Here is a 576,716-nt window from a genome sequence, read left to right as displayed (position 1 = left end):
GAAGGGGTTTCCAGCCACGTTAGCCCTATCCCAGCCACCGTCCTGCGCAAGCTTCCCAAGCTGTGCTGTGACGTGGACGAGGTTTATTCCTACCTAGGAATAGGAGCCAGAAGTTCTCGGCCACCCTGCCCTCGGCAGCCGCAGCCTGCAAGCACTCCTAGTCTGACTCTGCAAGACCACACCACTTCAGTTGGCGGGAGAATCCATCATCATCTCCCCCACTGGAGGTCCATAACATTCGAAAGTGGGTCTTGCAGATCATTCAGGAGGGCTATTCTCTCCCTTTACTTTCTTTTCCTCCTCCCATTCTGCCAAATCAGGAACAGCTGATGGAGGAAGTTACAGCTCTCTTGGCCAAGGGAGCTATTGAGAGGGTCCCGGGTTCAGAAGTAGGCAATGGCTGTTATTCCCGCTACTTTCTGACTCCGAAGAAGAATGAAGGGTGGCAACCCATTTTAGGTATTTGGACCGGCAATCTCTTCCTCAAGAAGGAGAAGTTCAAGATGCTTACTCTAGGTCAGGTCTTGTCTGCCCTAGATCAAGAAGACTGGATGGTAGCGTTTGACCCGCAGGATGCATATTTTCACATCCCCATCCTACTGGGCCCCAGGTGTTACCTGCGGTTCAAGTTAAGCCACAAGCATTTCAGTTTACTGTGTTCCCCTTCGGCCTTACCAGTGCTCCTCGGGTGTTCACCAAGGTTATGGCAGTTTTCCCAGCTCATCTGCGTAGGTTATGGGTGTCAGTTTTCCCCTACCTCGTCGACTGGCTGTTGAAGGCGTCCTCACCCCAGGCTGTCGTCTCCCACCTTCAGACTACGGCGAACCTCCTGAATTTGCTGGGGTTCTCTATAAACGTGCAAAATCACACCTGACTCCTATGACGCTACCTTTCATCAGAGCTGTTCTGGACACAGTGCAGTTTCAGGCCTATATTCCTGAGCAGCGTGTTCAGGATATTCAGGCTATGATTCCGATGTTTCAGCCTCTATCCTGGATTTCTGTGAAATTGACTCTGAGGCTGTTGGGCCTCATGACCTCTTGCATCCTGTTGGTGAAACATGCCAGGTGGTGTATGTGGGCTCTGCAGTGGGACTTGAAGTTCCAGTAGGCACATCATCAGGGAAATCTCACCGACGTGGTCCAGCTCTCGGAAGGAACTGTGAAAGATCTGCAGTGGTGGTTGACATACTGCGATTGGGTCAACAGCAGACCCCTCTCCCTTCTCCAACCAGATCCCACAGTTGTGACATATGCATCACTTCTGGAACGGGGTGGCCATCTGTGAGAGGTGGAGATTAGGGGACACTAAATGTGTTGGAGCTTCGAGCAATTCGATCGGTATTGAAAGCATTTCTTACCTCTGTCAAGGGGAAGTTAGTGCAGGTGTTCATGGACAACACCACTGCCATGTGGTACTCCAACAGGCAGGGCAGGGTGGGGTCGTGGACCATTTGTCGAGGGGACCTGCGTCGCTGGACATGGCTGGAACAGCAAGGCATAAGCCAGGTGGTTCAACACCTGGCAGGTTCTCTGAATGCTAGGGTGGACAAACTCAGCCATCAATGCCTAGTGAATCACGAATGGCATCTCCAGTTGGAGGTGACGCAAGGTGTCTTTTAGCAGTGGGAACTGTCTTGGTTAGATTTGTTCATCTCCGAAAAGAACACGCAGTGTCAGCAATACTGTACGCTGGAGTTTCCAAGTCGGCTATCACTCTGCAACACCTTTAGTCTCGAGTGGAGCTCTGACCTGCTGTACGCCTTTCTGCCCATACCACTCCTGTCCAGGTTCTGAATAAAGTCATGTGCAACAGGGCCCAAGTCATTCTTGTGGCTCCGGACTGGGCAAGGAGAGTCCTGTATCCAGAGCTTCTGAAGATGAGCATCGATCCTCCGATCAGGCTGCTCCTTCTGGAGGATCTTGTGTCGCAACGGCAGGGGATGGTCCTCCACCCGAACCTGTCACCTCTTCGCCTCAATGCGTGGAGATTGAGCGGCAGCAGTTGATGGCTTTTGACCTTCCTCCTGAAGTATGTAGCGTTATTTTACCGGCCAGGTGGCTCTCCACTAAGACAGTATATGCCTGCAGTTGGCAGAAATTTGTATTATACTGTACAAAAAGCTCTATTGACCCTCTTTCTGCTTCCCTTTCCACTGTTCTTTTATGCATTCTAACCCTTGCCCAACAGGGCTCCGCTTTGAGAACTCTCAAGGGTTATCTTTTTGCTCTGTCTGTTTTTTTCCACAGGGGAGGCTGTGACTACGGTGTTGGCTCTGAGTGTCCCAGTCCTTTACCAAGCACTACTGCCTGGACAGTCAGGACTGTAGGGACGGGCCTTTTGCCCCTTCAGTCCTGCAGGACTTCCTAGTATAAGGTATTTGTCCACAACCCACCGCCGTGATAGTATGGCTTGGGTATCTAATTCAGAGGTAAGGAATCTGCAGCTAAAAGTCTCTGTCAGTTGTACAAGTTACTTACCTTCTGTAACTCATTATCTGGCAGAGACTCTGTCTAGCTGCAGATTCCTTACAGCCCCACTCATGCCTCTCCTCTTTGCGGACTAATGTTGTAGGGGTAGGATTACTTCCCTTTTCAGGGCCCTTGTTTTGCACACAACTACATACTTTGTGGCTCTGCGTTTCTGGCGTGGAAAAAAACTAAAAGTACTGACGCCCGCACCTGGGTGTGGCCTATATAAGTACTGGGACGTCATAGCTGACGCTACTGACGTCAGGCGGTGCCGAATGGAGCCACCCTGACGACGCGTGCAAGTGATATTGCTCAGCAAAAGTTTCCAGATCCAGCCTGATGCCTGGGAAAGTCAAAGGTAAGGAATCTGCAGCTAGAAAGTCCCTTCCAGATAATGCGTTACCGAAGGTGAGTAACTTGTTTTTCAGCGCCACACCTGGAGACATCCAGGCACTTTTAATTGACATGCCATTTGATGTCTCTCACCGCTGCTGAGAAAGTGAACTCTGCCCAAAACGCTTTAAAGAGAGTCGTGCCACAGCTTGTTCCTAGGAGCTGTCTGCCCCTACCGGGCAATTTCTTTAGCAGTTTTGCCTCTTCTGTGTTTACGCTAGGAAGTTCCACTATCTCCAATAGCAGATCCTGCCACCGGCACAACAACTGGGTGATCCATTTCATGGCTTAGGCCACAGCACCGAGAGACAAGGTTCAGGGCATCAGGGGCAACGCGAAGCTCGGTCCCCTGCTCCTCTGGCCACCACCAGCTCCAAGCCACTTTAGTGTCTCATTTTCTACTCTTCCCCCTCCCCCCCCGCCCAGTAGGAGACATGATTACAGATTTCCTCCAAGGGTGGCAAGACATCACTTCAAATGCATGGGTCCTCCAACTTATTATGATGTACTACCACCTCCCATTTATTTTTTACCCCACAGTACATTCCACCCCGATCAGCGCAGATGAGAGAGGAACATTTTTTTGCTTTGCAGCAGGTAGTGTAACTGTTTTGGTTGCCCGAAGTCTCCCAAGCAATTATATTTATGGCCCTAGGAGAAGCTTTGCTTTACTTTTAAGTTCTCCACGAGCCTGTACTTCTGCACATTCGCTCAAAATGGCAGGGCTCTCATGTGGCTGGTCCTAAGGCTGAATTTGCTGCCTAATAAAAGTAAAAGAAAGACTGTAGAAACATAATTGAAATTAATGCTTTATTGAAAATGTTGGTAATTGACAGTGACTAGCTTCACAATATAATGAATGCCATTGAGTATTGGAATTACCTCATTGACTTCAATAGTGGGTTGTAATGTTTAATGCATGTTGATGCTGTCCCCATAGATTTCAGTGGCGTGACAATGTTGAGTCATAACGTGGCTGCTTTTACTGGCCAGTGGGCCCGCCCTATTGATAATAACAACCCCTTATGCTGTGGTGTTGCATCTAGTGTTGTTGGGGGAGTATGGTTTAAGAGTTCAGGGCCCTCTAGGGGTGTAACGTGATATATGGGTTTCACCAAAGGTATTTCCATCTACCTAATAGTATATACTTGTAGTTTATTGCATAGTATTTAGCAGTGTGTATGTGTAAAAAGAAAAATTGCTTTTCCTTTTTACTAGAAAAGGCACAGAATGGCTAATGATTTAGTGCATACCAGCGAGCTGGGTGGTGACTAGCCCACACCACCCCACTTAAGTAGGCCTTCGAATGCACTGTTTCGCTACCCTGAGAGAGTCGCATGCTACAATGAGGTACTTGTTTCTCAGTAAAAAGACAATTGCAGACGTATTACTTGTGTGAGCACAACCTTATCCCTGATCAGCGTAAGTGGAGAGGGTGGTGGAAACACAGTGACTGCTGGTGGGGCAAAATGTTGCAAGACCTTGACACCTTCAGAGGCAGGGGATGACTTGTACAGTGTGGAGTAGCAGTTAAATGTTAAATATTAATTATGTGACCAAGGTAAATTGAGGGGAGAGCAGTGTGCCGTTCTTTGGATGATTGTTTAATTGTCTTCCCTCAGCTGCAATGTTCTATTAGTGGCCGGAGTGGGGCATGGGAGACATAGAATTACTAAGTTATTGAGGAAAACTAATATTTATTTTGAACCTTCCAATGTGATTCACCCTTTCTATAACCTGAACTGCCAACTAAGGATGTTGGTGGTGATGTACGCAATGTCACCAATTACGTCATTTTTTAAGCTCAACTCTGAGTTAATTTATATTAGGAACATCTGGGAGGATATTATGGTTGCCTTGCCTGGTGAATTTCAAGCTTAGGTTGTCCAATACTCTGTTGCAACAACTGTGTTTTTGTTGTGCTACTTTGTCTTGCTGCTTCCAACGTAACTTCAGTTTAACTGTAGATAATTTTTCTGTATGTGCATTTTTGTGGTTCTTACTCTCACCCACATGCACAGTTATGCGCAGCTCACTGTTTTTCCACATTTTGACTTTTTAGGGGCAGAGAAAAGCACAGAGTCCAACACAGTTGACACCTCTATCAATATTCAAGAAGCTGTATCGAAAAGTCCTTTGCCAGGTCCAATAGACCTCAAACCATGTGACCTATCTTGCCCGCTTTCTCTTCCACTGGGACCAGAGGATCATCAGATGCTGCTGCCTGTGACTGATAGCCAATCACTTACATCCGAAACACTGCTTAGGCCTTCCGGGAGTGGATATACAGAACCACAGTTTATTTTTCTGCAGCAACTATATTGACAAATAATGAAGACATTTTTACCTGGCTGCAGGAGTTCAATCGTGGTGGGTCGTCTATTGTTTCATTGTCAAAGTAAACCTAACCCATTACAAAAACATTCTGTATTTTCTCACCAGCTAGGTGGCTTGTGCATCAACGATGTGCAACACTGATTCTCCCATTTGTAAATGTGTTTGTTCCTTCATAAGTGGTGCAAGTGCCAACAGATAACTCAAGAACTTCCTTGATTAAATTGTGTACTTTAAAAAATATTTGTTGCATTATTGAAAGCATGAAGCTGTTTCGTCGAGAACTGAATTCGGTGTAGGTCTGGTTGCATTCTATTTCAGTCTTAAGTATTGCAAGAAAGTAAAGAAAATATCCATTCTGAAGCAAAGTGAAAATGGTGCTCAGTAGTTCTTTTAACTTTCTCAGTTGTCTTTCGGAAAATGTATCATATGCACTTTTAACAGATATTTGCAATTAAAAATTAGACAGCATAACCTTTATGGTGGAGTGCTCCAGTCCAGCACACCTTCCACTCATTAAGTGAGTTTTGACCTATTGTCAAACACTTACATTAAACACTTATTATACAGCTAATACATTTTGTAGTAAGAAAAGTTGTCAATAAAAAGGGATGTCAAAAAGTATATTTTTATAACATCTGCACAGCAGCTAGGCTATTTTCCTTCTTCAGATTTGCTGTTCTGCAACTGGACAATTGTGTGATCGTCCAATGAGTAAATACAATGTAATATCACACATTTATTCCACTGTTCTACATCATTGGAGCATGAAAGTTGCACGTAACATGGGTATGTATAGTGTAAATTAGTAATATATTTTGTCAAGGACTTGTAGACTCCCTGCTTTAATGTTTCTAGCTTTTAACAACTTTCAGTATCTAATAACCTCGTTAGGTTTGTAAGTAACTTGGTGAAAGAAACTATTCGGTGTGATAGAATGTTAGGCTGTATCTCCTGCTTTACAACAGAAATTATAAAATAATTACATTTTGAGGCCTGTAAACTAAAGCATCCATGTTCTGCCAGATTGCTTGACGTCAGGAGCTAATAGGCAGGATACATGGTGATTAATAAAAGTCATTCACTAATAAAGTTATTTGTTGCCTCAGAAATACATATTTAATTCCTTGAACACAATTACAAATGATTCAAAACATACTATTTATTGTACATTTCTTCTAGACAAGCTCACACATTAGGAATACTTCCACATAAAGAACAAGATAACATGAATTTAATAACCAGGGTAATGCAAAGTTTTCTCAGTGATATTTAAGGAAAGTCCTCATTTTACTAAAGAGGCAGAGGAGAGTATTTTGTTTCTTAAGTTATTATTTAATAGAAGTCAGTTTTGATTGAAAGCACAATGTAAAATGGCATCAGCCAGAAAACCTTAGGAGAAAAACTACTAATCACGTTTATCTATCATTGCCTGCAAGAGTCCTAATTAGCATACGTTCAGAGTCTTTTCTTCATGTAAGCAGTCACCAAAGAACAAGTTAATTAGCTTCGTTAACCCATTATCTTGTAGACACTCTATCTAGTAGCATATTACTTACCTTTGCATTTCCCAGGCGTCAGGCTGGATCAGGAAACTTTTGCTGAGCAATACCCCTTGCTCGCGACGTCGGGTGGCCTCATTCGGCTCTGCGTGACGTCGTTAGCGTTGGTTATGACGTTGCGTTGCCTATGTAGGCCCCACCAAGGCACGTGGACGTCCGTACTTTTTGTTTTTTCCACGCCAGCAACACAGTGCCACGAAGTAACTGACATAGTCGTGTGCAAAACTAGGGCCCTGAAAGAGGGGGAACAACCCTATTCCTATAATATCAGCCCGCAAAGCCGGGAGGCATGAGTGGGGCTGTCAGGAATCTGCAGCTAGAGTCTCTACTAGATAATGCGTTACCGAAGATAAGTAACTTGTTCATCTGATAGAGACATCTAGTTGCAGATTCCTTAGCTTTGAAGTAGATACCCGAGCCATACCACCCCGGCGGTGGGTTGCGGACTCATATCCTAAACTAAGAAGTCTTGCAGGACAGAACGGGCAAAATGTCCTTCCCTGCGTACCCGACCATCAAGGCAGTAATGTTTTGCGAACGTTTGCAAAGAAGCCCACGTTGCTACCTGACAGATGTCTTGAAATCGGACCCCCGAGCCAAGGCCGCAATTGCAGCCTTTCCCCTGGTGGAATGGGCCCTTAATCATCCTGGGGGCTGCTTCTTAGGCAAGGCATAACAGATTTTAATGCAGAGAATGACCCAGCGAGAAATCTTCCTTTTCTGCACTGCCCTTTCCTTCTTTGCTCCTGCGTACCCCACAAAGAGTTGGTAATCCACCAGGAACTCTTTTGTGTGGTCAATGTAGACAACAACACTCTTCTCAGTGGAAACAATCCTCTTCCTTAGTGGGATGCGGGGGAGCAAAGAAGGTGGGCAAAGAGATAGACTGACCTAGATGAAATGTGGTCACAATCTCTGGCAAAAAGGATGCTCTGGTGCGAAGCACCATCTCGTCCGAAAGGACATAAGATATGGTGGTGAGCAGGATAAAGGCTGTTTTGATGGTCAACAGCCAGAGGGGACAATTGTGCAATGGCTCAAAGGAAGCACACATCAGATAGGTAAAGACCAAATTAAGCTCCCACTGTGGCATAACAAAGGGTGTGGGTGGAAAAAAGTGAGCCAGCCCTTTTAGAAATCTATTTACAATTGGAGACTTCAAGAGATACGGCTGGTCTGGCAGCTGCAAAAAAGCTGACAGAGCAGAAAGATAACCATTGAGAGTTCCCAAAACAGAGCCCTGGTGGGCAAGGGTAAGAATGAATAAAAGGACAGTAGAAAGAGAAGCAGACAGAGGGTCAATAGACCTTTCTGGACAGTACACTAAAAATTTCTGCCAACAGCAGGCGTATACTGTCTTAGTGGACGGCTGCCTTACAGTATACTACAAATTTCTGCCAACGGCAGGCATATACCGTCTTAGTGGAGGGCCGACTGGCCGCCAGAATAATGTTTCCGACTTCGGGAGGAAGGTCAGAAGCTATCAACTGCCATCGCTCAATCTCCACGCATGGAGGTGCAGAGTTGACCAGTTCGGGTGGAGGACCCTCCCCTGCTGTTGCAACAGAAGATCCTCCCAAAGGAGCAGCCTGATCCGAGGATCGATACTCATTCTCAGAAGCTCTGGATACCAGACTCTCCTTGCCCAGTCCGGAGCCACAAGAATGACTTGGACCCGGTCGCTCCTGATCTTCTTCAGATCCCTGGGATGGACTGGTTTGGGCATTAAGGCAGAGGTCTTCAATCTGTGGGGCGCGACCCCCAGGGGGGCCGTGGAGTCATGGGAAGGGGGTCGCGTTCTTCCTTTGCTGAAAGAAAACGTTCCAGACAGGGTCGTTAAAATGCCTTCCCTGGAGCGGTATTCAGGGACTCTGCCATGCTGGGAATCAGAAACCAGGCAGACAGTTAAACTCACCTTTCTGCCAGTGTACTGCTAGCCTGAAAGAAATGCAAATGTTCACAACGAGTTAATCTGAAAATCCTTTACATTTGCAGATTAACTCGTTGTGCACATTTGCATTTCTTTCAGTCCAGCAGTACACTGGCAGAAAGGTGAGTTTAACTGTCTGCCTGGCTTTGATTTCTCAGGAAAGGAGAGTGCTGTTGAAGTTCATTTATTGAATCACGTGAAACTTTTTGAGTGGTGGTGCACAGAGTTAACTGAGCTGTGAAGTGCTTGCTTTTAGTTGTCATTGTATTTAGATAGCTTTTACTATCCCTGAGAATGTGTTGAAGGGACAGTTATGTTAAAAAAAAAAATGCATTAGATAGGGTCTAGATATTCCCAAAATCTATGGGCCTCATTTACAATGAAATGGTGTAGGGCAGCTCCGCAAGTATTTTTGCTGCGCTGCCCTATGCCAATTCAAAAGGGCAGGATTGGACTGTATTTATAAAATACAGTGCATTCCTTTCCTTTCTGGCTGCACACAGTTTGGTGCCTAGCGCCAACGCAGGCAGCCTTGCACCATGGTGCAAGGGTGTCTGCATTGTTTGCAGGATTGTTTTTGTGCAAGAAGGAACGCCTTTCTGCGCAAAAAAAACTCATGGAGGCTTTTCTCTCTTTCTATGTGTGCCACACAAAGAAAGAGGAAACAATTGAGGAGAAATAGATATTTCTCCTCATTACGCATCTCCGGGGGCAGCGTACAGTTTTGACCATCCTCAGGTTTACAGTTGCTTGTAAATCTGGGAATGTGTCAAAACCCATGGGAAAACCCACCGCAACGCTCATGGAACGCCCCCACCCCCCTGACGCAGTGTATGGCAACACATCAACTTGCACAGCGTTGCCTTACACCATATGTAGGAGTCCATGAAATGCCACACAAAATGACTTTGCGTGGCCTCATAGATAGGGGTCTGCGCAACCAGAGCGTCCTAAAAAATTATTCAGCACAAGGGGCTTATAAATAAGCCCCTATATTTTGAAACAAGCCCATATATTTTGGAAGCACCATTTTATCATAAAACATTTTGCGCATTTTGTAGCAGTCTATCTTATACTGTGTGCAATGCAAGTATAAAATAAAGGCATTCCCCACTGAGTAACAATTGTTTTTTAAATGGATCTATTATTCATTGAAGCTGCCTGTTATATGTAGCTACCGGATGGTGAAAGACCTAAAAAATATATGTATGTTTTAAATATGATGAATGATGTTCAGCCACCTCCAGTTACATGCAGCTGTAAATGCCAAGCTGTCAGCATCCCATGAAATATAATATGCTTTTCCACTAATGCCGTGCAATAAAGTTGCAGCCCATGCATTACAGCTATTATACCAAGGGCCACTGGAATTATATGATTGTGAGGCCGCAGAGATTTTAGCATGATTATAGATTTGTCGCATTTGCCACATAATCCATCATCTGCCACATAATCTGCTGATTTTAACCAAAAAAAAGTATGTATTCAAAAGGTTCAAAAGTTAATAAAAAGCAGCAACAAGTGTTGACGCTTAGTAGAAGGCCATTTGTAGAGCTGTGCTGGTCACCTTTTTGTTGCTTATTGCTATATTTGGGTGTTAAACTGGTACTAAGGAGGTGCAACCACAGATTGACCGTTTCTCTGGTAAACATTTATGGTTGTCAATGATACAGAGTACCAGGTTTTAGAAATTTTTGTTGGGTCCTTATGGCTAAAAAATGTTGATGGGGGGGTCTCGGCATCAAAAAGTTTGAAGACCACTGCATTAAGGCGTACAGAAGGCCTGTGCTCCACTTGGGACGAAAAGCGTCGCCTGGCAATAGCCGCCTTGGAAACTGCAGGGTGCAGTACCGCTGACCCTGCACGTTCTCTAAGGAGGCGAACAAATCTAACCAGGGTTCTCCGCACTGTTCAAAGAGACCTTGCGCCACCTCCAACTGGAAACGGCACTCGTGATCCGCTAGGAATCAAAAGCTGAGTTTGTCCGCCCTGGCGTTCATAGAAACTGCCAAGTGTTGAACCAACAGGGTTATGCCCTGCTGTTCCAGCCATGTCCAGAGACGAACAGCCTCTCAAAAAAGGGTCTACGACCCCACCCTGTCCTGCTTGTTGCAGTACCACATGGCTGTGGCGTTGTCTGTGATCACCTGCACTAACTTCCCCTTGACAGAGGGAAGAAATGCTTTCAATGCCAACCGAATCTCTCTTAACTCCAACAAATTTATAAGGAGCCCCGTCTCCGCCAGAGACCAGTGTTCCCTGATCTCTACCTCTCCCAGATGGCCGCCTCATCCCAGAAGTGATGCATCTGTTACAACTGTGAGATCTGGTTAGGGAAGGGAGAGAGATCTGCTGTTGACCCAATAGCGGTTAGTTAACCACCACTGCAGATCTTTTGCAGTTCTGTCCGAGATCTAAACCACGTCGGTGAGATTTCCCTGATGCTGTGCCCATTGGAACTTCAAGTCCCACTGCAGAGCCTGCATACCCCATCTAGGGTATTTTACCACAGGCTGCAGGAGGCATGAGGCCCAATAGCCTCAGAGTCAGTCTCACCAAAATTCAAGATAGAGGCTGAAATATCGGAATCATAGCCTGAATATCCTAGACTCGCTGCTCGGGAGGATAACCCCAAAACCGCACTGTGTCCAGAACAGCTCATATGAAATCATCTGAGAAGGAGTCATATGTGACTTCGGCATGTTTATAGAGAACCCCAGCGAATTCAAAAGGTTCGCTGTAATCTGCAGGTGGGAGACGACTGCCTGGGGTGAGGACACCTTCAACAGCCAGTTGTCGAGGTAGGGGAAAACTGACACCCTTAACATGTGCAGATGCACAGCGACCACCGCCATCACCTTGGTGAACACCCGAGGGGCACTGGTAAGGCCAAAGGGAGGACGGTAAACTAAAAGTGCTCGTGGCCTACCTTGAACCACAGGTTACGCCTGTGGCCCGGCAGGCTGGAAATGTGAAAATATGCGTCCTGCTGGTCCAACGCTAACTTCCAGTCTTCCTGGTCTAGGGCAGACAACACCTGAGCCAGAGTGAGCATTTTGAATTTCTCCTTTTTGTGCAAGAGATTGTCAGTCCGAAGATCTAAAATGCGCCGTAGCCCCTTGTTCTTCGGAATCAGAAAGTAGTGGGAATAACAGCCACTGCCTACTTCTGAAATTGGGACCCTTTTCTATTGCTCCTTGGGCAAAGAGAGCCGTAACTTACTCTTGGAGCAACTTTAAATGATCCTCCGACAGTCGTTCCTAATATGGCGAAATAGGAGGAGAAAAAAGGCAGAGAATAGCCCTCCTGGACTATCTGTAAGACCCACTTGTCCGATGTAATGGATCTCCAGTGGGGGAGATGTTAATGAATTCTCTCACCAACTGGAGTAGTGTGGTCCTGCAGAATTAGCCTAGGAGTGGGCAGTGTGGTCGGCGACTTCTGGCCTCCATTCCGAGATCGAAATGCACCGCATCCACGTCCTCACTCGGCTTGGGCAGTCTGTGCTGGACAGTGGCAGGGATAGAGTTGACACGGCTGGAAACCCCTTCCATTGCCTCGAAAGGGGCAAAAGAAAGACTGGCCACGGGGTGGGGGAGAGGCCCAAGGATCTGGCCGTACCTCAAGAGTCCCTGAACCATGACCAGGGCAGAGTCTGCCTTTTCCCCCAAAAGGCTGGTTCCATCAAAGGGCAAGTCCATCAAATTGGCTTGGACATCGCCCGGGAAACCAGTTGTACAAATACAGGCATGGCGCCTCAAGGCCACGGTCGTTGACATCGATTTACCCAGCTAATCCTTTGTACCTAGCCCACACCGTATAGGGAATTTTGCTGCTCTCTCTCATCCATGACAGCTTGGGAGAGTACAGCCAGGGCCTCCTTCGGGACTTGTGGCAGCACTTGTGCAACTGTCTCCCAAAGGAAATGATAGAAACAGCCCAATAAGCATGCGGTATTCTCCGACCGCAATGCCAGACTGGAGGAAGAAAACAACTTTTTTCCAAATTATCCCAGCCTCTTGGATTCCCTATCTAGAGGGGTGGAAGGGAATGCGCCTTGGGAAGTAGAGGGCTACACCACCAAACTCTCTGGGTTGGGGTGTTGGCTGAGGAACTTTGGGTCGCCCGGTGCTGGGCAATGGCGGTGTGCAATCGTCCTATTCACAGGAGCACCCTGTGCTAGATTTGAACCTTGTTCCTAGAAGGACGTCCGTAAGAGCCTCATTAAAGGGCAACAAGGGTTCGGATGTGGAAGCCCCAGGTTGAAGCACCTCAGTCAGGAGATTAGTCCTGACTTGCACCAAGGGCAGCTCCAGTCCAAGTACCTTGGCTGCCCTCTTAACCACCATGGCATAGGAAGCCCCCTCCTCCGTAGCCACTGTTGGCAGAGAGAGCATGCCAGTATTTGCAGAAGTATCCAGTCCACTGGCCTCCCCAAGTTCCCCATACCAGTCCAAATTCTCAGAGACTTCACGGGTTTCAATAGAGTCCCCAGACCGCTCCCAATCCTCCCCTGAGCCTATCACATCCTCAAAGTGCTCAGGCGACAACATAGAACCTCTGGGTTCTGTAGGCGTCGGGGATGAGGATGGGGCTTGCGCCACCGACGGGCATTGGTTACGTCGCAGGCACCGACGTAGGGTCTGACACCGGGGAAGGTCGCGGTGGCACGACCAGCGTCAAACCGGATCCGGGATCAGATCCCTGAGGCTCCTCCGGCGTCATGGCTGGACCCGACAGCGTCGAATCAGATTGGGCCCCACCCAACCCACGGGGTCCGAATGGTCACCAGCGGGGTCGCTCTGCTCAAATACGCGGCGCGTAGCCTTGTAAAACTCTTTTATCTGAGTGAGAGTCACTCCGGCTCCTGGAAATGGGGGAGGCACAAAGTCGACTCTGGCTCCGGCTCTGCAGAACTGTTCCTAGAGCGTCGGTGCTCCTTACCTCTCTTGACGATGGACCCCAGTTGAGGTGAAGATGAAGTCCGCTTGGAATTCTTCCTATGCCTCTTCCCCGAGGACCTTGAATGGGAGGAAGAGGGCTTAGTGATCCGGGAGCGGTTCCGTGACCACCTCCTCCTCTTCTTCGATCGGGACCGTGACCTCCTCGGAGTCTCGCTGGATGGTGTCGACTGCTGAGCCGTGAGTAACTTCTTCACCTGCTCCCTCAAGGTCTTCGGAGCCCTCGCCTGACAGTCCAAACACGACTTCGTATTGTGGTCGTGCTCAAGATACCAAAGACATACGCGGTGGGGATCGGTGACTGACATCATGCGGGAACAAGTCCCGCAGGGCTTGAAACCAGTCTTCCTCGAAAACTTCCCTCACACACAAAGTCAGAAAAAATCAAAATATTTGACAAAAGTCGAGAAAAAGCCTGCCAAAAAGTGGCAGAGAGGTAGCTCTTCCCAGATCAGCGCTTAACTGGCGCGTAGAGAAAAGAACTGATGTCTACGCGCCTGTGTGGTCTGTATAGGCACCGCAACATCATAACAGACGCCGACGATGTCACGCGGAGCCGAATGGAGCCACCCAACGTCGCGCGCAAGGGGTATTGCTCAGCAAAAGTTTCCGAATCCAGTCTGAAGCCTGGGAATTTCAAAGGTGAGAAAACTACAAATGTGTTGAGCAGTGAAATAACAGAAGGTGACATGAAAAAGAAAATAAGCCTTTAGCTTGAAAGAGCATGTTCATCCTCAAGCTAAAGCTGGGACTGTCATGATTGTTGCTGAAAAAAAAGAACTTTAAAATGTAATTATGATTACAGAATATAAGCAAATGGGTGGAAAAAAACTATCTTTTCAATAATGTGCAGAATAGAGACAGAGGCAGGATAACAATTACTCCCTTGTCTTAGGACTTTCCATTACCATCATATTGTGAAAGCTGCATTTGATGGCCTGAATGGATGTTCCTATTACGCCTGTTTAAAACATAGTAACTAAAGTCATCAAGGCGTGATGAACCCCATTGCAATAGAATATTCTGAAAGTAACCAATCTGCTGCTCTGAGAAGGTCATCAACCTAGGTCTGGCCCAAAAGGCATAAGGAAACCATGGAGCATGTACAGGATTGTGCTTCAAAAAGATTTACATTAATGCTTGCACGTTAGAGTGGAAGAAGATAATGGAACAATGAGATTTCTGAACAAGGTAAGGTGTTGGAAACCAGAGAATATTCTCAGAGCCTTTATATTCAATTCTTATTATTTTTAAAAATCTAACCACACAAAGCTTAGGCTAGTCCGGTAAATTGGGACAGTCTACACAGGTAGTGTGTACTTGTCAATGTAACCAGCCGGTGCAAACTGTCCAGAGAAATATCTAACACACTAACATCAGACTCCTTTCTGAAAGAAGTAAGGCATTAAGAAAAGCATAATATATGATCATGTTTTAAACATTTGTAGGACAAAATTCACATTCTATAATAAAGAATATTTAGGCAAGGGCAGTCTTGAAAAGCCTAATACCTCTCATGACATTTTAATGCTTTTTCACCTACAGGTTTACCATTTATATTGCTATGCTGTAAAGAAATAGCTGCCCTATGTGATTGAACAGTGCTGTATGCTTTTCCTGACACAAGGTGAATTAGAAAATTAACTATGATTGTTACATCTGCAAACATTTGCATCCATCCACCTAGTGACACCATGACGCCCAAGCTGATTTATATGCCATAGTGGCATTTGGAGTCGATGTGTTTTTATTAAAGGAGACAGACTCCAAAAAAAAGTCCTAGAGTACGAGGCTGAGCAGAAATATCCCAAACCATGAGTTCTAGTGTTTCTTAAAGAACTAGATCCTGAAGGTTTATCAGTAGTTCTGGGAAAATTGATAGAAGTATTGGTAGAGCTACAGATAAGTCCCTCCAATCTGGCAACCATACCAGAGACATACAAAACAAAAGTATTATTAATACAGAAGTCATTTGAAGTCTGAGATGCACAAAACATATCAAGATCAAAATTACAAATAAGACCCACTGATCAGTTGTGCAGGGATTTGTCTCTCACTGTTACAGCAGGGTCTGACTTCCAGATGAAACATCTTATTGATTGAGTTGAGATTAGAGGGAAAGAGATCTACATATAAAGAGTATCAGAACTGGGGAAAAACATACAAAATCAACTGGTGGTAGTTCCAATGACTGTACAAGATTCCTAGAGTGCAAATCTGCTACGGTGTTGTGTATGCCTAAACTGTATTTCACCCGGACTGATACGTTCTTAATCTGACAATACCCCAGAAACTTTGGTTAAGGGGGCTAAATTGATTTACTGGTACCTCTGAGGTGGTTGATGCAGCATACCTCTGTGACATTGTCCATGCGAATGAGTACTGAACAATTGGCTTTGTCTTTTGTGAAAGTCTGAATGCTGAAGCAACTGATACACAGTTATAAATCATGAAAGTTCCTTTTTTGACTCCCTCTGAGACGATAAACCTCCAGGCAAAAACTGACCACACACACAATTCCCAACCTAACAATCTTGCATCAGACTCAGGGTTTGGAATTAAGTATGTATTGCTGTGCTGCTAAAATGTTTGATGTGGTCTAGCCAGCATTGCATGTCTTTGGTACTTTCTTTATCTGAAGACATTATGTTCACACTCCTATCGTGGTGTTGGTATTTAGTGGAGAGTGCCTGTGAACATACTTGAATGGAGGTAGCCAAAACCTCTACCCTTGAAATACCAGTGACATCTGAGTGTGAAGTTACTGCAGTATCAGAGCTATTTTTAGGTCGAGCCTAGCAGCAGCGTGCATTCACTGCTCACTCTGCGAGACTGCTGTAGTAGAGTATGGGGAGAGAAGCTGCGCCCCCTTCCCTCCCATATTTTTCATTGGCTTGTGTCATTGTCTTTCGTAAATGTTGCCTTCGGATTCGTTAATAGGCTTGTTAGTCCCTCCTTAGTACGGCCTTGTCTTCATTTGTACCCTCCCATGGCGACTGGCCCTTTTACTTCAGTTGTTTCACAGAACCTGTCATTTAGTCTGTAAGCACTATTTACTTTATTGAGTTTCTCTTACTGCAGGCCAGACATACGCTGCTTCAGCTGAAACCACTTGTGTGTTTTTTTAAGCAGCACGGCCGCCCCCATAACACAGGTGTAGGCTTTCAATCACTTTAACCCGTCATTATCTTGTGTCTGTTTCAACCCCTACCCTCCCCCAAGTAAAATGGAGTTAGAAATTATTAGATAATTAAGTCATGTGAATTCCAGGTAGCACATAATTCTGTGTTTATGGGCTGAAGCTGACAACAGCACATCTGTGTTAAATGTAATCTGTACTAACGCCACCAATACCACCACCACCAATACAACCACCTATACCAACACCAATACCACCGCCATCACCAATACCACCACCAACACCACCACCAATACCACTGCCACCAATATCACTACCATCACCAATACCACCACCACCATTATCACCACAATACCACCACCAATACCATCACCACCACCTCCATCGCTAATACCAATACCAACAACACCACCAATAACAATTCCACCACCACCAATTCCACCACTAATACCACCAATACCACTGCCACCATATCACCAATACCACCACCACCAATACCTCTACCAATACCACTACCAATACCACCACCACCAATACCACTACCACCACCAATACCACCACCAGTACCACCACCAGTACCACCACTAATACCAATTCCACCACCACCAATTCTACCACTACCACCAATATCACCAAAACCACCGCCACCAATACCACCTCCACCAATACCACTACCACCACCAATCCCACCATTAATACCACCACCACCAATTGTCAGCGGCAACCCTGCTCACTAACCTTATAAGCCGGATACAGCAGGGGCGATCCACGATGCTAGAGTCCTTTCTCCCCGAGAACAGTATCACCCTAGAGGATTGAGAGCCCCCTACAAGCAACACCACCCCCGGGGAAACGGGATAACTCAGAAGGGTAGAGGCGACTAAATGGGGGAGGTACTCCACTCCTGTTGAGAGAGAAGGAACAGTTATGAGCTACAGGAACTCCGACCCACCCAGCAAGACAAGATATCAGTACACAAGTGAATTCCTCCTCACACTCACTCAGGCAGTTCCCTGTGTCGCACAGGTAGTCGCTTTCAGACCAGGGTACTCACGCCTCCAGGAGAGGAAGAGCGGACGCTCTCCGAGCCTTTCAGTCGGCTCCAAGCGCAGGAACAGCAACACGCAGGTGTCTTCAGAGGCGCCTCGGAGCTCTCCGAGCCTTTCAGTCGGCTCCAAGCGGGGGTGCGGGTAGGGCCGAAGCGGAGAACCTCTAGTCCGGTCTCCAACGCTTCGGTTCACCAACAGGAGTGAGGAAGGAGAAGCGAAGTGCCACTCAAAGTAGTATGCAGGCGGAAGGTGCGGGTGAGCTCATGTGAGCCCGTAGGTTCGTCGGAACGGAGTACGCGAAGGTGAACCGGGCAGCGGCTCACGCAGCGAGTAATTCTCGGGAAGCAGTCCAGCGAGGTCAATGACCTCGAGATACGCCAGAAGGGACTTGATTGACAAGCCCTGTTTCTTCCGTGAGAGCGGCTTTTGTACCGCCTCAGGAAGTGCGTTCGCGCGCTCGCTGGGGGCGATGGGTATTGTAGTCTTAACCCTACCGCCTTCCCAGCGACGCGCGGCGTCTCTCAGGGCGCCGATAGTCATCGGAGCCGTAAATCCTGACAGAACCCCCCTACTAGGGCCGGCGTCTCGACGGTCCCCTGGGTTTCGTAGGATGAGCCGCGTGGAAGCGGCGCAGCAATGCAGTGCAATGTAAATTGGACAGAGGTTCCCAGGACCTCTCCTCGGGACCATACCCTTTCCAATCGATTAAGTAGTGTAGCCTGCCCCTGATGTATCTAGAATCTAGTACCCCTTTGACTTCATACTCCTCCTCGCTATCTATAAGTAGTGGCGGAGGTTTTGGAGGGAGTCTAGTGAGAGGGAGACATGGTCGAAGCAGAGAGACGTGGAACACTGGATGAATGCGCCACGTGGAAGGGAGAGCCAGTTTCATAGCTACAGAGTTCACCACTTGGGTAATGGGGTATGGACCCACGTATTTTGGTTTCAGGCGCGTGTTCCCTTTTATGCGTAGATGTCGTGTGTCTAACCACACCTTGTCTCCTACTTTGTAGTCCGGCTCAGGGGTTCTTCTTTTGTCCGCGTAGCGTTTGTCTCTTTCTTGGGCTGTTTCCAGTTGTTTCTTGGCTGTCTGTAGCACCACTCTCAGGTGCGAGTGATGTTCTTGGATGGAAGGGTGTTTGGTTTGTGCAGGCCATTCAAAGGGCAGCATGTTTGGATGGTACCCAGTTAGACAGAAGAAGGGGGAGCATCCTAGTGATGAGTGTTCAGCATTATTGTAGGCAAACTCCGCCATCCATAGTAGAGTACTCCATTCTTCTTCGTATAGCAACGTAAAACATCTGAGGTACTGCTCCAATGTCTGGTTCAGTCTTTCGGTCTTGCCATCTGTTTGGGGGTGGTAGCTGGTGGAAAGCCGGGCGTCCACTTTCATGACTTGACACAAGGCCTTCCAGAACCTTGATGTGAACTGTGTGCCTCTATCTGTGATGAGAACCGCTGGGATTCCATGACTCCGTACGATGTGTTGTAAAAAGTGCTGGGCTAGGCCTGCGGCTGAAGGGAGTTTCTCCATGGCAATAAAATGGCCCATCTTCGTCAAATGATCGATGACGACCAGGATGGTAGTCATTCCTCTACTAGAGGGCATATCCACTATAAAATCCATAGACAGTGTGTGCCACGGAGCGGGAGGGATTGGAATAGGACGGAGCAACCCACTTGGTCGTTTGTGCTGAGACTTCCCTTGCGTGCATATAGCACATCCAGCGATGTAGACCGCTGTATCTGGGTTTAACGTAGGCCACCAAAAATGGCGCTTCATGGCTAGCGTGGTTTTAAGTACCCCCTGGTGTCCACCCAAGGTGGAATCGTGAACCCATCCCAAGGCTTGTTGTTGTAGGGAAGGGGTCGGCAGATACAAGCGGTGATCCTGAAATAATAGGCGTTGCCTAGAGGACCTGTGTACTGGGTCTTTGGCTACCCAAACAGCTTCTTCGGTCGCGGAGGTTTGGTGTCGTACTTCTTCTATGAAGTCGGGTGTTGTTGCGGCGGCCGTCAGTTCATCAGGGAATGATGCGGCTTCTAGAATCAAGGGAGTGTCGGAGACGGGTACAGGGTTCATACTGACGGGTAGTTGGGGCCGGGACAGAGCATCGGCCTTTCCGTTTTGTGGGCCTGGACGATATTTGATTATGAAGTCGTAATCAGAGAAAAACAACGACCAACGTAGTTGTCTCGGGGTCAGAGCTCTGGCGGTTTTGAGGAATAAGAGATTCCGATGATCCGTATAGATTTCTACGGTATGTCTGTCGCCGAGCAAATGATGTCGCCATTCTTCGCACCCTCTTTTTATGGCTAGGAGCTCTTTATCCATAATGCTGTAGTTTATTTCACAAGGGGCCAATTTCTTGGAAAAGAATGCGACGGGATGCAATTGTCCCGTGTCCGGGTGTCTCTGTGATAGTATTCCCCCTATTGCATATTGGGAGGCGTCGGTTTCAACCACGAAAGGACGTGTGGCGTCAGGATGACGAAGCACGGGGGCTGTCATGAAACAGTTCTTCAAGGTCTGAAAGGCCGTTTCCGCCGCGGCCGTCCACTCGAAGGAGGCTCCTTTCCTCAGGAGAAATGTCAACGGTTGGATGATACCGGAAAAGTTCTGTATAAATCGGCGATAGAAATTCGCGAAGCCCAAGAAGCTTTGTAGGGATTTTACGGTGGTGGGCGATTCCCACTGGGTGATAGCCTGCGTTTTCTTCTCGTCCATGATCAAGCCTTCGGGACCGATGACATAACCCAAAAATTCCACTTCAGACACGTGGAACAAACACTTTTCCAGTTTGGCGTATAGCGCATACTGTTGTAGGCGCTCCAGAACTTCCGCCACATGCTTCACATGTTCTTCCAGGGATGTGGAGTACACCAAGATGTCATCGATGTACACGATGCAAGATACATCTAAGAGGCCCCTCAGTACTTCATCCATGAAGTACTGGAACGCGGCGGGAGCGTTGCACAGGCCGAAGGGCATGACCGTGTATTCGAACAGGCCGAATTTGGTCCGAAAGGCAGTCTTCCACTCATCGCCGCGCCGTACCCGAACCAGATGGTAGGCTCCCCTGAGATCCAGTTTGGTGAATACTGTCGCGGTTTTCAGTTGGTCTAAAAGAACAGGGATCAATGGCAGGGGATACCTGTTCTTTACGGTGACCTTGTTGATTGCCCTGTAATCAATGCAGGCCCGTAATCCTCCTTCTTTCTTCGGAATAAAAAAGATCGGAGAGGAGGCAGGCGAGGAAGATGGTCGTATAAACCCGGTGGCAAGCATGTCGTCAAGGTAGGTCCGGAGATACAAGGTTTCGGCTTCCGTGAGGGCATAGATTCTGCTGCAAGGTATACTGGCTCCTGCCTCTAGTTCTATGACACAATCATAGTCCCGGTGTGGGGGTAATCTTTTTGCTTCTTGGGTGTCGAAGACGGATCGAAACCTTTCGTAAATGTGGGGTAACACGGTAACAGGTATTGCCTTTGGCTGGATGCATGTGCTGGCAAGGAACCCAGCTGGACTCCCCCTATGGGCCGACGTCTTGACTTGTTCTTCGGTACAGTGTTCTTGGCAAAAGGACGAATTTAATGTCACAGTGCGTGCGGCCCACCGCACTAAGGGATCATGGAGAGTTAGCCATGGCATTCCTAGAATAAGCGTGAAATGGGGGGCATCGATCAGGTCGAATTGTATCTGTTCGAAGTGATGTAACCCTATTTGCATTACGAGGCCCTTGGTGTGATAACAAACTGGACCCGAGGTTAGGGCTGAGCCATCCACTGCCTTCACCTTCTCGGGGGTATCCTTTTGATCAACAGGGATGCCTAACTTTTTTGCATACCGTTGGTCCATGAAATTTCCAGTGGCCCCGGAATCCAGCAGAGCATGGACCACCACCGATATGTCACAAGGCAAGGTCAACACAACGCACACATTCATGTGAGCGACCGAGGGCTGTATGGTATTGGCTAAGGCAGGGAAGACCTCTTTACTGCTAGGCCTCAAACAAGCGGTCCTCATCTTATTCGGGCTCATCAGTTTTCCGGGTCCTCAGTCGGGTAATCCACTACAGACACCGTTTTTGGTCCGGGGCTTCCGGTAGTGGTGTTCTTGGTTCGGCTTCTACAGTCTTTGATGAAGTGGCCGGGCTTGCCACAATATAAGCAGAGTTTCTGAGTTCTCCTTTTTTCTCTTTCTGCTTGACTCAAGGAGCCTCGGATGCCACCGATCTGCATGGGCTCTGTTCCATCCCCTTGGGAAGGTTTTTCCTCCGGCACATATCGAGGTCTACTAGGAAGGAACCGGACGTTGCTGCGGTTCTTGTCCCCTTTTCGCTCTAAGAGCCGGTGATCCAATTGGACGGTCAAATCAATTAATTCCTCGCAAGTGGCCGGCATGTGCACCACTTGAGCCAGAACATCCTTGAGCTCGCTTCTCAACCCCTGATAGAATAAAGAAGTTCTTTTTTCCATTGGCCAATCTGTTTTGACCACGAGTCTGTTGAAGGAGGTCATGTAGGTCAGCAGGTCCTGTGAACCCTGTTTTAGGGTTAGGAGTTCTTTATCCATCGATAACTGATGCGCCTTGCGATCGAACAGCCTCCGCATCTCCACACAAAAGGCGGGGAAGTTGTACAGGACAGGGTCGTCTCGTTCGATTAACGGGAAGGACCAGCTCGCCGCATTGCCTCCTAAATACGACATCACAAAGGCCGTCTTTGCCTGGTCCGTTGGGAAGACCTGTGGTTTGCATAGGAAATGAAGCCGACATTGACCCATGAAGATGCCATACTTCTTGGGGTCCCCATAGAATCTTTCCGGAGGGGCAAGGGGCATCTGCATGGGTTGCATTATCTGGACCGGGGGAGGACCGGACTGGAGAGTCATAGAGAAGGAGTGATTCGGGAAGACCCCGGGAGTGGGGGAACCCCCGCCAGAAGCCTGCGTACCTCCATCCACTACATGCGTTTGGGTTTTCGCAGGGGGAGGCAGAGTCCAGTCTCGAATGTATGAACCCCCTTTGGGACCAGCGGGAGGGTGACGGGACAGACAGGCTACCTCTCTTCGCATGGTGCCCATCTCGTTCTTAAGGTCATGATTTTCCGTTCTAACTGCGTCCACCTCCACTCTAAGAGCGTTCAAGGTGTCCAACATAGTGGCCAAGACTGTAGCGGTATCCATCGCCCGGGCTGTAGTTATCCGTGGGCTTGTCAATCTGTCAGCGGCAACCCTGCTCACTAACCTTATAAGCTGGATACAGCAGGGGCGATCCACGATGCTAGAGTCCTTTCTCCCCGAGAACAGTATCACCCTAGAGGATTGAGAGCCCCCTCTACAAGCAACACCACCCCCGGGGAAACGGGATAACTCAGAAGGGTAGAGGCGACTAAATGGGGGAGGTACTCCACTCCTGTTGAGAGAGAAGGAACAGTTATGAGCTACAGGAACCCCGACCCACCCAGCAAGACAAGATATCAGTACACAAGTGAATTCCTCCTCACACTCACTCAGGCAGTTCCCTGTGTCGCACAGGTAGTCGCTTTCAGACCAGGGTACTCACGCCTCCAGGAGAGGAAGAGCGGACGCTCTCCGAGCCTTTCAGTCGGCTCCAAGCGCAGGAACAGCAACACGCAGGTGTCTTCAGAGGCGCCTCGGAGCTCTCCGAGCCTTTCAGTCGGCTCCAAGCGGGGGTGCGGGTAGGGCCGAAGTGGAGAACCTCTAGTCCGGTCTCCAACGCTTCGGTTCACCAACAGGAGTGAGGAAGGAGAAGCGAAGTGCCACTCAAAGTAGTATGCAGGCGGAAGGTGCGGGTGAGCTCATGTGAGCCCGTAGGTTCGTCGGAACGGAGTACGCGAAGGTGAACCGGGCAGCGGCTCACGCAGCGAGTAATTCTCGGGAAGCAGTCCAGCGAGGTCAATGACCTCGAGATACGCCAGAAGGGACTTGATTGACAAGCCCTGTTTCTTCCGCGAGAGCGGCTTTTGTACCGCCTCAGGAAGTGCGTTCGCGCGCTCGCTGGGGGCAATGGGTATTGTAGTCTTAACCCTACCGCCTTCCCAGCGACGCGCGGCGTCTCTCAGGGCGCCGATAGTCATCGGAGCCGTAAATCCTGACACCAATCTAATACTACCAATACCACCACCAATACCACTATCACCACAAATACTCCCACCAACACCACCACTGCCAATCCCACCACCACATACCACCACCAACACCAATATCACCAATGCCGCGAAAAACCAGTACCAGCACCAATACCAGTACCACCACCTCCACTACCACCACCTCAGCGCCTCTCACTCAGGGGCACTTTACGAGGCCGGAGCAGCAGGCAAGACCATCCATCCCTCCCACCATGCCTGCATAAAGCACAGCCCGCCCTGCACCAGAAGGTTAAGCCAGGACCCTACTACCTCTGGAGTGTTATTTATTAGGTCAAAAATATTAATGACACTACGCAATGCCACACTGCACATTCAAATCACAGAGAGGGCAGGAAATAGCCCCTCCCACTCTTCCTCCTGAGCCGTGACAGTGTAATCACAGAGCGAATGGTGTTGGAGCGCTTTGTTAGTGTTTATAGCTCAGATCATATGTAACTTTGTGTCTATGTAAATTACAACACCTACACATCATCTTCACTGCATTATTTATAACTACTTTGAAAACGTCGCAGGCCAGTCTCTTCCTCTGATAGTTACAATCTAACCAGCGGTCGAGAAGGCCCTTTATTGCAATGCAATAGATCTCGTATTTGCGAGAGTTTAAGCTATTAGTATTGTAAATAACAATGCCTTTTATTTATGTTTTAAAATCCCAAAACATAAATAAAAGGCATTGTCATTTACAATGCCAATAGCTCAAACTCGCGTGAATTCGAGACCTATTGCATTGCAAATGCTTATTGTTTGTTGCAATTGAAAAGTACATGTTGGACGATTTACTGTGAACCTGAAGAATTCCATCTGAGTGGAAGCAAGGAGGCAGGTTTTATCTCTATTTATAATGAAAACTAGATGATAAGAAGAGATATGACAGTCTGGACACCGGTAATCAGTAGATTTGTCTTGTGCCATACATGCATGTTGTCTAAATTATTTAGCATGTGCATTGCCTGTGTTCTGGAATGGGTCGTGGATGCCTTTCAAAACTTGTCAAACGCCTCAAGCACTGATGACAAGACCAAAGGAAGGGGCTGAGCTGGAATATTTGTCCTCCCCAGATGAACTCTAAATAATTTTTTATATCTTTCTGAAAGGGAACAAAAAAATACACATTTTATAAAACTTAATCTGACCTTCTAATCCCCAAACTGAAAAGCATCCCTGTGATCGACAATGTTTCCATTTTGAAATGACTGCAAAGAGCTAATCTGTTGAATTTGCGGAAATGACCAACCCAAATGTTTGTGTTTTTATTTTATAAGAAACACTTTGCTCAAAAAGACTGCAAAGCAGTGTCCCCCTCTAATTATTTCTGTTGGTGTGCTGCACTGCAGCATCTATGTGCACAACTATTTGAGCTGTGTGCGCAACTAATACATACAAACAGTTTCTACGACAACACGCGTGTGCTGACTTTTATGAAGGTGCGGGTAAAGAAAAGCTTTTAGACTTAATGAGGTAAATCAATGTTAAATATCATTATTACAACTATATTGGCTAAGAAGGCAATGGGTGCCACTGCACGGATAATTAATATTGCCCTGAGGCAGAAAATCACATGTTTATGCAACCACCCTTGACATCTCCCTGGCAGAGTATATTAGAAACAACCCTGACTGTTTGTAGTACCATCCACAATGGTAAAAAAATATCAGTCTAGTGGGAGGAAGAGCCTTTAATCTGTGCTCTATGGTTGCTTGGTGGGGGCGTGGCTTGGCCAGGGATGATGGACGTGTGAGCAGAGCGCTCCGCATCAGCCTCGTAATTCTCCTGTTTATCTGGATGTTCTGGGCCGAGTAGCGAGCCATCGCTGACCCCCTGTGGGTTGTGTATGTGCAGAGAGTACCTGGAGCCCTGCAACTTGGGACCCGCAGCGTGAATCGAAGGAGAAAGAGAAGCGGCCCAGTCAGAGCGCGGAGGCTCAAAATGGCGGCAGAGGCGGCCGGGGCCTATTCTGTGTGCTGAGCTCCGGACTGGGGCGGAAAGAGACCTCGAGGTGCTGTTCTGCCACTGCCCTGCTTTACACAACAGCCCCCCGCTGCAACTAGCTGGCAGCACGAACAATTAGCGGACCTGCAGCAGGAGGGGACATTCTGGCGGCTCGTAAGGCTGTCACCTGACTCGCTGGGCGGTAAGCGGTGGAGACCCCGGACTGCTGACGGTGAAGTTCCCCCGGAAGGTGCTTAGGTGCGGTCGCGGACCTGGACAGGCGCCCAGCACCTGCAGCGCTGGTGGAAACACTGCGGACCCCTGGATATACGAGGCCGAGCCAAGAGCTCGGACTGCTGTGAGGTCTGGGCCGACCTGTCCCAAGTAAGAGAATGCACAAGAGGTAAGCGGGCACCTGGGGTTGCAGGACTGATTACTGAGCGGCGTGACGGCCCCCTGGTCTCTGCTCGGCCTGCGGCTGAGATCTCTCACCCACACTGTATGGGACAGCGTCCAGCCCTGCCCCGAAGGGATCCCAAATGGTGCAACCGGGCGGATACTGCAGGCCTGGAAAGCCCTGGAGACACTGTGCCTGGTGAAGCGATCCGGGCTATTTCGGGTAAGGATCGGACTATTGCCCAGGAGCCAGCTTTGGGCGGCTGGAGCATGTTGGAGCGACTGACTCTGCTGCAATCGCGGGATACAGAGGAGATTTGGGCGGGAATACTGAACCACCGAGCAGTCCCCTCTTGAAGGGCGCCCAGGGAGGGCTGTGGACTCGATTTGACATAGAGAGCAGAAGGAGATGAAGTCCGTAGCGGCAGAGGGCAAGATGGCAGCGTGGTGCGTACAGCGACATAGACTAGCCCCATTGTCAACTAGAGTATCTAAAAGTAGATTGCCTGCTGATAATGCGACGCACTGGGGCCCACAATCAGTGGAGGTCTGAGGCGCACTGACGCATGTGGTGACAGCAGCATCCGGGAGGTGACGGCGAGCAGGCCCGGAACAGGGCGGCTAGCATTTCCCGGCGGCCCTGAAGCCAGGGGCAGAAGACACGACAGAGGACTTCGAGCAGTGCGCCCAGACCTCGGGCGGACCTGGTAAGACACAGGGAGCGGTGCTGACCTGGCGGTGCAATTTACAGGAGCCGGGGCCCCCTCCACACAGCGAGATTGGCCTAGACACACATCGCAGTGCACCTGCTACCTCTTGACGGGGCGAGTATCAGTGAGCGGAGGGGGCCTAAGACGACATGGGCAAACCCAGGGGTCGCCAGGCAGGCGGCCCCCAAGAGCAGGAAGAGGTTGCTTCGGACCAACCGTCAACTGCACAAGAAAGCCCGATGCAGCTACAGCAAATACTGGAGGCCATAGCGGACACCAAGGCGACCCTCCACCAGGACATTAGTACAGTGGCTGTGGGGCTTGGGCTACTTAGGGATGAACACAAAAAGCTCTCTGAGAAAGTTAAGACAAATTAAGCTTGTCTGGCAGAGCTGGTGCCAGCACAGAAAGACGTGACGCAGCAGATAAGGGCCCTGACGGACAGAGTAGGTGTCTTGGAGCGCAGAGTCGAAGATCGGAGGGACGCAACCAGAGAAACAACGTCCGAGTGGTGGGGCTCCCGGAAGGAGCAGAAGGGGAAGACATGGCGAACTTCCTAGAGACATGGTTCAGGAGTGTTGTGGCCCCGGAGGGTCTCACCCAGTTCTACACCCTTGAAAGAGTTCACAGGCTGCCTGCCAAGCCGCTAGCCTCGGGAGGCCTCTGAGGCCTGTGGTGGCTCGTCTGCTCCATTTTCGTGATCGAGATTTACTACTACACAAGGCGAGAACTAATGGCCCCTTCACTGTAGATAACGCCAGGGTCACACTGTTCCCGGACTATATGCTGAGGTACAGAAGAGGTGGGCCTCCTACGTGGCAGTCATGAAAGCACTGCGGGATGAGGGTATTCAGTACTCCCTGATGTTCCTGGCCCGATTGTGAATTATACTGACTCTTTTAAGGACGCATGGGACTGGTTGGAGACATACAGAGCTGAGGGGCCATGAGGAAGGAACCCTGGGGAACTACAGGCACGGGCCACGAATCAGCCAGTGCGCCGGGCCGTCGCCGGACCCAGAAGAAACCCACGCTCGCCCAGATGGCACGAGAGCGGGCAGAGGCTCTGCAGGCTGTGGTGGCGCTAGTACAGGATCGGACTGCAGGATCGGAGGACAAAGGGGGCTCTACCAGGGACTCAGTGGGTAATGATTCGGACACATCGCATGATAGCGGCGCTCCGCTGCCGGTGGTGACACCACAGACGGCGGATGGCATTATCTGAACGATGGTGATTAACTAGAGTGGTTAATGGGTCTGGATGAGCAATAGCGCTTCTGAACCTGGCTAATGCCAAGGATTGTCCTATCTACTGTGGGGCTGATGGACAAAAGGCAACGAGTTCCCGCGCCAGCTGTGGTCCCCAGCACCTCTGTAGTTGACAGAGGACTCAGTGTGGTTTTTGTTTAGTTAATCAGGTTTGGATGGGTACTAGTTTAACAGTAGCTGTCCTGGGGAGGAGGAGTTGGGGATACATGTTAGTTAAGGGGGTCAATAGGGCCAGGCATGTCATTAGGGCAGTTTCTATTACAGATTCACTGATACTGTTGGGATGGGTGCCACCAATGACCTGAAGTGTATATCATGGAATGTACGGGGTATGCACTCTATGTGGCGCCGCCATAAAATACACACATATTTAGTTCGCAGGGGGGTGCACGTGGCGCTGCTGCAGGAAACTCATTTGCAGGTGCAGGAAGGGGCAGCGTTGCAACAGCGCTGGCGGGGCCAGGTGTTCTATAACGCCTATTCTGTATTTGCCAGGTGGGCACTGATCTGGGTGCCCTTTCAGTGTAGGGAAAAACTCATAGACCCGGAGGGGCGGTATGTTGTAGTACTGGGGAAACTAGATGGGCGTGATATAACCTTGGGGAGCATATATGCTCCCAACACTGAGCAACCAACCTTTCTGTCGCAACTGTCAGGGAAGTTATATCACTGGTTCAGTATTGTTGGGTGGGAACTTAAATTGTATATCGGATGTTATCATGGATCGCTCACATCCCTCACTTCCTAACGTGCCTATTCATAAGATTTCAGAGGCACGGAGAATTGGCAGGACTGTTGGGGATTAGTGGACACCTGGAGGGCCCAGCATCCGGGAGAACGGGATTGCTCTTTTTTCTCTGCGATGCACGTCCTCCATCTGCGCTTAGATGTGTTTTTATGCTCCCCGGACGTACATGCGGGAGTGCAAGGCAGCGAGTACCTCACTAGGATATTGTCAGATCACAACCCCATTTTGCTTCGGCTGCAATGGACGAGAGTGCGAGCTAGGATTCCGACTTGGCGACTGCGCCCGGAGGCGTTGGAGGACCCGGTGTTTCGCGATACGGTGGGCACTTCAATAACACAATATTTTGGGGGCAATGCAGGTACAGCTATGACACCCTTAGTGGAATGGGATGCCTTTAAACAGTGGTTCGGGGTTGTAGTATTGCTAAGATGGTGGGTGTCCGTTGGGTGCTACTGGCGGAGGTGGGAGCGGCGAAACAGCGCCTTCGAGATGTGGAGAGAGACCGCCCTGGGAGGCCAGATAAACAGAGAGTACTAGAAGAGGCACAGGAAGTGGTGGCGGCTCAAGAGGAACGATTGCGATGCTTCAATCATAAAGCTTATATTACACGCACCCATGTAGAGGGAGATAAATCTGGCGCCCTATTGGCCTGGCTGGCTAACCCGTCCCGCAGAGGCTCGATGATACTGGAAGTTAGGGATCCTCGGACGGGAGCTTGTTACACACAAGAGGGTATAAACTAATTGTTTTACGATTACTACGCGGACCTGTATAAGAGCAAGACTTCCCAGATGGAGAGTGACTTAAAAGGGTTTACACAAGAGCTCCAACTGCCGAGGCTGGGGGAGGACCAGGCGAAATTACTAGGCAGAGATATTGTGATTGGGGAAGTGAGGGCGGCTATTAAACATATGGCCCGGAATAAAACGCCGGGGACAGACGGCCTCCCGATAGAATTCTATCTCACCTACACTGAGCAGCTGACGCCGCGGATGGTAGCACTCTACAATGCTGCCAAGGAACTAGGCCAGCTTCCAGTATCAACGAGGGAGGCAGTTATCATCCCTCTCCTTAAACCTGGTAAACCAGCATGGGACAGAACTGCATACCGTACGTTGTCCATGCTCAACACGGATTACAAAATCCTGAGTCATATATTGGCCACTGGTTTACTCCCTTTCATGTCGTCCATAATACACCAAGATCAGGCTGGGTTTATGCCAGCACTGAATACGGCCCTGAATATTCGGAGGTTACTGCTGATCCTAGCAGCAGACTCCTATCAGAAAGACGCAGCCACAGTGTTTGCTGTCGATATAGAAAAAGCTTTTGACAGCCTAGAATGGCCTTATCTATTCCATACCATGGGTAAATTTGGGCCGGAGGACAAATTTATAGAGTGGACGGCCTTGCTATACAACTGTTCCACAGCACAAGTTAAGACGAGAAGTATGATTTCTGAGGCTTACGCTGTAGGCCGGGGTACGAGGCAGGGCTGCCCGCTCTCTCCACTCCTATTTGCGCTGGCTATGAAACCACTGGCGGCCAGAGCCCGGACGGGGCGATACTACAGTGGCCTGCAGGTGTGTGGGCATCAGCACTACATAGCCCATTATGCTGACGACCGGCTACTGTTCCTAGAGAACACAGGACAGGCGTTGCTCGGGCGAAGGCATTATTACACGAAATGGGGCTGGTCTCAGGACTGGAGGTGAACTGGGCGAAGTCGCGGTTGTTCCCAACCCTCGGAGGCAAGAATAGCCCGCAGGACATAGCAGGAGTGCAGTGGGAATATAGGCGTCTTCCGTACCTAGGGGTCAAGATCTATCATTCGTCGACAGATATGCTGGAAGGCAATATTGGTAGGGCAGTGAGAGGTTTGGCGGGCAGTTTCGCATTCTGGGCCACGCTCCCCTTGTCTGTGGCGAGGCGAGTGGCCTTACTCAAAATGGTGGCCCTCCCTAGATTAATATATTATTTTGGGACCCTGCTGGTTTGGATCTCAGCGCAGATTTTTAAACAGATTACGACTATGGTAACGGGCTTCCTATGGGGCGGAGGACGACGGAGGGTGGCTCAGAAGGTCTAAATGCGGACGAGATCGGAGGGGGGGATGGGCAGTCCCCGATTTTGAGACTTATTATATAGCTGCTCAGCTGCAATGGCTTACGCAGCAAGTGGCAGCACAGCTGCGGGGCCCAGAAGAGAGGAGGGAGGGGGCCCCAGCACTGGGACTGCTTTCTCAAATAATAGTGGCCCTTCCTGTACGCGAGTGCTCTCCCAGATCTTAAAACGGCGAGGCAGTGCTGGAGACGGAGCCTGAGACAGAGCCTAAAACGGGCAGGCATTGCAATGCCATACGCCCCTGACATACAACTGTCCATGTGTGAGGCGCTGCCCCATGGACGCTCATGGCGAGCTTTGGCGGCCTGGAGCGAAAAGGGGCTGAACACCATGGGGGATCGGTACGAGGACGGTAACCTACTGCCATATCTTGATTTACAGGAGTGTTTTGACCTGGGAGGAGGGGATTTTTTGCTTCATGCGGCGCTTCCGACAACTATACGTAACTATTGGAAGGAGGGTCCCACCGAACCGAATACCTCCTTGGGTTGCCTATATTTAGTCGTAGCTGCAGGAAAGATTAAAGCGGTTACGTGTTTGTATAGACGTATGACGCAAGAGAAGCTAACACCCCTGTATGATATCAGGCGTAAATGGGAGGCAGATGTGGGGAAGGAGATACCGGATAAGGCATGGGCAGAGGTAGTAAAGACAGCATGGAAGGGCACTAGAAACGCCCGCTTTCAACTGGTGCATTTTTACATCTTGCACAGGGCCTATCTCACCCCAGCCAAGATTAAAACTTACTTTGGCACCGAATCAGATGCCTGCCCGCGCTGTCAGGGAGAGATAGCAGACTTTTACCCAAATGTTTTGGGGCTGCCCACAACTAGCTGATTATTGAGCTGAGGTTGTGGTCTTGCTGAACGCTGTAATGGACAGGGAACTTGAAATGGCATTGGGACCATGTTTGCTGCATTGGTTCCCACATACGGCTAAAAACAAGATCACCAGTAAATTTTTAGATATGGGCCTTCTGTTGGCCAAACGGGAAATAACGATGCATTGGAAAGCACAAAGGGGCCCCAGCGTAGCTGGATGGAAGAAAGATTTCATCAAGTGGGTGGGTTTTGATGGAATAGTACTGCTCCAATTAGCAAAAAGAAGGAACAGTGAGAAAGCTTCAGAGGCGGCCAAAGTCTGGGAAAGGTTGGTGGGAATATTGCAAGACCCATGTACAGATAGCGATGAGGAAAGCGAAGTTGCCGTACCGGCAATAGGAACCTGAACTACTAGCACTATAACACTACAGCACTAGTACCCCCGAAGCCGCAGCCGGCGTGAAGTACGGACACTAAGCAGGGGTGCACCACCGTCTTCCATGCCAGACTTGACAAGTAAACGACACATATACACAACAGTTGGATACTGAGGGTACTATACGGAACTGGGGGTGACATACCTGGGGGGGAGGGAGGGAAGAGGGGTGGGGTTGGGAATCTAAGTAGAGTAGGATGTTGTGCAGTTTTAATGTACTTCTCGCTCACGGATGGCCTCGATTAATGCGACCTGGGGACTTTTGTAACTGCTTATTATCCCATAGAGTTCCAACTGCTATAAGGGTAGGTTATCGATAAGCAACATAGTTCTCAAGTCGAGTGACACTGTATTGTCAGCACGTAATGATCGCGGGGAGTCCCACCAGGAAGCGTATTTTGAAATGTTGTACTTATGAACTACGGAAAAACTCAATAAAGTTTGTTTAAAAAAAAAATGGTTGCTTGGTGAAAGGGGCTCCTGGGTGGGAGCTTATGTTAAACAAGCATTGGCAAAGCCGATAGGTCTCGCCTATGTGAGAGCTACTGGCTTTGCCAATGTGCTTTAGCCATGTTGTACACCAGCATGGCTGCTGTACGGCATGGCTAAAAGTTAGCCGCAAAGAGGAGAGTGGCGTCGAGCGGCACAGAGTGAAGTGGTGTACAGTGTCTTGGTATGTTGTAGAGTGGAGTAATGGGCGTGGAGTTGAATAGGGTGGCGTACAGTGGAGTGGGGTGGAGTATGCCAAGGAGTACAAACAATATGACAGTCCCAGAAATTTGCCATGGAGACGTTCGCCATAGTCATTGGTACCTCTAAAAATTACCTCCTGTATACAAGGGTCAGCATTTTGCAATTGCCCCCCCCCCCTATAAAACGAGTAAAAGAACTCCTATGACAATAATTACCTTTAATATCAGTTCCAGCATTTTGCTATGGATCCATCCTATCATGCTAAGACTTGTGTGCATCTTGTCAGGGCCTTCGGGCAAGTTCTGCTGGCTCGTATTCTGTGTCCCTGACGCTGGGTATATCTGGGCTAGTGGCTTTCTCAATTAGGCTGTTCGAGTCCCCACAGCCAATTTTAGTGTCTTAATAAAAGCATTTCAGGGCCAGCAGTTTGCCATAGGTAACACTTCCACTCATCTGCCATTAGTAACCCTTATCTATGAGGCAAGAATAACCTCCAGTATGCCAGACCAGTCCAGCAACACACTTGCAAGCATAAGACACATACCCTCACACAAAAACATTACCTCACACACACATTCTCTCACAAACATTCACACATTGTTTCACACACTCACACTCATTCTCACTATCTCTTGCACTTTCGTTCATTTGTACTCTGTCTCACAGACACACACACACACACTGCCACTCACACTTCCATTAGTCAATCTGCTTTTATCGTGTTGGAAAAGTTTGTCTTGCTGCTTCTGCTATACCTCTCTTGCCTTTTAGTGAAGATTAATAAAAACATTCTCAATACACTATTAAAAAATAACATTTTGCCTTGTCAATGTTTGTTACAAGTATGATGTGAATGAAAAGTGCACTTCCTTAAAATAGCCACACTAGGCTTATATTTGGTTTCACACGTGGATCAAGCAGTTACAGTATTGGAAATGAACTAATCCACTTTTTAACATTTAATATGACAGCATGCAGTTGATCTTAGAAAATGCTTAAAGTCTTCGGGAACCATGGAGTTTATCCAGTAACACTTTGCATTTTGGGATTTTCAGACCCAACTAGCAATGTAAAAAAAAACCTACAGGTCCCGGAATGAAGCATCGGGGTGTATGGAAAATCATGACTGGCTGTAGGTGACACGTTATTTTCAATCCAGCACCATACCCCCAAAGCCTCCGCCTAGTCTCCCTCCTCAGTCCACTCTCCCCTCTTGCACTAACCCTGTTGGTTCAGATGGAATTAAGGAGGCAACTAGTGCTACGGAAAGAGCAGGTATAGTGTGGGTTCCTTTGTAGAAATATGTGTTTATTCATGAGAGTTGTGAACATTTTATATGTGAAGCATAGGAGTGCTCGTGTAAGTGCTGGGTGATGGTGAATAATGTGCGTTAGTGGTGTGAGTATAGGGTGAAAAATGTGCCGATGTGAGTGTAGTATGAGCTGCATGAATGCAATGAGAGAGCAGGGCCCATGTGAGTGTTGGGCGAAAGGAGTGCATACAGAGTAAGTGCAGGGTGGTGTGAGCAGAGTAAATGCAGAGTGAGTGGTGTGCCTGTGTGTGAGTGCAGGGTGAGCAGCAAGAGTGAAGGGTTAGCTGTGAGAGTGACTGGTGAGTGCATAGTGACCGGAGTTAGTGTAGGGTGAGTGGTGTATCCCCTTGAGTTCCAGCAGGCTTTTGTGCCTGTGTGCAGGCAGGGTAAACAGAGTGCAGGGTGAGAGGAGGGAGTGCAGGGTGAGTGGTGACTCTAAGGGGAGAGATGCGCCTGTTTGCGTGGTGTAAGCGCAGGATGAGTAGTTTGCCAATGTGAGTGAAGGGTGAACTGTGTCAGTGACGTAAGTGCCTATGTGAGTGCACAGTAAACAATGTGCCTGCGTGAGAGTAGAGTAAGAGGAGTGACTGCAGGTTGAGTGATGTGACTATGAGTTTGAGTGAAAGTGCAGAGTGGGAAGAATGAATGCATGGTAAGTTATGTACTTGTTTGAATATGCGTGCAGGGTGAGCAGTGAGAGTGACAGGTGAATGAAGTGTCAAAAGTGCAGGGTGAGCAGTGTGCTCATGTGACTACAGGCTGATCAGCTTAAGTGCAGGGGGAGTGTGAAAGTGAAGGGTGAGCTGTGAGAATGAGGAGTGAGTAAACTTAATGCAGGATGTATTCCCAAACACTTGAAGTGACTTAGCATGTTATTGACAGTTGGCGAGTATGGTTTCAAATATAAGTTAAACTATTGCTATTATGGCATCAATCAGGGCTGGAGGGTGGGGAAAATAAATCATTTCTTTATCCTGCAACAAACTTTCAGTCTTGTGATTGAGTTGCTATCTGACCAGATTTCTATCGCCACCACCGTTTATTTTTAGTGTCCCAGAAGGTACAAAAATTAACAAATCACATACAGGCAGTATTTTTAAAGCCTTTATCTGTATGTAATTTGACAGCAAATAGAAATAGAAAGCACTTTTAAATGTTGTACAGCTGCATTAATGATCCATGATTAATAATGTAAGTAAACAATGACAGAAAAATCATGTTAGACATGAATACATTCAATGTTGTTTGCAGCCCCATTTAGTCTCACGGCCAAGCCTTTGCAGGCTCTTTAAACAACAACAGCTGGCCGGCATTTTACTCTTGGAAAGGTGGCAACCCTACTCATGATATGCCTTTTCACAAAATGCTTTATCCGACTGTGGCAGTAACAGTAAAATACAGGCAGGGTGCGGGTCCAGGGGGAACTGGAACCAGTGGAAAACAAAAACAAAACCTCATTAACCAGTTCCCAAAGGCATGTAAATATTCTTTTGCAGACCTGTGAAATACCCAGTTGAGGCCGAGATAAGATGCCAGACACTACCTAGCTGAGTCCACAGCAGCTCTAAACTGTGCGTGTGTCATGGAAACTGCAGCAGCATGGGCTGAGACACACTGGGGAGGGGGCTCTTTTTCAAAATTCCGAAGTGTATCTCTCTGTGGCAATACATGTCTTCTCATTACGTTCCCCTAATATAAAAACTTTTCTCGGGCACAGCATAGATTTAGTTATTTAATGTATGTGCAGAAAATAATTAAAGCAGCAGGTTTTTTATTTTTAAAAAGCAAAGTGCTATATGAAATCGGGTCGAAATGCGAGAATAAGCTGCTGGGAGAGAAAAAGGGAATGGGAGTAGGACGGTAAAGGGAGGGCGCAACAGGCGGAATGTCTGGAAGCTGCAGGGAGAGAGCTCTGCAATGGGTGGAAGAAAAAAGCTCCTGAAACAGGAGCTGTGGGTGGACATAAGTACTTGGTCCATGCTCTGGGGGAGTACTAAACACAAGAAGAGGCATGATGCATGCATGCCAGGGACAAAGGATATGGGAGAGACAATGGAGCAAGCAAATGGGAAGCTTTAGAGCGGGTTAAGCCCACAGATTGAAAACAATATGTCTCTTCAAGACCGTGCATGCGCTGTCTAGCCAAGACCTAAAAAGGGATGTATGACCAACACTGTTGATGGAGCAATTATGTTGGAATTTTCAGGCCAACTACCAAGAGAAATTTCCTGCCTCAGAGCAACAGGATTTGTAATGGCTTCGGTGCAAGCCTGAAATGTCTGTACTTGTGTGCTGTTGTTAATACAAGAGTTGCTGGTTGTGTAGTGTTGGCAGTTGGTTGCATAAATCTTTAATTTCTGGGAAGTGGGTGACTTCTTCTCATCACAGGGGCTTGTGCCCTCCGAACCGTATTCTATTTTGGACCCCCATAATGCTGCTGCTGAAACTGACTTCCTGAAACGTGCTAATGGATCATGTTTGCCTACTGATATGGCTGCTTGGTGTACATCTGCAACTGTAGGAGCTGTGACTGGTGGCTCCTCCCTACACCCTCTGAAGGTGGAGTTAGGCTTGTTGGTCTTTACCCTACCTTCTGTGTGGTATCAGCGCTGTGCTCCGGCTTACTTCAACAACATTACAGCATTAAAACCTGCTGCAGAGGGTTATAACCATTGTAAAGGCTCCCTTCATAACTTATAGGTCCAAGCCGCAGCTATAGCCCTCTGAAGTTGCGGGTTGCCCACTTGGAAACCTGAAATAACGTTGAACGACACCTTATGCTGCTCAACGCAATAGTGTAGATGATTATATGTTAATGTCAACCTAATCTCAGTTGTCACCTTTCGACCTTCACCACACATGTCTCCACCCTGATTCTGGCAACACCCTAATTTACCCCCCGCAAAAGGCAATCTGCCTTCCCTTGCAAGTATCCTGTGCCCCCTGTTAACTATACAAACTGCATGCAGAATATTTAACGGATTGATTGCAAGTTATGTTTTTTACTTCATAGTGCCATAAAACAGTAGGGTTTCTCATATCTAGTATGAATGATAATCATATTGTTGACTTTGGACTGATACGAGGCTGTCCAGGTCGGCAACAGATCCTACATATTTTGGCGTGAAGCATTTGCCGTAGGGTGTTCTGCCTGGGCAGTAGTCGCCCTGTCAAGGCCGGTAAAATGGTGGAAAATCAGCAAAGCTAAATATTCTTTGATGTACAAGCTTATGCGGCAAATAAAAGATTAAATTGCTTCAAAAGTAATGTAGAGTATTCTAAATAATTTTCCTAGAATAATTAAGAAAAAAGGGAGAATTTAAAAAAGAAAATAAATACTGAGGTTTGCTGCACACATTTTTATCCTTGTACCAGTTTGCGGCCTTGTGAGAATCTGAAATCCTGAATACATGGTAGAAAGGTGGACAGTTGTATGAAGGTTCACCTGTGATGAAACAGCGTGGCCGTTTGATTTCCATTCAAACTTGTGTAGCTGATGTAAACAACAATGCTTGGGTGTATATAGCCCAGTACTTCCATAGGCATGTAAAACTTTGAGATGATGAACAGTATTTGTCCCTTTTAATTTATAGGGTAAGAAAGAAAACTAAGACTATATTAGGATAGTACATAGAAGACATGTCTAGCTAAATTGGAACACTGACTCAGACATGGTTGTATATGTCTGCAACCACATATATTTCTTTTAAATAAAACTATAATCAGTTTTTGGTAATTTGAAACAAAAACAGGTCACATGGTGAATAGGCCAGACTCATTTTAGTGCTTAATTTGAGCCTGTGATTTCCGGTGTGCGGCAATGGCGCTTATGACAGTCTGCCATATGGTGGCGCTGTTTATGTCATTTAGAGATAGCACAACAACAGTTGATTTAATATACATTAAAACACCCGATACCTGCCACCCAAGCCATTCTTATAGCTTTGGGGGATTGCAATAGTCTGAAATGTCACACTTGTAGAAGTGTGATGGTTAGTGGTTATGTAGGTACTGTCGTTGGCAGCACTGGCAGGGCAATGGGTGGTTCAAGCTGCAGTGGCCTCCTGACAATGACCCTGGCACTTATTATTCTACAAGTTAAGGACTGGACACATTTGAATTCCCTTTAAAACATTAACCACCTGAATCCAGCTCGGCTATAAATACAAGCATACAGATGACTATTAATAAATAAATGAATGCTGCACAATAAGGATTCCCTAGAGCAAGCTTGTTTGGTACCCTTGAAAACATTAACACTATCGGCCAATGGTTGTTGCAAAAAAACAGTGCACAGATGTGTTTGTTAAAGTGAATTCCTTGCAGTGCTGTAACATCTGAAGTGTGTTTCAGGTTACCAGATGACTCCAGTTCCCCCATGGATGAACTTGTTTAAATCATGTTTTCAGGGGTGTTGGTCCAGAAAGATAATCTGACATATACAGCACCACAACTCTCAGACAGCACAGAGCTGGTAAGTGGAAATCCAACTTTCAGCTTATCAAGGTAACCCACAGTAGTTTAAAGTAGTGGACACTCAAGCTAGAGAGCTAAAAAGAAAAAATATATCTTTGGTATATATATACCCATTTTCACTGAGATTATTGTGAAAAGGAACATTCAGATTAGCAAAAAGAGACATTCATCGTACTTCATTTACTCCAAAAAATGTTCCAGGCCTTTCATTAACAGTCTGCACGTTACTGACCACATCTGGACGTGTCAAATATTCAACTGTCTTTTAACAGGCGTTCAGATTCACAAGTCGAGGGCTAAAAAGAAACTGATTTTTGCAAAACCCAAGAAGGGCACATGCATTGACCGTATTTCATTACCAGACAGGAAAGATGTTCGTAATAAAAGCTTTTGCCCCTCAAGCAGATGTCATCTATTTATTTCGCAGAATTCGGCTTCGTCAGTAGTCAGATCTGTAGCACACGTGGACATCATTAAAATATGCACAAGTGAGCAAATGCGAAAATGGCAGAAGAGGAACTACCCAGATGTTGATAACAAATGCAACAATATTCATGGCACGCATTTTGAATTGGGAATCAGTTCCTTCTTCATTTTATAGGTCGAGCCCCAGCAGTGCATGCGCTGCTCTGCCAGGCATGCTGTATTCAGGTACGGCCTTGAAGCTCCGCCCACCCTTCGCCCATATTTTTCATTGGCTTGTGTCATTGTCCACTGTCAACTGCAGCTGTTCATTGGTCAAAAGGCTTAGTAGTCCCTCCTTAGTGCCGCCTTGTCTCATTTTGTAAGCTCCCGTGGCGACACCCCCTATTACATGTGTTGTTACTCCGTAGGCTTTGATTACAGCCTCCGAGCACTATTTTCTCAAATAGCTTTGTCCTGCCAGCAACTCCCCTAAAGTTTTTTTTTTTTTAATTTTAGGACGGTCACCAAACACATTTGCTATGCAATAGTTCATGCATTTGTGAGAGTTTATGCTATTGGCACTGTAAATGACAATGCCTTTTATTTATCTGTTTTAAAAACAACACATTAATAAAAGGCATTGTCATTTACAATGCCAATAGCTCAAACTCACGTAAATGCGGGCCCAATTGCATTGCAAATGCTTGTTATTTCATTGTGTATGGCTGCTATCTGTCTTTTCTTTTCAGGTGGGATTTGCAACATACACGGCACTCAATGAGCTTTCTGGGTACAGAAAGAACCCTTGTAATGCCCGCCCCTGAGCCTGTATCATACATAGAGCACGCTGTGCCAGTTTGCGCCATGAAGCATCTCTCAAGAGGTGTGCCTGGCACAGACTGTTATAGTACGCACTATTATGATCATCAAAAAGCTTTATTGGGGGGAGGAGCCTAGCGCGCAACCAAGATGGCCGCATAGGCTTAAGGCTCTCGAGGGCCTCCGCAACCTCCCACGTCTATCCTGACTAAATCCTGGTAAATTTGACGGGCTTTTGCTGATGCATTCGCGCTGAGGTGCCACCCGTTTTCCGAATTCTGATCGGATGCCGGGAACCCGAATGGTTGCCCTCCGAAGTTTGCGGCCTGCTGGTGCCTAGGTCCCGGTCTCGAGTTGGTGAGGTGCCCGGGTACGAAGTGAACAACAGCGGCATGCAGGGCTTGACCTGCCCCGTACCCCGCACTTTCACTTTCGTTTTCAAGTCTGCTGTTTGAGATCGGCTGAGGGACCCTGGTGTTTCAGAGGAGCGCGGACAACGGAGTGTCTGGCCCGATCTTCAGACTATCCACGGACGTCCTGCCTGCGATCGCAGTGTCCGCTTAACTTAGCCAACGGGTCCCTGTCCCTGGCGGGTGCCAACCTTGGTGGCCTCCGGACGATGGCGGCGAGACTCGAAGGGGACAAGTCGAAATCTAAGTCAACCCGGAGGGGATCCTATGCTCAGGCCAACAACATGGACCGTTACGCGCAGCTAAAGGGATCCCCCGCTGGCCTGCATAAATCGCCTGAGCGGTCTAAAGAGCTGGCGGGCCCGGCGTCGGAGTTTACCCTGCAGGACGTTATGGGCGCCATTGAGGAGATGAAGGCTGCTGTGGGTCAGCGATTTGATACCCTGGCACTTAAGTTGGACGCGGTACTGATCGATGTGAATTTGGTCAGGGCAGATCTGTCCAAAACCAACGAGCGGGTCGACTCCTTGTCACAAGCGGCGTCGAGCCTAACTGTGGACGTGGCCGCCCTGCAGACGGAGGTCCGTCGGTTGCGGCTTGCCAGTGACCAGACTGAGCGTCGACTTGAGGATTCAGAAAGCAGAGCTAGACGGAACAATGTCCGTATCATCGGAGTGCCGGAAAGATCGGAGGAATCTGCTGCTGATCTTTTTGTGGAGGATCTGGTGATCAACCGTCTTGCACCCAAGGGATTGAGCAAGTTCTTTGCGGTGGAGCGGGCCCACAGGATTCCGGGTGGTGCGCCCAAAGTGGGTGCTCCCCCGCGGCCTATAATCGCTCGACTTTTTAACTTTCGGGATAGAGATGCTATCCTTCAGGCGTCGCGGGTGGCTGGGCCGCTGAAGTTTGAGAACTCCAGTGTTAGCTTTTATCCGGACTTCACGCAAGCGGTCCAGAAACAGCGGCTGGGTTTTTTGGGTGTCAAGCGGCGCCTGAGGGACATGGAGCTGAAATACGCGATGTTATTCCCGGCGAGGTGGCGGGTGGAGTTCCAGGGCCGTTCCCACTTTTTTGACCGACCGGAGGCGGTTGGTGACTGGCTGGATGCCCTACCGCGGGGACAGGATCGAGACGGTCGGGCGGAGGAGAGTGGACGGGATGTGGTGGAGCAGGACTAGAACTTGGTTCCTGGCGATGGACTAGATTGACTGTTCATTGCACCTTGGCTCAGTTACACTCTAATCCGGCACATCATGCCCTTCAAATGTCTGGGGGTTGCGGGGAGCTTTTTGGGGTCCTTTCCTCCCTCTGGGGTTCTTTTGTGGTAAATGTTAGGGCGACAGGCACACTGCAAGTTGGGGTGGCTGTTCGGGCTCAAGCAGGGGTGCAGGGAGGGGGGAGTTGTGGTTTTGGGTCTGTGGGGGAGGGGGGTTGTTGGGGATGGTTGTTGTTTTTTCGTTTCGCAGGGCAATGTGAAGTTGTTTGCTGATTTCTCCGGGATGTGCTCTCCGGGATGTGGGATTCATGTGCGGGAGTGGGATGGGGGATAGGGGATTGCGAATCCTTTCGTGGAATGTGAATGGTCTGGGGGACAGGATCAAGCGCGGGGTGGTGTTACAGTTCTTGAAGCGGCTCTCGCCCGACATCGTTTTCCTGCAGGAGACACATTTGGTTGGGAACTCCTTCCAGGCCCTAAATAGGAGGGGCTATCGCCTGGCCGCTCACTCTGGCTTCACTTCTGGCTCTAGGGGAGTGGGCATCTTAGTTAGGACCTCCCTCCCACTGGCAGTGGACGAGGTGCTTCACGATGATAGGGGGCGATATGTGGCACTGGTGGGGAGATGGGAGGGTAGAACCGTCTCACTGGTGGCTGTGTATGTGCCCCCGGGGTTGCAGACGACTACATTTGCTGACTTGGGGCGTTTGGTTCTGGGGCTTCCTGGGGGGGTCTTGGTGTTGGGTGGAGACTTTAATGCCGTGGTCTCTGGATTGGAGGACCGTCACCCCCCCAGGGATCTCCCTAGGGCTCAGGCCTGGTTGGGGAGTTTTTTGGACACTTTGGGACTGGTAGATTGCTGGAGAATGATGCACCCGGGACAAGCGCAGTATACCTTTCACTCGGGGGCCCATGGGAGTCTCTCGAGACTCGACTATATGCTCATGCCGGCGACCCAGGCGGGGATGATTGGGGAGGTGCGTCACGTAGCCAGAGGTATTTCTGACCATTCCCCTATATGGTTGCAACTGAGGGTTGACCCTGGCACAGAGGGAAGAGTGGCACCTATTGGCCCCTGGTATCTACGTAACCCTAAGATCCGCGCGGAGTTGGTCAAGTCCACTGATCACTACTTCACTGATAATGTGGGGTCGGTGTCGTCGGCCGTCTCCCTATGGGAGGCTTATAAGGTGGTGGTCAGGGGGCAGGCCTTGTCTCTTATCTCCCATACTAAGAAGTGCGAGAGAGCTGAGATGGTTCGCCTGGAGACTGAAATAGCTGAAATGGAGGAGGACTTGGAGCGTGGAGTTACTGATGAGAAATTGCATGTTCTCAGCCTCAAACAGTCAGATTATAGAGCGCTAGTCACGGAAGCTGCTAAAGGGATGTATAGAGAACAGCAAGGGCGTCTGTATGACGTGGGGGATAAGGCCGGGAAGTTGATTGCTTGGTTGGATAAGAAGGAGAGAGCGAGCAGGGTGGTGCCCGTTGTGGAGAGAATGGATGGAGTTCGTGTGACTGACCCTGTTGAGATTGTTGACTGCTTCGCGGATCACTTCCGCGGGGTATACTCTCCGGTTTCCGTGCGTTCGGAGGAGGATTCTCATCTGTTGCTTCGAGACATCGCACTGCCAACCTTATCGGAGGCGGATGCAACATTGATGGAGGCGAAGTTGTCGTCAGATGAGATTGCTTTGGCCATTCGCTCAATCGCGTCTGGTAAGGCGGGTGGTCCTAATGGTCTTCCCATTGAACTATATAAGTTACGTCCTGATAAGATAGCGCCGTATCTTCGTGACATGTTTTCGGCGGCACGTGCGGCGGGCTTCCTTCCCCCTGACCAACGCCTCGCCACCATAGTGGTGATACACAAAGATGGGAAGCAGCGAGACCGCTGCGCCTCCTATAGGCCCATTTCGCTGTTGAACGCAGAACCCAAAATTCTGGCTAAGGTGTTGGCTAACCGACTGGTTCGGGTCGCGGGCGACTTGATTCATCAGGATCAGTCCGGTTTTATACCCCATCGGAATACCGCCCTAAATTTGAGGCGGTTACACGGTGTGCTGGCTAGAGCCGAGTTTATACGGGAGCCGGCCATCTTGGCATCTCTAGATGCTACTATGGCGTTCGACACTTTGGAGTGGCCATATATTTGGGCCGTTTTGGCGAAATTTGGATTCGGCCCTGAGTTTATTGGTTGGGTAAAATTGTTATACGCTGACCCACTGGCTCAGGTGGTGGTGAATGGTAGGGTGTCGGCTCCCTTCGCACTGGGGAGGGGTACGCGACAGGGATGTCCGCTATCACCCCTTCTCTTTGCGCTTTATTTGGAGCCTCTCGCCGCCTGGCTGCGTTGGGAGCCGTCGTTGCGAGGCATTAGATGGACGCCGGAATTCGAAGACCGTGTCTCCCTTTACGCGGACGACATCCTTCTATATCTCACTTCCCCCCGACAGTCACTAATGGTATTGGTGGACATGTTGACTTCCTTTGGCCGCAACTCCGGCCTGGTTATCAACTGGGCCAAATCGTGCATCTACGTCCTCTCCGGGGAAGCCCCCCTCCTGCCGCGAGACTGCCCTGTTCAGGTTGCTACCCTGGGGTTCAAATATTTGGGAATCTTTATCTCACTGGATCCCGCGGTCCGCTATGAGCGAAACCTTCTCCCTTCCCTCCAGCGGCTGAAGGCCGACGTCGCAAGATGGCGACGACTTCCGCTTTCACCGCTTGGACGGGCGGCATTGTTCAAAATGATGTCGCTGCCTCGCTTTTTGTATGCCTTGCAAAATACTCTGGATGTCGTACCGGCCCGCTATTTCCGGGAGGTTGAGGGTCTTCAGCGTCAACTGTTTTGGGACGGGCGGCCGCGGATTGCTCTCGCCAAGTTAATGCTTCCTTGGTACGATGGGGGGGTTGCACTCCCTGATATCAAACGATACTATTGGGCGTCTCAGTTGGCGGCTGTGAACCACGGGATATATGGTCCTGCCTTAAACCCGGCGTTCGAGATGGATAAATTCCTGCTTCCAGGTGGGGATTATAATAGGGCGCTATACTCGGTGACCCCGGACATGCGGCTGACGGGACCCACGCGGGTGGCGGTGCGTGTGTGGCACGCGGCGAATGCTGCGATGGGGTGGAGGGATCGCTTGACTCGGGCGACGCCGCTGTATGCCTCTGGGTGGTTGGGCTGTTTGTGGAGATCGAAAGGCTTTGAGAAATGGGACATGATTGGTATATGTAAGGTGGGTGATCTTTGGGTGAAGGGAGCTTTCAAAACGTTTGAAATGCTTAAAAAGGAATATAAATTGAACGATAAAGAGTATTTCCGATATGCTCAAGTCCACCATGCGCTGTGTTCGGTTTTTCCGGACGCTGCTGCCATCCCCGAGTATTCTCCACTGGAGGATAGAGTGTTGGATGGCTATGTGCCCGACAGCACTATTTCTTTGATTTACAAGAAACTCATCAACAATTGCGCGGACTTGCTGCTCCGTCTGAGGGAGGCATGGACAGGCGATGGCTTAGAGCTGGATGATGAGGACTGGGTGTCGGCGGTGGCCTCCCCGAAGGAGGTGGCGATCCCGGCCCGCCTCCGGTTTGTACAGCTGAAGATCCTCTATAGAGTGTATGTCACAGGGCCCGGTTTGCTGCGTATGGGTTATTCGATGGATGGATTGTGTAAGCGTGGATGTGGCCTGCCGGGCACGTTCCTTCATATATTGTGGGAATGTCCGGAGATTGTGCGATTCTGGAACGGTCTCCATACTGTACTGGAGGGGGTCACGCACGTGGCCCTGTTGCCAGAGGCTAGGAGGTGTTTGTTGAATGTCTGGGAACCGAATGATTGCAATGCGGCACAGACGCAGTGGGTGACCTTGGGGTATATGGTGGCTAAGCGTAACATTGCACAGCTATAGGGCTCCCTGAGGCCGCCCACGGTTGATGTATGGAAGGAGAATATGGACTGGTGTATGTTTAGGGAAAAGACGGTGTATGTGGCGAGAGGTAAGCCAGGGAAATGGAGTAGGGTATGGGGTCCGTGGAATTTATATCGAGGCCGTGTCTGCGCCCCGCCTTTGCCATTAGAGGTCGATATTGCTTTGACCCCTAGCTGCGCATTCTGCGGGAGTGTGTAATGTGTGTTCCATGCTTTGTTTTCCCATTGCCCCCCTTCCCCGCTTCTGGACCAGAATCGTTTTGGACACTGTATGTTGTTCCCCGTCCTGGGAAGAGCACGCTGCTATCTCGGACTCTCATTGCCTTGAGTGTGTGTTATGTTTAATAAAAAATGAAACCGTTGTCATAAACCGCTCCTGGCCTATGGCCATGGTCTGTTATAGGTGCTTACGGACTGCCGGGTACTTTGCCGCTGGTTCATTTGAATGTATGGCGTTAAACTGCGGGCCCTCGGGCTCTATAGCGGCCGGCCCTGGTGGTTGTAGGCCCTTGTATGTCTTTTATTGTGTGCTAACGGTTTCTAATAAAATAAAAATACAAAAAAAAAAAAAGCTTTATTGAATTATTTAATGAAAAGCATCACAGTCATTAAATACATCATTTTTCGAATAAAACAATATGAATATATTACATATGCTAAAAATCGAAAATCATAAGACCGAAGATCTTCGTTTACAAACCGCTAATTTTGTAAAACTACCAACATTAAAAACATACCTGAATATTAGCCACCATTCATAAAAAATAGAGCAGGTTTCCATTGTTGAAGACCCTACATGCTAAGAGTTGGTTTTAAGAACTTTCGAGTAAAAGGCGCCTAATATTTACAAAAGAAAGTGCTCAGGGGATTGCGCAGCAGTCTCGTTGCATGGGCAAACCAGCACTGCATCATTGTCAAATTGGCCCAAGGGGAGACAAAGTAAAGGTCTTGTAGTCCCGAACTGGAACTTGGATAAAAGTGCTCTTTCCCAGGGTATCACAAACCAGCTCAGATATTGTTCAAGATTAGATGAGGTCTGTATAACTGTTCCTGGTCCCTGGAAGCCCGGCTACGGGGCATAAAAAGGGGTTTGATTTTGGAAATATCGGCACAGTGAGGGAGAACGGAGATACAACCATACAGTTTCTTTGGCCATAGAGCTCACCTAACTCAGCCAGGGACTAGCAGGACCCTTCTCACATTTCAAGCAATCAAGAGTTATTTCCCTATTAAGGGAGGTGGCTTCATTTGCCCAAAGAGAGACCCAAAGAACCGGGGAAGCTACCCTGATCAGATCGGACACGTTGGAATGGAATGCCCTTTTCCTCATGGAGAAAATAATGCGGAGTTGAGGGAGGTAATCCCACGAGTCCACCATAAAAATGACTCTCCGCCACCTGTATTGTATCAACATCCCGGTGGCCCCAGACCTCTGCGCCATACGTTAGGACCGGTAAACATCTTTTCTGAAATACCTCCAAACGGGGCTGTACTGGCTTGTTACCCACTCTCTTAGAAAAGTCAAACAGTGCTCCGACTGAGCAACAATAATGCAAGCACCAGATAGCTAAAGAAGGCGGCCAAGATGGTTTCTGATCAAATGCAACTCCCAGATAAGAAAATTCTAAGACCCCTTCAAAACTCCTGCCTCTTCTCCAGAATGAGACTTCCTTCCCTGCTGTGTTGATGTCTAAATCCAATCCATCCATAAAAGTAACAAAACTACTAATCAGGACCCTCAGGTCGTTGTGGGTAGAGACATTAACACTGCATCATCTACGTTATCATGAATGCCCTGCCTCCAGGGCAGCTGCAAACTTGTGCTGGCCTGGGGGGAGGGGGGGCTAGCACATTTGCTGAAAAACTGAGCTGCTGCTTACAAACCACTCATTGTTTCAGTGCGGGCGCCAGCAACCTGCACTTAAAAGAGTGGATAGAGATCCCCCTGCAGGTGGGTGCACTGAGTGACTACACCCGCTAGCAGGGAGATGCCTAGGTAGTCCATGGGACCCCCTTTCACCTCTCCAGTGGTGTGCCCTAATGGGTGCGCCTCCCATGGGTAAGTTTGCCTCTTCATCGATAATACAGCGCAGGCACAGAGGCAAAGTGGTTCACTCATTGGCATGGGGCCATGCCCCCATGGGGGAGGCCCTCTCAAGATAGCGCTGGCACTACATGTGCACCAGCGCTAACAGTATTACAGAAGGGGCCGCACAACTGTCTGCAACCCCTTCTGTAATACTACAGTGCCCCAAAGGTACAGAAACGGGTGCACACGCCCACTGCACCCCAGGGGCACTTTATGTAATACAGCCCCTTGTGGTCCTCTGCGTGGACATAAATGACAATGGGCTCAAATGCCGAGGCGTAGAGGGAACAGTGCTGCAAAGTAGTTCTCTGTATTATTCCTTTGGGCAAAAGACTTTGAAGTTCTAGTTGTTCCAGCTGCATATATATATTTTAGAAAAACTAAATGAACTAGGAAGTGGGGATTATAAAGGAATTTGCTAGATGGCTATGTGAAAGGCCCATATTGTCAGGCAAACGCAATGTCTGGTGAGGATTGAAGACAATTATGACTAAAAAGAGCAATTTGGTTTCCTATTTATGAAGCTCACTAAGGCGGAATACTCCCTGTGATGTTGTATTGCTCTATTTGGACTTTCCTATAGCAGTACCATGAACATTTCCTCCTTTGAGGACGAGATAGCTCTTTGGTTAGAATAGTTATTCAATTGCCCTCTAGGGGTATTTGGGCGCTGACTATGATAGAAATATCAAAACTAAACAAGGAACAAATGCCTGTTGTACCATGAATTATACCAAATATTTGCTGCTACAGAATATTTTCTTTATCTGCAGGTGAATTTTCTTCACTTATTTCATTTAAGACATTTGAATTGGCAGTACCACATGTTGGAGCCCATCTCTTTGTAAACACCAAGATACACAGTGTGCATTTGACAATGTTGTTGTTTTACTTATTTGTGCTTGTTTTTGTTTTTTCAAATATAACAAAGCTATACAATCTTAATAGTGAGTTTTCTTTACACAAAACAGTGTACAAATAAATCGATACACAGTGTTACGAGAACAAAACATATAAAACATTGAATTCAATCATCTTATTCGTAATCAATTGTATAGTCCTACTATGATCGGGTGGTATGGGGTCTCTAGAGTTTCTAAGACCTCTATACAAAGTGATTTAATGGTCCATGGTGAAGAGGTCAGGGAGAGCCTGTGGAGAATTTATGGTGTCTAAGCTGTCTGAATCCAACCTATATGCCGGTCATTCTGATTTCTTCAACACGGGGGATCCCTTGGCCTCTGTGTTGGTTGTGCCGACGCGTTTCGACCTTTGTGTGGGGGACCGAGAGGATTTTCTGAAGGTCTTCCTCAGGGCTGGGTGTTTCAGTGTAGGACTATTGAAGTATGTCATCCATTTGTCTGGAACTGGGTTCTTGTTCTTGGACGTATGAGACGTCTTGATAAAACAGTGGGCTTCTCTTCTTTTGCCTTGTTGTAATTCTTCTTGGAACGTGTAAATCCGGTTTTCTCTTCTGGGTTCGTCGGTTTGTCTCCGCTTCTTCGCGTTGTCTCTTTAGCCGACAGCGATGTGATAGAAATATCAGCTCCAAGGTCCACCCACATCTGAACATGCCTTAGCGGAAGGAAGGCTTGATTCACGGGCCTTCCTTTCTTTTTTGCAACATTTCCAAATTGGAAGGACCCAAAAAATATGTGGCCCTTTGGGTCCAGTTAGATAGTACCCCCTAGATTAATGTGTGAACTGCATTCTTTAGCTATCTTCAGCTATATCAATTATCTTCAAAATCTCATAATGGCCTCCCAATAGGTCTCATGGGGTCTATTAGGAGGCCATTCCTGACCGATTTGTCAAGTGGAGCTCTTAAATGTGTTTGGCTATATTGAACAATATGGTCCATGGGGACCCCTATTGAAGATGAGGGTGCCAAGTCAAAGAGGGATCAAAAAGGATCACCTGTCACCTTCAAAATGTTGGAAGATAGGATATAGGTATCTTTTTGTACATCAAATGTAGACATACAGATAACATCCTTTACACCCCTGTCGTATAGATAAAGGAGCTGATAAGAGCATGCTTTGATTTGTACCGTCCAAAAGAAAAAAAGCCAAGCAAATGTAATGAAGTCAATAATTGCCTTGGTGTCATTCTTAGTAGCCGTTTGTCTGCCTCCTGGTTGAAACATCTGTTGCATGGTTGAGAACCACAATAACCTTGTGTATTGGAACTGGTGCTGATCCATCCAACAGTGCCGCAAATTATGTTTGATGTTCTGTATTGAAGCGTATTGTCAAGAGACTTTTTCACGTTTGTCTAGGCACTTTTTTCTAGACAGAAACTAAAGAAATATTAGTACATGTTTTAGATATGTTTCACCTTCGAGGAAAAGCCCTGCTACTGCCAGAAGATGTAGGCTTTAAAGATGCATCATGGACCCGCTGAACGGAATTAGCGGTAGAATAATTGATGAAGGTATGCAAATGGGACTTAAATATTTTTCTTCTTGTGCATGACTTTGTCTTCTTAAGGACCAATCTGTAAAGCATTGTTCATCTCCTCTTGTGACATGCCATCATTACCTCGACAAACCTCAGTATACTTGAATTACAGGAAAAATTCCTCTTGCCCCTTTAAGAGCCAGAGTTCAGACTTGTGCATTATTTTGTCACCCTTATATAGGGAAATGTCTGTGTCAGAACCAGCGGCGGCTCCTCCGCTATGGCGGAGGAACATCGCTCCCTCTGCCAGCTGCCTCAAAACGGTACGTAAGGAAAAATAAAACGATAATAAACACGTTTTATTATCATTATATTTTTCCTTTTCTGATGAGTCTTTTGGGGCAGGCCAGGGGGATGACAGGCTGCAGGAGGAGTTGCAAGAGCACTGTGATCAGTGTACAGGACGGTTTGGCCGACCGGAAGCTCTCTCCAACCCGAGCTGCATTACCAGGCTGGAGAGAGCAGGCACAGGCTCCCAGTCTCACTGGGAGCGCAAATTCAGAGCGCTCAGGCCAATCCCGATGCTGCTCTCGTGCTGCCAGCAGCATGAGAGCAGCATCTGGAATGGCCGCAGTGTAGACTGGGAGCCAGTGCTTGCATAAAAGAGGAGCAGACGAGTGCAACGCAGCCGGCTGCAGGTAAATTATTATTATATATTTTTTATTTTGCCATTTGCTGTCCATCCCCCACCAGCCCCTCCCCGCCATTCATCGACAACACCAGCCCCTTATGGTCAGAACATATGCAGGATCCCCTTACGGACTCTGAAAAACACCAAATAGAAGCACACTTATTTACTTTCAAGAGCCCCCTACCATTTGTCTTCTGCTGTAATGTCAGTAACCAAAATGGAGACAGCCCTCCACTAAAAGACCGGGAGAGATCAATGCTGCGGGCTGCATGCGTCATCTGGAAATGAACGTTGGATGATGGGGTCCCCCTGCTGCCTCAGTACATTTGCATGGACATTACACAGTTGTGCCAAGACGGGCAACACCTGTATGGGGGCGACAAGCAGGATCTTAAGCGAGAGACGAACCCTACCTTTGTATAATGTTAATAATTGAGGGTAACTGATAATGGTGGGGTATTAAATACAGAAAAACAGATCAACAAATGACACTGGTGATAATCAGTGCTTAATTTGTAAAATAAATTTAAAAAGGGGGCCAGGGCTCTTGTCCGGAAGCCACTGCACCTTGCATCACACATTGCCCCTGCTATACTGCCAAGGATAGTGACAATACAACTACAAACCATCACACTCTTACAAGTGAGACAATTCAGACACTATTTCAAGCCCCCAAAGCTATAAGAATTGCTAGCAATAGTCATTTTTAATGCATATTGAATTAATAATTAACTGTTCTTGTGGTCATTTCTAAATTAGCCAGACAGTGCCACCTTGTGGCAGACTGTCACAAGCACCGGTGTTGACAATTATGTGCAGGCACCAAGCACCGGAAACAACTGGTTCAAATTAAGCATCGGTGTTCATAATGCCCTAAGAATAACAAATAAAGCATTAAACATGACTGTGCGAAACAAGAATAAAGAGAGATCACTTAACTGTCAAAAAAGCAAGAAAGGAGGCTCAGCCTATACTAACTAGGAATCTTACAGAGAATGTAATAATGTGATTGGTTGTTACCGAAACGCTGTTCATAGTAGTACTCCTAGTTTATAGGTAATCTAGGTACAAAATGTATTTTCAAAACTATCTGCTAATAATGAAGCAGGAAATTAAGTGTAATAGATTAAAGGATCAGTGGAGGGGACTTACTACTATAAGCTGTCATCCTCTAATCATATAACAAATCCCTATAAAGATATGCGTCTATAAACTACAATTGCTTAACTAGAAGCAGTAAACGGAGTCACACATCAGCAAATATGAACTTGCACCTGACAGGAGCGAAATCTATAAGGTTGCAACCAACATTATGTTATGTTAGGTTATGTTATAAGGTTTTTATATAGCGCCTATCACCGCCGGTCTCTAAGCGCTCAACAGAAAAACCACAAACATACTGTCACCTCAAGACCCTCTGCCAACTCCAATTAGGCTGGGAGTGTTGCCTTTCTAAATAAGTGCGTCTTGAGTTTTTTCCTGAAGGAGAGTAGCTGTGAATCTTCCTTCAGACTGGCCGGAAGCTCATTCCACAGTTGTGGAATAATCACTGAGAGGGTACAGCCTCCTTTAGTTTTTAGATTAAATCTGGGCTGAAACAGATTGGAGGCATAGCCAGAGCGTACGGTTCTGCCAGGAACATACTTCCTCAGGTGCTGCTTAATGTACTCTGGGGCTTTGCCAAAGAGAGCCTTGTGAGCTATACAGAGACATTTGAACTGAACCCTGAACTTCACAGGCAGCCAGTGCAGCTTCCAGAGGAGTGGGGTTGCGTGTGAGTTTCTCGGGAGGGAAAAGATCAACCTGGCTGCGTCGTTCTGCACAACCTGCAGCTTCCTTAGCAGCTTCTGTGGCAGGCCGAGATACAAGGCGTTGCCATAATCAAGCCTCGAAATGCCACTTGCTGAGACGATGGTTTGTAAGGTGGAGGCTGAAAGAATAGTGGTCAGCTTGCGTGACTGCCGCATCACGGCCGTGCAGGAGCCCACCACAGCCAAAACTTGAGGGGCCATGGTAAGATCCGCATCAATCTTTAGGCCAAGGCTCTATACTACAGTACCAGGAATGGGAGTTTTACCTAGTTCTGGGGGCCAATACAGATCATCCCAGGGATTGGCCTGGTTGGTGAGCACCAGTACCTCCGTTTTCTCAGCATTCACCTTCAAAAGGTTGCTGGTCATCCAATTGACCGTGAATCTGAGCAAATTCCTCACTGATTCCTGGTCTTCCCTTGTTTCTTTCAGCTGCACCAGCAGCTGAGTGTCATCGGCGTAGTTGAAGATATCACAGTTTCTACGCGTAAGCTCCTCCATCAGTGGTTGTAAGTAGATGTTGAAAAGTAAGGGGGATAGTGCAGACCCCTGAGGCACACCCCATGTCACGTCCCTAAACCCAGACAGCTGATTCCCCATCTGGGCCCTCTGAGTGCGTCCGGACAGGAAAGATTCTAACCACTTGAGCTCCTGTCCGGTTATCCCCAGCTTAGCGATACGGTCCAGTAAGATGGTATGGCTGACCGTATCAAAAGCCACCGACAGGTCAAGAAGGATCAGAGCGCATGGCTGTTTCTTGTCTGCTCTGACTCTCAGCTCATCGGTAACCGTAGCCATAACCAGTTCTGTACTGTGCTGTGGCCGGAAGCCAGCCTGCCTGGCATGAAGTAGATGGTGTTCTTCCAGATAGCTGGCTAAGGTGTTCAGGACGTGTTTTTCTAAGATCTTGCTCAGGAATGGCAGCTGGGAGATAGGTCTGTAATTTTTCAGTGCCTTAGCATAAGTACCCGCTTTCTTGAGGAGTGGGGAAACTCTGGCTTCCTTCAGCGGTGCTGGAAGGTAGCCCGCTTCTAATGAGGCATTCAGTAGGTGCAGCAACTGGGGCTGAATACCTGGCAAGGCTAATTTGAAGATTTTCGGGGGACAGGGATCTGTACTGGAGCCCGATTTAACATGGCCGACAAGCTCCGCCAATCGCTTTCCATCAATGTATGGGAAGCTATTTAAGGTCCCAGCTTGCAGGATGGTAGAGACAAACCAGCTGAAAGCGTGGCAATATCCGTCAGGATATCCTGTACCTTCTGCAGAAAGAAACCTTGAAAGGTATCACAGTCGGGTTGGTCCACCGCGAGACTTTTGTCGCTTAACTGCGTGAGTTCCCTTAAAATCACACAGGTCTCCCTTTGTTTATTTGTGGCCTCCCTAATTCTATTCTCATAGAAGGCGGATTTTCTCGCCAGGATATCCATCTTATAACTGGCCAGAAGTGACTTAAAAATTAGTGACTCTGCTGGACAGTAATGAAGTCTCCACCTACGCTCCACCTTACGGAGGGCTTGCTTCTTTTTCTTAAGTGAGGCATCGAACCATGGAGCTCCCTTTCCTTTTTTCCGGGTCAGCTCCAGTCGCTCAGGAGCGAGCTTATCTAGAGCAGACCGGATCCAGGTCATCAGGGTCGTAGTGTACGAGTCCAGGTTCGCCTGCATCGTCTTGGGGGGGGGGAGGAAGAGAGCAGAGTCGAAATTAAAGAGTCGGCCTCAATCTTCTTCCAGGAGCGAACTTTCCTCCGCATTTGTATAGAGGTAGCTGACAGGGGATCTCCCGGAACCCAGCACTTGATCAGAGAATGGTCTGACCAGATGCAAGGGCTGACTTCAAGAATTTCCATAAGGGTCAGGGAAGACCAAACGAGGTCAAGACTGTGGCCCTTCACATGGGTAGGGCCCATTACAAGCTGTTTTAAGTGGAGAGCAGAGAGATTAGTTTCGAACTCTGTCTCGGTGTACCCCCTGGGGACCTTATCCCAGTGGTAATTGAAATCACCAGCCACTATAAGGGACTTATATCTAGAGGCCAAGTCTGTCAGTATGTGTTTGCTACGTCTGCCTTTGTCAATTCTCCAAATCTCCCCACCCTTCTTTGTTGCTACTTATTGATTTTTTTCGTTTAATCATATTTCCTTTCCTTATGAAAGTATATTTCAGTTGATTATACAACTTCTCTTTGCCAAAGAGATGAATGTTATATGTGTATCATAAAGCTTTCAAAACCTATAAAGTTATTTACAAAGTTCCTTTTTTTTAATTTTATTTTTTACATGCTTTCTGTCGTGATTACTGGTTGTATTGATTAAATGTTCTTTCACTGTAAGAAACCTGACTTAAATTCCTCGGTTGCACCCTGCCACTTGTATGCTTTGTGGCTTCCGGCTAGAGGAGGATATTGATTGGGATCAGTTGTCCTTTGTTTGTGCCAGATCAACCTTTTATGGGCTTAACCTGAGAGCCATAAGCCAGCCTTCCGCCTGCGTGCAGTCAGTGTTCTATTATTGGTGTTGACCTGGAGCTTTTACTTCATGCTTCTGTTTGTGGGGTGTTGAATATAATCCTGTTAGACTCTTTTTCTTTCTGTTTGCTTCCTTGGAATCTGTCTTTCTCTATAGTAGCCTACACATACCCCTTGTTTCCAGCAACTTTGACTTTCTCTTTGTCTGCTTTGCCATCATTGTACCCAATATCCACGTATTCCTTGTTCACTTACTATTTGTCCTTTCCTTCTTTTGTTTTCTTTCCTTTTTCTCTTGCATCCACAGCCGTTGTGTCTAGTCTTCAGCTTTTCCAGCTGATCAACTTACTTTCCCTCTCACTCTCATCTCCTTTATTCCTCTAACTTTCTAATATCTTGCTCTGTTGTCTCCATGCACTTTATTGTGAATGGATCTCAACATTTCTGTGTATACGAATAAGGTATTGTCTACTTCTGTGCATGCTTATCCTGCAGTGTCCCTTGGGTTTCTGAACTAGCTGTGCTTGGCCATGTTCCAGGTTGCCTTTACCACTGCTTGTGGAGATCAGTTGCATAGAGCTTGATTTGCTCCCAAGTTCTTACAGGGGTGAGGAATTTTTATTGCCCGATATCAGAGCCATGCAGATATCCGGTAGGTACAAGAATTATTTAATATCTATCTTGTCTGTTTAACAATTAGACATTAAATGAGCTTAAAAAGAGATGGAGCTGTAGCATGCTGCCAATCAGAATGTCCAGCAAGCTTTACCTTCTAACTGTTTAGGGGTGACATGGTAACCTTCCACATGGCTCACTGGGTTTGCATGCCGCTTAGTTCCCTTCTGGAGACAGGATGCTATATTTATGCATGTGAGTTTTTGTCCATCTGTAGAGTGAGTATCTACCGGTCTCTGTCACTGAGAAACCCGAGACCGTCAGAATTGGTCTGGCTGTCTTGAACTACTGCTAGGCCAGTACTTGTCTGAAGGTCTCCATTGCAGCCTCTGTGGGATGCCTCCATCCTCTCCAGTTATCCAGGCATGTTACATGTATGACAGTCCATCCACTCTTGAGATTGCCTTCCCCCCACTCCTCATGAAATGAGAGCTACTCTCCCTCTGTTAGACTACCCCAGATCTCCAATGCATCCACACATCTCAACCATCAGTCTCTAAGCTCTGCCTCTCATCCTGTCCCATCTCTTGCATGCAGGGAGTCTGAACACCCCATTCATTCCTAGGCCTCCTCTCTACTTTGCTCTCCCCCCCAATTTAGGCAGCAGTCTATCCCTAAGGGGCAGTGGGTATGCTTGAGAGTAGGTCTGCTGAGGGCATGCCTCTGCTGCAGTATGTGTCTGCCTATCCATGGGTTGTGTGACTCCCGTGGAATGGCTGGGTCTGGTGTTTGAGCTCTATTTGTAGTTGTGCACATAGATGTATGTAAGAAGGTAGGATCCTTCTGCATGGTTACCCCCACATTTTGCCTGCCGTTGCTGCTAATAAGGACCTCAGTTTCTCTTCTTTTTCCCTAAATTGGACATGGTGAGTACCTAGGTACACCCCAGATTGGCTACTGATGCATCCTTGCAAGTCCCTAGTATATGGTACTAAGGTATGCAGGGTGTAAGGGATCGGGTTGTGCGCGCCTGCTTGGCCTACAACCCCCATAATGCGCAAGGACCGGATGGGGGAGGAGTCGCGTGTTCATAAGGATCGACGCCCGCACAGGACGTCGTGCGTAATTCCGGATTGCGAGCCGTTCCAGATTCCGAGTGGAAAGAGAGCCCGTCGCCGGTTCTCCGTTGCGGTGAGAGACTAAGCTGGTTCCAGTCTCTGTGGCTTTGCCGGTGCACTTCCGAAGCCTCGTTCCTGTTGCAAGAGAAAACGTCAGTGCCACCAGGGTCCAGGAGATCTCGGCGGGAAATGTCAGATAAGTGTGTTGTCCTCGCATTCAGCGGGGGGAGTGTCTCGTTACCTTCCGTTCCATTCCAGAGGCTCCCGTTCCCCCATTTGTTCTATTGTGTAGGAGTGAAACTTTGCCTACCTACACGCCTGGTCTGAGACATTGTTAAAGGGAGTGTGCGGGCGAAGGCTATTTCCTTTCATTTCAAGGCACCTTTCTCCCGCGGTGACGTAACCGTATTCAGAAGACATTTATTTTGGAATCACGAATTCTAGGGGGGTGTTTTCTCTGAACCTGTTCAAAAACGCTGTGTGAGGCCAATGAACGCAGCAAACCGTTTATCCTTAGTTTATTAGGCAGCCTTGTCACGACATTTATGATCCACGCAGGGGAAGGGGCACTATTTATTTTACCTCAATTACAGTCATGCCATGGATGAATGTGTGTGATGAAGTGGGCTGTGCTAGGTGACATTATATATATGTGAATGAGAATACATATTGGTGCTCTTAGTATTACTTATAGTTGTATGAGCTTATATTCGAAGAAGGGATCTTTCTTGGCAGTGAGAATTAAAGAGAGTAGTCATTAGTGAGAAGTAAAGAGAGTAGTCTTATTAGTGAGAATGTAAGAGAGTAGTCTTACCTGACATTTCTTTATTATTGTTTCGTGTTTGTAGGTTGTCTTTCCTTTACAGGTTCTACTCCCTGCAGTTCCCTTCCTTCCCTTCCCTCACTTGATCACCCTAACCTTCCGTGCCATCAGTGCAGGAGTTGGGGGTGTCGAGAGGTGGAACCCCTATTGCATCGCCAGAATCCTGAGGAGAGTTGAACTGGGGAACGGAATCGTAACACAGGGCATAGGTACACCAGGGGTCCCCCATGGGCTGAAGCATGCATCATGCCAACCATGGGAGACCACTCAAATTGTGACTACAGGCCTCCCATTGCAGCCTGTGTAAGCTGGTGCTAGCACCACTTACAGCAGATATAAGTTTCCTTAAATCTGTAAGTCACCCTTAAGGCAGGCCTTTTATTCCTGAAGGCAGGGTGATCAGTTATAAGTGTGAGGGCGCACCTGTTAGAGCAGGATACCCCTACAATCCACGGAGTCCATTCTCCCGGATTGTAAGTGCATCTGCTATTATGATACATAGAGTGGCTATGCATCATTACGCAATGGCTAACTCTAAACTGGCTGTAGGAACCCTGTCGTGTTTGGTATCAAACATGTTGGAATCATACCCTAACACCGTAGACGGTGTTGGAGGTATGATTCCATGCACTGTAAAGCTACTCCAGGAGGTCCTCTGTGGTCCTGGTACCAGTCTTCTAGAGCCAGACAGCAAACTATGGTTGCTGCCAACCAGAGACACGATTATGCCCTCCTGATGGTGAGCCAAGCTCTAGCAGGGGAAGACAGGATAATAGGTTTCCTGTCACAGGGAAGTGTGACCACCTCCCAGAAAGGACTTAGTGTACTGGGACAGGGTGGGGATGCTTGCCAGCACCACATTTGGTGCCCTCCTTGCATACTCCAGTTGAAACCAGTTCAGGGAGGCGTTGGATCCTGCTTGGTGCGAAACTGGACAAGGACATGGGAGTACCCTCTCCACTTTCCAGCCCCATCTCTGGGAAGGACCGCTGAATCGTCCCAACCCTTTCTTTAGGGAACTTAAGGGCTTACCTGTGGGTGGGTCACTAGATTCATCGTAGGACAAGATTCAGATCTGAAACAACTTCAACTTCAACCGTCTGGGCACTTTGGACTTTGCTGGACTTCGCTTCGCTTTGGGAACCGAGACTGCAACTGGGAAGACTCCTGCTGTTCCTGGTCTCGTCATCCTGCCAGTCTTCTGCAATGTCTGTGCCCATGCTCCATACAGGTTCTTCACAAGGCCTGTGGGCATCCAAGATACCCGAAGGGATCTCCCTTGGAGAGAAGGAGTCACTCCCCTGCATCTGCAGGCACCGCAATAAAGCTGACCGGTCTGCTGTTCCAGAGCTCCTACGGACTCTGAAAGATCCAGCAACACAGGTGGTGGTTCTGCAACCCCTTTGAGGCCTGCCCTGTCTTCACCTCAAGTTTGAAGCCAGTATCCCTCGTTGTAACTGCTGGAGCAGTAACCCTGTGAACCACATCGACTTGCCGTTGCCAAAGCTTTTTGACTCTCTCCTCCAGAGATCTTCAGGGTCCTAAAAGCTCCAGCCTCAAGCATCTCCTGCACCAAAGATCTTCACCTGCACCGCATCCTCTGCACCATGGGCCTTCATCCTTTGGTGAGTTGCTTGAGATCCTTTACTCCTGTGCCTCTGGACCGTGGGTCCTCTTGAGGGTCTTCTTTGTCTCCAGTGGGCTCTCCTGCTTGCTCGGGGCCTGCTCTGACTTACCTGCTCGTGGTGAGTCACTTGGACCTTGCTGGTCCTGACACTTCACCTTTTTCGACTACTATGTTGGTTGCCATTGCCAAGGATTGTTGGTGCCCCTGCCGGACACTGACCCCATGACTCTTGTTATCCAACGTGGTACAGCTTGTGAACAGCTCCTCGTCTTCCACAGCATTGCCTGGTCCACACAGCTGCAACTTCAAGGGCACCGTCAACTCTCCTGCATCTCTGACATCGGTGGGCATTTGTCTTTCGGGCCTCCTGGTCACTCCTGAGTGGCATAGACTCTTTACTGAAGTCCTCCATTGCAGTTAATGGCAGTTTCCAACGTCACTTCACACCTATGCACCCTGCTTTCCTGGTGTAGGTAACCTGGGGTATCTACGGGTGGGGTGACTCTCCAACCTTCCATCTTCCACGGGGTTTCTTTAGGGTCTGCTGGGAAGGGTCCTTCTTCTTTATAACTGCTGCTGCGACTTACCTATTGACTTGTATTGAGTGCGCGGTTGTGTTCCCACACTGCACATGGCCTACGTGGAGGTCCTAGATACTCACCTTGGGTGCCCGACTCTTCTACGTCTTCTGGGTCCAGTCTCAACTTAGGTCGTGGTTCGCATTCCACTATTTTAGTATATGGTTTGATCTCCCCCTGGAGACCACTGTGTATTTGTGCTACTTACGTGTTTTATTTTCAAAGTATTGTGTGCATTGTGGTTATATCTCCGGGTAGGAGAAATTGCAATGTGTTAGTGAGTGTTTATAATAAATACATATTGTTTAGAACTACACTGAGTGCTTCTTTTTCATTTAACCTGCACCATAAGATTAAGTACTGGTAAAACAAGTTGCTTTACACTCCTTCTGGAGTAAGCATGAAGGCTGCTCTCCACCGCTACCGCATAGAAAGCTTTCTAAGGTTGTCTCTAAGACCACTAATATCACCATAAGGGTTGTCTGGATTAGTGCAGGGTGCTACACTTACATAAGTGAGCACCATATACTAAGCCAGCCTCCTAAAATGTATATGTCTGCATCATGTTTGTGTACGTGTCAACATATATTGTAATTGCATTTATATAGCGATTATTACCGCTGACGAGGCGTTGAAATGCTTTATGGCTGAGAGCACAGTCCGTAACCCAACGTTAGTAGTTAATCCAGTGGTTCTAAATTTGTTGGTTATTGAGTTAATCTTGTACTGTAAAGAAACTGACACATTTCCTCCAGTTTCCAGTGTGGATTAAGATAATAAGAGTTAGGTGTGACTGTAATATTGGGGTTATGCCAGTGGAAAAAATGGTAAAAGTAAGCAGAGTGGAGGAGGTTAGATATTGTGAGATAGCAAGGAGAGGTTACACAGAAGGAGGAATTGTGATTTATGGGAGTGGGTGAATAGATATGTTAGAAAATGATAGGTACTGAATGAATAGTTACTCAGAAGGATAATTTGTGATATGTAAGGAGGAGTATGGTTAGTTTACTGAAATATAGTGGAGGAAAAGCTGGCAGGCTTGTGATACGCTCAGACGTACTAAGGCAGGCAGGGGAGGGATTGTAAGGAGAGCATCTTTCAAATAGAAAACTAGGAGAGAGAATAATCCCTAACTATAAATCAGGTTAATTTTCATGCAGTGTTTTTTTTTTTAATATTGAGATTGGGTGCAATATGGAGAGTTATAAATAGTAGAATGGAAAGGCTGAAAGTCGATTACCTGAGACCTGGTTATATAACTTGTGTTTGAAGTTGGTCTGTTTGGCTGTTGGTGGTGTTGATACAGTCTGTCTTTATTTTTTTACTTCGATATTTAACATTTTTCGAATTGACTTTGCACTTGTCTCTTTTTTAAAGATGGGATACCAAGTTATAAGGTATGTCTAGATAACAGGTTTTTTAGGTTTGTCGGATGTGATTTTGAGTTATCTGTTATGTGGTTGTTTCGGACAGATCCGTGGATGGCAAGTTTCTAGAGGGATGTGGCTTATCCGTGATATCAGGGGTGGTTTATTAAGGGATTCTGCTGATTTAGCACTTCCTAGATCTTATATGGTCATAGAGGATATCTGTCTGCCGGCAGAAAATGAGAATGTGTGGATTCTTTATTATATCACATTGGGACTAACCCGGTCTTAACCATCCTTCTGAATTCTAAGTGATTTTTAGTGGCTTTGATCTTTGCAGGTATGGAATTCCATAATTGTGCAGCTTGAACAGAGCAAGTAGTGCCACCCATGTGTTTTTTTACTGTAAGCAAGAATTATTACGTTTGCCGGCAGTCTAGAATGTAGTTCCTGGGTTGTGAGTATTTTGTGATTTGTTTTTGTTGCTGGAATTAATTTTGGTCTTTTGCCATGATAGCTCTGTGTAATGCAACGTAGTTTGAAAGAGGGTCTTCTTGCTATTGGGACCTAGTATAGAGCCTCCAGGAACAGAAAGATGTGAGTTCCTATATTGAAATGTAGATGTAGTCTTGCTGCTGAATTTTGGATTCTTTCTTTCTTGTCTTCTGACAGTTGAATGTGTGTGTTTTCAGTCTGTGATTGACCTTCAGGGGTATGTATGTGTTTGCCTTGTGGGAGAGCATCTTTTCAGATGGGTGTGTGTCTGTGCCAGATATGTATTTGTGTCTCTGCAGTGTGTGTGTTTTACAGTGTGTCTGCAGGACTGTATCATGTGTCACAAAGGATACATGTATATCTGGAATGGGTATGTTTGTCTTTGCAGGGTGTGTGTGTTTGCATGAGATACAAAGTGTTTGTTTCTGCATTGACAGACTGTGCAGGCGTCTGTGAGCTCTCGGTGCTCTTTCTGGCCGCTGCACTGTATGGAGAGCTTTAAGATTAAGTGTTGCTCCTTGAAAACCATTCTGCTCCCCTCCTCAATTTACCAACACCCACCTCATGTAGGTGAGATGATGGAAAGCAAGCAGGAGAGTGAGAGGAAAGGTGAGAAAAAGACGAGCCGAGGAAAAGCAAAAACAATACATCAAAAAAGATAAGTGCAGAAGTGGAATAAAATGAAAAGGGGAAGAGTAATAAAATGGAAAGATAAGCGCAAATAAATAGGAAAGAGAATAGAAATGCTCAGGAACTAGAGTTCGACAAGACAGACAGGGGTTAAGCATGAACATTGTCTAAAAATGGCAAAACGCTGTTGGAGAAGAAAAGGTGATTGAGATGCCACATGGAATGTGCTTGTGGCAGAAGTGTATCATTTATACACAGGTCACTGGTTAAATAGCTCAATGGGTAATAACTGCTAGTTCAGTGGGTTCAGGACAGACTGTAGAGATACACATATAGTCTGCAGGTCACACGTTCTAATCTGTGTAATTTTTGGTTCACAGGTCGCAACCATCATCCTAGGTAAGAGGGTTAATATTCTACTGCACAGTTGTGCCTTTAATCTGTGTTTCCAGGATTCCAATCTTAGTGAAATGGCTCACTCTCGGTAGTGCACTGACTGTATGAGTTGTTAGTGCAATGCTTGGGTTAAGGTGAGGAAACAAACTGACACATTTTTATCCTAAAGTATGCACATGTTCTACCCAAGAGCACCTCGAGAATGCAGACATGTATTTGTAATAAAAAGAAAATATTTGACTTACGATTGTTATGAAGCATTAACTTTCTTAGATTCAATAAATAAAAAAGAGCAGTGGGTCTGTTCTGGCTATCTAATTGCAAGAGCAAGAAGACACAAGAGTATGCTCCTGGCACCCACATCGACATTTCTTTTTTTTTATACAATATAATTTATTGATTTTACATGGTATATACCGGGCCTTGACCCGAAGGATACGTTTTGATGGATATATGTGACACTATATACATCTAATCGTAACTTCTGGAAAACGTCCATAGATAACAATAACAACATTGCGCAGTTCCTTTCAAATCCCACCAATTTATAATTGGACAATTGGATATGTGATCTGAAGGTTTTAAACGATATTCCTGGTTGTGTAATGACCAATCTCATCAGGGGAGCACAGCATTTCAGGGACCTGAAGTGATAAGGGGGGGGGAGTTCTATGGCCCTGTAATCCGCACATCTACATTTCAAACTCTCTGTGTGTCCATATGAGTCGCAAATTTTAGAGGAGAAGCAAAAACAACTTGGTATGTTTATGTAATTCCCCTTATTTGGATCAGTTTCACCATATCTAAATTAGGTTAAATCCTTGCCTTTCCGCTTGGCAAACGAGATCAGCCTACCCTGTTTAATCTTCTATGATGCTCCTCCTTACGCAGAGTCAGCTAACTCCCAGTGAACACTGTGAGGGCATCTCACTGATTAATATATGTCCAGGTGTATTCACTGGCAATACCTGGTGGAGTTGACCTGACATACTGTAACCATATAGATTTTGTCCAACTCTAACAACGCCCCAGGTACTGTAACTACAAGCGAATAATAGTCTTTTCCAGACTTTAGCCCAATAAAGCAGCAGCGCGTACATGCTATATCTTATATTCCAATCAATAAATCAATATAACTGATATCTATTCAGTTTAATTTTCAGACTTTCTTTGTTTAAATATTAGGCTAATAACATGGGAGAGTTTGGCCTGCAAACCAGTGTTTTTTAATTAATTTAAGTGATCGCTGTATCTGTATGATACTGTTAACTGCAGGTTCCTTAACTTAGAATATTCCCCAGGTGTCAGACTGAATCCGGAAAATTGAGCAGTGTCTCTATGTGCCAGTAGATTGTGCCGCCGACTCTGTGTTGATGTCTGCACCGGATGTGAAGTGTATTGTGCCTAAATATGCCTCACCCTGGCGCCCTGATATCAGTTACTTTCTTTCTGCGCCAACAGTCGCGGATCCAGAGAGCTATTGGTCATTTTTTGATCAACATTTACTCGACTTTTGTCAAGCCATTTATTATTTTTTCCAGTGTGCAAGTAAACATGTCCCCTCATAAAACTACGTGTTTATGAGGGGACACCTCGTTTCTGCTCCCATGGATGGCCTTGGTCCCATAGCCATTCACAGACCCGATCCCAGAGCCATTCCCCTGACTGGTCTTAATCGAAGTACAAGTCTTCATCAGGTAAGTCCAAGAAGAAAAATAAGTCTTCAAAGGACAAATCGACTTCTTCGTGCCCCCCCCCAATCCTAGAAAGGAGCGTAAGACCACCCAGTGTCTCAAAGCCCAGCTCCCACACACCTCCTGCGAGGCGGGAGCTGGACTTCCCAGGTGCCATAGTGACTCCTGGCCAACTTGAGAAGTTCTACCAGGCTATGTCTGGAATCTTAGGGCAACCGCCTCCCCGTGGAGCACCTCGGGGCCCGAAAGAGTCGGGAGATATTACAACTTAGTTACACTTGGTGGGCCCTCCCCTGATGCCAGTCAGACCCTCTGAACACAAGCCCAGAGCCCGACCGATTGGGATCACGATCTCCATTCTGACTCCACGACCTTTGCCGGTGTCTGATCCTTCGACACCACTATCTGCGTCACTGACTCTGCACGACGAGCTAATACACCTTTCCAACTATGAAATAGCACAGTATAGAGTCCACCCGAAGTCGAGACCGGTGTCACCTGGGCCATGATAACCTTTTTTGCTCCGATACAGCGCTTCTCCCAGTGATAGCTGAATTTGAAGAGGAGGCAGAGTATGGGGTCTTTGACCCCGCTGCTGATATTGCTTAGGGTTTTTCCAAAGGGAATTGGTATGAGGAGCTGAGCAACGCAAGTGGGCTAGACACCTCTCCTGACACCCAAGAGTGCATCTTTTGCGGTGGTGATCAGGCTGGCAGCTGACATTCTTGACCTCGAGCTTCCAGTGATGGAAATAAAAAACAGTTTATTGACGGAGGTACTTTAGCCAGGTCAGACAAGCTCAGAATCCATGCTGCTATTTAATGAGGCACTTATGGATGTCCTCCTGAGGGCGTGAGCCAAACCTTTTTCATGGGTTCCAGTAAATCACTAAGTTGGATGCTGCCAGATACGGGCTATTTTGGTCAATTGAGCCATAGAGAGGGTTCCGACGCTAGAGACAGGTGGTGGTTGTTACTTCCACTAATTTCAGGTGGCGAAAAAAGACAGGGGTTTCCACCGTATTCTAGATCTTCGCACTCTCAACGCCTTTATGAAAAAGGACAAGTTCAGGATGCTCATTCCTGCCCAGGTCCTGTCTGCCCTGAACCCTGGATCCAATGCTGGATGGTAGCATTGGATCTAATGGACGCTTATTTTCATTTTCACGTTTTGCAGGCCCACAGACATTACCTGTGGTTCAGTGTGGGCTCCAAGCATTTTGTTTGCCATGCTCCCTTTTGGCCACACCAGTGCCTCTCAAGTGTCCACGAAAGTGATGGTGGTGGTTGCTGCTCACCTTCGGAGGTTGGGGATCAAAATCTTTCTCAACCTTGAAGATTGGGGCTTGCCCTAGGCAATCGTCACTCCCCTCCTGACTATGGCAAACTTTCTTCATTCGTTGGGGTTCGCTATCAACATGCCAAAATCACACCTGACTCCTTTCCAAACGCTGCCTTTCAACAGAGCTATTTTGGCTTGAATAGTTTGATGTAGAGAGTACAGGACATTCGGAATATGATCCAGATGTTTCAGCCTCAAGCCTGGATTTTGGTGAGACTGACTTTGAGGCTACTGGGTCTGATGACCTCCTTCATCGTGCTAGTGAAACACACCAGATGACATACGCAGGCTCTATAGTGGGATATGAGTACCCACTGGGCACAACATTAGGGGAATCTCTCCAACCGGGCCCAGATTTTGAAAGAGACTGCAAGAGATCTGTAGTAGTAGCTATTAAACCCTGATTTGTTCAGTGGCAGACCCCTTTCCAATCTCATCCCAGATTTAAAAATGGTGGCAGATTCATCACTTCTGGGGTGTAGCGGCAATCTGAGAGAGGTGAAGATCCGAGGACTCTGGACTCCTGCGGAAACCCTCCTCCACATCAACTTGTTGGAGTTGCGGGTCATACCTTGGCTTTGAAAGCCTACCTTCCATCCATCAAAGGGAGCCTGGTTTAGGTGTTCAGACAACACTACCTCCATGTGGTACTGCAACAAGCAGTGCGGGTATGGTTGTGGAGCATGTACCAGGAGGCCTTGTTCCTCTGGAAATTGCTGGAACGTCACAACATCTTCCTGGTCAAATAACACCAGGTGGGATCTCAAAACACCAGGGCGGACAAACTCAGCCGTCGATGCCTTATGGACCACGAATGGCATTTACATGCAGAAGTGGTTCAAGGTCTCTTTCGAGAATGGGGAAACATTGGCTCGATCTATTTGAGACTGCTGAGAACATGCAGTCCAGAGCTTATGTGCGTAGGAGTTTCCAAAGAGGCTCTCGCCAGGAGATGCATTCTGCCTGGAGTGGAACAAGAAACTCCTGTACACCATTCTACTCATACCACTCCTGCCCCAGGTCCTCAAGAAGATTAGGACTGAGCGGGCCCAAGTCATCCTAGTGGCTACGGACTGGAACCAGAGACACTGGTATCCAGAACTTCTGGTTCTGAGCATCAGTCCTTTGATCAGGCTGACCCTTCGGGAGGATCTCCTGTTGCAGCAGCAGGACTGGGCCCTCCACACAAAACTACGCACGCTCCATCTTCATGCCTGGAGATTGAACGGCAAAAGCTGAGAATTTTTTACCTTTCTCTCGAGGCTGTAGATGTTATTCTGGCAGACAGGCGTCCATATACGCCTACTGTTTTGAAACAGTTGTGACTTGGTACTCAGAAAAGTGCATTGACCCACTTCATGCACGTCTGTTTGAGGTGCTGCTGTTTGTATGGTCTTTGGCTTGACAGGGCTTGGCTCTGAGCACTGTCAAAGGCTATTTGGTGGCTATCTTAACTTTTTTGAGGTTGATGGATAAGCCTTTTTGTTTGAGTCACCAGTTTCTGAAAAGGTTTGCAACACGTTTCCACCTTCTCCTTTTATTATGCCCCAGTAGAACTTGAATCTGGTCCTCACCTTTCTGATGGGCTCCCCTTTTGAGCACATATGCATAACTATCTTCTCAGGCTTCTGACCCTCAACACAGTCTTCTTGGTGGCCATCACTTCGGCCCGGAGGATAATCGAGCTTCAGGCTATTTATACTACATTTGTCCAATACAAACAGGTTCTCCGAACACGTGCCTCCTTCCTACCTGTGATGGTGACTCCCTTCTATGTCAGTCAAGCGATCACCCTTCTGGTGTTCTTTGCTCTGCCTCATCTCTCTAAGGACGAGGAGAACCTCCATCGTCTGGACCCAAAGAGGGCCTTAGGTTTTCATATTGATTGTACCAAGAATGACCAACTGGACGATCAGCTTTTCATTGTATTCACCAGAGCAAAGCAAGGTAAAGTGGTGCAGAAAAGGACCAACTCAATGGATTATATTTTTCATTAAAATCTGCCACGCATTTCAAAGAAGAAGCCTCAATAAGGATTGAGGGCTCACTCTACCAGAGCCAAGGCTCTGATTACTACATTAGCACGCGGAGTACTTGTACTTTACATTTGTCAGGTAGCGACATGAGCGTGGCTTCATGCCTTCACGAAGTATTACTGCCTGAATGGTCAGGTCCGTCGAGTGGGGTGCTTTGCCTGCCTGGTTCTGCAGGACTTCTTGTTTTAAGTCAGTTTGCAGCCCTCCGCCAGGGAGGTTACTGCTATGGTATCTATTCTTAGGTAAGGAGTCACGGGTTAGCTGTCTCTTCTAAAAGAAAAGGTTACTTACCTTCGGTAACACCTTTTCTGGTAGAGAGAGTATCTAACCTCAGATTCCTTAACAACCCTCACCTTCCTCCTCACTCTGCGAACTGTGCTTCCTCATATGGAATGTCCTCTTAGATCCAGTACACTGGTACCAAATCTTCTGACGTGGATCTGTGTTTGTGGGCGCCTAATGTGTCACAAAAGAAACTGATGTCAGCACGCTGGGGTGGCAACTATATAGGCACTGAGCATGTCACATATGGTGTGGAGCAATTCCGCCATCTACCGGCACGCATAGGTACTGCTCAAGGTTTTCTGGATTCAGTCTGACGCCTCTGGAATATTCTTTAAGATAAGGAATCGGCAGATAGATAGTCTCTACCAGAAAAGACGATACCGAAGGTTAAATAACTTGTTCTTCAAGTCAGTTGTAACATGTGACTTGAGTAAGAGTTCAACATTGTTTTGAAATGATCTACACTTTCTTTTCTGCCACTAAATGCTCTATGACAGTTTTGTGTTTGTTGACGACACTGCACATCCTTTTTTGTGAGATTGTAGTTTAGTGGCAAGCAGCCTAGCATGCAAATATGAGGTAAGACCTCATGTTCTTGATCGTTAACTACTTGGTTCATTTTTCTGACAAGCTACGAGTCATTTTGTGCAACAATAACACTAATAGACATAGCAAAATGTGAGCCAGTAGAAGAAATATTTATTTAAAAAAAATACAACCTGAAGTTTCGTAGTAACCTTTTCCTTCCAAAAAGGCAATGATGTGATACCAAAATCAACATTTCTATTGTGTTTTACGTAGCTTTATCTTATTTCTATGCTATTCACTTTTATTGAACAAGTTACTTACCTTCGGTAAAGATGTATCTGTAAGAGACATTAGTAGTTATAGATTCCTTACCTTAAAATTACCCCCAGGTGTCAGAATGTTTCCGGAGAATTTTTTTCGGAGCAGTTCCCCTGCGCGTCAGTAGGTGGCGTCGGTCGACTCCGTGTTTGTCGTCGTGGTCGCCAGGAGGACGTCGCGTGTTTACTTAGATGCCACCCTTGCGCACTGACATCAGTTCTGACACGACTTTCCACGGCAGAAGCGCAGAGCCATGCAAGACACTGACCACTGGTGCACATAACTAGTGCCCTGTAAGGGAGTCCCTAACCCTGGAAGTCAGTTCGCAGAACAGAGAGGATGGGTGGGGCAGTAAGGAATCTATAACTACTAATGTCTCTTACAGATACATTGTTATCGAAGGTAGGTAACTTGTTCATCTGAAAGAGACCGTAGTTATAGATTCTTTACCATAGAATAGATATCCCAGCAATGCAATCCCCGGTGGTGGGTCTGAAAACTAAGGTCACACCAGGAAGTCCTGGAGAACAGAATGGCCAAAAAAGCCATCTCTTTGGACTTGGCTGGCCAGGCAGTAATGTTTCGTGAACGTGTGCAGGGTGACCACGTGGCTGCCTGGCAGATGTCCACCAACGGAAATCCACGTCCCAAAGCAGTAGTGGCTGCCATCGCCCTGGTAGAGTGAGCGCCCAGTCCTCCTGGAGGAGCCAAAATATAACAGATCTTAATGCATGAGACAGCCCATCGAGAGATGGTACGTTTGTGCACTGCATGACCTTTCTTGGTGCCCACATAACCCACTAAGTGTTGATCGTCCACCTGGAAGTCTTTAGTGCGGTCAAGTTAGAAGGACAGCGCACGTTTTAGGTCCAGATGGTGGAGTCTCTCTTTCTCCTTTGAAGGGTGCGGATGCGGGAGGAAAGTGGGCAATGTGATGGTCTGGCCTATGTGGAAAGAGGTAACCACTTTGGGCAGAAAAGAAGGCCTAGTTCGAAGGGCCACTTTGTGCGGATGGAGAGCAAGAAAGCGCAGCTTGGAAGAAAGAGCTTGAAGCTCACTCACCCTGCGAGCAGAGGTGATGTCGAGCAGGAAAGCAGTTTTCAAAGTATGAAGATGAAGAGGACAATTATGTAGTGGCTCAAAGGGAGCACACATAAGATAAGTAAGGATAAGATTCAAATCCCACTGGGGCATTACAAAAGGAGAAGGAGAAAAGAGATGAGTAATGCCCTTCATGAATCTATTTACAATAAGGGACTTGAAAAGAGGAGACTGATCAGGAAAGTGAAGAAAGGCCGAAATGGCTGAAAGATAGCCCTTTAGAGGGCCCAGAGCAGAGCCCTGCTGGGCCAAAGAAAGAATGAAGAGGAGAAGCTCCGAAAGAGGGGCAGAAAGGGATCCACTTCCTTTGCTGTGCACCATGCCACAAATGTGTTTCATCTACAGGCGTATACCATTTTAGTAGACGGATGCCTGGCTGCCAAGATGACATTACAGATTTCGGGAGGAAGGTCAAAAGCTGTCAACTGTCTCCATGCAAGGAGGTGGAGGCTGGACAGGTTCAGGTGGAAGACCATCCTCTGCTGCTGCAACAGAAGATCCTCCAGAAGAAGCAGATGGATCGGAGGATCGATGCCATGCTCAAGAGCTCGGGGTACCAGACTCTTCGTGCCCAGTCCCGAGCCACAAGAATTACTTAGGCCTGGTCATGCTTGATCTTCTTCAGCACTCTGGGTAGAAATGGTACAGGTGGAAAGGTGTACAGGAGGCCGCAACTCCACTCATGATGAAAAGTGCCGCCAAGCGAGTGCCACCTTGGAAACTCCAACGAGCAGAACTACTGATATTGCGCGTTCTCTTTGGTGGCTAACAGATCTAACCAAGGCTCTCCCCACTGCTGAAAGAAACCTTGCACCACCTCCGAGTGAAGATGCCATTCGTGATCCAACATGCACCGGCGGCTGAGTTCATCTTTTCTGGCCTTCAGGGAACCTTCCAGTTGTTGAACCACCAGGGATATGCCCTGATGTTCCAGCCATGTCCATAGGCGCAGAGCCTCTTGACATAGAGTCCCCAACCCCACCCGATCTGTTTGTTGCAGTACCACATGATGGTGGTGTTGTCTGTGAACACCTGCACTACTCTTCCTCTGGCAGAAGGAAGGAATACCTTCAGTGCAAGAGACGGATTGCCCGAAACTCCAGAAGGTTCATGTGGAACCCGGACTCCGCCGGAGACCAGAGACCCCTGATTTCCACCTCACCCATGTGGCCGCCCCATCCCAGGAGTGACACATCTGTCACCACTGTGAACTCTGGTTGGGGAAGGGAGAGTGATCTGCGGTTGACCCAATCCTGGTTCGTGTGCTACCACTGCAAATGACGTGCAGTCCCCTCTAAGATTTGGATGACATCGGAAAGATTCCCCTGATGCTGCACCCACTGGAACTTCTAGTCCCAATGCAGAGCCCGAATGTGCAATCTGGCATGATCCACCAGCAGGAAATCCAGGATAGAGGCTGAAACATCGGTATCATAGCCTGAATATCCCAGACTCCCTACTCGGGAGGATAGACCCGAAACTGCGCTGTGTCCAGAGCCGCTCCGAAGAAAAGGAGCTTCTGAGAGGGAATAAGGTGCGGTTTTGGCACGTTGATAGTGAACCCCAACTAATGAAGGAGGTCTGCCGTAGTCTGTAGGTGGGAGACGGCAGCCTGGGGCAGGCCCACCTTCAACAGCCAGTCGTTGAGATAGGGGAAGACTGGAACCCCTGATCTGCACAGATGAGCTGCAACCACCGCCATCACTTTCGTGAACACCCGAGGGACACTGGTAAGGCAAAAGGGGAGCACGGTACACTGAAAATGCTCGTGGCCTACCATGAATCGTAGGTAATGCCAGTGGCCAGACAGGACGTGATGTGAAAGTAAGCGTCCTGCAAGTCCAACGCTACCATCCAGTCTCCAGGGTCGAGGGCAGACATGACCTGAGCCAAGGTTAATATCTTGAACTTCTCCTTCCGGAGGAAGCGGTTGACGTCCCTGAGGACTAAGATAGGATGCAGGCCTTTGTCCTTCTTGGGTACCAGAAAGTAGTGGGAGTAGCAACCACGACCTACTTCTAGCACAGGGATGCATTGGATAGCTCCCTTGGCCAAGAGAGCCGTAACTTCCTGACGGAGAAGGGCCATATGATCCTCCAGCATGCGATGGAATGTTGGTAGCATGGAGGGAGGGGTAGTCTCGAAGAGGAGGGAGTAGCCCCTTCAGACTATTTGCAAAACCCACCTGTCTGACGTGATGATGCGCAAGTGGGGGAGGCGATGGTGGATCCTGCCGCCCACTGGCAACTTGTGGCCCTGAAAGGTCGACTAGGAAGTCTTGGAGGCTGCTGCAGGGGGGGCATTGGTGGACTGGCCCACCCGCTGGCCCCCAGACCCACAACGCTGGGTCCCATGTCCCCGGCCGTGCTGAGGCCGGGTAGCTTGCTCAGGCCTGTGCCTCTGGGCAGAACATGGTGGGGTACCCCTTTTGTAGCCATGAAACAGGCAAAAAAGTAGACTGCATGTGGCGAGAGGTGGCAGCGAGGCCCAAAGATCTGGCCGTAGCCCTAGAGTCCTTGAAATGCTCGAGGGAGGATGGCCATCAAAAGTCATGTCCAAAAGTGTTGATTGGACATCCCCAGAGAAGCCAGTGGACCTCAGCCAGGAGTAGCGCCTCAGGGCTACTGACGTTGAAATCGTTCTACCCAGCGAGTCGACGGTATCCAGCCCACACCGGATGGTGAACTTCGCTGCATCTTGACCTTCTGCAACAGCGCGGGTGAGCACGGGCCGGGCCTCCTCCGGGCATCATGGCAGCACTTGCGCAACTGTGTCCAACACAGTGTGTGTGCAACGGCCCAAGAGACATGCGGTGTTCACCGACCACAGTCCAAAGCTGCTGGAAGAAAACATAATCTTCCCAAGATGGTCCAGTGTCTTTGATTCCCTAACTGGGGGAGCTGTAGCGAATGCCCCTTTTGAGGTTGAGGCTTGGACCATCAAGCTCTCGGGGGTAGGGTGTTGGGGAGGAAAAGTGGGTCACCCAGAGCGGGGCGGTGATGCTGGGCAATCATCCTGTCCACAGGAGACCCTGTGCTGGGCTTGGACCAAGTGCCCAGAAAGATGTCAGTGAGGACCTCACTAAAAGGCAGCAGGGGCTCCGAAGAGGCTGCTGCCGGCTCAAGCACCTCAGTCAGCAGGTTAGCCCTGATCGCCACTGTAGAAAGCTCGAGGCCCAGGGCCTCAGCCGCCCTACGCAACACCACAGCATAGGAGGCTCCCTCCTCCGTAGCCAAGGTAGGGGGATTAAAACATCCCAAGGTCTGGGAAGGTATCCAGACCACTGGCATCACCCAACTCCTCTCTCCAGTCCGGCTCTTCAAGTTGGTCTGCAAGAGGGTCAACAGACCCCTACGAGTTCTTCTCACCTCTCCACTGGCTGCCACTCAGGGCGGTAGGGAACACCAGGGATGAAAAGTGGGACAAAAGTACCCTCCGGCGCCGGTACCGACATTAGTCAAGTCGGGGGTGAGGTTAGCACATTTAGTGAAAAACTGAGCTGCTGCTTAAAAAACACCCATTGTTTCACAGTGCAGGCGCCAGCAACCTGTACTTAAAAGAGTGGCTAGAGATCCCCCTGCAGGTGGGTGCAGTGAGTGACTACACCCGCCAGCAGGGAGATGCCTAGGTGGTCCATGGGACCCCCTTTCACCTCTCCAGTGGTGTGCCCTAATGGGTGCACCTCCCATGGGTGTGTTTGCCTCTTCATCCGTAATACAGCGCAGGCACAGAGGCAAAGTGGTTCACTCATTGGCATGGGGCCATGCCCCCATGGGGGAGGCCCTCTCAAGATAGCGCTGGCACTACATGTGCACCAGCGCTAACAGTATTACAGAAGGGGCCGCACAACTGTCTGCAACCCCTTCTGTAATACTACAGTGCCCCAAAGGTACAGAAACGGGTGCACACGCCCACTGCACCCCAGGGGCACTTTATGTAATACAGCCCCTTGTGGTCCTCTGCGTGGACATAAATGACAATGGGCTCAAATGCCGAGGCGTAGAGGGAACAGTGCTGCAAAGTAGTTCTCTGTATTATTCCTTTGGGCAAAAGACTTTGAAGTTCTAGTTGTTCCAGCTGCATATATATATTTTAGAAAAACTAAATGAACTAGGAAGTGGGGATTATAAAGGAATTTGCTAGATGGCTATGTGAAAGGCCCATATTGTCAGGCAAACGCAATGTCTGGTGAGGATTGAAGACAATTATGACTAAAAAGAGCAATTTGGTTTCCTATTTATGAAGCTCACTAAGGCGGAATACTCCCTGTGATGTTGTATTGCTCTATTTGGACTTTCCTATAGCAGTACCATGAACATTTCCTCCTTTGAGGACGAGATAGCTCTTTGGTTAGAATAGTTATTCAATTGCCCTCTAGGGGTATTTGGGCGCTGACTATGATAGAAATATCAAAACTAAACAAGGAACAAATGCCTGTTGTACCATGAATTATACCAAATATTTGCTGCTACAGAATATTTTCTTTATCTGCAGGTGAATTTTCTTCACTTATTTCATTTAAGACATTTGAATTGGCAGTACCACATGTTGGAGCCCATCTCTTTGTAAACACCAAGATACACAGTGTGCATTTGACAATGTTGTTGTTTTACTTATTTGTGCTTGTTTTTGTTTTTTCAAATATAACAAAGCTATACAATCTTAATAGTGAGTTTTCTTTACACAAAACAGTGTACAAATAAATCGATACACAGTGTTACGAGAACAAAACATATAAAACATTGAATTCAATCATCTTATTCGTAATCAATTGTATAGTCCTACTATGATCGGGTGGTATGGGGTCTCTAGAGTTTCTAAGACCTCTATACAAAGTGATTTAATGGTCCATGGTGAAGAGGTCAGGGAGAGCCTGTGGAGAATTTATGGTGTCTAAGCTGTCTGAATCCAACCTATATGCCGGTCATTCTGATTTCTTCAACACGGGGGATCCCTTGGCCTCTGTGTTGGTTGTGCCGACGCGTTTCGACCTTTGTGTGGGGGACCGAGAGGATTTTCTGAAGGTCTTCCTCAGGGCTGGGTGTTTCAGTGTAGGACTATTGAAGTATGTCATCCATTTGTCTGGAACTGGGTTCTTGTTCTTGGACGTATGAGACGTCTTGATAAAACAGTGGGCTTCTCTTCTTTTGCCTTGTTGTAATTCTTCTTGGAACGTGTAAATCCGGTTTTCTCTTCTGGGTTCGTCGGTTTGTCTTCGCTTCTTCGCGTTGTCTCTTTAGCCGACAGCGATGTGATAGAAATATCAGCTCCAAGGTCCACCCACATCTGAACATGCCTTAGCGGAAGGAAGGCTTGATTCACGGGCCTTCCTTTCTTTTTTGCAACATTTCCAAATTGGAAGGACCCAAAAAATATGTGGCCCTTTGGGTCCAGTTAGATAGTACCCCCTAGATTAATGTGTGAACTGCATTCTTTAGCTATCTTCAGCTATATCAGTTATCTTCAAAATCTCATAATGGCCTCCCAATAGGTCTCATGGGGTCTATTAGGAGGCCATTCCTGACCGATTTGTCAAGTGGAGCTCTTAAATGTGTTTGGCTATATTGAACAATATGGTCCATGGGGACCCCTATTGAAGATGAGGGTGCCAAGTCAAAGAGGGATCAAAAAGGATCACCTGTCACCTTCAAAATGTTGGAAGATAGGATATAGGTATCTTTTTGTACATCAAATGTAGACATACAGATAACATCCTTTACACCCCTGTCGTATAGATAAAGGAGCTGATAAGAGCATGCTTTGATTTGTACCGTCCAAAAGAAAAAAAGCCAAGCAAATGTAATGAAGTCAATAATTGCCTTGGTGTCATTCTTAGTAGCCGTTTGTCTGCCTCCTGGTTGAAACATCTGTTGCATGGTTGAGAACCACAATAACCTTGTGTATTGGAACTGGTGCTGATCCATCCAACAGTGCCGCAAATTGTGTTTGATGTTCTGTATTGAAGCGTATTGTCAAGAGACTTTTTCACGTTTGTCTAGGCACTTTTTTCTAGACAGAAACTAAAGAAATATTAGTACATGTTTTAGATATGTTTCACCTTCGAGGAAAAGCCCTGCTACTGCCAGAAGATGTTGGCTTCGAAAGAACAACTGCTTGCATCTTTATTTTTTTAATATATGCATCATGGACCCGCTGAACGGAATTAGCGGTAGAATAATTGATGAAGGTATGCAAATGGGACTTAAATATTTTTCTTCTTGTGCATGACTTTGTCTTCTTAAGCACCAATCTGTAAAGCATTGTTCATCTCCTCTTGTGACATGCCATCATTACCTCGAAAAACCTCAGTATACTTGAATTACAGGATAAATTCCTCTTGCCCCTTTAAGAGCCAGAGTTCAGACTTGGGCATTATTTTGTCACCCTTATAAAGGGAAATGTCTGTGTCGGAACCAGCGGCGGCTCCTCCGCTATGACGGAGGGACATCGCTCCCTCTGCCAGCTGCCTCAAAACGGTACGTAAGGAAAAATAAAACGATAATAAACACATTTTATTATCATTTTATGTTTCCTTTTTTGATGAGTCTTTTGGGGCAGGCCAGGGGGATGACAGGCTGCAGGAGGAGTTGTAAGAGCACTGTGATCAGTGTACAGGACGGTTTGGCCGACCGGAAGCTGTCTCCAGCCCGAGCTGCATTACCAGGCTGGAGAGAGCAGGCACAGGCTCCCAGTCTCACTGGGAGCGCAAATTCAGAGCGCTCAGGCCAATCCCGATGCTGCTCTCGTGCTGCCAGCAGCATGAGAGCAGCATCTGGAATGGCCGCAATGTAGTCTGGGAGCCTGTGCTTGCATAAAAGAGGAGCAGACGAGTGCAACGCAGCCGGCTGCAGGTAAATTATTATTGTATATTTTTTATTTTGCCATTTGCTGTCCATCCCCCAGCAGCCCCTCCCCGCCATTCATCGACAACACCAGCCCCTTATGGTCAGAACGTATGCAGGATCCCCTTACGGACTCTGAAAAACGCCAAATAGAAGCACACTTATTTATTTTCAAGAGCCCCCTACCATTTGTTTTCTGCTGTAATGTCAGTAACCAAAATGGAGACAGCCCTCCACTAAAAGACTGGGAGAGATCAATGCTGGGGGCTGCATGCGTCATCTGGAAATGAACGTTGGATGATGGGGTCCCCCTGCTGCCTCAGTACATTTGCATGAACATTACACAGTTGTGCCAAGACGAGCAACACCTGTATGGGGGCGACAAGCAGGATCTTAAGCGAGAGACGAACCCTACCTTTGTATAATGTTAATAATTGAGGGTAACTGATAATGGTGGGGTATTAAATACAGAAAAACAGATCAACAAATGACACTGGTGTTAATCTTGGGGTGATGTTTGACTCTGACCTGTCATTTGCTCCCCAGATTAATCGGGTTGTCGGAATGTGCTTCGGTATACTCAAGAGTCTAAGGAAGATCCTGGACCTACTTCCAGTTAGTGCCAGGCAGACTCTGGTGCATGCCTTGGTCACATCTAGACTCGATTACTCTAACCTCCTCTATCTGGGAATAACAGCTAGAAGCCTCAATCGTCTCCAGGTACTTCAAAATGCCACAGCCCGGCTGGTGCTGAGGCTTCCTAGGAGAACGGCCTCTAAAGCTGCTCTGAAGTCCCTACACTGGCTTCCGATCAGAGAAAGGATTACCTTCAAAGCACTATGCATGTGTCACCACATTATCGGGGGCAGGGCGCCCGTTCCCCTACACATCCTCATCACCCCCTACAGACCGGAGCGGATGCTCAGATCCTCTGGCACCGGACTGGTAGTCGTCCCCAAAATTCATAAAGCTAGAATGGGGGGCAGATCTTTCAGGCTTCTTGCAGCCAAGAGCTGGAATATGCTTCCAATGGAGCTGCGCCTCGAACCTTCTGAAGCCAAGTTCCGCAGAGCTCTAAAAACTCACCTTTTCGCTCAGTACTGATGTAACCTCCCTGATCTGGCCACTTCATACTTCTCACTCAGCGCGGGGACACGCCGGGGCGCGTAACCTTGCGCTTTACAAAATTCCAAAATAAATAATAATAATAATCAGTGCTCAATTTGTAAATATAAAATAAAAAAAGGGGGCCAGGGCTCTTGTCAAGAGGCCACTGCACCTTGCACCATACATTGCCCCTGCTATACTGCCAAGGATAGTGACAATACAACTACAAACCATCACACTCCTACAAGTGAGACAATTCAGACACTATTTCAAGCCCCCAAAGCTATAAGAATTGCTAGCAATAGTCATTTTTAATGCATATTGAATTAATGATTAACTGTTCTTGTGGTCATTTCTAAATTAGCCAGACAGTGCCACCTTGTGGCAGACTGTCACAAGCACCGGTGTTGACAATTAAGTGCAGGCGCCAAGCACTGGAAACCACTGGTTCAAATTAAGCATCGGTGTTCATAATGCCCTAAGCATAACAAATAAAGCATTAAACATGACTGTGCGAAACAAGATTAAAGAGAGATCACTTAACTGTCAAAAAAGCAAGAAAGGAGGCTCAGCCTATACTAACTAGGAATCTTACAGAGAATGTAATAATGTGATTGGTTGTTACCGAAACCCTGTTCATAGTAGTACTCCTAGTTTATAGGTAATCTAGGTACAAAATGTATTTTCAAAACTATCTGCTAATAATGAAGCAGGAAATTAAGTGTAATAGATTAAAGGATCAGTGAAGGGGGCTTACTACTATAAGCTGTCACCCTCTAATCATATAGCAAATCCCTATAAAGATATGCGTCTATAAACTACAGTTGCTTAACTAGAAGCAGTAAACGGAGTCACACATCAGCAAATATGAAGTTGCACCTGACAGGAGCGAAATCTATAAGGTTGCAACCAACATTATGCTGCCAGTATGTGTTTGCTACGTCTGCCTTTGTTATTTCTCCAAATCTCCCCACCCTTTTTTGTTGCTACTTATTGATTTTTTTCGTTTAATCATATTTCCTTTCCTTATGAAAGTATATTTCAGTTGATTATACAACTTCTCTTTGCCAAAGAGATGACTGTTTTATGTTTATCATAAAGCTTTCAAAACCTATAAAGTTATTTACAAAGTTCCTTTGGTTTTTTTTTGGTTTTTTTACATGCTTTCTGTCGTGATTACTGGTTGTGTTGATTAAATGTTCTTTCACTGGAAGAAACCTGACTTAAATTCCTCGGTTGCACCCTGCCACTTGCATGCTTTGTGGCTTCCGGCTAGAGGAAGATATTGATTGGGATCAGTTGTCCTTTGTTTGTGCCAGATCAACCTTTTATGGGCTTAACCTGAGAACCATAAGCCAGTCTTCCGCCTGCGTGCAGCCAGTGTTCTATTATTGGTGTTGACCTGGAGCTTTTACTTCATGCTTCTGTTTGTGGGTTGTTGAATATACTCCTGTTAGACTCTTTTTCTTTCTGTTTGCTTCCTTGGAATCTACCTTATCCGTGTCTTTCTCTATAGTAGCCTACACATTCCCCCTTGGTTCCAGCAACTTTGACTTTCTCTTTGTCTGCTTTGCCATCCTTGTACCCATTCTCCACGGCCATTGTGTCTAGTCTCCAGCTTTCCCAGCGGATCAACGTCCTTTCCCTCTCACTCTCATCTCCTTTATTCCTCTAACTTTCTAATATCTTGCTCTGTTGTCTCCATGCACTTTATTGTGAATGGATCTCAACATTTTTGTGTATACGAATATGGTATTGTCTACTTCTGTGCATGCTTATCCCGCAGTGTTCCTTGGGTTTCTGAACTAGCTGTGCTTGGCCATGTTGCCTTTACCACTGCTTGTGGAGATCAGTTGCATAGAGCTTGATTTGCTCCCAAGTTCTTACAGGGGTGAGGAATTTGTATTGCCCGATATCAGAGCCTTGCAGTTATCCGGTAGGTACAATAATTATTAAATATCTATCTTGTCTGTTTAACAATTACACATTAAATGAGCTTCAAAAGAGATGGAGCTGTAGCATGCTGCCAATCAGAATGCCCAGCAAGCTTTACCTTCTAACTGTTTAGGGGTGACATGGTAACCTTCCACATGGCTCACTGGGTTTGCATGCCTTAGTTCCCTTCTGGCCTAGATGAGACAGGATGCTATATTTATGCATGTGAGTTTTTGTCCATCCGTAGAGTGAGTATCTACTGGTCTCTGTTACTGAGAAACCCGAGACCGTCAGAATTGGTCTGGCTGTCTTGAACTACTGCTAGGCCAGCACTTGTCTGAAGGTCTCCATTGCAGCCTCTGTGGGATGCCTCCATCATCTCCAGTTATCCAGACATGTTACCTGTATGACAGTCCATCCACTCTTGAGATTGACTCCCCCCCACTCCTCATGAAATGAGAGCTACTCTCCCTCTGCTAGACTACCCCAGATCTCCAATGTATCCACACATCTCAACCATCAGTATCTAAGCTCTGCCTCTCATCCTGCCCCATCTCTTGCATGCAGGGAGTCTGAACACCCCATCTCCCATTCATTCTTAGGCCTCCTCTCTACTTTGCTCTCATCCCCCAATTTAGGCAGCAGTCTATCCCTAAGGGGCAGTGGGTTTGCATGAGAGTAGGTCTGCTGAGGGCATGCCTCTGCTGCAGTATGTGTCTGCCGATCCGTGGGTTCTGTGACTCCCGCTGCAGGGCTGGGTCTGGTGTTTGAGCTCTATTTGTAGTTGTGCACATAGATGTATGTAAGAAGGTAGGATCCTTCTGCATGGTTACCCCCACATTTTGCCTGGCATTGCAATGTTTTCTGACTAGTTTGACCGGGATCCTGCTAATAAGGACCCCAGTTTCTCTGCTTTTTCCCTAAATTGGACATGGTGAGTACCTAGGTACACCCCAGATTGGCTACTGATGCACCCTTGTAAGCCCCTAGTATATGGCACAAAGGTACCCAGGGCATAGGTACACCAGGGGTCCCCCATGGGCTGAAGCATGTATTATGCCACCCATGGGAGACCACTCAAATTATGACTACAGGCATCCCATTGCAACCTGTGTAAGCTGGTGCTAGCACCACTTACGACAGATATAAGTTTCCTTAAGTCTGTAAGTCACCCTTAAGGCAGGCCTTTTATTCCTGAAGGCAGGGTGATCAGTTATAAGTGTGAAGGTGCACCTGTTTAAGCAGGACACCCCTACAATCCACGAAGCCCATTCTCCCGGGTTGTAAGTGCATCTGCTATTATGATACATAGAGTGGCTATGCATCATTACGCAATGGCTAACTCTAAACTGGCAGTAAGAACCCTGTCGTGTTTGGTATCAAACATGTTGGAATCATATCCCAACACCGTAGACGGTGTTGGAGGTATGATTCCATGCACTGTAAAGCTACTCCAGGAGGTCCTCTGTGGTCCTGGTACCCGTCTTCTAGAGCCAGACAGCAAACTATGGCTGCTGCCGACCAGAGACACGATTCTACCCTCCTGATGGTGAGCCAAGCTCTAGCAGGTGAAGACAGGATAATAGGTTTCCTGTCACAGGGAAGTGTGACCACCTCCCAGACAGGACTAAGTGTACTGGGACAGGGTGGGGGTGCTTGCCAGCGCCACATTTGGTGCTCTCCTTGCATACTCCAGTTGAAACCAGTTCAGGGAGGCGTTGACTCCCGCGCTGGTGCGAAACTGGACAAGGACAGGGGAGTACCCTCCCCACTGTCCAGCCCTATCTCTGGGAAGGACCGCTGAATCGTTCCAACCCTTTCTTTAGGGAGCTTAAGGGCTTACCTGTGGGTGAGTCACTAGATTCGTCGTAGGACAAGATTCAGATCTGAAACAACTTCAACTTCAACCGTCTGGGCACTTTGGATTTTGCTAGACTTTGCTTTGCTTTAGGAACCGAGACTGCAACTGGGAAGACTCCTGGTGCTCCTGGTGTCGTCATCCTGCCAGTCTTATGCAATGTCTGTGCCCATGCTCCATACAGGTTCTTCACAAGGCCTGTGGGCATCCAAGATACCCGAAGGGATCTCCCTTGGAGTGAAGGAGTCACTCCCCTGCATCTGCAGGCACCGCAACAAAGCTAACCGGTCTGCTGTTCCAGAGCTCCTACGGACTCTGAAAGGTCCAGCAACACAGGTGGTAGTTCTTCAACCCCCTTTAGGCCTGCCCTGTCTTCACCTCAAGTTTGAAGCCAGTATCCCTCGTTGGAACCGCTGGAGCAGTAACCCTGTGCACCTCATCGACTTGCCGTTGCCAAAGCTTGTTGACTCTCTCCTCCAGAGATCTTCAGGCTCCAGAAAGCTCCAGCCTCAAGCATTTCCTGCAGCAAAGATCTTCACCTGCACCGTGGGCCTTCATCCTTTGGTGAGTTGCTCGAGGTCCTCCACTCCTTTGCCTCCGGCCCGTGGGTCCTCTTGAGGGTCTTCTTTGTCCCCAGTGGGCTCCCCTGCTTGCTCTGGCCTGCTCTGACTTACCTGCTCGTGGTGAGTCACTTGGACCTTGCTGGTCCCGACACTGCACCTTTTTCAACTACTACGTTGGTTGCCGTTGCCAAGGATTGTTGGTGCCCCTGCCGGACATTGACCCCATGATTCTTGACATCCGACGTGGTACAGCTTGTGAACAGCTCCTGGTCTTCCACAGCATTGCCTGGTCCGCACAGCTGCAACTTCAAGGGCACCATCAACTCTCCTGCATCTCTGACATCGGTGGGCATTTGTCTTCGGTGCCTCCTGGTCACTCCTGAGTGGCATAGACTCTTTACTAAAGTTCTCCATTGCAGTTAATGGCAGTTTCCAACGTCACTTCACACCTATGCACCCGGCTTCCCTGGTGTAGGTATCCTGAGGTATCCACGGGTGGGGTGACTCTCCAACCTTCCATCTTCCACGGGGTTTCTTCAGAATCCGCTGGGAAGAGTCCTTCTTCTTTAAAACTGCTACCGCGACTTACCTATTGACTTGTATTGAGTGAGCGGTCGTGTTCCCACACTGCACATGGCCTCCGTGGAGGTCCTAGATACTCACCTTGGGTGCCCGACTCTTCTACGTCTTCTGGGTCCAGTCTCAACTTAGGTCATGGTTCGCATTCCACTATTTTAGTATATGGTTTGATCTCCCCCTGGAGACCACTGTGTATTTGTGCTACTTAGGTGCTCTATTGCCAAAGTATTGTGTGTATGGTGGTTATATATCCGGGTAGGAGATATTGCAATGTGTTAGTGAGTGTTTCTAATAAATACATATTTTTATAACCACACTGTGTGGTTCTTTTTCATTTGACCTGCACCATAAGGTTAAGTATTTGTAAAACAAGGTTGCTTTACACTCCTTCTGGAGTAAGCATGAAGGCTGCTCTCCACTGCTACCGCTTAGAAAGCCTTCTGAGGTTGTCTCTAAGACCACCAAAATTACCATAAGGATTGTCTGGATTAGTGCATGGTGCTACACTTAGATAAGTGAGCACCATATACTAAGCCAGCCTCCTAAAATGTACATGTCTGCATCATGTTTGTGTACGTGTCAACATGTATTGTAATTGCATTTATATAGCAATTATTACCGCTGACGAGGCGTTGAAGTGCTTTATGGCTGAGAGCACACTACTCCATAACCCAATGTTAGTAGTTAACCCAGTGGTTTTAAATTTGTTGGTTATTGAGTTAATCTTGTACTGTGAAGAAACTGACACATTTCCTCCAGTTTCCAGTGTGGATTAAGTTAATAAGAGTTAGGTGTGACTATAATATTGGGGTTATGCCAGTGGAAAAAATGGTAAAAGTGAGCAGAATGGAGGAGGTTAGATATTGTGAGATCGCAAGGAGAGGTTACGCAGAAGGAGGAATTGTGAATTATGGGAGTGGGTGAATAGATATGTTAGAAAAGGATAGGTACTGAATGAATAGTTACTCAGGAGGAGTATGGTTAGTTTACTGAAATATAGTAGAGGAAAAACTGGCAGGCTTGTGATACGCTCAGACGTACTAAGGCAGGCAGGGGAGGGATTGTAAGGAGAGCATCTTTCAAATAGAAAACTAGGAGAGAGAATAATCCCTAACTTTAAATCAGGTTAATTTTCATGCAGTGTTTTTTTTTAAATATTGAGATTGGGTGCAATATGGAGAGTTATAAAAAGTAGAATGGAAAGGCTGAAAGTTGATTACCTGAGACCTGGTTATATAACTTGTGTTTGAAGTTGGTCTGTTTGGCTGTTGGTGGTGTTGATACAGTCTGTCTTAATTTTTTTACTTCGATATTTAACATTTTTCGAATTGACTTTGCACTTGTCTCTTTTTTAAAGATGGGATACCAAGCTATAAGGTATGTCTAGATAACAGGCTTTTTAGGTTTGCTGGATGTGATTTTGAGTTATCTGTTATGTGATTGTTTCGGACAGATCCGTGGATGGCGAGTTTCTAGAGGGATGTGGCTTATCCGTGATATCAGGGGTTGTTTATTAAGGGATTTTGCTAATTTAGCACTTCCTAGAATAGATCGTATATGGTCATAGAGGATATCTGTCTGTAGGCAGAAAATGAGAATGTGTGGATTCTTTATTATATCACATTGGGACTAACCCGGTCTTAACCATCCTTCTGAATTCTAAGTGATTTTTAGTGGCTTTGATCTTTGCAGGTATGGAATTGCATAATTGTGCAACTTGAACAGAGCAAGTAGTGCCACCCATGTGTTTTTTTACTGTAAGCAAGAATGATTAAGTTTGGCGGCAGTCTAGAATGTAGGTTCCTGGGTTATGAGTATTTTGTGATTTTTTTTGTTGGTGGAATTAATTTTGGTCTTTTGCCATGATAGCTCTGTGTAATGCAACGCAGTTTGAAAGAGGGTCTTCTTGCTATTGGGACCTAGTATAGAGCCTCCAGGAACAGAAAGATGTGGGTTCCTATATTGAAATGTAGATGTAGTCTTGCTGCTGAATTTTGGATTCTTTCTTTCCTGGCTTCTGACAGTTGAATGTGTGTGTCTGCAGTCTGTGATTGACCTTCAGGGGTATGTATGTGTTTGCCTTGTGGGAGAGCATCTTTTCAGATGGGTGTGTGTCTGTGCCAGATATGTATTTGTGTCTCTGCAGTGTGTGTGTGTTTTACAGGGTGTCTGCAGGACTGTATCATGTGTCACAAAGGATACATGTGTATCTGGAATGGGTATGTTTGTCTTTGCAGGGTGTGTGTGTTTGCATGAGATACAAAGTGTTTGTTTCTGTATTGACTGACTTTGCAGGCGTCTGTGAGCTCTCGGTGCTCTTTCTGGCCGCTGCACTGTATGGAGAGCTTTAAGATTAAGTGTTGCTCCTTGAAAACCATTCTGCTCCCCTCCTCAATTTACCAACACCCACCTCATGCAGGTGAGATGATGGAAAGCAAGCAGGAGAGTGAGAGGAAAGGTGGGAAAAAGACGAGCCGAGGAAAAGCAAAAACAATACATCAAAAAAGATAAGTGCAGAAGTGGAAGAAAATGAAAAGGGGAAGAGTAATAAAATGGAAAGATAAGCGCAAATAAATAGGAAAGAGAATAGAAATGCTCAGGAACTAGAGTTCGACAAGACAGACAGGGGTTAAGCATGAACATTGTCTAAAAATGGCAAAACGCTGTTGGAGAAGAAAAGGTGATTGAGATGCCACATGGAATGTGCTTGTGGCAGAAGTGTATCATTTATACACAGGTCACTGGTTAAATAGCTCAATGGGTAATAACTGCTAGTTCAGTGGGTTCAGGACAGACTGTAGAGATACACATATAGTCTGCAGGTCACACGTTCTAATCTGTGTAATTTTTGGTTCACAGGTCGCAACCATCATCCTAGGTAAGAGGGTTAATATTCTACTGCACAGTTGTGCCTTTAATCTGTGTTTCCAGGATTCCAATCTTAGTGAAATGGCTCACTCTCGGTAGTGCACTGACTGTATGAGTTGTTAGTGCAATGCTTGGGTTAAGGTGAGGAAACAAACTGACACATTTTTATCCTAAAGTATGCACATGTTCTACCCAAGAGCACCTCGAGAATGCAGACATGTATTTGTAATAAAAAGAAAATATTTGACTTACCATTGTTATGAAGCATTAACTTTCTTAGATTCAATAAATAAAAAAGAGCAGTGGGTCTGTTCTGGCTATCTAATTGCAAGAGCAAGAAGACACAAGAGTATGCTCCTGGCACCCACATCGACATTTCTTTTTTTTTATACAATATATTTTATTGATTTCACATGGTATATACCGGGCCTTGACCCGAAGGATACGTTTTGATGGATATATGTGACACTATATACATCTAATCGTAACTTCTGGAAAACGTCCATAGATAACAATAACAACATTGCGCAGTTCCTTTCAAATCCCACCAATTTATAATTGGACAATTGGATATGTGATCTGAAGGTTTTAAACGATATTCCTGGTTGTGTAATGACCAATCTCATCAGGGGAGCACAGCATTTCAGGGACCTGAAGTGATAAGGGGGGGGGGGAGTTCTATGGCCCTGTAATCCGCACATCTACATTTCTAACTCTCTGTGTGTCCATATGAGTCGCAAATTTTAGAGGAGAAGCAAAAACAACTTGGTATGTTTATGTAATTCCCCTTATTTGGATCAGTTTCACCATATCTAAATTAGGTTAAATCCTTGCCTTTCCGCTTGGCAAACGAGATCAGCCTACCCTGTTTAATCTTCTATGAATCTCCTCCTTATGCAGAGTCAGATAACTCTCAGTGAACACTGTGAGGGCATCTCACTGATTAATATATGTCCAGGTGTATTCACTGGCAATACCTGGTGGAGTTGACCTGACATACTGTAACCATATAGATTTTGTCCAACTCTAACAACGCCCCAGGTACTGTAACTACAAGCGAATAATAGTCTTTTCCAGACTTTAGCCCAATAAAGCAGCAGCGCGTACATGCTATATCTTATATTCCAATCAATAAATCAATATAACTGATATCTATTCAGTTTAATTTTCAGACTTTCTTTGTTTAAATATTAGGCTAATAACATGGGAGAGTTTGGCCTGCAAACCAGTGTTTTTTAATTAATTTAAGTGATCGCTGTATCTGTATGATACTGTTAACTGCAGGTTCCTTACCTTAGAATATTCCCCAGGTGTCAGACTGAATCCGGAAAATTGAGCAGTGTCTCTATGTGCCAGTAGATTGTGCCGCCGACTCTGTGTTGATGTCTGCACCGGATGTGAAGTGTATTGTGCCTAAATATGCCTCACCCTGGCGCCCTGATATCAGTTACTTTCTTTCTGCGCCAACAGTCGCGGATCCAGAGAGCTATTGGTCATTTTTTGATCAACATTTACTCGACTTTTGTCAAGCCATTTATTATGTTTTCCAGTGTGCAAGTAAACATGTCCCCTCATAAAACTACGTGTTTATGAGGGGACACCTCGTTTCTGCTCCCATGGATGGCCTTGGTCCCATAGCCATTCACAGACCCGATCCCAGAGCCATTCCCCTGACTGGTCTTAATCGAAGTACAAGTCTTCATCAGGTAAGTCCAAGAAGAAAAATAAGTCTTCAAGGGACAAATCGACTTCTTCGTGCCCCCCCCCAATCCTAGAAAGGAGCGTAAGACCACCCAGTGTCTCAAAGCCCAGCTCCCACACACCTCCTGCGAGGCGGGAGCTGGACTTCCCAGGTGCCATAGTGACTCCTGGCCAACTTGAGAAGTTCTACCAGGCTATGTCTGGAATCTTAGGGCAACCGCCTCCCCGTGGAGCACCTCGGGGCCCGAAAGAGTCGGGAGATATTACAACTTAGTTACACTTGGTGGGCCCTCCCCTGATGCCAGTCAGACCCTCTGAACACAAGCCCAGAGCCCGACCGATTGGGATCACGATCTCCATTCTGACTCCACGACCTTTGCCGGTGTCTGATCCTTCGACACCACTATCTGCGTCACTGACTCTGCACGACGAGCCAATACACCTTTCCAACTATGAAATAGCACAGTATAGAGTCCACCCGAAGTCGAGACCGGTGTCACCTGGGCCATGATAACCTTTTTTGCTCCGATACAGCGCTTCTCCCAGTGATAGCTGAATTTGAAGAGGAGGCAGAGTATGGGGTCTTTGACCCCGCTGCTGATATTGCTTAGGGTTTTTCCAAAGGGAATTGGTATGAGGAGCTGAGCAACGCAAGTGGGCTAGACACCTCTCCTGACACCCAAGAGTGCATCTTTTGCGGTGGTGATCAGGCTGGCAGCTGACATTCTTGACCTCGAGCTTCCAGTGATGGAAATAAAAAACAGTTTATTGACGGAGGTACTTTAGCCAGGTCAGACAAGCTCAGAATCCATGCTGCTATTTAATGAGGCACTTATGGATGTCCTCCTGAGGGCGTGAGCCAAACCTTTTTCATTGGTTCCAGTAAATCACTAAGTTGGATGCTGCCAGATACGGGCTATTTTGGTCAATTGAGCCATAGAGAGGGTTCCGACGCTAGAGACAGGTGGTGGTTGTTACTTCCACTAATTTCAGGTGGCGAAAAAAGACAGGGGTTTCCACCGTATTCTAGATCTTCGCACTCTCAACGCCTTTATGAAAAAGGACAAGTTCAGGATGCTCATTCCTGGCCAGGTCCTGTCTGCCCTGAACCCTGGATCCAATGCTGGATGGTAGCATTGGATCTAATGGACGCTTATTTTCATTTTCACGTTTTGCAGGCCCACAGACATTACCTGTGGTTCAGTGTGGGCTCCAAGCATTTTGTTTGCCATGCTCCCTTTTGGCCACACCAGTGCCTCTCAAGTGTCCACGAAAGTGATGGTGGTGGTTGCTGCTCACCTTCGGAGGTTGGGGATCAAAATCTTTCTCAACCTTGAAGATTGGGGCTTGCCCTAGGCAATCGTCACTCCCCTCCTGACTATGGCAAACTTTCTTCATTCGTTGGGGTTCGCTATCAACATGCCAAAATCACACCTGACTCCTTTCCAAACGCTGCCTTTCAACAGAGCTATTTTGGCTTGAATAGTTTGATGTAGAGAGTACAGGACATTCGGAATATGATCCAGATGTTTCAGCCTCAAGCCTGGATTTTGGTGAGACTGACTTTGAGGCTACTGGGTCTGATGACCTCCTTCATCGTGCTAGTGAAACACACCAGATGACATACGCAGGCTCTATAGTGGGATATGAGTACCCACTGGGCACAACATTAGGGGAATCTCTCCAACCGGGCCCAGATTTTGAAAGAGACTGCAAGAGATCTGTAGTAGTAGCTATTAAACCCTGATTTGTTCAGTGGCAGACCCCTTTCCAATCTCATCCCAGATTTAAAAATGGTGGCAGATTCATCACTTCTGGGGTGTAGCGGCAATCTGAGAGAGGTGAAGATCCGAGGACTCTGGACTCCTGCGGAAACCCTCCTCCACATCAACTTGTTGGAGTTGCGGGTCATACCTTGGCTTTGAAAGCCTACCTTCCATCCATCAAAGGGAGCCTGGTTTAGGTGTTCAGACAACACTACCTCCATGTGGTACTGCAACAAGCAGTGCGGGTATGGTTGTGGAGCATGTACCAGGAGGCCTTGTTCCTCTGGAAATTGCTGGAACGTCACAACATCTTCCTGGTCGAATAACACCAGGTGGGATCTCAAAACACCAGGGCGGACAAACTCAGCCGTCGATGCCTTATGGACCACGAATGGCATTTACACGCAGAAGTGGTGCAAGGTCTCTTTCGAGAATGGGGAAACATTGGCTCGATCTATTTGAGACTGCTGAGAACATGCAGTCCAGAGCTTATGTGCGTAGGAGTTTCCAAAGAGGCTCTCGCCAGGAGATGCATTCTGCCTGGAGTGGAACAAGAAACTCCTGTACACCATTCTACTCATACCACTCCTGCCCCAGGTCCTCAAGAAGATTAGGACTGAGCGGGCCCAAGTCATCCTAGTGGCTACGGACTGGAACCAGAGACACTGGTATCCAGAACTTCTGGTTCTGAGCATCAGTCCTTTGATCAGGCTGACCCTTCGGGAGGATCTCCTGTTGCAGCAGCAGGACTGGGCCCTCCACACAAAACTACGCACGCTCCATCTTCATGCCTGGAGATTGAACGGCAAAAGCTGAGAATTTTTTACCTTTCTCTCGAGGCTGTAGATGTTATTCTGGCAGACAGGCGTCCATATACGCCTACTGTTTTGAAACAGTTGTGACTTGGTACTCAGAAAAGTGCATTGACCCACTTCATGCACGTCTGTTTGAGGTGCTGCTGTTTGTATGGTCTTTGGCTTGACAGGGCTTGGCTCTGAGCACTGTCAAAGGCTATTTGGTGGCTATCTTAACTTTTTTGAGGTTGATGGATAAGCCTTTTTGTTTGAGTCACCAGTTTCTGAAAAGGTTTGCAACACGTTTCCACCTTCTCCTTTTATTATGCCCCAGTGGAACTTGAATCTGGTCCTCACCTTTCTGATGGGCTCCCCTTTTGAGCACATATGCATAACTATCTTCTCAGGCTTCTGACCCTCAACACAGTCTTCTTGGTGGCCATCACTTCGGCCCGGAGGATAATCGAGCTTCAGGCTATTTATACTACATTTGTCCAATACAAACAGGTTCTCCGAACACGTGCCTCCTTCCTACCTGTGATGGTGACTCCCTTCTATGTCAGTCAAGCGATCACCCTTCTGGTGTTCTTTGCTCTGCCTCATCTCTCTAAGGACGAGGAGAACCTCCATCGTCTGGACCCAAAGAGGGCCTTAGGTTTTCATATTGATTGTACCAAGAATGACCAACTGGACGATCAGCTTTTCATTGTATTCACCAGAGCAAAGCAAGGTAAAGTGGTGCAGAAAAGGACCAACTCAATGGATTATATTTTTCATTAAAATCTGCCACGCATTTCAAAGAAGAAGCCTCAATAAGGATTGAGGGCTCACTCTACCAGAGCCAAGGCTCTGATTACTACATTAGCACGCGGAGTACTTGTACTTTACATTTGTCAGGTAGCGACATGAGCGTGGCTTCATGCCTTCACGAAGTATTACTGCCTGAATGGTCAGGTCCGTCGAGTGGGGTGCTTTGCCTGCCTGGTTCTGCAGGACTTCTTGTTTTAAGTCAGTTTGCAGCCCTCCGCCAGGGAGGTTACTGCTATGGTATCTATTCTTAGGTAAGGAGTCACGGGTTAGCTGTCTCTTCTAAATGAAAAGGTTACTTACCTTCGGTAACACCTTTTCTGGTAGAGAGAGTATCTAACCTCAGATTCCTTAACAACCCTCACCTTCCTCCTCACTCTGCGAACTGTGCTTCCTCATATGGAATGTCCTCTTAGATCCAGTACACTGGTACCAAATCTTCTGACGTGGATCTGTGTTTGTGGGCGCCTAATGTGTCACAAAAGAAACTGATGTCAGCACGCTGGGGTGGCAACTATATAGGCACTGAGCATGTCACATATGGTGTGGAGCAATTCCGCCATCTACCGGCACGCATAGGTACTGCTCAAGGTTTTCTGGATTCAGTCTGACGCCTCTGGAATATTCTTTAAGATAAGGAATCGGCAGATAGATAGTCTCTACCAGAAAAGACGATACCGAAGGTTAAATAACTTGTTCTTCAAGTCAGTTGTAACATGTGACTTGAGTAAGAGTTCAACATTGTTTTGAAATGATCTACACTTTCTTTTCTGCCACTAAATGCTCTATGACAGTTTTGTGTTTGTTGACGACACTGCACATCCTTTTTTGTGAGATTGTAGTTTAGTGGCAAGCAGCCTAGCATGCAAATATGAGGTAAGACCTCATGTTCTTGATCGTTAACTACTTGGTTCATTTTTCTGACAAGCTACGAGTCATTTTGTGCAACAATAACACTAATAGACATAGCAAAATGTGAGCCAGTAGAAGAAATATTTATTTAAAAAAAATACAACCTGAAGTTTCGTAGTAACCTTTTCCTTCCAAAAAGGCAATGATGTGATACCAAAATCAACATTTCTATTGTGTTTTACGTAGCTTTATCTTATTTCTATGCTATTCACTTTTATTGAACAAGTTACTTACCTTCGGTAAAGATGTATCTGTAAGAGACATTAGTAGTTATAGATTCCTTACCTTAAAATTACCCCCAGGTGTCAGAATGTTTCCGGAGAATTTTTTTCGGAGCAGTTCCCCTGCGCGTCAGTAGGTGGCGTCGGTCGACTCCGTGTTTGTCGTCGTGGTCGCCAGGAGGACGTCGCGTGTTTACTTAGATGCCACCCTTGCGCACTGACATCAGTTCTGACACGACTTTCCACGGCAGAAGCGCAGAGCCATGCAAGACACTGACCACTGGTGCACATAACTAGTGCCCTGTAAGGGAGTCCCTAACCCTGGAAGTCAGTTCGCAGAACAGAGAGGATGGGTGGGGCAGTAAGGAATCTACAACTACTAATGTCTCTTACAGATACATTGTTATCGAAGGTAGGTAACTTGTTCATCTGAAAGAGACCGTAGTTATAGATTCTTTACCATAGAATAGATATCCCAGCAATGCAATCCCCGGTGGTGGGTCTGAAAACTAAGGTCACACCAGGAAGTCCTGGAGAACAGAATGGCCAAAAAAGCCATCTCTTTGGACTTGGCTGGCCAGGCAGTAATGTTTCGTGAACGTGTGCAGGGTGACCACGTGGCTGCCTGGCAGATGTCCACCAACGGAAATCCACGTCCCAAAGCAGTAGTGGCTGCCATCGCCCTGGTAGAGTGAGCGCCCAGTCCTCCTGGAGGAGCCAAAGAATAACAGATCTTAATGCATGAGACAGCCCATCGAGAGATGGTACGTTTGTGCACTGCATGACCTTTCTTGGTGCCCACATAACCCACTAAGTGTTGATCGTCCACCTGGAAGTCTTTAGTGCGGTCAAGTTAGAAGGACAGCGCACGTTTTAGGTCCAGATGGTGGAGTCTCTCTTTCTCCTTTGAAGGGTGCGGATGCGGGAGGAAAGTGGGCAATGTGATGGTCTGGCCTATGTGGAAAGAGGTAACCACTTTGGGCAGAAAAGAAGGCCTAGTTCGAAGGGCCACTTTGTGCGGATGGAGAGCAAGAAAGCGCAGCTTGGAAGAAAGAGCTTGAAGCTCACTCACCCTGCGAGCAGAGGTGATGTCGAGCAGGAAAGCAGTTTTCAAAGTATGAAGATGAAGAGGACAATTATGTAGTGGCTCAAAGGGAGCACACATAAGATAAGTAAGGATAAGATTCAAATCCCACTGGGGCATTACAAAAGGAGAAGGAGAAAAGAGATGAGTAATGCCCTTCATGAATCTATTTACAATAAGGGACTTGAAAAGAGGAGACTGATCAGGAAAGTGAAGAAAGGCCGAAATGGCTGAAAGATAGCCCTTTAGAGGGCCCAGAGCAGAGCCCTGCTGGGCCAAAGAAAGAATGAAGAGGAGAAGCTCCGAAAGAGGGGCAGAAAGGGATCCACTTCCTTTGCTGTGCACCATGCCACAAATGTGTTTCATCTACAGGCGTATACCATTTTAGTAGACGGATGCCTGGCTGCCAAGATGACATAACAGATTTCGGGAGGAAGGTCAAAAGCTGTCAACTGTCTCCATGCAAGGAGGTGGAGGCTGGACAGGTTCAGGTGGAGGACCATCCTCTGCTGCTGCAACAGAAGATCCTCCAGAAGAAGCAGATGGATCGGAGGATCGATGCCATGCTCAAGAGCTCGGGGTACCAGACTCTTCGTGCCCAGTCCCGAGCCACAAGAATTACTTAGGCCTGGTCATGCTTGATCTTCTTCAGCACTCTGGGTAGAAATGGTACAGGTGGAAAGGTGTACAGGAGGCCGCAACTCCACTCATGATGAAAAGTGCCGCCAAGCGAGTGCCACCTTGGAAACTCCAACGAGCAGAACTACTGATATTGCGCGTTCTCTTTGGTGGCTAACAGATCTAACCAAGGCTCTCCCCACTGCTGAAAGAAACCTTGCACCACCTCCGAGTGAAGATGCCATTCGTGATCCAACATGCACCGGCGGCTGAGTTCATCTTTTCTGGCCTTCAGGGAACCTTCCAGTTGTTGAACCACCAGGGATATGCCCTGATGTTCCAGCCATGTCCATAGGCGCAGAGCCTCTTGACATAGAGTCCCCAACCCCACCCGATCTGTTTGTTGCAGTACCACATGATGGTGGTGTTGTCTGTGAACACCTGCACTACTCTTCCTCTGGCAGAAGGAAGGAATACCTTCAGTGCAAGAGACGGATTGCCCGAAACTCCAGAAGGTTCATGTGGAACCCGGACTCCGCCGGAGACCAGAGACCCCTGATTTCCACCTCACCCATGTGGCCGCCCCATCCCAGGAGTGACACATCTGTCACCACTGTGAACTCTGGTTGGGGAAGGGAGAGTGATCTGCGGTTGACCCAATCCTGGTTCGTGTGCTACCACTGCAAATGACGTGCAGTCCCCTCTAAGATTTGGATGACATCGGAAAGATTCCCCTGATGCTGCACCCACTGGAACTTCTAGTCCCAATGCAGAGCCCGAATGTGCAATCTGGCATGATCCACGAGCAGGATGCAGGAGGCCAAGAGGCCCAGCAGCCTCAGGGTCATTCTCACCGAAATCCAGGATAGAGGCTGAAACATCGGTATCATAGCCTGAATATCCCAGACTCCCTACTCGGGAGGATAGACCCGAAACTGCGCTGTGTCCAGAGCCGCTCCGAAGAAAAGGAGCTTCTGAGAGGGAATAAGGTGCGGTTTTGGCACGTTGATAGTGAACCCCAACTAATGAAGGAGGTCTGCCGTAGTCTGTAGGTGGGAGACGGCAGCCTGGGGCAGGCCCACCTTCAACAGCCAGTCGTTGAGATAGGGGAAGACTGGAACCCCTGATCTGCACAGATGAGCTGCAACCACCGCCATCACTTTCGTGAACACCCGAGGGACACTGGTAAGGCAAAAGGGGAGCACGGTACACTGAAAATGCTCGTGGCCTACCATGAATCGTAGGTAATGCCAGTGGCCAGACAGGACGTGATGTGAAAGTAAGCGTCCTGCAAGTCCAACGCTACCATCCAGTCTCCAGGGTCGAGGGCAGACATGACCTGAGCCAAGGTTAATATCTTGAACTTCTCCTTCCGGAGGAAGCGGTTGACGTCCCTGAGGACTAAGATAGGATGCAGGCCTTTGTCCTTCTTGGGTACCAGAAAGTAGTGGGAGTAGCAACCACGACCTACTTCTAGCACAGGGATGCATTGGATAGCTCCCTTGGCCAAGAGAGCCGTAACTTCCTGACGGAGAAGGGCCATATGATCCTCCAGCATGCGATGGAATGTTGGTAGCATGGAGGGAGGGGTAGTCTCGAAGAGGAGGGAGTAGCCCCTTCAGACTATTTGCAAAACCCACCTGTCTGACGTGATGATGCGCAAGTGGGGGAGGCGATGGTGGATCCTGCCGCCCACTGGCAACTTGTGGCCCTGAAAGGTCGACTAGGAAGTCTTGGAGGCTGCTGCAGGGGGGGCATTGGTGGACTGGCCCACTCGCTGGCCCCCAGACCCACAACGCTGGGTCCCATGTCCCCGGCCGTGCTGAGGCCGGGTAGCTTGCTCAGGCCTGTGCCTCTGGGCAGAACATGGTGGGGTACCCCTTTTGTAGCCATGAAACAGGCAAAAAAGTAGACTGCATGTGGCGAGAGGTGGCAGCGAGGCCCAAAGATCTGGCCGTAGCCCTAGAGTCCTTGAAATGCTCGAGGGAGGATGGCCATCAAAAGTCATGTCCAAAAGTGTTGATTGGACATCCCCAGAGAAGCCAGTGGACCTCAGCCAGGAGTAGCGCCTCAGGGCTACTGACGTTGAAATCGTTCTACCCAGCGAGTCAACGGTATCCAGCCCACACCGGATGGTGAACTTCGCTGCATCTTGACCTTCTGCAACAGCGCGGGTGAGCACGGGCCGGGCCTCCTCCGGGCATCATGGCAGCACTTGCGCAACTGTGTCCAACACAGTGTGTGTGCAACGGCCCAAGAGACATGCGGTGTTCACCGACCACAGTCCAAAGCTGCTGGAAGAAAACATAATCTTCCCAAGATGGTCCAGTGTCTTTGATTCCCTATCTGGGGGAGCTGTAGCGAATGCCCCTTTTGAGGTTGAGGCTTGGACCATCAAGCTCTCGGGGGTAGGGTGTTGGGGAGGAAAAGTGGGTCACCCAGAGCGGGGCGGTGATGCTGGGCAATCATCCTGTCCACAGGAGACCCTGTGCTGGGCTTGGACCAAGTGCCCAGAAAGATGTCAGTGAGGACCTCACTAAAAGGCAGCAGGGGCTCCGAAGAGGCTGCTGACGGCTCAAGCACCTCAGTCAGCAGGTTAGCCCTGATCGCCACTGTAGAAAGCTCGAGGCCCAGGGCCTCAGCCGCCCTACGCAACACCACAGCATAGGAGGCTCCCTCCTCCGTAGCCAAGGTAGGGGGATTAAAACATCCCAAGGTCTGGGAAGGTATCCAGACCACTGGCATCACCCAACTCCTCTCTCCAGTCCGGCTCTTCAAGTTGGTCTGCAAGAGGGTCAACAGACCCCTACGAGTTCTTCTCACCTCTCCACTGGCTGCCACTCAGGGCGGTAGGGAACACCAGGGATGAAAAGTGGGACAAAAGTACCCTCCGGCGCCGGTACCGACATTAGTCAAGTCGGGGGTGAGGTTAGCACATTTAGTGAAAAACTGAGCTGCTGCTTAAAAAACACCCATTGTTTCACAGTGCAGGCGCCAGCAACCTGTACTTAAAAGAGTGGCTAGAGATCCCCCTGCAGGTGGGTGCAGTGAGTGACTACACCCGCCAGCAGGGAGATGCCTAGGTGGTCCATGGGACCCCCTTTCACCTCTCCAGTGGTGTGCCCTAATGGGTGCACCTCCCATGGGTGTGTTTGCCTCTTCATCCGTAATACAGCGCAGGCACAGAGGCAAAGTGGTTCACTCATTGGCATGGGGCCATGCCCCCATGGGGGAGGCCCTCTCAAGATAGCGCTGGCACTACATGTGCACCAGCGCTAACAGTATTACAGAAGGGGCCGCACAACTGTCTGCAACCCCTTCTGTAATACTACAGTGCCCCAAAGGTACAGAAACGGGTGCACACGCCCACTGCACCCCAGGGGCACTTTATGTAATACAGCCCCTTGTGGTCCTCTGCGTGGACATAAATGACAATGGGCTCAAATGCCGAGGCGTAGAGGGAACAGTGCTGCAAAGTAGTTCTCTGTATTATTCCTTTGGGCAAAAGACTTTGAAGTTCTAGTTGTTCCAGCTGCATATATATATTTTAGAAAAACTAAATGAACTAGGAAGTGGGGATTATAAAGGAATTTGCTAGATGGCTATGTGAAAGGCCCATATTGTCAGGCAAACGCAATGTCTGGTGAGGATTGAAGACAATTATGACTAAAAAGAGCAATTTGGTTTCCTATTTATGAAGCTCACTAAGGCGGAATACTCCCTGTGATGTTGTATTGCTCTATTTGGACTTTCCTATAGCAGTACCATGAACATTTCCTCCTTTGAGGACGAGATAGCTCTTTGGTTAGAATAGTTATTCAATTGCCCTCTAGGGGTATTTGGGCGCTGACTATGATAGAAATATCAAAACTAAACAAGGAACAAATGCCTGTTGTACCATGAATTATACCAAATATTTGCTGCTACAGAATATTTTCTTTATCTGCAGGTGAATTTTCTTCACTTATTTCATTTAAGACATTTGAATTGGCAGTACCACATGTTGGAGCCCATCTCTTTGTAAACACCAAGATACACAGTGTGCATTTGACAATGTTGTTGTTTTACTTATTTGTGCTTGTTTTTGTTTTTTCAAATATAACAAAGCTATACAATCTTAATAGTGAGTTTTCTTTACACAAAACAGTGTACAAATAAATCGATACACAGTGTTACGAGAACAAAACATATAAAACATTGAATTCAATCATCTTATTCGTAATCAATTGTATAGTCCTACTATGATCGGGTGGTATGGGGTCTCTAGAGTTTCTAAGACCTCTATACAAAGTGATTTAATGGTCCATGGTGAAGAGGTCAGGGAGAGCCTGTGGAGAATTTATGGTGTCTAAGCTGTCTGAATCCAACCTATATGCCGGTCATTCTGATTTCTTCAACACGGGGGATCCCTTGGCCTCTGTGTTGGTTGTGCCGACGCGTTTCGACCTTTGTGTGGGGGACCGAGAGGATTTTCTGAAGGTCTTCCTCAGGGCTGGGTGTTTCAGTGTAGGACTATTGAAGTATGTCATCCATTTGTCTGGAACTGGGTTCTTGTTCTTGGACGTATGAGACGTCTTGATAAAACAGTGGGCTTCTCTTCTTTTGCCTTGTTGTAATTCTTCTTGGAACGTGTAAATCCGGTTTTCTCTTCTGGGTTCGTCGGTTTGTCTTCGCTTCTTCGCGTTGTCTCTTTAGCCGACAGCGATGTGATAGAAATATCAGCTCCAAGGTCCACCCACATCTGAACATGCCTTAGCGGAAGGAAGGCTTGATTCACGGGCCTTCCTTTCTTTTTTGCAACATTTCCAAATTGGAAGGACCCAAAAAATATGTGGCCCTTTGGGTCCAGTTAGATAGTACCCCCTAGATTAATGTGTGAACTGCATTCTTTAGCTATCTTCAGCTATATCAGTTATCTTCAAAATCTCATAATGGCCTCCCAATAGGTCTCATGGGGTCTATTAGGAGGCCATTCCTGACCGATTTGTCAAGTGGAGCTCTTAAATGTGTTTGGCTATATTGAACAATATGGTCCATGGGGACCCCTATTGAAGATGAGGGTGCCAAGTCAAAGAGGGATCAAAAAGGATCACCTGTCACCTTCAAAATGTTGGAAGATAGGATATAGGTATCTTTTTGTACATCAAATGTAGACATACAGATAACATCCTTTACACCCCTGTCGTATAGATAAAGGAGCTGATAAGAGCATGCTTTGATTTGTACCGTCCAAAAGAAAAAAAGCCAAGCAAATGTAATGAAGTCAATAATTGCCTTGGTGTCATTCTTAGTAGCCGTTTGTCTGCCTCCTGGTTGAAACATCTGTTGCATGGTTGAGAACCACAATAACCTTGTGTATTGGAACTGGTGCTGATCCATCCAACAGTGCCGCAAATTGTGTTTGATGTTCTGTATTGAAGCGTATTGTCAAGAGACTTTTTCACGTTTGTCTAGGCACTTTTTTCTAGACAGAAACTAAAGAAATATTAGTACATGTTTTAGATATGTTTCACCTTCGAGGAAAAGCCCTGCTACTGCCAGAAGATGTTGGCTTCGAAAGAACAACTGCTTGCATCTTTATTTTTTTAATATATGCATCATGGACCCGCTGAACGGAATTAGCGGTAGAATAATTGATGAAGGTATGCAAATGGGACTTAAATATTTTTCTTCTTGTGCATGACTTTGTCTTCTTAAGCACCAATCTGTAAAGCATTGTTCATCTCCTCTTGTGACATGCCATCATTACCTCGAAAAACCTCAGTATACTTGAATTACAGGATAAATTCCTCTTGCCCCTTTAAGAGCCAGAGTTCAGACTTGGGCATTATTTTGTCACCCTTATAAAGGGAAATGTCTGTGTCGGAACCAGCGGCGGCTCCTCCGCTATGACGGAGGGACATCGCTCCCTCTGCCAGCTGCCTCAAAACGGTACGTAAGGAAAAATAAAACGATAATAAACACATTTTATTATCATTTTATGTTTCCTTTTTTGATGAGTCTTTTGGGGCAGGCCAGGGGGATGACAGGCTGCAGGAGGAGTTGTAAGAGCACTGTGATCAGTGTACAGGACGGTTTGGCCGACCGGAAGCTGTCTCCAGCCCGAGCTGCATTACCAGGCTGGAGAGAGCAGGCACAGGCTCCCAGTCTCACTGGGAGCGCAAATTCAGAGCGCTCAGGCCAATCCCGATGCTGCTCTCGTGCTGCCAGCAGCATGAGAGCAGCATCTGGAATGGCCGCAATGTAGTCTGGGAGCCTGTGCTTGCATAAAAGAGGAGCAGACGAGTGCAACGCAGCCGGCTGCAGGTAAATTATTATTGTATATTTTTTATTTTGCCATTTGCTGTCCATCCCCCAGCAGCCCCTCCCCGCCATTCATCGACAACACCAGCCCCTTATGGTCAGAACGTATGCAGGATCCCCTTACGGACTCTGAAAAACGCCAAATAGAAGCACACTTATTTATTTTCAAGAGCCCCCTACCATTTGTTTTCTGCTGTAATGTCAGTAACCAAAATGGAGACAGCCCTCCACTAAAAGACTGGGAGAGATCAATGCTGGGGGCTGCATGCGTCATCTGGAAATGAACGTTGGATGATGGGGTCCCCCTGCTGCCTCAGTACATTTGCATGAACATTACACAGTTGTGCCAAGACGAGCAACACCTGTATGGGGGCGACAAGCAGGATCTTAAGCGAGAGACGAACCCTACCTTTGTATAATGTTAATAATTGAGGGTAACTGATAATGGTGGGGTATTAAATACAGAAAAACAGATCAACAAATGACACTGGTGTTAATCTTGGGGTGATGTTTGACTCTGACCTGTCATTTGCTCCCCAGATTAATCGGGTTGTCGGAATGTGCTTCGGTATACTCAAGAGTCTAAGGAAGATCCTGGACCTACTTCCAGTTAGTGCCAGGCAGACTCTGGTGCATGCCTTGGTCACATCTAGACTCGATTACTCTAACCTCCTCTATCTGGGAATAACAGCTAGAAGCCTCAATCGTCTCCAGGTACTTCAAAATGCCACAGCCCGGCTGGTGCTGAGGCTTCCTAGGAGAACGGCCTCTAAAGCTGCTCTGAAGTCCCTACACTGGCTTCCGATCAGAGAAAGGATTACCTTCAAAGCACTATGCATGTGTCACCACATTATCGGGGGCAGGGCGCCCGTTCCCCTACACATCCTCATCACCCCCTACAGACCGGAGCGGATGCTCAGATCCTCTGGCACCGGACTGGTAGTCGTCCCCAAAATTCATAAAGCTCGAATGGGGGGCAGATCTTTCAGGCTTCTTGCAGCCAAGAGCTGGAATATGCTTCCAATGGAGCTGCGCCTCGAACCTTCTGAAGCCAAGTTCCGCAGAGCTCTAAAAACTCACCTTTTCGCTCAGTACTGATGTAACCTCCCTGATCTGGCCACTTCATACTTCTCACTCAGCGCGGGGACACGCCGGGGCGCGTAACCTTGCGCTTTACAAAATTCCAAAATAAATAATAATAATAATCAGTGCTCAATTTGTAAAAAATAAAATAAAAAAAGGGGGCCAGGGCTCTTGTCAAGAGGCCACTGCACCTTGCACCATACATTGCCCCTGCTATACTGCCAAGGATAGTGACAATACAACTACAAACCATCACACTCCTACAAGTGAGACAATTCAGACACTATTTCAAGCCCCCAAAGCTATAAGAATTGCTAGCAATAGTCATTTTTAATGCATATTGAATTAATGATTAACTGTTCTTGTGGTCATTTCTAAATTAGCCAGACAGTGCCACCTTGTGGCAGACTGTCACAAGCACCGGTGTTGACAATTAAGTGCAGGCGCCAAGCACTGGAAACCACTGGTTCAAATTAAGCATCGGTGTTCATAATGCCCTAAGCATAACAAATAAAGCATTAAACATGACTGTGCGAAACAAGATTAAAGAGAGATCACTTAACTGTCAAAAAAGCAAGAAAGGAGGCTCAGCCTATACTAACTAGGAATCTTACAGAGAATGTAATAATGTGATTGGTTGTTACCGAAACCCTGTTCATAGTAGTACTCCTAGTTTATAGGTAATCTAGGTACAAAATGTATTTTCAAAACTATCTGCTAATAATGAAGCAGGAAATTAAGTGTAATAGATTAAAGGATCAGTGAAGGGGACTTACTACTATAAGCTGTCACCCTCTAATCATATAGCAAATCCCTATAAAGATATGCGTCTATAAACTACAGTTGCTTAACTAGAAGCAGTAAACGGAGTCACACATCAGCAAATATGAAGTTGCACCTGACAGGAGCGAAATCTATAAGGTTGCAACCAACATTATGCTGCCAGTATGTGTTTGCTACGTCTGCCTTTGTTATTTCTCCAAATCTCCCCACCCTTTTTTGTTGCTACTTATTGATTTTTTTCGTTTAATCATATTTCCTTTCCTTATGAAAGTATATTTCAGTTGATTATACAACTTCTCTTTGCCAAAGAGATGACTGTTTTATGTTTATCATAAAGCTTTCAAAACCTATAAAGTTATTTACAAAGTTCCTTTGGTTTTTTTTTGGTTTTTTTACATGCTTTCTGTCGTGATTACTGGTTGTGTTGATTAAATGTTCTTTCACTGGAAGAAACCTGACTTAAATTCCTCGGTTGCACCCTGCCACTTGCATGCTTTGTGGCTTCCGGCTAGAGGAAGATATTGATTGGGATCAGTTGTCCTTTGTTTGTGCCAGATCAACCTTTTATGGGCTTAACCTGAGAACCATAAGCCAGTCTTCCGCCTGCGTGCAGCCAGTGTTCTATTATTGGTGTTGACCTGGAGCTTTTACTTCATGCTTCTGTTTGTGGGTTGTTGAATATACTCCTGTTAGACTCTTTTTCTTTCTGTTTGCTTCCTTGGAATCTACCTTATCCGTGTCTTTCTCTATAGTAGCCTACACATTCCCCCTTGGTTCCAGCAACTTTGACTTTCTCTTTGTCTGCTTTGCCATCCTTGTACCCATTCTCCACGGCCATTGTGTCTAGTCTCCAGCTTTCCCAGCGGATCAACGTCCTTTCCCTCTCACTCTCATCTCCTTTATTCCTCTAACTTTCTAATATCTTGCTCTGTTGTCTCCATGCACTTTATTGTGAATGGATCTCAACATTTCTGTGTATACGAATATGGTATTGTCTACTTCTGTGCATGCTTATCCCGCAGTGTTCCTTGGGTTTCTGAACTAGCTGTGCTTGGCCATGTTGCCTTTACCACTGCTTGTGGAGATCAGTTGCATAGAGCTTGATTTGCTCCCAAGTTCTTACAGGGGTGAGGAATTTGTATTGCCCGATATCAGAGCCTTGCAGTTATCCGGTAGGTACAATAATTATTAAATATCTATCTTGTCTGTTTAACAATTACACATTAAATGAGCTTCAAAAGAGATGGAGCTGTAGCATGCTGCCAATCAGAATGCCCAGAAAGCTTTACCTTCTAACTGTTTAGGGGTGACATGGTAACCTTCCACATGGCTCACTGGGTTTGCATGCCTTAGTTCCCTTCTGGCCTAGATGAGACAGGATGCTATATTTATGCATGTGAGTTTTTGTCCATCCGTAGAGTGAGTATCTACTGGTCTCTGTTACTGAGAAACCCGAGACCGTCAGAATTGGTCTGGCTGTCTTGAACTACTGCTAGGCCAGCACTTGTCTGAAGGTCTCCATTGCAGCCTCTGTGGGATGCCTCCATCATCTCCAGTTATCCAGACATGTTACCTGTATGACAGTCCATCCACTCTTGAGATTGACTCCCCCCCACTCCTCATGAAATGAGAGCTACTCTCCCTCTGCTAGACTACCCCAGATCTCCAATGTATCCACACATCTCAACCATCAGTATCTAAGCTCTGCCTCTCATCCTGCCCCATCTCTTGCATGCAGGGAGTCTGAACACCCCATCTCCCATTCATTCTTAGGCCTCCTCTCTACTTTGCTCTCATCCCCCAATTTAGGCAGCAGTCTATCCCTAAGGGGCAGTGGGTTTGCATGAGAGTAGGTCTGCTGAGGGCATGCCTCTGCTGCAGTATGTGTCTGCCGATCCGTGGGTTCTGTGACTCCCGCTGCAGGGCTGGGTCTGGTGTTTGAGCTCTATTTGTAGTTGTGCACATAGATGTATGTAAGAAGGTAGGATCCTTCTGCATGGTTACCCCCACATTTTGCCTGGCATTGCAATGTTTTCTGACTAGTTTGACCGGGATCCTGCTAATAAGGACCCCAGTTTCTCTGCTTTTTCCCTAAATTGGACATGGTGAGTACCTAGGTACACCCCAGATTGGCTACTGATGCACCCTTGTAAGCCCCTAGTATATGGCACAAAGGTACCCAGGGCATAGGTACACCAGGGGTCCCCCATGGGCTGAAGCATGTATTATGCCACCCATGGGAGACCACTCAAATTATGACTACAGGCATCCCATTGCAACCTGTGTAAGCTGGTGCTAGCACCACTTACGACAGATATAAGTTTCCTTAAGTCTGTAAGTCACCCTTAAGGCAGGCCTTTTATTCCTGAAGGCAGGGTGATCAGTTATAAGTGTGAAGGTGCACCTGTTTAAGCAGGACACCCCTACAATCCACGAAGCCCATTCTCCCGGGTTGTAAGTGCATCTGCTATTATGATACATAGAGTGGCTATGCATCATTACGCAATGGCTAACTCTAAACTGGCTGTAAGAACCCTGTCGTGTTTGGTATCAAACATGTTGGAATCATATCCCAACACCGTAGACGGTGTTGGAGGTATGATTCCATGCACTGTAAAGCTACTCCAGGAGGTCCTCTGTGGTCCTGGTACCCGTCTTCTAGAGCCAGACAGCAAACTATGGCTGCTGCCGACCAGAGACACGATTCTACCCTCCTGATGGTGAGCCAAGCTCTAGCAGGTGAAGACAGGATAATAGGTTTCCTGTCACAGGGAAGTGTGACCACCTCCCAGACAGGACTAAGTGTACTGGGACAGGGTGGGGGTGCTTGCCAGCGCCACATTTGGTGCTCTCCTTGCATACTCCAGTTGAAACCAGTTCAGGGAGGCGTTGACTCCCGCGCTGGTGCGAAACTGGACAAGGACAGGGGAGTACCCTCCCCACTGTCCAGCCCTATCTCTGGGAAGGACCGCTGAATCGTTCCAACCCTTTCTTTAGGGAGCTTAAGGGCTTACCTGTGGGTGAGTCACTAGATTCGTCGTAGGACAAGATTCAGATCTGAAACAACTTCAACTTCAACCGTCTGGGCACTTTGGATTTTGCTAGACTTTGCTTTGCTTTAGGAACCGAGACTGCAACTGGGAAGACTCCTGGTGCTCCTGGTGTCGTCATCCTGCCAGTCTTATGCAATGTCTGTGCCCATGCTCCATACAGGTTCTTCACAAGGCCTGTGGGCATCCAAGATACCCGAAGGGATCTCCCTTGGAGTGAAGGAGTCACTCCCCTGCATCTGCAGGCACCGCAACAAAGCTAACCGGTCTGCTGTTCCAGAGCTCCTACGGACTCTGAAAGGTCCAGCAACACAGGTGGTAGTTCTTCAACCCCCTTTAGGCCTGCCCTGTCTTCACCTCAAGTTTGAAGCCAGTATCCCTCGTTGGAACCGCTGGAGCAGTAACCCTGTGCACCTCATCGACTTGCCGTTGCCAAAGCTTGTTGACTCTCTCCTCCAGAGATCTTCAGGCTCCAGAAAGCTCCAGCCTCAAGCATTTCCTGCAGCAAAGATCTTCACCTGCACCGTATCCTCTGCACCGTGGGCCTTCATCCTTTGGTGAGTTGCTCGAGGTCCTCCACTCCTTTGCCTCCGGCCCGTGGGTCCTCTTGAGGGTCTTCTTTGTCCCCAGTGGGCTCCCCTGCTTGCTCTGGCCTGCTCTGACTTACCTGCTCGTGGTGAGTCACTTGGACCTTGCTGGTCCCGACACTGCACCTTTTTCAACTACTACGTTGGTTGCCGTTGCCAAGGATTGTTGGTGCCCCTGCCGGACATTGACCCCATGATTCTTGACATCCGACGTGGTACAGCTTGTGAACAGCTCCTGGTCTTCCACAGCATTGCCTGGTCCGCACAGCTGCAACTTCAAGGGCACCATCAACTCTCCTGCATCTCTGACATCGGTGGGCATTTGTCTTCGGTGCCTCCTGGTCACTCCTGAGTGGCATAGACTCTTTACTAAAGTTCTCCATTGCAGTTAATGGCAGTTTCCAACGTCACTTCACACCTATGCACCCGGCTTCCCTGGAGTAGGTATCCTGAGGTATCCACGGGTGGGGTGACTCTCCAACCTTCCATCTTCCACGGGGTTTCTTCAGAATCCGCTGGGAAGAGTCCTTCTTCTTTAAAACTGCTACCGCGACTTACCTATTGACTTGTATTGAGTGAGCGGTCGTGTTCCCACACTGCACATGGCCTCCGTGGAGGTCCTAGATACTCACCTTGGGTGCCCGACTCTTCTACGTCTTTTGGGTCCAGTCTCAACTTAGGTCATGGTTCGCATTCCACTATTTTAGTATATGGTTTGATCTCCCCCTGGAGACCACTGTGTATTTGTGCTACTTAGGTGCTCTATTGCCAAAGTATTGTGTGTATGGTGGTTATATATCCGGGTAGGAGATATTGCAATGTGTTAGTGAGTGTTTCTAATAAATACATATTTTTATAACCACACTGTGTGGTTCTTTTTCATTTGACCTGCACCATAAGGTTAAGTATTTGTAAAACAAGGTTGCTTTACACTCCTTCTGGAGTAAGCATGAAGGCTGCTCTCCACTGCTACCGCTTAGAAAGCCTTCTGAGGTTGTCTCTAAGACCACCAAAATTACCATAAGGATTGTCTGGATTAGTGCATGGTGCTACACTTAGATAAGTGAGCACCATATACTAAGCCAGCCTCCTAAAATGTACATGTCTGCATCATGTTTGTGTACGTGTCAACATGTATTGTAATTGCATTTATATAGCAATTATTACCGCTGACGAGGCGTTGAAGTGCTTTATGGCTGAGAGCACACTACTCCATAACCCAATGTTAGTAGTTAACCCAGTGGTTTTAAATTTGTTGGTTATTGAGTTAATCTTGTACTGTGAAGAAACTGACACATTTCCTCCAGTTTCCAGTGTGGATTAAGTTAATAAGAGTTAGGTGTGACTATAATATTGGGGTTATGCCAGTGGAAAAAATGGTAAAAGTGAGCAGAATGGAGGAGGTTAGATATTGTGAGATCGCAAGGAGAGGTTACGCAGAAGGAGGAATTGTGAATTATGGGAGTGGGTGAATAGATATGTTAGAAAAGGATAGGTACTGAATGAATAGTTACTCAGGAGGAGTTTGGTTAGTTTACTGAAATATAGTAGAGGAAAAACTGGCAGGCTTGTGATACGCTCAGACGTACTAAGGCAGGCAGGGGAGGGATTGTAAGGAGAGCATCTTTCAAATAGAAAACTAGGAGAGAGAATAATCCCTAACTTTAAATCAGGTTAATTTTCATGCAGTGTTTTTTTTTAAATATTGAGATTGGGTGCAATATGGAGAGTTATAAAAAGTAGAATGGAAAGGCTGAAAGTTGATTACCTGAGACCTGGTTATATAACTTGTGTTTGAAGTTGGTCTGTTTGGCTGTTGGTGGTGTTGATACAGTCTGTCTTAATTTTTTTACTTCGATATTTAACATTTTTCGAATTGACTTTGCACTTGTCTCTTTTTTAAAGATGGGATACCAAGCTATAAGGTATGTCTAGATAACAGGCTTTTTAGGTTTGCTGGATGTGATTTTGAGTTATCTGTTATGTGATTGTTTCGGACAGATCCGTGGATGGCGAGTTTCTAGAGGGATGTGGCTTATCCGTGATATCAGGGGTTGTTTATTAAGGGATTTTGCTGATTTAGCACTTCCTAGAATAGATCGTATATGGTCATAGAGGATATCTGTCTGTAGGCAGAAAATGAGAATGTGTGGATTCTTTATTATATCACATTGGGACTAACCCGGTCTTAACCATCCTTCTGAATTCTAAGTGATTTTTAGTGGCTTTGATCTTTGCAGGTATGGAATTGCATAATTGTGCAACTTGAACAGAGCAAGTAGTGCCACCCATGTGTTTTTTTACTGTAAGCAAGAATGATTAAGTTTGGCGGCAGTCTAGAATGTAGGTTCCTGGGTTATGAGTATTTTGTGATTTTTTTTGTTGCTGGAATTAATTTTGGTCTTTTGCCATGATAGCTCTGTGTAATGCAACGCAGTTTGAAAGAGGGTCTTCTTGCTATTGGGACCTAGTATAGAGCCTCCAGGAACAGAAAGATGTGGGTTCCTATATTGAAATGTAGATGTAGTCTTGCTGCTGAATTTTGGATTCTTTCTTTCCTGGCTTCTGACAGTTGAATGTGTGTGTCTGCAGTCTGTGATTGACCTTCAGGGGTATGTATGTGTTTGCCTTGTGGGAGAGCATCTTTTCAGATGGGTGTGTGTCTGTGCCAGATATGTATTTGTGTCTCTGCAGTGTGTGTGTGTTTTACAGGGTGTCTGCAGGACTGTATCATGTGTCACAAAGGATACATGTATATCTGGACTGGGTATGTTTGTCTTTGCAGGGTGTGTGTGTTTGCATGAGATACAAAGTGTTTGTTTCTGTATTGACTGACTGTGCAGGCGTCTGTGAGCTCTCGGTGCTCTTTCTGGCCGCTGCACTGTATGGAGAGCTTTAAGATTAAGTGTTGCTCCTTGAAAACCATTCGGCTCCCGTCCTCAATTTACCAACACCCACCTCATGCAGGTGAGATGATGGAAAGCAAGCAGGAGAGTGAGAGGAAAGGTGAGAAAAAGACGAGCCGAGGAAAAGCAAAAACAATACATCAAAAAAGATAAGTGCAGAAGTGGAAGAAAATGAAAAGGGGAAGAGTAATAAAATCGAAAGATAAGCGCAAAGAAAGGAAAGAGAAGAGAGATGCTCAGGAACTAGAGATCGACAAGACAGACAGGGAAAAGCATGAACATTGTCTAAAAATGGCAAAACACTGTTGGAGAAGAAAAGGTGATTGAGATGCCACATGGAATGTGCTTGTGGCAGAAGTGTATCATTTATACACAGGTCACTGGTTAAATAGCTCAATGGGTAATAACTGCTAGTTCAGTGGGTTCAGGACAGACTGTAGAGATACACATATAGTCTGCAGGTCACACGTTCTAATCTGTGTAATTTTTGGTTCACAGGTCGCAACCATCATCCTAGGTAAGAGGGTTAATATTCTACTGCACAGTTGTGCCTTTAATCTGTGTTTCCAGGATTCCAATCTTAGTGAAATGGCTCACTCTCGGTAGTGCACTGACTGTATGAGTTGTTAGTGCAATGCTTGGGTTAAGGTGAGGAAACAAACTGACACATTTTTATCCTAAAGTATGCACATGTTCTACCCAAGAGCACCTCGAGAATGCAGACATGTATTTGTAATAAAAAGAAAATATTTGACTTACGATTGTTATGAAGTTAGGTTCAATAAATAAAAAAGAGCAGCGGGTCTGTTGTGGCTATCTAATTGCAAGAGCAAGAAGACACAAGAGTATGCTCCTGGCACCCACATCGACATTTCTTTTTTTTTTATATACAATATATTTTATTGATTTTACATGGTATATACCGGGCCTTGACCCGAAGGATACATTTTGATGGATATATGTGACACTATATACATCTAATCGTAACTTCTGGAAAACGTCCACAGATAACAATAACAACATTGCGCAGTTCCTTTCAGATCCCACCAATTTATAATTGGACAATTGGATATGTGATCTGAAGGTTTTTAACTATATTCCTGGTTGTGAAATGACCAATCTCATCAGGGGAGCACAGCATATCAGGGCTCTGAAGTGATAAGGGGGGGATAGTTCCATGGCCCTGTAATCCGCACATCTACATTTCTAACTCTCTGTGTGTCCATATGAGTCGCAAATTTTAGAGGTGAAGCAAAAACAACTTGATATGTTTATGTAATTCCCCTTATTTGGATCAGTTTCACCATATCTAAATTAGGTTTAATCCTTGCCTTTCCGCTTGGCAAACGAGATCAGCCTACCCTGTTTAATCTTCTATGAATCTCCTCCTTATGCAGAGTCAGATAACTCTCAGTGAACACTGTGAGGGCATCTCACTGATTAATATATGTCCAGATGTATTCACTGGTGATACCTGGTGGAGTTGACCTGACATACTGTAACCATATAGACTTTGTCCAACTCTAACAACGCCCCAGGTATTGGAACTAGTAGCGAATAACAGTCTTTTCCAGACTTTAGCCCAATAAAGCAGCAGCGCGTACATGCTAGATCTTATATTCCAATCAATAAATCAATATAACTGATATCTATTCAGTTTAATTTTCAGACTTTCTTTGTAAATATTAGGCTAATAACATGGGAGAGTTTGGCCTGCAAACCAGTGTTTTTTAATTAATTTAAGTGATCGCTGTATCTGTATGATACTGTTAACTGCAGGTTCCTTACCTTAGAATATTCCCCAGGTGTCAGACTGAATCTGGAAAATTGAGCAGTATCTCTATGTGCCAGTAGATTGTGCCGCCGACTCGGTGTTGATGTCTGCACCGGATGTGAAGTGTATTGTGCCTAAATATGCCTCACCCTGGCGCCCTGATATCAGTTACTTTCTTTCTGAGCCAACAGTCGCAGATCCAGAGAGCTATTGGTCATTTTTTGATCAAGATTTACTCGACTTTTGTCAAGCCATTTATTCTTTTTTCCAGTGTGCAAGTAAACATGTCCCCTCATAAACCTACGTGTTTGTGAGAGGACACCTCGTTTCTGCTCCCATGGATGGTCTTGGTCCCATATCCATTCACATGCCCGATCCCAGAGCCATTACTCTGACTGGTCTTAATCGAAGTACAAGTCTTCATCAGGTAAGTCAAAGAAGAAACGTAAGTCGTCAAAGGACAAATCGACTTCTTCGTGCCCCCCCAAATCCTAGACAGGAGCGTAAAACCACCCAGTGTCTCAAAGCCCAGCTCCCACACACCTCCTGCGAGGCCAGAGCCGGACTTCCCAGGTGCTAGGGTGACTCCTGGCCAACTTGAGAAGTTTTACCAGGCTATGTCTGGAATCTTAGGGCAACCGCCTCCCCGTGGAGCACCGCGGGCCCGAAAGAGTCAGGAGATATTACAACTGAGTTACAGTTGGCGGGCCCTCCCCTGATGCCAGTCAGACCCTCTGAACACAAGCCAGAGCCCGACCGATTGGGATCACGATCTCCATTCTGACTCCACGACCTTTGCCGGTGTCTGATCCTTCGACACCACTATCAGCGTCACTGACTCTGCACGACGAGCCAATACACCTTTCCAACTATGAAATAGCACAGTATAGAGTCCACCCGAAGTCGAGACCGGTGCCACCTGGGCCATGATAACCTTTTGGCTCCGATACAGCGCTTCTCCCAGTGATAGCTGAATTTGAAGAGAAGGCAGAGTATGGGGTCTTTGACCCCGCTGCTGATATTGCTTAGGGTTTTTCCAAAGGGAATTGGTATGAGGAGCTGAGCAACGCAAGTGGGCTAGACACCTCTCCTGACACCCAAGAGTGCATCTTTTGCGGTGGTGATCAGGCTGGCAGCGGAAATTCTTGACCTCGAGCTTCCAGTGATGGAAATAAAAAACAGTTTATTGACGGAGGTACTTTAGCCAGGTCAGACAAGCTCAGAATCCATGCTGCTATTTAATGAGGCACTTATGGATGTCCTCCTGAGGGCGTGATCCAAATCTTTTTCATGGGTTCCAGTAAGCCACCAAGTTAGATGCTGCCAGATGCGGGCTATTTTGGTCAAATGAGCCTTAGCGAGGGTTCCGACGCTAGAGACAGGTGGTGGTTGTTACTTCCACTAATTTCAGGTGGCGAAAAAAGACAGGGATTTCCACCCTATTCTAGATCTTTGCACTCTCAACGCCTTTATGAAAAAGGACAAGTTCAAGAGGCTCACCCCTGTCCAGGTCCTGTCTGCCCTGGACCTTGGATCCAATGCTGGATGGTAGCATTGGATCTAAAGGACGCTTATTTTCATTTTCACGTTTTGCAGGCCCACAGACATTACCTGTGGTTCAGTGTGGGCTCCAAGCATTTTGTTTGCCATGCTCCCTTTTGGCCTCACCAGTGCCTCTCAAGTGTCCACGAAAGTGATGGTTGCTACTCACCTACGGAGGTTGGGGATCAAAATCTTTCTCAAACTTGAAGATTGGGGCTTGTCCTAGGCAATCGTCACTCCCCTCCTGACTATAGCAAACCTTCTTCATTCGTTGGGGTTCGCTATCAACATGCCAAAATCACACCTGACTCCTTTCCAAACGCTGCCTTTCATCAGAGCTATTTTGGCCTGAATAGTTTTGTGTAGAGAGTACAGGACATTCGGAATATGATCCAGATGTTTCAGCCTCAAGCCTGGATTTTGGTGAGAGTGACTTCGAGGCTACTGGGTCTGATGACCTTCTTCATCGTGCTAGTGAAACACACCAGATGACATACACGGGCTCTATAGTGGGATATGAGGACCCACTGGGCACAACATTAGGGGAATCTCTCCAATCGGGCCCAGATTTTGAAAGAGACTGCAAGAGCTCTGCAGTAGTAGCTATTAAACCCAGATTTGTTCAGTGGCAGACCCCTTTCCAGTCTCATGCCAGATTTAACAATGGTGGCAGATTCATCACTTCTGAGGTGCAGCGGCAATCAGAGAGGTGAAGATCCGAGGACTCTGGTCTCCTGCGGAAACCCTCCTCCACATCAACTTGTTGGAGTTGCGGGTCATACCATGGCTTTGAAAGCCTTCCTACGATCCATCAAAGGGAGCCTGGTTTAGGTGTTCAGACAACACTACCGCCATGTGGTACTGCAACAAGCAGTGCGGGTATGGTTGTGGAGCATGTACCAGGAGGCCTTGCGCCTCTGGAAATTGCTGGAACGTCACAACATCTTCCTGGTCGAATAACACCAGGTGGGATCTCAAAACACCAGGGCGGACAAACTCAGCTGTCGACGCCTTATGGACCACAAATGGCATTTACACGCAGAAGTGGTGCAAGGTCTCTTTCGAGAATGGGGAAACATTGGCTCGATCTATTTGAGATCTCTGAGAACATGCAGTCCAGAGCTTATGTGCGTTGGAATTTCCAAAGAGGCTCTCGCTTGGAGATGCATTCTTCTTGGAGTGGAACAAGAAACTCCTGTACACCATTCTACTCATACCACTCCTGCCCCAGGTCCTCAAGAAGATTAGGACTGAGCGGGCCCAAGTCATCCTAGTGGCTACGGACTGGAACCAGAGGATCTCCTGTTGCAGCAGCAGGACTGGGTCCTCCACACAAAACTACGAACGCTCCATCTTCATGCTTGGAGATTGAGCAGCGAAAGGTGAGAATTTTTGACATTCCTCTCGAGGCTGTAGATGTTGTTCTGGCAGACAGGCTTCCATATACGCCTGCTGTTTTGAAACAGTTGTGACTTGGTACTCAGAAAAGTGCATTGACCCACTTCATGCACGTCTGTTTGAGGTGCTGCTGTTTGTATGGTCTTTGGCTTGACAGGGCTTGGCTCTGAGCACTGTCAAAGGCTATTTGGTGGCTATCTTGACTTTTTTTAGGTTGATGGATAAGCCTTTTCTGTTTGAGTCACCAGTTTCTGAAAAGGTTTGCAACATGGTTTCACCTTCTCCTTTTATTATGCCCCCAGTGGAACTTGAATCTGGTCCTCGCCTTTCTGATGGGCTCCCCTTTTGAGCACATATGCATAACTATCTTCCCAGGCTTCTGACTCTCAACACGGTCTTCTTGGTGGCCATCACATCGGCCCGGAGGATAATCAAGCTTCAGGCTATGTATACTACATTTGTCCAATACAAACAGGTTTTCCGAACACATGCCTCCTTCCTACCTGTGATGGTGATTCCCTTCTATGTCAGTCAAGCGATCACCCTTCTGGTGTTCTTTGCTCTGCCTCACCTCTCTAAGGACGAGGAGAACCTCCGTCATCTGGACCCAAAGAGGGCCTTAGGTTTTCATATTGATTGTACCAAGAATGACCAACTGGACGATCAGCTTTTCATTGTATTCACCAGAGCAAAGCAAGGTAAAGTGGTGCAGAAAAGGACCAACTCAATGGATTATATTTTTCATTAAAATCTGCCACGCATTTCAAAGAAGGAGTCTCAATAAGGATTGAGGGCTCACTCTACCAGAGCCAAGGCTCTGATTACTACATTAGCACGCGGAGTACTTGTACTTGACATTTGTCAGGTAGCGACATGAGCGTGGCTTCATGCCTTCACGAAGTATTACTGCCTGAATGGTCAGGTCCGTCAAGTGGGGTGCTTTGCCTGCTTGGTTCTGCAGGACTTCTTGTTTTAAGTCAGTTTGCAGCCCTCCGCCAGGGAGGTTACTGCTATTGTATCTATTCTTAGGTAAGGAGTCAAGGGTTAGCTGACTCTTCTAAAAGAAAAGGTTACTTACCTTCGGTAACACCTTTTCTGGTAGAGAGAGTATCTAACCTCAGATTCCTTAACAACCCTCACCTTCCTCCTCACTCTGCGAACTGTGTTTCCTCATATGGAAAGTCCTCTTAGATCCAGTACACTGGTACCAAATCTTCTGACGTGGATCTGTGTTTGTGGGCGCCTAATGTGTCACAAAAGAAACTGATGTCAGCACGCTGGGGTGGCAACTATATAGGCACTGAGCATGTCACATATGGTGTGGAGCAATTCCGCCATCTACCGGCACGCATAGGTACTGCTCAAGGTTTTCTGGATTCAGTCTGACGCCTCTGGAATATTCTTTAAGATAACGAATCGGCAGATAGATAGTCTCTACCAGAAAAGACGATACCGAAGGTTAAATAACTTGTTCTTCAAGTCAGTTGTAACATGTGACTTGAGTGAGAGTTCAACATTGTTTTGAAATGATCTACACTTTCTTTTCTGCCACTAAATGCTCTATGACAGTTTTGTGTTTGTTGACGACACTGCACATCCTTTTTTGTGAGTTTGTAGTTTAGTGGCAAGCAGCCTAGCATACAAATGAGAGGTAAGACCTCATGTTCTTGATCGTTAACTACTTGGTTAATTTTTCTGACAAGCTACGATTCATTTTGTGCAACAATAACACTAATAAGACATAGCAAAATGTGAGCCAGTAGAAGAAATATTTATTTTAAAAAAATACAACCTGAAGTTTCGTAGTAACCTTTTCCTTCAAAAAAGGCAATGATGTGATACCAAAATCATCATTTCTATTGTGTTTTACGTAGCTTTATCTTATTTCTATGCTATTCACTTTTATTGAACAAGTTACTTACCTTCGGTAAAGATGTATCTGTAAGAGACATTAGTAGTTATAGATTCCTTACCTTAAAATTACCCCCAGGTGTCAGAATGTATCCGGAGAATTTTTTTCGGAACAGTTCCCCTGCGTGTCAGTAGGTGGCATCGGTCGACTCCGTGTTTGTCGTCGTGGTCGCCAGGATGACGTCGCGTGTCTACTTAGATGCCACCCTTGCGCGCTGACATCAGTTCTGACACGACTTTCCACGGAAGAAGCGCAGAGCCATGCAAGACACTGACCACTGGTGCACATAACTAGTGCCCTGTAAGGGAGTCCCTAACCCTGGAAGTCAGTTCGCAGAACAGGGAGGATGGGTGGGGCAGTAAGGAATCTATAACTACTAATGTCTCTTACAGATACATTGTTATCGAAGGTAGGTAACTTGTTCATCTGAAAGAGACCGTAGTTATAGATTCTTTACCATAGAATAGATATCCCAGCAATGCAATCCCCGGTGGTGGGACTGAAAACTAAGGTCACACCAGGAAGTCCTGGAGAACAGAATGGCCAAAAAAGCCATCTCTTTGGACTTGGCTGGCCAGGCAGTAATGTTTCGTGAACGTGTGCAGGGTTGACCACGTGGCTGCCTGGCAGATGTCAACCAACGGAAATCCACATCCCAAAGCAGTAGTGGCTGCCATCGCCCTGGTAGAGTGAGCGCCCAGTCCTACTGGAGGAGCCAAAGAATAACAGATCTTAATGCATAAGACAGCCCATCGAGAGATGGTACGTTTGTGCACTGCATGACCTTTCTTGGTGCCCACATAACCCACTAAGTGTTGATCGTCCCCCTGGAAGTCTTTAGTGCGGTCAAGTTAGAAGGACAGCGCACGTTTTAGGTCCAGATGGTGGAGTCTCTCTTCCTCCTTTGAAGGGTGCGGACTCGGAAGGAAAGTGGGCAATGTGGTGGTCTGGCCTATGTGGAAAGAGGTAACCACTTTGGGCAGAAAAGAAGGCCTAGTTCGAAGGGCCACTTTGTGCGGATGGACAGCAAGAAAGCGCAGCTTGGAAGAAAGAGCTTGATGCTCACTCACCCTGCGAGCAGAGGTGATGGCGAGCAGGAAAGCAGTTTTCAAAGTATGAAGATGAAGAGGACAATTATGTAGTGGCTCAAAGGGAGCACACATAAGATAAGTAAGGATAAGATTCAAATCCCACTGGGGCATTACAAAAGGAGAAGGAGAAAAGAGATGAGTAATGCCCTTCATGAATCTATTTACAATAAGGGACTTGAAAAGAGGAGACTGATCAGGAAAGTGAAGGAAGGCCGAAATGGCTGAAAGATAGCCCTTTAGAGGGCCCAGAGCAGAGCCCTGCTGGGCCAAAGAAAGAATGAAGAGGAGAAGCTCCGAAAGAGGGGCAGAAAGGGATCCACTGCCTTTGCTGTGCACCATGCCACAAATGTGTTTCATCTACAGGCGTATACCATTTTAGTAGACGGATGCCTGGCTGCCAAGATGACATTACAGATTTCGGGAGGAAGGTCAAAAGCTGTCAACTGTCTCCATGCAAGGAGGTGGAGGCTGGACAGGTTCAGGTGGAGGACCATCCTCTGCTGCTGCAACAGAAGATCCTCCAGAAGAAGCAGATGGATCGGAGGATCGATGCCATGCTCAAGAGCTCGGGGTACCAGACTCTTCGTGCCCAGTTCCGAGCCACAAGAATTACTTAGGCCTGGTCATGCTTGATCTTCACCTAGGCGTGGGGAAGGAGGCAAGTCCTTTTGTTCATATTTTCCCTCACACACCCTAGTGGTGTCATGCTTCATCATTGGGACACCCTGACGCCTAGAGGTCAGGGTGGGCTCAACCAATATTCCAGGGAGCTCTTGATGAGATGATTTTTTGGCCAGGGGGTATAAAGATTAAAAATCGGTGTCAAACCCCAGTTTCCCTTTATTCTTGGGTTCGGCACTGATGTTAAAATATAACGAGAAGGGTTACTAGGGGTATTATGGTCCTAGGACCCTATTGCCAACATGTTTCTGTCCTTAATGCCCCATAAAGGGTGCACGGACATTCATCAGGGCTGGTGCCCCCTGCGTGCAGGGAAGGAAGAAAGAGAAGTTCCCTATACTATTGTGCAGTAAGGGCAGATAGCTGCTCCTTATTTAAAATGTTGTTCCGTATTTGAAATCACTCCATCTGTAAAATAAAGATTGACAAACAACATATATAGTGCGTCAGTTCTTTTTGGCAAAGAGACATCTCAACAAGGACATTGTGTATGTCTCTGCTTATTCCACATCATCATACGTGAAAACCAAAAAGAAAATAGAATGTGCGCGTGATTAAGACATAACCACTCACTTTTCGTGACACAAAACATTTTGGTGTGTATCTAATTTATTGTGGCGGATTTTTCCGCATTCTATATGCACTCATAATTATGGTGTCAAATTCATAAGATGGCGGTTCTGTACCGCATCCTACCATTACACATCCAATTGCGTGTGTATCTAAAACCACATCTTTTGCCAGAACTTCCAAACATCAACACGAGTTTAAAACGCACTACTCCTTTCTCATGCATACATCCTGAATATACATTCATTCTAGTCTTTAGATACACTCTAGCTTCGTAGTACGCTTACCCCAATTAAGGAGAGGAAACGCTTCTAGTGGGACCGCTCCACGTAGGGTAGCCCTGTAGTCACACACTATATATTCGTATGAGACATTTAGTTACATTCGAATTGTTGAATTCACGGTCAAATGCCAGAAGGGTAGGGAAATTCGCCGTGAAGTAAGATGAGAGTCCAGCCCCATACGTAGTGGCCGCAATATGTAAGGGAATTAAAGAAGAACACGAAAATGAGGTGTGGAAATCACCCACACGTACGCTTTCATGCTGTGTCCCAACTCGTGCTCTCAGAATCACCCACCACACATTTGAGGATTACTCACGCCACCAAGGGTCCTGCCCCGTGTCAGCACCTATTCGGTATGGGTTCCCACTGCTCGGAATCGTTGTTGTGACTGCTGCCGTGATATTTAAGCCTGTCTTGATTGTTGGTTCCGTTGCTTTCCGGGATCTCGTGACCACGCCTACCGCGGACGTAAATTCTGCGCATGCGTCGATGTGAACCGCATGGGAATTGTAGTTTTTAACTCGAGTGTAGTTCGTAGATGTTTGGAAGTTCTGGCAAAAGATGTGGTTTTAGATACACACGCAATTGGATGTGTAATGGTAGGATGCGGTACAGAACCGCCACCTTATGAATTTGACACCATAATTATGAGTGCATATAGAATGCGGAAAAATCCGCCATAATAAATTAGATACACACCAAAATGTTGTGTGTCATGAAAAGTGAGTGGTTATGTCTTAATCACGCGTACATTATATTTTCTTTTTGGTTTTCACGTATGATGATGTGGAATAAGCAGAGACATACACAATGTCCTTGTTGAGATGTCTCTTTGCCAAAAAGAACTGACGCACTATATATGTTGTTTGTCAATCTTTATTTTACAGATGGAGTGATTTCAAATACGGAACAACATTTTAAATAAGGAGCAGCTATCTGCCCTTACTGCACAATAGTATAGGGAACTTGGGGGAGGAGCCTAGCGCGCATCCAAGATGGTCGCGTGAGCACAGGGCTCCCCGGACCCTTGCTGCTCCTCGGAATTTATCCTGAGAATATCCTGATGTGGTTTATGGAATCTGGCAGATGACGACCGGCTGAGCACGTATCTCTTTTCAGAACTCGAATCGGACCTGGGAATCCTGAGTTGTCGTTGTTCGAACTTTTGGGACCCACCCGACGGAGGTGCCCGGGGCGAAGGTGAACCGTGGAGCCGTGTCGTAATTGAACAACAGCGGCTGCAGTGCGGTGCCAGTGGCCGCTCTACCACTTTCGGTTTCACTTTCGGACTTCAGGGGGCTGGCCGGCGAACGCACTTGAGGTGGCGGGGTGTTTCCTTGGCCTCTGCGCGAGGCTTTGTCTCCACCTGCCACTAGTGTGCCCATCGCCTTGGGTCCCCCCGCACCGCTATATTGTGGTCTCTGGTGAGGCGCTGGTCTGCGGTGCCGGTGCCCCTACGACTCTTGATCGGCGGTCCCCTTCGGTGTCCGTGACCACATGGGGGGCAAGGGGGGCCCCGAGGGGCGTAAGACTAAGGCCTCCCTCCGCGGGGGACCGGTCCAGGTCAACAACATGGACCGCTACACTCTGGGCAGAGGGTCCCCTGGAGCGAGCGGCCCCCCCCCGGACGCCGCCGGTGGTGGCACGACCGTCTCTCCGGAGCTTTCCCTGCAGGACATCATGGGCGCCATTGATGGCATCAGGGAAACCATCGCCACGCAATACGAGGCCCTGGCCCGTAAAATCGACACGGTGGCAATCGATGTCACCCTAATTCGGACAGATCTCTCCAAAACTAACGAGAGGGTTCAGGCTCTCGATGCGCGGACCTCCACCCTTGGTGCGGATGTGTCGGACCTGCAGGCCGCGCTTGGTGACATCAAGGTGGTCAACGATCAGATGGCCCGGCGGCTGGAGGACTTCGAGGGACGGGCCCGACGCAACAACATCCGTGTCATAGGCGTACCGGAGTCCTCCGACAGCCGCCCGGTTGACCTCCTGGTCGAAGAACTCATCCTCCAACAGTTGACCCCTGCAGGCCTAAGTAAGTTCTTTGCCGTGGAGCGGGCCCATCGAGTTCCGGGCGGTCGGCCACGGCCGGGGGCCCCCCCGAGGCCTATCGTGGCCAAACTGTTCCACTATAGAGACCGAGATGCTATTCTGCAGGCCTCACGGGTCCACGGCCCGGTTCGTCATGAGAACTCATCCATTAACTTTTATCCGGACTTTACCCAACTTGTCCAGAAACGGCGGATGGGATTCCAGGGGGTGAAGCGTCGTCTCCGTGAACTGGGCCTAAAGTACTCCATGCTCTACCCTGCAAAACTCCGAGTGGAACATGAGGATCGGACTGCCTTTTTTGACTCTCCTGTGGCCGTGAGTGACTGGCTGGACTCGCTGCCGGACAAGGGTGGCCGTCCCGGGCCCTCTGCAGGCGCCGAAGGTGGCGGGTCCCCTTTGGAGTGACTTTTGGTCCTTGATTTTGCCATTTTGCACTGTTCAGCTGGGTTTTACTTCTTTTGTGCATTTTGTCTCACTAGGACCTGTGTGGGGGGCGGGCGGGGACGGGTCCCTTTCCTCCTCCGGGGTCTTTTCGTAGAATGGGGTTAGTAGGGCGACAGGCACACTGCAAGTTGGGGGGGTTTTTTGGCCCGCAGGGGTGCAGAGTGGGGGGAGTTGGATTTGGGGGGGGGGTTGGGGGGAAGGAGGGGTTGTTTTGCTGTGTGTTTTCTGTTTGCATGGCGAGGTATTGATTTTTGTCCAGATTCGGGAACTGTGCTACTGACTGGGGGGCCTTTGATCTATTGGAGGGGATGGGGGGGGACGGGTTGAGGCTGATGTCATGGAACGTCAATGGGTTGGGGGACCGTATCAAACGGGGTGTAGTACTGCAGTATTTGCGTCGTCTGACTCCTGATGTGGTGTTTATCCAGGAGACGCATCTGGTTGGTAATGTTTGTCATGCAATGAACAGGGGGGGATACCGCCTCGTGGCCCATTCTGGTTTCACAACTGGCTCCAGGGGGGTGGGCATTCTCCTGCGATCCTCACTTCCGTTGGATATCACTAGGGTAGTCTCGGATGACAGAGGGCGCTATGTGTGTCTGACTGGGAGGTGGGAGGGGCAGCCCCTTTCCCTGGTCTCAGTTTACGTCCCCCCTGGCCTCCAGAACTCCACCTTCGCGGACTTGGGTCGAATGCTGCTAGAACTTCCGGATAGTCTTTTGCTTATGGGCGGGGACTTTAATTCGGTGGTTTCGGGTGACCTGGATCGTCACCCACCCAGGGCCCTCCCCGCTGCCCAGGCATGGCTTGGTGGACTGTTGGAGACCTTCGGCCTGGTAGATAGTTGGAGATTAATGCATCCGACCCAATGTCAGTACACCTTTCACTCTGGGGCGCATGGGAGTCTTTCTAGGTTAGACTACTTCCTTATGCCCGCGGCGCAGACTGGTCGGATTCGAGAGGTTAGGCACCTGGCGCGGGGTATCTCCGATCATTCCCCGCTGTGGCTGCTCTTTGACACCGAGTCGCGGTCTGCAGGGCGGATCGCTCCCATTAACCCGTGGTACCTGCGAGACCCTACGACTCGCGACAGCCTGGTTAAGGCTATGGACCAATACTTCCTTGAAAACGAGGGGTCGGTGTCGTCCGCAATGTCCCTGTGGGAAGCCTTTAAAACCGTAATCCGCTGACACGCCCTCTCCCAGATAGTGGTGGCTAAGAAGCTCAAGAGTGAGGCAGTGGTGAAGTTGGAGACTGACATCTCGGGGCTGGAGTCGGCCTTGGAGACGGGTGTCACTCCGGACGGGCTCCATGCCCTCAGCCTGAAACAGTTTGAATACAGGTCTCTTGTCACTGACGCTGCCAAAACGATGTACAGGGAGCAGCAGGGTCGATTGTATGATGCCGGGGACAAGGCGGGAAAGTTGATTGCGTGGCTGGATAAGAAGGAGAGAGTGAATCGTGTGGTCCCGGAGCTGCGTGTCTCGGATGGAGTGTGTGTGACTGAGCCTGGTGAGATTGTGGAATGTTTCGCTGACCACCTCCGGGCCGTGTACTCCCCGGTGACTGATAGGGATGAAGAAGACTCTTGCCTTCTGCTGAGGGATATTGCTTTGCCCTGCCTGTCCGTCGAAGACCGTGAGCAGCTGGACGCCCCCTTGTCTGTAGATGAAATAGCAACTGCGATTCGGTCCCTTCGTTCGGGCAAGGCGATGGGTCCCAACGGTCTGCCTATTGAATTATACAAGTTGCGCCCGGATAAACTCGTGCCCTTCCTCCGTCGTATGTTTCAGGAGTCCCTTGAGGCGGGTTCCCTTCCTGACGACCAGCGTCTGGCTACGATAGTCGTGATCCCCAAGGACGGTAAGCCACGAGACCGCTGTGCCTCCTACAGGCCTATTTCACTGCTAAACGCAGAGCCTAAAATCCTGGCTAAAGTCCTTGCCAATCGTTTGTTGAGCGTCATCTGCGATCTGATTCATCCTGATCAATGCGGCTTCATCCCTCATCGTAACACCGCTCTTAACTTGCGGCGTCTTCACGGCGCCCTCGCCAGGGCGGAGTACCTCTCCGAACCAGCCGTGCTGGTTTCTTTAGACGCCACGATGGCCTTTGACACCATCGAGTGGCCATTCCTCTGGGCTGTCTTGACCAAATTCGGCTTTGGGGAAGGATTTCTTGGCTGGGTGAAGCTTCTTTACACGGGACCCATGGCTCAGGTGGTGGTTAATGGGCGGGTCTCTCGGCCCTTCGCTCTCGGTAGGGGTACGAGGCAGGGGTGCCCGTTGTCCCCTCTGCTCTTTGCTCTTGCCCTGGAGCCGCTCGCTGCCTGGCTCCGCTGGGAGCCCTCGATCAGAGGGATCCGGTGGGCCCCGGGCTTCGAGGATCGGGTCTCGTTGTATGCGGATGACATTCTCCTGTATCTCACCTCGCCGCGGCAGTCGCTTAATGTTCTCTTTGATGTTCTGACTTCCTTTGGGAGAAATTCGGGTCTAACGATCAACTGGTCTAAATCCTGTGTCTATCCTATCTCCGGTGACCCTCCTCTCTTGCCGCCTCGGCTTCCGATCCAATTATCTCTGTCCGGCTTTAAATACCTGGGGATATACGTCTCGTTGGACCCGGTGGCTCGCTATGAGCAGAATCTCCTGCTTCCACTTCGGCGTTTGAGGGAAGACACGGCTCGGTGGTGTAAGCTGCCCTTGTCCCCGCTGGGTCGGGCAGCACTGTTTAAAATGATGTCCCTTCCCAGATTCCTCTATGCACTTCAGAACTCCTTCGATGTCATTCCTGTGTCCTACTTTCGGGAGGTGGAGAGCCTGCAGAGGAGACTAGTGTGGGATGGACGGGCACGTATCGCTCTGGCAAAGCTTACTCTCCCCTGGTACGACGGGGGCATCGCGCTTCCCGACATCCGCAGGTATTATTGGGCCTCACAGCTATCGGCCATTAACCATGCCACGTATGCGCCTGGCTTGAACCCGGCGTATGAGATGGATAAATTCTTGCTTCCCGGCGGAAACTATAACAGGGCACTTTACTCCAGCTCGGCTGGACGGACCCTTACGGGCCCTACTAAGATTGCGGTACGGCTCTGGAAGGCGGCCAATGTAGCCATGGGCTGGAGTGAGCGATTAACATGTGCTACTCCTCTGTTTGCCTCCGACCGACTGGGAAGCCTCTGGACAACGAAGGGGTTTGAACGTTGGGACACGATTGGTATTAGTAGAGTGGGAGACTTATGGACTAAGGGTGCGGTTAAAACATTCGCGGCGCTCCAGAGCGAATACGAACTTACGGAAAGGGAGTTCTTCCGCTACGCCCAGGTTCGGCATGCCCTGCTCTCTGTTTTTGGGGAGGGGACCAAGATCCCGGCTTCATCGCCCCTCGAGGACCGCATACTCGATGGTCATGTCCCCGACAGTACTATCTCTTTAATTTATAAAAAACTTATCAATAATCGGGCTGACCTCTTGGTGCGCCTTCGGGAGGCGTGGACGGGGGATGGGGTGGAACTGGACGACGAGGACTGGCAGTCCGCACTGTCGTCCCCCAAGGAAGTGGCCATTCCAGCCCGTCTCCGCCTGGTCCAGCTTAAGATTCTCCACCGGGTGTATGTGACGGGTCCCCGTTTGGTCTCGATGGGATTTTCTGAAGACGGGCTCTGTAAGCGGGGATGTGGGCTCAGTGCCACCTTTCTCCATATCCTTTGGGAGTGCCGCGAGGTGGCGGAATACTGGCGCCGGGTTCATGTGGTCATGGGACAAGTCACCGGGGTTGCGCTGCTGCCGGAGGTGCGTCGCTGTGTCCTGAATGTGTGGGAGCCCAATGATTATAACGCGGCTCAGACTCGGTGGGCGGCCCTGGGGAACATGATTGCCAAGAGAGATATAGCGCAGCTTTGGGGTTCCCAGCGGCCTCCCACCGTGTCCGTATGGAAGGAGAACATGGACTGGTGCATGTTCAGGGAGAAGACTGTGTATGTGGCTCGTGGCAAACCGGGGGCATGGGGTAGAATCTGGGGGCAATGGAACGCGTATCGTGGGGGTATCTGTACTCCCCCCCTAGTGGACACCGATATTGCTTTGTCCCCCTGACCCTTGATGGTTCCTTGCGACTTCTGGAATAACCGAATTTAGACGTTCCTCTCCCGTGACCCCCCCCGACCTATCAGTACTCCTTCCTCTTGATAGCTATTTGAAGGTCGGAAGTAGAGTCCCCCGGATGTAGCCTGACCCACACTTTTTGCCCTTATGCCTCGCCTTTTGTTTTTTGTTTGTTTTTAGTTGTTATTTATGTTAAACCTATGTATCCTGCTTCCTTAGGACTATCCGGAGCCATGTACGGGGCTGGACCCCGGGAGTCGACTACTGCCTTAACAACTGTGTGATCCTTTCTGAATCTAGCGGCCGGCCCTGGTGGTTGTAGGCCCATGCTTGTAATTGATTTATTGTTTAATAAAATTTTCAACAAAAAAAAAAATAGTATAGGGAACTTCACTTTCTTCCTTCCCTACACGCAGGGGGCACCAGCCCTGATGAATGTCCGTGAACCCTTTATGGGGCATTAAGGACAGAAACATGTTGGCAATAGGGTCCTAGGACCATAATACCCCTAGTAACCCTTCTCGTTATATTTTAACATCAGTGCCGAACCCAAGAATAAAGGGAAACTGGGGTTTGACACCGATTTTTAATCTTTATACCCCCTGGCCAAAACATCATCTCATCAAGAGCTCCCTGGAATATTGGTTGAGCCCACCCTGACCTCTAGGCGTCAGGGTGTCCCAATGATGAAGCATGACACCACTAGGGTGTGTGAGGGAAAATATTAACAAAAGGACTTGCCTCCTTCCCCACGCCTAGGTGGTGTTATTCACTTCGAATAGGGCATACCAACACCTGATCTAGTAGCAGAGGTCTCTACTGCTGACTGGTCCACTGTGGGAGTACTTATAGTGATTTAGTGTTTATTCACGGGAGGGTGTACTCCCTCATTGTGTTCCTCTCTGCCCCCAACCTAACTAGGGATCCTTCCTAATTTAGGTTTGTGTAACATGCTTGATCTTCTTCAGCACTCTGGGTAGAAATGGTACAGGTGGAAAGGTGTACAGGAGGCCGCAACTCCACTCATGATGAAAAGTGCCGCCAAGCGAGTGCCGCCTTGGAAACTCCAACGAGCAGAACTACTGACATTGCGCGTTCTCTTTGGTGGCTAACAGATCTAACCAAGGCTCTCCCCACTGCTGAAAGAAACCTTGCACCACCTCCGAGTGAAGATGCCATTCGTGATCCATCATGCACTGGTGGCTGAGATAATCTTTCCTGGCCTTCAGGGAACCTGCCAGTTGTTGAACCACCAGGGATATGCCCTGATGTTCCAGCCATGTCCATAGGCGCAGAGCCTCTTGACATAGAGTCCCCAACCCCACCCGATCTGTTTGTTGCAGTACCACATGATGGTGGTGTTGTCTGTGAACACCTGCACTACTCTTCCTCTGGCAGAAGGAAGGAATGCCTTCAGTGCAAGAGACGGATTGCCCGAAATTCCAGAAGGTTCATGTGGAACCCGGACTCTGCCGGAGACCAGAGACCCCTGATTTCCACCTCACCCATGTGGCCGCCCCATCCCAGGAGTGACACATCTGTCACCACTGTGAACTCTGGTTGGGGAAGGGAGAGTGATCTGCGGTTGACCCAATCCTGGTTCGTGAGCTACCACTGCAAATGACGTGCAGTCCCCTCTAAGATCTGGATGACATCGGAAAGATTCCCCTGATGCTGCGCCCACTGGAACTTCTAGTCCCAATGCAGAGCCCGAATGTGCAATCTGGCATGATCCACCAGCAGGATGCAGGAGGCCAAGAGGCCCAGCAGCCTCAGGGTCATTCTCACCGAAATCCAGGATAGAGGCTGAAACATCGGTATCATAGCCTGAATATCCCAGACTCCCTGCTCGGGAGGATAGACCCGTAACTGCGCTGTGTCCAGAGCCGCTCCGAAGAAAAGGAGCTTCTGAGAGGGAATAAGGTGCAGTTTTGGCACGTTGATAGTGAACCCCAACTGATGAAGGAGGTCTGCCGTAGTCTGTAGGTGGGAGACGGCAGACTGGGGCAGGCCCACCTTCAACAGCCAGTCGTTGAGATAGGGGAAGACTGGAACCCCTGATCTGCACAGATGAGCTGCAACCACCGCCATCACTTTCGTGAACACCCAAGGGACACTGGTAAGGCCAAAGGGGAGCACGGTACACTGAAAATGCTCGTGGCCTACCATGAATCGTAGGTAATGCCAGTGGCCAGACAGGACGTGATGTGAAAGTAAGCATCCTGCAAGTCCAACGCTACCATCCAGTCTCCAGGGCAGACATGACCTGAGCCAAGGTTAATATCTTGAACTTCTCCTTCCGGAGGAAGCGGTTGACGTCCCTGAGGACTAAGATAGGACGCAGGCCTTTGTCCTTCTTGGGTACCAGAAAGTAGTGGGAGTAGCAACCACGACCTACTTCTAGCACAGGGACGCGTTGGTAGCTCCCTTGGCCAAGAGAGCCGTAACTTCCTGACGGAGAAGGGCCATATGATCCTCCAGCATGCGATGGAATGTTGGTAGCATGGAGTGAGGGGTAGTCTCGAAGAGGAGGGAGTAGCCCCGAAGAGGAGGGAGTAGCCCCTTCAGACTATTTGCAAAACCCACCTGTCTGACGTGATGATGCGCAAGTGGGGGAGGCGATGGTGGATCCTGCCGCCCACTGGCAACTTGTGGCCCTGAAAGGTCGACTAGGAAGTCTTGGAGGCTGCTGCAGGGGGGGCATTGGTGGACTGGCCCACCCGCTGGCCCTCAGACCCACAACGCTGGGTCCCATGTCCCCGGCCGTGCTGAGGCCGGGTAGCATGCGCAGGCCTGTGCCTCTGGGCAGAACATGGTGGGGTACTCCTTTTGTAGCCATGAAACAGGCAAAAAAGTAGACTGCATGTGGCGAGAGGTGGCAGCGAGGCCCAAGGATCTGGCCGTAGCCCGAGAGTCCTTGAAATGCTTGAGGGAGGATGGCAATCAAAAGTCATGTCCAAAAGTGTTGATTGCACATCCCCAGAGAAGCCAGTGGACCTCAGCCAGGAGTAGCGCCTCAGGGCTACTGACGTTGAAATCGTTCTACCCAGCGAGTCGACGGTATCCAGCCCACACCGGATGGTGAACTTCGCTGCATCTTGACCTTCTGCAACAGCGCGGGTGAGCACGGGCCGGGCCTCCTCCGGGCATCATGGCAGCACTTGCGCAACTGTGTCCAACACAGTGTGTGTGCAACGGCCCAAGAGACATGCGGTGTTCACCGACCACAGTCCTAAGCTGCTGGAAGAAAACATAATCTTCCCAAGATGGTCCAGTGTCTTGGATTCCCTATCTGGGGGAGCTGTAGGGAATGCCCCTTTTGAGGTTGAGGCTTGGACCATCAAGCTCTCGGGGGTAGGGTGTTGGGGGAGGAAAAGTGGGTCACCCGGAGCCGGGCGGTGATGTTGGGCAATCATCCTGTCCACAGGAGCCCCTGTGCTGGGCTTGGACCAAGTGCCCAGAAAGATGTCAGTGAGGACCTCACTAAAAGGCAGCAGGGGCTCCGAAGAGGCTGCTGCCGGCTGAAGCACCTCAGTCAGCAGGTTAGTCCTGATAGCCACTGTAGAAATCTCGAGGCCCAGGGCCTCAGCCGCCCTACGCAACACCACAGCATAGGAGGCTTCCTCCTCCGTAGCCACGGTAGGGGGATTAAAACATACCAAGGTCTGGGAAGGTATCCAGACCACTGGCATCACCCAACTCCTCTCTCCAGTCCGGCTCTTCAAGTTGGTCTGCAAGAGGGTCAACAGACCCCTACGAGTCCTTCTCACCCCTCCACTGGCTGCCACTCAGGGCGGTAGGGAACACCAGGGATGAAAAGTGGGACAAAAGTACCCTCCGGTACCGACATCAGTCGGGCGCCATATTCAAGTCGGGGGTGAGGCTGGGGTTGACGCAGGCTGGAGGCGCAACCGGCATTGGAGTCGTCGCCACTGGAATCGACGCCAGGAAGGTAGCGTGAGGTCGACCGGCACCGATCCGGAACCAGGCTTGGATCCATGGGGACCCTGCAACACTGAGGCCAGAGCCGCCGGCATAGAAGGCCTAGAGCCCCCAGCCAAGACCGCGGGGCCCTGAGGCACGCCAGAAGTCGGGCTGCCCAAAGATGGAGTGGAGGGCTTCATAAAATACACGAAGCTGGGCGGGGCACGCTCTGGCTCCCAGAAAGGGAGGGAATCGCGGAGTCGTCCTAGCGGGCTTCGAGAACGGAGCCGGGGAGCGGCGATGCTCCGGGTCCCTTGTCGCATCAGCCGACGGACGGGGAGAAGGCAAAGAGCGACGATGCTTCTTCGCATACTTCTTGTGCTTCGACTTACCTGATGAGTGCGAAAACTTTGATGAGGAATGGAGATGGCTCCACGACCGGTCCCGCGACCTTCCCCTCGAACGGCGCGGAGCGGACTGCCAGGTCTCCAAAAGCTTTCGGGACCACTCCTGCAAAGGCTTCGGGTTCAGGGTCCGGCAGTCGGAGCACGACTTCTGGTCATGGTCACGCTCCAGGCACCAAAGGTACACGAGGTGCGACAAGGTGCGAATCGGTGACCAACATCAACTTGTGACAGGAGTCACAAGGCTTAAAACCAGGCCGACGACTGGACATCCCTTGTGCACCAGGAGTCGCAAGACTCAAAAAGATATCGACGGAAGTAAAAAAAGAGTTAGTCAAAAAGTGACTAGGGCACGCTCTCTCCGGATCTGCGCTGGCTGGCGTGGAAAAGGAAGAACTGACATCAGCACGTAGGGGCGGTGTCTAAGTAGACACCGCGACGTCATCCTGGCGACCACGATGCCAACGACGAACGCGGAGTCGACCAATGCCACTTACCGATGCGCAGGGGTACTGCTACGAAAAAATGTCTCCGGATCCAGTCTGATGCCTGGGGCTAATTCTAAGGTAAGGAATCTATAACTATGGTCTCTTTCAGATATATTGTACATACTTGTAATTTTGTGCAAAGTATTTAGTTGTATCTGTATCAAAGTATTTCTGCTTTCTAAAGAACATGTACTGACTGACATTGAATGTTATTTGTTACATTACTGAGTTCTGAATTATTTAACCATACCACATCCCTAAGTATATTCTGGATCACACTGCCCAAGAATGATGGGTTAAAATGCTACCCTGAGCAATTGCCACTGGTGCGACAACTTGCAAGCATTCCTCCCATGACCTTTTGAATTTGAACTTCTGTCACTCCTAGGTGGATGTCATGGTTTTCTCTCATTGCTTAACCTTATTGTCAGACCTCCAGCTTGTCACTTAAAGGTATAACCATAAAGTATACACCAGTGGACCCAATAGTAACTTCCATTTTGTAAGGCAAATGATCCCAATGAAACGAAGAACAATTTATGTGATTGAGTCTTTTCTCAGACTCTTCACAACACTTCTCACTTGAGCACAGAAGCACTGCTGCACCATGTTTAGAGTATATCTCCTATCCTATGCTCCAAACCCAATACCTCCTTTTTAGGAGAAACTACAAGCAACATAATTTTCAACCATGTATTCTGAAATTGCAGGAACCCAAAGCAAACTTTGCAACCCGGATGGGATATGTGAACGTACAGTACAATATCGTATCATCATGGAACTTTAAAGGCCTTAGTGAAAGTGTATTTTATTTCCTTTTTGACATTTGTCATTATTGAAAACATATTTCCAGATTTCTACAGAGACGAAAACACATATTCATTATAAATAGTTTTATATTTAAAATCGTTTTTCAGTTGCCTGTCCCTTGCAGCGGTCAATAACGCATAAAATATCCTTAAATTGATAGTTTCTGTAGTTCATTAAAGTAAGAGAACTTGTAGTTTCTAAACATATATCTGACATATTTAAGATATATGATTCCCCATGGGCTATTTCATAAGCTATACTGACTGAAAAAAATAATTACGTAAAAATACAAAAAATAGATACATCACTGAGAACCTTGTATTATGGCTAGACTGGAATTACATATAGGATTGTCCACTTCTCCATAACTTGGTGTCCAGTAATAATGCTTCCGAAGTCCATGGAAGAGCTCTGCCAGGTACACACGCCCATCCACAATGTATGGCCGAACATCTGTGCATTCTGCTGTCAAGCGGCCTGTTTTAAGTAAATCTGAAAATGCCTGCAAAGTACAAGATGCAAAAGACTTCAGTGCAATTATCTTTTCACACCTTATGTAAAACTTTTACATGTCTCTTTCCCTGTTCTTTACTACATATATATTATAGCTTACTTCTTATGTTTCAGTAAAAGTCACATCACACGTTGGTGCATTTATCTCATTTTATTTTTTAAATAACATAGCTCAAATATTTCCCTAAAACATTTACAAAAATGCATCCTTGCAGTATCCATATTTCTTTCTCTCTATGTATAGACACACCCACACACGTATATACATATATATATCTATATCTATATATATATATCTATATACGGCTTGGTCCTGCCGTTGGACGCACCACCCGCAAAGAGCGCCACAATGCCCCGAACCGGACCGTGCTGTGTTGCTGTCGAGAGACGTCAAGGGGTAATGGCTGCCGCCACGGACTTACCGAGGCTGGGATCCTGGTCAGCTTTGAAAATGGGCTGCGCAGGAACGAATCAATAGCAAACAATTGGGCAGCAATAGACCAGGCATTACCCACTGGAGGGTTTAATTGTCAAATGTTCGCGCAAACCACGAGTCCCACAATGCCTCAATCTGCATCCACGAAGGAGGTCCAATGAGGGCCAAGATCATATAAAAAGCTAATGGACGAATGGTTTGCGAGAAGATGCTGGACTATGCCTTTGAAAAAGTTCGCAATGAACGAAACGCGTCAGGCTGCATGTCCTAATGGAAATAAAATTCAAATGAACTATGGATTCGTGAGTGCGTCTTCCTTCGTGATCGAGGGAGCTTTGTTTGTTCATATATACGGCTTGGTCCTGCCGTTGGACGCACCACCCGCAAAGAGCGCCACAATGCCCCGAACCGGACCGTGCTGTGTTGCTGTCGAGAGACGTCAAGGGGTAATGGCTGCCGCCACGGACTTACCGAGGCTGGGATCCTGGTCAGCTTTGAAAATGGGCTGCGCAGGAACGAATCAATAGCAAACAATTGGGCAGCAATAGACCAGGCATTACCCACTGGAGGGTTTAATTGTCAAATGTTCGCGCAAACCACGAGTCCCACAATGCCTCAATCTGCATCCACGAAGGAGGTCCAATGAGGGCCAAGATCATATAAAAAGCTAATGGACGAATGGTTTGCGAGAAGATGCTGGACTATGCCTTTGAAAAAGTTCGCAATGAATGAAACGCGTCAGGCTGCATGTCCTAATGGAAATAAAATTCAAATGAACTATGGATTCGTGAGTGCGTCTTCCTTCGTGATCGAGGGAGCTTTGTTTGTTCATATATAGATATATATATATATATATATATATATAATGAAAGAACAAAAGTTAAAGTGACATTATAGTTAGGTGTAATAATACACAAATACACACACACACACATATATATAATGAAAAAACAAAGGTTAAAGTGACAGTATAGTTAGGTGTAATAATAAAATCTGACTTAGTTTTTTTAAAAACCTTAGAAATTCACTGAAAAAAACAAGGGTTTTAAAGTGAAGTTACAGTTAGGTGAGCAGTTCAGTGCCCACATACTGTTTTGACCTAAGAAAAATCAGAAATTCACCAGTAGATAGCAGAGCTAACTATAATTTGCTCTACCGCCATGCACCATTTATGACCTCACATATTGCATCACTCATGACGTGTTCTATTACATCATTTTTTACGTTACAAATGAGATCACTTATGACATCACTAATGAAATTATCCATAGAGTGTGGTGGTTTGTTTTATATTTTGCAGAGTGGCAGGTAAGTATCCTCCTAGTTCCCTACCTAATTTGGTATGACCTCTTTGCTGCTAATGGGTGTAGGTTTTTACAATATATTTTTTTGCACCTAATGGGTAATTGGTGTTTAGGAGTATTAAGCACAATATCAAAATCAAAAACTTGTATGCAATAGTGCAATGATTGTAAGTAGTAAATACTAAGTATTGTAAGCACCCTTGAGTATTTTAAGGGAATCATCTCAGCATGATCATTTCGATATAAGACAGATGAGGTGTGCATCAGGTACTTGCCCATGTACACGTGCTTGATAAGCCACCAAAGCTGATCAATCTATAACGTTTTCAGCAGAGTATGAAGGATGCATAAAGGGAGAGGGTAGTAAGAACTTTAGAACCTTCAGGCCTTGGGTGTTTACAGTGAGTAGTCTCTTTTTGACTAATATGCTTCATGCCTCATGAGAGTTTGGCTGTCTGCCAACAGCGTGGCACAGGGTGAACTCTGCATGGTGTACAACACTGTTCCTAGTACCCACTTTTCTACTCATATTCGCCTAATTTCTCATGGAAGGTGTGGTATCTGTGAAGGGTTTGATACAGGCTAAAGGCTCTCAGGGTAGGGCATTATTTATGCAACAGGGCTCGAGTGTCTGGACAAAGTTGGCTTTCTCAGAACAGCTGTATACTGATTTAACACAGTATACAGTAGGGGTCACCCATCTATATGTGGTTGATTCTCACCATGAGCTCTGTTACCCATGAAGTGCCTGTTATAAGCTCAGTGTTGCACATAACAGCTTGCTTTACCTCAGAGGGCTGTATGTATAATGGCGTTAATGATGCTTCATATTAATCTGAGCTGTCTTCTTCTTACTTTCATATCTCTCATGCCATACTCCTTTTAGAGTAGTGTGTACAAAAGTAGTTTGGATGGTGTCATCAGTGATGTCATTTGAGATGTCATAAGTGATGTCATTAATGAGGTCACAGAACATGCCATGAGTGATGTAATATGTGAGGTCATAAGCAGTGCATGGCAGGGGTGCAAGCTATAGTTAGCTTGCTAACTATAAACTGTGAATTTCTGTGGTTTTGTGAGTTCAAAATGTTCAATTGGCACTGACATTTTTACCTAACTATAATGTCACTTTACCCATTGTTTTTTCAGAAACTTTTGGCCCTGGGGACCCCATCACCTGGGGCCAAAAACATTTCATTTGGGGAGGGGACACCTTGCCCCCCCACCCCGAGCCCAAATGGGCCTCGGGACGCCAACCCTGGGGCTACACAGTAAATATAGGGGAGGAGTGTGTGGTCCCCCTCCTCAAGCCTTAAGATGCCCCAGAGATCCCATCCCATGGGGCCAAACATATTTATGTTAGGGGAGCGGGGAAGTGGCCCCTCTTCCTGACCCATAAGAGGCCCCAGGGACCCCATCCCCTGGAGCTACCCACAAATATTAGGGGATAGAGCTGTAATAGGCCCCCGGGACTCCATTCCATGGTGCCGGATGCCAGAAAATTGGGGAGGAGGACACGTGGTCCCTCACCCGCAGCCATAATAGGCCTTGGCGATCCCATCACCCAGCCCAAAATCTATTATTAAAGGCAGTGGTGTGTGTAGCCCCCCTCCCCAAGACTTATTAGGCCCTGGAAACCCTATCCCCTAGGGCCAAAGCCAACAGAAAACAGGAGGGGGCACACAGACCCTCTTTAAGCCGTATTAGGCCTTGGTGACCCCATCCCTGGGGCCAGAGGTGGGTGCCCCGGTGCCCAACTGGAGCACCCACAAACCTCTAGTTGGAGGCCGCAGGAGGAGTCCCAGAGCCCACACTGGCCCTGCCAGCTCCCCGCATACTGTGGGAGACAGCATTGCCTCTGCCCAGAGGAAGCAGCTGTTTATGCTTGCTCCCTCTGGGTAGGAGAAATATATGTTTCCCAGCCCACAGGAGTGAGGGCAGGGAAAAGGAAGTATGTTCCCACCAAAGGGAACATTTTTAAATCTCCTGCCGACTGGGAAACATAACTTCCCTGCGCATGCTGCTGCAGGCAGGAAAGGCATGTTTGCTCCCAACCAGCTGGAGATCTAAAAAAATGCTCCAGCTGGACGGGAGCAAACATATGTTTCCCTGCTCGCTCTGATGTGTGCAGGGAAATTACAGTGCCCCAGGAGTTGGGCTCCCTGGGACATAGTAATTGAGCTAGCCCCAGGGGATGAAAGGCTTGGGGAGTGAGTCCGCCTAGCCCACTCCCTTTTTTAATGCAATTAAGCCCCAGGAGATGGGTTCCCCAGGGCAGCACTCTTCCCTCCCCTGAAATTAAGAACCCAGCACCGGGGGATGGGAATCCCTGGGGCCTTTAAAGACCTCGGGGAACGAGGCCATGTTCTCTCCGCCCCCTTTTTAAAAGTTGGCACCAGGAAATGGGCTCCCCAGTGCCAATTCGATTCGGGGAGGGGTTGTCCCTACTCATGCCCTCCCTCCCCCAAATATTTGAAAACAAATGGGGGACAGCTATTTTCTTTCTGTTTTTTGTTAGCCATGATCCCGTTGGAGTCCTGCAGGATTGCAGTCAAAACAGATGTTTTTTTTTTACTCCAGGGGGTGGGGGGGTCCCTCTGGGTTTCCCCCAGAGTGCCTAGGGGATCTGAGTATCCCACCCTACCTCAGTACAATTACGAGATCTAGTCATGGTGACATAACAGTCAGAAAATATTCAGCATCTCATTCGTAAACCGGACTTCTAGCATTGTCCAGGGCAGGTCAAAGTTCTATTTGTCAAAGAATTGACATGCACAGTTTCTAAAAGTGTATTATCAATGACACATTGTCATAAACAGGCAAAATTAGTTTACATATGGGGATAGAAACTCTTAGTCTAAGACTGTATCTTATGGACGTTGATACCCCAAAATGCTACGGGTATGGAAAATGAGTTCATACTCACTATGACCCACCTCCAATGTCGTGATAGGATTGCCACACTGTGATGTTCCTTCTTAAGTCCCTTAACAGCCTTCTATTTGCTGCTGAGGGTCATGGAGAGGGGCAAGGGGTGGACACTGCAAACTGTAAACAGGGCATTTATAACAAGGAATACATTCTTTCTGCCACTGCCTTCATAACCCCTGAAAGGGAAGTCCCTAAATGACATCCACGGTCTTCCCTGATTATATAAGATTAAGCATTAAAAATAAAATCCGAAAAGAAAAAACTTACCATACAGCTGGCCTCATCAAGTGTGTTGCCCCAAATGTAGACATAGGAGAGGGTACTGTTTGTTTTAATTGCTTCGGCTAGAGGTACTAGTCCTTTTCCAGTTATATTGTTTCTCACAACTGATAAGCTAGTAAATAAAAAAATAGCAATGCCAGTGTCAAAATAAAAAAATCACTGGCACATCAGTTTATTAAAAAGTCAATATGCATCCATTTTACAATTGCCTTTGTGCATTAAGTCCTTAAAAGTATCCATGTGGCCAATAAACATGCTGACACAACAAAAAAAGACAATACACCAGTATTCAAACAAGAACATTGAAGCACACTTATCAGTCAGTGGAGTCTATTTAAGGACAACACAACCCAGAAAATCACTGGGACATGTGGGCACCAGTTAACTTAAATTGACCCCTGTGTACGGACATTTTGCACCAACATTTTCCCTAACCAACCAGTACAACATTTTTTGACAACCAACTAGGCAAAATTAATTTTTTTGCACTGTTTGGTAGCATAAATGTTGCTAATACATGTGTCATTCGTTGTAAATGTCTGTAAAATTCCACTTGACCAGGCCAAAAGATGTGAAATCTAGTCTAGGTTTACAAGCATTATAATATACATTACATTGTGATCACTTTGTTCATATTGTTTGACAGCTGAACAAATGCATAAAAATTCAAGTTTACAAAAAACAAACTAATTGGGTTAAACAACATTATTATTGACCTAATCTATTTGTGTAATTGGATTTTGGGGGTGAAAAGTGGGTCTGCAGGTGCTGATATGTCCTCTTGCCCCTTTTATCATAAATTACATGTCCCCTCGGTCTCTCCAACCTTGTCAGTCATTGCTCACATATGCGTCCTGCCTCGATTTCATTGGGTTGATTGGACTCCATTTATTTATTTTCTTGCTTGCTTTGTTCGGTGCATCTACTGTTGCTCCATCATGTATCTGTCTAGGGACCTTGGAGAGTCGGCTCTCTATGACGAGTTTGGGTGCATCTGTTCTTCAGGGTGTTTTTTGCTTCTATTTCAATCAGGATTGTGTCCCAGGTGTTGTATGTTGTACTACCTCCTTTTTTTGCCTCTATATTTTGATTGGTGTATCACATTCAGCATTGGTCCATTTCTGAATCTTTGAGACATGACTTTAAGAAGGGAGCCACCGAGGGCTCAATGTCATAGGAATCCTTTCTAGGTCTCGCCTACAGACATCCTTTGTAATATACTGATACTTGCAGTGGGTCCGCCCTTTGATAACCATTGATTGACTTTCTTATCAATTGCTTTTGCTTGCTTGTTATTTGATGCCTTTCCTTCTTCATCTTGTGTTGATCTCTCCCGTGGAGCATTGCATCTTTACTATACTTTTTCAATGGATGACTGTTATCTTTCCACTGCTTACATTCCACCTACAGTTTGGGAACTACTTACTAGATCGAGCCTACCAGACAGAACAGCTGTCTGGTTGAAAAAGACCTATTGTCAGCTTACCAGATCATACAGTGGGCAGATAGCCCACCCACAGCTTACCATTGGTTCCATTGGTTGTCTTTATTGTAATTCTCATTTGCTTACTACTACTACTTTTGCTGACATGCTATGTCCCAGGTATTTTTTCTTTTAAGCGGTCCCCAACAAAAGTCTTGCTTTGAGCCTGGCACTATAGCATAGTAATATAAAATGTCCCAAAATAAGGGATCTGCCTGCCGCCACACTCCTAATTCTACTCAAGTGCATTTCATATAGCTTCTCAAGCGCGATAACAACATGGGCTGTGGTCAGAGAGGCTCGTTTTCAGAAGCAACCAACAATTGAGGGTAAAAAGGATCTGAATACTGTCACCCCTCTTTGGAGCCAGTCCCGCTCCTGTACATCTTATATGTCACAAGTTCACAACCAATCCTGTATGAACTGCTTCTAATGCTATCCCTCCAATAACTAATGAGCTTGCTCAAAATGCACCAGAACCTTTACTTATTGGTGGAAAGACATCTCTGCAGGTAAAGTGCATGTAATGGTGATATTTGTTTGCCTAGATTACACCATTGCTTGTGCCAAATTGTATCCATGAAGGTCAATAAAATGAATGTCTCATTTAAATGCTATATTTGATTACAAGTGCCATGCTGCACTGATGTTGCTGGCAATCTACTCTAAATATAGCATCTTATGCTGGTGTTCAGCTTATTCCAAACAGTCCACATTTGGGTACATTTTGAAACTTGAAAAGGGAGAAAAATCACTTGAACACAGTTTTATCAAGGGGTAATAGCATGATTAGAACCCCTGTCTCAGCGTACCATGATCTAGGATTTTGGCTGCAGCTCTCAAAGTCCTTACTGTGTTTTATGTATTAAAGAATAAGTTACTTACCTTCGGTAACAATATATCTTTAAGAAAGATTAGTTAGTTATAGATTCCTTACCTTAGAATTACCCCCAGGCGTCAGCCTGGATCCGTAAAGTTTTTTCGTCAGCAGTACCTCTGCGCGTCGGAAGGTGGTGTCGGTCGGCTCCGCGTCCATCGTCGGCGTCGTGGTCGCCGGGATGATGTCGCGGCAGCTACTTAAACGCCACCATCATGCTCTGACGTCAGTTCTGTACACGACTTTCCACGCCAGAAATGCAGAGCCATGCAAGACACTGACCATTGGTGCACAAAACTAGGGCCCTGAAAGGATGTCCTTAACCCTGGAAATCAGTTTGCAGAACGTGGAGGATTTATTTATTTATTTAAAGAGTTTAATATAGCGCTGGCTAGACCCGAAGGTATCAGAGCGCTTTACATAAGTTCAGCAAAGTTACAACAATAATAACAATTTACGTAACATCAAAATATATGAGACACAATAACAGGAGAGAAGGAGAGATCAGTAGAGAGGGACGGTGGGCGAGACAGGGAGAAGGGGAGAAAAACTGTGCTCAAAGTCCGGCTGGGCAGGTGACGGTCAGGGGGTGAACCAAGTCCGATCTCCTCATTAGCTGAACAGAGCCGCTCCACCAGGCGGCGAACATAATCCTCGGACTCCGCAGTCAAGAAAGAGGTCATGTGTCCTCAGGGAATGTCAGAGTAGTGCGGGGGCAGGTGGGGGAGGGAGGCCATGGTCAAAAAGAGATCTAGAAGTCCTCTTGAGGTCAGGCATAATCCAGGAAGGGATGAGGAGGTAAAGGTTCAGCAATGGAGAAGGAGTCACCAGTGTCGGCCATGTTGGGGTCAGGCATCCTGGGACCCTTTTCCAGACCGGGAGAGAGCCAGGTACAACAGAGCTTTGTGGTGAGGGAAGGGTCGGACTCACACCCGGTGTCCCTAGGCTCTCGAGGCGTGCGCAGACCCTGAAAGGGCGCTGGGGCACATCACCCATTATGGTGGGCAGCGCTGTGGGAGCCGCCATTAAGCCTCGCGCAGGGAGGGAGGGGGGGCGCTGACCTCGATCTTCGGCAAACAGTTGTCTCAAGGCTCAGGGCAAACAAACCGGCATGTCCGCTGCGGCCAAGGAATGTTTTCAACGTGCAGCGGACGGGCCACACAGCTCCGGTATTTCAAAGGTGGGTCCATTCAATGCTAGGCGCCATCTTGAGGCAATATCGTCGGGAAGGTCATTTGCTGAAATCCCGGTGTTGCAGCGTCTGTTTTGCACAGCAGCCACAACGGCAGACGGTCCTGACCTTCAGACGTCAGGAGGTGGGTTAATTATCGGTTAAAATGGGGTTTGAGCGCCTTGCTGGTTGTTGAACGTGGAGCTTTAGCCATGATGGGTTGGGCGGTAAGGAATCTATAACTAACTAATGTTTCTTACAGATATATCGTTACCGAAGGTAGGTAACTTGTTCATCTGAAAGAAACACTTTAGTTATAGATTCCTTACCTTAGAATGGATACACCAGCAATACAAACCCTGGTGGTGGGTCTGTGAACCAAGATCACACCAGAAAATCACGGAGAACAGAACAGCCAAAGAAGCCAAAGAAGCCGTCTCTCCGGACTTGGCTGTCCAGGCAGTAGTGTTTGGTGAACATGTGCAGCGATGCCCACGTGGCCACCAGACAGATGTTATTCAGAGACACTCCTCTTCCCAAGGCAGTAGTGGCTGCCGTTGCCCTGATGGAGTGAGCGCGTAGCCCAACTGGAGGCTCCTTTTTAGCCAGAGAGTAACAAGCCTTTTTACACAACACGACCCATCGAGAAATGGTGCGTTTGTGTACAGCCCAATCCTTCTTTGCGCCTTGTAGCCAACAAAAAGTTGATCATCCACCAGGAACTGTTTTGTGCGATCCAGATAGAAGGAAAGCGCATATTTTGGGTCCAGACGGTGGAGCCTCTCTTCCTCCTTTGAAGGATGCGGAGGCGGAAAGAAGGTGGGCAAAGTAATGGTCTGCCCAATGTGGAAGGCAGTGACCACCTAAGGAAGAAAAGATGGACGGGTCCTGAGAACCACCTTGTCCGGATGAACAGACAGGAAAGGAGGTTTTGAAGAAAGCACCCTTATTGTAGAAGTGATGGCTACCAGGAAATCAGTCTTAAGAGTCAAGAGACATAAAGGACAGTTATGAAGCGTCTCAAAGGGAGCGCACATTAAATAAGTCAGCACAAGATTCAAGTTCTACTGAGGTATAACAAAAGGGATTGGAGGAAAAAGATGTGTTAAGCCTTTTAATAAACAGTGAACTACCGGAGACTTGAAAAGAGAAGGCTGATCTGGCAGCCGAAGGAAGGCAGAGATGGCTGAAAGGTAGCTCTTGACAATGCACAGAGCAGAGCCCTGCTGGGTTAAAGAGAGAAGGAACAAGAGTACTTCAAAAAGAGCGGCAGAAAGGGGATCCACAGCCTTTGCTGTGCACCATGTCACAAATTAGTTTCACCTGGGCTGGCTGGCACGGAAAAAGAAAGAACTGACGTCAGCGCGCGAGGGCGGTGTCTAAGTAGCTGCTGCGACGTCATCGCGGCAACCACGACGCCGATGATGAACGCGGAGCCGACCAACGCCACCTTCCACGTGCAGAGGTACTGCTGACGAGAAAACTTTCTGGATCCAGTCTTACGCCTGGGGGAAATTCTAAGGTAAGGAATCTATAACTAACGTGTTTCTTTCAGATATTCCCAGTATATTCATTTTCAGTATTCTGGAAAATAGACTGTTTATCTGCAAAGGCTTCTGCCAATGCTTGGAAACGCTTAACAGGCTCTGCAGTGCAATGTGCATCCCTGCCCTGCTGTACAATGTTTTGCTGCATGAGAAGTCACTCGGAGTGTTAAGTGAAGTGGCTTTAACATGTCGCAGCACTTTAATACTGTGAGACAGCACACTGCCCGTTATTTTTCAGACACCGTGGATGTAGTGCATTCCTAAAATATTTTTTTTGTTTCTTTACAAAATGATCATGTATTAGCACATCTTTCTATCACAGTAGAGAAGATGAAACAGGCAAGAGGAAAATCCTTGGAATATTGTTATTTTATTGATGTACTGCCACAATGGCTGCAATGTGCTTTAAACATTTTTGAACGCCGAAGATTTAGGTGGGTAGCAAAAGGGTGACTTACGTTTTGGAAATATGCACAAGAAATAAGAATAATGTTTATTCCAGCAGTTAAATTTGTAGTTAGGCCTGTTTTTGGGTAGGTGCCGGGATGCATGTGGGTTGTGACATTAAGATAGTTAACTCGTAACACAATCCAAAAAATCATTCAAACTTTTGCACAATGTATCACGACATATCTGCATGCATGATTAACAGGTATAGTATTGGAAGTGTGAGGATCCCCCACCTGCTGTTCAACCCTACCAATCTTTTACATGAGTGCTTGGTACTTTTATCCGCTCAAATTCTCAGAACCAATGGCATAAAGTTTTCGAGGGCCCAACATGCTTTTGATCTTTCAATAATAAGGGTTAGAAGATGACGGACTTTCATTTTGAAAATTCAGAACCTTTAAGAGTAGGTCTCCTTGACCAAGGAAAAACATCAACTTTGATCCTCCGCGACCGCTCAGCAGCCTTCAACCGTATTCCACCACACGCTGATCGAAAGACTCCGCCACATCGGCATCCAGAGGGAAGGCGCTCAGATGTATCATCTCCTTCCTCACCGGAAGAACCAGAGGATCCACCTCCCACATTTCACCTCAAAAGCCAAGGAGATCACCTATGGTGTCCATCCGGGCTCATCCCTCTGCCCCAGGCTCTTTAACACATATATGATCATGCTGGCCAAAATTGTCAGATCCCATGGTTTCAACATAATTTCCTACACAGTCGACACCCAACTCATCCTCTCACTCACCGACGACACCACTACAACAACTAGAACCAACTTACACAGATGCATAACAAGCATCCCAGGCTGGATGAAGAACAACTGCCTGCAGCTGAACACAGACAAGACGGAAGTACTGCTCTTCGGCAACAGCAGCAACACATGGAATGACTCCTGGTGACCATCAGACCTAGGACCCGCACCCACTCCCTCCTACCATGCCAGAAACCTCAGAATCATCACTGACAATTAGCTCACCATGAAATCACAGTTCAACTTCGCCTCCTCAGCCTGCTTACTCACTCTGCGCATGCTACGCAAGATCTTCAAGTAGCTACCCCTACACATGAGACGCACTGTGACACAGGCCCTCATCACAAGCTGACTGGACTATGGCAACGCCCTCTACGTAGCAATTGCCGCACACCTCCTACAGAGTCTTCAGACCATACAAAACTCTGCAGCCACTTATCCTCTGCCTTTCCCAATGAACACACATCACATCCCACCTTAGACAACTCCACTGGCTCCCCGTACAGAAAAGATGCCAATTCAAGCTGCTGACCCACACACACACAAGGCTCTACACAACCAAGGACCAGCCTACATTAACCCTGCCTGAACTTCCACCAACCATCAAGAAGACTATGCTCAGCCTCCCTCTCACTTGCCCATACTCCCTGAATCTACTTAAAAACAGAAGTGAAGGACGTTCCTTCTCCCACATAGCAACAAAGACCTGGAACAGACTCCCCAAGCAACTCTGAACCATCACCTCACTTCCGGAATTCCAGATGGCCCTCAAGACCTGGCTGTTTTAATAAGCGTACAGGCCTTGCACGCACCTTGATACCCTATCGGGTGATTAGCCGTGCTTTATAAATCCTGATTGATTCATTGATTGATAGGCAGAGCTCAGTCTTGCACATAGGGCTAAATGTACTAAAATAGGAATACCGATTTCCTAATTGCAATTGTCTCTGAATCACATTTAGGAAATCAGTATGCCTAATGTATGAAACTCTTTTGAGTGATTAAGTGATTTATCCGTAATCACAAAATGAGGAACTGAGGTTGAGGTTAGGGAGATGATATGGCGTCATTTCGGGAAGGCCAGAGGTACCAACTATGGAGCTGGTAAACCGGGTTTGAGTTTCGGCATCTGCTTGACCTTGATTTTGGGCAAATCACTTAATCTCGCCATGCTTACAAAAATGAACGTGTCCTTGTCTCAATTAACTGGTGCTAATGTAAAGTGCTCCAATACCTTTGGGTGGTGTGTGGCGCTATATACAACTTCACCAAAAAAAAGTAACTGCTGCTTATGTAAAGTGTTCCAATACTTTCGGGCGGTGTTGGCACTACATAAAACTGCACACACAAAAAACAAATGTGAAAAGCAGAGCCAGAGAAAGAGGAAATCTGGATGGCAAGCACACACATCTAGTACCCACACGTGCGGAAAATAATCAGAAACTACACATGTGCCAAGTAATCAGCTTGTCAGCTATACACTAACAGGGCATTAAAAGTCAGAACACCACCACTCACTGGAGCAAAACAGACTACCATGGGGGTTAAAGCAGTGACGAGTCTGGGGAGGGGGTGATTTGTAGACGAGGCAAGCAGCAGGAGGTGTGAGGGAGCAAGCAGAGATGGGAGGGAGGAGGTGGGGAAAAGGGAAAGCAGCAACGAAGGGTAAAGAAGTGACAGGGGAGGGAGTGATCTGTGGACAGGACATAAGGGTGGGTGGGAGGACACAGAGCTGGTAAAAGCACAAGCACTGTTTAGAGTGATAAAAAAGTAAAAAAGCAGGTCCTAAAATTATTATAATGAAGTGCTTGGTCCATGCTCTGGGGGGACTAAACACAAGAATAGGCATGACCATGCATGCCAGGGACATATGTTGACAAAGAATGAGACAGACGAAGGAGCGAACAAACGGGAAGCCTGTGGGCGGGCTGAAGACCACAGATTAAACACAACATGTCTCTTCAAGACAGTGCATGCAATGTCTAGCTGAGTCCTAAAAAGGACCTGAAAATAAGAAACGCTCAATGCTCTGTACAGTCTATTTAACACAATTGCAAACGCTGTTTAACCCTTCTATTTCTGTGAACCTTACAGTAATCATTGCTAGGAATTTTTTTTTGGCTTTTTACAAATTATAGGCCTATTTACAAACGTCAATGCCAAAAATAAATCACAGCTGTTAGACATGGCATGATTTCCCCTGTCTTTTTGCCTCTACCATCTGTATTTTTTTAGTGTGTTCTGGACTTCGTTTTTGCTGGTTTGTGTACTCTGGGCACTACCACTGCTGATCAGTGCTAAAGTGCAAATGCCCCCTGTGTAAATTGTGATTATGATTGGTTATCCATGATTGGCATATTTGTTTCATTGGTAAGTTCCTAGTAAAGTGCACTGTCTGTGCCCAGGGTCTGTAAATCAAATGCTATTAGTGGGCCTGCAGCACTGGTTTTGTCATGCACTTTTTTGTGAGTGAAGTTTTAACATGCCATGTCGACCTGGCCAGTGCAGCCACTTGCCAGGCCCAACCCTTCCCTTTTACTACATGTAAGGCACCCACTTCTAAAGTAGGCTCAAGGTACCCCCATGGGCAGGGCTCAGTGCATGTCAAAGGTAGGACATGTACTAGTGTATTTAACATGTCCTGATAGTAAAATGAAGAAAAGTGTGTTTTTCAATATTGCAAGGACTAGCTCTGCCACAGGTTATCATTTGGAACTGCCTTCTAACATTTTACAAGTGTAACTTTCAATTGGGAAGAGCTAGAGACTTTGAGTTTGGGCACTCTGAGCTCATGATTTAAAAACACATATTTTAGCAAAAGTGGATTTTAAATAGGGTGTTTGAGAATGCCACTTTTAGAAAGTGGGTATTTTTTGCATTTTCCATCCTGTGCCGGCCAGTGGAGTCAACGTCTGATTTAAACTAACAGCTAGGTTTGTGCAGTCACTCTAGACACTCCCACAAAGGGAGCTGAGGTGTGCTTTGCATAGCCTGATGACCCATCACTAGGCTGATGAGCCTTCCTGAGCTAGAGTGGTGGGAGGAGGTGTCACTGACACTTGAATAGGGCTGAGCCTGGCCTCTCACAATGGTGGCTCCATACCCTGTAGTATGTCTGAAGCTAAGGCAGGGCAAGGCAGGATCTTGTGTTTACATTTTTTTATTAGGTTTTAAAACTTTAAATACAGTGAAGTATAAAAATGTTCATTCTTGAGTTACATGCATAGGTAGACAGAGACAGTTTAGGCACTTGAGTGTATATTGGTGGTTACTATCTTTCTTATCTGCCACTGGATATCATTACAGTCCTGGTGTTACAAACATGTTGAGGCCATCTACGAATTTCGTATGTGTCCTTGGATATGACTGTAGGCCTATAGGTTGGCCGTGGAGCTACGTCTACCCATGGTACTTGTCATAGTATTCTGCCCAATGCAGGATCTTGTGGACAACAAAGACTTCCCTTTGACGTACATGCCTACTTCAAAAACGAAAAGGGGTAGAAGTATTGGACCTGTAAACCTACATTTTTAGAACACTTCTGGATTGAGGCCAAGAAGTAGAGCTGTCAGGAGGAATACTGCCCTTTTGATGTGTGTTGCTTTGCTGGGTTGGCCTGCAGTTGCTGCTTCTGTCTTTGAGCAGTGAAAGAACTGGACTTTGCTTCTGAATTCTGCTTTTCCAACGTTCTCCAAGTGCTTGCGTGTGCTTGCCTCCTATTGGAAGTGTCATGGCCATCAAAGTCTTCCACTGCAACCTACCTGAACTCCACTCATGCGTGTTCTGACCTGCCAAGTGGTGCCAATACCAGTTCTGGGCCATTGGAGGATGTTCCTGCTGCAAAAGACTGCAAAATCGATGCATCGTCCTACCAGCGCTTGTTTTTCCGATGCTGCACTGCTGTGGGAGAGAAGTTTGCAAGCACCGCTGTTGTGCCCTTTACAAGATCTGTGTTTTAGCAGCGGTGACAGGAGCACAAGCCTAGCTCGAATCCAGTAAAAAACCCTGAGTAGTATTTTGTGTTCACAGCTCTATGCAGTTCAATGAAAGGTAAGTCTGGATCGATCAGATAGTCAGGTGTTTCTTGAAGAGCATCTTCTGCTGTGTTTTAGCCATTTCTATGATATCTCAATGATATCTCAATGATAAGATTTGCAATCACAGAATGCAGGTTCCATGATGGCTTTTAATCGGGTGCCAAATTTTGCAGTTATCCTAGCTTAGTGATCCTGCATGCTTAATGCACAGTGGAAAGTACCTTGAGCTTGATGTTTCGGTCCACCAGGAGTCAGTGGCATTCTTTTCAGACTGATTTTATGTAATCACAGTTTTCTAGCCACCAGTTTTCATGCCTTTGCAAATGAGTTTACTTTGGAACACCTGTAGTGGAGGGTGCAATAGTAAATGTGTCTCATTAGTTCTGTAACGCCCTGAACGTCTCAGGATCGTTTAACAGACACGATAATGAGAACGCAACCACTTGTGAAGGTTTAGTTATTTTAATGAAGGCAAAAATAATACAAGGAATAAACAAAGGTTATAGTCACTGGAATCCTCCAGGCTAAGTACGTTACCAGCCCACAGCACGGATGGTCCTAACCGTCCTCTGCATATACGCCGATCCCGGCGTATGCCAACAGAGGGCAGAAATGAAATGGCCGACAATGCCAATCGGTAGGCTGTGAGGGGCACAAAGAGTGTTGGGGAGAATCGAGGAGTCAGGGAAACACCCAGCCGGGGTCTCTACCTGAAGGGAGCAGCCGCTCAACCTCTTCCTCAGACTGCACCGGGACGTGGAGTCACCTCCTGGTGATGCGTCACCGATACCCCAATCACAAGCAAAGAAGACTGAACCGAGAGCAGCCGCTCGATCGATCCCGTGGACTTCCGAGTCTGTAATGCGGCAAACACCTCCTGGTGTGCGTTACAGCTGGCAGTCCCTGTATCTCTGGTCGGGCTGGGAGTTACGACTCCAACCAGCAAAAGCGCCACTGCGCTTTGACTCAGCCGAGTCAAAAAGCGAAGCTCAATGGTTATCCGGTAGAGCTTCCGGGTCCTTCACAGGTGACGATGGGGCAAGACACGGCCCAGGGAGTAACGACTCGACCTACCTCCGTTCTTGCCTTACTGGAGCACCACTCCGGAACACTGCTCTTCACTAAGCAGGTACGTCGGTGTAAACACAATATCCGACAGCGTTGTACCTCCCGGTTCCTCCCTTTATAGGGCGTGTTTTCCTTGAGTTATGTAACAGCTCTCCTGTTTACATAAGGGCGTGTTTTCCTTGAGTTATGTAACAGCTCTCCTGTTTACATAAGGGCGTGTTTTCCTTGAGTTATGTAACAGCTCTCCTGTTTACATAAGGGCGTGTTTTCCTTGAGTTATGTAACAGTTCTCCTGTTTACATAAGGGCGTGTTTTCCTCCCCTCGCATGACAGGAATTCTTGACAGTACATCCTCCCTCTCAGCGGCTCCCCACGGGTCCAGCGCTGGCAGGAAAACGCCGATGAAACAAGGAGACCAAGCGCGGAGCATGAACCCCTTCAGCCGGTTCCCATGACTGCTCCTCCGGGCCATAGCCTTTCCACGCAACCAGGTACCACAGCTTCCCCCTGCGCCATTTGGACGCCCGTATGCCCGACACTTCATACTCCACCTCCGACTCCACGCATACCGGCCTAGGTGTCCCAGACGGCTTGGAGGGTGCTGGTTTGAGCAATGATACATGAAAGACAGGGTGTATCCGCAATGACTGGGGCAAGCACACCTTCACGTTCACGGGACCCATACACTTGGTAATTCGATAGGGGCCCATGTACTTGGGATGGAACACACTGTTCTTTCGAAACCTCATGTTTCTTGTGGATATCCAGACGTAGTCTCCAGTGCGGTACAGTGGCCCGGGCCTTCTCTTCCTGTCTGCCGCAGCCTTGTATCTTCTCTTGGCCTCTATTAGGACAGCCCTTGAGCGCATCAACGTGTCTTTTATGTGTGCCACCCTGTCCGCTGTGGCGGGAATCCTGTCCTCTCTGAACGGATGTAGAAATGGCAAGAGCCTGGGATGTTGGCCATAGTTGCTATAGAACGGAGATGACTGTGTGGAGCTGTGAGTGGCGTTGTTATAGGCTATCTCTGCAACCCATAGCAAGTCGACCCATTTTTCCCTGCCCTGGTCCACAAAACATCGCAGATACTGTTTGAGCGTTTGGTTCAGGCGCTCGGTTTGGCCGTCCGTTTGAGGGTGGTAGCTGGTGGACAGGGCGGTCTTAACATGCAGCGCAGTGCACCAAGTCTTCCAGAATTGCGCAGTAAACTGCGACCCCCGGTCCGACACGATCACCCCAGGTAATCCATGCAGTCGTACCACATTCTTTAGGAGTAGTGACGCCAATTCCCCGGCCGTAGGGACTCTCTTGCAGGGGATGAAGTGCCCCATTTTCGTCAAGTAATCCACCACCACCAGTATTGCCGTCATCCCCTGGTCTACCGGTAGGCCCACCACGAAGTCCAGTGATATGCTATCCCATGGTCTATCCGGGGTCGGAAGTGGATGTAAGAGCCCTTGGGTTCGGCCATGGTCGGCCTTCATGGTAGCACACGTAGGACACTCCTGTCCCCACCTCCTGACATCCACTCTCATGGTTGGCCACCAGAAATGCCGTCCCATGCTAGCCACCGTTTTTTCAAAGCCCAAATGACCTGCGCATGGAGAGTCATGGCACCAGATGAATGCTTGTTTCCTTAGCCTAGGTGTGGGTATCAATAGGCACCTGCCCTTCAGGGGTATCCCGTCCTTCAGCTGCCATTCTCTGTGACTGAGGAGCCACCTCCGCCATGCGAATGACCTGATCCCTCTCTTTATTCCCCTCAGGAAAGTATCCGGTTGGATAACCCCCAATACCATCCTCGGGGAAATGATGGAATGCTCGGTCGCAGGCAATGGTTCCTTAACTGCAGATTGACGGGACAGGGCGTCTGCCTTCCGGTTTTCCGTCCCCGGCCGATATGTGATGCGGAAGTTGAACCCCGCAAAGAAGATCATCCACCGCAGCTGTCTGGGAGAAAGGTGTCTTGTGGCCGTCATGAACTGTAGGTTCCGATGGTCCGTGTACACCGATACCACATGTCTTGCCCCCATCAACCAATGCCTCCATTCGGTGAAGGCGTCCTTGATTGCGAGAAGCTCCTTCTCCGCAATATGGTAGTTGCGTTCGGCGTCGTTGAGTTTGCGGGACATGTACGCAACGGGATGAAGCACCCCTGTGTCGTGGTTGCGTTGGGACAGGATAGCCCCCAGCGCCACATCCGATGCGTCCGCTTCCACCACGTAGGGGAGATCCGGATCGGGGTGAGCCAACACCGGCGCCTTACCAAAGGCGCTTTTCAGGGCCTCAAAGGCTGTGTTCGCTTCAGGGGACCAGACAAACTCCTTGGACTTCCTCAGTAGCTGTGTGATTGGGGCCACCAATCCTGAAAATCCATCTATAAACCGCCTGTAAAAGTTGGCGAAGCCAATGAAACTTTGGACGTCCTTCAGGCTTTGGGGCACCGGCCATTCTTTCACCGCCTTTATCTTTCGTTCTGCCATCTCCTGTCCCTCTGGACTCAGCATCACTCAGAGGAATTCCACGGATGTGACGTGGAAGTCACACTTGCTGAGTTTACAAAACAGCATGTTTTCCCTCAGCTTTTGGAGCACAGCTTTGACGTGGTGTACGTGCTCCTCCACACTGGACGAATAGATGAGGATGTCGTCGATATATACGACCACGTAGATATCCAACTCCTCTCTGAATACCTCATTCAAAAAGTACCTCAAAACTGTGATAAGCCTGGGGGAGAGCCACATCTTTTTCTGCCGCTGTAGCCACCGTCTGACTCCCGCTCTCATCTGCGTCAAGGGATTCCGTTCTTATTCCACAATGCAGGATGCAATACGGTGACGTCAGTTCGATGCGATGTGTTGGCCAATCCACAGAGGGGTTGTGTTTCTGTAGCCACGGCAATCCCAATATGACGCCATATTGGGGCGCTCGGATGATGTTAAAATCGATTTGTTCCAAATGGTTCCTCCCACATCTCATCGGAAGGACCCCCGTGTGCTGCCCGATGGGCCCCGACACCAATCGCCTTCCGTCTACAGCATAGACGTCTTCGGGTACAGCTTTGGGAAGAAGCACTAGCCCTAGCCTGCATGCCTCGTTGTGGTCCATGAACATGCCAGTGGCCCCTGAATCCACCATGGCCACAACGGGTATCCACTGGTCATGCACTCCCACGTGCACCGTGAGAAACAGGTGTCGTTGTCCCTTAGTGACCGAGTTGGAAAGTGAAGGGATGGATGAGTGACTCCGAGATGCCCCTTCTTTGGTCTGGGAGTCCTCTAGTTTTCCGCCGGTACGTCCACCACGGCTGTTACCGACCGGTTGGCCCGATAACGTGACGTCTTCGGTTTGGCAGGGCATTCACGTACGTAGTGGCCTTTTTTGCCACAATATAGGCACAATCCTTGTTTACGGCGTGACTCTTTCTCCGTGGCTGTGAGGCTCGCTCGGATTGCGCCGATGTCCATGGGTTCTCCCTTGGATGCGGTGGCAGTTTCAGGACTTCCCACTGTCACATAGGATGGAAGGGATTTTCCTTTTCTCCCATGATCCCCCTTTCTTTCACTTAGCCTATGTTCCAGCCGTAATACCAGGTTGATAAGGCCCTCACATGTCTTGGGTTGTGGGTCAATATGAGCCACGGCGTCTTTGAGCTCATCGCACAGCCCGTGATGGAAGAGCGCCGTCTGTTTAGCAACAGGCCACTTGGTTTCCGCAACCAGCCTTCGGAACGCGTTGAGATACTGCACCAGGTCGTTGGATCCCTGTCTCAACTCAAGCATTTCACGGTCCGCCGTGTACGAGTCAGCCCTTCTGTCGAAGACCTTCAGGAATTCCTCGCGAAAAGCACCCCAATCACATAAGATGGGGTCGTCCCTGCTCACCAGAGGTACGGCCCATTGTGCCGCGTTTCCAGCCAAATAGGATATAAGGAAAGCCACACGAGCCTGACTCGTGGGGAACGCCCTTGGTTTGCACGATAAATGTAGCGCCACTTGTGTGAGGAATACCTGCACTGTGTTAGGATCCCCACTGTACCTCTCTGGTGTTGCCAAGGGGACGGCTACCGGCATTTCCACTACTACCGCAGGGGTCTGGTTCGTGAGGGAGGTGCTGGGCGTGAGCGGGTCCAATTGGATAGCATCCAGTCTGGCTTTTACATCGGCTGTTTCTTGCCTGGAGGCAGCCAATTCAATTTGCACGGTCGCTAAAGCAGCCAGCACATCATCAAGTGTTGCCATGTCTGTTATCGACCGGGAGACAGTTAGTGTTATTAAGGTCGGATATTTTGTAACGCCCTGAACGTCTCAGGATCGTTTAACAGACACGATAATGAGAACGCAACCACTTGTGAAGGTTTAGTTATTTTAATGAAGGCAAAAATAATACAAGGAATAAACAAAGGTTATAGTCACTGGAATCCTCCAGGCTAAGTACGTTACCAGCCCACAGCACGGATGGTCCTAACCGTCCTCTGCATATACGCCGATCCCGGCGTATGCCAACAGAGGGCAGAAATGAAATGGCCGACAATGCCAATCGGTAGGCTGTGAGGGGCACGAAGAGTGTTGGGGAGAATCGAGGAGTCAGGGAAACACCCAGCCGGGGTCTCTACCTGAAGGGAGCAGCCGCTCAACCTCTTCCTCAGACTGCACCGGGACGCGGAGTCACCTCCTGGTGATGCGTCACCGATACCCCAATCACAAGCAAAGAAGACTGAACCGAGAGCAGCCGCTCGATCGATCCCGTGGACTTCCGAGTCTGTAATGCGGCAAACACCTCCTGGTGTGCGTTACAGCTGGCAGTCCCTGTATCTCTGGTCGGGCTGGGAGTTACGACTCCAACCAGCAAAAGCGCCACTGCGCTTTGACTCAGCCGAGTCAAAAAGCGAAGCTCAATGGTTATCCGGTAGAGCTTCCGGGTCCTTCACAGGTGACGATGGGGCAAGACACGGCCCAGGGAGTAACGACTCGACCTACCTCCGTTCTTGCCTTACTGGAGCACCACTCCGGAACACTGCTCTTCACTAAGCAGGTACGTCGGTGTAAACACAATATCCGACAGCGTTGTACCTCCCGGTTCCTCCCTTTATAGGGCGTGTTTTCCTTGAGTTATGTAACAGCTCTCCTGTTTACATAAGGGCGTGTTTTCCTTGAGTTATGTAACAGCTCTCCTGTTTACATAAGGGCGTGTTTTCCTTGAGTTATGTAACAGCTCTCCTGTTTACATAAGGGCGTGTTTTCCTTGAGTTATGTAACAGTTCTCCTGTTTACATAAGGGCGTGTTTTCCTCCCCTCGCATGACAGGAATTCTTGACAGTTCAACCCGATGCCCAATTGGAGACATTTCCCTACTAGAGAGATCAGAAGATTGACACCCCTGCTCACTGTATTGACCCGGGCTGTAAATAAGAGTTTCCGATAAAATAGAACCAATTTCATTCCTTACTCTCAAGCGAGGTGTGTGGGGTATTCTGAAGTTTGATGGCTCAGCAAAGGGCAGTGACTAAGAAGCAGAATAGAAGGAAACCCTACCACAAGCCCAGAGAGTTGGCTCTGGTACTGGATGAAAGGGCAATAGAAAGGATGTAGAAATCTCCGACAGCCTTGCAGAACCAGTAGTGGTTGGATAGGATAGGTGGAAGACCACTAGACTGACCGTACTCAAGATGTTTTGGGGGAAACACCACAACTGAAGCATCAGCATCAGGATGAGGATGAGGAACCCTGGCAGAGGCATTGTTTTACTTGCCAGAAAACCTCCCATCATGAATCAGCAATATTTCCTATGGGACATGAGATTTAGATGGTAAATAAGGAATACAATCTTGGAGAGGTGATGAATTTAACTTCAATGGAGGCTTTTGCATTAGGGCTTTGGGGATCCCTGCAGTTGGCACCTTCTTTCTTACACGCTCTGCAGATGCATGGCATCTTTCCCAGTAGGACTTGTGCAGCCCGTTAAACCCACTACAGTGTTTTGAACTGTAAAGGCACCAACAGAATGTGAGTTTGGGCACTGTATGCTGCAGCCCTAGCAGGTGGCTTGCGTTACTCACCTCTATTCACCCCACCCCTCCTCACTTGTCACATGGTGAGGCTTGGTCAGTGATTCTTACTCAACCCACTACACAGTGTGAGCTAAGGGAAAGGGTTCAGATTACATTTAGACATTGTAGGAGGAAGCCACATGACTGACGTAACACTACTGCTTTGGGAAGGATCAGATGGAGCTGGCTGCCTGGATCTGTGCCTAGGCCACCTGCCCTGTAGCCAGCCTGAGCACCTATCCCACTCTGCATCAGTGATCATCAGCAAATGCACACATTTTCTTTGTTTGCGAACGTGAGAATCTGGCAGATTTTATGGCTTGTGCACTTCATTTTGTTCTCTATGGCAAAATGAGACCCTGTGAGAACCACACACTTCCCATGACCTCCTTTCACAATTTATGCTTTCTTGGCCATGTTCTTAGATACATTGTGCTGGAAAAGATACCATTATTAAAAAAGAATTCTCGTTGGGGAGGTACTCATTCAACCTCCCTTGTGATGAAGGTGTTCAGCATTCTTGCTATTCTCCTTTGCATATTGTGAATATGTATATAGGTGTGTTTGTCCACCTCTCTCCTTACTGCTCAGCAAAAGTTCATCTGAACTGCAGAGTACCACAGGAATCTTCTCTAACCCTTCATCTCTTCAATCTTTATATCCATCCCTTGATAAACACTCTCCAACAGAAAAAGGTGAAAATATATAATTACACTGATGACATCAGTTGATCCTTACCATCGATGATGCATCTAACTCAAAGGAGTTCTGCCAGAACACCATGTTATACATCAGAGACTGGATGAAGAGCAACCAGCTAAAACTCAACTCTGATAAGACAGAGATTGTCATAACAAACAATAAGATAAGTAATTGGGACCCTGCTTATTGGCTAACAGTGATGGGCTCTCCCCCTACTCCAAAGACAGCCGTAAAAAGCCTAGGTATTCAAATTGATGAGAACCTGTCCATGAAACCCCAGATAAGCACCGTGACGTCATCATGCTTCTTCCAACTAAGAAAAATTAGAAAAATCAGGAAATTCTTCTTAATAGAAGTAACTATCCAAATTATCATTGCACTAGTCATAACTTGAATTGACTATGTAAACGCCCTCTACCTAGGACTCCCTAAAGGCCTCATCGTAGACTTCAAATGGCACAAAACCGAGCAGCTAGAATCGTCTTCCAACAACCAAGGCACTGCCATATCAAGCCGCTGATGAAGAAGCTACACTGGTTCCTGGTGGCTCAACGGTCCATATTTAGGTTTAAGATTTCTTTATTAATTTCAAGACATGCATAAATTTACCACGGTACATATTTAAAACAGGATGTATCATCTTTAAATAACTCCACAACAATAGCCCTAAATACATATCTGCAAGAATCCAGAGCTATATCCCGAGGCCCAACCTCAGGTCAGCCCAAATGAACCATTTAATGGCTCCGAGATTTAAACACAAGAGTTTGGTAGGACCCAGTTTCTCAGTCCTCGGTCCCCAGGTCTGGAACACACTCCCAACTGTAATCAGACGAGCAGAAAACGACATGTGCTTTAGAAGGATGCTTAAAATGTAGCTGTTCTCACAAGCATATAGCTAAAAACCTGACCAGATAACGGCCTCTTAATCCAGCACCAAGAAACCTGTCGGTGAACGTGCGCTTTATGAAGTGGATATAACATAACATTATGCCCCAGTTCACCAGACAATACAATTCCATGCTGCTGGAACCCCTGTGCCTGTTTCCAGGCCAAAATAACTCTAAGAACGAGTGTTACAGACAAGTCAGGCCAGCAGCCATTAGACTAATATGGTGTAGGAAACCCCATTGCTGGATTCCTCTTCAGATTTCATATTTCCACCAGAAAGAAGAATTTACCATTGTCACCCACCTATATATCAGGCCATGTAGTGTCTATGAGGTGCAGTGACAGAAACACATCTCAAATATTGAGTGTAATACTTGCTTTGTTATAGTTTTGGTGGCAGAATACAGTTTGTATGCGAGCATAAGAATCTACACAAAGGAGAAATGTGGCATTGGAAATGTTAGTAAATGTTTGTAATACTAACGCTTTGAGGTTGTTGTTGTACATAGACAGGGCTTCGGCGAGATACATCGCTCCATCGTCTTCCATTCTGTTTGATGAAAGATCCAGGATTTCTAGACCTGTGTTCTGTTGCAAAAGTTTTGCTAAACATTTCACACCTTCTCGAGTGATTCTGTTACTGAAGAAAAAGAAATCGACATACATTTATAATGGAAGATTTCAGTGCAATGCTGACTGGGGTAGAAATAAATGTTTTAATGTGAATCTAAATGCTGGACTAACTTGTAATGTTCAACTTGAAGTTACATTCTACAATGCCAATAGATTTTTGCATCTCCGTTTTGGTTACAAAAATAAACTTGAGCATTAAGATGTGGCTGATTGCTCAGGTCTGGTCATTATTAATGCAACAAAGCGATAGAAAAAAGTGCATTAATCTTTGTCTTTTGTCCTTATTAACATGCTAATTTGATTTTACCATATTTATTGCTTTCAAACGAAAAGGACAGCAGTTACTTTCCAGCATGTGCACACTTCATGCAGAACTTCAATTCAAGTTACAAAAATGATACAATATTTTGAAAAAAGACAGGTGAATGAACATTTGGCATCATCTACCCAGAGCAGGTTTGATGCACACTGTTGATCAATTGATGACCTAATTCTGCTATTATTCATGTAAGCTATGCATGTTTTGACCATATCTCCTTACTTTTCCTAATGGTAAATCCTCTTGTACCTTCACGACAATCATTACCTGATATTTCACTCATATTTAGTTCTGACTAAATATATATGCAGTATTTTTTAAGGACGTTGCTATGGGGGATATCCTATATCTAGCCGTAATCTCACATCAACGTTATGTGTAACTTAGTTTCCTTGATATTATTCTTCTATTGGTATTCCTCCACTCTTAATGTCTAGCTTCTAACTAAAATGAACCTGGCATCAGAATGAAAGTACTTTTATCCAGAGAGCCTAGGAAGTGTAGCTTGAAAAAATAAGACCCAAATTGTTTGTACCGACAGCATGCATACAGATTTTAGAACCCTTGTTTACTGACAACTCTCATTTCCCTTCCCCAGCTACTATACATCCTAACTGTTAGCAGTACTTGCCTGACTGCTTTCAATAATATAAAATGCCTATTCCTTTTAATAACACAAGATTTCTATTCCTTTTGTATGCAAAGGCCAAGATGGCTGAATGCTTAATAAAAATAGGTTTTAAAAGGTTTTGCCAGCTCAGCAGCGCATAAGTAGTAAGCAGAACCCTTCTGTATTTGTTACACCAGGTTTCTCCAACCGGTTCATCGCAAGCTTCCAGTAGCTTGCAGACATCTTCAGAGTAGCTCACAGCCTTGAGTTCATTTTTAAATAAGGACAGGGTCACATTTTTCTTTTAAAGTTAAGGGAAGGCTGAATTAATTTTACATTATGATCATCAGGTTGCAGATAGCAGAGCCTGATAATGAGCAGTGCTCAGTCATATGTTGGACCCTGGCTGGGGCACAGACACGAAGAACTGAAGGACTGAGATATTTAACTCTTAAATAAAAGTCCATCTCAACTCGGAGAACAAAATTATATTTCTGTGGCCAGAAGAAACTGTTCCATATTTATAAATAAAAAAAAAACAGTCATTTTGTTTTTAAATGGGAGAAATTTAAAGTGAGTAAAAATATTTCTATGAAACATTATCCTAATGTGTTTCTCCACTTTAAGCCAATAACGGTCTTGGGGGCATATGTATCAAAGAATGCATTTATGATTCACAAATAGTGATTTTTAGAGAATCACTATTTGAGAATCGCAAAACGAGATGTAAATAAAATTTGCAATTTTTTTGCGAATCCTTGACATTCCTTAATTGCAACTCGCAAATTGCGAGTCGCAATTAAGGAATCGTTTACCATTCATTTCTATGGGCCAAGAGGCCATAGGAATGAATAGGAATTGCATGCGCAATTTGCGAGTACCCAATAGGTACTCGCAAATTGCGCATGCAATTTCAAGGGTGCAAGGGTTCCAAAAGGACACCCTGTTGCACCCCTGAAATGTGCATGTGTGCAAATGTGGCACACATGGCACTTTGAAGAAAGCAAAAAAGTGCTTTTTTCAAAGAAATCCCAATTTACCACCAACTTGAAGTTGGTGGTAATTTGCGATTTCTTATGCCAAAGTCGCACAACTTGGGTGCTTCATACGTCGCATTTAAGGAATCGCAATTTGAGATTCCTTAAATGCTATCGCAAAATAGTGAATCTCAAATTTTGCGATTCTCTAATTTGCGATGTCCTTTTGGGATGAGACATCCCAATAGGCCTTTTCCCATTCGCAAACGGGCCGATTCTGAGAATCGGCCCGTTTGCGAACGGGAAAAGGGCTTGATACATATGCCCCTTACATTTTTATGAAGCATGTTCCTTCACTTTAAATTCCTCCCATTTAAACAAATGGCCGTATTTTTCTGTTATAAATATGGCACAGTGTCTACAGGCCACTGAGAGAAAGATGCCTGCTGTTTGTAAATGTGACACTTGAAAATGGGAGAAAATTTAAATGCTGATTTTCTTATGGAATCTATATAAACATAAAGTTAACTCTTCAGTTTTATTGTCTTCCATTTCATTTCAAAGTGTTGCCCTTACTCATAGAAGGCATCTTGGTCCCAGTGGCTGGCAGACATGATGCCATATTCATAATCCAAAAATACAGCCATTATTTTAAGTGGGAGAAATTTAAAGTGCAGAAAATGTGTCCATATTATGAACATTTTTGCAGAATATTTTTCAGCACTTTAAATTTCTCCCATTTAAAGAAAATGGTTGTATGTTTGTGTTATACGTGTATCCCAAGCACATACAACACAGTTATCAGTCACTCATACACAAGAATCCCATTCATAAGCACACATGTCCATAAATCCCCAAAGACCACGCTCTCATTGACACACATTGCAGCCCTGTCATAGTGCCCCTAGTCAAAGTATTTTGTTCAAACCATAGTCTCTGGCTCTATGGACATTAGGCTTAAAGTCAATGAAGCTGGGTGTTCGGGTGTCTGGTAACAGTGCGCAAGTTGCTTAGCCTTCAGTACTTCACGAAGATTTTCAGTGATCAGAAGTAGCTCTAACTACAGAAAAGGTTGGAGAACCCTGCATTACGCCAATTATTTGGGATCATCCTTCAGCAATGTTAGTACACACCTGACAAAAACTGATACCCTGACAACAGATTTTTATTTGACAAAGAATTAGGGTTGCTGCTGTCTATTTTGGAGTCTTTTGAGAAAGGCCTCTGACTGTGAGCAATAAACAAATGCATAAATAAGTAATACATTGGAAAAGATAGCTCTTACCAGCTCAAGTCAAGATATCGCAAGGTAAAGTTCTTCTCTAATCCTTCACACAGTCGTGCTATTGCCGTATCTGTCAGTTCGTGTTTACTAAGATGCAGTTCTTGAAGACAGTAATTTACTTCCAGCATAGTTGCAAAATGTATCGCTATTTCTTCCTAAAAAACAAATCGGTGATAAACTGTAAATTATTTAGAAAATACTGAACTAAGATTTAATTTCCTAATGTACTGTAAGAGAAAATATATTTGACCAAACATAACAAAATAATTCCTGTAAAATCATATAGTAGAACTTCTTTTGTCAGGACTTGCCAGCAAATAATAAAACAGGACGGTTTCAGACGGTAAAAAACAACAACTGTTCCTATCTGAGAAGGACCAAGGCTGATTTGCTGATGGCTTGTCCTTGTCTGGTGTAGTATAGAAGATGAAAAATGATGGACTGGAATGCAGCCCAAAAGATAGCCAAGGCCCGAAACTATGTCCAAAGGGTCAATAGGAAAACTCTTTAAATCAAAGAGTCTCGAGGCTTGATATTGACGCACGTCATAGGCCACATTGGGGGAAGGATGAAAAAAGTACAGGAAATGACAATATCTGTGAAATAAATGTGCTGTACAACACAAAATGCTACTGAACACAGTCTGCAAGCAACATCAGCACCCCGCATGAGAACCAACATGGCTGCCTCCACCCTGTCCAAGTGCAATTCCTAAAATGGTGACACAGTAGCTAGACAACAGCCAGACCAAAAAAAAGTGGAATCTAGCAAAACGTCAAGTGCCTTGCCATGGTAGCATGTGTGGTGTGTGTGTATATCTATATCTATCTATCTATCTATCTATCTATCTATCTATCTATCTATCTATATATATATATATATATATATATATATATATATATATATATATATATATATATATTCAAAAAAAGAGATTGGGTTACAGGTAAATTGTCTGGCGCTCCAACAGTCTCAGACACTGGTCCCCACCAAATACAGGACGCTTTTCTACTTAGCGGTAAGAAGGAGACCTGCACATTAGAAATAGATACTGGTCGACCGATTTGAACGATATCAGGTCTAGAATATTATTCGCTCTAGGATGTTAAATCCTTCTCCTTTGCATTATATTTAAGTCTAGAACTCCATTAGAGATCTGTTTACTGAAATATATCCCCAGTACATCTTGCTATTTAAGGTAAATAGAGAGTATAGCAGGGACAATGCATGACATTTAATGAACGGAATACATTTCTAATATCTCTGTGAGCATAACGCGACTAAATAGATTCCATAAGATATTTGATTATCGCAATTTGCATCATATTTTGTGTCTTAGTTTTGAGGATAGTATAGTGTCTAAATGGACCTTTAAGATATCTGATCAATGTATTAAAACCTTTGAAAGTAGAGTGGGACTAAATAGACTGTTAATTATTATTTTTAGATCGTATCATGGAACGCTAAACAAACTTTTCAAACTAACAAGATTTTAAAGACAAGATTTCTATGAGGAATATATACACGAATAAAGGTGAGATTATATTCATTTGGGGCTATTTGGTGCAAATAAAGATGGTAGATTCAAGACACTAAGGCCAAAATTGACAAGTAAAAAATAATAAATAAGAAACAAAAAATGAAAAATAAAAAATAATTATTAAAAATTTTATCTTAGGAACTGCTTCAAAATATAGGGAGCCTGTATCACTTTGGAAGTATCTTTCGAGCCCTTCTGAAAAGAGATTTATAATGGAAGATGAGGTAAACTCTGCTCCTGCGCTAACCTTATTACAGATGTATTTGGATATCAGATGTATATGTTGATAAATCTAAGATTAATGACAGTTTATTAGCTTGCCAGCCCTATTTTTCTCTTACATTTCTCTTTCTATATTTTTGCATTATATTTTGTCTCCTTTTTTCTTTTCTCTCTCCCCTTTTCTTCACCTTTAAGTACAGTATAACGTGTGGGGTAGTATACAGATTGAATTTTTTAATTTAGGTTAAGAATACTAAAGAATGTATGTATATTTGAACAAAAATAAGTATGTACATATGAGTTCTAAGTGTATTATTTTTGTTTATGTGACAGCCCTGAAGAAGCGCAGTTGGCGCGAAACACGTGTTGGCACTTTTTGTGATACATTTTGTGAACTTTGACTTCTAAAGAAACAAGAATAAAAACATCATTTAATGAATGAACAAGAAGACTAATCGTCTATGTATTATTGAATCTGTGGATTTGTATTGTTCTCAGATGTGTTTGTGTTTAATATATATATATATATATATATATATATATATTATATATATATATATATATTATATATATATATATATATATATATATATATATATACCACCTTAGCTATTCTTCCTGCAGTGCTTAATTTATAAAAAAATAAAAAGTGCCGGGCCCTAAGATTTACTCAGAAGCCCGTGACCAGTGCTTTTGGATGTTAACGTGCTGAATACTATGGCTCTGTAGTCTTGATTCAACTTTAATCCACCATGAGACACTCCCTGCCTCTCACTGTCCAGGTTCCTGCTTTCTCCCCTTGTCACATTTTTTAAATCTTTTTTTTCCTCTTTTTACCACCTTTTGCATTCTTCCCTCTCTTGCTCTGGGTCAAAGTCAAATAAGTGCAGTAACCAAACAAGCATTAAAAATGCAATAGTTCTCGCCTTTCATTAAGTTAAAGCCATTTGCTTTGCTATACAATACTATTAGCAAAGGAAATGGCTTTAACTTAATTAAAGGCAGGACCTATTGAATTTTCAATGCTTGTTTTCCTTTTGTTTCCAGTTGTAATCTTATCTCTCACCTCGCTTCAGGTTTCCTTGTTCTTATACGGCCTTGCATCTTTTTCAAATGGATATACCCCATTGGGTACTGTCCACCCTCGCTGACGTGTTGTCTTATTTATCTAAGCATCCATGAGGTCACCCCGAGGTCAGTCCTCATTTCAAACTCTCATTTTTCTTCTGCTCAGCGAGATGTCAGATGTGCATCTTTATCGCCCCTCCTCCTCTCACCCCTTTAAAAAATCTTCCCTGACCAGACACCACAAAAGAGATGTCTCTTGTGCCCCGTTCCCCTGAGCCCGACTTTCAACAGAAAACCCTACAGCGGGAACCCCAGCGACTGCTTGTCCTACCAACAGCAGACCAAGGAGAAGCCACAAGAGCTCCTAAGACGCAGAGTGTCAGCAAAGGAGGTGTGGGAAGACAAGAACAGAGGAGGGTAGAAAATACGAGAAAGCGAGTAAGAAGACTGATACAGTATAGAGGGAAGCTGGAGGGAGGAAAGGAAACGAGAGAAGAGGTGGAGCAAGGGCTGGGAAAGATGAAGAAAAAATGAAGAGCCAGGAAAAGGAGTGAAGAAAATGAGGGAGCGAGAAAGAGAATTATAAACCAAGAAAGGTGAGGGGTAAAAACATTGGGAGAGGAGATGGGAAGAGGTATGGAATGAATGAGGGAGAAAGTGAGAAGAGGAGAAGAAAGTGAGGCAAACTGAGATAGGTAGAAGAGTAGGGAGAACTACAGTAAGAAGATAGAATGGATAACCTTTGGAGGCATTGGGAATTATTGATACTATTTCTGGTTTTAGCCAAATCCATTTAACATTTGCGAGCGCTCGGCAACTCCACCGGAAATAACGTTAACAAAGAAGCATTGCCAAATTCAAAAGGACATACTAAGTAATGAAGATCTGATATGTGCCACCGCGGGAACTGGAGGTGTGTACTCCAGCCTCCTGCCCCTGAGAGGCCCATGCACAGACAGTTCTCGTCACTGACAGCTGATGCATGTGTAAATCTGCAACAAGCACAGACCTGATCTTTTCCAAGTTCATTCTGTAGCCACAGGGCACCCGCTGATTGCAACACGTGGAGGCCCATGCCACCCGGGCGCGGGACACGGAGCAGAGACAAACAGGCCACACGATACCCAGCGGCCGCACAGAGCCTCTAATCTGGTCTTCCAAGAAAGGCGTGTTGAAATATGTCCCGTTCTTCCGTGAAGGCAGCTGCATTCCTGACGTGAAATTCCCTAACCCCTAGTCAACCACAGACCCAAATCTGGTTCAAGCACCTTGTTTCGGGAAGAATCTTTTCAGCAAACAACGGGTGACAAGCTCCCAAGTCCTCGCATCGCCCCAAACAATCTATTTTATTAGGGGGGGGGGGGGGGTTACACAGTAACATCACCTAGGTAAAACATCATTTGGGAGCCCGCATCAATCCATGTACAGCAATTTCACACAAGTCTCGTAAAACTGTTCGGCTCTTCACCACATGCTTTTACGTCCGGCCTTTCACCATTCTGTGGCTGACTAACAGCCACTGAGCTGGCTAGAGGCATTTCCGTTTGTGGTGTGCACTCGGTAAATAGTTATTATTGGAATCAATGTGCAAGTATGCATTTGTAAACCCTGGTAGGCGTAGCGGGCGGTAAAACTTAGGGATGTCCATCTATCACGGAGAATATTCGGTTCGACAGCAACTCGAATATTTCAAACCAGCAGCTGGGGACGACAACACAATAAACGAAGATGTCTCCAGCCCAGGCGCCATCTAAACATTCACCTGTATGTGTATGGCATTTCTCAGTGGTCAAGGGAGGCTGTGAAAAGCAAAGGCCCCCTTTGGTTCAAATATCGGTGGTATTCTGAGCTGTGTTAACTTCCTTCAGGAGGAGAAAGCGGACTTCTTTGACCAACAAAGGCGGAACTGCATTTATTTGTAAGCTCTCTTCGGGACTAGAATGCTAGCAGTCACTCTCCTTATCCTCTTCTATGATGGGGGGTGGGGGACCAAATCCTGTGACTGGCCTGGTGGAGAATGCGGGGACAGCGTCTAGCGAGTGCTGTGTGCGGCGCCGGCCGCCACTGTCAAACTAAAAGCGCACTGAATAACAAGGCTTTGCCCGAGAGAGGTGGCAACAGGAGCACGCCGAGGTGCATTTTAAACAAGCTGTCGGCGTTGTGTGAAAAATATAGTGCGTAGCAGCTAATGAAGGAGAGTGTGTAACACCGCAAGTGAGAGATCCAATCCCGGTGGGCGGGGCCAAAAGTGGACAGGGTGGTAACGAACAAGTTACTTACCTTCGGTAACGCTTTTTCTGGTGGATACAGTATCTGCCTGTGGATTCCTCACCTTGTGAATATCCCCTGCGCCAGCATTCCACAGAACTTTTTTCCCAGCTCTCTACGCCGACGTGGACGACGTCATAATGCATCGGCTCCGCTCGCGACTCCGTATTATGTCACCGGAGCCATAAGAGAGCCACGTCGGCGTGATGACGTCAGTTCCACCCATTTTTTCCGTGCCCCCGAGGCGCACAGGTGGACCAACGACAGACTCAAAGTATACACAGTATACAATATACAATCAAATATACACAGTACATAAACCAAAGGAAAGATAAACAAAATAAGCATTTCCTACAAATGTACCAGAAAGCATAACAACATTTCAAACAAGACAACTTTTAAGGTATACAAAGGTGGACAACGGGGAGGCGGGTGGGCCAGTGAGGAATCCACAGGCAGATACTGTATTCACCAGAAAAAGCGTTACCGAAGGTAAGTAACTTGTTCTTCTGATGGATACATCTGCCAGTGGATTCCTCACCTTGTGAATAGATTCCCACAGCAGTCCCCACTCCCAGAGGAGGGTGTCCACCTTCCTATACCAGAAAGTCTTGCAATACAGAGCGCGCGAAGTGGCCCTCCCTCCTCATCTCAGAGTCCAAGCAATAATGCTTTGCGAAAGTATGGAGGGAGGCCCAAGTCGTGGCTTTACAAATATCTGCCACAGGAACACCCCGGGCCAAAGCAGATGTAGATGATTTAGCTCTAGTTGAATGAGCTCTAATACCCTCAGGAGGAACCTTACCAGCCAGGGCATAGCAGATCTTGATGGAAAGGATGATCCACCTTGATAGAGTGCGCTTGTGCACCGCTCTTCCTTTGGAATGTCCAACATAACCCACGAAGAGCTGATCTTCCCGACGAAAGTCTTTCGTTCTGTCCAAGTAAAAGCTGACAGCTCTTTTTGGGTCCAGGCGATGAAACCTTTCCTCCTCCTTGGAGGGATGAGGAGGTGGATAAAAAACAGGGAGAGTAATAGACTGCCCCAAATGAAACGGAGTAACAACTTTGGGCAGGAAAACAGCCCTGGTCCTGAGCACCATCCTTTCAGCATGTAATGTTAGAAAAGGGGGTTTAAAACTAAGAGCTTGAAGCTCACTCACCCTCCTTGCCGAGGTTATGGCTACAAGAAAGACCGTCTTAAAGGACAACAGCCTCAAAGGACAACTATGAAGAGGCTCAAACGGGGACCCCATCAGAAAAGTTAAGACAAGATTGAGGTCCCACTGCGGCATTACAAAAGGAGTAGGAGGAAACTTGTTTGTAAGGCCTTTGATAAACCTTAGTACAACCGGAGATTTAAATAATGACGGTTGATCAGGTAGACATAGAAAGGCCGATAAGGCCGAAAGATAGCCCTTGACCGTGGCCACAGCACAGCCCTGCTGAGCCAAGGAAAGGGCAAACTGGAGCACCTCAGAAAGGGTCAATGGATCTCTCTCCACACCATTTTACAAACTTAGACCACCTGTAGGAGTAAATGGACTTGGTGGAGTGTCGCCTGGCCAATAAAATAACATCCACCACATCAGGTGGGAGAGAGAACGAACTCAGGTTGCCCCGTTCAATCTCCAGGCATGAAGGTGTAAGCTCTGGAGGTGGGGGTGTAGAACCTGCCCCTCCGACTGCGAGAGGAGGTCTGCCCTCAGAGGGAGACGGAGCGGAGGGCACGAGGAGAGGTGGAGAAGATCTGTGAACCACACCCTTCTTGGCCAATCCGGGGCGATCAAAATGATTCGGGCCCAGTCTTGGCGAATCTTCCTCAGAACCCGAGGAATCAAGGGTATGGGAGGAAACACGTAAAGGAGTCGAGAGCCTCAACTCAACTGAAATGCGTCCCCCAACGCCCCCTGCATCGGAAACTGGAGACTGCAGAATGATGGGCAGTGCGCGTTCTCGCGGGTGGCAAACAGGTCCACCCGAGGGGTTCCCCACGTCCGAAAGACGTAACGAACCACCTCCGGATGGAGCCTCCACTCGTGGTCGGCATAGAACTGCCGACTGAGACTATCCGCATGCACGTTCAGCACCCCGGCCAGATGATTTGCCATCAGACAAATCCGATGGTCCTGCGCCCAGGACCAAAGACGCAGGGCCTCTCTGCAGAGACAATGCGACCCCACTCCTCCCTGCTTGTTGACATACCACATCGCGGTAGTGTTGTCCGTCAGGACTTGAGCAGACTGACCGCGAAGGGAAGGGAGGAAGGCCTTGAGTGCCAAACGAATCACCCGCAATTCCAAACTGGTTGATGTGAAGCAACCTCTCCTCCGGAGACCAAAGACCCTTGATCTCCAGATCCCCCAGATGAGCACCCCACCCTAAGGTGGAGGCATCCGTTATCACCGTGGCCACCGATGGAGGTAGAGGGAAGGGCTTTCCTTGAGACAGATTGCCCTCCACGCTCCACCAAGATAGATCCGCTGCAGCTTCTCTGGAGATCCTGATAGACTCCCTGAGATCTCCGTTGTGCTGATACCACTGCCTGCGGAGGCACCACTGGAGCGCCCTCATGTGCCAGCGTGCATGGTTGACCAACAGAATGCAGGAGGCGAACAGACCGAGCAGGCGAAGGACCTTCAGAACCGGAACAACCGCTCCATTGTGGAATAAAGGGACCATCTCCTGAATGTCGAGAATTCTTTGAGGAGGAGGAAATGCTCGACACACAGTAGTGTCCAGTACCGCCCCTATGAACAGGTTGCGTTGAGAGGGCACCAGGTGAGATTTGGGCACGTTTATCGAAAAACCCAATTCGAACAACAACTGAGATGTTACCTGCAGATGATGCTGCACCATCTCTGGGGACTCTGCCTTCAGAAGCCAGTCGTCCAGGTAGGGGAAAACCGGAATCCCCGACCTCCTGAGATGGGCCGCTACCACTGCCATCACCTTCGTGAAGACTCGAGGTGCGGTAGTAAGACCAAACGGGAGGACCGCAAACTGGTAATGTTGCGACCCAACTGTAAAACGGAGATACTTCCTGTGCGACTTCAGGATTGGGACATGGAAGTACGCGTCCTGCAAGTCGAGCGACACCATCCAGTCTCCTTGCTGCAACGCTTGAAGAACCTGTGCCAGGGTCAGCATCTTGAACTTCTCCTGTTTCAGGTAAAAGTTCAAGACTCTGAGGTCCAGTATCGAACGCAATCTGCCGTCCTTCTTGGGAATCAGGAAATACTGGGAGTAGCATCCCTGACCCCTTTCCTGCTCCGACCCGACCCCCCACAGGTCTTACATGATCCAGAATGGGGGATCTAGGTCTGCTTCCCTGAAGCCTCATTGGGATCAGAGGAGGAGGAAGAAGAAGAAGAGGGGTTGCGTCCAGAACCTCTCCGACCCTTTTGTCTCCCTCTATAGGACCTATAGAGGGGATTCTGCTGTTGTTGCTGCTGCTGCTGCTGCTGAGGCTGCCGGAAGGAGCGAAATGAAGACCTTCCGAAACCCCTAAACTTTTTAAAACCAAAACCTTTAGCAGGAACTTGCAGACCCAAAGATTTAGCTGTTACCCTGCTGTCCTTAAATCTCTGTAGGGCGGAGTCAGCTTTTTCTCCAAATAATTTTTGTCCATCAAACAGCAAATCCACCAATGTGGCCTGAACATCCGAAGAAAAGCCAGATGAACGGAGCCATGCCTGCCTTCTCGTGGCTATAGACGAGCCCATTATTCTTGCCACTGAATCTGCTGTATCAAGCCCCGAATCACTTGTCTTGCAGCAGCTTGAGTATCTGCGACCACCTCCATGAAGGACGCCTTATCACCCTCAGGCAGCTTAGGGGCTAAAGACTTCATTGAGTCCATTAAGGCATGCACATAACGACCCAGCAAGCACGTGGCATTGGTAGATTTAAGTGCCATACTTCCTGATGAAAAAGTTTTCTTAGCTGCGTGGTCCACCTTTTTGGACTCCCTGTCCGCAGTAGACTGAGGGAAAGCTCCCGAAGCATGCTTCGAGCAGGACGCCTGCACAACTAGGCTCTCTGGAGACGGGTGCGTAGAAAGAAAATCTGGATCCCCAGGTGCCACCCTGTATCTTCTCACCACCTGCCTGGAAACCGCTGGAGAAGAAAGTGGTTTACGTCATACCTCCAAAACAGGCTCCAAAATAGCCTCATTAAAAGGCAGTAAAGGCTAAGAAGTCGAAGTAGGTGAATGCAACACCTCTGTCAGCAGGTTAGATTTATATTCCGCAGAGGGCAACTGCAAATCCAACAACTCTGCAGCCTTCTTTATAACCATATGGTAAGGAATCAATTCCTGAGGTGGAGATGATCTAGATGAAGTATGTTCCCACTCAGGAGTCGTCAGAGGACGTGTCCACTTCACCTTCCTCTACCTCCACTCTATACCTTTCCTCATCCAAGACTCTTTGGGCCTCCCTTCTCGACCGAATCCGTGGAGCCGGCGTCGTCGGCGCCGTACGCGGCGTCGGTGGAGCCAGAGGTGTAGGAGTCGGCGGCGCCAAAGACGGAGTCGGCGGCGCCGGACGCGGCGCCGAGGGAGTCGGCAACGGCGTCGAGGAAGGCTCTGAAGCATGACGATCCAGCCGGAGTCGCGATGGATCCCCAGACGGTGCCGGAAACTGCCACGAAGGCGCCATCGGCAGAAAAGGCATAAACGGGGCCTGGGCATACTGCTGTGGTACCCCTAGAGCATACGCCATAGGACCCACGGGACCAGTCGGTGCACCGGATGGGAAGGCAGCCCGATTGAAGATTCCATACATAGCATTTAAAAAATGCGAAGAATCCGTAACAGGAGCCGGGAACTGCGGATAAGGAACAGATCCTGGATCCATCTGCGGAGTACCTGGCAACGGCGCCGCAGTGTCCTCTACCGGAGCTGTAGGATCCTCAGGTCCTGGAGAAGGCTCCTTCTTTTGTTCCTGCTCATCATCAGAAACAGACGACTCCACTGGAACCGGAGACGGCGCCGGTGATGGCGCCGGGGACTGCGCCGGTGACCGCGCTGGAGTCCGCTTCGGCGAAGGAGATCCTTCTGGAGACTTAGAAGGAGAAGGAGAAGGAGACAAATCCTTACTTCGGCGTCGAGGCGAAGTCGATCTCGACGCCTTGTTCTTCGAAGACCGGCGCCGAGAGGAATGCTTCCTTTTCTTATGATGTTTTTTCGACTTCGATGAACGTGAAGTCGACGACTCCGGTCTCGACCTCTCCTTCTTTCTACCTCTCTTCTCCTTTTTGGCCTTGGCCATAAAAAGCTTCGCCTTCCTTTCCTTCAATGCCTTCGGATTCATCCTCCTGCAGCTTGAACAATCTTCGACGTCGTGGTCAGATGAAAGGCACTACAAACAATCATCATGGGGGTCTGTCATAGACATGTGGCCCCCACATTCCCTACAGGGCTTAAAACCCGACTTCCTCGTCGAAGACATAACAGATTTTCTCTAACAGTAACACCGAACAACTACAAAGTAGCAGGAGAGTACTGGAAAAACCGTTGCGCGTCGACGGCGCGGAAAAAAGGGAACTGAAGTCATCATGCCGACGTGGCTCTCTTATGGCTCCGGTGACGTCATACGGAGTCGCGAGCCGATGCATTGTGACGTCGTCCACGTCGGCGTAGAGAGCTGGGGAAAAAAGTTCCGTGGAATGCTGGCGCAGGGGATAGTCACAAGGTGAGGAATCCACTGGCAGATGTATCCTTCAGAAAAGGAGGGACTAAGAAGCCTCCTTTTCAATCGTGAGCCAGCGTTTAGCATGGAGGATGATGCCCGCAAATGGAAAAGATGGGCGGGGCTTCAAGTCCGCCTCTGAAAGCTTTGGAATCCGTATTGATTCCAAGAAGTGCTCGCATGGCGAAAGCAGCGCATGCGCTCTGCTATCGCCAGGCGAGACCTAAAAATGAGAGCTTGTGGTCCCTCCCTTGCTACTACCGGCTCAAATTAAGCACTGCCTCAAGGCAACAGACTAAACAAAACAAGTAGCGGGGTGCGTTCCTTGGAAAGATGGATACTTCCATCAGGTGTTTCCCATGGGTGTTTAGGTGCTTTGCATGTAGCACGGGTAATATCTACAGGATTGTACATTGTCTCCCTTTCTCCTCTCCCCTCAGATATGCTTTCTCTCTGTGTCATTGCCTAGACCTCATCTGCAAAAACTCCCAGTGGTTTTCTTGCCTCACTATCTCTCCCCTCCTAGCTGCTTTAAGTACTCTCTCCATCCATCCTAGCGGTTTCTTTACCCCCTCTCTTTCTCTCCAGCTATTCTCCATGCACCCTGATTGTAATACTACCCCATATCTTAACTCCCGCATAACTGTTCCCCCTACATCCCACTATATATATCTTCAAATAACAGACTCAACAGTAGCTATGTGAGTTCCTTGAGAAGATATCTGCTTCCGCTAGGTGTTTTCCCAGACATGCTTCTTCTATAGGAAGGTGTTTTCTGCAGGATTCCGGTGTGTGTTATGCATGGGGAACTAGATGCTCTTGTAAGTCTTTGGGACGCATCCCGTTGGTTTTCAGTATTCTCAAGACATGCTTGGCCTTTTTAAAAGGCAGGAGTTGACCAGTGTTCCCAAGTGTGTCTAGTTTTGGTTTCTACATGCAAGTACAGGCAAACAGCATTAGTGCATGTCTAGGTTTGAGAGTGTTAGCACTAAAGTCAGACTTGTTGGCATTAACAGTTTGGCTTTAAAGAGTACTTTCTACTCCTTCTGGAGTGGAATCGTGAATGAGAACGGATTGTCAGAACAAGGAAGCAGGCTTTCTCAGTTGAATTATACTGAATAAGAAAGTGGTTTACAAGCCAGCAAGCCTAGTGTTCCATTGATTGTGGGTATTTTGTTACTTGGAAGACAAATATATAATAGGTACATACATACCTGTAAGCTGTACAAAATAGGCCTGTTTACATTTAGAGATTTGATTGTTCTGTTTTGATTTAGGACTGTTGCCAATGCTATCAAACTTTGTGTATGCTGAAAATAAAAACAAAACATATGTAAGTAACATTAAGCAAAACAGATTCAATTTTCTTACAATGTGTCCACAAGTATTTATAATCTTAGAAGGTACACTTGCTGTGCCATTAGTATCCCAACCTTTGCAACACCCTTGCCCGCCATGGGATGGCGGTCTGTTGGAAAGCCTGTTCAAGCCTCAAGGAAGCTGCTGTGACAGACAGACATAAGTAATTGTCTCAAAACACCAGGACTAAACCAGGTGCATAGCTCCTGGATATCTTCTGCCTACTCACTCAAGGCACTCACCCACCCAAAAGTGGAGAAGAGCACCAAGTTGGAGGTGTTCAACATTCAAGACATTGCCACATGATAGCACTGTGGAACACAAGACCTAACCTATGTAAAGACTTTGACCAGAAGCTCACTTGCGTCGGTGCCTGCTCTGAGGCCCTAGGCATCCCAGATTCTGTAGAACCACCGAGGACTTTTCCCAGAAAGCCTAACCTGTGACATGTGGTAGGAAGCCTCAAAGTCCGGCTTAGCCCTTCCATTTACACTTAGAACCTGATTTAGGTATTTGCAGTAAAGGAAAATCTGTGATTTTTGGCAGATGTGATAAATCTTCGGTCAATACAATTTCGCTTAGAATAATCCACAATTTAGTACCACTGGCATAGTACAAAATGGTGGTGATAATTATGTTGTGGTAATTCCTCCAATAGGGATTTACTGCATCCACCAAAATCGATATTTTACATCGCCACCCACCGCAGGGGCTTTTCCTCCTTACGTCCTTACCACCATGTATTTCAGCAGACTCTTTGCATAAACGCCTCCAACTTAAATTCCCAAGTGACAGTTACGAAAATGGTTTATTCTGGTACAGACAGTGTTCTTTCTACTTAAGCTATAGTGGTGTCTAATTAACACATGTGGGGCTTTTAAACTGGGCCCTGGGGCAGTTGTTGGTTACTCGACTGTATCTATGTTGGATACTGTAGTATGTAACTGATGTCAAATGGCCTCAAGTACTTGTGTAGATATGAAGGCCCTCGCTACTATTGACTCTGTAAACTGAGATTGGAGTCTTCACAGGGATCACAATTTTAAGTTTTGCAATGTTTAACATACTCTGTAGACCCAGAGGTCTGTGGATCCCAGTACAGTCTGAAGACTTACAGAGTTGAAAACAATTTTTTTAACAATATGGGGACAGTATATGTCCCTTTGGCACGTTTCTTTAGTCTCCATGGTGTCCTGGAATACTTCTGCTCCGCATTATCCCACATCTAAAGTTTTCATCCCAAGCGGGCTCAGAGCCTTGCATCACGTAATTGTGGTCAGACCTCAAATAAACGGATTAGATGTTAATAATGTCATGCCTCAAAGGACACTAGACATAATTTTGTAATGGAAATGTCTCAAACATTACTGACTAAATTTACTCCAAACCACAAAAGTCCATACTATAAGGAAAATCCTTATTTCATAACATTTGTTTAATTTCGTTCAGCAGCTTTTGCTTAAAAGTAACAATACATATAGTACTTCGGTTGAAAATGCTACCTTTGTGCCTACACCTTAAATTTTACCCCCATGAATGGATATGCATAAAACACATATTTGTGACATAAACCAGAATTTACCATTTTTACCGGTTTGGCCTTAATGGAAAGATTCAGGGAATAACAAAGATTCCAAGCTGCTATTAGTCCAAGCGACTGGTTGCTTACTGCAACTGTAGGGTGATGGGAAGCCTACACCATCTGCCATGGTTACCTGTCTCCTGCTTCAGATCTCCACCTGTAGTTCTCTCCAACCTCCATCTCTGCTCCAGTGGAACGCAACAGCCAGACATCTGCTCCTCTATAAATAGTTCCTTCACCAATGAAGCACTCTACAAGGTTACATGCGTTAAAGGAAGGCGAGGCTTCTATACATGCTTGGGAGTGTCCAACATGTCAAGCCTAAGGTACACACCCTTGAAATTCCACACAGATCTATAGGAGGCAGACATTGAGCACTTCTAAGGCATGTACAGGCTGGGAAGATGTTACCGTGCATGGCTGCAACTGGACCCCCAGTGTCCTGACTTATGGTGGAGGTCCACGTCCCTCTTGACTATCTCCACAGTCTCGGAAAGGTCGTGGCTCTAAAAGGTCTTGGGCAACTCATTCAGTTTCCTGCTGTCAGAGCCTCAAGTTGGCCATCACTTCCAGGATCTACTCCAGACACATGTTCATGGATGGGGAGCACTAAAGCGGGCCCCACCACAGCCTTGGGCCACCAATGCATCAGCTGCACTTGTTGGCGGCAAGTCCTGGGGCACAGCAGAAAATATGTTAGCCTTACTGCACGGATGGGTTGTGTCTTATGCTCAGGCAGGCCAATTTGGCTTTTGCCAGGGGACTGTGTCATTGGATTTGTGTTGTGCTTTGTGGATCTGGTAAGGGCAGATGAGTTTGTTGTGCTGTTTGGCAGACACAAAGCCTACTGCCAGGGAGCGATTGCAGATCGAGCCTCAGACACACAAAGAAAGACGAGACTGACACTGGTTTTCCGCTATGTGAACAGCATACCACTTATTGTTCAAAAGGACTTACCATACTACATTTGCATTTTTACTCACCAGATCACAATCACCAAGGTCCAATTCCTCAAGTGATGTATTAATCTGTAGCATTGCTGCAAAATGCATTCCACCCTTATTTCCAATTTTGTTCCCTGTCAGCTTAAGACGTTTCAAAGTCTCATTTCGCTGCATAAAAACATAAAATTGTCATTTATCAGAGGCCTTTCTAGATGTGGATGAGAAAGAATGACACAGTTATGTCAGAAGGCACATGACAGAATCTGACTTGTGGAGATTATTACCAACTCCAGAGTACCAGAAATCAGGAGAGAAATACATGAAGCTGGAAATGCTGTTTTTTTAGAATTCAAAAGTAAAGTGTTTAAACCAGCAGTTGCTTTAATTAAGAAAATTAAAATGATATGGCTTAGCTAATGAATAACACAAAAAAACCAACTTTATGTGCATGTGTTTCTTCTTTATTGTATGCATTTCAATGATAAGTGACATTGTTGCCACAACCTCTTTTTAAAATAAGAGTGGTGGGCACATTACCGATTCTTTTGACGTCTGTTGACCCCCACTAAATAATTCCTGGAAGATGAGAACCCTGGTCTAAGTAATTTCTGTGATTTGGAGCTCAAAAATAATGCACAAAAATACAGAAACGGGAACACATCAAACATATACACAAATAATGAATTTCCTTATTTCACAGTTAAATAATATACCAACATTAGAAATTTTTATTTTAATGGAAGGTTAGAACTTTTCAAAAGGTAGACTCTACCATGTCACTTTGTCTTTTTTTGCTCTGAATTCATGCCTTTTTTGTAGGTGCATACCAGTGCTTCAACCAAGCCCACAAATAGTCCATTCTAGAGTCTGTTTACTGTACTTGCGCTGCTCCCACGAATCAAGCTAAGGACACCAACTTAGTTTTTATCCTCCAATTTCAAATTCCTCCACATTTACAAGCGTTTTAAAAAATTTCAAGTTTTCATTTTGCTCTTTTATGCTTTAATATTTATAATTCTGTATTAGTCTGTTAATATTATTAATTTTCTAAACAGTTGTGAACCCACAGGGGTCCGCGTACTCCACATTAAGAACCACTGTGGTAGAGTACATAGATAATAATTAAGTCTGGAAAGAATTAAAACGTTTCTAACAGATTCCTCCTTCCGATGCAGAGATGTGAGGTATCTTTTGGATAAAGGATGCATGACCTACAAAAATGCTGTAAAATGCTGGCTTTCTTTAGCTTAGTCTATACTCATTCAGAGTAATTCCACACACTTTTTTAAATCAGGACCCATGTGTGTCACTGCTGGGCAGACAACATGAAAATTGATGGGTAAACAGGAATGAGATTTATGGTTTGTTTAGGATCTTTGATGCGCTTACCCTAGTAGCTTAAAGATGAAGGTCAAGTGACACTCTGGCTAGCTTTGACAAGGTGAACAAAATGTAACAAGTATTGGCAAAGCTAATAGGTTTCAGCAATCCATTAGTTATTGGCGTTGTCAATGATAATGTTTTTTAGCCATGTGTTATGGAGTGGGTGTATGTGGTGTGGAGTGGAATTATGTGGTTTGAAATTGTTTGTTGCGGAATTGAGTGGCGTATATTTATTTAGTGTTGAGAGAAGATACCTGTAGTGGAATTATTAGCTTGGTGTGCAGTGGAAATATGTGGATGGTAAATATGTGGTATTGTGTGTAGTGGAATGGCATGTAGTCAAGTGGAATTATGTGGTGTGGTGTTGAGCTTTGCGGCATGATGTTGAATTCTGTGGAGTGGACTGGATGTATGAGGTGTATAGTGGAACTGTGTTGTGGAGCGAAATTATGTGGCTTGTTGTGGAATTATGTGGTGTGGATGGGAAATGTGTAGTGATTAATTTGGCCCTATTTTTAGAACAAGGGTGAAACCTTCTGAGGCAATGCTGTATGTAGCTTTGTCAGAAGAGCTGCGATATGAGTCAATTCTCAGTGTTAAGTTGGTTGAGCAAATTCTGAGGTCAACATAGTTTAAGCATTCCAGACTGAAGTGGCATAAATGACGCTAATGAGCTGGAATGATAGTTTAAAATTTACACTGTTGCAAATGTTCTCAATTTGTTCTGCGAAGAAAATAACAGAGCTAAACTGAATGCCATCTAAATGAAGAGGTGCTGAAAGACAATGGATAGATTTCCAATAGAATAAGAGAGCAGTGCAGTTCTTACTTTCGGGATTCACAAAAGGCATTTAGTAGTAGTATAATTAACTTTACTACTACTAAATGCCTTTTGTGAATACCGAAAGTCGTAAAGTTAGGATTTAGTCTCAGTTTAGTAGTAGTAAAGTTAGGAGTCCTAACTTTACTACTACTAAATGACTTCTGTGAATACCAAAAGTAGTAAGCTTAGGATTTTATCTCAGATTAGTTCTGTGAATGGGTCCCAGGGTCATTGCATCAATTTTTGGGATAGCTTCTATATTACTTTTTATATTTTGGCAAGCTTCAGTGACAAGAAGACAGTAGCAGCCCGTCCTCTGCCAAAGTAGGGGTGCGGCTCGGGAAGGAGGAGGGAGGTGCAGAGGGTTTGGGACAAAATAATTCAAATAATAAAAAAAAAATAAACTTACCTTAACGCCGGCGACGTCGTCTTCCATGCATCAGCGCTTCCTGAGCCTACCCTGCAGCCAATCATGAGCCTGCTCTTGCATGAGGGCAGCTTCATGATTGGCCTGAGCACCAGCAACTTGCGCGCCCAGGCAGACTGGGAGCCTGTGTCTGCTCTCTCCAGCCCCAGCAACGCAGCTGAGGCTGGAGAGAGCTTCACTTCACATGAGATGCCTGCACACCACTCCCCCGCCAGCAGTATCATCCCCTGGACTCGCCCCCAAGACTTGTCAGAGTCCTGGGGATTAAAATAAAACGATAATAAAACGGGTTTAAAACACGTTTTATTATCGTTTCATTTGATGGTAGAGGAGTAAAGAACAAGTTACTTACCTTCGGTAACGCTTTTTCTGGTGGATACAGTATCTGCCTGTGGATTCCTCACCTTGTGAATATCCCCTGCACCAGCATTCCACGGAATTTTTCTTCCCCAGCACTCCACGTCGACGTGGGCGACGTCATAATACATCGGCTCCGCTCGCGACTCCGTATGACGTCACCGGAGCCATAAGAGGCCCACGTCGGCGTGATGACGTCAGTTCCACCCATTTTTTCCGTGCCTTCGAGGCGAAAGGTGAACCAACGACAAACTCAAAGTATACACAGTATACCAACACATATACACAGTATACAAAGGAAAAGGATGCTAAATAAACAAGCATTTCCAACAAATGTACAAGCATTTCAAACAAGACCTATTTCAAGGTATACAAAGGTGGACAACGGGGAGGCGGGTGGACCAGTGAGGAATCCACAGGCAGATACTGTATCCACCAGAAAAAGCGTTACCGAAGATAAGTAACTTGTTCTTCTGATGGATACATCTGCCAGTGGATTCCTCACCTTGTGAATAGATTCCCACAGCAGTCCCCACTCCCGGAGGAGGGTGTCCACCTTCCTATACCAGAAAGTCTTGCAACACAGAGCGCGCGAAGTGGCCCTCCCTCCTCATCTCGGAGTCCAAGCAATAATGCTTTGCGAAAGTATGGAGGGAGGCCCAAGTCGCAGTTTTACAAATATCTGCCACAGGAACACCCCGGGCCAAAGCAGATGTAGATGATTTTGCTCTAGTCGAATGAGCTCTAATGCCCTCAGGAGGAGTCTTACCAGCCAGGGCGTAGCAGATCTTGATGGCAAGGATGATCCATCTCGATAGTGTGCGCTTGTGCACCGCTCTACCCTTCGAATGACCAATGTAGCCAATGAAGAGTTGATCATCTAGACGAAAGTCTTTAGTCCTGTCCAGATAAAAACTCACAGCCCTCTTCGGGTCCAGGCGATGGAGTCTTTCCTCCTCCTTGGAAGGATGAGGAGGTGGATAAAAAACAGGGAGAGTAATAGACTGCCCCAAATGGAACGGAGTAACAACTTTGGCAGGAAGGCAGCCCTGGTCCTAAGAACCATCCTTTCAGCATGTAATGTAAGAAAAGGGGGTCTAGAATTAAGAGCTTGGAGCTCACTCACCCTCCTTGCCGAGGTTATGGCTACAAGAAAAACCACCTTAAAGGACAACAGCCTCAAAGGACAGCTATGTAGAGGCTCAAATGGGGACCCCATCCGAAAGGTTAAAACAAGATTAAGGTCCCACTGTGGCATTACAAAAGGAGTGGGAGGAAATATGTTTGTAAGGCCCTTGATAAACCTCAGAACAACCGGAGATTTAAACAGTGACGGCTGATCCGGAAGGCATAGAAAAGCCGATAAGGCCGAAAGATAGCCCTTGACCGTGGCCACAGCACAGCCCTGCTGAGCCAAGCAAAGAGCAAACTGGAGCACATTAGAAAGATGGGCTTTTAAAGGGTCAATGGACCTCTCTCCACACCACTTTACAAATTTAGACCACCTGTAGGAGTAAATGGACTTGGTGGAGTGTCGCCTGGCCGATAAAATAACGTCCACCACATCAGGTGGGAGAGAGAAAGAACTCAGGTTGCCCCGTTCAATCTCCAGGCATGAAGGTGTAAGCTCTGGAGGTGGGGGTGTAGAACCTGCCCCTCCGACTGCGAGAGGAGGTCTGCCCTCAGAGGGAGACGGAGCGGAGGGCACGAGGAGAGGTGGAGGAGATCTGTATACCACACCCTTCTTGGCCAATCCGGGGCGACCAATATGACTTGGGCCCGGTCTTGGCGAATCTTCCTCAGAACCCGAGGAATCAAGGATATGGGAGGAAACGCGTAAAGGAGTTGTGAGCCCCAATTCAACTGAAACGCGTTCCCCAACGCCCCCTGCATCGGAAACTGGAGACTGCAGAATGACGGGCAGTGCGCGTTCTCGCGGGTGGCAAACAGGTCCACCCGATGTGTCCCCCACGTCCGAAAGACGTGACGAACCACCTCCGGATGGAGCCTCCACTCGTGGTCGGCGGAGAGCTGCCAACTGAGACTGTCCGCACGTACGTTCAACACCCCGGCCAGATGATTTGGCATCAGACAAATCTGATGGTCCTGAGCCCAGGACCATAGACGTATGGCCTCTCTGCATAGACCAAGAGACCCCACTCCTCCCTGCTTGTTGACATACCACATCGCGGTAGTGTTGTCTGTCAGGACTTGAACCGACTGAACGCGAAGGGAAGGGTGGAAGGCCTTGAGCGCCAAACGAATCGCCCGCAACTCCAGAAGGTTGATGTGAAGCAACCTTTCCTCTGGAGACCAAAGACCCTTGATCTCCAGATCCCCCAGATGAGCACCCCACCCTAAAGTGGAGGCATCCGTTATCACTGTGGCCACCGATGGAGGCAGATGGAAGGGCTTTCCTTGCGACAGATTGCCCTCCACGCTCCACCAAGATAGATCAGCTGCAGCTTCTCTGGAGATCTTGATCGACTCCCTGAGATCCCCATTGTGCTGATACCACTGCTTGCGGAGGCACCACTGGAGCGCCCTCATGTGCCAGCGTGCATGGTTGACCAACAGAATGCAGGAAGCGAACAGACCGAGCAGGCGAAGGACCTTCAGAACTGGAACAACCGCTCCATTGTGGAATAAAGGGACCATCTCCTGAATGTCGAGAATTCTTTGTGGAGGAGGAAATGCTCGACACACAGTAGTGTCCAGTACCGCCCCTATAAACAGGTTGCGTTGAGAGGGCACCAGGTGAGATTTGGGCACATTGATCAAAAAACCCAAGTCGAATAACAGCTGAGATGTTACCTGCAGATGATGCTGCACCATCTCTGGGGACTCTGCCTTCAGAAGCCAGTCGTCCAGGTAGGGGAAAACTGGATTCCCCGACCTCCTGAGATGAGCAGCCACCACTGCCATCACCTTTGTGAAGACTCGAGGTGCGGTAGTAAGACCAAACGGGAGGACCGCAAACTGGTACCCAACCCTAAAACGGAGATACTTCCTGTGCGACTTCAGGATTGGGACATGGAAGTGCGCGTCCTGCAATTCGAGCGACACCATCCAGTCTCCTTGCTGCAACGCTTGAAGAACCTGCGCAAGGGTCAGCATCTTGAATTTCTCCTGTTTCAGGTAAAAGTTCAAGATTCTGAGGTCCAGGATTGGACGCAATCTGCCGTCCTTTTTGGGAATCAGGAAATACCAGGAGTAGCATCCCTGACCCCTTTCCTGCTCCGGAACCACCTCTATTGCACCCTTATGAAGCAAGGCTAGAATTTCTTTCTGAAGGCGAAGCAGATGGTCCTCTGAGCAGTAACCTTCGCAAGGAGGGTAAGGGGGAGGAAACTCCCGAAAGGGAAGGGCGTACCCAGTCTCTACGAGGTTCAAAACCCAAAGGTCTGTCGTAACAGATTTCCAACCCCGTAGAAAGTAGGACACCCGACCCCCCACAGGTCTTACATGATCCGGGATGGGGAATCTAGGGCTGCTTCCCTGATGCCTCATTGGGAGCAGAGGAGGAGGAAGAAGAAGAGGGGTTGCGTCCAAAACCTCTCCGACCCCTTTGTCTCCCTCTATAGGATTTATAGAGGGGATTCTGCTGTTGCTGCGGCTGCTGTTGCTGCTGAGGCTGTCGGTAGGAGCGAAAAGATGACCTTCCAAAGCCCCTAAATTTCCTAAATACAGAACCCTGTGCAGGAGCTTGCAGACCCAAAGACTTTGCTGTTAATCTGCTGTCTTTAAATCTTTGTAGAGCAGAATCTGCCTTTTCACCAAACAACTTCTGCCCATCAAATGGCAAATCCACTAATGTGGCTTGAACATCCACGGAGAATCCCGACGAACGGAGCCATGCCTGCCTTCTTGCAGCTATGGACGAGCCCATAATCCTTGCCACCGAATCCGCCGTATCCAATCCCGACTGGATCACCTGTCTGGCAGCGGCCTGAGTGTCTGTAACCACCTCCAAGAAGGAAGCCTTATCGCCCTCCGGCAGCTTAGGGGCCAAAGTCTTCATTGAGTCCATCAATGCGTGCACGTAACGCCCCAGCAAGCACGTGGCATTGGAAGACTTTAATGACATACTCCCCGAAGAGAAAGTCTTTTTAGCAGCCTGGTCCACCTTCTTAGACTCCCTATCTGCGGGAGACTGAGGGAAAGCCCCCGAAGCATGCTTCGAGCAGGATGCCTGCACAACTAGGCTCTCTGGAGACGTGTGTATAGATAGAAAATCCGGATCCCCAGGCGCCACCCTATACCTTCTCGCCACCTGTCTGGAAACCGCCGGAGAAGCAAGTGGTTTCCGCCATACCTCCAAAACAGGCTCCAAGATGGCCTCATTAAAGGGCAGTAAAGGCTCTGAAGTGGAAGTAGGAGAGTGCAGAACCTCTGTCAACAAGTTCGATTTATACTCTGCTGAGGGCAACTGTAAATCTAACAGCTCTGCAGCCTTTTTGATAACAGTATGGTAGGGAGCCAGTTCTTGTGGTGAAGAGGATCTTGCCGATGTGTGCTCCCATTCTGGGGTGGTGTCTAGGCCACTAGCCTCTTGTATGCCCTCAAAATCATCAGAGGATGTGTCCACCTCACCTTCCTCTACCTCTTCTCTGTACCTTCCTTCTTCCAATACCCTTTGGGCCTCCCTTCTCGATCGAATCCGGGGAGCCGGCGTCGACGACGTCGTACGCGGCGTCGGTGGAGCCAGAGGTGTTGGAGTCAGCGGCACCATAGACGGAGTCGGCGGCGCCGGACGCGGCGCCGATGGAGTCGGCAGCGGCGTCGAGGAAGGCTCTGAAGCAGGTCGATCCATCCGAAGTCGTGGCGGAACCCCAGACGGCGCCGGAAACTGCCACGAAGGCGCCATCGGCAGAAAGGGCATGAAGGGGGCCTGAGCATAATGCTGCGGCACCCCCAACGTATAAGCCATGGGACCCACGGGACCAGTTGGTGCTCCGGATGGGAAGGCCGCCCTATTAAAAATACCATACATGGCATTTAAGAACTGAGTAGAATCAGTACCTGGAGCAGGAAACTGAGGATAAGGCACTGAACCTGCATCCCTCTGCGGAGTATTTGGCTGCGGCGCCGTAGTGTCCTCCACCGGAGCCATAGATTCTTCAAGCGCCGGAGTCGGTTCTTCCTCCCGTTCCTGATCCGAAACATGCGACTCCACCCGATCCGGAGACGGCACCGGGGACTGCGTCGGGGACTGCGCCGGTGAATGCTCTGGAGCCCGCTTCGGAGACGGAGAACCTCCCGGAGTCTTAGAGGGAGAAGGAGAAGGTGAAATGTCCTTACTCCGATGACGCCGAGGTGAAGTCGACCTCGACTTCCTGCTCTTCGAGGACCGGCGTAGTGAAGAGTGTTTTCTTTTTTTATGATGTCTCCTTGACTTCGACGACCTCGAAGTCGACGCCGCCGCCCTCGATTTATCTTTCTTTCTCCCTCTCTTCTCCTTACCGATCTTCGCCATAAACAGCTTGGCCTTTCTTTCCTTTAATGCTTTAGGATTCATCCTCCTACAGCATGCACAGTCTTCGACATCGTGGTCCGACGAAAGGCACCACAAACAGTCCTCATGTGGATCCGTCATGGACATATGTCCGCCACATTCCCTACAGGGCTTAAAGCCCGACTTCCTCGTCGCAGACATTACAGAATTTTGCAACAGAAACACCTTACAACTACAAAGTAGCAGGAGTACTGGAAAAAAACGTTGCACGTCGACGGCACGGAAAAAAGGGAACTGACGTCATCACGCCGACGTGGGCCTCTTATGGCTCCGGTGACGTCATACGGAGTCTATGTATTATGACGTCGCCCACGTCGACGTGGAGTGCTGGGGAAGAAAAATTCCGTGGAATGCTGGCGCAGGGGATATTCACAAGGTAAGGAATCCACTGGCAGATGTATCCATCAGAATTAATGTCTTTGGCTACAAGGACGTGAGCTGACGATGCATTTGAAGAGCATGCAATGCAGATATGTGATTTCACTGAATTTGGATGTGTGGGGATTTTGCTAGGAAACAGATGAAGCACTAGAGTGAGCACCTAACAAATTTTGGCTGCAAGGGGACAATAGGTTTTGTAAATTTGTGTGGAATTATTGTGACGCAGAATGATTTAACCTGCGAGTTATAGAATATCAACGGAATAATAGCAGCACACAGGATCAAGTGAGATCAAGATGGTGGGTTGTAAAAAATAAAGAGTAGAGGTGCACATAAACAACCAACATTGGTGCTTAGGTACAGTATTAAAAATTACATACACTGATTCATAATACTTGTAGTGTTTAAAAAAACTGAATTCTATTTAAAAGTCACTTTAGAGAACATTCTTCAGGAGCATAGCACCTTTCTGAACCCGATATTCTAATGGGAGCTTCTTGATCACGCTTTAGAGCCGAACAGGTCGAAACACTTTGGGAAATCGCAGTAGCTACTTCCACTAGATGGGAAACGTCCTTCGGACCGAAGCCGGAATCCCGCTGTGCCTTTACAGTGCCAGTAAAAGATCAAACACATCTTTAGAAGGCATTCGTTCATCTAGAAGGATTGGTAGAATGTTTAGAAATATTTAGAGTTTGATTTGATATGAACTGAAGCTTCAATTCACGTTTTCTGGATTGTACATTTATGTATATAACCTAATAAATATTTATGAATATTTATACTGCTGGTTTACCATTTTCCACTTTCCACTTAGAAAAGTTACTCTGATATTTTGTCAAATGCATACTAATTTCTTACTATGAACGTTCAAAACGTATCCAATCGAATGCATTTAAAATAATACTTTAAGTTTGACCAACAACTTATTGTAAGATAACTCCCAAGCAGTGTACTGTACAAGGCCACTTTCAAATCAGAACTATGTTTTTGGAATTAAGATACAAGATCCTCATTTTTAGATATGGTATTTTAGGAGGGGGTCTGTTGCCTGCAGTCCTGCACTGCAAAGGGACAGTAGACTTTTTACTGTGATTATATTCAGTAGTCCTGAGTTCCAATATGTGATCATGGACACACCCATTATGTTCATATCTATACTTTCTTTTTTATAACAGCAAAAGAGAAAAAATGAGAAATAAATTGTTTCATTTTCAGAAAGAATAAATATAAAGTTTTAAAAAATTGGGATTTTCATAACCACTAAGCAGAGTCAGATTAGGTTTTTAGTAAGGACAAGATGGCAAACATTATACGCATAATCTTCTATTTGCAGGGCTCGGTAGCAAGCAGAGGCAGTGCCAGTAAAGGCATAAAAACACAAAGCCAACTGAGGTCCTCTTGAATTGCTTCTCTTCAGCAAGATGGGTGTTATCTTCTTCTGCCCTCTTACTTTTCGGCTTTAACTGTTGTTATTTCCACACCGTGCAATTAAGGGTGCAAGGGGAGAGCAATTAAACACTATTAATGCCTTACCCTTACCGCGTGCTGGCAGTAATGCTATTTGCACTCGATTTGCTAGTCTCACCTGCCAAAGGCAAATAAACACACACCCATTATCACTGTGTGTCATGTCCCAGCTACTGACCCTAAAAAGCATGCAGACAACAGTGTTAGTACCAGCATTCTAACCATCACCTTGGCAAATATTGAAACGTTTTCACAAGTATTATGGTTGATACTATGTTTGTCATGAAGATTGGGGTGCAGGTGCATTTTTAGGCTGTCCTTAGAGCTACTATCTGGTACACCTCTCTAAATTACCTCTGACAAAGTCTAACTCTTCGGAAACTTCTTAAGCGTTGTCCTTTACTTCTGATATGGCCAGTAATTCTTGTTATGCTCCCCACTGGAATTATGAGGTTTGCAAATTAACCATGGACCCTCAGTTTTTCTCCCTTTCACACCTGCTTGAACCTGGTGAAATCTCCAGAACCATGGGAAAGGAGGGATTACCGGGAACTCGGCTGTGAAATCTCTGATTTATTTTGTAATTCCTTATTTCTTTGGAGAACTTCTGGGTAACAATCTTCACCAGCTACAAACTCCACCTCCCAAAGTTACTTGTATTCCCAGTATCGATAACTTCAGGGAGGCAGAGTTAACAGCGGATTTTCCGTGGCACTTGTAACGAGCCCTTGGCCGCTATCTTTATTTTACAGCTTCCCTGAGTTTGTCCGAGGCGACCCTCATACATCCTTCTCTGTGAATAGGTACAGCACCAGGTTGCACATATGGTGAGAGCAGTTGTTGGTAAGGCTGGTTTACTCCATACATGTCTATGCCGTTACACCATTCTTTATAGATCAAGGTACAAGAGGCTCCAGAGTATCCCCTCTACCAGAACGGATCCTGTCTATTCGCAAGCTGCAGCCAAGCATAAAGAAGCTACTGTGGCGGTGGCAGAGTAGTGTAAAAATAGGTTTAACCTACAATTATATTGCCAAGCATGGCACACTAGACACTTAAAAAACAAAACAATTGTACATACAATTCGCTATTAGAAAATCGCAAACAGCTATGTACGACACTATGTTTTACAATGTTTGCGATTTCCAAAAGGTCGCATGGGATCTGCCTCATTAATATTCATGAAGCAGGTTGAAATTTGCGACCCATTGGGAATGGAAAGCACACACAGGGATGGTGGTGTGCTGGGGTCAGCAGACCACGACGTCTGAGACTGCTTTTTAGGTCTCACCTAGGCAGCGCTTGCGTTGTCTCTTCGAGACATGCTGTATTCAGGATATGGACATAAAGCTCCACCGACTTTCCACCCATCTTTTTAATTGGCTTCTGTCCCTCTCCTTTGTAAATGGTGGCTTTACATTGGTCAATAGGCTTGGAAATGCCTCCTTGGTATACCCTTGTCTCTTCTTGTAACCTCCCATGAGAACACCCACTGTTACATGTGTTGTTACTCCCTAGGTTTTAATTACAGTTTCAAGGCACTATTTTCTTAAAAGGCTTCAGGCAGGACACACACTTGGTCCTAAGAAAGCTGGCCGTGGTAACTTCACTCACTAGAACAACTTACATTTATATGAGACAGTCTATAAATTTCCCTTCATGAGCCCCACACAGAGTACAACCTAATCCGAAATTAATGTAATAATTATTTTGTCACATTTCAAAGCTACTAATTGTATATATGGACATAGCTATTTGAATGTACTCCTAGTACTGTCTTGCATGCAATGCATTATGGGTAGGGTGGATTTACCATATCTTCTGCAGGGTGCAGTACCATATGTGACCAAACGAGGTACCATGGGCCCTTTAACTTCGGTTGTTACACGTATGCTTTAATTAGACCCTGGGAGCACTATTTTCTTAATTGGCTTTCTTCTGCCTGCAGGCAGGATACACTCGCTTTCTCTCTCTCTCTCAACACTTTTGTTTTATTTAAGCAGCAAGGCTGCCTCAGATGGGATAATAAAAGACACAGAATGGAAGGACGGAATGCAGAACAAATCAAAACATTCACCCCCAGTCAAGAGATCTGGGTTAAATACATCATTCTTTTGCTCACCATGCCACCCCAGTTTAGACCTGGCCATATGCAAATCATTCTTGACCCTGTGCCTCATGGGAACAGTCCAGCCCGAACTGCCAAGCCAGGTCCTCCCTGGACCGGAAACAAGCATCCTAGGACCGGTTTCGGGGTTTCACCCATCTTCAGCCAGGATAGCTTGATTCCAGTGGCACAGTGAGCCCGGGACCCACGTCTGGGCATACCCGGCGCACTTAGGGCGAGAAGGCAAAAGACACACAATTGATGGACGGTTGGCTGTTCGGGCTGGACTGTTCCCATGAGGCACAGGGTAAAGACTGAGTTGCATATGGCTGGCTCCAAACTAGAATGGCATGGTGAGCAGACAAACAATGGATTTAGGCCCAGATCTCTGTACTGGGGTGAATGTATGACATTGTTCTACATTCTGTCCATCAACTGTTCTTTTTGCAGATGGGATAATGGCAGACATTCTTTTCTTTTACCTGAACATGGACGTGCTTGTTTTGTTAAAGTGGCTCGTCAGCTGTCCATTGATGTTACCACAGCCTTACGAATTTAAACATATAATTGCTTATATTTCAAGCAGCTGTATACTGTTTCGCTTAGGTAGTCTCTCTAGGAACAGCTTGCGGTACTGCATTTAGACATGCAGTGCTGGTGCTTTGCTCACTAGGGACCGCTAGGAGGAGCTTTCAGTACTGCACCGAGACATGCAGTGCTGGTGCCTTGCTCACTAGGGACCTCTAGGAGCAGCTTACAGTACCGCACCGAGACATGCAGTGCTGGTGCTTTGCTCACTAGGGACTTCTAGAAGCATCTCTCGGTACTGCACCGAGACATGCAGTGCTGGTGCCTTGCTCAATAGGGCCCTCTAGGAGCAGTTTGCGGTACTGCACCAAGACATGCAGTGATGTGCCTTGCTCTCTGGGGACCTCTAGGAGCAGCTTGCGATACTACACCGAGACAAGCAGTGCTAGTGCCTTGCGCACTAGGGACCTCTAGGAGCAGCTTGGGGTACTGCAACTAGACATGCAGAGCAGGTACCTTTCTCACTAGAGACCTCTAGGAGCAGCTTGCGGTACTGCACGGAGACATACAGTGCTGGTGCCCTGCTCACTAGGGACCTCTAGGAGCAGCTTGCGGTACAGCAAGTAGACATGCAGTGCTGGTGCTTTGCTCACTAGGGACCTCCAGGAGCAGCATGCGGTGCTGCACGGAGACATGCAGTGCTGGTGCCCTGCTCACTATGGATCTCTAGGAGCAACTTGCGGTACAGCTTTACTATTTGCAACGCCAGTATCTTAAACAATTAGTAATGCAAGACCTACTGCATTGCAAATGTTTGTTGAATAAAGCAGTTTTTTACTTTGAAATGCAAGCTGTTTTCCTTAAAGCAATATGGGATGCCTTTAAAAAAAATTTAAAGTTTCCTTTTTATTTTTTAAGAGTAGGCAGTGGTCAGTGGGACCTCTGCCTGCTCTTAAAAAATGCTGGCGCCACATTCAGAAAGGGGTTCCAAGGGGACCCCTTCCCGTTAACGAATGGGTTACCACCTCCTTCACGCAGTCGGTGAAGTATCAAAGTTTTGTGACCACATTTTGGTCGCAAAATATTTATAAATGCCCCTGCGACTTGTTATTAGGAAGTGATGTCCTTTGAACGCTCCTTCCTAATAGCGACTCGCAAACCCAATTTGTGATTCGGTAATAGCTTACCGAATCGCAAATAGGGCTTTCTACATTTAAAAATGCTTTATCCAGGTCGCATCGGCCTTTGCGAGCTGAAAAAAAGCATTGTACATCTAGCCCTAAAGAAACCCAAATTAATACAATTCGAATGTAGTCTATATTAAAGGAGAACATGTTTGCTGGTAGTATGGCTCTTAGTGCAGCTTTTATGCCATCCGTGAGGAAGTGGGTGAAGTATTACATGTATAACCTCTGAATTTGCATTTTATTCTGCACAACTTTGGACTAAGTTGCTTTTTGCTCAACAACACCTCGAAACTGTAGGACAGCCTAGTCACCTTTAATCCAACATCTATATAAAAACAGTGGAACAAAAATGTCATTTGTTTGCAAGAGTGGTAAAAAAAACAATACAAATGCAGTTGTTTGGTAATTCTAAGACTGATCACTGACCAATCAATATTTGATTTCTCTACACCTCAATATACTAATTTCTTTCAGAAAACACTGTATGTAAAATAATGTACACAAAAATGAAACCTGGATAGAGAAGAATCCTTACGTGCAGTGCTCGTGCGATGAATTCGGCACCATCAGGACCAATGTCATTACACATAAGATTTAGGTAGGACAATGCTGGCGTTGCCTGAAAAAAAATGACTTACTAAATTAGAATCCATAGTCAGAGAACAGAAGTCAGGTGTATACCAAACTCACAACGTTTTACACAGGGCGCAAACTGGACTTACCCAGAGAATCTACCAGCTGCAAGTGAGCATCTCAGAGAGTGATCGAGGCACCCCCAGTTATTCCCGTCGAAATCTTTGTAAATGCTGTATTAGCAAGTGGGGTAGCCAGGCACCTCCAAACCTGCTCAACAGTAAATCTTTGTGACTTATATCCTGTATTAATTCATTGTCAGATGTTCTAGCCCACTACAAAATATCACAGATATTTCCCAGAAAGAATGGTTGAAGCCATTTCAAAATATTAAAACTGCTGGTAAAATGTACCCTCAATAATGGAAGGCAGTTAAAGAGAACAAGACACCAGTTACAGCATTCTGTGAAAGATGCCAACTTATTTTATTTTATAAGCACACATTAAAAAAAGGAAAACTAAAGTATTCTCAAATCATGTGGCAGTTTCCTTATGTAATTAGGAGCATGGTATTCAACACTTCACGTTAAGGCGAAAATGAGGAAAAGGACAAACGTGTTCATGCAGGATCCTTACCATCTATGGGGCAGGTTTTCAACCATGCATTTAGTTACTATAACAGTCGTAGATTCCAGGATTGCGTACCCTCAAGAAGAGAAAATTTGAAATATATCCAAGGTACTAAAATAGCCGCAAAGGGTAAGTGAATAACTAAAACCTATACATTTGTGAGCGTTTACCTGCTTTTGTAGGGAGATACTGTGGTACACCAGAAAACCCGCCCCAAACACGAAATTTGTAACTGGAAATTCCACCATTCTAACAGAAATTCCATAAGCACCAGTCCCATCTGCAGAGGTAACATTCAGCCAGTCAGTTCCAAAAATCACAAATTCAGCTGCAAATGTGTTCTTGGAAAGTCAACACAATATTATAAAACACACATTTATAATTAGCTATGTTTAAGGACGGCTCATATTACGTGGTAGTATACACACTGGAAGGCTCGAAAGAGGGAAAATAGCAAAAAATGTTCTCACGGAGGATTACAGCATTTATGGTAAATTTCCTACTTTATGGCATTCTGGACGAATACCTGGAATGTCCCTGGACATCAGTGGCCGTCATAGTTTTTGAAGACTACACACATACAAAAAATGTATGCATGAGGAACTTGCACCAGTTGCATTTGTAAATCTGAGAAATCTGGCCATTTGTAAATATACATTTTTGTTTGGCCAAGTGAAAGTATTTGATCCTTGTAGAGAAACCCCTTCCCCTCCACCCTTCCAATTGGGATGTGCTCCCTTCCCATGCCCAGATGCACACATTTTCTGGAAAACACCAATAAATGAAATGAAAGTTAATGCACTGGGTGTGGTGGAGCTCACTATAGAAAATGTAAAGGTGCTAATTGGTTTGTTGTTTTACAGTATTAAATACCCTGATGCAGATTGTACATCATATTGTCTAGATAAACTAACATAGTTGAGGGCAGATTTAAAAAAAAGAAGTATGGCAGCTGGTTATGGGACTTCTGATGACATGACTGTAATGAGAAATTGGATCTGGGTGTTCCTTTTGCATTTACAAATTGTTGTGCTGTAACATGCAACAGTACTACCTGTTTGGAGATTATATACATGTTTTCCTATGGAAGGGATGGAGGTGGTCACTACTAGTGTCTTAGCCGCTAATGGCTTGGGTACTATGCTCTGCTCTTAATCCTCATGGAAATATGTCTCATAATTGGACAGGCGGGGCAAAAGTAGCTTAGCCAGTCCTATATTATCTCCTGTTGGTCTTATAACAGTGGATTTGCGATTGGGTAATATGAAATAAACAGCCTTGATAGTGACAACAGAAGGTTGACCCTACTAAAGTATAAGATGTGGTGAGTGTACACAGAGTACCTGGTAGCGATATGGCGGTCAATTAGAGTGCAATGAACATCTATGTAGATAGGACACTTCTGGAATGCACCGTTTAAGTGTGATCAATTGTGAGGAACTAAGTCGGCACAGCTCTCGAACACAAAAGTTCTTGCATCAGTGCCAGAGTGTGCGCCTATTGCACAGAGCTCGGATTGGTGGCTTTGAATTTTGGGACGTTCGGATAGGTTACAGTGATCGTGATGAAGTGAAACAGGTTAATGATTGGACAATATGAAAAGACCTGCTTGGATAATGGTACAAAAGGTCTGGCACATTTTAGCCTTAAGATGTACTGTTCTGGCATAATGCTTGTGCTTCATTAAGCAACGATTAGAGCTGGACCATTGTGGAACTTACTGCCGGTATTAAGATGGTATTAAGATGGCACTAATGACTGGGTAATAACAATGGGTCTGCTTTGATAACGGCATCCAATGATTGAGAAGTATTGACTGGAGACAGTGCTCGTGGCTCTTTAAGCCGTGATTAGGGCCAAAACACAGTGGAACCCTAAATTGGAGCCAATGTGTTGATAATGATACTACACACTGGTTGCGAGATAGCGATGAGTCGATGAGTCACTGGATATTTACCGGCTATAATGATAGCAATAATGTGGTGTTATCTGTGACATCTACGATGTAGGGATTAAGCAAGTCTGTACATTACATTTCAGCTCCCGACTACGAGAATCCTCATGTCGGTGCTGTAGCATGCTTAAATTGCTCATGCCGAAGGATTCGTTGGTTTCAAATTTTAAGTGTCCTGATAGGATACATTGCTTGGGGGTTTTAAGTATGAGAAACATTAGTGTAGGATTACCATGTTTGGAGTTAATATGTTTCGAATGCTACTATTCGCCATGTAGAAGAAAGAGTTGCAGTCATTGGCAACTGATGCATGAAAGGCCACGAGAATATGGACATGGGATTGCGCAGTTTTAATTTTAAGATGCTTTGATAGGGTGAGACACTCTGCAAGCAAAGAGCTCGATACAGGAACTGAAGTCTAATGTTCCTTTTCACCAGACATGAAAAAGGGTTGTGGTGATTAACTGCGGTCGTATGCAAAGCTAGGATGACAATGAGACATGATTGGGTGATTCACATTTTATGAAGCACTGATTGAAAGAGACACCCTTTAATTAGAGAGCTCCTCACACAGTTTCTTTATGAGGAACATCCATATCGGTGCCATGCTGTGCTTATTAATCTTTGCAGGTCAGTGATTGATGGAATAATCCCAGTAAAAATAATGGGAAATGAGAGGGTTTGTTGTGTGTGAGTCTGTACCATCATGGCTGTTTATAAATTGATAATATATAGGTATATGTAATGGAGTAAAACATACTTTGTTGAAGACATGGGATTGGGGTTTGCTAACAAGTATGAAGTACGGTGTGTTTGCTGCTGCTGGTAAATTTTAAAGTGGTAGTCAATATATGGTTGCATGAAAAATCAATGTGGACATTAAGTTCCAACCTTGAGTGTAGGATAATTATGTTTGGGAGGGATATCAGAGGGTTAACATATTTTGTTGTGTGTGCAATGACACAGCTTAATAAAGTTTCACTTTGGGGAAGATATAAGATTAAAGTCGATTTATGGATGCATAGAACATGAATGTATATATTAAGGGCCTGATTACGAGTTTGGCAGTGGGTCACTAAGCCAGCACCCCACTCCCACACTGCAAAACTCAACCGCCGGCCACCCGCCAGATTACAAGTTTCCCCGTGGTCTGGAGGAAGGTCCTTTGGTGGCCCACCAGCGGTGCCTATTTGAAAGGCACCGCAATGGGAGTGCCAAAGCCTGTTCCTGCATAGCACGGACTGTAAGACAATGCAGGGCAGGAAAGGGGGTGCATTCACACAGGGGGGCACACCATGTGCGCTCCTGCATGTATCCCCAGCCCAGAGGCAATAATAGGCGGCCCTGTAGGGCCCCATTTGTTTCCTCACTGCCAGCATTTTCATGGTGTGAGCACTGCCATGATACCGCTGGTGGTGTAATATGCTTGGTGGTGCCGCAGCGGCACCACCAAGCATATTGTGACCTCAGACCACCACGCCACTGCCAGGGATCATGGATCCTCGGTGGTTGCTGCAGTCCTTTGGCGGTCTGAATGCTGTAGTTGTAATACGGCAGTCGGACTGCCAGTGTAGCGATCCCAGAAGCAACCGCACCTCCACCACAGGTTTGGTGCTCCACTCGGAATTAGGCCCTACATTTTTGAGTGCATGAGGATGATGTTTGAGAAAGATATCAGAGGGTTTGAATATTTTGAAGTGTGTGTAATGGTAGAGCTCAATATTTGTAGATGGTCCATAATAAATGAATGTGAGTTGGGTAAGAAGCGTGTAGTTGATTAGTTACCCCTGGTTAGTACAAAACTAATAGAGCCATACCTCTTGTACTCCTCTTTTGGTCACTCTCAAAGATTTTATCTTATTAGATTTAGATTTAGTACTGCTCATCTACTGGTCTCTTACCCCAGTAAAATATATTGCAACTCTCACTTGGATCAATGCTCATGTGATTCTAACTCATCCCAGAATATGCTGCACTTCCTTTTTTTCGGCCAGTTATACTCTAAACTCAAAAGAGATCTTATAATTTCACTATTAAGGGTGTTGAATATTAGGAAATGTAAGCCTGCGTTACTTTACCTTCAGCTTCTCCAAAACAGAATATATATGTCAAATGATTTATAAATGTATCTCTGCTGCAGTGCGATCACGAAGCTTAGTAGGGAAATGATTAATTTTCATATTCAGTATTGCACTTTATGCTAAAGTTCTCCTTTTAGGATAAACATTTTAAAGGTCATTCATTTCTGTACTATCAGGTGGCACTTTGCACTTTAAATGTATTGTATGGCTATAGCCTTTATTGTAACCATTAAGATCAGTTTGAAGGTATTGAACATTAGGAAAAGTACTGCATTCTAGGCTAAAAAAAATCCCTTACAAGACAAACATTCTTTATAAAGGTTACTAATTTTTGAAATTTCAGATGGCACCTGCACTTTATTATTATTTTTTATTTTTATGGCCACAGTTTTTAATGTAACCTGAATGAACATAGAGTTTCTATGCATTGACTGGGTATTGGAGGATATAAACTGAAAATGTTAATTATTGTTTTTAATATAAGTTGTCTGATGTACATATGACGACCTAAATAAGGACATCAATTTTCAGACTGTTTGATATGGTCAGTGCATAATGTGTTTAATGATCATTTAATATGATTATGTCTTTTTATATATTTTATGTATTTTTGTGCTACTTTTATAGTTGTCAAAACCGAATAAAGTTTACCGACTGACTGACAAATTAGTGTGAATAGGATATAACAGTTATGGGGCTTTTTATCCTATTTTTAGAATCCACTTGGGAGTGGGTATTCTACGATGACATTAGTATTCTCGTCTACCGTAAATCCTGAATGTTAACACAGGGATTTATCAAGTGAGTTAACTGTGATGTATTCACTCTATGAAGTAGGAGTCCATAGGAGCGACACATGTTCTTAGAGGCCTCGCAGCTTCTCCTTAAATGTATAACTTAATAGAAGTATCTCTCAGAACATGAGGTTGTACATCACTTAGGACATCCAGTTAGCTTGGGGTATTGGTCATGAGGGATTGATTTGAAATGTCATATAGAACCATTCACGTATAGGATGTCTTTTGTAATCATATATTGCAGGTTAAAGTGGATTATGTACATATTTTTGTATAGGAAGTCTTTTTACAACTGTATATTGGTTGAGGATTTGGGGAGTCATAAGGTTTCTGTTATGTGATTTAATATGTGTTTAAATTGTATAGTGATTGCATATTTGTATTTTTAAGAATGTCCAGGTATGTTTAAATTACAGCCCTGATGAAGTCCTCCTCAGGACAAAATGTGTTGGCTAGGCTGGATTGTGATGTCTAAAGAATAACACTAAAACTATTTTGGATACTACATTATGGCTCCCGCTTTATGATGGATTGAAAAGAAGAAATCTATTTGTTTGTTCAACGAGGATGAATATTTGATCAATTGAACTTGATTGATTGATTGATTTATGATTTTATATAGCGCTGAATCACGCCGAGGGGTATCTTTGCGCTTGTAACAGTCCTACTGCATCGGCGAGCTGATTAAAAGAAATAGGTTTTAAGGAGTTTTCTGAAATGAAAGATAGTCATGTCAGCACAGAGATGTTGTGGTAGTTCATTCCAGAAAACCGGAGCCAGATAAGAAAAAGCTTTACCGCCAGTACGCGATTTTTTGATTTTGGGGATTGAAAGTAAACATTTAGATCCTGAACTAACAGAGCGTAGAGGAGTGTAAGTAGTTATTTTGCTAGAGAGATAGGACGGACTGAGACTGTTTAAGGCCTTAAAGACCATGCAGCCTATCTTAAATTTCACTCTTTTCCTCACTGGAAGCCAGTGGAGCTTAGTCAAACGGGGCACGGAGAGAGTCCTGGGCGGAGCTCCCGTAACTAGGCGGGCCGCCGTGTTCTGCACAACCTGCAGTTTGTTTAAGGAGGCTTCATGGGTCGAAAGAAGCAGAGCATTACAGTCATCGATTCTACTCATGATCAAAGCCTGTATCAATGTTTTCCTAGTCGCAGGAGGAAGTAAGGGAAAGATTCTCCTGAGTAGACCCAGAACACAGTAGCAGGTGCCACTCGTTGAGTTGACATGGGCATCTAAAGTGAGCTTTTGATCGATTTTAACGCCAAGATTTTTTATCTCTTCTTTAGGAGTAGGGGCTTTACCCAACTCCTCAGGCCACCAAGTAGGGGACCAGCAAATGGCGGCACCTCCAAACAGCATAATCTCAGATTTTTCAGAGTTTAATTGGAGGAAATTACTTTGCATCCAAAAGGCAATAGCCATCATGCCCTGGGAGAAGATATGTTGGATATCAGATCTATTTTTGTCAAAGGTAAGGAGGAGTTGGGTATCATCTGCATAAGAAATGGGATTAAAACCCAAACTTCTCATAAATTTCGCCAAAGCGGTCATATAGATGTTAAAAAGAGTCGGGCTCAAACATGAGCCCTGAGGGACCCCCTTGGTAACCCGGGAAGGGGCAGATTTAAAAGGGCCCAGGGTGACTGTCTGTGTTCTATCAGTTAAAAAATCAGTCACTCATTTCAGAGCGGGTCCCTTAATTCCCAACCCCTGTAACCTCACCAACAGAATCTGCTGGGAGATAGTGTCAAATGCTGCTGAGAGGTCAAGCAGCACCAAAAGTGCTGCCTGACCATTATCCAGTGCCATCCTGATGTTGTCAGTCACCTCTACTAAGGCAGTCTCCGTACTGTGTTTGGCCCAAAAGCCCGATTGAGAAACATCGAGGGAATGAGCTGACTCAACAAACGCAAAGAACTTAACTTTTCTATATGGATTTTAATACAGGAATGTTTTATTTGTGGATTTTACCTACTAGGAACGTAATTTGCATACTAAGATAGCACTTCTTTAACAGCTGTTATCCCAGTTTCTCTTTTTAATCTTAGAGAATAATTTTTAATCTCATGAATGTGAATTCATAACTCAAATGATTATGCTTAAATTTATCAAGAAACAATTGTCACCTTTGATCAACTTGTAACTCTAAAGGATAAGTCATATAAGCTCATATTTTAAGAAAAAATCATTCACAGTATACAGGATGTATTCATTATAGCACACCAAAAAATAGTTGCTTCACTGCTTTTTCATTTAACCATTGCAGAAAAATACAGTCACTTTAAGTCTTTTTTCATTTTCTCCTATAGGAGGAATCCACACAAAACACTGAGGTAAACTGCATACCCAACATCCATCACTAAGTTAATGTTGCTGAGTTTCAAAGGAATCCTGGAATTAGAGCCATCCAAGAAGCCAATCCCGAACACATTAAATGCCCTCCTCTAATATGGCATCTTCTTGTGGGATTTTGTTGCCTACGAGACTTGAGATCGTTGCTCTAGCTCTTTTCTCAGGAGTTGCTCCAGAAATCCACTCTCCACAACTAATTCCAATTAACAATGATTTTCATCTCAGTGGAGGGTGACCCTGCAATACTATTCTAGAACTTTGTGGCACAATAAGGGCCTGATTTAGATCTCAGCAGAGCCCCTAAGGCTATTAGGAGTTCTCATGACACTGAGTTAGAGCAGTAATTTCCAAGTAATTTCTTTTGGAGCTTTTGGTGCACGGGCTGTGGAATTGCAGTGAGCTATAAATGGCATAGGAGACAAGACTACTTATAACAAAAAGTAACGGAAAAACTGCCAGCACTCAGGAGAGGGTGTGTTTTTGATTCACAAATACTTATCCTTTTCCCTGAACGACAAAGTTACAAAGAATGTACTTCTCCTTTTACTTTGCCCATTAGCACTTGCTAGCTCTAGGAATAAAACTGCAACTCCTGTCTTAAGACTTTTTTCCACGTAAAAGAAAAAAAGTGATTAATGTAATACTAATACAATTAATACTGTAGCCGCTTTCTTAATGTAATCATGCATGTGTGCCCATCACAACCTAAAGGCATACCTGCAGTAGATTTCCAATGTATTCTGCTCCAACATCAGTTAAAATATTATATCTCAGATCCAGACCTACAAGACAAAAAAAATTACATGATTCACAAATGCCTCCTTCCAAGACAAACAATTAAAGTGGTTAAGAACCCAACATATCTATTGGTATGCAGTAGGTCCCCATGAAATATATTATGCAATCTGGGTAATTTAAAGAAGACATAGGACTCATTAAGGTTGCCTTATGTCTAGTTCATCATCAAAAGAAATGTGAACAACACATTTCTGAAATTTGATCCCTTCTTATTTCCAATGTATAGACGAACAAGTTACTTACCTTCGGTAACGCTTTTTCTGGTGGATACAGTATCTGCCTGTGGATTCCTCACCATGTGAATATCCCCTGCGCCAGCAACATTCGGAAACTTTTGTAGCAGTCCACGCTGATGAGGTCGAAGACGACGTCACAGAGACACGGCTCCACTCGCGACTCCGCTGACGTCACCGGTTCCATAAGAAGACCTCGTCGGCATGATGACGTCAGTTCCGCCCTCTTTTCCGTGCCTTCGAGGCACACGGACGAACTGACAGCAATATATACACAGTACACACAGTATATAATATACAACACACACAGTGTGGAGAATAAATAGGAAGGCAAAAGAAATAACACAATGCCTTTGACAGTAACAAATACATTTTGAAACACCATCATCAGAATTGTAGGTATACAAGGGTGGACAACAGGGAAGCGGGTGGGTCAGTGAGGAATCCACAGGCAGATACTGTATCCACCAGAAAAAGCGTTACCGAAGGTAAGTAACTTGTTCTTCTGATGGATACATCTGCCAGTGGATTCCTCACCTTGTGAAAAGATTCCCACAGCAGTCCTACTCCCGGAGGAGGGTGTCCACCCTTCTATACCAGAAAATCCTGAAGGACGTAACGAGCAAAATGTCCATCCCTCCTCACCTCGGAAACCAAGCAGTAATGCTTTGCGAAAGTGTGAAGGGAGGCCCAAGTTGCCGCCCTACAAATGTCCTCCACAGGAACACCTCTAGACAAAGCAGAAGTGAAAGACTTAGCTCTAGTAGAATGAGCCCTTAAACCCTCTGGGGGTTCCTTACCAGCAAAAGAGTAGCATATCTTGATGCACAAGACAATCCATCTGGAAAGGGTGCGCTTGTGCACCGCTCTGCCTTTCCTGCAGCCAACAAAGCCCACGAAGAGCTGGTCGTCAACTCGAAAGTCTTTTGTCCTGTCAAGGTAGAAGCTCACCACCCTCTTAGGGTCCAAGCGGTGATGCTGCTCCTCCTCCTTGGAAGGGTGAGGGGGAGGATAGAAGGTAGGGAGGGTAATGGACTGCCCCAGATGGAAGGGAGTTACCACTTTGGCAGAAAAGCAGCCCTGGTCCTGAGTACCATTCTTTCAGCATGAATGGTCAAGAACGGGGGTTTTGAACTCAGAGCTTGAAGCTCACTTACCCTCCTTGCCGAGGTGATCGCAATGAGAAAAACCGTCTTGATAGAAAACAGTCTCAAAGGACACTTGTGTAAGGACTCAAAGGGAGAACCCATCAGATAAGTTAAGACAAGATTTAAGTCCCATTGAGGCACAATAAAAGGAGTTGGAGGAAACTTGTTTGCAAGGCCTTTCAGAAATCGCAAAACAATAGGCGATTTGAACAAGGACGGCCGATCCGGCAAGCAAAGGAAAGCCGTCAAAGCCGATAAGTATCCCTTTACAGTGGCCACAGCAAAGCCTTGCTGAGCAAGAGAAAGGGCAAACTGCAGAATGTCAGATAAGCGAGCCCTCAAAGGATCAATAGACTTCTCTCCACACCAGAGCACAAATTTAGACCACCTATAGGAATAGATAGATTTGGTGGAATGACGTCTGGCAGACAAAATTACATCTACCACATCTGGTGCCCCGTTCAATCTCCAGGCATGAAGGTGTAAGCTCTGGAGGTGGCGGTGTAGAACCTGCCCCTCCGACTGCGAAAGGAGGTCTGCCCTGAGAGGGAGACGGAGCGGAGGGCACGAGGAGAGGTGGAGAAGATCTGTGCACCACACCCTTCTTGGCCAATCCGGGGCGATCAATATAACTTGGGCCCGGTCTTGACGAATCTTCAACAGAACCCGAGGAATCAAGGGTATGGGAGGAAACGCGTAAAGGAGTTGCGAGCCCCAACTCAACTGAAACGCGTCCCCCAACGCTCCCTGCATCGGATACTGGAGACAGCAGAATGACGGGCAGTAAGCATTCTCGTGAGTGGCAAACAGGTCCACCCAAGGAGTTCCCCACATCCGAAAGATGTGCTAAACTACCTCTGGATGAAGCCTCCACTCGTGGTCGGCGGAGAACTGGCGAATGAGACTGTCTGCATGCACGTTCAGAACTCCGGCCAGGTGATTTGCCATCAGACAAATCTGATGATCCTGAGCCCAGGACCAGAGACGCAGAGCCTCTTTGCAGAGACAAAGAGACCCCACTCCTCCCTGCTTGTTGACATATCACATCGCGGTAGTGATGTCCGTCAGGACTTGAACCGACTGACTGCGAAGGGAGAAAGGCCTTGAGCGCAAACGTATTGCCCGCAATTCCAGAAGGTTGATGTGAAGCAACCTTTCCTCTGGAGACCAAAGACCCTTGATTTCCAGATCCCCAGATGAGCACCCCACCCTAAAGTGGATGCATCCGTTATCACCGTGGCCACCGATGAAGGTAGATGGAAGGGCTTTCCTTGAGAAAGATTGCCCCCCACGCTCCACCAAGACAGATCCGCTGCAGCTTCTCTGGAGATCCTCACAGACTCCCTGAGATCTCCCTTGTGCTGATACCACTGCCTGCTGAGGCACCACTGGAGGGCCCTCATGTGTCAGCGTGCATGGTTGACCAACAGAATGCAGGAAGCAAACAGACCGAGCAGACGAAGGACCTTCAGGACTGGAACGACCGCTCCATTGTTAAACAAAGGAATAATTTCCTGTATGTCGAGAATCCTTTGTGGAGGTGGGAATGCTCGACAAACAGTAGTGTCCAGTACTGCCCCTATGAACAGGTTGCGCTGAGGGCACCAGGTGAGATTTGGGTACGTTTATCGAAAAGCCCAATTTGTACAACAGCTGAGTTGTAACCTGCAGATGATGAAGCACCTTCTCTGGCGACTCCGCTTTGATCAGCCAGTCGTCCAGATAGGGGAAAACTGAATTCCCCGACCTTCTGAGATGGGCTGCCACCACTGCCATCACCTTGGTGAAGACTCGAGGTGCAGTAGTAAGACCAAACGGAAGGACCGCAAACTGATAATGTTGCGACCCTACCGTAAACCGGAGATACTTCCTGTGCAACTTTAGGATGGGGATGTGGAAATACGCATCCTGCAAGTCGATCGACACCATCCAGTCCTCCTGATTCAGCGCCTGAAGAACCTACGCAAGGGTGAGCATCTTGAACTTCTCTTGCTTCAGATAAAGATTCAAGATCCTGAGGTCCAATATCGGACGCAATCTGCCGTCCTTTTTCGGAATCAGGAAATATCGGGAGTAGCATCCCTGACCCCTCTCCTGCTCTGGAACCACCTCTATCGCACCTTTTCTTAGTAACGTCAGGACTTCCTCCTGTAGGAGAAGATGGTGGTCCTCTGAGCAAGCCCCTTGACAAGGAGGGTAATTTGGAGGGAATTCTCGAAAGGGAAGGGCCTACCCATTTTCTACAAGATCTAAAACCCAGAGGTCTGAAGTGACCAATTCCCAATCTTGTAGAAAATAGGTAAGCCGACCCCCCACAGGACCAGCACGATCCAGAATGGTGGATCTAGGGCTGCTTTGCAGTGGTGGGAGGGGCTGAGGAAGAGGAAGAGGAGGAGGAGGAGGAGAGCTGTCGGCCACGAGTGCGACCCCTGATTCTGCCTCTATATCCCTTATACAGAGTGCTTTGCTGCTGCTGCTGTTGCTGCTGTGGCTGTCTGTATGTACGAAAGGTAGACCTTCCGAAGCCCCTGAAACTCTTGAAGGAGCCTCTTGGCTGAGTTTGAAGGCCCAAAGATTTAGCCGTGGCCTTACTCTCCTTAAATCTTTCCAGCGCAGCATCCGCTTTTTTGCCAAAAAGACCAGAGCCATCAAAAGGCAAGTCCAAGAGCGTTGACTGGACATCAGGGGAAAATTCAGTTGATTTAAGCCACGCACCCCTCCTAGTGGCAACAGAAGATCCCATGACTCTTGCCACCGAGTCAGCTGTGTCCAATCCACTCTAGATCTGGACGGCGCGGAAAAAAGGGAACTGACGTCATCACGCCGACGAGGTCTTCTTATGGAGCCGGTGACGTCAGCGGAGTCGCGAGCAGAGCCGTGTCTCTGTGACGTTGTCTTCGACCTCATCGGTGTGGACTGCTACAAAAGTTTCCGAATGTTGCTGGCGCAGGGGATATTCACAAGGTGAGGAATCCACTGTCAGATGTATCCATCAGAAATATTGCATATATATTCATTTCACTGTAGCTAATACTGCAGTATTTAGATCACACAACTCCTCCAAAGGGAGCATAGAGGTAAGAAAGGAAAAGTAGATAGAGAATAATATAATAAGAAGCACCTGCCACATCAAAAAGACGAGCTGCAAACAATTATTCTCTCAAACCTTCTCCTAGTGGGCTCTCCCAGACGTATCATAATCCAGCCTCTGCTTTATTCCTCAAACCAAACACCACTGAACATATTGTGCAATCTACATTTCGCCCCCCCAACTTATTGAACACAGGTCCTATATTAACAAAACGCCCTTAATGTATTCTTATGACTGTTTGATGGGTGTTTTTTTTATTCAAAGTATCCCTATCCATGGGGATTACTAGCAGTGTTTTTAAGACCACTAAAGTAGTGTGGTAGCACCCAAGCCACAGGAGCATGTTTATCCCAGTTGCAGATTTCAATTGTCTCTTATTGTTTTAATAATCTGTATCTTCACATTTGGAAGCTGTCTTTTTGTTTTAACGGTGTATACACTGCTGCTTTGTATCATTTCTGTATCTAGATTTTTCTATGATATGTTTGAGTGCGCTGGGCAGCACCAGGGGCTGGGGGTGGTGTTCATAAGCTCTTTTCTCTGGAGTGAGTATTACAATGAAGTCCAAAGTGAATACAGTTAACCCTGATCTGACAAGCTTGTTTGAACCACTGATTTTGTTCATGGCCATTAGAACCCAGGGTATGTTTATGAGTTGGAATGCTGGTAACAAGGTTGGGATTTCTAGAACACTCAATGAGTGCCTAAGGCAAAGGCTCCAAGATGGATCTGAAAACAGCCTGAACTTTCTCTAGCTTGAATTCAGAAATGTTAAGCTCAGGCTACACTCTCAGCTCTGCATAGACTTATTTCCTCTCACCTCCATCTTGGTTCTTGGTAAAACCTCCACTAGTGCTTGCACTGTACTCTACTTCATAGATACCTATCTCAAATGTCTCCAGGTACATCTTCCCTTGGGTGACCCCAGCACACCCGTCGCCTAGTGTTGACGAACAAGTTACTTACCTTCGGTAACGCTTTTTCTGGTGGATACAGTATCTGCCTGTGGATTCCTCACCTTGTGAATATCCCCAGCGCCAGCATTCCACTGAACTTTTTTCCCCAGCTCTCTACGCCGACGTGGACGACGTCATAATGCATCGGCTCCGCTCGCGACTCCGTATGACGTCACCGGAGCCATAAGAGAGCCACGTCGGCGTGATGACGTCAGTTCCACCCATCTTTTCCGTGCCTCCGAGGCGCACAGGTGGACCAACGACAGATACAAAGTATACACAGTATACAATATACAATCATATACAAAAAGTTTACAAGGAAAAGGAAAGCTAAATAAAACAAGCATTTCCTACCAATATACAAGAGAGTATAACAACATCTCAAGCAAGACAACTTTTAAGGTATACAAAGGTGGACAACGGGGAGGCGGGTGGGCCAGTGAGGAATCCACAGGCAGATACTGTATCCACCCAAAAAACGTTACCGAAGGTAAGTAACTTGTTCTTCTGATGGATACATCTGCCAGTGGATTCCTCACCTTGTGAATAGATTCCCACAGCAGTCCCCACTCCCGGAGGAGGGTGTCCACCTTCCTATACCAAAAAGTCTTGCAAGACAGAGCACGCAAAGTGGCCCTCCCTCCTCATCTCAGAGTCCAAGCAATAATGCTTTGCGAAAGTATGGAGGGAGGCCCAAGTCGCGGCTTTACAAATATCTGCCACAGGAACACCCCTGGCCAAAGCAGATGTAGACGATTCTAGTTGAATGAGCTCTAATACCCTCAGGAGGAGTCTTACCAGCCAGGGCATAGCAGATCTTGATGGCAAGGATAATCCATCTCGATAAAGTGCGCTTGTGCACCGCTCTTCCTTTCGAATGACCAACATAGCCCACGAAGAGCTGATCGTCCAGACGAAAGTCTTTCGTTCTGTCCAAATAAAAACTCACAGCCCTCTTTGGATCCAGGCGATGGAGTCTTTCCTCCTCTTTGGAGGGATGAGGAGGTGGATAAAAAACAGGGAGAGTAATAGACTGCCCCAAATGAAAAGGAGTAACTACTTTAGGCAGAAAAGCAGCCCTGGTCCTGAGTACCATCCTTTCAGCAAGTAATGTCAAAAAAGGGGGTTTGGAACTAAGAGCTTGAAGCTCACTCACCCTCCTTGCCGAGGTTATGGCCACAAGAAAGACCACCTTAAAGGACAACAGCCTCAAAGGACAGCTATGAAGAGGCTCAAACGGGGATCCCATCAGAAAAGTCAAGACAAGATTAAGGTCCCACTGTGGCATTACAAAGGGAGTAGGAGGAAACATGTTTGTAAGACCCTTGATAAACCTCAGTACAACCGGAGATTTAAATAGTGACGGTTGATCAGGAAGACATAGAAAAGCCGATAAGGCAGATAGATAGCCCTTAACCGTGGCCACAGCACAGCCCTGCTGAGCCAAGGAAAGAGCAAACTGAAGCACATTAGAAAGATGGGCTTTTAAAGGGTCAATGGATCTCTCTCCACACCACTTAACAAATTTCGACCACCTGTAGGAGTAAATGGACTTGGTGGAGTGTCGCCTGGCCGATAAAATAACATCCACCACATCAGGCGGGAGAGAGAATGAACTCAGGTTGCCCCGTTCAATCTCCAGGCATGACGGTGTAAGCTCTGGAGGTGGGGGTGTAGAACCTGCCCCTCCGATTGCGAGAGGAGGTCTGCCCTCAGAGGGAGACGGAGCGGAGGGCACGAGGAGAGGTGGAGAAGATCTGTGTACCACACCCTTCTTGGCCAATCCGGGGTGATCAATATGACTTGGGCCCGGTCTTGGCGAATCTTCCTCAGAACCCGAGGAATCAAGGGTATGGGAGGAAACGCGTAAAGGAGTTGTGAACCCCAACTCAACTGAAACGCGTCCCCCAACGCCCCCTGCATCGGAAACTGGAGACTGCAGAATGACGGGCAGTGTGCGTTCTCGCGGGTGGCAAACAGGTCCACCCGAGGCGTCCCCCACGTCCGAAAGACGTGACGAACCACCTCCGGATGGAGCCCCCACTCATGATCGGCAGAGAACTGCCGACTGAGACTGTCCGCACGTACGTTCAGCACCCCGGCCAGATGATTTGCCATCAGACAAATCCAATGGTCCTGAGCCCAGGACCATAGACTTAAGGCCTCTCTGCAAAGACAAAGAGACCCCACTCCTCCCTGCTTGTTGACATACCACATCGCGGTAGTGTTGTCTGTCAGGACTTGAATCGACCGACCGCGAAGGGAAGGGAGGAAGGCCTTGAGCGCCAAACGAATCGCCCGCAATTCCAGAAGGTTGATGTGAAGCAACCTTTCCTCTGGAGACCAAAGACCCTTGATCTCCAGATCCCCCAGATGAGCACCCCACCCTAGGGTAGAGGCATCCGTTATCACTGTGGCCACCGATGGAGGAAGATGAAAGGGCTTTCCTTGAGACAGGTTGCCCTCCACTCTCCACCAAGACAGATCCGCTGCAGCTTCTCTGGAGATCCTGATCGACTCCCTGAGATCTCCGTTGTGCTGATACCACCGGAGGCACCACTGGAGCGCCCTCATGTGCCAGCGTGCATGGCTGACCAACAGAACGCAGGAAGCGAACAGACCGAGCAGGCGAAGGACCTTCAGAACTGGAACAACCGCTCCATTGTGGAATAAAGGGACCATCTCCTGAATGTCGAGAATTCTTTGAGGAGGAGGAAATGCTCGACACACAGTAGTGTCCAGTACCGCCCCTATAAACAGGTTGCGTCGAGAGGGCACCAGGTGAGATTAGGGCACATTGATCGAAAACCCCAAGTCGAATAACAGCTGAGATGTTACCTGCAGATGACGCTGCACCATCTCTGGGGACTCTGCCTTCAGAAGCCAGTCGTCCAGGTAGGGGAAAACTGGAATCCCCGACCTCCTGAGATGAGCAGCCACCACTGCCATCACCTTCGTGAAGACTCGAGGTGCGGTAGTAAGACCAAACGGGAGGACTGCAAACTGGTAATGTTGCGACCCAACCGTAAAACGGAGATACTTCCTGTGCGACTTCAGGATCGGGACATGGAAGTACGCGTCCTGCAAGTCGAGCGACACCATCCAGTCTCCTTGCTGCAACGCCTGAAGAACCTGCGCAAGGGTCAGCATCTTGAATTTCTCCTGTTTCAGGTAAAAGTTCAAGATTCTGAGGTCCAGTATCGGACGCAATTTGCCGTCCTTTTTGGGAATCAGGAAATACCGGGAGTAGCATCCCTGACCCCTTTCCTGCTCCGGAACCACCTCTATTGCCCCTTTTTGAAGCAAAGCCAGAACCTCCTTCTGCAGAAGAAGCAGATGGTCCTCTGAGCAGTAACCTTGGCAAGGAGGGTAAGGGGGAGGAAACTCCCGAAAGGGAAGGGCGTACCCAGTCTCCACGAGGTTCAAACCCAAAGGTCTGTTGTAACAGATTTCCAACCCCGCAGAAAGTAGGAAACCCGACCCCCCACAGGTCTTACATGATCCAGGATGGGGGATCTAGGGCTGTTTGCCTGAAGCCTCATTGGGAGCAGAGGAGGAGGAAGAAGAAGAGGGGTTGCGTCCAGAACCTCTCCGACCCCTTTGTCTCCCCCTATAGGAGCTATAGAGGTCATTCTGCTGTTGTTGCTGCTGCTGCTGAGGCTGTCGGAAGGAGCGAAATGAAGACCTTCCGAAACCCCTAAACTTTTTAAAACCAAATCCTTTAGCAGGAGCTTGCAGACCCAAAGATTTAGCTGTTACCTTGCTGTCCTTAAATCTTTGTAGGGCGAAGTTAGCCTTTTCTCCAAACAATTTCTGTCCATCAAACGGCAAATCCACCAATGTGGCCTGAACGTCCGTGGAGAAGCCAGATGAACGGAGCCATGCCTGCCTTCTTGTGGCTATCGTCGAGCCCATTATTCTCGCCACTGAATCTGCTGTATCAAGCCCCGATTGAATCACTTGTCTAGCAGCAGCTTGAGTATCTGTGACTACCTCCATGAAGGATGCCTTATCACCCTCAGGCAGCTTAGGGGCTAAAGACTTCATTGAGTCCATTAAGGCATGCACATAACGACCCAGCAAGCACGTGGCATTGTTAGACTTAAGTGCCATACTTCCTGAAGAAAAAGTTTTCTTAGCTGCCTGGTCAACCTTTCTAGACTCCCTGTCCGCAGGAGACTGAGGGAACGCTCCCGAAGCATGCTTAGAGCAGGACGCCTGCACAACCAGGGTCTCTGGAGACGGGTGCGTAGAAAGAAAATCTGGATCCCCAGGTGCCATCCTGTATCTTCTCGCCACCTGCCTGTAAACCGCCGGAGAAGAAAGTGGTTTTCGCCATACCTCCAAAACAGGCTTCAAAATAGCCTCATTAAAAGGCAGCAAAGGCTCAGAAGTCGAAGTAGGTGAATGCAACACCTCTGTCAGCAGATTAGATTTATACTCCGCAGAGGGCAACTGTAAATCCAACAACTCTGCCGCCTTCTTTATAACCATATGATAAGGAATCAATTCCTGAGGTGGAGAAGACCTAGATGAAGTATGCTCCCACTCAGGAGTCGTATCGAGACCACTAGCCTCTTGTATCCCTCCAAACTCATCAGAGGACGTGTCCACTTCACCTTCCTCTACTTCCATACCTTTCCTCATCCAAGGCTCTTTGGGCCTCCCTTCTCGACCGAATCCGTGGAGCCGGCGCCGGCGTCGCCGGCGCCGTACGCGGCGTCGGTGGAACCAGAGGTGTAGGAGTCGGCGGCGCCAAAGACTGAGTCGGCGGCACCGGACGCGGCGCCGATGGAGTCGGCAACGGCGTTGAGGAAGGCTCCGATGCCTGACGATCCAGCTGGAGTCGCGATGGATCAGACGGCGCCGGAAACTGCCACGAAGGCGCCATCGGCAGAAAAGGCATAAACGGGGCTTGTGCATACTGCCGCGGTACCCCTAGAGCATACGCCATAGGACCCACAGGACCAGTCGGTGCACCGGATGGGAAGGCAGCCCGATTGAAGATTCCATACATGGCATTTAAAAAATGCGAAGAATCAGTACCTGGAGCCGGGAACTGCAGCTAAGGAACCGATCCTGTATCCATCTGCGGAGTACCTGGCAACGGCACCGCAGTGTCCTCTACCGGAGCCGAAGGATCCTCAGGCCCTGGAGAAGGCTCCTTCCTTTGTTCCTGCTCATCATCAGAAACAGACGACTCCACTGGAACCGGAGACGACGCCGGTGACCGCGCTGGAGTCCGCTTCGGCGAAGGAGATCCTTCCGGAGACTTAGGAGAAGGAGAAGGAGACAAATCCTTACTTCGAAATCGTCGAGGCGAAGCCGATCTCGACGCCTTGTTCTTAGAAGACCGGCGCCGAGAGGAATGCTTCCTTTTTTTATGATGTTTTTTCGACTTCGATGACCTCGAAGTCGACGACTCCGGCCTCGACCTCTCCTTCTTTCTACCTCTCTTCTCCTTTCCGACCTTGGCCATAAAAAGCTTCGCCTTCCTCTCCTTCAACGCCTTCGGATTCATCCTCCTGCAGCTTGAACACTCCTCGACATCGTGGTCAAATGAAAGGCACCACAAACAATTATCATGGGGGTCCGTCATAGACATGTGGCCCCCACATTCCCTACAGGGCTTAAAACCCGACTTCCTCGTCGAAGACATTACAGATTTTCTCCAACAGTAACACCTAACAACTACAAAGTAGCAGGAGAGTACTGGAAAAACCGTTGCGCGTCAACGGCGCGGAAAAAAGGGAACGGACGTCATCACACCGACGTGGCTCTCTTATGGCTCCGGTGACGTCATACGGAGTCGCGAGCGGAGCCGATGCATTATGACGTCGTCCACGTCGGCGTAGAGAGCTGGGGAAAAAAGTTCAGTGGAATGCTGGCGCAGGGGATATTCACAAGGTGAGGAATCCACTGGCACATGTATCCATCAGAAAAAGTATTTCTCTCTGAGAGCTGTTGGAGTACTGGCAACCCATTACATGTCCATTTTCTGTTGTTAACTGCTTTATATTATAACCATGTGTACTTATAACTATTTGCATTGAACAACTGAACAAAAATAACATGAAGCAGTGTGTGGCAGTATTCCACATAAATTTCCCCAATTGCAACTACTACAGTGTGTGAAGTCAGACCAGGGAACTAATTATGCTGCATAAGAATGAGGGAGACAATCTGTAAATAACAAATTAGGTCTTACCCGTTACAAATACGTTATTATATAGGACGTTGGCAAGAACCATAAAGTTGTCATCTGAAACTCTCTGTACTCGCACTAAGCGATTATTTCCAGCTATCTTGATTGTAGTGGACAACCTAAAATACAAAGACAAACTACTTTAAACATGGACAATGGTAATGATGCTCAATTCTGGATATGAAGGTTTCGTCCAAATGTATTTAATAATGAAATAACTATAATAAAATATAAATGTATTCAGCCTTTCCCATTCCAAGAGGAAGACTATATTAATTTATGCAAATAGTTTTCTAGCCTTAAAATCATTTATTGACGTACATGTCTTTTTTAATGAATGTTTCACGAGAGGATGTTTAAAATATTTACAAGGTATGGGAATTACAGGTCATTCTCCGAGTGTGTAAAAGGGGAGATTGTGATCTAGGTATTAGGTGAAATAGTCCTGTGCGGGTAAAGGGACCCAGTGGCATTGAAATGGTAACTGATGCTTTTTCCCAAGGAACTGTACTTTTAACAAGCGACTCAACGCAAAATTATTTGCCATAGGCCTACTGAATTGCATGCTAGAGATTGAGGGCCTGATTTAAATCTTGGCGGGACTCCCGTCGTCCCTGCGTGGCGGTGTTTACAAGTACTGCGTCAAGCTGACGGATTCACGTCTGTTCTATTTAGATGTGGGCTGACTGATCCTCCATCCGCGTTGACAGTGTTTTCCGTTGCATGAGCGGCTCACCTCTGTCGACGCAGCAGACTCCTCTGCTGGCTAACATTACTACGTCGCCATAAGGGTGGCAGGATTGCGCCGAGCCCATTTAGATTTCTCAGTTATGCTGGTGTTGTCCTAGCAGCGGATTCCTGACAGAGGGATTCTGTCGCGGGACAGGTTCAACATTGTACTATTCCGTGGCTTTTGGATGAATGATAGCATCACACACCTGATGTTTTTTGACTCCATTTCAGACCATGACCCTTCGCCATTCCACTGCAGAAGAACATTGTTCATGACACCTTTTTTTCAGTGAAGTCGGTTTTTTTTTTTGCTTTCTGTTCCTTCCACATTTTTTCTTTTCTTTTTTATTTTCTTGTGGGTTATTACATCTGTTTAAGTTTATTATTTGATAATGCAGGGAGGAGAAATCCCCGTTTTACTGAGTGAGAATTGTCAGTTATGGTAGATGAAATTATTAGGCTAGAGCCACAGTTGTCTGGAGCCCAAGTACAAAATACAACTATAGCTCAGATAAGGCAAATTTGGGCTAGAACAGTTGGCAGAATGAATGCTGAAGCAAGCAACCTTCACACACAGGAGGAGATTAGGAATAGGTGGAACGACCTGCGGGGTAGAGTGCGTTCACTGGCCTCCAAGCATCACCTGGAGGCCCAGAGGACTGGTGGTGGTTTTCCCAGCCCCTGCTTATAACTATATCCCTGGGAGGAGAAGGTCTTTCAGATCCTACATCCTGAAGACTTGATAGGAATCCCTGGTGGAGTGGACTTTGTGTTTTGCACCTTTTTTAAACATATAAACCTATATATAATTGTTTTTTGGTGGAGGGGTATTTCTAGCATTATTGTTGTTTCTCTCGTTTTACTAGTCGTTAATGTTTTGTCAATGTGTGTTTTTTTCTTCATTTTTTTTTGCCTTATTTGTTTGAATGCATTTTGTTGTTTTTACGATAACAGGTTTCAATCTCCATTAGATTTCACATGATGTTATGGTGCTTGAAAGTGTATTTTCACTCAATAACATATTTCATATGTGTTTGTTTATTGTAGATGTTTATTTATTTAACCGCATATTTTTACTAATTATGTTTTACTTACAATTTTGCAAGTGTTCTTAATGTTTAATTAAATTACCACAACTACCATGATGCCTTTTTTAGTTTTGTTAAAATAGTATTACAGTGTTACTTTTGTCATTCTCTCTTTCCTATTTTCACATATGTTAAAGTGTTATGCATGTACTAGTCTCTTATTTAAGCTATGTTTTGAAATGTTTATTAGTTTAATTTTGTAGGTTGTCATTTTTATTTTTTATTTTCTTGAATTTGTGTTATTTTTTCACATATTAACGTCTGTTGACTTCTCCTCCCTACTATGTTGTGCTGAATGTTTCTTATATTTATGTATACTTTCCCATTTTTTTCTCATTTCAGTTTACCTGCTTTATTGAAGTAGTTAGGTTTGTAATTTAAATTGTTTTTGTAGTTTATTATAATACTACTGAAAGGTATAATTATTATACTAATTTTCTTTTTACTTTTAGGTTGCTTCATGTTTTGCTTCAAACTCATTTGATGTATACTCCAGACTTTTAAATTTAGGGGCATATTATCAAGGACGGCGTTAACAATTATCGCCGGTTTAGCGTCAGAAAACTGCCGCTAAAGCAGCGATAATGGGCTTGATAATATGCCCTTGAGAATTCCAATAGAAGCCCATGTTCTGGTGTGAACATGGGCTTCTATTGGAATTCTCTGCGGCATATTATCAAGCCCATTATCGCCGCTTTAGAGGCAGTTTTCTGCCGCTAAACCGGCGATAATTTTAACGCCGTCCTTGATAATATGCCCCTAAGTTTTGGGGTAATTTAATATAAGTCCAACACCCAGAGTACGTTCACAACCATCTGCCACTGCTACTGATGATACCTCCACTCCAGACCGGGAACAAGCCTAGTGAGAAGTCTGGATGATGAGGAACAAGATGGTCCATCTGGTCTGGATGGGCAAACAGCTCCAGTGGGTCTCATTCGGCCCACACCTACACATCCCACCACAGCTGTTACCACACCTCATCCTCTGGATACCTTCACTTTCTGTCTCCAAAGGAATATCACACCAATATTGTGCCCCCCAGTCCTGGCTGCTGTTGATCCAACACCACCATCACCTCCAGTTCATCCACTACCCAGTGGGATGGGGCACATTGGCTCAAGGGTGTAGGGTTCATGGGAGGGAGTCTGTGGACCAGCAAAGTGAGGCCACTGGGTTCACTGCCACCCAGGCCACCATCAAGCAAGTCTTGGGATCCCTCAATCAGTCCCAAGGTATGATGGTTCAGGTCCTTACAGAGCTCCAGGATATGAAGCTGCTGCAGAGGGAGCACAATGTTTAGATGAAAAATCTCAAATCGAATTTGGCCACCCTGACTGGGGTGCTGCAGGATTGTTTGGCTCATACGTGCAGGGCTTTTCCAGCAAACCTTCCACTTTCTGTGGTCCAACTACATCTGGACCTACTACATCTGACTCAGCAAAAGAAAGGGAGGCCCTGCCACAAGAGGAAACACATGCAATCACCTCGGTCCCAAAACTGTGCATCCACCCATTCCCCTCGGGAGGGGACATTAATCCAGACCAGCAGGAGAGTATGGAAAGACCTCCAGCAAGAGAAACACAGTCTAATGTTCTCCAGTGTGTGACTAGCATTCACTCTGTGGACTATTTTCTGGACAAATTTACCTTTTTGATGCCAGTTGTATTTTGTACATGGGATATCAAACAATTTTGGCTCTTCAATAATAGTTTCATTCACCATGATTGACCTTTTTCAACATTCTTTTTTATTTTGTTTTGTTTTATTAACTCAAACATTTACAAATTCAAAGACTGGTGGTGTACTTCTTTTCTCAACTTGTTTTTGTTTCATCATACGTTTGATAAAGTCCAAATTAGAAACATTGTTTATTCATAAATAAAGTACATGTTAGCAATGCTTTTCAATTTGTTTTAACAAGACAAAAAATAAAATTCTTAAACATTTACATTCACTGTGCAAGTTTTCTACGTACAAGATATGCACATCCAAAGTGTGAGTGTGTGTCTTTCACAGGATAAACCCATGTTCCCTTTGTACTTTGCAATAGCATCTTATAAATGCAAATGTCACAACTTTGAAATGTCCAAAGGAAGATGACACAGTGGAGAAACTTAAAACAGATTAAAACAAAAAGATTTATTTTTTTATTACTTTACAAAATAGACACATTACAAAGGACTAATTTTGAGAAACATTTTCTAAAAACTAACAAAGACAAACAATGTAAATAAACACAGTAGTCAATGTGTCAAAACTTAGATCAGCAAACATCTTTGCCCTGGCTTTTCCTTAACTTGCCCTTTGTAAAAAATGTAATAATATGTAAATATATACTTGCACTCATGTGAAGAAGTTGGCAATAACATCTTGACGTACATCTATTCCATGCTCTTCACCACTATCATCTTGATTTGGCATTTCAACATCCACACCCGGTGGCCCATCATGGTTTCCTACCTTGGCAATGTACGGGATGTACTGTCGCAGGGCTATGTTGTGTAAGATGCAGCATACCATGGTGATTTTGCAGACCTTATTGGGTAAGTAGAGGAGGGCTCCACCAGTGTAGGAAGGTAGGATACTTCTGCATGGTAACTCCACTTTTTGCTTGGTGTTACTATGTTTTTCTGACTAGTCTGACTGGGATCCTGCTAATCAGGACCCCAGTCTCTGTGCTCTTCCCTAAATTGGACATGGTGGTTACTTAGGTACACTCCAGATTGGCTGCTGGTGTACCCTGGTAAGTACCTAGTATATGGTACTAAGGTACCCAGGGCATAGGTACACTGGGGTCTTCCCTTGGCTGAAGCATGCATTATGCCACCTATGAGAGACCAGTCAAATTGTGACTACAGACCTGCCACTACAGCCTGTGTAAGCTGGTGCTAGCACCACTTATGACAGATATAAGTTTCCTTGTATCTGACGTCCTTGCACTTAAAACCTATAAGTCACCACTAAGGCATGCCTTTCAATCCTAAAAGCAGGGTGCTGGTTCTAAGAGTGAGGGTGCCCCTGCAGAACACCCCTACAACCTTCGGAGTCTATTCTCCAGGGTTGTAAGTGCAACAGCTATTAAGATACTAAGGGCCTCATGTAGGTAGCATACCAGTTACCACTTCTAAAATACCGAACGATACCGAATCGGTATTTTAGAAGTGGTAACTGGTATGTAGGTAATGAGTCGGTATTTTTTACCGAATCGTTACTAGTCGGTAATTACCGAATCGGTATTTACCGATTCGGTAATGAGGCATACCTTCCCATTGAGGGGAAGGTATGCCTCATTACCGAATCGGTAAATACCGATTCGGTAATGGGGGGAACACATACAAGGGTGGCAGGGTGTCACATTGACACCCTGTTGCACCCCTGATTCGGCCATGTGTGCACATGTGGCACACATACATGCCCTAAGGGCATGTATGTATGCCACATTGCACACTGCTACGCGCGTGAAAATGCATTTACACATACATTCATTATTTACCACCAACTATAAGTTGGTGGTAAATACCGACTCTTAAACACACACACACACTCCCCCTACATCTCGATTTTGCTTTCGGAATTTACCGAATCGGTAAAATTACCGATTCGGAAGTGTTACCGATTCGGTAACATTACCGATTCGGTATTTTTACCGAATCGGTAATTTTACCGATTCGGTAAATTCCGAAAGCAAAATTTGTACCCCTACATACCAATGGCCAAAATACCGGTCGGTAACGGTATAATTACCGAAAATCGGCCGTTACCGACCGGTATTTGGCTACCTACATGAGGCCCTTAAAGTGGCCATGCATCAATACGCATTGAACTTCTCTAAACTGGCTGTAACAAACCATGTTGTGTTTGGTATCAAAGATGTTGGAATCATACCCTCACACCCAGGGGTAAACGGTGTGGGAGGTATGAAACAGTGTGGAATGTATGAATCGACGCACTGTAAAGCTCCTCTGGCCCTCCCGGTACCGGTCTTCTAGACCTGACAGCAAACTATTGCTGCTGCCGACCAGAGACATGATTCTGCCTTCCTGCTGCTGAGCCATGCTCGGACAGAGGAAGGCAGGACAATACGTATGCTGTCACAGGGAGGTGTGACCACCTCCCAGACAGGACGTAGTGTATTGGGAGAGTGTGCGGGCACTTGCCAGCGCCACTCAGACTGCTTGAAGGGCACATTTGGTGCCCTCCTTGCATACTCCAGTCCAACCCAGTTCAGGGAGCCGTTGGCTCCCGCTTTGGCGCAAAACTGGTAAAAGGACATGGGACTATCCTCCCCACTGTCCAACCCATCCTCTGGGAGGGACCCCTGAATCGTCCCAACCCTTTCCTTAGGGTACTTAAGGGCTTACCTGTGGGTGGGTCCCTAGATTCATTGTGGGACAAGATTCAGATCACATACCACTTCAACTTCGACCGTCTGGACACTCTCGACTTCGCTTTGGGAATGGAGACTGCAACAGGGAAGATTCTGGCTGCTCCTGGTCCCGTCATCCTTCAAGTCTGCTGCAACGTCTGTGCCTGTGATCCATACAGGTTCTTCACAAGGCCTGTGGACATCCAAGACACCCGAAGGAATCTCCCTTGGAGTGAAGGAGTCACTCCCCTGCATCTGCAGGCACCGCAATGCAGCTGGATGGTCTCCTGGGCTCCCACAGACTCTGAAAGGCTCAGCAACACAGGTGGTGGTTCTGCAACTCCCTCGAGGCCTGCACTGTCTTCACACCGCGTTTGAGGCCAGTATCCCTCGTCAGAACTGCTGGAAAAGACCCGTATGCACCGCACCGACTAACCATTGCAATGGCTTGTTGACTCTCTCCTCCAGAGATCTTCGGGCTCCAAGAAGCTTCAACCTCAAGCATCTCCTGTAGTCTCGATCTTCGCCTGCATCGCATCCATTGCACCGTGGGCCTGCATCCTTTGGTGAGCTGCTCGAGGTCCTCTTGCGAATCCTGTGCCTTCGGACCGTGTGTCCTCTAGAGGGTCTTCTTTGGCCTCCATGGGCTCTCCTGCTTGCTCGGGCCTGCTCCGACTTACCTGCATGAGGTGAGTCACTAGGACCTTGCTGGTCCCGACACTGCACCTTCTTCTTTGACTATGTTGTTTGCCGCTGCCAAGGCTTGTTGGTGCCCCTGACGGACACTGGCCCCCTGGCTCTCAACATCCAACATGGGACAGCTCGTCAACGGTTCCTGGTCCTCCTCTGCATTGCCTGGTTTGTACATCTGCAAGTTCAAAGGCACTGTCAACTCTCCTGCATCTCCAACATCAGTGGGCATTCGTCTTCCATGTCTCCTGGTCACTCCTGAGTGGCACAGACTCTGTCTCTTCTGGTTGCGGGTTCCTCTCAACTTAACCTACCTTTGGGTTCCACCAGACTTCTTCATCTTCTTCTCCAGCGGCATCTTTCTTAAAGTCCTGCATTGTGGTCTACGGAGGGTTCCAACGTCACTAAAAAAACTTGGCACCCAGCTTCCCTGGTGAACGTATTCTGATTCCTGGGGTATTCACGGATGGGGTGACTCTCCAACCTTCCATCTTCCACGGGGTTTCTTTGGGTCTGATGGGAAGGGCCCTTTTTCTTTAAAACAGCAACCGCGACTTACCCATTGACTTGTGTTGATCACAGTCGTCTTCACGCTCTGCACACGGTCTCCATGGGGTTTCTGGGTACTTACATTGGGTGGTTCCTTGAAACCACAGCACTTCTACCTCTTCTGGGACTAGTCTCGACTTAGGTCGTGGTTTGCACCCCACTATTTTAGTATATGGTTTGGTCTCCTCCTGGAGACCACTGTGTATTTGTGCTACATACAAGCTCTATTTCCTAAGTATTGTGTGTATTGTGTTTATATCTCAGGGAATTAGATAATACACTGTGTTAGTGAGTGTTTGTAATAAAATATATCTTTTTATGATTACACTATGTGTTTCTTTTTCACTTATCCTATACCATAAGATTAAGTACTGGTAAAAAAAAGCTGCTTTACACTCCTTCTGGACTAAGCCTGAAGGCTGCTCTCCACAGCGACCACTATAATCTCCATAATGGTTGTCTGGATTAGTGCAGGGTGCTACACTACATAGGTGAGCACCATATTCTAAGCCAGCCTCCTACACTCAGCAAACGTTTCTGGGTCCAGCCTGATGCCTGGGTAATTCAATGGTAAAGAATCTGCAGCTAGAAGTCTCTATCAAATAGGCTTCTGACAGCAGAGCCTCAGCAAGCTCTACCATGGGAAGCCTTTGACTGACAGATCATCTGCCGCAGAGCTACCAGCATATGAATGCTAGAATGCCCTACGGAAATAATGTATTCACTATGCCATGCAAGGCATTCCTGCCTTCGAAAAATCATAAATGTCTGCAATATACAAGGAGAAGACTTACTTCCTATAAGGGAAATTTGTATTTTGTTTCTTATAGTCAACCTCATACGTTTTTTTGTTTTTTTTCTGAGCAACAAAAATATTGCTGAGTCAGTTGTGTGTAGTAGTAATTTTTTTTTTCTCAAATGTGTTCCTGCTTGTCAGTGGAGCAACGTTTTGCAAAAATTCACATTTCAGCGTTGCACTTTAAATATGGAGGATGGACGTCCGCTAGGCTGGATGGGCCTCTGGCATCACAAGGATTGTCCATCTGCCAGGAGCAAAATGTACCCCACATTCATTTAGCAAAAATCTTACTCATTTCAATTTGTCATGTTTTCAGAGAGATTGGTAGGAATATTTTAGTCAATGTAAGGCTCGAAGATATTTTTATCTACACACTAGTGTAAACATGATTTTCACCTTTTACCTTATGCACATTCTGATTCTAGAATTTAGTGGCTCATGAAAAAATCAAGATAATATTTGAAAAAGCAGATTGTTTGGTCTGCACATAGAAACAACTACTCCGATGTTGTGCTTGTGACCATGATTACTTTTAAAAAGAAGCAACACCTGAATCTAATATATTATGACAGAGGAAACACACGATCATTGGTGTGATCTTTCTGTTTGCTGGGGTGAAACAAACTCAGCCTATGCAACTGTAGGAATCTCCAAACACAGGGAGGTTTTATGGCTCTTTGCAGTGATTTTCTTTGTAAAGTGGGAAGCTCAGAGCTCAGAGGTGGCATCAAGTTAGGGGAGCATGGCTGGTGTGAGCCTACAGAAGGATCAAGTATTTGTCATTCTCCAGATGTCATGATTCCACGATATCACATTATTAATAATTGTTGAGTTATAGGAAATAAAAAGACCAAATGGTATTTGTTAAATGCTTACGGCTACTGGAGAGCTAGTTATGAGCATGCTCTAGATTGGAGCAAAGCTGGCATGTGCGGCAGTGAAAGCCGCAACAAAAACGGAATTAACCTGAATCTCAGGGGTTGTGTGATTTTATACAGCAGTCATCTTGAATTGTGATGGTATGTAACTAGAATGAATTCAGAGTCTTTTTGCTTCCCATAGCAGTTTGTGTTTGGTAGTCGTCAGAGGATCATCGCGAAGCCACTGTTTAACGGTAAGAGTATCAGTTTGGAACTATGAATCCATACATTTGATTTTTCTTTTTTTGGCACCTTCTTACTTTGTACTTTGTGTCTCTCCTGTTCTCGTCACCATTGTACATATCACACTTTTCCCTGGACTGGAACTTGATTTAAACTTACGTGTATTGAACTCTCTAGTATGTTGATAAGAGTCATACACAAAAACTTCACCAAAAGGATTTTCAAGAGGAGGAACCATTACCATTGTTTTCTTATATTTCCAGTGAGAGACTGAATTAAGTTTTAGAGAAGAAAGGGATCTGCCGGGGACTTGTTACTTGAGGTTACTAGGCAAAGGATTGTACATGATATGAATGTTACAAGGTTCTTTTCTAATCTGGTATTGTTTTATTGCAGACTTCCATAGCAGTTCCGAAGGAAGTTTGACAAGCCTTGCATCAGTGATTTCTCTCTCGCTCCCCCTTAACATTTTCCCCTTGGTGTGAGCTGCTGTGATTTCTCTTACAATCAGAAGTCATGGTCTCTCTGTGGAGGTGAATGAGATTAGCTTCATGGCACACTGAAAACTGGTAATGAAAATTTGTGAACTACTACACCAGAGTCCCACCTAAACACTTGGTATGGAGGCAGTATGGGTGACTTCTGAGTACAGCAATTTATGTTGTAGCGCAGAGTGGAATGGGTTTTGTCTGCTTCACCCCAGCAAGACGGAGCACTAAGGCATCACAGTCCCTTGAGAGGCCTAGGACAGTGATGGAAATCCATATTCATGGATAACTCTATTAGTAGTAGAGAGGTGCAGATTAGGGGTAAGTTGTGGCTTCCTGTCTACAGATTTTTTGTGGGGTGTAACATTATTGATACTAAGAGCAGTGGGTGTTCAAGCTAATGAACTGGGATTTCCATGCTAACTTTCCCAATAAACATATGGGAGAACTGAGACTTTTTCCCCACATCAGAGCAGACAGTAAAACCCAAAAACATTTTTTAGTGATTTATAATGCATGCAGTAGTGGCTTATGATTTTACATTGTATTCGAGCAGCTTTGATGGTGTCGTCAAAAGTATTAACCCAACAGTGTCTGTCTTCTCAATTAATGTCAGTTGTGGTTTGTAGCATATGGTGAAAGTCGAATGGCGCACTGAATAGATTATTGTCTATCATTCTTCTTACACAAATAAATTAAGATTTCATGGCCACCTAAAACTCTGAATGAAACTACTGGCCATCTGTTTGGTGGAGGATTAATCTCCAGATTCAGCGCTTCCTTCACAAATCGAAGGTATTTTCATTACTACCCAACTTAAATAAGCGAGTGACGCTACACACACCACACCATGATGAAGGATTTGTATAGAGTTGGGTGGTAACACAAATTGCTCCTTTTGTTTAGAAAAATGCTACAGAAAGAGAATAATGCATTTTTTCTAACATACTGTCCCTGTGATGAAGGAAATACCACTGCTAGAAATTCGTGAATTTTCTGTTTCCACCCATCTTTAAATCAGGCCATCCTATCTGAAACACTGAGTGGGAATCAGATGGGCCTCCACCTATCTCTTCTCTCTACTTCTGCTCAATATGTGACCACTTAATGCCTACATTAAGTACATGATACATGGTTCTAGGTCAATTAAGTGCAGAAAGTTCACTGTAGCAACATCTATTCCAGTGATTGCTCTGAGTCAAATGTTCGTCTGCCTCTGTGCATTAGGGCATGCAGTGCTGACTATGATTCAGTTGCTGACTTTTATTTCCGGGGTAAGCCACCACTCCTACCGCTGGTGCTGGAGTACCTTTAAACTGATATTTGATTAATCTGAGAGGTGATGTAGCGCATGTCCTTCATGACTCACATACAACTCCTTCTTATTATATTCCTATGAGCGTTTTTTCACTTGAACATGAACCGATAAGAGTATGTTCTGTAGGCAACCATGCCTTATTTCCAGTATCTAAGATATTTTACACTAATCCTTCTACAATGTTTTATAAAATGTATTTGGATGGATGTGATAACACAACAGTCAGAAGAGTCAAGTATGAAGTTTTCGTTGTCATTATCTCAACGGGGAGCAGGTCACTTATAGAAAATACCATTTTGTTGAATACTCCAACTTTAAATATTGAGGAAAAATATCCACACTTTTTCATTTTGTCTTTTTCAGGCAAAGCAGAATTGCGAAACCTAATTTTAAAAGAAAGATTCCTTTAAGACATTACTATCAGAGGTATTTAAAATCCTTACGGATCAGTTTCTGGATCCACTTGCAGCATTCCAGCCAAAAACGGATTCACTGGTTGGTTTAGATCTGCACATACTTCCAAATAGCGCTGCTTCAAAGCACTAGGCGGGGCGCCCCTCCAAAAAAAGAAAGAAACAGTGTATTATAATCAATTAATATATCTTTAAAACTTTTGGGAGCAGCAGATATTGCAGTTGAAAGTTAAAACAGAAATTACTGGCCCAAAGGACGCAAAGTTGGCAGACAGCAAATGGAGAGTTTCTAAAGATAATTTGTGGGAGTAACAGCATGCTTTAATCAAAGATAAGGGGCAATCTACAGCTTAGAATATAGGGGTGATGTTACTAGAGCTCTAACTTCCCTTCTTCAGCACCTCCTCTCTATCTTTGACAGCATCATTGTAACTGAAGACTCTACAAACCCACAACTACACATTAAATCACTGGATACCCGTAAGTTCAATAGCGGTTAAAAACTGTGATGCCCAAGACACATCTCTGACACATCCAAATAGGCAACACCTATTGGGATGCATTATGGATCATTACGAGCCACGCCGACTGATAGATTGGAACTGGAGCGTGCTTGCATGACATCTTCAAACCACGAACACTCTGACCCCACCAGATAGAGGGCATTGTTCCCGTTTTGAAATGGGCCTCGTCTCCAGCCAGAATCTTCTCTGGCGGCAGGAGGCACAAACCTGAGATGATCTCTAGGAGCATTCCAAATGATATGTAAACTCTGAGAAGTTATGAAGGTGGACTTTGGCTGGTTTAGGGATATTCACAGTCTGAACAGTGTTGCACACTAAATTGTGACTGGAGAGAGTATGAGTGATGAGGAAACCAAATTAAACAGTCTTCCATGTACGAGTAACAACAAAGCACCTGCAGACTCCGTTGAGTGGCACCACCTGAAGCATCTAAGTGGACACTCTGGGAGACACCTATGGAACAATGGTAAACAGTTCTACGGTGCTCTTGTGATTTTTATTTATACAATTGTGGAATTAAGCGTCCTGTTGATACCCAAAACACATCCAGTGTCCTGAATGTATTGCAGGCAATAGGTGTGAGCACATTACTACGTGAAACGAAAACCATTCGGATCACAAAGATCCTCCTGTCAGACCTCCATATTGCTTCTACACTTTAATATCGGACTAAAGTCCCTGGCACTTTTGAGTCAGGTATACCCACATTTATTAACGAAAGAGAAGATTTAGAACCTTCATCAGAAGATTGAGTCATTCTCTCAGACCAGTAGTACCAGTCAAGTTCTTTCCTGCTTGGGGGGAGGGTAGGGGGATGCGGGGGGGGGGGGGTTCTCCTTAAACCATAGGAGAGTTCAACACAACTTTTTTTAGAAGCTCTCAGATAAGAAATGGGAAAGCCTGTTCTTTCAATCTTGAAATAATTATCAGTATTTTGAAGACTGTCATGTACAGGCTTTACATACTTGGCCACACTGCAGACCTGAACGTGTACCCTACCCACCACGAAAATTAGGAATCTACTTTGAACCACTGTGCCCTGTTCCAGCTACACTATGCCAAGTAAGCCCAGATGCTTTTGAGCTTGGTTAGTCAGTTACAGTTTGAGTTTGTAAGCATGGCAAGCCAGGTGTCCATGTCTGGATATGCTGACTGTACATAGGGCCTGTCTTATGATTTTTACTGCCACATGCAAAAAATGCAAGTATATATTGCACCTTAGGACAATTAGCAACAATACATTAGGCAACTCTCATGTAGACGTTCTATTACGTGTACTGTAAGTGGATTTATGCAGCATAAATACTGCAAAATCAAGCACTGAATTGATATGTTACACTTTCTAGTTTATGTAATTGCCTGTCGTGTCACTACAAAGCTGTGAATATAAGGCCTCGCAAGTGTTTATATTCAAAGAATAATGCATCATTTTAAATGGGCGATACAGTGTCATCTTTGGACTTGAGGGTATTGCAAGTCACTGAGGTGTTCTGTGCCCATATAAAGGAATGAGAAAGAAAGCGAAGTTTCTTTATAAGGTCATAAACTTCAAGATGACTTGCAATTTCCATTTTACCCCTTCGCTGCCAGCCCCCCCCCCCCCCCCCCCCCCCCCACGCAAAGCAATTTTTTGGCTATTTGAGATAGTTTGTGCTTATACCCCAATAGCATTTTGTAAGGTATCTGTGACAAATTTGCGTCCTTTTTTTCCAACATCCTGCCGATTCTAAAGGTACCCAGGGTTTGTGGATTCCCCTGGAGGGGCCCGAGAAATAAGCCAAAATACACCTAAATTTGGTTTTGGGAGGAAAAATGGGAAAAAAGTGCTGCAGAAGAAAGCATCTGTATTTTTCTCTGCAAATGATATCAACAAAGGGCTTGTGGGACTAAAGTCATCATCTACTCAGCTTTCAGGAACAGTGAGACTTTTGTCAGAAAACCAAATTTTTATAAACAGTTATGGCATTTTACTGGGACATAGCCTATTTTTCCTATTTTTTGTGCTTTCAAACTCCTTCCAGTGTGTGGTAGAAATGGTATAAAACCAATAATGGATCCCAGAATGCTATACATTTCTGTAAACGTAGACAACATTTTGAATCCAGCAAGGGGTCATTTGTGTAAATCCTTCAAGGTTTTCCTACAGAAAATAACAGATAAAATAAAAACAATTTTAAACTGGGTTGAAAAAAACAGCCATTTGTGCCTACATTTTCTACTGTAACTTTTTCTAACTATGGCAGATTTTTTAAAGCAATATACTGTTACGTACACTGGACCCTTCTAGTTGCAGGGACATATAGAGCTTGTAGGTTCACCACGAACCCGAGGTACTCAGAGCCAGTTATTGAGCTGCACCTTGCAATGGTTTTTCATTGTGCACCAGGTATACAGCAATTCATTTGGTAAAATATAAAGAGTGAAAATAAGTTTCACAGAAACCTATGCATTTCTGAAATGGGAACAAGATCTGAAGTTTAGAAGCAGTGGTTATTTGTGCATCTCTGAATTTGTGGGTACCTATACTAGCATGTGAATTAGAGGGCATTTTATTTACACACTATCTTACATCTGGAAGGCAGAATTCATAGAGATAAATTGCAATAACACTTGTTCTACTATTCTGTGTTCCCCTAATTCTCCTGATAAAAATGGTACCTCAATTGTGTGGGTAGGCCCAGTGCCGGCAACAGGAAATGGCCCAGAACGCAACATGGACACATCACATTTTTCCACTGAAAACGGAACCTTTTTTTCCTTTTGCTTAGCTGTGGGTTTTGGGCCCTAGCTCAGGCAGCAGCTAAAGAAACATAGCAAACCTGTACATTTTTTAAAACTAAACACCCAGGAGAATCCAGGTTGGGGTGACTTGAGTGGTTCACACCAGGTTCAGTTGCCCAGAATCCCTTGCAAACCTCAGAATTTGTCTAAAAAAACAAATGTTCCATTTATGTCAGTGATGGGAAGCTCGGAAATCTTAGGGGAGCCACAAACATCAACCCACCCAGCATTCTCCCCAGTCTCCCGATACAAATGGTACCTCACTTGTGTGGGTAGGCCTAGTGCCCACAACAGGAAACGGGCCAAAACGCAACGTGGACACATCACATATTTCACTGGAAACTGACCATTTTTTTGCAATGTGCTTAACTGTGGATTTTGGGCCCCTGCTCAGCTGGCACCTAAATGAACCTAGCAAACATGTATATTTATGAAAACTTGACACCCAGGGGAATCCAGGATCGGGTGACGTGTGTGGCTCTCACTAGGGTCTGTTACCCTAAATCCCTTGCAAACTTTGTAAAGAAAAACACATTTTCCTCACATTTCAGTGTTGGAAAGTTCTGAAATCTGCGGGTAGCCACAAACCTCCACCCATCCAGCATTCCTCCAAGTCTCCCGATAAAAATGGCACCTCACTTGTGTGAGTAGGCCTAGTGCCCACAACAGGAACCAACCCAAAATGTAAAGTGAACATATCACATTTTTCCACTGAAAACCGCCCCCTTTTATGCAACATGCCCAGATGTTGATTTTGGGCCCTAGCTCAGCCGGCACCTAGCGAAACATAGCAAACCTGTAGATTTTTTAAAACTAGACACCCAGGGAAATCCAGGATGAGGTGACTTGTGTGGCTCTCACCATGGTCTGCTACCAAGAATCATTTGCAAACCTCAAACTTTGTTAAACAAAACACATTTTCCTCACATTTCTGCGATGGAATGTTTTGCAATCTGCAGGGAGCCACAAAACTCCACCCACCCAGAAATCCCGCAAGTCTCCCGATAAAAATGGTACCTCACTTGTCTAGGTAGGCCTAGTGCCCGCGACAGGAACTGGCCCAAATTGTAACGTGGACACATCACATTTTTCCACTGAAAATTGACCCTTTTTGCAACGGGCCTAGCTGTGGATTTTGAGCCCTAGCTCAGTCTACACCGAGGGAATCCTGTACATTCTGGAAAACTAGACACCCAGGTGAATCCAGGATGGGGTTGCTTGTGTAGCTCTCACCAGGGTCTGTTACCCAGAATCCCTTGCAAACCTCAAACTTTGTAAAACAAAACACATTTTCCTCACATTTCTGTGATGGACAGTTCTGGAATCTGAGGGGAGCCACAAACTTCCACCCACCCAGCATTCCCCCAAGTCTCCTGATAAAAATGGAACCTCACTTGCGTGGATTGGCCTATTGCTCGTGACAGGAAACAGCTCAAAACGTATTGTGAAGACATCAAGATTAGCATACCTGCCCTCTTTTACAATGGATAAACCTGTGTTTTTATTCCCGGGCTCAGCGGCCATGTAGGGAAAACTACAAAACCCAGATATTTCTGAAACCTAGTCACCCGGCGAAGTCCAGGGAGGTATGGCTTTTTTGGATCCCTCAACGTTTTCCTTACCCAGAATCCCGTCTTAACCTCCAATTTAGCTAAAAGAAAAATCCAATTTACCTCATATTTCGTTGTGGGGAAAGTTGTGGGATCACCGGCACACATTTCCTACCACCCAGCATTCTCCCATTTCTCCCGATAAAAATGCTACCTCACTTGTGTGGGTGGGCCAAGTGCCTGCAACATTTAAGGGCCCAAAACCTATTGAGGAGGCATCAACATTATCGATCACAAAACGACCTGGTTTTGCAAGGGGGTCACATGCGTTTCTGGTCCTGGACTTGGCTGTCATCTAGGTAAGCATTCCAAACCCAGAAATGTCTGAAAACTGGATACCCTGGGGAGTCCAGGGCGGTATGGCTTGCGTGGATCCTCCAATGTTTTCTTACCCAGTGAGGCATGCCTGGGCCTACCTGCGCCCATCAGAGTTCGGAGGAGGCTAGGCCACCACTCTTTGCTCAGGGACTAGGATATTGGATCATATGTGCTACCCCAGTTTTCACCCCAGCTAACAGCCCTTTACATCCTTCACTGCTTTAAGATGGAGTCACGAACACTCGTCACCGGGGGAAGCTACCAATTGAACCCAGCCAAAGTAGAGGTATTTGATTTTTCTTCACCATCGTACCTTTTGCTCAGCTGTTTTTATTGTAGCACCCCCATCTCGCTGAACATTTAGACCCCTTTTTTTCATTACATCAATACCTAAAACATGTATTTGGTATTATGCTCTAAATCACAATGAGTGAACTCAAAACTCAAGCATGCGCCCCAACAGTCATCACCACAACCACCATGGATGCATTCCTGACACGATGCATTCCTGACACGTGCAGTACATATCAGTGTTGGCAGAACGCCGCCTCTCACTCTCCTCTCAAACCTCACCCCACACATTCTCACCAGGAGGGCGTCCGTTCAGTCTCACTAATTTAGACATGGGACCAGGAGCTCTAACTGAATTGAATGAAGGGAGGGAGAATTGTGAACAGGCTAATTTACCTCTGAGATTTCTAAACTGCCCGGCCCACCTGCAAGTGATTCCTCTGGAGCCAGAAGTTATGGTGGTCACTCCTAGCGAACAGGGTGTGGAGGGTAAACGAAAGAGACAGGAACCAAATCCAAGCGCCCATGGGTCACTAACAGTCAGTCATCTAAAAAGAAAGACTCCTCAAGGAGGGGAAAGGAAAAGATGGGCATCATGCTGGATCTCTTCACAAAACAGTAACTGTTGCTCTGGACACAAGGCTGAAACCTATTTTGGAGTGTCTCGCTACTATAGAGCTGGAGCTTAAGTGGCTGACCAAGTGGGGCTCCATAAAGGTGACAGTACTGTCTTCCATACACTGACTGTTGCCCCTGCTGCACCCATATCAACATCGGGAGCAGTATCAGGGGAGATGTAGTGCATTCAAGATGGACTTAGATATATTTCCGCTCGCCCCCTTTCGCAGAATCCCTTGCAGGGCCACTCTGCTGGAGGAGACTTTGGAGCTAACAAACCTCCCATGAATCCTGGTGGCTGCATCAACTTTAATCTCTTGATGCCTGGCCCTCTAAAGCCAAGAGGGCCACCGGCATCCTTGAGAGGCCCACATGGTGGGAGGCAAGGACCTTAAATGAGGAACCCAGGAATGAGACAAATGATATCCGACCTCATATTCCACCGAAGTGTGCCTTGTACATCATTGTGCTGGAAAATGTCCCCAAACCTGAACATTCAAAGCCCGAATCACATGCCTTCATAGCAAAAAAGGTATCACATTGGATGTGAAAATATTCTGGATGGTCCTGTGATCTTTCAAAATATATTATTACCACCTGGAGGGTCTCCTGGGTTGGCCCACTGCCCAAAAATTCACAAGGTGACTGTGTGTTTATCAATCTATTACACTCTCTCTGCCACACTGCTACCTCCTTGGAGGTCATTAGAACCCTCTCGCTGGGCTTCTTTTAGCCTCTCACGGACCAAAGGCTACTGGACAAGGACAGTAACAATCCTCAGTGGGGTATTGCATGGAGCAAATTGTTATGGCATTGCCCCCACTCCAATTTTCCCTTTACTCTCTCTAAAAGGTTTGACGTTTTGTTCCCACTGGAGCACTTGGACTGACTACCATATATGGTAATCCCAGCTGAGGAAACATATAACCGCTTAAAATCCACAGTATCCAATCAACAAGTTACTAATGATTCCTCTGTGTAGGTTGGGTCTCTGGGCCTAATTTCATGGAATGTGGGAGGCTTGCGCACCAAGCAGGGGGCCCTATAGTGGTTGAATGTAGCGTGCCCCATGCAAATGAGGGGATCCCTTTGCCTCTGCGCCCGCTCCGTATTACCGACATGGGAGCAGAGGCAAAGAAGCCTTCAGGCAGCGCGCTGACTTAAAAGGTGGTGCGCTGTCAGTGCACACCCTGATGGCAGCCCTCTGGCGGGGGGAAGGGGGTCCCACGGACTGCCCAGACATCCTCTTGCGGGCAGGTGCAGTCACTGACTGCACCCGCCTGCACGGTGGTCTCTAAACCCCTTCAAACGTGCAGGCGGGTTGCCGCCTGCACTGTGAAAACACAGATTGGCTGTGAAGGAGCTGCTCCGTTTTTCACCCTAATGTGAGTTCGCGACTGCCCTGGTGGCAGCATATTCATTGTAATAGGGCTCATTTTCATTGCTTACGCCTGGCGCAAACAATGAATATGGGCTTAATGTGTAATGTGACCCCAGATGTGATGGGATAGTAAATATTTCCTTGGAACTACCTGTATGTCCGGCACTTTATTTTCAGATAATTGTAAATGAGAGACAGAAGTTTCTGCTTTGTCTCAAAACCATAAATTTTCTGTTAGCTTTCCCCGTAAAAGGGACATGGTTTTCAACCCTCCTACGTTGTCATTGTGAAGCCCCAGCAGAACAAAGCACCATGCACTTTTTGCCATTTTGAACATTTTATATTGCACATTGAAGGCTGTTCACTTACCCAGTATTAAGAGCATAAGAAACTAGATCTTATGTAGCTGTTTTTGCCCATTGGCACTGTTTAAGAAACAAAATTGTTATCCATGCTGTTTCAAATTACATTTTAGGTGAATTTAATATACGATCCAAATACTGAGTGCTCACTCCATATATTGATGTTTCTACATTTGATTTGAGTGATTTCAACAAACACAATCTCTTTTTATTATGTATCAGGTTGTATTTATCTCTCTGCTGTGATCTTTATGGCTCGGTCGGGCCGAATAAAGTATTTTGATTGATTGACTACTCATTTCAGGAAAACAGTTCAGAAGAGATGAAAAGTTAGAATTTGTTTTTATTGTTTAGACATAAGTTGTAACTCAGCAACATAACATTCCTTTCGCACACTGTCTGCTGGCAGCAGAAATTTTAAAATCAGAACTCAAATGTAATAAATTATTACAGGTGAGTAACTACCAAATTTTCTCATTACAGGCGGCTAGTGATAACACACTTGGACTGTGATAAGACAATTAAAGACCGTCTCTTTAGTAGTAGTAAAGTTTATTGTATTAATCGATGAATACAATAACATTATACAACATCACACATAGCAATAATAACTTTCTAAAATGGTACAATTCTACAATTATAACTTACAGGCGGCCAAATTCAGTGCATTAAAAAACTCTGAGCATAAATTCGTATTTATATTCCAACTGCAATGTTAGTTTGCATTGAATTAATTCATACATCGTCGATATAATCTTAACAATTATAAAGATGGATGAGTAGGCTTTTCCAGTTTCAACCATTACCAGCACTGGCCATGTTATACCATTGGCCAAAAACATTTACAGCCTTCCTTCAGTCTTACTTGGTCTTCTGCCTTTTCCCCCAATCAAATAAAGTGCTAATGTCCTGAAATGTACAAAGATGCATATGAGTTCACAGATTTTATGCAACAGATAATTTGTCCTGAGAGGGAAATCGAATACCTAATTAGATGATAAGTTTTAGTTTTTTCTCTTTAGGTACACAAGTAAAGATCATAAAATCATACAGCTAGTGCTTTGCAGGCCTGATCTAAATTTTTTTTTTTATTCTTATTTTTTCATTTTTAAATAAGGAGCGCAAGTATTTTTTCCCTTATAAACAACAGTTTAGGGCAGATACATATGATATGCATAAGGCATTCAACTGCAGAGCCACAGAGATAACAGGCTGTTTTTCCTTTGAGTTCCATGTCCCTTCAAACTCCCAAATCTGAAAATATAACAATCTAAACCTTATAAATGACTTTTTAACATAGCCAAGCAGGTTTAGCCCTAAGTAGTCTTGGCTCTGTACAGTGTAGTTGTCGAATATTAAGTCAATATGCTTGAATTTAACAAGTTGTGTCAAGTCTGAATCCCACTGTTCAATAGTAAAAGTATCACGGATAAGGGTTTCCGGGGTGAAAGATTAATTTGTCCCCGTGGCTGCGGATCGGGTACATCATAAGATTCGAAACCCGCCAGTAAGGTGTGCAATTCCCTAGCCTTGTATATAGATTTAGCCAATTCTTTGTATATTATGTTTTAGTGAAGTTGCATCAGCTTTTGCACATTCACTGATGTAATTCACAGTGCTTCTGTAGTGGAGTGATATCAAGGATTTTAGGCCCAATTCCAATCTTATAATGTTATTTTTGTACCTCCTATCTTTGGAGGAATACCCTGATCTGACTTTAACAACACGGTTAGGTCAGCGATGTACAAGGAAAATAATAGAGGGGTGAGGATACATCCTTGTCTAAGGCCATTCTCAGTGCAAAATTTAGAAGACAGGTTATTGTCAGTTGATAGCTTTAACTGGAGCCATGTTCCGGAAAGCAATTCATTAATAAAGTTCAGAAGGTTAAGATCTATTTCCCATGATGTAAGCTTGTTCCACAGCCTTTGCTGGTTCACTTTGTCAAAAATCACGAAATAATCCACAAGTAGAGTCAATGTTGGAATATTATCAACTGTTAAACATCCTGAGTGGAATCCTGTTTGTGATGATGGAATTAATGATTTTTCTTCTGCCCAAATTTATTTTGGAGATATTTGGCAAACAGTTTCCCTTCAAAGTCTAGGAGAGCTATTAATCTATAGCTGGTTGGGTCTTGTTTTTGTTCTCGTTTATATATTGGATGCACAATCGCCCTTTCCGGGAATATGGAACATTCCCAGACTTAATTACATGCGAGAAAAGCTGTTCTAACAATGAGCTCCAAAAGGTTACATTTATCTTGGCCAGATCTATAGGTATACCATTTGGTCCAGCTTCTTTGGACGAGCAAGAACTTTTGATTAACTTTGACATTTCTTCCTTTGTGATATCTGAATTTTTTCCAAGTTCTTTTGCTGGTGCATAGGAGCAGGTGATTACTGATTTGAACAGGAACTTAAAATGATTTTCCCATTTATCACTTGGGATAAACAGATCATTTTGCTACTTTTACGAGGTTGTGCCATATCCCACCAAGGGCCAATATTCTTGTTCATTTCGTGATGAAATGGCATGGAACAGTTTTGTATAAGTGTTATCTTCACTGTTCTGATTCATCTGTGTGTTTCTGATATTGAATTCCCTCTTTAGGTTTTGCAGGCTGAAGTCATGATCCTTAGACACAGGAAGTTTTAGGGTGTGTCTCACCAACTTACAATATACTCTCTTAGATTTGATTATTCGCTGAGCATTAGATGAAATAAAGGTGTATGGTCGTGGTTTTTGTAACCCTGTCATCAAAACTGATAGTATGCACTCTAATATGATTTTGCAGATGTTCATACAATCTTTACCTCCTTTCAGTTGCACAAGATCTTTTTTAGTAGATGATGTCAAGGCTCCGCCCAGGTTAGACGCTTTGTTGTTGAACACGCTGTTCCAGATGAGCTTCTTTCCGTTAACAGCAATCATTCGGTCACTGTTTGCTGTTACCTGGGCCTTCCACCAATCATATTTGATGTTAACGACTTACCTTTGAGGATCACGATCCCTCTCAGGCCTTTGAATGATAGCATACTTTTTGCATAGGTTGAAATATGAATAATGAACAAATGTGTAGTCTATGATGGTGGAGACCACGGGTCCTCGATAAGTTGGTGCAGCTGGTTGATCCTCTGCCAAACTTCCATTTAGTGCTCTATATCCGAATCTGACAGAAAGTTATACGCAAGTCTGGTTTGGACATTGGAACCCTTTCCTTTTACCTTTAATAGCATTTTTGAATGAGGAATATTGTGACTCAGGTCTGGCTCCTCGATAGCTGTGAGCTGGCTCGCTAATGGTAGTAACATTTGGTTAAAGTCACCCGTTATAATTAAAAATTATTGGCCATATCTTTCCATTATTTGCTCCAGCTCATCTAGCATTTTATTGTCCCTACAATTATTTTTTACAAGATGAGGGGGAAAGTAGATATTTATAATCAGCAGTTTATTAGCAGATTGATTTGTGAATAGGACTGCCAATATATAATCTGAGGATGTTTTTTATTTTTACTCTTGTCACGCAGACTTTATTACTATTTCATATCATCGGTCCTCCACTTGATCTTCCAAAAGCATTCCTTTTTGCTTTAATTTCGTGCGTTGTGTAGTTTGAGATTATTAAAGTTGATGATTGCCAGGTCTCTTGGAGACAGGCTACACAGTGTTCTTGAATGAAATTAGACAATTTTACCCCTGCTTTTTTCAACTGTCGCTCGTAACCTGAGATATTCCAGGATATAATGGAAAATTCATTGTAGCATGCTTACCTTACTTCCTGCTCATTAGGAGTACTGTCTAGCAGGCTGTGGTTTGTGAATTATTCATGAGTTCACTGGCCATACAACTATTCGCCCATTAGGGTGTTCCCTCGCCGTGATTTGTAATTTTTCAAATTTTATTGTTGCCTCGGCCTTTATAAAATAGTCTGATTGTTGATGTTAAGTAGTGGAACTCTGGATGCCTTTATGAGGTTCCTAACATAGTGGATATTTTATTTTGTACAGTTGCGTGCCTGTGATTCCCCTGTCTTCTAGGTTTTCTTTTAAGGCCAATATTCTTTGTACCATGTTTTGTGAAGCCCATGTTATTCTGGTGGTCTCAAAATCTGCGTTTGTTTTATGGCAGAGAAAAAATTGAACAGTTAACAGCGATTGTGAGTCAAGGTCTTTCAAATCCTCAAAGGAACTTAATAACTTCAATTAATTTGACAATTTAATATGTGGTGAGAACCTTCAGATTTATATAAAGGTGTAAGGTCAATTGTATGTTTCTCTTCACTAACAAATGGTTCATTGTAGGATTTCTTTTAATGTACTGACTTGAGCCTCCCTTTACCGCTGTTTGTAACTGCTCTCTGTTTGATTGTTGTAAATACATGTTGCTCCCGATTTAAAACAGCTTACGAGGAGTTTTTTGCTTCTTCAACTGCACGCACAATACTTGAGTTAACCAAAACCGGAGAATTAGGGTGATTATCTTCTAATGTTTTTGCTAGCACATAATCTGTTTGAGTAGCTCAGAATCATTACTCAATGATGTAGACAATTTGTCCTTGGTTTGAATATGTTTGCTAATAATCGTAGGCCATGAATTGTGATTCCTAGTATGCAATTATTCACTATACATTGGTTGTGGTATTGTTATTGCTGCACTGAAGGTGGGTGGCATGTGATATTGGTCAGATCAGAAAATATAATTGAGGACTTGCCGTCCACACTAGATGTCATTTTTGGCACAGGATTTAGGTGCTTTCGTACAACTGCTACAACTAGGGTGTCCTTATATCGTTCTTCATTGGAGTATTGTTCTGTTTGGCATTTGATTTATTACGTTAGTCTTTGCTGACTCATCAATGATTGTAAAGCAATGTTGGTCATTGGTACTACATGAGTTTGTTTTCTTTGTCGATTTATTAAATATGAGAAAATGTTCTGTTACTTCTGGAAGGAATGCACCTGAATTTATTTGCTTGGTGCCTGTATTCCTCTTCAATTTGTTTTTTTTTTGAGCCGTCTCGTGCTTAGATAAGGGGCAAAGCATTCTTAATGTTCTGATAATTCCTCATGAGCTTGTTCTTCATTGGAATTATCTGTTATCGTTTCCCCGGTACTGTCAAACACGTCAGGCTAGAATTTCTCTTTTTAGGAATATTGTGACTTAAGTTGCTTATCTCATTATTTGTCTCTCTACTTTCATTGATCTTCTCCATAGTTGGAGATGATGAGTGATTCTTTGCATTATCCGTTATGATTTTTTTCATTTTTTGGGAAGATGTTGTAGTGAGCCAATAATATCATCCAGCCGCTTGAGATTTTTTGAGGTAGTTGTTGATTCACTCATGTTCAACTATCATATACAAAAAGATAGGTACGGAGGAATCGATATCTTATTTTTATTTATCATAGGGAACAATCAATTACCCTATCATCAGTGCAAAATTCAATAAGAATACATTGTCAAAATTAATTCAAAACACACCTATGCCATGGAACCGATTAACATAAATCATTATGAAATTGTAAGCACAAAGACATATGAAAATACATGTATATAAACATAAACAACACAGACAATTATAAACTGAACTCTACGTTGCCATTACCCACATTTTTTGATGACTAGTGTTCACGCACTTAATCTGGGTGATACACTCAGAGGTAGTCTTCTAAGCACATGAGGTATAACACCTCTATGCCCTTTACTCTATTGTGTTTTAATAGAGACTCCTCTACAAAGAATTGTCGATGCGGACGCGTTTCAACCTTCAATTTCTTCTTCGCTTCCTCAGGACAATGGCAATGGAACTCTCTAAATAAATCCATAAAATATACGTATATTAACATACACATCTATCCCATTAATTGTACAGAGCATGCTGGGTCTCTATTCTGCTACAGAAGAATAGTGCACCGCAAGGCCAACCAAAAAGGTGAAAGAACGATAATAATAATAAAAATGTAGACCCAATCTGTGTTAAGGAAACAGTGAGGAGCTTGTGAAAAAAGAAGAAATGGCTACCATTCTGTCTGCCAGCGTGCCTCAGAAATGCAAAACGCAATGCGTGCACCCATAAAAACCATACTTAGAAAACCAGAATTTGTGAATGTCCAAAAGGCATCGCAAACCACTCACATATCGAATATCGTGTGTCGGTAACGATTTACGCAACCATCTTCCTTAAAGGAGACACTCCCTGAATCCAAGAACCAAGGGTCGAGCCTCAACCCGAGGTACAATCACCTATAAATGATAAACAATGCGAGCTGATATAAAAAACTCTCCTCCGCTATGTTCAACAGCAATACTTTTGAATTTTCTTTCATCAATGCCAGTTCTGCTGCAATTTGTTTGAGATAGGTGATCTGCTCTGTAAGTAGGTACGATTGATTTGTTAGAATATCTGACATTTGTGACAGTGTGTTGCTAATTGCCCATATCGAGGTCAACACAGTAAACGGCGGACGAGTTTCTTCATCATCTGAAGGTTTGGAGTCTTGTCTTTATTCGGGAATTGAGCACTTTGTCCTACTCAAGGATGCAATCTTAGGCCAGAATTGTTTTGTGGGCTGTTATACTGTATGCTTGACTCATACAAAAAGGAGTTAGGTGAGTTGACTAAATGATCCAATTCCAGCAATTGGTCAGATGTGATTGAGACACTAAAACAGTCATGTGAGGTTTTCTACTTAGCCAGATTCTGGCTCCTTGTCGATACCACAATCTCCTATTCTATTAGTCTCCTCGCATCCATATATTGAGTCTGTTTCCGAATTAAGCTCTGTAGCGGCATTGTTTGCAGCAGCTGTGTTTTCTTGATATACTAGATGTCCATTTTCCTCTTCAACCACTCTAAATAAAATAGACAGGGGAGATCTCACAGACCTGGCTGAAGTACGAAAATTCTCCGAGCTGACATTGATATCTTGGGTGGTCTGTGTAACTTGTCTGTCTTGTGTAACTTGAGGTAATGCAGTGTGTGCCAAAGATAAGCTCAGACAAGTTTCTCTTTCTGAATTATCACTGTCATCAGGGATTGGGCCTGCCGAAATATCCTTCCTTCTGAAACAGTCTTTGATCGTCTGCTGCTTTGTGTGCAATAACTCCGATGAAACACATGCTAATTCTCTCGGCATATCCTTTACATTACGTCAAGTATTGAGTCCCCTCTACGGCTTCTCTCCTTTTTTGTAGCTGTACAGTCTTGTTCAGGAGTCTTTGAACTTGATTCCCCTGTTATGCCTGGGTTAAACCTTTTAGCTAAATTGTCTTTTAATCTCCTTGATTTTTTTAAGGCTTTGGAGCTCAAGTTGTGTGTATGTTGAACCAAAATGTTAGATGGGCGGGTTTTCATTCTCCAGTTATTCCAGCATAGCGTGCCACTGATCGACAAGGTTAGCAACTGTAAGGGTTTGGTGATGTGGGGCTGACACATGTGGCCTACAGAAAACTTTCACCGCCAACCTGGCCCCTTGGTCTCTTGGCCCCTTGACTCCTAAGCCTCTGCTTAAATCAGTTCATTCCTTTATACACCCTTTACACATCCCTTTTTGCACTCCTTACCCTGCAACTGCTTGAGCTTGAGTGGCCAGAGATTTAGAAACCAGATGGTGGTAATAAAGTAAAAGCAGAAGTCCACAGGGTGTCACTTCACTTCCATACTTCAGAAGGGGAACTGCATTCAGGACCGACAAAATGAAGCCAAGGCAAGCCCGTCCAGCCCAGCAGTTCTCAACTAATTCCTTTATATCTGCCAGGAAAACTCAGGAGCAAAAGGCAAGTACAACCGCAGAGACAAGAAATGTATGCTCGACAGCCAGCACCTGACAAACATTGATGATTGGCAATGATGAATGCAAAACGACAACTGGCAGCTGAATGGGCAGGTCCGACAGGCAATGCAATGCACGTAATGCAAGAACTGTGTGGTTATGCAGCTGCCACGATAATTTATGACAAGCGTTTGACTCATGTATATCCAACAGCTTGTTGAGGAAGCAATGATGCCAGCATTGGCACTGATCGCAGCAATGTGCGGGAAGTGAGAGCGGGGCAGGTGCGGTGCATTCCGAATGCACAAGCCACACCGGCCTAATGCCGGCCACCTCCGCCTACTACAACCTCACCTGAGCAGTTGTGTACCACCATGGTACCGTAATGATATAGGGCGTGGAGCACGGAGCCAATCTGCCCCTAGCTCACAGCTCCCAGCCCTCAGCCTCGGCACATCCGGCCACGACAAGTACGGTGCAGCCTCTCTCATCTCCGGCTCACATCTGCACATGCACCTGCATACTTCGCTTCCTACTTTCTATCACTTAGACAGTCTTTTTAGGAAGACTGTGCACTTCCGTGGATTAAAAACTATTATTTAAATGGCATACAAGGAATACGTATATATCTGCTATGCAATGACCATACAGAAATTTGGAAATATACTGCCTTGTGGTGATGATTTTAATGCACAGATAAGAGTGAGTAATGCTTATGGATGAAAGCCATATATATGTTTTAATGGCATCACTAGTAAGGCAGTCACCCCATTAAATGCTTTGGCATTTACTTTCAGAAACAGGCACTCTGACAAAGCTGTCATAAAATAGTTTCTCAACCCACCCCACTCTAACAAGGGCAATATCTCGGTGTGCCCAGTGTCAAGAAGTGACAGAATTATGTTTGCTGAATCTTTTTCCGAGGTGTTGGAACAACTAACGACCACTGGGTGGTAACCTTAGTAGGTGTATATCTTTCTAACTGCCTCAAAATGCCTTGGGTAGTATTGCACTTCAAAATGGTAACCAATATTACCATTGTTCACTTGACTCACCGGACTGGTCGAGCACTGAAGGCTTCCTAATGCATGAGGTTGTATAGGTTTGGGTCCAGGTATTGTATAGCACAGTATCAGGTCAGTGGCAGAGGTCAGCTCTTTGGTCACTGATGCATTCATAATGATATGTAGATAATAGAGTGGTGGGTCAAAGTTCAACACATTCAGCTTGGGCAGTGCTACTGAATGTATAGCACACTGGCGCAACACAAGGGGGGAATGAGGGGCTATCTGTCACTAGAACACAGGATAGTGACCTGAGTGAAACTGAAGATAATACAGTTGTCTTTTCCTGTGGGGCTGGGCGTTTGACTTTTACTATTTCAGGAAGTGCAGGGTCCCATATAAGTCATACAAATTTTCTCAGGAACAATATCTACATTGAGCCCACATTTTGGTAAAAAGCACAGTATTTGAGAACTTGCCCCTGAAGGGATGGGTATGGTCGGAAAGGAACAGAAGAACAAGTTACTTACCTTCGGTAACGCTTTTTCTGGTGGATACAGTATCTGCCTGTGGATTCCTCACCTTGTGAATATCCCCTGTGCCAGCATTCCACTGAACTTTTCTTCCCCAGCACTCCACGTCGACGTGGGCGACGTCATAATGCATCAGCTCCGCTCGCGACTCCGTATGACGTCACCGGAGCCATAAGAGGCCCACGTCGGCGTGATGACGTCAGTTCCACCCATTTTTTCCGTGCCTTCGAGGCGAACAGGTGGACCAACGACAGACTCAAAGTATACACAGTATACAATATACGAACACATATGCATAGTAAACAAAGGAAAGGAATGCTAAATAAACAAGCATTTCCTACAAATGTACAAGAAAGTGTAAAAAACATATCAACAAGACCTATTTCATGGTATACAAAGGTGGACAATGGGGAGGCGGGTGGGCCAGTGAGGAATCCACAGGCAGATACTGTATCCAGCAGAAAAAGCGTTACCAAAGGTAAGTAACTTGTTCTTCTGATGGATACATCTGCCAGTGGATTCCTCACCTTGTGAATAGATTCCCACAGCAGTTCCCACTCCCGGAGGAGGGTAGTCTTGCAACACAGAGCGCGCGAAGTGGCCCTCCCTCCTCATCTCCGAGTCCAAGCAATAATGCTTTCCGAAAGTATGGAGGGAGGCCCAAGTCGCGGCTTTACAAACATCTGCCACAGGAACACCCCGGGCCAAAGCAGATGTAGACGATTTCGCTCTAGTCGAATGAGCTCTAATACCCTCAGGAGGGGTCTTACCAGCCAGGGCGTAGCAGATCTTGATGGCAAGGATAATCCATCTCGACAAAGTGCGCTTGTGCACTGCTCTTCCTTTTGAATGACCAACATAGCCAATGAAGAGTTGATCATCTAGACGAAAGTCTTTAGTCCTGTCCAGATAAAAACTCACAGCCCTCTTTGGATCCAGGCGATGGAGTCTTTCCTCCTCCTTGGAGGGATGAGGAGGTGGATAAAAAACAGGGAGAGTAATAGACTGCCCCAAATGAAACGGAGTAACAACTTTTGACAGGAAACCAGCCCTGGTCCTGAGAACCATCCTTTCAGCATGTAATGTAAGAAAAGGGGGTTTAGAACTAAGAGCTTGAAGCTCACTCACCCTCCTTGCCGAGGTTATGGCTACAAGAAAGACCACCTTAAAGGACAACAGCCTCAAAGGACAGCTATGTAGAGGCTCAAATGGGGACCCCATCAGAAAGGTTAAAACAAGATTAAGGTCCCACTGTGGCATTACAAAAGGAGTGGGAGGAAACATGTTTGTAAGGCCCTTGATAAACCTCAGAACAACCGGAGATTTAAATAGTGACGGTTGATCAGGAAGGCATAGAAAAGCCGATAAGGCAGATAAATAGCCCTTAACCGTGGCTACAGCACAACCCTGCTGAGTCAAGGAAAGAGCAAACTGGAGCACATTAGAAAGATGGGCTTTTAAAGGGTCAATGGACCTCTCTCCACACCATTTTACAAATTTAGACCACCTATAGGAGTAAATGGACTTGGTGGAGTGTCGCCTGGCCGATAAAATAACATCCACCACATCAGGTGGGAGAGAGACGGAACTCAGGTTGCCCCGTTCAATCTCCAGGCATGAAGGTGTAAGCTCTGGAGGTGGGGGTTTTGAACCTGCCCCTCCGACTGCGAGAGGAGGTCTGCCCTCAGAGGGAGATGGAGCGGAGGGCACAAGGAGAGGTGGAGAAGATCTGTGTACCACACCCTTCTTGGCCAATCCGGGGCGATCAATATGACTTGGGCCTGGTCTTGGCGAATCTTCCTCAGAACCCGAGGAATCAAGGGTATGGGAGGAAACGCGTAAAGGACTTGCGAGCCCCAACTCAACTGAAACGCGTCCCCCAACGCTCCCTGCATCGGATACTGGAGACTGCAGAATGACGGGCAGTGAGCGTTCTCGACAGTGGCAAACAGGTCCACCCGAGGTGTCCCCCACGTCCGCAAGACGTGACGAACCACCTCCGGATGGAGCCTCCACTCGTGATCGGCGGAGAACTGCCGACTGAGACTGTCTGCACGTACGTTCAACACCCCGGCCAGATGATTTGCCATCAGACAAATCTGATGGTCCTGAGCCCAGGACCATAGACGTAAGATCTCTCTGCATAGACAAAGAGACCCCACTCCTCCCTGCTTGTTGACATACCACATCGCGGTAGTGTTGTCTGTCAGGACTTGAATCGACTGACCGCGAAGGGAAGGGAGGAAGGCCTTGAGCGCCAAACGTATCGCCCGCAATTCCAGAAGGTTGATGTGTGTAATGATCGCGGATGTTCTGCAGGAGCGTCCGGAACGTTGGAGAAAAGTCCACAGTCGTCCCCCACGCGCCTCCGACTCTATCAAACTCTAGAGTACGAAGGACCCGCTGGGGAAAACAGGGAAACAAAACAAGGATAGGTGGGGAAAACAGGCAGGTCTTGACGGATGATTCTGGCAGGCGAAATAGCAGGAAGGTGATGGTTCTTGACAGGAAGGAATGATAGGGCCCCTCAGCTGTAACACAAAGGTAGGTATATGAATATTAGTACAGCACTACCCTGGAGCTTTCTTCACTTCATTCCCCCCAGACACCTACCGAAGTTAACGCCAGCCTCCTGGATTATGGTCTGCAGTAATAGGTAGGAATAACTCTGCACGACCCACTTATGATCGATTCCCAGAGGAGAACTCAGTTTCACTATATGTAAGTCACCTTACAGGCTGAGAACAACAAAGACAGGGTTCATAAATGATGGAAGGATACGATTCCCCATATGCCTATATGATGTGTAGGAAGAACAAGTACTGTGAATCTTATGTAGGAAGGTGGCAAACCTAATCCACTGCTCACTGGTCCTCGCAATAATCACCCTCGGATGCCTGATGCGTGTTCAAGAGAACATAGGGTAGGGACAAGTAGTGGATGCGCCAAAGAGGCCACTGATACTTGAACTGGGGTAAGAACACAAAGTATGACTCCAACCAAATCACTAAACTTGGAGTCGCCTTAACAGCAGGCGTAAGCACAACACAATACAAGCCTGACTCTGGAATTAGCAGGCTGACATATAACACGACACAACTCAAGCCTGAACTGCAGGATTTGGAATTAGCAGGCTTACATATAACACAACACAACTCTAGCCTGAACTGCAGGATTTGGAATTGGCAGGCTTACATATAACACAACACAACTCTAGCCAGAGAGGTGGATTCTGGAGAGAGATATCAAAAGGAACAGTGCAGGCGATGTGGACTCACCAACCGTCAGCCAACCTCAATCTCAGAGGTATAGAGAGACGAGTGACTGGCGAACCCCGCACTGCTAAGTAACACTTAGACCTTACTTGGCAAGGCGCAACACGCTCGGCCGCTCAGATGGAAGAAGCGCCAACACGCTCGGCTGCTCGGATGGAAGGAGCGCCTCTACGCTTCACCAAGGGGAATAGCAATAACAACCCCGGAGCCGGGACTCGTCCGCTACGACGCGTACGCGGCTTCTCACTGGAAAACAGGAAGTACGTTTAACCGGAAGTCGGGCAACAACTATCAAGACGGAACTGGGGCTCAGTGCTAAAACGCGAAGCGGCGTTTGCACGCCCTTCGCCGTTTAAATACACCCTGCACCCAGGGGCCGGACCGCGGGGCATGACAATGTGAAGCAACCTTTCCTCTGGAGACCAAAGACCCTTGATCTCCAGATCCCCCAGATGAGCACCCCACCCTAAGGTGGAGGCATCCGTTATCACCGTGGCCACCGATGGAGTCAGATGGAAGGGCTTTCCTTGAGATAGATTGCCCTCCACGCTCCACCAAGATAGATCCGCTGCAGCTTCTCTGGAGACCTTGATCGACTCCCTGAGATCTCCGTTGTGCTGATACCACTGCTTGCGGAGGCACCACTGAAGCGCCCTCATGTGCCAGCGTGCATGGTTGACCAACAGAATGCAGGAAGCGAACAGACCGAGCAGGCGAAGGACCTTCAGAACTGGAACAACCGCTCCATTGTGGAATAAAGGGACCATCTCCTGAATGTCGAGAATTCTTTGTGGAGGAGGAAATGCTCGACACACAGTAGTGTCCAGTACCGCCTCTATGAACAGGTTACGTTGAGAGGGCACCAGGTGAGATTTGGGCACATTGATTGAAAAACCCAAGTCGAATAACAGCTGAGATGTTACCTGCAGATGACGCTGCACCATCTCCGGGGACTCTGCCTTCAGAAGCCAGTCGTCCAGGTAGGGGAAAACTGGAATCCCCGACCTCCTGAAATGAGCAGCCACCACTGCCATCACCTTTGTGAAGACTCGAGGTGCGGTGGTAAGACCAAACGAGAGGACCGCAAACTGGTAGTGTTGCGACCCAACCGTAAAACGGAGATACTTCCTGTGCGACTTCAGGATTGGGACATGAAAGTATGCGTCCTGCAAGTCGAGCGACACCATCCAGTCTCCTTGCTGCAACGCTTGAAGAACCTGCGCAAGGGTCAGCATCTTGAATTTCTCCTGTTTCAGGTAAAAGTTCAAGATTCTGAGGTCCAGTATCAGACGCAATCTGCCGTCCTTTTTGGGAATCAGGAAATACCGGGAGTAGCATCCCTGACCCCTTTCCTGCTCCGGAACCACCTCTATTGCACCCTTTTGAAGCAAAGCTAGAACCTCTTTCTGCAGGAGAAGCAGATGGTCCTCCGAGCTGTAATCTTGGCAAGGAGGGTAAGGGGGAGGAAACTCCCGAAAGGGAAGGGCGTACCCAGACTCTACGAGGTTCAAAACCCAAAGGTCTGTCGTAACAGATTTCCAACCCCGCAGAAAGTAGGACACCCGACCCCCCACAGGTCTTACATGATCCGGGATGGGGTATCTAGGGCTGCTTCCCTGAAGCCTCATTGGGAGCAGAGGAGGAGGAAGAAGAAGAGGGGTTGCGTCCAGAACCTCTCTGACCCCTTTGTCTCCCTCTATAGGATCTATAGAGGGGATTCTGCTGTTGCTGCTGCTGCTGTTGCTGCTGAGGCTGTCGGAAGGAGCGAAAGGATGATCTTCCAAATCCTCTAAACTTCTTAAAACCAGAACCCTTAGCAGGAGCTTGCAGACCCAAAGACTTAGCTGATAACCTGCTGTCTTTAAATCTTTGTAGAGCAGAGTCTGCCTTCTCTCCAAACAACCTCTGCCCATCAAACGGCAAATCCACTAAAGTGGCCTGAACATCCGCGGAGAAACCCGACGAACGAAGCCATGCCTGCCTTCTTGTGGCTATGGATGAGCCCATTATCCTCGCCACCGAATCTGCCGTATCCAGCCCTCATTGGATTACCTGTATGGCAGCGGCCTGAGTGTCTGCAACTACCTCCAAGAAGGACGTCTTATCGCCCTCAGACAGCTTAGGGGCTAAAGACTTCATTGAGTCCATTAAGGCATGCACGTAACGACCCAGCAAGCACGTGGCATTGGAAGACTTTAGTGCCATACTTCCTGAAGAGAAAGTCTTTTTAGCCGCCTGGTCCACCTTTTTGGACTCCCTATCTGCGGGAGACTGAGGGAAAGCCCCCGAAGCGTGCTTTGAGCAAGAAGCCTGCACAACTAGGCTCTCTGGAGATGGGTGTGTAGATAGAAAATCCGGATCCCCAGGCGCCACCCTGTATCTTCTCGCCACCTGTCTGGAAACCGCCGGAGAAGAAAGTGGTTTTCGCCATACCTCCAAAACGGGCTCCAAGATGGCCTCATTAAAAGGCAGTAAAGGCTCTGACGTGGAAGTTGGAGAGTGTAGCACCTCCGTCAGCAAGTTCGACTTATACTCTACTGAGGGTAACTGTAAATCTAACAGTTCTGCGGCCTTTTTAATAACAGTATGGTAGGGTGCCAGCTCTTGTGGAGGAGAGGATCTTGATGAGGTGTGCTCCCACTCCGGGGTCGTATCCAGGCCACTAGCCTCTTGTATTCCCTCAAATTCATCAGAGGATGTGTCAACCTCACCTTCCTCTACCTCTGCCCTATACCTTCCTTCCTCCAATACCCTTTGGGCCTCCCTTCTTGATCGAATCCGGGGAGCCGGCGTCGTCGACGTCGTACGCGGCGTCGGTGGAGCCAGAGGTATAGGAGTTGGCGGTGCCATAGACGGAGTCGGCGGCGCCTGACGCGGCGCCGATGGAGTCGGCAACGGCGTCGAGGAAGGCTCTGAAGCAGGACGATCCAGCCGAAGCCGTGACGGATCCCCAGACGGCGCCGGAAACTGCCACGAAGGCGCCATCGGCAGAAAGGGCATAAAGGGGGCCTGAGCGTAATGCTGCGGCACCCCTAACGAATATGCCATGGGACCCACGGGACCAGTTGGTGCTCCGGATGGGAAGGCCGCCCTATTAAAAATATCATACATGGCATTTAAGAATTGTGTAGAGTCAGTACCTGGAGCAGGAAACTGAGGATAAGGTACAGAACCTGTATCCCTCTGCGGAGTACTTGGCAGCGGCGCCGTAGTGTCCTCTACTGGAGCCGTAGAATCTTCAGGCACCGGAGTAGGCTCTTACCCTTGTTCCTGTTCACCATCCGAAACAGGCGACTCCACTGGAACCGGAGACGACGCCGGTGACGGCGCGGGGACTGTGCCGGGGACTGCGCCGGTGAACGTGCTGGAGCCCGCTTCGGCGAAGGAGATCCTCCCGGAGAGTTAGAAGGAGAAGGAGAAGGTGACAAGTCCTTACTTCGACGTCGCCGGGGCGAAGCCGACCTCGACTTCCTGCTCTTCGAAGACCGGCGTCGTGAAGAATGTTTTCTTTTCTTGTGATGTTTCCTTGACTTTGACGACCTCGAAGTCGACGACTCCGGCCTCGACTTCTCCTTCTTTCTCCCTCTCTTCTCCTTACCGATCTTTGCCATAAACAGCTTCGCCTTCCTTTCCTTCAACGCCTTAGGATTCATCCTCCTGCAGCATGCACAATCTTCAACATCGTGGTCCAACGAAAGGCACCACAAGCAGTCCTCATGCGGGTCCATCATCGACATGTGGCCGCCACATTCTCTACAGGGCTTAAAGCCCGACTTCCTCGTCGAAGACATTACAGATTTTACAACAGTAACACCTTACAACTACTAAGTATCAGGAGAGTACTGGAAAAAACCGTTGCGCGTCGACGGCGCGGAAAAAAGGGAACTGACGTCATCACGCTGACGTGGGCATCTTATGGCTCCGGTGACGTCATACGGAGTCGCGAGCAGAGCCGATGCATTATGACGTCGCCCACGTCGACGTGGAGTGCTGGGGAAGAAAAGTTCAGTGGAATGCTGGTGCAGGGGATATTCACAAGGTGAGGAATCCACTGGCAGATGTATCCATCAGAAGGAGATACACGGTGTTGGGGGAGCGAGAAAGGTTGAGTAAGGAGCAGAAAGAACATCAGAGTAGAGAGCTGAGTGGAGCGGGGAGCAGAGAGAGTAGCCTGCCTTCAGGAGGATGTCTGGAGGGTCCATGCAACCCTTTTTGCCCCATCCAGAGGGCTGGCTTGAGGAGGCAAACTGATAGTGTGCCACCTTTTTGTGGTGCACTGTCAGTGTGCCTCTTAGGGACATGTTTGCCTCTGCGCCTGCGTAGACAACACTGCCCGGACGCAGAGACAAAGGCATTCCGTCTTTTGCATGGGCCACGCACTGATGCAAATGAGGGAACACCCTCTAAATACATCTGTGGTGCTACATGTGCACCAGCGCTATCAGCATTACAGAAGAGGCTGTACAAGAGTATATGGCCCTTTCTGTAATCCCATAGTACCCTGGGGGTACACAAAGCAGGTGCACATGCCTGTTCATCATTCATCATGTAGACGATGGCCTTCCCACCCCCTTTCCCCTTGCCCAAGAGTTGTAACCCTTAATTCCTTCACAACTTTTTGTGTGAAGTTGTTTTTGTTTATATAAATCTTCTTCATCAATAACTGTATAAGTAAGTTGTTGATGGTAGTTTTAATGTTGTTGTGAGATATCATGTCATCTGTTGAGTGTTTTTGTACTGGGAAGAATTGCACCTAAAAAGGTTTGCCGTATGAACAAATGTGCTTCAGTCACATCAATCACTAAGTGATTTTTTAGCTCCTCCACAACTTTTTTTGTATGATAACACAATGGGCAACAGAGAAGGTTTATTTTCATGATGGAGGAAATAACAAGCATAATATTAGGTTTCCTGGACCAATTCTATATAAGGGAGTGAAAAGCATATTATTATGATTCATATTTCTGGGAAAATAACAAATTTATCTTAGGATCTTGCAAAAAAGAGACGTTTCATATAACATTACTCCAGAAGAATGTTTAATACTTACGGACCAGATTCTTGATCCTCTAGTAGTTCGTCTGGGTCTCCACATACCTCCAAATAGCGCTGTCTCCAAGTACTTGACATGGTTTTACTGAACAAAAAAAACACAGAAATAAATACAAATAAATAAAATGTACTATGAGCAATACCCCTAAATTGTTTTAGGGGAAATAACATACTCTGAGGCTCAGCAGAAAGTAGAAAAAACATATTTACTTAAGAAGGGGACAGGGAATGGACTTTCAATGGATTTACTGACCGCGGCGCTTTGTATTTAGCTTGCGCTGCAGCCTGCGCTTAAGCGAGCGTGATTACGAATTTACTCGTGTGTTTTTAATAGCAATTCCTATTTGGTATTTTAGTTAGTTTTTCTTTAAATTTTTCCCTGCTTTTAAATCATACTTATTGTCCACACACTCGCATTTAAACTGTGACCTCACCGCTGTTTTAGCGGCCAGAATTCGGTAGTTTTACCTGTGTTCCGACGCCATCTTGGAGAACCCTCGTGGCGCCATCACACTGAGCGCTCTAGTGCTCAGGCGGAGGTGAGGGGAGTCACTATTTAAGGCGAGCATTGGTCAGCGTGGGCGAGGGAAAGGTGGATTTACTGACCATGGCGCTTTGTATTTAGCCTGCGCTGCAGCCTGCGCTTAAGCGAGCGTGATTACGAATTTACTCGTGTGTTTTTAATAGCAATTCCTATTTGGTATTTTAGTTAGTTTTTCTTTACATTTTTCCCTGCTTTTAAATCATACTTATTGTCCACACACTCGCATTTAAACTGTGACCTCACCGCTGTTTTAGCGGCCAGAATTCGGTAGTTTTACCTGTGTTCCGACGCCGTCTTGGAGAACCCTCGTGGCGCCATCACACTGAGCACTCTAGTGCTCAGGCGGAGGTGAGGGGAGTCACTATTTAACTCTCGCATTTGACCGCGCAGTGGTGAAGCGCAGCGGTAGTGCCTGACTCGTGCCTGGGTCGGGCCAGAGTCTTGCCCGTCTGCGCCCGTCAGCGCTAAGGAGGCGCAGAGGCGGCAGACGCTACACCGGGATACAGCTACTCGAGTTCTTAGCAGGTATGACATCTACTATTGTACCACCATGTACGGTTCCCCTGTCTGATGGCCATAAGGATGTCCACTCTGTTACCCATCCTGGTTTGGTCGTCTGTAAACAACATACCGTTGTGCCATGGTCCGAGTCTAACACTATGACTCCGTTTACTTCTTCGGTACTGCGAGGTGGCCTTATCAACGCTCGTTCGCTTTGTAAAAATGCCCAAAACATACATGAGCTTATTCTTGATAACGATCTTGACTGGCTTCTGATTACTGAGACATGGCTTAAACCATGGTGTAATCCTGATCTAGCCATAGCTCTCCCGCAAAATTGTTCTATCCAGCGTTTGGATAGAATTGAACAACGGGGAGGAGGCCTTGCTATCATGTATCGTAGCTCGTTAAAATGCTCCTCCCATGAACTTGTTGACATTAAGGGAGCAGAAGCACTGGCATTTTCATTAGGGATCAATGATTCATTCACATTCTCGGGTGCACTTATCTATCGCCCGCCTGGCCCTTCGAAGGAGTTCCTCGAGACTGTGGGAGAATCATTAAGTGACCTGGCGCTCAGATTCTCGAACTTCACTATATTTGGCAATCTAAATCTGCATCTCGACTCTCCAAAGGCTCCTGGAGTGGATTGCTTTATGGACACCATTAATATACTGGGACTTACTCTTCTGACTCATCAACATACACATGTGAGAGGTCATTTACTGGACTGTATCTGTTCTAATTCCACCAGGCTGACAGTTAAACCTCCCTGTCCTCAGATCTGGTCTGATCATTTTTTTATTCCGTTTTATATTTCACTAAATCATAAATTTTTGGGCACTACTACAAACAAGACCACCACCTTTAATTCGCCTTACAAACCTAACTGGAAACAACTACCCAATAGACCTGATGTGTTGGATGCCCTTGTAACTTGCATCCCGGTGCCTACAGGCAACACTTCTGTAGATAACCAAAATTTGTGTGATTGGCTAACCATGATGGGCCATCGACTAGGCCCTACAAGTACTAAAAATCCTACTAAAACTAAAAGGAAGGCCCCTTGGTATACATCAGCCTTGAGAGCAGAAATGGGAAAATTAAGAATTCTGGAACGACGGTGGCGCAGGCATTATGAGATCACTGCTCGTGACATCTATAAGCAGGCCAGAAGAAACTATCATGCTGATATTAAATCAGCCAAAAAAGCCTACTACCTTCAGGCTATAGCGATGGCAGCTCAAGAACAAAAAGAAATTTTCAAAATAGTCAAGGACTTTATGAATCCTTCTGTCCTTTTGCAGGAGATTCCGCCATCCCAAAGTCTCTGCAACGAAATCTCAGACTATTTTGAGAATAAAATTCTAGATATTGTGAGAACCTTTCCCCCAGCATCTTCTATTTTAGAAGACGTTGAAAGAGTGGAGAAGGTGAAACCCTCAATCTGCCTGGATACATTCGCCCCGGTCTCCCTCGAAGATTCCCTTAAAGCTATTCTTGCTAGCAAATCTGGCTCCCCCTTTGATCCCTGTCCTCCTCTGGTTTTACAATCTCTAGCAGAAGCTATCAATCCCATCATAAATGGTATCATCAATTAATCTCTAGCAACGGCAGATGTCCCTAATGACTGGAAACTTGCTGCTCTCAAACCGCTCCAGAAAAAGACACTCGCCGACCCAACCACCCTCTCCAATTTACGCCCGATTTCCCTGCTCCCGGTGATGTCCAAGCTGACTGAAAAATTTGTGAATAACCAACTTACGAGCTTCCTGGAAGTCAATGATATCTTACATCCAAATCAGTCAGGCTTTCGATCAGGGTATTCTACCGAGTCTGCCCTACTGTTTACAACTGAGACCCTTCGTATGGCCATTGACCAGGGAAAGAAGGCTGTCCTTATTTTACTCGACCTGTCGGCAGCTTTCGATACGGTCTCACATAACATCTTAGTGGACCGCTTAGCTGCCGCAGGAGTGGATGGGATGGTTTTGGCCTGGCTGAGAAATTTTCTTAGGGACAGACGTCAAATCACAGTACTGGGCCATTATCAATCTGAAGCTAAGACCCTCAGTTCTGGAGTCCCTCAGGGTTCGAGTTTAAGCCCTATACTCTTCAATCTGTATATGGTTCCCCTGATAAATTTGATTGCTTCCTTTGAGATCAGTACAATTTCGTATGCTGATGATACCCAGCTTATCCTAGTATTAGACAGGGATCGGGTTGGTGCCGAGGAAAATCTTAAAGAGTGTTTGGCAGCAACATTTAAATGGATGACTGACAATCACCTTAAATGTAATGCTGGCAAAACGGAGATTCTGCCTTTTGGGAAAGAAAACTTGTTCTCCCCAAAAGGGTGTTGGCCTGATGATGAGGTAGCTCCCCCTAATACCATCACATCAGCTCGGAACTTAGGCATCAAGTTTGTCAATCAGCTGTCCTTCAAACAGCAAGCTGTTGCCGTAGCCAGCACATGTTTTTACACAATTAAAGCTTTGAGAAAGTTTTTTGACTTCTTGCCGTTGTCAGCCAGGAAAACTGTTGCAGTAGCTTTAATTACCTCCAGGCTGGACTATTGTAACAGCCTATATGCTGGAGCCAACAAATCGGTACTCCACAGATTACAAATGGTCCAACATGCAGCGGCCCGCCTAGTATTAGGCTGGCCCCGTAGATCATCAGCCTCTGCAGCATTGAATATGCTCCACTGGCTTCCAATTGCAAAGAGGATCCTTTTTAAGGTCCTCTTAATCACCTTTAGGGCTTTCCACCACCAAGGCCCTAAATACCTACGGAAGGGCTTCAGACGATACAATCCGGTACGCTGTCTAAGGTCTGTGGGTCAAAATTTGTTGGTCATCCCCAAATTTAAGCTAACAACCAAAGGTGGTAAATCCCTTTTTGTGTTGGGTTCTAAGGCTTGGAATAAGCTTCCTCTGTTCTTACATTCCCTGTCGGATGAAATTCAATATGGGAAAGCATTAAAAACTTGGGTATTCTCTATGACTGATGCAGCCTGCACAGCAATGGCCTAAATATGTAGTGTTTAGCGTGAAGTGTGTTTACTCCCTCCAACTCGTACATCTGAGTTGGGTGAGCGCCAAGATACACCCTGGAGTGATAGTAGCGCTATAGAAATAGATTTTACATTACATTACATTACATTACATTACATTACACAACTCAGGAGAAAGATGGAGAAGAGAGATAAGAGTGGTGCAAAGGTAAAATGGGAAGCCAATGCAAAGGTGACAGGAAAGCAGATAGGGATGGAGCAGGCGTAGGGAGAGCTATGGGGAGTGCAAGGTGAAGTTGACGCCTATGTTTTGTCAGCCCAAACAAACAGTAACACCAAATTTGACACATCAAATCACTTATTCTTGGAATGTGACTTATATTGGGATAACAACACAGAAGATTAGGCCAACACTCACTGAACACTGAAGCAACATACAAATGGGTACACTGACAACTGAATCAGTGACCCATTACAAAACTCAGGGGCGTGTTTTCAAGGATTTCTCTTGGATTATACTTGAAATGAAAAGGTTTTTTTGTCCAATAGTGACCGTCAGATCCTGCACTATAAAGAATAGAAATGGGTCTTTAAATAGTTCAGCCACTTGATTGGGTTGAATGATGATATATTGTGGGTCCAGATGTATTAGAACCATTCCTGCACCAATTTCTCCTGTCCCTTACTTTTCTAAGCTTTGTGACACACATAGGCAAAGCAAATTGCTTAAATCTTGACGATTATCAGCTGTGGAGCACATGGGATTTTTTTTTTCTATATTCTCGCCCATACATTCATTGTTTTGCATGTGTATGGTTAGCACCCCAATAATGTTCTTTTGCAACTGTATTCACGCTGACGTAAGCACTAGCTCACTAATACAACAAGCAATTGTGTCACATGTATGTGTTTCCCTTCCATGTAATTGCGCTCGATCTCCATCAACACTTGGACTCTAGAAAACTACACACAGGTGCAAAATCACAAAGCATCTCTTGAAGACGGCAGATGCAACACCATGATACACCCTCTAAAGATACAGAGCTCACACTACAAATGGCCTTCTCCTAGGTTCCTAAAGTCACCATGCACCAGCCCCACGCAAAGTCTGCTCTATGGAACACTGCAGGATATAGTAGGCTGCCATCAACAAGCCATGGTGTTGCATAAATATTTAGTTTCTCTTCATACAAGAATCAACACTTCATCATTGGTCAAGTTTGGCATTTTTATTGCTTCTCCCGGTGTTGTCCTTATAGATATGACGGGTTTAGTCAATTATTGACCTCTGCTTTTTGTGCTGGTATAACTCGTGTTATCTTCAGTTGTATGGTGTTTTCCTTTGGCATTCACAGGGACTGTGCAGTGGGAAGCTATTGATTTACACTTTGTGTGACCTAAGGGTGTGTGTGCATTATCTAGGCCAGTGATTTTTAACCTGTGATCCGAGGATTTCTGGGGCAGTCTGCAAGGCCTAATAAAAAGGTCAGCAACTGTTTAAAAAAATTAAATAATATTAAAATGAATCTATTAAAGTTAACAAAGTATATACTAAAAAAGAAGTAAAATTGAAAATTTGAAAACGTTTCTAAATGGTAAAATACACAAAATATTTCAATACTTGAGCATTTGCCTGGTGTATACTGGTTTTTGTATTTTTGAGTATTGTTCTGAGGTTCGATTAATTGAAAATTGCTTAAGCCAGGGTTCCACTACTTCCAATAACGACTGTGTGTGGGTCTTCGGATCTGGTAATGATTCAGTGGGCGTCCACAGAAGCCAAAAGGTTAAGAACTGCTGTTCTAAGCTATCCAAGCAATGTATGTTTGCGGGCTTTGCTGCTACTGGAGATGTGTGATTTGAAAAACAAGAGGTCCTTCAAAAACAATGCAGCATGCGATAAATATAGACCAGAATCGGCTCTATATCACTTGTACAATGCCCAGCCGGACATTGAAGTTTTAATGATCAATAGAATTAATTTCTGACATACAATAGAATGTAGAGTGGGACACAGTCCTGTGTCCTTACCAACTGAACAAAAAGTACAGACAGTCAAACACAAGAAACATACATCAGGCTGAAGAATGAAGCTTATAGCCAGTACGAAATACAAGGGCAAGCTTTCTTAAAGGTACAATGTCATGCACAATTTTTAACAAATGCGTTTAAAATGCATGTTTGTACATGGGGTCGACGACGTTTCGATCTATTCAACCAATACATAGATCATCATCAGGACTAGAGAGAATAAAAGCCTGAATTTACAATTCCTGTAAGAATGGAAATGGGAGAAAATAAGAGAGAAGGGAGAGGTACATTAAAACCTAACAATACTGAGAAGAAACAATGGTGCCAGTTACCCCATGTACAAACATGCATTTTAAACGCATTTGTTAAAAATTGTGCATGACATTGTACCTTTAAGAAAGCTTGCCCTTGTATTTCGTACTGGCTATAAGCTTCATTCTTCAGCCTGATGTATGTTTCTTGTGTTTGACTGTCTGTACTTTTTGTTCAGTTGGTAAGGACACAGGACTGTGTCCCACTCTACATTCTATTGTATGTCAGAAATTAATTCTATTGATCATTAAAACTTCAATGTCCGGCTGGGCATTGTACAAGTGATATAGAGCCGATTCTGGTCTATATTTATCGCATGCTGCATTGTTTTTGAAGGACCTCTTGTTTTTCAAATTAGTAAGTACCCTGGGTCCTTCCTACCTTACGGGTTTCCCCTTGTCAAGCTTTAATATACTGGAGATGTGTGAGCATATTTTCTGGGGCAGGTAATGGAATAGGTGCATTCTGAATCATTTGAGAAATTGCCTCCACAGAAGCTGGGCTTAATGACCAGGGTAGCAGATGTCATCAAGAGTTGATGGTGGCTGTATGTGTAGTGTGTGCTTCATGTGACTGTTATTTGGAAATAGACTTCTGTGTTAGTTTACTTTTTAATTGTAATCTTAATGATGTAATTCTCATGGGTTAATGGGCATGGTTTGACTCTTCTTGGGAATTGGTTTCATTTGCCTTCCTCCTTCTTTGCCAGCTAAATGTCTCTTGCTGGTTGGTGAACACACATTTCGGTGAGCGTTTGTAGTGTTCATTTGCTGTACTCTTTCAGTAAGGTATGAAAAACAACCCTTTAAAAAGCTCCATGAGATGATATATGTCAGGAATTATGTACCCATGCACAGCCAAGTTATCCAGTAGAAAATCTAAAGTCAAATACCACCAGATGAGACTCTCAGTGAGGAAATTACTTATTCAGAGATGGGCATGGGCAATGGCAACTTGGGCGGCACCACAGTACCCCGTGGCATGATAGACTGGGGCGAAGCAGCGACATCTGGAATTATTTGAGATCATATCAGAAGAACTGAAAGCTGTGACCTTAAACCAGGCAAACACACAACTGGGCAAACTTGGAGTGTTCACTTTATGTGCATTTGATGTTTGTCACATTTGAGGGACTTACTTTAGGGGACAAAATGGAAGCACAGTGGAAGTCTAACTGTGCTGCTATACAACCAAATCAATAGAAGTGTGATTGGCTTTTTCATTAGGCCATATGGAGAGGATCTCCCAGCGACAGCAGCAAAACATTCAGGATGCCTGCATGAAATATCACCTAAGGGAGAATGGAGTCAGAACGTGCATATTCAAACACTCATCCACTAGTATATTATTCTCAGTGAGGTAAGCACCCATGCCAGATATCTATCTGTAACGTAGATGTAATTCATGATTTAAATGTACATGTTCTGTAAGATGTACTACTCTGCTGAATCTGTTGTGTTGGGAATGGAAGTTTACGCTTTCTGCATTCGAAGGGAAAGGAAAGCTTGCTTTGTTACTGCCAAGTTGTACCTGTTCTGGGTGGAAGCAAAGCGTTCACTGCTGCTGCCCAATTTGCAAATAGTATACCGAGGAAAGCTTGCACTGATAGTGCCTAATTCGCACATGTCCTGTGACAGTGAAAGCTTTCGCTGAAGTGAACCTATCTGTACATTCTGAAGGAGGGAAGTTTACACTGTTTCTGTACCTGTTGTATGGAGAAGGGGTGTTTCCACTGCTGTTTCCCCATCTTATGAAAACCATATACTTAAAGCACTTGCATAACATTCCCTATGAACCAGGGACTGTTTCACCATATTTGATCTGAGATACTGAAGAAGTCTCCTGACTCCGCAGAGGCAACATTCGAGTGGCGAAACATGTCTAGGGAAAAAGAAGCTGGGGTCCGTTGTTGAACCATTTTGTTTTTCAGCTTGAACTATGTGATGTTCCTCCTACTACCGCCACCTGCCTTTATTTGTTGTTTTTGTTAGGGGGAATGCACTACTACAGCCCATGTTGTAGCTTTGTTCTATTGTGAACCACATTATGAAACTTTTCACTACACAAAAGGCAAATCGCCTCTCATTGATAATGCTTGTTTTAAAACATGATGTAAATGAAAGGGTGAACCTTCACAAAATATTTGAGTTTTCTTTTGATTTTCTGTGTGAGGCAAGCAGTTTGAAAATGGACTAGAAGACTATAAAAGTTTTAAAAATAGCTGATAGTGGCTCCATTAAGCTAAGTACTGGTGCTCATTTTATTTAATTTCCCTCAAGCTGTCTGGATTTAACCAGGCAGTTCACAAAGCGTTATGACTTACTGCATTCATCACCAGATTCACTGTCTAATGTGTCACCTCCACTTATTAAAAAATGGTTTATGTGAGACCAGTGCAGGCCATACATAGCATGAGCAGAGCTGACAACCTACACAGAAAAGGTGATAAATGCAATCCTTCAACCCATTCTGTGCACTGTCTGATTGAAGACCAGGGTCTATAACATGAGTCCCAGGCAACAGACGAGTTCTGATGGTGCCCACTGGCAATCACCAGTATAAATTAGCTAGTGAGTGGCTTCATATCATGTAAAAAAAACCTTTGGCTAATTCTGTCACTTTTATGCAAACACTCTTTGCAGGCTGTGTTAGAAGCAAAACTACAGAGCAACATGTTCTTTAATGAAACGACGGGGATGGCGGATGGTATCATATGTCATAAAGCCACTTGGCAGACTTGTGAAATTTAAATAAAAAATGTTTTCTGACTCTTTGCCTGTTTTCTTGTAGTTAATCACAGGTTAAACAGCGTGCAAGTGGACGAGAGAGCAGAGATAGCCTTCCGCATGCAGATGCGAGTTTCGCACTGTTAACGGGTTAACGCTAGCACTCCTTCGAAATCCAAAATAGCATTCTAAGAACAAAGCAATGCAAAGAGAGAGCAGATGAACGGGTCTCAAGAGACAATAAGGAGGAACAAGGTGCAGGCATCCGTCTTCCTGAGCCCATATTGGGCCTAGAGTATGGCATGATTTAGGGAGAGCAACACAACTTTGCTGACGGCCTCATTTAAAGAGGAGCAGCGTGAGCTGCAGGTGCTGCCCACGAGAGCCGCCAGTGATGTTCAGGTAGCGGTATATGCACCTAAACAGGGGATCAGTAACAACCAATGCTGGAATTGGAAAAACCTTAGTCTGGGAACCCATAAAATGGAGGTTAAGGTGTGGCAGAGGAAAGAGGGTGGAGGCACCAGGGACAGAGCTTGAAAAGCAGAGTCTAGCAAGTCTACTTATACATGCATTTTTAAAAACATAGGCTGCCAAGAAATTGGGAAAACAAACAAAATGTGAAGGCATATTGGTTTGAACTTATTTATTTGGTCACAAACGAGCGGCATTTTAGAATATCTTAAACTTGAGACACCTGCTGCAGAGATGTTTGTGTGGCCCACAATTTTGAGGCAATTATAATAGCAGTAAGGTAACTGTGGGTCGATTCAATTCTTGGAGAGTTTTGTGTTTTGGCCAATCACAATTTTGACTCATAAAATAGCATTGAGGGTTAATGAGTCTGCCTCAAATCACATTGTCTAACATGCAAATCACACATTTGTATGTCATGTCGATAGGTAAGTGGGCTACTGATTTTAACACTGAGATCATTTGTTACTTTAAGTTCATAGGCTGCATTCCTTCTAACATAGTACATTAATCTATTTACCAGGATCAAGGAGCTGCATGCAAACTGTAAGTCATGGGTTTAGAACCTTATTGTTTTTTTCTCCTTCTGTTGTAATTCTGAGATTGGAAAGAAGGGCTCCTCTGGGAGTTATTCAAGCTTTGTAAGTACAGACAGCCCCAATCACTGTGTTACATTATATATTACCTACTGGTAGTCGCGAGTAGGTAGTTATAGTTAGGACCTAGTTTCCATAGGAAATGCGTTTTTTGATTTGCCAATATCTTTGGCGTTATTTGACGAATCTTTGGAACATTTTCAAAACTAATGTGGCGGTCAGGTAAGCTGCTGTGTTGAAAGTGTCTGGGCGATTCCTCAAGCGAGGGCCAAGAAAATAGGGGGGGTCCCAAAACACTTTCTCCATTTTAAGTGCATTGGGAAACTGTTGACACAGCGACACCCGAACTGCTGAACGGAATTACACTAAATTTGGCATAAAGGTAGCTCTTGATCCAGAGTGCACTCTTTTTATTAAATGGTGTAAATCCGTCAGTAGTTCCTGAGAAATGTAAACATTTCTCAGATATAAAAATATGACCGCAGAGGATCTGCAAACCCTCCCGATCTCCAGTATGCGATCTGATTGGCTGCCAACACTTCAAACCAGGAAGTGTTGGCAGCCTTCTGGTGACTCGGTTGAGCCGAGTAATAAGAAAAAAGGTCAACTTGTTTTAAAAATTAAGCAATGGGAGCAGGGTAGAAACACCCTAACCCCCTAGGCCTGCTCAGGGGGTCCCACAGAGATTATGTGGATGATGTCATGAGTGATGTCATGAGTGATGTCACTGACAATGTCATGAGTGATGCAATATGTGACGTCATCAGCAGTGCGTTGCGGGGGCAGAGTTATAGTTAGCTCAGCTAACTATAACGTCTCTGTAACATTTGTTTTTCCCCGTGGATATATTTTAATCTATCTATCTATCTATCTATCTATCTATCTATCTATCTATCTATCTATCTATCTATCTATCTATCTATCTATCTATCTATCTATCTATCTATCTATCTGTCTGTCTATCTATCTATCTATCTGTCTATCTGTCTATCTATCTATCTATATGTAAACAATATTGCCGAAGCAAAACGCCCAGAAGCTTGAGGCCGCACAATACTGCAGGTGAGTAACAAACTCTATTTAAACCAAGCAGGCAGCTTCACATCCCTTTGAAGTCCATGGCCTGACGCGTTTCGATGCCGCTGTTCGCATCTCCTCAGAGGCCGTGTCAGCGGAGGTGATTTATGGCTACCGCATTTCCCCTGCGTGTTTCCGTAATTGGGGGCTTTCAGTGCTCCTCCCTTGGTGGAAGTTCATTTTCAAATGCACGCTGTGATCTGAGGTCTCATTTTGCCAATTGACGCCCTCTAGTGGGATACCTCCGCTGCAGCTAATTGTGGACAATTATTCTCGGCCCTCCATTGAGCCTTGGATGAGACTCTGCCGGCTTCATTAAAGGTACCCTGCAGCTTCGGAAAGAGGAATCTTCCTCTCTCCTTATCCCGTTGGGCCTCAGGCTGGGCGCTGTGTGCTTGTGTCGCGGTAGCCAGCGTTGATCTCAGAAGCATTCCCAGATCGCAGACCTCGGCCCAGGAGCTTCTGCCGGCACGTGGTGGACCCTCTTTCACATACGACGGTGTCGAAAGGTGAACTGTGGGGCATATGTGCGTCGCAGCGGCCATGACGGTTTCTGGGTACCAGCAGGCTGAGAGCATCATTCAAGCATCCACCTTCGCTCACGGCATCAGCCTTGCGGCGGTGCAAGCTGCGCAGACCTGGCAGACACGTTTGCCATTCCGGAAGAGAACCACACCCAGAGAAACGTACCTTTTATTCATACCCCTACGCTAGCCTTGCATACACTGAGCTAGCCCACTACGCTAAAGATTTGGGGGAGGGGGGCGGAGGGGGCACGTATGCGCTATGTTTTCGTAATCTTCCCTACTGACTGTACTATCATGGTTGCGTCAGCTGTCCACTTCACTCAATAGACCATCAGTGTATGTTGACATGTACACGTCTGTGCTCTGCATACTTAAGTCTCTCCGGCACACCCCCTCAACACTTTGCATTGTATACTTTTATAATCGAGAATCACTTGCCACCTTCGCACATACTTTGCTCCCATCTCTCCCCGCATTCTGCATTGTGTGGCAGAGGTGCCATGCCATGTTTGGTTTGTGTACATGGCTAGCCACAGTTTCCACAGTACATAGTGTTGTTGTGTCTGCTAGGTGTACATGTTATTTGTCATGTTGTATGTGATTATATAAGGTAGCCCGTTTATTCGCGAGCAGTGGTTTCTCCCATTTACATATCACTGTCTTAAAGAGGGTACAGAAGTTTTTCTCAAAGGTGAAAAGTGCGACCACAATGGCAGTCATTCATTACTATGCAAGAATGTCTAACTGCACGACGCTTCTAAGCTTACAGCCCCCAATCTTGCGTGCTTTCTTAAAAGCACGCCAACTCCCACAATCAGACCAACATTCACACAACTTTCTAACAGCAGTTATCTGGTTCTTACCAACATGGACTGCTACGGAATGTGAGCTGGCATACCATATGTCCTTACTGTTTCAAACCGAGTAACTTCCTGTGGCAATGTCTATTCCCACCCACACAAAGTAACTCCCACAGTTCATCTTGGCCTTCAATACCTACTTTGAAAACAGATTTCATTAAAATGAGCAAACTGAAAGCGCTTTTGTTTCAAACAGAAGTGTCCCTCAGTTCTGCAAAATAAATTTATCGACTGCAGATAACACAAACTTCCAGTAAAATACAGTCCCTTTTAAATACGAACCTTCCATTACACTTTGTGAATTGTTACACAATTTTCAACACATCTGACACTCAAGGTCTGGCAATTTTTTTTAACACTGTCTCCTCTGGCCTTGTGATGATGATGATGATGATGATGATGATGATGATAGGGAATTTATAATGCGCTACTTTGCCCGAAGGCGTCAAGGCGCAACTGATGGAAAACAAGCAGCCGGATCCAAGGTACGGAGAGAAAGAGGCATTAGGGATAAGCTTCAGAGAAGAGCATCGTTTTGAGGCCTCTACGGAATAGGGTAAGAGATTCCTGATTCCTGAGGACAAGGGGAAGCTCATTCCAGAGTTTGGGGGCAAGGGCGAAAAAGGCTCTGCCTCCCCACCTTGCTTTCGCAACGCGAGGGACGGTTAGCAACATCTGACTAGCAGATCGCAAGGCCCTACCTGGGGTGTAGTACGACACAAGAGACCTAATGCCCTCGGCCCCTGCGTCATGAAGAGCCCGGTGGATGATAATCAGGGTTTTAAATTTAATCCTGGCATACACCGGGAGCCAGCGAAGATGTTTCCTGATCACAGTTCCTGAGGAGTGTCTAGGGGCATTAACAACAAACCGTGCTGCCGCGTTCTGGACCACTTGCAGCCGATGAACCAGTTTGTTGCTCATCCCAAGATATAGGGTGTTAGACCTGTCAGCCCTTTGGGTGGTCCCTCCTCATCATTATTTATTTTGTCCCACTTTTGCCTCAATCCCTGTTTGACTTTTTCCTTTTTATTGGGAACCACCAGACTTTTTCGTGTTGCTACAGATTCAGGGAGCCATTTTAGCTACCCCTGAAACTTCTGTCTGAGGGCCTGAAGCACAAAATGGTGGCCTCCCATGACATCACCAGCATCCACTGGAACCTACCAGCACCTTCCAGAACCTTCCAGGAGATTCCAGAACTGTGTGACAGTTGGAAACCGTTTAGAATGTTGGGAGGATAAGAGAGGCAGTTGGCAGTTGGAGCTGGCAGTTGGCACCTGACTGGTGAAGAGAGAGGAGCACCACAGTGAAGGAGGAAGGAGTGAAGCAACAGGGGTGGAAACTTGTGCCTGGAGTGGGGTCCATAAACCCACCCTTGATACTTGTCCCTGCTGATGGATCCCAGCCTATAGCCCTGTGTGGGAAGAAGACAGAAGAAAACCATCCTAAGGACCTGGACAGCAGGAACAGGCCTTAGAACCAAGAAAACAGCAAGATTCTGACCTGAGAACTGGTTTCCCTGGAGCCTGGCGTCGAGTAGCCGAAGACCTGGAGCCCGAGGTGGAGAAGCGGCGCTGACTGAGGTAGCAGACGTCGTACCCGGAGCCGCCTGAGGTCGTAAGAGGGCGCCGGCGGAGGTCGAGAGGAATACCAAGGGTCGAGAAGGAGGTGAACCGAGGTCGAGTGAGCGGCGTCATTGGAAGGGTGAAGTCCGCCCTCCGGAGTCGTCGGAGACCGAGGTAGAGGAGCACCGGAGGTCGGGAGTGAGGATCGCACTCCGGAGTCGCCCGGAACCTGTGAAGAGGAGCACCGGAGGTCGGGGGTGAGGATCGCACCCCGGAGTCGCCGGAAGTCGACAGCGAGGCCAGGCCGGCCGACGTCATCGGAGCCGAGAGCGTCATCGGACCGGAGCCGCCCGAAGTCGACTTCGTGAAGAGACTGCCCGACGCCGTCGAATCGAAGGTAGAGGTCGAACCGAGGCCACCGACATCGGACCGGAACCGCCTGCCGGCATCGTCAAAGAACTGACATTGTGCCGAGGCCGCCGAGACCGAACCGGAACCGCCTCCCGGCGTCGACACGACTCCAGCGGCGTCGGAACATCAGAAAAGGGCAGTAAGTGGAGTAGAGGGCGCCTAAGGCCCTGTGGAGACCTGAGAGACTACTCTAAGGGGCTAGGGAGGTGCTGAAACCCACCTGACTGTGCCTGGGGTGAACTGGGACTAACCTAGAGAGGTTGTGTGGAGAGGAAAGCCAGGGCATTGGAATTCCCCCCTTTGATCTACCTCAGTTTAGGCCTCAGCCTTTGCCTCAGCCAGGGAGTAGAACCCCCCAAGCCTTCCACACCCTACAAGCTGTGCCTGGGCCAAATCAGCCCTTAAGAATTGAAGTGCCATCTGATTCACAAAGTGTACTGTATACTTCTAATTATTTATTGGGGATACTGTATTTATTAAGTTCCTATCTATTTAATGCTGCACTGTATTTATAGGTCCACAGGACTTGTTGGTGTACAGTATTTATTGGTACAGTATTTATTGGTACAGTATTTATTACCTCAAAGTATTTAATTGTCTGTATATATTGCACTTGTATTTATGCCCTGTTATTTATAATCACCCCTATTTATTTCAGCAAACAGCAAATATTTATTTGACCTGCTCTATTTAAAATGTATATACTGTGATTGTTATTTATTTTCCCAATCAGCAACTAAGAGAAGAAAGATAAAGAAAGCATATTTTCATAATTTTTACGGTGTAGAGTCGTTTTTGGAACGGATGCACGCATGGTTATTGTATGGGTATATTGTATGCTTAGCACTGCGCCTGTTTCCTGACCACTCGAGCCAAGCTACCCCGTTGTGTCGGGAAGGTCCACCACCACCCTGCGGAGTGGGAGTGGGCTGTTTCCAACATAAATTGGTGTTCAGTGGTGGGATAGAGCTGTGCCTACATATACTCAACAATAACTGTGGGTAGTCCATAGGCCTACACCGGGAGTTTTCTCACAGCGGCCTTCCTAATTGTGGGTTTTTGTTTTTTCCAAATTTACTCTGGTGGTGGGAGGAGGTATTATTAAAGGTACCCCCCTACATTGTTACTGCACAAAACCTGTCCTCTAACCTGAGTGGGCAAGATGGAGTTTGTACTAGAGAATCTAGAAACGTACACTGTGGCCCAACTCAGGGAGTTTTGCCAGCGGGAGGGGGTGTACTGTCCCCCAGGAGCAAAGAAGGGTGCACTCCAAACCAGCTTAAGGGCTTGGGGGGAGGCACGCCGAGAAAGCAAGGCTGAGGAGGAAGACAGGGATGGAGAGCCTAACCCCGAGGGGGCTGAGATGTACCAACCTGAGGTGGGGAACCTGTCAGCAGGGCCCAGGACACTTTCTAGGAAGGGCAGCACTGTCTCTAGCGGGGGCTTATCCAGCGTGGAGTTAGCAGATCGGAGAGAGAAAAGACAGCTCACATGGGATTTAGCAAAGCTGGAGAAGGAGAAGGAGGAACAGAGGTTGGCTCATGAGACGGAGAAAGAGAGGATGGCTCATGAGATAAGACTGAAAGAGATAGAGCTTCAGATCTTAAGAATTGGGGCACCAACTGTTCCTAATGGTGGCAGCAAAGACCAAGAAATCACCAGGGAATCCAAACCTTACCTGCCAAAGGACATAGTAGCTAGCTATGGGGCGGGTGACGACATCGCCAAGTGGCTAGCAGCCTATGAGGTCTCGTTGAGGGCCCATGGGGTTCCAGTGAAGCATTGGGGAGGAGGATTGTATAGGTACATGCCTCCAGCTGGTAGGGATGCTTTATTGGCCCTCGAAGAGGATGAGCAGACCCACTACCCCACCATGAAACTGGCGCTCATCAGAAAGTTTGGACTAACACCTGAAAAGTACAGACAGAAGTTCAGGGGTAGTCACAAGCTGGGCACACAGAATTGGGTGGACTTCCTGGACTATGCAAAGAAGGCACTGGAAGGTTGGATTCAGGGCAGTGAAGTAAGGAACTACGAGGAGCTGTTTGACCTAGTACTGAAGGAACACCTACTCGAGAAATGTTTCCCTGAACTGCGGCAACACCTGGTGGATAGCAAGCTGACCAGTCCCCGGAAGCTTGCTGAGGAGGCGGACATTTGGGCTAGTACCCGGGTGTCCACAAGGGGGACTGGAGGGGATACTCAAAAGGCCGGACAGGGCGCCCCCCAGAAGAAAGAAGGAGGGGAAAAGAAAAAGGAGTTCTCCAAAGGCCCCCAAAATAACTTCCAAGGGAAGGGAACAGGATTCACCTCTAAGGCTAACCCACCCAGAAACCCTAATCCTGGCCAGAGTCAGCAGCCAAGGGTTGTCCATTGCTACGAGTGCGGTGGCGTTGGACACTATAAAGGAGATCCGAAGTGTCAGAAACGATCACCCCCTCCCACTGGAGGAAAGCCCCCCGGAGTAGCTAGTGTAGTGCTCGGGGAGGAGATGCCCTTAACTAAGGGAAGGGAGTGGGCGGGTGTCACTTTAGTGTCCCTGGGAGAACGGGAGATGGTTCCTAAGATCCAGGTGCCCGCAAATACTGCAAAGTATGGGCAGTGGATCACCATCAATGGCCAAAGAGGGGAGGCTCTGAGAGACACAGGAGCCAGTATGACTATGGTACGTAGCCAACTGGTGTCTCCAGAGCAAGTCATTCCCGATGTACTCCACCCAGCCGCGATGGCTGACGGCAGAACCGGCCACTATCCCGTGGCTGAGGTTCCCTTTGAATGGGGGGGGGTTGCAGGTTCACTTCGAGTTGCCGTAAGCCCTGCCGTGCCAGTCGATTGTCTGCTGGGCAATGACATGGAGCACAACGCTTGGAAGGAGGTGGAATACCGGACTCATACCGAGATGCTGGGTACACCTGACTGGGCCTGTGTTAGCACAAGGTCCGTGACTACCCGAAGAGGGAGTTCATTCCGGCTGGAGCCTGGAACAAAGGCCCAGCCAGCTGCCAGTCAAGGGAAGAACCGAGGACAGGAGGAGCCTGCCTCGGCGTCTCCACCCCGTAGGACGGATAGGCCACCGGAGGTGGTGGATCAGGAGTCTGCGGAGGGGGACGTTACCAACCTGGAGGACCTACCCATCCCGGCCGAGTGGCACGTGGAGGGAGGCCCGTCTAGGGAGGAATTCTGCCAGGGCCAGAGGGAGTGCCCTACCCTTGAGGGGCTGAGGCGACAGGCCGAAGCCCAGGCAGCAGGGAACGTTGAAGGGAACTACAGTGTTTACTGGGAGGATGGCCTCCTCTACAGTGAACCCAAGGCACCCCTACATGGATCGTCACGAGCCTTGGTAGTACCTCAACGTTATCGAGCCTTCCTGTTAGAGTTGGCTCACGAGATACCATTGGCAGGACACCTGGGGCAAGACAAGACCTTCGCCCGTCTTGTCCCACACTTTTATTGGCCTCAGATGAAAGTGTCGTCCGATACCTACTGCCGGACATGTGTGTCTTGCCAAGCCAGTGGGAAAACAGGGGTGAAGCTGAAAGCTCCCCTGGAACCACTTCCTGTCGTTAGCACCCCCTTTGAAAGGGTGGGCATCGACATTGTGGGTCCGTTAGATCCGCCAACATCAGCTGGTCACAGGTTTATCCTGGTTCTGGTGGATCATGCCACACGGTACCCAGAGGCAATACCTCTGAGGACCATAACAGCGCCTGTTGTGGCTAGGGCCCTGATGGGAATCTTTACCCGAGTGGGTTTTCCCAAGGAAGTTGTGTCCGACAGGGGGACCAACTTCATGTCAGCATATATGCGGGCAATGTGGAAGGAGTGTGGAGTGACCTACCGGTTCACAACTCCTTACCACCCCCAGACCAATGGTCTGGTGGAGAGGTTTAATAAAACCTTGAAAGGCATGATCAGAAGTCTGCCTGAAAGCCTGCGGAGGAAATGGGACGTCCTCCTACCCTGTTTACTTTTTTCTTACAGGGAAGTGCCACAGAAGGGAGTGGGCTTCAGCCCCTTCGAGCTTCTGTATGGGCACCCTGTACGTGGACCTCTTAACCTGGTGAGAGACGGATGGGAAAGAACTCCCAGAAAGCTCCCCCAGGATGTGGTGAGCTACATGCTGGCCTTCCGGAGCCAAATGGCTAAGTTGTGGAAGCAAGCTTCTGACAACTTGGAAGCCAGCCAAGCAGTGATGAAGGCGTGGTATGACCACAACGCTCACCCGGTGGAGTTGGAGCCTGGCCAGAAGGTGTGGGTGATCGAACCAGGAGAGCTTAGTGCCCTCCAGGATCGCTGGTCAGGACCCTTTGAGGTGTTGGAGAAGAAGGGTAAGGCTACCTACTTGGTGGACCTGAAGACCCCTCGTCAGCCCCTGCGGGTGCTGCATGCCAACCGCCTCAAACCCCACCACGAGAGGCCCGAAGTCATCTTGATGATGGTGACTGACGGAGGAGAGGACGTGGAAAGCGAGCCTCTCCCTGATCTGTTTGCGTCTCAAGAGAAGGATGGGTCGGTGGAGGGAGTGATTCTCTCCCCATCTCTAACTCCTGAACAGCAGGAGGACTGTCGCCAGGTCTTGGGGCAGTACTCTTCGTTGTTCTCCCTTGTCCCGGGTAGGACTCACCTGTGCGTCCATGACGTGGACACAGGAGACAGCCCACCTGTGAAGTCCAAGATCTACCGGATGTCAGACAAGGTGAAGGCCAGCATTCATAGTGAGGTCACTAAGATGCTGGAGCTAGGAGTGGTTGAACCTTCTAGCAGCCCCTGGTCCAGTCCGGTGGTGTTAGTACCAAAAGCTGCACCACCGGGTGCCCAACCAGAACTGAGGTTCTGTGTGGACTACCGGGGACTGAATTCAGTGACAAAGACTGATGCTCATCCGATCCCTAGGGCGGATGAATTGATTGACCGGCTGGGAGCTGCCCAATATCTAAGTACCTTTGACCTTACTTCGGGGTACTGGCAGATCTCGTTGACTGATGGAGCAAGGGAAAGGTCAGCCTTCTCCACGCCCAATGGCCACTACCAGTTCTGTGTGATGCCCTTTGGGCTCAAGAACGCACCTGCCACGTTTCAGCGCCTGGTAAACCAGATCCTCACCGGAATGGAGAGTTTCTCTGCTGCTTATCTGGATGACATAGCCGTCTTCAGTAACAGCTGGGAGGATCACTTGCGTCACCTGCAAGCTGTTCTCCAGGCCCTGAGACAAGCTGGATTGACGATCAAGGCCAGCAAGTGCCAGATCGGGCAGGGGTCGGTAGTGTACCTTGGACACTTGGTGGGTAGGGGAACGGTGCAACCCCTCCAGGCGAAGATCGAGGCCATCATGGCCTGGGAACCCCCCAAGACACAGACTGAGGTCCGAGCATTTTTGGGCCTCACGGGTTACTATCGCCGCTTCGTGAAGGGGTACGGTACCATCGTAGCCCCTCTCACGGAGCTCACGTCCAAGAAACAACCTCGACGGGTAGTCTGGACGGAGGCTTGTCAGCAAGCCTTTGAGAAATTGAAGAAAGCCATGTGCGAGGCCCCGGTCTTAAGGGCCCCAGACTTTTCCAAGAAGTTCATTGTCCAGACAGATGCATCAGAACATGGCATTGGGGCAGTGTTATCGCAACTCAACGAAGAGGGCCTGGATCAACCCGTGGTCTTCCTATCCCGGAGACTACTTCCCAGGGAACAGAAGTGGAGTGCAATAGAGCGTGAAGCCTTTGCAGTGGTATGGGCTCTGAAGAAGTTGCGGCCATACCTGTTTGGCTCGCACTTCCTGGTTCAGACCGACCACCGACCCCTTCGTTGGCTGATGCAAATGAAGGGGGAGAATCCCAAGTTGTTGAGGTGGTCTATTTCCCTACAGGGGATGGACTTTCAGGTGGAACATCGGCCTGGAGTGGACCACGCCAATGCAGACGGTCTCTCAAGGTATTTCCGCCTTAGTGATGAGAACTCCCAAGGGGTTGGGTAGCTCTCCCCACTTTCAGCTGGGGGGGACGCGTGTTAGACCTGTCAGCCCTTTGGGTGGTCCCTCCTCATCATTATTTATTTTGTCCCACTTTTGCCTCAATCCCTGTTTGACTTTTTCCTTTTTATTGGGAACCACCAGACTTTTTCGTGTTGCTACAGATTCAGGGAGCCATTTTAGCTACCCCTGAAACTTCTGTCTGAGGGCCTGAAGCACAAAATGGTGGCCTCCCATGACATCACCAGCATCCACTGGAACCTACCAGCACCTTCCAGAACCTTCCAGGAGATTCCAGAACTGTGTGACAGTTGGAAACCGTTTAGAATGTTGGGAGGATAAGAGAGGCAGTTGGCAGTTGGAGCTGGCAGTTGGCACCTGACTGGTGAAGAGAGAGGAGCACCACAGTGAAGGAGGAAGGAGTGAAGCAACAGGGGTGGAAACTTGTGCCTGGAGTGGGGTCCATAAACCCACCCTTGATACTTGTCCCTGCTGATGGATCCCAGCCTATAGCCCTGTGTGGGAAGAAGACAGAAGAAAACCATCCTAAGGACCTGGACAGCAGGAACAGGCCTTAGAACCAAGAAAACAGCAAGATTCTGACCTGAGAACTGGTTTCCCTGGAGCCTGGCGTCGAGTAGCCGAAGACCTGGAGCCCGAGGTGGAGAAGCGGCGCTGACTGAGGTAGCAGACGTCGTACCCGGAGCCGCCTGAGGTCGTAAGAGGGCGCCGGCGGAGGTCGAGAGGAATACCAAGGGTCGAGAAGGAGGTGAACCGAGGTCGAGTGAGCGGCGTCATCGGAAGGGTGAAGTCCGCCCTCCGGAGTCGTCGGAGACCGAGGTAGAGGAGCACCGGAGGTCGGGAGTGAGGATCGCACTCCGGAGTCGCCCGGAACCTGTGAAGAGGAGCACCGGAGGTCGGGGGTGAGGATCGCACCCCGGAGTCGCCGGAAGTCGACAGCGAGGCCAGGCCGGCCGACGTCATCGGAGCCGAGAGCGTCATCGGACCGGAGCCGCCCGAAGTCGACTTCGTGAAGAGACTGCCCGACGCCGTCGAATCGAAGGTAGAGGTCGAACCGAGGCCACCGACATCGGACCGGAACCGCCTGCCGGCGTCGTCAAAGAACTGACATTGTGCCGAGGCCGCCGAGACCGAACCGGAACCGCCTCCCGGCGTCGACACGACTCCAGCGGCGTCGGAACATCAGAAAAGGGCAGTAAGTGGAGTAGAGGGCGCCTAAGGCCCTGTGGAGACCTGAGAGACTACTCTAAGGGGCTAGGGAGGTGCTGAAACCCACCTGACTGTGCCTGGGGTGAACTGGGACTAACCTAGAGAGGTTGTGTGGAGAGGAAAGCCAGGGCATTGGAATTCCCCCCTTTGATCTACCTCAGTTTAGGCCTCAGCCTTTGCCTCAGCCAGGGAGTAGAACCCCCCAAGCCTTCCACACCCTACAAGCTGTGCCTGGGCCAAATCAGCCCTTAAGAATTGAAGTGCCATCTGATTCACAAAGTGTACTGTATACTTCTAATTATTTATTGGGGATACTGTATTTATTAAGTTCCTATCTATTTAATGCTGCACTGTATTTATAGGTCCACAGGACTTGTTGGTGTACAGTATTTATTGGTACAGTATTTATTGGTACAGTATTTATTACCTCAAAGTATTTAATTGTCTGTATATATTGCACTTGTATTTATGCCCTGTTATTTATAATCACCCCTATTTATTTCAGCAAACAGCAAATATTTATTTGACCTGCTCTATTTAAAATGTATATACTGTGATTGTTATTTATTTTCCCAATCAGCAACTAAGAGAAGAAAGATAAAGAAAGCATATTTTCATAATTTTTACGGTGTAGAGTCGTTTTTGGAACGGATGCACGCATGGTTATTGTATGGGTATATTGTATGCTTAGCACTGCGCCTGTTTCCTGACCACTCGAGCCAAGCTACCCCGTTGTGTCGGGAAGGTCCACCACCACCCTGCGGAGTGGGAGTGGGCTGTTTCCAACATAGGGCGTTACAGTAGTCCAGGCGTGAAGATAAAAGGGCAACCGAGACTTGTTTCCGGGCATCAGGGGTGAGGTAATGGGTGAGCTTTCTCAACACCCTTAGAACCCCACAGCAGGTTGAAACGGTCCTGTTCACTTGCTTGTCAAAGGCGAGTGAGGTGTCAAATAGGACTCCCAGATTTCGAGCAACGGGGGATGGCTGGGGGCATAATCCCAGAGTCGATGGCCACCAATTGGCTGACCAAACCACCTTGTTTCCCCCGAACACAAGGATCTCAGTCTTCTCCCCGTTCAACTTTAGAAAGTTTGACGTCATCCAACCTGCCACAGCCCCCATACAGTTCCTAAAGTTTAGGGCCGTGGACCCAACAGATTGTGACAGGGAGACCATGATTTGGGTGTCGTCGGGGTACGAGAGAACTTCCAATCCAAAGGACCTGACAAGCCTAGCAAGTGGGGCCACATAAACATTGAAAAGTGTAGGGCTCAATGAGGAGCCCTGAGGGACCCCGCACTGCAAAGGCTTGGCGGTGGAGAGGAAGTCACCCAATTTAACCCTATGCTCTCTGTTGTTGAGGAAGGAAGTAAGGAGACTAAGAGCCGGACCCTCCACTCCCATCTCACTGAGGCGAAAGGCCAAGATGGTAGGGGACAGGGTGTCAAACGCGGCTGTAAGGTCGAGCAGGATCAGAAGTGTAGTCTGACCCCTGTCGACCTTAGCGCGGATATTATTGACCACCACTGTAAGAGCTGACTCAGTACTATGCGCCTTTCTGAAACCATGCTGAGAAGGATCCAGCAGGGAGGTTTTATCGAGGAAGGCGCTAAGATGGAGATTCATATGAGCTTCCAACATCATGCCCGGGGCAGGAAGAAGGGAGATGGGACGAAAGTTCTTTAAAATCCTAGGGTCCAGAGTGGCCTTTTTTAAGAGGGGCTTTACAATAGCTGTTTTCCAGGAGGCTGGAAAAACACCACTGGATATAGCCCTGTTCATAACTGCCAACAGGGGGGGGATTAGAGTTGCCCTACAGTTTTTTAAAACTTTGAGTGGACAGGGATCAAGAGGAGAGCCTGACCTAAGAGAATCCAAAGTTTGTCACTGGCTTTCAAACTGTTTTTGGTATAATACCAGACTTCATTCATTCGATCATTTCTGGAATAACAGGAACAGTGCCCATAATTCTCGCTCTGTTTGCGGCCATCCTACTACTATTTTTGCTTGTAAAAAATGGCTGCGCTCCCTGTGGTAACAATCATGTCCGACAGAATACGCCTCTACGCGAAGCTACATCAATACCGTGAAAAAATAGAACAACTTTTCGGCAGCCTGCCTCTATCTATTATCGGAGCCAGCTACAACATGACATTTATTTACACATATGCAATCTGCGTGCAACCAATCTTTTTATTGCAAAACTTGCCCATTCGACTGGCGAATGGATCTATGCCTTGCCAACATCCCAACAATCGCTCCTGATATCCAGCAAGTAATGGAGTATCTTGAAAACCATGAACTTGATTGTTTGCGCAGTGAAGCAATGGCGGATGCAACGCAAAAAGGTATCTTGGCGGAATGGGATTTCTGCGCAGCCGCGAAAAATCTCCTGCAACGTGCGACCTTTGACAACATCACAGATTGCCTGCTAATTCAAATTGCTGCTCCAACATTCGAGGAACATTACTGTCCCTTCGAGGATATGAATTGGATCGCTTCGCTTTTCTCAAACGATGGCAACAATAGCCTCTTGGAACATTACGCATCTCAAGCCGCTGAAGAACTTCCGGACTGCAATCTCCAAGACTTGTAAGAAATTCACGTTATCCTTGGATTGATATTTTCCAACTTTTTTGACTTTTTCCTATAAAACGTTTTAATACACTTCAATTGAACTATTTTCATATAATAACTTTCTAAGTATACTCGGCATTTGAACTCTGTTTTCATTATTGCCCCTTCCATCTCCAGTCTAGCAAGGGATGGGTGATGTATGGTTTATGCAAAAACGCTATTTACTTGCTAAATTAGCCTAAACTCAACATCCATTTTGAAACCAAGTCTATTCTTTGTGCACACGTCTCTCTGCCTGCCTGTTATCCACAAAGCCCTTTCACACAAATTAGCTCATTCTCAGCCTCTGCTCACAAGCTGGCGATCAAGATAAAAAAAACGACATTGTTTAGGAACTAGTTGGCACAGTCTGGTAATCGTATCCTACCTTTATTTTCATTATAGAATTTACTCATTCATGTCTAATAGCTATTGTTTATGTCACATGGAACTGAAACATGTAATGTGCAATTCACTGATGCAGGATGCCTTAGCTCTTGCACCAGTGGGTCCATTTATGGCACTTAAATAAAGACACTTTTTATATAACTTGCAGACTCCATCGCTTTATTACACACAGCCACTTTCTTAGACACACCTGATTTCACCATTTGTCTTCTGTGGCATTGCAACATACTGCATGATATTCTTCACGATTATTTCTTTATTCCTGCTTGCTAAAACACAGCATTCGAGTCTTCACACCGGTAGGGGTGAGTAGTTCGCTTCCCACCCCCTGTATAGTATAAACGCATACTAACACTACTTACACAGGTATGCTACAGCGGCCAGTATCCTACAGCGCCCACAGCACATGACTTTACAGCAATCAGCTCACGGCTTAGGCTCACGGTTTGATTCCCGAGTCTTCAGACCGGTAGGAGTGAGTAGTTTGCTTCCCACTCCCGCTATAGTCTTAACGCATACTAACACCACTTGCACAGCTATGCTACAGCGCCCAGAGCACATCAGTTTACAGCAATAAGCTCACGGTTTAGGCGCATGGTTTCATCCCCGAGTGTACCAGCACCTCACCTCAGCACCATCTCACTCTGGGCAAAACAGCACTTTCACACCGGTAGGGTGAATACTTCACTTCACACTACCTGTATAGCACACCCTAACCACCCCACAGAGCTCACAGCGCGCCTACCCTCCTCTTTCCTACTTTTTTTTTTTACCCTTTTTTCACCTTACTCGCTACAACGGAATCACAAAATGGCTGCCAATATTTCCTAGTTGCAACCGTTCGCAGCCAATAACCAGCAAGCTTGTGCTCGTAACGCCTCAGCCAATCAGATGGCACAATTCCCAAATATCGATATCTGTAAATTTCGATATTTCTCCAAAACTACTGAACGGATTTACACCAAATAAACAAAAGCATGCTTTCTAGCCCAAGACCCTTCTCCCTGCAAACTTTGGGGTAATTCCGTTCACCCGTTCGACCTGTAGCCTTGTCTAAAGTTTCCTATGAAAATTGCATGGAGAAAACACATTTTGGGACCCCCCTTTTTTTGTCAGCCCCCCCTTGATGAATCACCCCCAAACTTTAAACATATTAGCTGATATGAACTAAAAATTTGTATGGAAAATTTCATGAAGATTCATCAAACAACGCCAAAGTTATAAGCAAAACAAAAAATGCTCTTCCTATGGAAACTTGGTCCTAACTATAACTACCAACTAGCGACCGCCAGTAGGTAATATATATATATATATATATATATATATATATATATATATATATATATATATATATATATATATATATATATATATATATATATATATATATATATATATATATATATATATATATATATATATATATATATATATATATATATACGATCAAGACCTGTTGAGGCCGAAACGGGTCATGGCGGTGTAAGTTCAAAATAAATCACTTTTTTGCACCAGGAACCGGAGTTCGCATTCGTTTTTCCAAAGGAAAAGGGATTTTGAAAAAAAACGAAGGTTGAAGGAATATATATATTCTTGCGGATGGAGCTTTAAAAAAAAAAAATATATATATATATATATATATATATATTTATATATATCGAAAAGGAAACTCCCAAGTGCAATCGTGCACAGACAGGAACATGGACTCCGTATATAGCTGATGCCAGGTTTTCTTTATTTATGCAGTGATTGGAAAACGGTGCGGTCTCTGACGCGTTTCAGACACAAGACGGTGTCCTTGATCACATATATATATTTATATATTTTATCCTGACTCTGTTTTTCCCTACCGTTCACTCAACATAGAATGTGTTCAAGTTTGGAAGATATTCCTACACCTTATAAACCTCATTGTCTTGAGTAACAATTTCTGTACATTGATTTACAAACTTGTATGATTTATTGTGTCTCTTTGTGTGGTGTAAAGCGGTCTGTCACCTTACACTGGGAGGGATGAGTAGCGCTATAAAAGAACTAAATAAAAAATAAATTAGTAGGTGTCAATTAAATCTTTATTAGCGTAATTTCTCATACACACAGATAAATCTTGCATTCTTTCAGTGCATGCACATCTCTTACATGGAGGGATGAACAAAGTCAAAAATCTGTCACCCAAGTCATAGCTTTTCTAGAGTACTTGGATGATATTTGAATAAATGAAGGGATGATGGACTTTAAATCAGGCCTTTGTTTGTTCTAGGCTGGCAGTGTGACTAACAAAGTGCCCTTGCTGCTTGCAGTTGTATGCTCCGAACTGAATGCAGACAATGTGGGGGTGCTGTTGAATTGTGCCCTGGTGTCGGAAATTACAGTGACATATTCAAGCATATTTCCTTAGGTCAGCAGATCCTGGATTCGGCCCAGAAATAGCTGCTGGAACCGGGATCCAATGCGATCTCCCTACTTTCCAGCACTGGTAACAAGCATATCCATCACAGTTATTAGACTCTAAGTATTCACTGCTAGAGATAAATCAGTTTATGTTTTAGATGAGAAGGCTAAGCAGTGAAATTACATCACCAAATCACCGTCCATATCAGACCTGCTGAGCGGCAATGAAAAACCCTTTGATTCAAGCACTGCTCCCCCCACCCCCCGCCGGGCACAAGTTGGGGTACAGGTGGGAGGACAGTGTCCACCCACTATTTCTACAGGTTGGACACTATCCCCCTTGGCAAGGTGTTGGTCTGGTTTTTGTTCTCAGCAGCAACGTGTAGAGGGTGAGGGAGGTGTTCTTGGTTTAGATTCCAGCTGGGCCTAAAACAAAGGCCGAATTTAAGGGGCCATCTGACATCCTTTTTCTATAGTAGGAGCCTGGCTTGGAGCTATATGGATCCTAATACCTAGATGCCAGGGTAATGGGGGGAAACAAAGGCATACAACTATCACTTCACAACTACTTAGGGGAAACTACAATTTGGAAGCAAGTTTTTGACTTTTTTCAATCCCGATATAAAAGAGTGATGTACGCACTATAAGAATGTCTAATTTATCAGTCTGCACTAATATTTACACAAACAACAATGCATTGCTGTGGCGATCCACCTGACATTATCTCCCGCCCGCCTCCCATTTCCCTCGCCATATTATGATGGCGGGGGTACCGCAGCGGACAGGAAGACCGTCCGCTGCTTTTCCGCCAAGTCGACGGGTCGACCAGCCAGAAACGCCATCCATATTACTATGCAGGCGGGAAGCAGCCTTTCCATGCGGTGTTTGCAGTTGGGGGCCCGTTGCGGGCCCCCAGGATGTTGGGGGTGGGGGGTGCACATGGGGGGTACCTATGGTACCCCCCTGCATTTGCATGCACAACATGGCAGGCAACACGTGGTGCCTGCCACGTTGTGCATGCAAATGCACAATGTGCAGCCAGAGCATTGTGGCGGGTGGTGCTGGGTGCACCGCCCGCCACTATGATGTGGATGGGGATGCCACCGTGGTGGTGGCATGCTAATTGCCGGTGCAGGACAGCTGCACCACTGGCGGCCGGTCCCAGCACCGCTAGGGTGGCGGGAGGATGTAAGTCCGCCCGCCATCCTAATAGGCCCCTACAGTTTTTTTAAATGAATTATTTTATAGCGCTAGCCATCCCGATGTAGGGTGTCAAGAGTGCTTTACATCATCTGCACACAATGTACATTGACATAGAATCATACAAGTGTGTAAATGAATGTACAGGATGTGTTACATATGACAATGAGGGCAGGGCCACTGGAATTATGCAGCGGACCAAATTATGCAGAAGGGTTGACTAAATGATGCTGCAAAAAAAGGCAAATTATACAGATACTGCAGCACATTTAGTGTTAGTATTTCTTCATTATTTTGGATTTTTTACACATGGTAACACTATCTGGGCAAATGTTTCACTTCATTAGTACCACTTTGACACCCGAATACAGAAATAAGCAACAGGAAGGTGACCGGCCAACCTTTGTCCACTGCTCAGCGCTTTTAGCAACTTTTGATCTGTTTGAGCTTGAAACTACTTTTTTATGTTTAAATCTGCAGTTTATGTAGCAGATGATTGACTATATGGCAAATGCGGCTAATTCATAATTATGTAGATAACTTAGCAGTCATAAAATTGCATAATTCCTGAGGACCTGGATGAGGTTTACGGTTTACAAGATGTAGGAATCACACACCATCTTTCATATCTCACTGTGCTCCATTATAAGGATTGCAATTTATGAACTGCAAGTAACAACAAGATCTCTAGTAGTAACCCATTAACCTATCTACATAAAATAAAAATCTGTCATCTGCACAATGTGCTTTGTAGGAACACATTAACCCTCTATGCTACTTTGAGTCAAAACTGCAACTAGACAAAGCACAGATCTCTCCAGCAAATCGATTACCCATCATAGGGCCTCATTGTGATGTCGGGTGGACCGCCAATGACAGGCAGTCAGTGGTGTCCACCAGAAAGAGAAGCCATCGGTCCGACCCCTGCATTTTGATGCATGCGGTCGGACCGCAGAGGTTGGGGGGAGGGGTCAAACCATCGCCTCTGACAGGATCCAAGATCTTGTTGGGGAGGTGGTCAGAATCCTATCGCTACAAGTATCAGGATGTACCTTTCTGACTGCCTTTTTATGGCGGCCCCATCGCCATGAAAAGGCAGACGAAAACAGACTTTGGGGGCCTCAAGTAGGGTCCGACGCCCTTGGGTCACTGCTAAGTGGCCCTGGGGGCACATGTAGTGTCCCGCACATATCCATGCACCGTGTGCCAGGCACCACATGGTGCATGGATCTGCACAAAGCACTTTCCGACCGACGTGCTGGCGGTCTCATTGTAATAGGGCAGGTGGGACCGCCGACGCATTGTTGGACGGTCTCCTGTCCGATGCGATGGGGGTCCGTGGTCCAACTGACCGCCATCATAATTACGGCCATAGTTATGTGTTTGCTAGTAGCCCGGTGGCAGTGGGCTGGCTGGTATAACGCTTGGATAACTGGTCGCGATTTCCCTGCTCTCCGCCCCCGCTGTTTACTAGCGCAGGCGATGTTTACTTGTACTGTATTTTACTGCTATTAACTTGTTTTTAAAGTTTGTGCAGGTCTCTCACCTTATTGGGGTTTCAGAGTTGGGCTGCCAGGGCGGGTTGGCGTATTTGCGGGCTCTTAGCAGTAGCGGGCGCCATCTTTGATCGGGCTGCCTTCCTTCCCAGCCCTGCCCCTCCTCCACCGCCCCGCCCCTACTTAAGAGCTTGGACTTGTTCTCCTATCGTGTTTGCTAGTAGCCCGGTGGCAGTGGGCTGGCTGGTATAACGCTTGGGTAACTGGTCGCGATTTCCCTGCTCTCCGCCCCCGCTGTTTACTAGCGCAGGCGATGTTTACTTGTACTGTATTTTACTGCTATTAACTTGTTTTTAAAGTTTGTGCAGGTCTCTCACCTTATTGGGGTTTCAGAGTTGGGCTGCCAGGGCGGGTTGGCGTATTTGCGGGCTCTTAGCAGCAGCGGGCGCCATCTTTGATCGGGCTGCCTTCCTTCCCAGCCCTGCCCCTCCTCCACCGCCCCGCCCCTACTTAAGAGCTTGGACTTGTTCTCCTATCGTGTTTGCTAGTAGCCCGGTGGCAGTGGGCTGGCTGGTATAACGCTTGGATAACTGGTCGCGATTTCCCTGCTCTCCGCCCCCGCTGTTTACTAGCGCAGGCGATGTTTACTTGTACTGTATTTTACTGCTATTAACTTGTTTTTAAAGTTTGTGCAGGTCTCTCACCTTATTGGGGTTTCAGAGTTGGGCTGCCAGGGCGGGTTGGCGTATTTGCGGGCTCTTAGCAGCAGCGGGCGCCATCTTTGATCGGGCTGCCTTCCTTCCCAGCCCTGCCCCTCCTCCACCACCCCGCCCCTACTTAAGAGCTTGGACTTGTTCTCCTATCGTGTTTGCTAGTAGCCCGGTGGCAGTGGGCTGGCTGGTATAACGCTTGGATAACTGGTCGCGATTTCCCTGCTCTCCGCCCCCGCTGTTTACTAGCGCAGGCGATGTTTACTTGTACTGTATTTTACTGCTATTAACTTGTTTTTAAAGTTTATGCAGGTCTCTCACCTTATTGGGGTTTCAGAGTTGGGCTGCCAGGGCGGGTTGGCATATTTGCGGGCTCTTAGCAGCAGCGGGCGCCATCTTTGATCGGGCTGCCTTCCTTCCCAGCCCTACCCCTCCTCCACCGCCCCGCCCCTACTTAAGAGCTTGGACTTGTTCTCCTATCGTGTTTGCTAGTAGCCCGGTGGCAGTGGGCTGGCTGGTATAACGCTTGGATAACTGGTCGCGATTTCCCTGCTCTCCGCCCCCGATGTTTACTAGCGCAGGCGATGTTTACTTGTACTGTATTTTACTGCTATTAACTTGTTTTTAAAGTTTGTGCAGGTCTCTCACCTTATTGGGGTTTCAGAGTTGGGCTGCCAGGGCGGGTTGGCGTATTTGCGGGCTCTTAGCAGCAGCGGGCGCCATCTTTGATCGGGCTGCCTTCCTTCCCAGCCCTGCCCCTCCTCCACCGCCCCGCCCCTACTTAATCGTGCAGCATGTGTCAGCGCAGCGGACGAGCGCAGCGGGCGCGACGTAGGCGCGCCGGAGTTGCGCCAGAGTTAAGCCCGTCTGCGCCCGTCCGCGGCCGACCGGGGCTAGGGGCACGAAAGGCTACCCGTTTACTTACGTATTCGCCAGCACTACTACTCTCCTACTGGGTCCCTGGAGCGGTTGACCCTCTGATCAGTACCCACCTGAGACAGCTTGATTTATACTCCCCCCCACCTCACTGTCCTCCCATTATCGGTCCACACTTAGTTCCTTCACCCAAAACACCATCCTGTACTCTCTTGCCCCCATCAGCCCCCCCAGCACCAACTTGCAATACCTCAGCAATACTCCTAAACACTAGATCTGCGGTTAGTCATCAATACGATCTATTTGACTATATTGACACCCATAACCCAGACCTTATATTTTTAACTGAGACCTGGTTCAAGGCTGACTCCCTACCCAACGTATTAGCCGCGCTGCCTCCATCATACTCTGCCATTCGAGCAGACCGGCCTGAGGGCAAACGGGGTGGTGGAGTAGCCTTAATAGCCCGGACCGACTTCAGCTTCCAGATTCTCCCCTCCCTACCCATTCCTGAGATAGATTACCTTGTAGCTCGTTCAACCTTCCATCAGGTACCACTCACTTTTGTCTTAATTTACCGTCCTCCCCAGCCTACCCCATCCTTCCTTCCTAGCATTCAGGCTCTCTTAGCCACCCTGGTGGTTAACAACTCATCGGTACTAGTTCTAGGGGACCTCAATTTTTGGCCCAATGAACCTGCTGAGAGCCCTCAATCCAAAGAATTTACAGACTTTATGATTTCTTTAAATTTCTCACTGCTCACTCGTGGCCCCACACATACACACGGTCACATGTTGGATCAAACCTGGGCATTAAACATTCCATCTACATCCCCATAATTTCCCCGTGCTCTTGGTCCGACCATTCTATCATTTCCTTTTCCCTTGCACTGACCGCGTCGGTCAAACCTCCCCTTCCCAAAAACATCTGGGTCAGGAAATGGGGAAAAACGGACATGCCCTCTTTTTGTTCTACCCTGGCCAAAACCGCTCCCGATCTTACAGACCTCACTGCTACCTCTCAACTGGCCGCCATTGACAACTGGCTGACTTTGGCGGGCGACGAATTCGCCCCCCTGAGGCGACTCACTGTTAAGCGGGCCCATGCAGCCAATCGATGGTTCACTTCGGAACTAAAAGAACAGAAATTAGCAGCCAGAAGAGCCGAGCGAGCCTGGAGGAAAAACTATAGTCCAGAGCTAAAGACAATGTATTTGTCTGTTTTAAAAACTTATAAAAAGGGCATTCTTGCGGCTAAAACTGAATTCTACACCAGCAGGATTATGGCAGCTGAGTCTCGCTCAAAGGAAATCTTTACCACGGTCCATGAACTAGCGTTATCCAGTAGAACCACGGCTACCATTCCCCCCTCTCAGTCCCTCTGTAACTCGCTCAATGAGTTTTTTATTGACAAAGTAGCCAAAATTAAACTTAACATTCCCCCACCCTCCCTCACATTCGTCAATCCTTCTCCTCCGCCCACTGTCCCTAAACTCAATCTCATTCCACTACTAACTGAGGACACTTTCTTCCCATTACTTCACCGAGTCAAATCTGGTTCTCCCTTAGATTTTGCCCCAGCCCATATCCTTAGGGAAATTTACTTAACCTCCCCCACTCCCCCTCTGACCCTCCTTAATGACTCGTTAAGGAAAGGAAATGTTCCTGGCATACACAAATCAGCGGTTGTAATACCTATTATTAAAAAATCTGACGCTGATCCTTCCTCCCCCTCCAATTATCGTCCCATATCCCTATTGCCTTACCTAGCAAAAATTCTGGAAACTCATGTCACAACCACCCTAAGTACTCATGTCGAAATCAATCACTGTCTCTCCCCCCGTCAAGCCGGTTTTCGCCCATTGCACTCCACCGAGAAAGTGGTGATCTCGGTAATGGATGCGCTACGTGAAGGCATTGACACCAACCTCTCGCAAGCCTTGATTTTATTAGATCTGTCCGCCGCCTTTGACACGGTGGATCATTCCATTCTCCTCAATCGTGTCAGGGCGGCGGGCATAGAAGGCCTAGCCTTCTCGTGGATTGAGTCCTTCCTCACAGGGAGGGCCCAAGCTGTCCATCTGGCCAATTTCACCGCGGACTTTCGTAAGGTGGAATGCGGGGTCCGTCAAGGTTTATCACTTTCCCCCCTTTTATTTAATTTATACATCCACCCCCTCATTCTTTCGTTACAGCAGATGGAGGTCACGGTGTTTAATTACGCCGATGATCTCCAGCTAATCTTTAACCTTTCTAATTCCCCTTCATCTGCCTCCAATGTTCAGACTGTAATGACATTCATTCAAGACTGGATGAACTGCAACCACCTCAAACTCAATCCGGACAAGACTGAGCTAGTCCTGACCGGAGGTGGTTGCAGTCCTTGGAACTCCTCCCACTGGCCCTTGTCACTTGGTGTTCCCCCTCTTCCCGTCCCTAAGGTCAAAACTCTTGGGATTTTTCTTAACTCACAACTCTCTATCCACTCACAAGTTGGTTCAGTGGTTTCTGCTTGTTTTTTTTCATTAAGACTAATTAGGAAGGTATCCCGCTTTTTCTCCCTTTCAGCTTTAAAAATTATTGTGCTGGCCATGGTTTTGTCGCGAGTTGACTATGGTAACATCATCTACAATGGAGCTCCAGCCTATGCGCTCTATCGCTAGCAGCTTATTCAGAATCAAGCAGCTCGTTTGATTTATGGCTTATCCAAATACCATCGTGCCACTCCCCTGCTCAAAGCTTTGCATTGGCTCCCGGTGAGGGAGCGTGCTCTTTTTAAACTCGGTTGCCTCACTTTTCAGGCCAGATCGGGTACAGCCCCCGAGTTTATTTGTGCTGCCATAAAACCGTACCTCCCAGGTCGCGAACTCCGCTCTGCCCACATGGCTCTCCTGACCACTCCTCGCTTCAAGAAAAAGAAATCTGGCGGAGCGAAATTCGCTGTTCTCGCCCCGCTCTTCTGGAACTCTCTTCCTGCCGCTCTCCGTACTTCTCCCTCATATATACAGTTTCGGAAAGATCTTAAAACCCTGTTATTTGAGCAAGCCTACATTGTCTAGCTTCTACTGCCGACTGCTACTGCATCACTCAAAGCGCCATGAAACAGCATGGTATAAGTGCGCTCAATAAATGTTTTTAAATTCAAATTATGTTACCATTATTATTGTTCCCTGAGATTTACTGGGATCACAAAGATTTCTGCAGCATGTGCCTTAACTCCATAAGATATTTTAAAACTCAGCCTAGCAATAAATTAAGCCACAGCAGATTTACTGTCACACTTCTCCATGTTGCCAAATTCTTATTGACAAAGTTTAAAAAAATAATAAATAAATGTGTAAGATGACTGTAAGACTGCTTTCAATGACTCTGCCCTTTGTTACTCCACCCCCTTTTAGTTGCCACAGCTTGACCTCCAATTCATAGGTTCTCATAGTAAGCTTTTCCAGTTCCAGCACTGCTGTAAGGATCCCACACAGGGCAATAACAAGGCTAGCAGACTGTTTCAAGTATGCTTCTTGCCAGCCCTGTGATTTTTCCAAGCATGCCTAGTACCAGAAGCCTGAAAGAAATCAGCAGGAAGAACGTAGAAAAATAGGCACATGTATTGCAGCAGGATTCACAACAAATGCACTAGGGGTTATGGTGTGGGTGTGTCGAGGTCTAGATATACAAATCCACAAGGTATGTATTGACTCTGGGGGAAGATATGTGGTGGTACGCTGCTGCAAAGATAACTTTCATGTGCTAATAGTAGGCGTTTACGGACCCAACAATTTATCGCTACATATGAGAATATACCACACTCTGGGGTGATGATTTTAATTGTTTTCAATCCCCAGAGCTGGACAGATCTAGGCCCCATCCCCAGAAGACCGTCAGCGGCAGCTAGAGCTATAGCTGCAATAGCCGAAGCAGATGGGTTGGTAGATGCTTGACGCTATCGCTCACCTCAGGGTAGGGAATACATTCATTATTCATCATTGCACGATATGCACACCTGCATAGAATGTTGGTTAGACTCAGGAGACCTATTGCCCTTTATACGCGAATGCGAACATCTACCACATACATACTCGGATCACCCACCGGCAAGACTGACCCTGATGATCGGAGACTATCAACCCAGGGTCTTTACCTGGCGATTTCCGCAATATCCACTATTACTGTTCTGCAAGGAACTTGCCCAAGCTATAGACTATTTCCACACCAATCTTGGGAGTGTTTCCCGTAAGGCCACTATTTGGGAGGCATTTAAGGCTTATATCTGCTGCATTTCAGGGGTGCTCCGATTAATAAGGAATCGATTGCAGAAACTGGAGAAGGAACTGACTGTACTGGTGCACACAATGCAGGGAGTGCCCAAGACCAGGGTGTTAGCAGAGATTAGGGAAAAGATAGATGAATACAATCAGCTGGTGCAATCCGGGATAACACAAATAGGGAACTATGCGGCCACCAGAGTGTAGGGAGAAGGCGAGAGGCCTAGCGCCACACTAGCCACTCTGACTCGGCCTGAACGGGGAGGTAATGACGTACTATTGCTACGTGACGACAGCGGGGCGCAAGTGTGTGGTGCACCACAGACAGTGGACAGATTCCACAGTTATTGCGCGGAACTATACACCTTGCAACGTTCCCACACAGAAGAATCTGCGGAGGATTATCTAGCTCACATTGCAATGAAGTGGCTGACTAATGCACACAGGGAGCGGTTGATGGTCCCCCTCCCCCCAACCGAGATCATTGTTGCGTTAAAAGATATGCCCAATGATTAAGCGTCCGGCTCAGACGGCCTGACAGTGGCCATATTGATGACTCTACTAAAACCCGGTAAACAACCGGATCAGTGCTCCTTATATAGACCATTGTCTTTGCTCAATACCGATATGAAACTCTTCGCTAAAAGTTTGCCTAACAGGCTGGCTCCCCTGCTCCCCGGTGTGGTGGGTCCGGAGCAGTTGGGATTGTACCCGGCCGTTCTCTCACCAGTAATTTACGCACCCTGTTCTTCGCTGTTACCCATATATACCCGAACGTTCATGGGGCAGCGGTTTTTTAGATACCGAAAAAGCATTCAATTAGGTGGAGAGGAACTTTTTGCTGGCAGTGTTAAGGCGCGTGGCTGCTGGAGAGGTGTTTATAAAATTGGTCAAAGTACTATATGCGGAGCCGGTGTTGCGTGAATGGATTGCTATGAACCCCAATCGCAATTACAAGAGGCACTAGACTGGGCTGCCCGCTTTTTACGCTGCAATACGCTTTGGTGGCGGAGCCCTTAGCTTGCGCCATGCAAGCATATCATGCACACCACGGCATAAGGTTTCCACACTATAACTTAATGATATCCCCATATGCAGACGGCACACTACTGTACATCGGTGACCCAGACCACAACCTATCATCAATGCTGCGAAAGGTGGAGAGATTTGGCTGCCACTCAGGCCTACCCATAAACTTCAATAAGTTGCTCATATTTCCTCTCACCGCCAATACTGCTCCTAAACTGATGGAATACCCCCTCAACGTAAACTACGGATCCTATACACTACTTGGGGGTCCAGGTTCACACTGACCCGGAAGTTGTGATGCGGGAAAATTATAGTTAAGCAGTGCAGCGACTCTTGGAAGCTATCAAGAAATGGATTTGTCTACCATTATCGCTGCTGGAGCGTACTGCATTTATGAAAATGATAGTACTGCTGCGATTCTTATTATTTTTCATGGATATACCGATTTCATTACCAAAGACACTATTCCGTAATCTTCGCACTCTATCAGATTGGCATGGGAGGGTAAACAACCCAGTGCACAATGGCCGGCATTGGTAATGCCCTAATCATCAGGTGGACTCAATGCCCCAAACCTCGAAGCATATTACAGTGCAGCACAGCAAATCCACACATATTATTGGATACACAGCCCACGGGAAGTGCCACACTTGCGTCTGGAAAGAGATGCGGTGGGCCCTTTCACCCTCCCCCAATACTTACTATGCAAACCACAACCACGGTTCCACGTTATTGACCCTGTAGGGATCACTAGGTATCAATAAAGAAAGCCTGCTGACACACAGAAGATTACACTCCTTTATTCCCCAAAACTACCTGTAGAGTGGTGTAGCTAGTTTCCATTGGTGGAGGAAAAGGCAGTTATACAGGCACTGCGCACGCTAAACATAAGATGTATGGGGGTCCTAATCACGGACACGGTGGACAACACCTGGAAAAACAAACACCTGAGACATCACTGCTCACCAAATACCATTATCAACGAGGGGGATTGTCGCTGCGCACGCTGCTGGGAGAGGAGATGTCAGAGCCACTGGAGTTAGCCTTATTGACATACTTTTTTTTATTTTATTGATTTTCTTATAACAAACAAAATTGAGACTCAATATGGCAGAATAATTTTGTAAGTTACATACATTTTCACGGGAAATGTCAGTAAATCACCATTTCGACAGTAGTTACATCTTGTTACCATTGTGTATACTTAATTATCCACATCTTCACTCCCAGAACTCGAGCGCTCCACCCTATATAGCCTCTGCGTTGTTTCTCTGTTGAATTGCAAGTCAGGTTATGTCGCCCTCAGCACGACGGGCAGGAGACTTCCTTAATTGGATAGTCGTGTCTTGGGTACTGTCATACAGTGCTCTCTCATCACACGTCTGAGCTACTAGGTACGTTTTATACAGTTCCCAGAAGTTTCTAGGTCTATTACGTGGGGGCAGTAGTTCGCTAAATCGTTCTGTCTGTGTACTGCAGTATGTCATGTCTCGCGACCATTGTTTTATCGTGGGAACCGGTCCACGCGACCAGGTGATTGCCACCCTATGCTTGGCTATTAGCAGGCCCATATCCACCAGCCTACGAACCCCTTTGGGTATCGATTTGGAATAGCCTAATAAGGAAAGTGCTGGATCCGGAGTGATTGTCAATTTAGTGATTTGTCCTAGTTCTTTGAAGACGAAGTCCCAGAAAGAAGAGATCCCAGGGCAGGACATGGCCAAATGAAGAAAATCAGCTGGTAGTGCTGCGCAACGCACGCAGGTTGAGTCTTCCCGTAGCCCATATCTGTGTAATCTCTCTGGGGTGTAATATACCCTATTAAGGTATTTAAAGTGTATTAATCTATGTCTCCCATTCAGTGAGATGTGTTGGGTGTTGGTGCAGCAGTAAGTCCACATTATGTCAATTATGTCTATATTCAAGTCTCGTTGCCAGGCTAACCGGGCTTTGGTGTAATGGTTTTCTCTGTATGACATAGATAATTTATAGATTGTGGAAACCATTCTTAACGGGGATTTCGCCCGTATGGTGTGAGTTAAAGCTACCAGTTCTGGGGGTTCAAGTAATTCATCTCCTAGAATATTTCTCAGTGCGTGACGTGTTCTGTGTAACTGGAATTGTGTTAACATGGTGGGTTTCGGTCCGATGGAATTGAAATCCTCCCAAGACTTTGCCACCCCATCTTCAAATAGCTCACCCACTGTCTGTATGCCCACCGTGTTGAGTGCACGTGTGACCCCTTTATCTCTACATGGAGGCAGCCATAAACACCAATTGAGTGGGGCAGACGGTGAGTATAAGATCGCACCCGCCTGCATTTGAAGTAGGTGGTGCCATGCGTGCGTCGTTGCGTTAATCGAGTCAAGAATAGCTGTCCTCCGGTCAGCAGCTTGGAACATAAACGCAGGAAGTGGAAGTGGAGCCGCCACCTCAGTTTCTATTCTGAGATTCGGGATGTCTGGGGAGCCATGCATCCAATAGTATGCATGAGCGCACTGTGCAGATCTGTAGTATAAGCCAAAATCTGGTGCTCCCAGCCCGCCCATATGGTATGGTAGGATCATAACCTGCCACTGAATGCGCAGTTGTTTACCCGCCCAAGCTAACTTCACAATCAGGGTGGTGAGTCGGCGGAAGAAGGAGCATGGAAGAACCATGGGGATATTAGAGAATAAAAACAAAGGGCGTGGTAATACTACCATTTTCATGATGGAGATTCTGCCAAGCAATGACAGGGGAAGCTTTATCCATCTCTCCACATCGTCTTCTAGTTTGCTGAAGGCCACTCCATAATTTTCCCTGAACACTATTTCGGAATCTGAGTGTACTTTTATACCCAAGTACCTCACTGCGTCTGTAGACCATTGCAATGGGTAGTCCGGCTCAATTGGGGAGTGTTCGGCGTGAGTAGGAAAATAATGGGATTTCGACCAGTTGATGTGTAGGCCCGATAGGGCTCCAAAGTGTACCAATTTGTGTAGGACCGTAGAGAGGTTGGATTCCGGGTTTCTTACATATTGGAGTGTGTCGTCAGCATATGTGGAGACAATGAGTTGGTAGTTCGGGAATCGAATACCTCGGTGCTTATGGTATTCTCTAAGCGCACATTCAAGAGGCTCCGCCACTAGCGCATATAAGAGAGGAGACTAGGGGCAGCCTTGTCGCGTGCCCCTTGAAATATGTATGGTTTCCGTCACTATGTTGCCTATTTTTATTCTAGCAGTGGGACCATTATAGAGAACACCCAGTAATTGGAGGAAAACCGGACCCACTCCCATCCTAGTAAGCACCTGTTTCATGAAGGGCCATTCGACAGAGTCGAAGGTCTTCTCTATATCCAGGAAAACTGCCACTGCAGGTGTCTCTGGTCGGGTGTGTTGGAGTGCTCTGAAAACTGTGCGCAAATTGTAAGTCAAGTTCCTGCCTGGCACAAGACCTGCTTGTTCCGGTGCGACTAGAGTTGAGACTAGAGGAACCAAACGGTTCGCAAGAATTTTTGTGAATTTTTTCGTATCCACGTTTAGCAATGAGAAAGGAGGGTAAGAGGCGCAGTCATCTGGGGGCTTACCAGGTTTTAAAATAGCCACAATCACAGCTTCTTTCATTGATGGTGACATTGTTCCCGTAACGCACATATCATTGAAGAGTATAGTCAGCTGTGGAAGCAGCAGATCTAAGAAGGCCCTATAGAAGGATACTGTGAGGCTGTCTGACCCAGGAGCGCTCCCCGCCTTCATACTGGACAAAGCTAGAAGAATTTAGTCTCTTTCAATAGGTCTCATGAGGAACTCCTGCTGTGTGTTAGTGAGCCACGGTAGTTTTATGGGTGTTAAGTAGTCCGTGATTTCATCTTCTGAGGTGAACTATGGGACGTGTATAGTTCAGTATAGTATTTCCGGAATCTATCTGCCACAACTGCTACTTCGGTCAGGATCTCGCCCTCTGTTGACCTAATTTCGGCCACTAGTGTTTTTTCCCTGCGGTTCTTAAGCAATTGGGCCAGCACTAACCCCGGTCTTTCACTCTCTCAGTATGTCCTCGCAGTGGCATATTTGCCCAGATGCTTTATTTCATCGTCCGCTGCCTCATGATATGCCTCAAGCAGGTCTGTGAGTTCCCACCGGGCTGTTTCACTCAGGTCTGACGTTCGGTGTTGTTCCAGTTTCTTCATTTTCCACTCAAAATACGTTTCCGAATAGCTCTGAGGACACCAGAATGTTTTGACATTGCAATCCCACGAATATAGACTTTAAAAGTCTCCCAGACTACTTGATAGTTATCAACCGAGCCCACATTCTTATAAAAAACATTTTGATTGCTTCTGCCAATTCTTGTTTAAATACCGCGTCAAGTAGGGTGGAAACCGCCATGTGAAGGGAGGAATGAACCTGCAGGGGTGTCAATCACCAGCAGAGGGGAAGATTTCCCGACGTCAAAAGGCACCCCTGCACCCGGCGCCCTGCGGCCCCCTGTGCCCAACTCCTGGGTGCCTACCTATCCTCCAACTACCCAACTTACCTCTCGAAGTGGTGGTCGCACCTGAAGAATCTTCGTCCCCGAGCTTGCAGCCTTTGTTCGTTCTTGAGCCTCTCCATTGTAATCCATTGAGCACCCAACAGCTCAAAAGCACCCTGCACCCACCCGCCCGAGTGCCCCTGGGAGTGCAACCCCTACTTTAATCTACTTCCCCATTTGCTCTGAGCAAGTGACCAGGAGCCCAGCTCCCACAGCCGCGTGGCCTGCTAGCTAGCAGCCACCAACGAAAGGCCCCCTGCCTCCCATAGGATAACATTGGGCCTAACTCACTCTGCACCCGGCTGCCCCTGTGCCGCTGAGGGTGTAACAACTGTACCTACCTGACCCTGGGAGACCCCTGAGTCTATGCCCAGAACCTTAACTCTGCCAAGCGAGTACTTACCCAAAAGTCGATAACTCACTTTTCTTCCATAGGGTTAAATTGACTGGTTTCACTTGGAAATTCTTGTGTCGAGTTTTGAAGCTTTAAAATATTCCTCTAAATTCCGCCGAATTACGAAAACAAATTTACTCACCTGTTATCAGGAGAGATCCCAGTGCTGGATCTTGGTGCCCAGCACTGACCCTGAAAAGTAATTACAACCGTACTTACCTCTAACTTGATTTTGCCCCATAGGATAACATTGCCTGGTTTTCACCAGAAATTCATCTAAGTGTCGATTTTGCAAACTTACAAATATTCGTTAAAAATCACCTGTATAACAAAAACACATTCTTTCAACTGTTTACAGGAGATGCCCCAGTGCTGGATCCAGGGTCCAACACTGAGTTAGAAAAAGTAACAATAACCCCACTTACCTGCTAAGTGAATTTCCTCCCATAGGATAACATTGGTGATTCTATGTGAAAAAATTTCTAAGTGTCAACTTTTAAAATACAATAATATTCCTTACAAATCACTACTGTAACCAAAACGTTTTTACTCAACTGTTTACAGGAGATGTCCCAGGACTGAATCTAGGATCCATCCTGTGGTAAAAAAAGTAATCTAAAAAGTAATCTATTGCATTTATCTAGAAATTCCCGTTGAGCTCAATGTATAATTGTGTTTGAAATTGTGTTGCCTATTGCAACAACTGTATCTATTGCATTCAAAAGTCTATTGCCTATTGAAAGTATTTATCTAAAGCCTCTCATTCAGAGAAAGTATATTTTGATACCTATTGTTGGTTCTAAAATAAAACAAGCATATATTTTTATATACAAACCATTGGCCTAGAGTTCAGTTCTTGAGTGTGTGAGACCATTTGCTGACTGAGTGTGTACAACAAATGCTTTACACTGTCCTCTGATACTGCCTTACTGCTCAACCAAGCTACCACTTTAGAGAGTAAGGTTATATCTAACTTTAGCCTCTGCCAAACCTCTGGGGACTGTGGACTCTGTGCACATTGTACCTATTTGGGACCAGTATATACAGAGCCACTTTCTTACAAACCTCCACAGAGTGTATTACATTCTGGCCCGGGTATGCAAATATGGGTTAAGGGAGGATGATAATTGATTGAGATGCGGGCCAGGGGGGGGGGGGGGGGGGGTTATTTTCTCTCATCTGGCTTGGGATTGTCCTGGAATCTGTATGTTCTGGGCTGCAGTATTCGAGGCATTACAAGACATGTTGGAGACACCCTTGCCTGAGAGAGCATTAGAAGCTCTCCTCGGATACGACAAAAAAAGGAACATTTCAACATGATATTTTTGTCGCAGTGACAGCCACGCATAGTTGCATCATGTAGCTTTCGACAGAGTAATAGAACTGCATAATCAAACAAAGAATTCGAATCAACAAACAACATCCCTCCTCCCTCCCTACTACAATTAACTATCATCCCACCCACCCTCCCTCCCACTCACTATTGTAATAATATCCACATAGCCTAGTGACGGTGCACTGACCTGTCTTATTGCAATACACAGTCAGATAATTATAAAGCCCTCATTCAGATACGCAGACCACGGAATATTTGGGGACCATATCAGGCATATCTTAGCCACCAAGGCAGCAAATGAAGGGGAAAGGGAAGACCGGGACAAGGAGGGAAAAACTAGATCCGGGGTGTGGCATACAGGCACTCCTGACGGGAGTGGGTGTGCTCAGATCAGCAACGTCCAAGGATATTATGCAGATGTTATGTGATCACTGTTAGACATCCTGTATTAATATGTATAGCGCATTGAGATTGTTGGATGTACCCCACTGACATATGTCTCAATGATCTCGCTCAATATTGCTTGGAATGTATTTTCCCTTCCCGTGATGTTCTCTCCTATTAATGAGTGACATGATGATACAGACATGGCTACTTTACTGTTTATATGTGTATAAAACGAAAAAGAATGTTTTTTGAAAAAGAACATAGAAAAATGTCCACCTTGCGATTTCCCCAGAATGTAGTGTGTCAGGAAGCCGGTAGACCAACACTTATTCACTGCACATAGAGATGGGAGGGCCAACAAATTAACAGGCAGAGCCGAGCCAGAGCAGAGCAAAGGATCTGGTTTGGCTCTAGGAACATGCGCATGAGCCGAGCCCTGAAAATGTTTAGCAAGTAAATCATGCAACAAACATTGCGTTAGAATATGATATGGTGTCTTCAAAATTCAAAGAAATGTATTTATTTACCATGCGGAAGTAATTCATCTTAGTACATCAAACTATATCGCTGCATGGAGAAGGATTCCTTAAAAGTGATTTTTATAAAAAATATATAAACATTCATGCAAAGCCCTGCCACAGCTACAATGCCATTAGTAAACTAAGAGGCAGGTCAGTTGTCATGTATACCCTAAAAATGACCCAGATTCTTATTATAAATTGAGTAACAATGTATTATATTAAACCAACGCACATCCTGAACTCACTTATCTGAAAGTGTTTTTATATGTGGGGATAAAGAAAAAGGAGACTTGGTGAAATAAAATATCTGTCTAGGATCACATAATTGGCAAGCATGGTACTGGCGATTGATCATTGGTTTTCTTATGCACATTGTGCAGATCAGCCCTTAGATGGACATGTTTTTCTGTCAACCATTAATGCTTCGCCTTCAATTCTCGGTGCACGCGGTTAGTGCTTGGTGGCAGGTAGAAGCCACATGAAAGTTTGGCTTGTATTGGACTCGAGGGCATAGGAAGACCCCGTGGTGAGTCAATGTCTCAACCACAACTGGTTGCAAGGGTGAGCAACCAGAATGTTGGTCGTTTTGTTCCTGAGCCCCTGCACCTGCCTTATGCCCCCTGCGCCTTGCTTTCCATTGGAACTGGAGTACATGCTGCACACCGACAGAAAGAGGAAGAAAGAAGCCAGGTGGAGATTGCTAGCAGAATGGAATTGACTGAGGCAGCGTGTGCCGTGCGTAAGCTTTTTCCTTCCACGTACGGTGGACCACGCCCCCACACACACACACACTGCAATGGACGAGTAGCACGTTAGCACAACGTCGAGGCGGGCGATTTGAAGCAGCTGCACAGCAGGCCTCTTAATTAAGGCTGGCAGTGCCACCAGCAGTAACCGATCGCAAATCGCGCTGTTTTGCATCACCGGAGGACGCCGCCCTGGAGTACCCTAGTGCTTCCTTGCCGCCGCCGCTCACACCACCTACGCGGCCGCTGTGAGCAAGGTAAACCACAATACCCAGCAACCCTTGCGGGATGAGCCCGCACACGTCACGAAGAAGCGCGCTTGTAGGCGCATAAAGGCAGCGGGAGCCCCCGCGACGCGGGATCGCGCGCGGGTCGGCGCCGGGCTAAGCCCGGGCAAAGGGCGGGCCGTCCGAGGACGACAGAGGACGGGACGGACCCACACTACCTTGATCGTGTCTGAGTGAGTGATTATCAAACTTTGTTACATTGGGTACTGCTGCTATTTGCTCTAACACAGCTGATATCAAGCAGCAGTGAACTTGAAGTAGATCGGGTAAAGCTGTGTGGTGAATATGCCGAAATCGAAAAAAACTACAAGTGCGAACACCATGGACAATTATATGGTGCAGATCGTTAGCAAAATTAATAACGACAGAAGAGCGTCACTGGGGTTAAATTGTTCTCAAAATGCCTCTGAAAAATCTCCTGTGCCTGCACCTTTGTCTGATTCACTTTTGGCTTCCCCCTTAATGGCTAATACTAGCACCCCAACTGAAATTGATGAGTTAGAGAGTGACATTATTGAACTAAGCACTTATCCAACTGTTACCTCACAACCCATTTCTGATGTAGATTTACACATGGCCGTCGAATTAGCTGATATCGATTCTTCCATCCCTCCTCCCAGAGTCAGGCAAGTTAGAACCTGTAGGAAAAATCAGGTTAAAAGTAATGGCTCCCGCCCAGGGAAAAAAAGGCTACCTCTGCACCCAAAATTGTGAAGAAGGCTGAGGCACCAGAATCTCATTTTGCTAAATATTCTGAGAATGAATTGTCCAAGAAAATAGCAAACATGATTGATATTAAAATTGAGAGTGTTATTACTCCTCTGGTAGCCAGAATTGATGAATTAATGACAGAGGTAGTCAGATTAAACTCCCTGATAAGTAGACCTGTGGAAGAGGTACCTAGAACTGAGTATCCGGCACTGAGCCACAGTAGTCTGATAGTACCACCTGATAGAGGGGAGCGAAGGGCAACACAAAATGAGATTGTGAACCCACAACTCTTGCAATCTACAACTGAGGGGAATACCCAGAAAACATCTAAACCAGGCCTTCCTATTGACCGACTTGCCCAACGTCCAGCGAATGACCAGTTCCAATGTATCGTCGAGGCACTTCCTACTACATTGGTTCTTGCCAATGTACCTAATTTACCTCCTGACAAAATAGAAACTACATCTTCCCTCATTAGTAAATCATTACATTGGCTAACAAAAAATATGAGAATGACTCCTTGGGGAGAGAGGCAATTAGCTGGCGAAATCATCATGGCAAGAAGGGTCTCATGGTTAGGCCATGATCCTAACAAATATGCCGGGGATTGTGTGGTCATTAATTTTTCCAACTTGGCTGTCCTTCCTAATATCCTGCATAACATACTTCCCCCACAACGGAGACATGGCACTATCATTCCATTAACGCTGCACTATTTCTATTGCAGAAAGAAAGGGGTGGTAAATCAAGCGATGGTGAGGAAAGGGCGAACCCTATTACCTAGTATAGGGGATAGGGGTGACCTTAATAGGATATGGAATATCAACGTAGAAAACAGATTTGAGGTCCTGTCAAATCTGAATGACTGCGATTGACTTGATGGGAATGTTAGATTTGAGGCTGTTACATCTACTTTGCACGATACCTCATTTATCCCCATAGGAACAGCCAGTTGTAATGACAGTATTGTAAAAGGCAACCCCAGCTCTACCAAGTTGGCTGTACGGGAACTCTGTAGATCTGCATTACCCACCCAACTAGGTACTGGAGATATTGGAGTACAGGCATTAACAAATGAATCATTAAGTAATCCAAATAGCAGGACTGATTATACGAATAGGATTGAAGATGATATCCAATACTCATTAACGTTAAATGAGCTCACTAGTCCCATTAAACCTAAGCCTCATTTGTCCGTTTTATCTTGGAACCTTGCAGGAATTGGCAACAAAATGCACTGTCCTGAGTGGTGCATTTTTGTTGACCAGTTCGATATAATTTTATTTCAAGAGTCGTGGTCAATGGACCCGGTTTATCGCTTGGGTTTCCTTAATTTCTACGTACCTGCCACTAAAAAAGCTAAAGGTCGTCCCTCAGGAGGCTTGATAATTTGGATCCGCCAATCCCTTTGCTGTAAAATCGACCAACTTAGTTCTCAATCTAGTGACATTTTGTCACTAAATATCACCTGGCCTAATGACCAGGGATTGGTTATAGCAAATGTTTATGCTAGAGGGACGGTTGGAGGCTCCTCATCAGACGTAATATCTGTCTTAGACCAACATCTCTCTGTATTACCATCGGAGAAGCCTATCTTAGTAGGTGGGGATTTTAATACGACGTTCGAACCTCTTGGCTCGGAGGATCAGTTCCTAGCAGAAGAAGAAGATAGTAAGTGGGGGGTTCCCCAGCTGGAACTACCCCCGGTCAAGAGGTGGACCGCCATGGCCATTCAATTGAAAGCACTTTGCCTAGAGAGAGGGCTTAGGGCTGCTAACGGACGCACCCGGTCAGACTACCAGGGGGCAAATACGTTCGACAATGGAAGATCCACTAGTCGTATTGATTATTTCCTAGTGGATTTAAGGATTTGGCCTAAACTGAACGATATGATCATAATTAAACGAGATGACAGTGATCATAACGCCCTTCACCTGGAACTACAAACCTTTAATGAGCCCACAGAACTAGGAAATGAAGATGGGAAAACTAGCCTGGATGTTGTTGTATCAAACAACATGAGGCATGTTAAATGGGAGAGATTTATAGAGAAGCCCGAAGAATTAGCAGATCTTAAAAAAGTGGTAACTGACGAAATGGATAAATTGTTTACATTAACATCTGGAAACACATTTTTATCATCAATGGATGAGGTCCATACCAATTTCTTTCAAAACCTCCAAAAAATTTTTAAAAAACCCCTAGTGGGTGGAAAATCCAATAAGGACAAACAACCTATGGCGGGATGGTTCAACAAATCTTGTAGAGCAGCTCGCCAGAGTTTAAGTTTGGCCCTTAGATCAAAAAACATGGATAGTGTGAGATCTGCTAGAAAACTGTATAAGCATACACAGCTAAAGGCTAAGAAGGAATGGGACGAGGATCATTGGCAGGATCTGAAAGCAGCTTGCATGTCGAAGGATCAAAAGAAGTTTTGGGCGATAGTAAAATGGGACAGAGGCGGGGTTGCACCATCTCCCCAAAATAATGTGGCAATAAACCAATGGATTGATTTTTTCAAACCACAATATGCTTCAGCCTTGCAAGAAGGAGAGCACTTACCCCCCCCCGGTCATTTATTTTCAAACGCAGGTGTTCACGATTAAAGACATAAACTTAGCATTAGATTGTATAACCAGGGGCCGTGCCCCCGGGATGGACGGAATACCTGCGGATGTATTTTTAACTGATAGATTGTCCTGGTGTCAGTATTTCCAATATCTAGCAAATTCTATCGCTATGGGGGCGCCTGTACCCCCCTCATGGAAAGGGGCTGAAATAATCCCAGTTTTTAAGAAAGGGGACAAATCATTACCCAGTAACTATAGACCTATCAGTCTCATAGATTCCGCCCAGAAACTGATAGGTCGATTAGTGCAAAATAGATTACATACCTGGATTGAAGAAAATAACATTCTTTCTCCCTTTCAGGCTGGGTTTAGACCATGCACTAGTTCGGTTGACCAGGTATTTTATTTTTTAGCACTCTATTGGAGGAATGTAAAGCTAACCAATGGGACCCTTTATGCGGTTTTTATAGATTTAAAATCCGCATTTGATTTGGTGCCTCGCTCCAAATTATGGAGGGTTCTCGACGAAGCAGGGATTGCTCCAGAATTACTAACACTACTCGTCCGCTTACATGAAAACAATTATGCACGAATTAGGTGGGGAACGCAGGGGGAGGTTACTGACACATTCCCTGTAGAGCGTGGTGTTCGGCAGGGATGTGTCCTGGCGCCCACGTTGTTCTCCCTGTTTATTAATGGTATTGTAAAACACCTGAGTCGTTCGCCCACAGACGCCCCCGTATTGGCTGGAACCCGCGTACCTGTTCTCATGTTCGCGGATGACACACTGATAGTTTCACGGACACCTAGTGGCCTGCAGAAGGCGCTAAATGCATTCGGTGAGTTTTGTCGAGAACGTGGCCTTGAAATAAACACCTCCAAAACAAAGTTCATGTGCCTAAATAAGAGGAAAAATTTTAGAGGTGTTATCAAATTCAACGACACTCCGTTAGAACAAGTAGAGGCATTTACATATTTAGGGATATCCCTCCAGAGTAACATGAAGTGGACAAACCATATTGATATGGCTGCCCTAAAATTCCATCAGCTAACGGGGGCAATTGTCTCAAAATATAAAACATCCCTGATTAAACCTATCACTCCAGCCTTAGAGATTTATAACATGAAGGCTATTAGTGCCGTATTATATGGTTCAGAATTATGGGGTTTTGGCAACCTGAAACAACTAAGTCTTGCTGAAAACAAGTTCCTACGTTGCCTAACGGGAGTTCCCCGAAGTACCCCAATGATTCCATTAGCCTATGATCTGGGCAGGAAAAGATTTGAGGATTTGGCACGATTGCGCCCACTCCTATATTGGAGACGTATCATGGTCACACCGGAATTGGCCCATTATGCTACAGCCCTAAAAGATATCATTAGGGCCGACCAATTTCATTCTATATCATGGCTTAAAGAAATCAGAGACTTATTAATAAAATTAGATTTGGGGCATCTATGGGATGATTTAAATGGGCTGAAATTTCCTCCCAAGTCTGCACTCAAAAAAATGTACTGGGATATGATTAAAACATCTGTTATTATTACTGGCCAGAACACCAATCTAACAGGACGATATCTCGACATCAAAAGTATTCCATCTTGTGAGGCTTTTTGGGATTATATAGAGAGGCCTTTTGATAGAAAACTGTATTTTCAGTTTCGAATTGGGACCCTCCCTGTTAAAACATTTACACAGAATTGGCTACCCAACGATGATAATTGTTGTCCTCACTGTCGAGATTTGATTGAAGATGCTGGTCATTTACTATTTGTTTGTCCATTATATGTCACTCCACGTCGTAGATGGATAAAACCAGTATGTTTAAATTTGGGAATACGTAGATACAAGGATGCCTTGAGAATACTCAAATCTGATTGCACTCAATATTTGGTCATTGCTGTAGCAAAATTCTTGGGGTGGGCCTGGGTTATACGTTCACGCACCCTAAAAATGTTAGAAGAAGGATAAAGAACATCTGACACCAAGGACATTGTTCTATTTTTAGCATAAACTTGTTTTTAATCGATGTTATCAATTCATCGGAACTATTCGCCAGCATCATGGTTTAATGTATTTTTAAGATTGTATATTGTTTTAATATAGTATTTATATTTATTGTTAGGATGTAAATATGCTTTTATGACAATGCTGTCGAATAAAGCTTTGAATTTGATTTGATTTGACTGTATCCAGGTCTTCAATTCAACTTTTGGTAAGTACTACTACCCCAGGCAAAATTCACCCCATTCCACTGAAAAAGAAAAAACTACATAGTATCTTTGTACAAAATGCTGACCCTGTGATGCTGCATCTGCTTGGCATGTAGCTTGATTCCAATAAATGTATCAAACTTCGAAGGCAGGGCCCAAGGGTACCATTACATCACTCAGGCCCCTGCCTTGCTTTCAAACACTAGCTGTTTTATAAATGGGAAAGCTAACAAATTAACAAAGGACAGCCCGGGAATGAGTGAAGCAATGAAACTGGCAAGTAATTCATGCAACAAAATATACAGTCGCTTTACAATTCAAAAAAATTAATTTGGTTAAAATGCAGAAAAGTTTCACCTTAGTATTTCAGATTATTTCACTGCACTGACAGGCATTTACTAAAAGTGAAAGCTTGAATTTAGTGTGAACTCATAAACATTCACAGCCACCCCTGTCATAACAACGCTATTAAAGAACAATGAATCAAGTTAGTTGTCATGAACACCTTTTTTGGGGCCTAGATTCTTAATGAACATGGAGCAACATTTTAGTCTAATAGATCAAACACAAGAGAAAGATTTGCATAAGATCATACAGTGTGGTCAAGCAGGGAAGCCGGGATTAATCCAAGGTTTTCAGCTTAAAGGTTAATGCTTTTCCTTTAATTCATGATGCATTAGATCAGAGCGTCAATAGCAGGCGGAACCCATATGCGAGTCATTTGCCCTGTGCACCGCAAATGTGTCTTAGACTCTTGTTATACATGAAGCAACATTATAGTCCACTAAATTAAACACAAGTGAGTGATATGCCTAGGATCAAACAATTTGGTGTAGTGTGGAAGCCAGGCCTGATCCCAGGTATTATGCTCTGACATTGTTCAATTCAGCCACTTGAAGGATATCTCTTTATTTCACCTGTTTTACATCAATGGTTAGTGCTTTGTCTTTAATGCTTAGTGCATGAGGTTGGAACATGGGCGTCAGGCAGAAGCCACATGCAAATCAATTGTTATGTGCACCCTATATAGGGCCCAGATTCTTAACATTAGTTGGAAATGGCCCTTTTAGCAGGGTCACCCCCAAACATTATGCCTTCCTCCATCCCTTTTTTCTGAATTTGTTTTTGTTGGCCTTAGCACTCTGTGCACTTTACCACTGCTAACCATTGCTAAAGTGAAGTGCTTGTGCTCTCTCCCCTAAACATGGTTTGACTGACATATCCCCAATTGGCACACTTAATTTACTTATAGGTCCCTAGTAAAGTGCACTACATGTGCCTAGGGCCTGCAAATTAAATGCTACTAGTGGGCTTGCAGCACCGATTGTGCCACCCACTTAAGGAGCCCTTTAAACATGTCTTAGGCCTACCACTGCAGAGCCTGTGTGTGTGCAGTTTACACTGCCAGGTCGACTTGACATTTAAACCCCCCTGCCAAGGCTAAAAATTATTTTAATACATATATATCTCGCTTAAGGTAGGTCATAGGTAGCCCATAGGGCAGGTACTGTGTAATTAAAAGGTAAGCCAAGTACATTTACGTTTTGCATGTCCTGGTAGTGAAAAACGTCCAAATTTGTTTTTTATAACTGTGAGGCCTAGCCCTCCCATAGGTAAACACTGGGGATTCCTTGTTACATCTAATAAGTTGTAATTCCCAATTGGAAGGAGGTCGCTCTGACATGTTTATTACCTATGGAATTGTAATGATAAATCCTCATTAATGGTAAAGTCAATTTTATCAGTACAATTTTAAAAATGCCACTTTTAGAAAGATGCAATTTTTCTGCTCTTAGCCCTGTGTGCCCGGAACCTGTCTCCAATACACGTCTAGGGTGGGTGACAGATCAGATTTGTGCATTCTCTCTAGACAGCCACACACACAGGGAACTTAGGTGTGACTAGATGGGCCATCTACATCCTGATAGGCCATCCTGGACAGGATGGGATGAAGGGGCTGGACTCAGCCTCAAACTTACACCTGAATAGGCTGTGTCTTGTCCCCACACAAAGGACTGCTTAGCCCCCTGCATTAAGTCTCGAGCCAGGGCAGGAAGGGAGAACCTCTGTGCACTTCAAAGCTCTTTTTTAAAGTCTCCCCCACTTCAAAGGCACCACTAGGTTAATAACTGGACTTCTGACCTACCACTTCAGTACACATTTGGACCTGTGAAGACTCTGTCAAGAAGAATGGCTGTTGTGCTGCTGAAGGACTGCCACTCTGTTGAACTGCTGTGTTGCTGGATTCTTGCCTTTGCTGTGTTGCCTCCTGCCTGCTGTTCTCCTGCCTGGGTGAGAAGGACTGGACCTGCATCACTTGAATCCAGAGTGACTCCCAGGGGGGAACAACCTTTACAACGCAACTTTTACAACGCACTACAATTACAACGAAACGGTTACAACGCGAGTGCATTGACAACGCAGGACATTACAACGCAAGTCTTTACATCGACTTGCACTAGATGGCGTGCTAACATTAAAAATAGTGTAGTTTACTATCCCAACACCTTCCCTACTGTTACGTGGACTGGAGTTGGAATAGTAAATTACACTTTTTTAATGTTAGCACGCCATCTAGTGCAAGTCGATGTAAAGACTTGCGTTGTAATGTCCTGCGTTGTCAATGCACTCGCGTTGTAAAACTTTCATTGTAACAGCATGCGTTGTAACAGCATGCGTTGTAACGTCATACATCCCCTGGACTCTGCTGTCTGGGAGTCTTGACCTGTCAAGTGGTGCCAACCCAGTCCTGGACCCTTGGAAGTGGGTCTAAAGTGCTGCTCCAGCAAAAATCCACCCATCAACGAAGTTGCGCTGCTCGGAACAAACGCAACTCCTTTAATGACAAAGCTTTGCCGCTTCTGCAAGGATTGAGTGCATTGCATCGCTGGCTGTGCAGTGCATCGGCTCCCTTCCCAACAAATCTTTGACTTTGCGTGGCCTGATGACGCATTGCCTTCATCCTAAGGATCATCGACGACGCATCCCCTCTTTGCTACCTGAATCGCATCTTCGACGTCAGAGCAAACAAGGTACTTTGAAGCGTGTCAAGGCTTGACCTGCTCTCCATTGCAGTCGGTTTGAACATTCAGATTTGTCCCAGTCAAGCGTGATCAGTTTGCCCTGTTTGGTGCTTTTACTTTTAGCATTACATTTGAAGTTATGCTTTAAAAATTCATAACTCCGGTTCTACTTATTGGATTTTTATTGTTTTGTTCATGAAATTAAGCTCTATTTTTCTAATCAGGTGTGTTTGTGTGGTGTTTTCACTCTTTTACTGTTTGAAGTGCTGCACAAATACTTTACACATCGCCTCTTAAATTAAATCTAACTCCTCTGTGCCAAGCTACCAAAGGGTGAGCAAAGGTTAATTTAGGGTGTGTCTGTGACTTACCTTGACTAGGATTGTGGTTGCTGCTTGGATACGGTGCATACCTCTGCCAACCAGAAACCCAATTTCTAACAATATTTATACATGGAAGAACATTACAGTTGATTAAATCACTCAAGAGAGTTATCTGCCTACCATGCATAGCTAAGCCCCAGTGTAGTTTCCGCTTATTGCTATATGTCTGTGAAGGTGCATCGAAAGATGTATGCATGTTACACATGTCAACTTGAACCAATCATTTCACATTTAGTCAGTAACACAGGTTGATGTGCACTTATTTGCCAACTTGGTCCTTCTCACCCCTACATACAGTAGCGATACTGCAAAGTTTCAATATACCGTGTTATGACACAGTACACCACATACTATGGTGTATCGCTGGAGTAAGTAGGGGTGAGAAGGGAAAAGTTAGTAGGATGGGTAACATAAGATAGCTTTTGTTTCAGTGCTATGAAGATTCACATACCTAGGGATCCTCTCCGGCCGGTTGTCCGCCTCACCGTCCTCACGCTGGAATTCCTCGACGCTGTAAGACCTGGGAGAAGAAAGAAAGAGAAGTTAAACAGATTGACGAATCAGTAAAAGAGACCTGTCTCTTTAAACAGACCAGCATGGAAAGGCGACTGAGGAAAGAAAATGGAATTGCGAACCCCGGAAGAGGGGAGAAGAAACGTGGACGCAAGATCCCGGGAGGACAGAACGGAATCTGAGGTAGACAGAATTGCACGGAATTATCCTGCCGAGTGGAAGGAGTGCCCACCTAGAAGGAAGACTGCTGGGAAAACGCGCTCCCAGAGAATCTTGACGGACCTAGTCTGGAGGAGGAGGACGTCGACTTGGGCCCGGAGGAAGGGTGGATAGCCCTGAAGGACGCTGACTAGATACCGCAACAGCAGAGCAGGTGAGTACCCGGGACCAGATATTGAATATATTAAGAGGGAGGAGGAGGGAGTGGAAGGATACGGCACACTGGTGGTGTTGGTGAAGGGTGTATTAGCACAGTGTACGCTATCCCAAGTAATACGCCTGAATCCAAACAGATACGTCCCATAATGCTTTGAGCAGAACAATATAAAGAAAAAGGAGACTGAAATACCTATTGCTTCCTCACCAGAAGGTATTAAGACAAATACCTGAAAAGGGATATTACATAGAAAACCGCCCTGATTAGACTTTCCTGAATAGTCCCAAGATAAGGGATATATATATAATTTATCTTTTTTCTTCTGATACTATTATTTTCTCATATATGCAAGAGAGGAAAGAAGGGGCACTTTTAATCTTGTATGTCTAGTGATTGGCAGATTGGCTCTTCTCAAGGGGCCAGGGGGTCGGGGGACGCGGCCTGGCTGGCTGACTGATGGGGCCAATATCGAGGTCCTTTGTTAAGGGAGGAGTTACAATCCACCTACCAAGCTTTCAAATCCTCAGGGTACTACTCACTATACTGAGATAAAAAGGAGCATTCTGGAGCATTTGGGGGTTGATGATGAAACCTATCGAATGAAATTGCATCATGTTAAAGAAGAAGCCCATGAAACACCCAGAGCATTGTATTACAACGTGAAAGACTTAACTGACCATTGGTTAAAACCCCTCACAGCAACTAAGAAGGACATAATGGAAAATATATACCTGGAGCAATACCTCACCTCCCTTCATCCCGCCATACAGGAATGGGTAAGGCAGCATACCCATCTGACTCTAGACGAGCTGTTGAAATAGCTAGCGTCTATTGTTGAGCTCAGAATCTAAAAAAAGGAAGGATGAGAAGACCAAGTTCAGTACTTGTTCGTCATCCTCCTCCCCCTACACAGTAAAAAGCTAAACTTGTGACTTTATTGCCTGGTCATATAGTACGGACTCCTATGCCTGAACCACAATGGTTCCAATGTGGCGGGTTCAGACATATAGCACGATTCTGCCCTCAAACGGAGGAGCCCAAGAAATAGGAATGACTCAAGTACTATATAATAATGCTGCGGGGAAACATCCCTCATACCATTGTAAGCTATCCTTTGATGATGTACCAGTTACTGCTTTGGTAGATACCGGATGTCTGCAAAGTGTGATACAGCTCCAAGTCTTACCCCATCCTGCTCTTCAGACTCATGGATCAGTCAATAATCAGTGTGTACATGGGGATAGAAAAAGATACCCTGTAGCAGAAATACGCCTACAACACAGAGATCTAACCTTTCTCCCCTGAAAGTGGGTCTCATACCCACACTACCAGAACCTATGATCATGGGTAACTACTATACTCATCTCAATTCCTTGGTGCAAGAAACCTGGAAGGAGGGAGACGATTGGTGGAGTACCTCTCCTTTCTCTCAAGTGGACAACCAAGAATGGCCACCTGCCAAGCTGAGAAAAAAGTAGAAAGCAGCGAAGGGAACAAAAAGGACAAATCTCTTTAGAGGTCTTTTCTACCCTGGGATAATGACAGCAATTTCAAGGCAGCTCAAAGGGAGGATCCCCCATTCTACAAGGCCTGGCATGTAGCAGCCGATCAGGAAGACCCATCAAAAGCAGGTCCCCAATTCTATGTGTACAATGAGTTGTTGTATAGAAAAGGTAACCATAAGGGTCCTGCCCAAATATTGATCCCCACCCGTTTTAGGGATAAGGTCCTGTTCTTGCCCCACGGTCACCTTCTGGGAGGACATTTTGGGAGGAAAAAAATGAGCTGGCTATTTTAGATAAATTCTACTGGCCAGGTATTTCTCAACAAGTACAAAAATACTGCAAAGAATGTCCTGCATGGCAAAGGTTTAGCAGATATAAACCGCCTAGAGTACCCCTAAAGCCATTGCATAGACGTACCCTTCACCGAGTGCGAATGGACATAATAAGCCCTCTCGGAGTGGGTATCGGTATGTGTTAGTACTTGTTGACTATGCCACGCATTTTCCTGAAGCAACTGCTCTGCGCAATCCCAATACTATGAATGTGGCCAAAGCCATGATAAACGTGTTCACTGGGGTGGGTTTCCCAAAGTAAGTTTTGACAGATCAAGGGACCCCTTTGTTTCCAAAATGATGAGGCAAGTCTGTAACGTGTTGGGTGTTACTCATATACGAATAGACGCGTATCACCCCAAAACTGACGGTTTGGCTGAGCGATATAATGCCACCTTGAAAAACACTTTAAAAAAACGACTGAACTCGAAACAAGACATTGGGAAGATATGCTACCCTTGGCCTCGTTTGCCATAAGGAGCAAAGTCCAGAGGCGTAGAGGTTATTCACCATTTGAACTCGTATACGGAAGACAACCTAGATCTTTGTTAGACATGGTGAAGGAAAAATGAGAAAATGAAGGGCACAACGCTAAATCTGTGCCTGAGTATTTAGCAAGGCTACAGACATATCTAGGTCAGATACAGAGTATGGAGAGAAAAAACCCGCAACATGAAGGAAAACCCGCAACAGGCCCAAATTCAACAAAAAGGACAATATGACAAAAAAGCCAAGAACAGGGAGTTTGCTTTGGGAGACCATGTTTTGATTATGATGCCATCATCAGATCATAAACTAGGTCAGTGGCAGGGGCCTCACAAAGTGTTAGCTAAAGTAACCCCAGTCACCTATCAAATTGAACTAGATTCCTGTAGAAAAATCTTCCAAATATACCATATCAATCTCCTCAAGAAACGAGAAGGCCCTTTACCAGTGCTGACAGGAGTATGAGTTGAAAACAAACCTCTCTTCCTACATAGTATAGATCCTGATTTAACCCCTTCCCTTAGACAAGAATTGATAAAGCACATACAACCCCATGCCAAGTCTTCTCTATTACCCCAAGTAGGCCCACCGCAGTTGAAATGCTATCCACACCCCCGTAACCCCCCCATGAAAATGGTAAGACTAAAACCATACCATATACTGTAAGATCATAGAGAAGTTGTGAAAACAGAAGAAAAACAAATGTTACAGATGGGGGTTACTGAGCATTCCACCAGTGAGTGGAGTTCCCCGATTGTGCAGGCAGTCTTCGACACCTTGAACTCCTATGGGTTAAAAGTTAATCCCAAAAAAGGTTGATAAGCTGTTGAGTCTATTAAATACCTGGGATATTTCCTAGGAGGTGGACACATAAGGCCAGAAGCTGAAAAGGTTGGGGCCATTTCAAAGATTCATATGCCTAAAACAAAAAGAGAATTGCTAGCCTTTTTAGGCCTACTAGGTTACTATAAGCATTTCATATCTCGGTTTTTGCAAGTGGCTACCCATTGACTGACCTTCTAAAAAAATCCAGCAAGACAGAAACAGAGTTGAAATAACCTTCACCTAATCTGATCAATGCTGTCAATTCCCTCAAGCAGGCATTGTTGTTCGGACCGGTTCCCACCAGCCCCAACTATGACAAACCTTTTATAGTTCAAACTATGCTTCAGATACAGGGCTAGGAGCTGTACTACTCAAACAGGATGAACAAGCGAAGAACACCCTATAATCTATATCAGTAGGAAACTCTTCCCCAGGAAAAGACAGTATGCAGCTATTGAAAAAGAAGCTTTGGCCATTAACTGGGCCATTAATACATTACAATATTATTTAGAGGGCCCACGCTTAAACTCTTAACTGACCATGCCCTGTTAGAATGGATGACACAAAATAAAAGTAAAAACGATTGTGTACTTAGATGGTTTTTGGCACTCAGCAGCAAACCAATGCGCATTACCTATCCCAATATCCCCATGAGAGTTTTCTTGGTTCCAAGAAAGTAAGGAAAGGGAGATGTGAGGATTTAAATACCTGGGGATTCTCTCCTGCTGGTTCTCTGCCTTGCTGTCCTCTCGCTGCAGTTCCTCTATGCTGTAAGACCTGGGGAAAAATAGAAAGGAAAGTTAAACAGACTGACGAATCAGTAAAACAGGCTTGTTTCTTTAAACCTACCCGCTGAGCTAACCAATGGAAAAGGAGACTGCGGAAAGAAAACGGAGGATCGAACTCTGGAAAACGGGAGAAGAAACTTGTATGCAAGATCCCAGGAGAATAGAACGGAATCTGAGAAAGGAAGAATTACCCGGAATTATCCTGCAGAGTAGAAGGAGTGCCCACCTTGAAGGAAGACCGCTGCAGAAGTCACCTACCCAGAGAATCTCGACAGACTCAGCCGGTAGGACGAGGACGTTGAGTAGTGCCCGGGGGAATGGTGGATAGCCCCTGGAGGACGCTGACTAGCTGCTGCCACTCTGGGGAGTTACCGCAGAGTGGGTGAGTACCCGAAGTCAGATTTTGAGAAGGAGGAAGATACAGGACACATGCGGTGTTGGTGGAGGGTGTACTAGCACAGTGCACGCTTACCCAAGTAAAAAAATCTGAATCTAAAAGGGAATGCCTACATATAAATAAACATACATACACAATAAGGACTGCAAGTCCCATAATGCTCTGGGCAGAACAATATAAAGAAAAGGGAGATTAAAATCCCTATTGTTTCCTCACAAGAAGGGATTAAGACAAATACCTGAATAGTGGTATTATATGGAAAACCGCCCTGATTAGACTTTCCTGAACAGTTCCAAGATAAGGGATATATATAATTTATCTTTTTTCTTTTCTATTCTGATCCTAATATTTTCTCATATATGGAAGGGAGGAAGGAAAGATGGGAACATAAAGAAGGGGCGCTTCTGATTTTTTATGTCTAGTGAATGGTAGTTCAGTCACACAATAACCTTCAGTAGCCTTCACTGGGACACTACTTCATTTCCTACCTAACCACCAAAAGTGTTGATAACAGAGACTTCTAGTTATTATCTCCAGAATCGTTACTTACTGCTCTTTTCTTTTTTCCGCAGAGAATCTGGGTAAGACAGCAACACCCGAAGACCTAGAAGGAGAAAAGGAGAAGATGAAAAATCAATATTTGAAGAGATTTTCATTAACATTTACGTATATCAATATTGCAATACTTTGAATAAAAGACTCCATTGTGAAACAAATTAAGCCTCCTCGCCTTTACATATGGCCTAGTCTCCCAAAAGTACCACAAGTGGTGTCAGAAGTGGAAACTGGAAGTATGGAGTCAGTGGTGAACAAGATGGCTGAGAGCCATGAGAAGCTGGAGCGGGCGATGGAAAAATTCCTCAATATAGCAGCGGAAGATCGTGAAGCAATACACAAGGCCCTGACAACACAATATACGACGCAGGAGACAGCCCTTCCTTGGAAGATTGGCTGATACCTTAGGACAACAGAGGGAGCATACTGCATTGCCCTAAGTGGTTCTGAAAAAATATGTGAGTGGAGAGGATCCAGTTTTTTTCTTTAACAACTATGAGAGCATGGCAGAGGCTGCAGCCTGGCCGATGGAGGCAATATCTAGGTCCTTTGCTAACGGAGGAGTTACAATCCGCCTGCCAGACTTCAAATCCTCAGGGTCCTACTCTCTATACTGAAATAAAAGGAACATTCTGGAACATTTACGGGTTGACCATTAAACTTTTTTTTTGGGATACATCTTTATTGATTTTTGTTCACAAGTAGTATTCACATGCTAGATAATATCACAATGGCTGTTCAACAATAACCATATCATGCATCTCTGCGATCAATTCTTTTCTGTTTGAACCAAGAAAAAACTGAACACTTATTATCCCCTCCCTCCCATCCCAACTTGCTTCCACTTATCAATAATTCCACAGGTTACACAGAGTACTTTTACTATATACTGCAAGACTATTAGATTACATGTTGAATTCCCTCCATCAGTCATGGGCCAGGGTGTTATTAGTACAGACTACGCTCTCTGGGCTGTGCTCGGTGTCCAGTCCCTCCTGCCTCTCTGTCTCCTGCTGCAAACTCGGGCTGGGCTTAATCACTCCTGTATCATCATTTCCCAGGGCAGTAGCACTTCCAGAAGTTCGTTATCCCTCCTTGTGTTTCTCATGTGTTCTTCCTCTTCGGTCGCCCGCTCTTTTAAATCTCCCTCCCATTTATCTCTAGTAGGCACTCATGAGTTTAGCCAGTGTATCGCTATATGTCATTTAGCCACCATTTATCCCAGTACAGCAAATCGTCTGCTAATCTTACACTTTTGGTCTCTTGGCAATAGTCCCAGCAGGCAGCTACCTACTGCTAGCGGGATCTCTCAGCCTGCTACACGGTGCAGTTGCTCAACCACTTTTGGAATACCGGAGGGCAGTGCCACACCCTGTGCAAAAAATCTGCTTCTGGGTATTGACACTGGGGCAGCAAGAGACATGTGTCGGGTAAATGGCATGCAGACATCTGGGCGACAGATACGTCATGTGCCTTATGTTATATTGGATCTGTTTGAACTTTGCGCACACCGAAACTTTCCGGACCTCTGCATGTATGCAAGAACAGTCACCGGGCGACAGGGGCTCACCTCACACTGCCTGCCATATCTCCTCCGCTTTTATTGGTGTACATTGTCTGTCTGCATGTAATGACCTATAGGGGTGAGTTACAAATTTGTACCCTCCCGTCATAATGATCATAGTGATTAGTGTATGCGTGGGTTCTTGGGACTCTGGGAACTTTGGCCATAGTTGTCGTGCCGTGGCGGCAATCTTTGCAAATTCTAGGAATTGGCCTTTCCCTAGAGCGAACGTTTCTATTGCATCTGGTAGTGTGATAAATCTACCCTCGGGGTACCAATCGGACATCATTAAACAACCACCTTCTTTCCAACGCCCCACTGACATTGACTAAGCTGTCTGAGCAAAGGGGCGGACAATCCAAATATCCAACTCCGGGGCATATAGTGCCTTTTTTATTAAGGTCTGAACCATGTGTTCCCATATCCTATTCATCAGTCGAACCAATGGGGGGAATGATCGGGGTAGGCCCCTACCCCTCATCAATTTTGTCCCCAGTTGTTGGCCATCATATGTACCTGCGAACAAGGATCTCTCCCAGTTTGGGTCAGTGTCTAACCAATGTATCGCATGTTGAAGCTGCGACTAAAGATAATACAATTCCAAGTCCCTTATCTCCAAACCTCTCTTATCCCACATCTGTTTCATTGTGTCAAGTCTCACTCTACATAGTTTTCCATTCCACAGTAGTTTTACCATGGCCGTACCACCATTTTGATCAGGGCTACCTTGCCTATCAAAGGCAATCTCAGACTGCTCCAAAACTGGACGGAGTTATGAAGTCCCGCCACAATACGTCCCATATTCAGGTCATAGAAACGGTCCTCCTCGCGTGTTATAAACATCCCAAAATATCAGACAGTGTCCAACGTCCAAGGTAGCTCAACCTGAGGGAGCTGGGGCATTGTGAGTCCACCCAACAACAGGGATTTAGATTTGTTAATCTGGAGTCGCGATGCCATACTAAACTTCTCCAAACACAAGGAGATGATGGACGGAGCGCTGAAACTTTCAGACACTCATCCCCAGTCACAGATCTGAGTTGAATCCATCATCATTCTTTGGCTCACTTTGCCACCTCAGTTCAGACCCAACTATATGCAAATCAGTCTTGACCCTGTGCCTCATGGGAACAGTCCAGCCCGAACTGCCAAGCCTAGGATGCTTGTTTCCAGTCCAGGGAGGACCTGCCCTGGCAGTTCGGGCTGGACTGTTCCCATTGGGAACAGGGTCAAGACAGATTTGCAATTGTTGATTTTGCATTTGTCACCCCCAGTGGAACGGGTATGCCCAGACGTGGGTCCCATGCTCTCCATGCCACTGGAGTCAAGCTATCCTGGCTGAAGAGGGGTGAAACCCCGAAACCGTTCCTAGGATGCTTGTTTCCAGTCCAGGGAGGACCTGGCCTGGCAGTTTGGGCTGGACTGTTCCCATTGGGCACAGGGTCAAGACTGATTTGCATATGGCTGGGCTCAAACTGGAATGGCATGGTGAGCAAAAAAATGATGGATTTAGGCCCAGATCTCTGTACTGTGGTGAATGTATGACATTGTTCTGCATTCTGTCCATCAATTGTTGTTTTTGCATTTGTCACCCGAGTGGGACAGGTATGCCCAGACGTGGATCCCGTGCTCTCCATGCCAATGTAGTCAAGCTATCCTGAAACGCCGAAACCGCCCAGATCTCTGTACTGGGGTGAATGTATGACATTGTTCTGCATTCTCTCCATCAATTGTTGTTTTTGCATACTAAACTTCTCCAGCATACCCAATAACATTGGGATAGAAACTGCTGGTCGCCTCAGATAGATTACGGTGTCGTCGGTGTATAAGGAGAGCACATGTTCAGCCTCACCTATCCTTATGCCCCATCCCTCAAGCACCTGTCTCAGATGACTCGCCAGTGGTTCCATAGCTATGGCGAACAGCAAAGGTGAAAGTGGGTATACTTGCCTTGTTCCACTCTGTAGTTTCATAGCTGCCAATATACATCGTCCCGTGAGTACTCTGGCCATATGATTTGTGTAGAGTAGTTTTACCCAGTATATAAATCGGGATCCCAAGCCCATTTTTTAAAGTACCTACCAGATGTATTCCCATCGCACGGAGTCAAAAGCTTGATCTATGTCAAGAAATACCAGGGCGTATTCATCTTTTACCGGTCCTAAGGACTGCATGACACGAGCCAATCTATGGATATTTCTGAGAGTGTTTCAACGTGATATAAATCCCAACTGATCCTCGTGTATTAGCTGGGGGAGATAAGGCAGGAGTCTATTCGCCAATAAGTGGCTGATGAGCTTGAGGTCTAGATTTAACATAGAAAGGGGTCTTTCACCGGTTTTGGCTCTTCTACCATTAGAGCTTCCCTCATAGTCTGCGGTAACGCCTTCCTCTCCCAGGCTTTCACGAGTACGTCTAATAGCCTATCTGTCACCAAGCCGGAAAACTGCTGGTAAAATTTGGCTGAAAATTTGACAGTGCCAGGTGACTTAGCCGGTTTGAAGTCTTTTATCGCAGGAAATAGTTCTGATCTGCTCACTGAGGTATGTCGATATCCCTGAGGCGCCTGCAGTGCTCTGTGTTTCTGTGTATACTACTTCTAAATGGGCTGAGAAGGTGACATTGATTTCTTGCTGTGTATATACTAAATCACCCCTCCTGTTACGTATCTCTAGGACTGGTCGGGCTGATGTTCAGTTCTGTTCAGACATGCCAGTAGGCGCCTGGATTTGTCTCCTGCTAGATACCAACGCCTCCTGTTCTTGTTCCTTACATACCTGTCTGATCCATCCCACAGCTCGCCAACCTTCTGTGGTTGAGCATTCCAGTGCTGGGGGCGCATTGCGTTCAATGGGAAGTGCCATCTCCATAGTAGCCAGTTCACATTCCTGCCTACCCAAATGTTCCTCCAAGGTCTGTCCTACCCCTACCTTCACAGACATACATATCCCCCTGAGGACCATCTTCATGGCGTCCCATTCTGCAGCCCTACTATTCGCAGACTCCCAGATTGTCCCAAAATAGTCTCTCATCTCCAGTGATACTGTGTCTCAGAAGATCGGGTCAGTAACTGCATCAGTATTTAGTCTCCAAAGTGGCATTCTAGGAGCAAGTCTGTGTAGTGCATATACTATTAATAACGGTGAGCGGTCCGATAAATAACAGGCCAAATATTGGGCGTCCGTAACTCTGTGAGTGGCCGTTGCTTGAATAAAAAAATAGTCAAGGCGACTGTATGTATCTGTCGCCTGTGTATGACACAAATAGGTTTGTTTATGTGGTTTGCGCTGTCTCCAGATATTTATCAGGCCTAAGCTACTCTGCGCCTGTCGCAGGGCCTCCCCTGCCTTGGGTTTAGTGTCTAATCTGGGGGGGGGGGGGCTCTCCATTGTGCAATTCAGTACACAATTGTAGTCGCCCGCCATTATAAATTCCATTTCAGGAGTGAGGTGGGCGTGACTAAGTACCGATCCCAGAAATTCACAGTTGTCAGTGTTCGGGCATACATGTTCAATAAACATAGACTATGTGTGTCGAGTGTACCCTCTACCATCACATACCGGCCCTCAGGATCCAAGCAGGTCCTTGTGGGCTTAAAAGGGACTCCTGGCGCTTCCCATAATAGTGTGCCTCTGGCATAATCTAAGTAGGACTTTGCAAATATCTGGCCCCACCATCTCCTCTGTACATATTTAACACTTTCCTCTCACAGATGCGTTTTCTGAAGGAACACAATGGAAACCCCATCCCTGCGCATGTATGCCAATATCCGGTTACCTTTGACACAGTTCAGGCCACGGACATTCCATGTTACGAATTTATACTCTTGTCTGTCACCCTTCATATTACAGTGTCACCAAACAGGGAATCGCGGGCACCTGGACATGGTACCCAAGTTGTGACAGTACAGACGTCTTCTCTATGGAAGTTATCCCCTCTCTCGAAACGCATCAACCATATGGTCCTAGAATATAACCGTTCACTGAAAGTAAAACAATTATGTAGTGTCCCCCCCCTCACCCACCCACAGGCAGTAGCTGCCAATCCCTTCTATTTCAACAGTTAGCTTAAAGACAGGAAATCCCGCCCCAGAGCGATATCTTCCCTCCCACTCCTGAGAACATAACTCAACAACTCAAGTTGACGATGAAACTTATCGAATAAAATTGCATCATCTTAAAGAAAAAGCCCAAGAAACACCCAGGGCATTGTATTACAGGGTGAAAGACTTAACTGACCGTTGGTTAAAACCCCTCACAGCAACTAAGGAGGACATAATGTAAACAATATACCTGGAGCAATACCTCACCTTACTTTATTCTCCTATACAGGAAAGGGTAAAACAGGATAACCATCTGACTCTAGAACAAACTGTTGAAATAGCTAGTGCCTATGTTTGAGCTCAGGAACTAAAAAAAGGGAGAGATGAGTCAAACTCGAGAAGACCAAGTTCAGTACCTGTTTGTCATCCTCCTCCCCCTTTTGAAGGAAAAACCTCGAACTTATACATTTATTTCCTGGTCCTGGAGTACGGACTTATATGCCTGGACCACAAGATTTCCAATGTGGAGGGCTCAGACATATAGCGCGATTCTGCCCTCAAAAGGAGGAACCTATGAAAATAGGAATGACCAGAGTCCTATATAATGCTGAGAGGAAACATCCCCATTACCATTGTGGAGTATCTGTTAATGATGAACCAGATACTGCCTTGGTAGACACCGGATATCTGCAAAGTGTGATGCGGCCCCAAGTTGTACCCCATCCTCCTCTTCCGACCCATGAAACAGAGAATATTCAGTGTGTACATAGGGATAGTAAAAGATACCCCGTAGCAGAAATACGCCTACAACACAGAGATCTACCCGTTGCCCTCAAAGAGGGTCTCATACCCAAATTACCGGAACCGATGATCATCGGTAACGATTACTATCATCTCAGATATTTGGTGCAAGTTACCTTAAAGAAAGGAGACGATTGGTGGACTTACGTTCCTTTTTCTCAAGTGGTCAACCAAGAATGGCCACCTGCCAAGCAGAGAAACAGCCAAGGGAAGAAAACTGTATTTTTTACACAGGCGGTGTATTTTGTCTGTGATAATGACCGCAATTTTGGGGCAGCTTAAAAGAGGATCCCTCATTCTACAAGGCCTGGCGTGTAGAAGCCGGTCAGGAAGACCCGACAAAAGTAGATCCTCAATTCTATGTGCACAACGGGTTGTAGTACAGAAAAGGTGGCCCAAAGGATCCTGCCCAATTAGTGATCCCCACCTCTTTTAGGGATAAGGTTCTGTTCTTGGCCCACCGTCACCTTCAGGGAGGTCATTTAGGGAAGAAAAAAACAAGCAGCCCATTTTAGATAAATTCTACTGGCCAGGTGTTTCTCAAGAAGTACAAAAATACTGCAAAGAAAGTCCTAATAAACCGCCCAGAGTACACATGATGCTAATGCCCATAACAGATGTACCCTTCACCGGAGTGGGGATGGACATAATAGGCCCTCTTTTACCTTCTAGGAGTGGATATCGTTATGTGTTAGTACTTAACTATGCCAAGCGTTTTCCTGAAGACGTTGCTTTGCATAATCCCAATACTGTGACTGCGGCTAAAGCCATGATGGATGTGTTCGCTGGGGTGGGTTTGTCAAAGGAAATTTTGACAGATCAAGGGACCCCTTTGTTTCCAAAATGATTAGTCAAGTCTGTCACGTGTCGGGTGTTACTCATATACGAATAGGCGCCTATCACACCCAAACCGACAGTTTGGTTGAACGATATAATGCCACCTTGAAAAACACTTTAATGGTCCCAAGATAAGAAATGTATATATAATTTATAATTTTTCTTTTCTCTTCTGATACTATTATTTTCTCATATATGGTTCAGAGGAAAGAAGGGAACATAAAGAAGGGGCGCTTCTAATCTTTCATGTTTATTGAATGGCAGATCAGTCACACAATAACCTTCGGTTGCCTTCACTAGGACACTACTTCTTTTCCAACCTAACCACCAGAGGTGTTGATGACTGTTGGAAAACCACTCCCACGCTAGAAGGGGTGGTGGTGGTCTTCCGGACACACTGTGGTAGCTTGGCTCGAGTGGTCAGGAATCAGGCTCCGTGCTAAGCCTACGACATACCCAAACAATAACCATGCGTGCATCCGTTCCAAAAACGACTCTACACCGTAAAAATTATGAAAATATCTTTCTTTATCTGCTTTTTCTCTTAGTTGCTGATTGGATAAAATAAATAACAATCACAATATACAAACTTTTTAGAAAGTGCAGGTCAAATAAATACTGGCTTAATGATTCAATAAATAGGGGTGATCATAAATACTGAAGGCATAAATAAAAGTGCAATACATACAGGCAATTAAATATTCTGAGGCAATAAATACTGTAAACCAATAAATATTGTGCATCAATAAATACTGTGGACCAATAAATACAGTGGAACAATAAATAGGTTAAATACAATAAATACAGTGCCCCTAATAAATACTTAAAAGCTGACAGTGACACTCATAGAATCAGATCACTTTTGATTCCTAAGGGCTAATTTGGCCCAGGCACAGCTTGTGGGGATATGGAAGGCTTGGGGGTGTCTACTCCCTGGCTTGGACAAGGCTGAGGCCTAAACTGAGGTAGATAAAGGGGGGAAATACCAGAGACCTGTCTCTCTCTCTCCACACAACCTCTCTAGATTAGTCCCAGTTCACCCCTGGCACAGTCAGGTTGGTTCCAGCACCTCCCTAGCCCCTTAGAGCAGTCTCTCAGGTCTCCACAGGGCCTTAGGCGCCCTCTACTCCACTTACTGCCCTTTTTCTGATGCTCCGACGCCGCTGGAGTCGTGTCGACGCCGTGAGGCGGTTCCAGATCGACGTCGGCGGCCTCGGCACAATGTCAGTTCTTTGACGACGCCGGCAGGCGGCTCCGGTCTCGATGTCAGCGGCCTCGGTTCGATCTCGACCTCCGATTCGATGGCGTCGGGCAGTCTTTACTCGATGTCGACTTCGGGCGGCTCCGGTCCGATGGCGACCTCGGATTCGATGACGTCGGCCGGTCTTGCCTCGCTGTCGATTTCCGGCGGCTCCGGAGTGCGATCCTCACTCCCGACCTCCGGTGCTCCTCTCCTTAGGTTTCCGGCGACTCCGGAGTGCGACCTCCACTCCCGACCTCCGGCACGATTCTCACAGGTTCCGGCGACTCCGGAGTGCGATCCTCACTCCCGACCTCCGTTACACTTCACCTCGGTCTCCGACGACTCCGGAGGGCGGACTTCACTCCTCCGATGACGCCGCTCACTCGACCTCGGGTGACTTCCTCCTCGACCTCTGGTATTCCTCACGACCTCTGACGGCGCCCTCTCTCGACCTCTGGCGGCTCCGGGTACGACGTCTGCTTTTCCAGTCAGCGCCGCTTCTCCACCTCGGGCTCCAGGTCTTAGGCTACTCGACGTCGGACTTCAGGGAAACCAGCTTCCAGGTCAGGATCTTGCTGTTCTCTTGTTTCTAAGGCCTGTTCCTGCTGTCCAGGTCCTTAGGACGGTTTTTCTGGCTTCTTCCCACACAGGGCTCTAGGCTGGGCTCCGTCAGTAGGGACTAGTATCAAGGGTGGGTTTATGGACCCCACTCCAGGCACAAGTTTCCACCCCTGCTGCTTCACTCCTTCCTCCTTCAAGTTTTTGCTGCTCACTCTTCACCAGTCAGGTGCCAACTGCCAGCTCCAACTGCCAACTCTCTCTCTTAGCTCCCCAACATTCTAAACCGCCTCCAACTGTCACAGGGTTCTGGAATGTTCTGGAAGGTGCTGGTAGGTTCCAGTGGATGCTGGTGATGTCACAGGTGGCCACCATTTTGGGCTCCAGGCCCTAAGACAGAAGTTTCAGGGGTAGCTAAAATGGCTCCCTGAATCTGCAGCAACACTAAAAAGTCTGGTGGTTCCCAAAAAGGAAAAATTCAAACAGGGTTTGAGGCAAAAGTGGGACAAAATAAATAATGATGAGGAGGGACCACCCAAAGGGCTGACAGGTCTAACACGCGTCCCCCCCAGCTGAAAGTGGGGAGAGCTACCCAACCCCTTGGGAGTTCTCATCACTAAGGCGGAAATACCTTGAGAGACCGTCTGCATTGGCGTGGTCCACTCCAGGCCGATGTTCCACCTGAAAGTCCATTCCCTGTAGGGCAATAGACCACCTCAACAACTTGGGATTCTCCCCCTTCATTTGCATCAGCCAACGAAGGGGTCTGTGGTCGGTCTGAACCAGGAAGTGCGAGCCAAACAGGTATGGCCGCAACTTCTTCAGAGCCCATACCACTGCAAAGGCTTCACGCTCTATTGCACTCCACTTCTGTTCCCTGGGAAGTAGTCTCCGGGATAGGAAGACCACGGGTTGATCCAGACCCTCTTCGTTGAGTTGCGATAACACTGCCCCAATGCCATGTTCTGATGCATCTGTCTGGACAATGAACTCCTTGGAAAAGTCTGGGGCCCTTAAGACCAGGGCCTCGCACATGGCTTTCTTCAATCTCTCAAAGGCTTGCTGACAAGCCTCCGTCCAGACTACCCGTCGAGGTTGTTTCTTGGACGTGAGCTCCGTGAGGGGGGCTACGATGGTACCGTACCCCTTCACGAAGCGGCGGTAGTATCCCGTGAGGCCCAAAAATGCTCGGACCTCAGTCTGTGTCTTGGGGGGTTCCCAGGCCATGATGGCCTCGATCTTCGCCTGGAGGGGTTGCACCGCTCCCCTACCCACCAAGTGTCCAAGGTACACTACCGACCCCTGCCCGATCTGGCACTTGCTGGCCTTGATCGTCAATCCAGCTTGTCTCAGGGCCTGGAGAACAGCTTGCAGGTGACGCAAGTGATCCTCCCAGCTGCTACTGAAGACGGCTATGTCATCCAGATAAGCAGCAGAGAAACTCTCCATTCCGGTGAGGATCTGGTTTACCAGGCGCTGAAACGTGGCAGGTGCGTTCTTGAGCCCAAAGGGCATCACACAGAACTGGTAGTGGCCATTGGGCGTGGAGAAGGCTGACCTTTCCCTTGCTCCATCAGTCAAAGAGATCTGCCAGTACCCAGAAGTAAGGTCAAAGGTACTTAGATATTGGGCAGCTCCCAGCCGGTCAATCAATTCATCCGCCCTAGGGATCGGATGAGCATCAGTTTTGGTCACTGAATTCAGTCCCCGATAGTCCACACAGAACCTCAGTTCTGGTTGGGTACCCGGTGGTGCAGCTTTTGGTACTAGTACCACCGGACTGGACCAGGGGCTGCTAGAAGGTTCGATCACTCCTAGCTCCAGCATCTTAGTGACTTCGCTATGAATGCTGGCCTTCACCTTGTCTGACATCCGGTAGATCTTGGACTTCACAGGTGGGCTGTCTCCTGTGTCCACGTCATGGACGCACAGGTGAGTCCTACCTGGGACAAGGGAGAACAACGAAGAGTACTGCCCCAGGACCTGGCGACAGTCCTCCTGCTGTTCAGGAGTTAGAGATGGGGAGAGGATCACTCCCTCCACCGACCCATCCTTTTCTTGAGACGCAAACAGATCAGGGAGAGGCTCGCTTTCCACGTCCTCTCCTCCGTCAGTCACCATCATCAAGATGACTTCGGGCCTCTCGTGGTGGGGTTTGAGGCGGTTGGCATGCAGCACCCGCAGGGGCTGACGAGGGGTCTTCAGGTCCACCAAGTAGGTAGCCTTACCCTTCTTCTCCAACACCTCAAAGGGTCCTGACCAGCGATCCTGGAGGGCACTAAGCTCTCCTGGTTCGATCACCCACACCTTCTGGCCAGGCTCCAACTCCACCGGGTGAGCATTGTGGTCATACCACGCCTTCATCACTGCTTGGCTGGCTTCCAAGTTGTCAGAAGCTTGCTTCCAGAACTTAGCCATTTGGCTCCGGAAGGCCAGCATGTAGCTCACCACATCCTGGGGAAGCTTTCTGGGAGTTCTTTCCCATCCGTCTCTCACCAGGTTGAGAGGTCCACGTACAGGGTGCCCATACAGAAGCTCGAAGGGGCTGAAGCCCACTCCCTTCTGTGGCACTTCCCTGTAGGAAAAAAGTAAACAGGGTAGGAGGACGTCCCATTTCCTCCGCAGGCTTTCAGGCAGACTTCTGATCATGCCTTTCAAGGTTTTATTAAACCTCTCCACCAGACCATTGGTCTGGGGGTGGTAAGGAGTGGTGAACCGGTATGTCACTCCACACTCCTTCCACATGGCCCGCATGTACGCTGACATGAAGTTGGTCCCCCTGTCGGACACAACTTCCTTGGGAAAACCCACTCGGGTAAAGATTCCCATCAGGGCCCTAGCCACAACAGGTGCTGTTATGGTCCTCAGAGGTATTGCCTCTGGGTACCGTGTGGCATGATCCACCAGAACCAGGATAAACCTGTGACCAGCTGTAGTCGGCGGATCTAATGGACCCACAATGTCGATGCCCACCCTTTCAAAGGGGGTGCTAACCACAGGAAGTGGTTCCAGGGGAGCTTTCAGCTTCACCCCTGTTTTCCCACTGGCTTGGCAAGACACACATGTCCGGCAGTAGGTATCGGACGACACTTTCATCTGAGGCCAATAAAAGTGTGGGACAAGACGGGCGAAGGTCTTGTCTTGCCCCAGGTGTCCTGCCAATGGTATCTCGTGAGCCAACTCCAGAAGGAAGGCTCGATAACGTTGAGGGACTACCAAGGCTCGTGACGATCCGTGTAGGGGTGCCTTGGGTTCACTGTAGAGGAGGCCATCCTCCCAGTAAACACTGTAGTTCCCTTCAACGTTCCCTGCTGCCTGGGCTTCGGCCTGTCGCCTCAGCCCCTCAAGGGTAGGGCACTCCCTCTGGCCCTGGCAGAATTCCTCCCTGGACGGGCCTCGCTCCACGTGCCACTCGGCCGGGATGGGTAGGTCCTCCAGGTTGGTAACGTCCCCCACCGCAGACTCCTGGTCCACCACCTCCGGTGGCCTATCCGTCCTACGGGGTGGGGACGCCGAGGCAGGCTCCTCCTGTCCTCGGTTCTTCCCTTGACTGGCAGCTGGCTGGGCCTTTGTTCCAGGCTCCAGCCGAAATGAACTCCCTCTTCGGGTAGTTGCGGACCTTGTGCTAACACAGGCCCAGTCAGGTGTACCCAGCATCTCAGTGTGAGTCCGGTATTCCACCTCCTTCCAAGCGTTGTGCTCCATGTCATTCCCCAGCAGACAATCGACTGGCACGGCAGGGCTTACGGCAACTCGAAGTGAACCTGCAACCCCCCCCATTCAAAGGGAACCTCGGCCACTGGATAGTGGCCTGTTCTGCCATCAGCCATCGCGGCTGGGTGGAGTACATCGGGAATTACCTGCTCTGGAGACACCAGTTGGCTACGCACCATAGTCATACTGGCTCCTGTGTCTCTCAGAGCCTCCCCTCTTTGGCCGTTGATGGTGACCCACTGCCCATACTTTGCAGTATTTGCGGGCACCTGGATCTTAGGAACCATCTCCCGTTCTCCCAGGGACACTAAAGTGACACCCGCCCACTCCCTTCCCTTAGTTAAGGGCATCTCCTCCCCGAGCACTACACTAGCTACTCCGGGGGTCTTTCCTCCAGTGGGAGGGGGTGGTCGTTTCAAGCACTTCGGATCTCCTTTATAGTGTCCAACGCCACCGCACTCATAGCAATGGACAACCCTTGGCTGCTGACTCTGGCCAGGATTAGGGTTTCTGGGTGGGTTAGCCCTAGGGGTGAATCCTGTTCCCTTCCCTTGGAAGTTATTTTGGGGGCCTTTGGAGAACTCCTTTTTCTTTTCCCCTCACTCTTTCTTCTGGGGGGCGCCCTGTCCGGCCTTTTGAGTATCCCCTCCAGTCCCCCTTGTGGACACCCGGGTACTAGCCCAAATGTCCGCCTCCTCAGCAAGCTTCCGGGGACTGGTCAGCTTGCTATCCACCAGGTGTTGCCGCAGTTCAGGGAAACATTTCTCGAGCAGGTGTTCCTTCAGTACTAGGTCAAACAACCCCTCGTAGTTCCTCACTTCACTGCCCTGAATCCAACCTTCAAGTGCCTTCTTTGCATAGTCCAGGAAGTCCACCCAATTCTGTGTGCCCAGTTTGTGACTACCCCTGAACTTCTGTCTGTACTTTTCAGGTGTTAGTCCAAACTTCCTTATGAGCGCCAGTTTCATGGTGGGGTAGTGGGTCTGCTCATCCTCTTCGAGGGCCAATAAAGCATCCCTACCAGCTGGAGGCATGTACTTGTACAATCCCCCCCCCCAGTACTTCTCTGGAACCCCATGGGCCCTTAACGAGACCTCATAGGCCGCTAGCCACTTGGCGATATCATCACCCACCCCATAGCTAGCTACTATGTCCTTTGGCAGGTAGGGTTTAGGTTCCCTGGTGATTTCTTGGTCTTTGCTGCCACCATTAGGAACAGTTTGTGCCCCGATTCTTAGGATCTGAAGCTCTATCTCTTTCAGCCTTATCTCATGAGCCATCCTCTGTTTCTCCTTCTCATGAGCCATCCTCTGTTCCTCCTTCTCCTTCTCCAGCCTTGCTAAGTCCCATGTGAGCTGTCTCTTCTCCCTCCGGTCTGTTAACTCCACTTCAGATAAGCCACCACTAGAGAGAGTGCTGCCCTTCCTAGAAAGTGTCCTGGGCCCCGCTGACAGGTTCCCCACCTCAGGTTGGTACATCTCAGCCCCCTCGGTGTCAGGCTCTCCATCCCTGTCTTCCTCCTCAGCCTTGCTTTCTCGGCGTGCCTCCCCCCAAGCCCTTAAGCTGGTTTGGAGTGCACCCTTCTTTGCTCCTGGGGGACAATACACCCCCTCCCGCTGGCAAAACTCCCTGAGTTGGGCCACAGTGTACGTTTCTAGATTTTCTAGTACAAACTCCATCTCGCCCACTCAGGTTAGAGGACAGGTTTTGTGCAGTAACTATGCAGGGGGGTACCTTATATAATACCTCCTCCCACCACCAGAGTAAATTTGGAAAAAACAAAAACCCACAATTAGGAAGGCCGCTTTGAGAAAACTCCCGGTGTAGGCCTATGGACTACCCACAGTTATTGTTGAGTATACGTAGGCACAGCTCAATCCCACCACTGAACACCAATTTATGTTGGAAAACCACTCCCACGCTAGAAGGGGTGGTGGTGGTCTTCCGGACACACTGTGGTAGCTTGGCTCGAGTGGTCAGGAATCAGGCTCCGTGCTAAGCCTACGACATACCCAAACAATAACCATGCGTGCATCCGTTCCAAAAACGACTCTACACCGTAAAAATTATGAAAATATCTTTCTTTATCTGCTTTTTCTCTTAGTTGCTGATTGGATAAAATAAATAACAATCACAATATACAAACTTTTTAGAAAGTGCAGGTCAAATAAATACTGGCTTAATGATTCAATAAATAGGGGTGATCATAAATACTGAAGGCATAAATAAAAGTGCAATACATACAGGCAATTAAATATTCTGAGGCAATAAATACTGTAAACCAATAAATATTGTGCATCAATAAATACTGTGGACCAATAAATACAGTGGAACAATAAATAGGTTAAATACAATAAATACAGTGCCCCTAATAAATACTTAAAAGCTGACAGTGACACTCATAGAATCAGATCACTTTTGATTCCTAAGGGCTAATTTGGCCCAGGCACAGCTTGTGGGGATATGGAAGGCTTGGGGGTGTCTACTCCCTGGCTTGGTCAAGGCTGAGGCCTAAACTGAGGTAGATAAAGGGGGGAAATACCAGAGACCTGTCTCTCTCTCTCCACACAACCTCTCTAGATTAGTCCCAGTTCACCCCTGGCACAGTCAGGTTGGTTCCAGCACCTCCCTAGCCCCTTAGAGCAGTCTCTCAGGTCTCCACAGGGCCTTAGGCGCCCTCTACTCCACTTACTGCCCTTTTTCTGATGCTCCGACGCCGCTGGAGTCGTGTCGACGCCGTGAGGCGGTTCCAGATTGACGTCGGCGGCCTCGGCACAATGTCAGTTCTTTGACGACGCCGGCGGGCGGCTCCGGTCTCGATGTCAGCGGCCTCGGTTCGATCTCGACCTCCGATTCGATGGCGTCGGGCAGTCTTTACTCGATGTCGACTTCGGGCGGCTCCGGTCCGATGGCGACCTCGGATTCGATGACGTCGGCCGGTCTTGCCTCGCTGTCGATTTCCGGCGGCTCCGGAGTGCGATCCTCACTCCCGACCTCCGGTGCTCCTCTCCTTAGGTTTCCGGCGACTCCGGAGTGCGACCTCTACTCCCGACCTCCGGCACGATTCTCATAGGTTCCGGCGACTCCGGAGTGCGATCCTCACTCCCGACCTCCGTTACACTTCACCTCGGTCTCCGACGACTCCGGAGGGCGGACTTCACTCCTCCGATGACGCCGCTCACTCGACCTCGGGTGACTTCCTCCTCGACCTCTGGTATTCCTCACGACCTCTGACGGCGCCCTCTCTCGACCTCTGGCGGCTCCGGGTACGACGTCTGCTTTTCCAGTCAGCGCCGCTTCTCCACCTCGGGCTCCAGGTCTTAGGCTACTCGACGTCGGACTTCAGGGAAACCAGCTTCCAGGTCAGGATCTTGCTGTTCTCTTGTTTCTAAGGCCTGTTCCTGCTGTCCAGGTCCTTAGGACGGTTTTTCTGGCTTCTTCCCACACAGGGCTCTAGGCTGGGCTCCGTCAGTAGGGACTAGTATCAAGGGTGGGTTTATGGACCCCACTCCAGGCACAAGTTTCCACCCCTGCTGCTTCACTCCTTCCTCCTTCAAGTTTTTGCTGCTCACTCTTCACCAGTCAGGTGCCAACTGCCAGCTCCAACTGCCAACTCTCTCTCTTAGCTCCCCAACATTCTAAACCGCCTCCAACTGTCACAGGGTTCTGGAATGTTCTGGAAGGTGCTGGTAGGTTCCAGTGGATGCTGGTGATGTCACAGGTGGCCACCATTTTGGGCTCCAGGCCCTCAGACAGAAGTTTCAGGGGTAGCTAAAATGGCTCCCTGAATCTGCAGCAACACTAAAAAGTCTGGTGGTTCCCAAAAAGGAAAAATTCAAACAGGGTTTGAGGCAAAAGTGGGACAAAATAAATAATGATGAGGAGGGACCACCCAAAGGGCTGACAGGTCTAACAATGACAAACAATTTTAGGTATTATCTCTGGAATCGTTACTTACTGCTCATTTATTTTTTCTGCCGAGATTCCGGGTAGCACAGCTACACCTGAAGACCTAGAAAGCGAAAAGGAGACAACAGAAAATCAATACTTGAAGAGATTTTCATTAACATTTACGTATATGAATATCGCAATACTTTGGAAAAAAAAGACACCACTGAGAAACAAATTAAGCCTCCTCGCCTTTACATCCGGCGCAGTCACCCAAAAGTACCACAGTATCACAAGTGGTGTCACAAGTGGGATCTGGAAGTATGGAGGTGGTGGTGAACAAGATCGCTGAGAGCCATCAGAAGCTGGAGCAGGCGATGGAACAATTCCTAAATACAGCAGCGGAAGATCGTGAAGCAATATACAAGGCACTGACAACATGATATACGATGCAGGAGACAGCCCTTGGAAGATTGGCTGATACTCTGGGACAACAGAAGGGGCTTACCACGTTGCTCTCAGTGGTTCTGCAAAACATATGTAAGTGGAGAGGGTCCATATTTTTTCTTTAACAATTTCGAGAGCATGGAACAGGTCGCAGCCTGGCCGGCTGATTGATGGAAGCAATATCTAAATCCTTTGTTAATGGGGGTGTTACAATCCATCTGCCAGGATTCAAATCCTCAGAGTACTATTACCTATACTGAGATAAAAAGAACACTCTGGAGCTGTTGGGGGTTGACGATGGAACGTATTGAATAAAATTGCATCATCTTAAAGATCGAGACGAACAAACACCCAGGACATTATATTGCAGGGTGAAAGAATTAACTGGCAGTTGGTTAAAATCCCTCACAGCAACCAAGGAGGGCATAATGGAAAATATACCTGGAGCAATACCTCACCTTCATCATCCTACCATACAGGAATGGGTAACACAGCATACCCATCTGACTCTAGAAAAAACTGTCGAAATAGCTAATGCCTATAGTCGAGTTCTGGAACTACAAAAAGGGAGGCATGTGTCAAAATGGAGAAGACCAAGTTCAGTACCGGTTAGTAATCCTCCTCCCCCTTTGCAGAAAAAACCTGAACTTGTGACTTTATTGCCTGGTCCTGTAGTACAGACTCCTATGTCTCGACCAACAGGTTTCTAATGTGGAAGGTTTGGACATATAGCGCGATTCTGCCCTCAAAAGGTGGAGCTCATGGAAACAGGAATGACTCAGGTCCTATATAATAATGCTGCAAGGAAACGTCTCCATTACCATTGTGAGGTATTCGTGAATGATGTACCAGTTACTGCGTTGGTAGACACTAGATGTCTTCAAAGTGTGATGCAGTCCCAAGTCTTACCACATCCTGTCTTCAGGCTCATGAAATAGAGAATATTCAGTGTGTATAAGGGGATAGTAAAAGATACCCTATAGCAGAAATATGCCTCCAAAACAGAGATCTACCCATTGTTCCTCTCAAAGGGGGTCTCGAACCCAAATTTTCAGAACTTATGATCATAGCTAACGATTATCCTCCTCTCAATTCCTTGGTGCAAGATACCTGCAAGGATGGAGATGATTTGTCAGCTACTGCTCCTTTCTCTCAAGTGGGCAACTACGAATGTCAACCTGCCAAGCAGAGAAAAAGTAGAAAACAGCAAAGGGAGGAAAAAGGACAAATCCCTTTAAAGGTTTTTTCTACACAGGTGGAGGATTTTGTCTGGGCTAATGACTGCAATTTCAGGGCAGCTTCACAGGAGGATCCCTCATTCTACAAGGCCTGGCGTGTAGCAGCCGATCAGGAAGACACGACAAAAGTATGTCCTCATTTCTATGTGCACAACGGGTTGTCGTACAGAAAAGGTGGCCCTAAGGATCCTGCCCAATTAGTGATACCCAACCCTTTTAGGGATAAGATCCTGTTCTTGGCCCACAGCCACCTTCTGGGAGGTCATTTTGGGAGGAAAGAAAACGAGCAGCCCATTTTAGATAAATTCTACTGGCCAGGTGTTTCTCAACAAGTACAAAAATACTGCAAAGAATGTCCTAAATGCCAAAAGTTTATCGGATATAAACCGGCCACAGTACACATGATGCCATTGCCCATAACAGATGTACCCTTCACCGGAGTGGGGATGGACATAATAGGCCCTCTTTTACCTTCTAGGAGTGGATATCGTTGTGTGTTAGTACTTAACTATGCCAAGCGTTTTCCTGAAGCCATTGCTTTGCGTAATTCCAATACTATGAATGCGGCTACAGCCATGATGGACGTGTTCGCTGGGGTGGGCTTGTCAAAGGAAGATTTGACAAATCAAGGGACCCCTTTGTTTCCAAAATGATTAGTCAAGTCTGTCACGTGTTGGGTGTTACTCATATACGATTAGGCGCCTATCACACCCAAACTGACGGTTTGGTTGAGCGATATAAAGCCACCTTGAAAAACACTTTGATGGTCCCAAGATAAGGAATATATATATAATTTTTATTTTTTCTTCTCTCTTCTGATACTATTATTTTCTCATATATGGTTCGGAGGAAAGAAGGGAACATAAAGAAGGGGCGCTTCTAATCTTTTATGTCTCTCGAATGGCAGATCAGTCACACAATAACCTTCAGTTGCCTTCACTGGGACACTACTTCTTTTCCAACCTAACCACTAGAGGTGTTGATGACAAAGAATTTTAGTCATTATCTCTGGAATCGTTACTTACTGCTCGTTTATTGTTTCCGCCGAGATTCCGGGTAACACAGCTCCACCTGAAGACCTAGAAGGAGAAAAGGAGACAACAGAAAATCAATACTTGAAGACGTTTTCATTAACATTTACGTTTATAAATATTGCAATACTTTGGAAAAAAAAGACACCACTGAGAAACAAACTAAGCCTCCTCGCCTTTACATCTGGCGCAGTCTCCCAAAAGTATCACAAGTGGTGTAAGAAGTGGGATCTGGAACTATGGAGGTGGTGGTGACCAAGATCGCTGAGAGCCATCACAAGCTGGAGCAGGCGATGGAAAAATTCCTCAGTACAGCAGCTGAAGATCGTGAAGCAATATACAAGGCCCTAACAACATGATATACGATGCAGGACACAGCCCTTGGAAGATTGGCTAATACTCTGGGACAACAGAGGGGGCTTACCACGTTGCACTCAGTGGTTCTGTAAAACATATGCAAGTGGAGAGGTTCAATATTTTTTCTTTATTTCGAGAGCATGGAACAGGTCGCAGCCTGGCCGGCTGATGGATGGAAGCAATATCTAAATCCTTTGTTAAAGGGGGTGTTACAATCCATCTGCCAGGCTTCAAATCCCCAGAATACTACTCCCTATACTGAGATAAAAAGAACATTCTGGAGCGATTTGGGGTTGACGATGAAACTTATTGAATAAATTTGTATGATCTTAAAGATCGAGACGAACAAACACCCAGGGTATTTTATTACAGGGTGGAAGAATTAACTGACCGTTGGTTAAAAACCCTCACAGCAACCAAGGAGGGCATAATGGAAAATATACCTGCAGCAATACCTCACCTCCATCATCCTACCGTACAGGAATGGGTAACACAGCATACCCATCTGACTCTAGAACAAACTGTTGAAATAGCTATTGCCTATAGTCGAGCTCAGGAACTACAAAAAGGGAGGCATGAGTCAAACTGGAGAAGACCAAGTTCAGTACCTGTTAGTAATCCTCCTCCCCCTTTGCAGAAAAAACCTGAACTTGTGACTTTATTGCCTGGTCCTGTAGTACAGACTCCTATGTCTCGACCAAGAGGTTTCTAATGTGAAAGGTTTGGACATAAAGTGCGATTCTGCCCTCAAAAGGCAGAGCTCATGGAAACAGGAATGACTCAGGTCCTATATAATAATGCTGCAAGGAAACGTCTCCCTTACCATTGTGAGGTATTCGTTAATGATGTACCAGTTAATGCGTTGGTAGACACTGGATGTCATCAAAGTGTGATGCAGTCCCAAGTCTTACCACATCCTGTCTTCAGGCTCATGAAATAGAGAATATTCAGTGTGTATAAGGGGATAGTAAAAGATACCCTATAGCAGAAATATGCCTCCAAAATAGAGATATACCCATTGTTCCTCTCAAATGGGGTCTTAAACCCAACTTTCCAGAACTTATGATCATAGCTAACGATTATCCTCATCTCAATTCCTTGGTGCAAGATACCTGCAAGGATGGAGATGATTGGTCGGCTACTGCTCCTTTCTCTCAAGTGGACAACTACGAATGTCAACCTGCCAAGCAGAGAAAAAGTAGAAAACAGCAAAGGGAGGAAAAAGGACAAATCCCTTTAAAGTTTTTTTCTACACAGGTGGAGGATTTTGTCTGGGCTAATGACTGCAATTTCAGGGCAGCTTCACAGGAGGATCCCTCATTCTACAAGGCCTGGCGTGTAGCACCCGATCAGGAAGACCCGACAAAAGTATGTCCTCAATTCTATGTGCACAACGGGTTGTCGTACAGAAAAGGTGGCCCTAAGGATCCTGCCGAATTAGTGATCCCCACCCCTTTTAGGGATAAGGTCCTGTTCTTGGCCCAGAGTCACCTTCTGGGAGGTCATTTTGGGAGGAAAGAAAACGAGCATCCCATTTTAGATAAATTCTACTGGCCAGGTGTTTCTCAACAAGTACAAAAATACTGCAAAGAATGTCCTAAATGCCAAAAGTTTATCGGATATAAACCGGCCACAGTACACATGATGCCATTGCCAATAACAGATGTACCCTTCACCGGAGTGGGGATGGACATAATAGGCCCTCTTTTACCTTCTAGGAGTGGATATCGTTGTGTGTTAGTACTTAACTATGCCAAGCGTTTTCCTGAAGCCATTGCTTTGCGTAATCCCAATACTATGAATGCGGCTAAAGCCATGATGGACTTGTTCGCTGGGGTGGGACTGTCAAAGGAAAATTTGACAGATCAAGGGACCCTTTTGTTTCCAAAATGATTAGACAAGTCTGTCACGTGTTGGGTGTTACTCATATACGAATAGGCGCCTATCACACCCAAACCGACAGTTTGGTTGAACGATATAATGCCACCTTGAAAAACAATTTAATGGTCCCAAGATAAGAATTGTATATATAATATATAATTTTTCTTTTCTCCTCTGATACTATTATTTTCTCATATATGGTTCGGAGGACAGAAGGGAACATAAAGAAGGGGCGCTTCTAATCTTTTATGTTTATTGAATGGCAGATCAGTCACACAATAACCTTCGGTTGCCTTCACTAGGACACTACTTCTTTTCCAACCTAACCACCAGAGGTGTTGATGACAAAGAATTTTAGGTATTATCTCTGGAATCGTTACTTACTGCTCATGTATTTTTTCTGCCGAGAGTCCGGGTAACACAGCTACACCTGAAGAACTAGAAGGAGAAAAGGAGACAACAGAAAATCAATACTTGAAGAGATTTTCTATAACATTTACGTATATAAATATTGCAATACTTTGGAAAAAAAAGACACCACTGAGAAACAAACTAAGCCTCCTCGCCTTTACATCCGACGCAGTCTCCCAAAAGTACCACAGTATCACAAGTGGTGTCACAAGTGGGATCTGGAAGTATGGAGGTGGTGGTGAAGAAGATCGCTGACAGCCATCAGAAGCTGGAGCAGGCAATGGAAAAATTCCTAAATACAGCAGCCGAAGATCGTGAAGCAATATACAAGGCCCTGACAACATGATATACGATGCAGGAGACAGCCCTTGGAAGATTGGCTGATACTCTGGGACAACAGAGGGGGCTTACCACGTTGCTCTCAGTGGTTCTGCAAAACATATGTAAGTGGAAAGGGTCCATATTTTTTCTTTAACAATTTCAAATGCATGGAACAGGTCGCAGCCTGGCCGGCTGATTGATGGACGCAATATCTAAATCCTTTGTTAATGGGGGTGTTACAATCCATCTGCCAGGATTCAAATCCTCAGAGTACTACTCCCGATACAGAGATAAAAAGAACACTCTGGAGCGATTGGGGGTTGCCGATGAAACGTATTGAATAAAATTGCATCATCTTAAAGATCGAGACGAACAAACACCCAGGACATTATATTACAGGGTGAAAGAATTAACTGACAGTTGGTTAAAATCCCTCACAGCAACCAAGGAGGGAATAATGGAAAATATACCTGGAGCAATATCTCACCTTCATCTTCCTACCATACAGGAATGGGTAACCCAGCATACCCTTCTGACTCTAGAACAAACTGTTGAAATAGCTAATGCCTATAGTCGAGCTCTGGAACTACAAAAAGGGAGGCATGTGTCAAACTGGAGAAGAACAAGTTCAGTACCTGTTAGTAATCCTCCTCCACCTTTGCAGAAAAAACCTGAACTTGTAACTTTATTGCCTGGTCCTGTAGTACAGACTCCTATGTCTCGACCAATAGGTTTCTAATGTGGAAGGTTTAGACATATAGCGCGATTCTGCCCTCAAAAGGTGGAGCTCATGGAAACAGGAATCACTCAGGTCCTATATGTAATGTAATGTAATGTAATTAGTATTTATATAGCGCAGATTACACTCCAAGGAGCATCTTAGCGCTTCAGAGTGTGGGAGACCATGGTGACTCATTGATCTTGTGGTGGATCCTTGGTTTAAAGATACTAAATCATGTTTTTGCATTTTGTCTCGGATAGGGTGTAGATCCAGGTTTTAACAGTTTTCCTAAAAATAGTTTCTGTAGTAATATGTCGGAGGGGGGGGGGGCAGTGAGTTCCATGCTCTGGACCCCAAGACAGCCAGGGCTTTCCCTCCTCTGGTTTTGAGTTTAAACTTGGGGATAGTCAGAAGATTGTCACCTTGGGACCTCAAACATCTGGAGGGAATGTAGCGTTGGAACATGCTCTCAATGTATTTGGGTCCTATTTTGTTAACTGCCCTAAATGTGATTAGCAGAATTTTGAAGAGCACCCTTTTGTGAATGGGCAACCAATGCAAGGTTTCCATAGCAATTGTGGCTGAGGTCCTTCTTTTCCATCCAAGGACTAGTCTGGCCGCTGCATGCTGCACCATCTGTAGTCTATGACAGACTGTCCTGTTAGTTCCTGCGTATATACTATTACAGTAATCTATACGAGAGGTGATGAGAGCTACTGCAACCGTCTTCCTTGCGGCAAGGGGGATTAGGTCAAAAAATTTCCTGAGCCCTTTTATTAAGCCGAAGCAGGTCCCTGCCACGGCTACTGCTTGTTGTTGAAAGCTAAGGGAAGGATCAAATTTTACCCCTAGATTTCGGGCTGCGTTTGCTGTATTAGGAGGAACGGTTGCATCTTCTGGCCACCATAATGCTGGGTTAAAAGAGTTTCCCTTACCGAACGGCAAAATCTCGGTCTTTCCGGTGTTACATTTAAGGTGATTCACCCTCATCCAATCGAAAGTGGCTTTAAGGCAGTTTTTAAGTCTTGTTTCTGCTTCGGTGGTTTCATCCTCCATCACTAGGATGAGTTGTGTGTCATCCGCGTATGAAATAGTAGCTATTCCAAAAGATGATATGAGGGAAATCAGGGGAGCCATGTACACATTAAAAAGCGTCGGGCTCAAGCAAGAGCCCTGCGGTACCCCTGACTTTATTGGGATCTCTTCAGATCTGAACTGGCCCAGGGTGACCACTTGTCGTCTATTTGTTAAGAAGCTTTTTAGCCAGCTCAATGCCTTTCCAATTATCCCTGCCGCGGCTAGACGGTCTATCAGGATGGAATGTGACACCGTATCGAACGCCGCAGACAGGTCTAGGAGTATGAGGACTGCTTTTTTGCCCTGGTCTAGCGCTGCTCTAAGTGTTTCCGAGGAGAATATTAGAGCTGATTCTGTTGAATGCTTTGCTCTGAAACCAGCCTGGTTAGGGTGCCAGATGTTGTTGGCCTCTAAGAAAGATGTGAGCTGTTGGTTAACTACCTTTTCTGTGAGTTTACAGAAGGTGGGAAGCAGGGATATGGGTCGTAGATTAGTGAGGGTGGTAGGGTCCGGTAACGGTTTTTTTTGTAGGGGTCTTACTGCTGCCAGTTTCCATTCCTCTGGGACTACTCCCAAGGAGAGTGAGGAATTAATGATATTATTAATGCTGGGGTTTACAGTCTCCACCAGAGTGTGGAGGACAAAAGGGGGGCATGGGTCGAAGGGGCAACCTGATTTAATTTTTAAGATTTTTGTCTGTGACTCTTCTAAGCTGACTTCCTGGAAGGCGGCTAGTTGGCTGGTCGCACTATTCCTATTAAGTTGGGACTCCTCCAAGAGGAGAGGGTGCGGGAAATCTTTAGTGAGTGTCTGTATTTTCTCATGAAAAAATTCCGCTATATTATTACACAGAGTAAGGGAAGGGGGAATGTCTCTCTGCATGGTTTTAGGATTGATATATGAGTTGACAATATTAAAGATGTCTTTTTGTTTATTATTACTGTTGGTTATGGCATTGGTGAAAAAGTCCTTTTTAGCAGTTTTTATCATCCCGTGATAGTGACGGCGGGCCACTTTGTAGCTGGACTGGTCATTTGTATCGTAGTTTCGGCGCCAGTTCCGCTCTAGTGCTCTGACCTTCCTTTGTTCCTCCTTTAAGCTTTGGGAGAACCAGGGGGCAGAGGGTCTGGATTTCTTTTTATATTTTGGTTTAGACTTTGCTTTGTCATTATCCATGGCTAGGACGTCCATCCATTCCCTGAAAGACTTGCTATCTTTCTCAGGGTCCCCTACTGATGGTGGTCTGGTTTCTAATGCCTTAGTTAGGAAACCCGGTAGTCCTATCAGTTTCTTCCAGTTTGGCCCTCTATGGGGATCACATGGCTTATTCCCAGATATGTGTCCCATTACCCCTTGGAGTTCAAAAGGGATATAGCTGTGATCAGACCAAATTAGGTCTTGGGCTGGTTTTACATGAAGTGTATCCAAATTTGAGCAAATGCAGTCAAGGATGTGGCCTGCCTTGTGTGTGGGCCTGGTGGTAAGTATGTTAAGGCCTAGGATCTTCATTGTGTCCGTAAAATCTAGGGTGGCGTGGTCTGTGAGGGAGTCTAAATGTATATTTGTATCTCCTAAGATCGTATAGTTGGCTGACTTTAGTGCTAGGTCCCCTACTGCTTCTCCTAGACTACTTGTAAAGTCGGAGGGTGTTCCCGGAGGTCGATATAATAGTGCTCCTGAGAAGGTAAAGGAGTCATGAACCTTAAGGGCGAAGCCTAAGCTTTCCGCACCTTTGATACCTGGGATCGGGAAAGTCAGGCAGCTCAGTGAATCTCTATAGATGACAGCTATTCCACCGCCTCTCTGGAGGGGTCTGTCTTGTCTGGCAATGAGGTACCCCTGGGGGAGAGCAGTCGTTACATCCGGATTGCTGTTTTGGGTTAACCAAGTTTCTGTCATAAAAAGACAGTCCAGCTCTCTTTCCGAGATTAAGTCGAAGATCTGTTGTGCATGCTTGCTCATGGACCTAACGTTGACAAGCCCGCAGCGTAGGTTTGTCGTTTTGTAATGGTTTAGGGGCCTATTTAATTGATTGTGGCCAGGACTTTGTTTCCATATATTACAGTCCAGGGAACCTCCCCAGTTTTCCCTGTTAAAGGGTGGAGTGCAGGTAGGTGATTTAGTGTTAAGACCAAGCAGAGTTTCCCTAGAATACTGTATGAAACGGCCAGGGGATATGGCCTTTGGCCCGGTCGTGCCGCGGACGGGCGCAGACGGGCTTACCTTTGGCGCACCTTCGGCGCTCCGCCGGCGCCGCCGCTGCGCCCGTCCGCTGCGCTCCCTGGGGGAGGGCGTCATTTTGTCCTGGCGATGACGTGAGGGCGGGGAGGGGCCAAGCACTCGTCAGCTCGTCCAATTGTAAGTGGCGGGAGTCCAAGCAGCGCCTACTCGGCTGCTATGGGGATAGAGAGGGCCACAGGTGAAAATGGACTCTGACTCTAGACGAGTCTTTTTAAGAAGCAACCGCGCTCTGTTACACACAGCGGAACTTTGTGGATTTAAAAGAAGATCAGGTAAGTGCACAGATTCAAGTGCCCAAACTTACCGAATGTCCAGGTTAAAAGACAATAGGGAGGTTTCTGTTACCAGTAAGACAGTAGCGCAATTTACCAATGATTAGCAGTTTTACCAGAGGAATACAGGTTAAAACATTCTGTCCCGGCTTTCCGCCTCAGGACACTTTCATACACACCAACACTCGTTCGTAATCAGCGAGGGTGTGCTTTTGCCTCCTTTTGTCCTGGCGATGACGTGAGGGCGGGGAGGGGCCAAGCACTCGTCAGCTCGTCCAATTGTAAGTGGCGGGAGTCCAAGCAGTGCCTACTCGGCTGCTATGGGGATAGAGAGGGCCACAGGTGAAAGTGGACTCTGACTCTAGACGAGTCTTTTTAAGAAGCGACCGCGCTCCGTTACACACAGCGGAACTTTGTGGATTTAAAAGAAGATCAGGTAAGTGCACAGATTCAAGTGCCCAAACTTACCGAATGTCCAGGTTAAAAGACAATAGGGAGGTTTCTGTTACCAGTAAGACAGTAGCGCAATTTACCAATGATTAGCAGTTTTACCAGAGGAATACAGGTTAAAACATTCTGTCCCGGCTTTCCGCCTCAGGACTCTTTCATACACACCAACACTCGTTCGTAATCAGCGAGGGTGTGCTTTTGCCTGCTTTTGTCCTGGCGATGACGTGAGGGCGGGGAGGGGCCAAGCACTCGTCAGCTCGTCCAATTGTAAGTGGCGGGAGTCCAAGCAGCGCCTACTCGGCTGCTATGGGGATAGAGAGGGCCACAGGTGAAAATGGACTCTGACTCTAGACGAGTCTTTTTAAGAAGCGACCGCGCTCCGTTACACACAGCGGAACTTAGTGGATTTAAAAGAAGATCAGGTAAGTGCACAGATTCAACTGCCCAAACTTACCGAATGTCCAGGTTAAAAGACAATAGGGAGGTTTCTGTTACCAGTAAGACAGTAGCGCAATTTACCAATGATTAGCAGTTTTACCAGAGGAATACAGGTTAAAACATTCTGTCCCGGCTTTCCGCCTCAGGACACTTTCATACACACCACACTAATGCTGCAAGGAAACGTTTCCCTTACCATTGTGAGGTATTCGTGAATGATGTACCAGTTACTGCGTTGGTAGACACTGGATGTCTTCAAAGTGTGATGCAGTCCCAAGTCTTACCACATCCTGTCTTCAGGCTTATGAAATAGAGAATATTCAGTATGTATAAGGGGATAGTAAAAGATACCCTATAGCAGAAATATGCCTCCAAAACAGAGATCTACCCATTGTTCCTCTCAAAGGGGGTCTTAAACCCAAATTTCCAGAACTTATGATCATAGCTAACGATTATCCTCATCTCAATTCCTTGGTGCAAGATACCTGCAAGGATGGAGATGATTGGTCGGCTACTGCTCCTTTCTCTCAAGTGGACAACTATGAATGGCAACCTGCCAAGCAGGGAAAAAGTAGAAAACAGCAAAGGGAGGAAAAAGGACAAATCCCTTTAAATGTGTTTTCTAAACAGGTGGAGGATTTTGTCTGGGATAATGACCGCAATTTCAATGCAACTTCACAGGAGGATCCCTCAATCTACAAGGCCTGGCGTGTAGCAGCCGATCAGGAAGACCCGACAAAAGAAGTTCCCCAATTCTATGTGCACAACGGGTCGTTGTACAGAAAAGGTCGCCCTAAGGATCCTGCCAAATTAGTGATTCCCACCCCTTTTAGGGATGAGGTCCTGTTCTTGGCCCACAGCCACCTTCTGGGAGGAAAGAAAACGAGCAGCCCATTTTAGATAAATTCTACTGGCCAGGTGTTTCTCAACAAGTAAAAAAGAATTCTGCAAAGAATGTCCTAAATACCAAAAGTTTATCGGATATAAACCAGCCACAGTACACATGATGCCATTGCCCATAACAGATGTACCCTTCACCGGAGTGGGGATGGACATAATAGGCCTTCTTTTACCTTCTCGGAGTGGATATCGTTGTGTGTTAGTACTTAACTATGCCAAGCGTTTTCCGGAAGCCATTGCTTTGCATAATCCCAATACTATGAATGCGGCTAAAGCAATGATGGACCTGTTCACTGGGGTGGGTTTGTCAAAGGAAAATGTGACATATCAAGGGACCCCTTTGTTTCAAGTCTGTCACGTGTTGGGTGTTATTCATATACGAACAGGCGCCTATCACACCCAAACTGACGGTTTGGTTGAGCGATATAAAGCCACCTTGAAAAACACTTTAATGGTCCCAAAATAAGGAATATATATATAATTTATCTTTTTTCTTTTCTCTTCTGATACTAACTATTATTTTCTCATATATGGTTCGGAGGAAAGAAGGGAACATAAAGAAGGGGCGCTTCTAATCTTTTATGTCTAGTGAATGGCAGATCAGTCAGACAATAACATTCAGTTGCCTTCACTGGGACACTACTTGTTTTCCAACCTAACTACTAGAGCTGTTGATGACAAAGAATTTTAGTTATTATCTCTAGAATCATTACTTACTGTCCGTTTACTGTTTCCGCCGAGATTCCAGGTAACACAGCTACACCTGAAGACCTGGAAGGAGAAAAGGAGACAACAGAAAATCAATACTTGAAGACGTTTTCATTAACATTTACGTATATAAATATCGCAATACTTTGGGAAAAAAAGACACAACTGAGAAACAAACTAAGCCTCCTCACCTTTACATCTGGCGCAGTCTCCCAAAAGTATCACAAGTGGTGTCAGAAGTGGGATCTGGGAGTATGGAGGTGGTGGTGAACAAGTTCGCTGACAGCCATCAGAAGCTGGAGCAGGCGATGGAAAAATTCCTCAGTACAGCAGCGGAAGATCGTGAAGCAACATTCAATGCCCTGACAACATTATATACGACGCAGGACACAGCCCTTGGAAGATTGGCTGATACTCTGGGACAACAGAGGGGGCTTACCTCGTTGCCCTCAGTGGTTCTGCATAACATATGTAAGTGGAGAGGGTCCATATTTTTTCTTTAACAATTTCGAGAGCATGGAACAGGTCGCAGCCTGGCCGGCTCCTGGATGGAAGCAATATCTAAATCCTTTGTTAAAGGAGGTGTTACAATCCATCTGCCAGGCTTCAAATCCTCAGAGTACTACTCCCTATACTGATCGAGACGAACAAACACCCAGGGTATTGTATTACAGGGTGAAAAAATTAACTGACCGTTGGTTAAAAACCCTCACAGCAACCAAGAAGGGCATAATGGAAAATATACCTGGAGCAATACCTCACCTCCATCATCCTACCGTACAGGAATGGGTAAAACAGCATACCCATCTGACTCTAGAACAAACTGTTGAAATAGCTATTGCCTATAGTCGAGCTCAGGAACTACAAAAAGGGAGGCATGAGTCAAACTGGAGAAGACCAAGTTCAGTACCTGTTAGTAACCCTCCTCCCCCTTTGCAGAAAAAAACTGAACTTGTGACTATATTGCCTGGTCCTGTAGTACAGACTCCTATGTCTCGACCAAGAGGTTTCTAATGTGAAAGGTTTGGACATAAAGCGCGATTCTGCCCTCAAGGCAGAGCTCATGGAAACAGGAATGACTCAGGTCCTATACAATAATGTGGCAAGGAAATGTCTCCCTTACAATTGTGAGGTATTTGTTAATGATGTACCAGTTAATGCGTTGGTAGACACTGGATGTATTCAAAGTGTGATGCAGTCCCAAGTCTTACCACATCCTGTATTCAGGCTCATGAAATAGAGAATATTCAGTGTCTATATGGGGACAGTAAAAGATACCCTATAGCAGAAATATGCCTGCAAAACAGTGATCTACCCATTGTCCCTCTCAAAGGGGGTCTCGAACCCAAATTTCCAGAACTTATGATCATGGGTAACGATTATTCTCATCTCAATTCCTTGGTGCAAGATACCTGCAAGGAAGGAGATGATTTGTCAGCTACTGCTCCTTTCTCTCAAGTGGACAACTACGAATGTCAACCTGCCAAGCAGAGAAAAAGTAGAAAACAGCAAAGGGAGGCAAAAGGACAAATCCCTTTAATGGGTTTTTCTACACAGGTGGAGGATTTTGTCTGGGCTAATGACTGCAATTTCAGGGCAGCTTCAGAGGAGGATCCCTCATTCTACAAGGCCTGGCGTGTAGCAGCCGATCAGGAAGACCCGACAAAAGTATGTCCTCAATTCTATGTGCACAACGGGTTGTCGTACAGAAAAGGTGGCCCTAAGGATCCTGCCCAATTAGTGATCCCCACCCCTTTTAGGGATAAGGTCCTGTTCTTGGCCCACAGTCACCTTCTGGGAGGTCATTTTAGGAGGAAAGAAAACGAGCAGCCCATTTTAGATAAATTCTACTGGCCAGGTGTTTCTCAACAAGTAGAAAAATACTGCAAAGAATGTCCTAAATGTGAAAAGTTTATCGGATATAAACCGGTCACAGTACATATGATGCCATTGCCCATAACAGATGTACCCTTCACCGGAGTGGGGATGGACATAATAGGCCCTCGTTTACCTTCTAGGAGTGGATATCGTTGTGTGTTAGTACTTAACTATGCCAAGCGTTTTCCTGAAGCCATTGCTTTGCGTAATCCCAATACTATGAATGCGGCTAAAGCCATGATGGACGTGTTCGCTGGGGTGGGCTTGTCAAAGGAAAATGTGACAGATCAAGGGACCCCATTGTTTCCAAAATGATTAGTCAAGTCTGTCACGTGTTGGGTGTTACTCATATACGAATAGGCGCCTATCACACCCAAACCAACAGTTTGGCTGAACGATATAATACCACCTTGAAAAACACTTTAATGGTCCCAAGATAAGAAATGTATATATAATTTATAATTTTTCTTTTCTCGTCTGATACTATTATTTTCTCATATATGGTTCGGAGGAAAGAAGGGAACATAAAGAAGGAGCACTTCTAATCTTTTATGTTTAATGAATGGCAGATCAGTCAAACAATAACCTTCGGTTGCCTTCACTAGGACACTACTTCTTTTCCAACCTAACCACCAGAGGTGTTGATGACAAAGAATTTTAGGTATTATCTCTGGAATAGTTACTTACTGCTCATTGCATTGCCCATAACAGATGTACCCTTCACCGGAGTGGGGATGGACATAATAGGCCCTCTTTTACCTTCTAGGAGTGGATATCGTTGTGTGTTAGTACTTAACTATGCCAAGCGTTTTCCTGAAGCCATTGCTTTGCGTAATCCCAATACTATGAATGCGGCTAAAGCCATGATGGACGTGTTCGCTGGGGTGGGCTTGTCAAAGGAAAATTTGACAGATCAAGGGACCCCATTGTTTCCAAAATGATTAGTCAAGTCTGTCACGTGTTGGGTGTTACTCATATACGAATAGGCGCCTATCACACCCAAACCGACAGTTTGGTTGAACGATATAATACCACCTTGAAAAACACTTTAATGGTCCCAAGATAAGAAATGTATATATAATTTTTCTTTTCTCTTCTGATACTATTATTTTCTCATATATGGTTCGGAGGAAAGAAGGGAACATAAAGAAGGGGCACTTCTAATCTTTTATGTTTAATGAATGGCAGATCAGTCACACAATAACCTTTGGTTGCCTTCACTAGGACACTCCTTCTTTTCCAACCTAACCACCAGAGGTGTTGATGACAAAGAATTTTAGGTATTATCTCTGGAATCGTTACTTACTGCTCATGTATTTTTTCTGCCGAGAGTCCGGGTAACACAGCTACACCTGAAGAACTAGAAGGAGAAAAGGAGACAACAGAAAAATCAATACTTGAAGAGATTTTCATTAACATTTACGTATATAAATATCGCAATACTTTGGAAAAAAAATAAACCACTGAGAAACTAATTAAGCCTCCTCGCCTTTACATCCGGTCTCCCAAAAGTACAACAGTTTCACAAGTGGTGTCACAAGTGGGATCTGGAAGTATGGAGGTGGTGGTGAACAAGATCGCTGACAGCCATCAGAAGCTGGAGCAGGCGATGGAAAAATTCCTCAGTACAGCAGCGGAAGATCGTGAAGCAACAAACAATGCCCTGACAACATGATATACGACGCAGGACACAGCCCTTCGAAGATTGGCTGATACTCTGGGACAACAGAGGGGGCTTACCACGTTGCCCTCAGTGGTTCTGCATAACATATGTAAGTGGAGAGGGTCCATATTTTTTCTTTAACAATTTCGAGAGCATGGAACAGGTCGCAGCCTGGCCGGTTGATGGATGGAAGCAATATCTAAATCCTTTGTTAAAGGAGGTGTTACAATCCATCTTCCAGGCTTCAAATCCTCAGCGTACTACTCCCTATACTGAGATAAAAAGAACATTCTGGAGCGATTTGGGGTTGACGATGAAACTTATTGAATAAAATTGCATCATCTTAAAGATAGAGACGAACAAACACCCAGGGTATTGAAATTACAGGGTGAAAGAATTAACTGACCGTTGGTTAAAAACCCTCACAGCAACCAAGGAGGGCATAATGGAAAATATACCTGGAGCAATACCTCACCTCCATCATCCTACCGCACAGGAATGGGTAAAACAGCATACCCATCTGACTCTAGAAAAAACTGTTGAAATAGCTATTGCCTATAGTCGAGCTCAGGAACTACAAAAAGAGAGGCATGAGTCAAACTGGAGAAGACCAAGTTCAGTACCTGTTAGTAATCCTCCTCCCCCTTTGCAGAAAAAACCTGAACTTGTGACTTTATTGCCTGGTCCTGTAGTACAGACTCCTATGTCTCGACCAAGAGGTTTCTAATGTGAAAGGTTTGGACATAAAGCGCGATTCTACCCTCAAAAGGCAGAGCTCATGGAAACAGGAATGACTCAGGTCCTATATAATAATGCTGCAAGGAAACGTCTCCCTTACCATTGTGAGGTATTTGTTAATGATGTAACAGTTAATGCGTTTGTAGACACTGGATGTCTTTAAAGTGTGATGCAGTCCCAAGTCTTACCACATCCTGTATTCAGGCTCATGAAATAAAGAATATTCAGTGTGTATATGGGGATAGTAAAAGATACCCTATAGCAGAAATATGCCTGCAAAACACTGATCTACCCATTGTTCCTCTCAAAGGGGGTCTGGAACCCAAATTTCCAGAACTTATGATCATAGGTAACGATTATCCTCATCTCAATTCCTTGGTGCAAGATACCTGCAAGGATGGAGATGATTTGTCAGCTACTGCTCCTTTCTCTCAAGTGGACAACTACGAATGTCAACCTGCCAAGCAGAGAAAAAGTAGAAAACAGCAAAGGGAGGAAAAAGGACAAATCCCTTTAAAGGTTTTTTCTACACAGGTGGAGGATTTTGTCTGGGCTAATGACTGCAAATTCAGGCCAGCTTCACAGGAGGATCCCTCATTCTACAAGGCCTGGCGTGTAGCAGTCGATCAGGAAGACCCGACAAAAGTATGTCCTCAATTCTATGTGCACAACGGGTTGTCGTACAGAAAAGGTGGCCCTAAGGATCCTGCCCAATTAGTGATCCCCACCCCTTTTAGGGATAAGTTCCTGTTCTTGGCCCACAGCCACCTTCTGGGAGGTCATTTTGGGCGGAAAGAAAACGAGCAGCCCATTTTAGATAAATTCTACTGGCCAGGTGTTTCTCAACAAGTCAACAAGTACAAAAATACTGCAAAGAATGTCCTGAATGGCAAAAGTTTATCAGATATAAACCGGCCACAGTACACATGATGCCATTACCCATAACAGATGTGCCCTTCACCGGAGTGGGGATGGACATAACAGGCCATCTTTTACCTTCTAGGAGTGGATATCGTTGTGTGTTAGTACTTAACTATGCCAAGCGTTTTCCTGAACCATTGCTTTGCGTAATCCCAATACTATGAATGCTGCTAAAGCCATGATGGATGTGTTCACTGCGGTGGGCTTGTCAAAGGAACATTTGACAGATCAAGGGACCCCTTTGTTTCCAAAATGATTAGTCAAGTCTGTCATGATTTGGGTGTTACTCATATACGAATAGGTGCCTATCACACCCAAACTGATATAAAGCCACCTTGAAAAACACTTTAATGGCCCCAAGATAAGGAATATATATATAGTTTATCTTTTTTCTTTTCTCTTCTGATACTATTATTTTCTCATATATGGTTCGGAGAAAAGAAGGGAACATAAAGAAGGGGCGCTTTTAATCTTTTATATCTAGTGAATGGCAGATCAGTCACACAATAACATTCAGTTGCCTTCACTGGGACACTACTTCTTTTCCAACCTAACTACTAGAGGTGTTGATGACAAAGAATTTTAGTTATTATCTCTAGAATTGTTACTTACTGCTTGTTCATTGTTTCCGCCGAGATTCCGGGTAACACAGCTACACCTGAAGACCTAGAAGGAGAAAGGGAGACAACAGAAAATCAATACTTGAAGACGTTTTCATTAACATTTCCGTACATAAATATCGCAATACTTTGGAAAAAAAGACACCACTGAGAAACAAACTAAGCCTCCTCGCCTTTACATCTGGCGCAGTCTCCCAAAAGTATCACAAGTGGTGTAAGAAGTGGGATCTGGAAGTATGGAGGTGGTGGTGAACAAGATCGTTGAGAGCCATCAGAAGCTGGAGCAGGCGATGGAAAAATTCCTCAGTACAGCAGCGGAAGATCGTGAAGCAACATACAATGCCCTGACAACATTATATACGACGCAGGACACAGCCCTTGGAAGACTGGCTGATACTCTGGGACAACAGAGGGGGCTTACCACGTTGCCCTCAGTGGTTCTGCAAAACATATGTAAGTGGAGAGGGTCCATATTTTTTCTTTAACAATTTCGAGAGCATGGAACAGGTCACAGCCTGGCCGGCTGATGGATGCAAGCAATATCTAAATCCTTTGTTAAAGGGGGTGTTACAATCCATCTGCCAGGCTTCAAATCCTCAGAGTACTACTCTCTATACTGAGAAAAAAAGAACATTCTGGAGCGATTTGGCGTTGAAGATGAAACTTATTGAATAAAATTGCATCATCTTAAAGATCGAGACGAACAAACACCCAGGGTATTGTATTACAGGGTGAAAGAATTAACTGACCGTTGGTTAAAACCCCTCACAGCAACCAAGGAGGGCATAATGGAAAATATACATGGAGCAATACCTCACCTCCATCATCCTACCGTACAGGAATGGGTAACACAGCATACCCATCTGACTCTAGAACAAACTGTTGAAATAGCTATTGCCTATAGTCGAGCTCAGGAACTACAAAAAGGGAGGCATGAGTCAAACTAGAGAAGACCACGTTCAGTACCTGTTAGTAATCCTCCTCCCCTTTGAAGAAAAAACCTGAACTTGTGACTTTATTACCTGGTCCTGTAGTACAGACTCCTATGTCTCGACCAAGAGGTTTCTAATGTGAAAGGTAAGGACATAAAGCGCGATTCTGCCCTTAAAAGGCAGAGCTCATGGAAACAGGAATGACTCAGGTCCTATATAATAATGCTGCAAGGAAACATCTCCTTTACCATTGTCAGGTATTCGTTATTGATGTACCAGTTACTGCATTGGTAGACACTGGATGTCTTCAAAGTGTGATGCAGTCCCAAGTCTTACCACATCCTGTATTCAGGATCATGAAATAGAGAATATTCAGTGTGTATATGGGGATAGTAAAAGATACCCTAAAGCAGAAATATGCCTGCAAAACAGTGATCTACCCATTGTTCCTCTCAAACGGGGTCTCAAACCCAAATTTCCAGAACTTATGATCATAGGTAACGATTATCCTCATCTCAATTCCTTGGTGCAAGATACCTGCAAGGATGGAGATGATTTGTCAGCTACTGCTCCTTTCTCTCAAGTGGACAACTACGAATGTCAACCTGCCAAGCAGAGAAAAAGTAGAAAACAGCAAAGGGAGGAAAAAGGACAAATCCCTTTAAAGGTTTTTTCTACACAGGTGGAGGATTTTGTCTGGGCTAATGACTGCAATTTCAGGGCAGCTTCACAGGAGGATCCCTCATTCTACAAGGCCTGGCGTGTAGCAGCCGATCAGGAAGACCCGACAAAAGTATGTCCTCAATTCTATGTGCACAACGGGTTGTCGTACAGAAAAGGTGGCCCTAAGGATCCTGCCCAATTAGTGATCCCCACCCCTTTTAGGGATAAGTTCCTGTTCTTTGCCCACAGCCACCTTCTGGGAGGTCATTTTGGGAGGAAAGAAAACGAGCAGCCCATTTTAGATAAATTCTACTGGCCAGGTGTTTCTCAAAAAGTACAAAAATACTGCAAAGAATGTCCTGAATGCCAAAAGTTTATCAGATATAAACCGGCCACAGTACACATGATGCCATTACCCATAACAGATGTGCCCTTCACCGGAGTGGGGATGGACATAATAGGCCATCTTTTACCTTCTAGGAGTGGATATCGTTGTGTGTTAGTACTTAACTATGACAAGCGTTTCCCTGAAGCCATTGCTTTGCGTAATCCCAATACTATGAATGCTACTAAAGCCATGATGGACGTGTTCACTGCGGTGGGCTTGTCAAAGGAACATTTGACAGATCAAGGGACCCCTTTGTTTCCAAAATGAATAGTCAAGTCTGTCACGTGTTGGGTGTTACTCATATACGAATAGGTGCCTATCACACCCAAACTGACGGTTTGGTTGAGCGATATAAAGCCACCTTGAAAAACACTTTAATGGCCCCAAGATAAGGAATATATATATATAATTTATCTTTTTTCTTTTCTCTTCTGATACTATTATTTTCTCATATATGGTTCGGAGAAAAGAAGGGAACATAAAGAAGGGGCACTTTTAATCTTTTATATCTAGTGAACAGCAGATCAGTCACACAATAACATTCAGTTGCCTTCACTGGGACACTACTTCTTTTCCAACCTAACTACTAGAGGTGTTGATGACAAAGAATTTTAGTTATTATCTCTAGAATTTTTACTTACTGCTTGTTTATTGTTTCCGCCGAGATTCCGGGTAACACAGCTACACCTGAAGACCTAGAAGGAGAAAGGGAGACAACAGAAAATCAATACTTGAAGACGTTTTCATTAACATTTACGTACATAAATATCGCAATACTTTGGAAAGAAAGACACCACTGAGAAACAAACTAAGCCTCCTCGCCTTTACATCTGGCGCAGTCTCACAAAAGTATCACAAGTGGTGTCAGAAGTGGGATCTGGAAGCATGGAGGTGGTGGTGAACAAGATCGCTGAGAGCCATCAGAAGCTGGAGCAGGCGATGGAAAAATTCCTCAGTACAGCAGCGGAAGATCGTGAAGCAACATACAATTCCCTGACAACATTATATACGACGCAGGACACAGCCCTTGGAAGATTGGCTGATACTCTGGGACAACAGAGGGGGCATACCACGTTGCCCTCAGTGGGTCTGCATAACATATGTAAGTGGAGAGGGTCCATATTTTTTCTTTAAGAATTTCGAGAGCATGGAACAGGTCGCAGCCTGGCCGGCTGATGGATGGAAGCAATATCTAAATCCTTTGTTAAAGGAGGTGTTACAATCCATCTGCCAGGCTTCAAATCCTCAGGGCACTACTCCCTATACTGAGATAAAAAGAACATTCTGGAGCGATTTGGGGTTGACGGTGAAACTTATTGAATAAAATTGCATCATCTTAAAGATCGAGACGAACAAACACCCAGGGTATTGTATTACAGGGTGAAAGAAATAACTGACCGTTGGTTAAAAACCCTCACAGCAACCAAAGAGGGCATAATGGAAAATACACCTGGAGCAATACCTCACCTCCATCATCCTACCGTACAGGAATGGGTAAAACAGCATACCCATCTGACTCTAGAACAAACTGTTGAAATAGCTATTGCCTATAGTCGAGCTCAGGAACTACAAAAAGGGAGGCATGAGTCAAACTGGAGAAGACCAAGTTTAGTACCTGTTAGTAACCCTCCTACCCCTTTGCAGAAAAAAACTGAACTCGTGACTTTATTGCCTGGTCCTGTAGTACAGACTCCTATGTCTCGACCAAGAGGTTTCTAAAGTGAAAGGTTTGGACATAAAGCGCGATTCTGCCCTCAAAAGGCAGAGCTCATGGAAACAGGAATGACTCAGGTCCTATATAATAATGTGGCAACGAAACGTCTCCCTTACCATTGCGATGTATTCGTTAATGATGTACCAGTTAATGCGTTGATAGACACTGGATGTCTTCAAAGTGTGATGCAGTCCCAAGTCTTACCACATCCTGTAGTCAGGCTCATGAAATAGAGAATATTCAGTGTGTATATGAGGACAGTAAAAGATACCCTATAGCAGAAATATGCCTGCAAAACAGAGATCTACCCATTGTCCCTCTCAAAGGGGGTCTCAAACCCAAATTTCCAGAACTTATGATCATGGGTAACAATTATTCTCATCTCAATTCCTTGGTGCAAGATACCTGCAAGGATGGAGATGATTTGTCAGCTACTGCTCCTTTCTCTCAAGTGGACAACTACGAATGTCAACCTGCCAAGCAGAGAAAAAGTAGAAAACAGCAAAGGGAGGAAAAAGGACAAATCCCTTTAAAGGTTTTTTCTACACAGGTGGAGGATTTTGTCTGGGCTAATGACTGCAATTTAAGGGCAGCTTCACAGGAGGATCCCTCATTCTACAAGGCCTGGCGTGTAGCAGCCGATCCGGAAGACCCGACAAAAGTATGTCCTCAATTCTATGTGTACAACGGGTTGTCGTACAGAAAAGGTGGCCCTAAGGATCCTGCCCAATTAGTGATCCCCACCCCTTTTAGCGATAAGGTCCTGTCCTTGGCCCACAGACACCTTCTGGGAGGTCATTTTGGGAGGAAAGAAAACCAGCAGCCCATTTTAGATAAATTCTACTGGCCAGGTGTTTCTCAACAAGTACAAAAATACTGGAAAGAATGTCCTAAATGTGAAAAGTTTATCGGATATAAACCGGCCACAGTACACATGATGCCATTGCCCATAACAGATGTACCCTTCACCGGAGTGGGGATGGAGATAATAGGCTATCTTTTACCTTCTAGGAGTGGATATCGTTGTGTGTTAGTACTTAACTATGCCAAGCGTTTTCCTGAAGCCATTTCTTTGCATAATCCCAATACTATGAATGCGGCTAAAGCCATGATGGATGTGTTAGCTGGGGTGGGCTTGTCAAAGAAAAATTTGACAGATCAAGGGACCCCTTTGTTTCCAAAATGATTAGTGTTAGACCTGTCAGCCCTTTGGGTGGTCCCTCCTCATCATTATTTATTTTGTCCCACTTTTGCCTCAAACCCAGTTTGAATTTTTCCTTTTTGGGAACCACCAGACTTTTTCGTGTTGCTGCAGATTCAGGGAGCCATTTTAGCTACCCCTGAAACTTCTGTCTGAGGGCCTGGAGCACAAAATGGTGGCCACCTGTGACATCACCAGCATCCACTGGAACATACCAGCACCTTCCAGAACATTCCAGGAGATTCCAGAACCCTGTGACCGTTGGAGGCGGTTTAGAATGTTGGGAGGTTAAGACAGAGTGTTGGCAGTTGGAGCTGGCAGTTGGCACCTGACTGGTGAAGAGAGAGGAGCACAACAGTGAAGGAGGAAGGAGTGAAGCGGCAGGGGTGGAAACTTGTGCCGGGAGTGGGGTCCATAAACCCACCCTTGATACTTGTCCCTACTGATGGATCCCAGCCTATAGCCCTGTGTGGGAAGAAGACAGAAGAAACTTATCCTAAGGACCTGGACAGCAGGAACAGGCCTTAGAACCAAGAAAACAGCAAGATTCTGACCTGAGAACTGGTTTCCCTGGAGTCCGGCGTCGAGTAGCCTGAAGACCTGGAGCCCGAGGTGGAGAAGCGGCGCTGACTGAAGTAGCAGACGTCGTACCCGGAGCCGCCTGAGGTCGTGAGAGGGCGCCGACGGAGGTCGTGAGGAATACCAGAGGTCGAGGAGGAAGTGAACCGAGGTCGAGCGAGCGGCGTCATCGGAGGAGTGAAGTCCGCCCTCCGGAGTCGTCGGAGACCGAGGTAGAGGAGCACCGGAGGTCGGGAGTGAGGATCGCACTCCGGAGTCGCCCGGAGCCTGTGAGGATCGCACCCCGGAGTCGCCGGAAGTCGACATCGAGGCCAGGCCGGCCGACGTCATCGGAGCCGAGAGCGCCATCGGACCGGAGCCGCCCGAAGTCGACATCGTGAAGAGACTGCCCGACGCCGTCGAATCGGAGGTCGAGATCGAACCGAGGCCACCGACATCGGACCGGAACCGCCTGCCGGCGTCGTCAAAGAACTGACATTGTGCCGAGGCCGCCGAGACCGAACCGGAACCGCCTCACGGCGTCGACACGACTCCAGCGGCGTCGGAACATCAGAAAAAGGGCAGTAAGTGGAGTAGAGGGCGCCTAAGGCCCTGTGGAGACCTGAGAGACTGCTCTAAGGGGCTAGGGAGGTGCTGAAACCAACCTGACTGTGCAAGGGGTGAACTGGGACTAACCTAGAGAGGTTGTGTGGAGAGAGAAAGCCAGGGCACTGGTATTCCCCCCTTGGATCTACCTCAGATTAGGCCTCAGCCTTGTCCCAGCCAGGGAGTAGCCCCCCTCAAGCCTTCCACAACCCTACAAGCTGTGCCTGGGCCCTATCAGCCCTTAAGAATTGAAGTGTCATCTGATTATATGAGGGTTGCGGTATACTTTTAATTATTTATTGGGGATACTGTATTTATTGAGTTTTTACCTATTTATTGCTGCACTATATTTATAGGTCCACAGGACTTGTTGGTGTGCAATATTTATTGGTACAGTATTTATTGCCTCAAAGTATTTAATTGTCTGTATATATTGCACTTGTATTTATGCCCTGTTATTTATGATCACCCCTATTTATTTCATCAAACAGCCAATATTTATTTGACCTGCACTAATTGAAACTTGTATATTGTGATTGTCTTATTTATTTTTCCAATCAGCAACTAAGAGAAAAAGATAAAGAAAGAATATTTTCATAATTTTTACGGTGTAGAGTCGTTTTTGGAACGGATGCACGCATGGTTATTGTATGGGTATATTGTATGCTTAGCACTGCGCCTGTTTCCTGACCACTCGAGCCAAGCTACCACAGTGTGTTCGGGGAGTCCACCACCACCCTGCGGAGTGGGAGTGGGCTGTTTCCAACATAAATTGGTGTTCAGTGGTGGGATAGAGCTGTGCCTACGTATACTCAACAATAACTGTGGGTAGTCCATAGGCCTACACCGGGAGTTTTCTCACAGCGGCCTTCCTAATTGTGGGTTTTTGTTTTTTCCAAATTTACTCTGGTGGTGGGAGGAGGTATTATTAAAGGTACCCCCCTGCATTGTTACTGCACAAAACCTGTCCTCTAACCTGAGTGGGCAAGATGGAGTTTGTACTAGAGAATCTAGAAACGTACACTGTGGCCCAACTCAGGGAGTTCTGCCAGCGGGAGGGGGTGTACTGTCCCCCAGGAGCAAAGAAGGGTGCACTCCAAACCAGCTTAAGGGCTTGGGGGGAGGCACGCCGAGAAAGCAAGGCTGAGGAGGAAGACAGGGATGGAGAGCCTGACCCCGAGGGGGCTGAGATGTACCAACCTGAGGTGGGGAACCTGTCAGCAGGGCCCAGGACACTTTCTAGGAAGGGCAGCACTGTCTCTAGCGGGGGCTTATCCAGCGTGGAGTTAGCAGATCGGAGAGAGAAAAGACAGCTCACATGGGATTTAGCAAAGCTGGAGAAGGAGAAGGAGGAACAGAGGTTGGCTCATGAGACGGAGAAAGAGAGGATGGCTCATGAGATAAGACTGAAAGAGATAGAGCTTCAGATCCTAAGAATTGGGGCACCAACTGTTCCTAATGGTGGCAGCCAAATCCAAGAGTCCACCAGGGAACCCAAACCTTACCTGCCAAAGGACATAGTAGCTAGCTATGGGGTGGGTGATGACATCGCCAAGTGGCTAGCAGCCTATGAGGTCTCGTTGAGGGCCCATGGGGTTCCAGTGAAGTACTGGGGAGGGGGATTGTATAAGTACATGCCTCCAGCTGGTAGGGATGCTTTATTGGCCCTCGAAGAGGATGAGCAGACCCACTACCCCGCCATGAAACTGGCGCTCCTCAGAAAGTTTGGACTAACACCTGAAAAGTACAGACAGAAGTTCAGGGGTAGTCACAAACTGGGCACACAGAATTGGGTGGACTTCCTGGACTATGCAAAGAAGGCACTGGAAGGTTGGATTCAGGGCAGTGAAGTAAGGAACTACGAGGAGCTGTTTGACCTAGTACTGAAGGAACACCTACTCGAGAAATGTTTCCCTGAACTGCGGCAACACCTGGTGGATAGCAAGCTGACCAGCCCCCGGAAGCTTGCTGAGGAGGCGGACATTTGGGCCAGTACCCGGGTGTCCACAAGGGGGACTGGAGGGGATACTCAAAAGGCCGGACAGGGCGCCCCCCAGAAGAAAGAGGGAGGGGAAAAGAAAAAGGAGTTCTCCAAAGGCCCCCAAAATACCTTCCAAGGGAAGGGAACAGGATTCACCTCTAAGGCTAACCCACCCAGAAACCCTAATCCTGGCCAGAGTCAGCAGCCAAGGGTTGTCCATTGCTACGAGTGCGGTGGCGTTGGACACTATAAAGGAGACCCGAAGTGTCAGAAACGATCACCCCCTCCCACGGGAGGAAAGACCCCCGGAGTAGCTAGTGTAGTGCTCGGGGAGGAGATGCCCTTAACTAAGGGAAGGGAGTGGGCGGGTGTCACTTTAGTGTCCCTGGGAGAACGGGAGATGGTTCCCAAGATCCAGGTGCCCGCAAATACCGCAAAGTATGGGCAGTGGATCACCATCAACGGCCAAAGAGGGGAGGCTCTGAGAGACACAGGAGCCAGTATGACTATGGTGCGTAGCCAACTGGTGTCTCCAGAGCAGGTAATTCCCGATGTACTCCACCCAGCCGCGATGGCTGACGGCAGAACAGGTCACTATCCAGTGGCCGAGGTTCCCTTTGAATGGGGGGGGGTTGCAGGTTCACTTCGAGTTGCCGTAAGCCCTGCCGTGCCAGTCGATTGTCTGCTGGGCAATGACATGGAGCACAACGCTTGGAAGGAGGTGGAATACCGGACTCACACCGAGATGCTGGGTACACCTGACTGGGCCTGTGTTAGCACAAGGTCCGAGACTACCCGAAGAGGGAGTTCATTCCGGCTGGAGCCTGGAACAAAGGCCCAGCCAGCTGCCAGTCAAGGGAAGAACCGAGGACAGGAGGAGCCTGCCTCGGCGTCTCCACCCCGTAGGACGGATAGGCCACCGGAGGTGGTGGACCAGGAGTCTGCGGAGGGGGACGTTACCAACCTGGAGGACCTACCCATCCCGGCCGAGTGGCACGTGGAGGGAGGCCCGTCCAGGGAGGAATTCTGCCAGGGCCAGAGGGAGTGCCCTACCCTTGAGGGGCTGAGGCGACAGGCCGAAGCCCAGGCAGCAGGGAACGTTGAAGGGAACTACAGTGTTTACTGGGAGGATGGCCTCCTCTACAGTGAACCCAAGGCACCCCTACATGGATCGTCACGAGCCTTGGTAGTTCCTCAACGTTATCGAGCCTTCCTTTTGGAGTTGGCTCACGAGATACCATTGGCAGGACACCTGGGGCAAGACAAGACCTTCGCCCGTCTTGTCCCACACTTTTATTGGCCTCAGATGAAAGTGTCGTCCGATACCTACTGCCGGACATGTGTGTCTTGCCAAGCCAGTGGGAAAACAGGGGTGAAGCTGAAAGCTCCCCTGGAACCACTTCCTGTCGTTAGCACCCCCTTTGAAAGGGTGGGCATCGACATTGTGGGTCCGTTAGATCCGCCAACATCAGCTGGTCACAGGTTTATCCTGGTCCTGGTGGATCATGCCACACGGTACCCAGAGGCAATACCTCTGAGGACCATAACAGCACCTGTTGTGGCTAGGGCCCTGATGGGAATCTTTACCCGAGTGGGTTTTCCCAAGGAAGTTGTGTCCGACAGGGGGACCAACTTCATGTCAGCGTATATGCGGGCAATGTGGAAGGAGTGTGGAGTGACGTACCGGTTCACCACTCCTTACCACCCCCAGACCAATGGTCTGGTGGAGAGGTTTAACAAAACCTTGAAGGGCATGATCAGAAGTCTGCCTGAAAGCCTGCGGAGGAAATGGGACGTCCTCCTACCCTGTTTACTTTTTTCCTACAGGGAAGTGCCACAGAAGGGAGTGGGCTTCAGCCCCTTCGAGCTTCTGTATGGGCACCCTGTACGTGGACCTCTTAACCTGGTGAGAGACGGATGGGAAAGAACTCCCAGAAAGCTCCCCCAGGATGTGGTGAGCTACATGCTGGCCTTCCGGAGCCAAATGGCTAAGTTGTGGAAGCAAGCTTCTGACAACTTGGAAGCCAGCCAAGCAGTGATGAAGGCGTGGTATGACCACAACGCTCACCCGGTGGAGTTGGAGCCTGGCCAGAAGGTGTGGGTGATCGAACCAGGAGAGCTTAGTGCCCTCCAGGATCGCTGGTCAGGACCCTTTGAGGTGTTGGAGAAGAAGGGTAAGGCTACCTACTTGGTGGACCTGAAGACCCCTCGTCAGCCCCTGCGGGTGCTGCATGCCAACCGCCTCAAACCCCACCACGAGAGGCCCGAAGTCATCTTGATGATGGTGACTGACGGAGGAGAGGACGTGGAAAGCGAGCCTCTCCCTGATCTGTTTGCGTCTCAAGAAAAGGATGGGTCGGTGGAGGGAGTGATTCTCTCCCCATCTCTAACTCCTGAACAGCAGGAGGACTGTCGCCAGGTCCTGGGGCAGTACTCTTCGTTGTTCTCCCTTGTCCCGGGTAGGACTCACCTGTGCGTCCATGACGTGGACACAGGAGACAGCCCACCTGTGAAGTCCAAGATCTACCGGATGTCAGACAAGGTGAAGGCCAGCATTCATAGTGAGGTCACTAAGATGCTGGAGCTAGGAGTGATTGAACCTTCTAGCAGCCCCTGGTCCAGTCCGGTGGTGTTAGTACCAAAAGCTGCACCACCGGGTGCCCAACCAGAACTGAGGTTCTGTGTGGACTACCGGGGACTGAATTCAGTGACAAAAACTGATGCTCATCCGATCCCTAGGGCGGATGAATTGATTGACCGGCTGGGAGCTGCCCAATATCTAAGTACCTTTGACCTTACTTCGGGGTACTGGCAGATCTCTTTGACTGATGGAGCAAGGGAAAGGTCAGCCTTCTCCACGCCCAATGGCCACTACCAGTTCTGTGTGATGCCCTTTGGGCTCAAGAACGCACCTGCCACGTTTCAGCGCCTGGTAAACCAGATCCTCACCGGGATGGAGAGTTTCTCTGCTGCTTATCTGGATGACATAGCCGTCTTCAGTAACAGCTGGGAGGATCACTTGCGTCACCTGCAAGCTGTTCTCCAGGCCCTGAGACAAGCTGGATTGACGATCAAGGCCAGCAAGTGCCAGATCGGGCAGGGGTCGGTAGTGTACCTTGGACACTTGGTGGGTAGGGGAACGGTGCAACCCCTCCAGGCGAAGATCGAGGCCATCATGGCCTGGGAACCCCCCAAGACACAGACTGAGGTCCGAGCATTTTTGGGCCTCACGGGATATTACCGCCGCTTCGTGAAGGGGTACGGTACCATCGTAGCCCCCCTCACGGAGCTCACGTCCAAGAAACAACCTCGACGGGTAGTCTGGACGGAGGCTTGTCAGCAAGCCTTTGAGAAATTGAAGAAAGCCATGTGCGAGGCCCCGGTCTTAAGGGCCCCAGACTTTTCCAAGAAGTTCATTGTCCAGACAGATGCATCAGAACATGGCATTGGGGCAGTGTTATCGCAACTCAACGAAGAGGGTCTGGATCAACCCGTGGTCTTCCTATCCCGGAGACTACTTCCCAGGGAACAGAAGTGGAGTGCAATAGAGCGTGAAGCCTTTGCAGTGGTATGGGCTCTGAAGAAGTTGCGGCCATACCTGTTTGGCTCGCACTTCCTGGTTCAGACCGACCACAGACCCCTTCGTTGGCTGATGCAAATGAAGGGGGAGAATCCCAAGTTGTTGAGGTGGTCTATTTCCCTACAGGGGATGGACTTTCAGGTGGAACATCGGCCTGGAGTGGACCACGCCAATGCAGACGGTCTCTCAAGGTATTTCCGCCTTAGTGATGAGAACTCCCAAGGGGTTGGGTAGCTCTCCCCACTTTCAGCTGGGGGGGACGCGTGTTAGACCTGTCAGCCCTTTGGGTGGTCCCTCCTCATCATTATTTATTTTGTCCCACTTTTGCCTCAAACCCAGTTTGAATTTTTCCTTTTTGGGAACCACCAGACTTTTTCGTGTTGCTGCAGATTCAGGGAGCCATTTTAGCTACCCCTGAAACTTCTGTCTGAGGGCCTGGAGCACAAAATGGTGGCCACCTGTGACATCACCAGCATCCACTGGAACATACCAGCACCTTCCAGAACATTCCAGGAGATTCCAGAACCCTGTGACCGTTGGAGGCGGTTTAGAATGTTGGGAGGTTAAGACAGAGTGTTGGCAGTTGGAGCTGGCAGTTGGCACCTGACTGGTGAAGAGAGAGGAGCACAACAGTGAAGGAGGAAGGAGTGAAGCGGCAGGGGTGGAAACTTGTGCCGGGAGTGGGGTCCATAAACCCACCCTTGATACTTGTCCCTACTGATGGATCCCAGCCTATAGCCCTGTGTGGGAAGAAGACAGAAGAAACTTATCCTAAGGACCTGGACAGCAGGAACAGGCCTTAGAACCAAGAAAACAGCAAGATTCTGACCTGAGAACTGGTTTCCCTGGAGTCCGGCGTCGAGTAGCCTGAAGACCTGGAGCCCGAGGTGGAGAAGCGGCGCTGACTGAAGTAGCAGACGTCGTACCCGGAGCCGCCTGAGGTCGTGAGAGGGCGCCGACGGAGGTCGTGAGGAATACCAGAGGTCGAGGAGGAAGTGAACCGAGGTCGAGCGAGCGGCGTCATCGGAGGAGTGAAGTCCGCCCTCCGGAGTCGTCGGAGACCGAGGTAGAGGAGCACCGGAGGTCGGGAGTGAGGATCGCACTCCGGAGTCGCCCGGAGCCTGTGAGGAGGAGCACCGGAGGTCGGGGGTGAGGATCGCACCCCGGAGTCGCCGGAAGTCGACATCGAGGCCAGGCCGGCCGACGTCATCGGAGCCGAGAGCGCCATCGGACCGGAGCCGCCCGAAGTCGACATCGTGAAGAGACTGCCCGACGCCGTCGAATCGGAGGTCGAGATCGAACCGAGGCCACCGACATCGGACCGGAACCGCCTGCCGGCGTCGTCAAAGAACTGACATTGTGCCGAGGCCGCCGAGACCGAACCGGAACCGCCTCACGGCGTCGACACGACTCCAGCGGCGTCGGAACATCAGAAAAAGGGCAGTAAGTGGAGTAGAGGGCGCCTAAGGCCCTGTGGAGACCTGAGAGACTGCTCTAAGGGGCTAGGGAGGTGCTGAAACCAACCTGACTGTGCAAGGGGTGAACTGGGACTAACCTAGAGAGGTTGTGTGGAGAGAGAAAGCCAGGGCACTGGTATTCCCCCCTTGGATCTACCTCAGATTAGGCCTCAGCCTTGTCCCAGCCAGGGAGTAGCCCCCCTCAAGCCTTCCACAACCCTACAAGCTGTGCCTGGGCCCTATCAGCCCTTAAGAATTGAAGTGTCATCTGATTATATGAGGGTTGCGGTATACTTTTAATTATTTATTGGGGATACTGTATTTATTGAGTTTTTACCTATTTATTGCTGCACTATATTTATAGGTCCACAGGACTTGTTGGTGTGCAATATTTATTGGTACAGTATTTATTGCCTCAAAGTATTTAATTGTCTGTATATATTGCACTTGTATTTATGCCCTGTTATTTATGATCACCCCTATTTATTTCATCAAACAGCCAATATTTATTTGACCTGCACTAATTGAAACTTGTATATTGTGATTGTCTTATTTATTTTTCCAATCAGCAACTAAGAGAAAAAGATAAAGAAAGAATATTTTCATATTTTTTACGCTGTAGAGTCGTTTTTGGAACGGATGCACGCATGGTTATTGTATGGGTATATTGTATGCTTAGCACTGCGCCTGTTTCCTGACCACTCGAGCCAAGCTACCACAGTGTGTTCGGGGAGTCCACCACCACCCTGCGGAGTGGGAGTGGGCTGTTTCCAACAATTAGTCAAGTCTGTCACGTGTTGGGTGTTACTCATATACGAATAGGCGCCTATCACACCCAAACCGACAGTTTGGTTGAACGATATAATGACACCTTGAAAAACACTTTAATGGTCCCAAGATAAGGAATATATATATAATTTATAATTTTTCTTTTCTCTTCTGATACTATTATTTTCTCATATATGGTTCGGAGAAAAGAAGGGAACATAAAGAAGGGGCGCTTTTAATCTTTTATATCTAGTGAATGGCAGATCAGTCACACAATAACATTCAGTTGCCTTCACTGGGACACTACTTCTTTTCCAACCTAACTACTAGAGGTGTTGATGACAAAGAATTTTAGTTATTATCTCTAGAATTGTTACTTACTGCTTGTTCATTGTTTCCGCCGAGATTCCGGGTAACACAGCTACACCTGAAGACCTAGAAGGAGAAAGGGAGACAACAGAAAATCAATACTTGAAGACGTTTTCATTAACATTTCCGTACATAAATATCGCAATACTTTGGAAAAAAAGACACCACTGAGAAACAAACTAAGCCTCCTCGCCTTTACATCTGGCGCAGTCTCCCAAAAGTATCACAAGTGGTGTAAGAAGTGGGATCTGGAAGTATGGAGGTGGTGGTGAACAAGATCGTTGAGAGCCATCAGAAGCTGGAGCAGGCGATGGAAAAATTTCTCAGTACAGCAGCGGAAGATCGTGAAGCAACATACAATGCCCTGACAACATTATATACGACGCAGGACACAGCCCTTGGAAGACTGGCTGATACTCTGGGACAACAGAGGGGGCTTACCACGTTGCCCTCAGTGGTTCTGCAAAACATATGTAAGTGGATAGGGTCCATATTTTTTCTTTAACAATTTCGAGAGCATGGAACAGGTCGCAGCCTGGCCGGCTGATGGATGCAAGCAATATCTAAATCCTTTGTTAAAGGGGGTGTTACAATCCATCTGCCAGGCTTCAAATCCTCAGAGTACTACTCTCTATACTGAGAAAAAAAGAACATTCTGGAGCGATTTGGCGTTGAAGATGAAACTTATTGAATAAAATTGCATCATCTTAAAGATCGAGACGAACAAACACCCAGGGTATTGTATTACAGGGTGAAAGAATTAACTGACCGTTGGTTAAAACCCCTCACAGCAACCAAGGAGGGCATAATGGAAAATATACATGGAGCAATACATCACCTCCATCATCCTACCATACAGGAATGGGTAACACAGCATACCCATCTGACTCTAGAACAAGTTGTTGAAATAGCTATTGCCTATAGTCGAGCTCAGGAACTACAAAAAGGGAGGCATGAGTCAAACTAGAGAAGACCACGTTCAGTACCTGTTAGTAATCCTCCTCCCCCTTTGAAGAAAAAACCTGAACTTGTGACTTTATTACCTGGTCCTGTAGTACAGACTCCTATGTCTCGACCAAGAGGTTTCTAATGTGAAAGGTAAGGACATAAAGCGCGATTCTGCCCTCAAAAGGCAGAGCTCATGGAAACAGGAATGACTCAGGTCCTATATAATAATGCTGCAAGGAAACATCTCCTTTACCATTGTCAGGTATTCGTTAATGATGTACCAGTTACTGCATTGGTAGACACTGGATGTCTTCAAAGTGTGATGCAGTCCCAAGTCTTACCACATCCTGTATTCAGGATCATGAAATAGAGAATATTCAGTGTGTATATGGGGATAGTAAAAGATACCCTAAAGCAGAAATATGCCTGCAAAACAGTGATCTACCCATTGTTCCTCTCAAAGGGGGTCTCAAACCCAAATTTCCAGAACTTATGATCATAGGTAACGATTATCCTCATCTCAATTCCTTGGTGCAAGATACCTGCAAGGATGGAGATGATTTGTCAGCTTCTGATCCTTTCTCTCAAGTGGACAACTACGAATGTCAACCTGCCAAGCAGAGAAAAAGTAGAAAACAGCAAAGGGAGGAAAAAGGACAAATCCCTTTAAAGGTTTTTTCTACACAGGTGGAGGATTTTGTCTGGGCTAATGACTGCAATTTCAGGGCAGCTTCACAGGAGGATCCCTCATTCTACAAGGCCTGGCGTGTAGCAGCCGATCAGGAAGACCCGACAAAAGTATGTCCTCAATTCTATGTGCACAACGGGTTGTCGTACAGAAAAGGTGGCCCTAAGGATCCTGCCCAATTAGTGATCCCCACCCCTTTTAGGGATAAGTTCCTGTTCTTTGCCCACAGCCACCTTCTGGGAGGTCATTTTGGGAGGAAAGAAAACGAGCAGCCCATTTTAGATAAATTCTACTGGCCAGGTGTTTCTCAAAAAGTACAAAAATACTGCAAAGAATGTCCTGAATGCCAAAAGTTTATCAGATATAAACCGGCCACAGTACACATGATGCCATTACCCATAACAGATGTACCCTTCACCGGAGTGGGGATGGACATAATAGGCCTTCTTTTACCTTCTAGGAGTGGATATCGTTGTGTGTTAGTACTTAACTATGACAAGCGTTTCCCTGAAGCCATTGCTTTGCGTAATCCCAATACTATGAATGCTACTAAAGCCATGATGGACGTGTTCACTGCGGTGGGCTTGTCAAAGGAACATTTGACAGATCAAGGGACCCCTTTGTTTCCAAAATGAATAGTCAAGTCTGTCACGTGTTGGGTGTTACTCATATACGAATAGGTGCCTATCACACCCAAACTGACGGTTTGGTTGAGCGATATAAAGCCACCTTGAAAAACACTTTAATGGCCCCAAGATAAGGAATATATATATATAATTTATCTTTTTTCTTTTCTCTTCCGATACTATTATTTTCTCATATATGGTTCGGAGAAAAGAAGGGAACATAAAGAAGGGGCACTTTTAATCTTTTATATCTAGTGAATAGCAGATCAGTCACACAACAACATTCAGTTGCCTTCACTGGGACACTACTTCTTTTCCAACCTAACTACTAGAGGTGTTGATGACAAAGAATTTTAGTTATTATCTCTAGAATTTTTACTTACTGCTTGTTTATTGTTTCCGCCGAGATTCCGGGTAACACAGCTACACCTGAAGACCTAGAAGGAGAAAGGGAGACAACAGAAAATCAATACTTGAAGACGTTTTCATTAACATTTACGTACATAAATATCGCAATACTTTGGAAAAAAAGACACCACTGAGAAACAAACTAAGCCTCCTCGCCTTTACATCTGGCGCAGTCTCACAAAAGTATCACAAGTGGTGTCAGAAGTGGGATCTGGAAACATGGAGGTGGTGGTGAACAAGATCGCTGAGAGCCATCAGAAGCTGGAGCAGGCGATGGAAAAATTCCTCAGTACAGCAGCGGAAGATCGTGAAGCAACATACAATGCCCTGACAACATTATATACGACGCAGGACACAGCCCTTGGAAGATTGGCTGATACTCTGGGACAACAGAGGGGGCATACCACGTTGCCCTCAGTGGGTCTGCATAACATATGTAAGTGGAGAGGGTCCATATTTTTTCTTTAACAATTTCGAGAGCATGGAACAGGTCGCAGCCTGGCCGGCTGATGGATGGAAGCAATATCTAAATCCTTTGTTAAAGGAGGTGTTACAATCCATCTGCCAGGCTTCAAATCCTCAGGGCACTACTCCCTATACTGAGATAAAAAGAACATTCTGGAGCGATTTGGGGTTGACGGTGAAACTTATTGAATAAAAATGCATCATCTTAAAGATCGAGACGAACAAACACCCAGGGTATTGTATTACAGGGTGAAAGAAATAACTGACCGTTGGTTAAAAACCCTCACAGCAACCAAAGAGGGCATAATGGAAAATACACCTGGAGCAATACCTCCCCTCCATCATCCTACCGTACAGGAATGGGTAAAACAGCATACCCATCTGACTCTAGAACAAACTGTTGAAATAGCTATTGCCTATAGTCGAGCTCAGGAACTACAAAAAGGGAGGCATGAGTCAAACTGGAGAAGACCAAGTTTAGTACCTGTTAGTAACCCTCCTACCCCTTTGCAGAAAAAAACTGAACTTGTGACTTTATTGCCTGGTCCTGTAGTACAGACTCCTATGTCTCGACCAAGAGGTTTCTAAAGTGAAAGGTTTGGACATAAAGCGCGATTCTGCCCTCAAAAGGCAGAGCTCATGGAAACAGGAATGACTCAGGTCCTATATAATAATGTGGCAACGAAACGTCTCCCTTACCATTGCGAGGTATTCGTTAATGATGTACCAGTTAATGCGTTGATAGACACTGGATGTCTTCAAAGTGTGATGCAGTCCCAAGTCTTACCACATCCTGTAGTCAGGCTCATGAAATAGAGAATATTCAGTGTGTATATGAGGACAGTAAAAGATACCCTATAGCAGAAATATGCCTGCAAAACAGAGATCTACCCATTGTCCCTCTCAAAGGGGGTCTCAAACCCAAATTTCCAGAACTTATGATCATGGGTAACGATTATTCTCATCTCAATTCCTTGGTGCAAGATACCTGCAAGGATGGAGATGATTTGTCAGCTACTGCTCCTTTCTCTCAAGTGGACAACTACGAATGTCAACCTGCCAAGCAGAGAAAAAGTAGAAAACAGCAAAGGGAGGAAAAAGGACAAATCCCTTTAAAGGTTTTTTCTACACAGGTGGAGGATTTTGTCTGGGCTAATGACTGCAATTTAAGGGCAGCTTCACAGGAGGATCCCTCATTCTACAAGGCCTGGCGTGTAGCAGCCGATCCGGAAGACCCGACAAAAGTATGTCCTCAATTCTATGTGTACAACGGGTTGTCGTACAGAAAAGGTGGCCCTAAGGATCCTGCCCAATTAGTGATCCCCACCCCTTTTAGCGATAAGGTCCTGTCCTTGGCCCACAGCCACCTTCTGGGAGGTCATTTTGGGAGGAAAGAAAACCAGCAGCCCATTTTAGATAAATTCTACTGGCCAGGTGTTTCTCAACAAGTACAAAAATACTGGAAAGAATGTCCTAAATGTGAAAAGTTTATCGGATATAAACCGGCCACAGTACACATGATGCCATTGCCCATAACAGATGTACCCTTCACCGGAGTGGGGATGGAGATAATAGGCTATCTTTTACCTTCTAGGAGTGGATATCGTTGTGTGTTAGTACTTAACTATGCCAAGCGTTTTCCTGAAGCCATTGCTTTGCATAATCCCAATACTATGAATGCGGCTAAAGCCATGATGGATGTGTTAGCTGGGGTGGGCTTGTCAAAGAAAAATTTGACAGATCAAGGGACCCCTTTGTTTCCAAAATGATTAGTCAAGTCTGTCACGTGTTGGGTGTTACTCATATACGAATAGGCGCCTATCACACCCAAACCGACAGTTTGGTTGAACGATATAATGACAACTTGAAAAACACTTTAATGGTCCCAAGATAAGGAATATATATATAATTTATAATTTTTCTTTTCTCTTCTGATACTATTATTTTCTCATATATGGTTCGGAGAAAAGAAGGGAACATAAAGAAGGGGCGCTTTTAATCTTTTATATCTAGTGAATGGCAGATCAGTCACACAATAACATTCAGTTGCCTTCACTGGGACACTACTTCTTTTCCAACCTAACTACTAGAGGTGTTGATGACAAAGAATTTTAGTTATTATCTCTAGAATTGTTACTTACTGCTTGTTCATTGTTTCCGCCGAGATTCCGGGTAACACAGCTACACCTGAAGACCTAGAAGGAGAAAGGGAGACAACAGAAAATCAATACTTGAAGACGTTTTCATTAACATTTCTGTACATAAATATCGCAATACTTTGGAAAAAAAGACACCACTGAGAAACAAACTAAGCCTCCTCGCCTTTACATCTGGCGCAGTCTCCCAAAAGTATCACAAGTGGTGTAAGAAGTGGGATCTGGAAGTATGGAGGTGGTGGTGAACAAGATCGTTGAGAGCCATCAGAAGCTGGAGCAGGCGATGGAAAAATTTCTCAGTACAGCAGCGGAAGATCGTGAAGCAACATACAATGCCCTGACAACATTATATACGACGCAGGACACAGCCCTTGGAAGACTGGCTGATACTCTGGGACAACAGAGGGGGCTTACCACGTTGCCCTCAGTGGTTCTGCAAAACATATGTAAGTGGAGAGGGTCCATATTTTTTCTTTAACAATTTCGAGAGCATGGAACAGGTCGCAGCCTGGCCGGCTGATGGATGCAAGCAATATCTAAATCCTTTGTTAAAGGGGGTGTTACAATCCATCTGCCAGGCTTCAAATCCTCAGAGTACTACTCTCTATACTGAGAAAAAAAGAACATTCTGGAGCGATTTGGCGTTGAAGATGAAACTTATTGAATAAAATTGCATCATCTTAAAGATCGAGACGAACAAACACCCAGGGTATTGTATTACAGGGTGAAAGAATTAACTGACCGTTGGTTAAAACCCCTCACAGCAACCAAGGAGGGCATAATGGAAAATATACATGGAGCAATACATCACCTCCATCATCCTACCATACAGGAATGGGTAACACAGCATACCCATCTGACTCTAGAACAAGTTGTTGAAATAGCTATTGCCTATAGTCGAGCTCAGGAACTACAAAAAGGGAGGCATGAGTCAAACTAGAGAAGACCACGTTCAGTACCTGTTAGTAATCCTCCTCCCCCTTTGAAGAAAAAACCTGAACTTGTGACTTTATTACCTGGTCCTGTAGTACAGACTCCTATGTCTCGACCAAGAGGTTTCTAATGTGAAAGGTAAGGACATAAAGCGCGATTCTGCCCTCAAAAGGCAGAGCTCATGGAAACAGGAATGACTCAGGTCCTATATAATAATGCTGCAAGGAAACATCTCCTTTACCATTGTCAGGTATTCGTTAATGATGTACCAGTTACTGCATTGGTAGACACTGGATGTCTTCAAAGTGTGATGCAGTCCCAAGTCTTACCACATCCTGTATTCAGGATCATGAAATAGAGAATATTCAGTGTGTATATGGGGATAGTAAAAGATACCCTAAAGCAGAAATATGCCTGCAAAACAGTGATCTACCCATTGTTCCTCTCAAAGGGGGTCTCAAACCCAAATTTCCAGAACTTATGATCATAGGTAACGATTATCCTCATCTCAATTCCTTGGTGCAAGATACCTGCAAGGATGGAGATGATTTGTCAGCTTCTGATCCTTTCTCTCAAGTGGACAACTACGAATGTCAACCTGCCAAGCAGAGAAAAAGTAGAAAACAGCAAAGGGAGGAAAAAGGACAAATCCCTTTAAAGGTTTTTTCTACACAGGTGGAGGATTTTGTCTGGGCTAATGACTGCAATTTCAGGGCAGCTTCACAGGAGGATCCCTCATTCTACAAGGCCTGGCGTGTAGCAGCCGATCAGGAAGACCCGACAAAAGTATGTCCTCAATTCTATGTGCACAACGGGTTGTCGTACAGAAAAGGTGGCCCTAAGGATCCTGCCCAATTAGTGATCCCCACCCCTTTTAGGGATAAGTTCCTGTTCTTTGCCCACAGCCACCTTCTGGGAGGTCATTTTGGGAGGAAAGAAAACGAGCAGCCCATTTTAGATAAATTCTACTGGCCAGGTGTTTCTCAAAAAGTACAAAAATACTGCAAAGAATGTCCTGAATGCCAAAAGTTTATCAGATATAAACCGGCCACAGTACACATGATGCCATTACCCATAACAGATGTACCCTTCACCGGAGTGGGGATGGACATAATAGGCCTTCTTTTACCTTCTAGGAGTGGATATCGTTGTGTGTTAGTACTTAACTATGACAAGCGTTTCCCTGAAGCCATTGCTTTGCGTAATCCCAATACTATGAATGCTACTAAAGCCATGATGGACGTGTTCACTGCGGTGGGCTTGTCAAAGGAACATTTGACAGATCAAGGGACCCCTTTGTTTCCAAAATGAATAGTCAAGTCTGTCACGTGTTGGGTGTTACTCATATACGAATAGGTGCCTATCACACCCAAACTGACGGTTTGGTTGAGCGATATAAAGCCACCTTGAAAAACACTTTAATGGCCCCAAGATAAGGAATATATATATATAATTTATCTTTTTTCTTTTCTCTTCCGATACTATTATTTTCTCATATATGGTTCGGAGAAAAGAAGGGAACATAAAGAAGGGGCACTTTTAATCTTTTATATCTAGTGAATAGCAGATCAGTCACACAACAACATTCAGTTGCCTTCACTGGGACACTACTTCTTTTCCAACCTAACTACTAGAGGTGTTGATGACAAAGAATTTTAGTTATTATCTCTAGAATTTTTACTTACTGCTTGTTTATTGTTTCCGCCGAGATTCCGGGTAACACAGCTACACCTGAAGACCTAGAAGGAGAAAGGGAGACAACAGAAAATCAATACTTGAAGACGTTTTCATTAACATTTACGTACATAAATATCGCAATACTTTGGAAAAAAAGACACCACTGAGAAACAAACTAAGCCTCCTCGCCTTTACATCTGGCGCAGTCTCACAAAAGTATCACAAGTGGTGTCAGAAGTGGGATCTGGAAACATGGAGGTGGTGGTGAACAAGATCGCTGAGAGCCATCAGAAGCTGGAGCAGGCGATGGAAAAATTCCTCAGTACAGCAGCGGAAGATCGTGAAGCAACATACAATGCCCTGACAACATTATATACGACGCAGGACACAGCCCTTGGAAGATTGGCTGATACTCTGGGACAACAGAGGGGGCATACCACGTTGCCCTCAGTGGGTCTGCATAACATATGTAAGTGGAGAGGGTCCATATTTTTTCTTTAACAATTTCGAGAGCATGGAACAGGTCGCAGCCTGGCCGGCTGATGGATGGAAGCAATATCTAAATCCTTTGTTAAAGGAGGTGTTACAATCCATCTGCCAGGCTTCAAATCCTCAAGGCACTACTCCCTATACTAAGATAAAAAGAACATTCTGGAGCGATTTGGGGTTGACGGTGAAACTTATTGAATAAAAATGCATCATCTTAAAGATCGAGACGAACAAACACCCAGGGTATTGTATTACAGGGTGAAAGAAATAACTGACCGTTGGTTAAAAACCCTCACAGCAACCAAAGAGGGCATAATGGAAAATACACCTGGAGCAATACCTCCCCTCCATCATCCTACCGTACAGGAATGGGTAAAACAGCATACCCATCTGACTCTAGAACAAACTGTTGAAATAGCTATTGCCTATAGTCGAGCTCAGGAACTACAAAAAGGGAGGCATGAGTCAAACTGGAGAAGACCAAGTTTAGTACCTGTTAGTAACCCTCCTACCCCTTTGCAGAAAAAAACTGAACTTGTGACTTTATTGCCTGGTCCTGTAGTACAGACTCCTATGTCTCGACCAAGAGGTTTCTAAAGTGAAAGGTTTGGACATAAAGCGCGATTCTGCCCTCAAAAGGCAGAGCTCATGGAAACAGGAATGACTCAGGTCCTATATAATAATGTGGCAACGAAACGTCTCCCTTACCATTGCGAGGTATTCGTTAATGATGTACCAGTTAATGCGTTGATAGACACTGGATGTCTTCAAAGTGTGATGCAGTCCCAAGTCTTACCACATCCTGTAGTCAGGCTCATGAAATAGAGAATATTCAGTGTGTATATGAGGACAGTAAAAGATACCCTATAGCAGAAATATGCCTGCAAAACAGAGATCTACCCATTGTCCCTCTCAAAGGGGGTCTCGAACCCAAATTTCCAGAACTTATGATCATGGGTAACGATTATTCTCATCTCAATTCCTTGGTGCAAGATACCTGCAAGGATGGAGATGATTTGTCAGCTACTGCTCCTTTCTCTCAAGTGGACAACTACGAATGTCAACCTGCCAAGCAGAGAAAAAGTAGAAAACAGCAAAGGGAGGAAAAAGGACAAATCCCTTTAAAGGTTTTTTCTACACAGGTGGAGGATTTTGTCTGGGCTAATGACTGCAATTTAAGGGCAGCTTCACAGGAGGATCCCTCATTCTACAAGGCCTGGCGTGTAGCAGCCGATCCGGAAGACCCGACAAAAGTATGTCCTCAATTCTATGTGTACAACGGGTTGTCGTACAGAAAAGGTGGCCCTAAGGATCCTGCCCAATTAGTGATCCCCACCCCTTTTAGCGATAAGGTCCTGTCCTTGGCCCACAGCCACCTTCTGGGAGGTCATTTTGGGAGGAAAGAAAACCAGCAGCCCATTTTAGATAAATTCTACTGGCCAGGTGTTTCTCAACAAGTACAAAAATACTGGAAAGAATGTCCTAAATGTGAAAAGTTTATCGGATATAAACCGGCCACAGTACACATGATGCCATTGCCCATAACAGATGTACCCTTCACCGGAGTGGGGATGGAGATAATAGGCTATCTTTTACCTTCTAGGAGTGGATATCGTTGTGTGTTAGTACTTAACTATGCCAAGCGTTTTCCTGAAGCCATTGCTTTGCATAATCCCAATACTATGAATGCGGCTAAAGCCATGATGGATGTGTTAGCTGGGGTGGGCTTGTCAAAGAAAAATTTGACAGATCAAGGGACCCCTTTGTTTCCAAAATGATTAGTCAAGTCTGTCACGTGTTGGGTGTTACTCATATACGAATAGGCGCCTATCACACCCAAACCGACAGTTTGGTTGAACGATATAATGACAACTTGAAAAACACTTTAATGGTCCCAAGATAAGGAATATATATATAATTTATAATTTTTCTTTTCTCTTCTGATACTATTATTTTCTCATATATGGTTCGGAGAAAAGAAGGGAACATAAAGAAGGGGCGCTTTTAATCTTTTATATCTAGTGAATGGCAGATCAGTCACACAATAACATTCAGTTGCCTTCACTGGGACACTACTTCTTTTCCAACCTAACTACTAGAGGTGTTGATGACAAAGAATTTTAGTTATTATCTCTAGAATTGTTACTTACTGCTTGTTCATTGTTTCCGCCGAGATTCCGGGTAACACAGCTACACCTGAAGACCTAGAAGGAGAAAGGGAGACAACAGAAAATCAATACTTGAAGACGTTTTCATTAACATTTCCGTACATAAATATCGCAATACTTTGGAAAAAAAGACACCACTGAGAAACAAACTAAGCCTCCTCGCCTTTACATCTGGCGCAGTCTCCCAAAAGTATCACAAGTGGTGTAAGAAGTGGGATCTGGAAGTATGGAGGTGGTGGTGAACAAGATCGTTGAGAGCCATCAGAAGCTGGAGCAGGCGATGGAAAAATTTCTCAGTACAGCAGCGGAAGATCGTGAAGCAACATACAATGCCCTGACAACATTATATACGACGCAGGACACAGCCCTTGGAAGACTGGCTGATACTCTGGGACAACAGAGGGGGCTTACCACGTTGCCCTCAGTGGTTCTGCAAAACATATGTAAGTGGAGAGGGTCCATATTTTTTCTTTAACAATTTCGAGAGCATGGAACAGGTCGCAGCCTGGCCGGCTGATGGATGCAAGCAATATCTAAATCCTTTGTTAAAGGGGGTGTTACAATCCATCTGCCAGGCTTCAAATCCTCAGAGTACTACTCTCTATACTGAGAAAAAAAGAACATTCTGGAGCGATTTGGCGTTGAAGATGAAACTTATTGAATAAAATTGCATCATCTTAAAGATCGAGACGAACAAACACCCAGGGTATTGTATTACAGGGTGAAAGAATTAACTGACCGTTGGTTAAAACCCCTCACAGCAACCAAGGAGGGCATAATGGAAAATATACATGGAGCAATACATCACCTCCATCATCCTACCATACAGGAATGGGTAACACAGCATACCCATCTGACTCTAGAACAAGTTGTTGAAATAGCTATTGCCTATAGTCGAGCTCAGGAACTACAAAAAGGGAGGCATGAGTCAAACTAGAGAAGACCACGTTCAGTACCTGTTAGTAATCCTCCTCCCCCTTTGAAGAAAAAACCTGAACTTGTGACTTTATTACCTGGTCCTGTAGTACAGACTCCTATGTCTCGACCAAGAGGTTTCTAATGTGAAAGGTAAGGACATAAAGCGCGATTCTGCCCTCAAAAGGCAGAGCTCATGGAAACAGGAATGACTCAGGTCCTATATAATAATGCTGCAAGGAAACATCTCCTTTACCATTGTCAGGTATTCGTTAATGATGTACCAGTTACTGCATTGGTAGACACTGGATGTCTTCAAAGTGTGATGCAGTCCCAAGTCTTACCACATCCTGTATTCAGGATCATGAAATAGAGAATATTCAGTGTGTATATGGGGATAGTAAAAGATACCCTAAAGCAGAAATATGCCTGCAAAACAGTGATCTACCCATTGTTCCTCTCAAAGGGGGTCTCAAACCCAAATTTCCAGAACTTATGATCATAGGTAACGATTATCCTCATCTCAATTCCTTGGTGCAAGATACCTGCAAGGATGGAGATGATTTGTCAGCTTCTGATCCTTTCTCTCAAGTGGACAACTACGAATGTCAACCTGCCAAGCAGAGAAAAAGTAGAAAACAGCAAAGGGAGGAAAAAGGACAAATCCCTTTAAAGGTTTTTTCTACACAGGTGGAGGATTTTGTCTGGGCTAATGACTGCAATTTCAGGGCAGCTTCACAGGAGGATCCCTCATTCTACAAGGCCTGGCGTGTAGCAGCCGATCAGGAAGACCCGACAAAAGTATGTCCTCAATTCTATGTGCACAACGGGTTGTCGTACAGAAAAGGTGGCCCTAAGGATCCTGCCCAATTAGTGATCCCCACCCCTTTTAGGGATAAGTTCCTGTTCTTTGCCCACAGCCACCTTCTGGGAGGTCATTTTGGGAGGAAAGAAAACGAGCAGCCCATTTTAGATAAATTCTACTGGCCAGGTGTTTCTCAAAAAGTACAAAAATACTGCAAAGAATGTCCTGAATGCCAAAAGTTTATCAGATATAAACCGGCCACAGTACACATGATGCCATTACCCATAACAGATGTACCCTTCACCGGAGTGGGGATGGACATAATAGGCCTTCTTTTACCTTCTAGGAGTGGATATCGTTGTGTGTTAGTACTTAACTATGACAAGCGTTTCCCTGAAGCCATTGCTTTGCGTAATCCCAATACTATGAATGCTACTAAAGCCATGATGGACGTGTTCACTGCGGTGGGCTTGTCAAAGGAACATTTGACAGATCAAGGGACCCCTTTGTTTCCAAAATGAATAGTCAAGTCTGTCACGTGTTGGGTGTTACTCATATACGAATAGGTGCCTATCACACCCAAACTGACGGTTTGGTTGAGCGATATAAAGCCACCTTGAAAAACACTTTAATGGCCCCAAGATAAGGAATATATATATATAATTTATCTTTTTTCTTTTCTCTTCCGATACTATTATTTTCTCATATATGGTTCGGAGAAAAGAAGGGAACATAAAGAAGGGGCACTTTTAATCTTTTATATCTAGTGAATAGCAGATCAGTCACACAACAACATTCAGTTGCCTTCACTGGGACACTACTTCTTTTCCAACCTAACTACTAGAGGTGTTGATGACAAAGAATTTTAGTTATTATCTCTAGAATTTTTACTTACTGCTTGTTTATTGTTTCCGCCGAGATTCCGGGTAACACAGCTACACCTGAAGACCTAGAAGGAGAAAGGGAGACAACAGAAAATCAATACTTGAAGACGTTTTCATTAACATTTACGTACATAAATATCGCAATACTTTGGAAAAAAAGACACCACTGAGAAACAAACTAAGCCTCCTCGCCTTTACATCTGGCGCAGTCTCACAAAAGTATCACAAGTGGTGTCAGAAGTGGGATCTGGAAACATGGAGGTGGTGGTGAACAAGATCGCTGAGAGCCATCAGAAGCTGGAGCAGGCGATGGAAAAATTCCTCAGTACAGCAGCGGAAGATCATGAAGCAACATACAATGCCCTGACAACATTATATACGACGCAGGACACAGCCCTTGGAAGATTGGCTGATACTCTGGGACAACAGAGGGGGCATACCACGTTGCCCTCAGTGGGTCTGCATAACATATGTAAGTGGAGAGGGTCCATATTTTTTCTTTAACAATTTCGAGAGCATGGAACAGGTCGCAGCCTTGCCGGCTGATGGATGGAAGCAATATCTAAATCCTTTGTTAAAGGAGGTGTTACAATCCATCTGCCAGGCTTCAAATCCTCAGGGCACTACTCCCTATACTGAGATAAAAAGAACATTCTGGAGCGATTTGGGGTTGACGGTGAAACTTATTGAATAAAAATGCATCATCTTAAAGATCGAGACGAACAAACACCCAGGGTATTGTATTACAGGGTGAAAGAATTAACTGACCGTTGGTTAAAAACCCTCACAGCAACCAAAGAGGGCATAATGGAAAATACACCTGGAGCAATACCTCACCTCCATCATCCTACCATACAGGAATGGGTAACCCAGCATACCCATCTGACTCTAGAACAAACTGTTGAAATAGCTATTGCCTATAGTCGAGCTCAGGAACTACAAAAAGGGAGGCAGGCGTCAAACTGGAGAAGACCAAGTTTAGTACCTGTTAGTAACCCTCCTCCCCCTTTGCAGAAAAAAACTGAACTTGTGACTTTATTGCCTGGTCCTGTAGTACAGACTCCTATGTCTCGACCAAGAGGTTTCTAAAGTGAAAGGTTTGGACATAAAGCGCGATTCTGCCCTCAAAAGGCAGAGCTCATGGAAACAGGAATGACTCAGGTCCTATATAATAATGTGGCAATGAAACGTCTCCCTTACCATTGCGAGGTATTCGTTAATGATGTACCAGTTAATGCGTTGGTAGACACTGGATGTCTTCAAAGTGTGATGCAGTCCCAAGTCTTACCACATCCTGTAGTCAGGCTCATGAAATAGAGAATATTCAGTGTGTATATGAGGACAGTAAAAGATACCCTATAGCAGAAATATGCCTGCAAAACAGAGATCTACCCATTGTCCCTCTCAAAGGGGGTCTCGAACCCAAATTTCCAGAACTTATGATCATGGGTAACGATTATTCTCATCTCAATTCCTTGGTGCAAGATACCTGCAAGGATGGAGATGATTTGTCAGCTACTGCTCCTTTCTCTCAAGTGGACAACTACGAATGTCAACCTGCCAAGCAGAGAAAAAGTAGAAAACAGCAAAGGGAGGAAAAAGGACAAATCCCTTTAAAGGTTTTTTCTACACAGGTGAAGGATTTTGTCTGGGCTAATGACTGCAATTTCAGGGCAGCTTCACAGGAGGGTCCCTCATTCTACAAGGCCTGGCGTGTAGCAGCCGATCCGGAAGACCCGACAAAAGTATGTCCTCAATTCTATGTGCACAACGGGTTGTCGTACAGAAAAGGTGGCCCTAAGGATCCTGCCCAATTAGTGATCCCCACCCCTTTTAGCGATAAGGTCCTGTCCTTGGCCCACAGCCACCTTCTGGGAGGTCATTTTGGGAGGAAAGAAAACGAGCAGCCCATTTTAGATAAATTCTACTGGCCAGGTGTTTCTCAACAAGTACAAAAATACTGGAAAGAATGTCCTAAATGTGAAAAGTTTATCGGATATAAACCGGCCACAGTACACATGATGCCATTGCCCATAACAGATGTACCCTTCACCGGAGTGGGGATGGAGATAATAGGCTATCTTTTACCTTCTGGGAGTGGATATCGTTGTGTGTTAGTACTTAACTATGCCAAGCGTTTTCCTGAAGCCATTGCTTTGCATAATCCCAATACTATGAATGCGGCTAAAGCCATGATGGACGTGTTAGCTGGGGTGGGCTTGTCAAAGGAAAATTTGACAGATCAAGGGACCCCTTTGTTTCCAAAATGATTAGTCAAGTCTGTCACGTGTTGGGTGTTACTCATATACGAATAGGCGCCTATCACACCCAAACCGACAGTTTGGTTGAAAGATATAATGCCACCTTGAAAAACACTTTAATGGTCCCAAGATAAGGAATATATATATAATTTATCTTTTTTCTTCTCTCTTCTGATACTATTATTTTCTCATATATGGTTCGGAGGAAAGAAGGGAACATAAAGCAGGGGCGCTTCTAATCTTTTATGTCTAGTGAATGGCAGATCAGTCACACAATAACCTTCAGTTGCCTTCACTGGGACACTACTTCTTTTCCAACCTAACCACTAGAGGTGTTGATGAAAAAGAATTTTAGTTATTATCTCGGGAATCGTTACTTACTGCTTGTTTATTGTTTCCGCCGAGATTCCGGGTAACACAGCTACACCTGAAGACCTAGAAGGAGAAAAGGAGACAACAGAAAATCAATACTTGAAGACGTTTTCATTAACATTTACGTATATAATTATCGCAATACTTTGGAAAAAAAAGACACCACTGAGAAACAAACTAAGCCTCCTCGCCTTTCCATCTGGCGCAGTCTCCCAAAAGTATCACAAGTGGTGTAAGAAGTGGGATCTGTGGGAGGAGGAGCCTAGCGCGCAACCAAGATGGCCGCGTAGGTGCGAGGCTCCCGAGGACCTCCGTGACCTCCTACATAAATCCTGAAAATATCCTGTCCTAGATGAGGGGACTGTGTTGGTGAGCCCGAGCTGAGGTGTTACCCGTTTTCCGCTTCCAAATTGGACCTCGGACACCGGCGGGAGCACCGACTGAGGTTTGCGGCCTTCTCCACGCCGGCCCCCCGGATTGGAGTTGCGGGGCGATCCGGAGACAAAGTGATCAACAGCGGCGGGCAGGGCTGGGCGACTCGCGTACCCCGCACTTTCACTTTCGCTTTTGCACCCTCCTTGCTGCGTAGGCGAGGTTGGGTTGCGGGCGGTGTGCGGTGGTGTGGCCTCGTTGGGGTGCCCTGCTGGCCCGCCGGCTGTGATCCGTCCTGCGGACCTGTGGATGCCCCCCCCCGGAGCCCGTGAACTGGTTTGTCGGCCTTTTCCGAGGTGATTGGCACGATTTGGGGACTGTAACCATGTCCACAAAGCAAGATGGCGACCGGGCAAAGGTGAAATCGACCCGCCGTGGCGCAGCCCATCAGTCCAACAGCATGGACCGCTACACCCTCCAGAAGGGATCTCCCGAGGTGCCGCGTAGGTCCCCTGAGGGCCCGACTGATGCTCCTGCTCTGCCCGCGGATCTGACCCTGCGAGATGTCATGGGCGCTATCGCCGAGATGAAGGCCTCGGTGGACCAGCGCTTTGACACACTGGCGCAAAAGATTGACTCGGTCCACGTGGATGTTGGCCTGGTGAGGGCCGATTTATCCAAGACCAATGACCGGGTTGATTCTTTGGCCCACACCACCTCGGGCCTCACAGCGGACGTGGCGGCCCTCCAAAAGGAGGTGCGCCGGCTTGGCCAGGCGAGCGCCCTGATGGATCGTCGACTGGAGGATTCCGAGGGCCGGGCCCGGAGGAACAATGTCCGCATTGTCGGGGTGCCGGAGGGACGTGAGGAGGCGGCGGCGGACCTGTTTGTGGAGGACCTGATTCTCACCCATCTCCAGCCCCGGGGGCTGAGTAAATTCTTTGCGGTGGAACGTGCCCACAGGGTTCCCGGAGGAAGACCTAAGGCCGGAGCCCCTCCGAGGCCTCTCATTGCCCGGATTTTCAACTTTCGGGATAGAGACGCTATCCTGCAGACTTCTAGGCAACAAGGACCGGTCAGACTTGACAATATGGACGCAAACTTCTATCCTGATTTCACCCCAGCGGTCCAGAAGCAGAGACTGAGCTTTCTCGGAGTCAAACGTCGTCTACGGGACCTGAACCTCAAGTATGCGATGCTTTTTCCAGCTAAGTTGCGGGTGGAGGTGGATGGCCGCACGCACTTTTTTGATCGTCCCGAAGCGGCCGGGGACTGGTTGGACTCCTTGCCCGGGGATCGGGGCCGGGGGGGTGGGGGGGGCGCGGTTGGAGGGGAGGGCTCGCCGGATCAGGACTGAGGGACTAATAGTAGGCCTCGCTCTGGACAACATTGTCGTCACTTTTGACTGTTCGTTAAGTCCCCCTCCTGTGGAGGTGGTACAGGGTCTCTTGGGGGCTCTCCCTCCTCCTCTGGGGGACTAGTTAGTTTAATCATTCATGGGGCGACAGGCACACTGCACTTTGGGGGGGCTGTTTGGGCTCATGCAGGGGTGCAGGGAGGGGGGAGTTCTGTTGGGATGGGTGGGTTGGGGTGGGGTGTTGTTCGTTTTTACCGCAAGGCAAACCCTTTATTGTATTGGTGTTTTTAAGGTGCTCTCGGGGGGACGAATGATGGCTTCTGTATGTGATAGGGGGTAGGGACCTGACTTTATTGTCCTGGAACGTTAACGGACTGGGGGATAGGATTAAGCGAGGTGTGGTCCTGCAGTATTTGAAACGACTTTCGCCAGATGTGGTCTTTCTGCAGGAGATACACCTTATTGGTAATTCCTTTTGTGCCATGAATCGGCGTGGCTATCGCTTGGTGGCCCACTCGGGCTTCACGTCGGGCTCACGGGGGGTGGGCATCATGGTGAAGAACTCGCTCCCGTTGGAAATAGACGAGGTGCGCCATGATGAGAGGGGACGCCACACTGTCTTAGTGGGGAGAATGGAGGGTAAAGTAGTTGTCTTTGTATCAGTGTACGTCCCACCGGGGTTACAGTCTACGACTTTTGCAGACCTAGGGCGCCTCCTCCTTGGCCTTCCGGGGGGGCTTCTGGTGGTTGGGGGGGACTTCAATGCGGTGGTTTCTGGGACCGTGGATCGTCACCCCCCTAGGGACCTCCCCCGGGCGCAGGCGTGGCTGTCCGGCTTCTTAGATACACTGGGATTGGTGGACTGCTGGCGCTTAAAGCATCCCACGCAGCTGCAGTACACCTTCCACTCGGGTGCCCATGGTAGCCTCTCACGGCTTGATTATGTCCTTGTCCCTGCGGCCTATGTTGGGAGGGTAGGAGAGGTGCGCCATTTGGCGCGGGGTATTTCAGATCACTCCCCGCTCCTGTTGCACGTTGATGTCTTCCCGAGGGGGGAGGGCAGGGTAGCTCCAATCAATGCCTGGTACCTGCGCGACCCCACCATTCGCGCTGATTTGATTAAATCCTTGCAGCGGTATTTCGATGAGAATGTGGGGTCCGTCCCTTCGGCTATCTCCCTGTGGGAAGCCTTCAAGACAGTTCTTAGAGGGGAGGCCCTCTCCTTTATCTCCCATGCCCGGAGGCGCGAGCAGGAGGAGGTGACCCGGGTGGAGGCCGAAATCGCTGAATTGGAGGGTGATCTAGAGGGTGGGGTGACGGATGCTGCACTACATGTTCTACAGCTTAAGCAGGCGGCCTACAGGGCCCTCGTCACGGAGGCAGCCAGGGGCCTCTATAGAGAGCAACAGGGGCGACTGTATGATGTGGGTGATAAGGCTGGTAAACTGCTTGCATGGTTGGATAAAAAGGAGAGAGCGAGTCGTGTGGTCCCGCTGATTGAGAGGATGGATGTGTGCGTGTCACCGAGCCAGAAGACATTGTCTCTTGTTTCGCGGATTATTTCCGCGAGGTGTATTCCCCGGTTTCTCCCTGCTCGGAGGAGGATTCCCATGCCCTGCTTAGGGATATCGCGCTGCCTTCCCTTTCGGTGGAGGACAGGGTGTCGTTAGATGCCGCTCCTACCTCCGACGAAATTGCCCTTGCCATACGCTCGGTCGCATCCGGCAAGGCCATGGGCCCGAACGGCATCCCTATTGAGTTGTATAAGCTGCGACCGGATGTACTGGCACCCCACCTCCGTGCGATGTTCCTGGCGGCCCACTTGCTGGGCTCCCTCCCGCCGGACCAACGTCTGGCTACAATCGTGGTGATTCACAAGGAAGGGAGACCTCGAGACCGGGTTACATCCTATCGGCCTATCTCGCTCTTGAATGCGGAGCCCAAAATCCTCGCCAAGGTGCTAGCCAACCGGCTGGTCGGCGTGGTGGGCGATCTGGTCCACCAAGACCAGTCCGGCTTTATTCCCCATCGCAACACGGCCCTTAATCTGCGGCGCTTGCACGGGGTGCTCGCGCGTGTCCCGTTTGTGCGGGAGCTGGCCATATTGGCGTCCTTAGACGCCACCATGGCGTTTGACACGCTCGAGTGGCCATACATCTGGGCTATGCTGGCGAAGTTTGGATTTGGCCCGGGGTTCATCAGCTGGGTCAAATTGTTGTATTCGGGCCCATTGGCGCAGGTGGTGGTGAATGGAAGAGTATCGGTCCCATTCGAGCTGGGACGGGGCACGCGACAGGGCTGTCCCTTGTCGCCGCTCCTGTTTGCGCTGGCCTTGGAACCCCTGGCGGAGTGGCTGCGGTGGCACCCTTCCATCCGTGGTCTCCGTTGGACCCCCGAGTATGAGGACCGCGTGTCCCTATACGCTGACGATATCCTTTTGTACCTAGCCTCCCCGCGTAAATCACTGATTGTCCTGGTTGATGTTTTGCACTCATTCGGCCGCAACTCAGGCCTTGTCATCAACTGGGCTAAATCATGTGTGTATGTGCTTTCCGGGGAGGCTCCCGTCCTCCCGCGGGGCTGTCCGATCCAGATTGCCTCCCAGGGGTTTCGGTACCTGGGGGTTTACATTACTCTGGACCCGGAGGCCCGCTACGAGCGGAATTTGCTTCCCCCCCTCCAGCGCTTGAAGGAGGACATCGCGCGCTGGCGGCGCCTGCCGCTTTCGCCGCTCGGCCGGGCGGCATTGTTTAAGATGATGTCATTGCCACGCTTCCTGTACGCTCTCCAGAATACTATGGATTTAGTCCCGGCGCGCTACTTCCGTGAGGTGGAGAGTCTACAGCGCCGCCTGTTCTGGGACGGGAGGCCGCGTATTGCCCTGGCGAAGTTGACGCTCCCATGGTACGACGGGGGGATTGCCCTCCCGGATATTAAACGGTATTACTGGGCCTCCCAGCTAGCTGCAATTAATCATGGCCTTTACGGGCCCGCCTTAAACCCGGCATTTGAAATGGACAAGATGCTCCTGCCTGGTGGCGACTATAATCGAGCGCTCTACTCTGGCGCGCCCGGCCCCCGCCTGACGGGACCTACGCGTGTCATGGTGCGAGTATGGCACGCGGCTAACGCAGCTATGGGGTGGAAGGACCGTTTGACCCGGGCATCACCGTTGTACGCGTCTGAGAGATTGGGCTCCCTGTGGACCTCGAAGGGCTTCGAGAAGTGGGACACGATCGGCATCAGTAAAGTGGGGGACCTCTGGACGAGGGGGGGATTTAAAACATTCGAGACGCTGCAGACGGAGTTTCAGCTGCAGGGCAGTGAATACTTTCGGTACTTGCAGGTCCGTCACGCACTGGGCTCCGTCTTCCCAGACGTCGCCTCCATCCCGGAGTCTTCCCCCCTGGAGGATAGAGTGCTGGATGGCCACGTTCCGGACAGCACGATCTCCCTTATTTACAAAAAATTGATTAATGACCGCTCGGGCTTGCTGACTGGCCTCCGCGAGGCTTGGGTTGCCGACGGGCTGGAGTTGGACGACGAAGACTGGATTTCCGCGGTGGCCTCTCCGAAGGAGGTGGCCATACCGGCTCGCCTTCGCTTCGTCCAGCTTAAGATACTCCACCGGGTTTACATGACGGGGCCAAGGCTTCTGCGTATGGGCTATGCTGAGGATGGGTTGTGTAAGCGTGGGTGTGGTGCTTTGGCGTCTTTTTTGCATATTTTGTGGGAATGCCCGAAGGTGGAGCGATTCTGGCGTGGTGTGCATGAGGTCCTGCGAGTGGTCACGCATGTCGCGCTGCTGCCTGAAGCGAGGAGATGCCTGCTGAATGTGTGGGAACCAACTGACTACTCGGTTCCGCAGACGCGATGGGTGACTCTGGGATATATGATAGCTAAGCGTGACATTGCTCAACTGTGGGGATCCCAGAGGCCCCCGGCGGTGTCGGCCTGGAAAGAACACATGGATTGGTGCATGTTCCGAGAAAAGGTGGTGTACGTGGCGAGGGGTAAGCCTGGGGCATGGGTGAAAGTATGGGGCCCCTGGAACGCCTACCGCGGGGGCATCTGCGCGCCACCACTGCTGCCTGCGGCCTCACCAGCCCCGTCCCCTTAGTTGACTCCTTTCCCTAGCCCCGAGCACGGAGTTCCCCCAGTCCTCGATCTGTTCCCCTTCCCCTCTTTAGACTCCTGTGGATGGCTGGGGTCCCCCATTCGGGGAGCACGTGCTATTACTTTCGATTGCGGGTTGCCTTGCGGGTGTGGTTTGCGTGTTGTTTGTATAAAATGAAACCGTATTGTGGGGTCAGAGTGATGGGGCCCACGACGTTGATACCTCCTGATTTTGCTTCTCTGCAACGCCAAGTGTTTTGGCACGTATGTCATATGCTCCTATCATTCTAGCGGCCGGCCGGAAGGTTGTAGGCCCATACTTGTATATTCTTGAGATTGCAATAAACGGTTTCAAAAAAAAAAAAAAAAAAAAAGAAGTGGGATCTGGAAGTATGGCGGTGGTGGTGACCAAGATCGCTGAGAGCCATCACAAGCTGGAGCAGGCGATGGAAAAATTCCTCAGTACAGCAGCGGAAGATCGTGAAGCAATATACAAGGCCCTGACAACATGATATACGACGCAGGACACAGCCCTTGGAAGATTGGCTGATACTCTGGGACAACAGAGTGGGCTTACCACGTTGCCCTCAGTGCTTCTGCAAAACATATGTAAGTGGAGAGGGTCCATATTTTTTCTTTATTTCGAGAGCATGGAACAGGTCGCAGCCTGGCCGGCTGATGGATGGAAGCAATATCTAAATCCTTTGTTAAAGGGGGTGTTACAATCCATCTTCCAGGCTTCAAATCCTCACTACTACTCTCTATACTGAGATAAAAAGAACATTCTGGAGCGATTTGGGGTTGACGATGAAACTTATTGAAAAAAATTGCATCATCTTAAAGATCGAGATGAACAAACACCCAGGGTATTGTATTACAGGGTGAAAGAATTAACTGACCGTTGGTTAAAACCCCTCACAGCAACCAAGGAGGGCATAATGGAAAATATACATGGAGCAATACCTCATCTCCATCATCCTACCGTACAGGAATGGGTAACACAGCATACCCATCTGACTCTAGAACAAACTGTTGAAATAGCTATTGCCTATAGTCGAGCTTAGGAACTACAAAAAGGGAGGCATGAGTCAAACTGGAGAAGACCAAGTTCAGTACCTGTTAGTAATCCTCCTCCCCCTTTGCAGAAAAAACCTGAACTTGTGACTTTATTGCCTGGTCCTGTAGTACAGACTCCTATGTCTCGACCAAGAGGTTTCTAATGTGAAAGGTAAGGACATAAAGCACGATTCTGCCCTCAAAAGGCAGAGCTCATAGAAACAGGAATGACTCAGGTCCTATATAATAATGCTGCAAGGAAACATCTCCCTTGCCATTGTGAGGTATTCGTGAATGATGTACCAGTTACTGCGTTGGTAGACACTGGATGTCTTCAAAGTGTGATGCAGTCCCAAGTCTTACCACATCCTGTCTTCAGGCTCATGAAATAGAGAATATTCAGTGTGTATATGGGGATAGTAAAAGATACCCTATAGCAGAAATATGCCTGCAAAACAGTGATCTACCCATTGTTCCTCTCAAAGGGGGTCTCAAACCCAAATTTCCAGAACTTATGATCATAGGTAACGATTATCCTCATCTCAATTCCTTGGTGCAAGATACCTGCAAGGATGGAGATGATTTGTCAGCTACTGCTCCTTTCTCTCAAGTGGACAACTATGAATGTCAACCTGCCAATCAGAGAAAAAGTAGAAAACAGCAAAGGGAGGAAAAAGGACAAATCCCTTTAAAGGTTTTTTCTAAACAGGTGGAGGATTTTGTCTGGGATAATGACCACAATTTCAAGGCAGCTTCACGGGAGGATCCCTTATTCTACAAGGCCTGGCGTGTAGCAGCTAATCAAGAAGACCCGGCAAAAGTATGTCCTCAATTCTATGTGCACAACGGGTTGTCGTACAGAAAAGGTGGCCCTAAGGATCCTGCCCAATTAGTGATCCCCACCCCTTTTAGGGAAGAGGTCCTGTTCTTGGCCCAGAGCCACCGTCTGGGAGGTCATTTTGAAAGGAAAGAAAACAAGCAGCCCATTTTAGATAAATTCTACTGGCCAGGTGTTTCTCAACAAGTACAAAAATACTGCAAAGAATGTCCTAAATGCCAAAAGTTTAGCGGTTATAAACCGCCCAGAGTACACATGATGCCATTGGCCATAAAAGATGTACCCTTCACCGGAGTGGGGATGGACATAATAGGCCCTCTTTTACCTTCTAGGAATGGATATCGCTATGTGTTAGTACTTAACTATGCCAAGTGTTTTCCTGAAGCCATTGCTTTGCGTAATGCCAATACTATGAATGCGGCTAAAGCCATGATGGATGTGTTGCTGGGGTGGGTTTGTCAAAGGAAATTTTTACAGATCAAGGGACCCCTTTGTTTCCAAAATGATTAGTCAAGTCTGTCACGTGTTGGGTGTTACTCATATGCGAATAGGCGCCTATCATACCCAAACTAACGTTTGGTTGAGCGATATAATGCCACCTTGAAAAACACTTTAATGGTCCCAAGATAAGAAATATATATAATTTATCTTTTTTCTTTTCACTTCTGATACTATTATATTCTCATATATGGTTCGGAGGAAAGAAGGGAACATAAAGAAGGGGCGCTTCTAATCTTTTATGTCTAGTGAATGGCAGATCAGTCACACAATAACCTTTGGTTGCTTTCACTGGGACACTACTTCTTTTCCAACCTAACCACCAGAGGTGTTGATGACAAAGAATTTTAGGTATTATCTCTGGAATTGTTACTTACTGCTCGTTTATTTTTTCCGCCGAGATTCTGGGTAACACAGCTACACCTGAAGACCTAAAAGGAGAAAAGGAGACAACAGAAAATCAATACTTTTTTTTTTTTGTTTAAACATTTTTTTATTATTTTCGTACCAACATCCCAATACAATTCCCACAAGAGCCCCAGCACCCCACTGAAGAGCGTTACATACGACATGTCAACTGTGTATACATGGGAAAGGTTACCCTTCCCGCTTGGGCTCCCAACAGAAAATCAATACTTGAAGAGATTTTCATTAAAAGTTTACGTATATAAATATCGCAATACTTTGGGGAAAAAAAGACACCACTGAGAAACAAATTAAGCCTCCTCGCCTTTACATCCGGCGCAGTCTCCCAAAAGTACCACAGTATATACTGAGATAAAAAGAACATTCTAGAGCGATTGGGAGTTGACGAGGAAACTAATTGAATAAAATTGCATCATCTTAAAGATCGAGATGAACAAATACCCAGGGCATTGTATTACAGGGTGAAAGAATTAACTGACCGTTGGTTAAAACCCCTCACAGCAACCAAGGAGGGCATAATGGAAAATATACCTCGAGCAATACCTCACCTCCATCATCCTACCGTACAGGAAGCTATTGCTCTGCGCAATCCCAATACTATGAATGTGGCTACAGCCATGATGGACGTGTTCGCTGGGTTGGGTTTCCCAAAGGATATTGTGACAGATCAAGGGACCCCTTTGCTTCCAAAATGAAGGGGCAAGTCTGTCACGCCAGTCAACTCAAACTCAATCCTGAAAAAACTGAGCTGGTCCTGACTGGCAGGACCTCCAACCCCTGGAATGACAGTTACTGGCCACCTATGTTAGTCAATCCCCCCCAACCTGCTGACTCAGTGAAAAGCCTTGGAGTCATTATAAGTAAAGACTTGACCATGAAAGCTCAAATCAGTGCCGTGGTATCTTCCTGCTTTTTTCATCTTCGCAGAATTCGTAAGATCTCGAGATTTCTGACTACCGAGGCCCTCACTCTGGTTCTCATGGCCTTAGTTATTTCCCGCATAGATTATGCTAATTCACTGTATGTTGGCATTCCGGTTTACCAGCTTCACCGCCTACAATTGGTTCAGAACCAAGCTGCCAGACTTATCTTTCAACAACCGAGACATCAACATGTCCGTCCTCTGATGAAGAGCCTTCACTGGCTCCCAGTAGTAAAACGTTGTACTTTCAAATTGGGCTGTACTATCTTCAAAGCCCTAGCCGGCCTTGGCCCTGACTTTATCTCATCCCTGGTACTTCGTTATACACCTTTACGTGCTCTCCGTTTCTCTCATTCTAACCTCCTTGTTACCCCCCCTTTTAAACGGAAAAAACACGGCGGCCTCAGTTTCTCTTTTCTGGCTCCCCAACTCTGGAACTCTCTCCCTATTGAGCTCAGACTTGCAACCTCTCTCTCTCATTTTAGAACCCTCCTTAAAACTCTTCTATTCGTACAGGCTTACTCATAAATTCTGTTTATTACACTTCTGCCGCATCTCTCCCACTAGCGCCATGAAACCGTTTGGTGTACGAGCGCTTTATAAAATTTTTTAACATAACATAACGTCACGTGTTGGGTGTTACTGATATACGAATAGCCGCCTATCACCCCCAAACTGACGGTTTGGCTGAGCAATATAATGCCACCTTGAAAAACACTTTAAAAAACGAATAAACTGCAAAATGAGACATTAGGAGGATTTGCAACACTTGGCCTTGTTTGTCATAAGGAGCAAAGTCCAGAGGAGTACAGCTTATTCCCCATTTGAGCTCGTATATAGATGCCAACCTAAGTCTCTGATAGCCATGGTAAAAGAAAAATGGGAAAATGGAGGGGACGACACTAAACCTTTGCCCTAGTATGTAGCAAGGCTACAGACACATCTAGGTCAGATACGGAGAATGGTGAGAGAAAATCTGGAACAAGTCGAAATCCAACTAAAAGGACAATATGACAAAAAAGGCAAGAAGAGGGAGTTTGCTGTGAGAGTCCATGTTTCGATTATGATGCCATCATCAGATCATAAACTACTGAGTAAGTGGCAGGTACCTCACAAAGTGTTAGCTAAAGTGACTGTGTCACCCATCAAATTGAACTAGATTAGTGTAGAAAATCTTCCAAATATACCATATCAATCTCCTCAAGAAATGGGAAAGCCCCTTAACAGAGCTGACAGGAGTATGAGTTGAAAGAAAACCTCTCTTTCTACATAGTATAGATCCAGATTTAACCCCCTCCCTTAGACAAGAATTGATAAAGTACATACAACCCTGTGCCAAGGTCTTCTCCATTAAACCAAGTCAGACCAATGCAGTTGAACATGCTATGCGCCCCCCCCCCCACCTCATGAAAACAGTAAGACTAAAACCCTACCGTACCCCGGAAGGTCATAGAGAAGTTATAAAAACAGAAGTACAACAAATGTTACAGATGGGGATTACTGAGCCTTCCACCAGCGAGAGGAGTTCCCCGACAGTGTTCGTGCCAAAAACATTTTATAGTTTAAACCGATTCTTCAGATACAGGACTAGGAGCTGTACTATTCCAACAGGAAGAACATGAGAAGAACACCCTATAGCCTATATCAGCAGGAAACTCTTCCCCAGGGAAAGACACTATGCAGATATTTAAAAAGACGCTTTGGCCATTAAATGGGCTATTAATACATTACAATATTATTTAGAGAGCTGCGAGCTTACACTCTGTACTGAACACGCCCGTTAGAATGGATGGCACGAAATAAAAGTAACAACGAGCATGTCCTTTGATTGGCTGTTCAACTATTTCACTTTCAAACCCTCCATCGTAAGGGGAGTCAGCAAACCAATGCAGATTTCTTAACCTGATATCCCATGAGAGTTTTTTGCTACCAATAAAGTAAGGGAAGGGAGAAGTGGGGACTTACATACCTGGGGATCTTCTTACATACCTGGGGATCTTCTCGCTGTATTTCCTCGACACTGTAAGACCTGGGTGTGATGCGGGCGATACGGAAGACTCGTCTTCCGTGAACTTCAAGATGGCGGCGGCTCTCTCCCACCAGGATGATGGCAGCGCTCTAGTTCTCCCGGCTGGCGCAGACCTGACGTCACACGCCGAGCCAAGAGAGGGCAGAATCGCGTCGGACAGGCGAGGAGGAGAAGAACACGGAGTAGCGCCGGAGAGGGACCTGTACAGCGGACCGAGTCGAGGGAGTACCGGAGAGGGAGAACAGAAGGACCGTGAGGACCCAGCCAATACCGCTCTCGTGTCCAGTCGTCCATCGGAGAACCAGGACGCCGAGACACCCCATGCTACAGTCCCGGAGGACTGTAGCTCCAGGTCAGTGCCTTTCCTGACCTATTTAAAGCGCTTAACTGGGAGGGGGAGAGCAGGGAGGACACACGAAGCAGGGCACTAGTCAGGACCGTCCTATCCCTCACGACCCCCCCCCCTCACAGACCGTGGTGACAGTACAAGCAGGTGGAGGATCAATCACACCCCAAATAAAAGTCCTGTGTTTGACGGGAGGTTGTTTTGTGTTTCCTTTGTTTCCATGAGACACGACGTTACCCAGAGAACCCCAAGAGGCTGACGTAAAGCGGATAGACGAAGAGGGAGCCAAGGAAGCGGCAACCGGACCTGGGACTTCGTCTCCTTTACTTTGCCCTTATGACTGGGTGTCTCAGTTACCCCTATTCGGACCTTGTTTAAACCATTAATAAAAACCCTAACATCCTCCGTCTGCCTCCTAAAGTACATCGTTACCTATTAGGGAAGAGAGTCAGTTGTAGGCCCTGGAAGGGCGGCAAACTCACACTGGGAAAAGAAAGAAAGGAAAGTTAAACAGAATGACAAATCAGTAAAAGAGATTTGTCTCTTTAAACAGACCTGAGGAGCTTACCAATGGAAAGGCGACTGCGGAAAGAAAATGGAGGCGCGAAACCCAGAAAAGGGGAAAAGAAACAAGGACGCAAGATCCCAAGAGGACAGAACAGAATCTGAGGAAGGAAGAATAACCCAGAATAATCCTGTCGAGTGGAAGGAGTACCCACCGCAAAGGGAGACTGCTGCGGAAACCACTGGCCCAGAGAATCTCAATGGACCCAGTCTGGAGGACGAGGGCGTCGAGTTGGGCCCAGAGGAATGGTGGATATCCCCAGAGGATGCTGAGTAGCCGCTGCAACTCTGGAGAGTTGCGGCAGAGCAGGTGAGTACCCGGGGACAGATTTTTAATATATTGAGAGGTAGGAGGAGTGAGTGGCATGGATACGGAACACAGGCAAAGTTGATGGAGGGTGTATTAGCACAGTGTACGCTTTCCCAAGTCAAAAATCTGTATCCAAAAGGAATTGCCTACATATAAATAAACATACGTACACAATAAGGACTACTATTCCCAAAATGCTGTGGGCAGAACAATATAAAGAAAAGGGAGATTGAAATCCCTATCGTATTCACACCAGAAGGGGTAAGAAAAATACATGAAAAGGGAAAGTACATGTAAAACAGTCCTGATTGGACTTTCCTGAATGGTCCCAAGATAAGGAATTTATATTGTCACGGTTCCTGCCCTGCCCAGGTGGGAAACAAACTCACGGAAGACTGGTGGACTGTACCCACTTCAAACGGTCTTCTTCTCTCCTCTCAGCAGGACGATTGGACTGCAAGCCCAAGCACCACGCATTTGGCGGACACCTTTTTGTTGAAGCACGGTCTCTTTAATTGGGATGCAGCCTCCGCCGCCCACAAAACGAACATCATCATACCCAGGCCAATAGCAGAAGGCGAGACCCGGAACAAGGTGTGGAGAACCTCCGGAAGGAGCAGTAGCAAGGAGGAAGAGGACGACATGAGGGAAAGGCTGGAGACGCCAGCCGAGGGACAACCGCTCCCGAGGAAGACTTCGGAGGAATCGGGGACAATTGGAATGCCAAGAGGCCAACGGTTCCGCACTGCGCCCAGTCAGCCTCCAGGAGGAGCGTGGCTCACTCAGGTACGGGAACGAGTTGTGGGGTGGGTTGGGCGGAGGGAGAAGTCCGACGCATAGGGCGGTTCTCTCTCTCTCTGTTACCTACGGCCTACCCAGTTCCTGAACACGAGCACTCACTCCTAAAACGTACGGCACTATATGGGTGTACCCTCACTCCCTTCCCCATTGCTTATAGCTATTGGAAGTAGTTACGATCTTCTCCCTTCTCTTCTTTCGCCCGAGTGCCCAGCCCGAGAGGGGAAGACCACGCTCTGAAGACCAAGAAGAGAAGAACTCAAAGCCATTTGCCGAAGACAGGATAAGACGTATTATCCTTGTAACTCGAACTCTGGCCACTCATAAAAGACGGGTTTACAGAAAAATAGAACCAAGCTTACACCGTCCTTGTCTAGACCTTGATTCTTCTCTCCCGTCACAACGGGTGGAGAATGTGGGCAGTCTGTCCGTAAGTACCAATATAATGGACGCCCTTATACCGCATATGGTTAAAGGACAGGAGAAGCTAGAATGGGCGGTGGAACATCAAATGGTCTCGCCCCAGGCAGACCGGGACATTTTCAAGAACTTAATGGCAGCCCAAGTGGAGGGGCTACAGAAGATATTGACAGAACAAAACCCCACCACAATCCGGGAACCTCAGAGCTACCCCCAGGGACCCACCGGCGTATCCCTACAGAAATAAGTAATAGGAGGGGATTCTGATGCCTTTCTCCTTAATTTCGAAAGAGCCGCCAGAGCCTGTGGTTGGCCGTTCAAGAAGTGGCCCTTCTTCCTTACCCAGTTGTTGACGGGCAAAGCCCAAGCTGCCTATCAGGTGGCAAACGCCACTGGGAACACACCGTATGCGGACGTCAAGGAAATAATCCTAGACCATTTGGGGATGGACGCAGAGGCTTTTAGGGTGTGTTTCAGGAAGGAAAGAGGGGCTCCCGGCGAAAACCCCCAAACCTTGTTTTTCCCTCTTAAACCAGCAGCTGACAAATGGCTGAGACCTAGCGAGAGCTTGAAAGAAGAGATAATGGACCGTATTTATCTTGAGCAGTACTTAGAGGCTCTTCCATATAATACCCAGAGGTAGCTTCGCCAACACACGCCTAACGACGGAGCAAGCGGTCGAGATGGTCACCACTTTTTCGTGGGCAGAACCACGGACTTGCATATGGGAACCCGAAAAATCTAGTAGACCTGCACAAGTGAAGTATGAAAAAAAAGAATAACAGACCCCCGCCAGAACTTCCAAGAACCCAGCCTCAGAGACCAGATATTCCCCCATTTAAAGGGCCACAGTGCTTCGACAGTGGCGACTGGGGCCACATAGCCCACTTATGTCCCCGAAAAAAATCCACGGAAGAACCTATGAAGGTGGGGTACATCCCGAGGTCAATCATGTATACAGCAAAGTTGGGGAGTGCTTTTTATGTAAGTGTAGAGGTGAATGGGAGGTCAGTTAGGGCCCTCCTGGACTCTGGGTGTAGGCAGTCTGTCATTTAGGGGAACCTGGTAAGACCCATCCAGATCATACCTGAAGCTACAGTGCACATCAGATGCATACACGGGGATGTAAAGCCTTATCATGTAGCCACGATAGCACTTACCCCGGCTAATGGATCCCCCTATACTGTCAGGGTGGGGGTTTTGGCGGAACTAACAGAGGAACTGATAATTGGAACAGATAATCCTGGTTTCATAGGGATGTTCCTCAAAACAGTTCAGGGCCAAAAAGAGAGGACAGAAGGTAAAATCCCCGGAGATGAATCACTATCATCACCCCAGAACCCTGGCTCCTAGATAGAAGCTGATCCTCCAAAACGCCTGGCAGAGTGCACACAATAACACAGACGCCCCTCCCACGTCTTATCCCCGGTTTTCCATCACCAATGGGTTGTTATACAGGAAGAAACAAAGGACGAACCCCCTCAATTACTAGTCCCTCTAGCCTTTAGGGGCCAGATACTTTTCTTCTCCCATTCTCACCTCACTGCCAGCCATATTGGGGCTGAGAAGACCTCACAAAACGTGTTAATGCACGTTTACTGGCCTGGGATATACGGAGACATAAAAAAATATTGTCAAGAATGTGAAACCTGCCAGAGAAAAAACACATATCGTCCTCCCCAGGTGCCCCTACAACCACTACCGGTGATAGGTAACCCATTCGAGAGGGTGGGCATGGACCTTATTGGACCCCTACCAAAAACCAGGAAGGGACACAGTACGCCTTGGTGATTGTTGATTACTCGACCCGATACCCCGAAGAGTTTCCTCTAAATGCCCCTACCACCCACAACATCACTGAGAGACTCGTAGAGCTCTTCTCTAGGGTGGGTTTTCCCCGAGAGATCCTAACAGATCAGGGCACCCCGTTCGTTTCCCGGCTTATGAAGGAAGTGTGTGTACTGCTCGATTTTTCCGGTCTTATTGTGTTGAAGGGTGATTTAGGTGACTTCAGTCTCTTTCCATTCAAGTCTAAGGGTTAGAGTAGTGTATAGAGCCTATTTATTAGGCACTTCGACATGATCCTGTGTTCTTCCCCATAGATTAGGGTTTGCACATATATCCTAGAGGATAGATCCGTTAGTATTAGGGGTAATCTGTTCTATAGTGAGGGTATTTCATGGAGTCGTGCTGAATCCAGGCCTGGTAGGCCTTAAACGGGAGAGACTCCATCTTTCTTTCCTCTCCGGCAGCTTGGAAAGTTTCTAGGTCGAGGGTGATGTTTTAGTTACGAGGTGTTATTCGCTTGGAGAGAACCGGTTCAGGCCGGCCCTTATCGAAGGATTGTATTTTTCTTCATGCCGAAGACACTACATCAGGCCGGCCGGCTGGGAACGTGTCCTTGGTACGGGGAGGTACAAGAATTTGGTGGGCGGCAGGTTACGGGCTGGAATTTTCCATGAGAAAATGCACCTCTATATTAGTGAAAGTCTGAGGCAGATACTTGCACTTGCTTCTTGTCCATGGGCGGCACCTGGCCGTTAGTAGTAAAGCTGCTACTCATTCCAGGGAAGACAGATGACAAACTTGGAGGTGGAGAAAAACCGAGAGATAGATATTCTAAAGAGAAGAGAGTAGCCGATGAGGAAGAGGTCCCAGTGACTCGGAGAGGGAGACGGGAGTAAACCCGTGATTGCGGAGGTGTGACTTCCAGGCGAATCCGAGGCGCAGACGAGAAGGGAACCTAGATGACCATTGAGTGCAGGCTACATACGACCAAGGTGATGTCAACCCCTCACTATTAGAGTGTACAACTTAATCTTTCACTTTTCTTTGCAGGTCATGTGATATGTATTATGTTCCGTGAGTGTGCATGTAATAACTAAATAAAGTATTCAGTTTGTAGTAAAGCAATATGTGCTACGTGTTCTTGTGTAAGAGGGTAACCTATTCTTCTAGTCAGCTGTGACTTAACATGAAATCCTGATCAGGTAGGTGGTAACTGAATAAGGGAGAAAGGAGCCCTTCGAACTGGGGAACAAGTTGTGCTCAACTAGCTGTCTTTGTGTGATCTGATATATAGTAACACTGATGTTGTGGTAATTATAGGATGAACTCGTACTAAGGCTGCCGTCTGGGCAGGAAGTCCTGGGTCCGTTTGGGACCGCGAGGCTGTGACTGCCGTCTGGGCAGGAAGTCTGTGGCTGCCGTCTGGGCAGGAAGTCCTGGGTCCGTTTGGGACCGCGAGGCTGTGGCTGCCGTCTGGGCAGGAAGTCCTGGGTCCGTTTGGGACCGCGAGGCTGTGGCTGCCGTCTGGGCAGGAAGTCCTGGGTCCATTTGGGACCGCGAGGCTGTGGCTGCCGTCTGGGCAGGAAGTCCTGGGTCCGTTTGGGACCGCGAGGCTGTGGCTGCCGTCTGGGCAGGAAGTCCTGGGTCCATTTGGGACCGCGAGGCTGTGACTGCCGTCTGGGCAGGAAGTCCTAGGTCCATTTGGGACCGCGAGGCTGTGACTGCCGTCTGGGCAGGAAGTCTGTGGCTGCCGTCTGGGCAGGAAGTCCTGGGTCCATTTGGGCCCGCGAGGCTGTGATTTGTAGGTCTTGGTATATATAGTAGGAATTCCCTGTCCTTAGGTGGTACATATATGTGGTTATTTAGGTGTGAACAGGCCCTAGGGAGGGGGTAACGTTCTGGTTTGGGTTAGAGAGGCTCTGCTGAGCGGGTTCTATCTGATCCGAAAACCCAAGCAGAACATTTGGCGTCACGAACCGTTTACGAAACCTGTGTGCGTTGTGTTTGTCTTGTGTTTGCTTTCGGCGCGTGCGTGGTTTTGTTTGCATTTTATTTTTGTATATTTGTGTGTATAATTTTTATTTTTCTTCCTTCTTTTCTTTTTCTTCTTTTCTTCTTTTTCCTTTTTCACGATGTTTTCTAGAAGGTCTAAATCTACTTTTAAGTTGCCCGTTGATATTCCCGGATGGGATTCAACGCCTTATGAAGCCTTGGCCCGTGAGTGGGCTGATTCCACTGGTTTGAGTGAGAATTGGAATTCTTCTTTGGAGCTGGCAGAGCCGGCTGATGTGATTGCTTGTTTGCAGAAGGCACCCGTATCGAAGGGTGAGGAGATTCCCATTTTGGGGCGCAGAGGTTGGATTCTTTTGTCTGCATACAGGATTCTGCATGAGAGATTGTTGAAGTTACAGATCTCTCTTAAAGATGTGGAAGCGCACTTTGTTGAGATTCAGAATTCTCATACTTTGTTGCGGTGTCAAAATAAGTTGCTTGCTGATAAACTTGAGACTTACCAAACTATTGCCGAACGGGCGGCTGTGCGAATTGCTCGTTATAAATACAAGAATCGGCGTGGTCGGGTTTCGACGCGAAAGGTGCGTCTGGTCGTGGCGACAGCCGGGCTGGATTGGAATCCTGATGAATGGGATGGTAATATCTGGAACTCGACTGATTCTTGTTCCTCGGGTGAGGAGTCTGCCAAGCGCGAGTCTTCTCGCTCCCGCCATGATTGTAAATCTGCTTCTCGCACCTTTGATGGTGCACCCCGTGATTACGCTCGTTCTTCGAGTGGGATCAATGCCTCTTCCACAGATTGTCCCTCTACGAGTACGGATCGGGCTCCTTGTGATGCTCGTCCCGCGGTTTCTGCGCATCCAGTTTTCCGTCGGAAGTTGCAGCAGTCTCCCAATGCTCCGCAGGGTATTTCTTTGGACTGTTTAGAAGACTTTACTCAGCAGGAAATTAGTGATATTTTGCAGCGATTTCGGCAGCGAGCTGGTGAGTCCTTGCTCACATGGATGGTGCGCCTTTATGAACTGGGCGCTGCTGGTATTATGTTGGATACTGGCGATTGTTTAAAGTTCTGTTCCTTGAGTTTGGATTCTACTGTGCAGGATCATTTTCGTAACTATACTGGTGTTGGTCAGATTTCTTTACTCCAATTGGCGACTGAGGGTTGTAATCTAAAATATCCTACTGAATCTGACTGGCCTGTGAATGACAAGCCGTGGTATACTTTGCGTGATGCTGCTCAACGTCTCAAAGAGGAGGTGATGAAAACGGCAATTTTTCTGGGTACTGCTGACAGGTTGCTTGATGGTTCATTGACATCTTCTGTGCGGAACCGTATCATTCGATCTTCCCCTGTTGCCTATAAGCAGGTCATGATGACTTTATTGATTAATCAGACTGGTAACGTATTATCTACGGTTTTGGAATCGGTGCGCCAACTCGGTGAGTTGGGTGAGTGGTTTAAACCTGAACGTCAGTCCCGGCCTGACACTCGTACTCCTGGTGAAAATAAACTTACTAGACGTGATATTTTTTCTGGTCTTCTGGCTGATGGTGTGCGGAGGGAGGACATTGATGGTGAGACTACCGCTCGTTTGTGGGAGTTGTTTCGCAAACGTGGCTTGGATCGAAAGGAGGGTGCCCGGCGTGTTCGGACCACTGAGTGTGATCGTGGTGGTTCTGATGGTAGCGGTGATGACGACCGCCGTGGGCGCTCTGTTCGTCGTGATGATCGACGTTCTGCACATGATGTGTCCCCCCGTCGAGAGAGAGACAGGGAGAGAGAGGGGGAAAGAGAAAGGGGGAGAACTGACTATGTTTACAGCAGACGTAGAGATGATAGGGATCAATCCCCTGAGTTGAGGAGGAGAGAGGATCGTCACAGTTTGGTCGATCGTAACCCGCAGTACAATGCAGAAGATACGAATCCGTTCCGTACTGGGAATGGATATGAACAGGAGGTACCGATACCTAAGAAACGTGAGAGTCTTTATCCTGATCTATCCTGGTACACAGAATGCAGTAAGAATGACTAGGAAATAGGTCAAGCTCCGGTACACAGATGGGCTCACAGAGATAATAGACCCTATGTAGATATTGATATTTATTGGAGACATCGTAATATCCAAAGGGCCCGAGCATTGGTAGATACAGGAGCGGAGGCCAATCTTATTCATGGAAAATCAAAGAAGTTTACAGGTCAGCCTTTTACTATTACCGGATTAGGTGGAAAAGAAACCCCTGCAGTTCAAACTTCGCTTGAAATGAGAATAGGTAGAATTCCTAGAAAAGAGTATTCTGTACTAGTAGTGCCACTTCTAGAATTCATAATTGGGATTGATATTTTGAGAGGAATGACTTTGCATCTAGATGACGGATGTTACCAATTTGGAACAACGCATTATATATCGTCCAGACCTATACGGGTTGGTCGTTTAAGAATGCCCCCCATACAAGTTCCCCATGCGACAAAAGTGGTTTGTCAGAAGCAGTATCGTATTCCAGGTGGTCATGAGGAGATTAGTACCACTATTCAGGAGTTAGTGGATGCAGGAGTCATAACCCCAGTTACTTCTGCTTGGAATAATCCTGTTTGGCCGGTGCGTAAGAGTGATAACTCTTGGCGCATGACCGTTGATTATCGAGAATTGAAAAAGCACACACCCTCTTTGACTGTTGCAGTACCGGATGTTATTACACTTATTGAGAGAATCCAAAAGCATCCAGGTACATGGTACGCGTCCATTGATATTGCTAATGCTTTCTTTTCAATTCCGATTGCCCCAGAGTGTCAGGAACAATTCAGTTTTACGTGGAACGGGCGTCAGATGACGTTTAGAAGTCTTCCCCAGGGCTATGTGCATAGTCCTACGATATGTCACCGGCTGGTGGCAGAGCATTTGGCTGAGGTACCGGTTCATCCCCAAATTCAGATATGTCATTATATTGATGATGTTTTGATCCAAGGCGAAACACAAGAGGAAGTTCAGACCCAATTAGACAGAGTCATTGAGTGCCTGCGTGAGAAAGGTTGGGAAATCAACCCAGATAAATTGCAAGGTCCGTCCCAGGCTGTAAAATTTTTGGGTATTAATTGGCATGAAGGGCACCGTGAAGTGATCCCTCAGGTTAAACAGAAGATTCTTGATTTTGCAGTTCCTAGAAATAGGAAAGAAGCCCAGAGCTTCATTGGTCTGTTTGGCTTTTGGCGCCAGCATATTCCTCATTTGAGTCAAATATTGGCCCCCTTGTACCGGGTCACGCGTAAAAAGAATGCATTTGAATGGGATAAACCACAGCAAGATGCGTTTAGTCTGGCAAAAGAGGCAATTCAACATGCTCTGGATTTATGGCCTGTACGTGATGGTGACGTGGATTTGAATGTGTCTGTACAGGGCCTTTATGCAAATTGGAGTTTGTGGCAGAAACAAGGCAGGAGTAAAGTACCGTTAGGTTTTTGGACCAAAAAGTTACCTGATGCTGGTGAGCGTTACACACCCTTTGAGAAACAGTTACTTGCTTGTTATTGGGCTCTGGTGGATACCGAGCAATTGACTTTGGAACATGATATAGTTCTGCGTCCGGAAATTCCTATCATGCAGTGGGTTCTGAGTTCGCCGAAAACTCACCGAATTGGACACGCTCAAGAGGCGAGTGTGATTAAATGGAAATGGTACATACAAGACAGGGCACGTGTGGGCCCGAAAGGAGTTGCTTCTTTACATGAGCAGGTGGCGCGAGCGCCATCGACTGAGACTGAGAGTGAATGTTCCGTACCTTTAGCACAGGAGTCTCCTGTCAAGTGGGGTAAGCCTTTTGATGATTTGTCCGCAGCGGAAAGAAACCATGTTTGGTTCACTGATGGTTCAGCGAGGTTTATAGGGATGACACGGCACTGGAAGGCGGTGTCCTATAATCCGATCACACAGAAATTATTGAGCACAACTGGTGAAGGTAAAAGCAGCCAATTTGCCGAGCTTTACGCTGTTTACCAAGTTTTGAAACAAGAGTTACCTGGTACATGTCATATTTTCACTGATTCTTGGTCCACTGCCAATGGACTGGCTGTTTGGTTGCCAACTTGGCATTCCCATAATTGGAAGTTACATTCCAAAGAATTATGGGGAAAAGAGTTATGGCAAGAAATTTGGGAGATGCTCCCACAGAGTACTGTTACAATCTTCCATGTGGACGCTCACACCCCGATAGATTCTCTTGACAAATTTTTTCATAACATTGCAGATGAGAAGTCTAAAATTGCTGAGGCAGTGGTGGACAGGCAAGATTCTGATATTGCGGGATTGGCGAAATGGGCACACCAGAAGGCAGGACATTTTGGAGAGAAGGCCACTAGCAGGTGGGCTGCTGATCGAGGAATTTATATTCCCTTGGATTTAATCAAAAATGTTATTTTACACTGCCCCGTTTGTCAGCATATCAGACGGCGTAAGGTGCCCCAAATTGTTAAAGGTCATTTACATCGCGGCAAATTGCCCGCTCAAATTTGGCAGATCGATTACATTGGTCCACTTCCCATGAGTAGGAATTGTCAATATGTTTGCACTATTGTTGATACATACAGTGGCCTGCTGGTAGCCCTTCCCTATAAGCAAGCTACCCAATTGAATACCATTAAAACATTAGAATTAATTATGATGTACTATGGTGTGCCATTCCAAATTCAATCTGATAATGCATCCCATTTTCGTGGAAGATTGGTACAGGAGTTCTGTGCGGAAAACAATATTGAATGGATATTCCATATCCCCTACTACCCACAGGCCTCGGGCCTGGTGGAGAGATTGAATGGTCTGCTAAAGGACCAGTTGCGTAAGTTAACGGATGACAAGTATAAAAATTGGCGAGACTTTTTGCCCCAAGCACTATTGATTTTGAACAATCGTCCTTTTTTAAATGCTGAATCTCCACTCATGCGTTTGTTTCCCCCGAATGTTGAGGCTATGCCTAATGAAATCAGAGAAACCATGATGTATTGGGAAATTACTCCCGGAGCTTTGGCTCCATGTAGAGCGACCCCAGGGTCGGCAGGTTTAGACTTGCATGCTATGGATGACATTGTTATAAAAAGTAGAGATCGAGTCATCATAGAGACAGGTGTTGGTGTTCAGATACCACCTGGAAATTTCGGATTGATCGCCCCTAGATCGGGGCTGGCTGTAAAAGGCATTCAGGTGCTTGGAGGAATTATCGACAGTGATTATCAGGGAGAGATTAAGGTGCTCCTGCTGAATAGCAGTGAGATTGACTTACTGATACATCGCACTGACCGAGTGGCTCAATTACTGATAATGCCTGTTTTCAGTGGTGTATTAATGAAAGGCACTGCTCCAACGTTGCTAACTGTACGTGGCCAGAAAGGTTTTGGCTCCACGGATAATCCTGGGGCCAGAGTTTGGGTGCAGTCGCCTAAGAATCCCCCTGAACAAGCAGAGGTCATTGCCACCGGTCAGGATAATACCATTTTGGTTATGAGACCAGGGAAAGATAGCTGGGAAGCGGTCCCGGCTGATAAATGTTATTTACGAGAATGATTAATGTCTGTATTTGGTTCTCTTTCAGATCATTCTTTGGATTGTTGCTGCAGGATGTGTCGGAGCCGGACTGTTTTCGGACTGGTACGACGAGAAAGGAGGGATCCTATCAACCCGGGATGAACTGGGAACCCGAGTGTTGCGTTCCTTCGCTGCATGGGATTCATCATCGAACTTTTGGACCGCACTTGCCAAGAGGGTGACTGACGCCCCTCACTTCTGTTTGACACCGATGAGATCTGTCCATGACATTCTGGCGACCTGCCTGGTTGCTGTCCCCGCCTCATTAGAAACTTTGACTGATATTTTTAATGTCTCGAAGGCCCGTCCCAATATTCTCCTGGGTGATTTTGCTACCCATGTATATTGCCCCCTATGTATTGAATTGCCGAACGAGCAAACCCCCATCCAGTCCCAAATACTTACTTATAATATCACACAAGGTGATTTGTGCTTCTTTCTTACGTGTAATCCTAGTGCGATCTCTGAATGTCTACGCCTCAAACTGAAAGGCGCCACTTCATTTACCGCTCACGAACGGACTTTGTGCTTTCAAAGGACACCGACCACATGTGTTTCAGTTCAGAACAATATGACTTGTAATAGTTTGGTAGTTACCCCCAGTCACTATCGCACGATGTTACTACCTGCCGGATGGCTTTTCTCATGTGGTAATACTTCCTGGCCATTTGTCCCTGCAAACATTTCCGGAGGCCCTTGTGCCATTACGAGACTCAGTTTGTTGATGTTTGCATCGCACCCGAATGCCAACTCTCGTGTGCTTCGAGATACTGTAATGTTACAGGAGGATTGTGACCCATCTTTGCATTTATATTCCAAGTCTGAATACCTTAGCAATTATTGGTGTTCCTGCTTTGGCGGTTTATAATGCCAAATCTATTGGGAAAATGGCCTGCTGGATGGTGAAATCTATTAATCATACTTCTACAATTTTGTCTGACATGCTATTAGACGCCCAGGGTGAACGTAGGGCCATTTTGCAAAATAGAGCAGCCATTGATTATCTTTTGCTTAAACATGGACATGATTGTTCGGACTTCGAAGGTCTCTGTTGTTTTAACTTGTCTGACCATACACAGTCCATTCGTGCTCACATCGACAAGTTGCGTGACTTAACAGAAGAAGTTAGAAAACACATTGACCAGGGGTGGTTTGACTGGCTCTTTAATTGGTTACCTGATATACACGCGCTACGCCGAATATTAGGTGGTATTTTGATTGCTGTTGCTGTTTTGATTTCTATCTGTTGCTTTATTCAGTGTATTCCTTCATTATTTCAATTCTGCACACTTGGTACTAGACATAGATCAGTTAGCTTTGTTTCATATTATTCTTCCACAGATGTTAACTCCATTTAATGAATGTATAATAGACTGAAGTCAAGGGTGAAATGTACTGCTCGATTTTTCCGGTCTTATTGTGTTGAAGGGTGATTTAGGTGACTTCAGTCTCTTTCCATTCAAGTCTAAGGGTTAGAGTAGTGTATAGAGCCTATTTATTAGGCACTTCGACATGATCCTGTGTTCTTCCCCATAGATTAGGGTTTGCACATATATCCTAGAGGATAGATCCGTTAGTATTAGGGGTAATCTGTTCTATAGTGAGGGTATTTCATGGAGTCGTGCTGAATCCAGGCCTGGTAGGCCTTAAACGGGAGAGACTCCATCTTTCTTTCCTCTCCGGCAGCTTGGAAAGTTTCTAGGTCGAGGGTGATGTTTTAGTTACGAGGTGTTATTCGCTTGGAGAGAACCGGTTCAGGCCGGCCCTTATCGAAGGATTGTATTTTTCTTCATGCCGAAGACACTACATCAGGCCGGCCGGCTGGGAACGTGTCCTTGGTACGGGGAGGTACAAGAATTTGGTGGGCGGCAGGTTACGGGCTGGAATTTTCCATGAGAAAATGCACCTCTATATTAGTGAAAGTCTGAGGCAGATACTTGCACTTGCTTCTTGTCCATGGGCGGCACCTGGCCGTTAGTAGTAAAGCTGCTACTCATTCCAGGGAAGACAGATGACAAACTTGGAGGTGGAGAAAAACCGAGAGATAGATATTCTAAAGAGAAGAGAGTAGCCGATGAGGAAGAGGTCCCAGTGACTCGGAGAGGGAGACGGGAGTAAACCCGTGATTGCGGAGGTGTGACTTCCAGGCGAAGCCGAGGCGCAGACGAGAAGGGAACCTAGATGACCATTGAGTGCAGGCTACATACGACCAAGGTGATGTCAACCCCTTACTATTAGAGTGTACAACTTAATCTTTCACTTTTCTTTGCAGGTCATGTGATATGTATTATGTTCCGTGAGTGTGCATGTAATAACTAAATAAAGTATTCAGTTTGTAGTAAAGCAATATGTGCTACGTGTTCTTGTGTAAGAGGGTAACCTATTCTTCTAGTCAGCTGTGACTTAACATGAAATCCTGATCAGGTAGGTGGTAACTGAATAAGGGAGAAAGGAGCCCTTCGAACTGGGGAACAAGTTGTGCTCAACTAGCTGTCTTTGTGTGATCTGATATATAGTAACACTGATGTTGTGGTAATTATAGGATGAACTCGTACTAAGGCTGCCGTCTGGGCAGGAAGTCCTGGGTCCGTTTGGGACCGCGAGGCTGTGACTGCCGTCTGGGCAGGAAGTCTGTGGCTGCCGTCTGGGCAGGAAGTCCTGGGTCCGTTTGGGACCGCGAGGCTGTGGCTGCCGTCTGGGCAGGAAGTCCTGGGTCCGTTTGGGACCGCGAGGCTGTGGCTGCCGTCTGGGCAGGAAGTCCTGGGTCCATTTGGGACCGCGAGGCTGTGGCTGCCGTCTGGGCAGGAAGTCCTGGGTCCGTTTGGGACCGCGAGGCTGTGGCTGCCGTCTGGGCAGGAAGTCCTGGGTCCATTTGGGACCGCGAGGCTGTGACTGCCGTCTGGGCAGGAAGTCTGTGGCTGCCGTCTGGGCAGGAAGTCCTGGGTCCGTTTGGGACCGCGAGGCTGTGGCTGCCGTCTGGGCAGGAAGTCCTGGGTCCGTTTGGGACCGCGAGGCTGTGGCTGCCGTCTGGGCAGGAAGTCCTGGGTCCGTTTGGGACCGCGAGGCTGTGGCTGCCGTCTGGGCAGGAAGTCCTGGGTCCATTTGGGACCGCGAGGCTGTGACTGCCGTCTGGGCAGGAAGTCCTGGGTCCATTTGGGACCGCGAGGCTGTGACTGCCGTCTGGGCAGGAAGTCTGTGGCTGCCGTCTGGGCAGGAAGTCCTGGGTCCATTTGGGACCGCGAGGCTGTGATTTGTAGGTCTTGGTATATATAGTAGGAATTCCCTGTCCTTAGGTGGTACATATATGTGGTTATTTAGGTGTGAACAGGCCCTAGGGAGGGGGTAACGTTCTGGTTTGGGTTAGAGAGGCTCTGCTGAGCGGGTTCTATCTGATCCGAAAACCCAAGCAGAACAGTGTGTCAGACCTTGAACCTCCGCCACATTAAAACAACGGTTTACCACCATCAAACCGATGGGTTGGTGGAGAGGTATAATGGGACCTTGAAGAGGAGACTCAAGAAAATGCTCAATAGTGGGGGGAAAGAGTGGGACCAACTTCTCCCCCTGGCCCTGTATGTAATCAGGAGTCAGGTATAGAGCAGCCTCTGGTGTTCGTTTTTCGAGATGTTGTATGGAAGACAACCGAAGTCCCTCCTGGAAATGACTAAGGAGGCTTGGGAAAAAGAAGAAGCGGAGGAAACTAAGGGTTTTCTGGAATACACCCAGAATCTCAGGTCTAGAATAGGGAAACTAAGAGACCTTGCGTATTCCCACCTGGAAAGAAAACAAGAAAAGCAAAAACGATTTTACGACAAAGGAAAAAAATGGAGGCGACTAACCGTTAACGACTGGGTCTTGGTGTTACTACCTTCCTCTACGAGTAAGTTCAAATCTGAATGGTTAGGCCCCTATAAAATAGTGGGTACAGTGGGGAATACTAGCTATAAGGTGCAGATAAGACCCTCACGCATACAGACATATCATATAAACCTCTTTAAAAAATGGTTAGGTCCGTTGCCCTCTGGAGCGCATCTCACTCTGCCGTCACATCAAACATCTTCCCACATGTTAGACCAATTGGTAATCAATGAGGACCTATCTGAGAAAGAGCGACACTCCCTTGGTTTTGTCTTAGCTCCCTTTTCCTCCATGTTTTCTGACAAACCCGGGAAGACAACCCTAACAGAACATGCCATCAAGACTGTTCCAGGTAAGGTTATAGAACAGTGACCTTATCGAACACCGGAGGCCAAAGCCAGGCTATCCAAAAAGAGGTCCAAAAAATGCTGGAGATGGAGGTCATTCGTCCCTCAAAGAGCAAGTGATTGTCACCTATCGTAATTTTCCCCAAACCTGATGGTTCCACGAGGTTCTGTAGGGACTTTAGAGCACTCAATTCAATATCCACTTTCGATGCCTACCTGATACCTAGGATAGATGAATTGATAGAGAAGTTAGGAGAGGCAAGCTATATAACTACATTGGACCTCACAAAAGGGTATTGGCAGGTCCCCCTAAAAGAGACAGACAGGAAAAAAACAGCTTTTGTTACACCAGATGGGCTATATGAATTCACGGTTCTCCCGTTCGGTCTTCACGGAGCACCAGCCACTTTCCAATGGCTGATGAATACTGTGCTCCTTGAACACCAGTCCTTTTCATCGCCTTATCTTAATGATATTGTGGTGTTTAGTCCTACCTGGGAGGACCACTTAAAACACCTACAGCTAATCCTACAGACCTTAAGACAGGCCGGGCTTCATGTGAATTCAAAAAAATCCCGGGTGAGGTTCCAAAAAGTCAAGTACCTGGGTTTTGTATTGGGCCATGGGGTGATAGCCCAACAAGAAGAAAAAGTGAGAGACATAGTAGAAACTCTGTTTCCCACAACCAAAAGAGAAATGAGAGCCTTCCTGGGGTTACTGGGGTATTACAGATGCTTTATTCCCCAATATTCAGAACTAGCTGGCCCCTTAACCGATACCCTTCGTAAGGATATAAAAACACAGGTTTTACTGAATCTGACTGACCACATGGTACATGCCTTTCGTAGACTAAAAAAAACCATTACCACCAGCCCGGTGCTACCCTTTCCCGACTTCTCCAAGCCTTTCATACTTCACACTGATGCCTCGAACTACGGATTGGGAGCGGTACTGTCCCAACTCTCTCAGGATGGCATCGACCATCCAGTCCTCTTCATCAGCAGAAAGTTGTTCCCCCATGAAACAAAATATCCCACAATAGAGAAAGAATGCATCGCAATTAAGTGGGCTGGTGACAAACTGAGATACTACAAAGAAGGCCACCCCTTCACCCTGCACACTGACCACGCACCCCTTCAATGGATGAGCTGGAACATGGGCCACAACCAACGAGTCCTGCGTTGGTTCCTGTATTTCCAGCCCTTTTATTTCAAGGTGAAACATCAGAAGGGCTCCGACAATGGGAACGCTAACTTTCTCTCCAGGGTGTTCCCTCTCCCCGATCGGGAGAATCTTGCCACTCACAAAAGACGGGTTTACAGAAAAATAAAACCAAGCTTACACCGTCCTTGTCTAGACCTCGATTCTTCTCTCCCGTCAAATATATAAAATGTATCTTTTTTCTTTTCTCTTCTGATACTATTATTTTCTCATATATGGAACGGAGGAAAGAAGGGGCGCTTCTAATTTTTTATCTCTAGTGAATGGCAGATCAGTCACACAATAACCTTCGGTTGCCTTCACTGGGACACTACTTCTTTTCCAACCTAACCACCAGAGGTGTTGATGACAGAGAATTTTAGGTATTATCTCTGGAATCGTTACTTACTGCTCATTTATTTTTTCCACCGAGAATCCGGGTAACACAGCTACACCTGAAGATCTAGAAGGAGAAAAGAAGACGACAGAAAATCAATACTTGAAGAGATTTTCATTAACAGTTACGTATATAAATATCGCAATACTTTTGAGAAAAAGACACCATTGAGAAACAAATTAAGCCTCCTCGCCTTTACATCTGGCGCAGTCTCCCAAAAGTACCACAGTATCACAAGTGGTGTTAGAAGCGGGATCTGGAAGTATGGAGTTGGTGGTGGTGGTGAACAAGATGGCTGAGAGCCATGAGAAGCTGGAGCAGGCGATGGAAAAATTCCTCAATGCAGAAGCGGAAGATCATGAAGCAATATACAAGGCCCTGACAACACAATATACGACGCAGGAGACAGAGCTTGGGAGATTGGCTGATACTCTGGGACAACAGAGAAGGCTTACCACGTTGCCCTCAGTTGGTTCTGCAAAACATATGTAAGTGGAGAGGGTCCATATTTTTATTTAAAAATTTCGAGAGCATGGCACAGGCCGCAGCCTGGCCGGCTGATGGATGGAAGCAATATCTAGATCCTTTGTTAATTGGGGTGTTACAATCCATCTGCCAGGTTTCAAATCCTCAGAGTACTACTCCCTATACTGAGATAAAAGGAACATTCTGGAGCGATTGGGGGTTGACAATGAAACTTATTGAATAAAATTGCCTCTTCTTAAAGATCGAGACGAATAAACATCCAGGGCAATGTATTACAGGGTGAAATAAATTAACTGACTGTTGGTTAAAACCCCTCACAGCAACTAAGGAGGGCATAATGTAAAATATATACCTGGAGCAATACCTCACCTCCCTTGATCCTTAACACAGCATACCCATCTGACTCTAGAACAAACTGTTGAAATAGCTAATGCCTACAGTCCAGCTTAGGAACTACAAAAGGGAGGGATGTGTCAAACTGGAGAAGACCAAGTTCAGTACCTGTTTGTCATCCTCCTCCCCATTTGCAGAAAAAGCCTCAACTTGTGACTTTATTGCCTGGTCCTGTAGTACACACTCCGATGTCTCGACCAAGAGGTATCTAATGTGGAAGGTTTGGACATATAGAGCGATTTTGCCCTCAAAAGGCAGAGCTCATGGAAACCTAAATGAATCGGATCCCATATAATAATGCTGCAAGGAAACGTCTCCTTTAACATTGTGAGGTATTCGTTAATGATGTATAAGTTACTGCGTTGGTAGACACTGGATGTCTTCAAAGTGTGATGCAGCCCCAAGTCTTATCCCATCCTGCCTGCAGACACATGAAAAAGAGAATATTCAGTGTGTGTATGGGGATAGTAAAAGATACCCTGTAGCAGAAATATGCCTGCAAAACAGAGATCTACCCATTGTTCATCTTAATGGGGGTCTCGAACCCAAACGTCCAGAACCTATGATTATAGGTAACAAATATTCTCATCTCAATTCCTAGGTGCAAGATACCTGTAAGGATGGAGATGATTGGTCGCCTACTGCTCCTTTCTCTCAAGTGGACAAGCACGAATGTCAACCTGCCAAGCAGAAATAAAGTAGAAAACAGCAAAGGGAGGAAAAAGGACAAATCCCTTTAAAGGTCTTTTCTACCCAGGTGGAGGATTTTGTCTGGGATAATGACACAACTTCAGGGCAGCTTAAAGGGAGGATCCCCCATTCAACAAGGTCTGGCGTGACCCGACAAAAGTAGGTCCCCAATTCTATGTGCACAACGGGTTGTGGTATAAAAAAGCTGGCCCTAAGGATCCTGCCCAAATACTGATCCACACCCCTTTTAGGGATGAGGTCCTGTTCTTGCCCCACAGTCACCTTCTGGGAGGTCATTTTGGGAGGGAAAAAAACGAACAGTCGATTTTAGATACATTCTACTGTCCAGGTGTTTCTCAACAAGTACAAAAATACCGCAAAGAATGTCCTACCTGCCAAAAGTTTTGCGGATATAAACACCCCACTGTACACATGATGCCATTGCAAATAAGAGATATACCCTTCACCCGAGTGGGGAGGGACATAATAGGCCCTCTCTTACCCTCTAGGAGTGGATATCGTTATGTGTTAGCACTTGACTATGCCAAGCATTTTCCTGAAGCCATTGCTTTGCGTAATCCCAATACTATGAATGCGGCTAAAGCCATGATGGACGTGTTCACTGGGGTGAGTTTGTCAAAGGAAATTTTGACAGATCAAACAACCCCTTTGCTTCCAAAATGATGGCGCAAGTCTGTCGCGTGTTGGGTGTTACTGATATAGGAATAGTCTTCTTTCACCCCCAAACTGATGGTTTGGCTGAGCGTTATAATGCCACCTTGAAAAACACTTAAGAAAACTAATAAACCCCAAAATGAGACATTGGGAAGATTTGCAACCTTTGGCCTTGTTTGTCATAAGGAGCAAAGTCCAGAGGAGTACAGGTTTTTCACCATTTGAACTCATATATGGATACCAACCTAGGTCTCTGTTAGCCATGGCAAAAGAAAAATGGGAAAATGAAGGGGACGACACTAAACCTTGGCCCGAGTATGAAGCAAGGCTACAGACAAATCTAGGTCAGATACGGAGAATGGTGAGAGAAAATCTGGAACAGGCCGACATCCTACAAAAAGGACAATATGACAAAAAAGCCAAGAAGAGGGAGTTTTCTATGAGAGTCCATGTTTTGATTATGATGCCATCATCAGATCATAAACTACTGAGTAGGTGGCAGGAACCTCACAAAGTGTTAGCTAAAGTGACTGCATCACCTATCAAATTGAACTAGATTCCTGTAGAAAAATCTTCCAAATATAACATATCAATCTCCTCAGGAAATGGGAAGGCCCCTTACCAGAGCTGACAGGAGTATGAGTTGAAACCAAACCTCTCTTTCTACATAGTATAGATCCAGATGTAACCCCCTTCCTAAGACAAGAATTGATAAAGCATATACAACCCCGTGCCTAGGTCTTATTTATTACCAAGTAGGACCAAGGCAGTTGAACATGCTATGCGTCTCCCCATGAAAACGGTAAGACTAAAATCCTACTGTATCCCGGAAGGTTATAGAGAAGTTCTAAAAACAGATGTACAACAAATGTTACAGATGGGGATTAGTTAGCCTTCCACCAGTGAGAGGAGTTCCCCGACTGTGTGAGTGCCAAAACAGGCTCTCACCACCCCGAACTATAACAACATTTTAGAGTTTAAACCGATGCTTCAGAAACAAGACTAGGAGCTGTACTATCCCAACAGGAAGAACATGCGAAGAACGCTCTATAACCTATATCAGCAGGAAACTCTTCCGTAGGTAAATACAGTATACATTATTGAAAGAAAAATTGGCAATTAAATGGGCTATTAATACATTACAATATTATTTAGAGAGCTGCGAGCTTACACTCTGTAATGAACATGCCCATTAGAATGGATGGCACGAAATAAAAGTAACAACGAGCATGTGCTTTGATTGTCTGTTCAACTATTTCACTTTCATACCCTCCATCATAAGGGGAGTCAGCAAACCAATGCGGATTACCTATCCCGATATCCCCAAGAGAGTTTTCTTGGTATGAATAAAGTAAGGGAAGGGAGAAGTGAGGACTTACGTACCTGGGGATCCTCTCCTGTCCGTTCTCTGCCTTGCCGTCCTCTCGCTGTAGTTCCTCGATGCTGTAAGACCTGGGAAAAGAAAGAAAGGAAAGTTAAACAGATATACGTAAAAGAGACTTGTCTATTTAAACAGACCCGCACTGCTAATCAATGGAAAGGGGACCGCGGAAAAAAAACAGAGGCATGAACCCCAGAAAAGGGGAGAAGAAACACAGACGTGAGATCCCAGGAGGACAAAACAAAATCTGAAGAAGGAAGAATTAAAACTGAATTATCCTGCTGGGTCGAAGGAGTGCCCACCTCGAAGGGAGACCACTGTAAAAGCCACCGACCCAGAGAATTTGGACTGACCCAGTCTGGAGGACGAGGATGTCTAGTCGAGCCCGGAGGAATGGTGACTAGCCACGGAGGACTCTGACTAGCTGCTGCAACTTTGGAGAGATGCGGAAGAGCGGGTGAGAAGCAAGCCAGATTTTTTATATATTGAGAGGGAGGTGGAGGGAGTGCAAAGGATACGGGACACATGCAATATTGGTGGAGGGTGTATTAGCACAGTGCATGCTTTCCGAAGTCAAAAATCTAAATTCAAAAGGAAATGCCTACATATAAATAAACATACATAGACAATAAGGACTTCAAGTCTCAAAACGGCCTGGGCAGAGCAATATAAAACAAGCATTTGCAATGCAATAGGTCTCGCATTTGCGAGAGTTTGAGCTATTGGCATTGTAAATGACAGTGACTTTTATTTATGTGTTGGTTTTAAAAACAAATAAAAGGCATTGCCATTTACAATGCCAATAGCTTAAACTCTCGCAAATGCGAGACCTATTGCATTGCAAATGCTTATTTGTAAAAGCGCCACATGACGCGCTTTCACTTTAATGGCAGCCACGCCCCTTTCTTTAGACAGCCTGTGTCTAAAGATAGGTGCGTGGCTGATATTAAAGTGAGTGTGTGGTATGGGGCGCTTTCACAAAATAAACGATGTTTTAGTTGATAAACAGATTATTTTTTTTGTAAAAGTGCCCCACGTCACGCTTTCACTTTAATGGTGGGTACGCTCCTTTCTTTAGACACAGCTCCTCCAAAGAAAGGAGTACAGCCGCCATCTAAGTGAAAGCGCGGTATGGGGCGCTTTTACAGGTCTCGTATTTGTGAGCGTTTGAGCTATTGGCATTGTAAATTACAATGACTGTTATTTGTGTGTTTTGAAAAAATTCAAGCGGTGCGTAAACACCATTTACAAAAGACAATGCAGGAGCCAATTAAAAAGATGGGCAGAAAGTGGGCATAGCTTCATGCCCATATCCTGAATACTACATGTCTCAAAGAGATAGTGCAAGCGCTGCCTAGTGGAGACCTAAAAACGAGTTCAATCTATTGGGGAGATGTCATCTGAAACCAGATGTGGCAAATATGCATTAAGGGGCAAAAATGAGAATGTGCATGACATGCTCAGGGTTCACTGTGTATCCTTTGAGCAATTCATCAGAAGTCGACCCTCTGATACACTTTTGACAGTTAACACCCCCAGTGGCCTTTGGTAACAAGTGGACTCCAGCCAAGGGTGTCACCTTCAGTCAGTTAACAGCTTTTTGTATTAGGGCAATGCCCCTTTAACAGCCAACTTAAAGAAGCTCAGATGCATGTATTCCATCAAGCTTTTTTCCTGCATGCAGCACTCCCTACCTAATTAATGCAGGAGTGATTACTTACCAGATTGATGACAACTAATCTTGCTAGCACCAGATACCTACTGCCGAATCTACTCTAGCTCTACCTCCCTGTACCCACCGCTCACATGTGACAGAGTGGGCGAGGCCTGTGCACTTGAGCCAAACAATGGCAAGAAGAAGCGGAGTACACCGTAACCAGTCGCAGAGAGCTACTGCACTTTGTGCCGTCAATCCCCAGAGACTTACTCACTCCAAACAGCCAACTACAACAGATCCGGGCTCGCGCAACAACCAATTATAAGAAACTGAACACTGATTTTACTGGATGCGTACGTTAGATACCATGTCTGCTTGTCAAGCGTCACAGAATTCAGAGAGAGCTGGTTTCTTTCTTTCGTTTTTTTGACAGAAGTAATACCAGAAGCAGCAAGCACCTAAAGAAGTGCGATGACATCCTCGAGTTGTAATTAAAAACAGGAGTGCATCTTTTTATGCGAACAGGCATAGTTTGGTTGCCCTCTGCACTTGAAAGTTTCGCCGGAAATAATTTTCCTATGCCATGGTTTTTACTGTAGGTAACTATGGTGCTTCTCTGTTGTAATATCAGCATAAAAATGTTGCAATCGTAACAAAAGAAAACAAATAGAAACAAGCGCGTGTCTGCCTTGTATAGCTGCAGCGCGCAGTGAAACTACAAGCTGAATCAATTGCGCGGTGGGAGCGTGTGAGGCAGAGAGGAGACGCCATTCGCGTGCACATCGCCTGTCCGTGCGCGCACATGGTTTGTCTCCCTTCGCGCACCAAACCAACAATAGTCTCGCCAAGGCGAAGCAGCGCATGCGCTGCATGAGCTAGGCGAGATCTAAAAAGGACACGATCATAGGTCCAATACCCTAAAGAGGCGTCTTGCATATAAAGGTTTCAAGAGTAAAACCCATCATAGACTCACTGTGCACAAGTATAATCTTTCCTTAATTTAAAAAACAATAACTTTTACCAAATAATTTTGTAAAGAAATGTTGGGAGAACATACCACATCAATTTCGAGTTTATAACAAGAGAACCTGCAAATTAAGTGATATTAATTTTCTAAAAATATGATAATTGCCCACATCCACAACAGTTTTTATGCTTTTAATATACAGCTAGCAGGATTACGGGAAGTGGTGGCGGTACACTTTTATTGCATACATCATGGGCGAACCATGTAATCAGTGGATGGTAGTTTAATTTGGGAAGTTTAGACACCAGGGTAAACCCGCTTCGGGAGAAGGTAAATTCATAGTTAAATGTGAGTATGGGCCTGTACTTTCTTTCATGCTGTGCTCGGAAACAAGTGCGAACCATTTTATCTAAGAACGGTTTTTACTTAAATTATACATTTCAATGATAAACGGACATCATGGCAAAGAGTGCACATTCATGTCTTCTATGCATCTATGGTAAAATGCGGTCTCTCTCCAGGGCTGGACTGGCAAAGTATCTATATACTTGAGACGGTAGGGAGTTTGGGAGAAGTGGTCTATAGTGAACACATGAGAGGGAATCCACTCAAGTCACCTCTCGGAGCTCGGTGTCTTGTCAAATTGATGCAACTAAAAGGACTATTAAGCAGCACAAACCTCTTTCGCCCTGCATTCTGGTGTGAAACAAAACCACTGGAGAAGGAACAGTTTACATTCAATGACAACAAAAGGAACGACTAGAATGACACCACCAACTGATTAGGAGTGCATTTCTATACTAAATGTAAGACTAAGGTATTCTGATCCTCGATACAGGCGCAAATCCATTTCTAAACTAACATTTAGTAGGTGAGAGACTATGTAGCCCTGTGCCAATCTGCTGCGCCATGCAGTGCGCAAGGGAACCGTCATCATTTGCATTCTCTGCAAAAGAGCCAGCATATTGGAAAGAGGCATTAAGGCCTTACTAGCAGGTCACCTAAAGAAGTCGCACTCGTGAGCCCAGAAGCCCTTTTCACAATTTACTTATACTGTTTTCTATAGCAGTGGCCATCAGACGGCTGTAGGCTACACGGCATCCGAAAAGAGTAACAGAAAAAAACAAGATGAAGAAAAATTGTGGTTTAAAATACTGCGGCGCTTGTCCTAGCAGAATACACCAGTAGTATAAATAGTTCTTCATTCTGGTAGTTATCAGAGCAAAGGTTTGCAAGTGGTGTCATGCAAAATACAAAGACTACTTAAAAAATCGCATTTAAAAAGTTTGAAGGCGTGTGTGCACACACACATATGTGTGGTTGGTAAACGAATACAAGGACATCTTTTGTTACTTTTTAGGAACTTTAGGCAGAAAATGACTACGGCCTTAAAAATTTGATCTGCACTTTTTAGAAGAAAAAAAAATCTTAAAACCTTTACTAATGAGTTAAGGAGCCCCAGGAGTACCCCTAATGGATACCCATCTCCTCTTTCATGTCTGCAAGAGAAAGGTAGCAAGTAGATGTAAAAGGCAGACGGGGTAACTGAGATTTCCCATACAGCTTACATGAATTTCTGAACGAATGTCTGTTACTTTTATTTTCTTAAAGTTTCCAAAAATACCCTCTTTACGATGTACAGAGATTTCATCCCTAGCTCTTGAGATATATTTTATCACAACAAATCTTTCTTGTTAAAAAAATCGCGATTGAAATGATTTTACATTGTGCGTTTATTATGTGGTGCACTCTTGCCAATTACTTGACCCTTTAGTGCTTCTTGTTGCCGAGTGTGGGTCAGAGGTTGTTGGCACGCCAATGGAGGGTCTTACATGAGGGCTTTGGGACAACCAGCCATAACGTAAGAGTGCACACGGTAGGGATGCTGCAGCTATGAGGGATTTTGCTACGTGTTTTAAAGGGGGAAGCGCCCGACGAGTAGGGTGACCAGACCTCCCGTATTTCGACAGTCCGGTTTACTATAGACTATGCCGGCGTCCGGACGCTTTGCTGAATTTCAAATACATGTCCCGGTTTTTGGTACAAGGGTCAAGTCAGCCTGCAAAGCACCACTAAAACGTATACATTCATGAAGTAATCTCTGTTTCTTTCAGACAAAGCAGGGGAAAGTCGACTTCATGGTCCCGGCAGAGGTGGGACACAGTGGTGAGGAGGGAAGAGTTTTACATATCTTTAGCTATGATAGGGTCTCTACCCTGAGACGCCCTGCCCTCCTCCCCACTTTCTCCCCTCTGCTAGGGGCATGCAGCCGACTTCGTTCTGCACTGCCTGAAAGAAACAGACTTTACATTAGGAGTTTGATAAACACACCGGCCCCGCTCCCCAACGCAAAAATCGGGACAGACCAGACATGCAAGGAAGGCAAAATGCTCTCGTTTTACTTTTAGGTCTTCCCTGTCCCGGTTTTTACTTCTCAAACTCTGGTCACCCTACCTGTGAGAGCCTTGCAGTCTACCGTGCAGACTCACGTGATGCCATTTATGGGCCGTCTCTGCCATCTCTCACTTGGGATTCAGTGATTTAGACCCTCTAATTAATCTCTATCTGCTGCTGTGATATTGTTGTTTCTGTGGGTCTTCGCAGACTTCCTATGAACGTCGTCATCTGTGCCATTTCCTAGATAGGAAAAGAGAAACAAAAAGATAAGGAAGATGAAGTAGCTGTAGTGTTGTGTTTGTGGCTATGCTGCTCAGTATATCTAGATCGTCGATAATGTTCTTTGTTGGTCGGGACTTTTTTGCTCTTAGTGGTGTAACCTGACCTAATGTTTCCTGCTCCGGTCCGTCTCAGAGTTTGCCTTTGTAGCTTGGGCTGCCTGCAAAATTGTGACCCCTGGCTTTCTAAAGTCTAAGTACCAGTCACTGTGACTGCCACATTCCAAAGTCCCCCAATTCCTTCGGTCACACCTCACCAAGTCCCTCTTACTGGCACCCAATGGAGTTAGACTCATGGTAGTATTTCCTTAATTTATAACAAGCACATAGTAAGAACAGGCAGCACTCGCAGTGTGCGCCGGAAGCTGTAGACCCAAGGTACGCCGGGAGCTGTAGTTCGTTCGTTCCCGGAAGTGGGGGCGGGACATCTACGAGGCTGGGCCAGCCAGGCAGCTGCTATGGATTGGGAGTGAAGGGGAGCGGCTGGTGCAGCAGTGACCGGCTGCGGCGATGGAGGTGTGCAGTGGCCGTCTGCAGGAGCCGCCGCTGCAGGGTGACAGCAGGTGAGGAGAGACAGAGACTGTCATGGTGGGAGTGGCGTGGCTGAGGGGGGTCGGCAGCGGCGAGGTGTGTGAGCGCGCGTGTGTGTCTGTGTGTGGGTCTGCGCAAGCGCGTTCACAGACCCCGATCGCTGCGCGTGCCCCGGTCTGTCTCCCTTGAGAGGCATCTAGGAAACAATAGTTCTCGTTGGCGGCAGCGCTTAGCGCTGCAACGCCAGCGAGACCTAAAAAGGAGACTGAAATCCCTATTGTTTCCTCACCAGAAGGGATTAAGACAAATACCTGAAAAGGGATATTATATAGAAAACTGCCATGAATGGACTTTCCCGAATAGTCCTAAGATAAGGGATATATATATATATATATATATATATATATATATATATATATATATATATATATATATATATATATATATATATATATATATATATATATATATATATATTTATTCACTGAAAAAACCATGGGTTTCACACACGTTATAGTTAGGAATTAGCATTTAAAAAACCTTAGAAATTCAATGAAAAAACCAAAGGTTTCACACATGTTATTGTTAGCTGGACATTTCACTCGTAAAAAACCATTGAAATTCCCCCGTTATTGTTAGTTCAGCTAACTATAACTCGCGCGCCCGCAATGCACTACTGATGACGTCTCATATTACATCACTCATGACATGGTCAGTGACATCACTCATGACATCACTGATGACATCTCAAATGACATCACTGATGACATCATCCAGTGAATGTGTGTTTTTCTGAAAATTAAATATGTTTAATATATGTATATCTCAAGGTCGATGGAAGAATAAATGAGTATATAAGTGTCTAAATTGATGATTTGTTTTTGAAAAATTGATTGTATTACTGACTGATTAAGTGTATCTTTTTGAATACATGGCTAAGTGAGTAATGTTTAAATGTGTAAATACCTGTATCAGTCTCTCACTTTGTGTATAAGTGTCTGCATGGGTTGGTGAGTAGCTACATGGGTGTTTATATAGGTTATTATTTGGTTTTTTGAGTCTCAGTATGAGTGTCTGAGTGTCTTCATGGTGCGGTGGGGGGTATTACGTAGTGCATAGATGCATGAATGAGTGACTCACTGTTTGTATGTGTTGAAGACAGCATGTATGCAGGACTGTATGGGTAGATGAGTGTGTGCATGGGTGTGTTAGTGAGTGAATGACTGTCTCAATAGTGTCTTCATAAGTAACTACATATGTTTTAAACTAGTATATGTGACTATTGGTGTTTATAAGTGAGTATATGTGAGAGTGAGAGATTGGAAGAGTTCCTGTATGAATAAGTATGTGTTTCTATAAGTGATTGTTTAAAAGACTAAGTATGTGTAAGTTTCTGTAAAAGTAAGTGTGGTGGTGTGTGTATAACTGTATATGCAAGTAAATGGATGTTTGATTCTTTATTAGCATGAGTGACTATGTGTGAGTAACTCTATGGATGAGTGGCATTGTGTTACAGGATGTTTAGGTGTATGAGTACATATGATGTGTGAGTACATGTATGAGTGACTGTATAGGACTGTTGGTGGATGAGTGGATGTGTATGTGGATCTTAGAATTACTGAATAGGTTGTTGTAACTGGTATTGGTATGTCCATTTTTTTGAAAATTTCAGTCTCTTTTTTTGAATGTTTGTATCAAAGGTTATATTAGGGTGAGAGGAGGTCTACCACTCTGTCACAAGGATGATGTCATCAGTGATGTCATTTGAGATGTCATCAGTGATGTCATGAGTGATGTCACTGACCATGTCATGAGTGATGTAATATGTGACGTCATCAGTAGTGCATTGCGGGCGCGCGAGTTATAGTTAGCTGAACTAACTATAAGGGGGGAATTTCAATGGTTTTTTACAAGTGAAATGTCCAGCTAACTATAACATGTGTGAAACCTTTGGTTTTTTCATTGAATTTCTAAGGTTTTTTAAATGCTAATTCCTAACTATAACGTGTGTGAAACCCATGGTTTTTTCAGTGAATTTGCAAGGTTTTTTAAATGCTAATTCCTAACTATAACGTGAGTGAAACCCATGGTTTTTTCAGTGAATTTGCAAGGTTTTTTAAATGCTAATTTTGTTTTTTTTTCTTCTTTTTTTTTTTACATATTTTTATTTTAATTGTCTATCCTTTTTTAAAGACTATGGTTAAATTTTAAAAATTCTACAATATGTTTTTATTTTACCATTTTTTTAAAATAAACAGGTAAAATTTATTAGTATTACATATTTTTTTTTTTCCCTTTTTTTTTTAAATTTTTTTTTTTTACCGTGCGCGTACGGTAAGCGCACGTCTTGCTGTAATTACGTTAGATTTCTACGCTGTTTGCGTTCATTTACGCAATTTGCGTAGACGCACGTCACGCGCTCACAGCGCGTAACGCGTACGCTGCACGCGCACGTTACGCGGAAGTGAAGGGGCGTGCCTGTTTTGAGCATGCGCGCGTGCGCGTGTCTTTTTTACGCGCATGCGTACTTTTGCCGTAAGCGCACCGTAAGCGCACCGTAAGCGTACGGTGGGTCATGTGATCATGAAACACAACTTTTGATTGGTTGAAACTACTTTCAGTTCTAGAACTCTCCTACACCACACCCATTCCCCTCATTTCTGCTTGTGATCCCTTAGGAGAAGGAGCTGGGTTGTCTTTGTGATACGATGGCAGAACAGCAGAGCCCTTCTGAGAGTGAGGCTAGCAGCACTACCTTGAGGCAGAGAGCGAGGAAACAAAAGACCTCTTTCATATGGGAGTATTTTTCTTTTCCAGAGGGCCAGCAAAAGGTAAATGCACCCTTAGTGACTTGTAAGCTGTGTGGCCGTGTACTTTCAAGAGGGAATCCCGACAGGAAGTATTCCTTCGGGAATCACACCATGTTGAGACACCTTAAGGATGTACACAGAAGGACACATGCTCGACTTACTGAAGGTAACCCTTCAGTAAATCAACCAAGCACATCCACAGCAGCTCAGCCTGGACCATCATCTGCAGTGCCGAGTCCTTCTTCTGCAGGTCAGGTGAGCCCTTCATCTGTGGGGGGAGCATCTCCTTTTTCTTCTCCTCAGGAAATTAACCCTCGGTTTCTGAGGGTTGAAATACGGTGCGCCACTTGTCATGATCTAATTTGTTATAGGGAGACCAGTATTTCCCTAGTGAACAATAAAATAGATCAGCACACTTGTCGTACCGTCTAATATTCCCATTCTTTCTTTCCTCTGTCCCTGCATGAACACAACGGCTCTTTTAAGAGCCAACCTTACCTTTCATCTATTTTTTATATATGTTTTTAAAACTTTTTTTTTTTTTTTTTTTACCGTACGCGTACGGTACGCGTAATTATTATTATTTTTTTAAAAACACTAAAAATCAATTATCACATTACAAGGTCCTTGAGAGACTACAATGAAAAACTGAAAATGTGATTGTGGAGAAGTGGAAAAAGGGGACCATGATATTTTTGACTTACCATACCCACTCCAAAAAATATTTATTCATTTAAAAAAAAATTTAATTGCTTTAAAAATGGTTCTAGTTTTCGAAAATTTTCTATCTCAATCTGAAAAAAAGAAAAAAGTATTAATATTTAATAAAACATTTTATAATACAGTACACATATTTACATATTTTTCAAAAAAAAAATTTGCCTTTTTTTGCTGTTTTCAGAATATATTGCATTTCACTATAAATTGTGAAAGCAATTGCATTCATCATTTAACAGCGGGCAAAAAAAAAATAACAATCTCAAAGATTGTATAAAAAAAGCCCAGAATCTCTTTTAACTTAAACATAACATTATAGAAATGCATAATATTCTAAAAAAAATCAACTAATATCAATACTTATTTCTTTAAAATATCGTCTGGCATTTTTGTTTCAGAAGTATAATCACAAAAATATATCTCAAATAACTCCACAATACATCTGGTTCCATTTCCTTTAGGCCAAATAGTAATTTTAAAATTCTTTTTTGATTAAATTTCCAATGTTAATCCAATAAAAATCTAAAGTTTAAATTGTACAGATCTCACCGATTCTCTGTAACATTTTGGTTTCCGAAAGATTTATTAATAATTAAATAAGTCCACAATAGAATTGTTTACCTTTCCGCATGGCCAAATAGTAATTTTAAAAATCTTTTTTGAATAAATTTCCAATGGCAATCCAATAACATTCCAAAATTTAAATTGTGCAGATGTTACCGATTTTGTCTAAATTTTTGGTTTTCCAAAGTTTCATTAAAAATTTAAAAAGTCCACATTACAATTGGTTACCTTTCCATTAGGCCAAATGGTAATTTGTAAAATCATTTTTTTTGAAAATTCCACTGGTAATCCAATAAAATGGTAAAATTGTTTTGTCCAGATGTTGCCAAATCTCTCTAAAATTTAGGTTTCAGGAAGATTAGATAGGAATTTGCTAAATCAAAAGGCAAACGTTGCTTAAAAATCAATTGGGAATCATTACACAGTGTCCAGCCTTTTTCAAATTTAAGATAAACTGTGTAATGTCCAGAAGTTACAGTAGGTCCATCATGGAAAATTATTGCAACTGTTACAAAAGTTTTTCCTGAAATTGATAATTGCTGTCCTGTAAACTTCTTTATTAAAGTATCTAATTTTGAACCATCAGCTTTACAGCGTTGCATCATTAAAATTACATACTGTCCGTATTCCTTTAAAATTAACGTTGAAAACATGTCAGATTGACACTCACTGCATTCCATGCTATGATTAGCATCTTTAACTAATTTAGCAAAAGTGACTGTTTTACTTTCTGGCAATGTTAAATAAATAAACCTTTCAGAATCAACATTAGAGCCACATATATTATAACAGTTTTCACAACTATGTTCCCATTTATAAGAGAGACCAAATAAATTTTTAATGGGAACCCCTTCTTCTTCCAGTACCTGAAGAAAAAACATAAAGAATTCCTGTGCATCTTGCTGTACATTTTGAGAAAACTGTGTTCGTCCTGAACATACATCTAAAAGTTTTCTAATTTCAGTGGCACTTTCAATTTGAGTTTTATCATTACTCAGCTTTTGAAAAAGGAGACTCAACTCAGAACAGAATCTTTTTCCCTTATTTACTGTTATCTGCTCTTGCACACTTTCCAGATAAAATGCAACATTCAGCACTACATTAGCGTAGCAGTTGACACCAGAGCTATTTTCAAAATGACATCCTACAACCTGTTCTTCATTTTCCTTTTTCTTTTTGCTTGCAATTACATCACTCCTCTTTTTTTTCCTCCTCTCTACATCTTCATGACAGATATTCTCATTTCTCCTTTTACGAGAAACTACACGTTTCTCCAACACAGGATACTGACCTAAATGAGGAGCATAGCTTCTTCTTAATCTATTATACTCCTTTACACAATTTGCATCAGCACTAACTTTTGAGTCATCAAAGTCTATCATGAATAAACCTGATAATGTTTTCACTCGTGACAAAGCAACATATGCCATACCTTCTTTGAACACAGTTGAACCAATGTTCACAAATGCACAATCTACAGTCAATCCTTGAGACTTGTGAATAGTTACAGCATATGCTAGAGAAAACGGAAACTGCTTCCTACGTACATATAAATCTTTCACAAGCATGAAACGAACTGAACAACGACAAATGTCTTTAACTTCTTCTATCTGATCAAATTTTATTTTTAAACATTCAATTCCATCTTTTTTCTGATAATTAATAAAACCCACAACTCTTCCCATAGCTCCATTAACTAAACCTTTTTCAACATCCAAATTTCTCCTTAAAAATACTCTACAGTTCATGCAAACATATAGATTTTTTTCTAATCCAGCTGTTTTGGAAATGTTCTTCTCTAGAGAATCCAATTTATTTTTCAGTGTGCCTGTTAATGTGACAGTAATTCTTCCATCCTCAATTTTGTCCACTGCTTCCAATTTCCTGATATCTTCCTTTTCCAATTTCAAAAGCTCCTCATTGAATATTGAGCATTCACGTAGAGTTGGCATTAAGCAGATGACACTTTTCTTTTCTGCAATGTTCTTGTATATCTTCTCTGCAACTATTTCTTCCTTTGGAAATAAATTATGTAGCAGCCGACTCTGTAATGCTTTTTTGCCAGCTTCAGTGAGTAGTCCAATTCTGATATCTTTCAGAATACTTCCATATTCTTCATCGTTTGCTTGCCTCATATTAGTAGTAAGTTCCTTGTACTCAAAGAAGGACCAAATATTTGCATTACCGATGCTTCCCAATGACTTCTTTGTGTCTTCATGTGTCACAGTATTAAACACTGGTTGTCCTTTAACTGGAGTAAGTTGCAAAAGATCTCCAAAAACTATGACGTGTTTTCCTCCAAATAACACGTCATAGTCTGTCTTCAGAATTTGCTGCATTCTTAAATGCACAAAGGCAAGCATTAAGTTTGATACCATGCTCACCTCATCAATAATGAGAACTTGCATCTTCTTCAATACTCTTGAAACTTCCAAGCATGCTTCTCCAGTTAGCTTGTTGTATTGTATTTTGTTCTCATGCTCCACTGGTAACATTAGCAAACGATGTAAAGTGATTCCTTTTATGTTATATGCTGCTAACCCATTTGGAGCAGTAACCACACAAGACAAAGTAGAATCCGTTTTTTGCTGTAGGTAGCTTCTGATGACTTTTATAAGGAAACTTTTTCCAGTTCCAGCTTGTCCGCTTACATACATCCTGATTGGATGAAATGATGTGCATGAGCACTCTTTTTTTTCATGTAGAAATCCGTGATCAATTTTGTTTCTGATCTCTTCATAAATTTGTTGCTGCTCTTCGGTCAGTTGTCTTTCCAAATTTTGTAAGTCTATAAATTCTTCTTGAGCTTGATTCATAGCTGTTTCCACTTCATTCATGGCTATTGATGCTTCATTTTCAACGATTGGTTGTCCTAGGGGATCTTGACTGAGTGTTCCTGAACTTTGGCTGTCCTGAGAACTGTCTCTAGCTATTTCTGCTGCAATTGTAGTTTCCTGTTCAATTTCTTCATTTAACATTTGCAGATAAGTTGAGAATGTACTGCATTGTATGCTGTCTTTGCAAGCATTAAAAGAATCTTCATAGCTTTGAAATTCTCCCAGTAGTTCATCCTCTGTACGCCATGGTTTAAACAGCTGTAAAAGAGCCAAGTAGTAAAATTCCTTTTTGTCAGTAGTGTCGCAACTCAGCTTCCTGTGATTTATCAAACTTCCTTTTGTTTGCTTCACCAAACATCCTTCCTCACCAATGACTTTATATTTTCCATTGTTGATGTCTTCTGTGGCTTTCCGTGAATAAATGTAGTTCTGCAGCACTTCATAGAGACACATGTTCTCCAGATGATGACTTCTCTTGGGATAATATGTGTCCAACATGTTTGATTTCAAAATATCTGTACTTTCTGGGTCATTCTCGGCCAAATATTCAATTTCTCCAACAGATTTCAGTACCCGATTTCTCATTGCTGCAAGGCCTAAACTTGCCCAAATTATTCTTCTTGATTTCGAGTAGAGACTTGCAGAAGATAACCTATCTGAACATTCGTAGGATCCAATTTCTCGATGCGATAACATCTTCAAACTGAAACTGTACAGCTTCTTACTGACAGTCTTCTCGTGAGAAATCTCTTCTCACATTTCCTTCAATTCTGTTTTTTCTGATTTCGTAATGTAAGACGTTACATATCGAGCAACAGCAATGGAATTGTCAGCTACATACTGTATATCCATGTTAGCATTCCACATGGATAAAATGACTGGGTTGTAGTCATTTATATTTTTTATTCTTCTTTTCTTTTAAGGTTGTAGGTATTCTTAGGTGATTTTCTTGTGATAGTATGTCTCACAGATGACATAAAACTGTTTACTCTTCCATTTGAAAGAACAGGTCTAGGAAATCCAAATCGACATTTAGTGTAGTATTTATCTTTGCTCTTGTATTTCCGTCGACAGTATTTTCCACACCGATGACTTTGGAAAAGTAAAACTTGCTCCTTTAACTTTTTATCTTCTGTGCTTTTTGGTATAGCACATGTTGCATATTCTTCAATGTAAGATAACACTGCTTCATCAGCATCTGTTCCAAACTTTGGGGCATCCTTGATCCACAACAGCATATGAATATGAGGAGCACCTCTTGCCTGGTACTCTTTTCTCCAAAAGAAATCCACTACTTCTCCTAGAGGTGGATTTTTTTTATTGCAGATGAACGACATCATAGCCTCAAATCTATGATTGAAATATCTGCAAACATTAACCGGATCCAATGAGCACAGTTCTCCTGCTGTCTTGTATTCGATGTTTTTAATGTTTGAATTTGCCTCTCGTAGAAAATCCAGTAAATCATCCCAAGCGTACTCAGCACAGCTTAGGGTAATGAACCATGTTGGTGTTCCTAAATTCCGTAACATGCATTTTAATTCACCATGACGTCGGTACCAATATTCATTTGTCCCACGCTGACAAGCCATCAGATTGATCAGTTGTGTTTCCAAATGATCATCTCGGTGCTGCACTTTCTCCATAAAATCCTTAGCAGACACATTTTGTAAATGTACTCCACTTTTTAAAATGTGATTTACTGCATAAGACAGTGCAGACAAGTCGCTTTCAAATAAAAGATGGAACAAATAAGGAATACTTTGTCGAAATCTGGGATCTTCAGCATATAGTCTTGTAGTCCGATACTCAGAAGCTGGAATCTGTTCCGGACGTTCATCGTATCGTCCTCCTTTTCCTGTAGGAAACAGCTGGGGAAAACATCGAGCTTCCAAGCTCTCCTCCCATACACTCACGGGAGTTCCTTTTGCTTTCTTCATCTGAAACAGATCAATATTGTCTCCCATAACTTCTTTTGAATGAAGAGGATGTATGCTAAAATGTTCATAAATTTCTTCTTCCTTTGACTTGTCCACTTTTTCAATTTGTCCAGTTGGTGTTTCTGTGTCTTCTTGTAAATCTTCTTCTTCTTCTTCTTCTATATAAATTGATTCATACCATTTGTTATTCCTTTTCAAATACAAATTTGCTCTTTGTACTTTCCGTACATCTACCAGCTCCTGCCAAATCTTCTTATTCTTTGTAGGTACACCATTAACCAGAATAATTAATGGTTCAGTTTCCAAAGTATCCGCATCAATAGTTTCCATATTTTTTTTCAAATCCAAGGGCAAATACACCACTCTACCTTTTAAACCTCTCAGTAAATCTGAAGGAGGTAATTTACCAGTTTTGGGCTCCATACGTACTATGGTCTGGAACGGATGAACACATTGAATGAGTATAGACTCATACGTATTTAATTCAGAAAGTTCAGCAGGAATTGCATCCAATTCTAAATTATTATGTACAGCTCTGGTCGGCATTATATTTTCTTCTAACTTATTATAACAGTATTTACAAATACGCTGAACATCACCCAATTCAAAACAATTTTCAAGAAATATATATGTGGCAAAATCCTTCCACTTATAATTATCTTCATTTTCACTTTTTCTATAGAGATCAACATACCTGGTTCGTTTTCTATAATGAGTTCTGCGGCAACAAATACAAGTAATATTTGGTCTTTCATTAGAGATTATTGCAAATTTTGTTATGTGATCATTAAATGTCTTACTTACAGAGGGTTCTACATTCTCTTCCACTTCTTCCTCATTTACTGTGTCCTTTTCTGCACTGTTTTGTTCAGGACCAAAGTAACAAAACTGAATTTCATCAACAACCTTCTCTACATCTGAACCCGATCCACGGAACAGAGCCCTATTCAATTCATCTAACTTTATTGCTGGACTTTTAGCAAAATACAACCGTCTCACAAACTTTCTCATTTCAGTATGATGAACAGCCAGCATCCTAAAATGATGGAAAACACTATTACACACTTTTCTAGATAGACAAGCCAGAGAATGACCCTGCAAACCAGTATTCTCTCTCACTCTGCATGGATCCAGACTTTGAAGCACCTTAATCTTCTGTTTTACACTTTTTTTACTATATTCTCTTAGAAACTCACGAAATTTATCAATAGATTCCTGACGCACAGTGCAAATACTACTACAATTCCAAGTGTACACTGGGGCTTTAGGACGTCTCCCCATAGCCTCATCCGCCATCACTTGTACCTCATCTCTTGGAACCATTATCTCCTTCTCCATTATGCAACCATTTTTCACTTCGTAAGCACGACCTCTGGTGTCAACTGCATGCAGCAAACTATTACTTTGAAAATAGCTCTCTTCATTAAAAAAAGGTTCACTACTTGAACTATGCATCCATTTTCCTAAAAACACTTTACAAAAGTTTGTTCTGTTCACTACTCTTTTCCTTTTGCTTTGTGATTTCAGTACATTAACCATTGTATCTAATGTACGCATCCTATTCAAAATTAAAATGAATAGTTTCCTTTTTAATTCTAATGCCTTTGCTGCAATGGCTTCAATTTCTTTTTGTCTCTTATAAAACTTAGCCTTTTGCTTATATTTCTTCACATCCTTTATCAAATTGGACATAACTCTTCTCTGAAACATTTTTCTACGTATCTCTTTAAACCCTGTTTTTCTGTTTAAGTTTATCTTTTTAGTTGCAGAAGGTATATTTGCATTAACTAAATGCTCAATTTTTTCCTCTCCTTTTCTATTGAAACATTTTTTCCAGTACAGACATTTTGTACATTTTTCCTTTTTTTGAATATGTTCTTTAAAAAATCTTTTGTTTGCTTACCAGAAGATTTTTTCTTTTTCCCAACATGAGCATCTCCAACTAACTTAGGTCCTCCAGTTGTCTTCAAATATAGGTTTTTTTTGTGGTCTTTCTTTACTCTGGATTTTGTAGGCATCTTAAATTTTGTTCACTGCTCTTCAGCAATACCTGAAAAAAACTAAAAAAAAATTCCTTTATTTTATTTAAATATATTACTACATTTTTTATGTTCTTTAGAAATCTTAAAATACTATAAACCCCTTTCCTATAAATGAAAATCACAATAACACCTTCACAAATTAAATTTCTAAAAATAATTCCTGTGTGCACACAAAGTCATGCTTTGAAATTAGGCAGAAAACTGCTTTTTCAGACCAGCACCATGTGTAACCTGGGTGACTGCCTACACTCCAGCAAGGGCAACCAGCCTTAGTGATGCTGTATGTATTTGCATTACTGATTGAAACCTCAAACCCCACTCGCTTGTGAATACTGTGCATGATTCCACAGGGTAAGCAGCTGGGTGTGTGCTAAGAGTCTGCTTCTGCACCAAAAAATGGCTCCCCCTTTCCATCTAATGCAACTGTGAAATCACCAGAGCAATACACAATAAATCTCTGCCTGTAATTCCTATATGCACACAGAGTCATGTTTTCACATTAGTCACAAAACGAAATTTCTTTGCCATTTTGAAAGCACACTTACTACTCTTTTTTTTGGCAAGTGATAAACACTTTTACAGACTGACACATTATGAATCCACTTTTCAGATTCTTAAAAAAGCACATGTCCAAACTGCTTTTTCAGACCAGCACCATGTGTAACCTGGTTGACTGCCTACACTCCAGCAAGGGCAACCAGCCTTAGTGATGCTGAATGTATTTGCATTACTGACTGAAACCTCAAACACCACTTGCTTGTGAATACTGTGCATGATTCCACAGGGTAAGCAGCTGGGTGTGTGCTAAGAGTCTGCTTCTGCACCAAAAAATGGCTCCCCCTTTCCATCTAATGCAACTGTGAAATCACCAGAGCAATACGCAATAAATCTCTGCCTGTAATTCCTATTTGCACACAGAGTCATGTTTCCACATTACTCACAAAACGAAATTTCTTTGCCATTTTGAAAGCACACTTACTACTCTTTTTTTTGGCAAGTGATAAACACTTTTACAGACTGACACATTATGAATCCACTTTTCAGATTCTTAAAAAAGCACATGTCCAAACTGCTTTTTCAGACCAGCACCATGTGTAACCTGGTTGACTGCCTACACTCCAGCAAGGGCAACCAGCCTTAGTGATGCTGAATGTATTTGCATTACTGACTGAAACCTCAAACCCCACTCGCTTGTGAATACTGTGCATGATTCCACAGGGTAAGCAGCTGGGTGTGTGCTAAGAGTCTGCTTCTGCACCAAAAAATGGCTCCCCCTTTCCATCTAATGCAACTGTGAAATCACCAGAGCAATACGCAATAAATCTCTGCCTGTAATTCCTATTTGCACACAGAGTCATGTTTTCACATTAGTCACAAAACGAAATTTCTTTGCCATTTTGAAAGCACACTTACTACTCTTTTTTTTGGCAAGTGATAAACACTTTTACAGACTGACACATTATGAATCCACTTTTCAGATTCTTAAAAAAGCACATGTCCAAACTGCTTTTTCAGACCAGCACCATGTGTAACCTGGTTGACTGCCTACACTCCAGCAAGGGCAACCAGCCTTAGTGATGCTGAATGTATTTGCATTACTGACTGAAACCTCAAACCCCACTCGCTTGTGAATACTGTGCATGATTCCACAGGGTAAGCAGCTGGGTGTGTGCTAAGAGTCTGCTTCTCCACCAAAAAATGGCTCCCCCTTTCCATCTAATGCAACTGTGAAATCACCAGAGCAATACGCAATAAATCTCTGCCTGTAATTCCTATATGCACACAGAGTCATGTTTTCACATTAGTCACAAAACGAAATTTCTTTGCCATTTTGAAAGCACACTTACTACTCTTTTTTTTGGCAAGTGATAAACACTTTTACAGACAGACACATTATGAATCCACTTTTCTGTTTCTTAAAAAAGCACATGTCCAAACAGCTTTTTCAGACCAGCACCATGTGTAACCTGGTTGACTGCCTACACTCCAGCAAGGGCAACCAGCCTTAGTGATGCTGAATGTATTTGCATTACTGACTGAAACCTCAAACCCCACTCGCTTGTGAATACTGTGCATGATTCCACAGGGTAAGCAGCTGGGTGTGTGCTAAGAGTCTGCTTCTCCACCAAAAAATGGCTCCCCCTTTCCATCTAATGCAACTGTGAAATCACCAGAGCAATACGCAATAAATCTCTGCCTGTAATTCCTATATGCACACAGAGTCATGTTTTCACATTAGTCACAAAACGAAATTTCTTTGCCATTTTGAAAGCACACTTACTACTCTTTTTTTTGGCAAGTGATAAACACTTTTACAGACTGACACATTATGAATCCACTTTTCAGATTCTTAAAAAAGCACATGTCCAAACTGCTTTTTCAGACCAGCACCATGTGTAACCTGGTTGACTGCCTACACTCCAGCAAGGGCAACCAGCCTTAGTGATGCTGAATGTATTTGCATTACTGACTGAAACCTCAAACCCCACTCGCTTGTGAATACTGTGCATGATTCCACAGGGTAAGCAGCTGGGTGTGTGCTAAGAGTCTGCTTCTCCACCAAAAAATGGCTCCCCCTTTCCATCTAATGCAACTGTGAAATCACCAGAGCAATACGCAATAAATCTCTGCCTGTAATTCCTATATGCACACAGAGTCATGTTTTCACATTACTCACAAAACGAAATTTCTTTGCCAATTTGAAAGCACACTTACTACTCTTTTTTTTGGCAAGTGATAAACACTTTTACAGACTGACACATTATGAATCCACTTTTCAGATTCTTAAAAAAGCACATGTCCAAACTGCTTTTTCAGACCAGCACCATGTGTAACCTGGTTGACTGCCTACACTCCAGCAAGGGCAACCAGCCTTAGTGATGCTGAATGTATTTGCATTACTGACTGAAACCTCAAACCCCACTCGCTTGTGAATACTGTGCATGATTCCACAGGGTAAGCAGCTGGGTGTGTGCTAAGAGTCTGCTTCTCCACCAAAAAATGGCTCCCCCTTTCCATCTAATGCAACTGTGAAATCACCAGAGCAATACGCAATAAATCTCTGCCTGTAATTCCTATATGCACACAGAGTCATGTTTTCACATTAGTCACAAAACAAAATTTCTTTGCCAATTTGAAAGCACACTTACTACTCTTTTTTTTGGCAAGTGATAAACACTTTTAGAGACTGACACATTATGAATCCACTTTTCAGATTCTTAAAAAAGCACATGTCCAAACTGCTTTTTCAGACCAGCACCATGTGTAACCTGGTTGACTGCCTACACTCCAGCACGGGCAACCAGCCGTAGTGATGCTGAATGTATTTGCATTACTGACTGAAACCTCAAACCCTTAAAGTATTCTTTATTTTTACCAGTACACCTTAATTTATCGTGAAAACATAGTCCATATTATTTTACATGTTCCTCACATTTAAATTTCTCCCAAAACAGAAAATAATAAACACAACTTCAACAAAAGGAATTCCATTTCTATTATTCATTTCTTAATTTACCATATACATCCCCTCTCAAACTCTAAACTCACCTTTAAAATTAGTTAGCTGTGAAAGAAATGTGGCACTCAAACAGCAGATTATCAGAGCCAGGATCTCTGTTCTTTACACCTCTCTCCTCTCAGCAGAACCAGATAATGGCAAACTTTCCCTCTCTTTTTCCACACATATACATGTTAATTTCAAATCTCAGTGCTTCCCCCTTTTTTTCAAATGTAATCACACATTTCTATTGGTTGAAAACCAACCCTTTTCCAAAAGTACCCTTCCCCCAACTTGACTTCTGCCTAGTACCCTTCCCCCAACTTGACTTCTGCCTGCTACCATAGCAACAGCTCATGGAACACTGCTGTGTGGAGTTAGGTCAGAAGTTCACCAAACAATGTTTCAATTCCACAGAGCAAGAGTGCTTGACTTTTCAAACCTAACAGCAAATCCATAGTACTGTTCTTTGGTAACACATTTTTCTGTACCAATACAAAACATGCTTCTATTAATTTACACATACAGCCTAGTTTTTATTCTAGAATGGTATGAAACAGCCAATCAGTTCTTTTTTTTATGAAAAAAATATGTATGCCTCCATTTCCAAACTGTCTTTCTTTTCATATTGCCATTCTACTGAAAGACACCTCCTGAGTGCATCCAGTTCTCCTTTGAAGATGTTCACAGTGTGGATTGTAGGGCACAGCTATGTCTTCTGGAGTGAAAAGTATGCAGAGAAAACAGATATGGTGAGAGACCTTGCTTTGCCAAATGTAGACATTAAATGGATTGGTCAGAGAGGGTTAAAGTGGCACCAATTGATGCCATTGGTGAAATCCTTCATGCACATCCAACACCCTGACCTCATAATAGTGCACTGTGGTGGCAATGACCTAGGCACTTTGACTGGGGTAGGTCTGGAAATGCTTATGAAGGACACCTTTGCACAACTGTTTTCACTTTTCCCTAAAACTGCCTTTGTGTTTTCTAACATATGCCAAAGGCAAAAATGGAACTGGTCCAATCATTTCTGTCCGCAGATTGACAAAGCAAGAAAGCACGTCAACAAATCTGTTTCTGCTTTCCTCCGTGACTATGGTATGGGTTCCATTTACCACAACAACTTGCGTTACGACATGCAAGACATTTATAGAGGAGATGGTGTGCACTTCAATGATGAAGGGAACAGAGTCTTCCTCTTGAACCTTAGACTCTGCATCGGTACTTACTTGTAGGTACCACTAAAAAAATCACTTCATAAACACAACGGCTCTTTTTAGAGCCCCCTAATATCTAAACACTTAAATCTGCATTTCATTTCATTTTTTATTTTTTTTTTCTACCGTACGCGTACGGTAAGCTTACCGTACGCGTACCCCGCGATTTTTTTTAAAATCAATAAATGTTTTCTTTGTACTTTTCTGTCCTTCTTTGACCTCCTTACAAATGTTAGGGGGTCTGTAACTCTCCTCCTTGCCCCCTTTTCAAGATATCACTCTTTTTTTTTCTGAGTGAAACACACGAAATGGCGGCCGCCGCTTCCTGGTTTCGACCGATTCGAATGTTTACTAAGATCTAAGAGCCAATCAGAATCGCGCTCGCGCACGCCACCGTACGCGTACGGTAATCGTACCGTAAGCGCACCGTAAGCTGGCTCAGATATACATATTGATTTAAAGGCTATTTTCTCAGAATCTACTGAACAGATTTACACCAAACCTACAAAGGGCACTTCCTTGACCTGAGGACTACCTCTCTGCCAAATTTCAAGTAATTCTGTTCAGCCGTTCGGGCTGTAGCTGTGTCTAAAGGTCCTATGGAAAAATGCATGGGAAAAACGCGTTTTGGGACCCCCCTTTTATCTCAGCCCCCGCTTGACGAATCCCCCCGAGACTTTCAGGGTAGGAGCAGAGCGTAGCGCCCCACCTATTTTGAAAAATTCGCGAGGATTCGTCAGCCGGCGCAAAAGTTATTCCAAATAGAATGTTGCGGATTTCCTATGGAAACAGGGTCCTAACTATAACTACCTACTGGCGACCGCCAGTAGGTAATAGATATATATATAGATATAGAGATAGATAGATAGATAGATAGATAGATAGATAGATAGATAGATAGATAGATAGATAGATAGATAGATAGATAGATAGATAGATAGATAGATAGATAGATAGATAGATAGATAGATAGATAGATAGATAGATAGATAGATAGATAGATATATATATATGGTCACCAGTAGGTAGATATAGTTAGGACCTATTTTCATTAGGAAATATATGTGTGTCTAACTATGTAACAGAGGTTTTCCCTCAGCAACACATTGAGCACTAATCCACCTAGCTATACAGTATTAAAACAGAAAGAACAGTATGAGTCCAGTATTAGGTTTTTGGAGAAAAAAACACATATAAGAAAACATAAATAATTGAAGGGAACAAAATGAGTTACCAATGACATAGAATAAAGGGGTAAGAACAATATAATGCGAATGAAGAAATAATAAAAAGGAAAAAAAAGAACTAAAAAAATGAAACGAGAAAACAAAATAATGACCTAACGGATATTAGAATGGTTTTTATATTTGACACTATGCACTTTTAGCACTTTTTGCACATGTTTTATTAGAACTAGTAGAGGGCAGACCAAGTAAGGTATGGCATATGTTTTCTATGGCATGTCTCAGGAAATGTTGTTCGGTTTTTTGCACATTGTTACTCGCATTTTTGTATATACCAAGCTAAATATTTTAGAGGGGATACAATATAAGTAGAGATGCGATGAGGATTTAACCCGTAATAATTGGAATCATGTAGTTGACTCAGTGTATACGGTCGATGTATAACTATGATTGACCTATAGGTGGCAGCACAATCTAGGATTGAGCAACAGGAGGAGAGGTACACAATCCTCACACCCTATTTTTGACACATGCACCATCAGCATAACTGGACATGCAAAAAATGTATATGATCATAAAGTGACCATCAGTAATGGTTATGTTGACGTTGCCCAAGTATCGCTTGAAATAATGGATGATCGTAATTTAGCGCATTGTGCATTATTAGGTATGATATGCTTTCCATCAGCGTTATTTGCACGAGGGTTGCTGTGATGGATCCCATAATGTTTATGACACCATGAATTGTGGATTTATATTCAGTGAGGAGTCATGTTATGGGCTTAATTCAGCAGTGTATGTAATTTAATACATATACATCGTCTGCACTAGTATCATATCTTGCACTTACTTATTATGTATCCTAGGCACAATTATTGACGCTCTGTTTACATATTTGCGAATTTTGCACATGTTTATTAACAATATTTTAACATTTGGACAAATACTCAATTGGGCAAAGCGTTTTTAGAAAATATAAGGCTGGTCGTGCATTTACAAGTACAGAAAACAATTTACTGTCATAAGTATGTTTACCATGTCTACTACTGGTTCTGTCACGTGATTGATTTCAAACTAAGCACTGTCACTTTAAAAACTGTGGATTGCCAATGTCACATTGTCATGTGATCAAGGCTCGGAGGAGCCGAAACGTTATGGCGGCATTTTACAAACAATAAAGAAGAATTGCTCGTATGCTGTTGAAACGGTGGGGAAAGAACTGCCATCGCCCAGCTGTGGATTTTGGAATAAATATATATATATATATATATATATATATATATATATATATATATATATATTTATATATATATATAATCTACTGGCGGTCGCCAGTAGATAGTTATAGTTAGGACCGTGTTCCCATAGGAAATCTGAAAATTTTATTTTGAATAACTTTGGCGCCGGTTGACGAATCCTCGCGAATTTTTCAAAATAGGTGGGGCGATCCGCTCCGCTCCGCTCCTACCCTGAAAGTCTCGGGGGGATTCGTGAAGCGGGGGCTGAGAAAAAAGGGGGGTCCCAAAACGCGTTTTTCCCATGCAATTTTCCATAGGACCTTTAGTCCAAGGTACAGCCCGAACGGCTGAACAAAATTACTTGAAATTTGGCAGAGAGGTAGTCCTCAGTTCAGGGATGTGCCTTTTGCAAGTCTGATGTAAATCTGTTCATTAGTTCCTGAGAAAATTGCAGTTAAAAGCATATATATATCTATAAGCGCGCACCGTGCGCGTACGGTAAGCATACCGTACGCGCACGGTGACGTGCGCGAGCGCAATTCTGATTGGTTGTTAGATGTCAGTAAACATTCGAATCGGTCGAAATCAGGAAGTGTCGGCCGCCATTTTGTCTCTCGCAGTCTGAGGCAATGAAAAACAAAGGGGGAAAACGTGAGAAGGGGGCAGGATGGACAGGTCCTGACCCCCTAGCCTTTGTCAGGGGGTCACTGAAGGACCCCCAAGGGTAAAAAAATATATATATTTTTTTGCGAACACGGCACGAACAACGCATCGTGGGCGCTTGGTGCGCAAAGCGCACCAAGCGCCCACAGCACGCGCACGTTGCGCAAAGCGCACCGTGCGCGTACTGTGCGCGCACGGTGAAAAACCAGAAAAAATAAAAATATTAATAAATACATAACTTAGCATTTAAAAAAACATACAAATTCACTTAAAAAACCATAGGTTTCACACACGTTATAGTTAGGAATTAGCATTTAAAAAACCTTGCAAATTCACTTAAAAAACCATAGGTTTCACACATGTTATAGTTAGCTGGACATTTCCCTCGTAAAAAACCACTGAAATTCCCCGTTATAGTTAGCGCAGGCAACTATAACTCACGCAACCGCAATCCTCTGCTGATGATGTCAGATATTACATCACTGTATTTAGACACCTATTTACCCATTTCTTCTTACATTAATCTTTAGCTATACATATATTACAAATATTTATTTTTCAGAAAGACACATATGTATTCAGTGATGTAATATCTGACGTCATCAGCAGAGGATTGCGGTCGCGTGAGTTATAGTTGCCTGCGCTAACTATAACGGGGGAATTTCAATGGTTTTTTACGAGGGAAATGTCAAGCTAACTATAACATGTGTGAAACCTATGGTTTTTTAAGTGAATTTGCAAGGTTTTTTAAATGCTAATTCCTAACTATAACGTGTGTGAAACCTATGGTTTTTTAAGTGAATATATATATATATATTATCTACTGGTGGTCGCCAGTAGATAGTTATAGTTAGGACCGAGTTCCCATAGGAAATCTGAAAATTCTATTTTGAATAACTTTGGCGCCGGTTGACGAATCCTCGCGAATTTTTCAAAACTAATGGGGCGCTCAGCTCCGCTCCTACCCTGAAAGTCTCGGGGTGATTCGTCAAGCGGGGGCTGAGAAAAAAGGGGGTCCCAAAACGCGTTTCCCCATGCATTTTCCCATAGGACCTTTAGTCGAAGGTACAGCCCGAACGGCTGAACAGAATTACTTGAAATTTGGCAAAGAGGTAGTCCTCAGGTCAGGCATGTGCCTTTTGCATATATGGTGTCAATCTGTTCAGTAGTTCCTGAGAAAATTGCAGTTAAAAGTACATATATATCTATAAGCGCGCACCGTGCGCGCACCGTGCGCGCACCATAACGTGCGCGAGCGTAATTCTTATTGGTGGTTATATGTCAGTCAACATTCGAATCGGTCGAAATCAGGAAGTGTCGGCCGCCATTTTGTGTGTGACAGTGAAAAAGAAAGGTGGAGAACGTGAAAAGGGGGCAGGGTAGAGAGTTCCTGACCCCCTAGCCTTTGTCAGGGGGTCCCTGAAGGACCCCGAAGGGTGACAAAATCATTTTATTTTCTTTTTCAAAAAATCACGGGGTGCGCACACGGTGCGCGCACGGTGAAAAATCCTTAAAATAACATTTTAAACGAGCCATTCCATATTACAGGATACAGTCAATCTATAACTATATACATAGGTAGTTTATTGTAAAATGAATATATAAAAAATATAATAATACATACATAAATTAGCATTTAAAAAACCTTACAAATTCACTTAAAAAACCATAGGTTTCACACACGTTATAGTTAGGAATTAGCATTTAAAAAACCTTCCAAATTCACTTAAAAAACCATAGGTTTCACACATGTTATAGTTCGCTGGACATTTCACTCGTAAAAAAACATTGAAATTCCCCCGTTATAGTTAGTTCAGATAACTATAACTCGCGCGACCGCCACTCTATCACAAGGATGATGTCATGAGTGATGTCACTGACCATGTCATGAGTGATGTAATATGTGACGTCATCAGTAGTGGATTGCGGGCGCGCGAGTTATAGTTATCTGAACTAACTATAACGGGGGAATTTCAATGGTTTTTTACGAGTGAAATGTCCAGCTAACTATAACATGTGTGAAACCTATGGTTTTTAAGTGTATATATATATACACATATATATATATATCGCCAGTAGGTAGTTATAGTTAGGGCCTATTATCCATAGGAAATCTGCAACATTCTATTTATAATAACTTTGGCGCCAGTTGACGAATCTTCACGGAATTTTCAAAACTCGTGGACTGCTCTGGTCCGCTCCTATCCTAAAAGTCTCGGGGTGATTCGTCAAGCGGGGGCCGAGAAAAAAGGGGGGTCCCAAAACGTGTTTTCCCCATGCAATTTTCCATAGGGACCTTTAGTCGCAGCTACAGCCCAAACTGCTGAACGGAATGACACCAAATTTGGCAGAAAGGTAGACCTTGGTTCATAGTCGTGCCTTTTGCTTAAATGGTGTAAATCCGTTCAGTAGCTCCTGAGAAAATCAAAAGTAAAATCACATATATATCTGGGTGAAGCCTAACCACACATCTCATCGTGAGATCTGATTGGCTGTCAGCACTTCATCCAAGCAGCCATCTTGAGACCAATATAGATGATAGCACCTCATTAAAAAGCATTGCAGTTAATAGAAGGTTTTAAGACTTTAGTTACATTATAAATCATTTGTTGATGGTACCATACTCATTTTAGGAATTGTGGTATGTTCTAAGGTGATTTTACCATGTGAAAAAGCCTTCTGCTGGGATATCATGAATCATGTTTGAGAGAAAACCTATTTTCTCTTGCTTTTCCCACAGACGTTTGGAAGGTGATCTATAAGCTAAACTGAAAGCATATTTTCTGTAAATTCACATTATCTTTCTCAGTCATGTGAGAATGAAGTCTGACATTCTCAGTAAAACATATACACCCAACAAGGGCAGAGACTGTCAGTTGATTCCTTTGTGTTCTACTGCAGCTTCCCTGAGTGTTCGGAAGAACAACTAGAGCGCTAACAGTCCTACTTATGATAAACGTATGGCACACCTGAAGCCATCTTGATTGGAATAAAGTGGTAACTCTTAAAACATTTCATTTAAAAAGGAACTAAATGAGGGGGTTAATTTTGCCATAGAAAGTATGATTAGTGCTGCAGAAAGAAAATTAGGGCACATTTTGAGTGACTTCTCAAATCCTCTTCTATTTCATTAAAAAATTCTGACATGCAGACTGAAACATGCACTTTCAATACCAGCAGCAGACTTCCCTGGTGAGCAGTAGCTTTACTACAGTGATCTAATGAGCAACTAGAGTGCTAACATTCTGAATTTATGGCAAATGTGAGACACATCTGAATGCCTTCTTGATGGCATCAAAGTAAAAAACTGAAAGTATTCCTACTGAGGAGACTGTAGTAAATGAGGAAATTAGGAAACTTCATAACAAATAGGTCTCCCAAGATGGCCACCAGAGACAAAAGAGCCCAAATGTAGCAGAAATATCACCCAGATGTAGCCCAAGTATAGCCCAATGACAGAATGTCCCAGAGTGTTCTAAAGAACAACTAGAGCGCTAACAGTCTTACTTATGACAAAAGTATGGCACACCTGAAGCCATCTTGGTTGGAATAAAGTGGTAACACTTAAAACATTTAATTTGCAAAGGAACAAAATGAGGGGGTTCATTTTGCCATAGAAATTATGATTAGTGCTGCAGAAAGAAAATTTAGGGCACATTTTGACTTCTCAAATCCTCTTCTATTTCATTAAAAAATTCTGACATGCAGACTGAAACAAGCACTTTGAATACCAGCAGCAGACTTCCCTGGTGAGCAGTAGCTTTACTACAGTGATCTAATGAGCAACTAGAGTGCTACCATTCAGAATTTAGGGCAAATGTGTGACACATCTGAATACCTTCTTGATGGAACCAAAGTAAACAAGCATTGAAAATGAAATAGGTTGCGCCCTCGTTTAAGTTAAAGCAATTCTGTTTGTAATTAGGTGGCTTTTTAGCTTTGCTTGTATTAGTGTTTTTCAAACTTTTATGTACATAACATGTATATGTATGCATATATGTATATGTATATCTATGCATGCATTTATATTTGTATTTATATAGATATGCAGATTATATATATGTTTATATATGTATGTATATATATATATATATATATATATATATATATATATATATATATATATATACACACATACATATATATAAATGCATATGCATATATATAGGTGCATATGTGTGCATGTAGAGAGAGGTAGAGGTGTAGAGGTAGAGGTGTAGAGGTAGAGAGTAGTAGAGAGAGAGGTAGAGAGAGGCAGAGAGGTAGAGAGTAGAGAGTGAGTAATAGAGAGTAGAGAGTGAGTAGTAGAGAGTAGTAGAGAGAGTAGCAGAGAGTGAGTAGTAGAGTAGTAGAGTGAGTAGTAGAGAGTGAGTAGTGGAGAGTAGTAGAGAGTGAGTAGTAGAGTGAGTAGTAGAGTGTATAGTAGAGAGTGAGTAATAGAGAGTAGTAGAGAGTGAGTAGTAGAGTGAGTAGTAGAGTGAGTAGTAGAGAGTGAGTACTAGAGAGAAGCAGAGTAGTAGAGAGAGAGTAGTAGAGAGAGAGTAGTAGCGAGAGGGTAGTAGTGTGAGTAGTAGAGAGTAGTAGAGAGTGAGTAGTAGAGAGTGAGTAGTAGAGAGTGAGTAGTAGAGAGTAGTAGTAGAGTAGTAGAGTGAGTAGTAGAGAGTGAGTAGTAGAGTAGTAGAGTAGTAGAGAGTGACTAGTAGAGAGTGAGTAGTAGAGTGAGTAGTAGAGAGTAGTAGAGAGTGAGTAGTAGAGAGAGTAGTAGAGAGACGTAGAGAGAGTAGTAGAGTAGTAGAGAGTGAGTAGTAGAGTGAGTAGTAGAGAGTAGTTGAGAGTGAGTAGTAGAGAGAGTGAGTAGTAGAGAGTGAGTGGTAGAGAGTAGTAGAGTGAGTAGTAGAGAATAGTAGAGAGTGAGTAGTAGAGAGTAGTAGAGAGTGAGTAGTAGACAGTGAGTAGTAGAGAGAGTAGTAGAGAGTAGTAGAGTAGTAGAGAGTGAGTAGTAGAGAGTGATTAGTAGAGAGTAGTAGACAGCGAGTAGTAGAGAGTGAGTAGTGGAGAGTGAGTAGTAGAGAATAGTAGAGAGCGAGTAGTAGAGAGTGAGTAGTATAGAGTGAGAAGTAGAGAGAGAGTAGTAGAGAGTGAGTAGTAGAGAGTAGTAGAGTGAGTAGTAGAGAGAGAGTAGTAGAGAGTGAGTAGTAGAATAGTAGAGAGTGAGTGGTAGAGAGTAGTAGTAGAAAGTGAATAGTAGAGAGTAGTAGAGAGAGAGTAGTAGAGAGTGAGTAGTAGAGAGTAGTAGCGAATGAGTAGTAGAGAGTAGTAGAGAGTGAGTAGTAGAGAGAGTAGTAGAGAGTAGTAGAGAGTGAGTAGTATAGAGTGAGTAGTAGAGAGTATTAGAGTAGTAGAGAGTAGTAGAGAGTGAGTTGTAGAGAGAGAGTAGTAGAGAGCAGTAGAGAGTGAGTAGTAGAGTAGTGGAGAGTGAGTAGTAGAGTAGTGGAGAGTGAGTGGTAGAGAGTAGTAGAGAGTAGTAGAGTGAGTGGTAGAGAGTAGTAGAGAGTGAATAGTAGAGAGTAGTAGTAGACAGTAGTAGAGAGAGAGTAGTAGAGAGTAGTAGAGAGTGAGTAGAGGATAGTGAGTAGTAGAGAGTAGTAGCGAGTGAGTAGTAGAGAGTGAGTAGTAGAGAGTAGCAGAGAGTGAGTTGTAGAGAGTAGTAGAGAGTGAGTAGTAGAGAGAGAGTAGTAGAGAGTGAGTAGTAGAGTAGTAGCGAGTAGTCAGTCAGTGTCAGTCAGTCAGTGTCAGCTAGATCAGCTCTGCTGACCTGGTTCTCTGGCTCTAAAGTAGCTCTGCTGACCTGGTTCTCTCCCTCTAAAGCAGCTCTGCTGACCTGGTTTCTCTGGCTCTACAGCAGCTCTGCTGACCTGGTTCTCTGGCTCTAGAGCAGCTCTGCTGACCCGCTTCTTAGGCTACAGAGCAGCTCTGCTGATCTGGTTCTCTGGCTCTACAACAGCTCTGTGTACCTGGTTCTATGGCTCTATAGCAGTTCTGCTGACATGGTTCTAAGGCTCTAGAGCAGCTCTGCTGACCTGGTTCTCTGGCTCTACAACAGCTCTGCTGACCTGGTTCTCTGGCTCTAAAGCAGCTCTGCTGACCCGGTTCTCTGGCTCTAGAGCAGCTCTGCTGACCTGGTCCCTTGGCTCTAAAGCAGCTCTGCTGACCTGGTTCTCTCCCTCTAAAGCAGCTCTGCTGACCTGGTTCTCTGGCTCTAGAGCAGCTCTGCTGACCCGGTTCTTAGGCTCTAGAACAGCTCTGCTGACCTGGTTCTCTGGCTCTAAAGCAGCTCTGCTGACCTGGTTCTATGCCTCTAAAGCAGCTCTGCTGACCTGGTTCTCTGGCTCTAGAGCAGCTCTGCTGACCTGGTTCTCTGGCTCTAAAGGGGCTCTGCTGACCTGGTTCTCTCCCTCTAAATCAGATCTACTGACATGGTTCTCTGCCTCTAGAGCAGCTCTGCTGACCTGGTTCTATGGCTATAAAGCAGCTCTGCTGACCTGGTTTCTCTGGCTCTACAGCAGCTCTGCTGACCTGGTTCTCGGCCTCTAGAGCAGCTCTGCTGACCTGGGTCTCTGACTCTAGAGCAGCTCTGCTGACCTGGGTCTCTGGTTCTAGAGAAGCTCTGCTGACCTGTTTCTTAGGCTCTAGAGCAGCTCTGCTGACCTGGTTCTCTGGCTCTACAACGGCTCTGCTGACCTGGTTTCTCTGGCTCTACAGCAGCTCTGCTGACCTGGTCCTCTGTACTCACGATGCACGCACCCGACTTCCCGAAAATATATTTAAAAATAATATAAGTACAAATATAATATTTTTATCAATATCTTAGATAATCTCTTGCCCTAATATGTATATTAAAGACACATACATATAATTTTGGAACATAATTTTTTTTTGCGGGAGTCGCGCACCCAGCACGCCCCAGCACGTATATGACGTCACGCGGGACCCGCAACCGCGCAAGCATCACGTACCGTAATGCGCATGTGTCGCGAATGCTCGGGAGCAGGAGTCGCGGACTGGTCGCATACCAATCGCGCACATCACATAATATTAAATGTATATGATGTAACTGAAAAACACGCAGCCGGAAAAAAATTTGATTTTTTTTTTTTTTTTTGAAAAACCTTTATTTAAAAATCAGGACACAGCTATTCAGCCGACAACCCGGAGGTTCGGCAGCATCGATGATTAGAAACAGTGATGCGTCCCCAGTAAAGTACAAAGAGAAGTGCAAAGGTTCAATTTTCAACAAACATAAAAAGCACAGCAAACCCCAGCAAGGCAAGAACACTAAAAAACCATGGTGAGTGCCCCGAGGGGAGGCCAGACCCCACTCATCTACCAGTTACAAGATAGTGTAAGGAGGAAGAGGGGGGACAGCAGAGGCCCAAATAATTCCCAAATCAGTCTGTGCTGGAAAGAAGGTCAGGGGGAAAGCTGTTCCTCGGGCGGTTCCAGATCAGGGGCAAGACATATTCCCCCCCTGTATTGATTCCACCGCCCCCAGATGGCGTGCCACTTCCGGGGGCGGCCTCTAGAGCAGTAGACTGTCTTCTCCCTAAACATGCTCCAGTCCATGTTCTCTTTCCACGCAGTCAGTGTGGGGGGCCCCGAGGAGCCCCACAATCGCGCGATATCCCTCTTAGCGACCATGTTACCCAGTGTCACCCATTGGGTCCGCGCTTCATCGAGGTCAGTGGGCCCCCAGATATTCAGGAGACAGCACCGCGCCTCCGGCTGCAGAGCAATGCCTGTCACCTCCCCCATTACTGCATGGACTCCCCTCCAGAATTCCACAATGACACCGCACTCCCAAATGATGTGCAGGAAAGTACCCACCATACCACACCCCCTCCTGCACAGGCCGTCCTCCGAGAACCCCATGTGGACCAGCCTTGGCCCCGTCACATACACTCGGTGCAGTATTTTAAGCTGCACCAGCCTCAGGCGCGACGGGATCGCGACCTCCTTAGGGGAAGAAACAGCTGACTGCCAATCCTCATCATCTAACTCGAGACCATCTCTAGTCCACTGGTCCCTCAGCCCCAGAAGCATGTCCGCCCGGACGTTTATAAGTTTCTTATATATGAGCGAGATCGTGCTTTCGGGCATGTGGCCATCAAGGACCCGGTCCTCCAAGGGAGAGGACTCAGGCACCTTCTCACCCTCCACGAGGACTGATCGGAGGGCGTGGCGCATCTGAATGTATCTGAAATACTCGGAGAGCCCCAGCTCATACTCAGTCTGCAACTCCTCAAAGGACCTCACCCTCCCCTTATGCAGCACATCACCCACCCTGGAGATGCCAATCAGGTCCCACTTATCAAAACCTTTTGAATGCCAAAGCCTTCCCAATCTCTCCGATTCAAACAACGGGGTAGCGAGGGTGAGCTTATCCTTCCAGCCCAGCGAGTCAGTTGCCATCTTCCACACCCGCACTGCCACAGCGGTGGGCCCCGTGAGGGACGAGTCTAGGGATCGCGAGTACAACGCCCTGTAATAGTTACCACCACGCAGCAACCACCTGTCCATGGCATACCCAGGGCTGAGAGCAGGGCCATAAAGCCCATGATTGATCGTGCTCAGCTGTGTGGCCCAATAGTACCGACGGATATCTGGGAGCGCAATGCCCCCGTCGTACCATGGAAGCGTCAGCTTTGCAATAACAATTCGCGGCCGCCCATCCCACAGCAACGTCCGTTGGAGGCCTTCGACCTCCCGAAAGTATTTGGCCGGCACCCAATCCAAGGTATTCTGTAAGGCGTAGAGAAAGCGGGGGAGAGACATCATTTTGAACAGGGCCGCACGCCCAACGAGGGAGAGCGGCAGCCTCCGCCAACCTTCAACATCGCTCCTCAGGCGTGCCAGGGGGGGGAGCAGATTCTTCTCATAGCGCACAGCCGAGTCCATGGAGATAAAGATCCCCAAGTACACGAAACCCTGCTGGGCGATCTGTATCGAACATGTTCTAGGGATCGGTGGAACCTCGCCACTAAGAACATACAAGTACGATTTGCTCCAATTGATGACGAGACCCGAGTTCCTACCAAAAGATGTGAGTACGTCACAGACCACTATAAGTGACTTCTTGGGTGAGGCAAGATACAACAGGATATCATCGGCATAGAGCGAAATACGGTCCTCGTGTTCAGGCGACCACCGAAGGCCCCGTATATCCGGGTGCCAACGTATCCACGCAGCCAGCGGCTCAAGGGCGAGGGCGAACAACAGAGGCGACAGGGGGCAACCCTGCCGAGTACCCCTTCCAAGCTGAAACGGAGTCGACGCCCGACCATTCACCACAACACTAGCTAGCGGCCCCTCGTACAGCAACCTCACCCAGCTCACAAAACCGCTGCCAAAACCGAACTTGGCCAGCACGGCCCACAAGTATGCCCACTCCACCGTGTCAAAGGCCATCGTGGCATCAAGAGACGCCACAATAGCCGGTTCACGCAACGTGCCCGCCCTGGCGATTACGCCATGAAGACGCCTAAGATTCAGCGCTGTGTTTCGGTGCGGGATGAAGCCGGATTGATCCGGGTGGACTAAGTCGCCAAGTACCCTAATCAAACGGGTCGCCAGGAGTTTAGCCAGAATTTTCGGCTCCGCGTTGAGAAGTGAAATAGGCCGATATGAGGCGCACTTATTGCGGGGTTTACCCTCTTTGTGTATGACCACAATCGACGCCAGTCGCTGATCCAACGGGAGGGCCCCACCCCCCCGCGCCTCCAAAAACATGGCGCGCAGGTGAGGGGCGACCCTATCCGGGAACAGCTTGTACAGGTCGATCGGCAAGCCGTTCGGTCCCGAAGCCTTACCCGAGTTTAACGCGCGGATAGCCCCCGCCACCTCGTCGACCGTTATGTCACCATCCAGATCGTCCCTATCTATAGCAGAGAGGCATGGCAACTCGATATCACGGAGGAGGTCACACGAGTCCTCGGTTGGCCTATCCGACGCAGAGGCATAAACCTTACAGAAATAGTCCGAGAAGCTCTTTACAATCCCCTCAGGTTCCACAATCGCCTCTCCCCTCTCTCCCGTCAACTCTGGCACCACTCTATTGACCCGTTCTTTTTTGTCCAGCCACGCCAGGAGTTTCCCTGCCTTATCACCAACATCATACAGTCGGCCCTGCTGTTCCCTACTGAGGGTCTTAGCGGCGTTCGTCACCAGGTCTTTATACTCAGTTTGCTTCAAACAAAGCTCATGCAGTGAGGACTCTGTAACCTCCTCCTCCATCGCTCCCTCCAGAGCCGCGATCTCCTCCTCCACCTGCAGAATCTCACCATCTCTACGCCTCTTTGCAGCCACTACTAGGGAGAGGGCCTCCCCCCGAAGCACGGTCTTAAAAGCTTCCCACAGCGACACTGCCGAGTCAACGGTTCCCTGATTGTCCTTGAAAAAATGTTCTACCTTCTTTACCAGGGCGCTACGCATCTTGGGGTCTCGGAAATACCAAGGGTTGATAGGGGCCACCCTTCCTCCTCCCTCCCGACCTAGATCCAGCCGGATCCACACCGGCGAGTGGTCAGATATACCGCGCGCCATGTGCCTCGCCTCGGATACCAACGAGGCATGCGCGGCCAGAGTGAGCAAGTAATCAATCCTGGAGAGGCTACCATGTGCCCCGGAGTGGAACGTGTACTGGCTCTGTGTGGGGTGCCGGAGCCGCCAGCAGTCTATCAGACCAAGCGTGTCTAGGAAGTCTGGAAGCCATTTCTGAGCCCCCCCTGTGTCTCTGGGTGGGTGTCTATCCAGCAGGCCGGAGCAAACAGCGTTGAAATCCCCTCCCACCACAAGCATTCCCCCCGGGAGATCCAGCAGGGCCCTACCCAGATCTGCAAAAGTGGAGGCCTGCAGGGCAGGCGGGACATAAACCGAAACTAAAACCACAGTCCGTCCTTCCCACCGGCCCGCCACCGCCACAAACCTCCCCCTATCATCAACAATGGTGGAGTCCACCTCAAATGGCAACGAAGCTCTAACTAGGATGCCCACACCCCTGGACCCAGATGAGAATCCTGAATGTGCAATGAATTTATACCCCTTCCTATTCAGGGCATAGCACGTATTTCCTATAAGATGCGTCTCCTGCAGCAAGGCAACATCCGGCATTGATCGTTTCAAAAATTGCAAAACAATCCCCCGCTTAATGCGATCCCCCAACCCATTAACATTCCAGCTTATAACACTTAAGCCCCTACCCCCCATCCTCAAACGAAAAGAGGCCCACCCCACACCCGAGGAGCCACCATGGAACAGCCCTGGATATAAGCATCATGCCTTGCAGAAAGAAACCCCCCAAAAACAACCCCAAAATCCCTAAAACTCCCCCCACCCTGCACCCCTGCTGCAGCTTACAAAGCCCCCCCAACTTGCAGTGTGCCTGTCGCCCTACAAAAACAAAAAGTCTACAAAAAGTACCCTAAGGGAGGAAAAGAGCAACCCTCGTCCTCCCGCAACCCTCCACAGTTACTGCACTCTATGCAAGTCTTCAAGTATAGTCAAATCAAGGCAGACCGGCCCGAGATGTCAGCCCTGCCCATCCCGGCCACTGTCTCCATCCTCGGCTGTGTCGTCCCCCGTCCGTCGCCGGGGCAAAGCGTCCAGCCATTCGTCGGCCATAACAGGAGAGTCAAAAAAGAATGTCCGATCGTCGTGCACCACCCGCAGTCTGGCCGGGAAGAGCATGGCATACTTCAGGTCTCTTTCCCGGAGCCGCCGCTTCACCCCCAGAAAGCCCTGTCTCTGCCTCTGCACCTGCTGGGTGAAGTCCGGATAGAAATTCACCGACGCGTTCTGGAAGGGGACCGGGCCCGTCACCCTCGACGCTTGCAGAATAGCGTCCCGATCTCGAAAGTGAAAGAGCCGGGCCACGATCGGCCTCGGCGGGGCACCCGCCTTAGGCCTCCCGCCCGGCACTCTATGGGCCCTTTCCACCGCAAAGAACTTCCCAAGGCCCTTGGGCTTCAGATGGTTGAGGACCAGGTCTTCAACAAGCAGGTCAACCGAAGCCTCATCCGAGGACTCCGGGACCCCGATAACGCGCACATTGTTGCGCCTGGCCCGGCTCTCAAAGTCCTCCAGCCGGCGGGCGACGAGATCACTCTCGGACCTCAGCTTACGAACCTCGGTCTGCAGTTCCGTAACATCATCAGTGAGGCCCGTGGTCTTGAGGTCCAAGTTCTTAACCCGTTCATTCGTTTTGCCCAAGTCCGCACGGATCAGGTTGACATCCACCAAAATGGCATCCACCTTATGCGCCAGGGCCTCAAACTGCCTCCCAATCGAAGTCTGCATCCCCTCGAGCGCGCCCATGACATCCTGCAGGGAGAGCTCCGGGGCCACAGGCGAGTCCTCCTTCTGGGCATCCGGCACCTGGCTCGATCCACTCGGTGATCCCTTTTGCAGAGCATATCGGTCCATGCTGTTGACTTGGGTGTAGGTTCCCCGCCTGGTAGACTTAGGCTTCTGCCGATCCCCTTCTGCTTTGCCCGACATGGTTGACTCCAAGCAGGTCGGTTCAGTTAAGACGGGTCCCTCTCAAGGAGAGGAATAAGGAGTGATCAGTTCTACCGTGGACCGCCAGAGTAGCCTACAGAGCGTCCCCGGGGTAATAAAGCCATCCAGAGCTCTCCAGTAGCAGGGCTGACAAAGGGAGCGAAATCGAAAGTGAAAGTGCGGGGACCTCCGTCCGGCAGTTCACACCTCGCCTGGCCGTTGTTGTTCAACTAGGAGTCGGGCATCCAGCCAACTCTAGCCCCTGGCTTCCCCGGGAGATAGGCCGCAGTCTTCCGCCAGGTGTAAGTCCGGTTCCCGGTGGACGATCCGACCGCGGGTAGCATCAATCGGCTCCCTGACCAATCATCTACACGATGCCATGCATGCAGACAGGATTAGAGACAGGATAGTCGACGGAGGGCGCGAGGGTCTCGGGAGCCCTAAGCTCACGCGGCCATCTTGGTCAAGCGCTAGGCTCCTCCCCCCTTGATTTTTTTTTTAAAGAAAATAATATAAATATATTGAAATAAAAAACGTAAACAAGAAAATTCATCAATATTTCAGTTTGATTTTTTTTTTAAATAGTTTTTTTGCAATTTTCAGAAAAATATATAATGTTATTTAATGAATAAAATATTTATAAATTTGAGATGTCATCAGTGATGTCATCAGAGATGTCACTGACCATGTCATGAATGATGCAATATGGGACATCATCAGCGGTGCATTGCGGGGGCGCGAGTTATAGTTAGCAGAACTAACTATAACGGAGGAATTTCTATGGTTTTGTACAAGTAAAATGGCCAGCTAACTATAACACCCCTGAACCTATGGTTTTTTCTGTGAATTTCTAAGGTTTTTTAAATGCTAATTTCTAAATATAACGTCTCTGAAACCTATGGTTTTTTCAGTGAATATATATATATATATACGTGATGAAAGAGACTATCGAACTGGGCGAATATTAACTTTCTCAAGAAAATTTGATAAAGTAAGAGCAGATATGGCGAAAGATAAAGCGCTGGGAATAATGGACAAAGGCACAGATGGCTCAACAACGGATTTAAGCTATGACCAAGAATCTATTGACAGTGGCGCATCTAACCAGGGGGAATTATCGTCTTTTGCCGAGGAAATGCGCCTCATACAGAGGAACCACGAACAGTCCTACAGAGGCAAAACAGGAAGAGGCCCCAACACAAGAGCAAGAAAAGACGGTGCAGGAGAACAAAGGAACAGCAATACTGGTATGGGGACAAGAAGACAGGACAACAAGAAGAAATAATGGAAGATACCGCCCAACAACTAATGGTAATGAATCTCTCAATTAGACCAATAACAGTTACTGAAGAACAGGTCTTGAAATTGGGGTTGTCCTTTTGTCCAGATGACCATATAGACTATGCTCAAACTAGAATTGATCTTTACCGGTTTGTACGGAAAGTAAAATTGTTTAAACTGCATGCACTACGTAGTAATGTAACCAACAGTAGTAGCAATTCACATGAATCCTGCCTGAATACTGTCCAAGCATTAACTATAGCTGATATTCCAGCTCTTATGACACTACAGGATTTACAGGATCAGAACACCATTACCACCAATACATCTAACCCATTAGATCCTAGCAGTAATGACATTACTTTATAAACATTAGGAATTGAAATAGGTGCACCAGGTTTGACCAAATTTAGAGCTCCATCTAAATATGTACCCCAGACACCTAAGGATAACATTGACCTATTTCATGAGACGGTTAACCAGGATTTGCTTAAAATTATCGATACAAATCCCAGACCAACTAAAATGAATATGAGTAAGGAACACTGGGAAGCAGTCTCCAACCTACAGAAAGATAACACCATAGTGATTAAGTCATCAGACAAGGGTGGTAATATTGTAGTCATGGACAGGGAGAAATACATACAAGAGGCCCTGAGACAACTGAATGATCCTGTATGCTATGAGAGGGTAGACAAATCATATCTAGATACCCTTCAGAATAGGTATCATAGCTATCTGAATGGCTGGTTTGATCAGAAACTTCTGAATTGGGAAGAAAGAAAATACCTACTAAACAAGACTCCTACCACGCCCACCTTTTATTTGTTACCCAAGGTACACAAGGACTCTGTCAACCCCCCTGGCCATCCTATTGTGTCCTCTAAGAATAGTTTGCTAGAGAAAACATCAGAGTATATTGGCCATTTCCTGTTTCCTTTCGTCAAAGATCTCAATTCATATTTAAGAGATACGAAAGATTTCTTGCAAAAAATCCAAAACTTACACTGGGAAAATAAATACTGGATGGTTTGCCTAGACGTAGAAAGCTTATATACAAGCATCAAACACACAGATGGTCTGAAAGCATGCCAATATTTTTTAAAAGCCAGAAATATCGAATGCTTGGAACACACGCGCATGCTGTTACAAATGATTGAGATCTGTCTGACTGAAAATGTATTCATGTTCAATGGGAGATGGTATAAACAACTACAAGGTACTTCCATGGGTACCTGCTTCGCCCCAAGCTACGCCAATCTGGTGGTGGGCTGGTGGGAGAAGCAGGTACTCTGGAGCGATGACACTGAGCCATGGTCAAATAACATCGGACTATGGCTGAGATTCAAAGATGACATTTTCTTTGTATCGGAAGGCAATGAGTGTGATCTCCTTAAATTTGTGAATCATTTGAATGGCAATACTATGAATTAGAAGTTTACCATGCAATACAGCCAACAGAGTATTGACTTTCTCGATATCAGGCTGACAATAGAAGATGGCAAATTGATTACAGACCTGTATAGAAAAAAGACGGCAGGCAATTCCATTCTCCATTCAGCTAGTTGCCACTCGCCTAATTTCAGATGGAGTGTGCCATATAGTGAGTTTCTGAGAGCTAAAAGAAATTTCAGCACAGATGCACTTTATGAAAAAAATAAACAAAGTATGATGATGAGATTTAAGAATAGGGGATATCCCAGCAAGATGCTACATAGAGGTGCCAAAAAAGCAGATTCTATCAGTCACAATGAGGCTCTCTTCTTGCCTCCTAAATTATCTAACAGAAAAGATAATACAGACACACCAGTCAGATTCATCACTACGTTTAGCACACAAGCAAATGAACTTAGGAAAATCATGAAAAAAAGATGGCATATTCTCACACAAGATCCCCTCCTTGAACTGAAGCTAGTACGATCACCAGCAATAACATACAGGAAGACCCTATCACTCAAAGATAGACTAGTAAATAGTCACCTAATGACTGACAATAAAAAACCTGGCTAGAGCAGAGGAGTGGCTTCCATAAATGCAGTAAATGCAAAGCTTGTAGCCACAGTGTGAATGTAAGGGAAGTCACACTGTGTAGGTCAAAAAAGAAATGGAAGATCAGTAAATCTATCTCCTGTGGCACCGATTTTGTAATCTATGCCATTGTTTGTCCATGTGACAAATGGTATGTAGGGTCAACTACTTTTCCAGGTAAAAAAAGAATTCTTGAACACTGGCGAGCTATCACGAATCGTGATCTTAGCTACAGCACATCGAGACACTTCAATGAGGCACATGAGGGTGATTGGACCAAAGGTAGATACATTGGCCTAGCAACTATCCCTAAACATCCCAGAGGAGGAAACCGAATTCAAGCCCTACGTCGCCTTGAGTCAAGGCTGATCCTACTTGCCGGTAGTATGTTTCCAACAGGAATGAATAATGATGAAGAGTTATATGTACATTTATAAAATGTATTTAACGCTTCCCACCACCAACCCAGGAGTTTCTAGTATATATTACTCTACATGAATAATATATTTTAATTCACATATTTTACCTGTGTGTTGTTCAAGTTCTTTTTCCTCTTCCTTTTCGCTTGAATATTCACAAGGGTAGATGGAAGTTTGTCATATAATTGTAACATGAGGATGATATATGTGTTATACAGTGAATTATTATTTGATCTCTTGATGGAAATGATTTATATAAGTTATATGTTATAAAATTTGATTCTAATGATATATTTCTTAATTCTAACAGATTGATAACGTGAGAATAATAGCCACTTATTTATGGTTAAGAGCACATGAGATTCAGCAAGTTCGAGTGAACAGCCGTCTCTACAACATCACTCCCAGTATTCACTATTAGCGTCACCAATCGCCTATTTGATTCATTTTAGATATTATATCATTTGGATGATACAATAAATAATGAATGGTAAGATAACATTTTGATTAAACTGACTGCTTGGTACTATACCAATTATCTCATTTCCATTATCAATTCCATTAGTGCTTTAAAAACACATAAAAGAAATCGAGTACTATACCATGATCTCTTCTGAATGCATGACAGATTAATTGCATGAATCACCTCCTATACGTACATTAGGAATTGGAAAATTGAAAATAAGAATACAAATATAAAGAAATGATTAATGTTATTTTGAACTTTATTAACAAACTCAAACTGAACAAACACATTTGGTAGTGTTAAAGTGTTTCTTTTATGTTAACTGTGCACGCTGCGTCGTGCCTGTACACTGCACCTTTAAATGTTTGTGAAACTCACATAAGGTCATGTGACCAAGATCTCGGCTGAGATCAAAACGCGCCGTTTGTCTGCCAAAATAAACCCGCATTACTAAGGAATTAATAACTGGAGTGGCTCGTCTTTTCTGCTAGAATTGCAGGATTTATATTTGCATATATATATTACCTACTGGCAGTCGCCAGTAGGTAGTTATAGTTAGGACCTATTTTCCATAGGAAATCTGCAACATTCTATTTGGAATAACGTTGGGGTCGATTGATGAATCTTCGCGAAAGTTTCCAAACTTTTGGCCCGCTCGGTCCGCTCCTATCCTGAAAATTTCACGGTGATTCGTCAAGCGAGGGGCCGAGAATAAAGGGGGGTCCCAAAACGCGTTTTTCCCATGCATTTTCCCATAGGACCTGTTGACGCAGCTACAGCCCGAAGTGCTGAACGGAATTACAACAAATTTGGCAAACAGGTAGTCCTCAGTTCAGACTCGTGCCTTTTGCTTAAATGGTGTAAATCCGTTCAGTAGTTCCTGAGAAAATCAAAAGTAAAATCACATATATATCTGGGCGGAGCCTAACCACACATCTCATCGTGAGATCTGATTGGCTGTCAGCACTTCATCCAAGAAGTGTTGGCAGCCATCTTGGGACCAATATACATGATAGGACCTCATTAAAAAAAATTGCAGTTAATAGAAGGTTTTAAGACTTTAGTTACATTATAAATCATTTGTTGATGGTACCATACTCATTTTAGGAATTGTGGTGTGTTCTAAGGTGATTTTACCATGTGAAAAAGCCTTCTGCTGTGATATCATGAATCATGTTTGAGAGAAAACTATTTTCTCATGCTTTTCCCACAGAGGTTTGGAAGGTTATCTATAAGCTAAACTAAGAGCATATTTTCTGTAAATTCACATTATCTTTCTCAGTCATGTGAGAATGAAGTCTGACATTCTCAGTAAAACATGTACATCCAACAAGGGCAGAGACTGTCAGTTGATTCCTTTGTGTTCTACTGCAGCTTCCCAGAGTGTTCTAAAGAACAACTAGAGCGCTAACAGTCCTACTTATGACAAACGTATGGCACACCTGAAGCCATCTTGGTTGGAATAAAGTGGTAACTCTTAAAACATTTAATTTAAAAAGGAACAAAAGGAAGGGGTTCATTTTGCCATAGAAAGTATGATTAGTGCTGCAGAAAGAAAAATTAGGGCACATTTTGAGTGACTTCTCAAATCCTCTTCTATTTCATTAAAAAAAATTCTGACATGCAGACTGAAACATGCACTTTCAATACCAGCAGCAGACTTCCCTGGTGAGCAGTAGCTTTACTACAGTGATCTAATAAGCAACTAGAGTGCTAACATTCTAAATTTATGGCAAATGTGTGACACATCTGAATGCCTTCTTGATGGAATCAAAGTAAAAAACTGAAAGTATTTCCTACTGAGGAGACTGTAGTAAATGAGGAAATTAGGAAACATCATAACAAATAAGTCTCCCAAAATGGCCACCAGAGACAAAAGAGCCCAAATGTAGCCCAAATATCACCCAGATGTAGCCCAAGTATAGCCCAATGACAGAATGTCCCACAGTGTTCTAACGAACAACTAGAGTGCTAACAGTCTTACTTATGACAAAGTATGGCACACCTGAAGCCATCTTGATTGGAATAAAGTGGTAACACTTAAAACATTTAATTTACAAAGGAACAAAATGAGGGGGTCCATTTTGCCATAGAAATTATGATTAGTGCTGCTGAAAGAAAAATTAGGGCACATTTTGACTTCTCAAATCCTCTTCTATTTTATAAAAAAACTTCTGACATGCAGACTGAGACATGCACTTTGAATACCAGCAGCAGACTTCCCTGGTGAGCAGTAGCTTTACTACAGTGATCTAATGAGCAACTAGAGTGCTAAGATTCAGAATTTATGGCAAATGTGTGACACATCTGAATGCCTTCTTGATGGAACCAAAGTAAAAAGCTGAAAGTATTTCCTACTGAGGAGACTGCAGTAAATGAGGAAATTAGGAAACTTCATAACAAATAAATCTCCCAAGATGGCCACCAGAGACAAAAGAGCCCAAATGTAGCCCAAATATCACCCAGATGTAGCCCAAGTATAGCCCAATGACAGAATGTCCCACAGTGTTCTAACGAACAACTAGAGTGCTAACAGTCTTACTTATGACAAAGTACGGCACACCTGAAGCCATCTTGATTGGAATAAAGTGGTAACACTTAAAACATTTAATTTACAAAGGAACAAAATGAGGGGGTCCATTTTGCCATAGAAATTATGATTAGTGCTGCTGAAAGAAAAATTAGGGCACATTTTGACTTCTCAAATCCTCTTCTATTTCATAAAAAAACTTCTGACATGCAGACTGAAACATGCACTTTGAATACCAGCAGCAGACTTCCCTGGTGAGCAGTAGCTTTACTACAGTGATCTAATGAGCAACTAGAGTGCTAAGATTCAGAATTTATGGCAAATGTGTGACACATCTGAATGCCTTCTTGATGGAACCAAAGTAAAAAGCTGAAAGTATTTCCTACTGAGGAGACTGCAGTAAATGAGGAAATTAGGAAACTTCATAACAAATAAATCTCCCAAGATGGCCACCAGAGACAAAAGAGCCCAAATGTAGCCCAAATATCACCCAGATGTAGCCCAAGTATAGCCCAATGACAGAATGTCCCAGAGTGTTCTTAAGAACAACTAGAGCGCTTACTGTCTTACTTATGACAAAAGTATGGCACACCTGAAGCCATCTTGATTGGAATAAACTGGTAACACTTAAAACATTTAATTTAAAAAGGAACACAATGAGGGGGTTCATTTTGCCATAGAAATTATGATTAGTGCTGAAGAAAGAAAAATTAGGGCACATTTTGAGTGACTTCTCAAATCCTCTTCTATGTCATTAAAAAATTCTGATATGCAGACTGAAACATGCACTTTTAATACCAGCAGCAGACTTCCGTGGTGAGCAGTAGCTTTACTACAGTGATCTAATGAGCAACTAGAGTGCTAACATTCAGAATTTATGGCAAATGTGTGACATATCTGAATACCTTCTTGATGGAATCAAAGTAAAAAACTGAAAGCATTGCCTACTGAGGAGACTGCAGTAAATGAGGAAATTAGGAAACTTCATAACAAATAAATCTCCCAAGATGTCCACCAGAGACAAAAGAGCCCAAATGCAGCACAAATATCACCCAGATGTAGCCCACATGTAGGCCAATGACAGAAGTGTGCAAAACACTTATTTTTTGTGTATTTGCAGTTTTATATAGTGCAGACTTGTCAGGTATTGGAGTGCTTTACATGAGCATTGGTTACATCACAAAAGATCAAATTCATTTTGGTTGTAGACATGGGGAGATTAAGTGATTTGACCAGAATCACAGAATGTTGAGCTGAAGCAGAAACGCCAACCTGGTTCCCCAGTTGCAAAGTCTGCAGCTCTGGAAGTAACACCACATCCTCTACCCTAGGTGCAACATTTAATCAAGTGGTCAACTGGATAAAAAAACATAAAGATTACAAATAATTTAAAAGTTCTTTGTCGCTATTTGAAAACTCAGAAAATATGTCCTCATTTTAGTTTTTTAGAGCACTAACCATAATTTTGATGAAAATAAGACCCTCTCATATATGTAATTTCTAAAGGAAATAAACTCTAGGTATTACAGTTTTGATTACATCAAGATGACGGCAGGCGTTCCACACTTTTGTAATAAATATAGAATGTTAGCAATCTAGTTGTTCATTGGGATACTGTTGAGAGGCAGAGGCCAGGGGCACGGACTCTGAAAATTGAAGGCAGGTAGGAGAGTGCAGAGGCAACAATTTTACCACACTGGGCAGGCAGGAAGGGCAGTGGCAGCACACCAGACTATGGAGGGCAGTGGAAAGGGGGGCAGGGGCAACAAACCAACAATACAGGACTGGCAAGAGAGGCTGTGGCAATATAATAGACCATTGTGGGCAGAAGGAAGAGGCAGTGGTAGTACAACCATACATGCCAACAGACCCGTTTCAGCCAGGAAACGTCCAATGTTTTTAAGCTCAAATGGGCTTTATTTGATCTGTCTCCTGTCTACAATCTCCTCTTTTTCAATGTAACTCAAAGGGGAAAATCAATACCCCAGTTTCTTTTTCAAAATCTCCCTCTTACCAAGTTCAAAATGTTCGCAAGTATGGTACATTGGATCATGGGAGGCAGGAGGAATTGGGGTATGGACATGGACTCGGATAACAGAGGACAGGAGGGACATGGAGAGGTGCACCAAACTGACCCTACAGGGCAGGCATCAGGGTTTGCAGCAGCACAATACACCACACAGCGCATGTGGGACGGGAGTGCAGCACAACAATCCATAGAAAGCAATAGGGAGGGGACAGGACCATGCACATGGACAACAGAGAACAGAGGGGAAAGAGGTAATGGTAGATAGCTGACCATAATGGACAGACAGGAGAGAAAGCTGCAGCATAACAGACCATAAAGGGCAGGAGGGACGGATCAGGGGAATTACAATGGAACAGACAAGCCAGGAGGGAGAGAATAGGGGTCTGCACATGGAAACAGAGGGCTGGGGGCAAGGGGGCAGGGCAGGAGCAGCAAGATGACCATGGAGGTCAGTCAGGATGGGCACTAGAAACAAGACACACCATGGAGAGCAACAATGAGACTATGATGGCATACACACAGACCATGGAGGGAAGGTGGGAGGGGGTCAGGGGAAGCTAGCTGACCACACAGGGAAGGTGGGAGGGGCCATGGCAGCACAGAAGACCATCATTGGCAAGCAGGAGGGTTAGTGGCAGCACAATGGCTATGATGGGCAAGAAGGGGGGTGCAGGGGCATGCACAAAGGACCATGGAGGATAGAAGGGAGGGTCAGGACCTGGGCGCAGACAAGAGAGTTCAGGGGAAGGGGCCTCACAACAGACCGCGCGGGGCAGGCAGGAGGAGCAGTTGCAGCACAACAGACCAGGGAGGGCAGAAGAGTGTGGCAGTAAAATGGACCATGGAGGACAGGAGGAAGGGGATAGGGGCAAGGCATGTGGACAGGCAGGGTGAAGGTGGCAGGGACAGGTTACAGTCATCTGACAATGCTAGGCAGGTGGGAGGGGAGTGACAGCTCAACAGAACACTCAGAGTAGATAGGAGTGGCAGGTCCATGGAACATGGTGGGCAAAATGGATGGAGCACGGGCATGCACAAAGACATTGGAGGGCAGGGGGAAGGAGAATAGGGGCAGCAAGCTAAGCACAGAGGCTAAGCAGGAGGTCAATGATGGGCCAAAGAATTGGGCAATGGAGGGCAGGAGGAGTGGACTGGTACATAATGCTAAATGGAGGGCAGTGGCAGCACATCAGACCATGCATGGCAGGAGGGAGGAGGCTAGTCCATGGATTCAGACAACAGAGGATAGGGAGGAGGTGGATGGGGCAGCAAGCTAACTGTTCAGAGAAGGTGGGTATTAGGAACTTTACTGTTTTTAAAATGTGTGTCTGTGCGAACTACTTAAAATATAAACAAGTATGCAGCATAATCTCACTTTTGTTCAGGAAGAAGAGGACGTTTGTGACTGTGACTCCGGGCTCACTTGGCAGAAACACCCCCTGACCCTCCACCCCCCATCGCAAAATGTAATGCCCGTGAAAACGGTAGGTGGACGCAGTGTTATATAGAACATAGTCCTGAGAGCACGATTGAAAATGAAAACTAGATATAGTATATGGTATAAACTATGTACCAAAAAGTGTGATATAAGATGAACCGGGGCGTGAAATATAATATGCAATACATTGTGCGCAATGACAGATTCATTGGAGAGCGTGAGATAGCACAGGCACTAGCGCGTGCTATGCGATATGTGCCTTGGAGTGTAATATGCACAGGGCAGTGTTGTTTAACATAACTAGTCTCTAAAGTTGTAATATAAAATATGTGCTGGGGAGTGTAATGTTGCATATGCACTGTGACAAAGATATGGTTCCCAGATTGTAATATGTATGGCATAGCACTGTGCGTTATAACATAGGCATCGAGGAAGGCACGTTAGATGGGGCAATATAACCCGTGCGAAGGCAAGTGTGGCATGACATATTCACGGGGTGGTGTTACAGTGCACATGGGCTAGAGAGTGTCATAACATACGCACTAGCTGGTGGAATACAACACAGAGGTGTGAGGCACTCGGCGGGCACTGGTGGGTGTAACACAGCATTGGGCTCAGCCCGGAGCACGCTGTGACTCTCAAGTGAGGTTCGTCTCCTTTCCAGAGAGTAAAATAAAAAGTATTACACATCCGGCGGTGGATGTGTATTTTATTAACCGTGAGGGGGGTTTCTTGCATAGTTTGGTCGAAATTTTGTCGAATCCCCTTTGAATGGCCTGGTGTGCGTGTATATTAAATGTCCCCGTCAATAGCTACCCATGTTTGTATAAATAAACGACAAGGGTGTCTACTTGGAGAGTACCTACCGGCGGGGGCGCCGGGATTAGGCACGGTACATTCCATGTGGATTCATTCTATGCATAGTCGCCTTTTAATGAATATCACGCAAATCGTCATGGTGATAGGTGCATACGGTTTGTCCAGCATGTCCTAGGTGTTTCTATAAATATATATTTTTTTAAAAGTATAAAAAACAAAGGCCGGCCCCGGGGATGGGGTCCCCGGGGCCATAAGTGGCCTGAGGAGGGGGGCAACGCAGCCCCCTCCTAAAGAATTTTTTTTAAAAAAAGGCCATGACCTGGGTTTGGGGTCCCCGGGGCCGAAAAAGGCCTTGGGAGGGCCAAATTAATTTTTTTCAACAAAAAAAATAGGGTGCAGGCCCTGGGGGATGGGGTCCCCAGGGCCAGTAAATTAGAAAAAGAAGGGGGGCCACACAGCCCTCCTTCTTAAAAAAATAAAATAAATAAAAGACCGGCATCGCGCCGGAGGCCACGCCCCCTCCTTGCAGCACTCTGCAAACGCGCCCCCTGGCCAGTTGTAAGTTGGGGAATTAATTCCCCTTCAATACTGAGGGTCCTTGAGGGCCAACTAGCCCAACAGGTATCTCCAGTATGCGCCAGGGAGCTGTGTTGCAGACAGGTGTTCTGAGGCCACGCCCCTTTTTACACCTCTATGCAACGCAGCTCTGTGGCGCTTACTGGAGGTACCTAGTGGGCTAGTTTGACCCTAGGGACCCTTAGGATTCAAGGGGACTTAATCTCTCAACTTAGAACGGCCACAGGGCGAGTTTACACAGTGGTGAAGGGAGGGGACGGGGCCTGAGGTGACGTGTGCAAACACGCCCTGGGGCGCGTTTTAAGTTGGGGAAATAATTCCCTTTCAATCCTGAGGGACCCTGGGGGACAACTAGCCCACCAGGTGCTTCCAGTAAGCGCCACTGCTCTGCGTTGCAGAGAGGTGGTGCAGGCCGTGCCCCTTTTTACACCTCTCTGCAGTGGCACTTACTGGACGTACCTAGTGGGCTATTTTGCCCCTAGGGATCCTCGGGATTCAAGGGGACTTAATCTCCCAACTTAAAAAACGTCCACAGGGCGTGTTTACACAGTGGGGAAGGGAGGGGACGGGGCCTGAGGTGACGTGTGCAAACACGCCCTATGGCACGTTTTAAGTTGAGGAAATAATTCCCCTTCAATCCTGAGGGCCCCTGGGGGCTAACTAGCCCACCAGGTGCTTCCAGTAAGCGCCACTGAGCTGCGTTGCAGAGAGGTGGTCCAGGCTGTGCCACTTTTTACACCTCTCTGCAACGCAGCTCTGTGGCGCTTACTGGAGTTACCTAGTGGGCTAGTTGGACCCTAGGGACCCTCAGGATTCAAATGAACTTAATCTCCCAACTTAAAACGGCCACAGGGCATGTTAACACAGTGGGGAAGTGAGGGGACGGGGCCTGAGGTGACGTGTGCAAACACGCCCTGTGGCACGTTTTAAGAGGTAGTTTTAATCCCCTGCCCTTTTATATACTAGGGGCTTAAAGAGGAGGTCATGCTGATCACAGGGGGACCCCAACGCATAGTGTTCCCTAGTGTATGTAGGTGTTTTCACTGTATTCTGAGTGTCTTTTAACATAGCACTGGCTCTAGGACTGGTTAGTCAGACTCAGTTACCACCAGTATCCGTCTGAAAAAGTTGAGGGTACAGGGTGATTTTGCAACAAGGCTTCTTTCTGCTCTTCTGTTTGTTCTTTCTGCACGTTATCCTTCTTCCTGCACTTTTCTTCGTCTTTGAGGACTTCTGTTGCTTCTTTCTGCATTTCTTCTTTTTATTTCTGTGCGTTTTTTCTTCTTTCTTCACATGTCCTATCTCTGTAGGCATAGTTAGAAATTAGCATTTAAAAAACCTTTGAAATTCACTGAAAAAACCATAGGTTTCAGGCACGTTATAGTTAGGAATTAGCATTTAAAAAACCTTAGAAATTCACTGAAAAAACCATAGGTTTCAGGGGCGTTATAGTTAGCTGGACTTTTCACTCGTACAAAACCATTGAAATTCCCCCGTTATAGTTAGTTCAGCTAACTATAACTCGCGCGCACGCAATGCACTGCTGATGACGCCACATATTACATCACTCATGACATGGTCAGTGACATCACTCATGACATCACTGATGACATCTCAAATGACATCACTCATGACATCACTGATGACATCATCAAGTGAATGTGTGTTTTTCTGAAAATTACATATGTTTTATATATGTATATCTCAAGGTCGATGGAAGAATAAATGGGTATATAAGTGTCTAAATGGATGATTTTTTTTTTTTAAATTGATTGTATAACTGACTGATGAAGTGTATCTTAGTGAATACATGGCTTAGTGAGTAATGTTTAAATATGTAAATATCTGTATCAGTCTCTCACTTTGTGTATAAGTGGCTGCGTGGGTTGGTGAGTAGCTACATGAGTGTCTATATAGGTTATTAGTTGGTTTTTTGAGTATCAGTATGAGTGTCTGAGTGTCTGTATGGTTCGGTGGGGGGTATTACGTAGTGCATAGGTGCATGAATGAGTGACTCACTGTTTGTATGTGTTGAAGACAGCATGTGTGCAGGACTGTATGGGTGGATGAGTGTGTGCATGGGTGTGTTAGTGAGTGAATGACTGTCTCAATAGTGTCTTTATGAGTAACTACATATGTTTTAAACTAGTATATGTGACTATTGGTGTATATAAGTGAGTAAATGTGAGAGTGAGAGATTGGAAGAGTTCCTGTATGAATAAGTATGTGTTTCTATAAGTGATTGTTTAAAAGACTAAGTATGTGTAAGTTTCTGTAGAAGTAAGTGTGGTGGTGTGTGTATAACTGTATATGCAAGTTAATGGATGTTTGATTCTTTATTAGCATGAGTGACTATGTGTGTGAGTAACTCTATGGATGAGTGGCGTTGTGTAACAGGATGTACAGGTGTATGAGTACATATGATGAGTGAGTACATGTATGAGTGACTGTATAGGACTGTTGGTGAATGAGTGGATGTGTATGTGGATCTTAGAATTACTGAATAGGTTGTTGTAACTGATATTGGTATGTCCATTGTTTTGAAAATTTTAGTTTGTATTTTTGAATGTGTATATCAAAGGTTATATTAGGGGGAGAGGAGGTCTGCCACTCTATCACAAGGATGATGTCATCAGTGATGTCATTTGAGATGTCATCAGTGATGTCATGAGTGATGTCACTGACCATGTCATGAGGTTATAGTTAGCTGAACTAACTATAGCGGGGGAATTTCAATGGTTTTGTACGAGTGAAAAGTCCAGCTAACTACAACGCCCCTAAAACCTATGGTTTTTTCAGTGAATTTCTAAGGTTTTTTAAATGCTAATTCCTAACTATAACGTGCCTGAAACCTATGGTTTTTTCAGTGAATATGTATATATATATATATATATATATATATATATATATATATATATATATATATATATATATATATATATATATACATGTATACATGTATAATTTATCTTTTTTCTTTTCTCTTCTGATACTATTAATTTCTCATATATGGAAGGGAGGATAGAAGGGAACATACAGAATGGGCGCTTCTAATCGTTTATGTCTAGTGAATGGCAGATCAGTCACACAATAACCTTCGGTAGGCTTCACTGGCACACTACTTCTTTTTCTACCTAAACGCCAGAGGTGTTGGTGACAGACATTTCCAGGTATTATCTCTGGAATCGTTACTTACTGCTCATTTCTTTTTTCCGCCGAGAATCCGGGTAACACAGCCACACCCGAAGACCTAAAAGGAGAAAAGGAGAAGACGGAAAATCAATATTTGAAGAGATTTTTACTTACATTTACTTATATCAGTATGGCAATACTTTGAATAAAAGACACAACTGAGAAACAAATTAAGCCTCCTCGCATTTACATCAGGACCAGTCTCCTAAATGTACCATTATGTCTGGCAGGCTGATATAATCCAGAGTTAGGATATGTATGAGATGAACAATCATGTGTGCCTACATAAGGCAGGGTCCTTCAAGATGAGGTTACAGTGAACATGTGAGACTACAGTTGGGTGTAACTGTAAATAAGCAGGCCTTCTTCAGTGCCCCTTGTCTGAGGTGTAATATGTCTAGAATGTACAAAATTCGTATCAGCAAGTATAGTCTAATGTAGATTAGGATTACTAGCTGTAGTTTGTAGTGTCTCTCACTGGACTTACATCTCCACTCTTGAGTAGCTTTTCAATGCAAATTAGCAACATTTCCTTGCAAAGACTAATATTTTCTTGAAAGTGCTAGTTGAGACTACAATTGCATGTGACTTTTTCTTGTGATTTAACTGTATCACCGTTTCCTTCTCATCCTTGGACACTGGGCATTTTACACTTATTTTGATGTGGAACGGATACCTCTTACTGTGAATTTTATGGACCATTCTTTTTTGCGAGTATTCTGGTGGTACTGATTACAGGCTGAGCTGTCCTTCAGTTCCACTTTCCAATGTGAGGGTGGTTTAGATATAGTAATGCAAACTATAACAATTTGAGAGATGTCTTCTGATGGATGTGAAGCAACAACCTTTTTTGGGGGGGGTGTAATGTGTAAATACAAAAATTAAGCGCTCCAAATGTTTTCTTAGGGTCCTATTGCTCAAGGCCAGGGTTGCAATTAACTTTCTCTTTCACCACTCTACACTTGCTTTGACTTTAACTTATTCTTGCAAGTTCTTTTTTCATCTACTTGTCTGCCTTCATCATTGTTTTCCTATCTCTCTTGCTCCTTTATTCTCCCCTTTCTGTCTTTCTATCTTGCTGGGCCATGAGTGCAGGTGCCCACCACAATAACATTAACTGGTGGGCAGGGTAAGCATACTTTACATAGGAGGGGGTCCCTCCTCTGGAGAGATCAGGCAGCTAAGCAAACATATCTACCTGGAAATGTGCTGCACATGGAAGAATACTCCTAGTGGAGTGGGCTGTCGGCGGAGTACGTTTGTTTAAGATTTGGGTAAAGGAAGGTTTACTCTGACAAAAGCCAACATTGTTTCACATGTAGCTTACAGAAGTGTGACTTTTCTTCCTAAATCAGAAGTGCTGGCCTATGTCCTACTTGTCCCACAGCTTCATAATCCGGTTCACAAACTCTGCAAGCATGCATGATGGTTTTCAAATATAGAAATAATGGTACTCACTTTGTGTTCCATACCTTGGCCACCGAGCTTTTTGACAAGTTTCAGCTCTTTTTTCTGGAGTTAGTAGGTGTAGCAGAGGAGGCCTAGTCATTTATCCGCTTAGGCCTTGCAGGCCCTGGATGCTATTAACATTAAACACATGCACACAGTTGCTCACTGCTGGCAAAGACCCATTGCGGTTTTACGCCCATTTAGTTATCTCCTCAGGTCGCGCACAACCTGGGGAGTATTACAGGTGGCAACAAGTACTATAGAGACTGGGTGGCACTCTACATCCCTCTTATTCTTTAGTGGGATCAACCCACCCCTCTACAGCCCAGGATGCAGGAAGAACACAAAGTCTCAGAGTCTCTGGCTGGGAGCTGGATTCGGCCAGAGACCATACTTCTAGATCCAGGAGTTGGTGCAAGGCCCCAGCTCTGCCTGACTTTCTTAGATGGTGTCTTCTCTTGGAGCTTGGCCACTCTGCAAGTCATACCTGGTGCCTCTGGACACCCTGCTTAGGGGAACGACATCAGCCGCTCCTGGTTGGGGAGAGGATTTCCGCACCGGCATGTTCCTCTCCGCTCCCCAGCTCAGCTTCCTTTTTGTCTCTATGGGAAGGCCTAACCACCCTCTTAAACCATGACACGTTCTTTGTGACCATGCGAGGGCCCCGTTGATGGGGGGGGGGGGTCTCTCCTCTGGAGAGATTAGGCAGCTAAAGCAAACATATCTACATGGAAATGTGATGCACATGGAAGAGTACTCCTAGTGGAGTGGACTGGTGGTGGAGGATGTTTGTTCAAGACTTGGGTAAAGGAAGGTTTACACTGAAAAAAGCCAACATTGTTTCACATGTAGCTTACAAAAGTGTGAGTTTTCTTCCTAAATCAGGAGTGCTGGCCTATGTACTCCTTGTCCCTTGGCTTCTTAATCCGCTTCACAGACTCTGCAAGCATGCTTGAGGGTTTTCAAATATGGAAAGAATGCCACACACTTTGTGTTCCATGCCTTGGCCATTGAACTTTTTAATAAGTTTCAGCTATTTTTCTGCAGTTAGTAGGTGTAGCAGGGAGGCTGAGTCTTTTCTCCACTCAGGCCTTGCAGGCAGCGGCGTCACTATGGGAGTGCGGGGGTGCGGACCGCACCGGGTGACACCCTCACATGGGGTGACACCAACAGGGCCGGTGTGCAGAGAAACCTAACCTTTTAGGAGGAGGAGGTGCCTGTGCGCAGTGCGCACTGTCTCCTCTCCTTTCTTTTATTTGCTTCCCTGTGAAATGGATCCAAAAAAGAAAATCACTTTTGCTGGAAATCAATGTCGTATTTTTCTGACATTTAATTCCAAAATTCAGCATCGGGAATAAAAGTTTAAAAATATGAAAAATAAATAACTAAATAAAGTAAGACAGAGTGGTAGCAAACTGTCCAGATTGATTTTATTCACACCCAAACACATTAGCGCCACTTTTACAGAGTTTGCCAGTGAAGCGCTATTTTTGTTGTCTTGGCTTTGTTTCCCCTGGGCTTGGAACTAGTGCACCAATCCTGGAGGTACTGCAATGTGAGGATTGAAAAACAAAATTTGTACTGCTGCTCTGTATCTAGGGATGTTGTCTTTTTTTACCATACTGCTTACGTTTTGTAAGCAATGGCCATTGAAATGGGTCCATTCAGGGCCCTGTTGTCATGTCCTTAACTTTTCAGGCAAAAGCACTCACTGATTTCAGAACAGTGAGTGTAAAAGTGTTAAGGTAACCATGTTGTTCCTGCTTACATTTCACATGGTTTGCAAAATTTTGCATTCCCTATGAGTGTTTGCTTTTTCCAGGATGGTGTCACTTTTTTTGTAGGCCACATATTGCTCTTGCCCAGTGCGTAATTTAAATTGAGCCGCATCCAGGTGTTTATAGCTGGCAACAATTGCGTTGTAGTTGAAGGCAGTCTGAGTTTTTCTCAGTGGGGCAGTATGGTGTTCAGTGGGGGAGAGGATGTGGCACTATGGCCAGAGCTGCTGAATTTGGAACTGGGGAACCAGGTTCAGCCTTAATAACCAGTCCGCCAGACCACTCTCCTAAGAGAGCACTATCTCATGCTAGACCTTAGAAGGCTTCGCAAGACATTAGAAGACCCGGTGTTGTAGCACCAGCAGGTGAACCCTAGCATGACAAGTGTAGGTTAACCTTCAAGGCTTGTCCACCACTATTCATACTGAAGTTCACCTCCAGTCTTGCGGGCAGGCCTATGAAGCAGTACACCCTAGAACAGTGACCCTGTCACTGAGATCACAGGACCCTTGAGAAGGGCCAGCTCTAGGGCGGTGCAACCGGTGTGACCGCACCAGGTGCTCACTTTAGGTGGAGGCATAATTTTTGCAAGTATATTATGGTTCTAAAAGTGCTTGCTGCCTCCTTCCTGGCCTCCAGTAATTTTCAGTAACAATAAAAATGTCATGATGACTCTGGTGATTAATGTTCTTCCTAGAGAGAGATCGGAATTTTGTCTAATGGAAGATTTGACTCATGGAAAGGTAGCTCAGAGGGTTAATGTACCTGCTGCAAAGAATATGTACCATGCAGATCACAAAGTGCACATAATGTAAATAGGCCAGTGGGCTACTGCTTTTGTCAGAGAGATCCTTTTGTTACTTGCAGTTTATAAGTTAAAATCCTAACATAGAACAGTGAGCTATTAAGTGTCATCTACTCCGCAGCAACACAAGTCACATTTTTTATTAACTTTTGATACGTTTGAGCTACAAACAATTTATTAGTTTAAATGGTCAGATCATGCTGCAGATCTTGCATTATGAGGCAAATATGACAGAGCCATTATTATTTAGAAAACATTTGCAAACTAGGATTTTTAGCCATTCATGTTTGAACTGCTGTTTTGGAAAAGGGAGAAGTGCTGATGACAGAAACTCCATGGCTCGGAGACAAATGGCTTGTGCTTCCACATTTTATCGTATTTGGGGACATTCTGTGATTAGAAGCATATCCCACTTTTTGAACACATTTTACTGTCAATAACTCATTATAACCTTAAATAATCATGTGTATCCATTGGTTGATAAAACTGGGCAGTGAAACCAAACAAATACAAAAAATTGGGATGTTTGCGCATTCTGGCCACGCCTCTGGCTCTGCCCACTGATCCAATCCTTGGGTTATTCCCGCCCTCTGATTCTCCGCCCACAGTTCCCCTACTTTTTTTCCCCCACTTCGGCCACTGATATATCGTGTTGCTGGATAGTGGGAACACCACACCAGTAAAAAGTACCATACCTATGATATTATAAATTCCAATAAACTGTTGACTAGCAGGTAGCCCGCTGTACAACCTGATTAATGAATCATTATCACACTGTTGTTAACAGGCACATTTTGTAAATATAGGACCTACATTTACAAACGTTACTAAGGATTCTGTATGGTCCCGTTATTTGCCAACTGTGTCCACTGGCGGACTCGGGCGGAGGAGGTCCATGCGGTAAGTCGTGAGGGGGTGACACCATGAGTTACCCGCACCGGGTGACACCAACCCTAGTGACGCCACTGCTTGCAGGCACTGGTTGCTATTGACATTAAACACACGCACACAGTGGCTCACTGCTGGGGAAGTCCTGTGTGGTCTTACGCCTGTTTATTCAACCTCTTATGCAGATAACACCCAAATTGTCATCTCACTGAGCAAGAAAGACACAGGCTTAACCTCCAGATTTTGCGACTGCATGCAGGCAGTCAGCACGTGGATGAGTAGACACGGTCTCAAATTGAACACAAGGAAAACGGAAGTGGTACTTTTCGGGGAACACCTTCTTTCTGGACTCCGTCCTGCCGGCCAGCAGAGATGGGCCCTCTCCCAACTCTGGTCATCAAGATCACAAACCTGGGACTTCTGATTGACAACAAATGAAGCTATTCCAATCATGTCAGCGCCCCATCCTCCTCAACTTTCTTTACTTTAAATATTCTAAAAAAGATTTTTCGTTTTATTCCAATCTATCTTCAGAAAACTCTCATAGCATCCATTATAATGACCGATTTGGACTATTGCGATGGTCTATTACTCACTGCACACGAATACATCCTTAACAGATTGCAAGTACTACAAAACACAGTGGCAAGACTGCTTCTAAAATCCCTAGACATCACTCAGTAGCCACTGCTATCAGAAACCTCCACTGGCTCCCCATCAGACAGCGCATCACGTTCAAATCACTTTGCATTGCCTACAAAGCACTCCATGGCTCAGGCCCAGACTTTTTTCAACAAAACTTTAAATGGTACACCCCAAGTCGAATGTTACGATCCACTAAGGCCAAATACATTGTTGTTCCCAAATGTAAACATTCCACCTAGGGAGGCAGGAGTTTCTTTTTGGGGAATGACAGCAACCTGTAAAGCCCTACCACTCCATATGAAGAGGCACCTAATCCCATTACCTTCAGGAAGCTCTTAAAAACCTGCCTTTTCAGTACGTGCTAGGCCTGTTGATCCTCCTGCACGTCTCCTCTCCAGTATCAAAGACAGTGTCAAGACACCCTAGGTGTAGAGAGTCACCCGGCCTGCACGCCCAAATGTACCCACTTCAAACCTTGGGCCAGGCTCGGGCCAAGGGTACAACTGAAAGGGCATAAGGTTGCACAAGGCCGTAGCCGAGAAATAACTATCCCTGTGCGTGTCACAAGTTATTTCATGGCACACGGTGGCCTATCTGGCCTGTCAAAGAGGCCACTTTACACTGGCAACGAGGGGGAACGACCCCTTGCCTCAAGCCTGCTGCAGCCATCGCTCCTTCAGTGTTGCCCACCTCGTGCAGATGACCGCGCTGCCGCAACAGATCCTACTTCCGGTTGCAGGAACCGCTGCCGAGACAACCCACCAGCTGGAGGTCTCTCAGTGCCCAGTCTGGGTGCGCTGTGGCACTTTGCACGCTCGTGGCCGACTCTGCATCCAAGCGCGCCGTGCTCGTTCTGCACCAGTGGGCATGGCTTCACCCGGATCGGTATCGGCGGCTTTGCGCTGGTGTTCCTGCCATGCTGGGCGCATCCTGGTGCTTCCACATGCCCAGGCCTTGCATTGGGTTCTGCCTGCGTGGGCCCACTGCTCCTCCTGCGCCAGTCCAAGGACCAGCTCTTGACCCCATCCCTAGTGCCATTGCCATGGACTTCTATACGCATTCTCTTTCCTATTGGACCACTCTGGTCAACCTCTCCCTCAGTCAAGGCTCCCTTCCTGTTTCCTTCAAAAATGGACAGGTCACCCCTCTGCTTAAAAAACCCACCGCTGATGCGAACGACCTCAACAACTACCGTCCCATCACTAACCTACCCTTTCTTGCGAAAATCACAGAAAAATGTGTAGCGAAACAACTCTCTCGCCATATCAAGGACAATGATCTTCTTGACACTTTCCAGTCCGGCTTCATTAAAAACTGCAGCACTGAAACAACCCTGCTGCTAGTGATTGATGACGCGCTGCGGATACTCGATTCAGGGGAGTCTTGTCTTCTAATTCTTCTTGACCTTTCTGCAGCCTTTGACACAGTCAATCACAACACTCTCCTTAACACTCTTCAACAGAGAATGGGCATAGAGGGCACTGTGCTCAAATGGTTTGCCTCCTTCCTCTCTGATAGATCCCAAATGATCAAAATAGCGAACAGTCTTTCATCTCATTTAGCGGTCAGCCAAGGTGTCCCTCAAGGCTCTATACTTGCACCCGCACTATTCAATCTCTATTTAGAACCTTTGGGAAATCTCCAGAGTAAATCCGGGATCCATTATCATCTATATGCGGACGACACTCAAATCTATCTTAAGGTGGCCTCCACTCACGATCTCTCCTTCCTAAGCTCTACTCTCGACTCCATTCAAAACTGGATGTTAACTCATCAACTGATCCTGAATCCCTCCAAAACTGAATTCCTCCTCCTCTCCTCATCACTTTCTCCTCCCCCAGTGCAATCATGGATGGATCAGACTAATCTACTGAACAATAAACCCATCATTGTCGAGAGCGCAAAATCCCTTGGTGTCATACTCGACAAAAAACTCAATCTACACTCCCACATCGATTCCATTGCAAAGTCTGCTCGATACCAACTGCGACTTCTTTGGGGGATTCGGCGCTTCTTCCCGGAGCACGACCTTAAAACCCTGGTCCAATCGCTGGTTCTCTCCAGATTGGACTACTGCAATTCTCTTCTTACTGGCCTCCCCAAAACCCACCTGTCCCCCCTAAAGTCCGTTCTCCATTCAGCAGCTCGTTTCATTTATGGGGCCAAAAGAAGCGACCACATCACACCCATTTTATCCACCCTCCGTTGGCTTCCCATAGAGGCAAGATCTATCTACAAGACTGCCTGTATCACCCACAAAGCCTTGCACTCCTCCTCCCCTCGCTACCTGGCGAATAAACTGAAACTCTCCGGAGGCTCCAGACCTTCATGTAATGCAGAAAATGTATTGCTTGACCTCCCACTTTCAAGAAGGAAAGATCGATGGCCCAATCCTTTTCAGGCAATGCGGTGAGAATCTGGAACTCACTTCCGCCTCATCTCCGGACCACCACCTCTTCTCAGGCCTTCAAATCTGACCTCAAAGCTCTCCTTCTTCAAAGACACTTCCAAATTTAATTTACGCCCTCTATTTTCTGAAGGAAGTCCTGCCGTTATAGGAAATTCTGTTCTCCATGCCTATAGAAGTGCCTTCCCAGTGTGTTTTTGTGTGTTGAGTGTCTGCCATTTAGTGCAATAGTATACCTCTACTTGTACTTTGTACTCTTGTATAACATGCAGACGTCTCCTTTCCTTTGTAACGTATCGTTTGCTACCTCTTGTATTTTGTTTGCTTTTGATACTTGCACAACGGCCACCACTGCCTCATGTAACGTAACTTTTATTTTAGTGTTTTGAGTGTCTGCCATTTATTGACCTCTGTGTACTTTGTAAGCTCTTGTAACCTGCACACGTCACTTTTTTCCTATTGTAACGTATCGTTTGCTCCCTCTTGAATTTTGTTTGCTCCTGATACTTGCACAAATGCCACTATTGCCTCATGGAACGTAACGTTTGATTTTGTAACATGCTCACTTGTAATTTTTCTCCTTATGTATCATTACTGCTCCTATTGTGAAGCGCTCTGACACCTTCGGGTAAAGTCCGCGCTATATAAAAACGCATTAAATAAAATAAAATAAAATAAAAATTCCAGGAGGTCTGCTCGTTGCGTGACCTGGCAGCATGTGGTCGGTGCTTGGAGATACCCTCATGCAAAAGGTATTGTGACCCTGGAGCGTGGTTTGTCCTCATCACCCAGCGGGTCCCCCGCTCTGCAAGAGACTGCCCATTTTGCCCAGAGAGGATGGGGATTTTGCCTGGCTTGGCTCCCAGGAGTGAAAAAAAAAGTAGGAGGAAAGGGACAAAAATAATGAACAAGAGATCAGCCCACTAATATACTGCATCATGGGAGACCCTCCACTACCACATATCCTGGCGCCCCCTGCGCCCTACACACATGCCTCTGTCACCCCTCTGACCCCTTTCAGCCATTTAGCCGACCCTGCAACAGCTGTGCCTCGGTGGAGGCTGTGGCTCAGGTGATTAAATCACTATTTTCGCGGCACGAGAGAGATGGATGGTGCCGTGAAATGCTTGCTGATGAGGGGTGATGAACTCTACGAACTGTTTGAGACCCTACCAAATACGGAGGAGGACGATATCTATGACGCCGTAATAGCCACCCTTAACAGGGACTTCAACCCACAGATGAATCCCAACTATGAGCACTTCGAGCTGCGCCAAGCAAAGCAGTGGAAATGTTTTATGCCAGACTGCGGAAACTGGAACGCATGTGCATAGCCATTGACAAGCGTGAAGAAATTCCCAAGGGTGCAAGTCAGTCGCACTTCGTCCCCTTATACTCCGCCAATCTGGGATAGCCCAGGACGAGATTATGATCCTTGCATAATCTCATGAACTGTCGAACAGCTGGGTAGAAGAGATGGAAGCCGCTCATGTCAGACATAGCCTAGCCCCCTCAGCCAGCGGGCACTCTGTATCAAGGAGGAGAGGATAGATGTGGTGCAAAGGTGCCCTGGACCATCACAGCCATGACGAACCTTTGGAAAAACAGCACAAGAAGTGTGGCTACTGTGGCTTTGATCACAAACCATTAGAGGCATGCCCAGCAAAAGGACAGACCTGTTCCAAGTGTGGAAGGATCAACCATTATGCAAGCGTTTGTCGGAGTGGAGGTGCCTTCAGGGGACGCACACCGACCCTGCGACACCGAAAACTGGAAGAGCACTCCAAGGCAGAACCGACCCCCCCCCCCCTCAAAGGGGCACTGCCCACTTCGAGGATGACGATGTCTTTAGTATCTCCTTCTCCTGACGCTCTTGGCGCAAGAGACGTCCCCCACCCATGTGCACAGTACACGTGCAGGGCATCCCTGTGCTAACCTTGATAATCACCGAAGCATCAGTGAATGTGATGGACTCTGTACAACACGAAAAGCTGATACCTCATCCAACGCTCACTCCCAGCCAAGCGAAGATCTAAACATATGGGGGCACTGAAACGCTGCCTCTAAAGGGCACCACTCAAATTCGACATCACCAGCTCTGACCGGATCATCAGAACCAAGTTCCATGTCACAGAGGGGCAAAAGGATACTCTGCTAGGATGCCACACAGTGGAGGACCTAGAACCAGTGTTCTTTGTGAAGCAGATCCATGACTCTCATGAGGATGACATCTTGAAACACTTACATCAACTGTTCCACAGACTAGGGAAACTTAAAGATCACCAAGTCATCCTGCACATCGACAAGTCCATAAAGCCCACGGCGCTTCAACACCGTAGAGCCCCTTTCCATCACAGACCGCTAGTGGAGAAAGAACTGGAGAGACAAGGGGTCATTGAGAAGGAGTCTTGTCCCACTCCATGGGTATTCCCACTTGTCATCCTGCCTAAACTTAAGCAGCCTGACGCCATAAGACTATGTGTGAAAATGAGATTGCCGAACCAAGCCATCCGGAGAAAAAGACATGTTTCTCCAACCATGGATGATATTACTTACGCGGGTCTCCGGCATTACACCCGGCTGAAGTTCGGCGTCTCCTCTGCGGCAGAGGTGTTTCAGAACGTCATCAAAGAAACCTTCTCAGGGCTAATAGGCGTTATAAATCTGATCAACGATATCCTAACCTACTCTCAGAGCCTGGAAAAACACTGCGTCCGACATCGGGCCACCCTCCAATGCTTGGCAGATTATGGCCTTAACATACACTGAGAAAAAATGTCTTTCTACCAGAGTTCGATTCAATCAATCAATCAATCATTTGTAAAGCGCACTACATACCCGCAAGGGTCTCAAGGCGCTGGGGGGCGCTACTGATCGAACAGCCAGGTCTTGAGTATCCTCCTGAAGGTCAGCAGGACTTGGGTCTGTCGTAGACTCAGTGGGAGGGTGTTCCATGTCTTGGCAGCGAGGTGGGAGAAGGATCTCCCGCCGGTGGTGGTTCTTCGGATGCGCAGGACGGTGGCGAGTGAGAGGTCGGCGGAGCATAGCTGGCGGTTGGGGATGTAGAAGGAGAGCCGTCTGTTGAGGTAGGCTGGGCCGGTCTTGTGGAGTGCTTTGTGTTCGTGGATGAGGAGCTTGAAGGATATCCTCTTCTTACCGGGGAGCCAGTGCAGGTTTCACAAGTGGGGGGTGATGTGGCCGTGTCGTGGTATGTCGAGGATCAGTCGCGCCGAGGCGTTTTGGATGCGTTGTAGTCGTTTGATGAGCTTGGTCGGGGCTTCCGCGTAGAGGGCGTTTCCGTAGTCGAGTCTGCTGCTGACGAGGGCCTGGGTGACTGTCTTTCTTGTATCTGTCGGGATCCATTTGTAGATCTTGCGGAGCATGCGGAGGGTGTTGAAGCAGGGGGAGGAGACGGCGTTGACTTGCTTGGTCATTGAGAGCGTTGAGTCGAGGATGATTCCCAGGTTGCGTGCGTGGTCGGTGGGTGTCGGGGCTGCCCCCAGTGCCGTCGGCTACCAGGAGTCATCCCAGGCTGAGGGGTTGGAGCCGAGGATGAGGACCTCCGTCTTGTCCGAGTTCAGCTTCAGGCGGCTGATCTTCATCCAGTCGGCGACGGCCTTCATTCCTTCGTGGAGGTTGGCTTTAGCGGTGATGGGGTCCTTGGTGAGGGAGAGGATCGGTTGAGTGTCGTCTGCGTAGGAGATTATGTTGAGGTCGTGCTGTCGGGCGACGTGTGCGAGCGGGGCCATGTAAATGTTGAAGTGTGTCGGGCTGAGGGAGGATCCCTGGGGTTCGCCGCAGATGATCTCGGAGGCTTTGGAACGGAATGGGGGAGGCGGACGCTCTGGGTTCTGTCGGAGAGGAAGGAGAGGAAGGAGGTGGTCCATTCCAGAGCCTTGTCTCGGATCCCTGCGGCGAGAAGGCATGTACGTAGTGTGCGGTGGCAGACGGTGTTGAAGGCAGTGGAGAGGTCTAGGAGGATGAGTGCTGCGGTCTCACCGTTGTCCAGCAGGGTCCTGATGTCGTCGGTGGCGGCGATGAGGGCAGTCTCGGTGCTGTGGTTGCTGCAGAACCCTGACTGGGAAGGGTCCAGGATTCTATTTTCTTCGAGGTATCATGTTGACTTTTTTGGATATGCCTTGTCCTGAGACGGGCTCAAGGTTGACCCGAGGAAAACAGAGGCGATCTGCAGTGCATCAATAACACAAAACCCAAAAGAGGTACGCAGTTTCCTGGGAATGGCAACATACTGCAGGAGGTTCATACTGAGCCTAACCACTATAGCAGAGCTGATGCAACAACAAATGAAAATGGGTGTGCCGTGGCTGTGGGGACCCAAGGAGGTGAGCTTGTTTCTCAGCATAAAGGGGCACTGTTGGATCAAGCCACCATGGCCTACTTTCACCCTCAATGCAGGACTGAGCTGGTAGTCAATGCCAGCCCGGTACGGTTTGGCCTGAGTGTATAAATTAAAGGGTGTAAGGTCGCTCAAGGCCTTAGCCGAGAAGTAACTATCCGAGTGCATGTCACCAGTTATTTCGTGGACCACAGAGGCCTAACTGGCCCGTCAACTAGGCCACTTTACATTAGGGTAATCAAGCACTTTAGAAAATATATTAACATAACATATTTATCTCCTTGGGCTGCCCCAGCCAGTGGAGTGTTACAGGTGGCAACAAAGTACTCTACAGGCCGGGTGACTCTCTACAGTAGGGTCTCCCTCTCGTGATGTCATTTCCTGTTAGTTCATGGATAGTGATGTTGCTTCCTGACATGCTACACGCGATAACAGGCGCAGTGATGTCAGTTGTATACTGCCTCACTTTAGACCCCACTTCTTTTTTCAGGACTTGAGCCGTCCCCCTCAAAACACCCATATCATGGTACCAGTGTTGCTCAGCCTCGTATTGGCAATGCGGGCTCAGGCATCGGTTCTACTAAGGCCTCCACACCTGGTACACAATGTGAAAGGCTTAAGTTACAGCCTTAACAAACATATACTGAATCTGACCCCATGCACATAAAGTCAGCCCAGTGCGTTAAAGTCAGAGCAAGAATGACAATGGGCTGCTCCGCTGAGACTGTGCCTTCTCTCTGGCTCCCTCCAGGTGTGACAGAGTCTGCAAGGATCTGTTGATGGGAAGCCATTAGTCCTTACTTTTCAGGGGACTGCTGCATGGGAGAGGAGTGGAGAATCGGGTGGTGGGGGTTTGTGAGGGCCAGCGAGGGAGCTCCTATGTTTATTTTTGTCCTAATCCACTTCATGCAAGCAGTGGGGATAAATCAGTCTCTGCTCGGCTCTTCTCTTCTCCTTTGTCTGCCAGATAACAATTACTACAGTCAACAGGGACACGTTGTGTGTGGCCTTAGTTGACTTTGAAAATGGGAAACCAGGTTCAAGTCCCAGCGTCAGTTCGGCATTCTGTGATTCTGGGCAAATCATTTAATCGACACAAACTTAAAAAAATTATAATATGCCCCTCTGTAATGTTATCTGGTGCACACGTAAAGTGTGCAAATGCCTCTGGGCCTAGTTCATGCTATAAAAAACTGCATGAAAGAAAAGTAACACTTATTTTTGTTTCTTTTTGCTTTTATACACTAGCATCATTCTCTTTCTCAGAACATACATGTGATGCTAACCGCAAGTAAACAAAAAACACAGATGCACCTTTCACCACTCTGAACATTGGAGGGCCTCTCTTAAGTACTGCAAAAAATGTAATGAATATAAAAAAAAGTGAGTGTAAAAGGCAGTTTAGGTCTGTGCCATACCATGTTCCCCAATGAACATCAAAACATCCATAGCAAACGTATGGATTAAAAATACAATTAAAAGTGAGTTCCTAGTATTTTTGATAATTCTGTGCTTCTAAATGATATTTTTTTCATTGTAATGCTTATTTCCTATTTAAGTACTGGCCCTATATGCTTTAAAATACATGTATTACCACAAATATTTGTCATCATTTAGCTCCATTATCCTAACTAAGCAGTGTATTGTGAAAGGCTGCACAGGCCAAATTGTGTCACCAATCCAACCCTGGTGTTATTACATCAATACATTGGAAGTGAAAAGTTGTTTGTATGTGAAAGTAACGCTGTTCACTGTTTGCTTATTTAGGTCTCGCCTGGCGTTAGCAGCGCGCATGCGCTGCTCTCGCCATGCAAGGGTTTCTTGGAGTCAATACGGTTCCAGAAGTCATGTCTCTGCTCCGCCTGCAATTTTCATTCGTACGTGTTATTTTGCGTCATGGATTATGCAAAACACAGTGTAATGATTGCACCAGAGGCATTTCAATCCCTCCTGTTTGCCACCCTGTCCGCTTTTGGCCCTGCCCCCCCGGGATTGGATCTTTTACTTACGGCGGGAGACAGTGTCTCTTAATTAGCCCCTAAGCACTTTTTTTTGCTATTACCACGTTTATCTTAAACAATGGCTGAGGCGCCTTTCATTTCTCTGGCGCTGCTTGTTTTAATTAGCAGCGACTCGCAGTGTGCCATCTGTTTTGGGTTTGCGCGGCCGTGCTTGTCTTCTTCTTGTTATGCATAATGTAGCGTTTATTCTAAGGAAATATCATGAGTGAATCCAAACATAAAATAAGTGGAGCGCTGTCTGTTTGCAGCTCATAGTCGTTGTGATTACAGAAGATTACTATAAATACTCACAAAAAAGGCTGACATTTTTGTGACAGTTGTTCTCCTTTCAACCAATTTGAAGGACTCAATCAGTTCACGTTTCTATTGGACGTTCCTTAAAATATTTATTTTTTGTTCCCGGATGCGTGTTTACGACCTGCAATGTGATTGTGCCGGTAATCGCAGTGCTGCGCGAGTGACTGTTCGCTCCATGACAGACTGCCCCAGACAAAGCTGGAGTGTGGCTTCGAGCAGACAGCGCACCTCCGCGCAGGCCCAGCCTGGCTACAGGATTTGTAAACAGCCACATTCCAGGCTGTAATCACGCAGATAGCAGCTCCCGTCTGATCCGAGGCAGGAAGCGCCCACTTTGTGCTGCCAGCCATCACAAGGCGCACACGCAAGAAGGGTTTAAATTTAGCCCAGACTTTCCTCTCAGCAAATTATGGGTGGTGGTGTCTCGAGATGCAGGCGGCCGTGACAGTCCCATTATCCAGCATAAATGCATTCTTCTTCTGAGAAACGAGTAGGTGAAGGAGGCAGAAATCTGCCAGTGGAATTATTAAATGACGGCTTCTCTACTATGAACATGACTACGCAGAAACAATTTTCATATGCTTTTACTACGTTTTACTGGAGTTTCCAGTTGTAAATAACCAAGTTTAAAACAGAAGCGAAAAGGCTGAACTGAAAGTGGATACCGTATTTCAGGTTTCTTTGTGTTTTCTGAACAGATCAGCTGATTTAAAGAAACACCGCCCTAGAACGGCAGGTCAACACATGGGCTGAGACTGTCTGATTCAGTTTGTGGACTTTGCAGAGACAGTTATGGTCGAACTATAAATTGCACAGAGACAATCATGGTCATTGTATGGACTGCAAATTGACTGTTTGGGACAAGGAATGTATAGGCCGCCCAGAGGCAATCACTGTTGATGTATGGACTGACAATTTCCTCGCTATATTAACCATGCAGAAAAAGGCCAGGCCATGAACTTTGTAAAGATTGTTGAGTCATTGTGTGCAGTACACCGGGACACTTGAGTAGAAAGAGGCCCTTGCAGTGTGTTAGTGTCCTAAAAATTAATTCATATGAGAATTGCACTGAGACCCGTACAGTCCATTCAGTGTATAAACCCTCCCTATAGTCAAGCCAAGGTACAGACTGCGCCAGATGAGCACCTGCCACATTTTTTTAAAATAAAAACACATAATCTTACCTACTAGAGATGTACGTTAAGAAGGTGCATGAGCTCTGTATTGTGCAGGCTGGGAGGGCACATTAAGAGGTGATTGAGACACATTCAGTTGGCCACAGGCAGAGTTTACTAAGTACATATAAGTGTAATACAAGTGGCACAGCTTTGATTTGTGTACAGTTTCATGTCGAGGGTGCTAGGTCTGTGCAAGAAGGGTGATCGTTCTCCGCTTTGGCTCTCCTTTAGAAGATGGATTTTCAGGGAAGTCCTGAAAAGAGGATGTGAGGTGATTGCTTAGAGCTTGCATCGCTTGAAGTGAACTGAAGCCAACATGTGTTTTGCAACTTAAACAATCTTGACGCGACATTTGAAATACGAGTTGGCTACAGTTTATTGCTTTAGTAAATTGAATTATTGAACAACTCGATGCCAGCACAGAAAAAAGAACAAGTATTGGCATAGCCAATAGGTCTCGCCTTTGGGACCTTATAAGTGTTTAGTTATCCAGCACAATATCCTTGGTGCAACAACATCGACTGTTGCATGGCTAAACACTTATAAGGTCCCAAAGGCGAGACCTATTGGCTATGCCAATGCTTGTGTAAATATACTTTCTGTCGAGTTTACAGCTATTCGGCGCCAATTCGGCAGGGTTGCCAGCCACCCTTTGTGCGATCTCTTAAGGGCCCCTGTCCTTGCCTCTTGTACCCAAACCCTCTAGGCCCCATTACGCCTGTCAACGTCCACCTTTGTCTCGGTGGTGAGTGTGGCGTCCCTGGGGTGCGGGCCGCGCTTGCTCGGTTACCTGGCGCTGCTGTCTGATCCCGCTGCCTCGTCTTCTTCGGCCACAGCCGGTGACTCCGGCAGCAGGAAGCTCTCCATCTGTGCGCGTCCGCCCTTGTTGGGTTGCCCTGGAGACCGAGACGCCGCGGCTCGTGCGTCGCGTCCATCGAGCTCGCGCAGTGGCCTGGCACCCCGGGCTCGAGCCCCTTAAGTGCGCTCCTACCGCGCGGAAAGGGTGCTGTGGGGCCTCCTTAAATTAGGTACACACCTGTCTTCCCGGAAGCAGCTTTGGAGGCTCGTATTTTCATTTAACAAACTCCGCAGTCGTATTCATGCACGTTAAACAGTCTCGACAGGAAACACAGGTACTGTTATTTATGCGGCACAGTTTCGAGAAGGAGGGGTGTACCTCTGATGGTTGGATGCGGGAAGGGAGGCGAACTATTTGGTGAGTCACACATTTAGTAGAAGTTTTATATATCCATACATCTGACCCACCCTGTAATCTTGCATGGATCGTCAGACTCGGGTATGACACCATAAAGTTAATTTCAGACTGTAACATCTTTTACGTCTCAGACCTGCATGTTGAGGCCAAGTTCTCAGGTCAATGTAAGTTATTAAGACAACCCGTAAGCCCGATCGTTGCAGGCCTTGGCACGAATTTCAATTTGTGCAATTGAACGATAACTGATTTATTTACAGAAATGGCATTTTTTTTAGTGATTTCGGGTACGGTGAAGCAGATTGCCAGAAAAGTTGCTTTGTTTCCTGACCTCGTTGGTGCCCTTATTAGAATGCAAAAATCTGATTCTGGGTGAGGGTCTGTTACAAATCATTCAGACTTTTAAAGGTCGCCATGGGGCGAGATCAAACTTCTTTTCGACGGGCAGTAGATTTAAAAGTCCTTTTATGTTAATTTTTCTTGTATTTTGCTCATTTTAGAACTCAAGTGCTTCAATGTGCTCGAGAATGGACTTGGTATACATAGCAAACTTAGGTTACATTTGATTTGTGCCATACTGTTTGGTTTTGGTTACATATTGTACAGTTGACACTGACCGTAGGAAAGTAGGATCTGCTTTTATGGTTGCCCCCACTTTTTGCTGGTGTCAGTATGTTGTTTTGACCAGTCTGACTGGGATCCTGCTAATCAGCACCCCATTCGCTGTGTTTCCTCCCTAAATTTGACTTGGTGGGAACTTTTGGACCTCCACAATTGGCTACTGGTGTACCCCTGTAAGTCCCTAGAATATGGCACTGAGGTACACAGAGCATAGGTACACCAGGGGTCTCCCATAGGCTGCAGTATGTATTGTGCCAACCACAAGAGACCACTCAAACGGTGACTACAGGCCTGCCATTGCAGCCTATGTAAGCTGGTGTTAGCACCAATTATGACAGATATACGTTTTCTTATATCTGAGGTCACTCCACTTAAAACGTATAAGTCACCCGTAGTGCAAGCCTTTCAATCCTGAAGGCGCTGGGTTATAAGTGTGTGGGTGCCCCTGCATGAGCAGGACAACCCTACAAACCGGAGTCGGTTCTCCAGGCTTTGTAAGTGCGGTCAGCCATTTTGATACATATAGTGGCCATCCGTCACTACACGATGGCTAACTTTATAGTGGCTGTGCCCAACCTAGGCATCTTTGGTAATAAACACTTTGGAATCATACCCCAACACTGTTACTGGTGTTGGAAGTATGATTCCATGCACTGGGGGGTCCTCCAAGAAGCCTCAGTACTTTCGGTAACAGCCTTTCAGGGTCTGCTGGCCAGCTAGTGCTGCTGCCGACCGCCGACACGATTCTGCCCTCCTGCTGGTGAGCTGAGCTCGAGCAGGGAAAGGAAGAACAATAGGTTTCCTGTCACAGGGACACACCTCCCAGCCAGGACATTGTGTATTGGGCTGGGGAGGGGGTGCTTGTCAGCACCACCTGACTGCTTTGAAGGGCACTTTTGGTGCACTCCTTACATACTCTGGTTTTAGCCAGTTCAGGGAACCCTTGGCTCCCGCTCTGGCGCGAAACTGGACAAAGGACATGGGAGAATCCTCCCCTCTGTCCAGCCTCTCCTCTGGGAGGGAACCCCGAGTCATCCTGACCCCTTTCTTAGGGTATTTAAGGGCTTACCTGTGGGTGGGTACTCGAATTCCTTGTGGGACAAGACTCAAACCTGAAACCACATGACTCTTTGACCGTCTGGACACTTGGACTTTGCCTGGAACCAAGACTGCATCACGGAAGACTCCTGCTGCTCCTGCTCTTGCTGTACTGCAAGTCTTCTTCGTCGTCTGTGTCTGTGCTTCATCCAGTATCTTCAACAGACCTGTGGGCATCAAGGACACCCAAAGTAATCTCCCTTGGGGTGAATGAGTCAATTCCCTGTATCTGCAGGCACCACAACAAAGCTGATCGGTCTGCTGCTCCTGACCTCCCACGGACTTTGAAAGTGAAAGGCTCTGCAACACAGGTAGTGGTTCTGCGACTCCTCGAGGCCTGACCTGTCCTCTCTGCAGTTTTGAGGCCAGTATCCCTCGTCGGAACCGCTGGGACCGAACCCCTGTTCACTGTCGACTTGCTGTTGCCAAGACTTGTTGGCTCCGCACTCCAGAGATCTTCAGGCTACAAAAAGCTCCAGCATCTCTTCCTACCAAGATCATCGTCCTCACTGCATCCTCTTCACCGTGGGCCTTCATCTTTGGTGAGCTGCTCGAGGTCCTCTTGCGATTCCTGTGCCTTCGGCCTGTGGGTCCTCTCGATGGTCTTCTCCTGCTTCAGGGGGCTCCCCTGCTTGCTCTTGGCCTGCTCTGACTCTCCTGCTTGTGGTGAGTCTCTTGGACCTTGCTGGTCCCAACGTTGCTCCTTCTTTGCTTTCCACGCCTGTTGCAGCTTCCAAGGCTTGTTGGTGCTCCCGCTGGACCCCAACCCCCTGGTTCTCGGCTTCCGACGTGGGATAGCTTGTGCACTGTTCCTGGTCTTCCTCAGCGTCACTTCGTCCTCACAGCTACAGTGACAAGTTCACCGTCATCACACGTGAACCTTCCGACATCGGTGGGCATTGCCCTTTCGTGCCTCCTGGTCACTCCCAAGTGACATCGGCTCTGTCCTCTCTTCTTGCAGGTTCTCCTCTTCAAGAAACCACTGTTGGATTCCACCAGACTCTTGCACAGTCTTCGCCAGCGGCATCTTTACTGAAAACCTCCATTGTGGTCTACGGCGGTTTCCGACGTCACTTCGCACCTATGCACCCGCGTCTCCTGATGTAGGTATACTTGTTCCTGGGGTATCCACGGGTGGAGTGATTCTCCAACCTTCTGTCTTCCGAAGGGTTTTTTCAGGATCCACTGGGAAGGGTCCTTCTTCTTCAAAACTGCAACAGTGACTTTCCAGTTGACTTCTTTTGAGTACGCTGCTGTTTTTCCACTTTGCACACAGCCTCCTAGGTGTTCCTGGATACTTACCTTGGGTGGTTCCTTGTGTGCCCAGCTCTTTCCGAGTCTACTGGTTCAGTCGCATTCCACTTTTTTTGTATATGGTTTGGCCTACCCCTAGAGCCCACTGTGTATTGTGCTTACTTACCTATTTGCAGTTGAAATATTGCTGTATATTTGTGTTGTTATCCCCAGGTAAGAGATATTGATTAGGATCGGAGGCGGACCACCCGCGTGAGTCTCCCGATCTTCCACTTACTTTACTTATAAAAACAAATCTTTTATTCTACAATTGTGCTTTTAGAATTGTGCTTTTAGAATTGTGCTTTAAATACAGCTGATTTTACTGTTGTACATTGGGGGGAACAGAGCTGTGTTCAATGCTCTGAAGCGCGCCTGCATCTTCCACACTTCAGCTTATGCTGAGTGCCAGGTCAGCATTCTAGTGGCTGTACCGAGGCGTTCCCCTCCTCCCTCCTTCGCTTCAAAAGCGCGTGAGGACGCGACCGCGCAGCGGACGCGCACAGCGGGCGCACAGCTGGCGCACCTAAGGCAAGCCTGTCTGCGCCCGTCCGCGCCCGACAGGGCCCTGGGGCCGGAACCCTTGCATCTTCCTCTCCCCGGCATTACCACTACTCATCCTACCAGCTTAGACAGTTTAATAGAACCCCTGACACCCCCTGTATACATTCCATTGCTCCTGAAAAGTTCCATGGACACTGCTCACATTGCCATCTCACTCTTACGACTGTCTGTTCTAAACCCTCCACTCTCTCTGACCACTTCAGAATTCTTTTATTAAACTGCAGATCCCTCCCTAAACACTCTACGGAGATCTGGATGCTCCTCAAAGACTTAGATCCAGACGTACTATTCTTGACGGAAACCTGGCTGAACACTAGCTCAGAACCTGATATCATTCAAACCCTCCCCCAAGGATACAGGGCTTTGTGGATTTGATGGCCTCTTTAGATTTATGTACCAATTTAAAAAAATCTTTTAAAATGGCCTGCGGCCCAAGGAAGTACTTGCTAAATGTCATTTCTGTCGGTAAATAACTTTTACAATGCACAAGCACTTTTCCATATTTTGGGCTTGTTTTTGCAGTAAATGGTTCGTGGACAGACCACGCCATTTTTAGCAGGAATACGTTTTCTAAATAAATCAATTCAGTACTCAGCCTTTCCAAACCCAGGAGGGGGGGGGAGGTATTTTACCTATTTACACTTTTTTTTAAAACACAGTGTACCCCGGTTGCAACTTATGGTGCTGAGGTGTGGGGCATTTAGAATTGTAACAACATCCAGTATGGAAAGAATAGATTTTGTCGTAAACTCCTGGGAGTCCCTATCTCCTCTTCCCAATATGTGTGTCATAGCGAACTAAAGTTACATTATATTGAGGATTTTATTAGAGCATGCCCTGCTCTATTTTGGCTAGCCATATGGAAGAACAAAACAGCATCTCTTACTAGAGATATCATGAAAGATTGCCTCCAATGTGACAGGGGCATGGATATCCCATGGCTAGCAGCAGTGAGCGTTAATCTGTGCAGGATTAATTATAGTCATGTTTTTGATAGCCCTTCTGAGTCTACAAGCGTAAGGAAGACCTTCGGGCAGCCCTATGCAGGTGCTATAGGGAGGACAGACTTGATAAGGAGTCTAATAAACTAGCATAGCCAGGTTCTTGAACATTGAGTATGATCGTCAAAAGGCTAGCTATTTGAACAAACCTATGGGCCGCTGGGAGCGCTGCCTTCTTTTCTGTTTAAGAGCAGGTACCGTTCAGTACCTGTTATGTTTCCCTTTTGGCTTCCAAAACAATCTTGATTTTACTCCTTGTCCCTGTGATGGACGCTCAGGGCAAACTCTATTACACTTTCTATTTTTCTGTAAATATTATGTACAACACACTAAATTGTTTTTACTCCCCTTTTTTAGAAGATATTCACATGTTAATTATAGAGATGCATATAGGACCCTCCTTGATTTAGGAGATAATAAATTAGGGCATCATAAGGATGGCGGGCGGACTTTGTCCGCCCGCCATCCTGACGTAAAAAGGGACTGCCCACCATAAGTGCGGTGGTCCCGTGGGGGTGATTAGGATGCGCCCGCCACACTGCCGGGCGCATCCTGTATTTTTAACATGGCGGCGGGCAATGCTTTCAGCATCACCCACCGCAATGCCAAAAATGCATGTTGTGCATATGCATGCACAACGTGGCAGGCACCGCGCGGTGCCTGCCATGTTGTGCATGCACATGCAGTATGGTACCCCCCAAGTACCCCACCAACATCCTGGGGGCCCGCAACGGGCCCCCAACTTCAAAATCTGCATGCCTTCATTGCCGCCACGGAAAGGCAGCCTCCCGTCTGCATCTTAATATGGATGGCGGTGTCTAGCAGACACTGCCACCATATTAAACCCTTTTCTGGCATGTCGACTCGTCGACCGGGCGGAAAAGCGGTGGATGGTCTTCCCATCCGCCGTGGTACCCCCCGCCATACTAATATGGTGGGGGTAAATGGGTGGTGGGCGGGGAAGGATGTAGGGCGGATCACCCCCGCCATGCGGGCGGTGGCGATCCACCCTACATCCTAATGGACCCCATAATGTTTTGTGTGGGGGCTTTTTTGAAAACTGCTGTTCAAGCTTGTAATTCGATGCCTACTGTTGAACTGTATTTTATTGTTTTGCACTGACAATTTTATTAAGTATTTTCTTATTATGAATGTTATGAATTTGTGTGTTTTACTGTATTCTTATCTGACCATGCTCTTTTATGGATATGTTTTGAATCCGAATAAAGTATCTATGATGATGATGATGATGATGACTTTCAAATATGTGAGGGCGGAATACCAGTTGTATGAAAACCTACAGTATTTGATTTAATAGACTTTAATGTGATTTATTAACGTAAGTGCTTCACGTGTTAAAGAAATACACTTCTCTCGAATTATATCATATTTTGCATGATATTCGTTATATGATTTACACAGCAAACACATCCTGGCTTGCCGCGAGATCCGAGGCAAGCCATCCGAGCCAGACCCTTGGCTCTGCACTCCTTGTTAATTTGATGACTCCCTCCACCTTGAAGCTATTCAATGCAGCTGTTGAAGTGCATTATAAAAAGTATGGATACTGCCATGGGGAGTGAGGCAGAAAGTGCAGAGCCATAATCAAAGGCATGGCTAAAAAGAGACTACAAATGAAATAACGCACTGAAAAATGAATAAATGTTGGGTAATGTACTATTTTATGTTGTGAAATCTCTGTTGGGTAATGCGATCACCACAGAGTGTGCAACCAGAGGCCCATAGAATTGAATCCTGTTTGGTGCAGCAGGGAAAAGCGACTTGTGTATTTTTAGCGCTGAGATCCCTGAAAGCACTATTAGTGTTAAGTCATTATTTTAAGCATGCATTATACACACAGTAAGATTATAGGCTGCCACTAAATACACTTATAAATGTAGGTTAAAGATAAAAAGTGCTTCTAAAGCATATATTACAGTAATGTGCAGACTATACCAAGTGCAAACATTTTTTTTAACTGTCCACTAAAAGCATACACTCCATATCTCAGCTTAGAACACCCTTAAAGTGCCTTGCAAAAAGAAAATATCTTGTTATCAGGCAGCTTCACCTGATTCCATCAATTTACACCTTCCAAGTAGCCTTTACATTTGCCAATTAACCAACTGCACACATTTGCATTTCTTTAGGGAATCAGACACCCCGACAAGAAGATTTCTTTTCAGCCGTCTGCCCCGCAGGAATGAAGGACAGGAGATTCCTTCATAAGGACTTCAGCTGGGGAATTTCAATTGTGGAAATTGACTTTTGTAGTTTAGCTGAGATTCTAAAATGACGAACATATGCTGTTCATTAAGACATCAGTCACGGACAATGGACTTGAGGGCAAATGTACAGACAGTCTGTGAAAATGATGGACAATTAGTCACCCTAGGCTCAGGAGTTGCTGGTAGCTTGACAGCACCCTCAAAGTAGCTCTCCGAGGATAAGCTAACCCCAGTATCTGTGGGTCTCTGCATATTATAGAGGGTAGCACTGGCCATCTCAACACCATTAGAGTGACAGCCAGGTAATATGATGGCCCGATCTTGAGATAGCTGACCTACTTTTAGCTATCCCTGACCGAATGGTGACCGCCCCTCACATAATAATGGCTGTGACTGATATATGATGGGATCTTGGCCATTATGGCATCCAGCCTTGGTGCAATGGTGACCCTGGTATAACGGTGGGCATTAATGGCATAGCACAGGCCTCCTTGGTGCTACGTTGAGCATCCATGGCCTGTGATTGAATGCCTGGGTGTTTGAAGCAGCTGATGATGTGTTTATTGTCCCCTCTATCCCCAACAGGCTTAGAGAATTCAGTAAGTAAGACAAGTCTATACTTTATATATATTTATTGTGCACTATCATATTATTTAGCAATTGCAGAGCAAATATGCTAATGATTACTAGAACATTTATTAGGTTGGAGAGATGAAAAGAGTACTAAACAGGATATATATTCCTAATATTGTGGAAATTAATTCTAACAAATACTACAGTACATTGCGCTGCCAAAGTGAGGAATATATCCAAAACAACCCAGTACCCTGCAATTCTGCTACTATATGTACAATGGCAATGCTCAAATGTCCTTTGCAGGGTGACTGAAATAATGCTCTCCTTCTATCAGGCGCGCAACACCCATGGGGCTGAATGGGCTTCAGACCCCGCACCCCCACCCACCGTCAGTGGCTGTGAGCAGGGCTGACTGGGCTGTGGCTGCTGGGCTGCCAGCCTGGCTTGCTGTTCGGACATTGCCTTTTGGCTCCAGCCTCCCACACATGTATGAACATATCTGGCATGAACAGCCTTTCTTAAGCTGTTTTGTATTTTTTTCCCCCGCAGTTCATGTGCCCCTACACCCTCCCGCCCTTCCCCTTTAAAAGAAGATTGGGAGGTGTCAAGAGAGCAACACGGATAAACAGCTGCTGTTATCAGAGTCCTCCCTTGCTACAAATACACAGTAGGGGTACTCTACAACCTGCTCACTGGAATAAAAGCCAGGTAGCGAGCCCTAATCAATGAGAAATTTAGGCAGTGACATGCCGTAAGGATTTTGCCCTGTAAAGAAAATGCTTGTTTTTAGGTCTCGCCTGACCCAGCGCATGCGCTGGTCTAGCGAGACTTTTTGAGAGGGCTCCAAAAAGTGCTACCAGGCCAGCCTAGAGCTACACTGCATGTGCGCGGGCGCCGCGCTTGACCGCCATTACTTTCACTTTCGCGGCTGCTTTGATGTTTGATCGCGATCACTTTCACTTTCGTGGCCGCACGGCCGCTTGCCATAGCCAATAGGTCTCGCTTTTGGGACCTTATAAGTATTTAGTTATGCAACTGTTGCATGGCTAAACACTTATAAGGTCCCAAAGGCGAAACCTATTGGCTATGCCAATGCTTGTTGTTTCTTTGTTTATTGTTTTATTTCGCGCAAACTCGACCGGAAGGTATTGAAACGCTTTACATGATCAAGAATTACATTCGTTTTTGGTAGGCACAGGGAGAGTTTAAGTGATTTGCCAGAATCAGAGGATGTTGAGCCGGCACCGAGGCGCAAACGTGGTTTCCGAGTTCCAAAGGTTCCAAAGTCAGCTGCTCTTGCTGCTACGAAAGTACAACTACTTAGGATGTGAAAACATTAATATTACAACCGATTTTCTTAGTAGTAGTGAAACCACTTCCAACGTTCAATGCTACTACATAACTGGAAATGTAATCTAGCATCCTGACATAAGGAATAAGAAACTCTATATAAATGTTATTAGAAAACATGCAGAAAATATACATCTGTATATAGATGGGCACACTCGCCTGCCGGAGGGCTCTAAAGCCCCCACGATATGAGTTTGGTTTCCCCCTGGCTCATCTTAGCCTTTCATCATTCTGGTATTGATACAATAGGTAACTCTACACAACGTTTGTAGTCTGGAATAACTTTTTATATTGTAAATTGTATATTTCATAGATAAAAGAAAACAGATTTCGAGAAAGGTTAAAGTTACATCGCGTTGTATACTAAAACACCTATAAAAGTCCCAAAATTACTCAAACCCTTCCAAGTACTGTAAATCTTCCTGCAGAGATACACAGAACTAGGCCAGGTATTTGGAGTAATGCATGTCATTCAGAATTAGGTGCATTTCAAAATATGTACTATATATTGTTTGAGTTGTAGTCTACACTATTGTACCCTTGACTCCTGTTGAGAACTTTACAGTGAGTTTCGATGACTATGGCCCTGATCACAAGCGGCCTAGTTAATTCCAAAATGCGTGGTAACTACTTGAACAGAACATATTGGAACTATACGTTTTGCACCTAGAACTGCATCTCCACAAATTTCCGCAGGTAAATCTCAGCATGTCAAACCTGACAAAATTTACCAGGGGAAAAAGGTCAGGTAAATACCAAGATATATGGCTTTAGTGTGAAAAGCACCATTTTGGGCAAAGTCATAATTGGTGCAAGTTATCAAGCACAAACATTTCAGATCCAGTGATGTTGGATTTTTTTTAGTTATTAATATCGCGCTGCACTCCGGGACCGAACATTTATAATCTGGGCCCAAGTAGAGTTATTTAATGCATGTTACAAAGTTATTCAGTCTGAATAGTGTCCTTTACCATGCTTGTGCAGGGAAGAATATGTGCAGTGCATGCAATCTGTTTTGTGAATGGATGTGCATGCAATCTTTTTTGTGAATGGATGTGCATGCAATCTTTTTTGTGAATGGATGTGCCTGCAATCTTTTTTGTGAATGGATGTGCATGCAATCTTTTTTGTGAATGGATGTGCATGCAATGGATGTGCATGCAATCTTTTTTGTGAATGGATGTGCATGCAATCTTTTTTGTGAATGGATGTGCATGCAATCTTTTTTGTGAATGGATGTGCATGCAATCTTTTTTTCTGAATGAACATGGCTTCTTTTATGTTTTATTCATTCCATACATTTATTTGCCTCAAGTAAATGTGACGCACATTTACAAATGCACATTTTATTCTTTGAATGAAAATGCATTGATCTAAATATCCTTTGAAGGAGAAGCGCCTGGTCAAGCTGTTGGAAAGCTGGAGTTGTGTGGTAGTCTATGTATTGGTGCAGTACTTGTCTTCCTTCTGCTTTTTTTGTAGTCTTCAGAGTAGATATACTGATGTGTTCAGATAAAATCTGCATGTATTTTCCAGTTGCTATCAAACTAGGTAGAAGGTGGTTCTTCAGTGGGAAACCTAAATGTTGGAAAATGCGGAGAGGCTTGGCATGGTAGGGAAGATGCTTTTGATAACTTTGTTCACTTGAAGGACGACTAATATATAAAAATCCCAGATTACTCCCAAGTGTATTCATTAAAAAAAAATCTTTATTCGTCATTTTATACATAACACAAACAGACAAAAAAAAGATCACTTTTCAACACAACACTTCAGGTGGCTTGCTCCCTCTAGAAAGGGAGGTTTATTAACAATGTTGGTATTGTTTACCTTGCCTGTTACAAATGTATCTGTTCCCTCACTACACAGTCTGCATTAGGTGCTGTGAGAGGGATGGGCGGAAATAGAAGCTAGGAGGCTTTAGATGTTTATCAATGGTTCTGGTTTATTTGTAATTTACAGGAAAACCAAGAGTTCTTCTGGTATAGATGTCCTGGTGGGTGGTTGGAGCTCTTCTTCTTTGGTATATTTCGTTTTCCTGGTGATTGCCTCAGGCTGTCTGTCCCCCAGTTTGCTCGAGAGGAAAGGAACAAAACAGGACGGTGAGACTCAGGTTCTTGAAAAATATCCTAGCTGATAGGATGGGATAGGGTCCGTCACCACACCACATTGTGTTAGAAGAGGGGATTGATGCCAAGTTAACGTGTACCAGGATAGGGTCCATCACCTCACCATGTTATGTATGTAAAAGGGGTCAATGTCTGGTTAACGTGACCCCGGGCTTAACAATCCATTCCTTCTTTGGTGGGGAAAATCCAATTTGAATCTCACAAAAGGTTAGAGAGAGTTTCACCAGTGATGAGGAATACCCCAAGACATTGGTAAACAGTAAAGGAAAGTAATGGTAGAACCCACAATAGTGGTTGAAACCAATAAATGACCTCAATAAAGAAATGACGTTAGGCGGCCCACTTTGGTGCAGTATGACCACTCCTGCACTTCCTCCCCGTACCTTAATAAACCCTCCCCTCCTAGTACGGTGCCCTCACTTCGCCAGGTTCACTCACCGTCCTAGCCTCAGCTCTCCTGAGCAACGGCGGCATTTTCGCACCTCCTGGGGAGGGGTATTCCACCACTCCTCACTCCACTCCTCTTCGTCATCCTCATCATTGATTCCTTTGTCGTCCTGGTTTCTCAGCGTTTCTTCCTGCTTCTCTTTTCCGGTGTCCTGCTGCTCCACCTCGCTGTGTTCCCCGGCTTCTTCCACGTTGAACTCCTCTGTTTCTTCCGTCTCCGCCTTTTACCCCTTGGCTCCCCTTCCTGATTGGTCTTTCTCCCTAAAGCCACCTCCTTCTTCCTGCAAGGGAGAGGTCAGGAGTAACTGATTAACCCTTTCCATCCCTTGGCTTTCCAATGTCCGTGTTCTCTTTGATTTCCAGGGTAGGTAACGGGGGTTCAGGGTCCTACTCTGGGGGTCCTCCTCACAGGTACTTAGCTGTAGGATTACGTATTCCCTCTTAATGGAGCGGATGCCCACACCCGAACGGGTCCAGGGTCCAGGATCCCGGGCCAATTAGAGGCATACTCTGGTGCTGAACTAAGATCTCTTGATCTCAGGTCCTGTCGCTTAAAACATGAGACGGTAACTATACTCAAGAGAGAAGGACACCTCACCCCACACCTAATTCCTTCCCTGTACTCACCCCGGGGTATCACAATCATGTCGGCAGTAAGACTTTGAAACTCTCGGTTCTGAATACGCGCTCACTTCAGAAACAAGCCACGGAGATCCTCACACTCCTAGAAGATGATGTCCCTGACATTCTAGCCCTGACTGAAACATGGCTTGATGAGAACTCCGGGCCTACCATAGCGGCATCACTACCCGATGGCTATGACGCCATATGGCATTACAGGCCAGCGGGAAACAGAGGAGGTGGGGTGGCGCTTCTGTATAAAAATCACCTGAAAATTGAGAAGTTGTAAGGAGAAAACCTGGAAGGAGCTGATATTTTAATAATTAAGGTTTGTCATAACTCGTCTAGCACAGTAATCATGGTAGTATATCGCCCACCTAAATGTCCCCCAAATTTCGTACACCTCCTGACCGAATGTGTTACTAATCTCCGCTCACACTTCCAACAACTCCTGGTAGTAGGAGACTTCAACTACCACTGGGATCAACAACCTAAAGGGTCTCATGTCTGACAGTTAGAGGAAACGTTCACCACTCTTGGGCTTACTCAGCTAGTAACGACCCCCACACATGAGCTAGGACATACCCTAGACCTGGTTTGGTCTACCCTCCCATTAGTGACCCTCGGGGATATCACCCCTTGTGCATGGTCTGACCACCACTGTATAAACCTGCTACTCCCCCTAGCCAGGCACAATGTACGCCCGCCCCCGACTGGACATTTGTTCGGAGCTGGTCAAAAATCGAGGGTCAAAAACTAGAGAGACAACCTCGTCAGGCGGCCAGAGACAGCAGATATTGAAGATTGGACTGAAGCCATCTCTAACCAGCTACTATCTGCCATCAATAAATTAGCCCCAGTTAAGAAAATAAAAATTGTTAACAAAGGAAAGGGCGCACTGTGGTTCACGGAGGAGCTCAGGGCTCTGAAACGTACGCTCCGCCACCACGAACGACAGTGGCGTAAAGCCTATGAGCCACAGGCCCTCGTAGAGTACAGGGCAAAAATCTCCACCTATAAAAAAGCGCTCCTTAGCAGGAAAGCTGAATACTACTAAAATAGGATTCTGGTAGCAACCAACAAACAAAAAGAAACATTTAAAATCCTTAAAGAACTGAGTCAAAAACTGTCGCTGGAGACGCCATCCAACCAGGAACAATGTAATCAATTTTTATCCCACTTCTCCGATAAAATACAAAACATCCTGATTGAGATCGACAAATCCCCCTTTAAGCAATTCCTCAATTAGGAGGCGGAAACCCAGGGAAAGAGGATAGAGTTGATCTCTTCCTTCCAAACTCTCGACATCGAGACCCTACGAGGCATCGCAACAAAAATCAAATCTGGCTCCCTCGCAGATCCATGCCCTCCGAGGATATTTAAACTAGCTGTTCCAGAGATTGAGGGAGATATCCTTGCTTTGTTGAACCTCTCTCTGGAAACTGGCAAGGTTCCCAGATACTTTAACGAAGCCAGAGTAATCCCTCTACTCAAGAAGACAGGTGCGGACACTTCCAATATGAAAAATTACAGACCCATATCCCAACTCCCATTTTTGGCCAAAATCATAGAACAATATGTCCTGCAAACTCTCTCCAGGTTCATGGAGGACCACCACCTCCTGGGAGATAGGCAGGCTGGCTTCCGAGCACACCACAGCACGGAACTAGTGATGTTGTCTGTACTCGATGATATCAGGATTACAGCTGACAACAAGAAACAATGTGTCCTAGTCCTCCTAGACCTGTCGGCAGCGTTCGACACGGTCATCCACGCCCAACTCCTGGAAAGACTACGAAACATTGGGGTTGGTGGGCCAATCCTCCAATGGATTACTTCATTCCTGACCAACCGCACCCAAAGAATTCAGATGGGCGACTGGGTCTCAGAGAGTGGACCGATTCCCTGCGGAGTTCCACAGGGGTCGGCTCTTTCCCCTCTCCTGTTTAATATATACCTTAGACCTCTGATAAAGGCCCTCGCTTTGATGTACTGCCAGGTATTTAACTATGCGGACGACACGCAAATCATTCTTCAAATTGAAAACACCCCTCAGGCCCACTCCCAGGCGAAAGACGTTCTACGATTTGCAGTTAACTGGATGACGGCCAATTCACTTAAGATTAACCCAGACAAAACGGAGGTTCTGACCGTGACCAATGATAGCAACCCCTGGAACTCCCTCTACTGGCCTCACGAGCTGGATGATGCTCCAACTCCAGCCTCGGTGGTAAAAAGTTTAGGAATAAAAATTAGATGCCAAACTTTCATTGGCCAATCAAGTCTCCACCGTGTTTGGAATTTGTGTGGGCCTACTCAGGCTATTGAGGAGACTGTCCCCCACCCTCTCCTTTTCTACCATGAGGACAGTTGTAGCCACCCTGATCCTGGCCCGCTTGGACTATGGTAACTCGCTCTACATCGGATTACCAGACTCATTGGTGGGCAAACTCCAGGTAGTGATGAACGATGTCGCCAGGCTTGTCTTCAAGCTACCTAGGCGCACGTGCGCATCACCCCTACTGCAACAACTTCATTGGCTGCCCATAAAGCAGAGGGCCAAATTCAAGGTCCTCTGCATCACACATAAAGCCCTTTACGGTCAGGCACCCAGCTACATCCAAGAACGCCTGGAGAAATACACCCCAGGCCTCTCGCTTAGGTCCTCTACAGAGGGCCTTCGAAAATGCCCGCGATTCAACTACTCCACCAAAAGGGGACGAGCCTTCTCGGTCCTCATACCTACACTCTGTAACAGGCTGCCTGGCCAGCTTCGAGCTGAAAATCGCCTTCTCCCGTTCAGGAAACAACTAAAGACCCTACTATTCAAAGAAGCCTGGGCCTAACCCCGCCGTCTGTGATACTACGCTCCCTGGTACTGACGCTGATTTTCTTGTAGCGCTTAGAAACCTGCTGGTATTAAGAGCTATACAAATCAAAATTAACAATAACAATAACAAGACCTCGTCCTTTTTATTATCATTGCTGGAAAGGCTCAGAGCCCTTTATTTATGTCTCTTCTCCAAAGGTAACTATATATGTCCCTTGAGTCGAAGAGGGAGAGTCACCTGGCACATTGAATAGTATGGATCATGTCAGCCCAGAGTTCTAGGTCTTCAGCTGCTTCTTAATCCTTTCAGTATTTCTCATGTGGAAACCCACCCAGTACCAGGACCTACACTGTCATGTCTTTTACCTATATTTATACCCCATGCATTCCAGGATTGATCCAGTGGACTGCAATTCAATGTTTTGCCAAGACTGAGCCCAAAAGCGCATACCTGTATTGCAATTGATCTTTTCTGGGTTTTGTGATTATTCCCAAGAGGCATTTTTTTAAAGTGCCCTCCAGGATATTATCCATTGCTCTATGCAGCCTTGCCATAACCTTTTCCCTATATTCCACCACCATGCTAGAGGACCATGTCATGTGAAGGAGGATTCACCTTCCCACATCTCAGATATGAAGATGATCTCTCCTGGTGTCAACTCTTAATCTTATACAGGGTGAAGTATATGCAATGTAGGAAATGGAAGTACGTTAAATGGAACCTAGCTCTGCTTTGTATTTTCTTAACCTGCTGTCAAGTTACTTACCATTTTGTTTGTTAATGGTTCCTGAACGCCCTCCTCCCATAGTTGTTGTACCCGCGAAGTGTTGGCTGTTGCCTTCAAAGCCTTGTATAATTGTGAGACCAATGCATGACTCCCTCCTGAGTGTAAAATCCCTTCAAGTGTTGGTGATGACTTAGGCACCTTTAGGAATTCTGTCCAGATCTCCCTTACCATCCTGGACAACTTTTCAAACGGCAAAAATGTGCCTGATCGCACCCCAAGTGCTTCCTGGGCTTTCTTAAATGTTTAAAAGATTTCTCCAGGAGACATGTCACCCAATGTGCAACATCCTCCTCCCTCCATTCTGTCACAAACATGTTGCAACTCATTTCTTGGAATTGTTGCAAGGACCAAAATACCAGGCTTCTAATGAATGGGTTTCAGTTCAGGACTCTCTTCACTGCCACCTCGCAGGCTCATCCTGCCTGCTGCACTACATATGGATAACCAGTCAAATTTCTTACTTCAGTTGCTTTCATCGTGGGCGTACCAAGTTCCTTAAGTCAGATGGTCCTTAAATGGCAATTCTTCATTTTTTACCTGTGAGGATATCAGTTTTGGGTGACTAGAGTTTTATGTGGTTGCTTAGAATCCATGGGTCCATTGCTCAAATGCAGTAATCTTTTGCTGGAGCGATGTAGGTCCCATTGGTTTTCCAGCTTTAGGATGATCTAGGTATCAACCGTGTGGTTTTAACATAATTCATTGAAGTACAGGAAGAAGATGATAATGGAGTGAAGTAAGTATTGAAGAGTTTTGGCAAGATAATAGTACCTTGCAGCACCCAAGAGTTAGTATATAATTAAGGCAGTGAGTATGGTGGGAGCATGATGGTGCTTTATCTGCCGAAAAGGTAATGGAAGATTGAGTTTAAATGATTCCTTCCTTGATAAAATCTTCTAGCCTCTGTAGTTGGGTGAATTGGTGGACTGAATAAGAGACAATCCCATGTGTAGTATGTGGCAACTCCATTACTATCAGCTGTGGTCTTCACGTGAAAATTAGGGTGCATAGTGTTCCTCTGCCAGGATGAAAGCCATTTTGACAATTAGTGAGAAGGTTCTTTTCTTCCACAATTTGGAAACTTAATTAAAAGCAGCTCCTTCAATCAGTTTGCAAAGGAATTTGCTGTTGGTCAATATTAAGCTGATTCAGCTGAGTCAAGGTTATTCTTCTGTATGAGATTTTGAGTTCATTTGGAATGATGTCTTGGTTTATGGAGTTGCAGGTGAATCTTCTTGCCTAGATATAGGGGTTAGTGGAGAGTTGGTTGTATTTGAAAGCTCAAGATGGACAAGTGTTTGATGGTTAGCCATCTGGGAGGCTGGTCTTGATAATTGCTACAATGTGTTCTGTCAGATCAAACAATTGCTTAGTGTCGAGGATAACATATCCAAATCAATCAAATGTTAGAGAGCTGAGTCCAAGACACACCAAACAAAGAAACAAACATAATTAATATGTTATCTTTTTATTTAACCATTAAATGTCTCATGGTATATATGGCTGTTGCACAATTGCATCACAAGACAAACACATGACTCAGAACAAGCTGATATAACATACAGTGTGACAGTGTCCCATACATACTTACAAAAATTAACCAATACACAAATCAAGACACAATATAGACATTTTTTGAGAAATCCATCCTGTTGTCCTATATATTGTTCATTTCAACCCTGTATTTTCTTGGCAGTGATTTTTAGGGGTGTAATGACTATGGACGTGATATAGCTAGGAGTCGACGTTTCAACCAATGGTGTATGTGTACGCTTCCCCTGCAGAGCTCTTGGGGAGGCCATGGAGCTGATACGGAGTGGAGAGGTGCGATCAGAACGGAGTTTCAGGTACCTTAGCAGCTCCCCGCTCGCGGATCCATAAGAGACGCTGGGCTGCCTGATACAGGCCCCGGATGCAGGGCCTGAGCGAGGGTGTGGCCTGCAGCAGACGTGAGAGAGAGGAAGGCGTGGCAAAGAACAAAAGCGGCCCACGGCCATTTCCCGAAGAGGAGCGACTGGGAGGAGGCTGCCTGGATCACCACCAAAGAAACTGAGCTGTAGTCACCAACTCCGCACCCGAGAGACGAAGAGATCCTAATACAGGTTCCAGACACAGGGCCTGAGCAAGGGTGTGGCCTACAGCAGACTTGGGAGGCAGGAAGGTGTGGCCAAGAACAGAAGCAGCCCCTGGCCCTTTTCCGGAGCGGGGTGATCAGGAGGAGGCTGCCCGGATCACCACCAAAGAATCTGAGCTGCAGCTCTGCATCCGGGAGATTGAGAGATCAGGTGGCAGATGGCTGCGCGGGCCCACATGCACCCCCCCTCCAATGAAGCGCTCTGAATAGGGTCAGTTGCATCGCCCCTTGGGAGAGGAAAGGGAATAGGCAGGGGCCCGCAAGCAGCCGGGTAGCACAGAACAGTCCTGTTGCAGGCCTGCAGAGGATGCTGGCCCCAGTGATCTGGACCAGAGCAGCGGGCGAAGGGGTCCCAGCAAGCTGAGAACACACAGCCCTCCTTTGGGTGGCATTCCTAGCATCCCATCCCCCTCAAAGACACAAGGAACTGTGAAAAGCGTCCTCACCCCCTCCCCTCGTGTGGTGACCCAGGATCAGCTAGCAAGCTGAGCATGCAGCGCACATCCTCAAATATAGGGGTGGCATGACCACCTGCAATGCTGAGAAGACAGCGAGCCAGCCTGTAGGCCCTCACTTCGTACTCCCTGATGCCCTGAGTGCACTAGAGCAGCTACTCGAAGAGTCCCCTCTCCACTCCCCCCACCTGAGTTGAGAGGCACAGGGACAATATCTGGCGCCCAGCCACGGAACCCCCGAACAGAGGGTCCCTGAGAAGGTTGAGCGGAGGCAGGCCCTAAACACTCTACACCTGGAGACAGCATTCTTCCACAGGACCCTGCCGACTGAATCGGTACCTACCTCGAGGTTGTACACAGGGTGTATCTAGCAGACCCACCAACAAAACTAGAAGCAGGCAATACACGACGTCCACAGCAACACTGAAGATACCTGACAGCACTGAGGCACTCAAATTTAGATCCCCAGCTAGGGACGAAGCTCCATGCTCAACCACATGGCATTCAGTAAAGGAGAAAAAGAGCGCTCAGTTAAGGAGCTTCTCCTTAAAATACCTTCCTCCGGCACCCAAACACGAATTTCCTTTCCAGGGGCCTCAATAGATACAAATGTTGGCGACACCGAGGCTCCAATTACCCGCTCCTTCCTGGAAACGCTGTTTGCCTCCTTAAAAGACGACCTACAAACATTGAAAAAGGAGCTGTCACAGGAAATTAGAGAGGTGTGTCAAGACCTGGATTCGCTGGGAGACACAGTGGACTAGTTGGAAACGCAAGGCACCACCAGGGACGAGGAGATAAATCAACTTCAACAAGAAGTCCTCCTCCTTAGGGGACCGCAGCTGTACCTCCAGTCATATGCCGAAGATTTAGAAAACCGCTCCTGACTGAACAACATTCGAATCCGAGGCATTCTGCAGGGAGTGAGGGTTAAGATATTGCCTTATTTGAGGAAAAACTATCGATGTATCCCGGGTGCCCCGTTATATAAAAGAATTAAACTGGATTGCACTCACCGAGAAGGCCCCCTCCAGCCCCGCCTGCCGATATCCTTACATGTGTACATGATTTCCAGCTTAAGGAATTAATTCTCCTAGAAGTGAGAGACAATCACCCAGTTGAGTTCCGGGGCCACGGACTCATTCTATACCAGGACCTTGCAGCTCCTACACAGCAAAAAAGGAGAGAGTTTCAGCCAATAACATCCCACCTGCGGTCCCATATTCATGGGACCATCCAGTCCAGCTGATATTCCGATGGGAGAGGAAGATTCACAAGATCCGCTCATTACAGGAAGCCCAGCAATTGCTGAACATAGCAAAAGACGCCCGAGGGTACCACCTCCCGGCCAACAACAAATTCAGAACTTCAAAAGTTTGTAAATGGCAGGCGGCGGGCCGCTCGCCAATCCTCCTTCAACTGGACCCATAGACGATTGCCAGAGAGAGGAAATTGATCCTGGCTTCCATGGGAGAAGATACTGACCCCCTAGACTGAAAGCCACAACATCGTGGACACACCATGAAGGGGCTGGCTAGGGCTCTAGTGGTCCACTTTTCTGGAACCCCTTGTCTTTTTGGGGGACATGGGTCCGGGTGGGGCGGGTGACGGAATGAGCCCTGCTGACATCTCACGCCCTCACTCATGGGTCGATATACTCAGGGCATTCAAAATGTTCTCCAGTTAATGTTACTTGGTTGTTGTAATGTTCAAGGATTGTATGGTCCTCCTCCCAACCCAGATACACATGACACTAACTCCCTGGGTCCCCACACAGCCATACCATCAGTCCCAGGCATCCTCCTGGTCATAACCCAAACATATATAAATCAAAGAGAGGGAGTAAGAAGGGGTTGCGACCCACTCAGCTTCTTATACCAATGCTTAAAAATCAGGAGAGAGTGGATCACTGGTCCTGAAAGAACCAAAGTTAGCAACAGTAGTTCAGAGACTGTTAAGAAACCCTCAATCACGTTTATTGCAGGTGGTGTTCCAGCGGTATGTTCGATTATCCGCTTATGCTTGACAACGTGACAGCATCATCATTGGGTTACTGTGTGCTTCCTCCACCCGGAGGTTTTTGCCTCTGGTTTTTTCAGTAGTGATCGTAGTGATGAAAAAATACCCATGTGTGGTGAGGTGATCTCCGTGAGTGTGAGATAAAAGACTAGTCAAACCAGTCAATACATTTTAATAAAACTGGGTGCGAGTTTATTAAAAACGCTTTTCGTGCAGTAATAGACGCTTTAGGGTCTAGTGCACTATGTGAAATAGTCCAAAAAAAGGGAGGTCGACATGTTTCAGTACTATGTCGTGCCCCAAAGGGTCAGGTGGGCTTTCATCAGGACCTAGTGTAAGTGCGGGGACCCTGATATCTAAGGGACTCCCAGGTTAGGGTGGATTGATTGGTCCAACCGGTATTTAGAAGTTCAAATTGAACCTATTTGGAAACATGAGAAAAAAGGTGGAGAAAGAAAATGAAACAGACCCATATATAGTCAAGATGAGAGCTGTCGTTATGTTAAAAAACTCGAGCATCAGCCGTTGTTGCAACTACAAAATGGCAATACTTCAGTAGTGATAATGGCAATAGACATTCATGCTTATATTGGCATTGAGTAACGGCAAAAGAAGCCCTCTTTTTACATTTAAAAGTAACTTAGCAAGAAAAAAAGAAACTTAGCAAGAAAAAACTGGCACAAACTAAATTCTCTAAGTAAGCACAAAGCACAAACTGTCTTCATAATGATATTAAGACCATTCGCATACGCGCGGAGCACGCTCGTTTTTAGAGTTACCCAGTTTCAGGAAAAAAAAAAAAAGGGGGGGGGGGGTGGCACAGAATGTTGTGTTGCCGGTGTTGTTATCCGTGAGCGCTCATCTACAATGACAATAGACATACATACTCATATTGGCATTGAGTAACGGCAAGAAGAAGCCCTCTTTTTATATGTGGAAGCAACTGGCACAAACCGAATTCTCTGAGTAAGCAAAAACCACGTGATGTCTTAAGGTTGATATTAGGACCATTCGCGTGCAGCGTGTGGAACACGCTCATTATTAGATATACCCAGTTTCAATAACATCGGAGTTTGTATCAGAGTGGTATAGGATAATAGTCATAAATGTGAAGCTCAAAAGTAAAAGCTAACAATTATCTGAGTTTGAACTTTGGCTATGCAAAAACATGTTCAAGCATATCAACATATACTTCTGTGGACACAGTAGAGGACGATACCTTGTTTACTCAATTAGAGGAAACCCATCAGGTACAGGAGGTGAAATCCCGCTCTTAAAGGAAGGGAGAAATAGAAGGACAAACAAGGTATTAGAAAAGAGGTATACATTACATCCCTTCGTCCCTCCGTCGGCGTCCTCGTGTTTGTTCCGGACGTTACCTTGTGCAGGGAGGTTTAGAGACTTGTTCTGCCGCTGCCTCTCTCTACCCGGAATGCGCTTCAGTAACGCCGGGTCATATTTAAAGTAGTCAGAAGCCATCGCATGGATCGACAGTGAAAACAGACTGAGTTACTTGTGAAAAACACTATGTTAAAAACAGAGATCGTGCTTTGTATAAATAAATCTTTAGCTGGAAATTCGAGTTACTTCTTGGTATGTATGTTATCCAAGGCGATTGTACTCAGGTGACAAAGACACATCATGTCTACATTAGGAAATACCAAAAAGGTCGCAATGTTCATCTGGCTCCGTGGGTTATCTCAATAAAGTTTGAAAGTACATTCTAAGCGTGCACGTCAATCTGAGAGGGCCATGCAATTTCTTGGATTTTCACGGTTCTCTGCCTCTGATGTTGTTGAAAGTACATTCTAAGCGTGCACGTCAATCTCAGAGGGCCATGCAATTTCTAGGATTTTCACGGTTCTCTGCCTCTGATGTTGTTGAGATCGTTTAGCAGACGGATATCTTATGTGTAACATATCTTGTATGAAGATTCCTATTCACAGGTGATAGTCATATGAAGGGGAATAACATGGAGTAGAGGGATGTTCCGATTACTTTTTTTTGATAGAGTCTTATAATGTAGGAATTCACATCACCTCGACCTATATTGTGGTCAGAGTCTGTAAAGGGGGCGCTTTTATGTCAGTGATGCTTATGTCCGCAGACTTTGTAGGTGGATAGTGAGGGGAATTAAGAATTAGTTGAGACCCAACACAGATGTATCCATCATCTACGATGTTAATCCTGCTCCAGTATTTTTTTGTTCATGAAATGGTTATCATTTGTTAATACTTAATCATGGGATATTATCGTTTAGTCCATGTACATGGGTACATAAGCGGTGGACCCATCTTTGTTCTTTTTCGAACAGGGTTCTTTCTGCATTTTGGTTTTTGACAGTAAGGGTTTCCAAAATGACCCACTGAAGGTGATTAATTGTGTGTCCTTTTTCCAGATAATGACTGCTCATTTTAGTGGTACTCTTTTTACACTTGATATTGCTCCTATGTTCACAGAGTCGTTGTTTGACTCTGCGGCATGTCATCCCAATATAGCGTAATTTGCAAGGGCATGTAATCATATAGATTACATGGGTGGTGTTACAGTTGGTATGCGCTCGGATTGTCCATAGTAAATCTGGCAGTAGTTGTAGGGTTTTTGTGGCTGTAGTTAAGTGACATACGGAGCACGTGCCACAAGGGTAGTTACCAGTTACCGGTGTTCTGCTCCAGAGACTCATGGTCGTATCCAGACTTGGTTTTGGGGGGGGTCTTGTGTGTACCAGTATGTCTCTTAGATTACGGGTCCTCTTGTTTGAGAACCTAGGTTTTGGCCATTTCAAGGCCCCTGACGTGAGGATCCTCCAGTTCTTGTTGATTATTTTCTTGACGTCATTGGATACCGGGCTATAAGTGCTGACACATGTGACCAGATCCTTAGTGGGTTCTTTCACAGTCGTTTCCATTAGGGCTTCTCTCTGTTGGTTTCTAGCCCTCTTTTGACATTTTTTGATGGTACGTAGAGGGTAGTCTCTGTTCCTCAGTTTCTCGCTTAGATCTTCCGCTTGTTCTTTGTAGTCCTGGATATTGCTACAATTGCGTCTGAGACGGAGAAACTGGCCATACGGAAGATTCTCCCTCATTGGGCGTGGATGGAAACTTTTAAAGGAAAGTAAACTATTCTTGGCAGTAGGTTTAAAGAATGTTTTCGTTTGGATGGTGTTATTATCAATGAAGATCGTGACATCCAAGAAGTCAAGTTTGTTTGGGCTTGCTGAGTAGGTGAACTTTAGCCACTCATCTCTGGTGTTTAGCCACTGATGAAAATCGACAAGAGTTCCCATATCACCCTCCCAAATCAACAGGACATCGTCGATGTACCGTTTCCAAAAGATAATCCGTTTGAGGAAGGGGTTGGTCGGGCTCTGTACGAATTGTGCTTCGAAATCGCTCACGTATAATCCTGCCACGCTCGGCGCGAAGGTACTTCCCATGGAAGTGCCATGGCACTGTCGATACATGGTGTGGTTATACTCAAAGTGGTTCTCAGTGAGCGCCAGTCTGCAACACTCTAGAATAAAATGTCTCGGTGTCTTATGGTTCCACTGTTGACTGAACAGTATCTCTTCAAGGGTGTCCAATGTTTTCTTCTGTGGGAGGCTGGTGTACAGACTTTCGACATCTAAGCCAACTAGTAACATTCTACCTTCTGCGAATTGCTGATCTCTTAGGAGGATAAGGAGATCTTTGGTATCTTTGAGGTAGGTGGGCGTTTGTTGTACTAGTGGTTATGATAGTGGTCCGCAAATTGTGACAGGGGTTCAAGGACCGATTCGATCCCAGAAACGATCGGTCTTCCCGGTGGTGGTCTTCGTTCCTTGTGGATCTTGGGAAGGGAATAAAAATACGGCATTCTACGTGTCCGAGCTACCAGGAACTCTGCTTCGCTCTTGGAGATCCAGTTGTTAATTTCCGCTTCCTCTACCATCAGTGTGATTGTTCTTTGTAGACGTTCCGTTGGGTCTGTCGTGATGATTTCGTAAAATTTCGTATCGGATAAAAGGTCTGTACATTGTTGATCGTACCCTTCTCTACTAAGCAGCACAATACCCCCGCCTTTGTCGGCAGGTTTTATCACAAGGTCACCATTTTTCCGTAATGAATCCAAGGCCAATTGTTCGGCTCTAGATACATTAACAAAGGGTCTTTTTGTATGGTCTTTGAGAATCTCTACTTCTCTCATGATGGCTTGTTCAAATGCCACAATCTCCACTGGGACCTGATGATTGAGTGGGCAAAACCTAGACTTACGGCGTAAGGTCGTGTCGACGTCTCTCATTGGTTCTTCTTGTTCCTTGAAAAAGGCTTTTAGCTTGATTATCCTGCAAAACTCCGCCATCTCGCATTGCAATTTGAAGATATCTACGGGAGGAGTGGGGACATAGGTCAAGCCTTTGTTGAGAATGCTTTCTTGTTGTACTGTAAGGGTAATGTCAGTTAGGTTGAAGATGAGGTTGTCGCGCTTGTTCCTGGTTTCGCATTGGTCATGCTCCTGGTATGCACTTGGCGTTGTTGGTCTTCCCAAGTTACTCCATATCTTCTTCCGCTGTTGTTGGTCTGGCCTCTCCCTAAAAAAGGCGGTCTCTGTGTGTAATTCTGACTCATGTTTGGTGGTGGTGGAATTCCCATCTGCGGGGGGCCAGGGTAGAAGGGAGTGCCCCAGTTTTGAAAGTTCGGGTTGAATGTCTGGAAAGGGGCTGGATGTGGTGGGCCACTGAAATATGGATTATACCAATTGTTGGGTCTTCTTCTGTTCTGTCGCCTGTATTGGCCCCTGTTTCACCTGGGTGTGTAGGTCTCATCACCACTCCAGTCTGAGCCGTTGGACGAGGAACCTATACTCGAGTTACTTGAGGTATTATCATAGTTATCTTCTGGGACTTTGTAGTCATCAGCACTGTAAGGGTGCATCTTTTCCATGGAAAATCTCTTGAGGTCTTTCCCAAGTTTTTGGATTTTGTTTTGTGTGATATAGTCTCTGGTCTCGTTCATCTCTTTGTTAATCTCTTCAAGTCTTTTTTTATATATTGTTAGGTGTACCATGTTCTTGAGTTTGGTTTCGCTCACCTGGATCTTAATGGTGAGTTCAGCAGTCAATCTGGTAGCTGTTTTAATAATTAAGACAAGGTAGTCTCTCGTGCACTTCCACGAGATTGATGACCAGTCTCTACGGAAAGTCAAATCGTGGAGGAAGATGCGAGGGGCGTTGTTCACCCAGAGTCCTCTTGGGGCTGCGTTAGCACGAAGGTACTCGGTTATTATAATTCCATGGATGGCAGTGCGTACTTGTTCTTTTTTCAACTCAGACAGTTCTTCCCAATCTGTAGTTTGGGCTAAAGTTTGTGATAAGTCTTTGTCTTGCAAAAGCGAGGGGAGAGACAAAATTGCATTGATTTCGTCGGTGGAATAGGATAGACCTAAATTCTCGGCCATGATGGTTCCAAAAAACCTTTTTTAATATATGGACATTTGTGTCCAAGGGGAAAAAAGGTATGTTGTAGTTGTTAGTGAATACTTACAAGAGACTCCCACAGCTGCACGCTGCTGAGAATATATATAAATCAAAGAGAGGGAGTAAGAAGGGGTTGCGACCCACTCAGCTTCTTATACCAATGCTTAAAAATCAGGAGAGAGTGAATCACTGGTCCTGAAAGAACCAAAGTTAGCAACAGTAGTTCAGAGACTGTTAAGAAACCCTCAATCACGTTTATTGCAGGTGGTGTTCCAGCGGTATGTTCGATTATCCGCTTATGCTTGACAACGTGACAGCATCATCATTGGGTTACTGTGTGCTTCCTCCACCCGGAGGTTTTTGCCTCTGGTTTTTTCAGTAGTGATCGTAGTGATGAAAAAATACCCATGTGTGGTGAGGTGATCTCCGTGAGTGTGAGATAAAAGACTCGTCAAACCAGTCAATAAATTTTAATAAAACTGGGTGCGAGTTTATTAAAAACGCTTTTCGTGCAGTAATAGACGCTTTAGGGTCTAGTGCACTATGTGAAATAGTCCAAAAAAAGGGAGGTCGACATGTTTCAGTCCTATGTCGTGCCCCAAAGGGTCAGGTGGGCTTTCATCAGGACCTAGTGTAAGTGCGGGGACCCTGATATCTAAGGGACTCCCAGGTTAGGGTGGATTGATTGGTCCAACCGGTATTTAGAAGTTCAAATTGAACCTATTTGGAAACATGAGAAAAAAGGGGGAGAAAAGAAAATGAAACAGACCCATATATAGTCAAGATGAGAGCTGTCGTTATGTTCAAAAACTCGAGCATCAGCCGTTGTTGCAACTACAAAATGGCAATACTTCAGTAGTGATAATGGCAATAGACATTCATGCTTATATTGGCATTGAGTAACGGCAAAAGAAGCCCTCTTTTTACATTTAAAAGTAACTTAGCAAGAAAAAAAGAAACTTAGCAAGAAAAAACTGGCACAAACTAAATTCTCTAAGTAAGCACAAAGCACAAACTGTCTTCATAATGATATTAAGACCATTCGCATACGCGCGGAGCACGCTCGTTTTTAGAGTTACCCAGTTTCAGGAAAAAAAAAAAAAAAAAAGGGGGGGGGTGGCACAGAATGTTGTGTTGCCGGTGTTGTTATCCGTGAGCGCTCATCTACAATGACAATAGACATACATACTCATATTGGCATTGAGTAACGGCAAGAAGAAGCCCTCTTTTTATATGTGGAAGCAACTGGCACAAACCGAATTCTCTGAGTAAGCAAAAACCACGTGATGTCTTAAGGTTGATATTAGGACCATTCGCGTGCAGCGTGTGGAACAAGCTCATTATTAGATATACCCAGTTTCAATAACATCGGAGTTTGTATCAGAGTGGTATAGGATAATAGTCACAAATGTGAAGCTCAAAAGTAAAAGCTAAGCATTATCTGAGTTTGAACTTTGGCTATGCAAAAACATGTTCAAGCATATCAACATATACTTCTGTGGACACAGTAGAGGACGATACCTTGTTTACTCAATTAGAGGAAACCCATCAGGTACAGGAGGTGAAATCCCGCTCTTAAAGGAAGGGAGAAATAGAAGGACAAACAAGGTATTAGAAAAGAGGTATACATTACATCCCTTCGTCCCTCCGTCGGCGTCCTCGTGTTTGTTCCGGCCGTTACCTTGTGCAGGGAGGTTTAGAGACATGTTCAGCCACTGCCTCTCTCTACCCGGAATGCGCTTCAGTAACACCGGGTCATATTTAAAGTAGTCAGAAGCCATTGCATGGATCGACAGTGAAAACAGACTGAGTTACTTGTGAAAAACACTATGTTAAAAAAAGAGATCGTGCTTTGTATAAATAAATCTTTAGCTGGAAATTCGAGTTACTTCTTGGTATGTATGTTATCCAAGGCGATTGTACTCAGGTGACAAAGACACATCATGTCTACATTAGGAAATATCAAAAAGGTCGCAATAACCCAAACAGCCCCGCTGTTTTACCCCACAGGCAGGCTTCACATTGCTACCCCCGTAGAGAGACCAGATGACCACCCATCTCAAGATAATCTCATTGAATGTAAAAGGCCTCAATAACCCAGTCAAAAGGCGTGCCATACTATCCTGAAAATACTTGGGACGCACATATGTCTCCTCTAAGAGACGCATCATCTCCCCGGGGACACGCACAGACTACTTTCTAAGGCATTCCCTCACCAGCTTTTCTCATCCCACGCCACTATAACTGTGGGGGTGGCCATTCTCATTTCCTCCAAGTTTAAAGGACTGATTGGTCCCAAGCAGGCAGAACTCAAGGGATTTACTGGCCCACACCTTCCTACTAGGTTCGCACACTCTCACAATAGGCTCCGTGTACTCTCCAAACGAGGGGCAGGAGGGGTTCCTACACAGGGCGATATCCGAGATATCAAGATCATCTGATAGGATGTTATTGATAAGGGGAGACCTTAATCTGACCTTCGATAGTGAAGCAGATAGATCGACCTAACAACAGGGGCAGTCAAGAGCCCTCACTGAAGAGGACCAGCGAACACTCACGGAGACAGGACTGATCAATGTCTGGCGGACCTTTCACCCTACAGATAGAGAATACACTTTTTATTTCCATTCCCCCAAGACCTATGCCAGGATTGATTACTTCCAAGCCACCGACGCAGTTATTTCCCAGGTCCGACAGACATACTAGCCCATTCGCTCTCAGATCACTCAGCAGTGAGTCTGACGCTTGCTCTTTTAGGCTCTGGTCCCCCTCCCTGAACGTGGCACCTTGGAGAACTATGCTCCATTGCCCAAAGGTTGTACAGTAAGTTACAAGAGCGATAACAGATTAGCTAGGGGTGAACAACACTCTCGAAACCCCCATAGCAATCGTTTGGGACGCCTTGAATACAGTTATTAGAGGGGAATCTATCCCCATTGCCTCATCGGATAATGAGATTCACAGAGAAAAGAGGGATCAACTCTCACGGAAAGTACAGGAGCTAGAGCTTATACATCAGAGAACAGGTGCCCCCAGGATCTGGAGACAGTTAGAGGCTGCTCGAGCTCAATTAGCAGGTCTAGACTTAGACAGGGCAGAGTACGCAGCACTGAGACTAAGACACACTTTTTACACGGAGGGACAGAAGCGAGAAACCACTAGCCAACAGACTCGGAGCACAGAGGCAGGCCTCTGGTATCTCATCAGTGGTCAATCTGCTCGGGCAGGAACAGACCTCAGACCAGGGTATTGCGGAAACGTTCTGCCAATATTATGCGGAACTATACGGAGCACAACACCTCCCCTGGGCGGCCAGCCCAATATGTGCAAGATGTAAACACCGCACAGCTAATGCCCGAACAGGCCGAGTCACTCGAATCCCCGATTAAAATAGAGGAAGTGATCTCATTCATTTCCAGACAGAAACTGCTTAAGTCCCCTGGCTCAGATGGCTTTCCATCTCTTTTTTATAAAAACCTTTTGCCCCATGTTGGCTCTGATACTCACAAGGGCATACAACTCCATTGGGTTCTCTTCCCCACTCCCATCAACGATGCTAGAGGTCATAGTGATGCCTAAGCCCGGTAAGGATAAGCGGCACTGTGCGCCTTCAGGCCAATCTCCCTCCTCAATGTGGGTTTTAAATTACTCACAAGGATCCTAGAGCAACGTCTCTCCCCCCTTCTGTCGGGATTGATAGACCCGGACCAAGCAGGTTTTGTGCCCAATAGCCAGTGCACTGACACCACAAAGGGCCTCCTGCACATCATTAACAGAGAGCAGCGCTTTGATACTGAACGCATGATTCTCTCCATCGATGCAAAACAAGCGTTTGATAGGGTACACTGGCCCTATTAAGAGGTGACTTTGAGAAATTTTGGCACCCCGGAGAGATTCTTGAGCTGGGTCTTTAGTAGCTACTCCAAAACTACTTTGTTGGTCCGTGTGAACGGGTACACATCTACCCCCTTTCCTATTCAGCAAGGCAAGAGACAGGGATGCTCTCTTTCCCTGCTTCTCTATGCTCTTTATATGGAGCCAGTGGCCCAAAAGGTACGCAATAACCCCCTGGTAACCGGGGTGAGCTTTGGAGGGGAGGAGCACAAGATTAGTCTATATGCAGATGACATAGTAGCTACCCTGGAAAATCCCGCTTTTATGGCTGAATTGGAACATTTCTCGCAAGCTGCAGGCTTCAGTGTCAACATCCGCAAATCACAAGCTCTTAATCTGTCCTTAACCAAGCCACATTAGCGGAACTGAAGTGCGACTATCAAATTCAATGGTTCCAAGAAGCAATGCGCTATCTAGGCATCCAGCTCACGGCAAGCATACAATGCACTATCTCACTGAATTACACTGTGCTACTTCAGCACATATGGGAATGCTTACGAAGGTGGTGGCTACTTTCACTGTCCTGGCTAGGCCGTATAACAGCGATTAAGATGACACTATTACCAAAGATTTTTCCAGGCCTTCCTATTAGAACCCCCCACCTCCCCCCAGCAACAATACACTCTATGCAGCGTGACTTGGAATGCTTCATATGGTGTGATAAGATGCCCAGACTCCACAGAGAGATATGCTATAGATCTCCAAAAGAGGGCGGCCTAGCTATCCCAAACCTGCAGGAGTTCTAATGGGTGGTGCAGCTGAGAGTACTTGTAGAATGGTCGCACCCGGAATCCAAAACGCATTAGATTTTTATGGACAGAGCAGTAGCGCGTCAGTCCCTGTGGGGGATCCCCTTCCTCACTAGAGAGGCACGCCCCGCAACCTCTATCTCTCAATGGTCACTCGAGCCCCCCTGAGAGTCTGGGATAAGGTAGCCACGACCTGAGCTCTAACAACATTTCTCTCACCACTGACCCCCATTGTGAAAACTCAGCTATTACGCCAGGGCTGGCAACAGAGACCTACAATCAGTGGTCCTGAGAAGGTCGTAGGTCTACCGGCCACTTCCTTGACGTTTCTGATCATCTGACGTTTGAAGATTTCCGTACACAACAGAAGTTCCCTGAGATGGAGCGTTTCCGCTAGCACCACATCAGATATTGGGTACTGCAAGCAGGGGCCCGCGATAAGGGACCGAGGCACCTCAACCAGTTTGAGAAATGGTTGGTGACTAAACACTCAGATTCTCGCCTAATAACAGAACTCTACTGCCTGCTCAGACGTGCCTGCGGAGCCGATAAAGCCCCGGACCAACAGAGATGGGAGAGGGAACTAGGGAGAACACTCTTGGGAAAGGAGTGGGCAGACTTACACCACAGAGCACGGCACACTGCACAAATTGTCGCCAGCATAGAGACTGCCACAAAAATCTTTACATAATGGTACCTGACTCTTCAAAGACTCCACAGAGGCAACCCGGCCCGAGATCCCTTGTGTTGGAGAGCCAGCGGTTCACCGGGCACGCTGACCCATCTATTGTGGGAGCGCCCTCATATCTCTGGTTACTGGTCACAAGTACTGAACTACATTGACACTCACTTTGACACTCAGCTTCCTCGCTTTCCAGCATATATCCTACTAGGCCTGCCAAATGCTCTCACTTTTCTGTTTAAATCGCGCAGAGGTCAGCAGATAGCCCTGGCGCTAGGGGCTGCCCTCCAGAATATTTTGCTTCCCTGGGGGACAAGCACACTCCTCACCAACTGGGGATGGCTCCATCGCTTATGGTACAGCTTGGGGATAGAGAGGATATCCCTCGCCCTCGCCAATCAAGGGGCCTCGTTTCAAGACCTTTGGAAACCATTCCTATTACTACTCATTTCTGAATTTAGGGAGCTCACATGTCCCAAATATATTCGCCTACTACGCATCACTGAGCCCCCATCAACTGCACCATGAAAAGAAACGAAACCCTTACAATCGCACTAGGAACACATAATGGGCTCCATATTAGAATCAGGATGGGGGGAGGATCTCTTTCTTTTGGGGGGGGGAGTTGAGGGACTTATTGTATTATTTTCATGTAGGAGCTACCCTATGCCGGTAGGATCGTAAGAATTAACCAAGCGTACCTAATGTACTGTTATTAAAGTTTGATTATTTCACGGAAATCCATAAAGGAATTTAAACATAAAATAGGGCTACAAACAAACAGATCTGGTTTGAAGCTGAGAGTTGAATGCCATGTTATAATACTGATGTTTGTAAAACATACAGTCTGTCATTGGCATGGCTCAATCCAGTGCTTTCAGTAGACTGAGGAATACTTTCCAAACAATTCTGAGGTTTCCATCACAGATCAGAGTCTGGTATAGCTTGTTGAGCTGTGTTGTCATTAGTATGAAAGTGAGCATGAGTGAGTCAGCTTCAAAGAGTTGTAGATGAAAGTTTGTGGTCTTTGAGACCAATGTAAAGCTTGGCTTTCAAGAAATAACAGTTGATTCTTACATAATTAAATACATGCCAGTTAATAACATTTAGCCTTCCTTTCACTTGGTTCTAGCATTCTTCTGAAACTTGATTGAAAGCATGTAGACCCTATATTGGTGCTAATGTTGAAAGGGTACATGCTGTTTTTTTAGGTTTTGTGATGTAGAAATTCTAATGCACTTTACATATATTCTTTTCTTTTATGTAGATTTATTGTATTGTATTGTAATTGCATTTATATAGCGCTTACTACCCCTGACGAGGCGCCGAAGCGCTTTTTCGGCGAGTAGCACACTACTCCGGGACCCATAGAGGATTAGTATTGATTTAGTATAGTGAAACATGCAAGTACATTTTAAGTGATGGATAGGTTAGTCAGTTATTTGGATTCATTTGTATGTGCTACCTTGCGGATTTGGCTAAGCAAAACTATTATATGGAGGTCATCTAAAAACGTATTAATTTTTTTCCTCAGACACTGTGGAAAAGAAGCCCTCGTGACTAACCAGAATGCTTCATTTTTTGAATTTGCACTCCTACATGACTCATGCAGGAGTCCTGCGAGACCAACCATCCAGATATCTCTATTTTCTGAACCTTAATTTCTCAAAAACAGTTGAACATATTTACACAAAATCACAAAGAGCCCAATTTTTGGGTAAAGATCTAGCTTTCTGCCATACGTGGCGTAATTCTGTTCCACCATTTTTTTCTGTATCATTGTCAAAAATTCCATATAAAAATTGTATGGTATAAGACAAAAACACTCTACCAGGGACACTCTAACTTTCACATAACTACACAGTGGTGACTGCCCCTGTTCAGTATAAATGTATTCTATAAATGTATGTTTATGCTTTGTGTGTGTGTATATAAATATTTTTCTATGTATATACATTTATGTTAGGTAAATACGTCAATCACAACATTAACGTTTTGAACTAAAGAAAACACAGAAATTAACCAGGTATTCTTAGCAGAGTTAATTATAGCCTGCGCCGTCGCCATACACTGCTTATGACCTCACATATCTCATGACAAGTTCTATGGTATTACTTGATGACATCTCAAATTGCATCATTGATGACATAACTGATTTAATCATCCAAAGAGTGTGTTAGTTTGCTTTATAGTTTACATAGTGGCTGGCAACTACCATTTTACTTTTCTACCTAATATTGTATAGCCTATGTCCAGCTAATGGGTGTGTAAAATGCATGTGCTCCTAATGCATCATAGGTGTTTAGAGTTGTTTAACATAATATAAATCTTTGTATTGCAGAGTAGCTCTGTATGCAGGTGGCAGTTGACGGGTATCTGTAAACTTTTCACCACAGTATGAAGGCTGCAGGTAGCATGATCTTTAGCACCTTCAAGCCTTGTTTTTTTTATTTGAATAGTATATTTTTGGAGAAGTTTTGCTTAGAGTGTATGTTGTTATAGTAGATACTTTAAATACTCTGTGGTGTATTTCTCATGAGAGTTTCACTGTCTTCAAACAGTGTGCTACAGAGTAAACTCTCTCCAAAGAGTAAATACTGTTTACAGTACCCATACACTTCACTTCTCAATGTGGGTTCAGTGACTATTAAGGGTTTCATACAGTTAAAGACTTTCCGTAGTACAGCATTAGTTATGTAACAGGGCTTGGGTATCTGGAGTAACTTGGTTTTCCCTGAACAGGTGAATACAGATTGAACACCGTGTACATTACAGGTAACCTTTTAGCTGAGGGTAATAGTCAACATGAACTCGGCTACCCATGAAGTGTATTTTATAGGGTCAATTTTGCACGTAACACAAGCTTGCTTCACCTATGGGTGTTGTATGTATGACAGCAGTAATGATGCTTCATATTATTCTGAGATATTTTGCACCTACCTTTATAGCTCTAATGCCATACCCATTTATAGATCAATGTGTACAAAAGAAGCTTGGATGATGTAATCAGTGATGTCATAATAATAATCATTTGAGATGTCATCAGTGATGTCATAAATAATGTCATAGAACATCATGAGTGATGTCATGTGCAAGGTCATAAGCAGTGCATGGCAAGGGCTCAAGATATAGTTAATGCTTCTAACTATAACTGGTGAATTTCAGTTTTTTTTGTAAAAAACATTAATGTTGTAATTGACAAATTCCTATTGCCTAACTATAACATTACTTTAACCTTTAGTTTTTTCAGTAAATTTCTACAAAACAATGTAAACAAAAACAGATATTTTTATCACACCTAACTATAATGTTAGTTCAACCTTTTTTTTCAGGCCTTTGCCTTTTTCACTGGTCATGGAGTAGAGCAGTCAAAACCCAGTGTAACTAGTGAACCACCATGAACAAAAAAGATGGACAAATGAAAATCACGTAGTTTCATAGTAGCCAGAAAGCTTTAAATGTCCTGATGCTGTTATATATGATTGCCAGGTTAATAACATCTGAGATTTCTCTCCTTATTGATAATTAGTTGCAAAATATGTTGTAACTCATAAGTATAGGTAAACAACTTCTTCGGGGTCCATGGAAGGGAGCATGTAGGAGTTATGCGGGCGCGTAACTTTGACGAAAGTGTGACTATAAGTTATCACCCATGCTGTGAAGTTCCATAACGCTTCACGCATTTATGGCTTTCAGAAATCCTGAGGGTTGTACATCATAACCGTGAGTTTATTCGGTTCATTCCACCACAGGTTAGGGTGCGCCTTAGTGTGCGCATACCGCCGTGGTGTGCTGGTCCTGAAGAATGCTTCGTGAATAATCATTTGAAGCAGAAACATGTTGACCAATTTATTTCCCCTCTTTTTCATAATAGGATGTATCGGGTCAATTTAACCAGTTAGTATAAAAATATCCAACGCACTAAATTCATTTTTAACTATTAAGCGCCAAAAAGTGAAAAATTATGAAAAGATATATAAGAAAAGATTGAAAAAGGTTTAAAAACACCCCACATTCTTTTTTATGTAACCAGACCTCACGGTATTGACATGACCATTAAGTCCATTAAAAGTTTGATTCAAGGACCCTCAATTCATTCCCTCCAGTGGGTCACATAGGGTTCTTTTTTTCTTTTCCTTTAAATATATATTCTTTCCTTTTGTTTCAATGGGGTGTATTCGGCTCAATTATTGGGACCCAATAACTTTTTCGTATCAATTTCCGAATCAGTGAATCCTTCATTATTATTTTTGATTAATTTATTTATATCTGTTTTCTATATTCTTCTTTAATTCATACAGTTCAAAAGGGAAACCAATTTCAGATCTATAAATTAATATACAGTTCTTCCGATTGGTTGAGGCCGTGTGGCGTCAGTGTTTGTAAATTGAGGATGTGCCGCGATTCCTTCTGACGAAGGAGTTTTTCCCGATTACTCCCCCACGTTCATTTATTGGCACTGTTTCAATCCCATAGAACTTTAACATCTTCCAGTCACTTTGATGATACTGCTCCATATGTTTTGCTATTGCGTTGGATCTGTCTTTATTTTGTTTTTTTAATGCACAGACTGTACTGCGCACATACTTCATTGGGCATGGGCATTCCATTACATACAAGGTGAATTGCGTTTTGCATGTTATTAATTCTCTTATTTCCCAGGTTTTGTTATTGGCTAGTTGATTTCCTTTGTTGGTTTAGCAATCTGACAGACCTTGCAGGTGTGACACTTTATAAATCCTTTGGTATATCAAATTCACACGACTCTCCATCGCAAAAGTACTGCAACCAATGCCACTTTAGAGGCCACCAGCTTCCACCATCATTCATTAATATCAAGTATCCCATATGGCAAATTCCTCAGGATTCGAAGGATATGTAGTGAGGAAAGGGGTGGCAGAGACAGAGCAAAATAATGTTATTTCCCAAAGGAAACTTTAGAGACGACTACAGACCGAACTGCTGAACGGAATGACACCAAATTTGGCAAAAAGGTAGCTCTTTTATTCAGAAAGAGCCCTTTTTTAGGTTTCACCTGAGCCAGCGCATGCGCTGCCCTGCGAGACATTTAGTTAGTGGCTTTTCAAAGTGCTACCACAAGCTTTGACTGGCCTAGCGCTTGCGGTTACGCGCACACGCGCAGCCGCCATATGGCTTTCATATCTCTTCCTCAGCATCGCTCGCGATTACTTTCACTTTCGTGTCACATTCATGGCCGCGCTTGTGATCGCGATCAGTTTCACTTTCACAGCAGCGCGGCCGCGTCACTTTCATGGCCCCCCGGCACTCTGTCTGAGCACACTCGCTGAGAATGGGCATCTGCTTTTAAGCAATGCTTGTTGTAGTAGTACTGACACAACACTGGCTTTCTGCACACAAGGCCCAGCCTTGGGTTTAAATCTCGCATAATCGCACTCCATGTTCGTCTCGTTCCTTCGCAACACATTGGCTGGTCGATGTTCTTTTAGAATGCGTTTCTATTGGGATAAGGGGCGGGGACTCAACTTTCAGTACGGCAGCCTGTATGGGTCCCGTTGATGTGCTTTGCAGTGTGTGCGAACCGGAAGGAGGCCTTTGAAGATCGCCTTATGTTGGTAGCATTTCCACGTTGTCTAACAGGCATGCCCGGGTTGGACACGTTATCAGTACATGAGAGGCACTCATTCACCGTCGTTTCGTATATAGCCATAGTTGTTTCATGCATTATTAGCCAGATCCTTTTAATCAGGAGAGGATGTGCCTAATGGCCAGAGATGCGGACTTTGCAGCTGGAGAACCGGGTTTGACGACCCTCGGCGTCGGCTCAGCATACTGTGATTCTGGAAAAATCACCTAATCTCCCCAGTGCCTACCAAAAAGGAATGTGCCCTTGTGTAAGGTCACTGGTGCTCACGTAAAGCGCTCCAATACCTTCGGGTCGATTTCGTGCTATCTGCACGTTGTGTTATTGCACTCGTAGCTCTTTGTTTGACATGCAAGCAGACTTAACAAACATTGGCATTGCCAATAGGTCTCGCTTTTGGGACCTTATAAGTATTTAGTTATGCAGTACAATATCCTTGGTGCAACAACATCAACTGTTGCATGGCTAAACACTTATAAGGTACCAGGTTTAGCCATGCAACAGCTGATGTTGTTGCACCAAGGATATTCTGCTGCAAAACTAAATACTTATAAGGTCCCAAAAGCGAGACCTATTGGCTATGCCAATGCTTGTATTAAATGGTGTAAATCTGTTCAGTAGTTCCTGAGAAATTAAAAAAATAGGGGTCGGAAAATCAATTTCCCATAGGAAACTTTAGACACGGCTACAGCTGGAACTGCTGAACGGAATTACACAAAATTTGGCAAAAAGGTAGTGCTTGTTTCATAAAGCGACCTTTTTTTTAAATGGTGTAAATCCGTTCAGTAGTTTTTGAGATATTAAAGGAAAAAAATCTTTATATATCTGGGCAGGACCTAACTACACAAGCACGAGCTTGGCTCTAATTGGCTGCCAACACTTCAATTCAGGAAGTGTTGGCAACCATCTTAGTGCAATGCTTTTTAGGTCTTGCCTAGCGATGCAGCACATGCGCTGTTCAATACACAAACACCACTGCACTGCCCTAAACCCTAAAACACTACCCCAGCACGACCCCCTACACTGCACCATCACCACTGCACTACCCTAAACCCTAAAACACTACCCCCCGCACCACCCCCTGCACTACCCAAAGACCACTGCACTACCCTAAACCCTAAAACACTACCCCCGCACCACCCCCTACACTACCCAAACACCACTGCACTACCCTAAACCCTAAAACACTACCCCCAGCACGACCCCCAACACTACCCAAACACCACTGCACTACCCTAAACCCTAAAACACTACCCCCAGCACAACCCCCTACACTACCCAAACACCACTGCACTACCCTAAACCCTAAATCTACCCACAGCATGACCCCCTACACTACCCAAACACCACTGCACTACCCTAAACCCTAAATCTACCCCCAGCACGACCCCCTACACTACCCAAACACCACTGCACTACCCTAAACCTTAAATCTACCCTCAGCACGACCCCCTACACTACCCACACACCACTGCACTACTCTAAACCCTAAAACACTACCCCCAGCACAACCCCCTACACTACACAAACACCACTGCACTACCCTAAACCCTAAAACACTGCCCCAGCACGACCCCCTACACTACCCAAACACCACTGCACTACCCTAAACCCTAAAACACTACCCCCAGCACTACCCCCTACACTATACAAACACCACTGCACTACCCTAAACCCGAAATCTACCCCAAGCACGACCTCCTACACTACACAAACACCACTGCACTACCCTAAACTCTAGAAAAGTAACCACCACACCATGCCCAATCCCCCTTACCTCTCACTCCTCGTGGTTCCACTCACCTCGTGCTTCCTGCTTCATGTCGTCTCTGAGGGGCGGTGCACATGAGGAAACGGAACAGCCTGTTTCCTTACAACGACGTGGATTGTCTACATTTTTTTTAGAATTCATGGTCATTTACCATACATACCCTTACAACAAAATTCGTTGTAAAGGCGTGCGTGATAAATGACCATGCGTCCCAAAAAAATGCGTAGTAATGACTTTGTGATGTACAACGCATGCGTGGTAATGCATGCATTGTTATGGAATCGTGAAGTAAAAAAGTCGTTGTAACGGCTGTTTACCGATCGAAGCTGGCCCCTGTTCTTCAGTGAGTCTTTTATTTGATAAATTAGGAGGAAGGAATGTGGTTTTTTTACCGAAAAGTGTGTTCCCGGCTGTTGTATTGTGAAAGTGTACGCGTGGCCTGGTTTCAATTCCGGTGAGAGAGTGGAAGAGTCTGTTTGGATCTAAAGGGGTTCTGCTGGACGGGGCCGGCACGACACGTCATTAGAAAACACAGCTAATGGAAAGCGGTGTCTCCAAAGTGTGGAGCAGTGCCATGAGGGGTCAATGAGTGTGAGTCCCACCGCATTATGACCATACCGCGTGACCCATGTGCCGCCTCCAGTGTACGGAAGGCAGAAGCGGCATTCATCGCAGGTTCTCTTGAAGACCGTTGTAGCACTAATTCTACATTTTGGAACTAGGGCATTTTAACCTTGTTTTTCCTGCCAGATACAAAGAGAAGATCCTGTGTTATTCAGTGCCCTCGTTACCTTTTTTGTGGGTAGTGATGCTTGTCACTTCGCTGCCCCGCCGATGCACACGACTGGGCTCCCCACCTCATGTGCCATCTGCAAGGCCTCTGCCCTCGGATCACTGGTTTCGGTTTCTGGAGTGGCAACATAAACAGTTGCTCCCACTTAGGTGAATGACCCCTGCGCCAGCATTCTGCGGAAATTCTTTCCTAGCTCTCCCACGTCAACGACGATGTCATAATAGCACGGCTCCGCTCGCAACACCGTATGATGTAATAGGAGCCATAAGAGGACCTCGTCGACGTGCTGACATCAGTTCCACCCATTTTTTCCGTGCCATCGAGGTAAACAGGTGGACCGACACATTTTCACATGTATACATAGTATACTAAATATATGTGTGTATATATATATATATACAATTCACTGAAAAAACCATAGGTTTCACACATGTTATAGTTAGCTGGACATTTCACTCGTAAAAAACCATTGAAATTCCCCCGTTATAGTTAGTTCAGCTAACTATAACTCGCGCGACCGCAATCCACTGCTGATGACGTCACATATTATATCACTGTATTCACTAAGATACTGTTAATAAGTCAGTTATACAATTAATTTTACCAAAAAAACATCCATTTAGACACTTATTTACCCATTTAGTCTTCCATTAACCTTTAGATGTACATATATAAAAAATATTTATTTTTCAGAAAGACACATATTCACTGGATGATGTCATCAGTGATGTCATCAGTGATGTCATTTGAGATGTCATCAGTGATGTCATGAGTGATGTCACTGACCATGTCATGAGTGATGTAATATGTGACGTCATCAGCAGTGGATTGCGGTCGCGCGAGTTATAGTTAGCTGAACTAACTATAACGGGGGAATTTCAATGATTTTTTACGAGTGAAATGTCCAGCTAACTATAACATGTGTGAAACCTATGGTTTTTCAGTGAATTTGCAAGGTTTTTTAAATGCTAATTCCTAACTATAACGTGTGTGAAACCTATGGTTTTTTAAGTGAATTTGCAAGGTTTTTTAAATGCTAATTTCTAACTATAACGTGTGTGAAACCTATGGTTTTTTTAGTGAATTTGTAAGGTTTTTTAAATGCTAATTTATGTATGTATTATTATATTTTTTATATATTTATTTTACAATAAACTACCTATGTATATAGTTATAGATTGACTGTATCCTGTAATATGGAATGGCTCAGCTCTTTTTTTTTTATTTGGATAAAGTTGAACAGCATAGTTAATATCTTCTATAAACTTATAAACAGTTTAAAATGTATTTTTTTTTTAAGGGTTTTTCACCGTGCACGCACCCCGTGATTTTTTGAAAAAAAATAAAATGTTTTTTCACCCTTCGGGGTCCTTCAGGGACCCCCTGACAAAGGCTAGGGGGTCAGGAACTCTCTACCCTGCCCCCTTTTCACATTCTCCACCTTTCTTTTTCCCTGTCACACACAAAATGGCGTCCGACACTTCCTGATTTCGACCGATTCGAATGTTGACTGACATCTAACCACCAATCAGAATTACGCTCGCGGACATTTGGTGCGCGCACCGTGCGCGCATATAGATATTTATGTACTTTTAACTGCAATTTTCTCAGGAACTACTGAAAAGATTGACACCATATATGCAAAAGGCACATGCCTGACCTGAGGACTACCTCTTTGCCAAATTTCAAGTAATTCTGTTCAGCCGTTCGGGCTGTACCTTCGACTAAAGGACCTATGGGAAAAGGCATGGGGAAAACGCGTTTTGGGACCCCCCTTTTTTCTCAGCCCCCGCTTGACGAATCACCCCGAGACTTTCAGGGTAGGAGCTGAGCGGAGCGCCCCATTAGTTTTGAAAATTTCACGAAGATAAGTCAACCGGCGCCAAAGTTATTCAAAATAGAATTTTCAGATTTCCTATGGGAACTCGGTCCTAACTATAACTATCTACTGGCGACCGCCAGTAGATAATATATATATATATATATTATCTACTGGCGGTCGCCAGTAGATAGTTATAGTTAGGACCTATTTTCCATAGGAAATCCGCAACATTCTATTCCCAACAAGTCTGGCACCAGTTGATGAATCCTCGCAAAATTTTCCAAACTTTTGGCCTGCTCCGCTCCGCTCCTACCCTGAAAGTTTTGTGGTGATTCGTAAAGCGAGGGCCGAGAAAAAAGGGGGGTTCCAAAACACGTTTTCCCCATGCAATTTCCCATAGGATCTGTTGTCGCAGCTACAGCCCGAACCGCTGAACGGAATGACACCAAATTTGGCAAAGAGGTAGTCCTCAGTTCAGACTCGTGTCTTTTGCATAAATGGTGTGAATCTGTCCATTAGTTCCTGAGAAAATTGGGGTAAAAAAGTTAGTGATATCTATGGCCGGGGAGGATCCGCGGACCCTACCCACACCGTAAGCGCACCCTCCCCGAATCGAGCGCGCACCCTCCTGATCGCGCGCTGAATGCTAGTTGGCTGTCGAGTGAGTATCTGTCTACATTCGAAACCAGGAACTGTTGGCGGCCATTTTCTGCCTTGGTAGAAGCAAGGCTGAAGAAGCAAGGGGAATAAGTGTGTAAAACATATAAAGGGGGCAGAGTGGAAATACTCTGACCCTCTAGAGGTGCTTAGGGGGTCCCAGAAGGACCCCCAGGGGCCCCCTTTTTAAAAAAAAAAATGGCGAACTGCGCGCAGGGTGCGCGCATCCTATCGCGTTTGGTGCACGGATCCTCTCACGTTGGGTGCGCGAATCCAAGGAATTTTCTTTTAAAAAAAAGACAAAAAATCATTGGTTGTATGACAACTTTCTACACTGAAAGGTAGGGTGTATATTTCTGTTTTTTAAACACATGATTCTTATTGGTTAACAAAAACTGATTGTAAGGTACATTATATATGATAAGCTGATATGTTGAAAAGTCAAGCACACTTGCTGTCTTGTTTAGCAACATTGTGTGCTGAACTTGTGACCTGTGTGCTCAGTACAGTGTTCCATGACCTGTTTCTATGGTAACAGGCAGAAGGCAGATTGGGGAAAGGGTTGAAATGTACTTCATTTGGAAAGGGTTGAAATGTTTAACCAATAGAAATGTGTGTTTGCTTTTGAATTTATGTGTGAAGGATTGTGATTTGATGTTTACATGTATATGTGTGGAAAATGAAAGGGAAGCTTTGCCATTCTTTGTTTTTGCTGAGAGGTGCACAGTGCAGAGATTCTGTATAAGAAAATCTGGTGTGTAACTGATATCTGGTGTGTGACTGATATACTTCTTAATCTACAAAACAACTTGAAAGGTGAGTTATTTAATTGTGAGGGGATGTATATAGACTATTTTGATTTTAATCAGACTAATGTATTTCTCCTGCTAAAGTGTAGGGAGTACTTTTTTCTCTACAATCCCATTGACAGTGTGTGTGCATGTAGAAACCATTCTGTGATAAGCATTTGTGTTTTTCATGTGTTTGCAGACAGATAACTGTGCCGTTTTTATATTTTGGTAGAATTAGAAACCAGTCATTGTTTATGAATTTGTGAAATGAGTTATGTTTCTATATGAAAATGTAGTACTCCTTCTAGATGAAGAAATGTGTTTTGGTATAGTGCAAGGGATAGTGTTGTTTGTCTAGAATCACACAGTGAGTATGTGTGCATTTGGGAACCACTGTGAGAGAAGCATTTGGTAACATTGTGTATTTGCTGACAGATAACTGTTTTAAAACCTGTAATTTTGTCAAGTTTTAGTAGCATTAGAAGCCAGTCTTTGCTTATGCATTGATAAAATAAGTCATGCTTTGACACTGATGTGCTGTACTTTAATATGTAGATTGTGTGTAGTCTCCTTACCCCTTGCACAGTAGTGAATGAGTTTTTGTAAGCTGCTAGGGATAGTGTTGCTTGTCTAGAATCACACTGTGAGTCTGTGTGCATTTGGGAACCACTCTGAGAGAAGTATTTGGTAACATTGTGTATTTGCTGACAGATAACTGTTTTAAAACCTGTCTTGTTGTCAAGTTTTAGTAGCATTAGAAGGCAGTTTTTGCTTATGGTTTGATTAAATGAGTCAGGCTTTGACACAAAAGTGCAGTCCTGAAATATGCAGATTGTGTGCAGTTCCCTTATCACTTCCACTGTAGTGAATGAGTTTTGGTAAACTCCTAGGGATAGTGGTGCTTGTCTAGAATCACACTCTGAGTCTGTGTGCATTTGGGAACCACTGTGAGAGAAGCATTTGGTAACATCGTGTATTTTCTGACAGATAACTTTTTAAAAACCTGTCATGTTGTCAAGTTTTAGTAGCATTAGAAGCCAGTCTTTGCTTATGCGTTGATTAAATGAGTTAGACTTTGACACAAAAGTGCAGTCCTGAAATATGTAGATTGAGTGCAGTTCCCCTACCACTTCCACAGTAGTGAATGATTTTTGGCAAACTCCTAGGTATAGTGGTTGTTGTCTAGAATCACACCTTGAGTCTGTGTGCATTTGGGAACCACTGTGAGAGAAGCATTTGGTAACATCGTGTATTTTCTGGCAGATAACTCTTTTAAAACCTGTCATGTTGTCAAGTTTTAGTAGCATTGGAAGCAAGGCTTTGCTTATGCGTTGATTAAATGAGTCATGCTTTCACACTAATGTGCTGTACTTAAATATGTAGATTGTGTGCAGTACCCTTACCTCTTCTAGACTAGTGAATGAGTTTTGGTAAACTCCTAGGATAGTGTTGCTTGTCTAAAATCACACTGTGAGTCTGTGTGCATTTGGGTAAGGATTGTGATATAAGCATTTGGTAACATCGTGTATTTGCTGACAGATAACTGTTTTAAAACTGGTCATGTTGTCAAGTTTTAGTAGCTTTAGAAGCTATTCTTTGCTTATGCATTGATAAAATGAGTCAGGGTTTGACAATAAAGTGCAGTACCATGTACTATTCTCTTCACTGTGCCAGAACTGAAAATTTAAAAGTTTTACCCAGGCACTGTCCTAGCAGTAGTCTGATGATTTAGTCAGTTTCCAAGTACTCATGTTTGAACCATACATTACCACATAGACTGCTTCAAATGTCTATGCAGTATGCATGCAGTCTTCTAACATACTATACACTTGTCTTTCACACCTTCAATTCCCTAGTCAGTATCCATACAGTCCACCAAACATCCTGTCACTCCCTTTGCACTCCTCTAGTGACCCATTCAGTACCAAGTACTAATCCATTCACTGTGTCAAAAGCCAACCACTTATAAATTCACCCAGGCACTCTCCTTGCTGTACTCTTAATAATTCCGTCAGTACCCAAGTACTCATGCAGTGAGCCAGGCCTTAGCACATAGACTGCTTCAAATGCCTATTCACTATGGATGCAGTCCTCTAATCACCTACACAGTTGTCTTTCACACCTTCAATTCCCCAATCAGTATTCATACACTTCTAGCAAACACCCTGTCACTCACCCAGTGTGTCTCCTTATAGTACTGTAATCATTCAGTCAGTTAGCATGTAGTCTTTTAGTGAGGTAGGCTTTAGGGCATTAACTGCTTCAAAGTAGTATGCACTATGCATGTAGTGTTTTAACCATCGTCACACTTGTGGTTCAGGGCTATAGTTTCTTAGTCAGTTTTTATATAAAATGTGTTTGTACAGTAATGGAATAGTATACATTTGAAAGTTATTAACATACATTTATTTGTGATTCTTTTTTACAGATACTGTTTTTCAACGTAAAAATAGAGAAATCATGCCAGAAAAAAAAAGAAAAAGAAAAGAAACTCAGAAAGGCGCAGGAGCAGGAGTGTTTCTCATCCGTTTGCACTCTTCTCGTGCAAGATTGTTCGGATGAAGGGTCCTTAGGTGTTTCATCATACTTGCCGTGCCGTACGAGTATTTCTTGTTAGGATCCCCTCGCGACAGAACTCTTTTGCAAATCTTGCACGTGACCAAGGTGGCATTGGTCTTTGTTTGCCCCTCGGGAAAAGTAAAAAATTTCCACACCACTGAAGAAAAACGTTGTGGGCGTGGTGCCTTCTCCAAAAATGTATCCTCAGATTTGGTGAATATTTTAAAGCGGCAACATTTACAGTTTTTGTAAGTTAAACGTATAAAATTTTGTTAGCCGTAAGCATTTTATATATCTGTGATTTGTATCTTGTGGTATTTTGCTGAGAATAGCATGTAGGGTTTTTTTTAACAATCTTTCTGATTGTTTTTTTTTGCCCGCTGTTAAGTGATGAGTACGATTGAAATCACTATTTTTAGTGAAATTCAATATATTCTGAGAACAGCAAAAAAGGCAAAAAAATTACTTTGTGGAAATTATGCTGTATTGTAAAAAATGTATTATTACATGTTATAATTTTTTTTTCCTTTTCTTTCACAGATCCAAATTTTAAAATAAGCAATTTATATGAATTTAGATTGCAATGAAAATCTGAAAAAAATGTATACCATTTTTTATTCCTATTACTGTGAAGGTAAGTTTAATTAAGTCTCAATATGCACAATGAGGAGGTCTGCAAGAAGCTACAAAGTTGAAACACGTTTCTAAAAACACTCTGTTTATACCTATGTAGTTTTGAAATCTGACCATAATCAGATATCATGTGACCTGCAAAAAAAGAGATTTGAGGGGTTCATAATATTTCCCATTGTACCTATTGAAGGACCACAATCATTTCAATCATTCTTCTTTGAACATCTTTGCAGACAAAACTCTGTGCTTACCTTCTATCATTCGCAAGGGATTTTAAAACCGGAAATATGTCACTTTTTGTAACATAGTTATTGTGCAAGACACTCTTGCATATTTACAAAGAGAGGAAAAGGCACTCTGTGCACTTTTTATACTCCATGTAAATACAACCTCATTATGCACACAACTTTGCGTTGAAAGGGGGTTCTATAAGTGTTGTTGTGCATGATTGCACTGAATACTCATAGAACAAGACACATGTCTAGATTTTTCAGAAATCATAAATCTCTATATGTGTGTGAATGCTGCACCATTCTAAACTTGGTGTAGGAAAGCACAACAAGGAGAATTGTTTTCATTTCTCCACATTTTTATATCTTCAATGCATGCTACAATGCTCAGCATACTTTGAAAGAGAAAAATGCCTTTACTGATTGTTTTTGTGCAGGAAGGTGTGTCTTCCTGCACAAAAACAAACAGCACATGACACAGATATCCTTGCACTATGGTGCAAGGGTGCCTGTGTCACCACATGGCTGCAGTTTAAGCAGCCGTGCAGATAGAAGCATAGATTTGCAACATATTTATGTACATATGTTGCATCCCTGTGCTTTGGAAGTACTACAGCACACTGCAGTTAAAGAGGTTACTGTGTGATGCTGCAGTACTTCCTCATAGTTCTGCACTTATACATTCACCATACGCTACAAATGCATTCATTCAGTCAATTACATACTACACATACATTCATCTAAACTTTCACACACTAACAAAGAAATTTAGCTCTTTTTTTAAACCAGGAAAGTTAGTTCTTACAAGAACTTATTTTTTTCTTTTTGTAATTTTTTTTTTTTGGTTTTTCCAACAATTTTGTGATTTTTTGGAAACGAAAAACAAAACAGGAGGAACCAAACAATGAACTTCAGGGAACAATAAAAAAAAAATAATAACTAGCAAATGTGACTTTCTTGCCGGCGGCAGATCAGATCGATCGACTGCTCACCGTAGCACAAAGTCGCATTGCACTTAGTGCAGAGCACTTTTAAAAATTGAAATTGAGGACGGATGTCCAAGTTTTGGGCTGATGGATGCACTCTTGAAGTGCTCGGCTGCGATGAGGTGGAAGGCGCAGGAGCAGTAGTGTTTCTCATCCCTCGTGCAAGATTGTTTGGATGAAGGGTCCTTAGGTGCTTCATCATACTAGCCGTGCCGCACGAGTATTTCTTGTTAGGATCCCCTCGCGACAGCATTCTTTTGCAAATCTTGCATGTGACCAAGGTGGCATTGGTCTTATTCTGCCCCTCTGGAATAGTAAAACATTTCCACACCACTGAAGAAAAACGTTCTTTGCGTGGTGCCTCCTCCAAAAATTCATCCTCAGATGTATGAGGAGATGCAGGTGATGCCTGCTGCCCTGAAGCTATTTTTAGTTGAAAAAAGTTAGAGCTAAGTGTAAACTTAGTCTAAAAAATCTTCTTCTCTGCAAAGAGATGCTCCTCCAAAGAAGGTCAAAGAAGAATGATTGAATTGGGTGGGGTCTTTCAATAGTTAGAACAGGAAGTGTAATGAACCAATCAAATCTCTTTTTTTGCAGGTCACATGGGATCCGTGCACCCTGCGCGCATCCGCGAAATTGAATTAACCCCTTCTGTGCCCCGCCCTTTCCCCGCCCTGTGCCGGGCGTTGAATTAGCGGGCGGGGTTCATGACGAGATAGTCTTGTCATGGGCACAGCGCAACCGCGCTCCATGACGAGACTATCTCGTCATGGGCACTGAAGGGGTTAAAAAAAATTATAGGATTAGATGTAAAAATATATTAGTTTTAAGACTAGTTTAGAGTTTGTCTTCAATTAATATTCACATGAAATACATATATATATGTTTTTATAAATGTTAAATATTTTGCGGGATCCACGCACCTACCGCGTCATAGACGCAGATGACGCATCGCGGAAGCGCGTAAACGTCGCGTTACGTACATCGAACGTGTCGTGTATAGGTTGGGAGTCGCGTACCAGTCGCATTGCGATCGCGCACTAAACACGTACCCAGCGCATACCATGCGCGGATGCTAACGCATAGGGATCGAGAACAGTGCGCATAGGGTGCGCGGATCCAAAAACATGGAAAAAAAATATATAAAATAAAGTTTTGAACATATAGTTAAAGAAATATTTTTAAAAATATAAAAAATTTTGTTTGAAAAACCCAATAAAAACAAATAATATTTTTTAAGTTTTTAAAAGAATTAATTAAAAAAATAAATTTCAAAAATGGTGATAAAAAAGAATTTAAAAAAAACATAATTAATGTAATTGACACACTGAATTTGACAAATATAGAAATCCAATGAAAATCATTAAACATGATATCTTTAGAGATAAGTTATAGATAGGAATTAGCATCTAATAAACCTTTGAAAGTCACTGAAAAAACCATAGGTTTCATGCACGTTATAGTTAGGAATTGGCATTTAAAAAACCTTTGAAATTCACTGAACAACCAAAGGTTTCAGGGGCGTTATAGTTAGTAATTGGCATTTAAAAAACCTTAGAAATTCACTAAAAAAACCATAGGTTTCAGGGGTGTTATAGTTAGCTGGACATTTCCCTCGTACAAAACCCTAGAAATTCTCCTGTTATAGTTAGTTCAGCTAACTATAACTCGCGCCCCCGCAATGCACTGCTGATGACGTCACATATTACATCACTCATGACATGGTCAGTGACATCACTGATGACATCACTGATGACATCACTGATGACATCTCAAATGACATCACTGATGACGTCATCCGTGTGATAAATTAGTGCATCTTCTCACATCCTAATATAACCTTTGATACACCGACTCAAAATTTCAGACGGCCATTTTGAAAACCATAGATACTCCAATACCAATAACTACACACCCACTCATTGACTCTTAGGTCTACATACATCTCCACTAACTCACCTGTACAGTCACTCATACTTACAGTCACTCTGTACAGGACTATCATATGCATTTATACACCTATATAGACACTCACACACCGCCAATCATCCATTGAGGTACTGACACATCTAGTCAGTCATGCAAATAATTAATCACAGTCCAATTTACTCACCTATACAGTTAAACACACTCAAGTTCACTTACTCATAAAAATACTAACAAATTCTAACGCTCTTATACAATTACTGATACAAGCTCACACTCATCCATACAGCCACTTCCAAAATCACACACTCTCACATATAGATAGTTATATACTCTTACACACATATACACTGCGTTTCACATATGTAGTTACTGACACATGTACAACTGAGATATACATTCAATCACTAACACACCCTTACATACAGTCACCCAACCATACAGTCCATCACAGATGCACTCTTAAAACCATGCACCCACTGAATCACCCACTCACACATCTATGCACAGAGTCACACACACCCTACCCACACAAACACTCAGGCACCCATACATATACTCAGACAACCAATCAATAACCCATATAGACACTCATATAGCTATTCACAAAACCATGCAGCCACTTATACACCTACACATACAGACATTCACACAGTTTAGTCACTAGTCTGCAGTAAGATACATTCAATGACTCACTTATAGAGTCAGTTACGCACCTAGAAAATCACCCATTCACACACTTATACACCCACTCATTCTTCCATAGGCCTTTCACTATAAATATATAAAACATATTTAAACTTTACAGAAACACACAGTCACTGGATGACGTCATCAGTGATGTGATCAGTGATGTCATTTGAGATGTCATCAGTGATGTCACTGACCATGTCATGAGTGATGTAATATGTGACATCATCAGCAGTGCATTGCGGGGGCGCGAGTTATAGTTAGCTGAACTAACTATAACAGGGGAATTTCTAGGGTTTTATACGAGGCAAATGTCCAGCTAACTATAACGCCCCTGTAAAGGAAATAAAATGTTTTAAAGGAAAAGTGCATTCTGGGTTTTCAGTTACGGATGCTGTCATAACACTGCCTTTGACTAAGAAGCTGGGGGCTTGGAAACGTGTTAGGCGCATCAATTCAGCAGCTATCCTGCCAGTTCCCCTGTGAGAAAGGTTTAATTACCAGCCTGTGGCGGATTGCGTCTTGAAGCACAGGGGAACCTTGGTTTACATTTTCCAACACGGCAGCCTGGCCGTGGGGACAGCATCACCATATAACGTAAATGGAGCGCAAGGGAAAGACCTTCTTTCACCGAATGGAGACGTCGCAGTGCCAAAAGAAAGTAGACTGTGCAGTTTAATTCCTGAGACCCACCGGAGGGTTATTTTGAAATAATAAAAGTTCACAGCAATGCAACATCCACTGGAGGACTACAATTACCTATATGCACTACGGATACCAGAATCCTATAAAAATTACTCACCTGAATCCACGTGAGGAAATAAAATGTTTAAAAAGAAAAGTGCATTCTGGGTTTTCAGTTGCGGAAGCTCTCATAACACTGCCTTTGACAAAGAAGCTGGGGCCTTCGAAACGCGCAAGGCGCATCAATTCAGCAACTATCCCGCCAGTTCCCCTGTGAGAAAGGTTTAATTACCAACCTGCGGCGGAGTGCGTCCCGAAGCACAGGGCAACCTTGGTATATATATTTATATATATATATATATATATATATATATATATAGATATATATATATATATATATATATATATATATATATATATATATATATATATATATATATATATTATCTACTGGCGGTCGCCAGTAGATAGTTATAGTTAGGACCGTGTTTCTATAGGAAATCTGAAAATTCTATTTTGAATAACTTTGGCGCCGGTTGACGAATCCTCGCGAAATGTTCAAAACTAATGGGGCGCTCCGCTCAGCTCCTACCCTGAAAGTCTCGGGGTGATTCGTCAAGCGGGGGCTGAGAAAAAAGGGGGGTCCCAAAACGCATTTTCCCCTATGCATTTTCCCATAGGACCTTTAGTCGAAGGTACAGCCCGAACGGCTGAACAGAATTACTTGAAATTTGGCAAAGAGGTAGTCCTCAGGTCAGGCATGTGCCTTTTGCATATATGGTGTCAATCTGTTCAGTAGTTCCTGAGAAAATTGCAGTTAAAAGCACATAAATATCTATAAGCGCGCACCGTGCACACACCGTGCGCGCACCGTGCGCGCACCTTAACGTGCGCGAGCATAATTCTGATTGGTGGATTCATGTCAGTCAACATTCGAATCGGTCGAAATCAGGAAGTGTCAGACGCCATTTTGTGTGTTTTGTGTGTGACAGTGAAAAAAAAAGGTGGAGAACGTGAAAAGGGGGCAGGGTAGAGAGTTCCTGACCCCCTAGCCTTTGTCAGGGGGTGCCTGAAGGACCCCGAAGGGTGAAAAAAACATTTATTTTTTTTCAAAAAATCGCGGGGTGAGCGCACCGTGCGCGCACCGTGCGAGCACCGTGCGCACGGTGAAAATCCTTAAAAAAAAAAAAAGCATTTTAAACGAGCCATTCCATATTACAGGATACAGTCAATCTATAACTATATACATAGGTAGCTTATTGTGAAATAAATATATAAAAAATATAATAAAACATACATAACTTAGCATTTAAAAAACCTTACTAATTCACTTAAAAAACCATAGGTTTCACACACGTTATAGTTAGGAATTAGCATTTAAAAAACCTTGCAAATTCACTTAAAAAACCATAGGTTTCACACATGTTATAGTTAGCTGGACATTTCACTCGTAAAAAACCATTGAAATTCCCCTGTTATAGTTAGTTAAGATAACTATAACTCGTGCAACCGCCACTCTATCACAAGGATGATGTCATCAGTGATGTCATGAGTGATGCCACTGACCATGTCATGAGTGATGTAATATGTGACGTCATCAGCAGTGGATTGCGGGCGCGCGAGTTATAGTTATCTGAACTAACTATAACGGGGGAATTTCAATGTTTTTTTACGAGTGAAATGTCCAGCTAACTATAACATGTGTGAAACCTATGTTTTTTTAAGTGAATATATATATATACATACATACATACATACATACATACATACATACATACACAGTGATACTGAGAAATTACCAACAGAAAAAAATCACTGTTTGTTTTACAATTACTATACTGGTGGGGACTAGTAACTGAGATTAGCGCCGGGCAATTATCCTGTTACCTAGAAGTTGGTGTTAAAAATATAAATAAATATATACTAGCGCCATATAAACCTCAAAATAAATAAATATATATTCACTGAGTAGGAAATAGCATTAAAAATCCTCTGAAATTCACTGAAAAACCAAAGGTGACAGGGATTTTATAGGTAGGCTCAGATTTCACTCTCAGAAACCCAGAGAAATTCACCAGTTATAATTAGTTGAGCTAACTATAACGTATGCCGTCGCAATGCACTGCTTATGACCTCACATATTACATCACTCATGACATGGTCAGTGACATCACTGATCACATCTCAAATGACATCATAGACAAATGACATACTTTCTTTTTTTTCACAAAAGCTTCAAGCGTTTTCAACAGCTTACATGTAGAACAGAGTCTTCTATTTGATGTGGCAGATATTTATGTTGTGATACCTTTTATTGGACAAAGAAGAACGTGAATGTCACAATAATTCTAGCCCTGAAAAGATCTTTTGTATAGCCGGCACAAAGGGATAAAAGAGGTTACCCAGTAACGTAAATATCTGCCACCCAGAGTAACAGCATATCTTTGTGATGCTGAGTTAAAAGCCGAATGCTGGTCTAGGAGCTGAGGATGACCCAGGACCTACAATGTCACTGACAGTTTTATACAAAATCAGGGGCCAGATCCACTAACATTAGGAATAGTGATTTCATAATTGTCACAATTGGGAAATTGCTATTTGATATGTATTAAACTTCGTATTTAAAAATAGCTATTCCTAATGGGCCGCAAATTGACCAACCTCATGAAAATTAATGAGGTAGGCCGTAATTTGCGACCCACTAGGAATCGCCGCCATCACCGGGATGGTGGCCTGCATGGGTCAGCAGACCACCACATCTGCGATTGTTTGTTGATAAAATTTTCTTTTAATTTTAAATGCAGTTCATTTCCGTTAAAGGAAACAGGTCTGTGTTTAAAAAGAATAGTTTCCTTATCAGTTTACTTTTTATTTTTGCCCTGTGAACCACTGCCTCCTCCTAATCAATTTTTTATTTTTTACCTGCACAAAGGGGAAGGGGTCCCCAAGGGACACCTTCGATTTGAGAATGCATTACCACTATAAGTTTGTAGAAGGTAAAAGATTAACATTTTGCAACCGCAATTTGGTCGCAAAAGACCTGAATTTGGTCACAAAACAATATATACCACTCCGATTCAGTATTTGGAAGGGACGCCCCTTCCAGATACCGAATTGGTATTTGGTAGCGACTGCAAATTGTGATATGGTAACTGTTACCGGATCACATTTTGATGTTTGTACATACGAAAAAGCTTTTTGCATTAAAAAAAAAGCTTTTCTACATATGGCCCCTAATGAGGATGTAGAGGAGGTAGAAAATGTGCGGAACAATGTGGAAGAAGTGATTAGGTTGTACTTGAACGTGGGCATAGGGAAATTTATATGGTTCTCAGGTTTATATTGTTTCTTTAGATGTCTTTTTCTTAACATAATTGCTGAATACATTTACCATCTATACATTTTCAATAAAGGATATTTATGAGTTGCCATGTAAAAATTACATAGTTAATCCAGACTTTTAAATCTGCAATTTTCATGAAAAATTTATGTTGCGTCACATACTCAATTTTAAGCAATGTTTCTAAATTAAACTTGACTTCTTTAAAAAAAATCAACTTCTTCCATTTCTCATCTGATTTTTAGATTGTGAAGATCGGTTGAAAGTCTAACAGGAAACATGATCGACCTCACTAACGCTGGCAGCAATACACTCAATGTTCGTTTTTCAAGCATCGTCACATCAGTTGTGCCCGAGGATGGTGTGAAACATTTGGAACCCATTCAGGCAAAAGAAGAACCAAAGCCTGAACCAGATTTGTCACAACAGCCACTGGAGAGAGTACTCTTTGTGGATTTGGCAAAAAGAGAGCATAAAAAGATTCCTGAGGAGATCTTGGATCTTCAAGATATTGAAGAATTACATTTGGAAAAAAACATGATTGATACAATTCCAGAAGACATTCGGCACCTCAAGAACATTAAAGTTCTTTATCTGAATGACAATAGACTTCAATATGTTTGTGAAGAGCTTGCTGAACTGCCTTTGCTTCAATGCTTAGATTTAAGCAATAACCCACTTTTATTTAATTCAGTGCATGTACTAAGCAAAGTGCTAGCCCTCCGCGAGCTACGGCTGTATAACATCAACTTGGATGAATTCCCCATTGAAATCTGCAAATGTCTACATCATCTAGAGCTGTTAGGTCTATCTGGTAATAAATTAAAATCTCTACCGAAGGAAATAGTGAATTTAGTAAAACTTAAAGAAATTTACTTGCAAAGTAATCAATTTGTGTGCTTTCCTCTTGATCTTTGCCATATTGGGACTCTAGAAGTTATTGATTTAGAACAAAACAACCTTAGATCTATTCCTGTAGAGATTTGTTCACTTTCGAAGCTTGCAAAACTGTTTGTAGGATTTAACAAATTGACATCAATGCCTGATACACTTCCCCAGTGCACTGAGTTGTCAGTACTGGATGTGAGTCATAATAAACTACACAAACTTCCTCGGAGCTTCAGAGAGTTTTCAGCACTGTATGAAATTGGGCTCTCGGGCAATGATTTGAAGGTATTTCCACGCCACCTCTGCTATATAAAGTCACTTGGTGTTCTTTACCTGAACAAAGCTGGCTTGAAAATGTTACCTCATGCCTTTAGTAAACTAACAAATATCAAGATACTGGACTTAAGTCAAAATATACTGACCAGCTTACCCATTGAAGTTTGTGCCTTGAAGAATCTGGAAATACTCTCTCTGGATGATAATGAAATAAGCGAGGTATGAAGTAATTGTTTTAATTCTAACCTGACTTATTTGTGCTGTTTTTCTTGGGGAAAGCATCTCAATAAGATCCTGAGATCTTAAAAATAATAATGCAAAGGAATTGTTCTGAATTTGGATATTTGAGCAATTGCATTATCCATATCCTGTTAAACTGGTGTTTTGACTGTTGAAAATGTCAAACTATTTGTCAAACTGTTTCTGATCCCAATCAGTAAATAGACCCTGCATGGAATTATTTATTTTCTCATATCTGCCATAGAAAAGACTTTTAACTAACAAGTTTTTCTTCGAGCTCCTATGTTCCATGGTCAACCATTATTGTTTTCTGAGATCAAATGGTTCTGAATGAGTTTTATTGGTGAGTAAAAGCAGCAAGTGTCCATAACTGGAAACAACTATTCAAAACTGATGTGAGAAAATATGTTAAACGTGCATGCCATTTAACTAAGGCCATGATCCAACACATCTATTACCTAGGGCTATCTATCAGGTGACAAAATTATAAGTTGACTTTCTAAAGAGCCCTTCTGCATTGATACATGCAATACAAATGGCCCACTCGCTCATCATTATCTCAGTTTCCCTAAAGGAATCTTAGCTTTTTGACACTAAAGTTTGCACACTAGCTGACATCCTTCTTATTACATAGAATTGCTATAAAAGTGTTCTGCCCACATGCTGCCCCAATTATCTGACATTATTAATGCCATTTGCAACAACCATTTAAAATCGTTTGGATAGAGAAGGGGATTGAACACAGGTGTGCTATGTGGAATTGTAGGCTTTGGGTAAGAGAACATGCAAGACATTTATGCCTTTGCCATGCTTAACATTGGCATTTATCTGTTGCTGTGTGTGTAGGGGCACCTGTATGTCTTGTGCTCTGCACGTTTAGATAACTGTTTGAATTATTTATTTTGTAATTGTTTTTATTGACATTTTGTAATAGTACGAAACACTACAGCACCCCAATTGAAAATCAATAATACACTAAATGATGAAAGGGTGAGGTGCAAAGAGGTTTGTTACAGTACAAAAGGAGGCACGTGGAAAGGGAGAAGAAGAAGGACTGGCGATGGAGATCATCACAGAACAGCATAAAGATAATGCAAATTATACATTTACACAACTAATGAGGCTGGTAAAACAAAACTTCAGAGTGCATCATACCACCAGACAGCAAGATGAGTCATCAACACTAGTTAACAAATGGTGTGTGAAGCCTAAATAGTAAATGAGGAGTTATATGGCCAAAGGAAGAAGCAGCCCAATGTGATTTGTAAATGAGACTGTGTCATGTGGTGCTTGGGCTTAGAGTATTGTCGATAAAGACCACCAATTGTGAATTAGCCGGTGAGTGGTGCGCAGATAGACAAGCAGAGGTTCCCATGTGTCTTTAGGGCATGACCGCAGCAGCATTAGTTCCCAGGAGTGGGAAAGTTGTTTGGAACAATCTGCTGTGTCCCGCAGCCAGACATTCGCTGTGATCACCGGGCAACTGCCCCAGTTCATAGCTACCCTGCGTATAGCAAGGAGGAGTAACATAGCTGTAACTCTGCAGTTTGCAGCTGGAATAACCTTTACATAGCCCAATAACCCAATCAATGGGATACAATGAACTCGTTGTCCAGTTATTGCGTGTCTGGTCAAAAAACTTTCTCCCAAAATGTGGCCCAATGGGGGCACACCCACGGCAGGTGAAGGAGGCTTGTGGCGCAGCACAGCAGAAGCAGCTGGAGTAACAGCCCAGTCCCATCTTATACAATTGTGCTGGAGTACGATAAATGCGAAGAAAAATTATTTTTTTAAATGTATTAACCCCAGTCTGTAATTAGGTGAAAGAAGCTCCAGCTGCCCACCGTAGAATGACCAATGAGAGTCCGTTAGTCAAGAGTCAATATCTGTTTCCCAAAGCAACCGTTTTGTTCGTCACCTAGGACACTAGGAGTTGTCACCGGAGAGTGCTGCTGCACAGTATTGTACAGACGGGTTATTAATTTACGCACGGAAGGTGTGATGAGGATGTGTACAAGTGACTGAAGTGTTGGTGGCTGGGCCAGGAAGGTATTGTGAGTAGTACGACAAGTGGCCCCAAGTTTATAGCACAGGAGAATATCCAATGTATTGGGTGTTAGTGAAGGGTTAATGGCAAGTGATTGTAGGAAGGTGTGCCTTGGATGCAGAGCTGAAAAAGTGGTAATGTTCTATTGCCTTGCTCACAACAAAGCGCCCGGGTCCTGTAATGGTGGCATCAGAGGGTTGTGGCCCAAGGGGATAGAAGAGATACCAGTATGATTTTGGAAACCTGTTAAAGTGAGTTCTCCATGCAGAAGTCACTGCTTGAACACTTGCATCCTTTCTCCATCTAAAATGTTATTTCCTCAGCTTAGAGGTTGAACAGTAAGTCTGCAAGACCCAGTACCAATTATGATCTATCCACCCATCTGTCATCAGTCAGCCCAGCCATCTGTTGGTCCAGCCCTCTGTTTGCCCTTCTCACTTCTGTGAGTGCGTGTGGATTAGTTGTGTCTATGTGTTTATGTACATCTGAGTTTGTAGGTAGCTGTATGTGTGTTGTTTGTGTGCCGTTTGTCGCTTAATCCTGTGTCAATGAGTATCTGTATGATGTTGGTCCGTACACACAGGTTACTTTAATTCTGTTTTTCTTTGTACATTAGTGGTTATTTTGTGTCGGCATGCATGGTCATCTTTTGGCGTCAATGAGTCAGTTCCTGTATGTATTTTGATGTGTGGTAAATGGGCATGTTGGAATCTGGAATATTGAATTCCATTAAATTTGACTTGCCTCTATCCATTCCTTCTTCCAGGTTGCAAAGGATTTAACAGAGACTGCAGATCTCCGGGTCTCTGACTTTGAACTAGGAGTGTCTGAGATATCTTAGGTGATCCTTAGGTTGAACATGTGCAGATTAAATTGAGGGGATTGGAGGGGGAGCCTGGAATAACATAGCATGAGGCGGGGACCATATCAAATGATGAGCAATCATATTCCATTTATTGCTATCGGGTCTGGAGTTCATGTCCAGTATGGCCGGAAGGATCCCAACTTATACGTACGGGTGTACCATTATGTCATTTTGCATACTGTATTGGAACATTAAAAAAAATATATATGCCCACTCAAGCTCTTTATCATCTAGATCATACCCTTACCGGTCTTCTGGATCAAAATATCTTAGGAAATGTCAAGTAAGTCAGTCTTTGAACGTAACCCAGGGAAGATGACTCTTGTTACTATAATGTGGATTTATGGACTGGTGCTATACAGTGTAGAGCCAAGAAAGACTACACCTTCATCCTAAGGAATTGCAAGAGAACCGGCTCCAGGGATTGGGGCTTTAGCTGAGAAAGAGCGTTTATAAAGCAGGAAGAGTGCAAATTGTGGAAGACTGAGAAAAAAATAAGACTCTCTACACAGCATTGACATATTAGTCTAAAAGAGCTCTTAGAAAACAAATCAGGATACATCTGTTCTAACACCTTTATTTTCTGTCTGTCTTGTGTTCACCACTGGAATGGCTTTTTGGGGTCTTTAGCTTTTTACTAATACCTGAATGCTACTCAATGGTTAAACTTGATTCAAATGAGTATTTTCCTTTTAGAGGCATAGATATGCAGAATGCATTATGTAAATTAAAAGACCAATATTGAAAATGCAGACAAAAGCAGCAGTGGAGCTGTGGGTTTTGACCATGGAGAGCAATGAGGGCAGGGATGAATCTTGATCAACACCATAAATGCTTTATGATTATATAAAAATGGACAATGGACTGAAGCCTGGAGGTATCCCACAGGAGGAGATGCAGAAAGGTGAATGTTTGCAGAATTAGATTTCTTGGGTAGTGTGAAGATGGTAGCGAGACCAGGCATAGACAAGAGATCAATCAATGTGATGAATGCTCTTTAAGGGAGAAATTGAAGATAGAGAATAAAGTGTGAGAGCATTGGCGGTTGATGATTGTTTTGAAGATTCTAATTGCTGATTAGAATGGAGAGTGGTAAATAAGTTTGGAGCAAAACAAGACTGTAATTGCATACCATATTCTGAGAGCTCCAAAATGCCTTAATAGTTCGAGTTGTTTTGTAAGTATGGACAATAAATTGCAATTTCGAAAGGTAGACTAAATAAAAATTAAAAATAAAATAAATAATATTTAATTCAGTCAAGAGAGAGGGAAAATGTTATCTTTAGGGCATGTATTAGGGATATGGTTAGGGCAATGTTTAGGGTAAATGTGAAGAACAGGGTTAGGTTTATCTATACTGTTTGGGTTAGGGTTAGGGTTAGGGTTTGGTCTGCGTTATAGGTGGGGATAGTTCTGGTTAGGTTTAGTCTTAGGGTTTACCTTAAGACTAAAGTGAGTAAGGAAAGGTAAGTGTAGACAGGATTAGTAGAATGGATACTGTTATAGTAAGGGATGTGCTGATGGATTGGGTTAGGGTTCGGCATAGTGGTATAGTTAAGATTATGGATAGGATTGGTAAATGATGATGTTAGAATTAGGAGTTGTGGATTAGAGCGTCTTTTCAGTATTTCTTCATAAGCTGGAAGTTTGATAGTCTGCTGCCATAGGTCGTTGTTCCTGATGGTGTTTGGTCAGCGATTCTCCTCAGACAGGTGTTGATGAAGGTCTGAACTTTGTTGGCGGTGGTCACTGTTGTCCTCCAAATTTCTGCTCGATACAGAAGGACTGATTTTATGTTGATGTTAAAATTGCTGATCTTGGTTTGCAGCATCAGGTCCTTGGAGCTCCAGATTTTCTTCTGCTTTATGAAGTCAGCCCTTGCTTTGCTAACTATTGCCTTGACATTGGTGTCTGTGCTGCCTTGCTTGCCTATGACACTGCCCAGGTAGGTGAAGACGTCAACCTCTTCCTGTGCATCGCCTGCAAGAGTGACTGCAGGTGTACTAGCCATGTTAGCCTTCAGAATCTTGTTTTTTCCCCTGTGGATGTTGAGGCCAAGTTGTGCTGATGTGGATGCTACATTGTCGGTATTCTCTTGTATCTGCAGATGGGTATGGGAGAGTAGGGCCAGGTCATCTGCAAAATCCAGTTAATTGATTTGTATCCAAGGCGTCCATTTGATCCCATTGCTTTTCCTTGCTGTGGGTGTTTTCATGATCCAGTCTATGGCAAACAGGAAGTGAAAAAGTGAGAACATAGAACCCTGGTCCTCCATGGACTATCTTCCATGTTATTCCCTCATAAAAGTTCCTTATGACTCTTATGAGTTGATCTGGCACACAGTAGTGCGTAGGAGTTTCAAAAGGGTCTCCTTGTTCAAGCTGTTGAATGCCTCTAATAGACTTAGAGAGGGAAGCTCAATTTCATTGAATGCTCAATGATGATGAGCAGTGTTGTAATCTGGTCTGTGCAAGATCTAGCCTTGCAGAAGCCGGCTTTCTGGTCTTGCCACTGAGTGTCGACTTGTTCCTTCATTCTTTTTAGGATGACTCTTTTGAAATTTTTACTTGGGGTTGATACTCATGTCACCTTTCTTGGGGATCTTAATAAGATATCCCTCCTTCCAGTCTAATGGCACATTTTCCTCTTCCGAGATCCTTCCAAGCATAGGGTAGAGCATGTCTACTGATGTTTCAATGTCTGCCTTCAGTGCCTCTGCAAGAATGTTGTCAGGTCCTGTTGCCTTCCCATTTCTCAGATGTTTAATGTCTTGCCAAATCTCTTCCTAGGTTGGTCGGCTGCAGACGATTGCCAAGTCCTTGTCAGGTGTCTGTATGTCTGGTGGAGACTGCGTCACAGGCTGGTTAAGCAGTTCTTCAAAGTTCTTCGTCCATCTTTGTTCTTGGCCTTCGTTAGCCATGATTGTCTTCCCAGCTTTGTCTTTAACAAGTCTCTGTAGCTTGCTGTATCTACCGGAGAGTTTCCTTGTTATGTTATAGAGTTCTTTCATGTTTCCATGGCTTGCTGCTTCCTGGACGTCTGTTGACAAGACCAACACTAAATATGCTCTTAAGCTTTCACTTTTTCTGCTCGTTTGGCTGGTGTTGACTGCAGCTCTTGTTTCCTTTCTCTCTTGGATTTTGCAGAGAGTCTCGGTGGAGATCCATTCTTTATGCTTGCCTTTCTTGGGAACCAGTGCCTCCTGGCAAGTTGATGTCATTGTTTCTTTGATCTTCTTACACTGACTTTCTTCTGGGTCTTTTTCGCCCTCTAGATCTTGCATAACTTAAAACTTGCTACTGAGGGTGATTCACTCAGTTTCTGTGCATCTTTGAGGAGGGTGGTGTTATATTGCTGCCATTGGTTAGTCGGTTCCATCCATGCTTTCTTTGGCTTTAGCCTTGCCACGACAAGATGATGGACTGACTCCACGTCTGCTCCTGTCATCACTCTCACATCCTGCAGGGACCTCTGGAACGTCTTGGCAATGCTGACATGATCAATCTGATTCCTTGTCGAATGGCCTGGTGTCACCCACATTGCCGTATGTATTATCTTGTGTGGGAATATTCTACCGCCTATCACCGGAATGTTCAGGGCACAGAGATCTGTGAGCCGTTCACCATTCTCGTTTATGTCGGCAAAGCCATGGTTGCTGATGACTTATTTGTACAGAGTGTTGTTGCTTCCAATCTTGGCATTGAGGTCCATCATGAGAATGGTGATGTCTTTCTTAAGGCATTTCTACATGATGGACTGGAGTCTGATGTAAAACTGTTCTTCTTCCTCTTCGTTGCTGTCATTTGTAGGTGCATAGTACTGTATAGCATTCATGTTGATCCTCTTATTCTTTGTGCAAAAGGTCACTATGATGATTCTAAGACTGTGGGCTTCCCTTCCAATCAGAGCTCTGGTGGCTGCTGGCGTTAGCATCAGTGCTACTCCCTGAGTTTGTGGGAGTTCTCTTCCTCGTGTCCAGAATACAGCGGCATTCCTCCTAGAGCCACTCTTCTATCCGGTCTTTGTCCATCTAGTCTCGCTAATGCCAAGCTGGGCAAGGTTGTATTTTTTCATTTCCTGCTGCCACTTATGCTATCTTGCCTGTCTCGTACATAGTCCTCACGTTCCATGTCCCGATGGTGATGGTCCCAGTCGAAAGCAGGTGGTTTGGCTTTGTGTCTTGCAGGGATTCTTGGCTTTCAGCACAAGGCATCATAGCTCTCCATGAAGGAGATGCCTCTCGCCCCAAGACCGGGATGTCTTTTGATTGATGTTTCTGTGGCCAGGATTTTTTACACGGTGAGGTAGCTAGCCCCATGCATATGCCTCCTCCATTCGCAGCTGGGCTTGGAACGGCCATGGCGGAGTTGTATGAGCACACAGCCCCCAGAAAGTTTTTAATGCTACTGCACAACAAACTCCAAAATCATGTAACCATATCTGTGATATATATATGTTTATCTAAACCAGTTATACAGTTAATTATGTGTTAGTTTCCTATTAATTGTATTTTATTTTACACCACCAGGAACAGCACATACCTTTCTGAGAAATGCTCATGAGCACTCATTTTGGTACCCTTGGTGGCTAGCATATTTAACATATTATTAGTAGCTCATAAGGTTTTGATGGGCTCGTAATTAGCAGAAGAACTTGTTTTGTGCATTAACATAAGCATCAAGAAGAACATTTCGTGCATGCATTATGTTATGACAAACAGTCTTAAACTGGCATTATTTAGCATGTTGCACCCCCATGTACTTGTGACATAAATATGCCCGTGCTGTGTATACAAACTTTTGTGAGTGTCACGTATTAATTTTTAACACACACAATTTTGTGCTATAGAGAAATATTACCCTGCCAGATCCGGAAGTATACGATATTTAATTAGTTGCCCTTTAGGATGGCTTATAAATCTTACTTTTTAAAATGATATTAATATATTAAACCTGTGTTCCAAATAAAATGTTTGAACACATAATTCATTTAAATGGATTCTTTTGGGTAGAATCTCACCACAAACCTGACACCCTTACTCCTACGAGTGTGGAGCTGGTTTGAAATATGTTGCCACCGCAGACTTTGATTTCCTGTCCATACCAAAGGGGCCAGAGAAGACTCAGAAAGCTGTTTGCTATTCCCATGCTTCTGGAGACGTTTTCCCTAAGTTTACTTGCTGTGTCATTAATGGCTGTTTTGGCATATCCCCTTCATGGGGAACAACCTTTACAACGCAACTGTTACAACGCACTACACTTACAACGCATTTTTTACAACGCATAATCCATTACAACGCACTACACTTACAACGAATGACACTACAACGCATTTTTAAAAAATACCTTTACAACGCATACCATTACAACGCCTACCATTACAACGCATAATATTACACTACACTATCCAACACTTACCCTACTGTTGCACCCCCTGGAGTTAGAATAGTAATTTTTACCCCTATACTATCCAACACTTACCCTACTGTTGCACCCCCTGGAGTTAGAATAGTAATTTTTACCCCTATACTATCCAACACTTACCCTACTGTTGCACCCCCTGGAGTTAGAATAGTAATTTTTACCCCTATACTATCCAACACTTACCCTACTGTTGCACCCCCTGGAGTTAGAATAGTAATTTTTACCCCTATACTATCCAACACTTACCCTACTGTTGCACCCCCTGGAGTTAGAATAGTAATTTTTACCCCTATACTATCCAACACTTACCCTACTGTTGCACCCCCTGGAGTTAGAATAGTAATTTTTACCCCTATACTATCCAACACTTACCCTACTGTTGCACCCCCTGGAGTTAGAATAGTAATTTTTACCCCTATACTATCCAACACTTACCCAACTGTTGCACCCCCTGGAGTTAGAATAGTAATTTTTACCCCTATACTATCCAACACTTATCCTACTGTTGCACCCCCTGGAGTTAGAATAGTAATTTTTACCCCTATACTATCCAACACTTACCCTACTGTTGCACCCCCTGGAGTTAGAATATCAATTTTTACCCCTATACTATCCAACACTTACCCTACTGTTGCACCCCCTGGAGTTAGAATAGCAATTTTTACCCCTATACTATCCAACACTTACCTTAAATGCAATTAAATATTATGCGTTGTAATGGTATGCGTTGTAATGGTAGTTTTTTAAAATGCGTTGTAGTGTCATGCGTTTTAAGTGTAGTGCGTTGTAATGGATTATGCGTTGTAAAAAATGCGTTGTAAGTGCATGCGTTGTAAAAGTGTGCGTTGTAATGTCATACATCCCCCCTTCATATCTCATGATCTGCTTGGCCTACCACCTTCGTCATGGCGGAGTTATAGCTTGAGTGCCTCTCCACCTCAGGCAATCCCCGTCGCTGACCCAATTCAGGAAGGATCTCAAGACCTGTACCCCAGCGCTCAGACGGATCACCCCCCTTCAACGCCTTGGGCCCCTCATGGGTGAATAGCAGCGCTATACAAACTCCTGATTGATTAATTGATTAACTGTCCCACGTCCACCGCTGATGGCTGTATCGGTGTGTGGGATTGTCTGAAATCCTTACCCTGTGAGGCAGGGAGCTTTATTAACTCTGGTACATGTGTGTGTGGGTTTGTACAAGATCCCAAGTGAGCAGATGTACCGCGGTCCCTATATCGTGTCACACTGTTGTCTTTGATTGCCTCATTGATCAGATCGAGCCTCCATCTTTTAATCTTGTTTGTAGTTACCTACTGCATAGCCTGCATATATTTTCGGCCATATTAAATTGCATCTAAAATATTACAGAACGTGATAAGGGTGTGCATTGGCTTACTCAAGGATAAAACTTCAATATCTGTAATGACACTTTACATGCAGACATCCTCAGGTAAAAACATGCACAAATATAATTTTTTATATCATGATATTTTTGTGTTCCATAAGCCTGTAGATACAGTGGGCACTCTTTGGAAATACACAATTTAACCCATAAATGTTTCAAAATAGCAATTTTTGTAAACTGCCAAACCATGTGCAAAATAGTAAAATAGGTATAATAATTAGATTATGTCTTCTAAGCCTTGACCCCAAGTAAGAAACATAAGAATATTGATAGCTTGCAATATAAAATGGTGATAGTAAATTCACTTATATTATTTCCTTTATTGCTTTAAAAGAATCTATGTTTCCTATTTTTCAAGGTACCGCCAGAGGTGATAGACCTCTCCAACTTAAAAGAGCTTGGTCTCACTGGAAACCGATTCACCGCCTGGCCTGAGGAAGTTTATTTGGTAGAGTCTTTGGAGAGGCTTTATCTTGGCCAAGACCATGGCATGCGGTTTTCATCAATACCTGAAAATATCAACCTGCTGAAGGTAAATGAAAACCGAAAGAGGTAAAGAACTGGTAGAGATGTGCCTAATGGTCTACCTTTCTACATCTGTCTGCAAGAATGCTTGTTTTTTTCTTTCTGTTTCTATCTATATAGCTGTCTGTCTATCTGTTTGTTAGCTGGCATCAGTTTTCTATTATGTACAATAGTCGCCTTGGACATAAGGATAATTCGGTGCTTTTCGACAAAATAGCCCTCTACCATTTTTCCCAAGCCCCATGTCATTAGTACTGGGTGTCCACTTGAGTCTTGTGAGATGCTCTGTATCATTTGACATGTAGGTAAGGTATCTCTATATCATTTGGCATGTAGGTGCCACAGGAGCATGAATGCTACCGAGACGACATTTTTCTTGCTGACACACAATACGTGCTTGACAGCCATCTGTTTACGTAGAACAGGGCTTGCTATATCTGCTTCTTATGGCATGTTACCTTTTGTCTAGATACACATTGTGTTTGGAGGGTGCTCGTTTCATTTTGCCAAAGTCTGTCTCATATTATGAGTCTTCACTAGTAAAGACTTTTCCTTCTATGGTACCCACTGAACTTTCAAATTTGAACAACACTGAAGCTCAAGGTTATCAACACTGGCCAATTCGTATTTACTTTGCTTTGAAGGCATAGTTGTGGTCTTTACTGTTAATGGCATAGGAGTTGGCATATAATAATATGTTCCTCAGCATGTGCAATAAACGCACCACCTCCATAACCCGGAGGGGTATGGACTAGGTTGAAAGTGTTTCCCTGGCAAAACAACTGTCAGCCCAATCTAGTCAGGACTGGCCTCCTGTGACAATTTGAAGGAGAGAGTGAAAGGTAGGACCGCTCACACAAATATATGAGGACATTTGAATTTTCTTGATTACACACACAGTAAGCATACTGTGGGTGTCATGTCTTCATGCAGCACAGTGACAAGCTTTGTCTTCCTCTCCACAGCCCTATTGATTTTATCTTCTAGAAGTGCCTCCTAAACAATATTGTGACTGGAAACAGAACTTGGGTAGAAATTCTGAAACAGCAAGTGGCTACATTCTGTTGCCTGAATGTGAAATGGTTCCCAGGCTGTTGATGGAGGATTGCAAAGGTATCTCTTGTGACCTTGTGGTCTGCATGAACAGTCTTATATGGCTTGTGGACTTAAGAACAGGCATGGGTTTCACAGGCTGTCCCATGGGCTGTAACGTACAAAGGATCCGTAGAGAGACATGCAGTCTGTCCTGCCAGAGACCCAGCAGGGAGTTTGTAGGGGAGATCCCGTTTGTCAGCCTTCAAGCCATTACACACACACACACACAAACACACAGTTTACTTTCTGTAGATCTTTATTATGAATCAATCTAGTGAAGAATATATGTAGCATGACTATGCCAATTCATAACATACCAAGATTTATACCTACTATGCTGTTGAGCTTGCCTGCCCACACAACCACATGAACAAGATGGTGTCTCAGTCCAACAGTTTTTTTATGAAGGAAAACCGGTTATTTATATTTTGGTATAAGTGCAGAGCGACAGAATGGGTCTGCAATAAAACACACCCTGTAAACTCACTTTCCCACTCTTTCAATCTGAGAGTTTGACTCTCACATTTCAGGACCCTCTAGCAAAAGGGCTACACGAAGAAAAAACCTTGAAAATGAGCACACATACAACTCCTCCCTTATTATTTACAAACTCGTCTCTCAGGTGGTTTGTTGCATTCTGGCAATTTTATGCCCTTCACTTATTATCAGATCCTATTTTTTCTCTTTAAAGCACCTTTCGTGTCCCCACACATAGATCCTCAGCATCCTATTGGCTCTCCCACCTGACCTTAAGACGGCCACCGAGTTCTCTTGAGATTTCAGCTTGAAATCTACAAGTGGGAGGCTCGGGTCTATCTCTTCAGTCAGTGGGCGGCTGCAGTCACATTTGCATTCATATAAGATTCTTACACTTAGCCAATTCCAAAAAATCACTTTATATAAATGATCTACTGCATGCAGTGTGACAGAATCTGTACTTGTCACTCTAGCATATAATCCCTGGGACATGATTTCCAGCAGATGTAAAACTGACAATGAATTCCCCCATTCATGCTATCCACCGCTGCTTGTCTGTATAACCCAATATGAGACGCTGCATAATGAATGCCATGACAGACTTGGAGTAACCCTGTATGCATTTCTCCAGACACAAACAAATGGGAATCCCTCTTCAACCAGACATCTTGTAGAGATGATAGTGTGGGCACCTACTCTTTAGGCCCTGTTGCTGGACCCTGTCAGCTATAGTGCCAGGAACAGTAGCCAGTGCAATTTGTTTAGTGTTGACGTAATTTGGCCAAGCATCCTCAATCCCTTAATGAGATGTCCCATCAGCTATAGGATACCTTTCATGGTAGATGAAGTGGTTTCTAGGAGGCCATTGAAGAAAGTGTTGCTTCCATCGAGGTAGAAGAGGGCCTGGACTCCAGCTGTTGTTCTGAAATCAACTTCTGCAAGAAAGCCAAAAGACAGAGCCAGTACCATCCTGTAATGGCTGTACTACAGTTGTGTTAATTGAATGTGAGGTCTGTGTCAAGACTCAATCCAAGTAAGTGTACATTGTCTATGAGCTGGAGGGGCACAGCTATGTAGGTTTATGTCCTTCATTCTCTCTGTCACATTTTAGTTAACAACTCCCCCTTAAAAGTCCAGGGTCCCCTCTAGCACCCTGTCCTGGGTACGTTTTCCTTCTGATTTAGAGGTGGAAGGACCCTGGGGACATACATCTCCTCACCTTGACCAGCCAGTTCGGTGAAGTATAGAAAAGGTTATAAAACAGAGCACGCTAGATGCACAAAATGTGTGTGTATTGCCTTCAGATGTTTCTTCGTACAGTTCTCTATGTTTCATTTTTTTAGTCACATGATTGTGTACCATTAGTATGTCTTTTGGAATAATCCCGAAAGTTACAGGAAAGCTAAGCTCGGCTTGAATCTGTGATTGTTTGGAGATGTTGGCAAAAAAGGAATTCTATTTTTTGGGGTTCAGCTTTAGACATGCAAAAAGTTCCAACTCTGGATGGGTCTGAAGCAGGGGTTGATTTTTTTTTTTTTTTTAACATTTTTTATTGAATTTTCAAGACAATATTCCCAAAGACTAATACTACACACAATAGCATCATATAAGAATCCAACCATCGAGGTACACGTCAGGAGAGATCGACTCTGCTATGTTCCCGCCTTAGTTCCCCCACCCACCACCCTCTCTACCCCCACCCCCCCCTGTCAGTGTGCCCACGGCAACCCCTCATCAACCTCTGCCTTTTGGGCCCCGTGGTCCGAGATATCCCAACTCCAGACAAGCAAGAAAACCCTGTCATTGTTCTCATGAGAGAAGGGGCCCCGCATTGACCTCCCTCTGCGCCCCCTGCTCCCACCCTGGCTACTCAACAGCTGTCAATGTAGAGTGCAGACGCTGAATCCTCCATGAGTGTACCTAAGTTGCCCCGTCCTGCATGGACTCCCCAGTAGCCCCAGTCGGCCCTGTCCCAGGTTCCACCCTCCGATCTATGTCTACAGAATCCCTATCCCCCTCATTCAACGTCTCCCAAGATCGCAGCTCTTCTACCAACACCCCCCACGTCCTCGCCGCTTCCAGCGCCTTATCATTAGCTGCTCGTCTGGCCATCTGAAGCCGAAGCGTCCCTTTGCTTCCCGCCCAGGACAAGAAACTCGCCCTCCATCTCCGAAAGCTCGGACCGGGCCTGGCCTTTCAATGCAGAGTGAGCTCCCTCTTCGCCATTATCAGACCCAAATCGCAAAACTTGCTCGTAATTTTGGTACTGGGGGTGTGCGGAAACCACAACAAAAGGTAAGTCCCCATCTCCGCTTCCAACTCGCGCTCAGTCACCTGATTTAGGCACGCCACCACGTCCGCCCAATACGAGCCCAGTCCCCGGCAGGACCAAAACATATGACCAAAATCAGCCCCCTCCACCCTGCACCGTGGGCATGGCGATTGGGAGCCTCCGAAGTACCGCAGGATTTTGACCGGGGTTAAGTAAGCCCTATGGAGAGTGTAAAATTGGATCAATTGAAATCTAGCATTGCGCGTGCCCTTCCAGGCCCGCCGCAAAAGCTGCGCCTACGTCGTCTCGGGAATGGGCCTACCAAGATCCCCCTCCCATTTACCCCGCAAGGCATCCATAGGTGCCAACCTCTCCGTGGACAGCCGCCCGTAGAGACAAGTGAGGGCCCTGACTGTACCCGCCGCCATAGTGACATACTGACATCCCCGAGAAGTTGGGGGCTCTGACAGCCCCATCTTCCATTGTTTCTGGATCCCAGATACCAAGGCGGTGTACAAAAGATAGTCCCCCCTCGGCAGGTCATACGCCCTCTGCAAGTCCTGGAATGACAACAAAACGCCATCCCTGTATAAGTCCCCAATCATGTGGACCCCACACTCTTCCCAGTGAGCCAGCGCCGACCAATCCCCGCCATGTGGGAGGGCCGTGCACATGCCCAGGGGTATCTCCGGGGCATACGGCACCGCGAAGCCTGCCCTTTTCAGACTACGGATCCAGCACAGCCGGAGTGAGCGCTCTTCGAGGGTAAGCTGGTCCAGTCTGAGCCTCTGCCGAAGCACAATGAATGAAAGCACATGTCGCGGGATGACCCTATTTTGTGGGCCCTCGGGGCCTCAAAACTCACGCGCCACGGCCTGCGTCAGACACTGCAGCTGTGCCGCCAAGTAGTACCATTCAAAATCTGGGTCTGCCAGCCCTCCCTTCTCCCGCGGCCTCATCAGCGTTGATAGCGCCACTCGTCGCCTCCCAGCTCCCCAAATAAACCCTGTCATCAATGTCCGGAGCGTCTTGAAAAAGGTGACCGGGATCCATATTGGCAAAGTAATGAAAAAATAGAGCAGTCGCGGCAGCGCTATCATCTTCAACAGCGCTACCCGTCCAGCAACCGAAAGAGGAAGGGTGCGCCAGAACGCCATATGGAGCAGGTGTTGAGTTGCTTACTTTTTTCCTTCTTTTTGTTCCTTTTGTTCTTTCTTTCCATCCCTTAAAAGTATGGTTCTGAAAGCACTCTCTTCCTTCACTATTGTGTTTCATTGTTGGATAACTGGTATATATAAGGGCATGTGGTGGCTGCAAGTATTTGTTAACTTATATTGGTTTCTGAATTCTGCATGTACTATTCGATTTTTTCCTACTAGTGGTCCTAGTTAAGGGTTCAATGTATGTATCATAAATATCTTTCTGGTGTGTGTGTGTATGTGTGCGCGTGCGTGCGTGTGTGCGTGCGTGTGTGTGTGTGTGTCTCTCATACCAAGAAGGGGAGTATTTGAAGAGCATACTTGATCATTTTCGCCTAGGGCAGCAAAAACACCACAGACAGCAGTGTCACTTGGAAAAAGAGGATTGGGGTTGCATTGATTATTATTGGAGTACCTTTTGTGGCCAGCTAGTATCACAACCTGTACTTCATCCAGTTTTTCTTACAATATCACCAAAATGGTTTTCCGTACTATATTATTAGATGTTTTCCAATTTAATAATAATAATGTTTCCACCTTTAGGTCAGAATCCTAGTTTAAGACCACACCCAGATAATTCGTTTTGTAATAATGCATTTTTTGGACAAAAGTAAAACAGCACAAACAATTTTTCTATTTTTAGTTAACCTGAATCACAAGGAGTTTGTTACGAGTAGGTGTGACCGATTCTTGTAGTACTCCTGGTTTACTCCTGGCATTTAGGATTACGTGAAGAGCGAGTTACTGCAAAATCTTTGTGAATTGGCCCTACATTGTCTTTTCGCTATGGAGTTATAAGTCGTACAAATGAAAGAATTTTCATATGAATTCTGCTGTCCGGGTGAGTGATGATTTAGCACTTGAAAGACTTATTAACAATTTATCTACAAAATCCCAAAATATCAACCATTACTGATTCAATTGTAGTCCATTGTTTACCCTTTATGTTACTTAAAATGATCAAAAACGTTTTCATAGTTCAAATAAAGACTATTATGACTGAGTCAGTACTATCGTTGCTAGTCCTGTGGAGTAAAATGAAAGAGGTCGTTTGCAATTCTACCCCACGACTTTGATTAAAAAAAAGAAATTGTAAATGTGTAAGGCTTAGAGAAAAGAAATAGTGAACCAATATCTTTGTCACAAAGGATACATCAAGTAAAGCTAAGACTTTAGTAATAATCATGAGGCGTATGGTTCTTGCTCAGTTAGCCTTTAGCCAGGTTATTAGGTAATAAAAGTTCTGAGAAAACTTTCTTGGACCCATATGAATAGTTATAGGTGACAGTGTGGCAGTATGAGTTGCAAGCAATATGACAAATGTGTGATCATTGTTGTAATCAATAAAGTTAGCCAATATGGCTTACATTAATGAAGTTGTTTACCTGATGTATTGGAAACATGTATTGTAAGCCTTGTGATGATGCTAGCAAAATACAAATAGGTAGGGGGAGACATCATGGTTCACTTTGATCCAATAAGGATTCATGCATAAAATTCTATATATGAGGCTCTTATATTTGCTTTAACTGCTCAAGTAGTGGTGTGGTACAAGCAGAAGTGCAGTGTGTCTTGCTGTGGTTGAGGTGATGAGGTCAGCAGTGAAGATGAGCATGTGGGGGAAGTGTGCCGCCTCTCATGCAGCAGTTCACACTATGCCCCACACTTATGCTAATTCATCTGTGGGCCGATCCAGGACAGTTTATGTTGAGTACTCGTACTGCTGCAGAGACTCATGATATGACTTAGAGCTGGCATCTCTGTGATTGCAGGAGAGTTCCCAGAAGGATGTATGCATATGTTCCAAGTTAGCCACCTCCTCCTTAAACTGTTCCCCGTCCAAGATGGCTTCCTGTCATTACCCACACAGCAAGACGGGCAGCTTCAATTTTCTAATGGAACCAGTCCATTGCATCATGATATCCTTAGGTCCATCCAATTTGTCGTGCTACTAAATAAGGGCTGATATACTGTCCTGCTTTGCTTTTACCTTTAGGATCCTCTCTCGTGGTACTCCAGTCCTGTTATTCCCCTTCAGTTATGCCAGCCCTTGTGCTCCAATGTGGATGCTTGGGTCCTCCTGCTCTAGTGCTTTGCTCAATGCCCGATTCTCTTGTCCCGATACTCCAGCCTTTCTGCTCCAATATCTTTGCTTGAAGATATTACTACCAAAAGGGTTTGTATACCTGCATGATTTTCCTTCTGGTGCATTCTGACACTATGTTCATGACCATAACCCCCTTTTTAGCCCGTCACCATTACGAGAGAGAGCATCACTTCCAGAAGGAGTCACTATTACTCCAGACCATCCGGTCGCGTGAACTAGACACTCTCTTACCCTCTCCTACCCTGCTCTGGACATCAGAAACGTTTTCGTCATGCTATATGGCCTCATCCCCTGCCTTGCGCTTGTAGGCCATATACATGCTGAAAGCAACATTTATCTTCTCAATCTATTGTCAGATTGCCCATTAGTAAACTAATTTTAAAGAGACGTTTTTACGTCTTATCCGTATATTCATGCCACAAGATCCCATTTGTATTTCTTTTTTCAATAATCGCTTTCGTTTATGTTCTGTTCCTAACTTTACTACTCCTAAAAGCCCTTTGTGAATACCAAAAGTCATAACGTTAGGATTTTGTCTCAGTTAAACTTAAGTTTTGTTCTTAAGTTTAATTTAAGACCAAATCATAAATTTAACTGAGACAAAATCCTAACTTTACTACTCCTAAATGCACTTTGTGAATACCGAAAGTCGTAAAGTTAGGATTTTGTCTCAGATTACTTTTGTGAATCGGGCCCATTCGTATTGTCTATACACCACCCCACCTACATTATATTGGGTATGTAGCAGGAGTGAGAAAAACTAGTTATAACAATTTGTTTAAAAATTCTGGAAATATCACCTTCTCTGTCCATGGAGTTTAGTTTCAAGAGAAAACCATGCTTTAAATATAGAAAAACGTTCAAATGAGAATTTATAAGTATATGGTTGATGTAAGGTGTGCTCTGGGAAATCAATCAGAGCCCTCATTTAGAACATGCCATTAAATATAGCAGTAATGCCCTACAAAGGTAATAACATAATGTCAACGCTTTCCTTTTTAACACTTTTATAGGTGTTAATCTCTGTATCTTTTCACCACAAGCCTTGAGCTGGCATTATTGTATTACCATATTGCAGTAGTTGCCATCACTGATTAAATACAACAGAGTAGTATGAATGCCCAATAAATAGATTACCAGACATTTTTAGATCTGCACTGCATTATTGCGACCTTTTAAATAAGTATTCATCTGCTACCCGTGGCAAAAAGTGGGTAAAGAATTGAACCCAGACATGGTTTTTCACAACCCTTGCAACATACTTTCTTGAAAACAATGATTAGTAAACAGGCCCCACAAAACCTGAATCTGTTGGATATTAGTAACTTATCTAGGTTAAAATTCCATGTGTTGGTATAGCAATCATTCCGATGTGCCAAACAAAGAACAAAGACCTTCAGTGAGGTGGCGGTGAAGTAAGGTAACCATGACGTCATTCGCTGTTAGCGTGATGTCCAACCGAGAGTAGTGAAGGCTTTGGTGGAAGGACAGAAAGACTTGAAACCACCAACAACCGTCCTTCTTAGGGAGAAAATATAAAGTTAGCACATTTAGAGGCTCAAAGAAAGTCATGTACAAATTTGGTGCATTAATACTGTACCCATTAACTACCATTACCGCAGGGTGCAGTATGTGCGGGAAGCTGTATTAAAAGAACCCAGAACCTCTGTTTGTGCAGCTTTTGCCTGTATGAACTCCACTAAGGGCCGGATTCCGATCTTGCTAGGAAAGCTCTCCGTACGAATCGGACCTGGAGGGCTTTCCTAGCGAGATGCGCTGTGCGAGTCTGTCCAAGCGAGTACGATGCAACCGCATGGTTATGGACTCGATTCAACCAGACTCCCAAAGCATTCTGTGGGAGCTTGTGTATGGACCCGTACACAGGCTCCCATAGCACAAAAGGGGTGGGTGCGGCAAAGCGTACTCACCGTGGCGGGTACCCCATTTTGCCCGCCACACTGTGCATGCTTGGATCGGGGGACCCATGTGCATACCCCCGTGACTGATTTGAAGGGCTCCGGGTGAAGGAGGGCCTGTTCTGGCCCCCAGAAGTCCAATTCCGACAGCTGCTTCATCTCGCTGAGACAGAGTCCATGCAGCTGTCCGAATCGCGCATCGTACGCGCTCGTTCGGAATCCGGCTCCATTGCGCGGCACAATTCGGCTCCGTACGAGTCAGACGGATAGCTTCGCGTTCGGAAACGAGTCGGTCGGCGCGGCTGCAATCTTCGCATCGTACTTGCTGGTTTGTAATAGGTAGCGATTCAGTTGGAAACATGGGTTCCGAATCGGACTTGCGCACTGTGGATCCCGTTCGGAGCCCTTCCTTACGAGATCTGCATCGGCCCCCAAGTTGTATTTGGCAAAGAACATGCAAGCAAAGATCCCAGGACACAAAAATTTCCACAAAACTTAGAATACAAATTTGGGCGCAAACGAGAAATTTCATCTGAATCGTGCTTTGCCAGGCATTCATAATGAGGGCTGTAGTGGCTACTAATCTAAGTTTGATTAATTTGCACTTTATTTTCAGAAAATCACTAATATAATATATTTTCCTTCAGAATCTCCGAGAACTGTATCTGGAAAACAATAATCTGGAACTTCTGCCACCTTCAATTGGCCTTTTGGAAAAACTTGAAATACTGGATTGTCACAACAATCTACTTCAGGCGCTGCCAGACTCCATCAGTCAAATGCAAGGTAAAAGCACATTTTTTCTCTTTCCCAATATCTTGATTTAGTTTCAAAGACATGGTACAAGATCCCAATGGTGAAAAGATGTAACTTGCATAAAAGGACTCCACAAAGGACAGTTTGAGAATAGCCATATTACAGATTTTGTGTAGTTTGGGGTAGTCTGATGTTTTGTTTTCAGCCATTTATACAACAGAGAGGGGGGTCTTGAATGTTTTACTCCCCTGCTTTATGGCAATTACAAAATGTTGATGACCAACACAGATGAAAACTGATATCATCCTCACCGGCACACTGAAGTACTAATTGTTAATTTACTTGAATTGGTTAATGTTCCCCAAAGGATGTAGCTACAGAGCCAAGGTTCCACCAGTTCCAGCCAAAGTATTGAATGTTAATACTTAAATTAGGAACCAAAGTATAAAAATGGGAGCAAGAAAAAGACCCGGAGACAATAATTGAGAATGGTGCAAACGGCAGCCATGATCGTCACAAAACCACCTCTCTGGGATCTTGCAAAACACACAGAGAAACAAGCTATTACACTCTGTTAAACTCGTTTGTAAAGTCATTTAGAGCACAATTAAATATGGCGTACCTCTCACTTGGCTCACGTGACTAGTCTTGGTCTTACGAGGTTACAGGCCCAGAAATGTTCATGCCAGGGATAGTAGCAAAATACAACCAGATGGGAAAAAGATCACACAGAGTCAGCAGTTCCTGTAGAGCAGTGCAACCCAAACATTTTAGAACCACAACTTAATTTTTCGAATGACAAACTATCGAGCCCCACCTAGCTTTAATGGACATGAGGCGGGAGAATTTTTAATGTAACTAAAGCATTGTATGGTAGTTCACCGTCATTTACAGACATCTCATTTTCCGTTGACATGACCAGTAAATTTGCACCGACATACAGTTTTATAGATCAGTAGCGGCTCCTCCGCTAAGGCGGAGGAGCGTCGCCTTACTGCTTTTTTTGCAGTGAAAGACAGAGAAAATAAAATGATATTAGCTTGTGTTATTATAATTTTTTTGTCTCTTTCTTCTGTCCACAGCTTTCCGTAAGGGGGCGGGGCAGGGGAGGAGTGGTTGTACCCTCTTAAAGTGCTCAGTGACTGCTTGGACGGCCCACTCGACCCAAAACAGTCATGCGCACTTCGCATGTTCTCCATGCAGACTGCATTGCAGCATACGTGGAGAACATGCCCAGGCCTCCAGTCAGCGTCTGAGTGCCATTTTCACATCGCTGCGTAGTCAGCGTTGTGATTGGCTGACTGGGAGCCTGGGTGTGCTTCTTGTGGCCGACTCCAAGCAAGGGAGGACTACAGAGGAGAGATGGGCGGGGAAGCGGCGAAAAGATAGGTATTTAATTTTTTTTTAGCCGCTTCCCCCACGTCCCCCCTCTTGCAACCTCCCCCCTCCCTCACGCGTCCTCCCCCCTCCCGCCCCTCTATCTCTGATCAGTGCCGGCCACACCTGTTACAGATAAAACTATATTGCACACAAACTATAATGTATGTCAATTGATTTCAATGAATATTTACCATTTGTGCAGAACCAAGTAAAGTGGCTTGATTTGTTTTGGTCCTACTAAAATCTTTGTTTCCATCACACTGAAGAATTACAAAAAAAAGTGCTTCCTTTTTGTTTCCGTCTCTGCTGAATGTGTACAGTTCATTTATAGGTATTTACATTTTGCTATGCTGCAAAAAATGACATCCTTTCCTCTCATGCTCTCTGTACCTCAGCAAGTTTATCACATAATTCACTTTACTTTTCTTTCTCTTACTGCAAAGTGATAGTTTGTAAATACCAATCACCATGTTAAAAAAATAAGCAGAAATTTGTCAGAAGACATTGCCTGATATTTGACTTCTGTCTTTGAAGGGCAGCTAATGTGACAATATAAATGCAGAATTTAAAGGCATCCTTATTTATTGGTTGGACTTTCGTGACCCACCAAAAAATGGCTTGCGACACACAGTATGGGCAACACTGATGTAGAGCACAGTGTAAGGCTAAATACATACAGAAAATATAAGAGAAAGGGAACATGGAGACAGGGAATGGAGAAGGGGGTAAGTAAAGTGTAGGGCCACATTGGGTGAGGAACTGAGCATAAGCTGAAAGTACCGAAACAATTGGGAGATGTCGAAGGGCATCTTGCCATGGTCTATGTTGGCCTTATATAGTAGGTCTACCATTCTTGTCCTAGAGGTCCTGCCTCTAACTGGTAAGTGAGGATAGTGAGTCCTTCTACTAGGCTCCACCTCCCCATCTTCCATATCTTCCATGCTTGTCCTTTTATGATCCTAAATAAAAGACGAAAACTGGGAGTGTACCTGCACTTATTGATCTTCCTTCCTATTACTGACACTAATATACTATGTTGCCCCCTTCTTCTTCACTGTCAGTCCTTACAAGATTTTTTGTTTCACCACCTTAAGTTCTGATGTGCTGCAGAAACTACTGAAGCAAACATCTACTTATGTGCACTGTCAGCAACAGGCCTATTGCCAAATTAACTCCACAAGTTGCTATGATAATGTACAATCGATATCTCAACAATCCCAAGTCTTTACTGAATCTTACAGGTTTATCAAAGCTGCTTTAATGGATGTTACATTCACCTGCTGTGCTGAAATGACAGAGGCCTATTTGTCGGATAACATCCCTGTGATTGTGAACCAGCGAATAATGGCAGTCCTGTTGGTAAGGTTCTGTATTGTCTTAGTGTAACCCAGCTTATATCATTTTCCAACCAAACATAAATTGGGTTATGCCATCCTTTGCAAAAGTTAAGAGAGTTAGTCTAAGAATTATAATCTCAATAGTATCGTGACCAGTACTCCAAGGGTTCTGTAATTCTCCAGTCTCTTCAAAATGCAGTAAAGGTGCGTTCGCATTTCCTAGTGTCTGAGTCTCTTCTGTCTGTCGCACTTGAGGTATTGTGTGACCGCTCCATGATCTCAAACCACAACCTGACAAATCTGCCGTCCGGCTGATATCTAACTTTTATGTTTCCTTGTTGGTAAATGCAAAAACAAACCTTACACCATATTGAATCAATGTTGCATTTAGTCTATAAATCATAAAACGTCTTGCAATCAAAAGCATATCTATTGATATGATGATATTTACTCTCTGTTACCATATCAGAATAAACCTAGATCTCAAACAAAAGATATAAAGCCTCTCTACCTTTAAGGCACCCTTCAAGTACCAGCAAGCTTAACAGACCTTCAGTGATTCTCAGTCTCTTTCAATGTCCACAAACCGAGATGTTGACCATGGAACAGTTTTACCCTGCTACAGTTCCCACCATCCCAGGCTTACATGCAACCAGCTCAATTGAAATCTGGGCTCCCTTCTTACGTCTAGAAGACACCAGTCACTTCTTAAGCTGTAGCTGTCATAGAGAACAACATTAGTGAACAAAGAGGTTCCATCTTTCTAGCACATGTCTGCCTACCCCACTTCATCCAGAAGATGGGGCATTGGCAGAGTGGTCTCATGAGGAGCACTCTTTATAACCTATATTTCTTTCAAGACCTAATCCTTGGCTCCTAGAAACAGGCCCTAAAGGAAACCCAGGCCCTCAGGGGCCCTAAAATGCCAGCAAGTGACCTCCCTATAGGCACCATCCCTTTCATAGCAAAGATCATTGAATTCCTTGCCACCACACAACCACTAGCCTTCCTGGACACCAAACACATTCTGAATCCATCTCATTGAAGGTTTCACTCCCACCTGTAGAAAAGAAACAACTTTATCCCCAAGGTGGAAAACGTGCTGTCGTTACCCAACTTAAAAGGATGTCCCTGCACTGTACTGAACCTGCCATTGGCATTCAAAAGTGATGATCAAATAGTTCTTATGTATCACTCATGATCAATCCCTAGTGTATCTCAGTAAGATAAGATCATTCACCTAAAATAAACAAATTTAAGCAAGCTGAGATTTAGTTACTTTTTTTTTTATTAGGGCAGCTCAGTCCAGTGACAGTACGAAAACAAATTCAGAGATCGGACATCCATGAACGTAACATGGATTATAATCTAGACCGAACCATGATCGGCACCATCTACCATCATTATTTATCGTTATCTTCTGTCAGTAGTGGAACCTTTTAGGTGAAAAGCCCCTCATGTTTGCTCGAGCTTTGTCGTATTACGGATATTCGTCCCTCAAACGAAAATATATCAACGACCTCTTCTATCTAGGCGAAGTCAGGCTGAATGAGACCCTCCAAGTGCATCTGAGCTACAAAAGCAACGAGCAAAGCAAGAAACACAAAGCTGGATTTAAGCTTGGATGTCAGCCCCATCATGATGAGATCAGTTTGGAAGGTGACTGGGTGACCAACCGCAGCAGGGGATCTGGTCAAGGCGGAGTCCCAGTATGATCTGATCACGGGACAGCTTGCAAACATGTGCACACCATCACTGTCTGCAGCCAGGGTTGTTCATCGTGGAGAATTGACGGGTGGGTCAGGCCTTCATTTATTAATTTCATTTGGTGGGATGTAGAAATCATACTGACTCTAATCTAAATTTATTGAGGACACTGAATAACCCATAAGCAGTAACTGCTGTAGCTTTTGTGTGTATTTGACCAATTAAAAGACCACTTCCGTACTTGGTCGTACACATCTTCTACATACAGAGCATATTTTAGTATTAGCAGACTCTAGTACAAAAGATACCTGGCAAGAAGTCTAGATCCGACCCAAGAGAAATAGAACTTTCTCTAATTTGTAAGGACTCAAAATAATCTTTGCATACACTGCCAAATTCCGAGCAGTGTCAGCAAGTGATTTTAGTGATCCTTGAGATATAATTGGTGCAGGAATTTTTAACCCACGAAGAGTGATTGGACAGTCTAAAGCTCTTGGTAATGTGGGATTGTTCCAGAGCAGAAGGCAGCATGTAGTTTAGGAATCCTCAGTTGCCTGTGGCTTTTTTACTAAAACTAACTACTTCATGGATATCCTTAAATTTGACATATTTTGGCTGTTGTATAGAATCAAACATTCAAAATAAAAATAACGTGGGAGCAGTGGTGGACAGGCCTTTTATTCCACCAGGCAGCCAGTTTTGAAAGCCCATGGCCCCTCTTGGTGTCTCTGCCACTTTCCCCAGCTCCCTGAGATTAGGTGCAGCAGGCACGGGAGACTTCAAGCGCGAGAGAAAGAGAGGGAGCAAGCAGGAAGGTAGAGAGAAAGCGACCAGAGGGGGAGACGAGAAAAAGCATGGCGGTAAGGAGAGACTGGATGGATGGATGGATGGAAAGAGAGAGATGGGGCGAGGAGATGAAGGGAGCGAGGCTGGTTTGAGCATTTTTGATAGGGTTGATTTGGTTTCCCAGTCCGGCACCGCATGAGTGAAGTTTAAGAATATACTTGCATGAATAAAAAGGGTGTTGATAAGTTTATTGATTATTGTTTCAGGTATCAGCCTTACAACAGATAAACCTACAAGTTAAAAATAAGACTTACTTCATAAACACTTAAAACATATGTAGTGCCATCCACTGAACAGCCTGATGACATACTGTAGAGAAGCGCGGATATCTATTCTCAGCAGCTACAAGGCACTATCATGGTGAAAGCATGTGCAGAAAGAAGTCAAATACATACACAATGAGCAAGCAGCCCATCACAAGTACTGCTACAGTAAAAGCAATCAATTAATTCATCAGGGCAAAACAAGGTTATATTAAAGTGCATGTGCAAGGGAGGATTATAGGTGAAGGCAGTTCAGGCAAATGATTTATATCTCAATACATAATAAGAGATACATAAAATCGGATAAAAAGGCGCGCCGCAATAAATGATCTGATTGATGTACTACGTAGGATGATCGGCAACTCTCTCAGACGTGACCACTGAGCCCATAAGTATGATGCTACAGAGTTGAGAACATATTCAAGTCAGTTCTAGCGCAGAGCGTCATTGCCAATTTGACACGTTTGATCCCTTAAAGGTTGAAAAGGGGAAGGAGCCACCACCTGCAAACGGGATCATATTTTGTGCAGAACAGGATAAAGTGAGGTGGGTTATCCTTCCCTCAGAAGTTACAGTCACAGTAATAGGATTCAGCAGCAATCCTGTGGATTCTAGTTACATATTCCCTGGCTGGCAAAATGCCCAGTCGTTATTTTACACAGAGTGTTCTTTTGAGCTTAGGGTAAATTGAATCCAGGTAAAAGGTTCAGGGACGGCCATGATCTTTATTAAAATAATTACCTAAAATGGACCCGGGCTTCAACATAATATGCTTCCTCAACTGCTAATATTCATGGGGACGATCTTTAATCCAAATCTGCCGTATCCCGTCTTACGCTACTTGGTTCAGACTATAGGAAGCCCATCTGCAGCTCATTCAGAACATTCTTTACGCGAAACGACCATGTGCTCCCTCCACAGCCATCATTGGAGGTTGCATCTTCCAGAGATCTTAGGTATATTGCTGCCTTTTGGATTCTCACCAGCCTGACCCAATATAGCACTGACCTGAGATCTGCCATCTACGGAATTGGAGTAAAACCAAGCTATGCATAGAGTGCCAATAAGGGGTGCCAGCCCCAGCCTCAGCAGAGCTCTTAGAAAGTTGTTCTCTGCCAATTGTAATGGGTGTAAGTTCGCATACCCCCAGAGCTCAGCCCTGTAGCGTGCTGCTGCTAATGCCTTTTGTTTGTATATTTGAAGAATTATACTAATACTTCTGCCGCCTGCCTTATGTCTAAACTTCACGCCTGTCCTGGCCATTTGTCTTAAGACTGTAGTTTCCTTCTGCCTATGGCTTCCCCATTGGAGTTTCTCAGCGAACCGGACCCCCAGATTGTCATGCTGCTTAACAGTCTCTATGGGCACACAGTCTATCGTGGGCTTCCGCTTAAACTGTGGGATGGCCTCAGTACCATACATTGTTTTACTGCCATTAATAATCAGTGAATTCTTGTCACCATAGTCCACAAAACGCATTAATAACCTTTGAATTGCATTCTCTGTTCAGGCCATCAATACTGCATCATCTGCAAATAATAGCATTGGAACACCCCTGGCTATAATGGGGACATCTAAGGGTTCTTCCAATACATATTTCACTGCATCATTTAGAAAGAGGCTGAAGAATAAAGGCGCCAGCACACATCCTTACCGTAATCCCTTTTCCACTGGAAAGGTTTTGGTACACTCACCTCCCAGGCCATACCTAACTCTAGCAGTATTGCCAGAGTGAAGAGACATAATTGCCTCTACCAAGGAGATATCAGCCCCTTGATCTACCAGTGATCTCCACAGTTTTTCATGGTGCACTAGGTCAAAGGCTGCAAATATTAAATACAGTAAGGATTTCCTGATGACTGTAAACTTATGTGCGCTCATTTATAATCGAACTGCTTGGTGAAAGGTACCTATCTATGACCGAAAGCCAGCTTGCACTTCTGCCTTAATATTTTGGCTATCCACCCAGCCCTGGCCTGTAGCCGGTTAAGCACGGCTTTTCTAAGGACTTTCCCTGCCCAGTCCAAAAGGGAGATTGGGTGATAGTTAGAGAGACTGCCACAATTGCCTTTCTTGTATATAAGTACGAAGATAGCTGTACTGCAGGAAGATGGGACAATGTTACCAGCAGAAGCTGAGTTAATTATTTTGGTAAGGACATTAGCCCGCAAGTGGGGCTCCTCCTGATAAATGTCAATGGGCACAAGGCCAGGGCCTAGTCCCTTGTGCTTTTTCATGGTACTCTGTGCTCTTTCCACTTCCGGTATTAAGATGTCGATTGCGCAATAACCCATGTAGAGATCCTCGCCCAGTAGTGAGTGGCCAGACTAACCTTTGGGCTTGGCACTGTACGGGCACTAAATTGGTGTACCTGTGCTGCCCCCTCTCCACCTGCATGATAAGTTCCCAAAACCTCTTAGTATTTTTGTCATAAGAGTTCTCCCTCAGTTCTGCCAATTACGACAATTGGAGCCGGGATTTCTTGTCATTTTATAGATGTTTGTGCTCACACCTATGCCTTCAGAATAACGCTTCACTCTGGGCGTTACCGTGATGCTGTGTCAGGGTGTGTAAAACAACTCTCTTCATTGAAAGCATTCGTCATCGTACCAAGTATACCTTTAAATCTGTCTCCCACCAGTAGGACCAACACTTTTGGGCCCAATTGGCAAAGACCACAAAAACCTCAAGTCATCTACCATACCATCATAAGCTGCTACGATTCTTCCACAGTAATTGGCTGAGGGATTCATAATTATGGCTCCATACTTAGCCACTATACTTTCATGCATTGGACGTTTGGTGAGGTATTTCTCGCTACTCCATCTTATTCTCCTCCTGATGTTGGTTGGAGCAATCTCATGGCCATAACTCACCTCACTTAAATTATTAGTGCTATACACCACTTGGGACTAGGCTTCAAATAGAGAACCACAGGATCGTAGTCACTCTCCGCTCTTCTGATAACAGTGAGAATCGCGCACACATTCCCAACCCTCAGTATTAACTATAATATAGTCAATTAGTGATGAACTTCTCCCATTATCAAACATCACTTTGACAGTAGAATCGTTACAACCATTAATGAAACACAGCTGGTAATTTATCAGAAATTAAACATGCTTCCGATATAGGAAACAAAATTCCCCCAAGTCGACTGAACCGCGGGGGACCAGACAGGTGAAATATAAACATTTAAGATATCAGTCACACAACATTGAGGTAAGCCAGGCCCTCACATTTAGTGCATTAGGCGATAAATAGGCTGCCCCTCTTTGCTCTATCTTACATTTTGATGTGTATGACACCCATACTGCAAGCCCCTCTGATGGCCACCCCATTCTGGAGCGAGTGGCCGGTATGCTTATGTCTAAAAAAACGTTTACGCTGATTTCATCAAGGGCCCCCGTTTCCTGTAAGCAGCATATAGTGTGTTTATCGATAAACTTTAGCCAGTCTTCATCCTCCATTTTACTAGCCAATCCTGCAATGTTCCAAGATAAAATGTACAAGCATTCTTTGCTAGTGCTGTCCATTTCATTGGTCCGGAGTACTCTGTTTATATTCGTGGCTGCAGATTGGAGAGATGGGCTCCCCAATACTCAATTGGACTCTGCTGCTGGTAGCCAATGCTGGTGCTGTTCAAGACTAATCTTTACAATCTGTCTTGGCCACCTTAATTCCGGGGTTTGGGAGCTTCATTATCCTGGTGTTGTTACTTGTGATGATACACTGGGTCTCATGGCTATTCCATTTACTGCCAGGTGATCCCTTTTGGGTGCCCCTGTAAATGAGTGGTGAATGGAATGATTATCGGGACCAGAAGGCTCTTAATATGGCCAGCGTTTCCCTGATAGAGCTACTTCTTCTTGGCCAATGCCCAGACATGGCAAGATGTCAGCACACATAACTTGAAAGTCATGAAAGTGATGTATATGACTAAGCACCGATCTATTGATGCCTGGACCTGTAAATTCAACTGTAGATGAGTGGGCATCGCTCCCTCCCGATCCCGGGTGCTGATTAATCAACTTTTACTGTCTTTAAAGCTCCTGTAGAGACCACCCTTAACTCGGGAATCACATAAAAAAGGGCTAACAGCCTTGACCTGTTAATGGGATTCCTAGAGCCAATGTCAGGGAAAAGATTGAAAAACGCCAGACAGCAATTGGCTGCTTTTTGATCGGCTATGGTAATAGTGTCCAAGCAGATTATTTTATTTTTATCATTTGACTTTCCACATCGCCTCTTGATCTTATGAATATCGGGGCAAAAGAATTAAGGCGGAGAGCTGTCCCTGATTCTTTTGGGGAACTAATACCCGGGCGTCCAGTCTGGCCAGTGTTGCAGGAGTTGCTGAATTCTCTGGCTGAGATGAAGTTTCCAACTGCAATTCCTTGGTACCTCTTCTCGTGAATCGCCATTTCTTCTTGGATGTCCTTTTGTTTGGGCTGCACTTGGTGATTTGTCCCTCCTTTGGGGTCGTCTGGGCCCTGGCCGCAATCGTACTGGAGGATTGTGTTGTTTTTGGGAGGCTTTGTGTCATTTTCATCACTTGCATCGTTTACGCATCCAATGGAATAGTTGAGAATTTAGTTTTGGGCGACCATGCTCTCCGTTGTATCAGTCCTTGCCAATCTACCACTTCGGTCCTTCTAATTGTATGCCCCTTTGGATTGGAAAACAGCCACTTCTTTGAATGTCCTGGGAATTTTGAGCCCTTATTTGAATTTTTTTTAGGTTTATCCTTCTTCCCATTACTAACAGTTCCTACTGTGACATTTGCAACCCTGATATAGCTGCCCCAGTCCTTGTCTCACTATCTCTCTCACTACTGTTGGCACATAGTGTCAGGTTTTTCCCCATGGAACATGTTGTCAGTATTGAGGGGGTCTTTTGCTATACTGGCCATACTATTCCATAAGTTGGGCGAAAGGCCTAGGCATGCAGTTATGAGTTAAGCAAATATCTGACATTATGTGAGATTGAAAGGCCGAGGTTGCATTTTGGGCCACGGGATCTTCTGACTCACTTTGAGTGGCTGTCTGGAAGACTACATCAATGTTTCGTCCTTCTGGCACTAAGGCACAAAGTATCAAGGTCAGCAATGATCCTGTATGTTCATTCCCACCTAAGGACTTCTCCAGAAGCAAAATAATCGAAGACAGGACTCCATTTAAAGCATTCATAGCTTTCAAAATAATGAATTCTTGTGAAACCTCTGGTTTAGGAGAGGTATTCTCAGTAAGATTGTTGGCTGAAATGCTCAGAAAAATGAAATCGTCTAGGAGGGGCCCCTATGGATTTCTACTACTTTGCACAGGCATCTTGTCAGGCTTCCCTAGGGCCTCCCCAGAGTCGTCAAGAGTAATTGGACCATCTAATTTCCCAGCCCCTTCTTTGTTTACCTTCCCACAGGTTGCAACACTTGCTAGTACGTCGGGAAGGGTATGATCGAGGAACATTAAAGAGCTGTTACCCAGACAGTCATTTCCTGACCATTTATTTCCTAATTGGCAGCAGATTGCTACAGGCCCTTGATTCACACCATCCCAAGTGAGGTGCTAAGTGGGTTCTGGAGGAGAAAAAATGCTGGCTTCTCAGGACTTCTTTGGAACGCAAGCACCAGGCTTGACCATCTCCACTCACCCGGTAGTCTTTGCGTACAAATCATTTTGCCATAAAGCCTTGCTTGAACTCGTGCCTGGGCTATTTGGTCAGCAAAATCAGCCTCATGCTTGCAGGTCTCCCCTTTTGAATCCTCTCCTCCAAGTTTATCTGCACTAATATGCATAGACCCAGTTTTGGATAGCGCCGATCCCGAATTCTCGGTCAGACTTCTAGACTGGCTGTCCTCCAAAGGCATGCAACTGAGGGCCACATTAGGGAGTGGCATGGACGCTGACTCCTTATCGATCTTCTGAAAGAAACTCGTTATAAGCTTGGGAGTTGTACTGATAGCAATGTTGGCAGTTGAGGGAGCCTCTGCAGTTTCAACAGCAGGTTCCGGCGTGCCCCCTGGCATGATTATTACTTCCTTCTGCATGACTCTTTTTCCTTTCAGATGAGTCATGAGTAAATTGTTGTACACTCTTAGCGATTTTTCAAGACTACCTGCTTCTTGTCAGTGTGCCTACTCGTTGTGTCATGGTGCTGCATTCGTGGAATTCTTGATGTTACTGGATACTTCAAGGGCAGGTGTAGGTATCTCCTTGTCTGTATGCGATGTGTCCAGTTGTGGCTGTTAATGGTGGCGATATGCAGCTGCCGTGTTGGCTGATTGTTACAGGGATAGCACGGAAAAGACAATAACAGTGGGGCCGCTTGACTTCCAAAACACTGCAACCTCAGGCCAGTGTAATCGGAAGGGAAGCCGCACGAGCACGCTACAGGGGGTGCAGCCCACCACTGTACGAGCAACAGACTATTCAACTAGCAAGCCACACCAGCCTAACGCTGGTCGCCTCCGCTAGTAAAAAAAAAGTCAGTTCTTGTCTGTATGTACTTACCGCTGACTTGCTCCTACCCCTTTGAGTCTAGGTCCCTCATTTCATATGACTAACACCACACACTAACCTTTCTGCTGCTAAAGTCTATTCTTTGTCACTTCATACAAGCCACTCCTCAAATATTGCAATAGTTACCAAAACACAGTTAAGTCTCCCTAGTTTTCCCTTACTGCCTCGAAAATCCTGGTGAATATTTCCAACCACAGAGCCAACTGCAGGAATCCCTGCACACACTCCCCGAAGTACAGCCAGATACACGGAAAGGATGTCTTGCACTAATTTGGCTAAATGTTTGCCTAAAGCAGTCCACTAATAAAACAGAAATTTGGGGCGCACCCAAACACCTCTTTCTATCGAAAGGTAAGGTAATCAAGTGGCTCGCCTTAGTGTTTTATGTTCCCATATAAAACTGCGATGGATGCCTCTACTTTTTTTTTAATACAAAGACACTGGGAGATACATCTGAAGTGTGTGAAGTGAGTATAATAGTTTAGGTAGCAACATCATTGGTATGAGAGTGGTACACTTCTCCCTGTGGCTCTGAGATTTTTGTGGTAAGTCTCTGTCCTCCTGCACCTTCCCCCATGGTAATGAGTCACAACATCCTTGCAAGTCCCTGTTGCAGTCTTGCTCACAGCCTTCAGCAGTTGCAAATAAGCATTTTAATGCTTGCTTATTAAAGGTTTGATCGTCCTCAGACAGCTTTACTGGCTACTTGTTAAGAGGTGAGACCAGTTGAAAGCCGTTTGTATGGTTCTAACCAACAATTTGAGGTTCCGGCATTTCTGGTATGCTTAAAAGATACTGTCCTATGCTGCTTCGCTCATCCTCTGCTGGTTTGGTTAGTATACAGAAGTTACGCAGAGCATGTCCACCCAGTAAAGCTTTCTCTGTGGTCACTGCTCAGGCCTGAAAAAGACTACCTTTAGACCTCTGACTAGAGCCTAATCTTTTAAAATTTCGCAGAGGGTTGAAAGCCTATTTATTTATGTAATTTAGGTTTTTATGTTATGTTCTTGTTGGAATGCAGAAGGTACTATGTGGCTAGCGCCATGACACCTGTTGGGTAATTGTTCTTGATAAATCAATAAAATTAATAAATATAATGCCTAACCATGCCCCACATTTTTCAGATTCTATTATCTAATATCTTTGACACCTTGTTTCTGATGGAAACTTGGCTATGGCCTGATTCTAATCCAGACATTGCCATAGCATTTCCCTCCAGCTATGTCATCTATCATCAGGATCGGTTAACTAGGCCTGGGAGTGGTATTGCACTCCTCATTCGTGATAATTTTAAATGTACTAGATTCACGTCAGTCAGCCTGAAGGGAGTGGAGAGTTTTTTTTTTTCACTTAATGCCCCCTTCTCTGGTCTTTTGCTTTATCGACCCCCTGGAAATTCCTCTGATTTCTTGAATTCCTGGGAGAATTCGAATCTCGCAATACTACCTCTGAAGCAGAAATCTGCTTCAGAGGTAGTATTGCGAGATTCTAATTACACAGTTTTGGGGGACTTTAATTGGCATGTGGCGTATCACAGATATGGAGGGGCAGTTGTTTTTGGAATCATATTAGCTAATGATTCTTCATAGGAAATTTTTAAACTCACTAAATCTTTCCTGAATCCTCAAACCTACAACTACTTCATAACTGCTTTATCTGAATTTTGCTATAAGCTCTCCAGCTTTTTTGAGGAAAAGAAACTAAAATTACATTCTTCTCTGTCTGTGCCTCTGACTGCTATATCTGGCAACATCGCCTTGGATGCAGTTTCTTGCGCTGAGTATGCTGTCCCATCCATCTCATGCGACCACCTAAGAATTCGAGTCCATTCATGTCAAGTCCATCAATATAACTCTTTGGCAATAGTATAAAATTGCATGAAGAAGCAAGTAAATGCAAAAAGGATCTTGGGAATACTAGAGCAGTGCTTCTCCTTAATGTTTATAATTTCTAGGTAATATTGTGTGGGATACTATCAAAGAACCCGCAAAGCAAGATGCAGTCTAGCTTTAATACCAAGCTCATGCTAGCTGATATTTTATTCTGCCTTTACTGCTGTTTCCTCATGTAGAGAAAGCAGGCTCCATACCCAATACTCACATGTCTAGTGCATATATGAAATTTCTAGGAAACATCCTTTGAATCCAATTTTGTATCATTGCTGATAATACCCACCTCTAGATTTGTCTATCCAACAATTGCACAAATCAGTTTGATGAAATCTCTGTCACACTCAACTGAGTTCAGACGACAAGGAAACATTAAATGTATCAATACCAAGGAAGCCAAGAGGTGCGAGGATTGGGGCACCCTCAACCCAAAACTATTGATTCAGCATTCCCCACGTTCGAAAGAAAGGTGCCAAAAAAAGTTCCTTAATTTTGAGAACAGGCAATTAGAAGTCTCATCAATATCAAGCTCTACGCTATACCATAAAGAGTTAGTCTTAGTCCCAAGCAACCAATCTCATGTGGTACCCTTGTGTTGACGGTGGACAAAACTCAGTCCACAAATGAGTAAGAGAGACATCTTATATGAGACAAAGTCCCAGGCCTATCATCATTCGTGCTCACTCAAAAAGCATGGGAGCCCTAGTGAAGTACGTGCCTGACTTCTAGTAGCTAAACACACCATTTTCAGTATTTTGTGCATCTGCTGCAATGCCCTTTATGGTCAGAGTGCTGAGTTCATCAAACAAATTTTCTGATGGATACATCTGTCTGTGGATTCCTCACCTTTTGAATTGCTCACCTTTCGAATTACCCCTATGTGCAGCATTCCACAGAAACTTCTCTCCTTAGCTCTCCCACGTCCACAAAGATGTCACAATGGAACGACTCTGCATGCGACTTCATGTGATGTCATCGGAGCAATAGGAAGACCTCGCCGTAGCGTACCATTTTTTCCAGGGCTCACCATTTCTGGGAGTTGCAAGGCTTTGGGTCTTTGTAGCAGCAACCATGGCTACCCAGAGGAAGTCCGGATTCAAGCCATGCGGGGAATGTGGGGGTCAGATGTCAATTACTGACCCCCATGAAGATTGTTTGTGGTGTCTCTCATCCGCCCACGACGTCAGGGAGTGTTCGTCATGCAGGCGCATGAACCCCAAGGCTTTAAAGTAACCCTGGGCACGACACTACGCTTCGCCCACGTAGTGTACGTAGCGCTGCCTGCTTCGCAGTTTTCGAAGTAGGCAAAGCAGGCAGCGCCTACGCACATGCGAGGGCAAAGCGTAGCTGCCTGCCGCCCACCACCCGCCCGCCCTACTTTTAAAAGATAACATAAATTTATAATAAAGCGAATTAAAAGGCACTTACCTGAAGCGCGGCGTCTCCGGGGCTCCCTCTTCCTGGTTTTCAACTTTTCTGACAAATGCGCATGCGCGGACGCCCGTTTTTCGCACTGATTTGGCACAGAGACCCGCTTAGAATAGCATAACATTCCACGCAATATTCAAGGCTTCAGTGAAGTAACATCCTTAAGCAGTGTCATTCCGTGTGGATTACTTCATTTGGATCATGTTAAGTTTGAATTTGTGGTTATGAGTTTGGTAAAACACAAGCATATTAGTATATATCAAAATTTCCTGACACTGCAATTTTCGTACTTATTGCTTTAAATGAATTTTGAATTTGTTGGACTTGTTATCGTGAATGGTCCAGTATATGCCAGTTATGTGGCTGTGAAAAGAAACTCTTTTACATGAGGCCTTTCTTACAGTACAATGTCTGCTTCTATTTCATGGTTGCCTAAAGGTACAATGTGTTAGTGCTGGGATGGGCTTGTCCTGTGTAGTGTACAGTTATGTTCCCCTGCCCCCACTGCGAGTAGCTATCATCCTCGTTTTTGATTTTTGGCCCTAGCCTTACGCTAATTTAATGTGTGCGCAGAGACCAAGCCCTGTTCTTGACATTTGGGGAGGGAGGGGGTTCCTGATGTGAAATGACGCTGGAGGGGCACACCAAGCGTGCCCTTATTATGCTGACAGAGGACTTCTGTCTCTGTAGTAGTGGTACCAGGAAGCTGGCTCTCTATATAGTGCACTTAAACAAATACAATGTGCAGAGAGTCTAGTGAGACCCACATTGGTATACAGAGGCAAAAGTAGATAATACTAACGCTCTATTTGTGGTAGTGTGGGCGAGAAGTTAGGCGTATCAGAGGGTAGTGCTACGCATTTGTTGTACTCGCAGGGGAACAAATGATACACACACTTAAGAACAAATCCGAGACTAATTTACAAAAATAACACCCATGTTTATACAATGTTTCAGATCAAGAACTTTGTTATACAGTAAGTACTTTTCAAGATATGAATTTGTCAGGTTTGCAAAATAAATCACACTTGTGTGCTATTACCCACCATTGAAGTGAATAGGGGAAAATAGAAAAATGCATATAAAATCATACAGTTGGATTTCGAGGTTCAACTTTGGAATTTAGGTAAGTATCTACATTCTCGGTGAACAGACAGATCTGAACGTCCTGGTCGGATGTACCTCTTTTTGCTTGGATGCTGCATAGGAGTCACATAGGAGCATCAAGTCGGTAAACCAGACTCTGCGGGTTCAGTGCCTGCGGCCTGCAGGGGAGTAGCTCCTCTACCACAAGGGCGTTCTCTGACAATTGGCGAAGGGCTAGGGGGGCTCTGGGGTTCCTGGAGTCCTCACAGCAGCAGTATGAGTCAGCACACAACGACAGTCGAGTCCTGGAAGCAGCAGGTAGGGTTTTGCACCAAAATTCTGAGGCAGGTATTCTGTTCTCAGATCAGCAGCTCTTCTTTGTCTGTATCTTCTTTGTGTCCATCGAATCTAAAGTTCAGGGTCCAGGAATGATCCTTAATACTAAACTCTGGGGCGTTAAAGGGGGTGACAGTTAGTAGCCAATGGGCTACCTACCTTTAGAGTGTCTACACACTCTAAGTGACCACTTCCTGTGGGAAGGGGCTCTAGCCTAGCCCTAATTGGCTAATTCCCTCTCAAACCACATGGAAGGACACTGCTTAAGGATGTTACTTCACTGAAGCCTTGAATATTGCGTGGAATGTTATGCTATTCTAAGCTGGTCTCTGTGCCAAATCAGTGGAAGAGTGCTGCAAATAGGTGATCCAGTGATTGTTTTTTGTAGATAGTTAATTGACTTTAATATAAACCAAGGGGAGAGCGAGGAAATGTTGGGGTGCGTCCCTATCCCCAGTTCAATAATTAGCAAAACAATGTGGACGAACCCACTGGAAAGAAAACTAACAAGACTCACTGTTGTGATCAGCAATGTCAGGGAACCATTAGGTTTTCTTAAAAGACCCCTCACACATCAACCTAGTTGGTGTCATGCTTCATCATAGGGGTCCCAACCGGGTGGCCGAATGCCCCCCAGTTGTGCTACAACGCCTGATTACAGCGGAGCGGTGTGGTGTATTTGTGTGAAGTAGTGTAATCTAAAAATACCTCTAGGAATCCTTGTCTAATGTATTTATTAGAGGCGGCCCAGGATACAGTTAAAAACAAATGGTGCAACTGATGGAGGGATTTACTCCTAGTTGTCGAATACTGGTGTGCATGTTTCAGCCCAGAAAAAAACACGTGAGTGGGCTTTCGTCAGGACCGGGTGAATAGTGTGTGAGTGGCAAAAATCACGCCACATGAATGTGAATATTCACTATGGTGTGTTGTAGTGCTAGATGGTTTCAGTATACTTACGGACACACAATTGAAAAAACCTGTAAGGGAATAAAAGACAAGACACATAAAGGAAAAATGCAACATAAAATGCAATCTTTTGCGTATTCAGTAGTGCCACTAATCACGTCTCCGGTAAGTCTCAGGTAAGTAGGCACAACAGTGAGGTAATACATAATCATAGCCGGGTGAGAATGCATGCTGTTTATACACATGGTGCACTTATATCTCACGGTGGATGTATGGTTGTGACTCCAATGTGGCATGCAGCGAGTTTAAACGGAGTGTGTCTATAATACCATATAGTTATGTAATGACTTGTTGCATGCTAACGAGATATAAAATAGAACAGGAGTTACCCTTGGTGCGTGAAGTCATGAGGAACTGAATGTCCCATATGATCGGCAAGGTGGTGGCCACTGGTGGCGTAAATAAGTGCAGCCACTATGCAAAACAAATAGAAAATAGATTGCGTGCAGAGAAACTGTAAAGTGCATAATTACACTAAACTATGGTGTTAGGCAGAAATTCGGGGCCCGGGAGGGGTCTCATCTGTAGTCACACTCTGCGAAGTTGGGAAAGAGCAAGAGACATCGTGAGCAATTAAAAATGCAAGGCGATTAGCTGTATCTACGGGGGAAAAGGAAAAAGAGGGTTCCTGCAGCTAAACCTTACTTCGTCAAGATGAAAACCCTCAGTACCCTATTGCGGTCTCCCGTGGTCCTGGCTGCTGATTTCTCCCCGTGTGTGGGTGGTTTTAATCAAGCGTCCGCGTTCCCTGACGCGCGGGTGTGCGCATAAGAATGCGTGTAGTCAATGAAGACTAGAAACCTGTTGCTGCTAATTGCGCATGCGTGGGTGCCATCGTGGGTGAGGGGAATGCCGAATCGCTGAATATCGGAACATAGGGGCAAAGTAGCAATAACATGAGTGCCATTTTGGAAAAGCCAGCAGCATTAGGCATGACTATGTGAGCTCTTTTTGATGAGTGAGCAAAATAGAGAAGCTACTGGAGAGAGCTTGATTATTGGAATATAGAGGCATGGCAGAGTAGCAATGAAGTGAATGCCAAGTTGGAAAGGGCAGCATTACTGCACCTAAGTGTGTGAGCTCCTTTAAATTAATAGATTAATTGTGGAGCTACCGAAGAAGGATCGCAAGCTAACCCCTTATGACCGGGAAAGTCAAGGGAAATGGCTAATGGTCACAGAACAGCATAATGAATGGTGTCAGCGTGACAGCGAGTGGTAAAAGGTGGTAATAAGTGACCACTTTACTTATTAATGTATAAGGATATGCCCGCAGTTGTGCTGCAAATTGCCTCATGATGGTAGCAAGTGTCAACTATACTGTTTAGAGTGTAAGGATATGTCCGCAGTTGTGGTGCAAATTGCCTCATGATGGTTTGCTCAGGATATTTAATTGACCCCATCCCATTCAAAATCTGTGTTTTCAGTGTATCTGGCCCAGCGGACCTAGTAGTAAAACAATAGGCTAGGACTTGGGTCTGTTTGGAAGATGTTGTTTCGTTATAATTGTCATAAATAGAACGTAGATCGGTATATTTAACCTAATTCAATCATTTTGAAAATCTGCCTGGAAAAGCATTATGCACCTAAGTTACAAGTGTGATAGGTTTAGCTTTTATAACTGGTCAAGCAATGGAATGGTAGAGCTTGACATAGGCCATTCCCAAGTAAATGAGGTTAACAGCCTTAATTATATAGGAGTTTAGTTGACATATAAGGGCTAAGTCCGCCCGACACCGTCTCGGTCCTGGGACCGACAGACCAATGGTCGGCGGTCCCGACTGCCTCATTAGGATGCGACCGAACACTGTTCGGTTGCATTCCTACATTTCTCTAAGGGAGCATGCATTACGGCCTTAAACCGGCCATAATACATGCTCCCATAGGTAAATGGGAGGTGCTGTTCATCTCTGCACCCCAAGGCCCGTGGCCTGCGACAGGATGCAGGGATCAACAGGGGGGAGCCATAGGTGCCCTTCGGCCCCCAACCGGTGGCCACACACACAAGGGGGCTCCTGCTGGGGCCCCCCAAACGCACTTTCTGACATGGTTTCTATGTTGGACAGACCAACATGGAAACCATGCCAGTAACCGTGCATCATAATCCCAAAGGCGGAAAGGCCCGCTCTTTGGTATTACAAGCCGGGTCTGACTTGCCGATGGGCTTCTTGAGCCCTCCAGAAGCCAACAGGAATGACCGGCCGGTTTAGTTTCCGACCGCCAGCTTTGTAATGCGGCGGTCGGAAAGTAAACCGAGGGGGCGATTACGATGCAGCCGGAAAGGCTCCGACCATCGGTCAGAGCCTTTATGGGCCGCATCGTAATTGGCCCCATAGAGTGATAGGAATAGAAAATAGCAAATGCATTCAATATATAATGCGTGATTGCAATAAACATATAAGGTATGTAAAACTTAATAATGAACTTACCCTTGTCTCCGGGTGAAGAATCTGTTGTGCACTACAAATCAAAGCCTGGAACAAGGATATAATCCCAGGACACAGGGGAAGGCAGCAGAGAGAGCAGGCAATTCTACCAACATTACTGAAGCTGCCAGTAAGAAGTACAGTGACAGAAACCACCAGATGCAGGTCAAACAAGGGAAAGGAATGTGAAGAAGAAGAAAGGGAGACGAAATGGGGAGAACACAACAAATGTGTAGGGATGGAAAGGCCGGGTGACAAATTAACCAAAGAGAAAAATCAGAGTCAACAAGGTGCATAGCCCGGCATCTGAGTTCTGTGCGAGAGGAAGCTTTGTTCTGCCACTTCCCTTTGTGGGCCAGACGTCTCACCTCGAAAATGTGTGCGATATCCCTGTAAGGTTAACTTTGATTAGTAAGGTACCCTCTATAGACCCACTTCCATAATCTCCGTGCCTATCCTCGCTTGACCTTTAAGTATTATTAAAAATCTATCAGTGAGCGAGGTAAGAGACAAAATATGTTACTCACTTTATTCCTTGTGTCTCTGTCTTCTGTAACTTCATGCAACAACTGACAGAGGGCAGTTAACATTTCCTCCCTGCTTTCCACAATGATAAAGATCTTTGATGGCACCACTCTGCAATGTGGAGTCTTTTAAATCTCCTTTGGTCTCCTGTCCGCATCACCCCTGCCAGATTTTGTCTAATAGCCAGACCATGATTTTATCCCACTGTACGTCCCAAGACTGGTGTCCATCAACTGCAGGAATGTTGGGTTATTTTAAGAATTCTCTGATCCTAATAAGATTCCTAGTTTTCTTATCTTTACCTGTTGACATTTGATGCTTGAGGATCTTAAACTTTCCTAGATTTATGGAAGAATTTGAATTTGAAGAAGGACAGCAGGAAATGCTATGCTTGTTTCCTAAAGGCCACCGAGGATCTCTCTGGAGCGCTCTTTACTGCTGTTGCTTTGTTAGTTGCATTTGTTTCCGCTGATTTGTGTCGGGAACTGATATTGGTTTGAGTTTGGGTTCCTGTGGATACAGTGATACAGAATATTGATTTATGATGATGTTTTCTGGCTGATAGACACACAAAGGGACATTGTAGTTTTTACAGCATCTCTATGCATGAGCATTCAGACTGACTTTAACATCTTGGTTACATTAGAATTGTCTGTGTAGTATTTGTTTTAAAGTTGAGGTTGTCCATCTCAGACAAGACTCTTTTTCAGCAATTCTTGCATTGTTCAAATTAATTTTTTTCGGTGTTCATATGGTAGACTGGTTTAATAAATTAGGATGGGCATTGAGCTGCATGCCTCGATATATTTTTTTGATGGATCTCTCAAAGTATGAAGTTTCTGTTTGTTCCATTGCACAACTTGTAGTGTCCTACTTCCTTTCCTGCCTTCCTGTCCTCAGTTTTCGTTTTGATTTTATTGAGCAAAGCATTGTTCACTGTACTCCAACATTAAGTCTAAAAATGTGGGTCCCTCATACTCTGGCCTCACCTTTCCACATTCCACTCTTACTAGAAAATTGCTCAATTGAATGTTCCAAAACACATGGAGCCATCTAATGATGGGCAGCACAGCTCATAAGCAGAAAACAGCAAATCTTGATCACTGCTTCCGAGCTGTACTGTCTGAAAATAAATCACTTACTCAGAGAACTGTTGGGTTAAATGAATTAACTTTACACACTGCAGGGGCATACGAAAGGGGCTCAGCTCTGCACTGCACCTGCAAAGACCATCTTAATAGGACCCATGGTGATAAACAAACGCACAATGCAATTATCAAAACATGCTGTGTGATATGCGGTGTAATGACCTGTGGCCCTTTCATTGTGCCAAAGCGGTGTGCCTCACAGCAGTAGAAAAGAGTAAAACAGATTGCTTTTATCAGAGTGCTTTCAACCAGGTCATAGTAGTCCCCAAATTCTGGTGTCCTAATTGGCCTTAGACCCTTCTAATACTCAGAAAAAGAGGAAGGATTTCTCCCAGGGTCTAAGATTACCTCATGACTCAGTGTCATCAGGGACACCTCATTCTGTTATTTGGTTTTCCTTTTCAACCTAATGCATTCTGGTTGTTGTAGCCATGGTTCAATGCATCAGAAACAACTGCATGAGCATAAATTAAAACAATGATTTTTAAAAGAAAGTGCACGCACGGGCTGGAACATGTTGTCCTTGATGACATGGAGACTTCTGCTAACCTTATCCAAATCCCATTGGATGCTGCCCTCCACTGAGAAGAACATATCATTGGGTGCTGCAGGTAAGGTAGGAGGCACGCAGCTTGTGGGCAGAAGCCGTACTCTTGTCTGGAGTCTCAGTCTACGTTCACTGGGATCCACTCGTCTCCACAGAACTTCATGTCATTGATCAACCCACTTTCTGAGGGTGTCCACCTCTTTTGGTAATCTTACTGAGTCAAGCTTAGCAATTCTAACCCTACCTATCCTCAGTAATATTTACTGTTTTGTTTTTGCTTTTAGGTTTAGGAAAACTTTTTCTTCAGAATAATCAACTGACCAAACTCCCTGATAACTTGGATAGTTTGAAGAAGCTTCAAATATTGGAGCTGGATGGAAACCCCATGACCGATCCTCCAGTAGAGATTTGTAGCCAGGGGCTGGAAGCCGTAAGGAAGTATCTACAGGATAAGAGGTATCGCAATGCTATGGCAACAAAGGTAAACAGCCCTATAGTAATTTTATTGTCTCTCGTGTTTATATGTAACTATGTGTGAAACATAATTTCTCTTTAATATAGCATTATAGCCCGATGCCAAGGGCAGCAACAGTTGTTAAGGGCCTTCTTCCTGATTCATATACCGAGCTGTAGACGAAGAGGAAGGGAGAGAGAGGGAGGGCCTTTAACAACTAGTGCATCCTGAGGTAGAAAGCTTACCAAGGTATAGGCTCGAGCTGTAGATGATCAGAGTGGGCGTTAGCTTTAAACAACTGCTATATCCCAAAGAAAGAAGGACTATAATGCTATAAGAACATTCCAAACATAGAGAGTAGATTTTACTAAAATAAACACGGAGAAACAGAAAGTCAAGCATTGGAATGTTGGAGCACAACGTCTAAACCAGCCGTTATTGACACTGAGCCACGTCATTGTCTTCAATACAGCTCTCCACATTCCAGTGTTCTAATATAACCTTAGAGGCGTTATGGGTCATTAAAGGCCTTCTCCAGTTATAGATCTGTGCCGAATGGCCCATAAGGGTAGAATGTCCTAATTTAAAAAAGCCTTCTGTGAGACGCAGAGGCTTCAAATCCCTACAACTCAGAAGCTACTAATCCTTTTCCAGCTGCTATAGAAGTCTATCATTTTAACTGGTGTGCTCATGGCCACAGCAGTAACCACTAAATAAATAAAAGCGGTGAAAATGGGCAGCTGTCAGTCCCTGACACACTCAGCTATGGTAAACTGCTTTTCTTTGTTTGGCGGAGCAGAGAATAGGGAGAATTGCCCTCTCCCTTCTTTCTAGGCTTTAGTGACACAGAAAGCAATGTGAGGAGTGCAGGTTCTGTGTGTCTCCTTGTACACAGCCTCTACCTCCCTCATTCCCCTGCTCAATCGGCATAGTCTCTGCAGAGACGGGTTGATGGGACAGAGAGAGGCTGCATATTAAGACATTAGAAAGTTAACTGCAGCAATACTATACCAGTGTTTATAGACCACCACCATTGTCTTTTTTGAAGCTGTCAGCATTCACATTTTCGAATACAGTCTTATAGCCTGATGCCAAGGGCTACACCGCGTGTTAAAGGCCCTAAACCTGAGTTATAGGCCAGAGCCGCAGGCGAGGGCCTATAATGAGGGAGAAGGCATTTAACAGACAGTATAGTCCGAGGCAGAATGTCTATAAGGCTATTAGAACATTCTATCCACTAAGGGTAGAATGTTATAAATTAAAAGGGAGAAATACAAAGCCAAACATTGGAATGTTGGCGCTCCTGGCTTATACCAGCTATTATAAGCTTGGAGCTACTCTATTGTTTTCAGTGGAGCTCTCAACATTCCAAATGTCCGAATATAGCCTTATAGCCCGCCATAACAGGCTATACTGGCCATTAAAGGCCCGCTCTGGCATTTTGGCAAGGGCATTTAATGGCCAGTATAGCTCAGCTGCGGCAGGCTATTAGAATATTCCGCCACTAGAGGTTCTAAAAACTTAAACAAAGACCTCAGTGAGCCCCATAGGATTTAAATCCCCTTGGGCTCCATGAGGCCTTTGTTCACAGCAACAGCTGTGAATGACAAACATTGTAATGTTGAGGCTCTGGACTTTTACCAGCCTTTGGAAGCCGGAGCACTCCATTGTCTTCAATAGAGGCCCTAACATTCCAATGTTCTAGTATAGCATAGTGTCCGACCTAGCAGGCTCTACCGGCCATTAAATCGGCTCTGGCCTTTAACAAGGGAGCAGGCTTTTAATGGCCAGTAGAGCCTGCTAGGAGGGCTCTAAGGCTATTGGAACATTCCGCCCGAGGGTAAAAACAAAGGCCTCTTGGAGCCCGAGGGAATTTAAATCCCCTCAGGCCCCGAGAGGCCTTTTTTCACAGCAGCAGCTGTGAATGAAAAACACATTAGAATGTTGTTCGGCGGCCTTCTACCGGCCCGTAGAAACCCAGAGCACTCCACTGTCTGCAATGGAGTGCTCAACATTCTAATGTTCTAATAATGCTTTAACAAGGCTCCTGAATGAAATCATCTTTTAAGTGTTATAGGTGAAATAAAAAATGTGTGAGACTCCTTTTTGCAACTGGTATAGCCTGAGGCAGAAAGGGCTGTAATGTTCTTGGAGCATTATGCACCCTCAGAGTAGAATATTGTAAAATAAACAGGAAGAAGAAGAAAGGCAAGCATAACACCTTCCTGCATTTTCCACATTTTACATGGAAGACTTTATGGTACTTATATTTTCATGTTCAGGAGCTTTTCTACTGAACCGGAATTGTTAATAAAACTCTTCTTTCATGGTTTGAGACTGCATAAAAATCAGTTTTTTGTAAATTATGGAATTTGCTGATGTTTTTTATCTTTATGTTCCATCTAAAGACTGGCTGATGAAACAATCTTTTTGCATTTCAGATACAGGCCTGGTGGCGTGGAATCATGGTTCGAAAAGGCTTGGGCCCCTTTGCATATCTCCTCCAATTTGGGAAAAAAGGAAAGAAGGGAGGGAAAAAAGATAAAAAGGACAAGAAGGGAAAAAAGGGGAAAAATGATAGCAAAAAGAAAGACACCGCCGGCAAAAAAGGGAAAAAAAAGTAGCTATGTGTTGGTTCGAATGCGACCCGTTGCTCAGTTAAACATGAAAAACATAAGGAACAAAAATTTGACCTAATTCATTATTTTTGCTTTTGAAAGTATTCCACCATAATACTTGCCAGAAAAAAATAATACTGGTTCAACCCCAAATTGTCTTGTGATGCCAGATGAATGTTTCATTAATAGCCATGAGAGCAAATGCTTTATCAACTGGGAAGTCACCAGTAGCAGTCAATTGAGGTACAATGTGAGTTCCAGGAAAAATTGGACTCAGGAGACAATAAAATAGAAGTCCATTACCTCAAATTTTCAGACAGAGACACACACACACACACACACACACAAAGACAGACATGTAAGACGCAATAAAACGTGGATTCAAGAGAACGGCAAAAGAATTTCATAAAAAGATATTTTACAGTGAGACAAGAGTCCCTAGTTCATACTAAGTAAATTCTGGGAAAAGCAACAGGGTTTGAAAAGAAATTATATATTGGTCTCCTACCCTTATAATTTATTAAAATGTGTATTCTGTGCACAACCCGTCTATCTAAAATTGCAGGCCTACTTAATTTTCCTTGGAGTTAAGTTATAATCTAAAAAAATAATGGTCATTGAAATATTCTGTAGAAGACTGGTCAACTGCAGTGCATCAATAGGGAGACAATAGGACACGTTAAAATTGTCACATCCTATAGCCAACTTAGTCAAAAGAATTGTCAAAATTATGCTAAATACAAGATCTATTAAGAGTAATGTGTTTAACAGCACATTTCATCCCTTTGATTGTTTGCACAGGTCAATCCAACCCACTAGTAGGGGCCAATGTACAGAAATAGCAGAGACTCTGACATGTGTATGAATGTTTGTCTGATTTCAACTAATTAAAGAGGTGGACAACCGATTAAAACAAAAAGGAACATAATTATGAAAAATGGTGTGAATAGTTGGCTTGGGGAATTTATTTACTTTGTATACTTCTCAATCTCTTGGCTACTTTCAAAACCCTGAGCTACCAGATCCATCTGATAGATGAATCATTATGTCTAGTTGGCATACATGATAAGGATAAGGTTTGACCCATTTTAAAAAAACGGATTCGTCTGGGTGACAGGTACCTCCATGATGCCAATGCTTAGTTTAGTCTCTTAGTAATCCAGTTTGTCATCAGTCCATTTCAGCTTCAATATAGGACTACTGTGTACCATTGAGAAATCCCTTGGTTTGTGTTACTGCAGCTATACTGATGGCACCCTAACTTTAACTAGTGCTCTGGTATATTCGACAATCAAATCCAAAACATATACAACGCTGAAGCACAGTCAGAATTTGCATAAGTCAAATCATACTTGTCCTAAATTCACCAAAGATGGGATTTTTTTTTACCACTACCTCTTTATAGCCTCCTTCCCTGGTAATAAAGGGCTGAAACTCTGATGCATGACCACAGTGTGCTGTAATTTAAAACCACAGAACATACATTTGTGGAGATTAGATTGGGCTACACACCAACCACAGAGACTCAGAATTTAATCTTGAGGAAGGGTTAGAGTCAAAAGTCCACCTGATGTCAGCAAAGTGTTCTTATAAGAACTCTTTATATGTTGGGATTAACTAATGTTTGCTCCACAGCTGGTAAAAACATTTGCCAGGTCTGGTTACTGATGACCGGCGTGGAATACAGTTATAATATATTGGGCTGTTTTCCTAAGAGCAACTGTCTTTTAAAAAACAGCTGAAGACTTGGCTTTTTACTCTTTGATAGTTCCCTCGTTTTTTCTGCTCTTGCTTGTTCATTAGCGCCGGGACACTCCTGGGAGTAGCCGTGTGCTCTACAAGTCCCGCAATTCATTTATTCATTCAATGCCAGTACAAAATACGAATACCTTCCAGCATTATAAGCATAAGGCACTCAATAATTTAAAGATACATTTTTAATAAGATGTTCTGATGGATACATCTTCCTGTGGATTCCTCACCTTTTGAATTACCCCTTGCACAGCATTCCACTGAAACTTTTCTCAATAGCTCTTCCACATCGACAAGTACGTCACAGTGGAACGGTTCCGCTTGCCACCCCATGCAACGTCATCGGAACCATAAGAAGACCTTGTCAGCGTGCTGACATTAGTTCCCTTTTTTCCGCTGTTGACGCGTAACGGTTTTTCCAGAGCTCTCCATGTCTGAGTGTTTCATTGTTACAGTTTCTCCTGAAGGAAATGCGTGGGTCATATGTCCATCACGGGCCCCCATGATGATTGTCTCTGGTGCCTGTCTTCGGACCACGACATCAAGGGATGTATGTCTTACCGACTTATGATTCCGAAGGCCCTCAAAGAGAGGGAGGCCAAATTGTTCAAGGCAGGGTGAAGAAGCAGAAGACGGGCCAAAGGAGGACTAGATCCAAGTCCAAGTCACCGACTCCTCACACCTCAAAGTCATCAAGGAAGCACAAGAAGAAGCGGCGTCATGGCTCCAGGCATTGTTCTTCTTAGGACAAGTCACCAAAGTAGGGGGTCCCCAACTCCACAGCATCACAGAAAGGATGAAGTTTCACCTTCCCCTTCACCTCAGGTGACTTCGGCACACTCTCCGACTCCGACAGGCTCTCAGATGCCCAGGGAAGCGACGCTCTCTCCTCCGACCACTCCGCCTCCGGCGTCTCCGGCACTGCAGCTAGAACCAGTCTTACAGCCTCGAGCTGTTCCTGAACAGGCGGTACTGCATCCATACCCACCCTTTCTTGCTCCAGGTATGGGTCCTTCGCATTTCTTAAATGCGATGTATGGCATGTTCGCCAGGGCGGCTAACCCTACTGGTGCGCCTGTTGGCCCCATGGGAACGCTGTCTTAGAACCTGGGAAGCTTACCACCTCATTTTGCACAGGTACCTTTCATGCCATTCTTGTTGATGACCCCGAGTTGGCCTTTCTCGATGCTGAGGTTCTGGACGCCGGTGTAATCCCAAAAGGGAAGATTGGAGTATTCTGCAGCGCCGTCAGGCTCCGGTCTGGCTCCAGCTCGGCTTCACAAGGCGCCTTCAACTATCCCTGTAGAGCCTCCATCGACGCCAGCTCCGAAGTCACCGGCGCCTCATCTGGCGCCGGCAACAACTATATCCAAGTTGAGATCAAGAAGGGAGGCACAGAGGCTTCTGGAGGAGGAAGAATTCCAGGAGCAACAGAAAGAGGCTAAAGAGGGGAGGTTTTTGATCCCATGCAGGAGTTTGAAGGGCTTCAGGAGGTAAGTGGGCTAGATACGTCTCAAGAGTGGGAACTCTCATCTCCGAAGGGCCTTCCTTCGGAGGAGGTCTCTTCTTACCACTCAATTATCAGAAAAGCAGATGATCTTCTGGACTTGCAGTTGCCCACTGCGGATATTAAGTCAAACATCCTGACAGAGGTTCTTCACACTCCTTCATCTATGTCTGTGCCTCTGCTTCCATTTAATGAGGCTTTGACGGATCCCTTATTAGAAGTATGGCAGAAGCTTATGACTGCCCCTACTATGTCCAGATCTGTGGCAAGACGGTATAAAGTAGCGCCTGGGTATCCGGCTTTTTTATTTGCACATCCATCTCCTGAGAACTTGGTAATTCAGGCATCATGCTCTACAAAAATTCTTCTGGATCTTTTCCTTCCACGCCTGAAGATAGGGAATCTAAAAGGATGGAACAATCAGCCAAGAAGGTATTATCCTCAGCCAGTATGGCTTTAAAATTCACAAATGCGACGTGCCTACTGGGTCGCTACATTCATGCTTTGATGGATTCGCCTAAGGAGGTGATCCCTAAGCTTCCAGAGGACATTCGGGACCATTTTGCGGAGGTTCTGTCGGACACTCAAGCGGCGGCCCGTCAGGTCATTCAATCTGGGCTTGACACAGCTGATTCTGTTGCTAGAGTGATGGGTTCTTCAGTGGCAACTTGGAGGCACGCCTGGTTAGGAGGTTGTAGGCCACCCTTTTGGATTTGCCCTTTGGTGGCTCTCGACTCTTTGGGACCAAAGCGGACTCAGCGCTGCAGCGCTTTAAAGATAGTAGGGCCACTGCTTGATCGTTAAGCCTGCAGTCCCAACCTAGAGACTTTGGTTACCGTAGATTTGAGGGTTTGGCAAAACTGCTCCATTTTGGGACCAGCAACAACAGCAGGCGAATCCACTGTATAGATCATCCAGAGGGAAAGGTAGAGGTCGACTGCGAGGCTCAGCTCACCAACAATTCTCCTCCTCCACATCTGTTCCCCCTACTGGTACCGCAGGGAAGCAGCTCTAGATCCCTAATCTTAGAGCATGTTGGTCCCGTGGGAGTTCAGGTGCCCCATTTTCTACAAAATTGGAGATCTGTTACATCAGATCTCTGGGTGTTGGATCTCGTAGAAAATGGATACGCCCTTCCTTTCCGGGAGTTTCCCCCTCCTTTCCCCCCTTGCCAAACTTGTGTTTGGAGGACCATCTGTTACTCCTGCAACACGAGGTTCTGTCTTTGCTACAGAAAGGTGTGATAGAGGTTGTTCCGGAGCGGGAAAGGGGTCAGGGATGCTACTCCCGGTATTTCCTGATCCCCAGAAAGGATTGGCGATTGAGACAGATCCTAGACCTCAGGATCTTGAAGTTTTACCTCAAACAGGAGAAATTCAAGATGTTTACCCTAGGTCAGGTTCTTCTGGCGCTGCAGCAGGAAAACTGGATGGTGTCAATCGATTTAGAGGATGCGTATTTTCACATTCTCATCCTAAAGTCGCATCGGAAGTATCTTTTACGGTGGGGTCTCAACACTACCAATTTGTGGTCCTTTCGTTTGGTCTTACATCCGCTCCACGGGTCTTCACGA

The 576,716-nt window shown here is 45.6% G+C and overlaps 3 protein-coding genes across 14 annotated transcripts in view; 2 read left to right on the top strand and 1 right to left on the bottom strand.

The window, feature by feature from the left end:
- The window catches only part of MYNN (myoneurin), a 149,122-nt gene extending 142,840 nt beyond the window's left edge, over window positions 1–6,282 (top strand). For 3 of the 4 annotated variants that reach the window (XM_085635146.1, XM_085635145.1, XM_085635147.1), the window contains exon 8: window positions 4,927–6,282. In XM_085635146.1, coding sequence (XP_085491272.1) covers window positions 4,927–5,189 — 263 coding nt within the window. In that variant the 3' untranslated portion in view covers window positions 5,190–6,282. The remainder of the gene's footprint in view (window positions 1–4,926) is intronic. The other variant, XR_014970814.1, reaches the window with a different exon arrangement.
- A 123,681-nt stretch (window positions 6,283–129,963) lies between these two features.
- Window positions 129,964–471,200, bottom strand: LRRC34 (leucine rich repeat containing 34). Of its 9 annotated transcripts, XM_085633736.1 has the most exons (33): window positions 471,057–471,200; window positions 454,446–454,499; window positions 402,570–402,638; window positions 398,955–399,008; window positions 378,332–378,385; window positions 369,727–369,780; window positions 367,096–367,149; window positions 364,463–364,516; window positions 361,832–361,885; window positions 359,199–359,252; window positions 356,568–356,621; window positions 353,935–353,988; window positions 342,330–342,383; window positions 339,698–339,751; window positions 337,070–337,123; window positions 333,895–333,948; window positions 326,731–326,784; window positions 324,103–324,156; window positions 321,463–321,516; window positions 304,741–304,794; window positions 303,714–303,782; window positions 299,420–299,488; window positions 245,053–245,139; window positions 219,559–219,672; window positions 207,983–208,098; window positions 196,266–196,330; window positions 187,688–187,771; window positions 173,014–173,142; window positions 170,304–170,399; window positions 158,299–158,453; window positions 154,959–155,114; window positions 135,431–135,557; window positions 129,964–130,481 (listed from the first exon to the last, which is right to left on the bottom strand). In XM_085633736.1, the coding sequence occupies exons 1-33, from the start codon at window positions 471,131–471,133 to the stop codon at window positions 130,284–130,286; spliced, it is 2,583 nt and encodes an 860-aa protein (XP_085489862.1). In that variant the 5' UTR covers window positions 471,134–471,200; the 3' UTR covers window positions 129,964–130,283. The 9 variants fall into 9 exon arrangements, with proteins under 9 accessions (XP_085489862.1, XP_085489863.1, XP_085489864.1 ...); XM_085633737.1 differs by lacking the exon at window positions 353,935–353,988; XM_085633738.1 differs by lacking the exon at window positions 367,096–367,149.
- Window positions 471,201–471,238: 38 nt separating this feature from the next.
- On the top strand, window positions 471,239–573,990 carry LRRIQ4 (leucine rich repeats and IQ motif containing 4). Its single transcript, XM_085633113.1, has 6 exons — window positions 471,239–471,482; window positions 525,163–526,300; window positions 536,420–536,593; window positions 546,300–546,438; window positions 569,097–569,293; window positions 573,916–573,990. The coding sequence occupies exons 2-6, from the start codon at window positions 525,197–525,199 to the stop codon at window positions 573,988–573,990; spliced, it is 1,689 nt and encodes a 562-aa protein (XP_085489239.1). The 5' UTR covers window positions 471,239–471,482; window positions 525,163–525,196.
- The last annotated feature ends 2,726 nt before the right edge of the window (window positions 573,991–576,716 follow it).

The sequence above is a fragment of the Triturus cristatus genome, chromosome 11 (genome assembly GCF_964204655.1).
Source record: "Triturus cristatus chromosome 11, aTriCri1.1, whole genome shotgun sequence".
NCBI lineage: Eukaryota > Metazoa > Chordata > Amphibia > Caudata > Salamandridae > Triturus > Triturus cristatus.
The sequence above is the reverse complement of the archived record's forward strand: the minus strand, read 5'-3'. Positions and strand labels throughout refer to the sequence as shown.

Bases quoted from the DNA above. Each gene is read 5' to 3' on its own strand.
- LRRC34 (XM_085633736.1), bottom strand. From the start codon at position 471,133: ATGGAGAGCTTCCTGCTGCCGGAGTCACCGGCTGTGGCCGAAGAAGAC. The intron at 245,140-299,419 runs GTATGTGAATCT...TTTTTTGTTCAG, and splicing joins CGGCCGGAGAGGATCCCTAG to TAAAACCATGTCAAGTACTT. The intron at 173,143-187,687 runs GTAAGGATTCTT...GTTTTTATGCAG, and splicing joins TCATCGCACGAGCACTGCAC to CGAAATGAGACTTTGAAACG.
- LRRIQ4 (XM_085633113.1), top strand. From the start codon at position 525,197: ATGATCGACCTCACTAACGCTGGCAGCAATACACTCAATGTTCGTTTT. The intron at 536,594-546,299 runs GTAAATGAAAAC...ATTTTCCTTCAG, and splicing joins AAAATATCAACCTGCTGAAG to AATCTCCGAGAACTGTATCT. The intron at 569,294-573,915 runs GTAAACAGCCCT...TTTTCTCAATAG, and splicing joins GCAATGCTATGGCAACAAAG to CTCTTCCACATCGACAAGTA.